Genomic DNA, 464,141 nt, shown 5'->3' with positions numbered 1-464,141 from the left:
GACAGGAAGGAGAATTTACTGAAATGTAATTGAAAGAAATTTCAGGAATTTCATTGATCAAAAGGTTCTGATCCAATTTTGATTGGTTATGGCTATTTATTCTTATTATTTATATAAAGTTCATAACGACTAAGATATTTTAATTTTTCCAATTAGCCTTCAGTTATAAAACAAAATATCTAAAATGTATTTACAGTATATGTATAAAAATGTTGAATTTAGCAGTAAACTATTTATATTTGCATTAAAATGCATATAATACTGTTTTACTTAATACCATTCAAATAAATCAAATGCTCAAAATGCAGTGGAAATGACACCCCCAAATGCTTAAATTTTACAATAAAATGTGCAGCTATTAAGATGACCAATTAAATGTTTAAATGTAAAATAATTTTATGCTTTTTAATAAAAGCAAACAAATTTTAATAAAACATTCCAATGGGGGGGGGGGGGGGGCATATATTTTGTTAGGACAAAAAAAAAAAAAAAAAAAAAAAACTAAATGCTTAAAAAAGGCTCTTATATAAAGGCTGCATTTGCATTTGATACAAATATGCTTATAAAACCTGTAATATTGCTAAATATTATTGTTATTTCAAAAGTTTCTATTTGATTATATTCTAAAATGTAATTTATTCTTGTGATTGAAAAACTACATTTTCAGCATTATTACTGCAGTCTTCAGTGTCATATGATCCTTCAAAAATCATTCTAATTAGCTGATTTGGTGCTCAAGAAACATTTCTTATTGTTATCAATGTCTAAAACAGTTGTGCTGCTCGTCATTTTGTGTAAACTTTGATACATTTCATTCAGGGTTCTTTAAGGAATAGAAAGTTCAAACGAACATTTATTTCTAAACAGAACTTTTTAGTAACCTCACAAATGTCTTTAACACCACTGATTCTTGCTGCACAAAAGTATTAATATATATTACTGACCCCAAGCCTTTGAATGGTAGTGTATGAACATTTATGAGCAAGTGTGCAAAATCTTGCAATTTCATTCCATTTCCTTATATTCAAATGACAACTTCCTACTTGCTACCTCCAGGAAATGAATGGAGATTTACAAGGCATTCTTAATATCTATGAACATTTGTACTTTGACACATGACAGACCAACACAGATGTACAGGAAACTAATGTTGTTTATTTAAGAATCTTTTTACATGTCAGCCTGGAGAGACAGATTCTCTGCTACTAACCAGACCTGTTGACAGCAGCAGCGATGGCGTTATAAATGCTCGATAACAAACAGAGGAGGAGAAGCAAGCAAAAGACAAAAAAGGGGCCTGCCTGGACAAGACCCCTCGTTCCATGACAGCTTTGTTCAAAGGCTCAGACAGAGCGATGAGGAGGTGCACGCATGCAGAGGTTCTACCCAACGGCTGCTCCCCAACTGAGATATTCACGTCTTCAGAATATCCAAACCACTTTCATCACACATTCAAGACAGACAACAAAGGGAAACAGAACAACGAACAAGTCTTTGTCTGTCTTATAAGGCAAAAACCTTTATCCAATACCCTTAGATAGAACAACAGAACAACAAAAAAATAGTAAAGAAAAGCAAAGGGTACACAAAAAGGCATGCATGAATGAATATTACTGGATCAATAAAAAAATAAAAAATAAAAAATAAAAAAAAAATCAAGAAATTCTTAGCCTACACATAGTGAGAGAGATTAAATTAGGACATAAAACGACAGAAGAAAAGGTCTGTGGTTCTAACCTACATACAGTACTTTATTTCTACAAGTGCAACTGCAGAACGACACTCCAAACATAACAGTCACATTAAAGTAACAGTTCACCCAAAAATTTTGATCTGCTGAAAATGTACTCACCCTCAGGCTAGTTTCTTCATCTGAACAGATTTGGAGAAATTTAGCATTACGATCCTCTGCAGTGAATGGGTGCCGTCAGAATGAGAGTCCAAACAGCTGATAAAAACCATCACACTCCACAAGTAAGCTACACAACTCCAGTTTATCAATTCATGTCTTTTGTGAAGTGAAAAACTGTGCATTTGTAATAATGTAAGACCTCTATTCATAATGCTGTTCTCTCCAGTGAAAAAGTCATCTCATCTGAATCAGGAGAGAAATATGCTTACATGCGAGAACAGCCCAAAACAAATAGGTTTAATTTTCTCACTAGAGGAAGTATTATAATGGATTATCAGGGGTGCAAACTCGTCAGGGGTGAAAAAGGTGACAAACTAAACTAACCCCCTGCCGCAACACACACACACACACACACACACACACACACACACACACACACTACATACCACAGGACTCCCTCTCTGGCCCTGTGACACCCATCCACAAAATACAAAACAAAATACCAAAATATACCTTCATCACACAATATTTTTATCTGGTAAATGGAACTACAAACAATTGAAACAATTTAACAGGTGAAAGTGCAAAATGTTCTATTTAGCAACAAAAAAATTGAAGAAGGTGAGTGGCAAAGTTTGGCTACCTGAAATAGTTAAATGCCAATATAGGTAAAGGCAAGTTAATTCACATAGCACGTCACACACAATGGCAAGTCAAACTGCTTTACAGGAAGAAAATATTACACACTGCAAAAAATGTTTTTCTTACATTTTTTTGTCTTGTTTCCAGTCCAAATATCTAATAATTCTTAAATCAATTTTTTTTTTCAGAAAAAAAAAAAAAATCAAAATAATATTGTTTTCGGTTTGAAATAAGATTATTTTGCTTGTTTTAAGGAAAAACTCACTTAATTTTGACTTTTGTTTCTGAAAACAAGACAATAATTTTTACTTGTCTAGAAAATGCTTCTTGATTGAAGAATTGTTAGATATTTGGACTAGAAACAAGACAAAATCTCTAGTAGGAAAGCATTTTTTGCAGTGCACCATTCAAGGATAAACACCTTTATATGATTAAAAAACATTTCAGCGACAACTACGGTCTACAATCAACAAGGATTGTTGTTAAGATGTTACATGAACTTAGTCAGGGGAAATAAAGCACTGTTTATTTCAGCACTCAAATTTTTGAAGCAGCTGACGGGCTAAACGCGAGGTGTTTCTCCATCTTGAAACAGGCTGACACTTAGCGCTGCCTCCACTTGAGCTGAGTGATACTATACCATTATAATGGCTCGTTTCCACCGAGCGTTATGGGTCAGTACAGTACAGGTCCGAGCACCCTGATCCAGCTTGCGTTTCCACTGCCTTTACTTTATAGGCGTGGTGTAGGCCGGAAAGCAATCGACAATAAAGCGCGACAATAAGCACAACTCCACCACTTTTATGTCAGTTTTAATGAACAATAATTGCCATTATAAAAGTACAAAGTATAAGAGGCTTATATAAGAGGAAATGAAGACAAAAGCAAACAATTCAGTCAAACGTATGCTAAATCAGCGCTGTACTACAGTAAAGTTCAAAATAAATATAAAGTTAAACTTTGTGTTCAGTCAAAACGATATGACCAGGAACAAATAATAGATTCATGAGACCACGAATGCCTGTTAAATATACCCAACACGAATTGTATCTCGTGTTTAATCACTACAGAGACATAAGCGCCAGCGGCAAATGTGGGAAGGACTAGCCGAGCGTAAGGCTGCTCGAGGTGGATACATGAGCACTGAGCACCCGGTGATCGCCTGGAGCTCCGAAATCGGCATAGCAAATTTTCAAATAGGCTGTGTCTTTATAAATAAACTGCAAAATTTGATTTTTAAACGACTACATTCTCGCCTAGAAAACACTTAAAACTACATTTCATGACACAATAACAGTAATATTTTGAAAATTATGCGGGTTTTTGGGCAATGACATTTCCAAGTCCACAATAACGCATATTGAGAAACGGCTTGTCTGTGTGAAAATATAAAATTATAAAATACACTTATTTTTCTTGTGTTTGCGCACTCTGATGTAATAAGCCGAACACAGCAGAGCTAATCAACCAATCAACGTTCTGCAGTGAGTTTAGCTCCACCCTTTTGGTACACAAAATTTGCTGTCCTAGGTACCCCAACGAAAGAGGTACCAAAAAAGTGGTAAGGTATGGTTCGCTATTTTGGTACCATTCACAACTTCTGACAATGGAAATGGACATAATTGCGTACTGTACCGTACCGCTCGGTGGAAATGAGCCATAATATTACTGTACATTAAATGGTATGCTTTACTTGTAGGTCGAACAGTTCTCAAATCGACTTCTAATGTAACGATAATGTAACTTACAATCTTCATATCGATCGCAACTGCAGCCTCACGCAAAACCAAACAAAAACAAAACAGCAGTCTCGCGCGTAATCACCATTTAAACTGGAACACCATAATTTACAGCAAATACAAACGCATTCCGTCCTGCTCTACAGCGAACTTAATTTAGCTAGCTACAAACATGCTAATCTAACCACCAACATAGTCCAATTACTTCAAAAATAAATTGCTTATCGTTAGCTAGCCCCCCCCCCCCCCCCCCCCCCCAGTTTGCACCCCTGATTATGGTCAGAAGCAACAATTTAAAGTTAAAACGCCTTATCAGTTGTTTGGCCTCTCATTTTGATGGCACCCATTCACTGCAGAGGATCCATTGGTGAGCAAGTGATATAATGCTAAATTTCTCTTAATCTGTTCCAAAGAAGAAACAACCTCATCTACATCTTTAATGGCCTGAGTACATTTTTTGTAAATTTTCATTTTTGGGTAAACCATTACTTTAGAAAACAATGAAGCTATGTGGGGGAGTGGGAAACATAATATAAATAACAATTTTGACTTTTAGGACAAGCCTGCAGTTATGGCACAGAGCAATGCTTGTACATCGGGGCAAACGAAGCAGCTGTTCCTGTGCTTAAGGCTATAACTGCCCAATCAAAATCCCTAACTGGTCATCTTACCGGAATCGTGATTGGCTCACACATCTAACTGCCTGTGTGACAAACACTTACAGTTGATCCCATGAAATTTCAGTCAGGTTTAAGGAAGTGCCCCATTTATATTTCTGGGCAATGCATAACATTTGCAAAGCCAAGCGTTGGATGAACAATGGATCGTGGCAAGACTTATTTTCACACTAAAGATGTGCACATCATCTAGCAGTATTTAATTTCAGCTGGATTGGGTAGGTGGCGTCCTCCCTTCAAGTAAGCTCTTGGCAGCATGTGACAGAGTATAGACAATGATATGAAGACATTTTTTTAAAAGCAGCTCACACTATAGTCACAGAATTACAGATCATCTGACAGCACAGGGCAGCTGAGCGTTAAGGGTACATGAAATATGTTTGCGGTCAAATTGCTTTGGTATAATTGGTCAGAATCAGCCGTTTCTATGACGCAAGGCCATGACACTCCTGTGGCACATGTACACCATCACATTAAAGCAGTTCAATACACTGAAAGGTCACCAGTACGAAGGGAAGCTAAATTTCAGAAGAAAATGTGCAAAATCAGATATAAAGCCATGCTGAACTGTGAATTCATTGAGGTGAACGATTACCCAGGGGAATCAGATGACTTTTTTTAAAATTTGAGAAATTTAGAAAGAAAAAGAAGAGAGAATCGGTGTCCCAAGGATGTGCACATGCAATAAGCCCTCAAATATAATATACAAAATAGGGAATTATTACAAGAAATGGCATTTGATAACATCATTTTAACAGCCTACAAAGATTATCTGCCCAAAAAGAGGTGTCATGTGTCTAAGATTGTAGCACTGTCTTTGATTTATCCATTTAAAGATTCATTTAATACTTTACTTAAACGTGGTAAAACATGCTCTTAGGTCTCTTGTCTTCAGTTAAAGTAATAGTTCAGCCAAAAATGGAAATTCCAGCATTACTTTCAAAACCTGTATGATTTTCTTTTTTCCTTATGACTAGAATGCACTGACTTTTAAAATCAGATTTCAAACCACCAGGGATCATACACTCGCAAACTCACAGACTTAACAACTGTAGATAACACACTACTAGACTTCAAAGTCGTTTCAAACACAACAAACGCACTAAGAAATTTGCCTTGTTGCTAGGAGAAATGAAAACAATGCGTGTTCAAAAATCAACTCAAAATATCAAACATGTCTGATATCTTCTGACTGAATGGAATCATATTCTGAAGCTAGAAAATCCGAATCTGTGCCCAGCATACAACGTGATTTTCTGTGAATCTGTAAAAGCTGCATGCTGGCTCTGACTTTTGGCAACTAGCATCGACTCCTCCAGACTGTAAATCAGGGCAAATGTCTTGTAGTGTATTCTAGCCTTAAGATAAAATGCAATTTTGAAACTGAGAAAATTGCATCAGTTAAATTGGAGATCTATGATGGGATAAATTGGACTTGGAATATAGTGCATAAATCTTATGAATTACTTCAATGGTACTTTTTAATAGTCCTTATTGCAGCTTGAAAGCCTATGGTCACCATTAACTTTCATTACATGGAAAAGAGCAGAGTGAACATTCTTCTAAACATCTCCATTTGTGTTCCATGAAAGAAAGTCAAACAGGTTTGTAAAGACATGAGGGTGAGTAAACGATAAATATTTTGTCCATTTTAGGGTGCATTATACCTTTAAAAGTGGGTTACCATCATGATTTCATGGCTCGATTTGTATTAAATATCTTCTTGAAGCAGGAAGAATTTGAAAAAAAACAAACATCTTACTACTCTCTTGTTATTTTTCTCCATAAAAAGTGATTTTGTTAGTATTTTGAAGTTTAGAGATTAGGTTATTCCCATAACTAAAATTATGGGATATAATTCCAAAATACAATTTAAACAATCACCTTCTAAATGTTGATCACGTTGAGCATGTTATACCTCTTAGCACATAACTAAACAATCAGAACTAATGAAAGAATGAAGCCCTGTAGAAGTCTTAAACACCACCTTCATACAAGTGTCTAAAAAGTGGTACTTTGCTGATCCGCTAAAGGATTTTGAGAAGGGGTTTCCATAAATTGCTCCCTGAGAGACCCTGCCCTTATTGATTTCCAATCACCATTTTACCTGCTGCCCATCTCAATCAAGACCATCTTTCAGAACAACAGAACTAGTACATCTAACTAAGGGGGCAACAACCAAGAACATTGTCGCAGGTCCTCTTAAAATGTTGTCCCAGTCCCTGTAAATTTTAGTGACGGCCCTGTTTTAAGAAAAGTATAGCCCTGGCAGGACAGGCGAAGGTCTGCGGGAAAAGTACACATTCACACACAAGTTTGTAGACTAGAGAGGAAAAAACAAATGTCAGGCCTAACGGTGATCCTCAATTTTCTGATTTTTCCACAGTCTTTTCAAGTAGTTCTGTTTGACAAATGACCACATGCACTTACCAATACCCCTCCCCGTTGTTCATCAAAAAACACTGAATTCAAGATGATTTCTGCTCTAAAAGGGTAAAATAACTACCAGGCTTCCCTTGCCAAAGGAATCCCATGATGTTTTTATAGGAAAATGTATTCCAGCTTTGCCTCAAAAGCATCAGTTCAAGTGTTGATTGACTAAGGAAACAGTTTTGAAATCCTTACGCCACTGGATCACAGTGGACCATTTGGGTTCTTGCCTTATGGCTTGGCTGAGGCATGTGATTCTCAACATGGCAAAACAGGCCAAGAACATTTCTCCGTTCTGATCCATGCCAAGGGGCAGAAGTGACCTCAGAGCTGAGGTGAAGAAATGCACACCAGACCACATCAAACCTGGTCCTGTTGCTTAAGGTACTCAGCTTGAGGTACTCAGAGAGACCCCCATCCCCTTTGATTCTCCTTCACCAAGGGCAGCCATCAGATAACCTGCCATGCAGCTTGTCCGTACACATTAAAAAAAACACTAATAAATTAAAAACGTGAAAGCCAAAGAATTGTCCAAGGCTTGCTGCCCCATGAAAATTAATGGATGGTTCATTTTAAAAAGCTCCAGATAAGATGGATCTTTAAAAAAAAAAAAAAACTGGAGCTGTGTTCACAGAGACCAGTGCATCTCGTCAAAGTCCACGGCCTCACCCAGGTTGGCATCAGTCTCCAGTAAGCTCATAATGACCGCCATGGCTGCCTCGTCAGTGCTCAGAGCGCCTAACCCAGGAACCCCCTCCAGATCCAACTGAGAGCTCCCCTCTGGAGGACAGGAACACAGACAAAGAAAAGAAAAGAAAAGTGAGTGTCATTTTTAAAAAGAATTTCATTTGGTTAAAGCAAAAAATCTTTAGTTTAGTTTAAAATATTTAGATTTAATATAAGAAATTACAGATTAGATTTTATTTTGAATCAATAAAATATATCATCATGATATTTATCATCATTTACTAATTAAATTTTAAGTATACTATTTAATACTAATTAATAATAATAATAATAATAATAATAATGTATTATGAAAAATAAAATCATGTCACAATGCAAAAAGTCTTAAATGTTCCAAAAGCAGGCGTTTTCATTACACAAAACTTTTCTCCAGGAAAAACCCAGACACATTCTTGACAAGCTATAGTATCTATAGTACCACATGGCCAATTTAATATAATAATATAACCTCTACCCATCAGACTTTCTCCCGTCGTTAAGGCCCCACCCCTCGCTTCCTCCTCTGAGCTTGATTTGCCAGGCATCTCCACATCTGTCGCTTCCCCATTTGGCACCTTAAATCATGTGAGGTACTAATGCGTTAGAACACAAGAAACCACAAAACTTGTCAATTAATTTCTAAACACACCGACACGTTTGTTTGACAGACTCACATTGCTGCTGGCCTGCGCAAGGGCCAGTGGAGACTTGTCCTGCAGTAAATTGAATGGACTTGTATTGCCGCTGGATGGGGAGGAGTTCAACCTTAAGAAAACAGAAAGACATCAGAATTCAGAGATCTTTTCTTTAGGGATGTGCACAACTGCATATTTTCAGAAATCAACTAATTGACAAAGTTTCCAAGAATCTTCTACACTGCTGCTAACAAAAGAATATATTATGTACTTATTATATTTAGAAGAAAAAAAATAAACTACTCAACATCACTAACTAGTCGTTTGTTGGACAACAAGTTTACCAAACAATCCCAAATTACCTTAATTTTCATAGCTTATAATACTTCATTGTAAATTATACCAAATTTAATAATAGAAAGGAAGCTACATAATTGGTTTACCTATTATAGTCCATTATCTCATTAGCAATTTGGGTCCCTATGCACCCCGCGTAAATCATGCCTGATGCACTGGAGATCCCTGGGATGATTGGAACTTGTTGGGACTTCTTGGCATCATCTACAAAACAAAAACAAAACTACTGTAGGACCTTAAAATAGTTTAATATATTTAGAATTAATAATAACAGAAGGCTTGCTAAAGAGAGGGGGAAAAATTATGTCTTTCTGTTTGATATCTTAGCAAGTGACCTCTCCGGCCAACTTGGTAACATGTAGGTATGCAAAAAAGGCATACAGTTCCTATCTAATCCTATTGTAAATCTCAAAAACGGTTGTCATTATTGTGCTTGCATAATATGTTTCAAATCAATAGTAAAATCTGACAATGATAATTCAAAAATGACAAATCATGCAAATATTAAGATGACCATCTTATTAACTGTAAAGCTGGACTTGCATTTATATAGTTTCCTTTTCCTCTATATATGGTTTCACAATGCAATATGCAAATTATAGCTACATGCCTAGAAACAAAACAGATTTACAATATTCACAGATCTCAGTACTCACTCTCCGAGGCCTTGGAACTGCTAGGCTGCTCAGATTTATCCCCTGATCCACCTGGATTACTTTTACCGCCGAGTCAGGCGGAAAAAGAGTCAAGAAATAATCTGTTATCTCAACGATCTTAGAATTTGGATGCGACAGGTTGATATGCAGTTATAGGAAAAATGGCCTGTTAGAAAAACAAGATGAGATGCTGGTACTTACGATATAACTGTGTTGGTTGACACTATGTATTCTACTTCTTTGGTCCAGGGATTTATAAAACTAAACCACTGACTTTGTAAGGTGACGAAAGAGCCATATTTCGTTTTAAACTTATAGCAGTTTGTCTCAATCTTCTCTTTACTCCTCAGCACTGTGAAAACAGGCGACCAAAATGTCATATTAGAGGAACAGTGCACCCAAAAATAAAATGGACATTTAGTCATAAAACCAGTCATTCCAATCCCATATTACATTTTATATTTAACAGAATACAAAATTGTGGCTGAATGTACTGATGACTTATTTGCATATAATGAAAGTAAATGGGGATCCAGGCTGTCAAGTTCCAAAATGACCAAAAGTACAACAGAAGCAGTCATTATGATTTGTATGCTATATTTTAAGAGCTTGACAGACCCACATTTACTTTCATTAGATGGAAGAAAGAAACTTATATAGGATTGGAATGAGTAAACAAAGAAAATGAATTAAATATCACATTTATTTGTATTTGCATGAAATCCAATATAACTCTCTGAGGCACTGGCCTATTGTATCTGCCATTGAAAGCTGTTCTAATGTTCTTTAGAAGACTAATGATTAATGATGGATGATGAGGATTTGGCTTCTCGTGTCCTTCTTTGTACAAATGTCTTAGGCAATCTGCCCAGTTTCTTGGAAAATGCTTTCAGGAAAACCTGTTTAGAGCTCCAGTGTTCCTAATGGTAAGAATCTGGATGCACTGTACCTTTTCGGTGTCTATCTGCCAAATGAGGCAGGTCGTCCAGATGGAAGTATTCATAGCAGGATGTGCCTAGCAGCTCCTGGGGTAAATAACCCAGAATGGTGGTGGCTCTGTGTGTGCAATATAAATAAAATGCAGTTTTGAAAATCACATTTCTAACTATGAAACTTAAAAGGAGAAGTAAGTAACTTTTTAAAGACAACTTCCAGTGAAAGTGCCACAGTGTTTACACTACCAAAATATTACTCTTTTATTTGAGCATCTAGGCCATTGGTCTCAAACTCAGCTCTGCAGAGTTTAGCTCCAACCAGCTCCAAATCACACCTGCTTGGAAGTGTCTAGCAATCCTGAAGAGTTTGATTAGCTGGATCCGGTGTGTTGTTGGAGCTAAACTGTGCAGAGCTGTGGACCTCCAGGAATTGAGTTTGAGACCAATGATCTAGGCTATCCTGACATGCCAACATTGGTTAAACCAATGCTGAGAGTTTGAGGCAAATCTGCATGCCTGACCAACAGCAGACGTCAAGAGTGTTTAAAAAAATAAAAGTAGTCATTATATTTGGTACATCATAAATTACACAAGAATTATTATAGCATAATTATTATTATAGAAAATAATTAGTATTTTTTGTCATTAGAATTTTATGTAACTAATTTTATATAGTTTACTTAAAAATACTGTTGGTTACTCCCCAAAATGAAATATCTCAATAACAAATAACCAAATGCAACTCTCTCCCTTTAACAATTGGTAAACTAATGCAAGTTCTGGAAAGAAAATTTGATAATTAAATATAATTATATTTTATAATTTTTTTCTGAAATATTGTATATAATAATTAGTTTCATTACAGTGGTGCACATAAATGGTGCACAGGTGCGCATGCACGACCAAAATAAAAAATGTGCAGGTAAATGTTCATTCAGATTGCTGAATTGCGTACCGACAAAATAAAAGCTTGCTGATTTTAGGTTTGAAAATGATGATAATTCATATTTAAAAATTGACAAGTAAAACAAATTAATTACAGTAGCATTGTATTTTTAAGTGTACTATAAATATTAAATTTTATAAATATGAAATAAACTTTTTATGTTTAAGATATTATCACACTTTATTATTTTGTTTATTTTATTTAAAAAAACTAAATAAAGTGCAATATTATTCTTTTTTATTCTTTTTTTTATAGCTATATTTAATGGGTCACACTCACACACAGTGTGAGCACCAAACCAAATCTCCAGCTACTCCAGGGGTGTCAAAGTCAGTTCCTGGAGGGCCGCAGCCCTGCAGAGTTTAGTTCCAACCTTGCTCCAACTCACATACCATGTAGTTTTCAAATAAGCCTTAATGACTTGATTAGTTGGATCAGGTGTGTTTAATTAGGGTTGCATCTAAACTGTGCAGGGCTGTGGCCCTCCAGGTACTGAGTATGACACCCCTGAGGTACTCTCATGAGAACCAGACTTATGTGCACCTCTGTTTATTAATTTATATTTGATACAGTTATTTTTATATAATTTGTATAGACTAATAAAGAAATAATTTTAAGTTAATTACTCCCAGTTAATACTGGCAAACCGTTAACTGTTATCTGAATAACAAATGCCTAAAAGTTGTCGTCTCATACCAAGTGGCAAACTAAATCCAAGATTTGCTTGCAATGCTTGCCGCCCTCTAGTGAGAATGAAGTGCCCATGTACAGTCAACTTACTATGGAAAGGAAAGTTATGTGGGTAATTACATACTGTGGAGCTAGTTTGCTCAAATGAATATGATTATGCACACAAACAATTGCCAGTCACAAAAATTCACATTTATTTATTCACAACACAAGAGTCAACTTACCGTTGATCCACAAAGGTGAATTTGCCATCCATGGCGTAGCGGGTGACAAATTCAGTAGGCTTGACCTTGATCTCTCCGTTGGCCTGCGGGAGGGTGTGGGGGTGCACGCGGCCCACTGCTACCAGGCAGCTGAAATGGGAGCTCTCTTTATCCGCCTCGGCCTCCCCCTCCGTGCCCAGCTGGCGTGTGGGCCAGGTACGCATGTAGCCCGTGCAGTGCACAGTGCAGTACCGCTGTGACTCTGTTGGGGCAGTCAATCAAAAAAAAAGAGTCAATTTACAGGTGAGCTGTGAGCCAAATGTTCCACCATATGTTGTTAAAGAGGAACACAAAGGTGCACGTTTCATTCGCTTTTGGATTTGCTTGATTTAATCTAAAAACGTGCCGTGACAAACATCTGACAATTGATTTTTTCAGTGTTGTGACAAACGTGATATATATGAAAGCTTAAATATAAGCTTTTGCTCAACGTGTTGAACATACTGTAATTTTGAAAAACTAGCTTATAATGCATGTTCGACACATGGAAATAAATGCATAAAAACCAATGCATGGCTTTACAGGGTTGCCTGAACAACTAACTGCTCTGGGCAGTTTGGAAAAGGCCATGCTCACCAAGAAAAGAAACGTCAATGCTCCAGACAGCACAGCAAAACACTTTCCAAAGTGAAGTCACTATCCAACAACTTTGTAGGAATATAGCTGTTGGAATGAAATCCCACAAGCTGTGCTTACACCACTGCATGTGGCGAGAAGAAAAAAAAAAGAGATGCGTAATGGAGTAAATATGCAGACCACGTCATCAACACGTCACAAATGACATCTTGGACCTTTGGTTCCCAGCAAGAAGAGAGACGCTGCCAGTCTGAAGCCAAGAATATAGAACCTTTATTTAACTTCTATTTTCCTCTTCTTTTTTTTCATATCATAACAGACAGTGGAATTGATTGCATGAACACAAGGCTCTTCTGATTCACTTATCATCATTAAAATGGGAAAACCATCTTTAACAACTTCATTGTACAAACAGGATGAGCTCCCGATGCATCCTGACTGAAATGCTACAGACCTTTCTTTTTTGAAGCCCCAGCCTGGAAGTCCTTCTCTTCTTTGACGGTAATTTTGTTGTACTTCATTCGGCAGAAGAATGAGCGCCGGGCTCCAGAGAAAAGCCGAGCCGCTCCGACAGGGAGCTCGGCCTGCACCTGCAATCCCGCTGCACATAAACACTAGTCAGATTGGTTGAAAGAATGATTTTCCCAAAAACGCATATTTTTTTATTTACTCACCCTCATGTTGTTCTAATTTTGTTTTTTACAAAAAACAATCCTACGGTTTCGGAAAACTTCAAATACAGCACATGAGTCATATGGACTACTTCTATTGTGCTTTATGCCAGGAAACAGGTTTGAAACAAGTGGGAGAGTAAATAATCAACTAAGAATGAATAATGAAAAAAAGTCTGGGGTTGGTAAAGATTCTATTTTAAAGAAATGAACACTTGTGTAACGTAATTAAAAAAAAACGTAATATGTAATTTAAAGCAAAGAGTTTAATTTAGCTCAAAGGGAATCATTTATGATTTTATAGGGAATTTGAACAGACTCACTGTTTTACAGCTGATCACTGAACGAGTCGTATAATAAACTCTGCACTGGATATTAAAATCCAAAATATAGTGAAAACACTACTATATAACAGTAACAAGATCGGCAGTTTAAGACATTAACTTGTGAGCACAAAACACAAGATACTTCTCTTTTATAAATAAGATTTTATTTATATAAACCTAAGACAAACTAATCTAACACATGAACGCAAGCATTCACACATTCACACGTTGCAGAAAGAGAGAAAGTGAGGAAAGGAGGAGTTTAAGAGAATGGAAATGTGAAATCCCAAGTTTACAGCAATATGTTCAATTGCATAGACCTTAACAACCATCAATCACGTATTTAAACCTCGCTTTGAGTTTCTCAGTGAGGCTAAAATTTATATTAAATACACCGATTCAGTTAGAACCTGTAGGTGTTACTTGCTTGCTTTGCCTGTGTTAAGGGGTTTGCTTTGTGTCGTTGTTGCAGACCGGGGTGTCTGATTGGTTGAGAGCTCAGTAGTCTTTGAAGTGAAGTCTTGGGCGTTAGCTGAGGATGCGGAGTTGGTCTGGTTGAAGTTTGAAGCGAGTGCAGTCGGAGCTGAACTTTGCAGCAAACTTACATTAGAACACGAAACTCCACGGAAAGAAAAGAAACTAAAGTAAAAGAATAAGAATAAAAGGATGTAACGAGACTAGGTTGGTCTTCTTCTCATTGTGGTAGCAGCTGGCACGTGGGCCAGAGCACGCTGAAAGAGCAGCGTCAAAACGTGGTGGCAAAAGAGAAGAGGAGAAAGGAGAGGACCAAGAGGTTGTAAGAGAGCATTTTTAAGAAGAAGAGAGAGTTTGATGGTGTCCTGAGTTTTTAAACTTGGCTTCTGGACACATCTCCTCTGGTGTCTTGACCAATTAGATAGGCTATTATCTTAGCTAGGGGTGTTCCTTCCATCATAAATCAGCATGTTATCAGTCACATGGTCCAAATTTTACAGGCTCTAGCAAAGTATACTTTTGGACATGATTTCTATAACAAGACTATGATGCATTTGACAAAGAATTGATTGGAAGAAACATTTAAAGCATGATTTTCACACATACATACCAAACACGCATCTGAATCCTTCAGCTATTCAATAGTGATTAAAAAAACATACATAATATTTGATTAAAACATGATAATCTAATGTGTGGGTTACAAACATAATATAGGTTATTTCTATGCAGAGAAATAACTCATAGGTCCTTTTAAGATGATTTTTAGTACATATGAACAGATTGTCTCTAGTGTGTAGTTCTATGGATAATAAGAGGCATGTTCTGTGACGACCAGAGAGAGGTTAAAAGGTCTCCTAAGGAATTCAAGTCTTTGTCTTGTTTGGGGGAAGACCTGCCCAAGAGAGTCTGTAGCTCGTGATTTTCCATCACAGGTTTACATGCGACCATCAGTCTGATTACTTGCAACAAATTTGACAGTCTCCTTCCTGAATTGGAATTATCAATAAGTGCTCTTTTGTCTCAAGGTTGTAAGCTGTTCTGTGAAAGAGGCTTGCTGGTTAGTTTGCTTGCTTCAGACTAGTTGGAGCTAGGAATCTGATTTACTGCGTCCTGTTTCCTTGGGGCCTCTCTGAATTCCAGCTCCTCAGGTTTCAATGTTCTGATGCATCTTAAATTTGTCTGATTCGGTCTCTGATATTCTACACTTGTATTGATCAAATGTGACAGTTAAGATATTTATAATGTTATGAAAGATTTAATTGCTGTTCTTTTGAACATTCTATTAATCAGAAATGGTGTTCACAGAAATATTAAGCAGAAACACTGTTGTCAGCATTGTTAATAATAAATGTTTTTTGAACACCAAATCAGCATATTAGAATTATTTCTGATCAAAATTCGGCTTTGCCACCACAACAATAAATTACATTTTAAAATATTACAATAGAAATCACTCATTTTAAATTGTAATAATATTATAGGAATATTACTGTTTTTACTGTATTTTTGATCAAATAAATGCATCCATGTTGGTTATAAGAGAATTCTTACTAACCCCAAACATTTGAATGATGGTGTATAGTATACTGTATATATTTATTAAGCAGACTGAGTACAATGTGCATGCAACAGACATAAAACTGTATAAGCATTTCAGAAAAGCATTCAGGAAACACACACACAAACTAAACACAACCGTTTATTACGGCCAAAGTATGTTTACTTTTGGCGTCTATGAGGCGCTCCCGCGGATAGAGTTCAGAGGCAGACAGCTGTTCCTTCACTTTACCAATGTCCTTAGGATGAACATAATCAAACAGGCTCTGTCCAATTAACTCCGTCTGGGGAGCAAAACATTCAAATGAGCCATGATTACACATACATTTTGCCAACAGGTCAGATCATAAACCTAATTGTTTATCACTAGGTAAACAAATGCCTTTTAAAAACAGCCCTTAAAATACATGAACATGTCTAAAATGTTTAGACATACTAGACTGATTATGTTTCTTATGATCTCAAAAAACTTACTATTAACTGCAAATATCCTTATTCTTAAATGAGTGAAATCTATATATCTATATCTATCTATCTATCTATATATATATATATATATATATATATATATATAAAAAGAGAGAGAGAGAGTCACTATATAAGTAGCACACTTGCTTTTGAAGTCATGATGACTTTACTATGATTCTATGATGTGGACAATGGCCAAAAAGAAAGAAAAAGAATGAGTATACGTGACTAATATTTTGTCTGGTAGTGTACATCTGTCCATAATTATAGCACTTATTATAAAGAGATTATGTGTTTTTTTTATATATATAGTTGAACTGTCCTACCCGGCTGTAATTCAGGATTTTTGAAACCGATTCTGAGACAAAGACTATCTTCCCACGGTCACAGCCAACCACGAAGAGAAATCCATCCGCAGCCTGGACAAGAGATAGAAAGAGATCATTTAGGGTTGATGTTGTAATTTCACAATCACAAACAGTCAAAATGCCCTGTTTAAACAAAAGCTATTTTTGGAGCCTTTTCCACCCACATAATCAATTATTTGCAGTGATAGTTCTTCTGCTGTTACAAATAGCTTTAAGACATTGTTCTACAAATTGTAGGATTTACCCTTAGGACAAGGTGTTTGAGCTCATCGTCTGGGAGGAATGCAGGTTTGTAATTGGCTTCTGCAAACGAGCTGGTTGTTCCTGAAAAACGGGCACTCCATTACCCCACATACTGTATACTCAAGAACATTCATCACTGTTTGCTTTGCTTTAATTAGGCATTCATGAAGGAAAATACATTTTTCAAGCTCAATATTAGTCTTTGTGTATGCTAGGCTACACAAAAAGCAAATCTAGGTACCTTTGAGTGATTTGAGGTGCTGGACAGCCATTCGTAACACAGTGAGTTTGTCAAGCTTGCGGGACATGGGATTACAGGTGGGGATCATCGCTGCCAACTCGTCAATCAAGTTATTCATCTTATCCCGCCGTCGTTTCTCGATCTGACTATGAGGTTCTCTACAAGATGAAATTTATGTTGTAGGTACCACTGAACTCCACTGAAATATAACGTCACTTAATTTTTTTCTTAGTGTTTGAATTTTAATGACAGTGGAAACTTTAAATTTAATAAATAATAAAATTAAATAATAATAATAACTTTAAAAAGGTGGATAAGTAAATGAAATAAATAAATAAATACAATTTTAGTGATAAGTACCTGACACACTTAATTTTTAAGTGCTGTTCGTCTCCTTCCGATCTAAGAAAACATAATAATAAAACACATAGAAGTGTTAAAAGTAACGATTAAAATCGTAGATCAAGGTGATCCATATTGAGTATCGTAATGGGCTTAGTACCTTCCCTGATCGTCCTCCATATCCTCCTCTAAATTTGATGCAGATTTTGTTTCCCTGGAAACAAAGTGGTGAGCTGATTAAAGTGACTCATGAAATGCTGCCGTGAGTCTAAGAGGACGTTAAACACAGACCACGCACTTCCTTTCACTATGCATCTCGACTCATTCAGAAAAGCAGGACAGGGGCTAACAGGCCAAACAAGAGGATATTAGTCATCAGATATAGCAAATCAGCTATAAAATTCAAATATCGATTATTAATGTCTCACACCACGCACATACTTTTTCAAGACACTAGGGCTGGGCGGTATGAGGATATGTAGCATATATAGACATTTATGTGGGATGGACTTTACTTTAATCACAAAGAAGCATGGAGTAATGCAAAAATCAAAGCGGCAAAGATATATGGCTGTATAACAACTATGTGACTCATCTCATCAATACGAATTAAACCTATGCAGTCAATGTGACATATCCAGACAGCATTAAAAAAAGGCAGAACTAATTGTACAGAACTACTATTTTTTTCATGTTTTGGTGGTTTGTGTCCATCAAGCTACAAATAAGAAAATAAAGGAGATTTGACCATTTAAAAAACAAAACAATTACACTACTATTCAAAAGCTGCATTTATTACAGTAAAAACAGTAATTGTGAAATATTCATTAAATATTAATGAATTTTCAGCAGCCATTACACCAGTATTCTTCAAACCATTCAAATAAACCTTTCCCATCTTTAATTTCTAATCACTGCAAAAATACAGTAACTGTCATATTTAGTCAAACTGCCGGCTTCTACTAGTGACGAATGTAAATATACTCACGGGTTGCCCATGCTGCCTTTCCGTTTTCTGGGCAACTCCATGCCTGAGGCCATGCCGGTGGCTGAGGTGGGGGTCATCAAACCAGACAGAGAGACAGAGAGGCCCTGGGGTTCTTCCTCTAATGCGTCTCCTGCCAATGGTGGGAGGGATTTATTATAGTACACTTACAAAAAGAAACATGCCAAAACAACTACGTGCTACACATTGGAACCAGGGCACAGTGGAATAGATTTCATAACAGACATCTAAAGAATCAGACCATCTGCAATCGGTGGATTTTTGTGTGAATTCAGAGTGATACTTTTTGTCTGTGTATGATAAACAGGACATTTTTATCATGTGAAAGTCATCTTAAAAGTGTAATCTTAAACCCAGAAACCCAGTTTACACCTGGTTCTTAGAAAGAAAAATTCACAGAGAACTACTTGCCACATTGAGGCTGGGCAACCATGAACACAATACAGGCAACCTACTTCACCTCTACAAAAACTGCAGCGCTCTTTTCTTTGTGCACATCTATATGCCCATTCAGACAAGGAATACGCAAATGTATTTTAATACACGGTCTTTGACTTCCTGTACAAACAAAGCTTTAAAACGAGAAGCATTTTATAGCAGTGTATCTATTTCTATTGACCTAATATCCAGTCTCCATTACTGAGGACAGAACAGCACTGTCAAACACTAAGATCATGCATCTGTTGAGTTAAAACAGCTTTAGCTTTTGATTGTTGGCTAAAATCACTGCAGCATTAAGTCATTGTTGCAAATGAAAGCAAAGGACTCTGATGGAAGACATTGTCAATTCAATTTCAGTTTTGGTTTCTATTTATCAAAGTAAAATCAAAAAGCCCTAGTGTGATTATTGAAATGAAAATACAAATTATATTATTATTATTATATGCTGAATTAAAGCTACAATGTGAATGCAAATAAATAAATCTCTTCACATAGTATTATTATTATTATTATAACATTGAAAAAGAAAAATTATGTTAAAAAGTTATTGAAGAAAAATGTTATTGATCAAATTCTCATTACTCATTATTGAAATACCAACTAGTCCATGCCAAAGTAAAGCTACAATGTGAATACATTGTGAATGTGCAAAAAATAATAAATAATAATAATAATAATTCAATAAAAAATAAAGCTTCACACAATATTACTACAGTTATTTCAACAATAACAACTGAACAACTGAATTTTGTTATTATATTATTGAAATAACCACTAGTCCATATAAAGGGTAAAACTACAAAGTGAATGCCAAGAATAAAACGAAGCTCTTCACACTTGAGAACTGTTCATATCACAATCACAGTATTTGTTGCACTAACGGCAATATTACTTTTCTGAGCAAACTGTGCAGCTCTACTTGGCACCTGGCAGACACATAATGGAGCTGTATTTGCCATCTGTTATTGCCATTGACCACCATAATCCATTCACAAACTCCCTGCAAGCAGAGCAACTTATTCATGAAGAGGCTTTAACGGGGCAGTCTGTTTTCCTGCCTGCTTCACCTGTTGTTTAAGCCTCTAAGATCAACAGATACGCTCCACCTCATCAGGCCCTGAACTGCATCTGCGCGTCCTCCTCCGACCAGCCATGTGTACACGTGCATGTACTTTGCGTGTGTGTTGTCACAGTGCCATCACGTTCAGGCGACAATGGAATAGGCCAGGCCAAATACAGCTTGTGCTCCTGGCTCCTATATTTAACAGTGCTCTGCAGGCCTAGTCACTAGTGACCTAAATAGTCATTAACAGATCGGCAACAACCTGATTTTTAATCCTGTGTGCTGGAGTGAAGATCTGCGGCGGGATTATTTGGTTTTATGTGGCCGATAGGAAGGCCGCACCCAACAGTAAAGAGCTCCGTCTTTCACTGGCTCCTGATATTACCTGATATCACTGACCTCCATTCGGATACTAGCGCTTATGACGACTGTGTGACGTCATCTGCACAAGAGAAAGGCCATTTCACTGACTCACTATTCATTTTCTAGGATGGATCATTTAAAAGCATATAAATATATATATACACACACACACACACACGCCTACGTACAATTATTTTCACTGCATTCAACCTCAAAAATCACTCATCACCTCAACCGTACCTACTTCTCAAAACAAATGCATTTTATGTAATTACTCTCTTTAAATGTCATTAAAAGCAATACACAGACATAAATTGCAAAATGCCTGAATTTAGTAGTTTATCCATCTAAATAACTTGGAAAAACAGTCAATGCAAGCACTACTTGTCATCACGGAGAAAAATTATCACAAGGTGATGTAATTATTCATGATACTTTGCACTGTTGCCATAGAGCTGAACGAGAAACATGCCCAAACTCAATTTATTTACGTCAAACATTGTGCAAGAAACGTGACAAAAGTGTGTGAAAGTAGGTCAGTGATTCCATTTCAATGTTTTTAGCTTTGGCACACTTTTGGCACCACACCTTGGTAGTATTTTACGTCTCATGGTTGAGTATTAAATTAACTGTTAAGCTAAATGATGGACAAACAGGTAACCACGGGGTTTAATTATAACTATGTTGACGTCAAGTTTTTATGTCCTGTAAACTTAGAAGACTTCTGTGATGTATTGAATGCTCTTGCAAATTCCCTCAATAAGTCAGCTCTACTGATGGGAGGGAAGAAGGATCTGCTGTAACTTATTACAAAATAAATATTTACTCATTTGAGAGACAAAAGCTTAAGTAAGAGCTAGCTTACAATCATTCAGTCACTAAACAACAACAGGGTCACCAGGACTTAGACATGAAGCAGAGAGTCTGGTTTCGACCTGAATGGGTTTATTTTTCAATAATGACTTGCTGAATGTAGATTATTCCAAAATAAATACAAAATGTCTACTTACCAAAACAACTACATAATAAATAAATGAAATATTGATTAAATAAACAGACTAAAATTCAGCTAAATATTATTTGTTAAAAAAAGTTTGGCACTCATTATACAACAATATTGGGCGATTTATCTATATATACACAACTAATATTTAGCATAATATAATACATTCATTATGTCTGCACTTTTGCTATTGGTTTCAAGCTTAAAAAAAGAAAAAGATATGGTTACCGAGTACATGTGCAACTGACATAGTGCCTTATTAGAAATTTAACAGCAAACGATTGATGATTCAGATGAAAAACCATGTTAATTTTTCCAACTGTTAAAACACTGGTGCGTTCTATTCACTAAAGCGTGAACGTCAATTACTAATGTCTGGGTTGTTTAAAACCACAAATCAAGCCAGTGGAAGCATCTTGGCATTGGATGGTGGAATTTCTGTATGACGAAAGCAAAACACTGCAATAATGCCACAATAATGTTCAATGCACGGCCATTATTCATTTTTTCAGACTTTTCCATATTAATAAGTGAAGATGAATCAGTTGCATGGTATGCTCTTTTTCAGTTCAGTTTTAGACTTGCTCAAGAAATTTGATTAAAATGTGAGAATCCGTAGACATGACAAATGTCAAACAAAAAGCTAAAAAAGGCATTCAGTTTAGACATGACCTAATTTTTCTATCAAATTACAAAAGTGCCTTGCCTCAACAGCTGGCAATTTATCAATAGACTGCTTTAAAATAATTTTATTATTTTTATAATTAGGCAATTAACTCATGGCTATAATCACTGCATAGATAAACTACAAAATTATGACACTCCTATTTAAAGAAAAATAATTAAAGTCTCTTGATTTTTATAAACATGTAACAATAAAAGTATAATGTAGTTATATAAAAGCATCAATCTTCTTGACAAATTGGCTTTCAGATTTCTAATGGATCACAACAAATAGTCTTCATTTACTTATCTCTTATAAGAAAAACTGTGGCATAGACTTTTGGATTTTAATGTATTAATCATTATTGCTTTTAATCCTTATCTGCCATGTACACTTTATATTGTGAGTTTCAGTAAAGAATTACTTCTATTTCATTATAACCCAACTAGCCATAAATGAAAGACACATAAGCATCAGATTTGGAAATCATTTTGATGTGGGTTTGTAAACTGGATAAGTAAATGGTCAATTCTTTGAGCTTGATGCTTTATGCAAATCTCAAAGCTTACCAGTCATCTGGTCCTTCTACATAAAAAAATAAAATAAACTGCTCTACAAACATCCGAATGACCAAGAAATACCAATAATGCAATAAAAAAAAATAATGTGCACAAACATTTCAAGAGGCACACATATCTTAATAGTTTCTCTGAAAACAAGGGAAGAATAAATGCTTGACATCTAAATAGCATGATCTAAAAAAAAAAAAAAAATCTAATGTCTAGACATGGAGGCAACAGGAAACTGTATTTTCAACAGGAGAGGAAGTCAAAACAAGCTGTAAAACTGCCACACAGTGTTGAGATGTGTCAATCAGAACATTTTAAGAATATCATCAAAACAATCGTTCTTATCTATTATTTCCTAGATTTAAAGAGGTCTGTAAAGTGGCCCTTGAGAACGAGACCTTGAACAAGACTCACCCATTCAGTTTAATAAAAACGTATTCTCAAAATAGCCTCACCATTCAAATCACAGGAGCCTCTGCAAAGACCATGACAAAGTGTATATGCAACACTTATGCATGCACAACATAATAAGATGACAGGCTGCAATCTTAAATTCTCTGCTGAATACTTTTGCTTTTATCTGTACTTCTGTGTCTGCTTGCACATTAAAATTCATATAACACTCCTTTCAAAGCCTTCTATTTCACACAGTGCAGTCCTGGACATTTGATGCCTTTGAGATATAAAAACTCTTCCATCTGGTGTAGCAACATATCTAGTATATGCTATAGCTTTAGACAGGTAGTGGACAATCAAAGTGTTGTTAAAAAGTGTCACAATGCATCCCACTTCTGCTGACCTACTTTTGATCAAATCTTCTCCTTTAACTTAACAGGCTTCATAATTAACTTCTAATAAAACATTTGATGTATTCAGGCCAAGGAATCTAAGAAATGTTTTTAAAAGATTCAATACTTTTGAAAGTAATGGATAAACTAACATTTAAATGAGGTTAATACATGTACTTACACTGTATACCCCCGATATATGATATATTAATATAAAAGTGTGCTAAATATGTTTAAAACATTTTTTTTAAATTACAGCAGTGCAAAGTGATACAATATGTAATGAAAAATACAAAATAACATAATATTATAAAATCTAACATGATATAATATAAATAATATAATGCAAAATAATATATGGCTTTCCTTCAGCATGGTGCTAGAAACATTAAGGTCATAATATAGTATAATGTAATATAATATAACCCGTAAAGATAAGGAATGATTTTGAGGATGGCACAGATTCAGACTTTAAAAGCTTTTAATGAATGCAAAGAATGTTTCAATAGGCTTTCAAACTGTAAATGTAGGAATAAAATCAGCTCATTCTGTGCATTTTTCCAATGTACTGCATTGTTTTTGCATCGCACTTTTTAATGATATTTGATCATTTTTATTATCTACATTTATAAACAAACATATATTAATATCATTGAGGGAAGATTCACATTAAATAATTAATAAACAAAGTTATTAATATACAATGCTGTCTTTCCCCCCTACATAATTCCCACAGACAATTTACCAGGACAAGTGCATTTTATTTATCAGCTTTGCCAGAATTTACCAGGATAGTTATTGACCTGAAAAAACATCTATCACCGAAATGACTGGAATCTGTAACTCAAAAGGCCAGTTACCTAAGAGACATACTTTCCAGATGAGACCCTAAATTCCAGTCACGTTTGTCAGTGTTGAGGAAGGGAGGGGGGAGTCTGTCACGAGAGGATCCAAACTGACAGCAGATTTAGGTTACACATTTTGATTACATTAAACAGCTTTGTTTCGGATTGTTTATAGTCTAGTTATGCAAAGGTTCACTGATTGTGAAGTTAGGCTGAAGAGAGAAAGCAATGCCTGAGGAAGAGGAGGGCATCACAGCTCTGGCCTACAAGTGTGCCGAGTTTGACCTACATATTACACAACCATCACGTTACAAGAAATCAGACTAGATCAGGCAGCACTATGACCTCACAATGCTAATGATTCACATTTACGTCACAGGAGGCAGTTTCACTCATTAAAAATGAGACTGAATTCACTAAGGGAAAGGCACCTCTATTAGACAGTGTATTTGTGAGCTCCAAAACTCTAAATTTTACATAAAAAATACACAGAATAAACTTTCTGAAGTAGAACAATAGAGCCAGAACCTTTTTTGGGTGATTTTGATGATTAAAATTCAAAAGATGATTTATGACTGAAAAAAAAAAAAAGATGATTTATCAAAAGTCAGTATTATAGTTTTATACATCCTTTAATAATTTTTATAATTTCCACCGTTAATATACGCAAACACAATAGGCTAACGTTAAATCATCGATTTAACGCATTTTTCGGATAAAATCGGTGGAGGTAAGGAAAATATATCATTAAAAAAGTATGCCATATGAAAGATGAAAACACAGAAAATTTAAAAATTGACAGTAGCACGCGAATACACACATTAAGACATTTAAAGAAGTAGCACAGCCACAAATGACTGATGTGACGGCAGCCAATCTGCCAAAGGCCTCGCAAAATAACTACAGCACAACATACTACATGTTAAAAACGTAATTATCAGCCACATTAAAATCAGAAAATGTTGTAAGAAGCAGCGTTAAAGCCCTAAATGTGGCACGGAGAGCAGTTCCGACGCGCCTCCGCTCGGGTTTGCTCTACTGAACTACTGACCTAGTTTCGCTGAGAACGCGAGCGTGCAAACCAATCAGCTCCCCTCTCCTCCGCCCGGCACTCAACTCTCTCTTCTTGAAGCGGACCCCTTGTATTGTTTTAAGCGGCGAGTTACCTGGCTTTCCCCCCGTCGCTCCATCACCGCCGCCAGCCGCTGTATTCCTCGCCGACATGGCTGGAGCCGGTACGCCGGGGCCCAGGACTCCGATGCTGCATGTGGAAAACGAAGGCGGTGGTAATTATTTACAAAGGGGGGAGAGAAAGAGGAGGGGGGGGGGGGGGGGCTGAATAATTGATTTAATTTTTTTCTTTACAACTAACTCAATTGGGAGGGTGGGCCGAGCGTAAAAACGTGCAAGGAGAGGACACGATGGAATCAGGACAGTGGTTAAAATCCGGGGAAACGCGGAAGACGACGAGTCGACGCACAATCTCCTCCTACCATCATCAACACCGCCTTCTCTACTGTCCGGTCCCTCACGTTACTAAGTCCTAGTAAGTCACGCGATATGTTACGCAAGCCGAGAAAAATGCGGTCACGGATGCGGTACTGAACGAGTGCCGGTCAATCATCTTTCGCTGTAATTCGACCATATCGCATTCAGCTCTTGCACCATCATATATATTTAGACTAGAACTGTCTGTTATTTTGAGGCATTAGCTGAATGTACGTAAGTAAAATATTGATGATCTGTTGGGTAAATGATAAAAAAACAACAAAAAACAAAAATAGGCCTACAATTCGGTTTGTTTAAAATATTTGATGCATTTTAAGTCTTAACGTTTAGTCTCAACGTCTGTAAAAAGAAAAAGAAAAATCCCATAGGCCTATTTGTCTGCAACAAATGCAAATAGTTTAGAAATACTCATAGCCTAACTATGTAAATCAGTGTCTAGCAACAAAAACACTAAAAGAAACCACAATGACATTTTATAGTAAATTTCGTGTATTTAATTTTTTATTTTATTCGTGGCAATCAGTTTTACCTGTTTATTTTGAGTAAACTGATCAAACTAAATAACATTTTTAATGAGCTTATCAGTAAGACATAACTCTTTCATGTTGTAACAGACTGAACTGAATTAGCAGGCTATCCCTGGTTTTATTAATGTAATGATAATAGATTTGAAATAAGTAAAATGGAATATTGTTCTATAAATAACAATAGCGCCCTTTATATTTAATCATATACATTTTTTCATTAATTTTGTTCGGAGAAACTGTTTTATATGTAGACCTTTTTTGTCACGTGAAAAAATAAATAAATAAAAACTGTTCTCGAAGCTGCATTTGTTTTTTCTTTATCATGAATAAATATGAATTTTATATAATTTTTTGGGATTCATTTTATGAATGTCTTTGCATTGTTTTTTGATGTTTGAAACCAAAAACTCTTCTTTTGGCCTGATTACAACTTTCACACCTACCCTGTTTGTATTGAAACGATTGAGTAACCAACTCTGAAAGAAAAAAACAGACACTAGCGCCATCTGGTGGACAACAGTTGCACATCTTAATCATTTTTATTTTCCTCTGTTGGCCCCTGAAGATGACGCAGGTGATCTGGTCGCTTATGTAGCTGCAACTGAGTGAATTGTAACAGCACGAATACCCACAAACGTAACTTCTTTAAAAAGCAATGTTTTATTATTAGCACAATATTTATCTGAAAACATAGAAGTATTAAGGACTTTTAAAATTATTTCCATTTCTAGAAAAGTCATAGAAATGAATTGAATATAAATTTGCTCAGCTTCCCTTATTTCTATATTATAATAATTTTTTAAAACCCTTTATAATGATGTATGGCTTGGGGAATCATAAAGCCTGAGAATGAGAATCATACAACCATAAATTGTGGAAATTGAGACACAGGAAAAGCTGACTCACCCGTTTTCCCGAGAAACATATCGCATAAAGAAAACAAGAGTTATAGTTCAACAATGCAAAAGAATAATTTAGGTGACCACCGCTTCAAAAAGTCCATATTTTTACCTGCATGATGCATCAGCACAGAGAAATACAAGTTGTTGAATTGGGCAGCAAAGATTTGATGTGCTGCAAATGCATGTTTAAAAGAGATATTGTTTCTATATATGCATATAGTGAAAGGATAGGGTAAACGATCAAGGCATAGTTCTACAACTAAGTAGTTATTTAAAAAAAAAAGGTACTGACATCATTTGAGCAAAAAATGGCTTGGGAGCTGCACATTGGCTCCTGTGAACCACTAGATGTCGCTCTATTCTTTAAAAACAGAAGTGCCTTGGACCAGAGAATGGTTTTAAGATGCACTATATTATTATTAATATATAATAAATAAGTTCAAGTTCATTTTATTTGTATAGCACATTTACAACAGCCACCAGGCTGACCAAAGTGCTTTACAGAAAAGCAAGATTATACCACATACACAGAAAACAGACCAGACAAAAATTTTATACAACCCGTTTAAAAATGAAAAATGGCCATATCACAGTAGTCAATACACTAAGGAAAACAAATAGCTTTTAAGCAGGGACTTAAAAACAGACAGAGAAGGGTCATTCTAATCTCTAGAGGCAGGGTATTCCAAAGTCGAGGCCCTGCCACTGCAAATGCAATAACTTCAGTAAAAGTTTATGGGTCAGTGATGTGGCACTTTTTCGATTCAAATAATTACTTTAAAGCATCATGAAAGAATCAGCAAACACAAAACCAAAGTTGTGTAATTTTACAGACATTTGAAGATAAGTATTAATTGGAGAATAAATGCAGATGTGTACTTTTGTTCTACAATGTTACTAAAATTTGACTGCCAAATCAAAGTCAGTGTGGCATAGCCATCATAGGAATCGTTTTGCTGTCATGTAAAGAGGAAATAATAAAACCTGTTAAGATCTTCATGACAGTGTGTTCAGTATGTGCAATATAAGTGGCCAGTACTTTTTCCGCTGTACTGTAACTCTACATCTAGGCAGTCGTGGCCTAATGGATAGAGAGTTGGACTTGTAATCTGAAGGTTGTGGGTTCGAGTCTCAGGTCCGGCAGGGATTGTAGGTGGGGGAGTGAATAACCAACACTCTCTCCACCCTTAATACCACGACTGAGGTGAGACCCTTGAGCAAGGCACCGAACCCCCAACTGCTCCTTGGGCGTCGCAGCAATGGCTGCCCACTGCTCCGGATGTATGTTCACTACTGTGTGTACACTTGGATGGGTTAAATGCAATGCAGAGCACAAATTCCGAGTATGGGTCACCATACTTGGCCACACACCACTTCTCTTAAAATTGCAGGTGTTAAACCAACACTGCAGTGTAGAGTTCATTGCAGACCAACACTTTAACATTGAAGATTTTTCTGTGCATAGGTATTAAGTTTATATTTTATTATTATTATTTTTATTATTGTTTTGGTTCAAAAGAACCTTCATTTGCATTAATGCATATGTTCATTTTGATTGTGGAAAATAGTTCATCCCTGTTTCTCTGTTATTTATGATCTTTGCATCGAATGGCAGACCTTCAGTGAGGAAGCTCCAGATTTTATTCATGGCAAACAGACTATTGAGGCTCCTACAACAAGCATCAGTGAAACACAGCCTGAGAGCCGTGCAGACTACCAATGAATTTTTTAGACCTCAATTTCTGAATTTTTAAAGCACACTGCATTTTTGATGATTATTGCATAAAAGAAGCTTTCACAGGAAAAAGGTGCAGCCCTTCACTTACAGAAGCAATAGAATTAGATTGCAAATGTGACTTTTGTGCATCAACGGCCCTCACAGTTTGAACACAGTTATGTCAGTGTTTGGTTGTTGACGTTGATACGTTTGACCCATGAACCCCTGGAACTGTTTCTCGGGATAAGGGTTAGACTGGGACTAGAGGACGCAGTGTCTTGTTACACCTGCTCGTATCATACAACCCCGAGCCTGCGATTCTTGACCTCGCTATCAATATTTAATGAGCTCTGCTAGTCACTCTTTTTGGCCTGCTTTCGTATGGGCAAGATCAAGAAGGGAGGGGGTGGAGAAGAGGCAGGTGTTCACCATCTTCTGTCACTGTCTGTGAGGAAGCTGAGGAGAATGCCGGAGCTTCCATTATTGATGTATGCCAGCATAACTTTCACGATGCCGATACATTGAATCGAAGACACCCGGATTTGCCCCATTTCTCTCCTTGTGCCTCATTGCTGGATGTTCTCAGCCCAAACCGCATGAAGGATTGTACCCAGACCGTCCAAACCAAAGTCCCTCCTCTTCTTTCTCTCTGTTCCTTCTCTGGCTCAGTATCTCTCCTCCTCCCCTCCAGCACACCTAAACCATCTCAGTCCAGCACAGGAGAGGACGCGTACCAGCGCCTAGTGGATATTCTGCTCTTTTGTTCTGCAAGAGCAGAAGTGTGAGAAGACAAGTGTTTGAGGGACAGAAGAGCAAGGGAAGGAGAAATGCCACTGGGGGGGTTTGCGGGTCTAAAGGAGAAGCTCAAACCAGGGAAGGAGGAGTTGAAGAACAGTGTGGGCGACTCTCTGGGGAACCTGCAGAAGTAAGTGTGAAGGCAGCTGAATTGGAGTCTAAGCGCTGAGAGGAAGATATGAGAAGACTGCTTGCTTATATATAATGCATCATGCTTTTGGTATTGAATTAAATTCAATTATGGGAAGGGATTTAGAATTAAGAAATCAACTCAAAATTTATTGAACAGCTGATTTCTGAGATAAATCAATCATATTTCATATAAAAATATAATTGAAAAAATGGCAAAGTATACACTACAGTATATATAAAGTACATAGTCTAACTATACAGGACTCTAGAATATAATATAATTATAGAACTATATTATGTTTGCAAAGATTTGCGATGAGGGATGTTGGTAATATAATTTTAATAAAAAAAAAGTTTAATGTTTGAAAAACTGTATTCAGAGTATTTCTACATTGCAAATTGTTTCTGAAAGAAAGTAAGTAATAAATATAAAATTCTTACGTACATTCTTATAAATATTCATATCAAAATGTTGCCACAGGATATCTTTGCTTGTCAGGGCATCTAGAAATATCACTACATTATTATGCAAAAACATAACATATTAATTTTGTATCTTGGCCAGTAATTCTAGGTGTTTTCATATATATTTAATATCTATTGAAGAGATTGAAAACCTGAAGATTTCACATTAGTGTGAAATACACGTCACATATTTCTTGTACATTAGACAGCTTTATATGTGAGATAATGTACATAATTTCCTGTGTCTGTGTAATATAGCCAGGGAATCTCTTAAAGCTTGTAGAACTAGAACTACACAATATAGAGGGGGAAAATTAATATATGGGTGCACACTCAAGTCATGCATGAGTGTTTTATTTATTTTCATCTCTACTTTAGAAATTGCTTAATTTTGCAGAATTTCATGCAAAATTTCATTTAGATTTATATGTAATCTAAGCATGCATAATATGCACCATAATGTAATAGGACAAAGTAGAGCATTATAATGGATGCTCAAGAGCAATACCATTTCCAAAAGCAACAAATCTTATTTAAAATACTTTATATTAATACAATTAATTGCAATAGCAATGACAACAATATCTAGTACCTGCTTTTGAAAATGTACCGAAAGTGTTCATGACAGAAAATACAGTAAGTGTTTTGACTGTTTGCCACAGACTTCATTTGAGAGAATGCAATGTTATGCTCAGATAATTTTTTCTTATTTTTACATTTCTTGTGGTAAAAAGTGAACAATATATTGCCTTGGCTGGATGATTATAATGTAAAAGCTGTTAATGTTGGTTGATGGTAATCCTTGCACATGGCTTTACGATGTTACAGGTGATACTGTCTTTTTCTGGCTAATTCTCTCCACATCTATGTCACTGATTATATTTGACTTTATTTATTTAGTTTTTTAATCTTATGTCAATTTTAAAAATCTATACAGTCTCCACTCATGCTGTTACTAAAATCAAAATGATAAGAATTATCTCGAGAACTTTGAATTAAGTTAAAACCAAAGATGCAGAAAAACAAAAAAAACGTATGGAAACAATGTTTTTCTGATCTGAATAAGTGTATGTATTGGTCACAATAGAAACAAATAGTGTGTGATCCATTTCAAGAGTGCACCAGATCAGTACTTCACCTTAAAGTGGTTTATGCGCAGTAACAATGCTTCACAAACATCAGGAACAGACTCTTGAAATGATGCTTCTCGATCCTCCATTCACAATCCTCCAGTGTCCAGCTTTTAGTGAGCTCCTTCCTCTGTGTGTAGAAGAACTCAGGTGTGCATTTCAAAATAGACAGATGAAAGTAATTCCTGTGAGGTGGAGGATGAGAGGAAAGATGCAGGTTCAGTAATGGAACAGGTGCGTGCAGGCGAGATGGAGGGAGCACCAAACGCAATGTGACCTTTTCAACGCCACACTCCCCCTCCAACTCCCAGTCCATCAGTACATCACTCATAAATATGGGTATATCACTTTCAAACAGCACTGAGTTGAATCAAGATCAGGTAAAGCTACATTTGCAAACCAAAAAATCTAGTTTTGGTTTATACATCAGTTATGGAGTGATATAATTTAATTTACTTTTTGTCTACTGCAAGCCATGACTATTTCTAAACCTATTTTTATCCTATGTATAGGAAGATTGATGGCTCTAATGCGGCTGAAGAGGACAACATTGAGCTGACAGAAGATGGTCGGCCAGTTGCAGCCCCTGAACGCAGCCCACCCCTTTTGGATTGTGGCTGCTTTGGCCTCCCCAAACGTTACATCATTGCCGTCCTCAGCGGACTTGGCTTTTGCATCTCATTTGGCATCCGCTGCAACCTCGGTGTAGCCATTGTAGAAATGGTTAACAACAACACTGTCTACATCAACGGGACTGCCGTCATGCAGGTGAAACTAGGAAAATATAAACTGAAAATACCTAAATATAATTAAGTTAGAAAAAGAGGATTTTTAAACTATCAAAGGTAAAGGGATAGTTCACCCATAAATGAAAATCTTGTCATCGTTTACTCACCCTCATGTTATACAAGTATTAATTTCTTTCTTCTGTTGAACACAAAAAAAAAAGATATTTTGAAGAATGTTGGTAACCAAACTGTTGCTGGTAGCCACTGACTTCCATAGTATGGAACAAAAAAATACCATGGAAATAATGGAATAACATAAGGATGAGTAAGTGATGATAAAATGTTAATTTTTGAGTGAATTATCAATTTAAGACTATTAAAGTTAAATAAAGAAGTAAATATAATTTAATCACACTTACCAAATTTAACATGATCGTATTTCTTATCTTCAGTTTTATTAAATTGTTCTATTGACAACTCTACTTTTATCAGTAACAAAAAAAAACGTATAGTGTATCTATTTTCTAACCATGCACACACACATACACACAAACTGTCATGTACAAACTGTCAACTTAATATAAGTAAATATTTTACACATATTTTAACTATATTTGCTTAATGTTATCATGCTTAATATTTTTCTCAAATAGTAAATGGGTCTTTATATATACATGAAATTATACATCTTTTTTTAAGAGTGGGTCCCTAGCAATCATATTCGGGGGTCCTTGGCTTGAAAAAGTAAAAGTCTAGATAGGCCGTTTGACTTTTTCAGCTATCAAGTTCAAAGGAACGATTATCTTTTTTTCTGGCTTGAATTCTCATTAGTGACTTTTTAGGTAGTTGGCTGCCACAATTTCCTGTAATTTCCTGTCATAAGAAATTTTAGGAGGAAGACATGACTCACACACACACACACACATATTCAGAGGTCATTTTACAATGAATGCCTTATGATAACTCATTTTTATATCATACACAGAAATATGCATACAAAAGTTTGTTGTATTATTTATTACTATTCTTTTTTTATTTTATTAAATAGATAAAGCTAACGTGGTCTCCTCTAATGCTTGTCTCCTTCAGCCAGCTCAGTTTAATTGGGATCCAGAGACAGTGGGATTGATACACGGCTCTTTTTTCTGGGGCTACATTGTCACTCAAATCCCTGGAGGTTTCATCTCCAATAAGCTAGCAGCTAACAGGTGAGCCTGGTCTTGACGCACGGGCCTCCACGCCACGTTTGGAAGGCAGACGTTTGCTCCAAAATACAACTCACATATTACATTCAGTGTTGAAAGGTGTTTGAAGACCCAAGGGACCACACGACTGCAGTGGTCAGGGCTGCGAGGGTTAAATTTGTACTATGTGTTGATTAGAGGTGCGATAGCGGTCTTGTAATAAAAGCCTCACAGGAAAAGAGGACACGTGGCTGACAGAGTTAATAATGAAAGATCCAGCAGTAGATCTCTCGCTGAAACACCAGCCACTGGAATATTACAAGTGTCACTTACACACTGTTTTGGAAAAAAAAAAGAAGCAGATGGATGGATTAAATGGAGATAAAGGACAACTGAATGAACTAAAATGAATCTCTTCTGTGTGATCCAGTGATGTAGATGCACTAGCTAGCATCATGCTTATTCAAACTGATGTTTATTTTTTAGCAAAGTGAATTTTGAATGGGAAAAAAGGTCTTTGTTAATTAGTTTGCAAAAATATTGAAGGTAAAAATGTCATAATTTGATCAGTACAATCAAGTTGGATATCAAATCTGCATATACATGATAGATCAGGGATTGAACCCAGGCCCCCGTAGATGCTAAATAAAAGCTGTACCACTAGAATAGTTATTTTAGTATTTTTAATATACTATTATAGATTTTATTAATATTTTATTATTAGTTTTTTTTAGTTTTAGTAATTTTTTATAGCCTGCATAATTTTATTATTTTTATTTTGGTTTTAGTTTTAGTCATTTTAGTACATCAAGTAAAACTAAATAAAATTGATAAATGTTGCCTTTTTAAAAATATAAATATATATTTTATTTTATAACTATATAGTATAGAGAGAATTAAAAATGTTTTCCTTCGATCATGTCTTAATGGAATACATAAAGATCCTGACTAAAACTAAAAATATTAAATTATTACTCTAATATTAATTGAAAATGATGGTTGCACTCACGCTTCAAACTAAATTCAGTGCATTTCTAATTCTAATTCTATTATTATATGAAATCCTCATTACAGTATTTTCAAGTTACAAAATTACTCTCTAGGTGTCACTAACTCATCACTTTATATAATGTCAAGAAGAAATAAATATTTTATGATTAATGGCTTTCAGAATTTCAGGACTGATGATAGAGTTATTGAATTCAGTTATTCAGATAACATTACGGAATTACTTATCCTCACTGTGTGCTTTTCCACAAAACCTTATTTATATAAATCTAAATGATTAAGGCCACATTTTTTTTTTATATGGCTTAATTATGACTGAATCCAAGATACCAACGTCTCTGGTATTCTACAGTCTTTGATGACACCTGCATTAACTAACATTACTAAATGTCTCTGAATTATTCTCAGGGTGTTTGGAGCAGCCATATTCTTGACGTCAGTGCTAAACATGTTTATTCCATCAGCTGCCAGGGTCCACTATGGCTGTGTCATGTTTGTGCGAATCTTACAAGGACTGGTGGAGGTGAGTGGCCCCCAGTGACCTCATCTTCAAACACATCATAAAATATTTACTTTTTATTATTAATTTACATGTGACATAACCTTACATATCACATATTCATTTTAAAAGGTATGCTATTGATCAGTGTATTTAAAGCAGTAATCCATTCAAAAATGGCAATTATGTCAATATTTACTCACCCTCATGTAATTCCAAACACATATGACTTCTTCATTTCTGGAACACAAAAAGAGAAGAGAATGTTTCCTAGTGAATGCTGATATTAAACCTCCAAATACTACTAAAGGCAATATAAAAGTAGTCGTGAAGTATATACTAGGCTATCGTTTAAAGCTTTAATAGCTTTTGAGTGACAACTGACAATTTTATTTATTTTTTTACGACAGACTGAAATTTAAGTCATGATTATTCATGACGTCATTATATGGGTGAACTACTCCAAGTATTAATTGGTCAAAAAAAGTATTAATTGGTCAGTAGAATAACCCATTTTGATTAAAGAAAGAAAGAAAGAACACTAACCGTGTATAATGTTCACAGGGTGTCACATATCCTGCCTGCCATGGGATGTGGAGCAAATGGGCTCCTCCACTGGAAAGAAGTCGTCTGGCTACTACCTCGTTCTGTGGTGAGTAGGTTTGTGAGAGAATATTTTATTGACAGTGTCAGGAGACACTCAATGAATCGCTTGATGAATTTGCAACCGCATACTAGTCCTCATAATTTTACTATGTATTTCTATAGCAAGAATAGTAAGAGCGCGGTTCCGAATTCATCTTGTTCACTTGTTTAGTTATTGAATGAATCGATGTTTTAACGAATCATTTGAAAGAATGATTCAATGACTCACTCATAAAGACATGATACCGTCTGGTGGTGGACGTAACGTGCAGAAAATATGACTGAAAACGTCAAAATGTTTCCTCTGTTTTACTGTTCTGATGTTCATGGCACCTATATATAATTATTGTGAAGGGGGGCCCTGCAGTAACTCATAGCCCAGGGGCCCAGTGCAGTCTTAATGCAGCCCTGTCTGTTATACAAATGTGTCTGTACCTGCGGCTGCAGTAGAAGTAAACACTCAAGCAGACAAAGATGCTCAAAAATCATGCTCACAGTCCAGTTGACCAGTCGACTGTGGGTCTATATGCTTATTATGCCTCAAATGCATTAAAACAGCCGTCTTCCACAATAAACAGGTGCCATGACAACCTGTGCTTCAAACAGCTCTTGACATGACCACTAAATTGAAGATGGTCTGCACACATACTTTCTATGTGAAAGAGGCTTTCTTCTTCTGCACAAATGAAGCAGCACCCTCTTCTATGTTCAAAAGCTCACTTGAGAATCCTTTCCTACGCCAAACAGGAAGGTTTACAAGTCCATCCAGTAATAAAGTATACATTAACAGACACCTTTTCATTAAAATCCCATTTCCTGCAGCTGCCAGCCTGGAGGTCTGGAGTTGTTGCACATGTAACTGAGCAGACTACACTGTTACTCCGTGAGTTTGATGAAGGACTTGAATCGGCATTTATTGAACTTGAGTAAATAATGACAGAAGTTTCATTTTTGGATGAACCATTCCTTTAAAAAAGTTCCCCAAATATATGAGAATCTGAAGGTAAATGTAAAAGTTACTACATTAAAATGAACAAAACTAATTCTGCTCTCTCAAAGCTGAACCAAACCAGTCATGCCAGTTTTCCTCTGGCAGTTATGAGGCAACCCCCACAATGGCTTCAAATTATTGAACTGTCATGTGAAGGGAATATTGCAGGCTGATTAATGCCCTCTCTCTTAATTTAACTGTCTTAATTACACCTTTGTGTGTGTGTGTGTGTGTGTGTGTGTGTGATCCTGGTTGACAGGATCTTATGCAGGAGCTGTGATAGCCATGCCACTGGCTGGAATATTAGTGCAGTATGTAGGTTGGCCCTCTGTCTTCTATATATATGGTGAGTTTAGGGTAAGCCTCTGCAATGTTTTGTTAAAAAATGACACTGAAAATGAAAATCTGAGTGATGACATTTATTAACTGATTTGCACTTTATGACACATTTGCCAGACTTTAATCAGGCTAAATAATTTACATTCATATTAGTGCTGGGCAATCATTACGCGATTAACTGCACCCAAAATAAACGTTTTTGTTTATATATGTGCACTGTACACATTTATTATGTATATATAAAGACACACACATACAGTATATATTTTGAACATATTTGCATGCATTTACATGTAAACATTTATATTCGTATAATTTATATTATATATAAATATATTTAATATATAAGCATAACATATTTTTTCTTAAATATATACATGCATGTGTGCGTATTTATATATACATAATAACTATACACAGTACATGCACATATATTATGTACAAAAACAAAATGGGAGGGGGTGCAATTAATCACGATTAATTGTTCCCCAGCACTAATTCATATTGAAATCCCATTGAATCACTTTGAACTGAACTGAATCAAATCAAGCTTAATTCAACTAAATAGAATGAAACTGAATTGAATAAAGGTTAAAAAAGGGGAGTTTGCAACAAATCCCTTTCAAAAACCATTTAGGAATCCCCAAAATTTCTTTTTTTCTTGATTTTTCTTGAATTTTTGTTTTTTACATTTTAATCATGTAAAGAACCTTTAATAAAGAAAATTGTGTCCAGTGAAAAGGTTTGATGGAGATTATTTATGGTACCATACTGTAGATGCCAATAAAGAACCTTTACTTTTAAGAGTAACAGTAACATGATATAAATACAGAGTGAGTTATCGTGACTAGATGGCAAAAAGTAGTAAATCTATCAGTCACTAAATATACTGCATTTAGTGAACCCTTGATGTCCATTGTAATGTGTTCATTTGTAATGTTACATTTCAAAGATGCAGTGTTAAAGTGATGTGTGGTTCTGTTCTCATATCCAGGTGTGTTTGGCATAATATGGTATATTTTCTGGCTGTTGCTGGCTTATAACAGTCCAGCAATCCATCCCACCATCAGTGAGGAAGAAAGGACATACATCGAGACCTCCATCGGGGAAGGAGCCAATTTAATGAGTGCTACTGAGGTAGTCCAAAGTCTTCTTTCATGCATTTGGTATAATAAACTGTAAAATGTTATATATATATTCAATTTAATGTTAAGATGGCAATGTAATATCCTTAAAGGGATAGTTCACCCAAAAATGAAAATTCTCTCATTAATTACTCACCCTCATGTCGTTCCAAACCCATAAGACGTTCGTTCATCTTCGGAACACAAATTAAGATACTTTTGATGCATTTCGAGAGCTCCATAGACAGCAAGGATCCTTACACGATCAAGGCTCAGAAACGTAGCATGGAGATTGTTATTTTTTGTTTTCTTTGCGCCCAAAAAGTATTCTCATAGCTTCGTAAAATTACGGTTGAACCACTGATGTCACATGGATTATTTTAATGATCTCCTTGCTACGTTTCTGAGCCTTGATCGTGTAAGGACCCTTGCTGTCTATGGGAGGGTCAGAGAGCTCTCGGAATGCATCAAAAATATCTTAATTTGTCATTTCCGAAGACGAACAAAGGTCTAACAGGTTTGGAACGACATGAGTAATTAATGACAGAATTTTCATTTTTGGGTGAACTATCCCTTTAATTACTTTGTAAAAACTGCATTTTCACTTTTCAGAAGTTTAAAACTCCTTGGCGTGAATTCTTCACATCTATGCCTGTCTACGCCATCATTGTGGCAAACTTCTGCCGTAGCTGGACCTTTTACCTCCTGCTCATTAGTCAGCCAGCTTACTTTGAAGAGGTCTTTGGGTTCCCCATCAGCAAGGTGGGCTGTTATGTGATTTAAAGTTACAGAATCCTCTAGAATAGGCTAACTACATGATGTCGGGCTGTTTCAGGTGGGCATTCTGTCAGCGGTACCACACATGGTGATGACGATCATTGTGCCGATAGGAGGCCAGCTGGCTGACTTCCTGAGGAGTCGGAAAATCCTCTCTACTACAAATGTGCGCAAAATTATGAACTGTGGAGGTAGGCAAAGTCCCACACTCATTGGTTGAGTTCTTGTGTTTAAAGACTCGTTTCCATTAATAATGATAACTATAAAGACATTATGGGGCCATTCACACATTTTTGAAAAAAAAATGCAATATGCAAAGCACTGGAATGGAAAAGGTCTAGGAATTTTTTGAAACGCTGTATCGTGTGCAAGACCACTGATGACTAACTTCTGCCATCATCCACACAGGTTTTGGCATGGAGGCTACGTTGCTCCTGGTGGTTGGGTTCTCACACACACGTGCAGTGGCCATTTCATTCCTCATCCTGGCGGTGGGCTTCAGTGGATTTGCGATATCAGGTGATGCATAAGACAGGTGTCAGTCATCAGAGTGCCAGTCAACATAATCCTCTGTCATTTGGCTTTGTTTGATTCTAACCTTTTAAATTTATTTATGCTTATGCCACATCTCCAGTTTCAATAATGCGGGTTGCTCAGTTGTAATAAAAGAACAAAGTAGAAAGTGCATCATGATAGAAGCTGGAGTATTAGTTTCTAAAAATACACAGAAGTAGATCTAAATATGTGAAATGTATTTCTATTCTTTGACGCAGGATTCAATGTAAACCATCTGGACATAGCTCCTCGCTATGCCAGTATTCTTATGGGCATCTCTAATGGAGTAGGTACCCTGTCTGGAATGGTGTGCCCCCTCATTGTTGGAGCACTTACCAAACACAAGGTATTTAACTTCATTAGCTTATGCTTGTGCATAGAAAAACATAATACTATATGCACAAGGAATTTTTTAACCTAAGAGATACAATCACACGCTTCCTTCTTTCATGATGAAGTCATTTTATTCCTTATATTAGATAAGGGGAGTTTTCAAGTGTGTAAATATTCCTGGATATTCAAACATATGACATGAATATATATAGCATTGGTGCTCAACTAGGGGGCCTCAGCACACTTCTAAGGGGGCCACAAGATGGCTAAAAAGTATAAAAGTATAAAAGTATTCAAATTAATAAATTATTATGCATTACATATCATTATATACAGTATTATAATACAATATATATATATATATATTGAAATGATTGAACTATAAAAGATGCAAACTAAACTTATTTCATAATACAATACAATTTATTTGTTTTCCCTACTCAATAACTGTTTTTGACTTTTTAACTCTTTTTAATTGAAGACCTTGAAAATTCTGAAATTTCTAAATTAATTGGTCTATCTATATCATGGAGCCTTCGAATATTGTTTTGAACAATGAGGTATCTTTGAGTCAAAAAAAGATGAGAAACACTGATCTATAGTGATACATTTTTAAAATGTTTCACTGATAACCAAAAATGAAATGATTTTTTAATCAATAATGTATGAAAAAATAGATCAACAAAATCATTTTTTTATGGGTAAGATAAGGGAGAAATATCTCTTTAAGGTAACAGCTATGTTCAATTATGGACAGTTTAGTGAAGTCGTTATATAAAAAAAGGAAAGTAACCAGAAGGTTGTAGGTTAAAATCCCAGAAATGGTGATTCATAAACTATAAAGCTAACAAGTTCCCCCTCACTTCTTTTGCTTTGGAACAAGACACTTCACTTTAAATTAACCCTTGAATGACAAATAAGCAAAGTGAATGTGCATTTTTGTTTTGCACAAATATATTGCATATCCTCATGACATTTCTATGTTCTCAACAGACTCGTCTGGAGTGGCAGCATGTCTTTGTGATTGCTTCCATGGTGCATTACACTGGCGTGATCTTCTATGCCATCTTTGCCTCTGGTGAGAAGCAGGACTGGGCCGATCCTGAGAACACCAGTGACGAGAAATGCGGCATCATCGGGGAAGATGAGCTGGCTGATGAGACCGAGCCCAACAGCGACAGTTCCCTGGCCACCAAGCAGAAGACCTATGGAACCACAGAAACCTCTGCAGGCCGCAAGCAAGGCTGGAAGAAGAAGAGAGGGGTGACCATGCAAGCAGATGAAGATCACGGATCAAATCATTATGAAAATGGGGAATATCAGAATCAGTATCAATGACATTTTGGTCATCAGACGCCCAAGACTGATACCTGAGGTGTAGGAGTATTTATTTAACCTACCCTGGGAATACAACATTCCACCTGACATTTGACACAACAGTATATTTGAGTTGTGAAGAAATATTTTGGATGGCTTCCTTTATGATTTCACCCTGCTGTAGAAGCTGAAGGAACAGTCACATGAGAATGATCTGTGAGTAGTTAATTTGACAGCTGTAGGCAGACATAGTTTCAGCTGAAGTCTGCTTAAAAGTTCAGTACAATATTTTTAGAGAAATTTATATTTTTTATTCAGCAAGGATGCATTAAATTGGTCAAAAATGACAGTAATAACATTTATAATGCTACAAAAGGTTTCTGTTTTATTAAATGCTGTTCTTTTGAACTGACTTTTTATTAAATAATTTATATTTATTAAATCATTTTTAATAAATTATTTATTTATTTATTTTTAAATTATTTTATTTAAAAATGTTTAAAAAATATAATTATTTTAAAATTATTTATTAAAAATAATTTATTAATTAAAAATATATATATTATATTTTTTTTCTTGAGCATCAAATCAGCCTATTAAAATGATTTCAGAAGGATCATGTGACACTGAAGACTGGAGTAAAGGATGATGAAAATTCAGCTTTGCATCACAGGAATAAATTACATTTTCAAATGCATATAAAACCAAAAACAGTTACTTTAAATGTTTTTACTGTATTTTTGATCAAATAAATGCAGCCTTGGTGAGCATAAGAGAATCTTACTGTGGTCCCAAAAGGTCCTTAAAAATGTCTGAATATCATTGCATTAATAAATCTCAAACCATGTAGCATCTCCTAACAAATGTTTCTAGATTTTTTCGCTAAACCTTTTTTTTTTACAAATATTCCTAACTATATTTAATTTATCATAAAAAAAACCTTCTATGAAACGGCTTGTTTCAAAAGTGTGTTTGTGCTATATTCCTAAACATTTCTAAAATAAATTCCACTTGATTTTATATTTTGTGAGTATGCAATGACATTCATACATTTTTAAGATGGACACAAGTGTCCAGATAGTTTTGAGGACACTGTAATTCAGTCTAGCAACTTAACAAAGAACAAACAAATAGCTTTGCAGTAAAACAGACCATGCCAGAATATGTTGAACTCAATTTTAAATCATAATTTTGTTCCAAAGTCTTTTTATATCTACCGTATACAAGGCTGACAGCAGAATATGCATCAGTTCTCTTTTTATTTTATGATTTTATGTTTTGATTGTTGTCAGCTATGCAAAGAAAGCAGGTGTATAGTGCATAAACAATATTTTTCTGTGCCTCCATGGCTTTCGTTGCATGCAGTTTTGCAGCCTCCACAAACCCCTTTGCTGAATTCAACACATCTCAGAAAATATCGTTTTATCATAAAAGTTAATAATGGTCAGAAAAGGGATGTGTATTTAGTGGAATTCCTGTTAAAAATGCAGTATGTCCACCATTAATATCTCATAGTTCAGTTTATCGTTTACATATGTGTAGGTGGAAGAGCTTGGATGGAGTTTATGTTTGGTTGAATATGTAGAAATTAACCATTTAAGTACTTATAAAATTGAATATGGATATCAAAAAAGAAATGATCTGCAATGTGCCTGATTTTGTCCCTTTTTTTTGCACAATACCTGTTGAAAAAATATTGAATTGCTTACATGGATGTCAAGATGATTGTTTGGAAATGTGCACTTTACCATTGCATCACTGTAACTGATGTCTCTTTAAATGTTTATTTGGAGGAGAATAAAAAAAAAACTTTCAATTTATCTTTTACTTACACATTCATATGTGATAAAAAATATTGCTGACATAGTAGTGTTTTAATATAGCTCAGATAGCATGCATAATTGATTCTCTTTGGCACATACATTATATTACAGCAGCGGCTATTAATGAGTTGAGTGTGGAACAAAAGAAATCAAAGTAGACGTAACCGAGACTTCAGACTAACGACATGTTCTTTCTCAGAGAGAATAGATGCATGTTTATGCTGGGATGTTTAAATTGGCTCACTTTGTCTTTGTTGGGAGCTGACAGAACTCTCCTGGTTTCTGTCATGTGGGAGTAAACATCCTTCACATTATCGCTATTCTTATATTCACAGCAGCATTTTACAGTGTACAACAAATTAGTGTGGCCACCCACAGAGCCATAAAGGGAGAGAGTTGCGACAACTCTGTTGACTCCAATGGACTGTTTTTTTACAGCAATGGCGGATCATGGAGCAGCTCGATAGTTCCTGGAAGTTCGCACTAATACTATCAGCGCCATTGAGATGCAGCAGAAGAGACCGCTGTGACCAACTTTTAAAAGGTAAGACATTTATAGAAACAAATTGTATATTATCAGCACAACTAATCAAATTGCCGTGTGCATTAAAACGGATCATTATTAGATTATTCCTCACTTAAATAGTAGATTTACGGGATGATATTCATTCTCTAACGTTACATACAGTTTCATACATCGTTAAGGCTTTTAAACGTGATTTTTGCTGGTGGGGAGATATTTAATAGACTTGGATTTATTGCAAAGGACGCTGATGGACCTGAGTGAGAATGAACAGTTTAAAATAGGTGAGCAGTTTTCATTTCAATTACGCTAGACTAAATTTCCAAAAATGTATTATATACCACTACTATGTTATAGAAGTAATCACAGTAAACCTGTACATTATTAGCCTACTGTATTTTATACTTAACGTCTTAGCAACTATAGAAGTACTGTGTTGAAGGAGCAGTGATGCCACAGGACTGAAATGTGATGGAGCATCACTTAACCTTTTTCTCCTTCTCTATCTTGCTTTCAGAAAAAGAACCACCTGAAGACTCCCTGTAATGAGACATCACCTTCACAATGAGTCTCTTCACTGGGTTTGGCTAGTCTCTCCCTGTTCTTTGTGAAAAAGTACCAGTTCCCAAGTATGATTCCATCACAGTTTGTTGGTGTAATCTATAGATTGCTCCTGCTGACTATATCCAGCCTCTCATGAAGACCTCAGATGACCCAACACTTGTGAAGAGATGACGCCAACCCTTGAGAGGACTTCAGATGAAGCTAACTCTGAATAAACATACAAAACTGCTCAATTTTACTTGCATTGTAATGATCACATCATGTAACCATTGCTTTAATTTGTTCATTGTTTCTGTTTATATGTTTCATTGTTACTGAATACATGACATTACTTAACTGCATGATTTGTATAGCCTAATTTTAGAACATTTCTGCCATAGGAACATTACTTTGACACCGTTACACCTGTTAACAGAACTCTTATTTGTAATATAGAAACATTCATTTTCTGTAAAGCTGCTTTGAAACTATGTGTATAAGTGCTATACAAATAAATGTGAATTATTTATTTATTTAATTATATTTATAGTTTATTATAAATGTATAAATAGATAGCTGTAAATAAGAGCATAACAAAAGTCAGCACACACACACACACACACATCATTTGTTATTGTGAAAAGTGGAGACATCCCATAGGCATAATGGTTTTTATACTGTACAAACTGTATGTGCTATTGCCCTACACCTAAACTTAGCCCTCACAGGAAACTGTGCATTTCTACTTTCCCCCAAAACAACTCACTCTGTATGATTTATAAGCGTTTTGAAAAGTGGGGGCATGGGGTAATGTCTTCATAAGTCACCTTCCCCTTGTAATACCTATGTCATACCTGTGTCATTATACAAATTTATGTCCTCATTTGTCACAAAAACACACACACACACACAAACACTTTATCACAGAAAATTGGACGGTTTTACATTAAAAAAGAAAATAAAATAAATTAATTAATTCAAATAAAAAAAATAAAAAATCAGTAATTATACAATTACATTATACATATAATTATACATACATACATTGTATAAAAAAAAATTTGAGCACCCTTACCAGTGACAATATATTAATAAAGAAACAAATTGAATTAAGGAGTGTGATCTCCCTTGATGGGCTGGAGTTATTTGAATATTATACTAGTATTTATTCATATTTTGAATTAGCTTTTATTTTTATATTTTTCCTTTTAAGTTTTTACTTTAGTTTAACATCTTGCAATTTTGTTTGTGCTTGACATTTTTATTTTTTTTATCATTTTTTTAATATTACTATTTAGGCTTAATTTATTTTTTTATTTTAAGTTTTAGTTCAGTTTTATTGTTATTGTTATTTGACTTATTTTATTTTTATTTTTATTTCCAGTTTCAAGTTGTTGCCATGCAAGGCAATATTTCGAATTTTTGTTTAGCATAAGTTTTTCATTTAAAAATTAATATATATATTTTTTATTTCCACTTTATTTTAAGGAATAAAATAGCTTTAAACAGTTTTACTTGCACTAAATAATCATGTTGGCTTGCCATGTTTTATACAAATATTTAATGATCCTCTTAATGCAAATTATATTTTATCCATTTTAGAATAGAACATTACAGAAAACATTTAATGTTACTGCCACCATAAAATGTGCAATTTCAGTGCCATTATTATCAAGCATAAACCTTGTGCAGCTCTTCTGTTATTCAGCCTTCACATCCACAGTTCCAGACCTTTTGGATCTCTAGTTCCAGTAACGTATGTATGTTTGAATTCAGCGCACCATCTTTTGATTTGTTGGTCGGGTGTTACGTGTTAACAGGTCTTTTTTAGGTAAATCTTGGGAAGGTTCAAGGTTGTGGACCTTGTTATGGTGTGTAATGGCATTTTTTGTGCCACAGTCCTTGACAGCTCATGTTTAACATGCTGATATGAAGCCTCTCGTTGGTTTGTACTACTGTTTGATGGTCTTATCTCTACATCTAGCTTTTATGATTTGATGTGTGGTTCTAAAACGGTAAGCACTTTTTATTTGAGATTAACTACAAGATGTCAAACAAAGTAAGAGTCTTTGGGTGATAGCTACTCTCCATGCTTCTCAGAAACGCAATGTTTCATGTAATTACTCAGAAAGTTTCAGAGAACATTTCTAGAATTTAAGACATTTTAGTTTGCTTTGGCTTGGGTTTATCAAACCACATAGAGAAAGATTAAGCGATGGACACCTCACTATGATATTAAACATATTCAAGTTCAAATTTCATAAATAAACGATGGACGTCCTGTTAAAAACGCCCATACTGTGTCGTGTGACTCACAAAATTGCTGAAGTGTTTGATAATAGTTTTTTAATGGAGCCATGAATGTGTCCTTCTCACAAGGCCATCCATTCCTCCCCCACCCTCCACTGCTCCACAAACAGCCGCCAGCCTATGGCAAAGGTTTTGTTTATTTCAGAGTGCTGTCTGTTGACTCAGAAGGGCCCTCTGTGGATGGAGCAACAGCCGGTAAATGATTAAGAGCTTGTTTTTAGATACATTTGCAATTATAGCGAGACGCTGGCTTTCATCACGTTTTGGTCAAATTACATCTCACAAGTGGGTTGTGACTCATGTAAATGTTATGGCATAGAGAACACATTATATCATCTATGCATTTGTACACTGAAAAAAATGGAGTAGAATTTAGTTTGAAACACTTTTTACAATTTAAAAATGTGTTAAATTTGCATGCAAATAGGGAAAAAAACTTTAATAAATTATTTATTTAGTAAGAGGACCCAACTCTAAAAATTTGAGCACCCTTACTGACAATAAAAATAATGAATAAATAAATATGAATTATGGTGTGTTGTGTTCTCCCTTGATGGTTTGCAGAGTTATTATTTTTTTGTATTGTTTATATACTATCATTAGTTTTTTATTTTGAATTTACTAAATTTATTTATCTTTTTGTTTTATAAATTTTATTTTATTTTTTGTTTAATTGTTAATCATTTTGTTATTTGCCTTTGATTTATCTTTTTTAGTTTTAGTTTAGTTTTGTTTTTGTTTTTTAAATATTACTATTTAGGTTTATTTTTTACTTTATAGCTGTAGTTTAGGTTTTAATTCACTTTTATTTATTACCTTTATTTACAAATATTCATTTGATTTATTTTTATTAAATTTATTTCATTTAGTCGCAAAGGAAACATTTCTCATTTTCATTTAGTTTTTCATCTAAATATTTACATTTCAGTTTATTTAAGCTGAATAAAAATATTTTGTCATAAATTTCTTATTTCTTTAGAGGAAGTACAAAAAGGATTTTTAGGACTTTTATTTTATTATTTATTTTATTTTCGAAAAATGTAGAATGAACAACCATAATAAGGTAACATGTTTTCTTATTAATTTAGATTAAGATTAATATATTAATGACAATTATGAAGTATTACTAAAAAATCCTTGATTGAATAAAGATTGAAACACTTGATCTAAAGTAACTGACATATTCATATTCTTACCATCTCAAAGTTAGGAAAATGACGCAAGCATATCTTGTAAATATGCATTTCAGAGTTTTGAGAGCGTCTTTGAGAAGCAGTCTATGCAACAAATCATTTCAAACTTATTTCTAGAAACTGCCACTAATGTCAGCCTGCCATGTGTTGCAAAATGTGTCATCATCCCCGTTTATAACAGTTGCAGTAACTGTTTATTGGGCAATTCATCAGACCCCGAAGTAGACTACTGTTCTCTTCAGCTCCACATTAAGCACACTAATAGCCCACAATATGTTATATAACCAAAAGGCAATGCATAATTCTTGAACCAAACTATCAAAGATCAACCACATAATTCGAAGACAAGTATCAGATATTAAAGTTTTCAGTGATGAGCTAAAACAGAGCAGGTGTATTTCTATCCAAACGCTTTAAATTACATAAGAGACTAGCATCATTGAGTAATAATTGTGTTTACATGAGTGTTAGGGTATGTGTGCGTGCATCTGTGGGGAATGCGTTGGGAAGAAGGGTGTGCTGTACTGGTTATCTCGCGCTATTAAGGAGGTAATGCTGCATTTGTAGGCCTGTCAGCCAAAGTTTGGAGCTGATGGGAGAGGGAGGAACTGCTAATACTCCTGAAAAGAAACAGATAGATAGTTTAATTAATAACCACTGTCCCGTTTCCCCATGACCCCAGCCACTCAGTCTAGTTGCTACACAGAATCAGCTTGATGCTTATGATGGCTTCAAATATCAAGACACGGCCCAGGAGCGCACAGCGTCTGTTAGAGTAATAGGTAAGAAAATTATATTTCTGATTCTTGGTACTAAAATAAATCATCTATTATAGCTTACTATTACTTGATGATTGGGGTGTGAGTGTGGAGATTTATTGTTTGGAAATGGCACTATATGGAGACCCTCCGTCTGTACTAGCATGTATGCTCATGGGAAATTATGGGCTGGATTTATTATAGTTTTATGAACGAAACTGGTTGTTGTGACTTATGTATCAATCAATATCGCTAACAGTTGAGGCCTGGTTTCATTGTAGTTTGCGACACCGTGGCTTTGTTCACATATCCTAAATCACACTGCTGTGACTTTTCTTAAAAGAGCCAGTGTTTCCTCTTGTATTATTTATGCTGTGAATGTAGTAAAACGGCACTGTTGATAGAAAAAGAGCATTGCTGTTGTCGCTAGAATTGCTTTGAACATAAGCACATATGCTAACATTGATACCAAGATCAACTTTAAAAAAAAAAATGTTCCTTGAATGCCTAAAACACTGAAAATGAATAAATGATGTTTTTGTCATGAATAATGTGAAAATGATTCATATATAGCAACCTTTGTTCACACTAGCACTTATGAAGGAAGTATGAAGGTGTTCAGTAACAGGAAAAGAGGACTAATTTCTGAACTTTTAAAAGCAAATCTTCTCTGAATGCATTATAACTTGAAAATGAATAAATAATGTTTTTGTCGTGGATTATGTGAAAATGATTCATATATGTGGGTGATAAAACTATGAGTCAGAAACTATGAAACAAACTGAAGTAAATTTCTATTTTCAGCAGAAGCAAAAAAGTGCAACTGTGAAACACCTTTAATCTTACAACTACGCATCAGCATGTTTTGTCCTAGTCAGATTACATTTCTAAAAATAGACTGATCATAACTATGAGACTTTTCCAGTGTTTCCTTTTGTATTATTTACACCTAAGGTGGGAACATCATAAATCTGCACTGTTGAAAGAAAAAGAGCATTGTTGCTGTTTGCTGATATTTTACCTTCAACAGAACGCAGCTAGAATACGGTTTCAAATGAACATAAGTAGACATGCTGATATCGATATTTTAAGAATAAAACATCCATAAGTGCATAATGTGAAAATGAATTCATTATTTCCGTTTTTGTCATAAAATGTTGAAAATTATTCATTTATACACACCATTAATGAGGCTTTGCTAAATTTATATAAAACGTGCATGAGTGTTTTAACGGGGGAAAACAAGCTGACATGCATCATTTTTTATTTCTTGGATGAGTTCACTGTGTTCAGTTTATGGTTTCTTAAAGTAATAGTGCTGTGAAGTTAAGTAATTCAAATCTTGTTTCATTGTGCTAAAAGTTAAAGTAATTAAAACCTCATTTAAAGTTCCAGTTTAGCTAAACATTTGAAAAGTAATCTAATATTAGATTTCATTTTAGCTACATACTGTGTAGGTGAACACAAAATGATGTAGATGTGTTCCCTTCATGCCTGTCAGGATAATAAAAAGTTTAAAACTTAAACTAAGGAGTGTCAAAAACTTGTTTGGTCTAACCTCTGAGATTAGGAAATATTCTGGAACGATACTATAATATTTGGAAAAATCCAAAAGAAGACGGTAGGTAGTTTAGTGTTAAAAAACACGGAAAAGCAGATATTATAAAATCCAGTGCCAGACTGTATACAGTGTGTTGAAACAGGAGAAAATGTCACTGCAATCAACTGTAGCATTTCCAGTAAAAAAAAACAATCATTTGTTAGAATACTATGTTCTAGATTTCTGATATGACTTCAGGACCTTGTCCTCCTAATCTCAAGGAAATCTAAATGAAATCTGAATGATGTAGTATAAAACTTCACATGTCAAACTTCAACCAGTGATTTTTTTTTTTTTTGTTGAGAAGCAGCATCTAAATCAATTTAAGTGACGTGTTTTACTATTGTGTCAATATATTAATTTGCAATAAAAACTGCCTCCACTTAAAGTAAAGCAACCACTTCCTCCATTTGTTATTGTCTTGAAGAAACAGGATTAACCCCATCATTCACTTGCATCCTGGACTGAGGGATCTTTAGACGTCAAGACTTAACACACAGGCTTCTGAATGAATGAGTGGATGGGCCATGACGTCAATGTGGTGGGACCTTTACAGATCCCACCCAGTGATACGTTCCTACTATCAGAGAGCTCACACTTTTTTGGTGAGTATATTGGAAATTGACATTAATTTCTTTCCTGTTATGCTAAAGCTATCTTTGCCATGATGGGTGATGAAATAAAACTATGAGTCAGAAACTATAAAACAAACTGAAGCAAATTTCTGCTATTAGCAGAAGTGAAACTGTCACCTTTAATTTTACAACCACGCATCAGCATGTTTTGTCCTAGACGACATTTATTAATCTGGATCGATCCTACCAGTAATGAGACAGGGAATTGTGACTGTCAGGTTAATGAGCAACTATAGCAACCTTTGTTCACACTAGCACTTATGTATGAAGTATGAAGGTGTTCAGAAATACTTTGTGAAAAGGGACACATTGACACATGCTGAGGAGTCGAAGGAACAGTTGGATGGTTAGGAATCAATACGGCTACTGATCATCTGTATCCTTACTGGGTCGCATTGAAATGGCCATGGTTCAGGATAAGGCTTCAGGTCAGTACCATCTCTTGATACTGAAGCAGTCGTCATATTTTGTGTTGTTGACGAAAATGTAGTGTAGACGTCTTGTTTACTTTAAAATTATTGAATTATTGAAAATTATTCTCTTTCACAGTTCCAAAAAAGTTGTCATTATTAGCAACTGGACTAGATATGTTTTTCCATAATTGTTAATAATGAACACAAACATAGAAAAAGAGCTGATGATCTGATGGAGTTTGGCTCGAAATATGCAAATATATAACACTTTTAGGTATACTAACTTTATTTCTTGCATCATGTTCTGAAATAGGTCAGACCTGTAGTTTATAATGCAATATCTTGAATCTTGAATACATAACAGAAAGTGCATGTAAAGTTCTCAGTGTTGCCACAAGGGGTGCTGTAACAGTTATTAGAGTGAACAGTCTTCTTTTATAGACAGTTTCTCAACTATTGAAATAGAGACAAATTGCAATTTAACAGAAGTAGCAACTTTAGCAAAGTAGCAAATCTTTGTAAAAAAAATGTAGGACGGGAATTGGTCTATTCATCGGTTGTTGATTGAATCTGTAGCAGATCTGAACTGTAAGAACTGGGGCGGGCTTACGTGAACAGAAAAGTTGGTCGTTTCACTGGAAGATCGAGTTCAAAATAAAGTAAACAAACACGCATGGATGAATCATTCACAGTAAGATCTATAAGATGCATTTAGAAAATAGATAAGGTGAATTTCCATTTTTTGCTAACTTTTATTCCATAGAGCTTTGAAATAAACTATAGCGCCCCCTGTAGTACAGATCAATACATTGACTAAACACTTAAGTATGCGTTTGTGTCAATATTATCCGTATGCAGTATCGGAGGCCGCACTTTCAGGACCGCATTTCTAGGACCCTAGTTTTTTGTGACAGCGCCACCTACCGAGTCAGAGAACCGCAGTCCCAGGAACGCATTTCCAGGACCCTAGTTTTGGAGGACCGAAAAAAAGTGCCATCAAGGGAGTATTTGCACCCAGTTTTAACTACATTAGAGTTTTTTAAGTTTTATTACACCCAAATACTATTTTCTTTATTGCAATTAAACCTTGTTCCTAGGAATGTTGAGTAATTATTGGGTCTAAGTAGCATAATATAATAACGCAAGTAAAATAAACAAGGAATCATGGTATAGTCTTTTCAGTCACTAGATCAACCACATTTTCAAGTACAGAGGGAAGACAAGGATGACTCTGGGGGTAGATTTAAGATTGTGTATATTTGATAAAATAATAAATTACAACAGTTGAACTTGAACACACACAAAAACTAATTTGTTCATGACGTGAACCACATAGAAAGAACTTCATGGACAACATCTTCACTGACTCCTAAATGAGAGAAAGAGAGAGAAGTGAATGAAATAAGGAACATTTAGTTGAACATGTTCTACTCTCTAATTTTAAATTTCATATTTAAAAGATCTTAGTTACCACAGAGCGCACATACGATACAAAAATAATTATATCAATCTTCATACAAGTTAATGTTCACAATAATATTATTGCATACTGTTCAAAGATTTGGAAAAAAAATATTTTGTGATTGTGGGAACATTCATTCATGTCAATAAAGCCCATCTGAACTGAGAAAAAAAGTAATAGAGAGAGATGCAAGAAATCTGAATAGAAATAACATATTATTGACATGACTTTCCCTGACCTTTAAATGTTTAAAGCACACATTGTGATGTACGCAGCAGCACTACCTACCACCTGGATGATCTCCCCTCTTTTCTCAGTTGTTTCTCTATCACCCTATTCAATTCTTCCACTTCACTGAAATAGTAAATGGAGAACATAATCACTGCTAGGTTAACAGAAATACTGTTAACGCTTAAAAAAGGATCCATTGGACATTGTGTAAAAACAATTCCATTTTCTACTCTTAACTGTGATGATAATCAAGACCAGAGAGGAAGGCCTGCTCAGCATCCTGCTGTTTCGTTAAATTAATGTGCTAACAATTCATTTTACAGCATTAGAGGCTAATATATGATGGCTATGCATTCAAGACTATTTAGCAAATCACGATCACTTCGGCTAACTTTCCAATGAATGTTAAACAAATAAAAATTGATTCACATTTGATACTCACACTCTGATTGTCATCCATCTTCACTGGTTCTCTTATTCGGTAGGTGGCGTTGTCACTAAAAACCTAGGGTCCTAGAAATGCGGTCCTAGGACTGCGTTCCTGAAAATGCAGCCTCCGGTTTTGCAGGCAGATGCTACTCATTTGTGTACCTTCATAAAAGTATGTTTCTGGCCTTGTTGAATAATATAGAGTTAAAAAAGTATGTAAGTGAATGGGTTACACTTTATTTATAGTGTGTATGTGTGTATATATATATATATATAGAGAGAGAGAGAGAGAGAGTTATAGTGTAATTATAGATTTAAGTACTGAGTAATATTAATTTACTACATGTACTTACTATATGGTTAGGGTTACTTGCGTGTAATTATGCATAATTTTTTGTTATTAAAACAGTAAGTACATGTAACGTGTGACAAGGACACCTTAAAATGAAGTATTACTGTGAATGCCTTTAAACCTATGTCCGACAAACTAAAAGTGCCCTTAACTGTCAAATTATGAAAAAAAAAATGTTATAATCAAAAGTGATACATTTTTTTTACTGAAACTCCCTTAGACAGTAATATTGTGTAAATCCAGAGAGCTTTGGTTAATGATTGCTTGTTTTATTTCTGGGTGTGTTCGACTTCTGTTTTATAGGCCTATACATTTCACAGTATCCTGCTACTAGTTGGATAGAGGCTGATTATGTTCCTAGATGGTTTTTAATACAGACATATGAGGAGATCTTAATGGCTCTGATGGTGTCTGCAAGGTAACAGTACCTCAGCGTGTTGTAGTTTCACTAATCGCCGTGTTGGCGTAAGACCTATTAGCACTCTGTGCTGGGCTAACAGTAAGGTGAACTTGAGCTTTGAATCTCCATGACACACGTAAACTGACAAGCTCTGCTCACTCCTGCTATCTTCTCCTCAGATATTCTGGCAGAGCAGAACAGTCCTTTGCTACAGGACCAGGAGGTCATGCCCTTCACCAGCTATCCCAGCATGCAGTACACCTCGGTGGAGCCCTCCATGTCATCACCATCATACTACTCCAGTCAGCACTGCTACCCACAGTACAGTGGGGAGGAGTGGTACTCTCCATCCACCGTGTTTGATATGAGGAAAGGACCATTGGGGGGTGGCTTTGATAATGAACTGGACGAGTCTTGCCCTGTTGTCCCGACTGTGTGTAAAAGATCCAGACACACAACCCACTCCGGAAGGAGCAAAGGCGAGGAACTGTGTGTGGTCTGTGGAGATAAAGCATCAGGGTATCACTACAATGCACTCACATGTGAAGGATGTAAAGGTGAATACCATCATTTGCAGTATTTTTGCTGCCATTTTCAGTCACAAAACATGTATTTCTGAACAAGGTTTTAATAGAGTCAGGAGCCAAGAACTGGTTCTTATTCAAAATCAGTTCTATTAAAAAACAATAGCAGGACAATAGCAATAGCAAGTTTTCGCACATTTCGGAACCACATACTAAAATACTTTTGTCAGTGATTCCAGCTAACTGAATCAACAATGTGAAGCAGACAGTGTGTGCAGTCCACTTCCTGAACGACTGAATCTTTTAATCTGATTCTTCTAGTGAATCAAAATCATACACCACAACCAGTAGTCCGCTTGCAGAATGGATGAATCCTACATGCCAGTTCTTTTTAGTGAAACAAAACCTCACAATGAAAGGAAGTGTAGACTAATTTCTGAACAAATTAATCATATCAGTTCTTTTTAGTGACTCAAAACCATACAGTGCAACCATTGTAGTCTGATTCCAGAACAAATGAATCTAATGACTCTGATCTTTTAGTGAATTATAAAAACATACAGTGCGACCAGTGTAGTCCAATTCCTGAACAAAGGAATCATATATGCTGGTTCTTTGTAGAGAATCAAATCCATACAGTGCGACCAGTGTAGCCTAATTCCCAAATGATTGACTCTAATGAGTCAGCTCTTTGTAGTAAATCAAAAATATACAGCACAAACAGTATAGTCTGATTCCCAAACAAATTAATGAGTCTTTTTTTTTTTTTGTGAACCAAACCATATAGCTTACAACTATATGAGATCAGCATAGTTACTGGCAGGTTGTTTATATAACAATATGTAGCTAGTTAAAGAGTTTTTTTTTCAGTAATATTTCATTTCTAAAAAATATATCAATTGTTGAACTATGTTATTATGACACCTCTAATAAGGCATTAAAATCATTTAAATCTTTTGCAAGAATTGTTGTACATTAATTTATTATTCATTATTCTCAAAAATTGTCTATGTAATTGTTTTTAAAACATTGGCTCAACCAATGGAATGAGTTCAGGGCTATTTGTTGATAAAGGCCTAGAAATTGCACATTTAACCTTAAATTCCAGATATAGCTTTGCATTTTATATATTTATTTGATATATACTCATCTGTTCCATCTTTAATTGACCCTCTAACTCTAGCACTCTCTATTCTAATTTTATTTAAAAAAAAAAAAATAATAATAATAAATATCTGTACTGTGTTAGGCTAACCAAGACTTGTAATAGCACTTGCACGTTGTTGCTCTTTTGTTGGTTTTGATTGCTTCTTATGTCCTCATTTGTAAGTCGCTTTGGATAAAAGCGTCTGCTAAATGACTAAATAAATAAATAAATATACTGTAACAATGTACAGTTGTACCTTTGTTCTGTGACCTCTTGTATCCATGGCTACATAGCTTATGAAGGACGTAATAATTGACATGGAACCCCATGTGCCAAATTTAGCTCTTTGGAAAATCATTGGCTGAATGTCTGCAAGTGTAATTCCACCTGTGCATGGACAATGCCCAAAGGGCAGATGCTGGGCTATGTGTCCCAAGTCCCACAGGCTTGGCTGGGTTTGGTGCTCCTTCACGTTCAGTTTGGATTGGGTTCCCTCTCAGCTTTCTGCTGAATAATGATGTAGGCAACCAGAGCCACATGCCACCATGCAAAGTTAATGTGTGTCATTGTGCTCATGGGCTCATGCTGGAATAATTACCTGTTCCAAAAACAAATGCACATGTTTGTCTGCTGCCTAGAACTGAAAATCGAGCATCCAAGAGTATCTATATTACAGTACTGAACGTAATGTCTTAAACATTACACCATACCTTACATGAGCTGCAATGAACCTATTCCTTGATCTGTGTTTACAAAGTGGCCTTTTTGTTTCTCCTAATAGTTTAGACTTATACGGTAGCCACTGTTGCTTCTAATTTCTTTATAATGGTTTTCAAAATTAGAGAATAGTTTGATTCCTATAATCCCGGTAATACTTTGGCAATACGTACAAAATTATGTCCGGCAAATAAGGCAATTTGAATTTGAAGCAATGAAATCTGCTCCTGAATGCTTTTGTATGTCTATTCTTGTCACCTGATCTGTCATCCACTGTCGAATTGTAAAACAACTATTAATAATAGGGGGGGGGGAATTACATATTTACCAAAACAGTGGATCTCAGGGAATTAATTTGTGACATATAATTTGAATTTGGGTCTGTTGATAGAGGTGCTAAATGCTAAAAAAAAAAAGCTAAATGCCAATAATTCAATGCAATTTCTGTCCTCGTAAAATGCAGCCTATTTTAGAACTGCATATCGTTTGAGCTTTACAGTTCATGGTAATATTAATACATTTCTATGTTTTGTAACATTTAGCTTTCTCAATTTTTTCTGTGTTGAGTCACTATATGATGGTCTATGAAAAATCTGGATCCTGATTCCCAATATTATAGTGTACTATATGTGAAATGTATGGCATATTGAACATGCTGTGCTATTTCTTCCAGGTTTCTTCAGAAGGAGTATTACAAAGAATGCTGTATATAAATGTAAGAGTGGAGGAAACTGTGAGATGGACATGTACATGCGCAGGAAATGCCAAGAGTGTCGACTCAGAAAGTGCAAAGAGATGGGCATGCTGGCAGAATGTGAGTAAGAGCACTGTAAACATTATAAAACGTGTTCCTGCTCAACTAAAATTTATTAACTGGTATAGTCAACTTAATTTATTTTCCAAAATAAATGGAAAATGGGGGTGGTGATGGCGGTGGCGGCGGGGGTGGTGATGGCGCAGTGGATAAGACACATGCCTTTGGTGTGAGAGACCCGGGTTCGAATCCACTGTGAGACACCAATGTGTCCCTGAGCAAGACACTTAACCCCTAGTTGCTCCAGAGGCGTGCGACCTCTGACATATATAGCAATTGTAAGTCGCTTTGGATAAAAGCGTCAGCTAAATGAATAATTGTAAATGTAAATGTCCAAAGAGTATCTACAGAGGTACAATGTTCTATTTGGGCAACAAATTATATGAGATGGTTTGGGTTAAAATAATATTGATTTACTTGAGATAAAATATTAGTTTGTGGAAGTTGTATTTTCAAAGCTTCTGTAGCTCATGTGTAGTGTATTGTTTTTACATAAATATTGTTGAGGAATTTAAAAAAATTTGTTTCCTTGATGAAAAACAGTTTGCTTGTTAACAGTCAATCTGATCAATCTGTATCTAGTTTCTGTATCTATTTTGTTTTTGCATCCTCAGGCTTATTAACTGAAATCCAGTGCAAATCCAAAAGGCTGAGGAAAAACACAAAGGCCTCATCTGATGAAAGTATAGGGGATGATGTTGGTGATAGCAGAGATGCTAAACAAATTGTATCTACCACTAAACCCTCCAAGGTAAGAACACAGGTGCTGTCTGACTGGGTTATTATTATAATCCGTGATGAAAACGGTATTTGAGACAGTTTACTTGATGCCATGCTTGTTACAGTGTAACTTCATATATAACTTCATGTATAATTGCAAACTAAGGGTGTTCTATGGCAACTTTTATTGAAGTGCAATAAAATGTTAAAGGGCAACCTCAGTGATCCTCTTCACCATCATTCTTCTCACTTTTGCTCTCATATACGGTTACTTCTGAAAGATTATATTATGATCAAGGGTTGTAAAATGGCTGCGCAGGATCAAACTTTGGCTAGTTATTAAAAAATGACACCACCCATCTTTATTTATTATTTTCCATTTCTCATCTAAATTTCTAAAGAGGAATTTTGGCACATTTTTTTTTTTCATTTCAGGAGAATATAGAACTGAGCCAAGACCAACAGGCTTTAATAAGTTATATAGTTGATGCTCACAACAAACATCGCATCCCCCAGGATATGGCGAAAAAACTGGTACGTCTTTTTGAAAATCAAAAAACATTTTATCTTATTTTAGATCAGCTTTTTAAGTCTTTAAATCTTTTTATGATTCTTTAATGCACAAAGCAGCCAAACTGTTAAAATCAGTAAACAGCATGGCATGTTCTTATCACTGTTAAATCATTACGTAACCAAGGTTATCACCACCCCAATGTTGTAAAACAGTGGCTTATTTGCTTGCTTTTTTCCCTCCTTCCAACCTGTCCACAGCTACAAGAGCAATTTAACGCAGAAGAAAACTTCCTTCTACTGACCGAAATGGCAACTAGTCACGTTCAAGTGCTGGTTGAGTTCACAAAAAATATACCAGGTACTGTTTTTCAAATACAGCTATTTCGCTAGCAGGCTCTATACCACTTGTTTGAAAATAAAATAAAATCGCATTGTTCAAGAAAACACTTTTTATATGACAGCAATGTCCTATGAGGAGGATGCAATAACTCCAGCAGTTCTAAGCAAACATATTTGTCCCGTTCTTGTTTTCTGAGCAGGTTTTCAATCTCTGGATCATGAAGATCAGATCGCTTTATTAAAAGGTTCCGCTGTAGAGGCAATGTTCCTGCGCTCGGCCCAGGTTTTCTCCAAGAAACTGCCCAACGGACATACAGAGGTGCTAGAGGACAGGATCAGAAGGAGTGGTGAGCTCATTATTTGGATTGCAGCATAATTTACAGTATGATTCATGACCTTTAACTGCTTTTATGGAGCATTCAAAGGATTCATGACTCTGGGATTGGGTTTCAAACTAGTATGCCACATACTTGTTGAGCCCCAGAACCATAAAGTTCACTAGGCACGTTACATTAATAATGTATTTGTCCGCCCTAAATAACGACAGGAAATTTCCCATCTTGATAATCCTGTGGTGTACATTACATGTGTAAAAGGATACTAAAGTCCGACTGGTTTTGGTTTCACAGAAGTCTATGCACTGGATGACTGCCAGGAACAGCACAAAGAGGAAAGCCCTCATATAGCTAGTCAATATCATATGCTTTATAACATGTAATCAGATTTTGTGGAAGGGCTGTGGTTAAAGAAGGATGCTTGATCAATTAAGTCTCTTAAAAGCATCTTAAGCCCTCCAACACTGCACACTGAATCACCTTTATTTCAAAGATAGTTGCTTTCAGCCTCTCAATATCTGAAAAGCCGTGACGGACATCCAGTTGGTAATATTTCTAAACAGGCAGATGAATGCAAAGTGGCATCGACTGTTTGAATCCGTCACTCTTTTTCCCTGCAACACTGGCTCAGGAATATTCACGCAAAAGGCCAGCGGGGGAGAAATAGACACACTGTCTAAAGAGACTATTGTTCTCTATCTAAACATCGAGAGGCCTATTGTCCCACTGACATTTCTCTGGCGTGAAGCCTTCGTGATGCATCAGGTTGTTTTTTTTTGCTCCCTCCTTTTTTTGGAAAGTTATGACAAAGGTTATCCTTTCATCTGAAGGGAAATGAATGAAACTGTGAAAGGAGTCTGTGTGCTGCGATCATTTCATCTCTTGGAGGTGGCAACTGTTTGTATATACAGAGTTTTTGGAGAGTTCGTTACACTCCAGCACTGTTTTTCTTTAATATGAACATTTTGTTAAGCTGAATTAAGTCATGTTTTAATGTCCCAGCTGTCTTCAGTGTGTGGCAGCTCCCACCGAGGGTTTCCCTGATTGGTCGGCCTGTAAACCAAACCCTTATGGCTATTCACACTGAATGCTTTACATCAGAAAAGAGCGCTCGGCTCACATAGCCAGTAAAGTATGATAATTATATCAATGATAATGATAAAGACAAAGACCTCGCACAAAACAGGAAAGCCCTTCAGAGACAGGCTTCAAATGAACTGCTGTTACTGAGAATCCCACTGAATGTGGAAACGCACAGCTGTGGGGATCCGAGGCCAGATTCAGATCAGCTCTGACCTAACAGATAATAGAAAGCAATAAGGTCACGACCCCTGATGATCTGCCATTGCACGCTGAGGGAGTTTCAGAAAGTCTCTTCCAAAGCAGACAGTGAATACACTGCAAAATCATCTTCATAAGATATATTTTATTTAATTTCTCATTTTTGTCCAGTCAGTTTTCCTTAAACAAGATCAATTTACTTGCAGAAGATATGAATAGTTCTTTTTAAGAGTATATTTTAAATGAATTTTCTTACCTCACTGGCAAATTCAAGATATAATCTTTGGAAAAACCTCTTATATTACACAATTTTGCTTCGTTTATCTAGTTTTAAGACAACAAGACAAAAGTATATTACAAAGAGCATAAGATGAAATGTAATAGGCCTACATTTTATATTATTGATGGATGGATTCTTTCTAAGAGGAAATTGTGTGATTTACTGCAGTAAATTCATAGGACGCTCACTGTTACTTTTAAATGTAGGTAACACTGCCACCCTGAGGCCACAGAAAAAAAACAGGCCATTTATATATCCTTTTCATACACTTGTACATTCAACAAAGACAGTTTCACTACTGAATACTAAAAATGTGTCCTATTAGATTTATCTACTGATCTTTATTTCCTCCACAGGTATATCTGAAGAGTTTATCACACCCATGTTTAACTTCTATAAAAGCATCGGGGAGCTGCAGATGATGCAAGAGGAACATGCTCTCCTCACTGCTATCACAATCCTCTCATCAGGTCAGCTGATATCAGTCACTTAATGATTTAAATAATACGTTTCAGAATGCAATGTTAGTTCAGTTGGTTTAGTCTGGTTTAGTTTATTGTCATTTTAGGCAAATTGATATTACGACTGTTCAGACATTTGGGGTTGGTGATTTTTTAAATATATTTTTTGAAAGACGTCTCTTATGCTCACCAAGGCTGCATTTATTTCAGTAAAAACAGTGTTCTTGTGTTTTTTAGTGCTGATTTGGTGCTCAATTTTAAATTTTAGTGCTGATTTGGTGCTCAAAAAACATTTTGTTATTATTGCAATGTTGAAAACAGGTGTGCTTCTTAATATTTTTGTGGATAAATAGGAAGTTCAAAAGAACAGCGTTAATTTAAAATAGAAATCTTCTGTAACATAAAAATCGATTAGTTGTCATGTTCCAAGTAACTATCTATGTAAATGCATTAGAATCATATGATGGAAACGTTTTAACCTATTTAAAACCCATGTTTGGTTCTTATGTAATCAGTTTGTACTGTTCCAATGAGTTAAATGGTTGATGGTTAATAGGGTCACAATAGAAAAGCACATTTTTGTCATTGTATAATGCTTCAGAAGGCCACAACAAAATAAATTAGTTTCATATGACTGAAATTGTTCTAACCGCAGACAGACCATACGTAAAGGACCAGCAGGCAGTGGAGCGTCTGCAGGAGCCCATGTTGGAGGTGCTGAGGAAGGTCTGTAAAATACAGCACCCCCACGAGCCTCAGCACTTTGCTCGGCTTCTCGGTCGTCTGACTGAGCTTCGCACCCTCAACCACCACCACGCAGAAATGCTGGAATCATGGCGCATGAGCGACCACAAGTTTACCCCCCTCCTCTGTGAGATCTGGGATGTTCAGTGACTTGAGTGACTCTTCAAAATATATAAAAAATGGGCGGTTGAAAGAGAGACTTTTTTTGCTACAGACTTTTACTAAGCTGCCAAAGAGAGGAGTTTACACACTTTTCAGAGAAGGGGACTGTTAAAGTTTGTAATGTAAATGTAATATATTGTCAAACTTCAAATAAAACAGGAAATCAGCTCTTCAAGAAAATTGTAATGCCTTTGTAAATGTTTACCTGGGCTTTGCAACTTGGCACCTTGGTTTGTTTATCATCTGCTTTCCTTTATCTGAGGATTTTGTGGCTTTTTACATTTAATGTCTGTTTGTGTAATTCATTTAAATATTTTAAGGTTCTCAAAATCTGTACTGCCTGACATGTGGTCCCTCTTTTCACTTTTCGAGAATTATGTAACCATTCTACTTTTGTGCCTAAATATATGTGTTTATCTGTAAACTGGTGTTTACCATTGTGAAATATATATAAACAGTATATTTAGAATAACAGGCCAAATATAAGGGTTATACTGTATGTGCTAACCCTTACCAAAAAGTAGTATACTTCAAGTTTATTTTATTAAGTATACTTGAGTAAACTTTAAGTGTACTAGTAGTATACTTGTAAGTATACTATTTCAATACTTCTTGGGACTAAATTGGCCCACTTTCAAGTATATAAAAGTACACTTTTAAGTATAACAGTAGTAAACTTTGAGTACACAACTAGTTTACATCAAAGTTTTTAGCTGCAACTATACTAAAAGTGAACTTATAGGTATACTGATAGTTTACTAAATAAATAGTAGCATTACTAAATTACTAAATAATGTAGTAGCATATTTACATTTACATTTACAATTAGTTATTTAGCAGATGCTTCTATCCAAAGCGACTTACAAACGAGGACAATGAAAGCAATCAAAACCAACAAAAGAGCAATAATATGCAAGTGCTAAAATAAGACTTTTCCACCAGTGACATGGATGATGACTCATATGTTTGCATTATGGGAGTGTTCCTAGAATTTTGAACAGGCAATTTTGACATTATGATGCACGGCTGTTGCGGTATGATGGTGGTGATCAAGTCCTAAAAGACATGGTGAACTATTGTGATAAAACTGCTAGGGACAGCATTGAATTGGTGGTGCATTAATACAGGGTGTATACCACTGATACACATCTCAGATCATAGCTGAGGCTGAGTAGGCACGTGCGCTGCTCGCACTGACAGCACATGCGAGGCAAGCGACGACACATCTAGGTTATGAAACGTTGCGAAAGTGCTGGATGACGACCAGCCTGCTGCCATACAAATGTCCTGAATAGACATGCCATTTGCCCAGGCCCAGGATGACGCTAGTCCGTGGGTTGAGTGGGCCCGAACCCCTATCAGACATTCCGTACCCTTAGAGCTGAAAGCCAAAGCAATTGCGTCGACAATCCAGTGTGACAGCCTTTGCTTGGACACAGGCAGTCCTTTTGTGCGTCCACCAAAACATACAAATAGCTGCTCTGAAAGTCTGAACTGTCTAGAGCGCTCGATGTAAGTGCGCACCGCACGTACAGGGCACAGCAGGAGTGTATGAAGCGGCTCCGTCCCGGTCGGCGTTTTGGGGTGGAAAGCAAATAGTGTTATGACCTGTGCTTTAAATGGAGTTGAAAGCACTTTAGGCACATACCTGTATACCCAATATCTTGATACAACTTGATGCAACTATGCCAGGGGATCACAGCCTGAGGGAAAGGAGCTTATTTATAAAGTCAATGGCAAAGGGCTTTCAAGAACCATCTCAAGTTAAAAGTTTGGTTGAAACTTTCAAAAGATAAATTTGCAGAGTAAGAGAGAGAGACTGCTGGAGTGGAGGCAGGGACGGTGCTCTGCCTCTCTTATCGGCCTGCTAAGCAAGAGTAACCAAAACAAAAGCAATATTAAGGCCAAAAAATTCCAGTGAGTTTTCTCAAAATAAAAATCTTTAATGAATAAGCAAACTAAGAGACTACGTACAATCTAGGTAAAACAGATAGAAAAATGTTAAGTTTAAATCCTTCCAATTTAACACAAAAAGCAAACCTTGAATAGGAGCTATTTCAATATTCATGTGTCTAGTATATATGCGTACGTGAGGATGAATACTCTATATTTTGGGGAACGACTATGTTCATGTTTTGTGTATATTGTGTCACTAACATCTGGAATGAGTGTTTTACCATTACAGACGGGTTAAGTGAAATGGCTTTAAAGTCAATCATTCTGAGTGAATCTAACAAAAAGAGAATGCCGAATGAGAATATGGGACGAGCTGTAAGTGGATTGGTTATCCAGCTCTGTCTGCTATGGGTAATAACGACTTCTTTTGTCATTTATAATGCTGATTTGAATCACTCTCTGGATTAATATGTTTATATGATTTGGATTTGTGAAATTGAAGATTGCCGTCAATAATGGGTTAAAAATGAATGTCTAAATTCAACTGAGGGTCTAAATTTAAACAAGTTAACGCTTTGTTATTTGAGTGGTTAAAGGTAAATTTTAGACTTGACGGCAGAGAAACAGTGACACATTAGCTAAGTCACTAACCAAATTATCCAGAGAGAGAGCCCTCACATAAAGAAAGGCTGGTGGGAAAACAAAGGAGTGAATCCAGTTTAGGTAATATTGGTTAAAGTCAAAAGCAGCTATAAAGCTGTCTGTGTGTGTCCTCAAGGTCTGAGTGATGCAATAGTTTGGGTTATGTATAACAGAGATAAGTTGAACAAAAACTTGTGGATCTGCTGGCTAACCAGTTGATGGAGAAATACAATGATATGTAGTTATAATGAAAATTAAATATAGTAACTAAAATTAATGTTATGAACAACAAAATTGTAATAGGTGCTATGGAACTGTTTATGAACACCTGTCAAGTCAAATTAAGATAATTATTGTGAACACTGACAGGGCTTTTTGATAATGTACACTGTTTAACAGGAACTGAGGATGTCTTTTAATGAATATTTGGCAGTTTAGATCTGAGCAATAGTATTGTTTGTTAGGATTGTGAATCTGTCTGTTTTTGCTCAGTTTATAAAAAATTGGATTCAATGAGTATCACTGCCAAATGATTAATATGAATGAAAGGTTTTTAAGACTTGGATCAGGTAGCTGACCTGTAAGCATAACTGACAAGGTTAGTTATGACCAAATTGACTTTTACACAAGGTCCTGAGAATTTGCTTCTGAATGTGCTGTTAATTTAGTCAGCGTACAGTAATACGGTATGATAAGTGAGAAGATGTGAATTAAAATAATAATTAGGCATTGAGTATGATTAACAGTAATGTCATGATATAAAAATATATGCATAACAAGAAGTAAACAAGTAAGTTGTATTTTTGAAGTTTTACACTTTGATACTATGTCATTTCGACAAAATGTTGACAAGTTTAGGTTTATGTTGTTATTTCGAACAGTACTGTATGTGGGCTATGATGATTGCAAATGCATCTGTGGTGAAAGTAAAACTTAATTAAAGGGCTATTAAGTAAGAATGAGGAACTATTCTAGGTTTTAGTGGAAATATTGATTGTTGTATTTTATTTCTAGTTTTAAAGATGGCTTAATGTGGGTTATTTTAAGTTAGACTACCAGTTTGTTTTGAACCCCAACATGGATTCTAATGGGGGAATGAACGAGTGGATTTACAACCCCTCTTCTTGCTCTATGCAATGGATTGGCAATAATAGTTTTTGTAAAACCAATGTTTGTATTTGGTATCTGTGAGGTGACTGAGGGTCTGACGCATGTCAGGAAAGTAATAAAGGTGTTTATTAATTTTTTTTTTATCAGTTCATTATCTGATCTTGAGTTACAGTTTAGTCATTAAAGGGAAAATATATTTAATTATGCCTGCATTGGTTGCTAGAGGATGTAGACTGATGGAAAAATAGTTTCAGCCATTGAAGACGTAATCATAAGAGTTGAGAAATATGTGCTATATGTTTTGGGGCTAATTTGTAGATGTTTTGTTACAAAATGACATAGCTATGCTACTAGCTAACAAATCCATTATCAAAATGGAATAACTACACGACCATCTCGAAAGTAAGTTTGTTAGCCCAACCTCGATAATGTCACTGCGTGGATGCATTTGTCACTAGTGTTTAGATATAATTGACAGTAGGAAAACTATGATGCGAGAACACCAGACGATTAGTGGAAAGATTTCTAGCCTAATCAAGTTTACATGTGTATCCAGTGTTTTTTATGGGAGATTTATGGTTTGATAGGGAAAAACAATTTAGTCCGTTTTTAAGGCCCATTTCTTCGGTTCAAGAATTAAGAGATTTGCATTTTTTCTAAATTCTAAATAAACACACCAAGCATGTGAAACTAAACAATAGTGATCGGGAAAAATTAGACATCAAAAGATTACAACAATACCATAGATTCCAATAACACAGCAAGCTTAATATCATTTCATGAAATACAACCTGAATATATATTGTAAATATATTGTATATATTGCTTTTGTGTATATTGCTTCAATATCAGCAACAATTATAATTTGTCCTTTTTGAAATACTTAAGCAAAAGACTTGAGTCTCTTTGTCTGTTAATAAGAAGAAAAGGCGCGTTTCCTTTGGAATGTGAGGAGGAGAGAGGAGAGTTTTCCGGGGGTCATGAGTGTCCCGTTGGGCATGCATCTGTGAGATTCCAACGCCCAGTCTCATCATAAAAACGTCTCTCCTGGTTGATACAATCATTGAATTACATGTTAAGCAGTCAGGAGGTCGTGTCCAGATACAGAGGTCTTTGTCCTGTTTCTGGTTGAATTATGTTTAAGTGATAAGAAAGCCACAGTAAAGTCCTGTTCTGGAATACGTGCAGATGCTCCCTCAAATTTATCCTGGTTTTTAGAGGTCTCCTGAGATAAGGAGATTTAGGACAGGAAATCGGCCAGCCAGTCCAATGCAGATGCTGGGAGTGGAAGTCTTAACTCCTGCTAAGGAATATGCTGTCTTGAAATTATTTTGTGTGTGTCCTGGTCTACTTAGCCACTACACATACATCCATCTTACAGGTGTTCATTTAGTTAGAGAACAGACAATTAAAGATTGAAAAATTAAAGAAATTAAAAATTTTAAGTTTTTTTTATTTGTTTCTATTGCTGGGCGATATGGCAAGAAAAAAAAATCTTGATTTTCTCAGAACATTTGACCAAGTCTCGATTTTGTACGATTTTAACTAGTCAACTTGAAAATGTAACTACAACATGATTCAAGCAACTTTTTCTTTATTAACCCTCTAGTTAAAGAAAACTCTATTCTAAGTTGTCATCAAGATGTAAATGTTAAACAAATCCTTAAATATCTTTGCAGAAAAGATGCATGAACTACAACTTACCTGCCATCTGTCAAGCCAGACTTGGTGCAATTGGGTGCTTCTGCAGAGGTCAGGCATGGATGCCCTTCCCATAGGTGGATCTTGAACATGAGATGATGAAAGAGAACATATGTTGTTTTGGTTTCTTCTTCACTTGTGTGTTTTTTTTTTTTTTTTGGAAATTCTTTACAGAAGATGTGTACTACCGCCCCCTACCATATAACAATGAAAACACCGATTCTCAGAGCACAAGTGTAGATCAAATATATTTAGACTTTTTCTAAGTATAAGTCAAGTACACTTAAATGTAATTTTAAGTATATTTCTGAGAAGTAGGCTACATAAAGCCCATTTCTGAGAAGTACATAAAAAGTAGACTAAAAGTATACTTTTCTATTTTATAGTATAAAATAAAATAAAAAGAAGTATACTAAAAGCACAATTGAATAAACTTCTTTTTCTTTAGGGAAGCACAAAACCATGGGCATTAAATGAATAGTTCACCAAAAAATGAAAATTTGCTGAAAAATTATTCACCTTCAGGTGATGTAGATGAGATTCATCATCTGTACAGAAATTTAGCATTACATCACTTGTTTTAACTGCTGATAAAAACATCACAATAATCCATAAGGAATCCTCACAACTACTCACAACAGACCATCATTGAACATTTTGTCAAGTAGAAAAAAAAGGCATGTATGAAACAAATCTATAGCCTAATTTGGACATAGAACTTTAAACAGTTGCTTCCAGCTGAAATACAAGTCAAATTACTTTACGTGATGTTTTTATCAGCTGTTTTCTCAAATAATTCTCAAAATCTGTTCCAATAAAGAAACAAACTTATCAACATCTTGGAAGGCCTGAAAGTGAGTACATTTCAGCAAAATAGTTTCTCAACAGAAATTCATGAACGCATGAAAAAAGTAAGGGGTAAGTGTTGATAATGATATCATATATGGCCAAAGGTATGTGAAAATGCACTCATATGTGTTTGTTCAACAATACTTTCAAAACCTTGTTAATAGGGGGTTAGTCTTCCATACCAATTTCATTCTTCTGCATAGATAATAGAACATGAAGGGATCAGATGACCAAGATATTTGCCAAACTGTAATCGGTTCTCCAGAATGTCATTGTATGCCATAGCATTAGGATTTGTCACTGGATATCACTGGAATTAAAGGGATAGTTCACCCACACAAAAAGTTGAGCAAACTTAACATTTTAAGGCAACCAGCTTCAGAAGACTTTTGAGTTTTCTTGTTGTTTTAAGTTCATACAACAAAAAATTGAGAATATCCTATAAAAATAAGTTGAGAGAACTCAAAAATCTGCTGAAGCTTGTTGTCTTAAAATTTTAAGTTGGCTCACCTTTTTTTTCTTTTTTTTTTTACAGTGCACAACTGAAAATGATGCCATCGTTTGTTGTTATGCATTGATTTGAACAAGTGATAAGCTGTTCAGTCTGAATGTGAACAAATCTTACTAACTTTTGTAGCTCAATTAACTGATTCATTCATTATATTTATTAATTCACAATTTTTTTTAAATTATTACTTTTTGTGTTTTACGGAAGAAAGAGAGTCGTACAGGTTTGTCCTGTATGTAAATGATTTTCACTGCTCCAATCGCCGTTTACTGTATTATCATGAGCAAGTTTAGAAGTTATTTTAGTGTTAAATTAGATTAAGCATGATTTAAGCTGCAGAACATATTATTCTGTTGCTTGACTAAATCGATATAATTCAAATTGAACATTATCCAGATTTATTTGATGCATACTGTAATTTTTTATGTTTATTTGCATTCATATGAGACATTAACGTGCGATCCCATAACTTTATAAGAATGGCAAAATTATTTCAAGAAGCTAACTTTTTTAGACAGGCCTCAAATTCATGAACAAAAAGACTCACAAACTTGAGTTACCTGTTTGAATCACACTGATAAATAACTAATTGAATCAGTCAGAACATCTAAAAATGTAGCATTTCTCTTTTTAACGCTTACAAAGTTTTTTTTTCCAGGTCTTGCTTGTTATGTTTTGGAACCATATGCAGTTATGCAGTAAAGTTACAGAATCATAGTCCTCCTGATCAAACAGTCCAGAAAATAATTAATCAGAGGCCACCTCTTTTCATGTTCTTCACAACATCAGTTTCCTTGTTTTCTAGTGAATGTTTTACTTACAGCATATTAATGAAAACCAAAAATCATGAAGGGGTTTCTCCTTAAAAATGTATTTCCTTCTTCCTAGTAACATATCTACAGTTACATTTATATTCTTTGCATGTACTCAGTTGGGTTCAGGGCTTTATGTAGGTCAGATTTTTTTCTCACCATACACCATTTTATTTATGCGTGTGCTAGAGCACTGTCACGCAACAACACAAAAGGGCCAAAACTACTTTTTAAAGGTGAAAGAAGAGAATTCCCTAGAATGTCACTATAGAGCATACAGCATTATGAGTTTTCTTCCCTGGAATTATGCCCATTATTAGTGTAATCCATTAATTAGAAGGGATTGCCCACATTTGTTTGACCACATAGTGTATGAGTCACTTATATTTGAGGAAACCCTTTTCATTATCAAAGGAAATGGGAAATTAAACTGAACTTGGATAGGCAGATGATGTAAAGATAAAGTGGAACTAAATGAAAATATAAAGCTGATTAGCATCACCTTATATAGAAACCATTCTGAATAATAGCGTAGTGCTCCCTCCCATCTGGTTATAAGGCGCTTGTCTGTTTTACAGATGATTAGTCAAATGTTTTTGCTGCTCTGCAAGCATCAATATGGAACAGAAACAGAGACATGAATTCAGGTACTTAAAAACTTTTTTTTATAATACCCTAATTTAAAGATTAATTGTATAATTTCCTTAGTTGTACTTAGTTTAAAAAAAAAAGTACTTATTTTTGCTAACATTTAATAAGAATATATATAAAATTGATGCGTTTGTATGTTATCTTCACACATCTTACTTAATTGTACATTTTTAATGTTCTATTTTCCTGACATTTTATTGGTTTTTGAAAAATAATTATTTACTTTCTGCTAACATTTATTCATCATATATGTGTGTATATGTTTGTGTATTATATGCTATAATAATATGCTATTCCCTTATTTTCTTCCAAAACAGGCCCTCTTGGGATTTGTGCAAAGACGTGCCGTACATTCAAGATGAGCAGATGCCAAAGAAACGAGTGCGGTGTTTAAAATGGCTCTCGTGTGCCATTGTTGGCATGCTTGTCTTCGTGCTTGCACTTCTCAGTAAAGTGAGCTGCTTTACTAATCATTAGCTAATCATTTTATGGATGATGGGATAACATTTAACTTATCTATTGAATATTACACAAAATGTGTAAATCTTTTTTTTTTGTGTGTTTACAGACATCATTTCTTCTTTTGATAACATTTGGGAACAATCAATCTGAGATTATATGTTCAGAACAAAAACCGGCCACCCTACTTGGCATTGGCTTTGTCCTGGTTGGGCCAAGTGTTCTCCTTCTGCTAAAGAGCACATGGAAGTTCATTTTCAAGAGTGCAACCATGCCCTCGAAAAACACTCTTTTTTGGGTAAGCAAACAAGTTTTTAATGATTTTAAAAAAATGTTTAGAAGTTGTAACTAAAGATTATTGTTTTTCTGCTTTTTACACCAGTATGTTACTTGCTATCTTTGAAAATGTTTGTGATATCTACTAGCAAGTGCTGAATGAAAATAGTTTTTACACCATTTTTTTCAGTCTAGTAGTATAGAATCTAATTATGATGGCCATAAAACTTTCTGATTTTGATTTGACCTTTATTCCAGGTTCTGTGTGTTGAGTTCGTGGTAGCACTGGGAGCTGCAGTTCTAACAATAGTAGCCATGCCACATTTTGACATTGTCACCAATGTGATGATCCTAAACAGTGTGAGCATCCTGTCCGCAGTGTTCCAGGTGGTCGCCGAGTGCCTTGCCAAAGAGAGAAAGCGGCTTATAATGCTCCCCATATGCTCCATCTTCTTAATCGTCACAGGTTATGTGCTCTTTGCAATCAATTATTTGTTATTCGAAAGTTCCTTAAAGATAAATATATCAGTTGGCCTTGCGATTGTTGGGACCATCTGTGTTTCTGTGAACTGGTGGGAGAACTACAGCACGCTCTTTGCTGTATCCTTTCTAGAGGACATTTCCAGAGACATCGCTCAGTCCCGTAACGTGGTTTGCATCATCTCTAGTTTGATGAGAATCCTGGTTACATCGGCTGTGGTTGGAGCTTATGTTCCTCTGTCAGGTCAACAATGGAAATCGGTCAATCTCGTCTTCAAAACAATCGTCGTTTCATTGGCGGCGATCCAGATTGCATCCTCTGCCTTTTGCCGCTGGTTTGTGGTTGTGGCTTGTAAGATGCACGCCCTGCACCGCAGCTTCGTCCTGCCCATGTACCTGGCCTCGATCACAGTTTTGGCAGTGTTTTTGCTTCCAACTGCAGTCAGGTTCCAAGACTCAAATCAAACTTCTACCTGTTTTGAGAATTTTCAGCCAAAATACAGTGACAAATGGTTGCATTTGATGTTGAATGATGCTATAAGAACTCTGAACACCAGGGACATTATGGTACACAAGAAGACAGGAGGACTGGCCTGTTTGGTCTGCTCTGTTCTGAGCTGGTGGCTGGGACTCATGCTCAGTACAGTTTACATCTGGTACCTGAAGCTCCATCGAATAGAAAGAACCCAAGATCTGTTTGTGCGACGCATGTATGAAGGAGCGTTTCTAGAACAGTCCATGTTGCTAAACACCCGTTTTGAAATCAGAAAGAGAATCAAGGAGAAAAAGTCGTAAGTGTTTTTACATTTTAAGTATGGTTGCATATATCATTAATATATCAGCCGATATTAAAGATTTTTTTATGAATTAATAAAACAATTGAATATGTAATGTTGAATGGCAATTGTTTTACATTTATATTTTTATTTTATATATTATATAATTTACATATATAAAATGTATAAAGCTAAATGTAAAATAACCATTTATTACCATCTATATTTCTTTGTCATCATCTAAATCTCACTTAAAGTCTATCTTTAAACACTCTTTTAAACACTAATAATAATATTACTAGTTGGTTATTAGCTCTAACTGTTGTTATTGCTATGAGTCATATTTTTTTGTAAAAGCATTCAACATCTAAAACTGTGCTCACATTTACCAAAATACCTGCAAATAAAATAAGTCTGCAATAAATCCGTTTCAAAAGGATCTCATCAGATTCTTCCAAAAACAATATCTGAGAACTTCAAGTTTGTTAAACTATGAAAGACCAAACTTGTTTTTTTTTTGTTTTTTTTTACATGAAATGACTTAATGACATAAATATTTAATGTACTCCTCAGTGCAAAAGAAACCATCAGAGTGTTTCTGTGTGCAACAATGTGGCACGAGAACTACGATGAAATGATGAAGATAATCATCTCTATGTTCAGGTAAACATAGACAACATTTACTCAACTTCTAAAATTTTTTATTGAATTTAATTGCAATATTCTTTTACTTCCAGGCTTGATAAATACAGGCCCAAGACCAAGGAACAGCTTGATGTCGAGTTTGAATTCCATATTTATTTTGATGATGCTTTTACGGATGTCGATAATGGAAGGCATGCAAATGAATATGCTGAAATTATTGTTGATGTAATTAAAGAAGTTTACATGTAAGAATCCTCCTTAGTATCTGTTTAGGTGTTCTGAGAACTTATGTGCAAGACTAATCTACTAATACTTCACATACATTAGCATTTTCAGCGAAGAGGATCCATGTATTTTCAAGCAGAAGGCTGCACTACCATGCCAGAAGATCATAGACACCCCTTATGGTGGTCGGCTGGAATACACCCTCCCTAAAGGCAATTTGATGATGGTTCACCTCAAAGACAAGACACTTATCCGTCACAAAAAAAGATGGTCACAGGTAAGATTCATGAAAGATCCAGTTAAAACACAGATACAGATTTTTTTATACCCACAACTTCACTATTCATCTGTGTTAGCAGATAATGTACTTGTATTACATTCTTGGCTGGAGACTTAACAGACAGTACTTCGAAAATCTTAAGGCAGGTGAAGAACTGGATTACCTTAAGGAGAAACTGAAGGTTAGTAGCTTATTATTAGACTTTCTACCGATTAATACAATATCAGCTAGAATATTTGACTACAGCATGTTTTTTTTTCAATGCTCCTTAGAAAGACAGGGAGAACACCTACATCTTGGCCCTGGATGGAGATACTGATTTCCAGCCGTCAGCAGTCATGCTGTTAATCGACAGACTTAAACTCTACCCAGAGGTTGGAGCTGCCTGTGGCAGGATTCATCCCACGGGCACAGGTTGGATATATTATAGCTACATCATGTGACTTTTGGTCCTGAAGCAGTTAAAATTAAAACTGCATTCATCTTGCGGAATAACATTGTTTTGGTTGTACGTTGGCTTTGCTCGAATAAATGTGGTCGTTCGTGGCAACGGAGTACACTAAAAGATGTCATCTAAGCAGGTGCCATTGTGTTTTGATTTACTGGAAACATTGATGTTTTTAAATCAAACTTCAGTGATTGTTGATGGACCAATTGATGGACCCTTCGCATGTGCTCTATGCAGAATGCGAACCACTTAGGTTGGCGTTACCACTTTCCAAGGTTCAGATACAACTGCTATAAGAATTGTATTCCTTTGGCCACAAGATTTTTAAACTCAAATGTGAAAGACATAAGCGCATGATTGGTCTTAATGCAGGTATCTTTTTACGTGGTCAATATGTATTGGCCAAAACAAATTTCCCTTAAGAAATCACTAAATGATGTAACAAACTTTTACATTACAAGTCATTGACACTGGACGTTAAGACTGCTAGTCTGATAAGGTCAAACGTTACAATGAACTTACGCTGATGCTAGAGAGCTGAATGACTATTTATCATTTCAATTAAATATCTTACCTGTAAAGCAAGAAAAAAACATTTCTGGGTTACTTTTGAATCCTTACAAAGTTCTTGCCACATCTGAACAATTTTAAGATATGATTTTCGCTATAAAGTACTGATTCAAATTAGTAATCAATAATTAATTATTGTTCTACTCCGCGCGCCTCCCCTGACATGCTCTCGCGCACCACACAATGAAGCAGACCGACTCTGCTTGCCTTCATTCACATGATCGGTCGAGAGTGTGTACCGGCCCACTTCAAGCACTGATTAAAGTAGTAAAAATACAGATATGACATTACACACATGGGCGAATGACATCCAACAGCTCTAGAATATATCATTATTATATCAAAGTGTTCCTGAGTAAAGAAATGGTTTGAAAGATGGATTATTTTTCACTTTCTCATTAATAACATTTTCTTTTTTAATAATTCACGAGAAGAATTATTTAAACCAAAAAATAAATAAATAATAATAATTAGAATGGAGTTGCAATAAAAAAGTATATTTTTTAAATAATTATTTAATTATTAAAAATAATTATAATAAAAAAATATATATATTCATAGCTCAGACAAAAATCATGATTGGCTCTCATTCATGATTGGCTCTTGTAAAATACATGTTTTTTGGCGGGCTCCCTTGATAAAAGTCACATTCCAGAGGTTAAATATCATGTTATTGGGGTCACTTCAACCCGCGGACATGAAAAACATCATCTTCTTTTTCTTCTTTAGATGTTTTATGGCGGTTGGCAAACCAGCTTATGAAAAACATCCTGTGGAAAGATTGTTAAAGTAGCCCAACTCCACAGGAAAACCAGTAGCCCCTCACTGCAGAACAAAGATCCAGGGGGCAGCGTTGGATCTACATCTAGGGGGTGGAGACGGGTAGGTTTATGTGTGGGGGTGGGTGGTTTTAGGGATCAGGGGGTGGAGACGGGTAGGTTTAGGTAAATGTAAGGTGGGAGGAGTTGGATCTAGATCCAACCACACCCCCTGGATCTTGTGTTCTGCAGTGCGGACCATGTCAAGAAAACCGCGGACTTGAGGCCTATTTATACTTCTGGGTCGAACATACGCCGTAAGCTGGGCGTTGGTTTTCATTTATACTTCTGCGTCGTTGTCCGGGTCGACGTACAGTACACATGCAAACCACTCATCTCATTATTTAGCGATAAATGCTATTTACACTGAGTGCAAATAGTGGCAATTATCTGCACCTCAGTATTGTATAGTACATTATAAAACAGTACACAATAATAGCATATTGAGTGTAAATTATAGTTTTAATTCAAATTATTAAATGGATGCCACCTCATTGGGACAATAAAGCCCTCCCTACACCTACCCTAACCCTACCCGATACTTTATTTTCAACTTTTTGATTATTTCGTTCAGTTTTATTTAAAATAAATGCCTTTCTGATGCAATATGAGATTTGAAAAGGGAGAAAAAAAGTTTGGCAAAAGGAGGACTCGAACTTTGGTCGATCGAATCAAAAAGCGTGCGCTTTACCATCTACACCACTGAAAACGTTGCTGAATTTGCATCTTTTTTAGTGTTGACTAATCCAATCACATGTTAGTGGGCAGAGTTAGTGTAAATAGCCTTTGCCAATGCCAACAAGACGGGCTATTTTCACTTATTCTTTCAATCTCCACAAGGACTTGTACCATGGCAGAACAACTGTTTGTCGCGTACAACAAAGTGATGTATAATGCTACGTTTTATAATAAATTATATGACACTTGTTATTTGCTTTGTTTTCTTTAAATAAGAAGGTGTAACATTAAAATATATTAAAGTGCAAAAAACACACACAAAACTCAAAAACATATAGAGGGAGGGGTACTAGTAGACCAATCACAGCGCTTGCAGTACGCATAGATTTGACTCGCTGTGACATTTTTGGAGAGCTGCACGTCTGGCTACGGCGTAGCTGAGCGGAAGGGCGTGGCCTCAGAATTAAAGAGAATCACGAAACATAATGTCAGCAGGGGTCACTGTTTATTCATTACACAAATAAACAGTCAGTTTTGCTGAAATACAGGTGCATCTCAATAAAATTAGAATGTCGTGGAAAATTTATTTCAGTAATTCAACTCAAATTGTGAAACTCGTGTATTAAATAAATTCAATGCCCACAGATTGAAGTAGTTTAAGTCTTTGGTTCTTTTAATTGTGATGATTTAGGCTCACATTTAACAAAAACCCACCAATTCACTATCTCAACAAATTAGAATACTTCATAAGACCAATAAAAAAAAAAATTCTTTAGTGAATTGTTGGTCTTCTGGAAAGTATGTTCATTTACTGTATATGTACTCAATACTTGGTAGGTGCTCCTATTGCTTTAATTACTGCCTCAATTCGGTGTGGCATGGAGGTGATCAGTTTGTGGCACTGCTGAGGTGGTATGGAAGTCCAGGTTGCTTTGATATTGGCCTTCAGGTCATCTGCATTGTTGGGTCTGGTGTCTCTCATCTTCCTCTTGACAATACCCCATAGATTCTCTATGGGGTTCAGGTCAGGTGAGTTTGCTGGCCAATCAAGCACAGTAACACCATGGTCATTGAAGCTTTTGGTACCTTTGGCAGTGTGGGCAGGTGCCAAGTCCTGCTGGAAAATGAAATCAGCATCTCCATAAAGCTTGTCAGCAGAAGGAAGCATGAAGTGCTCTAAAACTTCCTGGTAGATGGCTGCGTTGACTGTGGACTTCAGAAAACACAGTGGACCAACACCAGCAGATGACATGGCAGCCCAAATCATCACTGACTGTGGAAACTTCACACTGGACTTCAAGCAACATGGATTCTGTGCCTCTCCAGTCTTCCTCGAGACTCTGGGACCTTGATTTCCAAATTAAATGCAAAATTTACTTTCATCTGAAAAGAGGACTTTGGACCACTGAGCAACAGTCCAGTTCTTTTTCTCCACAGCCCAGGTAAGATGCTTCTGACGTTGTCTCTGGTTCAGAAGTGGCTTGGTAGCCCTTTTCCTGAAGACGTCTGAGCGTGGTGACTCTTGATGCACTGACTCCAGCTTCAGTCCACTCCTTGTGAAGCTCTCGCAAGTGTTTGAATCAGCTTTGCTTGACAGTATTCTCAAGTTTGCAGTCATCCCTGTTGCTTGTGTCCCTTTTCCTACCCAAATTCTTCCTTCCAGTCAACTTTGCATTTAATATGCTTTGATACAGCACTCTGTAAACAGCCACACCATTCAGTAATGACAATGTTCAATGTTCGTCTTCTGGATCATTGCCAAGTCAGCAGTCTTCCCCATTATTGTGGTTTCAAAGAACAAGAGATACCTGGAATTTATACTGTAGGGATGGTCATTAATTGAAACTCAAATGTAAATATTCTAATATTTTGAGATACTGATTTTTGACTTTCATGAGCTGTAAGCTGTAATCATCAAAATTAAAACAAAAAAACTTTTGAAATGTTTTACTTTACTTGCAATGAATCTAAAATATATGAAAGTTTCACTTTTTGAAATAACTTACAAGAAAAAATTAACTTTTTCACGGCATTCTAATTTATTGAGATGCACCTGTACATAATAAATGGAATAGTTATAACTCCAAATTGATTGTTGCGCAATGACACACAGAACTTTTGGGTTAAGTGGTCACAGTGCTTTATTGTGAATAAAACAAAGCTGCTGACAACATTATGATACAACATTTATAAATTCGCTGCTAGATGTTCATTGTAAAATCTGATACCCACTCTTAGAAGAGAAGCAGACAAAAGAAGTATCCTAAAAATTCACTAGAGCAGGGGTCAACAAACTTGGTCCTGGAGGGCGGGTGTCCTCCAGAGTTTAGCTCCAACCCTAATCAAACCCACCTGAACCAGCTAATCAAGGTCTTGCTTGGTATACTTGAAACTTCAAGGCAGGTGTGTTGAGGCAAGTTGCACTAAATTGGTGTGGTGACCCCTGCACTAGAGACTACTTATGTATAGATTTTAAGGGGGATGAATTGACTAATTAGATAATTTCTTATGCTTGAAGGGCCCATGGTGTGGTATCAGAAGTTTGAATATGCGGTAGGCCACTGGCTCCAAAAGACTGCAGAGCACGTGTTTGGCTGTGTACTGTGCAGCCCTGGATGTTTCAGTCTTTTCAGAGGAGCTGCACTCATGGACGACAACGTCATGAAGAGATACACGACCAAAGCCAGTGAAGCCAGCCACTATGTCCAGTATGATCAAGGTCTGCTTGAAGTTAACCACTGACAAATTATATCGATTCAGCTAAGACTAAAGTAATTCACCCTCTGTTTGGTGTAATGTCAGGTGAGGACCGCTGGTTGTGCACTCTGCTGCTGCAGCAGGGCTGGAGGGTGGAGTATAACGCAGCATCTGATGCCTACACCAACGCTCCACAGGATTTTAAGGAGTTCTACAACCAGCGCAGACGCTGGGGACCATCTACCATGGCCAACACCATCGACCTCTTGGGTTCAGGAGAACTGACCTCTCAGAGGAACAGCTCTATCTCAAAACTTTACATCTTGTACCAGATTATCAGCATGGCAGCTTCCATCTTGGGCCCTGCCACTATCTGTCTCATGATATCAGGTAAAGTTAGCAGTTTAGAAATATTTATATTGGATTTATTATTCTGTTTCAGCAGTATGGCATAAGGAAGATATGTTTTTACAGTTACATTTGTCCAAAATATATATTAAAGTGCTTTGTTTATCTTGCAGGAAGTTTTGTGTTCATCTTGAATATGGATGAAAATATAGCCCTAGCTTTGGCCATAGTGCCCCCTACTGTCTACCTCATCCTATGCTTCAAACTGAAATCTGACACACAGATAAAAATTGCAGCAATCATGAGTGTACTCTATGCATTTCTCATGGCAGGAACAATTCTCTCAATCATAGGTAACTTTTTTTTGTCTTTAAGTATCTTTTAGTTTGATCATCAGTTTTCTTTTCAGTGTCATTTTCTTTTCCAGTTGGCACAGTAAGAGTTTATGAAAATAAATTAATACTTTTCTTTTGCAAGGATGCATTAAACTGATAAAAAGTGACAGTAAAAACTTGACATTATTACAAAAAATAATCGCTGGAGTAAATTGTATTTGAAATCATTAAAAGACATAAGAAGACAGTTCTTTTAAATTGTAATAATATCTCAAAATATTACAGTTTTTAATATATTTTTGAACAAATAAATGCAGCCTTGCTGAGCATAAGAGAATTAAATGTATATAGTATCTCACAGACGTGAGTACACCCCTCACATTTTTGTAAATATTTTATTATATCGTTTCATGTGACAACACTGAAGAAATTACACTTTACTACAATGTAAAGTAGTGAGTGCACAGCTTGTATAACAGTGTAAATTTGCTGTCCCCTCAAAATAACAACACATAGCCATTAATGTCTAAACCGCTGGCCACAAAAGTGAGTACACCTCTAAGTGAAAATGTCTAAATTGGGCCCAAAGTGTCAATATGTTGTGTGGCCACCATTATTTTCCAGCACTGCCTTAACCCTCTTGGGCATGGAGTTCACCAGAGCTTCACAGGTTGCCACTGGAGTCCTCTTCCACTCCTCCATGACCACATCACGGAGCTGGTGGATGTTAGAGATCTTGTGCTCCTCCACCTTCCGTTTGAGGATGCCCCACAGATGTTCAATAGGGTTAAGGTCTGGAGACATGCTTGGCCAGTCCATCACCTTTACCCTCAGCTTCTTTAGCAAGGCAGTGGTCATATTGGAGGTGTGTTTGAGGTCGTTATCATGTTGGAATACTGCCCTGCGGCCCAGTCTCCGAAGGGAGGGGATCATGCTCTGCTTCAGTATGCCACAGTACATGTTGGCATTCATGGTTCCCTCAATGAACTGTAGCTCCCCAGTGCCGGCAGCACTCATGCAGCCCCAGACCATGACACTCTTACCACCATGCTTGACTGTAGGCAAGACATACTTGTACACACTTCATAAAAAAAATGCATTATTACTTGTCTTTGTACTCCCCACCTGGTTGCCGCCACACACGCTTGACACCATCTGAACCAAATAAGTTTATCTTGGTCTCATCAGACCACAGGTCATGGTTCCAGTAATCCATGTCCTTAGTCTGCTTGTCTTCAGCAAACTGTTTGTGGGCTTTCTTGTGCATCATCTTTAGAAGAGGCTTCCTTCTGGGACTACATCCATGCAGACCAATTTGGCCAATTTGGCCTGAGCACTGACAGGCTGACCCTCCACCCCTTCAACCTCTGCAGCAATGCTGGCAGCACTCATACGTCAATTTCCCAAACACAACCTCTGGATATGACGCTGAGCACGTGCACTCAGCTTCTTTGGTCGACCATGGCGAGGCCTGTTCTGAGTGGAACCTGTCCTGTTAAACCGTTGTATGGTCTTGGCCACTGTGCTGCAGCTCAGTTTCAGGATCTTGGCAATCTTCTTATAGCCATCTTTATGTAGAGCAACAATTATTTTTTTCAGATCCTCAGAGTTTTTTGCCATGAGGTGCCATGTTGAACTTCCAGTGACCAGTATGAGAGAGTTTAGAGCGATAACACCAAATTTAACATACCTGCTCCCCATTCACACCTGAGACCTTGTAACACTAACGAGTCACATGACACCAGGAAGAGAAAATGGCTAATTGGGCCCAATTTAGACATTTTCACTTAGGGGTGTACTCACTTTTGTGGCCAGTGGTTTAGACATTAATGGCTGTGTGTTGAGTTATTTTGAGGGGACAGCAAATTTACACTGTTATACAAGCTGTGCACTCACTACTCACTCACTCTTACTAAAACTTATGAATGGTAGTGTACATTAGACTTGCATTAGAAAATCTTACCATTGCCAACCTTTTGAAAGTACAGTAGTGTATACTTTAGTCCATCAATATTTTTAGACCACATTTTTTTTCTAAAAGATAGCAATACGATCTAACCTATAATACTTGCTCTTCTCTTGTCAACTCTCATAGGTGATTTAGTGAAGCAAAAGACTTTTCTGACCCCCAGTGGTCTGTTCCTCATCGGCATGGTGGTTTTGTACATCATCACGGCAGCTTTACACCCTCAGGAGTTCTCACTGGTCATCTATGGATTGTTATACTTCCTCTGCATTCCCAGTGGGTATCTACTCCTAGCTATTTACTCCATAGTCAACATGAACAATGTCACATGGGGCACTCGTGAAACCGGCAGCCAGGCTAAAACTACAGCAGTCGATACCATCAAGAAGAAGTTCATGAATGCCACATGCTGCAAATGTCCATGCTTAGAATCTGAAGATCTGAGTGAGAAGATATTACCAGCAGAAGAAATAACAAAAACTGAAAAGCCACATATTCCCTTGGAAACACAAAGGTAAAAACATGTCCACACAATAGGACAATACACTGACACTTCAGTCCATCTGTGTAGCATTTTATTTAGTAACTATTCTTACATATAGGCTTGTTTTTAATACTACAATTAAAAATAATACTGTATTTCTACAATGTAGGGATCATGAGTTCCAGCTTAGTCCTCATCAAAGTAAGTTTAACTTCCATAAATAATATCATAATATTCTAGGTAGACTTATTGAATTTGACTACCATTAAAACTAATATATGTTTAATCCAAAAGCTTGGATTGAACATTTGCAGATTAAATCTTACGAATTTCCTTTGGTTGAATCTGCACTGCCTTTGGTAAGTCTAACTAACAAAATATTTGAAATTAATATATATTTTTTAAATATTATTTGTTTATTATTTAGTTTTTTTATTGTATTATTCAAAAGCAGCCATGTATTTTTGTGTCATAATACATGTTTTTTTTTTTATTCACAGTAATTTTTGGTCATTCTAACTTGAGCCTTTTGTCGCTGCAGATATGTCAACTGTATTCTTTAAATGTTTTTGACCATGTCATGCGTTTTATGAGTTGCTGATTAGATATTAGTTATTCAATATTATGTTTTAATTCCTAATTTTTTTCCACATGTTGCAGGATGAAATTGTTTTCTGGAGAGAACTGCAGAAGAAATATCTGGAACCTCTTAAAGAGAATAAAGAACAACAGGAAAAAATTGCTGATGATCTGAGAGAACTTCGAAATAAGGTACGCAAAATAAATAAAGTATGTGGTCTTCCCTAAAGTATTTGCTCTGGAAAAGTAAAGATTTGTTTCCATGCTGTTTTGCTTTTCTTTTCCTTACAGGTTACATTTGCCTTTTTCTTCTGCAATGCACTTTGGCTGGTGGCAACTTTCTTCCTTCAGGCGATTGGTGACTCAATCTCCATAAAGATCCCAAAAATATATCCCAATGGGACTTATGACCCAATAGAAGTGTTTTCCTTAGATCCAATCGCACTGATGTTTCTACTGAGCTTCGCAGTACTGCTGTTAATGCAGTTTGTTGGAATGCTTTACCACAGGTAACTAAACATGCACACAAGAATCAAATCACAATTACTGATAAAGAGCTGTATTTTTAATGGATTATGTTCTTTTGTTTCAGAATCTACACATTAATCCATTTTGTGGCATATGCTGACACAGAAATTAAATCTTATAGAAAGCAGTCACATCAGGTGAGCCAGTGGATCACACACAAAATGATGACATTTTAAATGTTATTAATTTTTTTTTTTTTAATGAACCATGTCGATCATGTTGCACAGGTCCTGGACTCAAACCACCAGTCTGAGACGTATGGGCCAGACTCAGCTTTATGTTTTAAGAACACATCTGCTAGGGCTATATCTTTAGTATAATGTTTTGCATTTAATAATGAATGTTCATAGTGCAGTGGATAATAACATAGTGCAAATAGAATGTTCTGAATATTTATTTAGTGTTTAAACCTGAATGCTCTGTTGTAGTGTAAAACATTGGGCCTGACAGTTAATGAATTAATTACATTATATGCAAATTAATAATTAAAATAATCACAATCAATTACATAGTTATGGACATTACAAGAAATGGCCAATTGTGTAGTTTGTTAGCCAATATATTATTTATTTCTACTTGATTATTTCCATTCCATATACCATAATACTATATTTCTTTCTTTCCTTCTTTCTTTTTAAAAATTAACCACACTAATTTAACGTTATATAAACATATTTGAAATCTATTTCTTTGAACACATTTACTGTAGAGTGCATTTAAATAAATTAAAGTGATATATGCTCTTTTGAAATTGTCTCTCATTGTGGAAGTTTTAATGTTATTGAACAGAAGATCAGTTTGTGTGAATACTTGTATACTTGCTTCTATATGCTAGAAATAATTATTGTATTGTTTTATGTGATTTTAAAACAAATAAAAAAAGAGAAAAAATAAACATTATTCTATGAACCCTTGAATAGTATGAAACTTTCGTTATGTCGAGATCACGACAAAATTAAGTCGTGATCACGAGAAAACAAGACAGAAAAATTATAATAATGCATGGCCGCTTAGAACTTCCGTACATGGTGATTTAGTGAAGCAAAAGACTTTTCTGACCCCCACTCGTGAAACCGGCAGCCAGGCTAAAACTACAGCAGTCGATACCATCAAGAAGAAGTTCATGAATGCCACATGCTGCAAATGTCCATGCTTGGAATCTGAAGATCTGAGTGAGAAGATATTACCAGCCAACCCAGTGGTTGTACCAGCAGAAGAAATAACACAAAGGTGAAGACATGTCCACACATTAGGACAATTTTACACTGGCACTTCAATCCATCTGTAGCATTTTAATTTGTAACTATTTTTATATTTAGGCTTGTTTTTTAACTACTACTACTACTAAAACTAATACTGTATTCCTACAATGTAGGGAATGTGAGTTCCAGCTTATTCCTCATCAAAGTAAGTATGACTTCCATACTTAAAGGGATAGCTCACCCAAAAATGAAAATTATGTGATCATTTAATCACCCTCAAGTTGTTCCAAACCTGTATTAGTTTATTTCTTTTGTTGGACATAAAAGTAGAATGAAGAAGAAAAAAATACTGTGGAAGTCAACCAAAAACTAACTGATTAGCCTCAGTATTCAAAATATCTTCTTTTGTGTTCCGTAAGAAATTCATAGACGTTTAGAACAGCTTAAGGGTGAGTAATTGATGACTGAATTTTCATTTTTAGGTGAACTATCCCTTTAATATTATAATATTCTAGGTAGATGTATTGAATTTGACCACCATTAAAACTAATATGTTTAATTCCAAAAGCTTGGATTGAACATCTGCAGATGAAAACTTACGAATTTCCCTTGGAAGAATCTGCACTCGCTTTGGTAAGTCTAACTGGTTAAAACGAAATATGAGTGATTAATATTATATTATATTATCATTTAAATATTATTTGTTTGTTATTTAGTTGTTATTTTTTATTGTATTATTCAAAAGTAGTCTTGTATTATTGTGCCATAATAGCTACGTTTCTCATCTTTTTTGGGGGGCATGCTAAATAGCTTATACGTCAGTTGAATATTAATACTTTAAATTTACAATTTGACCACACTAAACTACCATTTCAATACACTAAATTACAACAACTGTATTTTATTACAATGTCTTGCTTTTATGCATTGAATTGCTGATTAGATATTAGCATTAAATAATTTCCACTGATATGTTTAATGCCTCTTTTTCATTTTAAATGTTACCTCTTAAAGAGAATAAAGAACAACAGGAAAAAATTGCTGATGATTTGAGAGAACTTCGAAATAAGGTAATGAATCATCCTGTTTTAATCCTATTTTTATACAGTATATAAGTAATTATGTTCTTTTGTTTCAGAATCTACACATTAATCCATTTTGTGGCATATGCTGACACAGAAATTAAATCTTATAGAAAGCAGTCACATCAGGTGAGCCACTGGATCGCACACAAAATTACATTTTAAATGTTATTTATTTTTTAATGAACCATGTCCACCATGTTGCACAGATCCTGGACTCAAGCCACCAGCCTGAGACGTATGGGCCAGACTCAGCTTTATGTTTTCAGAACCCTTCTCCAGAGGTTATAACTTAAGTATAATGTTTTTATGTAATAATGAATGTTTATAGTCCAGTGGATAATAACATAATGCAAATAGAATGTTCTGAATATTTATTTAGTGTTTAAACCTGAATGCTCTGTTGTAGTGTAAAACATCAGGTCTGACAATTAATGCATTTGTATTGAATTAATTACATGATATGCCAAGTAATTATCAAATTAATCACAATCAATCACATAGTATTGAATATTATAGACATTACAATAAATGGCCTTTGAAGTTAATTATGTATTGTTTACTAGTCAAAATATTATTTGTTTAGTTTATTATTTCCATTCCATATACCATACAATTATATTTCTTTATTTATTTTTTGCACTAAATTAACGTTAAATTTAGCAATTTAAATCTATTTATTTACTGTAGAATGTAAATATATGAAATATATTAAGATATCTGCTCTTTTGAAATGGTCTCTTATTGTGACTCTGGAAATTTTCATGGTTTTGAACAAGTTTTGTGAGAATACTTATGTACTTGCTTCTCTTTCTGAGTAGACAGACTGAGCTCCACCTATTGGTTGTTTTTTTAAATGCTAGAAATAATTATTTTATTGTTTTACATGATGTAAAATACATTTTAAAAAGAGGATAAACATAAACATGAATACTATGAAACAAAACACTTATAGATGTCGGTTTTGTGCTAAAATAAAAAAATAAGAATAAACCATGAGAAAGATCTTGGACACTTTTAATATTTGTTAAAGTACTAGGCTACATGTTAACAACAGTAATCACAACGGAACAACAAAATCTGTCAATTTTTCTTTTAACCATATGAGACGGTTACAATAATATAAAATGCTAAACAATTATAGCTTACAAGAAATAGTAACTTTATAGTAACGTTCACTAACAAAAGTGATATATAGGCTAATGCTTTACAGATCAGTAGTTCATTTACATTTAAATATGAATATTTATTAATTAAAGTTCCAATTTAACATGCAATAACTAAAGATCTGCTAACCATAAGGGCTTTACACATTGTTCTAAACTCTATTCTAAATTAAACTGAACTAAAGTGAAGGTGTACATTTCACACTTGTAATTTAGAGGCGGGGTTAGCCGCTTTATCCCCAGGGTTCAATTTAGAAATGACTATTTCAAGTGTGAAAAGACCCAATGTTAAGTCATTAATGAAGCCCCCCCCCCAAAAAAAAATGATACAGTATTTATTTACATTATGATTGTAATGTGTAGAAGCACATAACCATAGTACTATGTTAAGAGGTGCAAAAAACAAACAAATTTTGTACAAAAACAAAAGGTTGAAGGCATAACTATGAATTAATCAGTACTGTAGCTGGATTTGGTTCTCAAGGGAAAGATCTGTCTATGTTCATGGATTCGCCGTCAGGGTAGACCAGGAAACCAGAGAAGGTCGTATATCTTCCCTGGTTGCTGTAAACGGCATATCCGTCATCCTGCTGACTGTACAGCCAGACACTGTCCCCTCTTTTCAGTGACAACAGCAAACTCTGACTTTGCATCTCTCTCCGCCGCGACATGTCCTCGTCGAACACCATGGCCCGCACCTCCCCTCTGCCCGTCATCAGCTTCACTGAAACCGCACGACGAGGGTGCTTTCCCACGGTAAATGCAAAGTAATACGCACCGGGGAAGTAGCAGGTAAAATGTCCAGATGTTTTGTTAAAATGGCCACCAATGTTCACATACTCTACGTCAAAAGTGAGAGCTTCTCTTTCACGACGCCCTCTGCTTTCTCCCAGCGCTGATCTAGTTCTTGCCACTGAAAATGCAGAACGTGGTTCCTCAATGGTTGTTCTTCTTCTCCAATCATAATAGGTATCTACAGGGGGAGGACAACCTGGAAGATGGAGGCCTGGAGGAGATAGGTGGTTATTGAGATATCCAACAGAAGATGTAGAGTCTGGGTAGACGAGATAACCACTAAATGTGATGTACGGTCCGACATTGCTGTAGATGGCGTAGTGGGGATTCTCCTGAAGCAGTAGGTAGACTATATCCATAGGTTTTAGACTGACCATCACGCTCTGGCTTTGAACCTTGCGCCCCTGGTTCTGGTATCCATCGTATGCCATGGCCTGCACCTCCATCCTGTTCTTCACCAGCATGACCGACAGCATCTTTTTCGGGAACTTTCCCACTGTGAATGAGAAGTAGTATGCGCCAAGCAGGCGGCAACGGAAAGTGCCCGTCTCTGGATTGAAGTCTTCTCCAATGTTGACTAAAAGGCGGTCAAAGGTCACAGCTCGCTGAGTGCCACCCAATATGCTGCTGCTACGTGTGGCAGAAAAGGCAGAGTGCAGGCCTGTTGTCATTGGGCTGATGTTGAAAGATGCCGCACAACCCAGATAGATGATCAGCCCAAATAGACAGGAAACACATCTGTTTGGTCTCCATAATGCCACACAAGCTGTAGTAAAAAGACATTATCGTCATCAGAGGTGTTTCATGTCACTTTTTGGCATGATAGTTCTCAAAAAACTCAACTAATAATTCAAAAATGTATCAGACTGTAATTTTATATTCTGCACCACACATACAACATGAATCACTTTTATTTCTGTGTAAAACTATAAAAACAAGCATGGTCTATGAATTATTTTAATCATGAGATTAATGATCATTAATGTTTTAACCCTCTGGTGGTCTTTGGTGATTTTAGACTGAAATATGTTATGTTGTTACTTTTTACATCAGAATAGTACTGATGAAGACCAAACTTGGTGGTTTTTGTGGCACTTCTATATGAACACACAAATAAAAATGTGGACATGATTAGAAAAGGCTAAATAGTCACATCGGTGATCTTCATGGACAGAAATGACCACCACAGGAAATGAGAAATATAAAAATACAGAGCAATTTTCTGGGTTACAATCTACAAATCAGCTATAATAAAGTAATCTTTGATAATGTATAAATATAAATCCATTGGCATTAAATTTTTCTTTATTTCTGCCCCAGATGGCTTTGCACTGTATTTTAAATAAATATTTACTCTATTTTTAATTTAAACAATATTAATAAAAAAAGAAAGAAAAAAAATATTTTTGAATTATTTTACACATAAATAAATGGTGCGCAGTTTAGAGGTGATTATAGTCTAATGTTGCATCTGAACTCTTCATATATATATATATACGATAGATAGATAGATAGATAGATAGATAGATAGATAGATAGATAGATAGATAGATAGATAGATAGATAATTACACTTCAGTCTGTTTTGGATAACAAATGACCCGTAAGTGAGTTTTTTTCTTCTTCTTTTTTTCAATTTTAATCACTCAAAAAACAACTTCAAAGACCTGCCCTTCTGGCATATGGAAATGTGTAATGAACTGATTAAATTGCCATATAACCATGCTAGGAAGTTAGGTTTAGTCCTGTCAGAATGGATCCTGCCATTCATATCAAGTGCTCAGTGGAAGCAGTAGTCCCTCTAATTCAGCTGGCATTGTCTGTTCACAGTGTGCACCGGGAAAAGGCAATAAATTAGACACTGGTTCATCTGCTGCTATGTGCTGGAACAAAGGCATATTTGGGAGGGAGGATTGAAACATGTCAGGGGTGCAGATCCATGGGAGACTTCATGGTCAAGTGAAGACACAGTCAGTTATTTAGCAGATGAAAAGCACATTGAAGACCATAATAAGACACATCAAGGGTCAATTAGTGAACAAGAGGTCACTGGTAGTATTTCCTCTCGTTTTGACTTACTGAAATAATTTAGGGTGACAATCAGGAAAAGTTTAACAAGAATTCCAACAACTACCTTATTATCATCATGTGATGTTTCTCTCTACCTACTTTTTATTAGGCCTACTACTTTTAATATTTATACTTGCTTGTACTTATAACATATTATTCATAATTATATAACTGTTTAATATGTTACTTAAATGTTTTAGTGTGTACTCATGTAACATAATTAACTTACATATGTGTATGTGTGTATAACATTAGTATTAGTTTGATACATCAAAATATTAAAAGACTCTCAGTCTTCACTATTTTAATTTTAAGATCTATTCATCCATCATTACTTTTGAATATGCCTACTGTGATGTGCAAATGCCTGTATAAATATATGAACATAAATGCTTAATATAGTATACTTTTTTTTTTTTTTTTTTTTTTTTAAATGATAAAGATTTTTACAAGTTATATTGTCTACAAATATGACACAATCTTTTAGGATAAACCATACTGATTAAAAACAATAAGAATTGTTGTCTTTAAGCAGAAAAAAAGTTTTCATACCTGGTCTTAGTATCTGAATAGACTTCATTTCTGTGATGACCTGCTCCTCTGTCTGTAAGCCTTTGAAAGACTCAGTTTGCACACCGCTGTGAAGAGGTCCAAATGTTATTTCTGTGTGGCATCTACTCCAAAAACTTGAGTCCCCATGTTCAAATAAAAGAGGTATTAGGGGAGAGAGAGAGAGAGAGAGAGAGAGGGGAGGGGCTTCACGAATACACTTTATCGGTGCAGTTCATGATTTGATTAATTTTATAGTTTTATAAAGTTTATGTCAGAATATTTCCATCAATACCAGCAGTCCTGACAATGCTATATAGTAGGTTTAAAGACTGCAAATGTGGAAATGTAGTGTTCATACATGTGCATATTTATCAGAAGTGCTCATTTCTAAATCTTCACGTCAAATACAGTACGTCCTCAGTAAAAAAAAAAAAAAAAGTACTGCACAGAAAGAATGACATAAAACACTTTAATCATGTGTTTTCTCGGGACGCGTGAAAGCAACAAAGCAGATTTTTGTATTTTCATTAAATACAAACTACAACTTCCAGTGCGTCATGAAATTCGTACGTTTCCGCGTGCGTCTTGACGCAGCGCGCCGGAAGGCGTGTGTGCACTGCGTCTCCGCCGTCAATGCGAACGAAGTAAGAGGCACCGAGAGTCAAAGCTAAAATCCGCATTCAAGACAAGATGGCAGGGTTGCCCCGCAGGATCATTAAGGTAACCGTGAAGTGAGACACACTACACATTTTTAGTCATTCTATTTTAATCAGAATACGACGAAGTCCTCAAATATTATTGAAACTATCAGCCAAAGAGAAGCGACAGCTGGATTAGCGTTTGTTAGCCACTTCCGTTTCGGTGCATTCACTCGTCTCCCGAATATGGGTGGGTTAAAAATACATCCACCGCTGTGGAAGACGGCGAAGGGCCTGTGTCTTATTCATTACAATTTGCAACCCAGAATCAAAAGCATTAAGAAATGACAAACGTCCCCACACTAACTGAAGTGTAAATGGCTCGCGGTCATTCATTTCTTGCGCTCGAGCTGTTGTGTGTGAGCTCGCGAGCTAACCGCTCCGGAGACGCTAGCTAGGCGTAAAATGGTCGAATTTAAGCAGTCACACAATTATTTCCGCAACGATTTCACTTCTAGACAGCCATATATCTGTTTTCCTGCGTGCAGGATGATTATCTGGCCACTAAGGATACGATTATAAGCAAAACAATTCGGCTCGCCCGTTTCCTGTAGGCTAGGGAAGCTGTTGCGGTGCTTCTGCTGCTAAATGAGCTAATGACTGCAGGCCCCAAACAGCTGAAATGTCAAATAAAATACAAGAAGAGATAATTAAATAAGACATCAATTGAAGAACAGAACATCCTCAGTGAGAACTGTTGTTTATTCTCTCAGAAATATTAAACGTGTAACGCTGAATTAAAGGGACAGTTCACAAAAAAAATCAGATTTAAATCGTCATCGTTTATTAACCCTTGTGCATTTCCAAACCAAAAACAAAAGTTGTGTGTCAGTCTGGAACACAGAAGGAAATATTAGACAAAATGAAAGTCTCAGTCTCCATTCACTTTCATTTTATAGAAAAAATGCAGTGAATGTAAATGGGGACTTGAGCTGTCAGTGTCTGGTGTTCCTAATTGTCTCCTGTGTTCCACAAAAGAATGTGACGATTTTTTTGGAACAACAATCAGCCTTTTTCACAAGAATCTGAAATTATGTCGCAGGGTAAAAGTTAGTTCCGTTACAGGTGTGCGCCTATTATATCAATGTGCCCTTTTCTCAAATAATCCTCCTTACCTTTTCTCTTTTGTCTGTTTTCCAAATTGTTGTTATATAATCTATAAAGAAATAACATTTTACTTGTTTGTAACTTATATGGCCACTCAGACCGCTGACTCGTGAGTTAATTCTCCATCTCGGCAAAGTCCCTTTTTTGATCTCTGGTACATTTGAGCGTATTATCTCAATTTACTCAGTCATTTCCCTCAAATCACCACATCATGATAAATTACTTCAAAATGACAACATTTATGACCAGATGCACATTTTCCCAAGAATACATTAAACAATTCTCAGTCCATTTGAAGCATATTAAACTCAACACAACAACGTAATCCCAATAGAATAGGAACAAAGTCATGAATCCGAGTCATCTCTTGTTTAATATGTATTTCCCAGGGCACATTACAACGTACATTTACTCCATCACATTAATGCAAAGGAGAGCAAATAGAAAATACAACCTTACTTTAATAATAATAATAGCGAAAAAAATCATGTGGAGAGTCATAATGCACAGCCAGCACCAAACGGACTAGTGAAATGAAATGAAATGACACAAGCTGCTTCCTCCTGATAATATCTAAACTCTGATTGCATGTTTCTGCATATTTATCATAGATATTGGATACATTAGAGTGGGCCCTAGTGCATCCTCTCTGCATCTGTATTTTTTGGGTATATGTGGGTACTTCTGATAACATAATTTGCACCTATACATTTTTTGGTCTCAGGGAGGATACTGTTAAATGAATTTATTGCATCTATAAATGTATACTTCCTCAGGTTGGCTGGGAAATTAACTGATTAATGTGAGTTGGAGGGCTGGGAATGCATCCTTAATGTCCCCCAAGCATGAGACCATGACAGGGAGCCCCTCTCTTGTCTGTGTTTGCTCTGCATGGTTTTGACTGTGGGTTATCTGAAAAAATGTGAGGAATTTCATTAACTGAAATAACAGTAAAAACATAGGAATATCAAACCATATATGGCCATATTTGGGGTTAGAATTTAATAATTTTTATTCAGCACAGACACATTAAACTGATCAAAAGTTACAGTGAAGATTTATAATATTTCTCTCTCTCTCTCTCTATCTCTATATATATATATATATATATATATATATATATATATATATATATATATATATATATATATGGAATTCAGATGTTTTTGGAACTTCCTATTAATCACAGATTTCTGGAAAAAAAATCTATTGATAATAAGAAATGCTTTATTCAGCTTTGCTGACACAGGAATAAATTTAGATTTTAAAATATATTTAAGATAGAATAGTTATTTTAAATTCAAAAAAAAAAAAAAAAAGTAAAGTAGTTGTGCCACCTCAAACGGTAGTGTATATTATATGTATAGTGGATTTTGTTTTAGTTTTTTTTTTTTAAGTAAATCAGGATTATAAAAATATCTCATGCTAGTTTTGTCCAGTTAAAAACCTGGAAAGTCTTGTAGAAGATTCTTGTTTTACAGGTTCATCATTACATAGTTATAGATCCCTTTGAACTATAGGTTACAGGACAGGTGTGGTAGCTTTTGCGAATAGGTTTGTGACACTGAGATTGTAATATCCACTTTTTGGCACAAGTTCTCAGATTCCAAATAGACAATCTTTCAGGTGTAGAGTACAGCAGTTCTCAGATGAACAACTTCTCCAGACTCAAGCATTCCACAGGTGATATCAGATTCTCATTAGTCATATGGGTGTGAGTTTCCAAAGGGCTTTAAGGTTCAGCCCTGCGTCTCTTTCTCAGGACGCAAAGTGTCTTGATTCAGTTTTAGCTTCAGATGAAACATTGCTCTAATGCCGGGTATATACACTAACTACATTATTTTAGGTCTGATTTTCACATGCTGACAGTTTTCTTGAGGTCACCATAAAAGCCCAAAATCTGTAAAAGTATCAATTATCAAATAATTTTTCAGCTTTGCCAACACAGAAATGAATTACATTTTAACTTATATTGAAAGAGAAAATAGTTCTTTTAAATTTTAATAATATTTCCACTATTACAGCGCTTTTGGGCAAATAAATGCAGTCTGAAGGAATTCCAGTCTTGCGCTAGATTCCACTCACACTTGATCTTGCGCCATTCTATGCATCTCTTTTTGCGTATGCGTTTTATGAAGGAGACCAAGTTGTCGGGTTGTTTCCTAGTGAAATATGTAATGTGTGACCCCTAGTTGGTGATCTCTCATGTAATGTGCAAACCACAGCTGCTTCATGATACCCAAAAATAGTTTTATAGTGTGAAAGGAACAGAGATCCGGCGACTTGGCAAATCGGAATTACCTGGCATTACTTGAGTTAAATTCATGAGTAATGCACACCTTTGAGAGATAATACCATGATAATACTATGCTAAATGTCATTGAGCAGTGCAAGCTACAGGACAGCGTAAAGGCTGACCATGTAATAAGAACTCTGATTTGATATTGAAATTGCAAGGTACTGTCTTTTCTAGTGTCGTGCAAAGAGAGTGTTTACTGAAAACATTGTGAATGCCTAACCAGCAGTGTTTGTGGTGATTTAAGATCATCCTCTACCTCACTGAAGGTCAAGGGTACTGTATTATATGTAAATATTGTAGTTCTGACGTTAGTAACTATATTTAAACAAAGTTTGTGACTTAGTTGATATTTACACTAAAACACTTCTTATTTGAGATGCATACATTTTCAGGAAAGCCTTCACGGTTCAATTATTTGTGCCTACAGTAGCATTCAAAACTCTGGGGCTAGTAAGTTTTTGAAAGAAGTCTTATGCATACCATGGCTGAATTTATTTGATTAAAATACAGCAAAATGCAGAAATATTACTAAAGTTTAAAAGTAAAAAAAAAAAAAACTTTTTCTAATTTAATTTATTTTAAAAAGGAATTAATTTCTGTGATGCCAAAGCAAAATTTTTAGCATCCTTTACTCCAGTCTTCAGTGTCACATGATTCTAATATGCTGATTTGTTGCTCGAAATGTTTCATTTTTGTAAAAACAGTGATGTATATTTTTTTTATTAATAGAAAGATCAAAAGAACAGCATTTATTTTCAAATTAAATCTTTTGTAACATTAGCAAAAGTAGCCTTTACTGTCACTCTTCATCATTAATGCAACTTTACTGAATAGAAGTATTAATTTCTTGCAAAAAATTAATATTTTGCTGATCCCAACTTTTGGATAATAATGTATAAACTTGCTTTAAAAAAAAAAATAAATAAATAAATTAATAAATAATAATAACCTGCAGCAGATTTTCACAGGGATGGAACAAGTGTTCACAAAGTTTGTTCATTTGGTAAACACTTTTGTCTACCGATAAGAATGCAGGACTCTCATCTCCAAGTAACACATTTTACCATGTTTAAATTAATTCCGCAATCTTCATCCTAAGATCTGTGCGGAAAGTCTGTCTAGGCTTGGTCGTATTTACTTTAGAAATCCCAGAATCTAACATTATTAATGGCCTGTCAGTCCTTGTATCACCTAGCCATACATGTTTGTTTGCTATTGGATGTGCTGTGTTGATGCATGACAGTTAGTCTTCATTACATGACCATTGTGGAAGATTACAAGGTGAAGCAATACACAAAACTGTTGTCACTGTGCACGTTACATGCTGTCTCTTTCAAATCATGTTGTCTGATTTGTTTACTCCTGTGTACCCGACTATCTCAATACCAGTGCTTTGGCTAATTGCTAATTAACTGAGTGTGTAGATTCTTGATGTTCCAGCCTAATTGATCCTGTTCCCGTGTGTGTGTGTGTGTGTGTGTGTGTGTGTGTAGGAAACACAGCGTTTGTTGGCAGAGCCGGTGCCAGGTATAAAGGCAGAGCCGGATGAGGGGAACGCTCGCTACTTCCATGTGGTCATCGCCGGACCTCAAGACTCCCCCTTTGAGGGAGGAACTTTTAAACTTGAACTCTTTCTTCCTGAAGAATATCCCATGGCAGCTCCGAAAGTACGCTTCATGACCAAAATATATCACCCCAATGTAGACAAGCTGGGAAGAATATGTCTAGATATTTTGAAAGGTGAGAGACTGTTTTATTTCATCTTCTAAAACAGGGCTAGGCAACGTCGGTCCTGGAGTGCCGATGTCCTGCAGAGTTTAGCTCCAACCCTGAAAAAAACCTCACCTGCCTGTAGCCCTAGTAATTCTGAAGACCTTGATTAACTTGTTCAGGTGTGTTTGATTAAGGTTGGAGCTAAACTCTACAGGACAGCGGCACTCCAGGACCAACGTTGCCTACCCCTGTTCTAAAACTTTCTAAATAGCAGATCATGCTGATTTTAGTCATCTTGACCTAAACACGAATGTCATTAGTACTTAATGCTTTAATTCTGCTTTAATGGAACACACATTTTCTTGAGACATGGAACAAAACGTGATTCATCATTTTATCTGCCATTAGTCTTAAAGGGGTCATATGATGCAATTTCAAGTTTTCCTTTCTCTTTGGAGTGTTACAAGCTGTTCATGCATAGATAAGATCCTTAAAGTTGAAAAGACTAAAGTCTCAAACCCAAATAGATATTCTTCACGCCCTCCTAAAACACCTCATTTAAACACGCCCCCCACATGTCTATGTCACTGTGTGGGAAGATTTGCATAACACCGCCCAATGTATACGCAAAGAAAGAAGGCTTGATTTTTATTCTCGCTGTTGTATTGTTGCTGCCGCTGGCGCCATGTCCTGGAAGACGCTGTGTTTCGTTGTGAAAGCAAAACTACTTTGTTTGGGCTTCCAAAAGAGGACACAACTAGAAATCAGTGGTTAAGTTGTATTTACAACACTGTTCCAGAACAGTTCAACCCAAATATTAGAGTGTGTGCAGCGCATTTTACAGAGGACTATTTCCTGAACCTGGGAGTAGCCTGCCAGCTATGCTCAAAGGCTGTTTCTATAAAGTGGGGCAATTCCAACTTTGCAAGGACAGTCTGGTGCTTCTGACTCACAAGCCTGTAAGTATGTTTTCATATTTAAAGAATTTTCCACTGACGATTCAAACAGGAGTTTTGAGCAGTGTAGAGTAGCACTTGTTGTTTGTTGTTTCTCCGATCACAAATGCAGACATGGTAATGTTTACGCGGCGCGATGTGATGCGTAAAAAGACACTTAAGTCATTATAATCAGTTATTATGTCCCCACTGGATGTGACAAATGCCTCGGTTATAATGGGTTTTATTGTTTTTGTCTCGTCGCGCCAGGACACGCCATTACAATACGGTAAAGGGCGTAACATTTCCGTCACACACTTGAGGTATTCGGCCAATCACAACGCACTGGGTAGCTGGCCAATCAGAGCACACACCGCTTCTCAGAACGATGAGCTTTGTAAAAATGTACGCGTTTCAGAAAGGCAGAGCATAGAGGAGCAACAATAATGTACAGTATGTGGAAAATAATGTGTTTTTTTACCTAAAACCACAAACACATTACATTACACCAGATACACAAAATAATGTTCTTTTTAGCAATGTCATATGACCCCTTTAAAAATGGCAACATTTCTCTTTTGAAGTTGAAGATCACAGATGATCATTAGATGTTTCATTATTCAGATGTCACATCCTGAAGGGCCAGTTTCTATATTTCACCTGCTGTGACTTCAAACACATCATGCATTTTTACAAACATTACGGTTTAAATGTTTGAGGTTAGCAAGACTTATTTTATTTAGAAATATATTAATTACTACTTTTATTCTGCTAGGATGCAATAAATTGGCAAATAGTAACTGTAAAGATATTTTATGATGTAAAATGTTATAAATGCTGCTCTTTTGAACTATTTATTCATCAAAGAATCCTGAAAAAAATGTATAACAGCTTTCACAAAATTATTAAGAAGCACAACTGTTTTCAACATTAATAAGAAGAGATATTTCTTGATCACCAAATTAGAATTTCAAATAATTTCTAAAAGATCATGTGACACTGCAGAGTGGAGCAATGACTGCTAAAAATCTGCTTTGCAGATTCACAGGAATAAATTACATTTTAAAATTTAAATTTGTAATTTAAATAAAATTTTATAATATTACTGATTTTACTGTATTTGATCAAATAAATGCAGCCTTGGTGAAAATAAGAGACTTATTGACCCCAAACTTTTGAACAGTGGTGTGTGTGTGTGTCTACTAGAGCTGGGCGATATGAGCAAAAATTCATATCTTGGTATTTTTTGGCTGATTTGCGGTCTACGATATATATCTCGGTATTTATACGCTTTTGTATTTGGATTAAACAAATAAAGTGAATTTAACCATAGGCGTATGTTATGTTAAAATCACATTACATTGTAACATTGCAAACTAAAAACAAAAATAATGCTTTTAAAGCAGAACGGCGCTCGTTCAATGAAGTCTGTGAAGTTTAGCGGAGAATCTCAAAGCAGAAGGCTCATGCACTTCGGACAGCAAAATGGAAATATTTCCATGGCTTTCTAACATTTACAGATGGAGAATATACCTGTGAAATGTAAGTTATGCATTTTGGAAAACCGCACATCTCAAACACATTAAACAGAACGAGTCTCTGTCAGCGGCACACGCAGCCTCTCTGTCAGAGCCGTTTTAAACTGAAACTAAACCATAGGCTTCTATATTTAAAAAAAACATTTTTTAAGCCCTTCATATAAAGTTTGTCACATGTTTAGAACAAAATGTATTACGCAGTCTATGTCCTCCGATATATTTTCAGATGTGCTCGTTTCAAACTACTGTTTGCCTTATATCGTATCGCTTCTAAAGAATATATCTATATCGTACAAACTCGATATACCGCCCAGCCCTAGTGTGTACTCACAATTAAACTAAATGGTTACATCATTTAATACATGTGTGATATGCAAGATAGGATTTTGTCATGTGAGTTTCTGTATAATGGTGAAAATTCAATAGATAAAGCTAAAAATGAGCTTGGAACAACCTTTGTTCTCAGTTCATTCATCATTGTGAATGCTTCACTGTAAATATTTACAGTAATTATAGAATTGTCTGTGTTTGTATCTGAAAGTGTTTGCTCATATTGAGAGAAAACAGAAAATGGGAGAAGCAAACGTTTTCCAAAGCAAAAACGCATACTTTAAGCATATTTAACATTTTTATCCAAAATAATTCCTTGCTACATTAAATTTTATCATAATTTTTTTTTCCTTTCTGTAGCCTGTCACAGTACTAACAAAACAGTAGACAGTAAAAATGATAGATAACTCATTTTTCCCCTTACTCTTGGTTGAATTAGGCAATAAAATGTGCTGATAAAATGGGGAAATTAGGATTTTGTCCCTTGAGTAGTCTGTGGGAGAAAAATGAATACGAGTTATGATTTCTGGAAAAGACTCATTTTATCTTTATCTCAGAGGATTGACAATTTAAGTCTATTAAATTTTATAGATCACTTACCTAACATGCACATTGTGTGAAAGATTGCCCATTTAATCCCTTTTGGAAGATTGAGGATCTCCGATCACACTTTTGACCCCACAGAGAATGATCTCTCTGCTCAACTGTCCAGGGCTGGATTTGGCACATATGGAAGCTAGCAGCTACTTTTCTGCTAATGCTCTTTCTCTTGTTTATCTCTCTACATGCTATGATGTCTCACAGATAAGTGGTCTCCAGCCTTGCAGATCCGCACAGTGCTGCTATCAATCCAGGCATTACTAAGCGCTCCCAACCCTGATGATCCTCTAGCAAATGACGTCGCAGAGCAGTGGAAGAGTAACGAAGCTCAAGCCATAGAGACAGGTGGGTGCTGGTTAAATGCTTTTAAAGGGATAGCTGATTCTTAAAAAGAAAATACTTTAATATTCTGATGAAAAAATATGATTCAGCCTTCTCTCAGTTCTGAGACAATATTGCAAATTATAAAGCCGCAATTCTGAGAAAAACTTGTGTAATGAGAAACTGAAAACTGTGAGAAAAGTCAATGATGAGTTATAAGTTATAATTGCAAGATACATCAATTTTGAAAAATTGACACTTAAGACTGGTTTTGTGGTCCAGGGTCACATATATATATATATATATTATTGTATTAGAATTCTTAACATCTCAAAAATCTGAACTTTTAGTTAACTATCTAACTATTCTGAGTTTATATTTTGTAATTCGGAGTTTATATAAAAAAAAAAAGGTTTTAACATTGTGAGGAAAGTCAGAATTGTGAGATTAAAAAGTCGCAATTACCTTTTTATTTTTTTTTTTTAATTCCATGGCAGAAACAGGCATCCATACGTTCTAAACCTTAATGACTTCTGCAGAACGCAAAATATTTTAAATATTTTTTCCCATATAATGACAGTAAATTGCTTTTGACAAAAACGGTCTTCAAAATATTTTTTATTGTGTTCAACAGAAGAAAATCATAAAGGTTTAGAATGGCATGAAGAATCCATCTCTGAATGAGTAATAGATATTGCTAATATTTATTTGTCTGTTTTAAATTCACTTAAATCAGAGTTTTTTCTCTGGGTGTTCAATAAGCTTTAAGAGGCCAGTGATAGTCTGTGTGTCTCAGAGGCCTTAATCCATAATGATGCTCTTGCGAAATAGTTCTTATCTCATGTAGCTGCCTTCGAAGGACATTGTTTTGCTTTTGCTAATTGCTTTTTACAGTTAGTCATAATGTATTGGAAAAATCCTCACCCTTTTTGTTCACACAGCTGGAGTTGAAGTCAGCTTTGTGCTCTACATGCATTTAAGAATGAGAGAAAACACTTCCAGGTGTATTAACTCTGCATTTGTTTGTCTTTTTCAGCCCGAACATGGACCAGGCTTTATGCCGGAAACAATATTGAAGTCTAGAAATGTATGTGGGGAGACAAAAAGAGGAAAAAAAAAAAAAGGAAGTCAAGAGTGAAAACAACTCCATGTTCTGCCAAGACCTATTCATTTTCATGTAAAGGACACAGTTTTAGGAAACAAAAAATTATGGTAAACTGTAAAGAATATATTAACACAAGTAAAAAAGAAAACTTCAGACAATTTGTGATTTAAATGCACATTAGTACAAAAAATGTCTTTGTCCTGATTCACTGCTGTTGAGATGCATGGGCAGATGATCTACTCATACGGCTTTCTTTTACAGTGGTTGAGGAGGTAGCCGCAGTCTTCTGCTATGAAGCGTGCATTAAAACTGACTGTCATTTGTCTGTCCCTTTTGTTTGTTTTTTTTGTGGGAGGGGGGTAACTTTTTATATTTCTTTTAACCTATTTTCTTCTCATTGCTCTCTTTTTATTAATGAGGAGCAGCAGACTAGCCCCCTGTTTAGAGCACCCTTTCGGTCAAACTTACCCTGATAGAAAACCTAGCAAAAAAGTGTAAGTTCACTAAAAACGGAAAAGAGACGCCAGATTTAAACCACATGCAAACAGTAATTTCACCTGGGAAATGGTTCAACTGGAAAGTCGTTCCACCATCACAGAAACTGTTAAGGATGTAGACTTGATTATGTTTTGGACTACGGGCAAGGTAGAGCTAGCGTGAAGGGAGATTTTGCGTAATATTTCTTTTAATATAACAATTCTGTTAATGCATCCGGTTTTAGTGTTTTGTTTTATCTATCTTGCCATCGCTGTACTAATTGCACTCTTGAAACTCCATCATTGCGTGCTTTTTATTTTTTTTTGTGTCCATCACAGTCCAGTGCATCGAGATTCATTTGTCTGTTTCTTCCCTTAAGCATTTATTTTGAAACCCCATGGTTGCAGGGGGGGGCTGGAGACGAATGATGAGTTGTGAGATTTTAGTAAAGGGGTGAGGGGTGGGAATGTTTGCAGAAACATTGCAAAAGATCAATAAAGGCTTTGTCTCAATTTCCATGATTGGTCTTTGGTTAAAACATCAATTCAACCGTGTTTGTAAGTTCCTGCTTTCGATAGAAAGGGGAAAAAGATCCTGCTTTTTAAAATGTGATGACAACAGTGCACACACACATTTCTGTTCTTTCTGTAAATAAAATGTTGATTAATAAGAAATATTTGTGGTGGTGGTTTTATTACATTTCCAAGAATGACTAACACGTGCTCATTTGTTTTTCCATGTCTGCTGTTTTCCTGCCTTTCAGAAGGCTTTCTTTCATACACTGGAGAAAATATTAGTCACAGCATGATGTTTATCATTACTCCAAAATAACCTGTGGTCACTTATAGATTTATTTCACAAGTACCCTTTTAAGTTTTGAAGATTGCTGTTGTGCCTATATAGGTGATGTCTGCATCATTAAACTATCAACTTTTAATATTTAATATTGTTTCCCATACTGTTTGTCCAACAATATTTAAGAAATGTTTTCGTGTATCGGTTCTTTGACTAGTTAAAACACGTTTTGTGTTGTTAAATTATTGCACAATCAAATTATACGTTTTATTTGTATCATTTCCGCTCTTCGACTATTAACGTATATTTTTCACCAGCTTCAGGCAAATCGTCGATTGACTCTTAGTCGAACCTGTCAGAAAAAGTTGCTTTGCTGTTCAATCGGTCGGCATCAAAGAGTTAAAATAATGAATTATTCTTGAAATGAGTGTTTTTGCACAATCAAATGATTGTATTTATTCACGGCTACCAGCAGATGGCGCCAGTGCAACATGTATAATATAACACTGCAGCGTGGCTTTTGTCTGTAGTGTTCCTTTGAATCAGGAACTGCTGACATTTGCATATAAATTATAGCGATGCTGCATTGTTTAATTCTACCCTCTTCTAACGCTCGTGAATCAGTTTCCTCTTTTGTTTGGCGGCTGGGATGATGTCTCATTCATATTTTCAAAAAGGGAACCGCCTATCTGTTGATGGCATCTTGGGTTTGTAACGCAGATCCTATTGCAGCTGATTTAAAGCGACTGCGCAGAGCCGCAGCAGAGGAGTGTTCACACAGCAGCAACCAGCCACCATGCACAAGACGAGAACACCTCAACTCACAAACTCCGCTGTCAAGAGAGGAATTATTATATGAAGTCTTCAACGTGAGGCGCTTCTTGTGAATGCAAACTGTATGATCAGCCTGGAAAATCTGGGACGACTTTCAGCTCTTGGCCTGAAGGGCAGCTGCGTTGCGCGTAGGATCCAAAAACTAGGCAACCGAGAACACTTGTATTCTTGTTTTGTTCGGAGAAAACCCCACATGATGAAATTTAAGCCCAATCAGACAAGGACATATGATGGAGAGGGCTTCAAAAAGCGAGCAGCGTGTCTGTGTTTCAAGAACGACCGGGAGGACGAGGTAAAGCTGAGAAAAGTGCAGATGTGGTTGGTGGTTTACATGTAGGCTACTACTACTGTCTCCTTCAGAGACGCCAGAAATAGATATTACAAGCCGTTTTTCAATTGTATTCCTAACTATATATTTTACAATACAATGACTTCATTTAATTAATGTAAGCCAACCAATAATGACTCGAGGCCTTGGATGCTTATTTGGCAACACTTTAATAACTTACTTGTTAACGTTAGTGAACTAACAATAATCAACTCAATTAGTTAGTAGTCACTTAACTATTCCATTGCGACATTGCCATTGAATATGTATCTGTGGTTCAGATATAAACCATTTTCTGACCTAATCCAGTTTAGTAACTATTCAATAGTTGCTGCTATTTATTTTTTTAGTTACTAATATATTCCAATAGTATCATTCCAGTTTTACTAGTTGTACTTATGCTAGTGACTAGTATCTATCCCAGCTCTAACTTGTAACATTTCCTATTTTACTAGTTAGCTGTTCATGCATAATACAATTAAAAATTGTACTAGTAAGATGAAAAAATGAATACATGCTGGTAGTGCTATTAAAAGCGGAGTATGTAGTAACTAATAATATTAAAAACAAGGTTAGTTTTAATTTCGAGACTTACTAATACAGTTTTCAAAATCAAAAGTTGTATCTGCTAATATTTACTTGAATTGAGCTGACAAGAGCTATCATTAACTAACCTTAACTAATGGGAACTTCTTGTAAAGTGTGTAAGTATACCTAAATAAGTAATGGTAACATAAACATAGATACTAGTTCATTTTAAGGACAGGATGTTAAAATGGGTCGTCATATTTTTACTCCCTTTTTAACTCCCTAAAGTAAATACGCACTGTACTACACCCAAGTGAAATCACAATGATAAGACTCTTATGGGTGGTTCTCACGACCACTAATTCATGATTCATGTCTAGAAATATATGACTCTGCATGGAGGACTGATGGCAGGTGTTATTAATGCAATCAATGAGATCAGCTCACTAAAAGCCAGCAATGAGCTTTACTCCTGAGTAATGACAGCTGTCCACAACAGGTAGCAACTGACCTTCTTCTCAAGACATGATTTCTCATCCAGATCATATCTCACAGCTGTTACCCATTATCTAAGTTTTTATGTTTTTGTGGTTTAAGGTATTTGTATACTGTTTTAGGGCAGTTGTGGCCTAATGGATAGAGAGTTGGACTTGTAACCTGAAGGTTGTGGGTTCGAGTAGGGATTGTAGGTGGGGGAGTGAATAACCAACACTCTCTCCACCCTCAATACCACGACTGAGGTGAGACCCTTGAGCAAGGCACCGAACCCCCAACTGCTCCCTGGGCACCGCAGCATAAATGGCTGCCCACTGCTCCGGGTGTATGTTCACTACTGTGTGTACACTTGGATGGGTTAAATGCAGAGCACAAATTCCGAGTATGGGTCACCATACTTGGCCACACACCACTTCCCTTTCCCCTTTTGTAGTCTATATGAGAGAGAGAATAAGGGGACACAATGCAGCAGGGTTGTTGCCTAATCTTTTTAAATGTACCGCATCAGCCAATGCTAGAATGAGATTTAATTTTCATAGAGCTAGTTTGATTGGTCTGCCACGGGTTTGGTAAGTATTTATTAAAATCATAGATTCAGTTTAACTATATGTAGTTTAATAGAAGCTCTATTTAGTGCATACTAATTAAGGGTTTTATGATTGTTTGACACGTACAGACAATTTATGCAACTTCATGCATTGGATGTTCAAAATGTCAAATGGATAGTTACAAATGAGAGAAACTGATTTCCCGAAAATTAATCACTTATATAATTTACTCGCCCTCCTGTATTTCTAAACCATGACTTTAGAATGGAACACAAAACCTAATTTAAAGTCTCTCACTGAAAATTCTTAAAGAGCAGTTACTATGAAATTTATCACCCGTGACATTTTGCGACCTCCTTGAAAGTAGGTTCGGCTTAGACTAAAAATACTGTCTATTATGAAACGTGTCAGTCACAGTCGAGGTGTTCTTGACTTCTGAGACGAGGGCTTGACCTGATGTGGGTAGTGCACTCAGAAATTACAGGAAAATGCTGTTGTATACACAAACACTCCCCCATAGATGTCTTCTTTTCCTTAAATGAACTCGAACTTGTTCAAACTACCAAGTCAGTGTATTTTTAATTAAGAAGTACCGCTAGAGCTGTTGAAGTTTGATTACATAAGACATGTTGAGGCATGGGTGCTTCGGACCCTGAATATTCCGCATTGCAACAGGACCTGGTCTCCCAGGTCTCTCCTCCATGTGATTAGCACTGAGAGGGGGGAGGAGAGGAGATAAGTTACACTATGTTCTGAGGCTCCAAGTGACCTATCAGCAGCAATTTATAGAACCAGAATGACAGCACCTACTGTCCACTGACGGACTCCTTTTCCCACTTTTTATCAGTCTTTTTCTGTCTAATTGATTCAGTCGGTTGCAGTTTTTTTTATCCTCCTGTTTGGGGAGAATTGTACTTTTTTGTGTATTTCTACTGACTCCTGATCATTTTAATAGTTGAATATAGGAACTCGGTCTACTGTGGACGTCAGTACATTCCTGTCATAGTGACAGTTAGCCGAGTACAGGCAACAACATTGCACATCCTCGAGAAGTGCACTAAGCAGTCCGTCAGCTCGTCTGCTGTTTGTGCTCCTGGCCTACAGCAAGACCTCACAAAGACCCATAATAATAATAGCTGAATCTTCACATTTTTCTAAGAAAGTGAAAAAGGCACTTTGCTTGTTTAAAGCTCACCGCTATAATGGTCTGGTTGGTGTTTTGGGTGGCTGTGAGGGCAGTGTTATGCATTTGCTAATGTGTTTTAATTGATTTGCGAATCAGTATCTGCAGAATAAGAATGTGTGTACATATATATGTATATATATGTGTGTGTATGTATTATATGTGACCCTGGTCCACAAAACCATAAGGGTCAATTTTTTGAAATTGAGATTTATACCATTTATACCAATTCAGATATATCATCTGGAAGCTAAATAAATAAGCTTTCCATTGAAGTTTTGACACATTTACGGTAGGAAATTTACAAGATATCTTCATGGAACATGATCTTTACATAATATCCTAATGATTTTTGGCATAAAAGAAAATCGATAATTTTGATCCATACAATGTATTTTTGGCTATTGCTGCAAATATACCCGTGCTACTTATGACTGATCAAGTGGCAGTAAAGGCTTTTATGTTGTTACCAGAAATTTCATTTGTAAATAAATTCTGTTCTTTTGAACTTTTTATTCATTAAACAAACTTGAAACAATTTTCAGTGTCCAAAAAATACTTGGCAGTTTGATTAAATAATGACTTTAAAAAAGTTTATTAAAAATTATGTATATACAAACTTGAAACAATTCTCAGTGTCCAAAAAATACTTGGCAGTTTGATTAAATGATGACTTTAAAAAAGTTTATTAAAAATTATGTATATATACACACTGGAAAAGTCAAAAGTTGAGCGCACTGAATTGTGGGATACAGTATTCCACACTGTGCATTCTGTTGTGCTCCATGTATGCAAAAAATTGCATAGTGTGCTGCAGCAATAAGTAGTACACTATTTCGAACGTAGCCTATGATAAATCTATCATATCTAACTTATCAGTGAAACTGTTACGTAAACATGACTGCTTGACTTTTCAATGTGGTTCTCTTGAGTGTTGTTTATATATGTGTGTTTACAATCAGAATACTGCTGAGACGGTGCTTCTGAAAAATGTGTTTGTGTGCTTTTGGTTTGAGCCACTGTCATTCTCTCGCCCACTTATGACTTGTATTGAATGTGGTGGCTTTGCTTGTTTTAGTCTTTCTAAACAAAAGTAGATTTTATAACTCTAGCTATTGTTTAAGTGTACAAAAATGTATGTTAGCGATAAGCTGTAATTTCAGGTCTACCAAAAGGACCACATTCGCCTCAGGGACTTTATTGCAGTTGTTGAATTGTCAAGCTGTTTCCATAACAATGCCAACAGTAGTGCTGGAGTAGTCATAGCAACAATTATTCTGTTAAATGCGAACATGATACAGTGGACTGAACCTGAACAATGACCCTTAAAACAAACCAGAATGAAACAGCACTCAGTTGCGTGGGGTACGTGACTGATTTTAAGCTGTAAGCGTTTCCTCTTTTGGCTTGTGAGCTTTACCTTTCAGATTTTAAAATGAAATGAAAGGTTTGAAAGCTTGAACGTCTTGGTTGGCAGATTATGTGTTTAAGTGCTGTTATGCACATTAGATATTTTATCACGGCAGTAGCTTCTCTGGTACACTAGCAACTGGAAGGTCATGGGTTTGATTCCCAGGAACACACGTGACACAGTTTTACAGTATTTGTGAATCTTGCAATACTTTTTATAAACTAGTCCACATAGTTTCAAATACTCTCCTGAAACCTCACAAACTCTGGTACACTAGCAACTGGAAGGTCATGGGTTCAATTCTCAGGAAGAAGTTTCACAATATTTTTGAATCTTGTAATACTTTTTATGAACTAGTCCATAAATAGTTTCACAGACTCTCCTGGAACCTCAAAAACAACCCTGACCCTGATGCCTAGCGTGACTGGAATACAGCCACTGTTTGCTGGGACGAAAAGATTTGCGCACTCTTCGGTCGTGTTTATGACGATGGGGCCACACGTGCATGCTGGGATTTAACATGCACTTCATCTTGAGTGTCAGTGGGGCTCTGAACTGGGTCAGTGTGTCAGCAGATGCCCAGGACTGTGAAAGATTGGAGTAATAAAGCTAATTAATCCTTGTATAATGGAGAAAAAGATTGATTAATTTATTAGACAGTTGTTTAGGTAATGTTATTCAGAAGAATGTGCTGTTTTTTTATGGTACAAGTCATTGAAACTGTTATCCATTTGTTTTGGCTTTCAGACAGTCCTTGATTTAGAACGTTTTCTTTATCCTTGATTTTGAACGTCATTGGCTGCTAGATTGATCTATAAACAGTAGGGTTGGGTACCATTTAGAACAGGATTAAAAATGCTTTTGAATTCAGGTTAAATGTAAATTAGGAATATTAAAGTTTAATAAAACTAAAAGATTTTATGAAAAACACTAAAAAATGTTTTAGTTGTTTTAAGTGTTTTATTTCAGTTAAACTTAAACTAAAACGACTAAAACTGACATAAAAATTCATTAAAGTATATAGACCTTTTTGTAAAACACAATCTAAATGACAAACAAAATTACTAAAACGTAATACAAATATAGTATAACTAAATATAATAATGAAAACTATAATATCTCAGTGATACTAAAATAGTTCGAAATTATTTTAAAGGTAACAAAAATGGTACTTGTAATTTAAATTTGATTTAGAATGGAATGCAAAATTTAACATTAAAACGTTTCATTTCATTTTTTACCCATAAATGTTGTCATAAAAAAATTTTTTTCATTAAATATTTATACCTATATTTATATTTAAAGTGCCAGCTGTGGCATTTAATTTATTAATAATTTTAATTTATATACATTTTCTTTAAAATGTTATATTTTATGAATTTATCTTTAATACCTTAACTTATGTTATGGATATGGTGGAAGAAATTTCCCAGAATGCTCTAAAGTACCCAATGTAATATTCAAAATTTGATGTCACTGAACTTTATTTAATTTTACAGCCACACATGCTATAATGTATAGATAACACTTTGAAACAGTAGTACTGCCAGAAGGTTTGTTATCCTTGTTGCTTAGTTTTATTAATTTATCAGTTCCAAGGACAGCTTTATCAAAAGTTATCGAAATAACTTTTATTGTTATCAGTGGGTGGGGAATTATGCTTGCCATATCACATAGCCAAATATTGACTGCTTACTGGAATGAAAGTGCACTAAATTGCTAAAAAATAAAGGTGAGCAACCTTAATGCTAATTGCATCCTGCTTTCTATATTATGATGCTGTATTTTCATGTTTGTATTCTTTAACAACTCACTGAACCTGCATTAGTAGGCATATTGATTCTTAGGTTTTCCCAAATTAAGGCTGAGCACTGTGAAGGCTGAACCTGTGAGATTTCTCCACATCTCTCATGGTCACCTGGTCCGGCCGCAGCTGTTTTTGCTCCCACAACTCATACCCCAAAGCAGAGCTTGACTCTTAGCAGACAGAATCTGTCACTATGGCTGAGGCAGCTGTTGCTGGTAGTTTATTTATAAGAAGTGATTCCACAAATATACGATTACCTTTTAGAAGAGTAGTGGAGAGTGAGGCATTCAGTGAGAGTAATGCAATGGAATAGCAGTAGCTCATTATGGAAGCAGAAATGCAGTCGCAATTCAGTAAAAATATTGCATTTGCTCTGTTAACATTTTTGTAAGTGATCAAGCTTGTTGATCTGTCAGAACAACCAACTAACAACCGTCTAGAAAACCCTAGCAACTTTTTAGCCCCTTAAAGGAATCGCTAACCCAAAAATGAAAACTGAATTTTATAGCAAATTCGAAAACGATATTAAAATAAAACGAATTTAAAAATTCAAAACTATAATAACCTTGGTGCAAGAAACTGAACATTGTTTACAGCATTATTTCCCAAAAACTATAGCCTTAGACAAACGGAGAGGTCTGATTCTTTTCAGCAAACTGGTTCTTTTGGACAGTTCGTTTCAGTGAACTGGTTCAAATAATTGATACACCAGTTTATTTACATAATCACGCAATGATGTACCATATACACAGTTATAATAAAGCACCTAATAACTATCTCTTTTTTTGTTATTTATGGGGTTTTTTTGTGCCTTTTTTAATTTGAGAGGACAGTGGAGAGATGACAGGAAAGTATTGGGTGGAGACTGAGAGAGAGATCATCAAAGGACCTCGAGGTGGGAATCGAACTCTGGTCGCTGTGAGCGCAGTTGCACTATATGTCGACGCACTAACCACGAGGCTATAGGCGCCGACATAACTATCTCTTTTAATGGTTTTGGATCCCATTGACTTTCATCGTATGAACAGAAACGATTCAAATTAATTTCCTTTTTTTTGTGTTCCACAGAAATAAAATCGTACAGTAAATGATGTCAGAAATAGTTTTGGTTGGACTATCACTTTAAATTAAATGAGCTCAACATTTCTCCTAGAGTGCCAGGAAAGTTTATCAGATGGATGGTATTTTTGCAGACTGATGTAATGTGAGCAGTATCAGGTTAGACTCCGTTATGTAATCAAGATGCTCTGACAAAGTGTTGATGAGCATTTGGATTTGGTCTATCTGACTAAGCTCTGTTCGTGAATATGTGTGTGGCAGGTTTTGCTTGTTAGCAGCAGTCGACATCCAGATCAGTGGATCGTTCCAGGAGGAGGAATGGAGCCGGAAGAGGAACCTGGAGGAGCTGCGGTTCGAGAGGTCTATGAGGAGGTGAGGAGGTTTTTTTTTTTTTTTTTTTTTTTTTTCGCTTCTACCTGTTCCTCAGAAAAAAGTTTGAATGAACCTCGAAGACCTCAACACTGTTGCAACAACATCTATAATAATAAGAAATGTTTCTTGAAAACCAAATCACCATATTAGAATGATTTCTGAAGGATCATGATGTGACACTGAAAACATTAAAAACTCTTACCGTCTCAACTCTTGAATGGTAACGTATATTTTAAAACATTAGCAAGTAATAATGTGTAATCTAATATGAGAACAACATTCATTAATATAAGAATGATGATTTTAGATATTTCTCTGGAGTCACGTTTAATTAAAACATAGTAATTACAAGAGGTTTATCGCCATGTATTAGAGTAAATACAATAATACATGGAGGGAGGGAGGGGGGTTGCATCATCAGGTGGTCTGTTGGTGGTTCCTCTGTCTTTTGAGGGGCTGTCGACCTTGCTCATGTTTAAGTGAGTTATGGGTTGCAGCTGTCCCATATCTTGTCACCAGGACCATGCATATTGCTTATTGCATACTTGGTAGTATATACTATATGCTGTGTACTATTTTTAAAAAAGTAATATGTGACACTGTATAGCAAGCTGCAAACTCGGTAAGCCAATTTTCAATTCAGAGGTGGAGAAATGTATAAAACTTAGAAAAGAAAAATATGATGTAATATTCCAGTTAGGAATATTACATCAATATTATTAATATAATAGTTATTTATTATTAATATAATTAAATCAATATTATTAATATAATCTTCCAGTTAGGAAATCTACCATAACTCCTTCAAAACCAGCCAGAAACCTTGGAGTTGTGATTGATGGATAAGCTGAATTTCTCAGACCACATTGCTAAAACTGCCCGGTCCTGCAGATTTGCATTATACAGTATTAAGAAGATCAGGCCCTTTCTCTCGGAACATGCAACACAACTCCTTGTTCAGGCTCTTGTTCTGTCCAGACTTGACTATTGCAATGCTCTCTTGGCAGGTCTTCCAGCCAATTCTATTAAACATCTACAATTAATCCAAAATGCCGCTGCAAGATTAATCTTTAATGAGCCGAAAAAAACGCACGTCATGCCTCTGTTCATCGATTTGCACTGGTTACCAATAGCTGCTCGCATTAAATTCAAGGCATTAATGTTTGCCTACAGAACCACCACTGGCTCTGCACCCCTTTACCTAAATTCATTACTTGTGTCCCCTCTAGAAGCTTGCATTCTTCAAGTGAACGACGCATTATTGTGCCATCCCGAAGACGCACAAAAACACTTTCACGGACTTTTTCATTAACTGTTCCTATCTGGTGGAATGACCTGCCCAACTCAATCAGAGCAGCTGAATCCTTACCCATCTTCAAGAAACGGCTAAAAACTCATCTGTTCCATCTTTACTTGACCCTCTAACTCTAGCACTTTGCCTTTTTATTTGAAAAAATAATAATAGTAATTATCTGTACTGCGTTAGGCTAACCAAGACTTGTAATAGCACTTGCACGTTGTCGCTCTTTTGCTGGTTTTGATTGCTTCTTATGTCCTCATTTGTAAGTCGCTTTGGATAAAAGCGTCTGCTAAATGACTAAATAAATAAATATTACAGGGATATTTGACCCAAAAATTCTTTCAAATTCCTAATGCTGTTCCAAACCTGTATGGCTTTCTTTCTTATGTGGAATATAAAGGAAGATATTTTAAAAATATATATTTTTTGGTCCATGCAATGAAAATCAATGGGGTCTAATGTGGTTTTGGACAAATTTATGGACAAAAATAGTTGGTTTTTAATATTTGGGTGAACTATCTATTTAATATTAAAAACTAACGAGTAAGCTCACTTATGTTTATCTTTTAAATGTGTTTTATGCAATTAAATTATCCATAAAAAGGCCATTAAATCCTGTCATCCACACTGCATTCCATTCAGTTTTGCCAACAACTTTGACTCAACTGTTACAGATGCTGGTATGAGAACTATGGTCATGTGATACCACCACCCTATAGATTCCTCAATCGCCATTCACAATATGCGCATGAGCCCGTTTTCTGTCATCTTCAGTTTAAGCGGCTTCACTAAATGAATCTTTTCATGTCTATCTCTGCTAATGGTTATGTTGTTCGTTTCAAGGACGGGCTGTGTCATGACATTGAAGGGCCGTCGTAGAGGTTGCCAAAGGGTAATTTGTTGACAGCTGTGAAGCATTGCAGCGACATTTAGAAACCGTGTCCTGTTACCGTTGGCCTCGTCCGTCTGAAATGTACATGTCCCAGGGGTTCAAGAGTCACGGTGTTTGGACGCTTGTGGTTGCCCAATTTGAATGCAGCTTAATTACTGCAGTCAGTTTTTTATTTTAAGTGAAATTAATTATGGTACGCCAGACCAATAGTGACACTTACAGTAGAACTGTACTGTATCTGACTGTATAATAAAATAGATCAGCCAGGCTGTGAGGTTTCTTTTAATAATGTTGAATTCTATTCAATCATTTCGAATCGAATGGTCCAGGTTTAAATTTCAGTTGCATAATGGCATAACACTATAATAAAACTACACATCTAAGCCATATTTGGCCCATTTTTTCCATTTTATCCTTCATGCACAAGACTATTTTTTTTTTTTTACTTCAAGGGATTTATTTGTTACATAATGGTTTAAAAGGTGTAACTCAAGACATTTGAGTGTTAGGGAGACCCTGGAGGAGACCATAAACCTGTCTGTGAATTACGGCATGCTTCTGGCTATGGCAACACTCATGGGACGCAAACTACTACCCCTAAGGGCTTTGCCAGGGGTGGGGTGTCCCAAAGATCTTGGCGTTTTTTTTGTTGTTTTTTTTAAATGGGCAGCTTGTGAGAAAGAACCCTGCAATTTTTATGTTTGTTTTAAGGATTACCTAAAAAAAAAATGGTTACTTGTCATGTTAAACTAATGTAGACTGACCATAAAAATGACATTTGACCTCATCATGAAACGTTTAAATTTGGTTCTTTTCCGGCTGACAGAATGAAAGTTGCTGTTCGTTTTTAGGGTTTGTCTAGGGCCATGCACATGTCATGTGACCGTGTCAGATGAGGATACATAGAGATGACAGAAACACGCTTCGGGTGTTTTAAATAGACAAAATCTCTGATAGTCTCTGAAATCGCCCCCTGTTGTTTGTCAGTTCTGATTGTGAGCAGTCGTATCAACCCAATTTGCGGGGTAAGCTCGGGCTGATTGGGGCATTTTGCAGTGTCTGAATGAAGACATGATGTTCCCTTGTGAGCATTATGTTGTCCGGGAATCTCCTGTGTTATGGAAACATGCAGCTCAGGTCTCCCGGATCAGTGAGCCGGGGCTAATGTTCTGGCCTGATGTGTCAGCATCGACTGGTACGGTTCCAGAAATTCGGTGTGTTCATCTTCTTGTTAAGCTGCTGTTAACACTGATAGACTCATGCTGCAGCTTATGTCATAGCCAAAGTCATTTCCTTTTTAAAGTGCCTTAACCCAATGAGCATCATGTATATATTTTGATGTCTGTGTGGCCTGGTAGAAGAAACAGAATTTGAGTGTTTTTGTTTATCTTCATAATGTTTCTGTATGATTTATAGTTTGAGGCCATATTTAAAACCGAAAAGGTCTCACTAATGCGCTTTCTGTGTCTGTTTCTGCTTAAACAGGCTGGTGTGAGGGGCACCCTTGGCAGGCTACTGGGGGTGTTTGAGGTAAGACTGCCAAACTGCCTTATATAAAGTAAGACGTTACTCAGCCCCTCTTAGCACGTCACTGATGCTTCAATAAACAAGAATTTAATTCATAAACATTTATAAATATCTGAACTTCACACCTTCTCAATGCATGTTTTACTGTTTCACACATTATGTAGCCTCGTGATAACTTTAAATTTCTCATTCTGTACAGCAGAACCAGGACAGCAAGCATCGGACCTATGTGTACGTGCTTACTGTTACAGAGACACTGGAAGACTGGGAGGACTCGGTCAATATTGGTGAGTTGATGTTATGTGTGTAAACGGTTCAGTCAGTCAGTTGGGTTTAGTAACTCCTTAAAGTGATTCAGATTCACTAAAAAGAACCAGACTGAAAGAGTCATTTGCTTGTGAATCAGATTGCACTGGTTGCACTATATGATTCACTAAAAAGAAACGACTCAAAGTCATTCACTCAGAAGCAGACTTCACTGATTGTGCTGTGTTTCACGCTGTATATTCAGTTTAAATACTCAGAAGATTTTTATTTATTTTTTTATGAAGGTATGACAGCAGTGTGACATGTTTGACAGCCATTTTTTACTAATTAAGTTGTGGGATCTCAGCCATTGACTACTTTATGGTAATTGAGTCCTCCAGAGAAGCTCACTTGTAACTTTACCAAAGTGACCTCTTCCCATGTCTGCAGTAAATCAATGGGGGACTTTTTTTGTGTGCAAACAGCTTAGTCTGCTAACAGGACAGAATTTAAATTGTTTTAGACAAGCTTATCATAACCAGCTCATTTCTTTTGCTAAGACACAACTGCTGATCTGTAAGCAGCTGCAAATATGGGAATTTATATAACTATTTTACTAAGCTATTACGGATAAAGAGCTGGCATGTGGATTAGCCACTTAAAATTACTAACTGAATTTTTGTTGTTAGGAAGGATACACAATAATAACATTTGTCCACAGACAGCGCAATTCAAAACTTGCACTATTTGTAGACGGCGAGGAAAGAAAAAAACAGGTAATTCTTCACTCCTAGCAGCCGTATAAATAGACCGAAGTTTGTTCACAGGGAGGCGTGCTGTTAGCAGGGGCACAGTTGTTTTCCAGTTAGCGTCATTACACTCCCCTATCACTGGCCTCGCTCTGCCTGTACCATAGTTTCAGCTGCCAAATAGGGCATCATAACCTCAATACACAGAGAGGAAACGGGTTTACTCGACACAGAGCTGAGCAGCAAATGCAAAAAAGGTCAATAGTCTGATTGTCAGAAGTAAAGACCTTTAACCTTCCTGCATATATGACATGTTTAAAAGTGCTTAAGGTGAATGTTTAAGTTTTCAGCACTTTGTGAGAGACGGTTTTCAGGACTATAAATACAGTGGAATGTTTGTCAGCCAGATAGTTGGGCAGCCAAACGTCTGACAAGTTCACAGTGAAGTTGACCTTTTGTACCATATTGAAAATAAAGCTATACATTTTTAAACCCAAGCAGCAAGTGTAGTTAATAACAGTATGTTAGAAGTAAATGAAACTCTCGTTGGAACAAAATTAATTTTCAGTCACCTCAGGCAATGGACAAAATGTAATTACACTCTTCAAAATAAAGGTTCCAAAAGGGGGATTTGTGGCAATGCAATAGAACAGGGGTCGACAATATGCATTCTGTATTTATACAGTTCATAAACATTTTTAAATGATACGATAAAAAACAATATTTGATTTTCATGCAAATAGTTTAAGATTTTATCATGAATTGTTTTTTAAACTTTGAAAAAGTTTCTTGAATAACAGATATACAGTGTGACCATACTGAACACCACTGTATGTGTGTGTGTGACAAGGCCAATGCATTAAAACCGTGCAGTTTAATCATGCTATATTAATGCGCTGCACACACACACCACTCACCACATACAGAGATCGGAGATCACTCTGTACAAAAAGTAACATTCAGAAGCTCATAAACTTCTTGTCAGTGCTGGCACGCGACTTTTGCCAGCGATTTATCCCTCTGCATGCAAGAATCAATCTTTCTTAAAGGAATAGTTCACACAATTTTAATTTGTTGAAAGTGTACTCACCCTCAGGCCATCCAAGATGTACATGAGTTTATTCATCAGAACAGATTTGGAGAAATGTAGCATTACGTTACTCGATCATCAAGTCAATGGGTGCCGTCAGAATGTAACATCTGCTTATGATCCTTGATGGTCGTTGGGACTTTATGTCTTAAGAGACCCCTTTTAGCCTTTTAACATTTGCATGTAATTCACAGACCTGGCCCCACATTCTACCTTTATATGGGTGCTAAATTGTCAATGGTTGCCCCCCCCCCCCCACACTGTCAAAAAGATGCTAAACAGATCGACTATCTGTTCTCTCCATCTGACTTCAAACACATTTCAAAGAGAACTAAATGACCCTCGGTGCCAGGCCTGGCTGACCAGTGGACTACCCCCACGATTACAAGACACATAACACACACACACAGAGACATTTTCTTTATTTATACCATAATTAATCGGTTACAAATGCAGGGATTGAAAACGAAAAAAAAAGTAAATCGATTCACTCCGAGCAGAATCGTTATTTTAATGTTTCCGTTCCTGCATTCCTCTGTATTATTACCGTTCCGAAACCGGTTCGAGTAGAAAAAATAACAGTTAATTAATTACGTTATTTTTTTAAATTGTCTTTGCCTATAATAATAATAATAATAATAAAAGTACAGTGGGTTTTTTTACACAAAAAGGGGAAAAAAAAAAACTGAAAGAGATGGTATCTAAACCCGCTGCACTTAGTCACAGCCAATACAGCATCATCTTTTCTAGATTTTTAAATTTCTAAATGTAGGCTACTAAACAAAAGAAAAAATCTATTAATGCTTTAAAGACATTAAAGTATTTTTTTTTAAAGATATTTAAAAATGTTTGCTGCATTGTTAAAAAACCGCTACTTGTATAAAACGTTTTATTCGTTCCTTAATGAACTGACTGCAATGTCGAAAAAATATGTCTTTGTGCGCGTGAGGCGCCAGCGCGATTATGGCCATACCAACGCTGGTTGGTTATACAGATGCAATACATAATTCAAAACTGTCAAGCTTTTGCAAAATAAAGAAAACTACTGCCGTCTCTTTTTCCTTTCCGAGAACATTGGAATGCGTCACAATAAACCATAAGCCTAGCTCAGCATATTTGTTTTCTTTCGTTTTGTTAATCTGTGAAATATATTTAGTGTATAAGCATATATATATTCCTTTTTATGTAAGCCTATAGTTTTATTGTGTTTTCTCTGTTCACAGAAGCGTTGCAGGTGCGTAAGATCTGTTGAATCCATCTTATACTATCCTCGGATTAACTCTAATGCCGGTGCCTTATGTGATTTACCAAGAGTTCACAGCTGAGCGCGGGCGAGCATTTCACTCGTTGGATGCGTCAGCATCACATTTGCATAGTCTGTACTACTTGAATTCCTGATTGGTTGACAGCAAATTTCAAATATTAAATGGAACGATAAAATAACGTTATTAACCGGTTAATGGCCATTTCAAATTTTCGATTCTGTTCGGAACTATAAAATTTGATTTCGTTTCTGTTTCCGGTTCTGTTCCAGTCAAAATTTCGTTTTCGTTCCTTGAACCGGTTCAGAGCCCTGGTTGTTTGTATGTTTCCTTATTATATTAGCCTAGTTACCACTCGTTATTCATATTAGTAAACTCTAAACACTCATATTCAGGTGTATGAATGTATCTCTGGTTTAATATCTTTTAGATGTCTCTTGAATTGATCTGCTCTTTATTCCTCAAACAATGATATTGTGATAACAATGATATTGTGATAACAAACAATGATAATGTAATTGTGAAATGCATCATACTATTTTTACTGGACTGTGGGAAAAATTACACCGATTCTCCAGACCGGTCATAAAACATGCAAATGAGGTGTCAAGTGGGACAAAGAAACACTTTCCCGCTGAAACCATGTGCCTTGTTATTGGTCAAACTAACCAAAATGGGTGTTACAGGGAAACCAGATTAAACTTCTCCGACACCCAAAAGGTGAGGTCTTCTCTTTACTTTCGGTGATATGTGTGTCTCCAGGGTACCGAAAGTAAAGAGAAGACCTCACCTTTTGGGTGTTACAGGGAAACCAGATAAAACTTCTCCCACACCCAAAAGGTGAGGTCTTCTCTTTACTTTTGGTGCCCTGGAGACACACACATCACCTTGGAAATCTCGCTAATCCCCTTTCGGGGGGAGTCTGAGTTTCTGGCAGTTTTAAGTCCAGTAACTTTGTCGATTCACTTCGGACTAATCAACCCATGGCTGGAATGACGAAGCTTTCACTCCCAAAGGAATTCATCAAGAATCTACGCATTATACATGCACCAGGACCTCCAGTAAAAAGGAGGAGGGTTACATCAAAATACACTTGACTTGATCTGTGCATATTTCTCTTCTTATTCAGACAAGATGACTTTTTCACTGGAGAAAGCAATATTATTGACAGATGACAGAAGCAGGAAGCAACGGTTTGAGGTTAAAATGTCTTGATGGATTTTTTTTATCTCACAAAGTGTTGATAGATGGACTGAGTTATATGGATTACTTGTGGTTTGTGTTGTTTTTATCAGCTGTTTGAACTCTCATTCTGACGGCACCCATTCACTGCAGAGGATCCATTGTGAAATGTTAAGAGTTCTTCATGGAACCAATAAGCAAATAAGGACCCTTTGTTTTTTAAAGTGTACTATTGTTAATGCAATTGTTTTGTATTGGTTTTCAGTGTTACAAGATGCTATTAAAAATATAACATGTTTTGCAGGTCGGAAGCGGAAATGGTTCATGATCGATGAGGCGATCCGGGTGCTACAATGCCACAAACCTGTCCATGCAGAGTACCTCCGCAAACTCACTCCTCGCTGCGGCCCCACAAACGGCAACGCTCAGGAGCCGGTGAACACGAATGACAACGCTCCCCTCCGCCAGACAGCCTCACATGACTGTGGACTGCCCCGTTTTCACAGATAGAACTGCCATGCAAGGGAAACTATCCTTGGACTGGAAAAGACAGTTTTGCATGTATAATTTCAATGTTTACTGTTTGAACCTCTTTTTTTAAGTGTAGAAACCAAAGGCTTGTTGTGAAATGCCTGCAAGTTTCTGGGTCAAAATGAACAAGGTGAAGTTATTTGAAGATCGTGTTGTTAAGTATTAAGCACAGATTAAGGGAGATGCTTGCAATGATGGACATTTTGGAAATATTATTCTACAGATGGCTTTAGGTGGAGGAACACAGAGGAATGTGCCAAGGTTTGATTGTTTTTTAGAACGGATAACTAGGCTGGACTTTTGAAATGCTGTCTAGTTGTATCTAATAGATAACTAGGCATATCTGTTAGGCGTTGGGTATATAAAAATTCTCGATAAAGAACCAAATAAGAAAAAAAAACATGTCAAATCATGAATTATAGAATATGTAAATAGTCTAAAAGAAGATTTGGGCTGCTTTTGATTATATTAGATGCCTTCATCACAGATATCTACCTGTAATATAGGTTTAACATGCTGTGAAGTTTAAGGTATTTTCAAAGTTTGGTCTTAAATGTGAATTTGCCACATTAAATGGTGCAATCTGATCACCCTTTCTCTTTGCACATAAAGGTTTAATTTTCCATCTCCTGTAAGGCTGAAGAACTACTTTTGAGCCACTGTCTTTACAACAAGATGGCATTTGGTAAAATGTGAACAAATAATAAATATGCTCCTGGTGTCATTGGTCCATGAAAGACTATGGAATGTTTATGAGGTCTATATTGCCTGAAGTGATATTCTGAATATTTCAGAAAAAGAGAAGGCAAAATGCCCAATGTTAACCCTAATCTTGTCAAACCAGTGTTTTCTAAAGGCCACAGAAATCCAATATATGTGTATTGTCATTATATTAACAATTCTCACATCAATAACTCAAAGGAGGATTTTAATTTAATTTTGCATTTGCATACTACTTTGTTCAACTGGGGCCTATGCAATCTTTATGTGGAATTCACTGAATGGAATATGTTGCCAAACTGTTTTATTAAGATTGTAAATGGTTAAACAAGCAGACTTCTCTTTCCCCAGAGGGAAGATTGCATGTTAGGTTGTAAATATGTTTTAATATTAAAATTGTCAGCTTCTGCCCAAGTAGTTTATTTAGTCCCAGTTTGTTTTAGACCGGATTAAAGAATTGCATTGCTAAACACAGGCACCTCAGCTCTTGTTTATCAGTGAGGCTAATTGAACACTGTTTAATATGTAAAAGATTACGGTGTTAAAATGTCCCCTATGTGATTTAACAGAAATGACTAAATGTGTTTTGCTTGTCTTCGGAAAATCAGAAACACCCTGACAACTTTTAATCTAAATAAACTCATCTCTGTGTTAAAAGTTGGAATGATCTGTAAATGGTGTTGTTACAAAGTGGAATGATAGCTCAACTCCCTGAGGTAACTATCCGATGGGTTGTTAAATGTAAACATGTTTGAAAGAGTGATTCGGCAGCATAGGATAACCTATAATCAGAAAACATCTGTAAAAACATTCCAAAGAAAAGGTATGAAGTCCTCTCCTGGAGGCATATAGTTTACGAGGCTGCAAAAACATGCAAGTATGTTTGTGTTCTATTCAAAAGCCACTGGCTATTTCTCTATTTTCTGTTATCCAAATGTAAACATCTTTATCCTTACTATAATTCTGCTGGAGAGAGAGAGAAAAAAAAACATTAAACCAGACTAAGATGGTTTGTTCTTAGCTGATCTTCCCTGATTGGGGGAATTTCGAAATCTCTGCACCTAAATTCTTTAAAAACGTTATATTACGACTTTCGAAATGCTTCATGGGATGCGTAATTCAAGTTAAATTCGGGTTCTCCGGATTTGCTTCTAAATAATATTTGTAATGTTGTGATCAATCTCTGAGCTGAATGGCTGTGTTTATGACATTGAACATTTTACAGTGGATTTTTTTTTTTAAATCTTGAGTGAATAAAAAAAATGAATGGGAAAATATTTCCGGAATGAAAAAGTGGGCGGTCACTGTTGCGCTCCATTCGGACAAGTCCCGCCTCTGACCTAATCTCTCTTTCCAATGATTGGTGGATGCTCCTTACAGACTCTCCGCAAGCCGTCCAATCATCGCAAACAATGATTCGGTGAAGGGCGGGACTTATCTGAAAACGGGTGAGTTTGTACAGAAGCAGCAGAGTGCGTCTGCAGGTGTCAACAACAAAATATTAAAACACACCCTCATTAGCGCAAAACTTTTAATAGTTTTTCATAGTTCTAGCCAGAGAAAGGACCAACATGTTAAGAAGAATATTACAGATGGTGAGTGAAATCCTCACAGACACTCATTCAGTTGCATGTGATTTGTAGCTCGTCGGGCCTGACACTGAATGATGGCCTTGTGCGAGTTTGATTAAACATGACTTTTCGCTTGTGGTTTCTTGAGGACAGCCTCAAATTACGAATGAAGAAGACCTGTTTTGTTCTTGAGGAACAGTAAATATCCTTATAATGTCATTCTGCGTAAATGTTGACATGGAGACTGAGCTGTTAGCTTGTTAGCAGGCTACATAGCTTTGCACAATTACTTATTAATAAGTCGTTTTATGATTAACGACAGCTTTGTTAATTTTGTCCAAAAGATGTGTTCTGATGAAATAGCTGGTGTGTATGTATTTTGTAGTGATCTGTGACTTACACTATATGATATCTCCATTAAGTGATCCTCTTGCTATATACAGCCTTCCCTTTTTAAAGCAGCAGCTGACAGCCCAGGAATCCTTGATTTTTGCTTAATATTCCTGTAAGCTCTGATCTTAATGATTGTCAGTTGTCATGCATGGGAGATGATGTGCAGTTTGTGATGGCAGCATTCAGCAGTTCATCGAATCATTGAATATTTATCTTCTTGTTCAACCATAACAAGAAAAACGTGTTTATTATGTCATTTAACATTACCTAAAAGATCTACAATAGGTTTTTGGTCCAGAACCAGGCAACGTAACAGTTTGTGGGATCCACCATAGTAATATAACTGTTATTTATTTATTTGGACATACGATGATAATAACACGTGACTTTTTAAGAATGCTTTGGCATACCATTAACAAGCATTGTACCACATGTGGTGTGTATACACTACAGTTTTTTAATGTTTTTTGAAAAAGGTCTCTTTTGCTGCATTTATTTGGTTTAAAATACCGTAATATATCATTAGAATGTATTATTATTATTTGTTATTATTCAAATTATTAGCTCTTTTGTTGATTTTGATTGCTTCCACTGTCCTCATTTGTAAGTCGCTTTGGATAAAAGCGTCTGCTAAATGACTAAATGTAATTTTAAATAACTGTTTTCTATTTTAATATATTTTAAAATGTTATTTATTCTTGTGATGTCAGAGCTGAATTTTCAGCAGCCATTACTCAAGTCTTCAGTGTCACATTATCCTTCAGTAATCATTTGAATATTCTGATTTGATCCTCAAAAAAAAAAATCTTATTATTATTATCATCATCAATGTTGTAAAAAGTTGTTGCTTAATATTTTTCTTGAAACAGTCATTTATTTTAGGATTTTTTGATGATTAGAAAATTCAAAAGAAAGGCAGTTATTAGAATCATATTAGAGTTATTAGATCGCTTGTATCAGTATAACTGTCTTTAATGTCACTTTAGATTAATTTAAGAAAAGTATTAATTTCTTTAAAACTGTCTTTTAACACAAACTTTAGAACGATAGTGTATTTTATCTTTATTGTAACAAATGAAATCAATAGTTAAATAAACTAAATATGTATGTTTTTTTATATAATTATTTTAACATCCAAGGTTTCGGTAGCATTTGCTGCACTGTCTTTATTAAAAATGTAATTAATTTTAAATCATCGTGAAATGGTATTTGTTCTGTAATAAAGTTTAAAAAACAACAACAACAAAAAAACAAAGATAGAGAGATTGTATTACAGTAATGAGAATTGGGAATGAAATGTTACTAATTATCCTGAAAATAATAAAACAGCCCAATAGTTGGTTCCTAATAGTTGGTTATATCAAAATAAAATTATGCAAAATAAATTATCTTTTTATATTATGGTTTTGAGGTGTGACATCAATGTTTCTTGGCAAGTTTTCGTGAGACTCACTCAACTCCCTTCTCTAATACCAAGTCAAGTTTTGAGCATTTAAACATCCTGCTTATTATACTGCTTTCTTTTTGCATAAGAAAGGCTGCATATTTGGACATAGACAGAACATTTTATCATAGAAGACTGATTTTTTGAAACAGGTCAATGTTATGTTGTGAGGTGTCAAAGTTATTCTCTTTCACAAGTGACAGGGAAGCTGAGAGTGAGATCTAATAGTGATTAAAGAGCAGTTTCCAACCACTGTGACATCTTGTGATCTGACAGTAGACACCTATGAAATGTCAAGGGCATATCAATGTTACAAAACAGCATTGTTTGACATCACACCGCTCTCGTTGCCAAGACCGAGGGAAACGCTAAACGCCCCTCTTGCTGAGTATTTTGTTTCAGCCGATGCACGTCGTCGTATGAATGACAGCAGTGCCGAGCACATCCCAAGAAGTGAACAAAGCGATCTTTGCTTTTACACCTTGTGAATAACATGCAGTGAGTAGGCCAAACTAGGACTCAGTCATGATCGGCTTCCCAGATACCTGATCAGCTGAGCCAGACCTGAATAGTGTGATATAATGAGATGAATTTTATCGCAGCTGACGCTGACTCAAATTCTTCCTTTCTCTGTCTGTATCTTTGGAAATAGACTCCTGGGAAAGGAGGCTCCCAGAGCTCGGAGTCCGAGCAGCCGTCTGCTGATATGAATAATGAGTCCTCAGAGGTAAGCCGAATTAAATTTATAGCCCTACCATATTACTGGCTAAATGCCTCCTTGCCTTTAAGTCTTTTTCTTTCATTTGCTGAAATGATTCAAGCCCGTTTTAAGGATAGTTCACCCAGAAATGAAAGTTCTGTCATCATTTACTCACTTTAATTTTTTTTTCTAAAACTGTAGATTTGCTATTAAAATGAGACGTTTATCAAAATGTTCATGCTGCTCTTTTTCAATAAAATGAAAGTGAATGGTGACCAGATGCCATCAAGCTTTAGAAATGACAAAAAAAACACCTTATTTAGTCTATATGAGTCGAGTCATGTGAAGTCCTTTGTGTGAGGAACAGACTGAAATTTAAGTTGTTGTCGCCATTGCACGTCAAATCTCATTCATGTGTGTCTATATAGGTTTTTATCAGATGCTAAATGTTAGTGGTTATCGCATGTCTAGTAATCAACCACAGCGTGCCAAATTTGAATATGCGCATATTCAAATTGTACGAATTTAAAAAGATAGTTCACCCAAAAATGAAAACTGTCATCATTTACTCATTCTCATGTTGTCCCAAACACATAAGAGGTTAATCTTTGAAACACAAATTAAGAAATTTAAATGAAAGCTGAGAGGGGTTTCTGTCCCTCCAGTGAAAGTCCAGGTAAACGAACAGGCTTTGTTGTTTACCAAATATGATTCGCTGTGTGCGTGTTTATACGGTATGTAAATGAAAGACTAAATTAAGACTTGGACTAAACCACTTGATTCATTGTTTTACAGTGCCTTTTTACTTAGCTTTTTACTTCAATTAATTTATAATGTTTTGAATCTTTAAAGCTTTGGTTACCTGAACTTTCAGTGGATGGGCAAAAACCTTTCAGGTTTCATTAAAAATATCTATTCATTTTTAAAGACTAAGCAAAGTTTTATGGATTTGGAACAACATTAGGAAATGATGAGTGTTCATTTTTGGGTGAACTATCCATTAAGATATCTTTGGTATTTTATTCCCCATTTGTGGGCACCATTTACGTTCTTTGGGACCGTCCACAAAGAAAGCATTTTTTCCCTCATTATTCTGTATAAACATGCTAGGCCAACATATTTTCCAGTATCTTGCACATGATGCAACTTTCTAAAAATGAGATACACAAGTATTTCAACTTAAAAAAAACAACATGTTTCTTCCGTTTTAAAATGCAAAAATGCATTCTTGAGAATGTCTCCTTAATATAGTAAAGAGTAGCATAAACATCTTTTGTGTTCGACAGAAGAAATGAGCTTGGAATAAAATGAGGGTAAATAAATAATCAAAATATATTAATTTTTGGATGAACTCTCCCTATATCTCTCTTTTTAGTGACTGATCTGCGATGATGTTAAGTTACGTGTTCTTTGCTGTTTTGTAACTTCGCTTGATTTCATTGTGGTGTTAATTTGTTTGTCAACAGGGCTTCATTTGTCCCCAGTGTATGAAGTCACATAACTCTGCTGAGGAGCTCTTCAAACATTATGAGGTGTTTCATGAGCCAGGAGACCAGCCGTCCCCCTTCAGCCCTGGCAGGTGGGCTTCTGTAATATTAAACCCTTCTTGCTCCCTTTCCTGTCAGAGAAACTCAGTCACTCAGCCAGATAATCTAGCAATCTATTTAATCTTAAAGCGAACTACACTAAGACTTAAGCAATACAGAAAGAATGAAATGGTCATATTATTAGTCATTAATATATATAATAAAGGCTTGTGCTTTTCTTGTTAAGGGAGGATCTAGGCCTTCTTCGACAGGAAGTCCAAGATTTACAGGCTTCACTGAAGGTATTCTGCCTTTGACTCCCACCCTTTTTTTTTTTTTTTTTATCTTATCAGCTTTACTCATAGCACCATTCCTCAATAATGTCAGTTCCACTGGATATGTGTATTGTGTTTAAAATTGCTGATGTGTAATATCGGTGTGTGTTTTCAGGAGGAACGCTGGTTTTCTGAGGAATTGAAAAAAGAATTAGACAAAGTACAAGGACATCTAGCAACTAACAAAGTAAATCCTTTGAAATGCATGGTTGGTTGTTCAAACAGAGATCAAAGATGAATAAAAAAAGTTAGCATTTTTTCATGATGTCTATTGATTACTGAAGGAATGTTTGCTGTGTTCTCTAATTGAATTGCTGGATGTGTTTTGATTTTAGGGCCCACAGAGTGATGGTGCTAGTGAAGAATCAGGTTAGTTGAGTAGTGTTCATTTCATTCTTTAAACTAAGGAATGTACTGAGTTCAATACAAGTTAAGCTCAATCAATAGCTCAGTGTCGTTACATTGATTGCCAAATTAGCACAGGATATTGCAGCTTTTAAATGTATATACTGTAACAGCATTTAAATTCATAAAAAAATAGTTTGCAATGCAAATGCTGTCAACAGTGTATCTTGTATTGACTCCTGTACATACGTTTGAATGTTTTGTTTTAAAACATAATCGTTCATTTTGTGATGTTGCAGTCAGTATTTCTTTCTTCTCAGAGCTCGAGAGGAGGCTTAACGAATCTGAGACTGAGAAATTCAACGTCAAGCAGATGAAAGACTTGTTTGAACAGAAAGCTGCTCAGCTTGCAACTGAGATAGTAGGTAAGTTTTGCAGGATAGTTCCGGCATTTTATATTTATGTGAGCTTTAGAGTGTTAAAATGATTATAAAAATATTATAAAAAAAGATCTGATTAAAGCCAGTTCTAAAATAAAAAAGTAGCTTTAAATGAGCGTGTGTTTCATATCCCAGATATCAAATCTCGTTATGATGAGGAGAAAAGCATGAGAGAAGCTTTGGAGCAAAGGCTGGCCAATTTAAAGCAAAACCTGCAGAAAGAGAAACAGGAGAAGGAGAAACTGGCGACAGAACTGGTAATGTCACATTTATTGTCTCATGATAATTAGTGAGTTTGCATCCTCTCAGCTGCTGCTGCCCATACCTCATCAACATCTTACCACATCAATCTCTCCCGGCTTAATCCTGTCTGTCACTGGCTCTCCTCCAGCTACAGAGGCCTGGAGTGGAAGACGTGGAGGTGTTGAAGAAAGAGCTGGTGCAGGTGCAGACGCTCATGGACAACATGACCCGTGAGAGGGAGGAGGAGTCCGAGCGCCTCAAGAGCCAATACGAACAGCTGCAGGCCAACTTCACTACCTCAGAGGTGAGCTCAAACCTGCTGTGACCTCGTCTGCACTGTATAACTAACATGAGGACAGAGTTACCATGATGCTTTGCTTTACAAACAGTCGATCTCTGTTTATTTCGGAAAATGTAAGTATTGATAAAAGCGGACAAATATGGAGACTCATGCCAGAATCAATAGCTCGTGAAGGCAGAGATAATGAAAGGTCATTTAGAGACCGCGACAAGCAGCTGACCTTTGAATGGGTGCAACAGTGACGTCACTTTGCCCATTGAAGTAAACCGAGATTATGAACGACTGCAAATGGCCGGCTTGGTGATTTACCCAAAAACTGTGAAGCCTTTAAAACTCGCAAGCTATTTCATACTGTAAGTTCCAATCGTAATGTCGTATCCGAACGTGTTTGCTAAGCATCTAAGGGTCACACTGACTGTCCTCTCAAACAGATTCCTGAGGTTAACCATTAACTCACTGGCAGGCCTCCCACCTCTGAGTGTTTCCTGTAAACATGCCTGTAATCGCCTACACTTCTGACCTAAAAATTGCTTTTCATTATATAAGGTCCCACAAACGCAGAATAATTCTGGTTCATAGATCATTACAAACAGGTCACTCGAGTGTACTATTTTCAGATATTTCGGTTTGACATTAGTTGGTGTACCTAATACAAAGGCTGCCATCTAGTGACGGTACAATGAAATGTTAAAGTTGCTGACATCATTCTTTAGTTTAATATGCCTCCATAGATCCATTAGTTTATAGTGTGTCTGTTTTAGGCCCTAGAGAGCTGTCTAGTTAAGCAATAATCTGCAGCCTAATAATGGAGTTGTTCCTGAGTGTGTGAACTACTTCTTTATATTCTGAGCTAGACATTTTCTTTTGATACTTTTTAGTACTAGATAAAATAGTCACACTACTTTTCAAAAGTCTCCTGTGCTCACCAATGATTCATTAATTTGATCAAAAATACAGTAAAACATTAATATTGTGAAATATTATTACAATAAAAAACTTTAATAAATTTTGGCCTGGTTTCACAGACAGGGTTTAGACTAAACCAGGATTAGGCCATAGTTCAATTAGGACATTTAAAGCTGCAGTCCGTAATTTTTTTGGGTTAAAAATGATCCAAAATCAATATTTGAGCAAGTATATAACCAGCCAGTGTTCAAAATTATCACCTTACTTTAGCCCGATTCACAACGGTTAGTTTATAATGTTTTCTAATCTGAGTGGTACAGGTAGGTTTTCGTGGGAAATTTGAGCATGCTGCTGCGTCATTTCGTCACATCTGTAAACATAAAGAAGTTTTCCCGGCTAGTAGGCTATGGCATGTGAGGATCCTGCAGGTGGCAAATCGTTTATAGCCTTTTCTCACAGCAACCAGAATAATTAAATGTATCATTTTGATGGCAGATTGTAGTCCAGAAAGGATTATGTGTTTATGAAACACATGTGAATGAAATTAAATTATATTCCAGTTTTAAATGTGCTTCTGATTACAGATAGCCTGGGATTACACAAGATTTGTATTTTAAAGACAATCAGCTCGAAGGGAGCATAGTTTGTGCCGGAGCACAACTCCACGCACGTAAGATAATTCCGCACAGAGCTGCAATTCCAGGTTTTCAAACAGAGATGGCAACAAAGAGGCAAAACTTACAGACTGCAGCTTTAAGTAATTTTTATTAACATGCCTTAGAAAAAACATTACTAGTGTGCATCTTGAGACAAAACAAAGGCACTGATATATTTTAAGATCAGCCAATGTAATTTTCTTTCAGTTGAAACAGCTCAGAATTACATTTTAGTCTGGGACTAGGCTTAAGCCTTGTCTGTGAAACAGAGGGTTTAAAATGTAATTTATTCCTGTGATGATAAAACTGAATTTTTAGCAGCCATTACTCCACTCTACAGTGTCACATGATCCCTCAGAAATAATCCTGATATGCTGATTACAGCGTAACAATGCTAAAATCTTTACTATTACTTTTAATCAATTTAATGTGTCCTTACTGAAGAAAAGTATTAATTTCTTAAAAACTAAAAATACTTACCCAGACTTTTGAACAGTGTAGATTTACTATTTTTATCATTAGAAGCAAGCCTAAAAGTGCCTTCTAGATAGGCAGCTCAGCAGGGTTTGAAACACAGCTAGTGTTTTGCCCAAAAGTACTTGTCATAACCTGTAGACGCAGTGTATTGGCACCTCTGTCTCTGTACCGTGTGTACTGTCTCACCTCACTGGTCTGTGTTTGTGTGTCCTTCTCCCACGTTCACCCTTCACTTAACTCTGCACCTGCTTTGCTTGCTCTTGGAGATTCGTAAACTGGAGGTAACAATTTCTCCTCTTGAATTCCTCAGTGTCAGTTGTTTTTCATAATTCTGCCTGAATGCCCTTTATATCTTTAGAAATTTAAGTTACTAGATGTTGTGCAAGTGTGAAGTAGTCTTTCCTAATGTCGGTGCTTTATGTTCTTTGTGTCATCAGCTTTAGAATTTTTTACTACCATAATGTAATATTATTTTCATTTTCATCCAATGAAAACTGTAGTGTGCAATGAAATGCATTTCTTGCTCTCTTGTTTTGCCATGTGCAAAAATGTCATACTTTGGACAGAGTAGGTGGCATATTAAAATTAATGTGGACATAAATGACACGGTGAAGGATGAAAATATAGTCTTTAAGTCCTAGGTCATTTCCAGAACAACAACAGTTTCTGTGCCCACAAAACAGGAGAACGTTTTCACAGAATTTGAAAGACCATCCAGGGCTCTACAATATGAACATGTCAGTAGCATTTTTGAGTAAAATTTACAGTAAAATGAACAACAATACTAGGCCAACATGACTGTACCTCTGTCCCTCACAGCTTCTGTTTTCTTCAAAAACATTACGGGCTATACTTTGACTAGACTTGCTTGCTTTGGCGATCTCACATTTGCATGCTTGTTTGTAGACAACGATTGCTCAGTTGAAGGCAGAACTGGAGAAGGGTCCTCAGGAGGCAGCGGTCTACACCCAACAAATCCACCAATTACAGAGCAGCCTCAACAACTACCATCAGCAGACCCAGGTAACACTCACATATACAAACAGATGGAGATATGTTGTGTCTAGAGTTACTGGACCACCCTAAGCAACAAGGCATGTGCTGTATGCTCACAGCAAATCCAGCTGTATATTTTAATGGCTTACTTTACAGCTGCACAGAACACACGCCAGTGCCAGCTATGTTAAGACCCACTTCCAAATATAAGTTTACTGTACCGCCGTTTACAAGCGCCACCAGCTGGCTTTCAGGAAATGGCCCAACACATTTCATAGGAAGCTTCTCGGGCTGCTGGCCTTGTGTGTCCAGTCCAAAGTCGCCCCATTGACCTGTCAGCACACCGTGTGTTTTGATTGGCCGTTAAAGAGTGTTGACAGACACATCACAGATGCTGTGTAATTAAAGTAGCAGGGAGTGATTCGTCTCGTGCCTGTTGTAGCAGTCAGAGCGAAATAGAGCCACAGGTAATGACCCACAACTCTCTAGTCCATTGTTCGAGTTGTCATGACGGGATTAGAAGATCAGACTCCAAAGGCGGGCTGGCTTCTGAAAAAATGTGGACCATGGTACTGATGGGAAGTGAAATAGGAGCGATTAAGGGGTCGTTAATAGAACCATCCCTGTGAAGTGTCCTGCGGGTTAAATATAAACAATAATTTCAAGTTCAAAAAGAAGATGCATGCAAGGACAGGAATAAGAAAAAGGGGAAAATTAAAACTTGACCGTGATCTTGTCTCAACTAGCGTATGCTATTCTTTGTTAATTCCTATTGTTTCATAATACAAAAATGTATGTTAATTTATACAACTAAAATGTTAAAAATATATTAGTGTATGTAGATATTAATATTAATCTAGATTGACAAATGTTGTAAAAGTGTTGTTCATTATTAGTTCATGATATTTATATTTTTATGCATTTTAGCAGCTTTACATATTTCTATATTTATTATTTATGTATTCATTATGATCATTACAACATTTTTTTTCTTTATATAAATATGTAAGTAGGTATTTTTATTGTTAAATTATCTAACATTCTTTATTTTTAATAATCAAGACATTTTGCAGTCCCCTTGCAAGTTACCTCAAGTAGGTTTTGGTTGAGAACCACTGCACTAAAATACTTGAAGCAGGGTGACTAGAAAAAAAAGTCATACAGCTTTAGATCAGCTTGTTAATGTTGACATTTTCAGTTTTGGGGGAACTATCCCTTTAAGACTCTTTCTTACACTTGAAGGACCACACAGAAAATGGGACACTGTTAACAGCAACACATGACCAAATGTGACCTTATCTACCTAGCCCTTTTTTAATAGCTGTCACAGGCAAAGGTCCCAACACAATTGCCCTGTCCTCATAAAACTCTGCCCTCATAAGAGAGATCCCTAAGCTATCCCAGAATTCCCAGATATTTGTCAGCATGCCACAATACTGTTATTTAGCATCTTATTGGATATTGGTGCTCTGCACAGTGTGCATAAGCTGGTCTGAAGAATGCATTTTAATTAATTGTTATAATAAGACAGTAAGTTTTGTATGAGTGAGTTGGTCTAATTATTCTGCCACTCGCTCCTCAGCTTTTGTCAGAGAAGTTATCTCGTAAGGAGAAGGAGAGTCAGGAACTCGAGGAGCATCTGAGTCAGGAGCAGGCCTCTAAGAAGAGTCTTCAGGCTAGTCTGCACCAGAAAGACCTCGAGCTCCAGGAGAGCCAAGCCCGGGTGTCATCAGGAGAGGGAGCTCTGAGTCGGGCCCAGGCTGAATTGACTGAACGTGGGGAGGAGGCTGCACGACTAAGACGGGATCTCTGTGAGCTGGAGAAGAACCACCAGGAGTTGAAGGCAGAAAGGAAACAACTTCAACAGCAGAGAGAAGATAAAGAAAACCAGGGCCTGCAGCAGCAAAGTGAGATCAGCCAGGTTTGTAAATAACTGGACAGTATTATAACAACCATCCATCCAGCTAGAATCAGAATCAAATTTATCCATCTTTTGGTTCAGAATCAAATCTGACCATCCTTTACTTCAGAATCAATTTCATCAAGTTAGAATCCGAATCAAATCTGACCATCCTTTACTTCAGAATCAATTTCAAGTTAGAATCCGAATCAAATCTGACCATCCTTTACTTCAGAATCAATTTCATCAAGTTAGAATCCGAATCAAATCTGACCATCCTTTAGTTCAGAATCAATTTCATCAGGTTAGAATCAGAATCAAATCTGACCATCCTTTAGTTCAGAATCAATTTCATCAAGTTAGAATCCGAATCAAATCTGACCATCCTTTAGTTCAGAATCAATTTCATCAGGTTAGAATCAGAATCAAATCTGACCATCCTTTACTTCAGAATCAATTTCAAGTTAGAATCCGAATCAAATCTGACCATCCTTTAGTTCAGAATCAATTTCATGTAGTTAGAATCAGAATCAAATCTGACCATCCTTTAGTTCAGAATCAATTTCATCAAGTCAGAATCAAATCTGACCATCCTTTAGTTCAGAATCAATTTCATCAAGTTAGAATCAGAATCAAATCTGACCATCCTTTACTTCAGAATCAATTTCATCAAGTTAGAATCAGAATCAAATCTGACCATTCTTTAAATTCAGAATCAAATGAATCAAGTTAACATCAGATTCAAATGTGTTTAGAATCAATTTCATCAAGTTAAAATCAGAATCAAATCTATTGGTCCTTTAGTTCAGAATTAAATCCATCCACCCATCTGTTCAAAATAAAATTAATCCAATTAGGATCAAATCAAATCCATACACCCTTTAATTCAGAATCAGATCCACCCATCCTGAATCAAACCTATTTATCCATTACACATTTGTACTTGTACTGTAATCAGGCTCTCATACTTCCATCCTCTCTAGCTGCATGCGAAGCTGCTGGAAACCGAGCGTCAGTTGGGGGAGCTGCAGGGCCGGCTGAAAGAGCAGCGACAGCTGTCAGGAGAGAAACTCAAAGATCGGGAGCAGCAGGTGGCAGACCTGCAGCTTAAACTCTCTCGCTTGGAGGAACAGGTAAAGACAAAAAAACAGCTGATTAAGTACACATTTTTACAGCACTTCACATACAAGCTGGAAGACTTGGATCACGTGAATGCAGTAAAGCACCCTAAGAATAATTACTGCAGTAGTCAGCGTGTTAATTGATAATGTGTGTTTACATGCAAAACTCAGACCAAATAATTATTACAGTGGTGGGCTTGAGTGTCTTGTTTTCACTTTTAACCACTGCACTCGTCTCTCTTTCTCTCTGTGCCGGCATAACTGATTATGTGTGTGCGTAGTTAAAGGAGAGCTCTACCAAGTCTACTGACCTGCAGCATCAGCTGGACAAATCCAAACAGCAGCACCAAGAACTACAAACACTTCAACAGAGCACTAATGGCAAACTTAGAGAAGCACAGGTAAACATAACATCTCGTTAAGAGTTCTATAAGTGGATGTTTCTATAAAAAGCAATATTTGCTTTACCATACAGGAAAACAAATATAGTAAAAACAATAATATTGTAAAATATGATTACAATTTAAAGTAACAGTTTTCTATTTTAATATAGTTTAAAATGTAATTTATTCCTGTGATTGCACAGCTGTATTTTCAGCAGCCTTTACTCCAGTCTTCAGTGTCACATGATCCTTCAGAAATCATTCTAATATGCTGATTTGGTTTTCAATAATTATTTAGCATTATTTTCAGTGTTTAAAATGCTTAATAAATGTGCTGCTTAATATTTTTGTGAAAACTTGTGTTCCTTTGACCTATGCAGAACGACCTGGAGCAGGTGTTGCGTCAGATCGGGGACAAGGACCAGAAGATCCAGAATCTTGAAGCTCTGCTGCAGAAGAGCAAGGACAGCGTGACCCAGCTGGAGGCAGAGAGAGAGGATCTGTGTGCAAAGATCCAGGCCGGTGAAGGAGAGGCAGCTGTGCTGAACCAACTAAAAGAGAAAAATCACTCACTACAGGAGCAGGTACTGGACACTGCACTAGTGTGACTTCACAATCCTACTCTTTGAACGGGGCAGATGCTCATTCTAGTTTTCCACCCATGTGTTAATTCAGATTACGCATTTTACCGACAAGCTCAAGAACCAGTCTGAGAGCCACAAGCAGGCTCAGGACAACCTTCACGAGCAGGTGCAAGAGCAGAAGACCCACCTGCGCTTAGCGCAAGACCGCTACCAGAGCCTAGAGACCACCATCTCTGAGCTTACCACACAGCTCACAGAGAGCAAAGAGAAGATTGCCCAGCTAGACACACAGGTACTTGTGCTGTGATTGTTCATTATTATTTCAAATAATAATTAATGAAAACATGAAAATGATGTCCATTTCTGTCCAGTTGTTATTGTTTACTAAAACAAAAGCAATTAAGAATAGTTTTAATTTTGTAATAAAGATGAAATTAAGTAATCTTAATAAGAGATGAAAAACGTAATCTATAATACTAATACTAAAACTAACAATGACAAAAGCACAGAACAAATTGACTAAAACTTCAACAAAATTAAAATGGAAAAAGATAATATAGAATTAAAAGACTATTCAAAATATTAATAAGCAATATAATAGTATATTAGTGCTGTCAAATTGATTAATCTCATCCAAAATAAAAGTTAGCAAATATTTATGTGTGTGTGTGTATATATATATATGTATGTATGTAGATCATGGAGGGGTCTACAATTTTCAGCATAGGTGCATTTCCACTGTGAGAGACAGAATCTAAAAATAAAAATCCGGAAATCACATTGTATGATTTTTTTAACAATTTATTTGTGATTTACTGTGTCAAATAAGTATTTGATCACTTGAGTCAAAAATTTTTAATATTTGGTACAGAAGCCTTTGTTAACAATTATTATTAATTATTAATTATTCTCACCAAATTAAGTATTAAAAAATACCAGTAAAGTTTATATAACTTTTTTGTCTTTTAGCTAAAAGCCAAGACTGAGATGCTGTTGTCTGCTGAAGCAGCAAAAAATGCCCAGAGAGCCGACTTGGAGAACCACCTAGAGACTGCCCAGAATGCATTGCAAGATAAGCAACAAGTATGTACTATTGCTTTGACACCATTTGAACCTAGTGTATTTTAATATCAGTCCAATACAAGATTGTCATTTTGTTTTTTTATGTGCGTGTTTCTGCAGGAGTTGAGTAAAGTGCAGGGTCAGCTGGAGGAGCAGGGCTGCAGGCTGCATGAGAAGCAGGAGCAGTGCTCTCAGCTGGAGACCAGTCTGAAGGACAGCAGAGACAAACTGCTGACTGCAGAGCAGAGGATAGAGACACTGGAGACCCAGACCAAGGTCAGCGTCACTGCAGCACATTTCTGCTTCGTCATCGTGACTTCATTTTGAAAATGTTACAAGCCTGTTGTGATTGTTACAGATATCAAACGACTATATTGATAAGAAAGTGGTCTTGAATTATTTCTTTGCTGTTTGTTATCGACTATTTAACTAATTACGTGGAAATAATTGCAATGTTTATTTGATTGAGAAATACTTGAAAACTTCATGCCATTGTATTAATTTAATCTTTCAATATGCATTGCATTATGCATTGAAATTTCTGTGATCAGATCTTTTTTCTGTGTGTGTTTTTGTCTTATATAGAAAGTAGAGGTAGAGTTAACTGAATTCCGCTCTGGAAGGGAACAGGCTCAGAAGGAGCAGCTGATGCTGAAGAATCAAATCAGTGAGCTGGAGACGAAGACAAAGGAGCTGAACCATCTTTTAGACTCTGAGAAACAAGGGTAGGTACCTCCTATGGGAAAATGTACAATGTTGAAGACAGAAATGTTTAATGAGCAAATTTCTTTCCAATCTTGGCTTATTTCCTTGATCTTATTTTAAGTAAAATACATCTTAGTTTATTCATTTCTCTGAAGAAAAAGATTGTACATATTATATGTGTACATGCTTAATTTTAAGATTATACTAATATAACAGTTTGAGGTCAGTTTTTTTTATTTTTTATTAATAAATAGTTTTTATACAGGTTGCATTAAATTGATCAAAAGTGACCGTAAAGACACATAATACAAAAAAAATCTCAACTAATGACACAATACAAAAACAAATTCAACAAAATGCTTTTCTTTTGATTCATCAAAGGATCCTGAAAAATTAAATAATGTTTTTCACAAAGATAATCAGCAGCACAACCGTTTTCAACACTGATAATAAAAATAAATGTTTCTTGATCACCAAATCAGCATATTAAAATGATTTCTGAAGAATCATGTGACGCTGAACACTGGAATAAAATTGAGCTTATTTTAAAATATATTAAAATTGTAAAATATTTTAAAATGAAAACCCATGATTTAAAGTTGTAGTAACATTTCACAAAAGGATTTTTAATGTATGTTTGATAAAATAAATTTAGCCTTGGTGAGCTTGGTGACTTTCAAAAACATAAAAAATGTAACAAACCCCAGACTTCGAATCTAATGAGTATAGATCACAGGCGTGACTTGTCAATCTTCCCTTTCCTTTCTGTCTCAGTGCTGCCACCCAGCAAGAGGAGTTGAAGAAGAAAATGTCAGCTCTCTCCGAAACAAAACAACAGCTGGAGAAGGCAGAGCAGGAGCGTGTAACCCTGCAGGCCAGCCTGGATAAACTGTCTCAGGAGGGTCAGAAGCGGCAAGCAGAGCTGGACAAGAAAGTTCAGGGTCTGAGTGTAGATCTTAAGAAAGCTCAGGAGGAGAAGGAAGCTCTGACTAAAGAAATGGTGATGGTGAAAGAGGCTCTGAGCAAAGCTTCTAAAGCTCTCAAAGAGAACCAGACTCAATTGGAGGCAGAGAAGAAGAGCAGCAAGGCCACTTTGGTGGAGAAGGTGAGAAGTTTGGCCCCAAAAAATATTTGGATACTTGTGTATGTACAAAAAAAATTTATTCATAGTACGACATAAAAAAATGATCAAATAATTTGTAAATCTTTTCATAGAAATTTAAATACCAAGCTTTCTCTAATTTGTAGGAGAAGTTTTATCAGAAAACACTGCACGAGCTTCAGAAAAACACAGAGGCGGCTTCTAAAGAGCTCAGCCATGTCAAAGGTCAGCTGGAGAAATCGATAGAGGTAAGATTGTGAATTATAACTCCATTTATATTTCAAGAAAGCATCGATTATGACCTTTATGTAAACCCATGTTAAAGGAATCATGATATTTTGCAATTACACTGACACTTTTAGGCAGAAAAGGAGCTTCAGTCTCAGCTGACCACAATGAACACTCAACTGAAACAGACTCAAGATACGCTGAAAGAGAAAGAAAATAGTGTACAGCAGCTAAAGGCAGAGCTGAAGACCACACAGGGGTCCTTAAGCCTGGAAGTACAGAAATTTAAGGCGCAAGTGTCCGAGCTGCAGACTTCCCTCAATAAAAAGGCAAGTAGATTTTCCTTACACAATTATGTGTCATAAAATGCACTTAAATGTACTCATAGCATACCCAAATTGACTCATTTATTTTCTGTTCTTAAAGGGATAGTCCACCCAAAAATGAACATTCTGTCATTATTTACTCTCCCGTATGTTGTTTCAAATCTGTATGCTTTTCTTTGTTGTGTGAAACATAATCGAAGATAATTTAAAGAATGTTGGTAACCAAATGGTTTTGATCTCCATTGAGTTCCATTGTATTTTATACACACTGGAACATAAAAGAAGATATTTTGAAGAATAGTTGATAACCAAACAGTTTTGGTCCCCACTTGTTTTTCAATGAGAAGTCAATGAGAACCAACATTCTTCAAAATATATTTTTTGTGTTCTACAGAAGAAAGTCATACAGATTTAGAAGGAGGATAAGGATAAGTCCCTGCCATGTTGTTGGACATTGTGACTGAACTTTATGTGTGAATCAAATTGTGTTTCAGACTGAAGAGGAGGCAAAGCTGAAGGAGCAGGTGACGACATTGTCTAAAGATCTCAAGTCTGAGAAGAATCGCTGTGCAGAGCTGCAGAAGACCAGTGACAGCACCAAAGAAAGTTTTGCCGCCCTTCGGTCTGATTACTACGGCAAAGAGTCTGAGCTCTCTGCTGTACGCCAGGACTTTAAGGTCTGTTTTATAAAGTACGAGCAAATCTTAATAAATGATTACGTGCAGTATCTGATTATTATCTTATTATTTGTCATTTAGGTGTGTGAGGAGAAGGTGGTACTTGCTCAGGAGGAGTTGGTGGCCAACAGAAACCAGCTTAGTGCTCACGAAACCCAGATACAGGAGCTAAAGACGGCCCGCACGGAGCTGGAGAAAGACCTCAGCAAGAGAGATGAGAAGATCAAACAGCAGGTGGAGGGTCTACAGATGCTCCAGAAACAACAGGTAACAAAATATGCTGCAAATTTTAGAGATATCACCGTTGTGCACTCAAGCAAGCCTTTGAACCACAGATTTTCCTGTGGTGTGAAGGTTACAGAAACAAATGCCACTGAGCTCGATTGTGTGGCGATAAATAAAGAGTCTGTTCCAGACACAGTGAGACTACAATACAGCCTTCTGTTGTAAGCAGGAATTGTTATAACTTTAATTTGCTTACCAACACAGACATGGAGAATGGAGTTATTCAGCTGACTGTGTCTTTTGTTTAAGGAACAAACTGAGGAGCAGCTGAAGAAGGAGAAGGCTCAATGCGAGGAGCTCAAAGAGTACCAGAGCGCTCTGGAGAAGGACAAAAACAAACTGTCTGCTGATCTTAAAGCTCTGGTCGAGAAGAATGAGAAGGTCAGACTGATCACCTCTGACCCCAAATCACTTTTATGAATCATAGCAGCCTTAAAATCTGTTACTTAAAGGTGCATTATATGCTGTTTCACTGTAAAATATCTACTATTATTAATTAAGGGAGGGGAGGGAAGGGAAGGGGTGTGTGGCCAAGTATGGTGATCCATACTTGGAATTTGTGCTCTGCATTTAACCCATCCAAGTGTACACACAGTAGTGAACATACACCCGGAGCAGTGGGCAGCCAATGATGCGGCGCCCGGGGAGCAGTTGGGGGTTCGGTGCCTTGCTCAAGGGTCTCACCTCAGTCGTGGTATTGAGGGTGGAGAGTGTTGGTTATTCACTCCCCCCACCTACAATCCCTGCCGGACCTGAGGTTACAAGTCTCAACTCTCTATCCATTAGGCCACGACTGCCCTCCTAATTGCTGTTTTTTCCGCAAAATGTTGGTACTTTGAATGAATCCCATCAGTGTCCTAAAAACAGCTGCTTTATTCTAAGCGGAGTCAGTTTCCTCATCATAGGGACCCCTATAATGAGACTTATTAATTTTACTAACCTATTTTTATACATTTTCAGTTAAATTAGTTATGACAGACTAATATTTTGTAATGGCATCTCGTAACTGAAAGATTTTGCTTTCGTATGAGACTCTACACTACTGTTCAAAAGTTTGGGGTCCAAGGCTCCATTTATTTGATCAAAAGAAAAATCTGTAACATTGCAAAATAGTATTACAATTTACAGTATTTCATTAATTATGATATACTTATTTTAAAATCAAATTTATTCACGTGGCAAAGCTACTTTTCAGCAGCCATTACTCCTGTCTTCATGTCACGTGATCCTTCAGAAATCATTCTGAAATGCAGATTTGGTTCTCAAGAAAAAAATGCATATTATTATCAATGCTAAAAACGTGCCGCTTAATATATTTGTGAAAACTCTGATGCATGAACAAAAAACTTTGGAGCACCTTTAAATGGTATATCATTAAATGTTTTTCATTGTCCACTACCTTAAGTATTTTGATGACTTTTGGATTCCCTTGAATTGTGGAGCATAGTTTGATGATCTGGGCTTGTACCCAAAGTGTTACAGGTTCAAATCCAATTATGTTTACAACTGACAGAATTGTTTATGTGTCTCTTGCAGGAGCTGAAGGAGCTTCAGGCAGCGAAGCAGCTGTTGATCCAGCAGAAGGTGGAGCTGCAGGGTAAGGTGGAAGCAGCTCAAGCATCTCTGGAGCAGGAACAAAGAGAGCATCAGAAGACCAGAGACTCCATCAAACAAAAACAACAGCAGCTCAAAACTGAGACGGACAAACTACAACAGCAACTGGTACTTATAATATCAAATGTATTTATTTATTTTGCGATATTGCTTAACAATTAGCAAGTAACTTATATTGCTGACTTATTTAGCAAAAATGCTTTCAAAATTTTCCACAGAAAAGTTAAAATTCTCTTCCTTTGTCAGGCATCAGAAGTGAAGGCTAAAGAGGAGGTGGAGAAGCAGAGGGAAGAGGTGGAGGTGAAGATGTCTTTGCAGGTAGCGGCACTGAACGAGAACGTGGCGACGCTGAAGCGAGAGTGGCAGAGCACCCAGAAGCGGGTGGGTGAGCTGGAGAAACAGACGGATGAGCTGAGAGGGGAGATTGCCGTGTTGGAGGCCACCGTCCAGAACAACCAGGACGAGAGACGTGCACTGCTGGAGAGGTTTGACTGCTCTAGATACTTTTTGGGCCTAAAAAAACAGAGATAAAGAAATGGTAACTATCAATTTTATAATATTCCAGGTGTGTCCAGGGTGAGGGAGAGATTGAAAAGCTTCAGGCTAAGTTGTTGGAGATGCGCAGGAAGTTGGATGACACTACAGCCGCCATGCAGGAGCTTGGCCGGGAGAACCAGTCCTTGCAGGTCAGACTGACGCCAACCCCAGACTGAAATTACTGACCGTACAATTGTTTTGGTGTTGTTTTGCATCTCTGGCTAAGGAAACTTCAGTTTTTAGTCAAATGTGGCTCCTTTTTCCTGTTCCAGATAAAACAGTCGCAGTCTGTCACGCGAAAGTGGGCGGAAGATCACGAGGTGCAGAACTGTATGGCTTGTGGGAAAGGCTTCTCTGTCACTGTCAGAAAGGTCTGCATCATCCACACACACACACACGCTCACATTCTTATTTGATGAAGCAGCCGATCAAATGGATCAAAGTATGAGATCAATACAGTGTTAATGATCTAGCCTATTGATCCGCGCTCCTGCGTTCAAAGGACTGTGATCACATGACATGGTGCATCAAAGCACGTTCCACCAACAAATGCGTCTGATGTTCTCAGGAAGTCATTGGAAATGAATCATTCTTGCATCCACATCAGGCTCTGTCATATTTATATTAGCCAAAAAAACAAGGATTCTCAGTGTAACATTAAGTTATTTTTTTTATTTTTTTTGAGTAATCTTCATTTGAATGATCTGATATTAATTCCTAAAACATCAGTATTTTAGTCTATGCCTTTTTACAATGAATGCATATAAGCATATAATATTTTTTTTTTTATTCACATAAATGGCTGACCTGCAGGGTGGAAGGCACACTGCAAATAATACTTTATGATAATATAATAATAATAATAATAATATTGATATCATTATTATACAACAACAACAGCAATAATAATAATTTGATTATTAATAATTATTATTTATTTAAATAAATGCCTAATCTGAATTTTTTTATTGTTGTTGTTGTTGTTTAATAATTATACCAATATTATTATTTATATATTATTATATTATTGTTAAGGCACTAACAATAGTGCTTGATGATGATGATGATAATAATAATAATAATAATTATCATTGAAATTATTATTATTATTATTATTATTATTGATGTATTTAATAATACACATTTTGGCATTTACATAAAAATACATAGATGGAAACACTTAAGATGAATAAATAAAGTTTCCAAAATGTGCATCAAAACACCATTGTTTGAGCTAGAAATATCTGAATAACCAGAATTTCTCCAAATGAATCAAATGGAAGTGTGAATCAAATCTTTATAATCGAATCCGTGCCAATACCCAGCCCTAACAATCCCAGCATCTCACTTTGTCACATCCATTCAGTTTTTAATCAATATCACATTAACCTAACTTACCCACCTGACTTGAATCATGACCCCCGTGTCTCTCTTTTCCCTTAGCACCACTGTAGACACTGCGGCAACATCTTCTGTGCGGAGTGCTCCGCCCGCAGCGCCATGACACCCTCTTCCAAGAAGGCTGTCCGAGTGTGTGACAATTGCTATGAGGATCTCCAGGGCTGATCTCCCTCCCTCCCAAGCCTGTCCCCTGCAGCCCTCTGCGCCCCACTCGCCCTGACCTCTTCCCAGGAAACATGAGCAACCAGGAGAGGCCAGCCGAGGGCAGACGCAGAAGCTGAGGGAACAGCATGTCACGGTGGTCACTCGATGCTGCCAATCAGATAGAGGGAACACTAAATTAAACCGGCCAGAACGGCTGTCCTCATCTGTCCAGTGCCTTTGCCACTTATGGGGCCACTTTCAGACCCAGAGGAATCAAAAGGGAGGGACAGCTTAATCAGGTGTATAATTTGTAATATAAAAACCAGTTCCTTACAGAAGTTTTGTGCTAAAGTACAGCAGCTTTGGCACTCAGGATTGAGTTTTACGTTGATATCGTCTTTTAAAAGATTTAAGTGTAAGAGATGTGGGTCGGAGCGAATCTGAGTCGAACCAAAGCTGTTCGCAGGGTCTTTATTTGATATATCAGATTTGTAAGTAAATGTACAGACAAAAGAGGCACATGTGAATAATTGAGATATAACTGTCACTCTATGGAGACTGTATCATTGTTCATTCAATGTAGGCATGTTAACAAGGTATGTGGGTGTAACGTACATGCTTGCTTTGCTGCTCTTATGTCTGTTGAAATGAAACACTTGATGTTTGTTTTGCATTCATAATCTCACCAGTAGAAGTTGGTGATTCTTTTAAAGATTTATGCACACAAATGTCTTTTTTTGTTTTCTTTTATCAATTTGTACATGTTGGATGTACGTGCCCTGCTTTTAAGCAATAACTGTGCATTGGGTGTGATTGTTTGTGTGATAGTATATTGAAAATGAATGACAGACCGCTGATTGTGTTTGAAATATCAGCTGCTACATTTCTCTTCAACTTGAGCGGTTTCTCTCATTCATGATATCTACGCAATTGAGCGAATGCAACGTTGCAAGGCAACACTTTAGACTAAAAGGGGTAGTTCATCTAAAAAAAAAAAAAGTTAATCCAAACCTGTATGACTCTTTCTTCTGCAGAATATAAAAGTAGATATTTTGAAGAATGTTGAGAACTAAACAGTGACAGTGTATTTTTGTCCATACAATTAGTCAATAGAAATCTCTTTTGGACCCCACTGATATTCACTGTTTGGACAAAAATTGACTTCCATTGTATAGACAAAAAACTGACATTTTTCAAAATATCTCCCCATCATGGAGGTTTAAAATGACATGAGGGTGAGTAAATGACAGAATGAACTATTCCTTTATTAGAAGCTAAAAGTGTGGCGAGCGTCATTGTAAGCGCTTAGCGTGGAACTAAATGTGAGCGAGTGCACTGCAACTAACTGCTGTAAAGTATGCTTCATTGTATGCGGTTTATGCAATAGCCACGTTCTGATGTTTTTCGCTCTGCTTAATAGATTGTATGCGGCTTGCAGCGTCGATGGCACTGTTTGCTGTCAGTGTGATTCTGAGGTATTGATTACTTGCTGTTTGTGTCAGCAGATGGATTCAGGAGCATAATGCATAGTGATTCATATGTATCCCAGGATGAATCAAAAGTGTCTCAGGATGTTTTGCGCTCATCACCAGCTTAAGTCATGTGACGGGATTTCAGAAAATGTAATATATGAATAACAGCCCTTTAACTTGATTTTGGATGAAATATGTGCTGCAGTCAACAACAGTATGATAGAAGCCATTCAGTGCCATATAACTGGTCAAAACCCTCCATCTGACATCACTTCCTGTTTTCTCTAACCATTAACAATGCTGTAATTATTAGCAAAGTGTTTGAAGAAAAACGGGTTGTGCAGCTTGCAAATAAAGCTAATTTGTGACCAAGATATGCAAAGTGCATCACTTGTAGGCATTTGGACCAGCACTACTCACTAACAGTATCTGTTATATAGTTGTCAAGCATTATTATTATTGATTAATTTTCATATTTTTTGATGTGCTGAATAGCAGGGTGTTCACATTCATGTTGTGGTAATGTGTTTGTGTGCCTTATATCAAGGTTTGTTTCCGTCACATTGGTGCATTTTTGAACGCAGACACGTCTTAACAGGCAAAACCCATCAGATACATGTTCATTTGTTTAGTAGGTTCCTACATATTTGTGTTGTGAAAGCAGTATCGGAAATGGATGAAAAAAATCAGAATATATTAAAGGAGTTAAAAAATAAAGAGTGTAAAATATCACATACTGAAGGTGATTTCAGCTTAACTGGTTTGTTTGCCTGAAGGTCCTGACTCTAACAGCTGAACTACTACACCACCCAAGTTTTTCTGTTGAGGAAAAAAAAAATGTTCAATGGTATTATGTTTTCAAATTTTTCATCATGTTTAAAAGTAAATAAACTAGCCGTTTCCATTTTCGTTCAGTGTCCCGCAGTGTTGTTTATATACTACTATAATATTTAAGGTTTTTAATTTGTTTTTATTTTTAATATTATCAGGATTAATTTTATTTGACGTTTTAGTCATTTTGTTGTGTACTTTTTTTTTTACATGTTTTTATTATTTAAGCTTCATTTCAAATGATCAAAAACTATTATTAGTTTTAATGATGTCCTGTTTATACTTATAAATGAAATACTTCATTATGTATAAAAACTTATTTTATTTTTCATGGTCAAACAAGTAAATTATTCACAAAACAATGTAATGCATAACATTGTTTAAAAGAATTTTAATTTATACAAATTAGAATTTTGCTAACTTGCACACTGTATTACAACATATACAGTAGGTTCTTTACTGCGTCTTATAAGCATTTAACTCTCCCCACAACACACAATGTCACTCTATGTGACACACAAATTCATCATTTTTTGTTTGCGTTAGGAACGTGCAACATTCTGTTCTCCAAAAATGAAAAAAGGGAATTGAAAAGCGGTTCCTTTTGTGGAACTTTAAACTGCTCGTGTTGCTACTCTTACAGTGGTGATGTATTTCCATGTTTAGCAAAAAAAAAAGTTTCAAACCCTTATGGTTTTCTTTCTAGGACATAAAAAGAGACGTTTTGCACAATTCATCATATAGAAGACATGAAGACTTTCATGGTGATTTCTGTCCTTTTAAGAGCTTGACAGCTACTGTGAAAAGAACAGACATTCTCGTAAAAGCCTGTCATGTTTGGAATAACATGAAGGGGAGTAAAGGACACAATTTTCATTTTTGGGTGAACTTTGTGCACTGCTGTGGTTCATTGGCACTCTTGGGGAAGTTCTCTAGAAAGTCTCTGTATAAATTAGATCTGTGAAGACTCCAGAAAAGAGTTCTTGACCCGTGGCTGCTGACAGTCTTGCTTCAGCAGAGAATTGATGGCATCCTCGATCTCCGACATCCACGCTTTCTGAAACATACACAACATACAGCCTGATAAGATTTTTTTTGATTTTGTGATTTGAGCTAAAAGCAACGTTTATAATACCACTGTTAGATTATATTGCCAATTTTTATATGTAACCTTAAGATTTCATTTTTTTTTTCTCCATTCAAGTACACTACCATTCAAATAGTCTCTAATGCTTAACAAGACTGCATTTATTTGAGCAAAAATACAGAAATATTATTACAATTTAAAATAACTGTTTTCTGTTTTAATATATTTTTATATATTCCTGTGATGGCAAAGCTGAATTTTCAGCATCATTACTCCAGTCTTCAGTGTCACGTTCCTTCAGAAATCATTCTAATATGCTGATTTGGTGCTCAAGAAACATTTCTTATTTTTTATCAATGTTGAAATATTTTTGTCGAAACCATAATTTTTTTCCAGAATGAATAGAAAGAGAAAGCATCTGCCATTAACATACAAAGTAATGTAATGCCGAATTGACGTTAATATTGAATAATCTGATGATGTCTGACATGTCAGCACTGGTTAAGTTTGTGAATTATGGGTGTTGGATGGAAATCAACGCCTTTGAGAAAACATTAGCAGGATCAAATATTCACCTTCACAGATTCAGTCTGGGCTTGCAGAATGAAGACACCGATGCACTGCTGGTAACGATTTGGGTGCATTATTATGAAAGAATTGGGCAGACCGGATGCTGAAACATTCAGGAGACAAAATGTCAGTCCATCAGTGTATGTATCTACATCATTATCAGTGCTGATCACACATGGGCTGGTCCATCCTCAATGGAAATGTCTGGATTACTAAATTACATAACTGCAACATGATCGTAATTCAAAGAATGCGTCATGGTATATCTGTGCATGCTGTCGGCACCTGTTGCGTTGAGCTGGTCAATGTTTTTTAACTGCAGGCGGTCCAAAGAGATGGGCTGGTCCAGGACAATGAAACTACAGCCGTCCTGTAATAATAGATCAAGCTCTTGGCCTGCAGCCGAACGCAGGGGGTTCGACTCCACCACGCCAGACCTCTACAATACATAAACACAAGTCTGTGATTTGAGAGGTTTAAAAGTTTTGCCAAAATTATGCGTAAAGTAAGCATTTGAAACCTATTTTACTGATGTATTGAGATGTATTTCCAAGTGAAAATATTTAAGTATGATAAATATAGGATGAGATTGGACTTGTATTCATCTACTTTTTCATTCATAATTCCCAAGAATTAATTGTATTGTGAAAAGTGGCCCTTCCACTCTAGAACTGAATGCTACATTATTTAAATATACATTAAATGTTAACTAATGTTAAATTAAAATCAAACAATATTTTTATGTTTGATGAGGCCAAAAGTTATATTACATGTATGATTTATTTTTTAGTTTATATTAAACTTTTTATTAAAAGACATTTTGAAAAACTCTATACATAACCATTTAAAGTGGTCAGATTTTTTATGGTTTTAAAAGAAGCCTCTTATATTCATGAAGGCTGCACTTACTTAGGAAAAATAAAAACACCAATATTGTGAAATATTACAATTTAAAATAACAGTTTCCTATTTTAAAATGTAATTTGTCCTGTGACGGCAAAGCTGAATTTTCAGAAGCAATGGCTCTAGTTTCCAACGTCAAATCATCCTTCAGAAATAATTGTAATATGCTGATTTGGCACTCATTAATTATTTCTTATTATCAATGTTGAAAACATTCGTGCTGCTTAATATTTTTGTGGAGACCATTTTTCCAGGATACCTGAATAGAAAGTTAATCTAATATATATATATATAAACATGGTTACTATCATTTTTGATGAATTTATTGTTTCCTTGCTGAATAAATGTATTAATTTTTTTTTTAATAAAAAAAATAAAAATTACTGACTGACCCCAAACTTTAGAATAGTAGTGTACTTCATTATTAGTTGAAACCACTTGAAATTTTTTACAGTGCATATACTTTTTATTTAGTAACTAGTTCCACAGAAATTGTATGTTCAGTGAATTTCTGACTTCAAAGTGTTGCTTGAATTGTTCTTTTTTAGTTGGCTCAACCTACTGAAGTTTTACTGTGCACGTGCACGTGTTTTTATTGGTTTAATCAACATTAGCATAGCTAATTGTTGACTGGATTTGAAAATAACCATTTATTCAATGTTTTTCAATTATATTTGTGTAGACTTAATATAACATGTCCTCTCAACAAAGGCCAAGCAATAAAATTAGCTCAACTTAAATATTTTTGCCCTTCCAAAATTTAGTTAATTTGATTTTTTACAGTGTGGGGTCTTTGTTCATGTTTACTTTTCAGCATTATTATCTTGCAAACTTAAATTTATTGTGAATTTAACAGCATCTCATATATATAAGATAAAATATTCATTTAAATATATTTAACTTTTAACCTCCATTTACAGTAGTCAGTACAGTACTATCATCTGACACAATCCACTGATCTCTATTCAACCTTAGCGTGTAAAAGGGGCGTAATGGCTTGAATCAATAACCACTCCCAGACAGAATCAACAAATCTATTTTCACATCACCGCCACAAACTCTGATGCATCGCCCATGCTTTGATTTGTCAACAGAGACAGGGCTGCTAAGCCTTTCACAGTAATAACACCAAACAATTGTCACTTTCCTTGAATCTTTATATATGTACTTAATACTGATCAATAACCGCACCTTTTTGCTTCGCTTGATCTTCGTAATTAGAAGAAATTCGTCAAATAGAAACAGGTAGACCTCATGCATCTTCGCATTTTCTGTGTGCAAAAGAAAATAATGTAAACAAACACAACACGACCATCCTAAAAGCATAAATGGACCAATAAGAAAAATGGATTTATTTATCTGACCTATGAGAACGAGCTTCCCATCGTGCAGAAGACTACGATGAGACACCAGGTTCTCAAGGGTTACAGCTTTTAGCAAGTGCTTCAGGTTCTGTAAAGGATCAAACACACACAGCCTTAAAATCTCTATGAATGCAGTTCAAAGCAAATTAAAATGAACATAGCATGCTTGAAGATACAGATTTTGACATAAACCTCAGGAACATGCGCCCTCTTGTCTCGCTCCCAAACAGGAAGCCACACCAGAGCTTCCTTCAGCTGCTTCACTTTCTGATAGTTGTCCAACCACTTCACTTTTCCTTCAAGATCATCTGTACAGAGACATAGAGAGAAAGAGAGAGAGATTTGGGTGGTAACTCTATTGTATCATCAGCCTACACAAAGGCGGTTGGCTACGAAAGGTCAGCGTGTTCATCCACACCTCCCCAAACAAACATTACTGCTTTTGTAAAACCACAGATCCTGTTTTTTGTTGTTCAGTTAGAGACAATCAACTGTATTTTAATTATAGATTCTTCCTACTGCGTTCCAAGTACTGGCTTTTTCATCAACAATGACACAATCGTGTTGTTTGAACCCCACACCCATCTGACGACTCTTCATATTCTTTTTTAATTGCATGAAAGTCACCAAGTAGAGTTGTGCACACACCCTTATATTGGTTATAGGAATGGATGGTGTCATAAAGTGTGTTGAAATGAGCTGCTGCCATCCTGGAATGTTTTGAATAAATAAAAAAAAGCTTTTGTATAGAAGATTAACCTATTAATCATTTCAAGCCCGTCTAGCCATAAATCAGTCCTAGAGCAAGTCAAAAAGTCAAGACAGGACGACAAGTGCGATCATTACCATCACCTCGAGCACTGTAGAGAATATTATTGAATTCATAACAGCCAATTTCAGTGTATTTTTGGTTAAAAGTTAAATGAATGCCAGCTAGCTTGCTATAAAAATAAATAAATAAAAAATGTCATTACCATCACAAAGAATCAGTTGTTAGGATATTTGTTGTAAAATAATGCAAAAATATTTTGCCCTTTAATATTACTACAAATATTCTGCTGTTTGGTGTCATCAGCAAAATCTTGTATCACTACCACAACATACACAGTCACTACCATCATGGAGCGTTTTCTTTTAAATTCTTGTAAAAACGATCCAATTAAACTATTTTATAAAAACTATAATAATTTTTTTTTATTTACAATATAAAAATTTCACAACATACACCGTCATTACCATCATGGGGCATTTTCAATTACTATTTTTTCATAGTAAATTATAAATTTTAATAAAACTATTTTATAACTTAAACAACAAATTTTAATTAATGTATATAAAAAATATTGTAAACAAAAATATTTCAACAGTTGAAAGGGCTAATGGGAATGATGAAACAACAGTATATTAATCTCACTTCCTTATCAAAACAGGGTACTTGATAAACACACAATAGATTTATGACAAGTTATGTAATGCTTCATAAAAAGATAACTGGGCTTGAACATGTAAATTCAAATGTCACGTTTTCATAGCTTACTAAAACATGGCGTTCTTTGAGCTGTTTTGGTTCACATCTCTGAGGCAAAAATAGCTGTCTTTCACAGAGTCACTGCATGTCGTTTCTCACAGTGGCTGTCACTACACGCCTCACAAACAGCTTCCCTATGATGGCAGTCAGAGAACAGGAAAAGTCACCTGTCACCTGGTTTGACGCAAGTGTTTTACCCAAACGAGATCAAAGTGTCTTCACCTGAGAAACAAAGCTTACGAGTCAGAACTGTAGAAAGTGAAAACCAATTTTCCCAACTATTGTAAAAAATACTCGAATCTGATAATAGAGATTTTTTTTTTTATTTGTTAAATTTCAATATGGAGCCAACTGAACATGCAGTATACTGGCCAACACTGGATTTTTATTTACCTCATTTTTACAATTAGTCTACCCTTGCTATCATATAATGCTCACTAAAAGTTGGTCTATAAAAATGTTAATCATTTAATAACACTGTTAAATGTCATCTCAAAATGAAAATAAATTTTCATACTTTACATATAACGTTTTGATCTCTAAATTCACTTGTAGCATTTAAAAGATTGATTTTTATGGACCTATTTTTAAATTTATTTAGAAACAGCAGCATATAATTTTAATATTGCCCAGTTATCTATGGAAGCCGTTTCTACCACAAAATAAAAAAATAAGGTAACTTTATCGCACAAGTCTGACTTTAAATAATCATAATTGTGAGTTTTCATCTTGCAATTTATGTTGGTTTTTTCCCACCACGGAATAAAAAGAAATTCTCACAATTCAGACTTTTTTCAGAACTGTGAGTTTATATCATGCAATTCTGAGTCTATTTCTCTAAGAATTGCGAATAAAAAAGGCTTGAATTGTGGGATAAAAAGCACTTTTTAATTTTTTTTATCCTGTGGCGGAAACAACCTTCAAAGTTATCAGCTATAATAACAGGAAATTAATTATCTGCTTATCGGTATGGCTAGAATTATGTCAGTGCACCTGTACTTTCATTTGTTACAAAAATGCCACCAACTTACATATGGCTCTGTCAACGAGATCCACGATGCTCTGTATGGTGTTCTCCTCGTCCTCCAAGCAGCTCTTTTTCCCCATGTTCTTCAACAGCAGCGGGTACCGTGTAAACCTCTGCAGAGGAACGACCAGCAAATCCTTCAACTGCAGCCTGCGGCACTGCTCGTTTCGTTCACACCACTGGATGAGAGAAAGAGTCAAGGATAGGAGGAGATTTGGAATGTTAAGTGTATAATGAGACTGTACTGATTTTGTCTTGAATAAAAAGTCAGCTGACAAACAAAATCCCTTGTGTGCAACAGAGTGCAAAAGCTAGAAGTGACAGGCCAAAATTGATGTGGAGACAGCTTAAGAATACAACAGGGAACAATACTCGGCGAGAGCTGATGTTGTAAGAAAGGGAAAGTAGCTGAGTCAACACTCTTTCACCAGCGAGCTGGTCACCATGTTCCTGCGTGAAAAACAACGGTTCCTGACAAGCACCCAACAGTGGCATGAATCTGTGTGGTAATGTTTGCCCTGTTCCCTAGATCTTGTCAGTATTGAGACCAAGCCCTGATTTACCGTGTCAAATCACGCTTGCCACGGTTACCTTCACGAAAGAGCCAAAGTCCTCCCTGAGCTTCAGGCTGTCCAGATAAAGGATGGCCGTACTGTAATTCAGGCAGTATTTCTGTAGACAATGGCAAATACTGTCACCAAACGCCTGCAAAGCAAACAGTCAATATAGGAGAGTAATCAGAAGAGAACAATAGGGATTAGAGAAAACATTGTTATCTTTTAGCAAATAAGGAACAAATGTTTAATGGTGTTTAGTTTTTTTTTTCTAGAACAATCATTTGCTAACTGCCTAATATAATAGTCTACATTTGGGCAGTTATACATTATGTTAAAAGGTCACTGACCATGACTTTCCATTTCTATGATCATTTTTCTTCAACATTGATAATATTATAAAAGCACTAGAACGATTTCTGAAGGATCATGTTTATACGCTATAAATAAAAATATCAACCTATAGTATCTTACCTTTTTTAGGAGTTCAAGAAGAGATTGAGTACTATAGCTGTCTGGATTTGTCCACATCTCCTTAATGACACGCAAGAGACTAGTAAGGAAGCCAAAGCTAACCTGCAATACAGTAATAAACAAATTGAGACATTATAACATTTCATATTATAAAATGGAACACTGACAAAAAACTGCATCCTACGAAGTTTAAACAAGCAGTTAATTTCCAGTCACATATTTCCACCGAATTCATTGAAGTCTTACCAGACAGAGCTCATTGAGATTTGCAAAGAGCCTCCAGGAGTCAATATCCTGAAGACACTCTCTCATCTGAAGGTCTGTTAGTGTGGTCAAAAACACCTACATGCAGAACAAAAGCAAACACATGTAAGTTCTATTCTTACAAAGTGATTAAATGGTCTGTTGGCCCCAGAACATTTGTGCTAGCTAATAGTTCGCTACTAAATTACAGCTACTGTAACCATGTGACATACAGTAGCTAAAACTCTATTTTTGACAGTTTGTCTCTTTCACTGGAGGACATGTCATTCCATAATTCTGAAGGCATCCTGTTCATACCTCTTTTAAAACCATGAGCTGATCAAGCAAGTAGACACATTCACTGGTGAAAAGCTCCCAAATGGCTTCCTGTTTACGGTAGGCTTTTGGATTCTCCGCTGCTCCCAGTTCAGAGTGACCTCTCAAAAAGTCCTCCAAAGACATATCCTGAAAAATGATAGAAAACTGACTTCTTTAGACAAGACATTACAGGCAAAACATAGATTTCAGACTAGTGGAAACATAAAATACACTTTAAAGTGTTTATTTGCATCTGTGGATTTCAATTACAATTCATACATGAGACAACATATTATATAAAAATCCAAAAGCCCCTCTGTAAAAAAAACCCTAACATTTAAACAAATTGAACCTGGCTTTATTCAATGTTTAGACTTCTGTTATGGAAATGTGTTTATTGGTGCATAGTTAATTAGATAAAGCCTCTTTTGCACATTTAAACATGACGTTACAGAAAAAGTGTAATACAAAAAAGTTTACAAAACTTAATGTAATCAACCAATCAAGGAAGTATGGTAATACCTTTTTTTTTTTTTTTTTTTACCAAGTAACCTGGGGTGTGGCCATGGCCATGCATAAAAACATGTGCTCACCTCAGGGAGTTTTCAGCTCATGGCAGTTTTGAGGCATCAGTTTTGAACACTTACCTTATATGTCTGAAAGTCTGTGTCTCGCCATTCCTGGATCTGAATGCCAGCCAGACACTTGTCAATGTCAGCTACGCTGCAAGTCTTCCCTTTTGTCTGCTGAAAAACACCACTCACATTTATTCAACATCACAGCGCCCTGCTCTCAACAGGTCTCTTTGTGTTTGAGCACAAACTGTGGAGCAGATTGCATAGCACGACATGTTTTTAGCTTTATTAGATGTGCCCGTTTTGTTGTTGTTTACTGTTAATGGAATTGATTGGGGGGGGGGGGGGGTGCGTGCATTCAAATCTGATTTAGCTCAAAGTGGGTCGGTGAACACTATGTGCTAGATATAATAAAAGCATCTAAAAAAATTACGAGTATCTGTAGATGACAACAACCATAGAACTGGCACAAGATCAAAATGTTACGATGCGTGATGGTATTGAAATGTTAAAATATGCGAATATTTGCACTTACTGTGTTACGCCTTGAGAAAGGCCACTTTGATTTCTTAGTGTCTGTAAAAGAGTGCAATAAAACGAAATGTTCTGCATAAAGTCATGCATTTTATTAAGTATTGCTAGTTGGAGCTGGGCTATAAAATCGATTTATATACTTTTGTTCTTTCATTATTTAATTCTACAGGTACACAGTAGTATATGTTAGAAAATCATATTAAACCCAGAGTCATGACATTGAGGCATGACTAACCTGAATAGGCTGATTTATTTAAAATATCAGCAACGCCATTGGACACGAACAAATCTCCAGGGGAAACATCCAATCCAGGAAGACTCACAACCACGGAGCTCCGCCTCCTCTCCTGCAGCCTGAGAAAAAGCAAACCAGAAGAGAGCAGGTGAGTTCGGAGAACATTCTGGCCCCTGAGGCAGCCAGCCGTTCAAAGTTATGCATGATGGATGGTCACTGAAATAATATTGGTTAACCACAGAGCATCATATTTAAGATTTATTTGCTTCGTATTTGTATAACGACACTTTCTACAAGTTCGCCACAAGCCAGACAAGTTTAGAGGGTAGAGCTGCATGTTAATTGCAATTCTGCAAAATTATTTCTACCTTTACTCCAGTCAACGCAATTGCTCTTTAGACCACAGAAAACAATTATTCCACTAAATGAATCAGAAGTTTTGATAAACCCAGGTCAATGTGCTGTTGTAATCTCTTTATTCAGAGCCAAGCCATGCTAAACTTGAAAATTCAAGGCAGATTTGCTTTAGCAGGAAATCAAAGAATTCCATGTTCACATTTCTAACGTTCTAATGCCTTGTTAGTATTAGGTGGCCGGCACTGCGTTTGCAAAGTTGATAAACAAAACCATATCATGTATCAGCTGTACACGCACACCATTGCACAGTGGATCTACAGGCCTGTCAACTGATACCTGAACAGTTGGGATATATTGAAAGATTGAAATTTTAATATATCCACTGGTTAAGAACAAAGAGCAGCAGGGGTGGAAAAGCATCCTGATTTTTTTGCCTGCAGCCATAGGAGTAAAGTCATTGTTAATCAAGTCAAATGTTTTTTTGTTTTTTTTTTGTGCTTTTGTGTATTAACCAGGGTTAAATACACAGGAAAGCTAAAACTATGACAAATAATATTTGTTTAAAACATTTCCGTTAACTGGGGTGATGATGGCGCAGTGGATAAGACACATGCCTTTGGTGTGAGAGACCCGGGTTCGAATCCACTGTGAGACACCAATGTGTCCCTGAGCAAGACACTTAACCCCTAGTTGCTCCAGAGGCGTGCGACCTCTGACATATATAGCAATTGTAAGTCGCTTTGGATAAAAGCGTCAGCTAAATGAATAAAAAAAAAAAAAATAAATAAAAAAAAAAACTGCAAAGTAAATGCAAAACTAAAACAGTGACTAAAATAAAAATATAGGTTCCAATAATTCTGAAAATGTATAATGAACTCAAATTTAAACCAAACTGGTATTAAAATTAAAATGGTTTGCATGTAATGTAAATGTCAAGATTATAATCATGAGCTCACTCATGGATTGGAAACAATATAGAAAATCAGCATTTTGGTTTTGTGCTCTTGTGCAGTTCCTTGTCATTATAGCTCATCACCAATACATCAGACTAAACAAGATTATAGTTCCATATAGTGATTTTGTGTTCTGTTCTGTTCTACTTCAGTTCCTCTGTTACATTTTGACATAAAATCCTAAGGGCTTTTAGGCTATGATTGTTTTCACAGACAACTGGACAGTCTGGTTTTTATTTGAGTTACTCTCAGCTTTGTGCCCATCCAGCTGTACAGAGACTCAATGATGTGCCACTATGTGATGGGTCAAACATTTTACAGGGGTTTTCTTCTTCAGATGCAGGTATAGGAGAGCAATAAGAGCTTGGAAGTAAGTTAATCGTATACAACTCTGTTTTTGCTACAACTAGAAGTTGATCGAAACAAATGTTGACTTGACAAATCTGAAAATTAATAAGCCAAAAATTTTAAAAGTCATATACAGTATAGGACTGATAAATAGTGTCATAGATAGACATACTAATTGATTAAACGGTTTTTGGCTTGGGTTTTAGGCTAAATTAAAACTTTAATTTAGTTTTTGGTAAATAATAATTAAATGCATCATGGATGGATGGATGGACGGACGGATGGATAAGGCTGAAGTCTGTGACTACATTGGTGTACACAGCTCGAGTTTGTCAAGCCAACATAAGTTCACTAACTGAAGAACTAAATATAACAACAACTGCAGATACTATTATCAGTCTGTCTGTTCATCACAGTAAATATGGGATCATATACCAATAAACACTTGAGTCATATACAGTTGCTACGAGATATAAATTCTTCAGCATTATAAGGTGAACACCCATTCCCACAGCACCTGGCTGGCACAATGAACCCATCAAATACTTCCTTATTAACATTTTACTTTATAATTTGCATCCTTTTGGACCTTTTCAGAGATACACAGGCTAATAAAAAGCCTCATGCGTTTCGCTATTTACACTTCCAACTTCTCTTTTGCAAGTGCAAACAGAAAAACAGATGCCAGTACATTAGGCTTTGAAACCCTACAAGTAAAAGTCACTCAGCACATCTCCTTTTTACCGACATTAAAAACAGGTCACTGCTAATGGCTTGTTATCTAGAGGTACATCCACAATGCAGTCCTAGAATGAAGCAGCCCTCTATCCTGACTATCCCAACCACAGCATAGCCACAAAGAAGGGAGCTTTGTCCTCGCACCTCCACAGAATAATGAATAACTGTCCTGTCCAATCGCTGTCCAGGGATGAGCACTGCAATCAGACGGTGCCATACTGTAATTAAGGCCACAATAGCTGCCTAATTATCCACCGCTGAAAAGACGACCATGGTCCAAGCACAGTGGGCCCGACGGGGGGAAAAGCAGCACTAATGAGAGTTTGTCTGGGCTGAACGATGGGACTCTAATAGCTCTCTCTTAAAAGTTCATGCGCAGCTAACAAAGCAGCAATACAATGAACAATGAACCTCCCTCTACCCCAGCTCTCCCTGCATCAGCATGGTGGCGCTCTACTGAAAAAGTGTCCTGCTTTGGCCTCATTACCACAAACAGTGTGTTTCCACACAAACAAATTCCTGGATTAATGAAACAACACTACAAATTAGAGATGTCGAGCAACAAGTACAGGACAAATATTTTAAGTGAACAAGGAAATGCTGGTTTGACACAGAACAAAGTGACTAGGACATTGAGGGCAGAATTACGGTTCACATGCAAACATGGGGACATGCAAAACATAAGATAGAGACAGATCACATACCTTTTATGACAGGGATCCTTGACCTGTAATCAAAAGAAGATACAGCAAAACATGAGCGAAGTACTCGATGAGGGAAAAACACTGGTCATCAGATGCAAAATATCAATTTCAGAGGATATCATCATACAATGTGTGAGTTAAAGACCCCTAAAGTTCTCACTTCTACTGATATCTCACTCTATTGTGGCAAGGCTTGGATCAATGAGTGAAAGGAGTGAATGGAGCTTCTCTTTTATACTTTTGATCCTTCACTGACCCTTCCATTATTTGGTGATTGCTGACTGTGGTGAAAGGAGTCTCATCTGAGGGCTTGCTCGAAGCTGTCAGTGCATGAAGCGACGGATTCAGTTGCTGTCAAAAGCTTTTGTGAACTACTACTTGGAGAGTTCGAAGAAGAATGAGAGAGGCTTTCTTTGCTAAGAGCGGAAAAGATTCTTGCCATTTGAAAAAAAGATTGTATCATAACAAAGGAAACTGATTATCATCAACTTAGAAATGGATAATAATAAGCCAGCAGATGATCAGGTTAATATTGTTAACAAACTAAAACTATTAAAAAAACATGATTGTTAATTGAAATAAATCTCAAATAAAATAAAATAAAATATGAATATTATATGAAAAAAAAAAAAAAAATTGGAAAGCTGAAGCCCTAAAACTACTAAATGGCAATAAATAAAAACTAAATCTGAATTATAACTAAAACTGAATTAAAAATAACTGAAATAATAATAATAATATTTTTAAAAATGCCAAAAGCAAACAAAATATTAAAATGAAAACTAAACTATTTAAAAAAAAAAAAGCAAATTTTATACAACTACTACATAAATATAATAACTACATAAGTGGAGATAAGTTTGCACAAGTTTTTAATTCATTATTTTACTTGTATATTACCTTATACCTTCTGCTTAAATAAAAACGATAATACCGTAATACCGAGGAAGGTGCCAGTTGCATTTGCCATGGACAGCATGGAATATTAAAAAAATATCAGATCGCTATATAGTGCAACTGACCAATCAGAACCAAGTATCCTGAGCGCTGTGTAATAAGTTTCAGTGAAGTATCATAATTACGGTTCAGATTTATTAAGGGTTAGGAATGCAAAAGCTATATTAGAAAAGACATTTTTAATTTTGAAACTTTTTTTAAAGCACATTTTAATTATTATTTTTTAAGACATCTTGAACTCATTGTATACCTGGTCATTGTCATCAGTTGCGCTCTCATTATCATCAGAAACTGGCTCTTTTGAATCACGAGACTCTTTGCTTTTGCAAATGACGCCATTGTCAAGGGTCTTTGATCTGTGTGATCTAATTGTCCCATGAATCAATGAAGATTCATAGCTCCCATTCTCTCCATCCGTCTGAACCGCCAGTGGAGACTTCTGCCGGAATAATAGAGAAAGGGGACTCGTGGGAGTGGGAGACTCCTCTCCTAAAGGACTGTCCGACTTGCTTGGATCTCGGTAGGAGATTCTCATACTCCTCATCCTCCTCAGAGTGGGAGATGTGGAGATGCGAGCCGGGGCTTGTCTGTCAAACTGAAATAAGTGTGGAGGCATGTGGTCAGACTCCATAAGGGAACCGTACCTCAGTCTGGAGGGCATCCTTCCTAAATCTATGCGCATTATGAAAGGACTAGCAGTTTGTGTGTCTTTGTCCTCACGTTGCACGCATTGGGTTTGGGTCTGTGCATCTGTCCCTCTGACCGTTTTCTTTTCATGCCAGTCTATGTAACTCCAGTCCAAAGTTTTATCCACTTCCTTCCCGTTTTCACTTATGAAAGCATAATTCAACTCCGTCATCTTGAGTAATCCGGCATTATATATCCAACAACAGAAGACTGATTAAGAATCAGATGCAAGTTTGGCTTGAGTCATTCTCACAAAAATGTGTCAAATCCCAAAATCCATGTCTCTGGAGTTTCTGAAAAGCAAGAAAGGATTAGAAAAGCCACCCACTACGTTTATGTCAATTCTTGTAGAACTAGCCATGCACAGTATGACCATTTTAAACCCTTTGCATCTACAGAAAGTTACTTAAGACCCAATGGACAATTGCAAACAATAAAGTAACAAAATATAATTTTCTCAATTAATTAGTTGTGGTGAAAAAGGGAATAAAATTATGTAAATTACAGAAAACCTGCACTTTCATCAGTAGTTGATAACTGTGTATAACGCAACAACACTTTTAAGGCCCTTAAAATTCCAACATACATTTTGTACACAAATTGGATTAAATGGGTTAATCTGCATTAACCAATACTTATGACGTTAAGCACCCAGACATTGAAAGCCCCAATAAACGTTATGCAATTTTCAGCAATTCAGGAGGATTATTTTTTATCACATTCTCAATAGGCAGTTTGTAGTTTATCATTCAGCATTCTTAAGTGATATTCTTGAGTTCATATACTTATTATATCATTAGTATGTACTTATGTGTGTTTATATACTGTATGTTCAGTTTCTAACTTTGAACTATTAGCCTGTCTATTTTCTTCTGTGGAGCCTGCAGAAACTGGGTCATTACATGAAACTGGGTGCCATTTCCATTAAAAAATGTGATTTTTAAAAGCATATTTAATTTATATATACATTATATCAGAAAATAATGACTTATTACTAAATAGTTTGTACCATAAGCTACATTAAAAATAGTTTTACAGTTAATTTAGTAACTACAATCCTGGTGCTGAAGGTCATGTCTCTACAAGGTATTTATTAGAAAGGAAATTGAATGCTGATATTTATACAAAAATCTAGTTTTCGATATTTGTTTATGGTATAAAATCATGATTTAAGAGTTGACTATATAAGATCAACCTAAAAGAATTAAAAATAGAAGTTTGCAGTAATCATTTTAGGAATATCAAATTTACAATAATCATTTGTGTTTACAGCTTATGGTAACACGGTTAACATTTTAAGGTCAGGTAATATCTAGAGTGCTAAATCTAAATCGCTCTATATGAATCAATATAAATACTATATTTTTTAATTAAGCAAAACATATCCTTCATACAAAAAGACAAGAATAATGTGCCTTTAATAACATAGAAAAAGACATGTTTTGTCATTGTTTACACATTTTCATGGGAAACGCCAAGGGCACCTTTTATAAGGAATGACCCAACTACAGTACATTTTCAGCATTAGCCTGTATTTGATTACCGCATGCTTCATTGTTGTGCATTATAAAGAAACTTTGACTCGCACCATCACTGTGACAGGGCAGCGTGGGAAACAAAGGCACCTGATCCTGCTCTAAGACATGGGCAACTAGTGTAGGCTTACGGTGAAGATCATTTTTTTAAAATCCACTTTATTTACCAAGTCAAAGCCATGTTGTTGTAATAAAGCATGCTGTAAAATACCTTAGCTTACTTTGTTTCTATTAAGCAAAATCGCGCGATCACAAACATTTATCAAGTCGCAGATGTTTTCAGACAAGCCAGTTATTTCTGAATGCAAGTCTCGATCCTATAAGACTATGCCACTTACCGCCTAGTCGTTCCCGGGTGATCTGAGAATCGGGCTGCTGGAGGGAAAACAGCTGGACCAAATGTACAATGTCTCTGCTATAGTTTCACACAGTATGTTTATCCGCAAAATATCGCACGCAACAACAGAATCCAGCTCCGTTTAAAGTGTGATAAACATTAAGCATGCTCGGGCTGTGTGGCTCAGCAGGTATTGTGTGAGTGAGGGAGGTCTGCTGCCTTGTCGCCTAGGCAATGGAGGTGGAGCATAGCTGTATTGTGTTGATATTATTATTATTATTTAGTCATTTAGCAGACGCTTTTATCCAAAGGGACTTACAAACGAGGACAACAGAAGCAATCAATTGTAGTAAAACAACTAAAAACAGATCCAAAACTAAAAGCTAAAACTTTATATAATACCTATACACATTTTAAAAATAAAGAAATTAAATAAAAATTACAAATGCATACAACAAAATTTCAAAACTTAACATTTAAATGAAAAACAAAAAAATAAAGATAAACAATTCGAAATATTAAAGAACAAAAGGTAGGAGTATAATAATGATTCTAACAGAACACTAAGCCAAACACCAAAATATATATGTATATACATATACAACCACACACACATACATATATATATACATACACATTTATAAATTCAATATATATATTATATATATATATATATATATATATATATATATATATATATATATATATATATATATATATATCATTTCCATTTAGTTTGTTGAAGTATTAAAATAACTCATATTAAAACTAAAACTTAATAAAAGACCTATACAGACATAATAAATTCAGACATTATTTAACTAAAATAAAAATATATAAATACAAATCACGACAGTATAGTTTATCAGTAATCCTAAGAAATAACACTGCCAAACACACATGCTAAAAACAACAACTTACTTACACGTAGTAAGAAATGGTTATAAAACTGAAAAAGAAGTGAAACAAGTAGTAGAAAAGAGGAAAAATAAAAAGCGATACTTTTATCCTTTGCCTGTGTCGCACGGTAAGGTCGATGGTCTTTACACTCTTCGGTCATCACATGAGGAGGCCTTCACACGACAACTGCGGAGGTAAACTAAGCTTTTTTTATACCCATCTAACAAAATACTAATTGAACTTAGCTGGACACACTTTCCTTATTTTTCCACAACAAATGGCCAAGCAAGCGCAGACACTGACAAGATACACAAGACCTGAGGGAGATGATCAAGACGAGGCATTCTCAACGCTCTCGTCCAGAAACAGAGTAACTCTTAAACATCTACTCCCTTCCCTCAGGGGGCCTGTACATCTGCCCTCATCTTCTCCTCTCTAATTCCCCTGCAACCACTGTCAATTCCACCTGACCGAGTGTAGGTGGGAGCCAAGGAACCTGTTTTAAGAACATTGCAGTCTCTGTGCTGGACTTATGATGTTTTGGTTAAATTCTATGTTTCATAGAAACTGCCTTACTGATGGTCCGGACTCGACTCTTCGGACTTCGCCTCCGGGACTGATCTCATGCGCAGGAACCATGGATGGGTGAGTACGATCCAGTTTTAAGAATCACTGGTATTGTTAAGCCATTCTTTGCAGTTTCTGGGACCTGTTGTGTGTGTGTTTCACCTCTTGCCTTCGACACAGTGCAGTGATAACCTCACTCGTCGATACTAGATCCAGGCTAGGATGAGAGCCCTGTTTCCGGCCTCATACCCCTGGATCGTGTGGCCCAGTCGTAGGTTTCTGTGGAAAGAGCCTCCTTGGTCATCAGGTCTCCAGCACTACAATGCCTAGGACCTGTGGGTCTTTTTACATCAGTTCTTGGCATAGGGATGCCTCCTTTGAATAGAAAGGTGCATGGCTATCTGAGGATATCTATGTGCTATCTCAGGGACTGCTCCCCTTCCGGGGGTTTTTAAGTAGCAATCTCCTTGAGCCAAAAAAAAAAAAAGTGCTGGGGTGTAAGTAGCTGGTCGACCTGGCATTGCTCCCCTCACTATAGAGGGTCACCTATGAGCATGCCGCTCCCTTCTGGGCATCTGAAGTGCTCTCCTTATTGGTCGAGCTAGCATTGCTCCCCTTACCATAGAGGGTCACCAACGAGCATACTGCTCCCTTTCTGCACCCTATGCTCTCCTGGGTGGTCGAGCTGGAATTGCTCCCCTCACTATAGAGGGTCGCCTATGAGCATGCTGCTCCCTTCCGAGCTCTCCTTGTTGGTCGAGCTGGCATTGCTCCCCTCACCTTAGAGGGTCACCTATGAGCATGCCGCTCCCTTCTGAGCATCTGAGTTCCCTCTCATGCTGAGAGTTAAGTTCTCCGCTCTCCAGAGCTCTGTCTTGGTAGATATAGCATTGCTCTCCTCACTATAGAGGGTCACCTATGAGCATGCTGCTCCCTTCCGAGCTCTCCTTGTTGGTCGAGCTGGCATTGCTCCCATCACCTTAGAGGGTCACCTATGAGCATGCCGCTCCCTTCTGAGCATCTGAGTTCCCTCTCATGCTGAGAGTTAAGTTCTCTGCTCTCCAGAGCTCTGCCTTGGTAGATATAGCATTGCTCTCCTCACTATAGAAGGTCACCTATGAGCATGCTGCTCCCTCCAGAGCATCTGAACGGTGTTTACAAATCCATGTTATGGTAAGTGCGCACGCTAGTCTCTGTGCACTTTCTGAAAGCCACGCTGTGGTAAGATCGCACAGCAAGTGTTTTGCGGTCTTTCTAAAATCCTGTACGGTATGGGTTACGCGGTGCGGCTTCGTACTCATTCTTTGAGTCAGTCAGACCCCGGTCTCATCTTGGGCCCCACTCTACCTATGTATGTGCTGAGTTCCCTCTCATATTGAAAGTTAAGTTCTCCGCTCTCCAGAGCTCTGCCATGGTAGAGCTAGCATTGCTCCCCTCACTTTGAGGGTCACCTATGAGCATGCTGCTCCCTCCCGGGCATCTGAAAGAATTCAGCTTTGTGAGTCAGCTACTTCACGTTGTTAGGCCTCTCTCTGCCTCCTTGTTAAGTTGCTCTCCTTGTTGGTAGAGCTAGCTTTGCTCCCCTCAGCATAGAGGGTCACCTATGAGCATGCTGCTCCCTCCCAAGAATGTTTACAAATCCATGATATGGTAAGTGCGCACGCTAGTCTCTGTGCACTGTCTGAAAGCCACGTTGTGGTAAGATTGCACACACCAAGGGTTTTTGCGGTCATCCTGTATGGCATGGGTTACGCGCTGCGGCTTCGTGCCCATTCTTTGAGTCGGTCAGGCCCCGGTTTCACCTTTGGCCCCACTCTACCTATGTATCCCCAGTGATACTACTTGAACAGGGTGTTGCTACCAAGGATCTGTTGAGACAGTTCCTTCAGCGAGCTCTTGCAAAGCAAGCAGTATCCCCTGGGTGACAGGCCAAGACTTAGTTACTATCCTAGATGCTTGGTCGTATCCCCTTAAAGGAATCTCTTCTTCTGATTCCAAGCCTTTGAGTTCTACCCTGGGTCCAGGAGGCCCGGCCCCTAACAGGTAAGTTCTGGGGTATGCAGCTCAGACCTTTGGCCGAAGGGGATAATGTCAATGACAGCCGTCGTACGGTCCCAGGGGCAACTCCCTTAGCCGGGTAGAGTTGGTACTTAGTGCTCGCCTCCTCAGCATGGTGGCATGGGTATTCCGTTCCCCATAGCGACCCCTAGAGCACGCAGTTCGAAGTTCCCTCGAAAGGGAACGTCTCAGGTTATGTATGTAACTGTGGTTCCCTGAGAGTAGGGAACGAGACACTGCGTCCTCTAGGTTCGGTGCATTTTTATTACACTAAAACACAAACATGTGGAAATGTTACTTGTATATAGAAACTTATCATAGCCAGCATGAACCTAGAACTCATAAGCTAAAATTGCTGGTATGAAGTTTAGAAGGGCACGTATACTGTATTTATGAGTAAGTTTATTCATAAATAGGAAGAACGGTGTTTTCACAGAACAAAATAATGTTGGTGTAAATGACAACCATTCTCTATTCTTCTCTCTGCCTTTCTACCATTTTACTCTGACTGCTATTCAGATATCACACTGCCATGTTCATTTAAATGACACCTGATGGTAAAGGAAGTTTTCACAGTTTGTGTCTGGTGTGAACTGCCAACTGTTTGTTATCAGCTGTGTCTAGTGTTTGTGTCTGCATGAACTTGGTTTGATGGTAGCATTAGTGTCTCTGACTCATGAGCTAAAATTGCTGGTGTGAAGTTTAGAGTGACACATTGCTTATGATGCCAAGAAAGCCTTTTTGAACATGATAAATCAGAAATACTTAAAGATATTTGAGTCTTTATGGTAGTTAATTGATTAATAAAGAAGTTTCATTATAGGCCCCAAATGTGTCGGTAGTCTAATCTTTCCAATTTGATGGTGTAGTATTGGGTCTACAAATCACTTGTTGGCTATCAATAACAGATTAAAATTATTCTGTGGTGAAGTAAATACTACAGAAAAAAAAAAAAATTATCAAAAGTATAATTTATGTTTAGATGATATTTCTTTAACCTTATTTCTAATATGAAACCTCTGGGGTAACAGCCAATTAAGTAAAACCTATTAAACTTTACTCAAAAATTAAGTAAAACCTACTCACATTTTTACTGGTGTTCCCATCATTTAACTAGCTATACTGTGTTGTTTACTTGTATGTTTCTAAGTCATGCACTTTGAAAGCATGGCATAATTTACCAAGATTAAAATGTGACCCTGGACCATAAAACCAGTCTTAAGTCGCTGGGGTATATTTGTAGCAATAGCCAAAAATACATTGTATGGGTCAAAATTATTGATTTTCTTTTATGCCAAAAATCATTAGGATATTAAGTAAAGATCATGTTCCATGAATATATTTAGTAAATTTCCTACTGTAAATATATCAAAACTTAATTTTTGATTAGTAATATACATTGCACACTCAGATTCCAGATTTTCAAATAGTTGTATCTCGGCCAAATATTGTCCTATCCTAACAAACCATACAATGGAAAGCTTATTATTCAGCTTTCAGATGATGTATAAATCTAAAAATTGACCCTTATGACTGGTTTTGTGGTTCAGGGTCACAAATGTACTTGAGTACTGCAGAATAAACTTCAAATGAGTAGACAGAAATTACTCAAACTCTAACTGGCAAAGTTAATTTTACATAACAATGTAATTTACAAAAGTTTGATTTGTTTTATTAGTGTACTTACAGAATGTGTTCATGTCTATGTCTATTAATAAGACCCACATAAACACTAAATGTTATTAAACATGTTACAGAGCAGCTTACTCCACAAAATCCACTATACTTGTGTTCTTTTTAGAGAATAGTTGAGATGTGAGGGTGGAAAGTTGCTGTGGTTTACATGTAACACAAGCGTCTCACTATAGATGAGTGTTAATAGAGTCAACATCTTTATCAAAAAGCCGTCAAATAAACTTCCCTTTTAATACCATTAATGGCAGTTTAAAACCGTTTCTATTTTTATCCCGTTTTGGGTTTTAAAAGGGCTGGTCTAGAATCTAAATAAATTCATTTCCTCCTTATCATCATCGCGCTCACAAGAGATTTCACATCATTTTTGGAGCACAATAAAGAATCTGCTAGATAATCCACAACGGACATCATGGTAAGCAACCATACTATATTTTATATTCAGTTAGTCCATTTTAACCTTTCATTTATCAATGTCCTCTTGTGAACAAAAGTTTAACCTGATCATAAAACTGGAGATGTTTGCTGTACAGTTCACACAGTAATATACTATACAGATGAAATAGAACTGTTGATGATTTGGCCTTTTTGATCACTTTAGATTTTCATTGTGCTGTCAAGAGCCCTTCTCCTGCTCTCTCTGCTTCATCTTTATTCTCAACATGTGGAGGGTGAGCCTGTGGACATTGATACTCTGGCCAAAATAACTAAATTTTTTTCATCAGAAGTAAGTTTTCATTTTACTGAAGTAAAGCTTAGTTTAAACATTTTTAGCGCTTTCTGAATACATTTTGAATTTTACATGTTATTTATTATTTTTAGACTAAATACAAGAAGAGATAATACATCTATTTGCACTCATTCAGACTTTTACAGCATGCATGTTTGACTAGTACCTCAGTTTTTAATATGTAATTGGTGAAAATGTATGTTTTTTTTGTTTTGTTTTTTAAGTTATGAAATAGGGCAGTATGCAGTAGCTGTCAATGTCCCAAAGGACCAGTGTAAGAATGGTTTCAATCCATCAACATTCCTGAAAAACGACATAAGCAAAAATGTGAAAAATATCATAAGTGCTGATGAAAAACCAGTTTTCAAAGGCCAAGAGCTCATTGCTGCAGGAGTACAGAAGACACCAAAACCTGCTCATTCAGAGTTTCTACTGATGGACCCTCCAAATGATTCACCCTTGACATACTTGTTGAATAAGAAAAAGGATGGTTGTGTGGTCTTCTACACCTTAAACTCTCCCTGTATGAATACCTGTCTCAGTGGCAAGTACAACATTATAGGAGGGCTTAATAAATTAAAAGCATACAAGGGAATTAAAGCTTTTGCTTTCAAAAACATCTGGAATCAGGATCAAAACAATCAAAATGAGTTGAGAGAGAAACTTAAGGTGATTGCTACTCGTATTCCTCTCTACCGCTGTACTTCAAAGATGTGTACCCTTTGTGCAGAGCCAGGGTCGAACACTGAAATAAATAAGGATTGTTTAACTGATTAACTTTTTTTTTTTTTATCTTAAATGCTTATTTTTGCACAGTGCTGAGGTACTGATGTTCAATGACTCTCTTGCTTTATTAATTGTCTTAGCTAAAATTTCAGATATTCTGTTTGTGTATACGTTGACTGAGATGTGTTCTGTGCTATTAAAATGGCTTTGCTATTGCTTTGGGGATGTTGAATCTATTTATTTGATGTTATAACATTAATGTTGACTCTTTGTATTCATCTGTTTTGTTACACAATTAGCAATTGCACAATTTATTTTGCTATACTCACTTACATAAATGAACTAGTGTCCTGCACCCACTAGTAAAAAAAAAAAAAAAAATATATATATATATATATGGTGTCTGAATAATTTTTGGTTTGACTGTGGATTAATTATTGTTAAAAATGATTAGCTTTCGTGACGACGTGCTGCAGTAGCCCGTCAACTGTCCTGAGCATCTTTTTAGGCTGGCCTCAGCCAGTCAGTTGAGATCGCCGTGGGACCCTATAATCGTCACCACCTTTCACCCCACTAGCGACGGCCCTGCCGTAGGGAATAGGTATACACACACAAACTTTAGATCTGTAAGTGGGGAACACTCATAGACAGTGGTTTTTCTATGAAGTTGATGATATTTGCTAAATCCCAACCGTGATAGGTGTACCAGTCATACAAACCTACATCTGTAGATTTAAATCTGTATTTTTAAATTTTTAAAAATAAAAATTAAGAAGTGCTTGCCACATGTATTTAAGATAAATTTGAATTAAAATATTTTCTAGCAATAAATATACACATATGTACATACACTCACCTAAAGGATTATTAGGAACACCATACTAATACTGTGTTTGACCCCCTTTCGCCTTCAGAACTGCCTTAATTCTACATGGCATTGATTCAACAAGGTGCTGAAAGCATTCTTTAGAAATGTTGGCCCATATTGATAGGATAGCATCTTGCAGTTGATGGAGATTTGTGGGATGCACATCCAGGGCACGAAGCTCCCGTTCCACCACATCCCAAAGATGCTCTATTGGGTTGAGATCTGGTGACTGTGGGGGCCATTTTAGTACAGTGAACTCATTGTCATGTTCGAGAAACCAATTTGAAATGATTCGAGCTTTGTGACATGGTGCATTATCCTGCTGGAAGTAGCCATCAGAGGATGGACATGGAAGTCGTGGCCTAATGGTTAGAGAGTTGGACTCGTGATCCAAAGGTTGCGGGTTCGAGTCTCCGGCCGGCAGGAATTGTAGGTGGGGGGAGTGAATGTACAGCGCTCTCTCCACCCTCGATACCACGACTGAGGTGCCCTTGAGCAAGGCACCGAACCCCCAACTGCTCCCCGGGCGCTGCAGCATAAAATGGCTGCCCACTGCTCCGGGTGTATGTTCACGGTGTGTGTGTGTTCACTGCTGTGTGTGTGCATGTTGGATGGGTTAAATGCAGAGCACGAATTCCGAGTATGGGTCACCATACTTGGCTGAATGTCACTTCACTTATGGGTACATGGTGGTCATAAAGGGATGGACATGGTCAGAAACAATGCTCAGGTAGGCCGTGGCATTTAAACGATGCCCAATTGGCACTAAGGGGCCTAAAGTGTGCCAAGAAAACATCCCCCACACCATTACACCACCACCACCAGCCTGCACAGTGGTAACAAGGCATGATGGATCCATGTTCTCATTCTGTTTACGCCAAATTCTGACTCTACCATCTGAATGTCTCAACAGAAATCGAGACTCATCAGACCAGGCAACATTTTTCCAGTCTTCAACCGTCCAATTTTGGTGAGCTCGTGCAAATTGTAGCCTCTTTTTCCTATTTGTAGTGGAGATGAGTGGTACCCGGTGGGGTCTTCTGCTGTTGTAGCCCATCCGCCTCAAGGTTGTGCGTGTTGTGGCTTCACAAATGCTTTGCTGCATACCTCGGTTGTAACGAGTGGTTATTTCAGTCAAAGTTGCTCTTCTATCAGCTTGAATCAGTCGGCCCATTCTCCTCTGACCTCCAGCATCAACAAGGCATTTTCGCCCACAGGACTGCTGCATACTGGATGTTTTTCCCTTTTCACACCATTCTTTATAAACCCTAGAAATGGTTGTGCGTGAAAATCCCAGTAACTGAGCAGATTGTGAAATACTCAGACTGGCCCGTCTGGCACCAACAACCATGCCACGCTCAAAATTGCTTAAATCACCTTTCTTTCCCATTCCGACATTCAGTTTGGAGTTCAAGAGATTGTCTTTATTGTCCAGGACCACACCCCTAAATGCATTGAAGCAACTGCCATGTGATTGGTTGATTAGATAATTGCATTAATGAGAAATTGAACAGGTGTTCCTAATAATCCTTTAGGTGAGTGTATAGGCTATGATATGCACAAAATAAACATGGGGCAGAATGTATTGATAATCAGGACATTTGCATGTTTCCATGAAATGCTTGATTAGAACCATCTTGTGCATTTCTCTAAACCTGCACATTGCAGTCACTGAATTTAAGAATCCACAAATCCAATGAAGAAAAAATAGAAAGGGAAAAAGTATATGCTCGATAATCAAACTAATTAAACACTATGTGTAAAGCAATTCATTATTATTATATTTATTTGTATTTTTTATGTCTATTTTCTTTATAGCTATACCTGGACAAACCAACCACACCATACTCCCCTTCATATACAGCGGGTAAAATAAGTATTGAACACATCACCATTTTTCTCAGTAGATATATTTCTAAAGGTGCTGTTGACATGAAATTTTCACCAGATGTCGGTAACAACCCAGGTAATCCATACATACAAAGAAAACAAAACAAATAAGTTCAGAAATCAAGTTATGTGTAATAAAATGGAATGGTGAAATGAGTAATATATAGGAATATTTCTATATTTATTTTAACAATAGGTTTTCTTTGTAAACTAATAAACTGTGAAGTTGGATTTGTTACATTATGAAACCAAATTTCCGTAATCGAGAAACAAAACCAAACATGTGACCATGTGATTTTATTTTGATGATTTAATTCTCATGACACTAGATGGCAGTGCAGGCGAGATTAAGAAAGAGAGGATACTATGTGCATGTGAAGCTATTACATCTAATACATATAGCTAAATTATAAAGTGAAAATAGCAAAGTGGTCAAAATTAGACAGTGCTATTAATTATACTTCTTCAACAAATTACCCCTGAATAAATATTAAATAGATCCATTAGCCTAATCAGTAATATTATTATAGCCTACCATTAATCAGTCATTCTGTCATAATTGTTAGCCTACACGAGAAGTTACAAGACTTTGCTCATGTCTGATAAGCAAACTTGTTTCTGTGATTCTGTAAAGGTGCTCTATAGATTATTCAAAGACCACTTTGACAAGTTATATGACCTTCAAGTGACTCTTTTATATAGCTATCTCATTTAAAATATTTAAAGGATGTTAGCAACTTTTTTTTTTTGCTTTATCAGATTCAAAAAGCACAAAAAATGCATTAAATGAACATCAACCAGACAAACAAACACAAAGGGTACATTTTTAAAATATAGGCTGATATATTCAATAATCACAAACGTTTATGACTATGCTGTTTAGGCTATATTAAATACGGAGAACTGAAGCAATTCATATAATGGCGAAAGCAGAATGGTCTCTAAAGTTTTTATTTATTTATTAATTTTGCTGCATATAGAATTGGACATATAAAATTAAAAAACCTAAACAAACAAACCAATAGCTGGATGACTCTTCACTGAAGTGCAGATATTATATTACATAATAATATTAAATACTGGTTTTACATCATACAAAAAATTAACAGTATTGTTTAACTAAAAGAAAATGTAAAAAAAAGCTTGACGACAAACTTCCGGAATAATTGTGCACGACCGACGCAAGTGCAAGCACGACTGCGCAAATGCGCAAACACACAAGTCGCATTCTCACTTTTTGAGTTGCATACCACAGCATTAAAGACAGACGGCATCACTTCCTTGATTTTACAGGACAGAGAGCGAGTCTCCTCCCACTCGAGTGGCATATTGGTGAGAAAAGGCCTCGTTTGTCTCACAGGAAGAAGTTGAAACATGAAGAAACGCGACAGTTAGAGGAATCACAACTCAAAAGTCACAGGCTCAGCACATCTCTTCTCCGGACGACTGGATTACAATGTGTTACTGCCAAAGCGAAGAAACAAGTGGCTTGAGACACTGAGTCGACTGAACACATTGCGCTGGATCAGTGGGGTTAAAGTATCAGAAAAACTACTGAAACATTTGCAGAAATGTCGCAACAAAGGTCCTGTTTCCTTCACATTGGGGATATCGTGTCTCTGTATGCGGAGGGAACTGTCAATGGATTTATCAGCACTTTAGGGTAAGTTGCCTCCCATTGCTCATTAGATTAGTCTTAAACGTAAGTAAACATTTAGACATTTCTTTCAGATAGGCTTGATGTTAATATGTTGCCCAAAATGCAATATTACAATATTAAACATGCAATAATGTATATTTTGTCCTCCTCATGTCAGAAGTTGTTTGTTGAGTGGAAGTAGGAAGTGATTTGAGCACATACTGCAGGCCAGAGGTGTAGTGTGACAGCATTGCTTCAGAAGCATGCAAATCATTGAACAGGAATGCAAAGTTTTCTGTTAGTTTACACAGTAACGCTCATATAACAATGTAGGCTCAATTTAAAGGTGCATGTAGTAGTATTTGCTAATTAAGAAGCTTTACACGTGAAAAAATTAACAGCACATTTGAGAGAAATATCATTGCAGTTATTTACATCAAATGAAATAAAAACTCCAGATATGTTAGTCTTCTGAAACAACAAGCTGATTTAATCTACATGGAGGGGGTCACTGCCTCATGGATGGCACCATTTTTAATATCATGTGACCTTGATGTGTCATGCAAATGGTTGATTAACTACTAATAATCATAGCAAGAATAATGTTTATTTTATAGAGCTCTTTCAGCCATGGGTCATTACAAAGTATAGCACACAATACATTATAACAACAAACACATTATACATGCTGCAGGCATGGAGTCTTAGTCAACATTTACCACTTTTCCACTGGGGCTGGATATAAATAGTCTTGGATCGCAGATCTTGGTTCCGAACGGGCCCCGAAACCTTGCTGGTCTCGAGCAAGGGAACCTCTGACTGCAGTTTGAAAATGGAAATGTGAGCCGGTTCTGAACGAGTGCCATTCTTGGCCGAGCACCAGCTCCGGTACCAGCCCCTGTGGATAAGCGGTAACTATAGTATGGTTCAGGGTGTCTGCAGGTCACCCATCGAAACAGAATAAGTGTAAGTGGTACTTTTGGAATGAGTAAGATCCAGCTAAACTAAATTAGATAAGATAAAAATTTACTGAGTGCACCTTTCATTGTTCAAGCAATACTCAAAAAATAGTTGAAGATGTAGTCACCCTCAGGCCATCCAAGATGTAGATGAGATCATTTCTTTATTGGAAGAGATTTGGAGAAATTTAGCATTACATTACTTGCTCACCAATGGATCCTCTGCAGTGAATGGTTGCCGTCAGAATGAGAATAAAAACATCATAATAATCCACAAGTAAACCATGCTTTCAGTCAGTCAGTTAGAGTCATGTGAAAGCTGTGTGTTTGTAAGAAACTCCTGTTTGAACTCTCTATCTGACGGCACCCATTCACTGCAAAACATCCATTGGTGTGCAAGAGATGTAATACAAATTTTTCCAAATCTGTTCTGATGAAGAAACAAACTCATCTACTCTCTTTGATGGTCTGTGGGTGAATATATTTTTCAGCAAATTTTCATTTTTGGGTGAACTATATCTTTTAAGTCAAATATAATTAAATTTTACAGTTTCTGATATTGCACTGTCTAACAGAAGCGTTTTGAACACATCTGCTTAAGAGTCTTATGAAAGATTATGAATCTAACCACATGGAGGTGAAACGCCCATCTCCATTTCAGGTCGCGTTGAATCACTTTTGCATTGTTGTGCAATGACTCATCAAGCAATTAAGGTGCAGAACAAATGATGCTCCAGTGCACCGTGGCATTCAGAATGCTGCGGTCACAATATGTACAACATCTCTTTGCTTAAATGTCTTATCTTTAAAAGTTTTTTGTGTGGAATTGCATCAAAAGGATTGCAGCTGTGGTAATTTCTATGTCACTTTTCACAATTCATGACACAGCTGTTTAGTAGTTTTGGAGTTTCAGCATTTGTAAAGCTTAATGTGTGGTTTTTCACTTTCTTACTATGATTCAAACGTAAGCGCTGAGGTTTTGTTTGGAGAATAATGCAGGCTAATTTACACATTTGTAGTAATGTGCACTTGCATTGGAAATTGTGGTGTTCTGTTTGAGCAGACTTTGTTAAAGGGAGCTGTCAGGCTGCATGTCGCAGTGTTGTAGTGCATTAGTGGACGTTCCATTTTTTTTTTAAGTCTTTTGTTACACTTGCAGTATGTTTATCCAGATATATTGTGCATATGTAGAGACAGACAGGCAGAGTATGCTGATTATAGGATATTATTAATGTACTACACTTACTGTCTCTGCAGAGTACCTGTTTACACTGCATTTAAGCGGTACCCTTTCAAAAGGTACAAATTTCCCAAAAGTGTGTATGTAAGTACCTTTAAGGTACAAATTACTTCCTAAAGTGGACACATTGATACCTTAATGGTACATATCTGTATCTTTCAGACCCCGTGACAGCTTTATACCTTTCTTTGAGAGTGTGTGCACAGTAGGTTTTTATGCATAGACCAACTGGATCTGCTGAAATGTACATTGAAGAACACTGCAATGTATTACAACATTCAGGTTCAGAAGTTAAAATTCCAATTATTTTCTCCATAGAAGAACGGATTTATAACTTAAAAACCATTAACGGCATAGTTCACGCAAAAATGAAAATTGTCATAATTTACTCACCCTCAAGATGTTTCAAACCTGTATGAGTTTTCTTCTGCTGAGCCCAAAAGAAGCTTCAAATCAAAGTTTGTAATGTTGCTTGCGATTCACCTCATAGCTCATAATTCTTTAACAAAGTCCTTTTTCTAAATCCCTATAAAAAAAAAAAATACTACCGAAATCAAGGCTGTTGAAAAAGTGTGTGGGCACTGTTGCATTCTATGAGAGGACTGCTTCCCACAATGCAATGTGCTTGACTCAACTTTCTATTTCCAGTTAATGAATGAAATGATCACATTGCCAAAAAACATGTTTCACATATGAATCAAACTACAGTTTTTTTTTTTTATGGTTGCACTGTACATTGCCTATTTCTTAATATTTTGCAAACTTAGTAGGCAGTATGCAGTGTATACTGTCAATGTGCAGTATTTAGTAGTATGCTTGCACTCCATACCGAACATTGCCAGAGCTTTTCTTCTGATCCTAAACAAGGCATTCTTGGATTATTTCCCAGAGGCTGTCATGGGTTTGTAGAGAGATATAATGGAGGAGGAATGGGGTTTTCTTTGTTTAGGTACCATGGACTTGTTGTACTGCATAACCCTAGTAGAGGATAAAGACTGATAAGAAGCTTGATTGGTTGCAATTCAACATAATAAACATTTATGGCCATAATTTGAGAGTAGATTGGTTAAAAGGACAATAATATATATAGGTGGTCCCAATTCATTCTATATTATAGGCCTCAGTTCATGGCTGGGAAGGCTTATTCCCAGTTTCTTACATCAAATACAAAATGACATCTTGTTTAAGTGAAAGAAAAGGATTTGTTATAAGATGCTTAACTTGTAGCAAGTTAGGGGCGATTATTTTGCTTTAAACAAGGTCTAATTCTTCACCTCATGCCATCAAGTAATGGAGCTATAATTAGTATGTTTGAACACTGCCGACCAGGCTTGCATTTGGTTCATGTTTAACTTGGTGTACCTCATTGTGTCTCTGAAGATTGCTGGCTTTCAAAGAGTTTAAACGATCAAGAAGCACACTGTTACTCATTTATGAGTGTGTAAAACTGGGCTGTTGGCACCTTTCCTGCTTTCTACTCCCTTTTCTAAAACGCATCCTATTAATGTACTTAATGTCTTTGTTTAATACGCCTGTACAGATACACAGGAAGATGAGGAAGTGTGCTGGCATAGTCAATTAAAGCAATAAAACAATTTGTCACTATGAAAATATCCATTTGCAGCACTTACTTGGCTTAGTCATCGTTCGGTAGAGCGGGTCTTTTTGTGGTGGTTTGGTAGCTCTCTGGTTGTTGATTTAAAAAATTTTTTTAAAGGTTTTGACATTTGTTTGGATTTTAACTGATAATTTGTTCATTCTTTGGCCTTATTAAACGCAGTATGCAGACATGCCTGACAACTCATATGAGGATAGACAGACTTTAATGAAGCATTCAAGATAAATGGCAAACAATGTCCCATACTTCCCTTGAGGGCTATCATAATCTTCATTTCAGTGACCATGAAGACTGTGCCAAGCAATACGCTGGGAGAAACACACATCACAGGGAAACTTGCTGTTACTTGTTGTTGTAGAACTGAAAGGCAGGTCTTTGCAACTACGTCTATATTCAAGAGAAATGACTTTTTACTGCAAGGAAAAAGTTGAATGGTTCATCCTCAGAATTCCATAGCTTACACATGATAACCTAAAAAAAGTCTATGCACACCACCTAAGGTATTTTAAAATATTGCTTTGTTAAACCAAAAAGCAGTATTTGTGACTTTAACATATTATGGCCATCAATAGATTATAACCGCACAAGACAGAATTAGATTTCAGAAAGCAGCAGTCTTTACCCACCTTACTCGCACTTCTTTCTTTTTCAAAATTCTAATGTATAATGTTCAGTGCTATTTATTCTGTGCTTTGAAACTATTTGTCCTGTCCAGTGTCTCAAAGCATATAACTAATAATAGTTTGTCGAATTGCATCAAAAATTGAACAGTTTTCCCCACACTTTATGGTCTTATGTAACGATATTTTACAAATATGCTGGGCTGCCACATATAGTCATTTAATTTACATAAATGATGGGTTTCACTTCATATTTTATGTTTTTAGCATTTAAATTTTAAATTTCTTATTTGTTGTTGGCAAAAGGGTATTTGAGGTACAAAGGGCTACACAAACTCTTGGGCTGCCGCCCAACTCTTGGGTAACAGGTAAAAAGTAATGCTACTGCTTAGAGAACAGCCTTTCTGTCATATGCTGTGTGGCACTTCCTTTAAATGTGGTAGTGTGAACTTACACCATTCATTCCTTTTTTTGTGTCTTCTATAATTGAACGAAGATTAGCTTGATGCCATACTACACATTGAGTGGTTGTTTGATTTCCATTATGAAAGAATTATTCATGAATTCAGTTTAAACAAATAATGTAAGTAAAACAACTCTATTTTACTGTCAACATGTAGGCGACCTTTAAGAGACTATGCACACCCACATTCCTCCGGTCAGTTCAGCGGAGCGGTGTGAACTTCTATATTTTATTGCTGAAGTATTTATTTACAGACAACTGTGTTCACAAGATAGCCAAGCTGAAACAAGTGCTATCATTAAGAAAACCATGTGCTGCCCTTGATAAGTAATTGCCTATTTTTAGTTTGAACTACAGCAGTGGGGAAAGCCTGGATGTTGGTTTGTTTATCAGGCCTACAAAGAGCACCATCTTTATCTAAACTTTGTTCAGGCTTTCACAAAAAGCCTCTTTATGTTTAAAGAGAGGCACTTCAGTTAAATTGGCTCTTAAATCTCTGGTTGATTGATTAATATTGAAGAAATAACTTTAAAATTACTAACTAAATTTAAATTTGCTTGAAATTTACTCACCCTCAGGCCATCCAAGATGTAGATGAGTTTTGGAGAAATTTTGCATTACATCACTCGCTCACCAATAGATCCTCTGCAGTGAATGGGTGCCGTCAGAATGGGAATTAAAACAATTTTTAAAAAAAATTACATTAATCCACATGACTCCAGTCCGTTGATTGACATTTTGTGAAGCAAAAAGCTGTGTGTGAGTCTGTAAGAGGACAACAGGGACTTTTTGGACACATTTTGGTCAGAAGCAGTTGTTTACATTTAAAAAAATGTAAATGATTGATTTACTGTTTATTACAAACATGCAGCTTTTCACATTATTTGATGGACTGGCATCATGTGGATTGTGATGTTTTTATCAGCTGTTTGGATTCTCATTCTGACGGCACCCATTCACTGGCAATCAAGTAATTCAATGCTAAATTTCCCCAAATCTGTTCTGATGAAGAAACAAACTACATCTTGGATGGACTGAGGGTAAGATGATGTTAATTTTTGGGTCAACTATTGCTTTAAACTAAAGAAAATTGTGTTCTGAAAGGTTTCAAAATGATTTCTGTAGCTTTACTTTGTTAGAGAGTCTGTGGTCACAGCGAATAAGGATAGTGTGTAATTAAATTTAACTGTGTGGTTTTGCATTGACCATAGAGTGGGCAAATATGCTCTGCATTTAAAGAGAGTTGAATAGTTTGTTGATTTAGGATTACAAGCATTTTCATTTGAGTCCTTCATGAGAGGAAACTCTGTTTGCTTTGAAATACGCCGTTGAGCCTGCTAAGTCTCTTTTCTTGTGTCTTGAAAGACTTTTTCATAATAAAACCTGAAGCATTTTGGCTTTTTATATCAATATCAGAAGACTATTCCGTCTGTCTTTTAAATGCTCAAGTTGCTCGTTTTGTTTCTATGCTGTTCTTTCTGTTCACTTTATTCTTGTGAATCCACTGAGTGTCTAACAAGCTTCCACTCTTTGATTTGATGCATGGCAGTGGCACTAATAAGCACTGAAACATTTTTGAAATACTCTTTTAGACCAGTCAGTGTCCACAGTGGGACTTCAGTCAATGATGTTGGATTAATTTGCTGCTTTACATCCAACACTGAATAGAGGCCATGCTTGGAAACTGATTTTTGAATTTGTTCACACTGATTAAATGCAAATTTGATTTGGTTTCAAATCTGATCTTTAAGACTGGCTGTCTGCAAGAAATATAATCTGATCCATTTGCTCAATGTCTGATGAGAATTTTGAGAATATAACTGACTAAAACTTTTTCTAATAAATGCATATTGTGTGTATGTATAATAAATACAAACATACTGAATATCCCATGGTTAGTTATACAAGCAAAAAGTGAGCAAAAATCTGTGTATTTGAACACAGCTTTAGACAATATTATTTCCCCAAACATTGTAACAGCATTGTGTCGACCAGTCAAATTCCACTAAGGCGTGCAGGATTTGCATAATACTCGTTTTTCACGGCGAGCAACCATTTAAAAGTTTGGGGTAAGATTTTTTAAATGTTTTTGAAAAGACTCTTATGCTTACCAAGGCTGCATGCCATTGATATACAATAAAAACAGAACAATTGTGGCGTTTATTACAATGTAAAATAACTTTTCTATTTTTTTTTTGTTAAATTTTTAAAACACAAATTCTATTTAAAAAAAAAAAAAAAAAAAAAAACTATAAAGTTTAATTTATTCCTGTGATAGTTAAGCTGATTTGTTTTGGTCTTTAGTGTAACATTCAGAAAAATCATTGTAATATGCAGATTTGGTGTTCATGAAACATTTATTATATTTCTATCCATTTTCCAAACCACTTGTCCTCTGTAAGGTCACAAATTAAATTTATATATATTAAGATATCTGAAGTTTGCTGTTTGTCTGAACAAAGTCTAAGTCTAATTGAATGAAAATTCTCATGTTTTTGAGAATGTCTTTGACACTGTACTAAATCCTTCAATGTATAAATTCACATAAGATATATTTTGTCCCTTCAGGTTGGTGGATGACCGATGTGTTGTGCATCCAGAGGCTGGGGATCTTACAAACCCACCGAAAAAATTCCGAGGTGAGTCAGTCCGACAAGATTCATCACACTAAATGGCCCAATGCTAACATATTAGCTCTATTATTAGCCAATGGACTGTTGTAATGGATATAACAGTGTTGGGAGCTAATTTGAAATCAGCTTATGAAGCTACAACATACTCATAATTTAATGTAGTTAAACTACAGTCAAGCTATAGCTACTGTATGCTACAAGCTACTACACTAGTCGGTGGAAAAAGAAGCTTGTTACGCTGTTTTAAAAACTTGAGCTACAAGCTAAAGACAAATGTAGTTAAGTTAGCACCGCTACTTTTGCTTAGTTACTTCCCAGCATTGTAGTTCCAACAAAAAGTGTCAGGCAAAAGAAGTCCCAACACCGGCAACGTAAATATGTAGCTGTAGTTTTCTCTGTGTGTGTGTTTCTTAACACCTGCTCAGCCACTGATTAATTACTCGGCCCTTGAGCAGTAACAGCCTCCTACACACTGAATTTTTGCTCTTGCCAAGGCCACGCAGTCTGTCAGAGCGCCACGTCTTCAGCTTTATAATGAGATCTCAGTAGGGTGCCTGGCTGTTGCCTAATGACTAGAATTGTAAGCTGAGGTGGATAAACAGTGTTGTTCCTCAAGTGCAATTTGGACAATCCGAAATAGCACCAACTGTAAACTCTTATCTTCCTCTTGTGTTGGAGGGCTTTGTTGAAACACTAGTTCCAAAGGGATGTTCACTACAAGTCAATACAAGCTTCCTGCGCTTTTGAACACTACGCCCATGTGATAACTTGTGCTTTTTGTGTACTCTTGTGATTTTTTTTGAAGTAAAAGTTCACTGAAAAATTAATATAATGGTAAAATAAAATAATAAACACAATTTTGCAGGTTAAAATTAGCATTGTCTGTTGTCAGTAGTGTAGCAATATATAAAGCGCACAAGTCACTTTCAAACCAAGCATCTTTCTGTTGGTCAACACGTCAAATCACGTTTTGAAATCTGTGGGAACATGTTTCACCTTAATGTGAAATTCCCAATCACTTGGAATCCTTTGACTGGATGTAGCCTGCAAAAAAATTCTGAATAATGGTAAATGTGACTACCTTTATGCAGTAACTCATGTAATCTGAATGTCAGTAATTATGTATATAGTCCAAGTTAGAGATCTTATTCTATATGAAATGTTCTTAAATCTTTTTTAATCAGACCTTTACACTGGTGTAGACACATTTTAGTGGTTCCCTGAAGGTCTTTCTAAATGTAATATATGTTCTTTGCTCGGTTAGCAAATAAACTCTGACTCTGTTGGATTTGCTCAGTTGTCACTTTGCCAAAATGGACTTTTGAGGAAGTGTATTTGAGTTTGTCGTCTTCAAACTATTTTGTTTGTGCACAGTACATTCACATCAAGGAGAAATCCTGGATCTGTTTGGTTTGCGAGTAAAAATGACAGACTTGTGTTTGTCAGTGCTGTCCTTTTATTTAACTCAGACACAGTCTGTCAAATTTCAAAATGTTACAGTCGCTTACAATGCCTTTTATTTATATTATATATTTTTAAAAATATGTATTGTTAATATATAATATAATATAATTAGAAATGTATATGCACACAAATAATATTATATAGAAATAAGTTAAGAAATATTTATATAAAGCACCTAATAGAATTGTTTTTCTTTTTGTTGTCTAGATTGTCTCTTCAAGGTGTGTCCTATGAATAGGTACTCTGCACAGAGACAGTTCTGGAAGGCGAAACAGGGTAAACATGGGAACAACACACAGGGAGATCTCTTCAAGAAATTACAGGTGCCCTTATAACACTGCATGCTGACAGTATATGCTTCTTAGTTCTTTAACATCACTGATTATGCAATAGAATTCTACTACTAGACATTTTGGGGTTGCTAATTATAGTTTTCTGTATTTTCTACTATGTTTTGCAGCATGCAGCGGAACTGGAGCAGAAACAAAATGACACTGAGAACAAGAAATTGCTGGGAGAGGTTGTCAAATATAGTCGGGTTATACAGGTACAGTCAAGCTTCCCTCTTCTTATCAACAAATGTTTTTTTTATACTTTTGGTTGGACATCAAGAACATTCTGTTTGTTTTCACACTGTTGCCAAGGCTGCCAGTGCCCCACTCAAGGGCCAAAGAGGCGTTTGACAGCGTGGGTGATATACGGCTCCAGAACCGATAGAAAGAAATGCCTGTTTGATTGGTCACTTTAATTTAAGTGTTTCTATGGGCTTATACAAAAACCATGGTTGCCGACATTTTGCCAAACATATTAGACCCAACACAGGCCTCTTCGTTTGAGTTTTGCAGTTGCTTTCAAGGCTACTGACTTGACTGAAATTCGTGTGTGTGTGTGTGTGTGGCCTTGTTTTACTTCCAAAGACATGTTTCGAAATTCAAACATGTCTTGCTATGTATGTCTAGCATCTGATAATAAACTGAAAGTTTCAGTTTAGTGTCAGATTATAGTCTCACAGAGCCAGACTGTTCACTTTTTAATTATGACTGGTCCATGTTTGCATCTTATTTTAATTTTAATCATTCTAATATGCTGATTTGGTGCTAAAGAAATGTGTAATATTAATATTTTTGTGGAAACAGTGAAATTTTTTTCAGGATTATTGAATGAATAGAAATTTCAAAAGAACAGCATTAATTTAAAATAGATTTTTTGGTAATATATAAATGTCTTTGCTGTCACTTTTGATCAGTTTAATACATTAAAAAAATCCTATAGACCCCAAATTTTTTGAATGATAATGTATATGTGGTACAGTATATTTAATACAGTAAGCTGTCCTTATATTTTCAGCTTCTCCATATTAAGAGTAATAAGTACCTGACAGTGAATAAGCGTCTTCCGGCCCTGCTAGAGAAGAATGCCATGCGTGTATCTCTGGACCCTTCAGGAAATGAGGGCTCCTGGTTCTACATCCAGCCTTTTTGGAAGCTACGCAGCGAAGGAGACAATGTAGGCTTCACTCCACTAACACAACAAACACTTCAGAAACAATCACTGTGTTTAGGTTCTGACTTTTATCATATTTTTCTTTTTTTAAACATGCAGTGAAGAAATGACTGCAGCATTGGTAATGGGTCATTTACCCATTTAAAAAAAGCTAATAACCTCTCATCATTATATTAACATTTTGTTTTGTTAACTCATCTGGTCTCTCCTCTTGTTTTCATCTCAGCAACTGAATCGTCAAGGTATATAATATATTTGGCGCATGCAGTGTGTGTGTGTGTGTGTGTGTGTTTACACAGAGAAGTATGCAGCATGCTAACATGCATGTGACATGCAACCCTAACTGCCTGTTACAGTCTTGGTTTTTTTCTTTCAGGCCTGAACTATTAAAATAAATTCCAATACAATCAGCTCTAGTATGCAAATAGTTTCCAGATCAGAATAGAATTATTAAATGGCATCCATACAGGTTCAGATTCACTGTTGACGTCAGTGGCTTGAGTTCTGAGTGAAATTAGTTGTGTGTGCTGTTATGTATAGAGAAACACTTCACTCACAAACTGTGCATTTACACTAGTTCTTTAAGCATGCAATGGATATTATATATGTGTGAGTATAAACAAGTTCTGTTATTTTTCTCTGTCATTAGTATCTGCTATTTAACGACCCCATGAAATGGCTTGACAAGTGCAGTTTTCTTTCCCCTTTGACAATATACTTTTCTTAATATCCCATGGCCTTTATTTTGTTGGCACCATTATTATGTGAACACAGTAATAAAGTATGTATAAATCAATCCATAGTTAATTCATAGTATAAACAGTAGTCTCTGCATTGGTAATACATTAATAGCTGATGTACAAATAGTTTGTTCTTCATTCATTGTCACTGTAATTTACAAATTTTCATTGCTCGGTTAACTCAATTAAGTTATTTTTTTATCCTTCATATCCTAAACCTAACCCTAGCTAAAGTATTTTAATGTTATTTCAGTATTTTCTTTTTTTAAAGTGTGGTTCTACCACATGTGAATTTACTTTCATTAGCATGCACGTCATGAAAACATGCGATATTGACGTATTGACAGCATCTAAAATGTAAATAATTTACATATGAACGACTTTATTAACGTACAAATGCTTATTTAATCAATTATTATAAAATTAATGGAATTAAATAATTGATTCTATTGAATTTATGATCCGTGGCATTGTTTTTATTCACTTTTAACACAGTTGACTCCTCCTTACTTAATATGCTAGCATAAAAAAAGGCATGCTTACAGATTTCATGGGGTCAGGTATAAATGTGTCTAAAACACCAGTTTCCAAACTATGCATGTCACAGGATGTGATGTCATTTGGTTTCTTTTATTGTTGAAATGGAGAAACAACAGAAACCTCTGAGGTTGAATGCAGTGTTATATATGTGTATGTGTTTGTAGGTGGTGGTTGGAGATAAAGTGGTTCTAATGCCTGTAAACGCAGGGCAGCCTCTCCATGCCAGCAACATCGAACTCTTGGATAATCGCGGCTGCAAAGAGGTCAGACACCAGATGTGTTCTCAACAGCACTGTTAATGAGATCATATGATGAATCACAGCTTCTGATGCACTTTATTAATTACCTGGTTCCCATGGTGGTGGAAAACCTGGAAATGTGCGGGAAATTTTGGATTCCAGGCTTGGAAAAATCATGAAAGTTGATCAAATGTTCTAAATCAATAAGTCATAAGTCAATAAGTTTCTATAACAAAGCTGTGGAAATGTTTCATTTGTGAGATTTGTGTTGGTTCTTTTCAATGAATCCGTCACAAATAAATGGAAATAAAAAGAAAGGTCATGAAAAAGTAATGGAAATAAAGATGTGTGTTTTGTATTTCCGGTCTGTCAGGTTAACGCTTTGAACTGCAACACCAGTTGGAAGGTCACTCTGTTCATGAAATTCAGTGAATACAGAGATGACGTATTAAAAGGGGTGAGTCTTATGTTGTGGTTTATTACATATGTGGAGAGTGATGTATAGATTTAGGTTAGTTTTGTGTTGAATGTGGTTTATAATATCTCTCTAATCATTTGTCTCTTTCACTCAGGGGGATGTGGTGAGGTTGTTTCATGCCGAGCAAGAAAAGTTTCTTACTTGTGATGAGTACAAAAAGCAGCAGTATGTCTTCTTAAGAACCACTCTCCGCCAATCAGCAACCTCCGCCACCAGTTCAAAAGCACTATGGGAAGTGGAGGTATGTATGTTTTTCTTGTTCACAAACTTAGTGTAATCATAACATTTTATGGTTTATATGTTCTTATTCAGAAGTTAGAACAATACCATGCAGTACAGAATTAATCTGGAGTCTCTTATCCTGTCCTGTGTGCTTCAGGTTGTCCACTATGATCCCTGCAGAGGAGGAGCTGCCCATTGGAACAGCCTGTTTCGCTTCAAACACCTTGCCACAGGACACTACCTTGCAGCTGAGGTGTGCATTCCATGTCTACATTGTTTAGTCCTTCCCTGAAACTCATCCAGTTTTTCCCTCTGCCTGTTTTGCATTATTTAGTCATGGTTAAAGAGCTGTTTACTATATGGTTTGACATGTTGTGGTTTGTGTGAATGCCTGTGGTTTACATCTATTTGCATGCTGCATGCATGAAGCTTTTCCTAGAGAAGTAAACACACCAGTGTGCCAATAACATATTATCTGAATGCTGATATCAGAAGAATGTCAGAATGCATTAGCACTTCTTTCTGAAATCTCTATTGTTTCTTGTAGATGGCAAGGAGTCTAAGGAGATCTTAATATCAACTCAAACATTTCTCATCAAACTCTCCCAACACCAAATTATCTGAACTTTAATATTCCAAATAATTTTATGGACACTCTTCCCATTTCCAGGGTTCCCAGAAGTGGAAGTCATCCCAACAAATATGAAAAAAATCCACAATAGCATTTCTACGACTTTCCAAAAGAGGAAAAAACAATTGAGAGATTATGTTGCTCAGAAGAGAAAAAGAATTCAGATTTGCCATCACTTCCTCAGCCATTGTTTTAGAAACACTCAAGCAGCAGTGTTAAAGGGTTAGTTCACCCAAAAATGAAAATTCTGTCATTAATCACTCACCCTCATGTCATTCCAAACTTGTAAGACCTTCGTTCATTTTCAGAACACAAATTAAGATACTTTTGATGGAATCTGAGAGCTGTCTGACCCTCCCATAGACAACAAAACAACTGAAATGTTCCCAAGTCCAGAATAATAAAATACTCCATTTGACAACAGGGGTTCAACCGTAATTTTATGAAGCTACGAGAATACTTTTATAGCGCGAAAGAAAGAAAATAACGACTTTATTCAACAATTCGACTCCTCCGCGTCACCCTAGCGCCATTTTGGAGAGTATCCGCTGGACGTAAACAGAGAATGCTGTTCTGTGTTAGCTGCGTCACGCCGGATATGTTTCCTACGTTGTTGTGATTTGATCTGAACGAAAACAACGTATCCGCTTGACACAGCTGAGCTGACACAGAGTAGCGTACATATATTTCCGTCCAGCGGATACTATCCAAAATGGCACTAGGGTGACGTGGAGGAGATGAATTGTTGAATAAAGTCGTCTTTTTTTTTTTTTTTTTCTTTTGGGCAATAAAAGTATTCTCGCAGCTTCGTAAAATTACGGTCGAACCCCTGATGTTACCATTTCAGTTGTTTTGCTGTCTATGGGAGGGTCAGACAGCTCCCAGATTCCATAAAAAATATCTTAATTTGTGTTCCAAAGATGAACGGAGGTTTTATGGGTTTGAAACGACATGGGGGTGAGTAATTAATGAAAGAATTTTAATTTAAGTGAAGTTTAGTTCACCATTTTTGGGTGAACTAAACCTTTAACACGTTTTTTGTAATATAATGCCAAGGTAAGAAAACACAAAGTATAGGGTTATAAATGTACAGTAATAAAAAAAATAAAAATGCTTTGGTAGATTTGCAATGTTAAGTGGAAATGTGTCATCACAGACTGTGAAAAGGGTCCAGAGCTCTGTATTTGTACTGAATGTCAACAGTAGTCTCAATTTTGGAGAAACATCTGAGACGAAATGAATACTTAAACTTAAACAGTAGTGTTTGCCACATTTAAGGTCAATACTTTTTTTTTTTTTTGTTACTTTAATTCAGCAAAAACATTAAATTGATCGAAAGGGACCGTACTTTTACACTGTTACAAAGAATTTGTAATTTTAAATGCATCAGAGTTATGACACAAATATTAAGTAGCACAGCTGCTTTATTACCATCATTATGCATTAATGAACACCAATCTGCATTAAAATGATGTGACACTGAAATCTGGAGTAATGGCTGTCGAAAATGCAGCTTTACCATCAAAGGAATAGATTTTGTTTTAGGATAAATTACCATTTTTATTTTAATATTTTATTTATAATAATATTTACAATACTGCTGTTTTTACTGTATTCCTGATCAAATAAATGCCCCTTTTTTTCCAAAACAATCTTAACAATCCCAAACTTTTGAATAGTAGAATACATGTAATTTTTATAGTCAAGCATCCTGGCCAAATTTGCCCATTGGCCTCTAACCATCATGGCCTCCTAATCATCCCCATACACTGATTGGCTGCATCACTCTGTCTCCTCTCCACCAGTAAGCTGGTGTGTGTGGTGGGCGTGCTGCTGTCGCATCATTCAGGTGGATGCTGCACATTGGTGGTGGATGAGGAGATTCCCCCCTTCCATGTAAAGTGCTTTGAGTACCCAGAAAAGCGCTATATAAAATGTAACATTATTATTAAGTATTCTAAACTAAGATTTACCTCTGAACAGTAAAATGTTCTTTTGGAGAAGTGTATCATTATTTTGTTATACTTTTAAAAGTGCAGAAGATGGGCTGCAGGTGGCAGCCTTCTCAATGTTATTGTCACAGTGGTGCAGAATCAGTCTCAGCCATCCACTGTGCACAAGGCAGACAGAGGGGTTATTGTCCAAGATCAAAATTATTAAACAACCCCTCTTTGTGTCTGTGTGTATTCCATAAGCCCTTCATGAACACTTCTGCTTCTGTTTCAGGTGAATCCTGATTTCAAAGATCGTACCGACAGTATCGGCACCAAAAACGAGGTAAGTCAGACTCCGAGAGTTCCACAGAAGATTATTATTATCTTCAGAATACACACACCCTTTCCCCCCACAGTCACCACACAATGTGACAGAAGTTTGAACAACATTTGCTGATTGTGTTGAACTGTATTTTACGTTTTGTGTCTGACTCGCTCTACTGAAGTAAACAGAACCCGTTCTGTCTCGTCTACACAGCATTGCGGCTCAGCCCAACTCTCCTGCACAACTTCGCTATTACGTAATCTGCTTCTCTCCCCTCCTTCACGCTGCAACAGACAGACTCGCACAACTACCGTCCTCCTACTCTCCAGAGATTTTTTTTCTTCCGCCTGTATCTCTCACTGCACCTTTCCGCTGTATTAGCATTCTGCTTCAGCAGCCTCACAGACAAACACACTCACGCACGCACACTCGCAGAGGGGGCTCCTTACATAATGTCTGAATCTGGGGGTGCCCCGTGAGAGTCAGGCAGACGTGCCGTCTGCTTCAGTGGAGGAGTGAGTCAGAGGAGCTGCAGAGAGTCAGAGCAGAGGAGAATTTATAATGCTGCTCTCCAAATAGCCCTCCATCAAAAAGCTCCAGTGAAAACAGTCTGTGCCACAGATGCAGTCCTGCATAATATCCTCACTGTAGATGACCTCTGCGTTTTTCTCTGGATTTTTTTGGGCTGTGGCCATTGTAGGAATTGCAGGTTCAATACTGTCGATGAAAAGTTTCCAGGTTTTTAAAAACAAGCAAAAATATTTTTACAGTAGTGCACAACCAATGTTTAAACACACTCTTTTATGGTGTGACATGAACATTGTAAGTTTCAACATGAGATTAGTGTGGTCAAATTGTTTGCAATCTTGTTTTGTCGTATGCAGCCTTTGAATCCTGTTATGACTTTGTAATGCCATTGCCAGCAAAGAGGTTTAACAAAAATAAAAGTTGCCTATTTCTGCTTTTAAATGCTCTGCTCCATAGACCTCCATTGGAACTGCACTACTATAAATATTTTATTTTATTATTGAGTGGTGACAGTTTGTATTTACTATTATTGAGATACTATTTTAGTTTTTATTAGTCATTTAAATTAGTTTATTTTTGTTTTCCATTTTAATTCCATTCAGTCATTTTGTTGTGTTTGTCATTTCTGTTAGTTTTTGTTTTTAATGTCTGTTGTTTTATAAAAAAAAATATTTAAGTTTTAGTTTATTTTAGTACATCAATGAAAATGAAAAACAGTTCCTTGTCAACTGGCTAAAATATAATACATTTAAGATTTTTCCTATTTTAATAGCATCAATATTGATGTAAAAAACAATGTTTTACTTTACTTTCAAATTTTAGTTAATATAATACAATAATAACCTTGGTTTGTGGTTTCACCATGAATATTTCTCAATATCATTTAATTTTTCAAATAATGAAAGAAAATAGAAAAATTCAGGAACATGTTACATACAGTAACCCATAAGTGCAAACTGGTATTTAAAACTAGTAATAATGTTACAGTACATGTAGACTTGGTGTTACTTGCGTTGTCATGTGGGTTTTTTATACACCAATGTGACCTTCCCTTGTCTCTCTGTGCAAACCTCAGACCAACGCAGAAACTGTGTACTATAAAAAGAAGTGGCTGGCTGAAAAGATCCCCTACAGCCTTCTTGCAGTGCCCCTCAGCAATGACATTGCCTCTCTATTTGAACTGGACGCCACCACCTTACAGAGGGCAGACTGCCTAGTACCCAGGTTAGTTCCTGTACACTAAAATGACTTTCAATCATGAAAACATGAAATTACAATGAAAAACACTTATGTGGTTAACAAACCCAGGGGAACGGTACAAGCAATCCACCCTAAAGAGACAAGCTCCAAATTAGCACCAAAATTGGCTAGAAGTGCAAGCTAAGAGATGTAGGTGTGAAAACGCAGCAGTAAGGGTTTGAATCAGAGTAATGATTGTAGAACAAGTGCTTCCAATGTATTCAAGTGCTCACGAAGCCTTTTTAGAGCAACCATTTAGATTTTAAAATATACTTATGAAACCATTTGTCCAGATTAGTTTTTATTCAAGTCCCCATTAAGTGCTGTCGATGGGATAGGAGTCCACACTATGCCAAATGTACTGTTGGGTATTTCCTGTAGCTGAAAATTCAGTATGATGCCAACAATCGCAAGGTCATGGGTTTGATTTGACAGCAGAGGTTTGTGGGCTGCTAAAGACCAGAGATGAAGCATTCAGATCAGGAGATAAAGCAGCCCTCAAAACAGCAAGAGCCAGTCTGTCCTGTGGCATTAAAAATGCAAAACGGTCATATGCTCAAAAAATCAACAATCACTTCACAGACAGCAGAGACACACGGAGCCTGTGGCAAGCCATTCAGACCATCACTGACTACAAGCCCCCGCCACAGGCCTGTGATGAGGACACATCCCTCCCCGATGCACTCAACCACTTTTATTCACGGTTTGAAATGCAGAATGACACCCCTGCACAAACTGCCCACACCTCCCAACGACCGGGCGCTCTGTCTGTCTCCAGCCGACGTAAGGAAGACCCTGTCTAGGATTAACCCACGCAAGGCTGCGGGTCCTGACAACATACCTGGCCGTGTTCTGAGAGACTGTGCTGCACAGCTGACAGATGTCCTAACAGATATCTTCAACACCTCGCTGAGCCAGGCAGTCGTCCCCACGTGTTTCAAATCCACAACAATCATACCGGTACCAAAGAAATCACCTGTGACCTGTCTAAATGACTACCGTCCCATAGCACTGACTCCAATCATGATGAAGTGCTTTTAGAGGTTAGTTGACAGCTTTTTCCCCCAGGCTGTGAGAGCCCTGAACTCAAACCACCCCGCCCCCCTCTGAAACCCCATGCAAACCCCTACCTGCTGAAACATGGACCCCCCCCCCCAACCTTACCACACCAAAGAAAAAACTTTTTTTTTTTTGTGCAATTCAAAGTGTGCTACACACAGGTGAGTGGGCCTGTACAAACCACCTGTAGTAACACACTCTCCTCTATGTGCACTAGACACTTTACACACACTGCTGCGTGTACACAATCCCACAAAAGACTCAGCAATATATGTATGTTTACATGCTCAGGCACTACAAATCATCCTGCTCTGTTCCCCAACCAGCTGCTTGACTCAAAATGTTTCTCTTTGCACATGTACAGTATTTGTGAAGCATTCGTATAGTTTGTATTTTTTATATTCTATTTTTTAGTTTGTATAGGGTAAATACTTTGTTGTATTTATGTAGCACCGTGGTCCTGCGAGGCACGACATTTCGTTCCACTGTATGTCCCCACATGTAGCGGAATGACAATAAAGCTCAACTTGAACTTGATTCCTTGAAAATATGTACCTTCCTTTTTTAAGGAACTCGTATGTGAGGCTCAGGAACTTGTGCACAAACACTTGGGTGACCAGTACTAACATTCCCATTGATGTTGAGGAGGAACGACCTGTTATGCTCAGGGTATTTCTATTTCCTTTATTTTTATTTGAAGAAAAATTTGTCCTGCAAGTGAAAGCTTATGTAATTTCTCTGTTTATTTGAACAGATCGGCACCTGCCACATGAAGGAGGACAAGGAGGCGTTCTCCATTAATTCTGTCCCCATGTCAGAAGTCAGAGATTTGGACTTTGCCAATGATGCCAACAAGGTCTTGGAGTCGTTTGTGCATTTTTTGAGGTTCAGCAACTTCGCAATAGCAAATGAACGCAGGTATACGTCACACTTTCTGCAGACCTTTGAATTTCTTAAGGTGTGGTCACAATGGACCTATTTTATTTTTTATTATTTTATTTTTTTATTTTTTGCACACTAGCATTGTCCATTGTCAATAGCATAGAAATGTATGAAGCACAGCTCACACAGAAGTCACTTTCAAGCCAAGGAAGTAAAATTAGATCACTAATATGCATTTATAGTTTTAAAAACATACGTACTCTTGCGTTTTTACGTTTAGGTTTACTATTAAGCTTTTGGAGGATTTGATCATCTTTGTGTGCGATGTGCCGAACAACGGACAGGACGTGCTGTCTGTGGTCACCTCGAACCCCAACAGAGAGAGGCAGAAACTCATGAGAGAGCAAAACATCCTAGCACAGGTTTGCTCGACCAGTAATCTGAAGTTGATTCTTTAAGAATCGTAGATTGCACAGCAAATTTCTGACTGTAATTTTTATGTTTGCAGATCTTTGGAATTCTTAAAGCCCCATTTTCTGAGGCTAAAGACTCATCCATGCCGAAGCTGGAGGATATGGGGGAGCAGCGCAATGCTCAGTTTAAGTACATGCTACAACTGTGTTACAGAATTCTGCGCCATTCCCAACAAGATTACCGCAAGAATCAGGCAAGGAACATCTTCAATTATCAGTTTGAATTATTGGGGTTGTTCATTAGACTAATGCGCATGTCCTCTTTCCCACAGGAGTACATAGCCAAGAATTTTTCTGTCATGCAGGCTCAAATCGGCTATGAGATCCTGGCCGAAGATACAATCACTGCTCTTCTGCACAACAACCGCAAGCTGTTAGAGAAACACATCACTGCACGTGAGATTGAGACCTTTGTCAAACTTCTGCGCAGGAACCGAGAGCCCAGGTCTGACCCAGAGATTTAGACACCCATTCAAATGTTTGGCACTAACCAGTACCGGCAGAAAATGCTAGAGGAACTAATGAAACATTTAAGGAGAATGAATGGATTTTGTAATTTGGAACCAATTTATTGGGATCAAACAAGTGATCTTTAAACAATTTTTTTCCTAATGAGATTCTTATTTGTCATATTAATACCATTTAGATTCACAATTAGTTATGTTATGAAATATTACAATTTAAAATAACATTTTTGTTTTTATGTTTTAAAATATAATTAATTCCTGTGATGGCAGAGCTGAATTTTCAGCATCATTACTCCAGTCTTCAGTGTCACACAATCCTTCAGAAATCATTCTAATATGCTGATTTGCTGCTCAAGAAACATTTTTATTATTGGTGTTGAAAACTGTTGTGCTGCAAAATATTTTTTGGGAAACAGTGATACATTTATTCTCAGGATTCTGTGATTGAATAGATAGTTAAAAGAAAATCTTAAATCTTTTGTAACATTGTGAAAGTCTTGATAAATGTAATGCATCCTTGCTGAATAAAAATATTCATTTATTTAAAAAAAGAGAAATCTGATACTTTTGAACAGTAGTGTACGTTCAGTTGTGATTCTTGCATTTGATACAAGTGCTGTTTTCACATTGGTTAGAGGTGGTCTCAAAATAAATTACATATATTATTGTGCATTTTTCCCTAGGTTTCTGGATTATTTGTCTGACCTGTGCGTCTCCAACAAAACAGCCATTCCTGTCACTCAGGAGCTGATCTGCAAATTCATGCTGAACCCCACCAACGCAGACATCCTCATCCAGACCAAGTGAGATCTGCTCTGTGCTGCCTGCTGAGATTAGCTATATGACAATGACACAAAATTATGGGATGAAACTCTAATAACTCTATTAGTGACAAGGTAATTTTGCATTTATGTTAAGATATACTGTTTGACTGGGTTTGTCTTTTCTTAGACTGATACCACACACAGAGACCTCTCTGGAGTCATCTTTACTCCTGGAGGATGGTGATGATGAAGAGGTATGGCTATACTGGATTGATAACCACAAAGAGCCTCATGGAAAGTCCATCCGCCACCTGGCTCAGGATGCCAAGGATAGACAAAAATCGGACGTTGACATCATTACCTACTACAGGTGAGAGTTCAATCACATCTTTGGAAGACATTTTATTTAGTTTTTTTATTTTATTATTTTTTTTATTCTATTATTTTATCTTCTAAGCAGGGTCTTTGATTATTTTAAATTGTTGTACATACGATTGTCTATCCATTCTCAGGTGTCAACTCAATCTTTTCGCTAAAATGTGCCTGGACCGGCAGTATCTAGCCATCAATCAGATTTCTAATCAGCTGCCAATAGATCTAATCCTCCGCTGCATGTTTGATGACTGCTTACCTTACAACCTGCGTGCCTCATTTTGTCGTCTAATGTTGCACATGCATGTGGACCGCGACCCGCAGGAGGCCGTGGTTCCTGTTCGCTATGCGCGTCTCTGGACTGAGATACCCTCCAAGATCTCTGTCAATGAGTAAGATGGGAACCACTCTTTTCCACTGGTGCTTCTAGTATTATATGGCTTTATTTTGACTGCTTTGTGTTGTTTGGCTTGTCTGAATGTAAATTTGGTGCACAGGTATGACTATGAATTCAGAGACACATCCAGAGAGGATATGAAGAGAAAGTTTGCCCCTACTATGCATTTTGTGGATGAATATCTCAAAGATGTGGTCAGTCAGCCTGATCCCTTTGGAGACAGAGAGAAGAATGAAATGACCCTTGAGGTGAGACGATGTTTGGGTCCATTAACGCTTCACACATGCAATCTTCCATCAATGTGAACAGAGCACCTTAAATACCCTGAAATATATATTTTTAAGTTATTTTATATATTCATATAATGACATTAAAGAGATGTTTTTTTTGTTTTTTTTTGTAAATCAAATTTATCCTTACAGCGCAAACTGTGTAGTCTAGCTCCTGAACTAATGACTCTTATAAGCTGCTTTTTTAGTGAATCAAATCCATTGATACAATGGAGTAGGTTCTATTTAATGACTCAAATCACAGCACAACCAGTGTAGTCTGATTGCCAAATAAATTTGATTATTCAAATCTATCCATACAGCATATGGTCCAACTGTTTCCCAAGCAAAAGAGTTGGTTCTTTGTAGAGAATCAGAATCATACAGAGCAAACAGTGTAGTTCAGTTTCCAAACCTATGATTCTTAGAGTATAATCTGTTTTTTAACAAATCAAATCCATCCATACAATGTGACTGTTGTACTCCAGTTGATTTCTGAACAAACGGTTCTACTTGGTGCATTAAAAACATACAGAACAACCAGTGTTGTCCAATTCCTGAATTAATGACCCTTATAATCTGTTTTTTTTTTAGTTAATCAAATCTATTCATACAGTTTATACAGTGTAGTACATCCAATACCTGAACAATTGGCTCAAATGAGTTGGTTCTTTGTAGTGAATAAATTTTTTTGAACTAATCACCATGATTAGCTGCTTTTTAATTAATCATGTCCATCCTTTAAGCGTGACTGGTGCAGCCCAACCAATTCCTGAGTAAATGGCTCTAAAGATTTGGTTCTATTTAGTGAATCAAAAACACAGCACGACAAATGTTGTCTGATTCTCGCACCATAAAATGTATTGTAGGGAATCAAATCCATCCATACAATGTGACTGCTGTACTCCAGTTGATTCCTGAATGAATGGTTTACTTAGTGAATCAAAAACATACAGAACAACCAGTGTAGTTCAATTACCAAATTAATATCCCTTATAAGCTGTTTTTTTTTTAGTAAATCAAATCTATTCATACTGTGCAAACAGTGTTGTACAACAATTCCTGAACAATTGACTCAAATTAGTTGGTTCTTTTGTAGTGAATCAAAACCATGCAGTGCCAAAAATATAGTCCAATTCTTGAACTAATCACCACGATTAGCTGCTTTTTAATGAATCATATCCATCTTTTAACCGTGACTAGTGTAGTCCAACCAATTCCTGATTGAATGACTCTAAAGGTTTGGTTCTATTTAGTGAAATGTATTGTAGTGAATCAAATTCATCCATACAGCCTGACTGGTATAGTCCAACCGATTCCTGAGTGAATGATTCTTTTAGTGAATTAAAAAAAATACAGCACACCAATCTATTCCGAAAGTCAAACTGATTCCAAACAATTGAATCGGTTCTTTGTAGTGCATCAAAAACATAACGTGCAAATAGTGTAGTCCTTATGAGCCAGTTCTTTTTAGTGAATCAGTCACATGGAGCTTGAAACTCATTAATGTTGTGCTTCATGCTCGTGTGTCTGTTTTTTGTATTTTTTTGTATTTGTGTGCCAAGTTTGATGTTTTGTTTTTTTTGGAGCGTATTATGTGATGTGTCCAGAGGACAGAGGAGAGCAGATTGACTGCATTAGCTCTACCAGAATACTAATGATTCAGTCTCTAACACTTTTATGTGTAACAATTTTAATGGCTTTTCCTCTTTCTGTCATTCAAACAGGTGGTCCACCTGGCACGTAACCTGGTCTACTTTGGCTTCTACAGCTTTAATGAGCTGCTTTGCCTCACGCGCACCCTGCTGGCCATCCTGGACATTATCCAACCCACTTCCACATTTATGTTCAAACTCAACAAGAGCCCTGAGGGAGGTGAGAGAGACCATTTTAAAGCTGTCTTCAGTGTTTGCTGCTTCAGTGTTTGTTTTGCAAGATAATTGCTGCTTGTCCTTGAAGCCGTGTAACACTTCAGGCTGTGTTTGTGTAGGTAATAATGTCATGCGTACCATCCACGGTGTGGGTGAGATGGTGACTCAGATGGTTCTGAGCAGAGGCCTGATGATGCCCCACTGTCTCCATGATGCTCAGCCAATCCACGGAAAGCAAATCTGTCTCCCTGACAACGAGAACGTCATGGTGATGGACACCAAGCTCAGGATTATTGAGATTCTGCAGGTGATGCCCTTGTAGACTGTTGCATTTCAGTGAACTAAATTTATCAGTTATGCATCACAAAACTCAAGTTCATGTTGAAGAAAGTTTAGAAGGTTCTGTTAAATGTTGGCATCCTTTTTAATTAAATGTTTTCTATTTATAGTTCATTCTGAATGTGCGTCTCGATTACCGCATCACCTATCTGCTGTCTATCTATAAAAAAGAGTTTGGCGACCAGACTTTGGACACTTCTGCTTCAGTGGCAGAAGTTCCTGTCATGGCTGGTGAGAGTTTCATGGCATACAGTAATACAAATTAATTTCCAGCCACACCATGCAGTTCATTAGTTTATTTTTGGTTTCAGGGGTATGTATGTGTATGTTTTAATATTACTGTGGTATGTTCCAGAACCAAACATTGAAGAGATTGCAGAGAAAGCAGAGAATATGTTTTCGGGAAGGTGAGGGAATGATTTCTTGCAAGGTTGTTTTTTTTTTTTTTTCTGTTTGGTGTATAAAATATGATTGAATTTTGATACCTGAATCACTATCAGCACCGATACTGCCTTTTTTAAAATGGATTGAATATAAGTCAGACTGTCGATACAGTAATACTGTGAAATATTGTTAAAATTTGGAATAATTGTTTTGTTTTAATTAGTGCTGTCAAATTATTAATCACGATTAATCACATCCAAAATAAGTTTTTGTTTACATAATATATGTATGTGTACTGTGTATATGTATTATGTATATATAAATACACTCACATACCATATATATTTTGAAAATATTTACATGTATATACATTTCTATATTTCTATTCTTGTATAAGAATATAAGAATATATACCTTTTGATCAATTCACCTTTGATCAATTTAATGCATTTTTGCTTAATAAACGTTTTTTCTTTTAAGCAAACCAAAATATTACGGACCTTAAATTTTGATCGGTAGTGTAAATAAACTTTTCCCCCCTTTTTAAAAAAAAATATTTTAAGAGGCATTTTAAACTTTTTGGAATTAGTTTTTCTGAAAATAAAAAGAAGCATTGTGCTGTGTGCTACTCTGATTGAATGAATTAAAAACAACAATATGAACAAACATGACTTAAATATAAACCAAATCACCATTAAGTAGCTGTAAACAATGCCCAAGATATAACACGATAAACTCTGTACTAAATGATATTTCAGTCATTTACCAGCCCACATTTTAAATAGCTGTCATTCAGGAGCATTTTTTCCAATCCTCTCAGACCCTACAATTAAACTAGCCATTTTTTGCTGCTGTGTCTTTGACTTCTATGTGAACACTTGATGTTAGGATTGGCTTCATTACTGATTCAGATCTTGTGTTGTTGTGTTCACAGTGCTAAGGAGAGGAACTCGGTGGACCTCGATGATGAAGGCGGTCAGACGTTTCTGCGGGTGCTTATTCACCTCATCATGCAGGACTACCCTCCGCTGGTCTCCGGCTCTCTTCAGCTCATCTTCAAACACTTCAGCCAGAGAGCCGAAGTTCTGCAGGCCTTCAAACAGGTCTCACTCATACTTCTTATCAGTTCTTCTTATCAGTGTATGGAGACTACCAGAGGTTTTAAATATTCTGTTTTAATGAAAGAACCACATGTTTTAATGGTGCTAATGGCCAATTAATGGTGGTGTTTGTTTTGCAGGTCCAGTTGCTGGTTTCTGAGGAGGATGTGGAGAATTATAAGAAGATTAAGGCAAGTCTGGACCAGCTGCGGCTGACAGTGGAGAAGTCTGAGCTCTGGGTTGAAAAGAGTGGAGGTTACGGCAATGAAGACAGTGCTGAGAATCAAAACAAAGAGCAGAATTTGGAGGTGCGCACTTACTGGAGAAACACTGCAAGCATATATATTATAATGCAGCTTATTTGCTTCCTCTTTGCAGTGCATTGCGAATACAGCAAAGAGAATACATTTACCATCTTATTTTGTAAGACTTTGATACAGTAGTTAATGTTTGATATGGATTAATTTTGTGACCCTCACAAGATTAGTTCACTAATAATTTTGTCCTAATAATTAGAGATTGACCAACATTATATTTAGTAAATTATGATAAACTTATATTACTGATATTAGCAATAAAATAAGCATAATTCACATTAAGTTTTATCCTTTTAGTTTAGTAATCATTTTTAATAATTTTATTAATTGAAATTAAGCTGACAATTAAATATAAATACTGTATATAAACAACGTTTTAAAAAACAAACTTATTTTATTTAAATTAGTTGCAAAGGCAAAACCTTTAATAATTCAAGTTTAACTACTAAACCACTACTAAAAAAAAAAAGCTATATATATATATATATATATATATATATAAAAAAAAATTCTAAAATAATACTGAAGCAGAAATAAAATTAAATGTTAAATGGATATCTGTTATGAGACACTTAATTTCTTAATTTCTGGTTTATAGGAAGCAGGTATCTTGAGCCCAGTGCAGGATGGGAACAATAAACCTCAAATAGACAGCAACAAAGCCAACAACTACAAAATCGTCAAAGAGGTGGGAACTTTTTCATACAGTGTTCCTCAAAGTTTCGAGACTGAAGAACTCAAATACTTTAAAACTTGTAAAACTTAAAACTTGTGATGTACTTCTGATGTAGATCCTGCTGAGTCTCAGTAAACTCTGCTCTCCTGGTAAGAAGATTCGTGTGCAGCAGCAGAGGCTGTTGAAGAACATGGGGGCTCACACTGTGGTGCTAGACCTCCTTCAGATCCCATATGAGAAGGTGAGTGGATGTTCCTTCAGTGCTTATATGATCAGTTCAATATTTTATAGATTTCCCCAACCAGACACTAGTTAATGTTGTTCATTAATTCAGAAGGGGTTTAACCGTAATATATCATAGCATTATCATATGGTGTTGTAAAATAAATCTAGACCTGGAGATTGTCATATTGAGATCCTTATGCTGCCAAACTCTTGCTGCTCTGTCTTCAGGGGGACGAAAAGATGGACGAGATCATGTCTCTAGCCCACACTTTCCTTCAGTACTTCTGCAGAGATAATCCTCAGAACCAGGCGCTGCTGCACAAACACCACAACCTCTTCCTCACCCCTGGGGTTTGTTTCACCACTGAGTTGATTTCAGCTGAGGACACTGTTATTGAGCATTACACGTCCTTTCTATTAATTATAGATTATTTGGTGTTAAAAGGGAATTCTGATGACATTTCATTTGATTCTCTCTTTGCTTCTCTCAGCTTCTGGAGGCAAAAACCATGTGCTACATCTTCAGGAACAACTACCGCCTGTGCAGTGAGATCAGCGACCGCGTGGTGCATCACTTTGTGCACTGCATCGAGACCCACGGCCGTCACGTGCAGTACCTGTGCTTCCTCCAAACCATTGTGAAAGCCGATGGCAAATACGTGAAGGAATGTCAATGCAAAGTCATGAATGAGGTGAGAAGGACTTTGAATTTAATGTGTGATGGAGATATGTACATATGTATCATGTTTATAAAACTCAAAATATTAAAATAATATTTTTGCACATATTTTGAAGTACTTATAATTAATAATATATTTTGAAAATCAAAAATATTTTTTTATATTTATGTAATACATTTATAATGGTTATCAGTAAATGTGAAAATACTCATTTTTGCATCACTCTCCACTAATTGTACATATAGACTTCCCTTCAGATAAAAGTGAATTTATAGAGCTATTATTTGTAGAGCTAAATCAGACTTCGTGTTTGTTTTGGGCCGTAGCTGATGAATGGAGGAGAAGACGTGTTGGTTTTCTACAATGACCGTGCCTCTTTCCCGGTGCTGCAAAATATGATGTCGTCTCCGCGTGAGGAGAATGATGCTCTGGCGTACCACATCACCCTGGTGGAGCTGCTGGCAGCCTGCACCGAGGGCAAGAACGTTGATACAGAGCTCAAGTGCAACTCGCTTCTGCCGCTTGATGATATTGTCAAAGTGGTCACGTACGATGGCTGCATTCCAGAGGTGATGGAACATTAACCCTACTTCAATGTTCTCTTGAAAAGCTCACCATGGCATATTTGAAAAGTGCTAGAGCTGTTGATTATGTTGTAATGATGCTTTTATAAGTTATCTAATTGCATTAGTCTAATAATGGAGAACAAAATGTTTACTCATGCTATTACAGTGCATCACAAGTTAAAAGTTAAAACTCTCAAGAACATGTACAGTATTGATCCATGGATGGACAACAGATGGAAATACCACAGTGCTTTGATAATCCGTAGACAAAATGCCCTACTATTCATAAGTTTGGAGTCAGTAATTTTTTAAAGAAATTAATGCTTTTGTTCAGCTAGGATGCGTTAAATTGGTCATAATTGACAGTAAAGACTTTAAGAATATAACAAAAGATTTCGATCTCAAATTAATTCTGTTCTTTTGAACTTTCTTTTGTTCATCAAAGAATCCTGAAAAAACGTATTACAGTTCACACAAAATATCACCATTTTTAACATTGATAATAAGAAATTTTTCTTGAGCACAAAATCAGCATATTAGAATTATTTCTGAATGTGACAAAGAATTTTTTTTTTCAAATATAATAAAGTAGAAAACCATTATTGTTATTATAATTTTTATCTTTTAACAATATTACTATTTTTCCTATATTTTGTATTTAAAAAAATGCAGCCTTTGTGAGAATAAGAAACCTCTTTTAAAAACATTTGAACGTTAGTGAATATATATATTTTTGGCTACACATTTAAAACATTTGATTGTAATAATTTTCAAAAATTAGGTTTGAAGAAAAAACTAACGTTTTTAAATTTTAAATATATATATATATTTTTTTTTTTAAGGCCACAGTATACCAAAGTACTGAATGATCACAAAGTACCTGGTACTCTAAGATACTTCAATGCATTGCAAAAAAAAACAAAACATGGTTGTGCCATGTCCAAAAAAACTATTAAAACTGTAGACAGTTTTGTAAGTGACATCAGCAAGCCTTTTTGATTGTTGTTTTTATACATTTTGCAGGTAAAAATAGCATACGTAAATTTTGTGAACCACTGCTATGTGGACACAGAGGTGGAGATGAAGGAGATCTACACCAGCAATCACATTTGGAAACTCTTTGACAATTTCCTTGTAGACATGGCTAGGGTGAGTTAATTGACACCAACTAACTATTTCTCTCTCGGTTTCCCTCCCTCGCAATTTGTGAGGCATAATATACAGGCTTAAAGAGCTGTTTAGATCATCTGTGACTGATTTGTGCTTGCTATGTGGGTGCTAAGAATCCTGAACTGATGATGTTGTTGTTGTAGGTGTCTAACGGCCCCACAGACAGGAAGCATGCTGATACATGCCTCGAAAAATACGTCACTGATACCATCATGGCCATCGTCAAGGGCTTCTTTGGCTCGCAGTTCTCTGTCAGCAACTCGAACCTGCAGGTAGAGCGAGAAAGTTCAATTCACAAGTTCCTCACCTCATCTCATCTCAGTCTGATGTGAAGAGGAGACGTATTTCCCTGTGCTCTATGAATCAGGCATATTAATGTTGCTTTACTTATGCTGGTTGGCATTGAGATATTTCTACCTCTTTATCAGGCCCATCAAGCAATTTTCATTAAGCTACTGCAGTCCGCCTTCAGACTCTGCAACTGCACCTGGCTCAAGTCCCTGGAGAAGACTAACATTGAGGGTTGCATCAAAACCCTTGCTGACGTGGGTAAGTTTCACATCTGGCAGTGATGTGTCTTAACCCAAATATAACGCCTCCATGTGAAAGAGGGATTTGGCTTGTGGATTTTGGTTTTTTTAATGAATAGTAAAACATGGTAGCTTCATTCTTATATATATATATATATATATATATATATATATATATATATATATATATATATATATATATATATATATATATATATATATATATATATATATATATATATATATATATATATATATATATATATAATTTTTTTTTTTTTTTTTTGTGTGTCTCTAGTTCCATGTTTTAATTCTGTTCAGTTAGTTGTTAATTCTGGATAGACGGGTCTCGGGATTTCATATGGGGTGTATTTAACATTCTTATTTATATACAGTATTTATGAAATTGTTGACATTTAATTCAAGTTGTACTGCACACAAAAATTATGCAACCTGTAAAAAAAAATATTATTATGTTTGAATAATACATGTTATATCTGTGGAAACTGTCACAAAAGTTTACTCTTGCCTTAAACTGAAGAATACTATAAAAATGTCCCCAGAATATAGAAGGAGATTACATGTGTTTGCCATTAGTGTTTGAGAATATTAATGTTTAACGCTTAACAAGCTACATGTAAGAAAATGCATAAAGGTTATGAAGGCATCTCCATCTAACTCTGTCCAGCTAAGAGCCGGGCAATCCCCATTCCAGTGGACCTGGACGGTCAGGTCAATACCCTGGCGCTAAAGACACACACCAGCATGGTGCAGCGGGCAGTGAAAGACTGGAAGCTGTCAACCCGCGGCCGACCCCGTAAGGAGCCTTTTGGGGCCCATGATTACAGGATCATTGAGAAACTACAGGTAACGTCACCTTCAAATCTAAAACTCTCACTGTTATACAATCTCACAGTTTTATAAAGGCAACTGACCAATCAGTATCAAGTACCATATTTTCTGGAACATAAATTTCATGCATCATCTGAAGTGTGCTGCAACCATTTACTTTCAGTGTCAATTTAAGTAAATTAATTTAAGTTTGCCATTTATAATTAATGTTGTTTGTAATGAATGCCACTATATTTTTGTTTTATACTTGCATTTTTAATTCCTGTTCTATTCTGGATAGTACTATTAAATGTACAAGATGTAAGTGAGGGGAACTGAAATACATGTTTATTGTGTTATACATGTAAATTGTAAAGTGTAAACTTCACGTTTATTTCTTAATGTAATAACTTTTTTATGTCAAGGTGTATTTATTCAAGATTTTCATGATATACAAAAAACTAACATCAGCACAATTCAATTTTGACCCTGTGCAGCTTATTTTCCAGGAAATATGGCCTTGCAGAAAGCTTTTTAAAAAAAAAAGTAATAATAATTATAGTATACCACATTGCCCATCATTACTGATCTGATCATTACCTTATGCTAATTAGATAACAGGAATAGTATTTGTGCATGTTAAATGTCTTTTGTCTATGATACTGACTACTGCTTTTGATTGGATGTTATGTGTTTCAGGGAGTCGTTGTGTTTCTGGAGGAGCAGTTTAGTCCGCAGGTGCATGCAGAGTTTTCTGTATTAGTAGACGTACTGCAAAGCCCAGAGATGCTGTTTCCTGAGTCTACACAGCTCCGCAGTGAGGACGGAGCCTTCATGTCTAAGTGAGACACGCACCCACATCAAACTAATTAAAACCGTGCGTCATACGCAATGAATATATTAAACAAGTCCAGTGGTAGTGTTAAAAATAGCCATAGGTATAGGTATGACATTATAAATCCATTTCTGCTATAGCTCCAAACATTTACGTCAGCAACACCCTTAACTGATTGTTTGTTGTATGTTTGTATGTAAAAATGGGTTTAAAACATGTAAATGCCAATTTGAATTGAATTTGAAAATGTTTATTTTTGTATGCATGTGTTGGAGCTGGTTGTGCTGTGATTCATATACCAGCAGCATCATATATGAGCTATAAAATGTTTGTTGTGTGTGTGCCTGGGGTTCTGAGTGCCTTATATAAGCAATTATCTGAGTCTCAGCAAGATATACCTCTAAAATCACAGACCGTCTGCGTGTGATTTATATAAGTCTGCACGACTAGGACATAAAACAGATTTCCTGTTTTTTCTTTGTCATAACATTTTTGGACATTCCATTTATTAAAATAACATGACTTAATGGAAAATTGTTGCAAAAACAATTCAAATACCTATTGAATTGAAAACGGTCTCAAACTGCCAACGCCATAGTATGTGATATTGTCATATGTAGCTGGACTTTTTTCTTTTAGTTTTTTCTTCAAATCCGGCTTGCAAATCAATTGATTTTAGTTACAGATATCAAATATATGGATTATTTACCATGTAGACTACTGTTCAAACATTTTGGGTCAGTAAGTTTTTATTTAATTTTTGAAAGAAATTAATAGTTTTGTACAGCAAGGATGCATTAAATTGAGAAAAATCAACAGTGAAGACTTTTGCATTGTTACAAAGGTATCCTGAAAAAAATTTAACGTTTTCACAAAAAATGGTAAGTAGCACAACTGTTTTTAACATTGATAAGAAATGTTTCTTAAGCACCAAATCAACATATTAGAATGATTTATGAAGGGTCTCTACTGGCCTCAAACATTTCAACAGTAGTGTACTTTTATTTTAACATCATATATATATGACTGTTATATAAAATCCAGTTTTGTCATGTCTAGCCTGTAAATGGGACTGTTACCTGCATAATCTATTGTTTTTAAGGATTTCAATCTCAGCCAGCGTTACTCCACTAAACACAAATAATTATATTCTAAGTATTTTAGGAAAAACAATTAGATAACCATGTATTTTGATACATCAGTAATTGTATGTATTGATAATAGTTAAATGCATAGTTGCAAAACATTTGTAGTTGATGTGACTGGTCGAGTGGCCAAGTTGATATCCTTAAATTGTTACATATTTAATGTGAAATGGGATACAATATTTTCTCTCAGGCTCATCAAACACACCAAGAAACTGATGGAGAAAGAGGAGAAGCTGTGCATTAAGATCCTGCAGACCCTGCGAGAGATGCTGGATAGGAAAGAAATATTCGAGGATAAGGTAAGTGTGGTGGGAACTTTCCGTAACCTTATTCTGGCCTTTTTTGTTCACACTTTGTGAATATATTATCATAGTCTGTAATTATGAGAGTGTGTAGAAAACAACCTGCCACTAACGAGCAGTAAAGAATAGCAGATTAGCTCAGGTTTTATAGTGAACATCAAAAATGCACCTGCCATCTGTGATTTCATAATGCCTTTAGGGAATGTTGTTGCCATGCCAGTAACCACCAGAAGAGGGTGATAGTGCAAAAACTAAGGACTTTGAACCTGATGACCCCTCCCCTCAAGCCGTAAAGCCCAGAGTGCTTATGTGTATGCGGGAGTGCGAAGTGAAGCGCAGCTCCTGTGCCTCTGCAGTGTCGTTGGCATCTGTAGCGGGGTGAATGCTGGGAGTCCTAAAGCTCCAGACAATTAATCAGCATTCAGCTGAGAAAGAGTCCCGCACTGTTACATAAGCAAAGGCACATGAGGACACGCTCATAGTGTTTGAGCAAGTAGCCAAACCACCCAGCACCACAAATCAATACTGCAGAGAGCTGACTATGGCCTTACACATGGAGAGAGAGAGAGACAGAGCAGGCACGTGCAGAAGGGGGGCTTTGGAGGCTCAAGTCCCTGCTCTTTTTCAAAATTATTCAAAAGTGCCCTTCTCAGACAAATAGCAAAGATATTGTAGTCAATAAAACAAAATGCATTTGAATTATAATTAACATGGCGTGTATAAAACGGTAACTAATCGCTCAAAAGTCTGAAAATTCCTGTTTATTTTTTACATATGTCAGTCTGAGGTGTTGCTATGGGATGCGTTTTGCTTGACTGACTGATATTCCACAGTTTGCTCGGAAACCTAGGCTCTCAAATATAGTTATTTCAGTGAGTGGGACACGGAAGGAAAAAAATAAACCTAACAATATTTAAAAAAAAAATTAATCAATCAAATCTAGTGTCTCGATTTAATTACAAATCCATGTATTATATATTTTAGAATATTACATAATTCATCAATGCCCGTTTGTCATGTATAATACACCAACCAATCATTATCTGGCACAAGTTCAAATTTCATTGCACAAATATAGTGAAGTGGAGCGGTCATTTTCTGTTCTTATTCATAAATCGGTTGAAAATTGCATGAGACAGACGAGCTTATTTGTGGAGCGATGTGGATCTGCGGTTTGTCTCATTTTGTAAATCAAATTACAAAGCTGAGAAAATGGATGCTAAATGACTACAAAAGCACGGCACAAAACTGTGCAGCGCCAAAAGTCGCAATAATGGTAGTCAGTATTCAATTCACTTACTTTTATGTATGATACACCGTTTATTATTTCATGAAACTATCATAGTTAATGATGCCAAAGTGGCCTATTATGTGAAGTGTAGGCTGGCGAAATGGTGACATGAAAGGACTTTATTATATTACCATTTTGATAATTATGCAGCGTTATGAAAGAGTCTTATGCTCATCAAGCCTGCATTTATTTGATCAAAAATGCAGAAAAACTATAATATTGTGAAATATTATTACAATTTAAAAGAATGTTTATCTATTTTAATTTACTTTAAAATATAATTTATTTCTGTGATTCAAAGTGGAATTTTCAGCATCATTACTCCAGTCTTCAGTACATGATCCTTCAGAAATCATTCTATTATGCTGATTTATTATCAGTATTGGAAACAGTTGTGCTGATGATTTTTATTTTTTCATTTGTTTATTATTATTATTATTATTATTATTATTAGTTGTTTTTTTGGAACCTGTGATCAATTTTTTGGGGGGTTCATTGATAAATAAAAAATGAAAAGAACAGTGTTTATTCAAAATAGAGATGTTTTCTAACAATATCAATCTTTACTATCACTGTTTCTATCAATTTAGCAAATCTTTGCTGAATGAAAACCTAATTTCTTGTAACAAAAGTTATATTTTAAATAAATGCTGTGCTTTTTAAACTTTTTATTAATCAAAGAATCCTGAAAAAGTATCACAGGTTTCCAACATTGATGATAAATCAGAATTGCATAAAATTTAAAATATATAAAAACTTCGATCAAATAATTGCAGGCTTGACTACCATATGTGACTTCTTGCAAAAATATAAAATAGTAATGTATCCAAACTTTTGACCTATAATTTTTTTTTTTTTTTTTTTTTTTTTTACATTGCCCCTATTTTACTTTTGAGCCCCTGGATTACTTTTGAGCCCCTGGATTTTTATTTTTGAGCCCCTGGATTAGTAGATGTTTCTGAACCTTATAAGTTGTTACACCTCTCTACCACGAAAATAATTTTTTTCCACATCTAAATGTTTGTTTTGGAGCGTTTGTTCACCACAGGGTTTGTGTCATTGTATTATAAAAATTATGAAATCATAGTCATAGTTTATGAAATCACAGTGAGGGGCGGAATGTTGGAACTTATTTTCGCTTGTTGAACTTGTTGAATCTGCATTTGTTGAATCAGAAATTTGCTTGTGAAATTTTGCCAAGCAATGGTAGATGTAAGCGAACATTCAAAGCGAGTCAGACTTGTGCTGTCTCCCCACCAAATAAATTATAGTTTGCATAATTTTTACATCTGTAGGTGTTTATTTTGGAGCGTTCATTCTCCCCAGGGTTTGGCTGTGTTTATGTTTCCCGTGTCATTTTCATGATAAAGTTTATGGCATCCAGAGCTGGGTAGATTACTTACAAATTGTAATTTGTAACTGATTCGAAATGACATGACAAAAACTCTAGTTAGTAACGTAATCCATTACATTACACATTTTCGGTAATATAATCAGACTACTATTTGATTATTTTTAAATTACTTTTGACCTAACTTGTTTATTACATTGATTTAAGTAGGATAATCTTGTACAATATTGATATAAAAATGCAAAGAAGAAGAAAATATATTCCATTCGTTGTTATTGACAACATGAAGTGCATTAAACATTATATTATCAAGGTTTCCCAAACTGTGGTGTGTAAAGGAACTGCAGGGGGTTTGTGAGTTTTTAATGAAAAGCAAATAATTAAATAAAAAAAAAAAAGATTTAAATAATTTTTTTTTTTTTGCTCCTTGCGTGAAACTTCCAATCTCACAGATGCCTTTTAGAATGGTTGGAATTCACCCTCAGAATTTTGCCGAGCAACGGTAAATGTGGCCACACCTTAAAGGGGATTTGTTTCATCTCTCCACCAATAAAAAAAACCCAGGTTTGCACAATTCCACATCTGTATGTGCTTGTTTATTTAGGAGCGTTTGTTCTCCACTGGGTTTGACTGTTTGCCATGTATTTGCATCATGGTCATTATGACATCGCTGTGAGTGGCGGAATGTCTTAAATGTATTTTTAAGTGAAAAAGTGACTCAGATTTGTTCCATTCCTCCACCACAAAAAAGCTAGTTTGCGTAATTCCGTGTCCGTATGTGTTTGTTTATTTTGGAGCGCTCGTTCTCCACAGGGTTTGGCTTTTTTGCCGTGTTCTTCCCGCCCTGAGAGTGGTGCTGCGGTTTCATGCAGGCCTGCTTGGCACAGACCACCGGCTCCCCGGGGTGTGAGAGAGTAGGAGGGCGAGCGAGGGAAAGAAAGAAGGAGGGAGGGAGCGAGCATGTGAGAAGCCATGTGAGGGAAGAGAAAAAAGCGTGGCACAGCAGCAGGCGGAGGGATTGGAGAGGCGCGGTGTCTGCTGAGTCCATGAGGCGACGGAGCGGGGGGTGTTTACGTAACCGGCCTGCAGTGTCTGAGCCAACCTCACGTGGCTCATCATGTTCTCGCTCTCGCTCACTCGCTCGGTCTCTACCTTCATTTAGCACTTGTTTATCTCAGTGCTTTTTCTCTAAATCTTTGTTTTTGGGTTGAATTTCTCTCGTACTAGCTTGAAGCCATTCTGTTTTTTTTCTTTCTATCTCTCGCCAATGACTTGGTGATTTGGTTGCTGAACAGCAGGTCATGACTCATGAGCAAATATAATTGGCCTCTCTCTCTCTCTCTCTCTCTCTCTCTCTCTCTCTCTCTCTCTCTCTCTCTCTCTCTCTCGAATGATCACTTGTGTCAGCATGGTGAGCTGAACGTGAGCGTGTGACTGCACACGATGTACAAAATGTTTAAAATGTCAAGCGTGTGCTGTTGTTCCACTGTAATTTTAGATATGTGGTAATGGCAAACAGTCAATGCAGAGAAAGCTGAGCTCAAAGCTTCAAAGTGGCGAGAGTATCCGTGTATTTTCCTGTGTTTATTCAGTTTTTGACATTATAGAAGAAGTGTGTGTAGTTGTGTTTAGGAACATTTGACTTGTGGTTCCAGGGAGGGTGTGGTTTTGACTGCTCTAATTTTAATTGATTTATTGGCTTAAATTATTTATTCATGCAACCTTTTTAAATTGTGTTCCCTCATAATCTTTAATCAAAAACACTAACTTCCTCTAACCCTTGCAATAATTTAAATGTTTTCATGACATATTGTCATAAGAATAAAGTTTTCTATAATTTCTAATTGTTTTTTTTTATTTCTAATAGTATTGGGACCACATTCCTTGCTAACTACTGTGTAGTCGCTTTATTTATCGGTCTCAATTTTGAAAGTTTTTTGTTTTGTTTTTTTAACTTTTTCTAAAGAAATCAGATATGCTCATCAAGGCTGTGTTTATTTAATAATAATATAAATATTTTTATTATTATATTAATATTATAAAAAATATTAATATTTAAATATTAAAAATTGTGAAACGTTATTGCAATTCAAAATTACTGCTTTCTATTTTAATTATTATTCAGAAGGATCACTTCTGGTCCTTGTGTACTTTCTCTCATTTCCAAGATGTTCATTGCGTCCAGCTCTTGTTACAAAACATTAACCACGGCCTGTTCTGGAGTGTGTTTATTTAGAGTAATACCTCGCGTCTCACGAGTTGGGCGTACCCTTGAAGTAAACTCTCTCATACTAGTGTTTGGTGACTAGTTTTGTGTGTGTGTAAACAGGCCTCTCCTGTTTGTTGACAAAGGAAAGAAAAACCCTGTTACATAACAGCCTATGCCTCTCTCTCGCTCTCATCCTGCCTGTATTTCTCTCCAGCCAAGTTTCACACTACCGCCCGAAGGCAAAGCAGCTTTCCAGATTACCAACCTCAAACGGTTAAGCTCCTCACACACATGCAGATACACACACATCACTGCACACACAATGCTGGGCCGGGGGTGGGAACGGGACATGTACACTCTCTAAAATTCACTCACATACAACAGTTCTGTGCGAGCAGGTCTCCCCGATGACTGCGGTGGAATACGACCGTTTCAGCCCACACACAAATCCCGCCAGAGCTCTTAGACCAAAGCCTACATGAACACACACACACACACATATAACCCTCGCCAATGCCACATGCCAACATACCTGTTCATGACTGCTGCAATGAAATAAAGCGAAAGGTGGCGTCCCTGCTGCTACATTGAGCATTTGAAATCTACACAAAACACATTCGCAATGCATTTAATTACTGTACAGTGGGGGACAAACAGGTTTGAGACCACGTTGAACATCTGGGATTCAAAATTTGGATAAAAGCTAAATTTTAGGATTTTGAAAAATGTTAAATAAAGAAACCTTAAAATAAAATGAGTAAGAAATGTTAAGTCTTAATCTTAAATCTTATTCTTTTTTTCTTTTTGATATAAATACACAATTTATATTTTGCTGCTTAAAAAAAAAAAAAAAAAACAAATGAAATGAGAAAAAAAAAAAATTAAACTACACTTTAATTCTACAGTTTTTTTTAAACTGCTTGAATTTTGCATTGCTGAAATTCATGTTAAGTTTTTCTGTTCAACTTTGGACTCAAATCTGATTTAAAAAAATTAGAAAAATAAAATGCTTACTATTTCCCCACTGTAAAAAAAAAAAAAAAATATATATATATATATATATAAAATTATAAATGGCTACGGGACTTTGTTCCATTTCATTGGAGTGTTTTGAAGTAGTTAGGATAAAATTTATGAAAGCAACGTTTATATATATATATATATATATATATATATATATATATATATATATATATATATTTATTTAAAGCTGTCCTTCCATTCAACTCTATATCACTTGCAATTTCATGTTTTAGCCACAGGTGTTGATAGAGGGCCCAGAGTTTTGTATTACATCTTTACTGCATTGTCTTACACTGTCGAAAATTCTTCCTTCTCTTTGTAGCTGTGTGTTTGTGTATTTGTAAGGGTGTTGTGTTCCCCATCCCACCCTCATTGTTTAAATAAGTAATCAAGCATGGTGCAAGAAGTGTGTAGTCTCCATGGAAATGAGCCCAGAACATGCTGCACTGCTCCTTTTTCCTTTAAGAGTCAGAAAAACACACCTGTAGATGATCCACAGGAGGTCCAGAGTACACAGCAGGAGTAGGCTTTAGTGAGAAGACTAACTTTAGGAGCAGCATGTTCTCAACAGCTTAGATCATGTTCTCTGTTGATATTCATCCTGGTCAGCTTGTCCTGCATACACGCCATTGGAAAGCACCATAGTTACTTCATAGGGATAGTTTTAGAATATAATCTTCAAAGAATAAATGGAAAATCCAAGCAGGGCCAGTGGAATTTGCTTATGACAGTGTCTGAATTTGTCACATTATTATTTACAGGGCATTACTAAAGTATTACAGCTTTACTAAATATATAGGCTGCATTTTGTGATCAAATGGTGAAAACAGAAATATTGTAAAAAAAAAAAAAAATAGTTTTCTAGTGATATCGACATTCCAACTGTTTCTCACAGCGGGTGTCATGGCGGATGCCCAAATCCATTATAATTTTATAAATAATACTGTTTGTGTAATGGAATGTAGTTTTGAGTTATTATTTTTAGGTGAGAATGTTACTTGTACTTGTTTAGATTTCAAATATGCAGTTTGTTAATAAAGATAATGCCTATTTGAAAATTTTCTTCAATGTTTTTGGAGATGTGAGCTCTCATGATCCCGCCGAGAGCAACCTTACCTCGGCCAGATCTTCTGGAATTTGCTGCTATTTCTGATGTCTCTGTAGTGTTTAAACATGAGATAAAATTCCTTATGGGTAAATCTAACGGGCAGTCTTTGGCCCCATGCATTTTTCTGTTATTTGTTCCAAACCAAATTTTTTTTACTGAGAGCGCTGCCTTTTGTACTTTTGACTGAATTGCCTAGAAACTTTTATGATGGCTGTTGTTTTTGTTGCATATTAAATATTATATAATACAATAAGCTTTCAGTGAAGCAACTGAAAATGTTCCTTCATTACTAGTTCTAAAACGGAGGCTTGGACTCCGCTGTTAACCTGAGATTTGAATCCATGGTGGAAAGAAGTAGTTCTGCACAAAAGAGGATTTTAAAGACACTCCATTGTGTAATTATGTAATTACACACTATGTAATTATATATACATATACATACATGCATACACGGTGCCCTCCAAAAGTATTGGAACAGTAAGGCCAATTCCTTTATTTTTGCTGTAGACCGTAAACATTTTGGTTTGACATCAAAAGATTAATATGAGATGAGAGATTTGACATTTCAGCTTTTATTTACAGGTATTTTCATCTGGATCTGATACACAACTTAGGAGATAGCACCTTTTGTTTGAACCCACCCATTTTTCATGTTATCAAAAGTATTGGAACATGTGACTGACCGGTGTGTTTTGTTGCCCTGGTGTGTCTTATTAATTGATTATTCAATTAATAAATGGCACTGAATGTCTGCGCTCAGTTTCAGATCCGTGCAGACTGCATTTATAGTTAGTTAGACGTGTAACCAACATGAAAACCAGAGAGGTGTCTGTGAAAAGCGCGCAATTGTGAAGATGGAAAAATCAATCAAACCATTGCACAAACACTGGCAATAGCAAGTACAAACATTTGGAATCTCCTGAGGAAGAAAGAAACCACTGGTGTACTAAGTAACACACCTCAAACGGGTAGATCAAGGAAAACATCTACAGTTGATGACACAAACATTGTGACAGCTGTAAAGAAAGACCCTGAAACAACTGTTAGTGACATCAGCAACAACCTCCAGAGGGCAGGACTGAAGGTATCACAATCTACTGTTCGCAGAAGACTTCATGAACAGAAGTACAGAGGCTACACCTGAAGATGCAAACCACTCATTAGCAAGAAGAATAGGAGACGAGCCTCAAAAATTCTGGGACAAGGTTTTATGGACTGATTTTATGGACCAAAGTGATGGAAAAGCTCAAATTTGGAGAAAGAAATTATCTGCTCATGATCCCAAACATACAAGCTCATCTGAAACACAGTGTACACAGGTGTACATTATAGTACACATTACACAAGTAATGTAATGGCTTGGGCTTTCATCGCTTCTTCTGGGACAGGCTCATTAATCTTCATTAATGATGTAACGCATGATGACAGCAGCAAAATTAACTCAGAAGTCTACAGAAATATTTTGTCTGACAATTTACAGAAAGATGCAACCAAACTGATTGGTAGATCCTTCATCATGCAGCAAGTTAATGACCCAAAACATAGTGCCAAAACAACAAAGGAGTTCATCAGGGGCAAGAAGTGAAAGGTTTTAGACTGGCCAAGTCAATCTCCACACTTAAACCCTGTAGCGTATGGATTTTACCTGCTAAAGAAGAGACTGAAGGGAGTAACCCCCCAAAACTGAAAGAAGCTGCAGTGAAAGCCTGGAAAAGCATCACAAAAGAAGAATGCAAAAGTTTGGTGATGTCAATGGGTCACAGGCTCGGTGCAGTTATTGAAAGCGAAGGATTTGCAACTCAATATGAAGTCTTTTTCACTTTAATCTATGTTAATTCTATCTGTTCCAATACTTTTGGTAACATGAAACATGGGTGGGTTCAAACAAAAGGTGCCATCTTCTAAGTTGCGTATCGGATCCAGATGAAAATACCTGTAAATAAAAGCTGAAATGTTAATCTCTCATCTCGTATTCATCTTTTGATTTCAAACCCAAATGTTTTCAGTCTACAGCAAAAATAAAGGAGGGCACTATATATATATATATATATATATATATATATATATATATATATATATATATATATATATATATATATATATATATATATATATATATATATATATATATATATATATATATAAAATTGTAACAATAGTTCACATTAATAAAATACAGCCTTGTTGAGTGTGAGCAATGTCTTCTCTAAAATATTTTAAAAAATCTAGACATGCAGTCTATTTGTGAAATTTGGGAAGCAATGGGTCAGTCTGAATAGCTTAGTGAAGTACAATTCCAAGTGTCAGATGGAGTGGTGTAAAGCTTGCTGCCGCTGAATTCCTGAGCAGTGGAAATATGTTGGAGTGACAAGTCACACTTTTTTACAGCCTGATGGTCGAGTCTGGGTTTGGCAGATGCCAGGAGAGTGTTACCTGCCTGACTGCATTGTGCAAACTGTTACTTTTGTAGGGCTATTTTTCAGGGATTGCCAAGACATTTTGGACAATGTTATGGTTCCAACTTTGTGAGAACAGTTTGGGGAAGGCCCTTTTCTATTCCAGCTCGCTGTGCCCCAGTAAACAAAGCAAGGTCCATAAAGATATGATTGGATGAGTTTGGTGTGGAACAACTTGACTGGCCTGCACAGAGCCCTGACCTCAACCCCATCAAACATGTTTGGGATGAACTGGTGCAGAGATTGCGAGCCAGGCCTTCTTGTCCAACATCAGTGCCTGACCTCACAAATGTTAAAAAATTTCCCACAGAAACACTCCAAAATCTTGTGGAAAGCCTTTTCAGATGAGTGGAAGCTGTTATAGCCATGAAGAGGGGACCAACTGCATGTTAATGTCTGTGTATTTAGAATGTGAGATCATTAAAGAGAGAAAGTCTTGGCCTTGCCTGCAAATCAACAATCTCTCCATACATACAAGGATAGAGAATTGATATCTCTTTCCTACATTCTTTTATAACTGCCTCAATGGAAGGCTGTGGAACAGATGTTATTAATGTTGGCTGTTTATCAGCCCTTTGCGTGTATATTTGATAGATTTAAGTGCATTCATAATGAAGACTAATTGTGCATGAGACTCAGCATCTGTGAATGCATGCCAAGTACTGTTTGTGTAATGTGTCGTGTTATTTGTGTGTAAATGCTCACTTCAGTGGGCTCCGAGTGTTCAGGTCCATCCGAAATCAAGGCCCAAGCATCCACTGGTCAGGCCGCTGACGGCAGACAGTGAATCTCACAAACACGTCTTTTGCCCCTAAGGATGTTAGGCGATCACATGCCCCACTTCCGAACGACACCAGGGTCAGTCATCTTCAGGAATGGTTGTTTACATCCTTGCTGCTGTTTGTCTTGGCCCTGCCTGCAAATCAACAATCTCTCCAATTGCTCTCACATGCAAGGCTAATTTGTTTTCCTGCTTGTGGCACTGTTTATGCTACCTCTGAGAGCAGGTCACAAGGGACCTCTGGACCAATCGCACAGAGGTCAGGCCACTGGACTGGGCGGATGCTTACAGGAACCCGGACTTTGTCCTCCTGACTATGAGAAGATAAATGCTAGGGGAGATTTATATTGGAGAGTAGTGTTAGGTATCAAGGCCAGAACCAATGCAAATGTTGCTTATGATTAAGATCTTGACATCTTCTTAAAGTGAAACAATATATTCTGAAGACTGTTTAGAATTGCATAAGGAAATTCATGTGAATGAGTCATTCAGATCAGTTTTGTAAACCAGATTTAAAGGGGTCATCATATGCAAAATTCACTTTACAAGTTGTTTGAACATAAATGTGTGTTGGAAGTGTGTGTACACATCCATCCTATAATGATAAAAATCCACCTAGTGTATTTTTTTTTTTTTTAAATCCCTATTTTAAAATCCCCTTTCTTAAATCAGGCTGTTCTGAGAGCCCTGTCAGAATGGCGTAGTTCTGTACAGGCTCCTCTCACGATAGTTGATTGACAAGACTGTCTTACATTAGACCCGCCCTGAGTGAGCTGTGAGTTGTCCGCCTCCTGTGCAGGGGAAGACGAGGTGTATCCGATTAAGCGATTGAAGTGTTTAGTTGTTGGATGTAATAATGAATATATCAGTCGTCATTTACTCCCGACATCTGAGCAACTGAAGATGCTGAGGATTCGTTACTTTCGCTTTGAAGTGAATGCGCCGATCCCCAATCTACACACATGCGTCTATGTTCGCCCGAATCATTCGTGATCCAACTTTATCTACAGAAGAAGTGAGTATAAGGGTTTTTCTGAATCTTTGCAAATCGCCTTTTCTAATAATGTGCTAGTTAGCCAGTTACGCGGCTGAAGTTTAGTATGCTCCATAGATATATATACCTAGATTCCTTATTATAGACTGTGTCTATGGGCCGCGATATATAAGCCATCCGCCATTTTTGTAATGATCTGGAAATCTTTGAGCGCATTGACTGTGTGCGTCTACAACAGAAAGTTATAGGCTTGTATATCTTTCAATATTTATTGATTATTATGGTGAATGCGAGATGGCTGACGCGCCAATGTATCTGGAGCAGTCGAATAGGGAATCTACACAAATCTATGGTCTGCTCGTCACTCCACGGAAGAGAGGGGACGAGTCAGCAGAGCTCACAAGTATTTGGACTAGAACAGCATGCTGAAAACAGAGCTGATTTTGACAGGGTAAAGGTGTTTTTACACTACCATTGAGAAATTTTAACCAAAGTACGTTATAGACTTTTCATTAAGACCCTAAAGAATCATATCAACTTGTGTAAAATGGGCATCCGATGACCCCTTTAATGAAATGATCCAACTCAAAAGAATGATACGTCCACTCACATGAATAGTGAGAGCTATTAAGTGAATAATAACTTACATTTTGGCTTCAGAAGACTTGGTATAAAGTGCAAATTACTTTCATACAGGATCGGAAAATTTACTTTTACATTAAGAGGCAATATTTGCCCCTCTTAATTGACTTCCAGGGGCATTTTTAAGCTTTGTAAGGACATTTTTATAATTACTACCTTGGTTGAATTTAAGTATTTTATAAAAAATAAAACACAATTACTTCAATCAGTTTACAAAACTATAGCCTGCAGCAAGCCAGGTTATTTTAGTAGAAACAAACAAACTGGGAATAATTTAAATGCATTGCAGAAAACAAGCAGGAATGTTCCCCGTCACTGAAGTGCTCCCTTAATTTCAGTCTAGCACAAGTTCTGCAAACAATCGCTTAAGCACACTGCAAAATGAATCTCTTACTTGCACTCGTATCTGCACTTTGTTGTTTATAATGAGAAAACTTGTAAGAGTGCAGATTCACATTTCAGTCAGTGAGCATGTACACTGAACAAAACTGCATTTTCAGCAATGACTAATCTAAACTCCCCTGATTGGCCATTACATTCATAAACTCAACAGAAATGTGTGATTGGTGGTTATAATGCTCCACTCTGATGCAAAGTGAGCAGATCTAAATAATAAACACTTTTAATTCATTTTTATTTCATTTACATTTATGCAACAGCTTTATATGTAAGTTTTAATAGATTTTCATTGTGGTTTTGCATCCTGGAATGCTTTTAAGCTTCAAAAACATCAGAAATGATGAACTTTTCATCATTTCTGAGTGAGCTATCCTTTAATAAATTAACTAGTATCTTTCTCTCATTCTTTTTCTGCTATCTTCCCTGGTTTATGTTATGCAAGATCTCGACTCTGAGAAGATTTGGTCATGGTGTTCGTGTCTAGACTGCCTGACGAGATTTTAGGTGTATTGATTTTTCTCTCACACTTTCTCTTCCATAAATCTGTTCCACCCAAAGTCATACTCCTCTCTCTGCTCTTAAAAATGGGAGTGCATCGTAGAAAAGTTTCAGTACATTAATTTTAAAGTGCCATTGAAGTTGTTTTGAAGGCCTTTTGTGCTGTGAGATGTTTACACAACCGCTTCAATGGACAAAGCATGTAAAATTAGTTATCTGGCTTAAATCAGCAGGGAATGTTTGGTTGTCATACCCCTCACCTTTCACAGACTTTAATAATATAATTTTATCACCCTCTGAACATATATTATTATACTGAAAATGTTTTTTTGGGTCAGAAATTTGAAAATATTTTGAACAACTCTTATACTCACCAAGGCAGCATTTATTTTAAGTATTTATATGTTCATTTTATATTCATTATATATGTTTTGTATATTAGTGTATAATATATATTAGTTATTTAAATATTTAAGGACTGAAGGTAGGCTACATTAGCATTCAAAAAATTGGGCTTGTAAGATTTTTAATGTTTTTAAATTAAGTTTCTTTTGCTCAACAAGGCTTGCATTTGTTTTATCAAAATACACTAAAAACAGTAATAGTGTGAAATATTATTAAAATTTAAACTGCTTCAGTTATTATATAATATTTCAATATATTTTAAAACATAATTTATTCCTGTGATTGCAAAGTTGAGTTTTCAGCAGCAGTTGCTCCAGTCTTCAGTGTCACATGATCCTTTAGAAATCATTTTAATATGCTGAATTGGCATTCAAGAAATACTTTTTTAAAATTATTATTAATATTTAAAACTGTTGTGCCGTTTAATATTTTTATGGAAATCATTATACATTTTTTTCAGGATTCTTTGATCAATAAAAATTTCAAAAGAACAGCATTTATGTAAAATAAAATTTTGTTACGATGTACTTTAAAAGTGTTTACGGTCACCTTTGATAAATTTAATTAATTAATATATATATATATATATATATATATATATATATATATATATATATATATATATATATATATATATATATATATATATATATATATATATATATATATATATATATATTTGTAAAACTTTAGTATAGGGACCAATTCTCACTCTTAACTAGTTGTTTATTAGCAAGCCAATTATTAACATATTGGCTGTTTTATTAGCACTTATAAAGCACATATTCTTTTTTTAAGTTATATTTATGGGCGATTTCTGCCTTTATTGGGGCAGGAGAGTTAGAGAGGTAACAGGAAAGCATTGGGTGGAGAGAGAGGGGGGCAGGATCGGCAATGGACCGCAAGACGGGAATCGAACTCGGGTCAGTGTGAGCGCAGTTGCGCTGCATGTCGGCACACTAACCATGAGGCTATTGGCGCCGACATAAAGCACATATTCTGCATGACCATATTCTACATCCCTAATCCTATCCAATACCTAAATTTAACAACTACCTTACTATTAATAAGCAGCAAATTAGGAGTTTATATGTATATAATATAAATTAATACTTTTTTTATACTTTTATTTAGTTTTTTCAATTTGTTCCCTCCAAAAGTTGGAGAAGAAAGCCTGGCAGCTGTAACCTTAGAGTGGAGCCCCATGTGTTGTAACTGGAGGCGATATGACCCAGGGGTGTGCCTTGAGGCCTAAGACAGAACCTGACTTGATGAGTCCAGCAGCGCAGAGCACCACTCCCTTTTGCTGTGTCTCTCTCTTTCTCTAGATCCCTCCATCCTGAGTTCTCAGGTACCTGCATACAGCAGTGGAGGGCTTTTTTTGAAGCTTGCTGGAGCATCGCAGGCTTAGCCAGGCCAGCCGCAGTGTGGCGTGCCCGTGCACATTTTTAAAAAAAGTCAGCCTGTCTGTTTTTTCCTCCCCACTGCTCTATCTATCCCTCCATCTTTCCCTCACCCCCCCCTTCTCTCTCTCTCTCTCGCTCTCTATCTCCTATCTGTCTTTTTTTTTTGCTCTCTCTGTCTCTCTCTCTTTTGTCCTCACGTCACCTGCGCAGGTTTTTTTTTTTTTTTTTCTCTGCCATGCAGCAGCAGACGGATGAGTCAGACTGGCACTGCTACCTTCATCTCTCACTTTCCTCCTCGGTCTTCCCATCAAGTCCTCCGCAGAAGTGCAAGAAAGACTGCAGCATCAGGAGACACTAAACTCCCCCATTACAGCTGGTTTTGTAGGAAAGAGAGCAGCTTCTAGGAAAGCATGTCCAATTACAGTGAACAGGAGCAGAAAATGATATGAAGATGCCCTGAATATGGGCAAATATGGTTAATTATGATGCTTTCTGAATCTTAAAGGGATTCAGGGGGGTTCATTTAAAAAATTAAAAATTATTTAGTCACGCTCATGTCATTCCAAACCTGAGTGACTTGCTTTCTTCTGTGGAACACACAAGATGATATTTTGAAAAATGTCTCCGTATTTATTTTCTTCCATATACTACAGTGGAAGTCGATGGTCACCAAAATGGTTTGTTTACCAGCATTCTTCAAAATATAATATTTCATGTTCTGCAGAAGAAAGTAAGTCATACAGGTTTGAAACCAGCATGAGGGTGAGTAAATGATGACAGGATTTTCATTTTTGGATGAGCTATTTCTTTAATAGAGAATGTTCACCTGCTTTGTGTGTGTGTGTGTGTGTGATGGCTTGTCCAGACAGTGGAAGCAGACACAGTCTGTGCTGACTGCTGATGAGTGTTTACTGAGAGAGTGGGAACAGCAACAACACGTGCTTGTCAGAGTGAGAGAGAAAAGTGTGTTCTCTCTGAGGCAGTTTGTCACTCTTGTGTTGGCGCATGCATGGCCACACGACCACCCTGGGTTTCATTATCCTCCTGGGTGACACAGTGTGGAAGGGTGAAGTCAGTAAAATGTCATGGTCTGTCCACCACCTTACACCTTTCCTGGCTATCCACAGGGTATTCATGAACAGTTATTTGCTATTTAATAGTTGGTTGCAGGTGTTGTTAGCAGGAGGGACATTGTCATTCTGGCATTTGAATGGACAAAATTGGTAGAATGTATTGTGCAGTTTGAGTTGTTAATATTTTAATCTATTTTTTGTAGAAGTGAAATAATGTAAGTTAATAGTTAGAAGTAAACTAACATTTTGACAACCTCAATATTTTATCAAATTTTTTAATTGTTAATTATTTTTAATTGTTAATTTCATTTTTATTTTTAAAGATTTGTTTTAATAATGAAATGTTTTTTGTATTTTATTTTTATTGTTTTTAAGTTATTTTTTATTTGAACTTATTTCTTATGATTTTTATGTTATTCCTTTTTAGTTTTTATTTAATCTATCTCTTATCTTGTCACTATTCTATTTTATATTTTAAATAAAAAAAAATAGTTTAGTATTTTGTTGTATTTTATTTCAGATTGTTTTAATTTTTATATTTTTTATTTAATCGTTTTTTTATTTATTTTTAATGTTTTTCAATAATAAAATAAAACTAATATTTCAGTTATTTATCTAAATTTGTTTTTTATTATTTTCTTTTTTTATTGTATTAATTTATTTTATTTTTTATTTGAACCATTTTATTTCTTATGGTTTTTATTTTATATTCCTTTTTGTTTTTATTTATTTTTGTCACACTTATTTTATTTAAATTTGACCTTTTCCTTTATTATTTTGTTTATTTTATTTTATGTTATGAATTAAATTTATTTGATTGTTTTTTTTTATTTTTAATGTTTGTCCATAATAAAATAAAATATTGTTTTTAGTTAATATTTTATTATTATTTGAATTATTAATATTATTATCAGTTGTTCATTTTTATAATTTTTTTATTTTATTGTTTTATTGTTTATGAATTTATTTATTTTATTTGAACCATTTGATATCTTATGGTTTTTACTTTATTCCTTTTTATTTAAAATTTTTATGTCCCTAATTTATTTTATTGTTGATTTAGATTCATGAAATGTCATGTCAGTTGTGAAGACTTTCTGGTGTAATGAAAGTGGCCGTCTTTGGTATTTCTTTTAATGACTGTCACTTTAACAACCATTGCAAGAGGTGCTCGACTTCGCTATTCATTCACTTGCTAGCTGTCGAATGAACAGGACAAATGGAGAGTCACACCTGTTGGTAAATATGTTTGTCAATCCCAAACACTGACTGCGTGAATGCAGTCTTTCTCTCTCAGTCACAAAAATAGCTGGAACTATCCCTAGCCAGATGTATAAAAGCAAGAAAATGGGAAGGATGCAAAGAAAACAAAACATTCGACCAGGAGACAGAAAAAGGGAGAGACGATTAGAACCGTCCCGCTCCCTCTACCGTGTCTTCTTCGTGATCTCTCAGCAAGCTGCCACCAGGTGTTACATAACTCTCGCTCTCTCTCTGTGTTAATCTATCTCTCTCGCTCGTTCTCGGTCTCTATGCCAGCCACTCTCCCCCCACCCTCTGTCTTTTTCACACGTTCAGTTTCTCTCCCACTGGGAAACAGATTTTCAAGGCAGCCGTCTGCTCTCTACCTTCAGCACTCGCCGTCTCACCCTCTGCCTCCCCGAGGTTTCGCTACACTTCTGGCATAATTACAGCAATTACTACAGTTTATACTAGTTATGTAAAAGTTCTCCCATGTGAGTGTGTGTTTTTATCCAACACGGTTGGGTGGAAGACACTCAAAAGTGTGAACAGAATCAAAACAGACAGGAAATGAAGTACTCCCCACTTCAAACAGTCCGCTATTAATTTTTGCCAAGCTTTAATTTGTAGCTCGCATGGCAGTTAATACAATTATATGACATGATCGTGCAATCAATACAGATTTTTCAGTCTTACGGTCTTCCCAGCATTAAGATAATCCTGTTATATTTCATTAAGGAAAATCGTCTTGTCTCAGTTACAAATTTGACTGGTGAATGATGAAGAATGCCCCCCCCCCTTTTTGCATTGCATATTGTATGTTCAGGGATGGCAGATTGATGAGCAGACATGCCATTTATGACTGGATGTAACTTTTGATACTTTGCGAAAGTGGCTCTCCTAATGACTTTTTCCCATCAGTGCGGCGCTCATGAAAAAAATAGTAAAGACCACTGCACTATATTGTCAAAAAGGGTATTTTTAATTAAAAAATTATAATTTAAGGAGTTTTATGGGTTCAGTACAGGCTGCGCTATATTTTATTATAATTATTTAAGATTATTATTTTCTGTGGTAGTTTTCTGCTTCCTCAGATTCCCTCTTATTATTTTTACAAGTGAAACTAGGGTTAAAATGCCAGTGATAAATTCATAAAAGTTCAAATTTTATAAGATGGTCTCAATAGCATGTCAAATCATTTTTTAGATTTTGAAAATATTATTGAAAGAAATCTCTTATGCTCACCAAGGCTACATTTATTTGATCAAAAATACAGTAAAAACAGTAGTGTTGTGAATTTTTTTTAAATTAAATTTAAAATAACAAAATATACTATCTAAAATTATATAAAATATATTTAAAATGTAATTTATTCCTGTATTATCAATGCTTTTTCAAAACTGGTATTTTTTTATCAAGACATTTTATATAGGCAGCTGCAAGTTGTTTTTTAGTGTGCAAAACATACTGTAGTTTCAAACCATTTAAAATTTTTCAATTATGTGTTAAGTTATAGAATGATGCTTTTCTGTATGAGGTTTCTTGAATATTAGAAAACATTTTCATCGGTGAAACATCAAAAGACCTGATACACTCCATATTTATAGGATGACCCAACTGCATTTCTCTCTGGTTTCCTCAGGGTAACACACTGAGGAAGAGTCTCATTACACACTACTTTGGCAACCATCGGCCCCACGCCAAAGCCCTGGAGTACAGTGGCGGGAACAGCTCTTCCTCTGGAGGTACATCTTATAAATGACTATCAGCAGAAGCACTGTTGGCTCACCATATACTGTACATCCTCTCGCCTAACTTCTGCTCCTCTCATACCTGACTCAACAGTGTTCTGTGTGTGTACATAGGTGGTTCTCCAGGACAGGACACTGATAAGCCAGGCACTAGCTTAGTAGACATCCAATGTGCGCTGGACAACGTTGGAGCGTCCGAGCTGGTCATCGACCTCATCGTCAGCACTAAGAATGACCGTATCTTTGAGGAGAGCATTTTATTGGGCATTGCACTCCTGAGAGGAGGAAATACACAGATTCAGGTATAAACAGGACTCACATTCACAACGGGACATCTATAAGATTCAGGTGATGTCATTTTCTATATGTCTCTCTGCAGAACTCTTTCTACAGTCAGCTACACAAGCAGAAGAAGTCTGAGAAGTTCTTCAAGGTCTTCTATGATCGAATGGAGCTGGCGCAGAAAGAGATCCGCTCCAGTGTGTCAGTCAACATGTTTGATCTCAGCTGCAGGACGAGAGAGGAGGAGAGCAAGGCCTCTGGAATCAGACAAAAAAAAGGTATGCGTCCGCTTTCTCTCAGGTTGTTTCAGTCTAAACATGATAAAATATTCAAAAACCACTTGCACAGTGTGATATATTTCATGGAGTTCTGTACTTGCCTTATCCCAAAAGTTCACAAGTATTTGTAAATACAGAGAAATTCCGAATTTAAATAATGGCATGTCCTTGGTCATTGTTGCTTATCAGTTACATAATATTCGCACTATCCTCGGTTTCCACTTGGACAAAAATGCAGCTGCACAGGTAAACTAAATCCATTATGGCTGAAATGAAGTGATGACTGCAGAATTAAATTTAGATCTGCCAAATGTTGCGTTGTGATTCTTTTTATGCATTTTTACTGTGTTGCGCATTATAACCAATCACACACAAGTCTGTTGATCTTATGAATGCAATGGCCAATCAGAGGCATTCAGATGAGTCATCGTTGAAATGCCTGAGTTTTTGTTCAGTGTGCGTGTGCGCTGACTGAAATATCCTCTCGTGAATTCTCTCTCTCATCATAAACAACAGAGTACTTATGAAGTAAGTAAGATTCATTCATCAAACAGTGTAGAGACGGCTTTACTGATTATAAGGGGAGTTTTTTTGAGAGTGCTTAAACTCACGCTGGACTGTAGTCAGTTATAATGTTCTTTGACAATGTAAATGTTCTTTGCTCGCTTTTGTATAATTTCTTCGCTGTTTGAATAACTGTGAAACATACAGGTAATAAATAAATGAATTACCTCATCCGTGAACGTGAATTCCATGATCATGAAAACATCTCCCATCGTTCCACTCTCCTTCATAGCATCATCAAACTTTGCCTTTATTGTTTTGAACATGTGACCTCTAGCAGCAAAAACTTACATATTGTGCCTTTAAGGAAATCTAGCCTGCCTTTTTGTTGATTTATTAATATATTTATTGATTTTATTTATGCACTTATTTAGCAGACTATATATGTGTGTATATTTTATGTCTTCTAAATAATGCATAAATAAATAAATATCAATCAATCAAACAATAAATTAATATATAAAATTCATTACATTTTTTATTTTTATTATAATTTAACATTTTCTCTTTTTCTCTTTTTTGTTCTATTTTAGTAATGAAAATGGAAAACTCATGGTCCACAAAAAATGCCATTGCTTATTTTTGCACAGTATAATTATTTTTATTTTTTTCCCCATTTTCATTTTGGAATTTGACCTTGGTGAAATTCACCTGGAAATGTTTCTCCAGACTTTTTTTTTTTTTTTCTTTTTTTTTTTTTTTTTTTTTTAAGTTCACCTTCATATTAAAATAATGTGACTTAAACCTGATTTTTTTGTGTTTGAACACAAGGTTGATAAATGATCTGAATGAAAAGATTGATTGTGAAGTTACCATGGAAACATATTTGGTATAATCTGAACTGTAAGTATAATAATAATAAATCTGGCAACTACAGTGTGGACTATGGACAGGCTTTATATGTACCCATTAAGATGCTGCATTTGCACATCATGATCTTTTTGGGCTACAAGTGAAATAGGTGGGGGGGAAAAGCTATTTTGGTGCTTTTTGGAAATGTATCTCTAACAAAGGATGGCCCCAAAAGACCACAAACCAGGTGTGATGTCTTTAAGTCTAAAAATAAACCTTTAGAAATCACTCTTTCAGTCTCTCGCTGAAAATAGAGACGTGTCCTAATTGCAATGTTCTGCTTTATCATGCTTAATCCTAAAAAAACGACCTAGACTCTCTAATGACATGCTGCGTCTGAACTAGAAATTTGTCATTGGTCCCCTGAATAGCTTGTTTATCAGAAACAAGTGTGCCTTAATGCACAGCTATTCATGTAAATGTAGTTCTGGCTTGAGGCAGTGTAAATGAAGAGACTGAGGCATATGAATAGTGTCTGTCCCTATTTCAACTTGTGTGTCATGTGAGAGGTCGCTGGAACTTATCAAAGGCCTGCTGTTAAAAAGCAGTGTTCTTTTTAACACTTTTTATCAAAAGAGAAAAGATTTCAAGTTTGCCTCGTGTCAAGCGGTGTAGTGCACGAGACATGATAGTTTGAGAAAGAAATATTGTTGACAGCTGAGTTTTGAATAAGCTTCATAAACATTGAGGGGAGCACGTTCTTTAAATATTCAGGATGTTAGTCGATCAGTATGGGGCTTTCAGTGGCAACAAGTGACTGTCTTTGAGTGAATCATTGATTGATTCCCTCAACCGATTCATTTGAGTGATTTAACAGTGATTCTGGAACACACCTGGTGAATCATTTGCTCAACTGATTCATTCGAAGATACTGATTGTTCAGCAACAAACCATAGTGAATCATTTAACAAAACAACTCGATCAATTACACTGATTCATTCAGGAACATTGTTTCTGTGTATTGATTTGAGACCTGCCACATTTAATTCTCCTGTGGCTCCTGTTGTCATCTTTGCAATGTTGTGTCTAAAGAGTAAGTGATTAAATATTAACCTCATGTTTATTGGACTATTGTATAAAAGCAATATCAATATTATATTTATGACTGAATCACTGCTCTTAATTGTGTGATATTACCTAAATGTATTTCATCAGTAGTACCTAAAGTAACTAGTATGGATAACATACTGAGAATTTGTTGAATTTTGAATAATGTATGGTCGGCAAACTTTCATAAATATTAGTACTAAGATAACTAAAACTGAAAAAACCGCATTAAAGCTAAATAGAGAGGTATAAAAAAAGATCATAAAAAATGTTGTGCTGTCAAACAATTAATTGTGATTAATCGCATCCAAAATAAAAGTTTTTGTTTACATAATATATGTGAATATATTGTGTATGTTTATGATGTATAGATAAATACACACACATGCATGTGTATATATTTAAGAAAAATATTGTATGTTTATATATAAAATATATTTAGATATAATATAAATTGTGTGAATATAAATATATACATGTAAAAATTTTTTAATATATACATGTGTATTTTTATAAACATTATAAATATTCACAGTACACACGCATATATTATGTAAACAAACTTTTAAAAAAATATAAAAGCTAATTCCAAATGTTGATAAATATTATTATAGTATGTAAATAATATTAAAATAACACTGGTCCTGTAAGAACTATAAATAACAATATACTAACCTCTTCTCTTATGAAGTTCGAGACACTTTGTACCTCAGAGAAGACATTCGGGGTCAGCTTAAAGACGCCTCCTCGGTCACCTCCAAAGCCTATAGCACCATTCGCCGGGATGTGTACCCTGAGATGGAGATGATGGGATCGGGAGTGGACGGGATGGAAGAGGTGGCGGAGGAGACTCAGATGAGCCAGGCCATCACCATCATGAAACCCATCCTACGCTTCCTTCAGCTGCTCTGTGAGAATCATAACAGGGACTTGCAGGTGATGCAAATAATTTTTATTGGTCCGGTTTTGTTCAGATGTAGTTTGATTTGGCTTTGAATCATTTTAACGTATTACTTGTGTTAAACACCGCAATGTGAATTGGTACATGGTGTGCTTAGATGTCAAATCCAGTGACGCTGCCTTCACTGTGTCAGCAAATCAGAGAGCTTTAAATAAGTGTTTTCTCCATTGTGAGAAGAAAAAGCACCTTGATGTTTGAAAAGTAAACATTTTTTGCTGTGCAGATCAAAATCTGAAGGGACCCCTGACCTAGTATGGACGAGTCTGTCTGAATAGAGATACCAATTACTGCCACTCAGGACTTCTTAGTCCAAATCTTTCTGTTCTCTTGTATACAGAACTTTCTGCGAGATCAGAACAACAAAACCAATTATAACCTGGTGTGTGAGACGCTGCAGTTTCTTGACTGTATCTGTGGCAGTACGACGGGAGGACTGGGGCTGCTGGGGCTCTACATTAATGAGAGGAATGTGGACCTGGTCATACAGACACTAGAGACCATCACAGAGTACTGCCAGGGTCCTTGCCATGAAAACCAGGTACTGAAATGGCATTATTTTTGGAAAATGGGGACAAAAATCTGAAAATCACATGAAAAACTGAATCCAAGGGTAACAATTTACAGTAACAGTACATGAGTAATCATGTACTAATACCTGAATTAAGTATGAGGTAATGATGAGTTAAGGCATGTACTAATCAAGAACCTTATCTGTGGCATGAGTCATATGAATTCATGTGAAAACTTACCCCAAAGTGTTAATTAATACATTAACTTACAAACATGTAGTCAAGCTGGTCATTATTCTCACATAAATTCATATTATGTCATAGCTAATTTTAGTTTTTGATTAGTATATGCTTTAACTTATCATCATACTTATTTTAAATGACTATGTAATAAGTCATTTTAATCTAATAGTATAATGCCATACAGTGCTGTTATTTTGTTTGAGACTATTGAAAATTGTAGAAATAAAAGTGAAATAAAATATAAATATTTGATGAAAAACTTAAAAAGAAATAAAAATTAAAATGAGAAAATTTGCCCTGGCAACTAACTGGAATAACATTAGTTTAAACTGTAGTACTAAAATTACTAAAACAAATATAAATATGAATTAAAACTAAAAATGAATATATTAAAAAAATGACACAAGCAGATAAATAATTGCTAAAACTGAACTAACTTAAAATGAAAATATAAAAATAAAAGCTGTTCAATATATTTAAAAAAATACTATAATATATATAATAATTTATAACTAAGCCATGGTAACCAGGTATTGAAACATCAAACATCCACATGGAAAAAGTTTTAGATTTGGTATCATATCTGAACGTATTTCTAGCTTTATTAATGGTTATGCAAAAATAAGTGTCTTCTATATATCTACTTTGTTTGGGATCATAGTTTGTGTATTTCATCTTCCGCAGTCATGCATAGCCAGACATGAGTCAAACGGCATTGACATCATCATTGCTCTCATTGTGAATCCAATTGATCCGCTGGGGAAGGACCGACTTGAACTTGTGCTGGAGCTGAAGGTACTTGTTTGTTGCAGTCACTCACGTAGTTTGAATAATAAAGCAAGTGATCTATAATGCAATTTTACAAATAACACAATGTTTTGAAGCATTGCAAATTTGTGATTTGGCATGTAAAAGCATCTGCACATTTATCTCCAGGAGGAAAATATGTGAATATTATTTACTTCACAGTCATTTAATTAACAAAATGTGCTTTTCTTTACCATGAAAAATCAGAACAATGCATCTAAACTACTTCTGGCCATCATGGAAAGCCGTCATGACAGTGAGAATGCAGAGAAGATTCTTTACAAGATGAGACCAAATGAACTGGTGAGATAATCGGTATTATACAATAGTACTGCTGTTATGTATATAGTTAATGAATATAGTTTCTCTTATCAGCCAAAACATGCCTGTTCTTTGCCATAATTAAAGTAAAGTGATGATCTGGTGTCACACCAATAGGTTGACGTGATCAAGGAGGCTTACGTTCAAGGAGAAGATAGTTTGATTGATCAAGAGACATCAGATCAGATCAGACCTAAAGATGTTGGCCACAATATTTACATCCTGGCCCATCAGGTAAGATTTAAACACTCTCTGCAAAACACTGTGCTTCACTAGTGATTTCCACCTCGGTCTGTATGTGTATGTACATATACATACACTTTGTTAAACCTTTATTTAATATTTGGTAGACAATTTGGTAATTGTGATTCATCATGAATTTTCAGTTTATTTTTTAAGGAAAGTAAATGAAATCATGTTTGCAATGTGTGTGGGGTTTATATTTTTTCTGTACGTGACACTCATAAGCCCTATTCGGACGGTAATTGTTTTTCATTTGGACGTCTGTAAAAAAAATAAATGTGCATGGCACCTCAGTGATGAAACTCATGAATTTAGATGGCGATTTGTTCACAGAGAAGTGAGTTCTGTGATCCTACGAACCTGGGAACGTGTTGCTCACATGGGCAGTTACATGATTGTCCACTGTAAATAATGCAAGGTAAACATAAAGCTGCTTGGTTTATATTTTTACTAGGGGTGTAACGATACGCGTATTCGTATTGAACCGTTCGGTACGAGGCTTTCGGTTTGGTACGCATTACAAACCGAACGATTCGTTGGACTAATCCTATTATGTTTGGAAAATTAAAGAGCTTAAAGTGTGTGAAATATAATGTTCTCAGTGCCACTGCGCTCAACAAGGCAGCCCAAATGACATAACAGGCAACGTGCTGTCTGCCCTGCGATAACCCCCCTTGCTGGGGTGTGTCGAAAGACGATGATCTTGTATCGAAGATAGCCAGAGATATTGTCAAAAACATCAGTTATCGGCAATATTAAGAGTATTTGGCATTTCCAGTTAATGTAGGCCTGTTACATCCTTATTTTTTTTTATTCAGTTTTAATATGACATTTGCTTTTCCAGAACAAAGGTCCAAAAGGAAAGCGATAGTACGGTATACTAGTTGCAAATAAATTCCTCTAATGTTCAAAATAAAGGGTTTCCAAACAGATCACAGTGATAACATCAGCAGGGTGTGAAGAAAAAAATTAATAAATGGATAAATAAAAAAATAAAATAAATAAATAAAAAAAGAAAGTATATATAAATATATATTTAAATATATAAATGTATATCGTCTGTGCAATGTTTTATATATAAAACATTGCACAGACGACGCAGATTAAAATACATATGTCTGCTTGGCATGAAGCCTGTTTGATCTGGATGTATAATATCACAGATATGCTTCTTCAACCTATTTGCAATGATTTTCCCAATTATTTTGGTTTCAGTGGGTAGTAAAGAAATTGGTCTGTATGATGACACTAGTAGCCGATCACAACCCGGTTTAGGTATAAGAGCAATATTTGCATCATACATAGATGCAGGAAAACGGCCAGCTACCTGTGAATGCCTATACATGCGTACCAACAATGGCAAAATAACCTTACTAAATCTTTTGTAAAATTCGATGCTGAACCCGTCCTGCCACTTCATCGTTCCCGACGTTAAATCTGGGTAGATCTGAACACTGTCACCTTTAAAACGCAGAGGAGCCTTCTGTCTTGCTAGGCGTAGTACGAGCTCTTTCACTTGGAGATAGTGCAGTCTAGCAATGATAGCTCGCGGTCTATTGCCGGCGGCTGGCCTCGCGCTTCTGTGAGCCATGTCGATTTGGATCGGTTTATCAAAGTTATCTTGCCCAAGCAACTCTGGAAGTAACGAGCTGACGAACTCAGGGGGCTTGCCATTTTCCAACTTCTTTTTAATTCCCATTATGCGGATATTGTGCCTGCGAGAACGCGATTCCAGATCCTCCAGCTTTGCCTGTATGAGAGCCGTCTCAGTAGCCATCTTTGCATTTAGCCTCTCGAGGGATTCAATACGGCCTTCGTGAGCCTGCACAGCCTCCTCTGTTTCTTCAACTCGAGCAGTCATGTCAGTCAGCGCCGATGACACATTAGAAAGTGTAGAAGATAGTTCGCCCAGTCTTTGATCCACTGTCTTATTCAAAGCACTGATTGCAGACATAAGATCCTCATTTGTAGTCAGCGTAGATTTAGCCTCAGCTTCACCCGCGATTGCCTCGGCAACTTTTTTTTTACCCTCTTCCGCTCCTTTTTCCGATTTCTTAACTTTATTTGGCTTCGTCATGTTGCGGTGTAGATCTTAATATATTCAGCTACAAAGCACAGTTTTAGTTTGCCTTATTTAGGACATTTTTTAAATATTTAAGCGTAGCCAAGAAATACACGTCTACTCCATGCGCGTACAAACCGGAAGCCCTCAAGTTACTTTTATTATTAAATTAATATTACAGTTAATTTGTCCCGCAATAATTACCACATAACTGATGTGCTGCGAGGATAAGAATAGGATTAGAAATAGAATAGGAATAGAATTTGAAACAGGTCTATTAGGCTATACAATAAATTATAGTCCTATAATTAAAATATTAACATGGCAGTCATCAATAAAAATCAATGAAATAAAAAGCTTTTATTTCAAGCACCGACTTTCAAAATCAACCTGTTTAACACAAAATACGTTTCTTCTCATTTTTTTCACTATGTACGGGCCACAAGATAAATATTAAGGGAATAAATGAAAATGGCTATAGCCTATATCAGCTTATGTTAAAGTAGATTCGTCTCTGAGAGAATAAGTGGCGTCAGATGCCGAAAGCTCCGTCATTACTTCATCATTTCTCCATCATTCCGTTTTTACTTTCATTTAGTTTCTGCTTATAGTGAATTGACTGAGATTTAAAATGTTCACCGGCATAACTATTGTGCAAAGTTTGCACGTGTGCAAACGCTGCTTGTGTGATATCCATTGGCTTACATTCATGGTTTAAAACAGAAATATTTCCAACATTGCAACGTAACCAATTACCCTGCCCCCCGTATCGAAAACATACCGAACCGTGACACCACTGTCGTATCGAACCGAACTGTGAATTTTGTGAACCGTTACACCCCTAATTTTTACGTATGTAATTGTAGGCCTACATAATACAGATTTTAAAATTGTATTGCATATCTGTCTCTGCCAAAATAGTGACCCATTTCAAATGTTTACATGCTGTTCTTTTTCTTCTTTTTGTTCTTCGCTGTAGTGGAGCAGTTATGAAATACTGTTCTTGTAGCATTTCAGTAATAAATATGCATACAAACTACAGTGTAGTGCTACAGTTACCGTATGGTGTTTGGCAGTGGACATTTTGAATTGATTTCTTCTTGTAAACTCAGAGATGTGGAGTTCAATTACCACACAAAAAACAGTAGGTAATTCGGCTGGGGTTTTTTGCACAGTTGGGGAGAGAAAAATTACTGATAAACTCCTGTAAATGCTGAGAATAGCTTATGTCCCCATGAGAAACAGTTACCATCCGAATACAGCTATAGCAGAATATGTGTTACTTCGTGAAAAGTGTCGTTGTTATTAAAGTATCTTTAGTAATAACAATGATATATGATATTCCAAAATCAAATATCTTGTAGTATGAGATTAAGTCTATTAAGATGAAAAAATAATAGATTATAAAAACTAATCCTTGTTAATCACATGAATGTTTCCGATTCCTTTTAAGGAAAGAGAACAAAATAATGTATGAATGTATGTTTGAAATGTATGCAGGTTTTACACTCGTAGCAGAGTATGTTACATTGTGAGGCTTTTTCCTTCAACTGTGTCTATTTTTGTTTAAAAAGGCCTTTAATAATAAGAATAATGACAATCCAGTGTAATATGATATTGATAATAAGTATAATATTAATTCAATTAATTTTTAAAAAATTTAAAAATTCTTCTGTAGGAAGGGTTAAGGACTCTTGTGAGGATATCCTCAAGCCAGTTGTGCATTTCTCAGTTTCAGTCTTCACTTTCACTTCCACACGATTTCTTGACAGGCTCAGCCATCTGCTAGACAGTTTATTTTTGTCTAACTGGCTGCTTTCATCATGACATAACTTCAGGTGTTCGTCTATCGGTGTTTTTCCAAACACACTCACACAGATGACTGAAAGTGCAAGTGTTCATACAGTAGTTCTCTTGCTGTTAGCTTTCCTGGAATAATGCATCTCATGGCAAACTCTTACCATAGTTTTCGGTGAGATTTTTGTTCAAAATTCAAGACTTTTATCAGACACTCTGGCTATTTTATGTTTTGAGAAACTTTGGCCTATGGCTATATGATCTGTTTGGGGAGGTTTTGCATCATTTGGACCATCTGTACAATTTTTGTCAGTCTCACTTTGCTGTGTAGTTTCTCACTTGTAGAAAACAAGTAGGGCCTGAGGACATAAGAGTCATACAGAGAGAGAAGGAGAGGGAGTCCAAAGAATAAGTCCTTATCTTCTTGTCTTTGCTGACAGTGAGGAAGAAATAAACAGAAATTAATTTAAGAAATGCTTAAACACTGATTGAACAGTTATTAGTAATTATTATCATTTATTTTTAATTAATAGTGTTTGGGAATGTCACTATTGCAATTGTTCCTACTTAGAATTTGCTGAATTTCAGTAAGCAACCACCCAGAATACTCCCCTGTAACACCAAAACCAGTCATATTTTGAGTTTTTGCAAGAAAGCTCCGTAAACATTCTTTGATTGTCCTTTGGAAATGTAAGTTTACTTTGGCTCTCAGAAAGTTAAACTCAATGATGATACCGTAACAGGTTTCACAAAGAACATTCCCATATCCTTTTTCTCCTTTGTGGTTTTAATTTATTTTTATTTGCTCAGCACTGTTGACATGGTTGCTTTAGACTGTGTTAGCTCCAGTACTAAAAAAAAACAGCTGCCAAATACAAGATATTCCTTTGTTTACTTGGTACATGACAAAGTAAATGACATTAGTTGGTGTCAGTTTAGCTCTCTATTGCGTGCCTTGCTCTCTTCCAGCTCTTATAAACAGATTCTTGATGTTAGCTTTGATCTGAAATGAAAAGGACACTGTGAACATTTTTGGAGCTCAGATGACTTAGACGTCAATAAGGAGACAAAGTGATTTCACCTTCTTGGTGTCTCAAGTGGCGCACATCTTTTGTGCTCCTTCAGCCTGTGATAAAACAAGCATGTAAATCCTTTGCTCCCGTTTACTACATTAAGGCCATTATGTGATAATAGGGACATTGAGGGTGTGGAATGATTACTTGTTTGCCTCAAGGACGCAGCCTTTTTGGAGGTTAAAGAGTGTGCGCCTTCTTTTCAAACTTGTTGCTTAATAGAACGGTAACTAGTTTGATTCAATAGACTAAGCAGCCTTCTGTATGTATCAAATGCGAGATGGTTCTTTACTTAAATGAATTGCTTGGCTCTTGCAGAGCGTCATTGATCGTTCGTTGCCCTTTGATCCGTCATCTGTTGGAAATTATTTCCAGAGCGCTGTTTTTGATTAGGTTGTCTCTGGATGCTGTTGTCTCACTAATGCATCTTGGCCACATCGCTGTGGGTATTCAGTCATTGAAATAAACATCAGAGTTCCTCTGCGTGGGCAGCTCTTAAAATGTTTTGATTTTGAAGATATCAGATTGATCAGTCCTGACCTCTTATGAATTGACTCATCCAGGGGTTGCATTGGCATTATGAAACTGCTAAATTGCTAATGTGGTTTGAGTTAGCCAAGTCACCAATGTGTCACTAATAGATTAATGTGTGTTCCTGCAACTTAAAACACTTTAAAGTCTCAGAGGTTGACTTTTAGCTATTTATTACAACCCGATTTCCAGAAATGTTGGGACTTTTTTTTTTTTTTTTTTTTTTTATAAAATGAAAACTAAAAGAATTTCAAATCACATGAGCCAATATTGTATTCACAATAGAACAGATAACATAACACATGTTTAAACTGAGAAATTGGCCAATTTTATGCACAAAATGAGCTCATTTCAAATTTGATGCCTGTCTCAAAATAGTTGGAAAGGGGACATGTTGTAGCATCTCCTATTCTTTTCAAAACAGTTTGAAGATGTCTGGGCATTGAGGTTATGAGTTTCTGGAGTTTTGGTGTTGGAATTTAATCCCATTCTTGCCTGATATAGGTTTCCAGCTGCTGAAGAGTTCGTGGTCATCTTTGACGTATTTTTCGTTTAATGATGTGCCAAATGTTCTCTATAGGTGAAAGATCTGGACTGCAGGCAGGCCAATTCAGCACATAGACTCTTCTACAGTCGTGGTCAGAATTATTGGCACCCTTGGTAAATATGATCAAAGAAGGCTCTGAAAATAAACCCGTTTTATTAATCCTTTTGATCTTTTATTTAAAAAAAATCACAAAAATCTAACATTTCATTGAATTAAAACAATTGAAAATGGGGGAAAATCTCATTATGAAATAAATATTTTTCTCAAATTCATGTTGGACACAATTATCGGTACCCCTAGAAATTCTTATGAGTAAAATATCTCTGAAGTATGTTCCCGTTCATATTTACAATTTTGAGCACTCCAGGGGGATTATGAACATGAAATTATCCAGCCATGGCTTCCTGTTTCACAGAAATATAAATAGGTGGGAAAACAAAGTCCAAATTCCCTTAATCATCTATCACAATGAGAAAAATCAAAGAATATATTTCTGATGTGCAGCAAAAGATAACTGAGCTTCACAAATTAGTGAAGTGGCGTTAAGAAAAGAGCTAGAGCAGTGAAAATTCCCATTTCCACCATCAGGGCAATAATTAACAGAAAATGTTGTGAATCTGCCTGTCTATATCGTCCTAATGCACAGTGAGGAGGAGAATTTGAGTGACCAAAGACTCTTCAAGGACCACAGCTGGAGAATTGTAGAGAGAGGTAGAGTTTCGGGGTCAGAAAACTTAAAAAAAACAAAAAAAAAAAAATTGTCAAACAGCCCCTACATCACATGTTGTTCGGGAGGGTTTCAAGAAAAATTCTCCTCACTCATCCAAAAACCTCAAATCCAAAAACCAAAAATCTCCAGCATATTCAGTTGTCAGACACGACTGGAACTTCAAATGGGACTGGCTTCTATGGTCAGATGAAACTAAAAAATTTGCTTTTTAGCAGCAAACACTCTAGATGGGTTTCGTGCACACGGGGATAAAAATATTACCCCATGTGTACAATGAAATATACTGCTGTATTTTTAATGTTGTGGGCCTATATTTCTGCTAGAGGTCCTGGACATCTTGTTTTAGACACATGGCATCACTGATTCTATCAAATACCAACAGATAAAAAATCAACAAGTGACTGACTCTGTTAGAAATCTTAGAATGGGCCATGTTTGGATCTTCTAACACACCTCAAAAACAACACACAAACGGGTCACTGGGCACAAAATCAAGCTTCTGCTATTGCCATTCCAGTCCTCTGACCTGAATCCTGTAGAAATTGAGGTGAGGTGAACTGAAGAGAAGAAGCACCGTCATGGAGCTGTGAATCTGAAGGATCTGGAGGGATTCTGGATGAAGGAATGGTCTCTGTCAGGTGTTCTCTAATATCATCAGGCATTATAGGAGAAAATTTAAAACTGTTAAACTGGCAAATGGAGGTTTAAAAAAATATTGAATAAAAGGGGGCCATTAATTTTGGCCAAGGTTAGATTTTAGAATTTTTTCAATAAAAGATCAAAAGGATTAACAATGCAGATTAATTTTCACAGCCACCTTTGATCATATTTACCAAGGGTGCCAATAATTCTGACCACGACTGTACTACGAAACCATTCTGTTTTAATAGCTGCAGTATGTGGTTTTGCGTTGTCCTGCTGAAATATACTTCGTCTGAAGGGGTGCATATGTTGCTCTAAAACTTTCATATACCTTTCAGCATTCATAGTGCCTTCCAAAACATGCAAGCTGCCCATACCGTATCTACTTATGCACCCCCATACCATCAGAGATGCTGACTTTTGAACTGAACGGTGATAACATGGTGGAAGGTCTCCCTCCCGTAGGACATGGCTTCTGTGATTTCCAACAAGAATGTCAAATTTGGACTTAGAATCTTTTTATACACTCTTTCACAGATTGGAGAGCCTCTGCCCATCTTTACTTCTGAGAGACTCTGCTTCTCTAAGACATCCCTTTTTATAGCTAATCATGTTACAGTCCTGATGTCAATTAACTTAATTAGTTGCTAGATGTTCTCCCAGCTGAATCTTTTCAAAAATGTATTGCTTTTTCAGCCCTTTGTTGCCCCTGTGCCAACTTTTTTGAGTCCTGTAGCAGGCATCAAACTGGAAATGAGCTCATTTAGTGGATAAAAGTGTAAAATTTCTCAGTTTAAACATTTGTTACTGTATGTTCTCTGTTCTATTGTGAATAAAATGTTGGCTCATGTGATTTGAAAGTCTTTTAGTTTTCATTTTATACAAATTTAAAAAACGTCCCAACATTTCCGGAATTCGGGTTGTAATTTATAGGTTTTTCTTTATAAAGTATATGAAGCTAACATTAACTTTTTCATGCCTCCATTTATTTTTGCTACTTTTCAAATGTAAAGATGTTTATTTTAGTGTTGTAAAATGGTCCCAGAGCCATATTTTAAGTATTGAACTATAAAATCCATTATAAAGTTTTGTTATTGCATGTTAGAAGCTATGATGATCTTGATGATGACGATTTCCAGTTTTGTTAAATTTTTATCATGCATTTTTAGTCAGACATTTTTAAAAATATCTTCTTTTTTTTTTTTATTCAGTTTGAATTAAGATTTTTTTAATCACACTTTTTTTTTTTTTTTTTTTTTATAATTTATCTTATTTATTTGGATAATGACATTATTTATAGGGGTAGTTTTTTTTATTAAATTTTTTGGGTGAGTTTTGTCTGTCAGATGTATTTCCACTATTCCTGTCAGTGTTGCTTTTACTTAATTGTGTATTTAACATGCATAAAATGCTAGCTATGAAACTTAACAAGACTAAATAATAGGCCATTTTATTCCAGAAATGTAATTTCCACCTCCTTCATTTCAATCACACAATCTTATTAAATGCAATACGTCATTTGAGATGGTGAAAATGTTAGTGTGAAGCAAATGGTCATGGTTTTGAGCAAAAATTACAGAATTTTCCTGTAATGCATACATGTCCGCTGATGGACATTTAATAGACAAATCAACTAGTGAGAGTCCACAGGGCCAAAAGTGCCTGAGCTGCTGTTTCTGAATCTGTCATGTTGACTGAAGTGTTTTTGATGATCAGTTGGCACGCCACAGAAAAAACCTCCAGCAGAGTTTGAAACCTGGCCCAGATCCTACCATTGAAGGGGAAGCAGCACTCCTATACTATGACAACCACACCGCTCAGATAGAGGTATGGCAGTTTAAGAGCTTATGAAGATAACTTTGTTTCCCTTCATTAATTTAATTTGCACCTTTTATTGGCTTTTCTATAGCTTTAATATGACAAATTTGAAGTCTCATTTACTTATTGCTGCCTTTATCAGACAATATAAGTCAACATTTATCAGTTAAACATGAATGATTGCCATTTTCCCATTTTTTTTTTTTTTTAAATTTCAGATCGTCCGCCATGACCGCACAATGGAGCAGATTGTGTTTCCTGTACCGAACATCTGCGAGTACTTAACAGAAGAATCAAAAGTGCGGGTATTCACTACAACAGAGCGAGACGACCAGGGCAGCAAGGTCAATGACTTCTTCCAGCAGTTTGATGACCTCTACAATGAGATGCGGTGGCAGAAGAAAATAAGAAGTGGGTTGTTTTGCTTTGTGCAAAAAACAATGTAACGATTTATCACCAGTTCGAGTCTGTGTCAGAGTCATTATGCTGATGTATTCCTGTGTGTTTGCAGATAATGTACCACTTTTCTGGGTGTCAAAACATATATCTCTATGGGGTAGTATCTCCTTTAACTTGGCTGTGCTAATCAACTTGGCTGTCGCTCTTTTCTACCCATTTGGAGATGATGGAGATGAAGGTATGGCTTTGATTTTTGATATATAAATTTTTTTTGTAATTATGACCCTTTTGTTTCCACACTGGAAAATGCGGACAGAATTACAGGTTAATTAAATGGTTTAAGTTTTATGTTTTGTTATATTTAAGTTTTATTTGATTACCACATTTTTTATAATAAATTTGTATTAAATCAGATAACAGAATCCATAAAAATTAAAACAGACAATACAGAATCTCACAAAAAAATTAAACTCATTTCATTGGGCAATATAATTAAAAAATATATAATAAATTATTTTGTTAACGTTTTATGTATTAATTTGATTAGATATCCTTTTTTTTATTAATAAAATTTAAACAATTAAAACTGAATTCACAGCAACTTAAACTGAAAACACAAAATTTGAGAAAAAATAAAACTGAATTCATAGGGCCCTACATAATAGCATTATTTAAAGGGGTAGTTCACCCCAAAATTTTCATGCAGTTCTTTCTTCTGTCTTTCAGGTGTCTTACCACCATTCTTGTCCATCTTGCTGTGGGTGGCAGTGGTCGTGAGCACCTTCACGTTGTTTGTTCTTCCTCCGCGTGGAGGTATTCTGGCATTCCTGATCACTGTCATCTTCCGTTCTATTTACACGCTGGGCTTAGGACCCACACTGCTGCTTCTGGGGGCCGCCAACGTAAGGCAAATTCATTATCAACCATTCATGCTTCATTTAGCTCGTCAGCACTCTGCGTCCATGAATTGATTAAATGTCAAAGTGTATTTTGAATGTATAAACCAACTGAACTCCTGTTAGAAAAGACCAACTGCTAACACCTCATGCTCGCTGATTAATCGCTAATTACGAGAAGCCGCTCGATATCTGGCTAAATATGAAGGATGGCAGAAGAGGAACTAGTGTTGCCATTTTGCATCAATGTCAGTTACAATGACAGAAGCGGCTGATGTGCGATCAGATAAAAAAACGAGAGCGATTTCATGCCTCTCTCCCAGCCAACTGGAGCTTCAGCCTTCAAACTGCTGACACGTCCCTCTGTTGTGTCAGTCTGTTTGCGTCTGCTCAAGCTGGCATCTCCTCAGCCATTATGGCACCACATGAAGAACCAACAGAGACATGTGCTGAAACAGATTCTAGGAGTCTGGGATCTGTTATACTACACGCCACTCGCCACGTCTTCTAATGGTCACCACAAACTGTTTATCCTCACTGCGAGTGAACTTGTATATATTTTCTTTCAGCTTGCTCATGGTATTGAGGATGAGGGCATGTCACACAATGTTGGCCATGTTGGTGTCTGCCTAATCTGGCTAGCTTCTACCAAGACACACTTACTTTTAATGTCAGCCAAAAAGGATATGGAAACATTTTCTCTTTCATTTAGAAGTTATTTATTTATAACCTTATTTATTTTCCCAACTATGAATGCTTTATATGATTAGGTGCAGCTATCTTTTTTTTTTTTTTAATTGCTATGTGTGACCCTGGACCACAAAACCAGTGATAAGTCGCACGAGTATATTTATATCAATAGCCAACAATATATTGTATGGGTAAAAATTATTGATTCTTGAAGATATTTTTGTAAATTTCCTACCATAAATATATCAAAACTTAATTTTTTATTAGTAACATGCATTGCTAAGAACTTCATTTGGACAACTTTAAAGGCGAATTTCTCAATATTAGATTTTTTTTTTTTTTTGCATCCTCGGATTCCAAATATCCAAATAGTTGTATCTCGCCTAATTCATTCAGGTTTCAGATTATGTATAAATCTCAATTTAAAAAAATGTACCCTTATGACTGGTTTTGTGGTCCTGTGTCACATATGACTGAAAAGTATTGTAGCCTTTTTCTCAACTTTTTTCTCACAAATCAAATATTTTCTGTAACTTAGTGGAAACAAAGAAAACAGAATTGTGAGATGTGAATTCAGAGAAAATAAGTCAGAAATGTGAGATATAAAGTCGTAATTACCTTTACAAAAAGACCTAAAGGGCTTCCATGGAAGAGTGTTTTAATGGAAGGCTGTTGAACATTTTAATGTGATTGTAAGGATGCTAATGCTATAGCATTGTCTTCTAATGTGTTTTCACAGCTGCTGAATAAAATTGTGTTCCTGGTTAGTTTTGTGGGGAACCAGGGCACGTTCACACGAGGGTACAAAGCAGTTATCATGGACGTCTTCTTCCTTCTGCATGTCAGTTACGTCATCGTTTGCATGCTGGGTCTGTTCGTACACGAGTTCTTCTATAGTATCCTGGTACGACTTCACACCTTTTCCAGTATTTTTTTAACATGATATATCTGTGTGTACTCTGTATATTTGTATATATAAATACACATACATACAGTATATATTTTCAAAATATTTACATATATTTTTATTCATATATAAATATTTCATATATAAACGTAACATATTTTTCTTAAATCTATACTGTGGTTGTGCATTTATATATACATAATAAATAAACAGTACACACACACATACTATGTGAACAAAAACTTTTATTTTGGATGCGTTTAATCGCAATTAATTGTTTGACAGCACTAATTTGAATATAATTTAAAATGTAATTCAGTCCTGTGATGGCAGAGTTGAATGTTTAGATTCCGTATTGTTACTAATGTTGAAAACAGTTGTTCTGATTAATATTTTTGTGGAAAATGTTATACATTTTTTCAGAATTCTTTGAGGAATGGAAAGTTCAAAAGAACAGTATTTATTTGAAATAAAAATTTTGTAGCAATGTATAAGTCTTTTCTGTCACTTTTGATCATTTTAATGCTACATTATTTATAGTTATTTAATTTCATAATCAACATGTCTTTATAATATCTTCATCTTTCTCTCTTCTATTCCCTCTAGTTGTTTGATCTTGTGCGAAGAGAGGAGACGCTCCTAAACGTGATGAGAAGCGTGACAAAAAACGGCCGCTCCATCTTCCTCACAGCTGTTCTGGCTATCATCTTGGTCTACCTCTTCTCCATTGTGGGCTTCCTCTTCTTTAAAGATGACTTCCTCATGGAAGTCGACCACCTCCCTACTTTAAGTAAGCATTAAGTGTACATGGTGTCCCCGTCACGCTCTTTGCTGTGGTGGCCTCCTATCTTTTCAGCTGCATATTATCTAGAACGTGTGGTTTTGGTCTTTCGTTTCATATTTCCCAAATGTTCTGCATGAATGAAGTCAATATCATGTGCAAATATACATCCCTGCATATCGTATGTGTAAACAACTTAGTATGAGTATCATTAAAATTACACTTTTAGAGAGATTACCACATCTGTCAGTATGTACATGTGAGAGTGAATATTTGTGTTTGTGTGTATGTTTTTATATGAACATGCATGGCCATGTAGCTGTGTTGAGGTGAGGGAGGACCTGCTAGCACATGGCACCTGTTGCATAACCCAGCAGTGGCCACACTCCCTTATGTAATCACTTCCTCTGTGCAATGCATCACTGTACAAGCACTGGGGACAGAAAGGGCACACACATACACGCGTGCATTGGAATACAACAAAGTTTAATAAAGCATTTCAGTTGTGGCAATACAAAACGTTTGACTTCTGAATTAAGCACATGCTATGAATGTAGATTTTGACATTTTGTACCAAAAAAAAAAAAAACTGTATATAACTCATGTATATTTGTTTGGTTTGTCTCTTAGAGAAGACGAATGTGAAGGAGTCTATGAGATGCCTGAATGAGCCCTGTTCTAACTCCCCTTTTAGTTCTCACCACGGTAAGTCACAGTTTTTAGAGTGGCCCTAAACAATTTCTGGACACTTAGGCCACACATAAAATGTATGTCCTTGAAATAGACAATAAAAATGAAATATAGCAAACTTTTCAAGCAAAACATGTCACGAAAAGAATCTTATAAAAGCTTTTTAATTAAATTTACAATAATGATTAAAATTAAACTTTATTTGGACACCCAATGGTTTTCAACTTTCTGAGGAGAATTTTATTTATTTTATTGTATTGTTATTTTTTTTTTACACAGTTGCCACTTGGTTTAATATATTTTTGCTTAATGTTTTGGTGATTTAGGTGTTACTTAAGTGATACAATTTAGGGCCACAGTTTACCATGTAGATCCATAAACCAAATCATGAAATGTTTTGAGAAACATGATGTCTGCAGTGTGATTTCCATACAGATGTGCTTGTTTATCATTAGGCTGTAAAATCTTGTACTTTAACTGGTTAGGGTTAGGGTTAATCAATTAAAACCATGTTTTAATTGATTTAAGTGTCATATTGTGAAGGACATCAAGGATAATTCAGTATTTACTGTGTAGCACTGCAGTTTCTCTTTTGATTTCACCTCTGTCTCACCCACAGCTTCAGCTCACCCATGTTCTTGCATAATCTGCAATAGTGGTGGCATGTCGTGTGATTTGCGTGTGCATGTGTGTTTATGGTTTTTCTAAGTGTTTGTTTGTAAAGGGCTGGACCTGAGTATTTGTTATAGAGGTTAAAGTGCTGAGATGACCCGTGAGAGCGTGTATGTGTGTTGAGGAGATGACTCATGTGCTTCTATGTTCTGCTTTGCCCTGTCTTTAAATATCACCTGTTCTTCTAGATATCAACACGTGCGCTCTTTCTCTCTCACACTCTTACCCTCTTTCTTTCTTTTGACCTCTGCAGTCTCTCTCTATGTCCTTCACTTATTCCTTTCTTACCTTTCCAAGCTTATTCCTTTGATCTCCCTGTCTTTCTTGCTTTGTGTCTTTTCTTAGTCTCTGTTTTTTCTTTATATGTATTATAGTGTATATAAACCTTATACTTTTAAACTATATATATATATATATATATATATATATTAGTATCTCACAGATGTGAGTACACCCCTCACATTTTTGTAAATATTTTATATTGAAGAAATACTGAAGAAATGACACTTTGCTACAATGTAAAGTAGTGAGTGTACAGCTTGTATAACAGTGTAAATTTGCTGTCCTCTCAAAATAACTCAACACACAACCATTAATGTCTAAACCACTGGCCACAAAAGTGAGTACACCTCTTAGTGAAAATGTCCAAATTGAGCCCAAAGTGTCAATATGTTGTGTTAGCCCTCTTGGGCATGGAGTTCACCAGAGCTTCACAGGTTGCCACTGGAGTCCTCTTCCACTCCATGACGACATCACGGAGCTGGTGGATGTTAGAGACCTTGTGCTCCTCCACCTTCCATTTGAGGATGCCCCACAGATGCTCAATAGGGTTTAGGTCTGGAGACCTGCTTGGCCAGTCCATCACCTTTACCCTCAGCTTCTTTAGCAAGGCAGTGGTCGTCTTGGAGGTGTGTTTGGGGTCGTTATCATGTTGGAATACTGCTGTTGGAAACTTTTTCCTTCGTCAAAGCAGAGACCAGGAGACTTTGGGATAAGTTACTCTTTATTGAGAACTCGCTGTAGTCGCTGTAGTCATCCAAGTCTGACTCAAACAGTATACATTGTAGTTTATATACATTTCGAGGGGGAGGGATACAGAGGTGGAGACAATCTAAACAAAGCATGCAAATACAGTACAGGAATCGGCCCATTACCAGAATTTCCCTAGCCCTGACATCATCAGCATAACAGTATGATTCAAATGCATAGGTGCTAATCCAATCAGCCTGACAGTATCACCCAAATGGTCAGGAAGTGCCTAAAGACAAAAGGTTAATGTCTCAGACACCTGGGCTGCCTGACTTCATCTTAGAATGTCATCATCTTTACCTCAAAATGTAAAACACACTGTTTCAGTTTATATATAGTTATATAAATAGTTATACTATTACATTGGAACCTAGATTTATCATTTTATAAATTTGTAATCCAACACTGCCCTGCGGCCCAGTCTCTGCTTCAGTATGTCACAGTACGTGTTGGCATTCATGGTTCCCTCAGTGAACTGTAGCTCCCCAGTGCCGGCAGCACTCATGCAGCCCCCGACCATGACACTCCCACCACCATGGTCGACCATGGCGAGGCCTGTTCTGAGTGGAACCTGTCCTGTTAAACCGCTGTATGGTCTTTGCCACGGTGCTGCAGCTCAGTTTCAGGGTCTTGGCAATCTTCTTATAGCCATCTTTATGTAGAGCAACAATTATTTTTTTCAGATCCTCAGAGAGTTCTTTGCCATGAGGTGCCAAGTTGAACTTCCAGTGACCAGTATGAGATAGTTTAGACTAGAGCGATAACACCAAATTTAATTTGTGTTAAATTTAACATACCTGCTCCCCATTCACACCTGAGACCTTGTAACACTGAGTCACATGACACCAGGGAGAGAAAATGGCTAATTGGGTCCAATTTGGACATTTTCACTTAGGGGTGTACTCACTTTTGTGGCCAGTGGTTTAGACATTAATGGCTGTGTGTTGAGTTATTTTGAGGGGACAGCAAATTTACACTGTTATACAAGCTGTACACACACTCCTTTACTTCTGTGAGATACTGTATATACTGTATATGTGTGTGTGTATGTGTGTGTATATATATATATATATATATGCACGCACGCACACACACAACTTGCAAATACAGTGGAGTCCACTAGTGAAAATCTCTAATTTGGATTTAATAGAAATAGAGGGATGGAATGATTGATGAATTGATCGATTGACTCAAACAAATGTATCAAATCTTAATGTATGTTTAAATATGAATAAAATATAAATTATATATGTATAGTGTTAGATCTGAATAGATTATTGTGAATATGTATTTATAAATTTAGAGACAAATCTAAAATGCGTAAATATTTACAAAATAAATGTATAAGTAAAAATTCTTAATATATAATGACTAGATAATTATACATCTAAATATATTGAACATGTTTAAATATACTGAATATATAGTTATAGTTCTGAATAGACTATAAATAGACTAAATATGTAAATAATTGTAAAATTGTTAATTATATATAGTAAAAATCATAATTATGTAGTTCATTATAAATTAAATACATATTTAAATAAATACTAAAAATCCTGTGTGCGTGTGCATGTTTATGTGGTTTGAGGACACAAATTTGTATAATGACATGGGTATGACAGAGGTATTACAATATGAAGGTGGTTTATGAGGACACTGCCTATGTCCCCGTAATTCAAAAGGCTTAAAAAACATACTAAATGGTGTTTTTTTGAAAATCTAAAAATGCACAAAGTCTCCTGTGAGGGCTAAGTTTAGGTGTAGGGTTGGTGTAGGGCAATAGCACACACAGTTTGTTCAGTATAAAAACCATTACGCCTATGGAGAGTCCCCATAAACCACAAAAACCAACGTTTGTGTGTGTGTGTGTGTGTGTATAATAGATAGTCACAAATATTTGAAACTGTTATTTTATCAGTGCCTGTATATTTTTTTGTATGTTCATCCCAGTGGAAGAGGAGAACGAAGATGGTAGAGAGCGTGTGTGTGACACCCTGCTGATGTGCATCATTACGGTTCTGAACCATGGGCTGAGGAACGGAGGAGGAATCGCAGATGTTCTGCGCAAGCTCTCCAAAGAGGTGAAGTGAACGGAATATCATCAACGCAGCACACTCAGACATGAGATACACCAATAAATCCTTTCCAGCGTCACTAATACTGTCAGTATAATCCATGTTTAAAACTGTGGAATCTGCAGGCATCTGTACATCATGCTTTTACAGAACTGCTGAATTCGGTAATACTCTCTCTGAGCATCTGTCGTTACGCTTTGAAGCGTTGCAAAATCAGTCACGCCAGCTTCAAAGTCTATTTTAGGGATGATTGAAAACTGCGGATCAATAATAGATGATAACTGTATTTTTTTTTGTAATTTATGTATATATGCATGTATGTATATATCTTAATTCATAACTCCCTTACTGTTGTTCCTCAGGAGCCCATGTTCCCGGCACGTGTCGTGTTTGACCTCTTGTTCTTCTTCATTGTCATCATCATTGTGTTGAACCTCATCTTTGGTGTGATCATTGACACTTTTGCTGACCTGAGGAGTGAGAAACAGAGAAAGGAAGAAATTCTGAAGACCACCTGCTTCATTTGTGGTATGTCTTGTTTTAAGAGAACATATTTTGAGAAACAGGATTAGTTAACAGAGGTTAGCCGATCATAACAGTGGTCCTTGCTGTGAAACACAAATATATTTATCAGAATGTCTAAGCTGCTCTTTTCTGCATAAATCAAAATGAGTAGTAGGTTCGTGATCGTTGAAATCATCAAAAGATAATTTTTTTTTCAGTGAATCTTTCCACTGAATCAGTAAATCTTTTAATCCTAAATTGGTATGATTCTTTAGGAAATTGGTATGAATCAAAGTATTTAAAAAAAAATCATTAGCCTGTTATTACAAATGACTGTAATATCAATTTGAAAAGTTAAATTGGTCAAACATTTTGGGAATTACTTTTCATCATCTTACACTTATGATGAAGTGTAAGATTTCAGTCTATTCCACATGCAAAAGTTATTTTAAAGTTACAGAAGCAAAAACTCGTATTCATAAGGGAGAAAGTGTGGGCAGAAAGTTGTCCAATAAAACTAAATTGTTTTTTTTAATGCAAGAAAAAAAATTGTACAAAAGTGTAGAATATAGCCCTTTTAAAACAGCTCTTTTCAACATCTGCACAGCGGGAAACATCTTAGAATGGCTTGGAACTAGCCAGTGTGGGGCTCTAAGCAGATGTCATGCCCTGTCACATTCTGTTACTCTGACTGCCTTTGAATTTGTGTATGAGGACTGTGACAGGGCTTTTTATTTGAAGGATTCAACTATGATCATGGTGACATTTACTCCACTAAGGAGGACATAAAGTCTATGTTAGAGTATAACTGATGAGGGAGAAAGTTTTCTAGTGAATACAAACAGTGGAATACCATGAATAAAACGATTGATTTTGATAGACAGAGTTGGCTCTTTCTTTGAAGAACCTTTAATTTTTATTATCTGCTTATCTTTAGGCCTTGAGAGAGACAAGTTTGATAACAAGACCGTGTCGTTTGAGGAGCACATCAAGTCAGAGCACAACATGTGGCACTATTTGTACTTCCTGGTCTTGGTGAAGGTAAAGGACCCCACCGAATACACGGGCCCCGAGAGCTACGTAGCCCAAATGATTAAGGTTAGTTCATCGCCACATTTGGTGCCATGATACATTGACCCCTAAAATGTATTTGGACACGTTCTGATTATTATGTTCATAGTTAATTTGATGTGTATTTACTATGATGGTGTGAGCCTGTTTTCACACATCAACTATTACTTACCACACCAGTTGGTTAAACGTAAATAGGGGAGTAAATACGTAAATGTGAGAAAAAATGCTAAAAAATAAAAAAGATAATCTGGACTTTTTATCTTTTTCTTTTTTTTCTCTCAGAATTCTTTTTTCGTACAATTCTACGATTTGTGTGAGAAATTTAGAACCGCAAATCTGAGATAAATTTGCAATTTGGAGAAGTCCTAATTAGGAAAAACTGCAATTTGATTGCGAGAATAGTCAAAAATTGTGAGATTTTATTTTGGAATGTAAATTCAGCTTAAACTCTCAATTGTTGTGAGATGTAGTCAGAAAGTCAGATTTGTGAGACGTAAACTCAAAGTTTGTAACTTTTCATTGTGATTTTATACATTTGTAGTTTTGAAACAAAATCAGAATTGTGAGATAAAAAGCTGCAATTGCCTTTTATATTTTTTATTCTGTAGTGGAAAAAAAATCTTTCATATAGTACATAGATGCAAAAAATATTTAGTTATAAGAAAAGCATAATTTTAATTAAATAATTTTCTTATATGCAGTGAAATTCAGACGTTTCAAATGTCCAAATACTTTTTTGCTAATCAGCTGACGACTTTTCAGGAATGTTGTTTGTTGTGTCTCAGTCAGTTATGTCCGTGCCAATTTGTCTGACATTTTACTGTCTTGTTTTACTCAAATTATAATTCATGAGTAATTAATTAACAAGGTGTCAACTATATGTCAGTAATTCATGAATAATATGTATATAAATATTAAAACATTTAATGGTACAATGAATATAATATAGCTGCATTCTTGTTTGCATTGCCATTTTTGACATTGTTAGCAGTGGCAAACCAAGGACTTGCTGGGAAAGTGTGTGTGTGTGTGTATTTATATCTCTGTCGCTGACTCTGAGCATACTGTCTTCAGTGGGCACCGGCAAAAAGAGACGGTGAACTTCCTTAAAATAAGAGAAATACTCCCTTGATGGAGTTCCTAAAGTTTCTGTGTTTGTGTGTGCGCGCACACACTCATTTGTTTGTTTATATATGTGTGTGACCTTCTGTTTTCTGCTGGTATCTCACAGAGCATACTGAAAGTAGTGTAGTAATTAGAACCCTTGTTAAGAGTGCTTCCTCTCTATGATAATGGGCCAAGTGGGGCTAATGTTCTATATCTAAAATTAATGTCACGTGACCCTTCAGAAATCATTCTAATTTGTTGATTTGGTGCTCAAGAAACATTATTATCAATGTTGAAAACAGTTGTACTGCTTAATATTGTAATAAAAACCATGATGCATATTTTTTTCAGGATTTTCAGGATTTTTTCAATCTAAAAATCTTTATAACGTTATACATGTCTTTACTGTCACTTTTGTTCAGTTTATAGCATCCTTGCTGAATAAAAATATAAATGTAAAATAAGAAAACAAAACTCTAAGTGCACTGTTAGTGGTAGATGCTGATAAGCTGAAAAGGGCCAAAGGTTGCCCATTTTATCAGCCTGGCAAATTAAACGGCATGTTAGTAGACAGGTGTTTGTATTCTGTGGAAATCTGCAGAGCTTTCTGCAGGATTCTGCAGGCCCAGATTCCATGAAGCTCTACTGACAACACATAGAGTTCTATTAGTATTATATTAACTAATTACTGTGAGTTGCTGCAAACACAAGGGCCCTCATTAAGCGGAGATGGGAGAGATGAGGCATGGGCGACGCATAAATAACACTTAATAACACCGCTTTTGTTCGGTCTCATATAAGGATCTTCAGCTTTAGTAGTATAGCAGGCAGCAGGAAACAGTAACTGAATGCAAAATACTACAGTCTGGCTTTTAAATGAAGTGTGTTTGTGTGTGTGTGTGTGCGTGTGTGTGTGTGTTTGTTTGTAGACTCCAGTCACGTGAAAACACAACTAATGCAAATCTCTGCAAACCAGCTCACCCTAGCTTCTCTGCTCATATTCAAAGAGAAGAGTGCAGCACAGAGTTTCAACTGCAAGTTTACATTAAAGCAGGTGTGTGTGTGTGTGATTATCACTCACAGGCTGCTGGGAAGAGAGTGTGAGCAGGTACTGCAGCAGTCACAGCATTATGTAACCCATCTCAAGTGGCCTGCTATTAGCTCAGCCTATCCTCACACGTGCTTTCCTGTCCCACACACACACACCTGCTACGCCGCTCATTATCACACAGTGAGTCAGGCATCTCCTTGGCAACACCATCGTCATGCACTGTCGGCAGGAACAAGAATAAAAAAAACTCCTCCAGCCTCTAGACTTGCGATCAATGCGAGTTCAAAGGTCACACATTCACTGTTGGATCCGCTTCTCCCAGCTGGGCGTCTCAGGATGTGTGTATGTGAACGAATGACTGCAAGAGTGCGTGTGCAGCGACCAGCCATGCTAATCAAACTGATTATTGCAATCATGCTGCTATTTCCAGAGCCGGTTTGATGGCAGCACTCTTCCATTATAAAACAGCATCTTTATGGTGATGAGAGCCGAGGACACGTGATCGAACGATTATGCTGTCTGTCAGATGGGAAAAGAAGTTTAATGGCACTTTAATGACAGCTCAAACACCTTTCCCACACACTAGTCTGCAGCAGCGTTAATGTGCTGAAGCGTATATGTGTGTGAGGTGTTCGCTGCTACGTTATAAGGTGCTATTTGTGATTAGTGTAATTTCTTTGACGTTAAAATATTTTTGTCTATCTTAGTTGCAGGCTAATTTGGCTGTTTGCATACACTACTGTTCAAATGTTGGGGGTTGGTGAGATTTTCTAAATGTCTTTGAAAGAAGTCTCTTATGCTCACCAAGGCTGCATTTATTTGATAAAAAATACTGTAAAAATTGTAATATTGTGAAAAATTGCACATACTGCTACATGACACACTGCATGAAAGGTAATATTCGAAAAGGCATAATAGGGGCTCTTTAACCTTTGTTAATGTTAGTTGCTCATTTTAATGTTAGTTCACAGGGCATTAACTAATGTGAACAGATACAAATTATGATCTTAAAAATGTACTAATTAGTGCTGTCAAACGATTAATCGCGATTAATCGCATCCAGACATTTTTCTTGTTTACAAATATGTATACTGCGTTTATTTGTGTGTGCATATGTGTATATATATATGTATATGTATATATATGTATATATATATGTATGTGTATATATATGTATATGTGTGTGTATATATATATATATATATATATATATATATATATATATATATATATATATATATACACAGTATATATTTTGAATATATTTGCATATACATTTATAGATTTATATAATTATATTTTATATTCTATATAAATATTTAATATATAGACATACCATATTTTTCTTAAATATATTCATACATACAGTATTTATATATACATAATTAATATACACAGTACACTCATATATTATGTAAACAAAAACTTTTATTTTGGATGCGATTAATCGTTTGATAGCACTAGTATTAATAAATGTTGAGACTGACATTAAGTAAAATTAATAAATGTAGTAGAAGTATTGTTCATTGTTAGTTTAACTAAAGTAAAATGTTACCAGAAATCTTTCTCACCCCAAACTTTTCAACAGTAGTACATATTCAATATATGAGCCTGTTAATATTTGTCTTGCCTTGAGCTTATGTGGCAACAGGAAAAACCCTTATCACTGAATGTTCAGTGTTTATTAGTCATGTATAATTTTATGATAAGTTATGATCAGTTGACCCTGACTAAACTCGCTCAGTGGTGTCCAGGTTTCATGTCCTCAGTTTGGCTTTATATTTTTATTTTCCCTGCTGGCTGGTCATAACAGTGGCGTATTCTTGTTTTGTTTGTTTAGCCCTCTTTGTATCCTTAGTGAAAAATGGGGTGGTTCATAAGACTCAGCCCCCCACAATCTAGTCTCTGTTCATCCGTCCTCACTTCACCTATGTTTTCCCTGTTTTTCATAGATTCATAATGCACCATTCCCTGTAACCAATTAGCAGAAATTTATTCCTAATTCTAATTTTCCCTTTCTTCCTATTTAAGATCCCATTGAAACCTTCAGCAAAACCGGACTGCTCTTTTCCAGTGAAATAGTCGCTGTGCCACAATTTGATGTGAAAGTGTGCTTGACTTTGTTCATGCGTCTGTTTCTTAGAAGAGCAGCGTGTTTATCTAGTGTGTTTTTCTTGGAAAGCCTCATTCCCTATTGTATAGCAGAGAAAAGCACTGTGTTCGAATCAGAAGATGCGCGTGCCTGGGTGTGTCACCTCGTGAGCGTGAGTTTCATGATTGTGTAAGAGAAGGCAGTCTTTTCCCACCTCTAAACATATCCTGGAACTCTCTGTGCACCTTGCAGCGCTCCTGTCAGGCTGACTGTGAAAAGCACCTTACATAACTGCTGTGATGAGACACTGCTCTGTTACCCCCTCCTTATCTCACACACCCCAGACTAGATAAACTCATATACACTAATCACACACGCTCACACACAGCAAATTGTAGAATGCAAACAAATATTTTGTACGTGAGCTACTGTGTGGGCATACACTTTACAAACAGAATGACTCACTGTTATTATCTAAAACACACAAAAAAAACTGACTGCGGTTCATTTGCATGACTACTTCCTGTTTCTAGCGCCATCTTTGCATCCAGGGGTTTAAAGTGTCCAGATTTACCTCTATATGCTTTAGTTTTTGAAGGAAAAGCTTGAGGGAGTTTCAGAACACTGGCTCATGTTCATGAGCTTGCTTTTGCAAGTAGATATGGGTCATGATGATCAACTTTGTTGTCCATGCCCTAGTCTAGTCAAGCGGTAATTCGCAGCACAAAGCCATTTAATGTAGTAATGTAATTTTAATGTAGTCTCATTTTCTTTTACTTTGTGATGTCAAATATCCTGTCCATGTTGACATCTGTCTAATTTGGATAGATTCAGCTTTTCAATCAAAGGAATGAATTGGAGTTAAAATAAAACTGTTATATTAAATTGGAATAATATTTGACAATGTTGCTTTTTTACTGTTTTTTTTTTATTATTTTTTTATTAAATGCATCCTTGATGAGCATGAGAGACTTCTTTCAAAAACATAATCTTTTTACACCCTAAGCTTCAACAGCAATGTAAACTTTCTGTGAAGCTTCTATCCACAACCTGATCAAAACAGATTTGTAACCCATTTTTGAGGCCTACCAATTCTTGGTGGCAACATGCTGTGCTTTAGTGTGCTACAGTCTTTGAGGCCTTTAACGGCAACTGTTATGCACCAAAACTCTTCTGCTTCATTTGCACTGTAGAGTGAGAGACTGTCAACAGGGTAAAACATCCTCCAGTAGGTAGTGTCGTTAAATCCTAGAGCCATTACACTTTTGTAACTCATTCATCACATTCAGAAATGATTTTGAAGACAATTACCCTTCTACTTCAAATCACCTGCTGTGAGCGGTGTTCCTGTTATTATAATCTGCGAGTTTTTTGTGAGAACTGTTATGGTTTTGTAGTTTTTTAGCGTAATAATTTGTTGAATATGTCTGTTAAGAGCTGCACTTAACCCATTATTCCATATATCACGAAAAAATTTCACTTTTTCAGCATTATTGGTTCTGAAAAAAAAAAAATTCTATTAATTTTTTTTATTTTTTAAAGCTGAATATTCAGGAGTCATTACTCCAGTCTTTATTAGCTGGGTTTCCATTATAGATCTGTGCAAAACTTTAGCGATATTCTATAAATGTTGATTTAAAAACCTATAATTTCCATTTAACCAATGTTAAGTGACTAAAAGTAATTTTTTCCTCTGGTGATAAGTCGTGGTGATGGATGTTCGTAGGTTTATGTATATTGCAGCCACCGCACTAGCTATTATTTTTAATTAAGGGAGACGTAGGCGTGTATCTATAGTGAAGCAAAGCGGAGGGCCGTTTCTGGGACGCTTCTGAAACATGCCGCAGCGCAGCTGGTATTAACACAAGCATTGACTAGAGTGGCCGGTAGCTGTATCAAAGCCATAACGCAGTGTAAATAAGGGGTTATCCAAACATTAATGGCAAGGAAAGTGCTTTATACTTGAGAGCAGCCACGTATGAGGTGTTTCTTGGAGGTTATAGTACATTTAAATAATGATCAAGTGAATTTTACATACGGCAGGTGACCTGTAAACGGTTCTAGACTACAGTAACTGGGAGGCCAGACAGGGGCCAATTGTGCTTTTAGGGGGCACAATTTTAAAATTCAGCTTAACCTACTTTAAGTATTATTCACTGTCATTTTTCACCATGTCATGTATCACTGCAATCTCTAGAAGTAAACTATAACAATTTCAACTAAAATTAATGTTTCATCATGTTTCATTTATTTGACAAATTATTTTGTATTGTAGTATCAGGGGCATCATGCACTCATTATTTTTGAGGGGGCACGAGTGAAGGGGGGAGGCTCTCATGCTTGTCATGTGACACACAGCAGCCAAAATACCACAAAAAAAAACCATCACAGAAAATTTTAATGGTTTCCATTACAAAAACCATTACAAACATTACAAACCATCAACTTTTAACCATTAAAAATGTTTTTTGTAGTGTGTTTTGGGACATATTCCATTAGGATTTATTGGTTTTAACAAGCCACCAATAGAAGGCAACCAATTACCAGTAGAGACCAACAGGGTCCATTGCAGTTTCCAGTAAAACCAATACAAGTCCCATTATAACAAGTAAAACTGTTACTAATTTTGTAATTGTGTCTTCTTTTTTCTATATATCCCCAAAATATATCATGAAATATCTCGATTCTCAAATGTGTTTAAGTAAATGCATTCTGCACCTTTATAGACTGTTAGTTGATCTATAATAGGTGATGGGCAAAGAAGCCTAATACTAATCTATTAGTCTCAGCCTCAGACGCCACACCCACGGAACATTGGCTAAGCGTTTGATACATATGGCACACAAAAGTGGAAACACTTCAGGAGTTTTGAAGTCGTCGTCGGAATGGTTGAATTATACAGTATTTCCGGGAGACATGTGTGTTGCGTTTTAACGTTCTGCCTGGAAACAAAAATGCTGTGATGCCAAACCGCCTTACGAAAGAAGAAAGTCGTGTTTACAACTGTGACGACAAAAGCTTATCAGGATCAAATAAACGCTGGATTTTCAAAAGTATGTGAAATATTTAAAGTTTGCGGCATAGTATCTTTAAAATACGTCCGAGAGTTTTACACACCGGTCTGTTATTGTGGCGACATTTCCACGTGCCAAAACGTGATGCTGAATGAAACGAACTGTGATTGGTTGTTTGACATGTCGGTCAAATGGCCTCTTGGGTGGGCCTTGGCCAATGAAAGCTACCATAGATTACAGACCTTCAGCCATCAGTTTGAAGGTCTGGCTACGCGAATATTTTTAAAACAGGCACTTTTATATTTCATTTTGAAACTCTTCTGCCATCGTCTTGTCTGTCTCACCTCACTTTTCTTGTCAGTCAGCTCGACTCACTCTCCTCACGTGATAAATGAAATCTGATCTGTGATGCGTGACTCGTTTGTTCTGCGTGCTGCATTGAGGGAGGGAGGGAAGTGGTGTGTGGCCAAGTATGGTGACCTATACTCGGAATTTGTGCTCTGCATTTAACCCATCCAAGTGTACACACAGTAGTGAACATACACCCGGAGCAGTGGGCAGCCAATGCTGCGACGCCCGGGGAGCAGTTGGGGGTTCGGTGCCTTGCTCAAGGGTCTCACCTCAGTCGTGGTATTGAGGGTGGAGAGAGTGTTGGTTATTCACTCCCCCCACCTACAAACCCTGCCGGACCTGAGACTCGAACCCACGACCTTGGGGTTACAAGTGCAACTCTCTATCCATTAGTCAGTTTTAATTGTAGTGTCTGTTCTCTAACTGAACTAAATTAATTTTATTACTATTAAAAAAATCAAAATGACTGTGAGAGACGGTGCTGCAGTGGGCAAGTGACATAACCGGTGTTGCGGCTTAATCACCGCCAACACCGTCTATCGCAGCAAGCCTAATAGATGCTATTTCATTTATAAGATGTTTGGGAAGTTTTCCAAGTAACGTTCACATCTCCCTCTTTCTTTCAGGAGAAGAATCTGGACTGGTTTCCACGGATGAGGGCCATGTCTTTGGTAAGCTCTGAGGGAGAGAGCGAACAGAGCGAGATCCGATCGCTGCAGGAGAGGCTGGACACCACCGTTGGTCTCGTGGTTCAGCTGTCTTCCCAGCTGTCTGAGCTTAAAGAACAGGTAACATACAGCACACCGTCTAATGGAACAGCCCGGTTTCACAGAGCAAAGCAGTGTTTTGCCTCACGGGGCCTCTGAGGCCCTGCTGTGGAAGTGCGTCAGAGCAGGGGTGGGGCGGTGCCCCGGGGCCATATGGATGTTCCGGCTGTGCTCCGCTGTGTCGGATCACTGCCATCACCTGCCTGGCCCACATGTGATTCCACACAAACAGTTTAACCGATTCACATGACACAGGGAGAGGGAGAGCTTTGGGTTCTAATGGGATGGCGTTGGAAAGAAATTGCTGCCCCATGGCTCTTTTTTTTTATATATAAAAGTTTCTCACTAAGGTCTGCATGTTTGTTTGACCTTAGACTTCAGATTTGAACTGTACTCGCACATAAACACACAGAAACTGCACAGTCATTGGGAATCAGCACTGATCCAAACCAGTGAGCCTGAAACAGTGGAACCAGAACTGTTAACCACGCTGTGGTGCCGCTCACATCCTCCAGCGGTCATTCTGATTTCTGGTGGTCACGAGGAGCGGGCTTACTGTAATTCTCCTGGCAGCGCTGGATGTTAAATAACTCATTAAAGTGATTTCTTCTCCGACAGCCAGGCCTAATTAAACAGATCTCGAGCCAGGCTGAGATCCAGCTCAGATGCGGTAGGCGAAATCCGAACTTGTCATGTGTTCAGACAAACAGGCTCTCTCTGATTCAGTGTAGCACAGTGTGTTCCACCTCCATTTTCTTGCAAGGGCTGTTTACTTGCAAGTTCTCTCTCTTTGTCTGGAACGGCCATGAGGTCAAAAAGATACATGTTGGTTCAAACCCAGTGTGTTTTGGAAAGTAAAAAAGTGACCCATGGAGTAAGAGATCGTTTTGATATTGGTGCAAATGACTATGTTGTATAGGAATAATTCAGGCAAAAATTAAAATTGTCATTGTCATGTTGTTCCAAACTTTTTTCATCTATGGAACATAAGATATTTTGAAGATTGTTGGTTACGAAACAGTTTGTCTATCCTTTTAAACAGACTTCACATTGGAAGTGTAGAAATGACACTCTAAAATGGTGATTATGGAAGCAACTTGATGAGTTTTGAAACAGAATAATTGTGTCTGTGCTGTCACATTAGTAAAATTTCACTGTGAAAAAAAGTCAATTTTCTATTGTCAGAGTAGCTCAGAAGTCACTTTCGAACCAAGCAGCTTTCTGTTGGTCAATACAGCAATTTCTTGAAAATAACTTGGAACATTAATTAAATTTGCATGAGAAACTTTTTCAAACTGACTAGATATTGCCCACATAATTTCACTGCACAACCATAAATGTAAATGCATCTTCAGAAAGTACACTATTAGAAGATCTGTGTAATTTACAGTAAAATTGGCAGCTTTAGTTACTAGAATTTTACTGTAAAAAAAGTAGCATTTACAGATTGAATTAGTTAATTTACTGTTAAAATCCTAAATTTACAGTTAAAACATTTAAACTATAATGATAACCACCTTACAAACAGGTGGTGGAGAGAAAGCCACATGATTCAATCAATCTATTTTTTTACTCAGAAATTACATTAATGATAATTTTTTGATTCTCCTGGGAAAATATTAGAATTTTTTTTTAAATATCAAATTGGATGAGTGTGTATATAATTATCTTAATCATTTAATTATTTTTTAATTTTGGTTTGGAAAAATAATATTGTTAAATTATTGTATACAGCTCATTAAATTATTATTTTTAAGACAATTTTAAATCTTGTAAAATGTAAAATTATATGAAACATCATTAGATCTGTTAAACTTTTTCACTCATATAAAGGTAAATATGCCGTTAACCAATTAACAGTTCTGCCAGTTAGCAGCATTTTACATAGTGCTATTGTTTGTTTACCTTACTGATGTAGATCTATTAAATCTTACTATTTGTGTTAAAAGTCCTAGTTACTCAAATGTCCCTGGTTAATGTTACATGATTTGTTTGAGTGCTGTGCAAGCTGTCATCAGGGTTTGGATTGAGAATTTTCTGATCAACGGCCATCTTGTTTTGTGGAAGACCTCGGCTGATGAACAATAAAACTGGTGAGTATTTATACATATAAATTTGAGTTTAATGTTAAGGAACTTGATTATATGATATTAAAGTCAAAGTTAATGGATTAATGCACGTGTTTTGTCGAATATAAAGTGTCAATATATATTTTATGTCGTCATCTATGTCGCGTTTGGTAAATATATCCGCGTAGTATTAAGTGTTTGAATTACTGACACGTTAGACTAGAGTGATGAAGCACAGATGAATGGAGATTAAAGAACGGGACGTGCTTGGTTGATACTTTAAGACCCGGTTTCACAGACAGGGCTTAGACTAAACCAGGATTAGGCCCTTGTTATTAACATGCATTAGAAAAAACATTACTGGTGTGCATCTTCAGACAAAACAAAGGCACTGATATGTTTTAAGATCAGTCAGTGCAAGTTTCTTTCAGTTAAAACAGCTCAGATTTACACTTTAGTCTGGGACTAGGTTTAAGCCTTGTCTGTGAAACCTGGGGGTAAAAGTGCGCGGGAAGAAAACTGAGCTCGTGCGATGGATCTCTGCGCGCGTGCTGATGCCTGTCTTTTTATTCTTCAGATTCTTTCTTCTTAAAGTGACAGCAGCCTAAATAAACCTGCTGTGGAATATTATTAATGTTAATCAAACAAAAGATAAAGAGAAAATAACTCTAATAAATAACTGTCCTTTACTAAATAGCTGTTGTAGCTTGAAAAGACTCTAATTTATGGAGTATTCTTTAATGGAATATATATATGTATGTATATGTGTGTGTGTCATTTTAATGTTTTATTTATTTATCTATGCTTTTGTTTTCCTTCAGTCCAGTTAATAATTGCTATCCTTGTCTTTTTTTAGGAAAGAGACTTTTGTGACAACGTTGCACAGCAGTTTGGAGATGTTGTCACATCCCAAAAGTAAGTTCTTACAGTCTTTAAGGTATATATTTATGGTCAGTTTATGGTTTTATCTGCTGTTGTTCATGAGTTTAACTGAGTTGTTTTTATCTGCATCATCATATTACAGACCCGTGCCTGCTGGATTAATATGCATTTGAGGAGATACGAAAGGTGATTCCAAAGCAATACATATGAGGTTAGTTTCTTTAATATAATACAAAGTGCATGAGTGAAAATTATGCTAAAGATATTAATCATTAATGTGTTTTTTGTTGTTCTACAACTAATCACAGTTCTTTTTCTCTAAATCTCTTAAATCCTGGCAGGACAAATAGACAATTTGGAGAAGGTATGTGATGACTTTGCTTGGCAGAAAAGGATGTTTTAAAGGGATACTCTTCCCAAAAATCTAAATGATCTTATTTATTCATTCTTATACTGTCCCAGATGTATAACACTATCTAAAGATTTTTAGAAAAATAATCCATCTATGTGAGACCATATAATGCTAGAGGAAGAGACCTTTAAAGTGAATGCTTCAAAAGCGAGAGAGATGTTGTGAAGATGTCTTTTAGTAGATATTTATTCCTCCACTGGGCTCATATGAATTACTGTCACAATTGCTGTTTTTTTGTTTGTTTGTTTTTAAAGCATCAAATATGGACTCACAGAGATTATTTTTCTAAAAATTGTTGTATTTATCAGAATAAAGTAATATGCATGGAGGTTAGCATGAGGGTGAGAAATAAGATTTTTAATTTTATTTTTTAGAAGAACTACCTCATTAAATTAAATGGATTGTCAGCAAATTAAAAACAATAAATAAAACATTCTTTACACATACAGAATAACATGGAATCTCATTTTATATACTCTTCCCTCTTTTTTAGGAAACTGAGGTTACTCTTCAACACACTGCAGTTCTCCATGGCATTCCTGTCCTTCTTGGGTACAACACTTGTTGTTTTCACAACGTGTTTTCTCTTGATTCAGTTATTGAGTTTACTCGACGACACAAGTTGACATTGGAATACATGTCAGATGCGTTAGTATGAGCAAATGTTTTTGTTACTATGTAAGTTAAAGTATATCGAGTGTGCATTCTTTTTATTGTTTTTACGTGCTCAGGGAATATTGTTCTTCTCAAATGCTGTTTTGATTGCTTCTATTGTCCTCATTTGTAAGTCACTTTGGATAAAATTGTCTGTTAAATGACTAAATGTGCAACTCTTAACATTTAATTTGGGATTTTTTTCTGATTCAAGCATTGTTAATGAACAACTATTACAAATTAACATGTTGATTTACATTATTTTTCTGCATTTTGAAAAATAAATGTTTTGAAATGTGAATGGAGAGCTGTGTTTTTTTTAAACTAGGTATCGCTTTACAGTGTTCCTCAGATCACAGATTCAATGAAGTTAACTAAACTTAAATGGCTTAAGTAAATAGGACTTAAAATAAGTAAGAAATACTTTTAATATATTAGTAAATAAAACTTAAATTATACTTAATTCAATTAAGTTAGGATTACTTAATTGAATTAAGGCAACGTGTTTGCACAATGCAATTTAGTAAACTTAATTCATTACTTTTTACGGAGTACTTTTATATATTATTCTTTTTTTCTTTTTTGGAACTGATAGCCGTGTGGGATAATTTTATATATGCTGTAATTTGATGCAACTTTTTGTGTGTTTTTCTGCACATGTACAGATGACAGAGCAAAGGAAGAATAAACAGAGACTGGGCTTCCTGGCACCACCACAGATACACCATCAAGTGCCCACTGCACACTGAGGACTACTCATCATACCTCTCCAAACACACTCACACACACAGATGCTGATGTTCACACCATGAACAACACTACACTCATGGTGATATCACACTTTACATCATGACATTACAGTTATCCTGTTAGATCCTACAGATTGTCATTTTTGTAAGTGTTTTCCCATTTAGATCTTGAGACGGAGGACGTTTGGAAATATACAAAGTGTGTTTGTTTGGAAAATCATGAACCCTGTGCGTATGAGGGCTCACATCAGATGACTCGGACCGTCTTTGAAAGGGCTGTCTGAATGTTTTCTTTGTTTTTGTTTGTTTTTTTTAAAGCGTCAAGTATTAATTCCCTCACATTTTAATTGTCCTGTCCATAACTGGAGTATTGCTGTTTCAATGTGGACTTTAGTCTGTGCTGGAATAACTGGAGAGATAAAGTGCCTTCAAACAATTTAATAGTTTTTTATAATTCAATTTCACGATTACTTTAATGAAAGAAATAAGACTTGGAAATACTATCATCTCATAATCAGACAATCATGTGACTGTTGGAATCTGTTTGTGTCACCTTCTACAAAGACCTAAACGCTAGTCTTAACTCTTAAATGATGATCATTTTTATTTTGTATTTTATGTTGAAGGTGTGTCTAGTATATTTGTGCTTGCCTTATATAAAGTACAGAAAATAATAAAGAATTTATATTTGGTATTACAATGGTTACCGTGACTCTCTATTCTTTAAACCGTTTAGAAACTAAGGTTTAGAGAGTTAAACTATGTGAAACAATAGAAGCAATCCATTTTGGGATATTTAGGCATCTATGCAAGGATTGAGAATATCTGATCATTTTATAAATGATGAATATGCAATTGTGTCCGCACTGATTGCTGATACGAGGCACCTGTTATCAGATCTGTGTACAGAGTTCAGATTTACACACAAGCAGCGGATCTCAAATGCTATTTTAATGGTCATGTCAACTTGACACTGCACTAAAACAGTTTAGCACATAAAGTTAACAAAAAAGCACTTAAATCAGACATCCAGCATTATAATGTAATATTGATTGAAACTACTACAGAATTGTGACCCGATCCTTCAGAAATTATTCTAATATGCTGAGTTGGTGCTCAAGAAAATATGTTATCAATGTTGAAAACAGTTGTGCTACTTAACAATTTTGTAGAAACAAACGGCAATTATTTAAAATATAATTTTTCTAATATTATAATGATATCTCTGAGCCCATCCAACAGACCTATGACCTATTTATGAGTTGTGACCCACCAGTGGAAGACCACTGTTCAGGAGAGTAACCTGAACTTGAGTGTGTGACAGTATTTTTAGACTAGTTCCTTCTTTTATTTTTTAAAATGAATAGGCCTATATCAATGATTTTTCTTTAATTTGTAGCTTTCAATTGGCACAATTAAATCTACAATAGAAGATGATAAAATCATACCTTATTTTTCCTTGTAATATTATTAGAATATTTGTATTGTAATTCTACAACTATATTCTAAATGTATACGCTTATAAATCAAAGAGAGTTTAACTGAAATGTTTGAAGAAGTCAAGTCTAATGTGTATGATGTTGATAATTATTTCTATCAAATAAAATATCTGGAATAGTTCACCCAAAAATGAAAATGTACTCACCCTGAGGCCATCCAAGTTTTAGATACATTTCAAATTTAGCATGACATCACTTGCTCACCATCATTAAGGCATTTAAACTGATTCAGAGGAGATGACCAACACTTCACAAGATGTTAATTGATGGACTGAAGTCGTGTTTTTATCAGCTGTTGGGACTCTCATTCTGATGGCACACATTTACTGCAGAGGATCCATTGGTCGGCAAGTGATGTAATGCTAAATTTCTCCAAATCTATTCTGATTAAGAAACAAACTCATCTACATCTTGAATGGCGTGAGGGTGTCTAATTTTTTAGCAAATTTTATTTTGGGTGAACTGTTTCTTTAACCTATGGTACTCTGGTGTTTTTCGGGTACAGAATTCTGCCTAGTTACTTGAGAGTGCAAAGACTCATGTCTGCTCGTGCCTTCACTCTGGCACGAGTTAAAATTAGCCCCTGACGGCTCCATTATAGCCCACAGCTGTCACTAAGCAGGGGAAAGTCCAGCATGTCTGGAATGCTCCATCAGGCAGGAGAAGATAGTTAGTTGGATAACTGCCACTCTCCACTAACTGATCGCTCATCTGTCGGCAGGCACATCTTTCTAACATGAAACAGGAACAATTAAATAGAAAAAAATGTCATGGATATTGACCTTATGTAGCCCCGCCCCTTTTTAGCTCTGTGTTTGTTGTCTTCTGTCTTCCCTTTGTAGCCTAGTCTATTTCCACAGTGATCTCACGTATTTATGAATGAACCGCTCGTTTTAAAATCTTACTGGTCCACTGACATTTGTTAAGACATTTGCTTTAAACTTTACAGTGCTCAAGATAACTTAATACATAAATCCACTTTACCAGCTAAATTAGCCTACTCTTAGACAGCGATGCCATAGAATATACAGAGCTACGCACAAAGTTCACAGACAACATTCAAAAGATGGTGACGTGCTTGTTTCGCTGGGGAATATGGTCAATAGCAGTTATTCAATGATTTATCGTGTTATTTATTCTACATATAAATTCAGTTTTCCCTGAGCATGCATGTTCCTATTTGAACTGATTTTCGCGCATCCCTAGTTCGAGTCCTAGCCAGGGTTGCCAGGTTTTCGGGGTTTTCAAAACTAACCCCAATGGCGTTTCGAGGGAGGTCCCCCAGTAAGAATTGCATTGTGGGGGTATACACAGACTTGGTGGGGTTTCCCTGGTACAATTCGCATTTTAGGGGCTAAATATCACGTTATTGGGGTCGCTTAAACCAGCTGACATGAAAAACAACCGCGGCAACAGTGTTAAAGTAGCCCAATTCCACGGGAAAACTACAGACATGGCAACACTGGTCCCAGCTCACAGACCTTTTCCGATCCCAACCCACTTTCTACCTTCCACGTCGCTTCCTGTCATCGAGCTGCTCTGTCGCAAAAAATGTCAAAAATAAATCTTTAAAAAATATTTGAATGGGTTTTAATAAGATTTTATCCCTCCTTCACACGCACAGTCTTTCTCACAGTTCAGTCATGCAAGTGCAGTTATTAACGCAAGACAGAACAACATCCTGCATAAACACACTCATTAATCTAAAATATACCACCCTCCCTTCCTTCTTTTTGCATGTGATGGGTCTGCATGTGATTGTACGTGTTGTTGTCATGCTGGTTGGTCGGAGAGCAGATGAGATCTGTCACATGAACCCTTATCTGCACTCTTTCCTAAAAGCACTGCAAATCAAGGGGGATTTTTCATACGCTGTTCCTACGCTGAAGTTCTGCTGCAAAGACCGAGGAGATCTGCAAGAATATGGCTCTGTTATGGGAGTAGTTCTCCCAGAAATTTAGATTATGCCATTTATGTATCCTGATGTCATTCCAAACCCCTTTGACATTATTCCGTGGAATGCAAAAGATGTTTATCAAAATGTTCACGCTGCTCTTTTCCATACAGTGAAAGAAAATGGTGACCATATCTGTCAAGTTAAAAAAAAAAAAAATTTTTTTTCCTGTTTTGGGCTTCAGCCCATGGTCACTATTCACATTACAGATTCCCAAACTACCGTTAATTTTTTCTTTTTATTATTATATATTTTTTTTAAAGAAATTAATACTTTTATTCAGCAGGGATGCATTAAATTGATCAAAAGTGACGAAGATTTGATAATATTTAAAAATATTTCGATTTCAAATAAAAGCTGTTCTTCTGAACATTTTATTAATCAAAGAATTCTGAAAAAATATGCATAACACTGAATATAAGAAGACCAAATCAGCATATTATAATTATTTCTGAAGGATCAAGTGACACTGAAGACTGGAGTAATGATGCTGAAAATCCAGCTTTGCCTTTAGAGGAATAAATTAAATTTTAAAATATATAGAGAAGTGTTATTTTAAATTGTATTAATATTTAACAATATTACTGTTTTTACTGTGTTTTTGATAAATCCAAACTTTTGAACGGCACTGTACAGTATTGTTCACATACAATAAACTATAAAAATTAACAAACCTTATTTATTTTATTTTTAATAAAAAAACATTTAATATATTATAAGATTATTATTAGTATATTATTATTATATTACATTCACATTCACATCATTATGGATCCAAAAATTGCATATTTCTGTTTGGTTGACAACATGAGAGAAACACATAAGTATGAAATTCAGTTAAAAAAATTAAAGGACATGCAATTGAATGATGAAGGAGAGAGGGTTATGTAATTGCCTTTTATTAGAAATCAGCTCAAAGGAAAGATGAGTCATACAAAGCTTACATTTATGGGTGTTTTTTTCTGTGCTTAAGCATCATGTTGCATCTCTTCCAAACACCAGACTGAAGGTCTCTTTAAAGCAACAGACTCTTTTAACACCTCAGGCAGCTCTCTTCCTGTTGGCAGTGTTCAAATCATTCAGTTGTTTTAATTTGGTTTACGACCTTCATTGACAAGGACTTAATGATGACAAACAGAGCTTTTTGGTTTGATTGTCAGACTTTACATTCGCTCAATTTTCACCTCACCTCAAATTTAAAATATGTAATAGACCTATGTAAAAATTTAAAAAAGGTTAAAGGCCATTTGTCCTTGCATTACATGAATCTGGAGGCAGTGACCTGCTGTTTGTCAGAGTACCCCTTTGAATCCCCCCAATCCCTGACTGACTGCTGCTCCCTGACTGTATGAACTGTGACTTCAGTCCACAAGCCCATCCAGCCTGGTCACTGCACACACACATATTATTTCTGACTGCTGTGTGACTCTCCATAGGCGTAATGGTTTTTATACTGAACAAACTGTATGCTATTGCCCTACACCAACCCTACACCTAAACTTAGCCCTCACAGGAGACTTTGTGCATTTTTTGATTTTCAAAGAAACACCATTTAGTATGTTTTTTTTAAGCCTTTTGAATTACGGGGACATAGGCAGTGTCCTCATAAACCACCTTCATATTGTAATACCTCTGTCATGCCCATGTCATTATACAAATTTGTGTCCTCAAAAACCACATAAACATGCACACACACACACACACACACACATTCAACAATATATATTGTTTCACATAATAAAAAATGAAAATATGAAATCTATTTTAATGCATTATAATTTGCATAATTTTAAAAATATTTTAATAATCCCAACAGTAATTGAAAAACCTGGAATTTTGTCTCAGAAACAATAAATGCACCTGAAGTTAGAAAAAGGTCAATGTGTGAATAATTGCATTTTAAAGTGTTTTGGCTTTTTTGACTAAGAAAAATTTAATACTGGCAATTAAAGGAATTTTTAGGCATGCCATTATCACAACAGTAACAACCATAACAACAAATTGTGTCGCTCATTTTCCTATCAGGTCTCGTTTTGCATCCCTTACTGGTTTTATAGATAAAAATACTCTCCTTGGCAGTGGTAAAAAATAAACAGTTAACCTCAACAAGCCAAATTTTCTTAACAGCCAATGTAGAAAAATACAATAACTCTAAAGATTGCATAAAACTTTCCAAAATATTATAATATGGCACTACAAACACAGACTCATTTAGCCGCTTTGATAAAAGGTCACATGGCATAAAACTCCCAGTGGGGCAGATATTGCAGCAAACAGTTTCTTCCCTAAAGGCACAAACACAAACACTCCCACACTCCACATGTTTACTTCTCCAGAGAAATCTCTCAGTGCCCTAAACTTTCTGCCAATTCTGGGCAGAAGGAGATCCTGTCTGTAGCCCAGCGAAAAACACCTGGTACCTGTTCTTCCATATGAGGAAGGCCCCCACCAGGCAGACGATAGCCTGAGCCAGGTTCAGCACCATCTGCAGAAGGTAATACATGGGTAGAGTGCTTACGATGGCACTGCAGTCTGTCACACCGCTGTAGGAGAAAGTGCGGGCGATGGGATCCTCAGGGTCCAGGGTGCACATACAATACTCTTCCATTTCCTTACAGCTGTAGGTGTTAGTCAGGGCATAATGGTAGCACTGGAAGGCGATGACCACTGCGGAAATGACTAGACCCATCGTGCACAGGAAGAAGTACAGGAGCTGGGCAGAAGTGAGAGAGCTGTTACAGACATTTATAATGATTAAGGCAAGGTGCTGGAAATCAGATTTAAATAGACTGAAAAGCCTAGTCTTGTTCATTTAAAGGGATACTCCACCCCGAAATGAAAATTTTCTCATTAATCACTTATTCCCATGTCGTTCCAAACTCGTAAAAGCTTTGTTCGTCTTCGGAACACAATTTAAGATATTTAGGATGAAAACCGGGAGGCTTGTGACTGTCCCATTGACTGCATAGTAAATTGCACTGTCAAGGTCCATAAAAGTATGAAAAGTATCATCAGAATAGTCCATCTGCCATCAGTGGATCAATCTGAATGTTATGAAGCGACGAGAACACTTTTTCTGTGCAAAGAAAAAAAAAAAAAAAAAAAAATTTATTCAACAATTCGTTTCCGCTGTGTCAGCGTAGCGCCATTTTGGACAATGTCCACTGGACGCCAGCTGCGTACGCTGTTCTTCTGTGTCAGCCACACCACAAGGATACATCTTCTACATTTGTTTATGCTTTGAATTGAATGAAAACAGCACATCCGTGTTGCGCGGCTGACACACTGCTTGCGTCCAGTGGACTATTTTGACGATGCTTTTCTTACTTTTATGGACCTTGACAGTGCAATTTACTATGCAGTCAATGGGACAGTCACAAGCCTCCCGGTTTTCATCCAAAATATCTTAAATTGTGTTCCGAAGACGAACAAATTTGGAACGATATGGGGGTAAGTGATTAATGACAAAATTTTAATTTTGGGGTGGAGTATCCCTTTAAAACCAGCTCAATGTTCTGACTTGATGACTCCGGAATGTTACTGCCAATGTCAATTGGCCATTAAATATTAAAAATATTCCTAATTACAGAAACGGATGACATGAACATTTTGATTTTGTCATTAGCACACCATACAGACCTAGTATTACTTTCTTTATGTGAAACACAATAGAGTGGTGGAACTATGACGTCACTTTGTAGGCGGATCGGCTGTTAGCATGAAACTGGTTCCTCGACAAAAAGCCAATAGGATTTTCCCATAGGCTTTTGGATTATCACAAAAAATAAGCTCTGTGTTCAATCATAGTTCATGAAACTTACACGTTTTGCCTATCAAGATAATCTTCACAAAATAATATAACTTTGGCGAATTTTGAAGCCTAAATAAAAGCGCCAGAACTGAAAAGCTAAACTTAGGCTATAAACAAACTACTGCACCACGGTCGCTCGCCTTCAACGTCACGACCACCGCGCTCCCGACAACTTATTCAAACTGATTCTTAACATGTTCAGTGAAACGTATTTACTCTGTATAGGAATTTGAATCCACGCTACATGAACCTTTTCATATACACTGGAATAAATACAAAACTAGAGCCAAACTCATAGTCGTGGCCTAATGGATAGAGAGTTGGACTTGTAACCTGAAGGTTGTGGGTTGGAGTCTCAGGTCCGGCAGGGATTGTAGGTGGGGGGAGTGAATAACCAACACTCTCTCCACCCTCAATACCACGAACCAGAGTGTGAACCAGAGTCTCCGCTTCAGTCACATTAAGCGATAAAATGAGTATCTTCTATCTGAAGACTTGTCGCATTTCGGGGCAAAGCCAAAAAAAACAAAAACATTGTCGAACAACAATATAAAATGCGGGAAACTATTCATTGGTTATTCTAAAATTAATTGTATTACAAATTATACTACAACTGTGAAATACTGTAAATTGATCAACTGTTCGGCGTGATGACGTTGAATGTCTCCGACAGCGCCTGTAGTCCCATTTAGCAACTTGTTAGCAACAGTCTTTTTTAAGAAACGTAACAGCTTAAAAAAATCAAGAGTGTGGTGTAACTGGTGTGTTTTATGTCGTAGAATAAAACGTGAAAGTATCTTGAGCCTGTGTGAACCACTGACCTTATTTAAGGGATTTAACCAAAATCCCATTCAAAAAACCTATTGGCTCTGGGACGATGGAACTGGAAGTGCTAAAATGCTATCTCGCTCTCGGGTTTTTGCCTACAAAGTGACATCATAGTTCCACCACTCTATAGGAGATATAGCCAGAACATTCACCATACAATAACAATGATAGTGATTTTAAATGTAATGCTCCAAAAAAGACAGACAATGTGGGTCACACGACAATGACAAAATGACAAATGTAGTATGTTCAGATTTTCATTCATACTCTAGACCAGGGATCCTCAAATCTGGCCCACGAGATCCACTTTCCTGCAGAGTTTAGCTGTAACCCTAATCAAACACACCTGAGCATGCTAATCAATGTCTTCAGGATCATTAGAAAATCCCAAACAGGGGAGTTTGATCAGGGTTGGAGCTAAACTCTGCAGCAGATTGGCCTCCAGGGAAAGATTTGAGGAACCCTACTCTAGACATTCATGCTCATTCCTACAGAGCTTGTTTTTTTTTACGGTCACAATGTAGCTACGTTCAAAATAAGTATACTTACTCAGAGAGCATGCGATTTCGTACACAGCCATACTTAAATTAAACTGTCCCAATTGGCCATTTTTTCGATTCAAGTCATGATTCAGCTTAAATTGTAAACGTGTCCAGAAAATTTTATTTGGAATCTAAATCAACATAAAATCATATCGCCTGAGTAAATGATCATTATATGGCGACATAATTTTGATTTCAGGATGAATCATTTCTTTAAAATGCAAAAGAATTTTATAATTCTAGGCCTGTTGCTGCTACCTACTACATCCCCATGCTCTCAGAGCCAAGTTGCACCTCTACATGTTTTAAAAGCATTTGAAAAGCATTTACATATGAGGAGCATTTGTAAATCTCAGTTCATCCAAAAACTGCATTTATTTTTTACCTTTACAATAAATTGAGCCGATGCTCTTTCATCAGGCACTCTGGTGATGCAGAAGAGGATGAATCCCAGCAGAGACACCACAATCATCTGCAAAACACAACATAGAGTATTTTTATAGAGTGCTGCAGTGATGACTTTTTTTTTGTAGGCCAACACAGAAATTAGCATCACCCTGGATCCCTCGACAAAAACCCAATAGGATTTGTGCATTGGCTTTTGGATTATTGCAGAAAATGAGCTCTGTGACAAACGTTTATTATTCTCATACGTTCTGTTCATCATGATAACCTTCCCAAATGAACACAATGTTTGAAGCCGAAATACAATTGCAAAAAGTAAAAAGCCAAATGTTGGCTATAAACAAACTACATCACAATCACATGACTTTGTCACCATCTCTAAACTTCGTACAACTCTTTCAGTCTTTATTTAAAAAACATATTCTCTGAAGAGTTAGCAAACACCTTTTTCAGAAATTAAAGCTTTAAAAATCACATGTCATAGAATAAAACATGAAAATATCTTGAGCTTGTATTAACCATCCCTGTTGGCATGGCAGCTGGTTTGAGCTGTTAGTTGGTTATAAGCTGGTTATGAGCTGGTTTAAGATGGTCCTTAGTTGGTCATAAACTGGTTTAAGCTGGTCTAGGAGCTAGTTGCTTAGGACCAGTTTAGCACCAGCACATGCCCAGTTTAAACCAGCTCAATCCAGCTGCCATGCTTCAAAACATATACCTAACCAGCATATTCTGTTTTTTCTATAGGAACTGACCTTATCTCAGGCATTTAACATTTTAAAAAACGTTTATTTCAGGACTATGGAACCAAAAGTTGTTTTCTTTGCGCAGAAAAAGTGTTCTTGTAGCTTCATTAAATTCAGATTGAACCACTGATGGCAGATGGACTATTTTGATGATGCCTTTCATACTTTTAAGGACCTTGACAGTGTAATTTACTATCCAGCCAATGGGACAGTCACAGGCCTCCTGGTTTTCATCCAAAATATCTTAAATTGTGTTCCGAAGACGAAAGAAGCTTTTACGGGTTTGGAACGACATGGGGGTAAGTGATTAATGACAAAATTTTCATTTTGGGATGGAGTATCCCTTTAATTTAGGTAATCGTGTAAGTATTTTTTTTAATAAAAAATTTATTTTTCATAAGCCAATTTATGGCGTAGTTGAGTATCCACAAAAACACAACATAAATGCATAGTTGAGAAGTAAATAAAAAAAATTATATAGTTTATCATATAATTTTTTTTTATATTTCCTTATGCAATCGCTCTGTAAAAGTTTGGAGTCTATATGACCCCGAAGAACTTAAGTGTAAAGTCTACTTGAGGAGTGATTAAGGGTTAAACGTTTAAGTTCTCTCAACTTTTGATTTTTTCAGCACTGTAAAAAAAAAAAAAAGTTGAGCAAACTTAAGTTTAAGGCAACCAGCTTCAACTAAATGTACAATATATAAACTAATCATACATGCTAATCAAGCTTTAATAGGCCGTTTGGAGGGTGATCATGATCATGTGCATCTCAGAGTGTGTTGTTGCAAAATGTTGCCATTGTTGTCATAAACACATACCAGTGTACTGGGTAGCTCTAATCTCATTTGCAGTGCAGCAGACCTCCTAAATTCTCTGTGCCTGCCAGGCTTGTTATGAGCCAACCATAACCCGTATTGTAATCAGCATTGTGCAACTCAGCATTGAGTTGTCATCTGATAATATATTGACTGCCGTTGCAAATCGAATAGCTTGAACCTCCACCCTCCAAGATATCTTTATCTTTCACACTATTTATCTCACTCTTTTCTTCTCTGTCTCTCTCTGTGTTTTCCCTGCTCTTTTTCTCAGCGTGATTGGAGTCTTGTGACTAACGTGTGGTATCTAATTTGATTGTTTTTCCCAGGATCTGAGGCAGTGAAGTCTTGGTGACCTCAGTGTTTTTCTCCAGGAACAGCACCACTGGTCTCGTGAGGCCTGAACTTGAGATACCAGAGCACACAGAGATGTTGTCTGGTCTGCCTTATCGCTCCAATATGTGCGTCCATGAATCTAAATGTGTGTATCTGACATAGCAATCTCATAAAACTTTTTTGCCATGTTTTATTGCCACGATAGCTAATGTTTTACACAGTTCTATGTTGGGTTTGTGTGGCATTTAGAATTGAACAGACTGTTTCGTATTGTGTTGAATGCAAACAGGATTTAAAATTGTAATCTGTATTAAAAATGAAAAGAAATTCAAATGTAATTGTTAAAAAGAAAGCCAATTTTGTAACACTGTAAAAAAAAAGGTTATATTGTTTAGCTACCATGAACTAACATTAAAAATAGTTAATTTCAATATTTACTTATGCGTTATTAAAATGAAAAGTTTGAACTATGAACAATCAGTTCCAAATAGAAATATAAAACCTGTACACTTTGAGAGAGAAAAAAAGATTGAATCTAACATTTGGTGATAATATAGCATAATGAGAGACTCACAAACAATTTGTAAAAGACAAGTAATTTTTTGGCTGGCAACGCCAAATTAGGATTAACAAGCGTTAAGTAATGAAATGTGTAAAATCAGATGCATGCCATGTTTCAGCCCTGTTTTGTTGTCATAAAGCCTACGTGACTGGACATGCATGTCTGCACAGAGGGATGGATTTGAATCTTTTGAAGATTAATTTTCTATTTATAAAGGTACAGTTTGATCTAACTCCCCTGTGATTCTCAAACAAACATACAGCATTTTAGTAGGATTTTCATCTAAGGAACCTGTGTTGTTTTTAAACTTTAAATCTATTTTTCACTACAGGCTTCTGAAACTAGATACTTTGCACACATCCTTTGTAAATCACCACTGAACAAGCAAAACCCACTGAGATTTTCTATTATTTTCCAGATTTGCAACTTGACACCCTCAGTGATGATTCTCATAAAAGCATTAAAACTCATGAGTCTCTTTATAAATGTTATTTTTAGACATGCATGCATGCTCTCTGGAACATTGTTTATGTATGCTTATGTACAGTATGGCAGTGTGGCCAATGGATCTGATATGAGACGGCCTCATGCATGGCCCCAAAAGAGTAAACAAGGCATGCTGGGAGTTGAGGGAGAAGCAAAAGGAAGCTTACAATGATGCCGGCCCAATGGGGCGTCTCCCTGGCCAGCAGAGAGGAGCTAATGGCAACCATGAGGAAGGCCACAGCAGCTACTGCGACGCCCAGCAGAAGCTGTAACAGAGCGACCACCAAAGGAAAGCGGCAGCCACAACATTTTTGGGCTTCCTCCAGCACTGGGCCTCCAGTTTCTGCTTGTCCCTTCTTCTCCTTGCCAGCGTTTGCGTTGCCTCCTCCAGCTGACCCCATCGGACTCGTCCCCAACCCCATAATTCCTCCCGTCTCGTGCTGAGATTCTTAATCTTCCTTTGAGGCCGACTAGACGTTCTTGCACTCGCCCTCTATCTGTTTCTTTTCTTTCTCGCCTGGCGTTTCTTTTGCTCTCTTTAGCTGGACTGTTCCTTTGCCCTGCCCTTCCCCTCCCTTCTGGAGGCTTCTCTCCCTACGCGATCCCTGCTCTTCGGAATCAGAAAGGACTCTGAACTAATATGGAAAACATTTGGAGCAGATTCCACAAGAGCCACATATAGAGTACAGAAGAGGAGAGGGAAAGGAGGGAGGGTTGGAAAGTAGGGAAGACATAAAGGGGGACTCCAACACACGACAGCTACTAGTCTCCCTGAAAACTAAACAGGAAACAGGGATCTTACAGAGCAGAAACAATTCTTGTCTCTGGCAAACATGTGGGCGAGTGCTCGAGTCCTGCCAGCCTCCTGCAACACACTGTGCAATCTATTCATAACACCCTGAAGTCAGTCACATGATTTTGATGAAGTTACGTGACCCACGGGCATGTGAGCAGGTTACAGTTAATCTCTTATGAATATTATGAGAGAGTGCAGATATGCTACGTGTTCATTTCACTTTGTGTTAATTATGGAGAGTCATTAACTACATGCAGGGCATGTTTCTTATAATGAATATGTCTGTATTCTCCTAGACCTTTTGTAAAACCCGATTTATATTTCTTCATATGCTTGAAAAACTCTGATTTATAATCTTATAATGGATTCATCTGCTAAAGCCTTCTGAAGGCTGGATATTGACGGAATGTGGTCTATTCTCAGCCAGAATATATTGAGAGCTTATTCTATGTGCTTTATGTTATGTCACACCTCGTTTCAGATGGCATGTACAGGCAAAGCAATCTCAGTATCGAGATGTTAGTTCAAGCTAAACATGCTGCACAGAATTTCAGAAAATTTCAAATTATAAAGCTGCAAATAAATGATTTGTATTAAAATAATTATCATTAATATTTTCTTAGTTTGTTGATAACGTATATAAAAACTGAAACAGTTCATTTCAGTTCAAATATAGCAGACAGTCTATTTGCAAATATGTCAAATATATTGAGGAAATGTAAATACTTTGCAGGTACAATCAAATATTTATAGAGATTACTAATAAAATATTATTGCATCTAATAATAAAATATTAATTTACAATATAATAATTTTGTCATCAAGCATAATGGTTTTCCCCAAAAGATATTAATTACCTCGACATGATAAATAATATGAAAGCATTATTTTGAAAATGCATTTAGCCAATGTGTCTCTAAATGTTAGTTTGCAGACCTTTAGAGATGTCCTAAATTGGAAAGGAAAAAAATTTTTTTTATTGTTTTATGCCAAAAAGATAGGTAGCCTACTTCAGACTATAATAATTTATAATGGTTTCATATAAAAGTGATAAATGTCTAAGATATAGCCTATCCTCATTTAGATTAAATACTTGTAAATAATATAATAAGTATCCTGGTATTTCACATTTAGATGTGTAGATGTTATCATTGAGAGCTAAAAAACAATTTTGATGCGTCTGAGCAATATGCTGTGGTTTTATTTTTCAGCGTCTCTTCAGCAATAAAGTGACAACTTTCCCAGACTCTGGAGCTGGTGCAGTTTACACGTGAGTCAGTCCTGGTGAAGGCGCGCCTGCGCTGTAGTCGCCACGCGCAGAGTGAGTGCGCGAGAGTGTCAGCTCAGGCGAGCGCGCACACACATCATCATTCAGAGTGCTGCACGAGATCGGACACAACGCGCCGCCGCTCCGCTGATACTGGATTAACAAACCTGATTGTAGAAGAAGCACGCAAGAAAGTGGGACAAAGTTATGGATGAAAGAATACCGAGAATGCAGGGCAGACAGTTCCTGGATCACGCGGATTTCTTGGGGTAATTTTTATATTCGTTTTCTTTTATTTTTTATTAATTAACGCAACTAATGTTATGTTTTTTTTTTATATATGTGAGATTGATGACAAAAATCCATTTTAAAATTGGGGTTTTCTTTTTTTAGGGTTGAATATTCGTCTCTCTACATGTGCAAATCCAAAAGAGGAGTGAAGAGAGAGGAAGGAAAGGTAAGCAAACAGTGGACCCGTGATGTCCGTCAAGTTCACGTTACACTTTGTGTTTTAATAATCCGAGTTACTTACTTTAACAACTTTTGGCAATGGCTAACACTTTTTATTCGCAGGACGCATATAAGTTACCACACAGACTGATCGAGAAAAAGAGGAGGGACCGAATAAATGAATGTATTGGGCAGCTGAAAGATTTATTACCGGAACATCTGAAGCTTACGGTAACTAAAGTCAACTGAATTTTGTTCGGTCTTGTTAAAATGTGTTTTGTAATTTTACCTCATCCGCATAAGAAAAGCAAGAAAGTAGAGAAATCCGATAAATGTTCGTATTGTCTTTCAGACTCTAGGACACTTGGAAAAAGCGGTAGTTCTCGAGTTGACGCTGAAGCATTTGAACGCTTTGACAGCTGTCACAGAGCAACAGCACCAGAAGATCATCGCTTTGCAGAACGGTAAATTATATCATCACACAATGCAATCAGACAAACATCAATACCACATCAAGTAAAACAGGAAATGGAGCTTGAATTACAGCACTTACTAAAATAGCTGCTATTATATATATATACTTTTTTTAATATCAATTTTGCTTATCTATGTTAAGTGTTTTATAGACCACTTTTTTGTTACATGTATTAATATCTATCTATCTATCTATCTATCTATCTATCTATCTATCTATCTATCTATCTGTCTATCTGTCTGTCTGTCTGTCTATTTATCTTGTTTTTTATGATATAATTTTTATGATATAAATGATATCATTTACCGTAAATATTCATTATCTATACATTCCTGTCTAAAAAAATTAACACCATATGTTCATTATGATTATTATTAATATCTATCTATCTATCTATCTATTTATCTATCTATCTTGGTTTTATTTATTTTTTATATTTATTTTCTATATATTCCTATCTAAAAAATCTACACTATATATATATATATATGTATGTGTATGTGTGTGTGTTGATTATATATATTTTTAATGTCTGTCTGTCTGTATCTATCTATCTATCTATCTATCTGTCTGTCTGTCTGTCTGTCTGTCTGTCTGTCTGTCTGTCTGTCTGTCTGTCTATCTATCTATCTGTCTATCTGTCTGTCTGTCTATTTGTCTGTCTGTCTATTTGTCTGTCAATTTTCAGTTTTTTTATAACAAGACTTTTGTCTCTCTTTTATGACAGGGGAGCGGTCGTTGAAGTCCTCCCTCCAGGCTGACTTAGATGCATTCCACTCAGGCTTTCATGCATGTGCCAAAGAAGTCCTGCAGTATCTGAACAAGGTGGAGAACTGGACGGCGCGCGAGCAGATGTGCACGCGACTCATCAACCACTTACACAAAGTTTCCGCGCAGTTCCAGCTGGGCGCAGGGATCCTGCAGCGGCCGTTGCCAGGCGACGACGCTCCACAGCGGGACGCGCAAAGAGATACTCAAGCCAACTGCGTCCCTGTCATCCAGAGGACTCAGAACCTCGAGCTTAACGAGAACGACACGGACACCGACAGTGGATACGGAGGAGAGGCAGAGAAAGGCGATGGCAAATGCGAGAAAGGATGTGACACGGCCAGAGGAGTTAAGATCAAGCAGGAGTTCGGAGATGAACGTGTCACCAAAAAAGCCAAAATGAACTGGTCCGTGAACGGCGCGTCAGAATCCACCAATACTCAGCCAGATGTGGCGTTAATGAACTCTTTAATGGGAATGGCGGGTGTTGGTGGACAACAGACTCCCTTTTGCATGCCGTTTTACTTCATAAACCCGTCTGCAGCAGCATCGTACATGCCTTTGTTTGATAAAAGTCACTTGGAGAAGTTGGTGTATCCAGCAGCAGCAGCAGCGGCGCTGACCACCCCGTTCCCGTGGCTTTACCCCGGGATTCCCACGCATGCCTCCACTGCAGCCGTGGCCGCCGCTGCCATGGCTTTCCCCAATGCGCCCACCGATAAAACCTCCGGATTTAATGCAGCATCCTTAAAAGCCGACGAGCCACCATCTCCTGATGGGGACCTGTCCAATGAGGCCGACCTGGCCTCTCCTGTGTCTGGGGATCATCATGGCTCAGAGAATGATGCCATTCATCAGCCCCAAAGAAATGAAAATGATGGTACATAAAGCTGATCTTTTGCCCTTTGAGTGCACACTAGTTTGCTTGTAAAATTGCTATTTATCTGTTGATCTTAATTTAATTGTCTTATTGAGTATTTACTATAGTGTTTCTATGGATTTGCAAGCAAATAAGGCTGTTCGTTTATTTTTATTTTATTTTTTGTAGCATTATTATGAGGACTCAAAATTTCAAAACAAATTGGTTTATCTTTTTTTTAGGGGAGAAAGGGGGACATTGTAACAGCCAGTGTCTTTTGCACTGATTCCTTGAGATATTTCAATGAAAACCCAATTGACGGCAACTTTTTTTTTTTTTGTCTCGCCATCCAATGGCATATTAGTATTGACCGAACATGTGTGAAATCTCAGACTTTGCTCTGGGTTCTTTTTTCCGTTGGTGTAGTTGTCTTTTTTCATTTTTGATGAAGAAACTTAGTTTATCGCAGTACATATTAACCTTCTTTAAGCTAACGATCAGCGCTTATCCTAGCGGAACGTTCCTTTCAAAGATTTGGAAGTCACATATTGGACTCTTGGATGTAATGTTTGATATTGACCTCAAGCAGGCTGTGTGACTGCTGCAGTATTTGTCAGATATATAACTTTCTATTCAAGTACGACTGGATTTCGGTTGTATTTTGCTCTTTTCAAAGTTCTTCGCTTGAAAGAGTTACCTACATACCTCAACATACCGTAGTGTTTGGGCCAGGACTCATTTCTTAGAGATGCTCCTCTGGTAGGGGTGGTGACGAAATGTTTCAAGCGATTTTAATTGGACAAATGGTGTAAGCGACAACCCTCTGATGTAATGTTACAGCAGTCCCCGTCTCTCTCTCCCTCTCCCAAACAATTAGTCTGAATCTCTTGTGAAGGAAATCAACACTCCAGATCAGAATGGCAGGAACAATCATCTGTCAATCATCACTGAGAGTGCTTTGCCAACAATCTGACATCATTGTCCTGTGTCACCTCTAGCAAAAATGTACAAGGTATAATAGCACCTTATGAAACTTTGATATTGAATGTAATCTGTGTTCTTTTGGTAGATATAAAAGTTTGTACTGTATATATTCTGATAAAAGTAGTTATTTAATCCAGAGGTAAAGTGCACTTTTTCTTGCCTTCTCAGTTTCCTATAACACAATCCTCACTCTTCGTTTTTAAGCCAATGCCCTTTGAACTCAAACTATGATATGTTTTTCTTAAGGAAATCTTCTTAAATACAAGGCACGTGTTGGAATATATGTATCTGTAAATGTATGACATCATAATACTCTTGAGCTGGTATATTCAAACGTGTGAGCTGGCTCATTTTAATCTGAGACAGCTGTTGAAAAGTAAGGTAAGGTAAAACCTTTAAAGAGATGTGATTATATCAGATGTGTTTTGCCTTTTCTGAAATATTGTCACTATTCATGACCTCAAAAGCTATATGCGGTCATGCTGTGTATTGTACAAATGTTGTGGAGCACTGTAAAACATGACATGAATAAACATGTAAACGGACCTTTTAGACTGGATAGATCTTAACAATCAGGAGATCATGGAGGTTTTATTGAATGTTTATTTTTTTGACCTGGGTTTATGAATGCATAGGAACAGTGATGTACCAGCTGCCATTTATTTCTGCATTGTAACACATTTCATAGGCCCTATAGTGTCTTTGCCTCAACTGTCATTTGCCTAAAAAGTGGCATGTGGATGTATATAGTTTGTGAATATGCTGTATGTTTAATGTTCATGTTGTAGAAGAAATCTATGGATTTTTTAAAGGATAAACTGAGCGACTACTGCACATTTCCTTAATGCTTTACACATTTGCTGTTTGAAATTATGCAGCTCAGTTGTCAAATAAACATAAGCTCATGTGAACAAAATGCTATCACCCCCCTCATTCATTTCAGCACCCAAATGTACATGATAGTTATACAGTAAACAGTAACACACTTAAACAGACTGACGGAATCATTCAGATGTCAGTACAGGTCAAAGTACGTATGTGACACTCAGTCCATTAGTGTCATTTTCAATGTGAACCGCCCAAAAACACCCACTTATCTTCAGCTGACATGTAAACAGATTTTATGCATAATGAACAATTAACCAAGGCAGCTAGGAAAAATAAAAAAACAGTTACTATGAATACTTCTAAGGAGTCATCCATAACATTTGAATCAATAAATATTTATAAGCATCCCGTGATGAATTAAACTGTAGCGATTTATTATTTGTTTACTGTCAATCAAAATGTCAATAAAATTAAGACTTGATAGGCCAAAAAACAACAACAAAATAACCTTTTATACATTTAATGAGTTTGTTTATGTTTTGATGTTGGTGTTTTTTAGTTAAATAAGTAAGTTTGAAAATCAGCTGACATGAGATTCATAATATTGGAATGTAAAAACAACCAAAGATAACACAATTCACATGATATGAGTCCCTGGATATTATTCTGAATGCTTATTTGTAAGATAAGCATGATTGCTCATAAAGTAAGTGTCTGTAAATCATAGCTTGTTGGAAATAAACAGTTTAACCCAACAGCAAGGACTCAGCTACTAAATGCTAATGTAAACATTTAGCTATTGATTTGACACAAGTGTGTTTTATGTAATAGACTGGGTTGTGATAAACAGTGTTATTCCAGTGGTAGCAATTAACTGGAAAGAGTGCTACATAGTTACTTCAGGAAACCCATGTTGGGGACGTGAAAAGTGATAAGGGGGCATTTGGTTTTATATTTTAGCATTCAGTTATGCTGAGCAAGTTAAAGAACACAAACTCTTGCAAATTTGTAGATTCTGCTATCAGGACAGTCTCTCATCACATTCTCAGACTGCAGTGAGAACATTATCGAGATCACACTGACATCTAGAGCTAAAACGGCGAAGTCACATCTCATTTATAGCTTATAGTTTCAAATATGAATGAATGAATGAATGAATGAATGAATGAATGAGATGTAGGGAATTTGCTGTCCTTAGTAAGTAACTGTAAGGGAAACTTTGATAAATCACACAAGTATTTCTCGGTTTAGCATTTTAGTGAACTGCTCAAACGTTCCTCAATCCTATGATTTGTTAATAGTTAGACATATTTTTTTCAATAGATCGTTCAACTGTAAACGTATATAAAACATCTAAGTTAATGCATGTGGATTTTATTTCAATATTTATTGTTATTTATCAATTTAATAATACAAATATTAAATAGGAATAAATCATTTTAAAAGGACAAATTAATAGACATTTACATTTAATAATTCATGTTATAAAATGTATAGTTAAATAAAACAATACATTTTAAACTGACCTTCAAAATTGTCTGTTTGATGTTTTTAAATGCAGTTAAATAAAACAATCAAATAGTAGTATAATAAATAATTTAAGATGTACATTTTAAATTTCATTTAGAAACTAAATAACTATTAAAATACATTAAATAAAGGTCTATTAATTTGTTTGGTCTATTATTTTAGTTTGTGTGTTTGTTTGAATGACTAAACTGATAACTTATTCCTTAATTTTTATTTTAATTGTCACTTCTAGTTCTCCATAGCTTTAACCTATGCATTATGTAAATTATATAGCCTAACTAAATTAAAGGTTAAGTAAATTAAAATGATCAGGACCAGTGTCTTTAATAGATATATAAATATTTTAGATGTATTTAGCAATGTGTATTAATATATATAGGCCTATACTGAGATATTTAATTTGCTCCTATATTTAAGGCTATCGTATATCGCATTTCTTTTAAATAAAAAATGTGATTAATTTGATTTAATTACATTTATTACAAAGTAATTAGATTAATTTATAATAATTTAATCTTTTGACTCCCTTAATCTAATTAACATTTCTTCAGAACCTATATGATTGCGCAGAATCCAGCGCAGCCTTGACGTTCTTCAAAGCACATCACATGTCTGGAGCAAAAGTCGCGTCAGCTGACTGCAGCCGTTTGTCCTACATATCAGCTCACACAATAAAACTATCAACACATCGACCCTACTCCTCAGATGCGTTAACACCTCGCCAACATGAGAATCGCCTGTCTGCTGCTAGCTGCTGCCTTTTTCTGGACGTCCGACGCGATTGTACGGTAAGGTCGAACAAACAAAGTTAACAATAACAACAACAACAACAACAACAACAACGGCGACACAGTCCGAGAACTACAGCTAAACCACGCATTGTTCTTTCACGTGGGTTATATATTGTAGTCTAGACTGTTTATATATTATTTTATCCAGCAATTTAAACAAACAATAGTTGTCTTGTAAAACTTAATGCGTTATATATTTTTAAACGTATGAAAACGCTGTCTAGGTAACGTTAGGCAGTTTAGCAGGTTTGAGACACAGCCCTTCTGTGAACGATTATAAGCACCCAGAGGTTGTTGTTGGTCTCCCACTAGACAAAAAGACTGATCGTTTGTGACTCAGCAGAAACTAAAAGCTGTTTATAGATCAGTATGAAGGGCCCTTTAAAATCCAACCTATAGAAATCCAGTTTAGTGCACTTAAGCTGATAAAACACGTGGATAATGTGTATATATCAGTTACACAAGGTCATTAATCACTTGAAACTGACCTGATTTGTCTGTCTCGAAGTTGACACACATACTGAGTTTGAATCCCGCCCTATCAAAGTCCAAAACGGCAGATACTGCATCACATCTTGTCATATTAATGCAATTAATTTAATTAACTTATTTAACTCTGTATAATTGTAAATATGCACAGTGAGCAAAGTTTTTACCAAACTTACATTGTTTAGCCTTTTCCCAACACATTTCAAATGACACCGCATTGTCTATAAATACAAAATCTAACTTGAGTTAGTCATAATGAAGTGTGTGGAAATGAACTTTGACTCCCTTTTAGAATGAGAATTTTTGTATGTTTGTAGTTTGATGCAGGTGGCTTGGTTATGCCTGCAAGATAGCTGAACTGTGCACACTTTGTTAATGTTTCTGTGTCTCTTTCTTTCCAGGATTCCTCTACAGAAGTTTCGTTCCATCAGACGCACACTGAGTGACTCTGGCAGAGCTGTAGAGGAGCTTGTGGCCAGTTCTGCATCCTTCAAATACAACCTGGGCTTCCCAGCAAGTAATGGTCCTACTCCAGAAACCCTGAAGAACTACCTTGATGTGAGTATTGGTTGTAAATGTCATTTCCTGTGTAAGTGGTTTATGGTTTGTAATCCACATTAATTACATCATTTACCAAACATCACTGGTTGGCCAGATAATGTTTTTTCTCGGAAGATCTCTAATTTGAGCATGGTAGTGTATTAAATAAATAAATTTGCTGTCTGAGGCACGTGGATGTCTGCTCTTATAGACCGCTGAGGTTACACAAAGCCGTTCATCCAGGAAGTTTCAAAAATGAGGACAAGCAATTGTAATAGTTTAACCAACAATCCTTTTGCTTAATCATGTCATATGATTAATAAATTCCACTATGTCGGCAAGTTGAAATGTGACTGTAGGAAAAAGTGAACTTGAAATCGTTATTCAGCAAAAAAATGGTGCTTGTTCGTTTCCTGTCATAAGCTGTAATGGACAGCGTGATGGTGTGTTTGACTGTCATGAGATTGTTTGTCATGCTTCTGAAACAATGCCTCTACCACAGCAAGCCACCACAATCCTATTTGGCAATAAGCAGCTGATATTATCACCGGTTGTAGTTTTGTAAATAAGCTTAAGTTATTCATGCAAGTTCTTTGGGCTGAAAGAGCTCATACATTTTTGCATGATATAGCTACATTATGATTCAAGAAAAGGATTCGTCTTTTATCCTATTTTCTTTTTTTAATCTTTTGAAGTCAATTAATGTTACATTTGTTGCTGTTTGTTTTCTTAAGGGCCATCATAAATTGGAATATCCGTTGCTTCCATTCTATTTTATGCTTCCATTGTCCTCATTTGTAAGTCGCTTTGGATAAAAGCGTCTGCTAAATGACTAAATATAAATGAATATCAGTAACTGTAAAAATTGGATATTTAGTTAGGAATTAACCTTGTTTTATTGCATTTAAAAAAAACAAATTCTGAGATCCAAACCAAAATATTTTATAGACGCAAGATTTTTTTTTCTTATCTTTTCTGAAGACCTAGTAATTCTAAACTTGTGAGAAAGTTTTAGACAGTCTGTTGTGGCGCTGAATTCTGAATGATTCGAGGGTTTTTGTTTACAGGCTCAGTACTATGGAGAGATCGGTCTTGGGACTCCTGTCCAGACCTTCACTGTGGTGTTTGACACGGGGTCCTCCAACCTGTGGGTGCCCTCGGTCCACTGTTCCCTTACTGACATTGCCTGTTGTAAGTCCACCTCTCGGTGCCTAGGCATTTTAAGATCTTTTGAATTATTAACTGACTGTATACACACTCACTCACACACATTTAATTTTGAAGTATTTATATGAAGTTAATCATGGTCTAGTGCCAATAAATAATGAAAAATACGAAAACACATTTTGAGAATTTATTGGCACTAGACCATGATTAACTTCATGAAAATACTTCAAAATGAATTCTTCATAAAACAAGATGAAGAAAGGTCAAATGTTGCTCAACTGTGTTTGTGGCCTGTTTGTAGTGAACAAGAACATGTCAGTGATCGTATCTCACCCTTTCAGACTAGTTAGGTGCATTTAACTCTTGCAGTTAAAGAGTCTTGCATCAGTGACAATATCTAAGTGCTTTACTTGGTGTAAATAATTGGTTATTTTTGTGTTTAGTCAAATTTATAGTAACGTACTATGTAAACTTTCTATCTAACACTCCCCCGCCCCCCCAAAAAAACAGTGCCTGAACTTAATATATAACTGAAAACATTTAAACACAAATTTAGATTTAAATATTATATTTAAATATTAGGTTAATAATTGGTCTCTGTGAATGTTACGTACAGTAGTTATATCAGCATGATGCATACTTTTAATTAATTTTTTATTATTATTTTTTAAACCCTGTAGTGCTTCATCACAAGTACAATGGGGGCAAGTCAAGCACCTATGTGAAGAACGGGACTGAATTTTCCATACAGTATGGTTCCGGAAGCTTGTCTGGTTATCTCAGCCAGGACACATGCACGGTAGGAAGTAACAAGTATTAAGTCTATTTTTTATTTTTATTTTGGTCACCTCAAATGGTGAAAGAAACCGATCTGTTACTTCTCTTTTAGATTGGGGATATTGTGGTTGAGAAGCAGATATTTGGAGAAGCTATCAAACAGCCAGGAGTGGCCTTCATCGCAGCCAAGTTTGATGGTATTCTTGGCATGGCTTATCCTCGCATTTCCGTGGATGGGGTTCCTCCTGTTTTTGACATGATGATGAGCCAGAAGAAAGTGGAGAAAAATATTTTCTCTTTCTATCTGAACAGGTACATTTATTTAGGCCGTCTTCATCTGTCTCAGGATTTTATGAAATGAATAATTACATGACGGTTTATCACAAACATACAGTTGTAGCATTCAGGCCTGATTGTGATGGATGACCCGGTTTTATTTGTCTGACAGAAACCCTGACACCCAACCTGGTGGTGAGTTGCTCCTTGGAGGCACAGACCCTAAATATTACACTGGAGACTTTAACTACGTGGCCATCAGCAGACAGGCCTATTGGCAGATTCACATGGATGGGTGAGAGATTTTTATTTCCTTGTACTGTGTAATGCATTGGTCATCTCATTTTTTTTTATACAAATATGTTTAGAAATCAAGGCTAGGAAACGAGGTTAATTTTAGGCAAGAAAGTATCTAATTTCAAATGATTAACCACTGTTTCAGCCTTTCTATTATGCAATACTAATTTACTTAAATAAATAAAAGGAAAAAAAAACACTTGTCACTTATGCAGTTTTGTCATGTTTGATGCTCTCTTCAGTTTAAAATTTTTAGTTAATAGATCAAACATTAAAAGCTGTATCTTTTGCTAACTTTTCAGATATAATGGCTTGTAAAAGCAACATTAATGTTTTCACACAAAAATTGCAATACCTTTGAAACACTTTATTCATTTAATCTGAAAAAAATGGAATGCATGCATATGTAACGCATTATGAAATATGCTGGTCTGTCATGTGAGAGGCAAGAATCTTACCACTGAACCACCAATGCAGAAGATCCCTAGTGCTGACAGTGCTCTATGATTGTGTGTAGCATGAGCATCGACAGTGATCTGACTCTGTGTAAAGGAGGATGTGAAGCCATCGTGGACACTGGAACGTCTCTGATCACCGGACCTGCCGCTGAAATCAAAGCCCTGCAGAAGGCTATTGGTGCAATCCCTCTGATCCAGGGAGAGGTACTGCAACTTTAAATCTTTATATAATTATGGGTTAATAGATATCTAAATTTAGGTCACAATGCTTGTGACCTAAATATAGATATCTAAATACAATGCACTGAAGCATTGTGACCTAAATATAGATATCTATTAATGTGAAATTCCAATAAAATATAATTTCTTTAACTTGAATACAAATATACACTACCATTTAAAAGTTTGAAGTTCCTTTTTTAAATGTTTCTAAGCCACTTATGCTTACCAAGGCTGCATTTATTTGATCAAAATTATAGTAAGGACAGAAGTACTGTGAAATATTATAACATTTTAAAGTAACTCTTTTCTATTATAATATTCTTGTGATGAGACAGCTGAAATTTCAGCAGCCATTACTTTTCAGTGTCACGTGATCCTTCAGAAATCACCAAATGCTGATTTGGTGCTGAAATTATTTCCTTTTTTCATTACTGTGATACATTTTTTGATGAATAGTAAGTTCAAAAGAATCTTTTGTTAGTAAAATTTACATTTACATGTGCATTTACTCACATTGTTCAATGTAATGCAACCTTTCAGAATAAAATAATTTATTTTGTTTTACTGACCTTAAAATGAACTCTTATTTATTTATTTATTACAAGACTGGTCAACAGAATGCATTCTTGGTGTGTTGTTATTAATGGCAACTTATTTATTGAAATGTATAATATTTTGATAATGTTCTCTAATTAAACATGTTTTCTCTGTAGTATATGGTGGACTGTAAGAAAGTGCCCACACTCCCCACCATCTCATTCGTCCTGGGTGGAAAGACTTACTCACTGACTGGAGAACAGTACATACTTAAGGTCAGTCCTAGTCTGTGCTGTTGTTTTGATGCAGCACTTAGCATCAGCAGAGCTGTGAAATCGAGGTGTTGTTTGTTAAAAGGTCATGCATGAGTCAGAATATATATAAAAAAAAAAAAAACATGTACCTGGAATTTTATTTTCTTGTAAATCACATGCAGCTAGCCAGTATTTGGAAAGAAAAACACTGAAGGGATTTTTGCTTATCACAACAACATTCTAAAGATGGTATCTTTCTCTGTTTGTTTGTATGTGTTTACAGGAAAGCCAGGGTGGAAAGGAGATCTGTCTGAGTGGATTCATGGGCCTGGATATCCCACCCCCCGCTGGACCCCTGTGGATTCTTGGTGATGTGTTCATTGGGCAGTACTACACTGTGTTTGATCGGGAGAATAACCGAGTGGGCTTTGCCAAGTCAGTATAAGCCCAACTGTACACCTTAATGTGTGTCATGAGAGTAATAAGAAATCTAGGAATCTGTCAACATCATCTCTACTTAATATAGTGGTATGATTGTTGTTTGCACTGCTTTTAGCTTTCAAATGTTTTTGTTTTAAAGAGGCATGTGGAGATGAAATGATTCAGGGAAAAAGTTACACTCATTTGCTTTTTAGCAGAGGCTTATTTGAATATGTGATTGTAGCACAAGGTTTTAACATTTATTTTATAATTGTCATGTCATTGATTTTAGACACTACCTGTTTTAAGATTTTTATTGTTGAAAATGACCTGCCAATGATTGAACAAATCAGAATTGACAATATGGACAATAAAGGTTTTAAACCCAACTATGTTGTTAAACCCATTTTTTTTTAAAGGGATGCATGATATATTGGTACTCTATTAGTTATGATTAGGTAATAGAGATATATATATATATATTTTTTTTTTTCTAATAGTTTTTTGATAATGAATGAATAATGGCCATCCTCTAACCCTCACTTTAAATTAATCTTTAAAGGTGCTAATAAATTCGTATTACTTCATATATTCTTTAGCAATTCTCCAAAATGATTCATTATATGCATTGTAATGTTGTGATGCCTAAATTCTGTTGTAGCATTTCTGCAGTTGTTTGTAGTGTGGTTTTATTTTTAATATTTTAGACAAGTTATTTTAATTTTAGAATTTTTAAAGTCAGCCAGTTCTAACAAAATTTTAATATCAGTGATTATATTGGTGCATATTTTTTTTAATTTTCATTTTATTTCATGTCACATTATTGTGGAGCGCAACAAAGTAGTAAAACCAAACAGCGTGTCTGAATCATTTGATCTTTTAATCTCAATATTGAGAGAGGAAATACTGCGTCATTGAGCAATTCATGAAAAAATATTTACAGGAAGAGGGAGGAGTCTCAAGACTCCTTACAATGATAGCACATCAGCAAACATACAATCAAACAAAAAAAGTCAGCGTACTGGATTTTTAAGCACTTCTTACCAAAAACATGATCTGTATTCCAAACTATATTTGAATAAATTTATTCATAATATATTTACAGAATACCTTAAATGTACAACATTCACGCCTTGTATTCTATTAACATTTTTAGAATGAATTAGGCACACATTTTCGAACAATGAGTTAGGGTTGTATTAAATGCACTCCATACAACGATGTACAATGATTATTAAACTACATCCAAAAGAAAAGTATTGCATGTTTTCCATGTTTTACGCATACATTTACATTCTAGACTTTTCCAAAGCTGCTAAACTGCTTCTAATCTCGATTTTTGTGGACAGTAACTGCCCTGACTTGCAACATAATCTGTTTGTACAAATAGCCATTCTACAGTAGAGCATAAACCAGGGGTCTACAGGCCCCTACAGAGGAAGATAAGTGCGTGCAACAGTTGGGGCAATGGGTTGGGATGGGGGGTAGGAGCGTTAGTGCTAGCTACACATATAATACAATTAGAAATGTTGAGACTTTTGTACTGGACTAGTGTGAAATGAAGATGGCTGTTAGAAGATTCTGTCTGTTTCCATTCCCACTCAATGAATCGTGATTGGTTACTCAGGTGATTGACATTTGAAGGTCTGGAGCTCGATGAAGAGATACTTACAGGGCAAATGAAATGATACTGGTCCGCACAGTTACAGATGAGGCTGAACCGGTCCTCACAAATCAGATTCGGGCATGTCTGGAATGTCTGTAATATTCGGCATTACGTATCCAGTGCTGCAGCTACCGTTGAGCATGACGTCTGTGCCCGAAGCAGGTCCGCTCTGCTTCCGGTAATTGGCTGGCATGGGGGACGGAGCTTCGCTCGCCGTCTTCGTATTGAGAAGACTTGCGTCGTCTTCCTCGTCATCTCTGTTCCTACAAGCAGTGTCTTTTATAATGCGGCCTTTTTTATAGGAGACAGTAGACAGGCCTCCTGCGTTCTCATCGATGATATTCAGACAGCGTAGAACAAGAACCACAGGCACAGGGAGGATGGCGGTGATCACCAATGAGATGCAGACAGCCAGGCCCCAGGGCGGATAGCTGAGAGACTGTTCTTGAGCCTGAGAACAGACAGTGCAATTGGATTACTCTGGCAAAGGAATAATTCCACTTTAATCCTGTGGTAAAACTGTGGATTGAAGGCCTTAGAACTGACCCAGACTTAATGGAATAATTCGCCCAAAAATTGTGACTTTTAAATGTTTAATAGCATTTTATAATAACTGTTGCATGGGATTATACGAAAAATAGAACACCTCTAGGTGAAATAATCTACAAAACAAAGGCTGAATGGAGTCTGTTTGTTCCTCTCTGAGCAAAACATGAAAATAATGGCCATATTTTGAGCTAAAAACATGTTTTTCGGATATTGTGTCTTAAGTATTAAACTTTTAAATTGCATATTGGCTTTTTTTCTCAGAGATTAATTCGAGATTACCCACCAGTTGCTGGTTCCATGCGCTGTAGCTTGGTGGCGACAGTCCCAGCTGAATGATGCTTGCGACCAGAAGACCCAGCAGCAGCACTGGTGTGATAAACTTCCACATATAGTAATAATAGCGGTATGGAGTGAAACCAAGCATGTCCTTTAGATCCTCGAAGAACCTGAATGAACCCACAGGAGACAGAGATGCATCAATGCCACAATCACTGCAAATTCGATTGCTGCTTAATTCAGTGTTTCAAGATTTGTTAATTGTATTAAGCTTTTGTAAATAATTGAGATATATTTTTTAATTGTCTTGTAAAAGCAGTCTATTAACTTTTTGTCATTACTCATTTTTTTGATTACTTCAATATATGTAAGATTATATGTGTGTGTGAGTTGACAACAAATACTTCATTAGTTCATTATTCAGTATCTTAAAAGTCTTGCATCAATGACTGTTTTTTTAACTTTAGTTTTACTTATCTTCGTTATAAGTTTTAATAACATTTAAAATTTAACAAGTTTTAAGTTTACCAAAAAACCTACAAATAATCTACAAAATAATGTCTGAATGGAATGAGTTTCTCTCTCTAAACAAAACTGCATGCCCTATTTTTAGCTCAAATATATACCAAATATAAATATCTTAAGATATTTTTTGTCCAGATGTATTAAACTTTTCAATCAAGATGATTCAATCAGAGATGTGTCAATTAATTGTTGTAAATCAGTCTAAAGGGTTCTTTTAATTCCTTTTTTTTTATGATAATTTAATTAGAATTTCATTTTTCTTTGGTAGGAAAGTGATCATAAATTGAATTCAATTACGGTTGAAAACAAATAATCTTCATAGCAATATGATGCTCATGTCACCAGAGGACGCTGTAAACTCTCTAATAGAGGTAGAGTGCGTAACCTACTTGTCGGTGCCATAAACCCAGGCCACAGCAATGTTCTCCAGAAGAACAACGATGAGGAGAGGCAGAGTAGCAGAATAGTCATCAAACATGGCTACAAAGTAGTTCCCAGATCGCTGGACAAATATTAAACCAATGAAGAAGGCAAGTACACAGCAACCAACTGTAAAGAAAGCAAAGAAAAATAATGTTTGTGATACAGAGGATTATTAGAAGCCAAGAGTCAAACTTTTGAATGGTAGTACAAACAGTCTTTTATATTGGAATCTTTCTTTGAGAATGTTCTTGTCTTGACTTACACATAATATTAGTATTTGATTGCTATTATTCATTTTTGAATAGACTCAGGTCATTGAAAGTACCTTTCCACCACTAGCACGACCTGAGGAATAGTTTGGCTAAAATATAATATTCATGCAAATCTAGAATAGGCTTCAGAGATAATCAAATAAAGATCTATATACTGAAATGTGAGCAAATATGAACTAAAGGATGCTGCCTTTTCTCCATGTAGCAGATTTAAGACCTTTTGGCTTTGGCTGACCTGTGAGGTATTCCTTTCGTACTTTGAAGGTGTCTACAATGGGGGTGAGGATGCCCTGGATCGTGCCAAACATGCTGCCCAGCCCCAGATTGACCAACATTAGGAAGAACATGACAGACCAAAAGGGCGAGGCTGGGAAATGGGTCATGGCTTCAGTGAAGGCGATGAAGGCCAAGCCTGTGCCCTGCACAGCCTGTGAGGAGAAAGATAAAGGTAGGATTTTAGCATGCATTCAAAAACATGTAAAAGCACATATGAATACAAAGATAATATTTGATTAGTAAAAACCTGGACGAATACAAGGACAAGACTTTACTTGTTTTGCACTGGCAAACATCACATTCATTCAGAAAAAGTGACATTTACTTATCATATAGCTGAGGTCTTTGAAATTGTGATGTTTAAATGCCAAAAGATTGCTGCTATAGCAATGATGTACATACATCTGTTGTTTCTGTACTGGTAAAATGCTGTATTTTGCTTGATGACGCTGCATCAATTATTCAACAGGTTTTAGTGTAAGGGTTTACCTCAAAACTAGCAGGAACTGAAAAAATAGATTTGAGTAAAAGAAGACACATCAAAACAGCAGGAGTAAAGTGACTGTGTAAAGAAAGCGCCTCAGCCTGTGACGGTTCTTGTAAGTGTGTATGTGGTTAATCTCATTATGGCATCGCCTCAGCCTGCATTTACCGCATTTATTTCCATTTGTTTCATCATGCGGTGTCTCTTCATCACCCACACACCTCTTTCCATAACAGCACAGCAGAAAACCTCTGTGCCTCCTTCATTATTGGCCACTAAACTACTTCCTCTGCAGTTTACTTTATTGTGGTCAATATATATATATATATCTATATATATAGTATCTCACAGAAGTGAGTACACCCTTCACATTTTTGTAAATATTTTATTGTATCTTTTCATGTGACAACACTAAAGAAATGACACTTTGCTACAATGTAAAGTAGTGCGTGTACAGCTTGTATAACAGTGTAAATTTGCTGTCCTCTCAAAATAACAACACACAGCCATTAATGTCTAAACCACTGGCCACAAAAATGTCTTGTGAAAATGTCCAAATTGGGCCCAGTGTCAATATTTTGTGTGGCCACCATTAATTTCCAGCACTCGCTACATGCTCTAATGCATTAATAGGAAAGTATTTTCTGTGGCCAAGGAAACTATAATATAGTAATTAGTTATATACAATTCAAACTATAACTATATACAAATATATAGTTATATTATTTATATACAATTCCCTTTTGAGCTTATAAATTGTTACAACTCACTTCTGTGAGATACTGTATATACACCTTACCTCCAGTCTTGAGTGTCACATGATTCTTCAAAATCATTCTAATATGATGATTTTGTGCTCAAAAAACATTTATTATAAATTTTGAAAACCGTAGTACTGCTTAATATTTGTATTTATTTTCTTTTTTATTTTTATGTATTATTTTATGTATTCAAAAGAACAGCATTAATTAATTTGAAATAGAAGTCTTTACTGTCACCTTACTGTGATCAATTCAATGCATCCTTGCCTAATAAAAATATGAATTTGTATTAATTGTGCTGACCCCAAACTTCTGGTCAGTGGTGTAAATCATTTTCAAATTTATTTATTTTATTTTTTACAAATATCCTTAATTTTATATTTTCTTGGGGTTATTCCTTTTGACATTTGAAAACCTTTGTCAAATTGAAAAATAATTTGAGTTCATAAAAGAAATGAATTCAAGCCACTATGGATTATGAGTTTTAAAAAACATATTTTGATGGATAGTGCTCTTTTGTGTTGTATTAACTTTCAAAACAAATGACTGGAGTGAGAGCGTAGCTACCAGGGTTGTATTCCATGGAAAGTTTGTGTATATCAGTTGTCTCTTAGGTTTCCCAGAGGTGTATCGGTTCACTTTAAGCTCCTCCTCACCTTGTTCAGCTCTTCTTTGATGTCACAGCTATCTAAACCTAGGCGTGGGTAATCGTTTTCCATCACGCCCCGGATAATGTTGGTCATTTGCTGGTAGTCCTCAGGGCTAACATTACTGAAGTTAATATGGTGTGGGATCAAGCTTGGATTGATTTCTTTTCCAAGGAAACCAATGATCTTCTTTGTGTTCCTAAGATACATTAAAACAAGAAAGTCAACTACAGGTCATTTCGTCTGTATGTAGTTTATGAACTGCAAGTGTATTTTAATATTATTCTGAATATATTCTACTAAACTGCTTCTCATGGTTAATTTGTTTTGAACTTACATTTCCACACATTTGGCATTCATGATGTTAGCTTTGAAGCCCAGTACAGCGAACACGACCAGAGTGGCCAACACCGAGGTAAAGAAGTTAATGAAGGAGACCAGCACAGCGTCGAAATGGCAGTTGTTGTCTCGCTTGTTGTAGCTGGAGAAGGCGATAACACCACCGAAACCAAGACCCAGAGCAAAAAAGACCTGTGTGGCAGCTTCACGCCACACTTTGGGTTCCAGCATGATTTCCAGCTGTAAGAAGATTCTGTAGTTAATCATGTGTCACATGCTCAATTGGATGCAGTAATATGCTTTTCACTTCTGAAAACATATGAAAATGTATTAATGTAAGATAGTAATCTCAAAGTGGACAATTTTTCAATCATACTGATCAATATATAGATTGATTGCTACTTAAAACATTGGGCTACACCACATTTGTTTATGAATATGAATGAACATATTAAAATGTCTTATTATTAAATCAGCTTTTTTAGATACTGAGTTGCATTCTTGATAGCAAAGAAGTAAAATCAGTGCTACGATCTTCTTAAATATGGGATTTAATATAATAAGAAAAATTAAAAACATTTCATTTACAAATTATGGTCTATTATGGTCTCTTTTCTCCCCACATTTCAGCTACAGTGTAGCTTTTGTAATGGTTCTGTTCGAATTATCATTGTTTTTAACGCAGTAGCAGTACTATTCTAAAGCAGTAGAAGGCTACATACTATCATTTAATTGTGTGCTACACAAACCACCCACTGATATAAGACTCTGAAGTGACACATAGCTCAACAAGGGACACATTGATATCCCCTTGCACTGAGGAGAAATGTGACCACTTGTGTCTGTGTGTTGGATGTGTTTTGTGTAAAATAGCTGGCACAACAAGACAGTCTGCTGCGTTTCAGTCTGTGCTGATGGAAGAGTTAATTCACTTCTGTCGAGTCACATCACAAATGCATGCTGGGTAATCTGGCTGGGGTATTGTTTCCATAGATACATCTACTGGTCTCCACCGGACTGAGACGACGGATACACATGGGAATTAGTAATGGATGATTACCATGATTCTCAATAAAGTGGATTAATTGCTGCTGTATGAACCAGAGCATGTAGAGTAAATTGGTCTAACCATTGTTGTAATGTGTCATCTGCTCACACATACACAGATCATGTTGTTTAGGGTCTTACCTTTGGTGTAAACATGTGGATGATGCCATCAACAGAACCCTTGAGCAGGAAAGCACGGGCCAGGAAACAAATAAGCACAGCATACGGGAACAGAGAGCTGAAGTACATCACCTGCAATAAGACATAACCAAACAGATTATCAAAAAATGTCTGCAATATCACAAAGAAGGCTAGTGACTTATGTTATGAACAGTCATTTGCATGTTTTTCTCTATGCTACTGTTTCTTAAACTTTAAAATCATTTTCTACACAGAAAATGATGGCAGAAAAGTGCCCTCACTTGCTGACTTTGCTGAGAGAGTCGACCAATTGTGCATCCAATTGTGATTTGTTTTTCAAACCTTTACATTTCTTACCTTTTCATACCTTGACAGTCCATCATTTTGAATGAGAAGAAATCAGATCTGTTTGTTCAAACAGTGTAGTGAAAAAATGCATTTTATCACAATATACAGCTAATTTTGAATGACTCTTAATGAAGAAAGATGCTTTTTTGGAGCAAATGGTGTAGTTAAGGCATCTATTAGCTGACTATCTAGCTTGAATGCCACGTGATTATAAATGAGTGAATTGAGAAACAGCTGCAGACACTGTGCTTTGTGTATGATGCATGTTGCATCCCAGATGACTGAAAAAAATACTTCTGAAATCTGATCTGGCCAGTCCGATCGGACTGAAACATATTTCCAAAACTATTGCATAAATTTGTGATATTTTATTTTTCAGAGTGTAACTAAATGCATTTAAGTCAGATATATTATTTTTGCTGCATGTCCGAACAAAGCCTAGACTTAAGTGTCTAGAGCTTATCTTGACAATACAAGGATAGTCATCTACAGAATGAAGATGATGATGCTGATTGAGGTTTGTTAAGGAATGTTGTAACCGAAAGCTTTTTTTCTCTAAACATGTCCATGAAAAGACATAGAGCTATTAAATTATTGCATTGTTGCCAGATCATTTGAGACTACTAAAACTACTAAAAATAGTTCTCAGAAACTGAAATATAGCTAAAATAAAATAAGATATAAATATATTTGATACATTTGTTTAACTTAAAAATTGAAGTAAATAACTGAATAATAATAACTTAATAAGTAAATAAGTTTAAGTACAAAAATGACTAAAACCGAAAAAATTTAAGCTTTTTAGAAATATAAAAATAATAATGATAACAAAAATAGACAAACTAAAGACAAACATTTCTAAAACTAAATTTCAGATGAAAACTGAAAATATACAAATAAAAACTCATTCAAAATATTATTAAATACTATAACAGTATATAGATAACAAATATATAATACTAAACTAATACTAAAGTCACTTTGGATTAAAGCTAAATGAATAAATAAATATACTACAATAAACCTGGTGTGACTGAGAATCCAGCGCTACTGGAAACGGTTGCTTCTCTTTTCAAGTCATGCAGTCACACCCCAAACATAATTTTCTACTTAACAAGAATTATAATGTCAGCACTTAATAACTAGCTTAATCCTTAAAGCCCATGTAAAAATTATTTAATGGACACATTTTAAATGGGTTCATATTATTAGTTTTTTTATTGGGTATTTTCTCTGAGATCCACTTACTAAAGTTTTTGCACTAAAGCAGTCATAATTTAGTTGATCACGAAAACTTCTACAAGAATGGACAGACCATGTTTACGATGACACAGTATTTATGCATTCCCTGGTAATTGAACCCATGACTTTGGCATTGCTAGAATCATGCTCTGACATGTTATGTGACATTCACATATTAACATAGGTTCAACAAATTTAAGTTGAAAAACACTTTTTAAAGTAAACTGAAAGAATTACATAGGTGATTGACATTATTTATTGGCTTCCTTTGATCTTGCTTTTACTGTATGACCATAATGCTGAAAAGTCTACTGACTCATCTCTGATTCATCAAGGGTGGACCAGTCTTAAAGAGTAAGAACAAAGCCTAAAGTTTAACTATCCCACAGCTTCGAAGATTAAAAGACACACATTCTCAGTGGCTTCCCAAAAATGAAGCATCATGAAGGTTTTACGAAGATCCATAAAATCAATAAACCCCTCTTCCTGCAGACACAGCTCTAATTCTACAGTACAGTATCCTCAATCACCAATAATTGTAGCTAAGTAAGGTTATTTGGTGTTGTGCCACAGAACTGTGAATGGTGATGGTGCACATAAAAGCATGGCAACCAGCATTGCCATTCTATTTGTGCACACAAAATGACAAAAAAGAAAATAGATTGGCACTGTGCGTTTTTCTTTCAGGAAATAGGTATTCCTTTGTGAGGTAAATCCCAGATTAAGCTTCAAAGACTGTCCTTATCCCCTGCAGAGTATAGTATACTATATCCTATGCTATAATATCCTTACTGACTGAGGGGCCACACTTAAACAGTAGGAATCCATCTGCTATCCCTTTAGGAGGAAATAGATTAAATGTTTATCAGAAACCTTTATTATCTATCATGAGAAAACATCAATTTAGTGCACTATTTAAAGTAATTTTTGTGTAGTTGCTGAACCATTTTATGTTTTCTTTTAACATATACATTTTAAAAATATGTAAAACGTACAGTGGCCCAGTAGCGCACAACACAAGTGAATCTTCACGACAACGAAATTGCCACAACACAACGCATAGGACCAGTTTCGTTGTGTTGTGGATTGTTTCTATTGTGCTGCGGCTTGTTTCCATTGTGTTGTGCTAATTTTATTGCGTTGTGGCTTGTTTCTGCTGGTAATTTTGTTGTGTTGTGGCTGGTTTCCATTGTGTTGTGTTGATTTTGTTGTGTTGTGGCTGGTTTCCATTGTGTTGTGTTGATTTTGTTGTGTTGTGGCTTGTTTCCGTTGTGTTGTGCTAATTTTGTTTTGTTGTGGCTCGTTTCCATTGTGTTGTGCAAATTTTATTTTGTTGCGGCTTGTTTTTCCGCTGGTAATTTTGTTGTGTTGTGGCTCGTTTTCATTGTGTCAGACGCTTTGGAGCAGCGCAGACCATGCACTCGCACAAGTGGGACCACGTCAAATTTTTACTCGCACAGTCTCAAAAAATGGTCGCATTTTGATTAATTTGATGCTTTTATCAGCTGTTTGGGCTCTCATTCTGACGGCACCCATTCACTACAGAGGATCCATTGGTGAACAAGTGATGTAATGCTAAATTTCTCTAAATCTGTTCTGATGAAGAAACAAACTCATCTACGTACATTTTAGATGGCCTGGGGGTGTAAATTTTAAGCAAATTTTCATTTTTGTGTGAACTATTCCTTTAAGAAGGTTTCAGTACTCGCATGATTTGAGAAAACCATCAGCTGTCTAAAGTGAGCTGGGTCAGAAGCACACAGATGCCAGAGTGCCACATGTGGTCTTATCCGTATGGATGCTGCATCATGTTTCACAACGTCATGCAGGCATGGATCACATGAGAGGCCAATGGTTCTCACTGACATAGGAAGGATCAGTCTGAAGGTCAGTGTTTCTCTCTGTGTTGCTTTTAAGACATCCCTTGAGCTCTTAGCTCACATTTACTGTGTGGCCAAAGGCAAACTTTCTTAGAACAAAATACAAAACACTTTTCTTACCTTTCCAGAAGACTGGATACCCTTCATCATAGCAAGACACACCATGGTCCAAGCAGCCAACAGACACAAAGTCATCCTCCAGTTAAGTCCTCCGCTCTCAGAGATGGAATCAGAGATGTCTAAGGCCACACGATACCAGTAGTATGTAGTGGCTGAACTTTTCTCACACTCTGGTTCGACATCTAAACAATAACATGAAACTTACAATCTTGTACAGCATCATAAGTTTGATCAGAAAAGTTGTTCAGTAAATGAAAATGTGTAGTTTCTGTCTAAATAAATGGATTTAAAAAATTCAAAGTGTAATTTCCAGTTCTTCTTTAAGTTTTCTTACATGTATTAGTTTTGTTTTTGACCAGGGGACATTCGTGCCAAGGAAGAGGCTGCTGGAAGGATTGTGAGAAGTAGAAGAGACTCCAACTGATGATGACATTGTAGTAAAGAGCCACAAAAAAGCACACCTGCAATAACAGAGAATGCAGTCAAATGTATGGGCTACACCATCTACTCTTTAAATGGTTTCATTAGTTGCCTTTCACCTGAGCAAAGACAGTATCTGACTTTTGCTATTTTTATATAGTGCACTTGAAGTATGGTACGTCCTTATAAAAGCACTGATCTTTACCAAACAGCTGGCGAAGCCGATGCCACCCAGACGTGGGCTGATGTAGTTCCACACCCCAATACTTCCTCTTCGGATGCGCTGGCCCACTGCTAGCTCCAGGAAGAAGAGGGGAATCCCTATCACCACTAGCAGAATGAGGTAGGGAACCAGATACGCTCCTACAAAAGGAGCATTTATGGTTATGGCCCTGTTTATTTAGGAACCAAACTTCCAAACTGGTATGCACAGGACTTGATATATACATTATGTCAGATACAGTATATTCATGCTACAAGTAACAGTATGTATTATTTATATAGTATTTATTACAGTTTTTCTTAGTCGATTTGACACTTTTCTCCAACCCAATGTACTTGTTCTCAAAACAATTAGCACAGCCATCCAAACACAAAATTATCTTAACCAAACAGGTGTGTTCTCTAATGATTATAAAACACATTCAGCTGTAGATGCACAAATACGCTAATGGAAATACATGTTTATTGCAATTCTTCAACAGGGAGTTGATATATTGTGTATATCTAAACAAAATAAAAATTGTTATCCAACACCTGCTATCACCCATGAGAAAAAACGAATTGCCCCTTTAAACTTAAAATCTGTTTATGCCACCTTTAGCAACAAGAACTGCAAACAAACCTTTCTGATAACTACAGATCAGTCTTTTACAGCACAGTGGTGCAATTTAGCTAAATACTATTGTTCTAATCATTTTGGCCACCACTGTATTCACACACACACGTGTGTTTGCTGTATACATTAATTATTCTGAATTATTGATCTTGTTTTTCATTTACATCTGGAAGAGAATTTATTTGCATTTTATCTACACTACATATTAGCTGTGCTTGCATCATAGGAAAAGAAATGTAAGGTTAAATCTATGCTTGACAAGCTCCTGTCTCAACATCTCCACAGACCTCTTCATTTGTGGCTGGTGGTGTTGTTCTGAACCACCATGTCAACAATGCTGCTGTTCCATTCAAAATAATCTTGATTGTCCACCTGAATGTTCTCAAACTTAAATTCTGGAAAATGTTTTGACATTTACAGTAAATAACAAAAGTTGTCTCAGGAGGGCTAAAAATCTGTACTGTCAACAATCATAATACAACACTTTATATGTGTTTTGACATAGTAACTCGCCAGTTCATTCTTGCTCTTTGTATACTTTCCCTTTTATTATTTCTCTAAAGCAATTGTGATAAATGTGTAAACGTTTAGGAAAACTGCATTTCCTGTGTTATGTGTGTAATTAACCGAATACAATCTGTTTAGGACAATTACAAAGTGTTCAGCTCACCGTGTTAACTATTTTGAGAACAGTGAGTTTGGAGAAATGTGTCAAATCAGTTGAGAAAAACTAATATTTTGAATATTATATTTATATTTCCAAATTTAATTTTATTTTAAGTAAGCTTTACTTACTGTAATTTAATTTTTAATTATTTAGTACTTCAAAATTGTCAAGGCAACATTTTTTTTGAGTAATTCATTTTATTCATCTAATATTTATATTTCAATTAATGACACACATTTTTTATATTATTTTTAGTTAACAATAACAACACTGGTCTAATCTTAGAGTATATTACAAAATATGAATGAATGAGGTAACCCACTATATCTATTTGCAAATATTTTCTCTCTTGAATTAAACTCCGTTTCAGAGATGACATTTCAAAACTGTTAAAGCATTGCCAGTGGCACAGGATAGAACATTCCTTCCCAATGCCTTATGGGGAACAACTTCAATACAATGGCATTGCTTTGAGAGTAGGGCTGCTGCTCCTTCAACATGTTGAAGTCATGTGCTTTAACACACAGAAACTTACTGAGATTCAGACAATTGTGATGAATTTAAACGACACCATCTGTAATACTGTATTTAGAGACATCCAGTTGGGAACATAAACTGAAGGACATTTGTTTTGTTTTAGTTAACTATAATAACTCTTTTATTGGGTGCCAACCTTATAGTCCAGGCTTTGGGAAATGTCATGAACAATTTCAGGCCATTTACCATTGATTTCCTCTGTTATATAGGCTTAATCCAATTTCTGGAGCTTGCATCTAACCCAGGCTTTGCTACATAACGAAGAAGGTAAGCTTCATCAATGATTTCACCATTTTAAAACAGTTCATCTATTTAGCAACTTTATTGTAGACAGCAATATGGTTCTTTAGATTTTGTGCCCAATTAACTTTCAAATAGTAGAATGTTTTTTTGTCATTTTGTTTAAGGTTTGTAATGTAGGTCAGATTGGGGCACTGTGGGATGCTGGTTGACGAATTGGTGACTCTACAGGTTGTGCGTGAGATGACATCTGGCAGACTGAGGCGGCAAAACGTTGTAGGGGTGTTTCTTTAAGGACAAAACGTGCTGTCATTGATGGCACGCAGATGGTGCAGTGATGTGGTTGCTCTGCCCTGGCAAAGACAGAGACAGACACGGCCCACACACAGTGACCTATTTAATCTAATTACTCATCGACACAGCAGGGTGGTCACACTCACTTATTATAACCTGGAAAGTAAGACACGGCAGGGTTGTGGTCAAACTCAACAGGCCTTTGACACAAACTACTATACAACTGTATACAATATACAAACAGGGGTTAAATTGGGATTTGTTATGTGGGGGGGGGGGCTCTATAGTATCGAGCATATACACTCACCTAAAGGATTATTAGGAACACCATACTAATACTGTGTTTGACCCCCTTTCGCCTTCAGAACTGCCTTAATTCTACGTGGCATTGATTCAACAAGGTGCTGAAAGCATTCTTTAGAAATGTTGGCCCATATTGATAGGATAGCATCTTGCAGTTGATGGAGATTTGTGGGATGCACATCCAGGGCATGAAGCTCCCGTTCCACCACATCCCAAAGATGCTCTATTGGGTTGAGATCTGGTGACTGTGGGGGCCATTTTAGTACAGTGAACTCATTGTCATGTTCAAGAAACCAATTTGAAATGATTCGAGCTTTGTGACATGGTGCATTATCCTGCTGGAAGTAGCCATCAGAGGATGGGAACATGGTGGTCATAAAGGGATGGACATGGTCAGAAACAATGCTCAGGTAGGCCGTGGCATTTAAACGATGCCCAATTGGTACTAAGGGGCCTAAAGTGTGCTAAGAAAACATCCCCCACACCATTACACCACCACCACCAGTCTGCACAGTGGTAACAAGGCATGATGGATCCATGTTCTCATTCTGTTTACGCGAAATTCTGACTCTACCATCTGAATGTCTCAACAGAAATCGAGACTCATCAGACCAGGCAACATTTTTCCAGTCTTCAATCGTCCAATTTTGGTGAGCTCGTGCAAATTGTACCCTCTTTTTCCTATTTGTAGTGGAGATGAGTGGTACCCGGTGGGGTCTTCTGCTGTTGTAGCCCATCCGCCTCAAGGTTGTGCGTGCTGTGGCTTCACAAATGCTTTGCTGCATACCTCGGTTGTAACGAGTGGTTATTTCAGTCAAAGTTGCTCTTCTATCAGCTTGAATCAGTCGGCCCATTCTCCTCTGACCTCTAGCATCAACAAGGCATTTTCGCCCACAGGACTGCCGCATACTGGATGTTTTTCCCTTTTCACACCATTCTTTATAAACCCTAAAAATGGTTGTGCGTGAAAATCCCAGTAACTGAGCAGATTGTGAAATACTCAGACCGGCCCGTCTGGCACCAACAACCATGCCACGCTCAAAATTGCTTAAATCACCTTTCTTTCCCATTCTGACATTCAGTTTGGAGTTCAGGAGATTGCCTTGACCAGGACCACACCCCTAAATGCATTGAAGCAACTGCCATGTGATTGGTTGATTAGATAATTGCATTAATGAGAAATTGAACAAGTGTTCCTAATAATCCTTTAGGTGAGTGTATATATATATATATATATTTACATTTAGTAATTTAGCAGACACTTTTATCCAAAGTAACTTACAAATGAGGACAATGGAAGTATAAATGTATTATGTGTGTGTTTTTATTTTTTTGCAAATATGATTTATTCTAATGCAATATTCTCATCGGTTTTCTATCAGCAGTGACATAGGCTATAAATCTGCATGTTTTTTCTCATATTTTATGCAAGGGAGCATTTTTTTTTTAACCTTTATAGAGGTTATTTTCCCACTAATCTCATTAACTTTCATTTCAAATTCTTACCTTTGATCTATACATTCAATTATAACAATGTGATTGTTTTTATACGTTATCAAATTAAATTATTTACACTGAAAAATACAACTACATTAAATTATGAGATTTTTCAAACAAGAAATAATGGTGGAAATTATACGTTTCAACGAAATTAAAGCGCCAGTAGTGAGCGTTCAATGAGTGAGTCACTGAGTTGTTCGTTCTAACGATTCGTTCAAACGGCAGATTCATCAGATGCTAATGCATGGGCTAATGAAATTTTGACTCAACCCATTCGTTAAAAACACTGAATCATTCAGCAATGAATCGGATGGCTGTGGTTCCGCAAAAAATGTAAGTGACCCAATATTATTGTATTTGCTATTTGAACTGTTTATAGAATTACAGTCGTAATGGTGAAAACGTTATGTAGCCTAACTGTATTTTAAATATAAAAACTTTACATTTTGAATTTTTGCCTCAGTATACTGAGTTTCTTAGTGTTGGGCGTTTTGATTAATAAAGCGTTAATGTCCAGCTGGAGTCTATGTGCCTGGGCTCAGCTCCGGCCCAATTTAAACCCTGCATACAAACACAATAGTTACTGTGTGAAACCCAAATGTAAGACAGTGGCATTCCTTATAAAATGATAGCTATTATATAGGTTGCTTCTCTTCTGTGTTTCATTCTGATACAGAAGTCATTCACTCACTCTGAAAGTGTCTTTTGCAAATGAAATAAGGAGAACAAAGAGAAAGATATGAGTAATCAAATCTAATGTATGTCATTGCTATCAGGGTAAGGAACTGTAATCTGCTTTCTCTTGACATTAAACAGCTTTGTATAATCTGAGATGGGTAATATAGCCTGTGATTATCCTGCACATGCAAAACCATTCATTTCAATGCCATGCAACTTAGATCTCTGTCTCACACAACTAATTCTAATTTGTTTTTATTGATCGATATATATATATTGATCGTCATTTTGGTACTATTCTTACTCCAGTGACTTTCTGTGGTTTCAAAAGAAATTACAGCCTGAGGAGTTTCCACGTATAGTGCTAAACCATCACTTCATTATGGTGTATCTTTGTCGAATAAAAATGCATTGCTTAGTTAAAATGTGAATTATGATACCCCAAAATGGCAATAATTACTCTTAATAGTTCAAGAAAGACCTCTGGGTCTGAAAATACTCTGATTAGACTTGAAGAAGGAAATGAAGGAGGAAATGCATAATGAGAACTTGCAAATGAGGTGTCAGGCGTATGTCTGACTTTAGGTTGTCAGTCTAGAAATGTACTTCCTTTGTGTCTAAGCATTGTCAGTGAACTGAAACAGCCCAGTTTCACTCTGTCTATCTATCTATCTATCTATCTATCTATGAATGGAGAATATTTGAGAGTGAAATTTTGAGAGTTGTTTCAGTTTTATTTATATATCTAGTTATCTTGATAGATAGATAGAGATCTACTCATCAAGGTGAGTTACTTACTGTATATTTGAATATAATCCAAACTTGATCATTTTGAATTAATATCATTCATTCATCATAACCTACCGCCACCATTTTTCTGGCACAAATATGGGAACCTCCAGACATTGCCCAGGCCCACTGAGAAGCCCACTTGTGCAAGGATGTACTGGAGCTTGCTGCTCCAGGCAGGCCTTTCTTCCTCTTCCTCCTCCTCTGAGCCCTCCTCAACATCCCGCTCCTTATTCTGTGGAACATCTCCTACCATTAGAGAGCTCTTCTTGAAAGAGTCCTCACAGTTATCTTCATTGGAGAGCAAATCTTTGACAGATTCCGTAACTTCGTCATCGTCAATCTCTCTCTTGACGGTTTTGCTGTTTTTGGGCATTTGAAAATGTCTTTTTTTAGCAATGGGGAAGGAGAGATTCTAGAAAGTCTGTTTGGGCAGGGCAAGTTGAGGTCAAATGTACAAAAGTAGATCAGAGAGTGGGATTTAGTAAATAGATATAGGAAAGTGTGGGTTGATGAAATATTTATCTTCTCATTTTCATAACACAGGTTTCCTGTTAGATAAAAAACAACAACAGAAACTAGACAGGTTAATTCCCCTCACATGATGCAATGTGTCACTAAATTGCATGATTTTTAAATAACTTTCATTAGACTCATTCATTAAAGGCTTATCAGTCAAACCCAACTCTTAAGAGTGACTGACAGGCAGACACAGCTTTTTTATTTTTTTTAATTGGCTAAATAAGCGCGCCTTCTCCCTCGACTGCATCCTATATGGCTGAGACAAGTGTAATTCCCAGAATATCTCAGGAAGTGGGGACAATTTATACATTGGAAAAAAAACCCCCCGCATAAAGTAGGCCCTAATTATTTTTATTTCACCTTTATTGTAGTCAACGCAAAGGCGCAGCATAGTGTTTTCCGTGGCAGGAGGTTGTCAGTAGCCATTCACAGCTTACTCGATTTGACATGAAATGTCACTCAAGCCAACTGGATCATTCGGAACACGATCATATTTCGCATCTAAATAATTTAGCCCCTCTTCGGAGCACGAGGTCGGATCATTTGCATACGAACCCAAACAGAGAAGAGCGCGCCTTCCAATCACGTGGCCGCAGCGCCCCAGAATAGCAGGTTGCCGGTTTCGCAATAAATTGATAGCAAAAAATAATATTATAGTAATAACGTTATTAAATCGATCCTTTGTGGCTCAGAAGGTCTGGTTTGTACATGGTATACTGAACCATGGGTGTACAAATGTGAATGATGCTGCAGCTCATCTTCTTTCAAGGCTGCACCTCTTTTTTAATACAGCCTCCAGTAGAACACATTTTGGCCTTTTCGTCATTGAATTTACGCTTAAATTTAACTACAAATTCTATTAAATGTTTTAAAATTCGCTCATTCATAAAAGGCATTTTTAAAAGAAGGTCGTGCATGCGCATAGGATGTCAAGAATATAGGCTAAAGTCAATAGCATTGTGTCTATATGTGTAAGTTAACGTTATATCTCCGTTTATATTTGGGAAAATTATTAGACGGTTTTATAATACTGACTTAAAATAGGCAATTACGCTCACGCGGAAGGTAATTATTGTTTTTCGAAATAAATATAATATACATTTGTAAAGAACTTATCCCCCCCCCCCCCCCCCCCCCCCCCCCGCCCAAATTTACTGTCACCCATGTGCGAGGTTTCATCATTCACTGCAGCCGTTCTCTCATCACACCGTATGTTAAATAAGCACCATCGAATAGGGGAAAAAAAAATCAGCTTACCTTATAACGAATCAAGAGGAAATGAGCTTAGCTTTTAAAATTGGCTGTTTCGACTTGCATGCGGTTTATATTCGATGGTTTGCACATAGAAGTACAGCTCATACACAATCTGATGTAAATGATGCAGGAGGCGCAGATGCTCGTCTGTTCGTGTCGTTCGACCCACAGGAGATTGTAGAGGAAACTGATTTGAGTTCCCTGAAGAACTGAACTAGGCGTGTCTTTTGTAAGCTATTAATATAATATATTTGAACACATCCAATAATATGACAGTATTACATCGCATTTTGCTTTAAATTGCGTTCGTTATGTTTGTAAAATTATTTTAAATCTAAATCCCCCCCATTAAATTAAACAGAGTGGTACATCCCACTATAGCGCCCACAAGCTGGTTTTTAGGGGTGTACCGGTATTGTAACCTCGTGCATGCAATCTTACATCAGCTTTACAATAATGGCTGAAATCTCAGATAATGACACAGGCGTATGTGTGTCTAATAACGACGTGCTGGGAACGCTGCAGTTTTGTCTGGAATCTTATGCATTTTGTTTTGTCTTAACTGGATGTATACAGATAAACCTGTAAATTGTATACATGTAAAATTTGGAGTAAAGGTCTGAAACGCGCGCCTCTACTCAGGAAACAAATGCGCATATTGCACTATTGGTGGCGCTATAAAGAAAATAAGACTTAATTGTGACATCTTGGTTACAATTGATGGGCAACTGGTAATAGAAATAGCCTATGTGTTTCATTCCTTGGCTCTTGTTCTAAACCCACATACCCTCATTTATTTTCGGTCATAAATTTGGAATTTTTGAAAAACACATTTTGCAGACTAATCCAAGGATTGTACCTGAGCTCAGTGAAATTATCTAGAAGTCAAAAACATGTTTGAGATCAACATGGCTCGTGTTGACCAATGAATGCATACACTATTTTTGAGTAAAACTATAATTTAAAAAGTAAAAATGTAAAACTCAGTATACTTAAAGCAAGAACTTGTGGAAGCCTGCAAGGTTTGTTGCTGTTTAGCAAAAAGAGTGACATTTACATTGTAAATTAAATAGATTGCCATGACTTGCATGACTTAAGTATTTATCAGGAAAAAAATAGCAGTCTTTATAGTTTTTCCTCGTGGGAAATGCCCTTTTTTAATTTTAAGAGCTTGTTCCTAAAATGTGTTTATATGAACTTGTATAATAGAATAAAAAGGAAAAAAGAATGAAAAAAAAGAAAGAAAATATGTTTGCAGGTCCATCAAGTTCTTGCAGAAAATTGTGCATTTCTTAAAGATTTTAAGTTATTCCCACCATTGAGGAACAGTGAGCGTGAAAGTTCCAGAAAGTGACTCTGATAGCCTACGTATGCTAATTGGAAAACATTTAAATAATTTATAAGTAATACAGGGCTTTGTTGTTCTCAGTAGGCTAATGGCTGTTTGTGACATGTGATTTTCCTCTGCTGATAGCTGGAGGTGATCATAATGTCAGATGTTCCTGGAACTTTAGTGTGACGTTGCATTGCACTCAGCACATTGCGATGAGCCACAGGAGCAGTTTCCATTGATGATGAGGTTTAATCCATGACATCAATAGATGAAACATAAAGCTACTACAAACATCTCAATGGACTAGTAGAACTAAATCTAGAATATTGAAATATCACTGCATCAGAATTATGCATTATACATCTCCCAATGGCTCTTGTCCGGGGCATTATTTTGAGAATGTTTTTATGTGATGATAACAAACACACGCTAGTCAGTCACAGATGGCTGGTTGTTCTACCTAACTGTTAAATAGTTAATGTGCTATATACCTACGCCATGAATTAGGTAACACAATGCCTTGCTGCTGTCACAAGTTTTGCTCTATTGTTTTTCCCATAAATACCAGATGGTAAATTTGTGGGCTTATTTGTGGAGAACTCAAAATACAATATTTTGAGTTGAAGAGTCGAATTAATTATCTGTGTATCATTGTCATAATTAATAGTATTCAGCTCTAGATTTTTAAATGTCCATCTGAATAATAATAATAAAAAATAAAAAAATTAGTCCTGGACTGAATGAGTGTCCAGCAATCACAAGAACATAGGAGGCTTTTCACAAGACCTTTGAGTGAATCTGTATTTAATGTGGTCTGACACTTTTCACATAGCATTGCTGAAACCCACCCATGCGGTAGTTACCTTTATTCTGAAGAAAAAGGTGGATACTACTCTTTTCCCATCTGTTTTTTCTATCTCCCTTTTTTTATCTCCCTCTGTCCGGTACCTTTTTGTCATATCTTAACTGTCCATGTTCCAAGATAATTGAATTAATGTGGGAATTGGAGTGGACAGCGGTGCCTTCACAAGCTCTTGGAGATGTTTAACAATGAGGGGATTAATTTCAGTGTGGTCCTAAAGTCTTGTTTCTTAGAAAAATCGGCCTGTGCCTTTGGGTTCAATTTAGTCATGGAATAATCAGATGATTGAGAAGGAAATACAGAGATACAACAGACAAAAAGATTTTATATCAAACTTTGAAAACTGGAACATTCACATATGAAACGGAATTTTGGTTAACATAGAATTAGAAGTTCCTAGAAACATGAATATGAGTAATTTAAAGTAATTAGGTGTTAATGTGAATCATTTATTACATGTAATTTTTTTTAGATTAAGCAGAATTAATTGAGTTTAGCCACAACCTAAAACTTTTGTAAATTCCATTTAACGTTCTTTTTTTAGTTTGTCCAGTACTTACATGCAGTATGTATAGGGAGGTGGGAAACATTTTACATCAGATGAAAATTTGAAAATTCCATTAATATTATTAATAATAATAGTTATAGAGACTTAAGATATATAGAGTATCTTAAGTAAAAACAAGGTTTTAGTTTTAGCTAACCATGGTTGACACAACTTACGGGTATTTTCCCTACACTTTGTGTGCTAATATGATACTGCCAAGTTTATGTGTCACTGCATTTGAGTTTAAAAGACATATTTAGGAAAAATATGTATTCTTTGGTGGGAATACCTACAGGTGGCTGACAAAGAATTCAAATGGGATATATTACTGCTATTGGCCATTTTACTGTGATGTGCACAAAAGGACTTTACTCTTTTTTTAAGATCCTGCTGTAAAAAATAGGGTTGAGCTCATCAATAATTCCATGTCTAACTCTTCACTGGTAATTTTATGTGGTTTATAATAGTAGCCCATAAGGACGAATCCACTATCACAGATAGCAGTCCAGATCCGAAGCTGCCTTTTATTCAACAAGTTCTTTCTCTCCCTCTCACCCACTCTGAAAGAATGAATGGAAACAATCAGCTTGAAGAGCAACAGACCAGTAACAGAAAACCCTTTACAGTATAAACACAGGGACACTATCTAAACGTGAGCTCTGTTCAGAGCTGAGCAGGTTTTGACTGCTCTAATCTGCATCCACTGCCTGTCTAGTCTCTGTCTGGGTTCCATGCTCTCAGACAAAAGCTCCGGACACCTTGCCCACTAACAAAGGGGTCGATGCCACTCTCCACTAATTGAAGCGGACAAGGCTTGCTGATGGGGCCTTTTTGAGCAATTGAACTTGGTGAATGCTTCTTCGGGATCTGATGAAACACGGACAGTTGATTTGATTTCAAAAGCAGACTCCAGCAGGCACTCAGAGGAACTGACGATCAAAAATCGTCCCATATTCAGGGAATAAAATATGTAGTCAAATGCTTTTAATAAAAAAGACTGCATGCCAAATTAATAATGTAAATAAAAAACACAATCACGACTTATTGCAGTGAGAAGCTGATCAGACTCAGTAGACTTTATAAATAAAACGACAAAACATCAACGTTAGTCTAGCCCTGAAATAAATGACAGAATATTTACTGTGTTTTTGTTGAGAGATGAGAAATGATTATGCTAGTGCATCAAATGATTCATCTCTGCCTCCTTTTGAAATCAGTTTGTGCCTGATAGTTTGTTAACCACAAAATACTATTTTTCAATTTAATGACTGGTCTTGTTTCTATTTGTGTGCAGCCTACTAATGCCAATAGTGAATTCTTTTAACTGTGTTGCCACTAGGGGGCGACTAATATAAAAAATAATGTGCTGGAAATAACTGTACAGTCAATAACTCAAACAAATGTGGTTCAGTAAAAACAAACAAACAAATGTTTCCTAAAAACAATGTGTATTTTGAAAGTTTGTTTACGATTTTTCATTTAGTTCTGTACATTTATTTATTTACTTACTTGTCTATATCAAAATGTAATCGTAAATTGATTAAAAAATTTGAAAGACGTGCATCCCGCAAATATTTAACCTGGCACAGCGCAAGGGTCTTTATGAAGTTTGTCCCTCACGCCACTCTGTACACTTTGTTTCCATAGCAACTACGCGAAAGTACAAACATGAGGTAAACTGAGAAGCAGGTAAAGGCAGAGTAAGAAAGACGAATACTTGTGTCTTCATCATTAGTATTTTTATACCGTTACTATGACATTGATATAGTTTACTTCAATTGCAAATTTGCACCTCTACCGTTGCTTCGCTCTCAAAACCCTTTCGTTTTTCCAGGGAGTTGGTTGACTTGATCCCGGACTAATAATGATGGAAGACATCGAACAGTCAATAGATGAGGAGCTGATCAAATTAAACCTACATCCTTCTCAAAATGATTCAGAGTCAGACGATGACAATTTCACTTTTTTGGATGAAAATGTAAGTGGCTTTATTTATTTGGCATTCCTTTCTTAAACAACTACTTATTTTAAATTCAGCCCACTGTTTGTATTTCAGCCCACTTTATTATAAAAAGCTTTATTTGTAACGTTACAGTTAGTAAAACCAAAGTTTTCTTGAAATAATTAATGTGTAGCCTACTGGTGAAGAAAAGTATTGTGAGCTAACACAAAAATAACATCATTCAAATTGAAAATTATACCACTTTTATGACATTATGACTTATAATTCAAGTAGTCCATCCAAAAATATGTATGTTTACTTAATACCTGTCAGTACAGCATTAACAATCACTTGTTTTCACAAAAGCTGCATGCAGAAGATGAGCTGCCTGACTCTGTCCTCACATATGTTGAAGCTTCAAGAAATCGAATGGATGCCTTTGAACAATTAATCCTTGAAGATGTTGAAGAAAAGGGTATGAAAACATTTTTTAAATAGAACTGATTGAAAGTCTTAATTAAAATGACCTAAAACGTTTATTAGAGGCATTGCATATTATCTCCTGTTATGTTTAATTATAGACTTCTCAAGCCAGACCCTGTCTCACCTTAATCACAATGATAATCCTACAAATGAGCCAGCTTCAGATTTCATAGACGACCCCATAAAGTGGAAAGAGCGAGTGAGTCATGTTTATTTGTTTGCGGTTAAATGGAAATGGGTCATTATCGCATCTGAGTCATAACAGAGGAAAGGAGAAGTGTCTGTGTTTTGTCCTTTTATTATTTTAACCTTTTTAACTTTTACATTTTTAACCTTTAATTCAGTTTGTCCATCACTGTTCAGTCAATATGAATTTAGGCTTTAAATTCTCCCTTAAATTAAAGGCTGGAAATTACCCCTATTTACCCTGAGACATGCAGCATACTCCTCAGATGGCATATTGCATAGATCCCATTTAGTTAGTGTATGATTATAAAAATGCATTTTTTTTTTTTGTCAGGTTATCTCTGAATTAGCAGAACAAGTTGGACATCTAAAAGACATTGTGCCACAGAATGCCCAGCAGGAGATTCAGAATTTGTCAGGCATGGAAGAATTTTCTGTAATGATGTGGTTAGATGGGCCTGCATTTTAAGTTTATTATTTAAAACAATACCATATTGCTGCCATTGAATATGCAAAACATATAAAAACTAATTCTGCAATAGTTTTGCATAGATTGCTAATTAGCCTCTTTATATTCACAGAATTATACCTTTTCTCTGTTTTTAGATGATGTATGCACTGAGAGTGAACTGCAAATTAGTCTTGAGTGGAGAGAATTAGAGGAAAGACTAAGAAAGGAAGAGGAGCAGAAATTAGCAGCACGGGAGGTAGAAAGAGAGCTGCATTTGAACTCAGAAAGGGAAGAAAAAGAGAGGAGGAGAAGAGGACTGATGAAGTTTGAGGAGGAGTTGAAAAAGATGGAGGAGGCCACTCTGGTAAGATTGTCTTTAGCACTTTAAAAAAATATATTTTAAAATTAGGAGTAAAGATGATTGAATAACAAAATCGAAATTCATAACAGAACGTTGGAATGAAAAATGAAGTTCACCGCACAGAAGATCTTCAGTTGGACCTGGATAAACAGCAGGTGACTTTAAATATGCCTAATATTGTTGAGGATGTGCAAGCATACAAAGATAAAGACTAAATAAAAAATAAATATTTGGAAATGAGCAGAGTTGGGGTATTATGTAAAAAAGTATTATGTAAAAAATAAAATTATTGGAGTACAATTTACAAGAAAATACAATTTAAAAAACGTGATTTGATTTGAACCTTATTCTCTTATAAGTTTATACTATATATCTCCTCATAAATATCTTCAGAAAATTTATGAAAATTATTTCATAAATAATTTCAGATGTTAATAAGGAAACTTGAGGAGCAGATGGAGGAGGAAAAACAGGCTTTTGAGAAGGCTCAGGAGGAGGAGAGAATGAGAACCCAGAAGCTTCATTGCATGGCAGCAACAAAGATTCAAGCTGCTCTCAGAGGAACATTAGTGCGCCGCTGGAGCAAAACAGAGCTTAGGAGAAAGAAAGAAGAGCAGAGGAGACTTGAGGAGGAGAAGAGGGAATGGGAGAAGGTGAAGAAGGAGAAAGAACAGGAGAGAAAGAGGATTGAGGAAGAAGAATGCGCTCAGAGGGAGGAGATGGAGAGACGCAGAGCAATTTGTGAAAGATCTAAAGAACAAGAGCGCCATCGTCTGGAGAAGGAGCAAAAACTTGAACAACTGAAGAGGAAAGAGGAGGAAGATGAGAAAAGGAAGCAAATGCAGAAGAAGGAAAAGCAGAGCAACATTACAAGTGTAAAAGATGATTGCAGAAGACAGGATGAGGATGTAGACAAGAAGAATAAAGAAAAGGAAAAAACAAAAGTGGAAAGAAGTAGTCAGGTGAAGGATGAATGTAAAAGAGAGGAGGAAAGAGGGGGCCAGGAGAACAAAGAAACTGAGGTAAATGTGAGAAAAATAGAAGCTAATAATGAAAGAATCCGGCATGAGAAGAAAATGGAAAACGCATTGGATGACGACAGGAATATGATGAAAAAACAGGACAAAACTAAAAGCATAAACACAGAATACACCGAAAGATTAGATGATACAAGACCACAAACAAAGAGTGAAAAAGACAGAATAAAGAACCATGAAGAAGAAAAAACTGTTGAAAGCAGTGGAGAGCTTGACTCCAGTGTTAATTTCGTTGACTAAGACGACGACGAAAAATATTCGTCAACGAACCTTTTTTCTGTGACTAAGACGAGACGTTGACGAGCTAAAACTAATATCTGATGATAAAAACTATGACGAAATTTATGCGCGTCTTCGTTAACAAGACGAGACGGGACTAAAATGTTATTTGAGGACTACTGGACATTCAAAATACATCCTATAGGCTAACTTAACTGTCTTGTCTTTCAAAATGTGCGTCTCTGTCATTGGATAAGGTGCGTTTGCATATCTAGTCTCAGTATGGCAGCCGCAGTGGACGGAAAGGCTACCAAAACGCGAACTCGCGATCTGAAACAATGGCCTCAGCACCCGAAGGGTTAGGGAGTGGGTGACCAGACGTCCCGTTTTCCCGGGAGTCACAATTCATTGTCGATTAACTTAAAGTCAGTGAAGGTGCGATAGGCGGAAACGCGCTGATAGAAGTGCTCTCTCTCGCGCGCGCTCCACTTCTTCAGTTCTCATACAGCGCGTGATCAGTTCTCAGCGCTCAAATACACACAGCAGTCCACATGTCTCTCATGTAGAGTATCTCACGGAAATACAGTCCGTTATGGTTTAAGTGAGCTTAAACAGGTGGGTGAAAATTGAATGTATGTCAGTAGGCTATTACATACATACCTTCCGTCTTAAATGGACAGCATTCCTAATTATCTGTCATAAATGTTAACCACCAAAAGATGTTAAATAAATGTATACTTGTTAAGTAAACCTACTGTATCTGAAAAATGAGTTTAATTTATATTTCTACCAAAAAATGAAAATTTATTCCAGTTTTTCCAAATTCGATCCTTGATTCAAATTTCTCATAACTAAGCTTAATTGATTTGGTCTAAAGAGAGAAGAATTGATGACTGTTTTTGTTTAAATACTACATATAAAATAGCTACCAAAATAAATGTTGGTAACTGTAGTTTGGCTAAAAGTTGACAAAAATGCAATGACTTTTCGTCGACTAAAACTAGACTAAAACTATGAAAGACTCAAATGACTAAAACTAGACTAAAACTATGATAGACTCAAATGACTAAAATGTGACTAAGACTATTAAGCATTTTCGTCTCAAGATAAAGACTAAGACTAAATCAAAAATGCCTGCCAAAATTAACACTGCTTGACTCTCAGGTAAATCTCTCACAGTCAAGAAAAAGCTTTAAAGTTACCAAAACCACTACAGAGTCACAAATAAATGTACATGAAGGTCTCTCCAGTGACCTTGGTATTAGTCCAGTGGGTTACTTGAGTGTTGCAGATCATCTAAGTGTTAAAGGAAATACAGACTTGACAGTACATGCTTCTGATTTGGCTGTTGTAGCACCTGAGATGGACACAAGGGGGCATCAAAATACCACAGCTTTTGAAATTGAGGACCATAAACCAAAAAGCCAAGAATCAATTTCAATATGTCTGCATGACAGCACTGAGCAGAAGCGACTGACCTGGATGATGAGCTGCACTCCCTGGTCCAAACTATCATTGCAGAATAAAAGGAAGGGGTCTTCTGCACAGCAGCAGTCCCAAAAAAGAAGCCCAAGAAAAAGAAGAGTCCCCAGTTTACCCCCTCTGTCTATTCTCACTATTCTCAAAACAGGAGCTTGGAGCTCTCTCAAAGAGGTAGAAATTAAACTTGAAAGCCCATTTTCGGTCTGTGACATGTTCATGCTGGCTTTATTATACTTGTCTTGTAACAAATCAGGTTACGACAGTGACGTTGGAAGACCTACCAGGATGTAGCCTGTCCACACTGTCCGAGTGTAACAAACTGCAGACCTTGACCCTTAGACGCTGCAGCCTCACTTCCTTGGATGGATTGAACAAGTGCGCTCAGATCAGATATATCGATGTACAAGTAAGAAAGAACAAATTATCCAATGCAGTCTGCATTATATGCATTATTTTCAAACTTTCTAGTAAGATGATCACTTATGCATGTTATACAGTATACACTACCATTAAAGAGGTCTCTTATACTCACCTAGGCTGCATTTATTTGATTAAAAACAAAGAAAATTAGTAATATTGTGAAATTATTACACAAATTATAAATATTATTACAAATGCAATTTCTGTTTTACATTTTTATTTATTTTTAAATATTAAATATTCCAGTGAAGGTGAATTTTCAGAAGCCATTATTCCAGTCTTCAGTGTCACATGATCCTTCAGAAATCATTCTCATACAATGATTTTGTAGAAACATTTTTTCTTAATATAAATGTTGAAAACAGTTTTTGCTACAATTTGTTTTTCAGGATTCTTTGATAAATAGAAGGTTTAAAAGTACAGTATTTATTTAAAATATAAATAATTTGTATCATTATGAAAGTCTGTACCGCACTTTTGATACATTTTAATGTATCCTTGTTAAATAAAAGTATTAATTACTTAAAGAAAATTCTTACATAGCCCAAATGTTTGAACTGTACCATTGTTTCTTACATTAAGGAGAACTCAATTACCTTTGTGGATTGTGGAGGTCTGGCCAATCTTCAGGCCCTCCTTCTGGGCAGGAACCAACTGATGAACATCCATGGTCTTGATGGAACTGAAAACCTGCAAATTCTTCAGCTCTCACACAACAACATCACTCGCATAAGTGAGCATTTTAACTAGAAATGTTTATTAACTCTGTTTTATGTATTTTGCATTGAAATCACTCAAGAAAGACATGCTGATTGTTGGTCAGTTTAAGATATCTGGATCTCATGTGTGAAACAGAATTAGTATCTAAACGCTCAACCTTGTCATTATCCAGAAGAGGGCACCATTGTTCCAGTTTGGTGTCTTCAAATGGCCTTTTGCCCTCACTCTGCTCTTAAAATGTCTTGATGTGTCTCATTTCTATGAAAATGGCCTCATATTGAATAAATATGAATAAATGTATCATAAAGAAAAGGATAAATGCAGTTTAAAGGTATTTGCTGTCAGTGTTAGATGATGTCCTGCCAGTGCTGCCTTTTTATATTAGATTATCCTTTGGCTGGTATTAGATATTGTCACCATGGCCTAGAATTATCCTCATACACTCCTTCTACACCAGCATTGACTAAATTATATATCTTTGCTTTCTTAGGTGGTACTTGCTTCTGCGATTATCAGTGGACCATAACCAGCTGCTCAGCACGAGAGGTTTGAACGAAATTTATACCCTTCTCCATCTGGACTGTTCATACAACCATCTAAGCCACGTTGAGGGTTTGGAGAATTGTGCTCTGCTTAACACACTGGACCTCAGAGGAAACAGTCTGACTGAGGTAAATCTTGCACAACCAAAGAAACAAACAAGTTGAAAGATGACTTATCATGACTTATCATGTCTTCAGCAGTAATCTCAAGATCATATTGAATAATCAGAATTTTCCATTACTTTGATGTTTTGGCAGTATTTGAGAACTGTTTATGTTCTTATTCTAATTAGCCTGACTGAAATCATAGATTTTTCACCACTTTTTTTTATTTATTTAGGAACATATTTCCATCCCAGTTTCCAGAAAATGCGAAACTTGACAGTGTTCATTACATGATACCAATAATAAAAAAAATGCTCATCTGTTAGACTGCAATCCTGGGCTGCCATCACTTTAATTGAATTATCGCTATCTGTTGTGCTTAACGTTTGGATATTAGTCATGTTCATGATGAAGCATGAGTTTCCACCCATTTCAGCTCATGGGACATTCATGGTTGAAATAGAAGGAATGACTTTCTGTGTGATCACCTCGTCAAGAGGGAATTATTATTTTTTTTTTTACGGGCCTGTGTCATAGCTGCCTGTCCTGCAGATCCACGTTCTTCTGAGGGACTTGTACCTGGATGACAATCTTATATCTTTTGTTGATGATCTGGAATCCTATTGGCTGCCTTTGCTCCAAAACTTCTCCTTGGCCCATAACAGGTAGGCCTCAATGGAGAATAGCTATCTCCAAAATCTAATGAGATCCCTACCTTGGGCATCGTACTGCAGGTGATGTCTAGTTTAGCAGCTCACAATGTTTTGAGTCTCTTCCAATTTGTTTTTTGAACTTAACACTGTCTTACAGTTAAATTCTACTTAAGGGTAAAGTCTTCCAAGTTGCTTAAATACAGGACGTTCTTATGTAAAATGTAATATAAAAACCTACAAGTATACAGTGCTAAGATAGTTTATTTATTGTTTAAAATGAGGGTTCACTTTCCCCTCAGTGTAACTCATTTAATTCCACTCTTGGACCTGGTGTCTCTGAGGATGCTGGATGCCAGTCACAACTGTCTGTCAGGTGAGCTTATGAAGTGGGGTGGGTCAACTTCACCATGCTTTTTTCGTTTTCGGCAGCTTAAAAGGGTCTTTATTCTTGAATATGGATGAATAATCGTTGTGACAAACGAACAGTTCTTTAAAAGAGGACTTCTATAGGGCAGTTGTGGCCTAATGGATAGAGAGTTGGACTTGTAACCCCAAGGTCGTGGGTTCGAGTCTCAGGTCCGGCAGGGATTGTAGGTGGGGGGAGTGAATAACCAACACTCTCTCCACCCTCAATACTACGACTGAGGTGAGACCCTTGAGCAAGGCACCGAACCCCCAACTGCTCCCCGGGCGCCGCATCATTGGCGGTCCACTGCTCCGGGTGTATGTTCACTACTGTGTGTACACTTGGATGGGTTAAATGCAGAGCACAAATTCCGAGTATGGGTCACCATACTTGGCCACACACCACTTCCCTTTCCCCCTTATTCTCACTCATATCTCCATATCTCATATCGTTCATCCTTAAAGGGATAGTTCACCCCAAAATATTTTTTTTTGTAATTTACTCCCCTGTATTACATGTATGCTGTTTTTCAAATTTTCAAATCAAATTTTCTTTTCCATCACACATAACTATTATTAAACTTCAGATGACCTCAGAAGATGACTAAAGTGCAAGACAAATGGACACTATATGTTGTTGTTATATGGAACAGAGCTGCAAAGATTCTGCATGTTATTTTTTAAGAATCTTAAATATTTTTCAAAATTCTATTTTTGTGTTCCACTGAAAAAATATAAAAGTATAAATTATAAATATAAAAGTTTTGGATGACATAAGTCAATAATGACATACTTTTAATTTTTTAGTGAACACCCCAGAATGGCTAAAATTTGGATTGCATCCAAAGCATTAGAATTATAACCATTCGCAGAGAAGCCTGCAAAGTGTTTCTAAGTATCTCTGTTCTGACTCCCTTATAGATTTGCAGAACGTTTGCCTGAATGTTCAGGAATGTACCAGTCTTCTAGAACTTAACCTGACTTGTAACCCACTACAGCAGGAAAGCAAATGGAGGTAGGTGTGACCCAAGGACCCAGTTTAGGGCCTTTTATATTGACAGTTAAGTTCATTTTTCAGTTTCTCAATGTCTCAGTTTCTCACTGGCACTAAGCTAAATTCTGGAGTATTTTTGTTGTTGTGAGTGAATATTAGTATATAAAGGAAATGTGGTTCCTCCTTTTATAATGGAGAGATTTATCTTGGAATGGGCAGAAGCTGTCATGTGTGCATTCCAGCAAAAATCACTAAGCATTTCATAATTGTCCGAGAATGTGAAACTAATGTGAAAGGGGACATTAGCTGGAAGTGCACCAGGCGTTTAAAGTAGAATAAACATTCCTCTTTATCGCCGAGCTTCCGGCCCATATCACTGCACCAGCCGTTGTATCTGTGTCCGCTATTGGATTACCCAGTGACATCTGTACGCATATGGATTTAAGTGCTCGTAATTCAGAAAATATTTGCTCAGTGGGGGAATATTTTTTAAGCAAATGTGCTCCTAAAGTGCCAGCAGTTAGCTGAGAGTTTTTAATTAGCAAATTGTATGTTCTTATGTGCTAGAAAAAATGTGTGAGAGACAGAATAGGAGGATCAGGAAAATACAAAACCATGTTGGAAATAATTTCTCAAGAAGCAATCCAGTTCATTCAGCCAAAATGGAAAAAAATAACATCATACATACCAAAGAGATTTGTTGACTGTCACGAGTTTATAGTTCAGAAGGCCTAAAAAGTTTAATGCTGGCAACACATTCATTTTCCTGACAGAAACGTCTTATTAAATTGACTTTTTATACATTTAAATGTGTTGTGATATTTTTTAGCTGTTTATTTTAATAGTTATTTTTATTTATTTTTTTTCCACATTTTGCATGTGGCTTCCAAAAATAAGTCTTGAGATGAAATATATCTGCTGTCTTTACATCTGTTTTATTCTGTAATGACGGATAGGAAGTTCACTCGAGTCAGGCTCAGTATTCCGCTGAACTTTGTCTAACCCTCAATGCCAACAACGGAATTAGACCCAGTGTTTTTCTCGCTCTCCGCTGACTCTTTCATCCCTGTCCAGTGATAACACAGCCTAAATTAAAGAACCGAAGGATATTTCAAAGAAGTACACAGCGCACGAGCGTTCAGAGTCTGGGAGAGTAGACTTTAGCTAGATTAATCAAACTCCTGTAAGTTTCTTTGTTTACAGGGAAGTTTTCATGAGTAATGAAGAGAGTCAGTTTTTTGGTAGCAATAGGACAATTTGGTAGTGTATCACATGACCATGCCTGCTTTGTAAATGTGAAGCAGTTTTTGGCTTTTAAAGATGACCTCTTTGATCCTCATTATGGTAATATAATAGAACAAAAATTCATAGAATTTGCCAGCATTTCTTTTTTTTTTTTTTTTACCATCAAGTGTATCTTTTAATATATCACAACTGAAAAACACTTTTTGAACAAATACTGTCTACTAAAGTAAAAATTAACTACAAAGAAAATTTTGTAAAAAAGTTATATATTTTTCTTAAATATTTTATATCAGTAAAAGTATTCATTATGATAATAAAAACAAAGAGATAAAAAAGCTAAAAATGTATTTAAAAAAAGAATAATAAATGATTAAAAAAAAAGAACTAAATAAAGTTAGTGACTGCAAAAATTATTAAGTAATTTAAAGGGATAGTTCACCCAAAAATTAAAACTCACCCTCATGTTGTTCCAAACCTGTAAGACCTCCATTCATCTTCGGAACACAAATTAAGATATTTTTAATGAAATCTGAGAGCTCTCAGACCCTCCATAGACAGCAAGGGTCCTTACACGATCAAGGTCCAGAAATGTAGCAAGGAGATCTGTAAAATAATCCATGTGACATCAGTGGTTCAACCGTAATTTTACGAAGCTACGAGAATACTTTTTGTGTGCAAAAGAAAAAAAAAAACGTCTTTATTCAAATTTGTCTTCTCCTAGCACCCTAGCACCAGTGGAGAATATCCACTGGACGGAAACTGCGTACGCTCTTCTGTGTTAGCCGCATACCCGATGCGCTGTTTTCGTTCAAATCAAAGCGTAAATATACATAGAAGACGTATCCGCGCGGTGTGGCTGACACAGAAGAGCGGACGCAGTTTCTGTCTAGCAGATATTTTCTAAAATGGCACTACGCTGACGTAGAGGAGATGAGCTGTTGAATAAAGTCGTTATTTTAGTTTTCTTTGCTTACAAAAAGTATTCTTGTAGCTTCGTAAAATTACAGTTGAAGCCCTGATGTCACATGGATTATTTTACCGATCTCCTTGCTACGTTTCTGGACCTTGATCGTGTAAGGAGCCTTGCTGTCTATGGAGGGTCAGAGAGCTCTCAGATTCCATCAAAAATATCTTAATTTGTGTTCCGAAGATGAACGTCTCACGGGTTTGAAACAACATGAGGGTGAGTAATTAATGCCAGAATTTTCATTTTTAGGTGAACTAACCCTTTAAATGTTACTGAATATATCACTCATTAATCAACCCTTGGTTCTTAAATTTGACTTCTCTCAGCAGGGTTCAGCAAAGACTAGGCTACACTTGTGTTTTCTCATACGCTTTTGCAAATTAAAACAGACAAAAAAACAACAACATGGGCTCACTTGAATGGCTGTCACATCTCTGAAATGAGGCCAGCAAACCTTTTTCACTTCTAATCCAAGCCGAGTGTCATCATTGAGAAAGGCAGACTCTGACTAAACCTCTTAGTCGATGCACAGGCGCTCTGTTGATTCTCTTGGGTCCAGAATGTCAAACTCATTAAACGTTTTTATCCCCATTTCCTAAGTGATTTCATCTGCTCAATGTAAATATTCTCCAATAGAAAGCCCATGGAGACAGAGAGAGGGAGGGGCTGGAACTAAAGTTTACCCATTACTTTTTTATGATTGCAGTGGACAGTCAATGCGGTAACCTTACATATTGCTCTGAACTGCTAATTGTTTTGCAAAAGAAGCTATTTAAAGTATAATTATTAAAAAAAATTATTTAATCTAGATTCATTTTATACAAAAACTCAAATTTAATGAAAAAAAAACTTTTTTACAATTATAATCCTTTGCTTTAAAACTTTGTTATAGCTTTGTTATACATTGTAAAATAAACAATCACTAACAATTAATGCAATCATTTCAAAGAGCTTTGAGCATATTGTGTGGTCGTTTCACCTTACATTTTCATCAGGTAAATCTCTTAAATGCCTGTTTTCCCTCAGGTCCTTGCTTTTGGAGACAGTGCCTGGCTTGATTAAGTTGAATAATGAGCAGACTGCTGCCGCCGCAGTGCCCCGTACATGTCCAGAACAGCAGTGGAGTTTCCAGGCCTTCTGTCAAGCACAGCAAGAGCAGCGAGATTCACTTCTCCAGCAGCAAAAGATGGACATCAGGTAGACAAGCAGTTTCAGTTTTTCTCAGAAGTATTACTAAAGATCCAATTGGTGAAAATGTAAATCCTGTAGTATATTATGCAAATTGCATGTAATATTTAGCTCATAGTTTAATCATATTTTAATAGTACATAAATGAAAACAAATCACAATTTATGCAGAGGGTCTTTGTAGAGAATCTGAAAAATCCAGGCCTAAAAAAATATAAATATTTAATTAATAAATAATTGTAATCATTTATATGTGGTATGGCAGAGAAAATTTTAACTGAGCGTTTAATTATTTTTTACATTTTGGGGTATGTAGAAATGTATAATTACTTCTTTGAGCCTATTCATGCTGAATATCAAACAAATATTATATATTCACTTCTTTCAATACAAAAGCCCCCTCAGACACTGCTGCAGACCACCAGCAAATAAAGCAGAACACTCGCCATGTTTCATGAAACATGATTGGCAGAAGTCTGTGTGTCCTGTGGTTCAAACTGAGGTCTCTTATGGCTTAGAGGACTTTAGAGATCCCTCCCTAACCCTTTCGCCATGCGTTTTGCACAAAGGGTCTTTTGCACACCCGTGGGGACCGCTGCAGCCGTTTAACATCTGACCTGACCCAGTGTCAGTCCCCAGCTTTGGCAAGGTGAAGACTCTGCCGTCTGACTGCGATACAATGGTAAACCAATGCTTGTGTTGATTAGAGTGACAGAGCGAACAGAGGGATTCGTTTAATGTCATCAAACCATGGCAATAAAATGGAATTTATGCCACTAAATCATAAATATGTTGTGTTACTGCAAAAGCTGCTTTAGTTCTTCAAGCTATGTAAAAAAAGAAACTCTTTCCTGGTTTTTCTCTGAGGTAATTTCAGATGTCAGTAAGTAGGGGAACTGTGTAAGGTCTAGGATTGTATTTATTTGCCTTGGCTTGATTTTTACAGCTTGTAATAATGTTTGGCTTTCGGAATGTTCATTGCTGACTGTATATGCAATTTGACATTAATTTGTTTTAATGAGGTAATCAAATTAGCCATTTTGTTATACATCTTTGTCCTTGCACTGAATTTCAACATGTTTCGACAGTAGTTTTGTTTCCCAGTACAAATGTACATTACATTTGACTCTTGCAAGGCTCTTTTTATGACTTTATTCTGGGCAAGGTGGATGTTGGAGGGGTGCGGATGCACCTTTAACCGTGTCAGAGGATTAGAATAGCAGGGACTCTATAGTGACAGAGCTGGTTTCTGATGTTGACAGCAAACGAGCTCAAGGCTAATAGAGTAATTAGAGTGGGATTGAGACACCTTTATAGAGACTTCCTAAAAAACTTCATTATAAGCCGGTTTCACATCTCGCAAGAACATTTCTGATTTCTATGGTAAAGGCTAGATGAAATCCTCATCAATAAGATTTTACAACAAGGTTTACTAATATATTATTAAAATCTGTTATTATTTAATGGAACCGAGCTAACATGAACTACCAATGAACAGTACTTTTATTAATTTATACTAATATTAATAAACAGTGTAACAAATGTATCCCTTATTGTTAGTTAATGCATTAATCATTGTATTATATAATAATGAGACCTTTTTGTAAAGTGTTACCAAGACTCTTGAGTCATTCACACATGCAATTTTACATTTAAAAAAATGTGTTCATTCCAGGTCATTGGAATGAAAAAGAAAATGCAAGCTCTAGAGATTTTTTATATAGAAAGTTTACAAGCAGTGGAGTGGAATGCAAAAACGCATTCTGTTTGAACGGCTCCTAATATATGACATTTTTTACTTTTTCCTGCATTTTTTACACAGTTCTGCACCCTCACAACATGACGCCCAGCTTCTTGCCATTGGCCACCAAGTGGACCTGTTCAGATTGGCGGTGGACCAGCGTTATGCCCATGAATATGGCGACAGCTGTGTCACAGAGGATTCTACACTGGCGGCAGCTACTTACAGTAGTTCATGTAGTTATTCTGAAGCATCTTTATCACGGGGACAAAGTCCAGAAATGCGACTCCAGCATACAGCAGATGGGCAGAAACACAAAAAGACTCAACTTTCTCAAGCTACGATCTGCTGACTGCATGCAGACACAAAGTGAGAAGGAACCTGTTCAGGCTCTGAGCCTTAAAATGTATGACTCTCACATACAATATTTTCTTACTTTTACATTTAATTTCTGTTTGTAGTAAATATCCTCCATGATTTGAAGGTACATTTAATTTTAGCTAAAGGTAATCAAAATAAAGCTCATCTCTAAATCATTCGGATGACATTACACCCCTGCTGGGTCTCTCTCCAGATGTTTTAACGCAGATGAATCAGCCGAGGCTTGAGTTCAGTTACATTCATTTAGTCTCTCATGACCTTGGTGAGTCATCAGATGAAATTGTCTTCTTTGCTATTACTCAGAGCGGCAGCTGTGGCGATCCAGCGATGCTGGCGGAGGAGATGCGTATTGAGGAGATGTGAGGGCCTCCTAGGCTTAATTGAAAAAACTAACACAAAATCACATCTTCATAAGGTGGAAGATACCTGCATCGGGGGGCCTGAGAGGGAATGTGCTGCTGTTGTTATTCAGGTGAGACTAATTTGTTAGCTATTTTCTTTAAAAAATCCTCTGTTCACTGTGGTGTTGATCAAGGATTGTTTGATATATCTCCGAAAAGGTGTTTTCCATGCTGCCTTTTATGAATGCAATAAATAACTTGAATAAAATTAAATCATCTTCATTACACCTATTACTGCCAAAGGCTTGTTTTGAGTCGGTAGGTAGTGCTTTTGAAAAAAACTTCTAAGGGATATTTTCTCTCTCTCTTTGTGTTTAATGAGTCCCCAAGGACTCGAACCGAAAGAAAAAATGATTAATCAGATTCCAACGTGTCGCTGGAGTGGGAGCGCTAGGGTTCTGATTCGTTAAGTCTTTTTTTCCCCTCGGGGAATACGCAGATTTAAAGGCATCCCGGTGTTACATTTGTCTTACAAAGCCAAAGTCACCGAAAGTTCAAACTGCAAACCGCGGGGCAATTAAACAGAGGTTAACATGTTTTATCTTCCTAATGGGATAACACACAATATTTATGCTTGCATGTGATTCATGGCTGTGTGTGTTGCCCCTGCAGGCTGCATGGAGGGGCTGCGTTCTGCGGAAAAAGCTGGCCCGTGCTCTAGCTGCTGCTCAGATCACAGAAAGCGATGAGGACTTAGAAGAGGTGGACATGGACGAATTCATTTTTGATGAGGTATGAGCAGATGCTTGGTGCTCCTGCCATTACGGTGAAGTCGGCAGACAGATAGCCTGGGCCGTTGTGCTGACAGTCCTTAAACTAGCGCTCAGAACCATGAGGCGGTCGACTGTCAGCAGTGATTAGGTATTGAAAAAGAGCAGTCAATGAGCGGGAAAGGGGAAGGAAAACGTTGTTTCTTTTTCTTATGTCACCTGCTATTTTCTGCCCGTTTGCATCACGTTTACTCAACTTAACATTGGCTTAACCTATGCATTACACTAAGTGAGCTCATCCGTGTAGCTTATTAGTGTATTACATGTCATGTTAAATTGATCTGTATTATTGGTCTACATCTAAAAATTCTGGAGTTTTTCACGTGTTGGCTCTCCCATTTCTGCCTGTCACGACTTTGGGGAAAAAAAATCTGTTTTGAAGTGGATACATTCTCAAGTGTTTGTCACACACAGGAAACCAGTTCAGTGCTTTTAGCTTAATGTGATCTGCTACTTGCTTTGAAGGAATAATAAAAACATCAAGATGCACTTCTATCAGCTGTAGAAATCCCATCACATGCCATTTTGGAAAGGCGCAATCCATGTTCAGCTCTTGGATTTTGTTTGTGTCTTGTGAATAGAAAGTGCTGGATAAAGGCTGGATAACCCTGGATTCCAATGCCTTACTGGCCAGGATGATGCCATTTTCGGAACAGCTCCCGTTGCCAAAGGTAACAGCCCTACGGACCCTCCTTCTGTCTGTGGGCCGGCACAATCAGAGTCTCTCTGGGTGATTAAGTGCTGAATTTATTGCCTCCAAAAACACAATTACTTTCTAGGCCGCCTCAAACTTCCTTCTCGTCAGCAGATGTAATTTTTCAGCACGGTGCTTTTTCTCCTGCGGTTTCTTTTCTTTAGAGAGAGCTGGCCCTTTCTATCACGGTAGCGGCACTGTGATGTGATGCAGCTGCTGCTGTGGAAATGTAGAGATTGTTGAATGCACTTCGATGTTCTACAACCAAGCAGCATGAATATTATCTTTCTTTAAAAATAAAAAAGGCAAGTCTTTGTGTTAGAAACTGCATACTGATGCTATTTTTTCTTTGACTTTCTTTGTGTTTCTTAGTCTCCACTCCCTCTTCCTATTCAAGGGTCTCCAAAGACTCTATCTGTTTTTCCACTGCAGCCGAAACATGCCTGGTCAGATAATGAAGGTGCAGCCTGTTCGGAGCAAAGCTTGACACCTCACCTTAGTAGCAGGTAATCATTTGCTGATAATTACTTACATTTCATGTTGCCAATTATTTCTTGCAATATCTATGGTTTTCTAAACAAATTTCCAGATCAATCCTCAAAACCCACACCCTGTCTGAGGAATCAGAAAAAATCCTCAAAGAATGGTATGTTTCTGTGCTACTTTATGCAGTCCTTTCACTTCAGGGCCAGAATTTTAATCAAATTTATTAGAAAATCATTTTAAATTCCACATAAATAACTGTTTATAGACCAGAGTTACTCTTGTTAACTTCTATTTCAGGGGTATCACTAATGAATCCACTGCCCTTCTCATGCTGAAGAGAGCCAACAAAATGAAGGGCAAGAAACAGAAGCAGAAGAGGTTATTTGGTAAGCAGATTTATCTATCAATTTATCCATCTTATGAGTTATACTTTAAATCATTCAACTTTTAATCCACTAGATCCTTTATTAGTTCCTAGATCAGTGAATCTCAATCAGGGGGCCAGGGCCCACTAGGAGCCTCAGCAAACTTCTTAGGGGCCCTCAAGATAACTTAAATGATTCAAAGCAAGAAAATAAAAAAACAAGCATTAAAATCACCTAAAACATCTGAATACAATAGATATATATATATATATATATATATTTTTTTTTTTTTTCACCCCCTCAACAGCTGTTATCCTTAATCCTTATCCAGTAAATCACAAACAACTGGAAAAGGCCTTTGAATATTGTTGTGAACGGTGGAGGTCTTGGAGTCAAAAAGGCTGAGAACCACTGTCCGTGATGCAATATACTGTATAAGCATCTGAAAGACAGTGTAAGTACATTCCTGTCAGTAAAGCTACAGTGAATAATACTTATATAATATTTAGTCAAGTTAAAAGCATTTCCCCCAAAAAACCTGCTATCAATCAATTAGTCAATCTGTACTGACACAAAGAGGCTTCTTAGAAAAAAATCCTGTTTCTTAATACATTTATTAAAAAAACAAAAATAAAAAAAACAGTTTGTACACTGTAGTGTACAGTGTTTTGTTTTTTGGGTGAAGTTTCCATTTAATGAAACAATGCCCATTTCCTTAACTTTAGCCAGCCTTCAAGACCTTTTTTTATAATTTTTCCCTCTCTTCGTCTTTGGTCATGCCACACTAGCATGGAGCTTGTGATTCCATGAGAAGCTTAATCTGCCATAACATCAACCAGCTCCACCCTGCTCCATGCCTTGTCATGTTCGATTGGCCCGTCTGCAAACATTCTTACATATATTCCATCGTGCTTTGAGCTCCAAGGGCCCAGAACCAGCTTCATTACTAGGAGCTAGGAAAACATCAGTGCTCGTAAGTTCAATGGGCCGTGAGTCTGAGAAGAATCCCAGACATGGTAGTGCTGGCCCTGGTCATTTGTTGCTGATCCTCCAGGGTTGGCCTGAAGCCGGCTTTGATCAAGGTCAGGAGTGCGTGACTCTAATGCCACAAATCCAATCATGGCCCCATGAAATGAGGGCCTGTGTCAAGCTCTCAGAGCCACTGCTCCATGGGAGCTTTGGTCTCGTAATGGAAAATTAAGCTTTGGTTTCTGTCAGTTTTCTGTTTGCGCTTGTCTGCTCGATGAATCCTGCATTCGTATGAGCTCATTTGTGGCTGTGTTCCTGTCTGTGTTATGTGTTCTAGACCCAAATCCATGTCTGGCCCTGTTCAGGAGCCACAGTAACCAGTATGTTTCCACAGAAACAAAAAGGCGAACTCGCCCTACTTTCAAGGACAACTTTAAAGGTATGGCTGAATTCATGCATATATGCACCACAAATCAATCAAATTATACATCTAAAAAAAAAAAAAAATATATATATATATATATATATATATAAATTTATTTACTATATGAATCAAATCAGTTTATTCACCTATGAATCTGTTGTTGCAACATATGAATAAATTGAATCTCTGTACTGTATGAATCAATTGATTTACTATTCAAATGAGTCACTATATAAATTAAAAGAATGTTTCCCAATTTACATAATATTAAATGCCATTTTGTTGGATAAATTGCATGATTAGTGTATGCACACAAGAACTTCCATTAAGAACTGCACTTTAAACACCCAGATGATCCACTTATTTAACCAGAAATACGAAGTGTGGAAAGTTGGGACACAACTAATATTTAATATGAAGTAATTGATTCACTATATGAATAAATTGAATCATTATATGACTCAATTGATTCACTTTACAAATATGAATCTATTTTTCACCATAAGAATAAATTGAATCACTGTATGAATCAATTTATTCACCATATGGATAAATGTTTCACTATATGAATAAAATGATTCACCATTTGAATCAGTTTAATATAGTACACAGTACTAATCAAATAATTCACCATACAAATACATTTATTCTCTTTTTAAATAAAGTGATTCTCCATATAAATCATTACATTCATTAGGAAATAAGTTGTTTCATATTATATACAAGTCAACAATTGATGGAGTTTGTATAATTTCCTGAATTCTAAGAGAACCGATCCATTTTCATTATTCCCCATGGGCTGGATCCATCCAGTCATTTGGGACACGCTTGGATCTACCTTGCGTGTAATACACGAAAACATACACATCGCCCGATCAAATTGAATGCACATGATGGGATCGTAAATAGCTAGCTATTAGGTTGTTTGGGATGGTGGAGAATAAACAAGATGATTGTATTTCAGGAGACTTTGTAGCGGACCTGAAGTGTGAAATTGAGTTAAGTACAGAGGAGGTAGGGCACTTAGGGGTTCCAGACTGAGAGAGAGAGTGCGCCGTCTGCAGTCCTAGTGCCACCCGAGGGGGGTGGGCTTTCAGTGCAATGCTACCGAGGGGGGAAGAGATAAGGCATAGATGAAGGGTGACGTTAAAGAGCAGGGTAAATAAATGGAAAGATATCCTCTTTACATGCGAACGGTTGCTTTCTTTCTTTACTTTTTTTGTTGTTGCTCCGACTCCTCCGCCAGTCCCATGGCGTATGTAAGCCGATACCCATTTTCAAGTGGGTTACTTCATGTCCAGCACATCCACAAAAGAGAGCTCGGATAAAATAAACACTAGTGAGGCGGATATCTCGGAAAGAATCTGTCACGGCTTCAGGGGGCTAATCACCTCCAGAAGGGGGCTTGGAGCGCTCGGCTGAAATGTAAGCCCCTGCTGGGGGAGAGCAGGGGAGCGGCGGCCAGCCTGTAGCCTGAGGCTTGGGGCCGTCCCTGATGGGGTTGGGGTTGTATTGCTGGTGCCTTCTGCAGGTCAGCAGAGGGGAAGAGCAGGTAGCCTTACCCAACCCCAAAGCCAGGACACAGTTTCATGATGCCTTGCTTATGTTGGTTTCAGCATTTTTAATCATAAGAAATGCAATCATTTGACACTTTTTTTTGTCAAATGCAGCAAAGTTGCTTTGCATTAACCTGCAGGTTTTCGCTGCTCTCCTGTGTTTGATTTGCACCATGTGTCATGTATTTCCAGTCTCCTGTATCTGCTGGGCTTGGCACTGTATCACTTCTCAAGTAGATGATGCTTTTGGTTTGGGTGGATTCCTTTGCTAGGAAATCATAGAAGAGAGTCAGATTTTTGTGTAAAATAATACTTTAGATCAGTTGAAAGAGATTAACTGAAATACAATGTCTTACTTAGGTCATATATATATATATATATATATATATATATATAATTTTTCACTTTAGTGAAATTTTTTCATTTTTCATTTTTTCATCGGATTGTTTCCATCTCCTCAACAAATTACTAATTATTCAATTAATAAAAAAATATTTAAAATAATCTTTAAATGATCAGTTCTTAAATTTAAAAAGAGTTCAAATAAAGCATTTTTTTGCTTTTCTGCCCTAATGCCACCAAGGATTTACAGGATCTCAAAATCTCACAAATGACGAATTATTCCTTTTTCCCACTTTATTAAAGGAAATTAAAATGATCAGAGATGATTTTTAAAACATCAGTTCTTAAAATTAAAGTTCAAATAAACCTTTTATTTTTTGCACCAGTGCAACCAAGGATTTAAGAGTTATCTGATTCCTTCTATTTCCTCAAGAAATTAATAATGATACTGTTTGTGTGTGTGTGTGTGTGTGTGTGTTTGCACTTTAGTAAATAAATTAAAATAATCAGATGATTTTTAAAACATCAGCTCTTAAATTAAAAAGATTTTCTCAACAAATGACTAATTATTCCTTTTTTCCCACTGTATTGAAGGAAATTAAGATGAGAGATGATTTTGAAAACATCAGTTCTTGAATTTAAAAAGTTCAAATGAACCTTGTTTTTTTGCTTTTCTGGACCAGTGCAACTAAGGATTTGCAGTTTCTCAAAATCTCATATTAAAATTTATCAGATTGCCTCCATTTCGGTGCACTTTTTGATTGCTTCAGAATGATGTGATTGACAAGCTTCATGCATACATACAAACACTTTGGCATGTGTTGGTGTGTGTGTGTGTGTGTGTGTGTGTGTGTGTGTTGACCGCTGGTTGACCGCCTGTGGTCTGCTCTCTGGAGGTGAAGGTTTGACCCAGGGTAAAGGAAAGTGGGAGACAGAACCTCACGATAAAAGACCTGACCTCCCTCTTTGAGTCTGCTCAGAGAACTCCCAAACAATCAAAACCCCATGGGTATGTCTCATAGTCACACAAACACACACACACACACACACACACACTCAAGAATCCCCCACATGCACAGTGTGTCTCATGCATAGCCTATGCGTGTGTGCATGGAGTGACTTCATTGCAATGAAACAATTTTGGCATTTTGGAGACCAAATTCCAGTTTAGTAAGTCAGACCCCAAAATAACTGGAAAATCTGTGGAAGGTTTTTTGATAGACATAACATGATATGGGATATATATATATATATATATATATATATAAGCATGAAAATATGATCTATGTCTATTAATCTATTATATTTTAAATGCTTCTTTTAAAGGAGAGAAAGGGCAGTTGTTATCTTGGTTTTATCAGGATTGACCTTGTGTCATTGGCTATATTGACAGTATTGGTATGAAGGGAGAGCAGGATTTCTGAAAATGCCTGCAGTGTCCTTAAGGAAATCACTTTGAGCCGCTCACCCCTAGCAGTTCGGTTCTGTCATCCTGACCCTCGTGAAAGAGCTGATTCTCTTAACTCCTGTCACCACCAGAGCAGCACCACACAGCCTAATGTACTTAAGAGCCCTTCTAACAGCCGTGACTCCTGGGCCCCCTAATGTCCTGAGGGTGGGATAGATGGGGGGAAGTGGGTTTGACAGCTACTGGATGCTGCATGTGTTTCTATCATACAGTATAATATCTGTGGTTAACTCTAGAGTTCCTTCCCTTAAATATCTGTGTTCACTGTATATACACACAAATTCAACCCTGTTTTTCTTGCAGTTTTTCAGCAAATAATAATACTTACTGAAACACGAACTTGTCCTAATGCACACTTTTTATGAATTCAAGTAATAGTCTTATGATTGTTGACACTGAATTATATTAAACGTATAAAGTGCTATATATGCTATAAATGAACTATTAATATTTTTGTTATATGAACATATTCTATTCTATTCTATTTTAATACTTATTTTACATACAGTGGCCCCAATGGTATTTCGACACAGTCATGCTTTAATATATATAAATATTATTTTATTTGACAAAATCAAATTAGTTTGCATTTATAAAAAAAAAAAAAAATAGCACAAGCACCCTGTTCAAATAAAAATGACCAAACATCATGATTTGTTTGCAGGGTCCTTTTAGTTGGATATTTTAAAGTGAAGTGAAGTGAAGTGACATACTGCCACGTATGGTGACCCATACTCGGAATTCGTGCTCTGCATTTAACCAACGTGCACACACACAGCAGTGAACACACACACACTGTGAACACACACCCGGAGCAGTGGGCAGCCATTTATGCTGCGGCGCCCGGGGAGCAGTTGGGGGTTCGGTGCCTTGCTCAAGGGCACCTCAGTCGTGGTATTGAGGGTGGAGAGAGCGCTGGACATTCACTCCCCCACCTACAATCCCTGCCGGCCCGAGACTCGAACCCGCAACTTGATTACGAGTCCGACTCTCTAACCATTAGGCCACGACTTCCCCATTTTGTTATAGAATGCAATATAATTCATACATTTTATGTGTTCATACTTAAGTGTCCAAATGTTTTGGGTCCAAATAGTTGTATTAAATCTATTAATTTAATTAGTTTATTGCATTTACTAAAGTGTATGAAAAAGCTTCAAAATAATCTGTGTTGAAAGTGCAAACATACTGTTAGTGCTGAGTAACTGTTTCACTTCTGGACTTTTCATCAGCAATAAATGTGGATTGTCTTTTTTCCGTTTTCTTGTTCAGCCCTTAGGGAGGAGTTAATCACTTGACATTTTTAGTGGATTTTCAATTAACCCATGACAACTGTAACACATAAACCTTGTCTGCGCTTTACTTTTTGGCAAAACCATGAAAATGACTTAAATAAATGGCTCATTAGTTCCAGCACTTGGCCGTCAGAAGTCGTTATCAATTCATGCTTGTCTCCACCAAGAACATGTTTATTTTGAATTAGGGCTTTTTGGTGACACGTATTGACACTGTCCATAAATCTCCCTACTTCCTACGTACTCATTTAATTTTCCTTATTTGCTCAGTTGGTGTAAATATACACCACAGAAGTTCCCGAAACAACTGTTATTTGCATTTGCTATCCACCACGCAGACTTGTTTCTTCTGCTTCTTAGTTACAGTCCAAAACTATTGCTTTTTTGATTAACTTGGTGCTTATCAGGAGTTGTCTGGCAAACAACCCCCCTTCAAAATGTAATGTTTATTTCTGTAAATATTTAAATGGATGTGTCAGAAAAAAAGAAAAAAAACTGTTTTGGATGTTTTTCTTCTTGTTTTCATGTCAAATGCAGTTCACCAAGCAGTGAATGAGGTTCACAAATTGCCGAAAGCAGAGGAAAAAACATCTTATAAGGAGAGAACTTACCAGTGGCTCCACACACAAGCAGTTCATCCCAATACAGACTCCGCAGTCACGGGACGGTGAGACACGCTGCTTTGAACTATATTCTTCTGAGAAATATACACAGATGGAAGATATGTTATTAACAGTTCATAATGGTGATCAGTTATAGTGGTCTCACATGGTGTAAATTGTGTTAGAGGTAACCTATTCATTGAGTTTTTTAGGGATCATTTCCTCCCTGATATTGGCCAGGATATTCTTAATGGTGGGAGGGTGCGGCTTGTGGTAAGAGCTATTATTTTTATCATTTATTATACTTAAATCTGCACACTAACATGCCACTGTTCACTTTTTTTTACAAGTACTTTTGGATTCTGTGCTAATTAATTGTGAATTTAAATTTAAAGTAAATACTTTGAAAGCTTACTAACAATTGCTGCTGTTTTCAGCCCTGTAAATATTTGTTTATAGGAAAGTAAATTTATGCATGTTTGTGTATGTGAGTGGTTGCCTGCACTTTAATATGTTAATATGCCTATACTTGTATCTGTTATTTTCTTAGGCCATAGGGGACAGAGACGGTGGAGATTCAGGAGCAAGATTTTGGACTGGCTCCACTAGTGTCTCTCCACCTCTTAAAAAGCACACCCAGCCTCGAAGATACTCAGCTGAAAACACAAGTGAGTCTTTTACGTAAAATGCATACTATCAAAATAAAATAACATCATAAAATGCATAACAACTATAAAAAAACATGATTTTTCTTCTATATACTACCAGTCTTATAGTTTGGAATATACTGTATATATATTTTTTAATGTTGAATTATTTCTGAAGAATAATTTGACACTGGAGTAATAGCAGCTGAAAATTCAGCTTTGCTATCATTGAAGCTTGTTTTAAAATGTAATAATTTTTTACTGTATTTTTAATTAAATAAATGCAGCCTTGGTTAGCACAAGGGACTTTTCTCACTAACATTAAAAATCTTAATTATTCCAAACATTTGACCATATTTTGCCGTTTAAATAAAAGTTATAAAGTATGCAAATGTCCCATTAACATTAGAAACATCTGTTCCCGCATTGTTGATAATATCACACAAGCAAAAGAGCAAGTTTTTTGAAAGCAGTCGAACTCCCTTCTCATACATACAGCTCACCATTGGATACTTTTCTTTTTTTTTTACTATATCTCTTTTTCGGCGCCAGCTTTCGGGATCTACTCAGAGCATCAGCTCCGTATGATTTATCCCAGAAATAATTTCTGAAATGTTAAGGGATGGGATTAATTAAGGAAGAATTTTAAAACACTGCAGACTTCACACAATGATGTGAAGTTAAATCATGTGGGTCAGGTGCCAAATAAAATACTGCACACAGAGTGCAGTGGGTGTGACGTGAAGCACACGATGTAAACTGACATGACTGTACACATCATCTGGCTCACTTGATATTACAACATCACACAAATCTGATTTCACACAGTCGAAAGCCACTTGACATCAACAAGCACTTTTGTTATATATATATAAATATGCAGCTTTATAATTTAGTTCCACCTTATTAAAAAGTTAATGCATGATAAACATGTTTTAAATTTTTTTTATGTTTCTGGTAAATGCAAGCATGTTTGAGAATATGTATGTGTATAATTGCCTATGTGCGCGCGTGTCAGCTTTGCAGACAGATGCCGGGGTCGATGAGGGGACGGGGGTAATCTCTCTTTCAGCAGGAAACGGACAGCGAGGACTAACCCTGACAAAGATCCCACAGACTGACACAAGCAGGTCTCAGCGCATTTAACACAGTAATGTCGCACTGTGAAGGCTTTTCACTGTCTGTCCTAATGAAGCTAAATTGGATTCTGATGATGATTTGAAAATGAAATCCACGAGGATGCTGACAGCCTGACTGACTGAATGACTGACTGGCTGTCTGAATGACAAACTGAATTAAGCCTTTCATATAGAGGTATTTATAGGTGATTTACAGGTGAGAGGGCTGATTCTACAGAGCAAAGAGAATTGAAAAGATTTATTTATAGATATTTCACTTTACAGTTTACATGCAAAACCATTCCTTTATAATCCACAAATATCACTACTCATTTTCTGAAAATAATGTTTTATTCCCATTGTGAATTAGTCTGTTTATCAGCTAACATAAAACAAATTTTCCCAGCTCCTCATAGGCCTCTTGTCATTTGAATTAAATCATTGTGAGCCATTAAGTCATGAGCACAAAGTTGACATGCTTAGTATGATGTTCAATTACAGTAAGGACTCTATAAATACTACTTGGGTTTAATGCAACAAGATACTCTCTACTTACTGGGGCCGAGCCATAAAGAGCAGTTTAGGGAGCCATAAACGTTTTCATTATGTGTAGAGGAAATCTCCTGGTGCCTCATTTTTTGCCCTCTTTCAAAGGTAATGGGAGCAAAATGGCTGAAAACAATTTGTTTGGTCACAGCGGTTAAGTGAGTGTGTGGCCGTTTTATTAAATATCAGCCCACAGAACACGGGCAATAATACGTGTCTCTTTGAATATAAACGTCCAGGGTCTGAAGTGCGATTAATACCCGTCGAGGGCAGATGTCTACTTTTTTCCACTTTAATCGGCAAAGGCAGGGAACAAATTAAGACAAATGTTGTAAAAACAAAACTTTGTGTTAGGTAAACAATTACTACATTTGTACAATGTATTAAATTTATTAAGAACCAGGGATCAGAAGAGTTACTTGGCTTTGAATCTTTGAAATAAAAATAATTGATCATTTTTTAAATTCCGAAACATATTGTGTTTTAGAATTATGTGCAGGAAGATAAGTGGTGCACGGTAGCCTCCCGAATGGATGAAGTTTTCCTTGCCGTTTCATTTTACCGTGCATGACTTCTTGCTGAGTGCAGCCATGGGTTCTACCCGTGGAACGCATCAGCTACAAATAAAAAGCTTGCATTGTTCTATGTGTTTGAAAGAACTGTGCTTGTTGGAAACGCCATAAATGTCAGTCAAAGTCTTATCAGGTGTATTAGCATTATTGAAGGAGTATTTTTGTATAAAAAATGACCTTTGTCTCCACAGAAACAGAAGTGCCATCACCCACAAGAGTCAATTCAGCTCCGATCCGAAATGAACGCATCTCGTTCCGGGACATCCCAGTGCGACACAGCGGAGGCTGGGGTGGAGGAAAGAAGAGAGCAAAATTGAACAAGTAAAAAGATAACTACATCAGCTTGTGTTTGTTGCACTGAGATAATATTATTCAGTTTGTTCTTTTGTTTTCACCCTTCGTATTTGTGACTGTGTATATATTCAGAGTGAGATGGATGTCTTGTTGATGTAAGCCCTTAACAAGACTTACAATGCCCATTTGATCTCCGCTGAAATTCCTTGCAGCTGCTGTTTTTACTCAAATCCAGCTTCCTCTCCTGCAAATGAATTTGAAGAAATGGATGAGATATAGCCCAAATATCTGCAGGCGGTCACAGGATACGTATTGCTTTCAAGTATCACTCCATTTAACATGAGCACTGCGAGCCATGGACTGGGTGGAAACCATTTACAAATGACATGCTTAATATGCAGACAATGACAGTCAATAGAAACCAGCTCGTTCCTGTTTTAATTTACTGTAGTTTTTTTTTTCTTTATACTGGGAATTTGTGTTGTTCTTAAATATAAAAATAAGAGGATGCACATTTAATGAAAGTAATATATCAAAGATCACTGTCAATAAATTATTTGCTTTATACACAGTTCTGCTTCAAACACTTATGTTGTAATCTCTCATAAAATGCATCTATGGCAAACAAGTCCAAAAATAAGTAAAAAGAAATGCATACATCAGAGTTAAGAGTGTTTTCTTTAGTGTAAGTGTCAGATAAGGATATCCTTGTTTGTGTATTTTAATTTGGATATCAAAAAGCTGAGTGTTCACAAACAGTGGTTGGAAAAGAACTTTCTGGCACCAGCTTAAGGCTCATTTTTATGCCTGTAGAAATGCTCAAATAAATCTTGAAAAGGGATGCCTTATTAGTGGGAGTTTTGGCATTTTGTTTGGGCAGGCGGCCCATAGGTCTCGTACTTAATCCAGAGACACAGGCTGACACATACATTTAATACTGTAAATAGATATACATATACACTTTATTTTGATAGTCCACTTTAGATATTCTACCATTCTACCATGACTATATGTAACTTTGCAACTACGAGTGTGTGTGTATGTATACAGTATATATATTATACACTTACACTCTCAGAAAAAAAGGTACAAAAGGATAAGGTTCGAAAGGATACCACCCCAGTGACAGTTTTGTACCTTTTTTCTGAGCGCATAGACTAGATAAAGTACATAGATAGACAGACTATGACTGCAAAAAAAAGGTCATAGTGGGACTCCAAAGACAGTACATTTCCAAGTTTCCACTTTGCTGAATCTCAGAATAACAGACTGAATCCGCAGACTGATGCCAGCGAGTAATTCATTCCAGTTGTTACCCACAGAAAACATAGGCAAACCATGAGAGATAATCTTTTCAAGTGCCAGCAAGAGCAGATCTGAGTAAGGTTAGTAAAACCCTTCAGTCATATAAAACCTATTGGTTTGTTTGAGTTTCTAATAGACTACATTGTATTTAACTGCCCGGGAACACATTATAGGGAAAATGAATACTCATTGAATAATCCTTCACACTAAAGTGAAGAGGCCTTTCAAACCAAATTTGACTTTGCAAGCTCAATGCATCTGGCCTGACCTGAGCAGCTCAATCACAGCAGCTGGAAGAAGTGGCTGTGGCCAAACCGTTTATTATCATTTTAATTACTTAAGTGACTGCAAAGGCGTATGCACACAAACCCAGCTGACACACTCGTACTGACCTCTGACTTTCACTAGAGATTCATTCTGTCTATAAGAGAGCGAGAGAGGGAACAAAACAGAGAGAGGCGATAAACAATGGCAAACATGTCAGTGGCCTGAAAGTCTCATGTGGCCAGTACAAAACCATTAATATGATTTAAGAATGTACCTTCATAATCAAGAAAAACACTAACATATCACTGTACCAATTTGACAAAGCTCATAAGGAGATTCTTGAGTCATTTAATTGTTATATATTATATAACACACACACACACACACAGAGTTATATATACTTACTGTATATTTTTGATAATTTCAAGGATCATGCAAGCATCATCACATTCAGTTTATAGGTGGCAGTATGAATATTTTTTATGTTATATAAACATATGACATTAGCAAATGTTAATCAATAATTGCAGTTTGTTAAAACATATAAAACATCAGTCCAAATGCCTGCCTGCCTGCAAAATCAAAAATAATAAACAATAATTATAAAAAAGACTTAAATGGGAGAATATTTACTCTGTAATGTGACAGTTTTTTTCCATTTTTATTTTGTTATTAAAAGGAACAAATGGCAGATCAAATGTTTCAAATATCTCATGTCTTTAATGCTCACTTATTTGATTTTGCAATATTTCTTGATGTACTCATGAACTCAACTGAGTGAAATTAGGCTGTAACTCATAGCATCTTCTGCACTTTGATGAGGTTTATTTTTAATGTGCAAACAAAATTTCAAAGAACCACAGAGAATTTCTCACATTTTCCCCTCAGCAAGGGGTCCAAGTAGAAGGTCATTTCAGAGCCTTAATAAGAAACCCCCCTGCTACTTAAGAGCACCCCTATTTATTTTCATTTTTTCTTGGAGTGGCACCATCATACCCCAAGCATTGTAAGTGACCCTTAGATATGGCTAGCCTGGCAGGTGGTAAGGTTTTGCTGGCAGAAAGGAGAAGCCTTCTCTATGTGTGATCTCTTACAAGCTCTTTAGAGTGAGGGGTGGTATCGGATGACGCCTTTCCTATTTGAAATACACACGTTCAGGTGGTCGCAAAATCATTTTGGTGCCGAGCTTTATAATCTCGCATTCAGAAATCGGCCTCATGCTCACTCTGTGTCTAACTGTTGCAGTCGGAGTGTATAAAGCTCTGCGTTGTTTGGCTTATTAGTGGAATTTTTTAAAGCCGATATAAAGCCAAGCGTGTCAACTGAGCAAAACTATTGATAAAAGTAGCAGAATAAATTACGCTATATAAAAGGCCCTTTTTAATTTTACGCGTGTATGATCATGCCATCGTTTTTCTTACAGGTTCTATATTTTCCTCTAGAAAAAAATCTATAACTTGAAAATGTTTAACGCACATTTAAATATAAGTGATAACTTTTTATTGTATTTTTATTTAGGTCATAGTAAGAGGATTTCTGTGCTGTGGGCTGAAACGTGATATTATTCGTTTCTTGGTCGGAAGATTCATATTGTCATTTCATGAGACCTGCAAACACAGGTTTGTCGTGCCGGATGTTGGGTGAAATAATATACATAGCCTATTCATTCCACTTAATATGAAACATAATCTTTATAAATAGGCTAATGATATATTTATATGATATATTATAATATTTTTTAAATTGTGAGAAAAGTTTAATAGTTTGTTAGGTAGTACACATTGTTTAAAATGTAATACATGTGTTAAAAAATATGTAATGATGTAAAAAATACTGTAGTAAATACCTGTTTACTGGTTCACTGAAAACTTATATTTGTGTAGCCGTCTTAAAAAAAATGATTGAATGTGTATAGGCTAACAAGGCAATATTAAAGATTATTGAAGCAAAAGGTATAGATTGATGTATAATCATTCGAATCATTCTAATAATAGATCAAATAAAATATTTAAAAAACATTTTGTAATTTAATGACATGTAGCCTACCTTCAGAAAAGTAAATATTTGTCACCATCCCAAATGCGTCCCGTAATGCTTTTCGAAGAAAGCACAGCTAACCTTTTTTGTGTACCGTAAATTAAAATAATTAATTAAATAAAATACAATAAATAAACTGGAAAAATAAAAATGGGTAGTTTAAAGTTATTTCCCCATTATGAAAAAAAAAGTAGTTAAAATAGCTAAATAACACTAAATTATGCATTGGAACAAAGATGCTATTTTCCAAGTTAAATATGATACTAAATACTTTTTTTTCTACAAACGTTACCCTTGGTAGAATGTTGTGATGTTTTTTTTTTCTAGTTATCGTGATATTAGGCTACATTTAACTTAAAATGAAATAACTGCAAGTAGGCTAAGTTATAGAAATGAAAGTAAAATCTGTTTTACCCTATAAAGGTTTACTCTGTACTGTTCTTCATAAAGAACATACTCTATAGCTGTTCTTGAAACAGTTTTGTTTTGTATTGTTTACACGGTCTAACACTTTAAATAGCGCGCAATACTAGTCGGATTTATCAGTTAAATAATCATTAGGGATATCCAAATGAAAGCGAAAGCAAGTGTAATTGTTTCATTTCGGGTCATCTCAGAGTTTCATAAATCTTATTTAGTGCTTGTGCATGCGCGTGGGTGGAGTTTCACCTTCTCCATATTCAGAAGTTGGGTGGCTGCTTGAAGCTCGCACTCTTTGCCGTATAAAGAGAGACCCTCGGTCTCTTTAAGACAAGACAAATTAACGACTTGTACAAATAATTGGCCGGATTGCTTCATTTTTGACATCACTAAAATATTTATGGTGCCCACTGACGCGCTTCATGCTTGAGACGAGGCCAGAGGACCATGATGGAGTACTTGAGCGACAAGTTCTCCTTGAAAAATCAAGCGATTAAAGGCAGCGATTACTACATGGACCAAGTCATGGAGACTTTAGACAATGTGCAGTACTACAACAAGATATCACCTAAATGCGTCCAGGCCTTCTCGATGCAGAGCAATGATCAACACACCACCATGGACAGATCGTCTCCGTGTGACAACCAAGACAGTAAGTCTGACTTTAAAAAAACAAAAAACACACACTCGCAAAGTTTTTTTTGTTTGTTTTTGTTAGATGTAACAAAACATGTTGCATAATATTTAAAGATTCTTCGGTGTTTTTGCAACACCTTGGATCATTAAATTTTTTTTATATGTTTCTCCAGATATTAATGAAGTTCTTAAAAGTTTCTTCAGGTCAATGCACTGGAGTCGTTTAGATTATTTAAAAGTACCCTATATGGGGTTTTCTAAAGTGAAAAATAAAAAGTCCTCTGTGGAAGGCAGAATGTTCTTCTGGCACCAATCTATAGAAGTAATTTTAATAACTTTTATTTTTAACAAAATTACAAGAAAACCAAATTACATTGCATTTAGAAGCTATTGCCAGTTTTGCATTTCCGACAAGAAATGTTTTAGCTGATATTTACTTAGTACGTTTATGATGAAATAACGTGTATGAATTAAATGTAAAACGTGCATATAGCATATTTAACCAATAGCCTATGTAACATTTACATTTTCAATATTTTGTTTTCGTTTTTTTTCTTTCTCAATTTGTTTCTAACAACTAAAAAAAGATTACGTTTTTCAAAAGTTGAGAAAGAAAAAAGAGAAAAGCTGAAAATTAGTTTAACATATTTTCACGGAACTTGGCCTTTGTCTAACGCTATAAATTTAAATAAACTTTGCTCTCTCTCTTTTTTAAAAAATCTTTTAGAAGCATTGCTATCTTATATCCGCTAAGTATTTGGTAACTTTTCATAAAAAAAAAAATCATTCGAAAAAATAAAGCTGCAAATAAGTGTTATTTACATTTGAAGATGAATATTCAAATAAATTGCCTAAACCAAATTTTTTCCTCATTGTACGTTGACTAAATGGGCAATTAAGACTACATATAGGCTATTCAATCTACTTTCCTTTCATTATAAAGTTACACTGGCCGTTGATAAATGTCCATGAGCATTTTCTTATTTTTATATATAAATGTGCATATGGTCTTAAGGTTTTCATCAGTTTTGAAATGATCATACTTTGTAAAATTACTCCATGGGGTTGTTTTTATGAGAGAATTATTCTGTGTTGGGAAAAAAGGTTTAAAGTTTTAGATGTAGTTTTAGATAGGGTGATGCTTAAAGTTTGTGTACTTTCATGTTAACTATCCATATTTGAATAATGATCAGGCGTGAGTTACTGCGCCCCTAAAACTGAAGACAGCAGCCTGCACGCGATGGAGAACTGCTGCAGCATCAGAGTCTCACCGGCTACAGCTGGACCAGACAAAACAGACCTGGACGACATCGGCGAAAAATGCGACAGCAACGTGTCGAGCAGCAAGAAGAGACGCCATCGCACGACCTTCACGAGCGCTCAACTAGAGGAACTAGAGAAAGTCTTCCAGAAAACCCATTACCCAGATGTGTATGTCAGAGAACAGCTGGCCATGAGAACAGAGCTCACGGAGGCCAGAGTTCAGGTAACTGCTCACTTTCATTTATGACAATTCTCTGAAATTCCCTGTAAGTGTCTTTTTAGACTGCTAAAATTAGGCCTGTCTGAGAATAATGTCTTTAACGTTACATTTGAGCTTTCAAAAGCCTTATTGACACTAAAATTCAAATCACTTTTTAGTCCTCATGCATGCATTCCTCACCGTGAAAAAAGCAACTTATATTTTTGCCTTAAAAGATGCCGTGTAACCTGCACTTTAATGCGCTTTTCCAAAATTACTTTAATTACCGATTTTTAAAATGTAATTACCGATTAACAAAGTCGTTAACCCTATAAAGCTCATAAAAATTTAATGATGTAATAAATAGAATAGATGCATATAAATGATGAAATGTTTACACCTGACATGTATTACCTTTATTTTGTTATGGATCTGTATTTGTTTGTAACAGATAAAGTTGATGAACTATATCACAGCCCTGTAATTAATTATAGCTTCACATTTACACTACACCAACATATTTGAATAAAAAATAACAAACGTAGGCTACATAACAAAGACATGATGATAAAATAAAAAAATAAATGCAATTTATTCTGTAAATTTGTGCTTATATAAAATGTTAACTCAATATTTAATCTTTAATTTTACATCATGGAAAAATAACTTTTCTTTTTCTTTTTTAGGTATGGTTCCAGAACAGAAGAGCCAAGTGGAGAAAGCGAGAAAGATATGGGCAGATCCAGCAGGCCAAAAGCCACTTTGCAGCAACCTATGACATATCAATGCTGCCCCGGACAGACAGCTACTCACAGGTAATTCACTTTATTTATCTGTACAATGGTTTTATTTAAAAATAAATAAAATTAACCAATGCATGGCTGTCTATAGGTCCCCACTACTCAAATACAAAAGAATGCTTGCCCTGGCTTACCATCATTGTTATTGTGATTTATATATATATATATACATACACACGCACACAGACACACACACACACACATATATATATAAATATATATTATTTGTCTAAAAAATAATCACATTTATCATACATTGTAAGTAGGTTTCATGACCTATTTTGTTAAACAATTATTCAAGGTGACAAAGTATTTACTGATCTGATTAGAAAATTTGACTGTAACGTCACAAAACATTTGACCAAATTTCAGCGAATAGCATATGGTCCTTTCAGACACAAACACATGCATGAATTGTCGACAACTGGCCTTATAGCCTTTCAAGCTTTAAACCGTTTTGACGGATGTGGGCAGTCAGTCAGTCTGCAGAGAGCTGTCTCACGCTAACTGACAAAAGCTGTTGAGAGGATAGGAGATGAAGATTTAGATGGCACCACGGGACCTCAGTTTCCTTCATCAGAGTGGATTCCTCACTCGTGTGTTTTCCATAGTCACATAAAAAAGCCTGTGCCTTTATAGGACAGGTCTATATTGCACCGGGCATGTTGTAAGGAGAGGTGGGAGGGTGCTAAGCCTTGTGTTTGTCTTATGCCCAGATTTTTGTGGTAAACACAAATGCATTTTTGTGGGCTGCAGGGTTTGTTTTTAAAAGCCTGGTCTGGATTTATTTAAAGTCTTGGACATAATTGTCACTGTATTTTAACGTAGATTGAGGGTGTATCTGATATGATGTCATCGCGGTTTATCATGAAGCATTTTCCCAGGCATACTAAAATGCATCGATTTAAATTTTAAAATTGAATTAACTTTCCAAATCACAATCTATATTTATGTACCATGAATTTCCAAACATTTGGATTTCTTTATTTTGATTATGGATTTTTTTGCTTCATGACTTCCTGCCCCAGCCCAAGCCTGTTGTTGTTGTTTTTCATCGCCAATTTAATCTAGACATGTAGCCTACTAAAGTGTTATTGTCTTTCCATTATTTGCTTCTTAAAAGGGTTTTTCACGCAGGTCGTTCTAGACCTCACATTTAACCCCGGGTAAAGGAACGTTTCACACTTGTAACACAGAGGCTGGTTAGCACTGCTTTTACCCCGAGGTTATGAAACCCTTCAACGCAGCAGGGTTAGCACCGATTTTGCGCTGTTAACCCTATATTGCCATGCCAAACATGTACAGCGTGAAACGTCAGTTTACAAACAAACAGTTTTAATTGTTAGCCCTTGGTAAAGTATGAGCAGTGTGAAACTTAAAGCAAGATAACCCATGGAAATAAGGTTTCCATGGGTTTCAGAATGACTTACACCCTCAGTAAAAAAAAAAAGTAAAAAAAAAGTACAAAAGCTGTCACTGGGGCAGTACCATTTCAAAAGGTATCCTACTATAAGGTAGGCCTATTAATATGCACACCTTATGTAGCCTACTTCTATGTACCATTAAGGTATTAATATTCTAATATTCACCCTTAATGGTTAATAAGGTACAAAGGTATATTTTTTTCTGAGAGTGCAGGGTTAACTATTATAGGGTGAGAAGCCCTAAAGTGTTGTGATTTTATAATGCATTTTGATTTTTACTTTATTCCTCCTTCCACACAGATTTCCAACAACTTATGGACAGGTCCCACTCCAGGCAGCTCTGTAGTCTCGTCCTGCATGATCCCGCGTGGTTCCCCTCCCTGCGTGACGTCTCCCTACCCACACTCGCCGAGAGCCGGTGAGCATGGTTACGTGGGATTCCCCAATCACCAGCAAAATCAGTTTGGAATGTCTCTCAACAACTTCTTCGCCGATTCACTTCTGGCTCCTTCACCGAACAGTCATGCCGCGTTTGAGACCAAACCTGAGTTTGAACGGCGGTCCTCCAGCATTGCTGTGCTGCGGATGAAGGCGAAGGAACATGCAGCCAACATATCTTGGACCATGTGAACTCAGAACTTATTCTAATAGTGCTGATCTGAAGAGTTTTTACCTATAACTGTACAGCCAGCTACTTTCATTAATTTGTTATTATTTTATTGGAACAACAAATATATCAACCGTAATTATAGACTGTTCAAAAATTCTGGAAACGTTTTCTGTCTTTTCAAATAGAATTTAATTAAGAAACCTCTTGATTAAACAGTAGTTGTTCTTATTTTGTGTTAGCATCTCTTGTTGTTGTGAATATGAAGGGCACAGAACTCGACAGTATTATACTTTCATGACTTTGACAGAGATGTTATGGCCGACATACTAACACTATGTCTGTGTGCTTTGCAGCAAAGCTGTTTAATGCTCTCTAGCTGTGGCTAGTCTGTAGTGCCACATGCAAAGGAGCAATTTTTTATTTTATGGTAATAAACTTAATTAAAATGACAGTTTATTGTATGTGTTTCTAATTGTTTCATTCTCTTAGCTCCTTTGTTTTGAAATATTTTAAAATGTAATTTATTCCTGTGATGGCAAAGCTGAATTTTGCAGCCATTCAGCCTTGAGTGTCACATGATCTTTCAGAAATTATTCTAATTGGCTGATTTCATGCTCAAGAAACATTTAGTTTTTTTCCCTATTGTTTTCAATGGTAAAAACAGTTGTGTTGCTTAATAGTTCTGTTGAAACTGTGATGAAAAGGAAGTTTAAAAGAACAGTATTTATTTGAAAAAAATTATATATATATATATATATATATATATATATATATAAAATGTTATATTTCTTTCCAAAAAAAACAAAACAAAATCTTTTGAACAGTAGTGTAGGTTCTTTGCAATAGTTTATTATTATTATTATTATTATTTAAATGAAGTTATGATCTTATATAAGTTTTTGAGTAAACTGAAAAAATAAAGAGTGTTTAAAATATTCTGATTTAATTAGTATTGACCCTAATATTGACTCCTCTGCTGACACTAACCTTACATATTTCTCCTTTTGAGATGAACACAACTTTATCAAGTTTCTCAACTGCTGCAGTAACAGTAAATTCTTAATTTGTATAAACCCAGTAAATACCAGTATTCATTAAAAATAACACAGGGATGCATATTCTAAAAATGAATAGAAGAATATCTTAATCTAAAATAAATTTTATCATTTTACATGTTTATGTAATGAGTTTAAAAACATCTAATCATTGGTTTTTTTTTTTTTATTCTATGATCTACTTGATATAAGCTTATGTATTATTTATTCTTAGTATTTTGTACTGAATGTTGTGATATGAAACTTTGTTAATATTTGTGTATTTATACTTGCATTGTAATCTCTGTATCTCGGTCCCTGGTCCATCATTTTTCTGGATCCACATCTTCACTGTAAGACTGATGTTGCAGCACATGTGTGGCAGAAGATCCCAGCACACTCTGCTGCAGATGAGATCCATCAGCAGGGTGAATGGGTTTGACCCTCTGGGGTGAGCCACGCTCATTAATAAAGACCCTCACACGCTTGGGGGAGTGAGACACGTGAAAGAGACAGATCTCTCTGCTGCCCAACACTCCAGACCTGCAGTTGGGAGGAAAAAAAATCTAATTTTAAAGCACTAAAAAATTACCTATGCATTTAATATTTCCTCCTTGATCTTTCTTTACAATAAAATACAAACAGATTGTGATTAGATGGTACTGTGCTCAGAATTTGTGTTTGCTTTTAACCCATCCAATTGTGCTCTGCTTTTAACACACAGTAGTGAACATACACCCGGAGCAGTGGGCAGCCATTTATGCTGCAGTGCCCAGGGAGCAGTTTGGGGTTCAGTACCTTGCTCAAGGGTCTCACGTGGTATTGAGGGTGGAGAGAGTGTTGGTTATTCACTCCCCCACCTACATCCCTGCCAGACCCGAGACTCGAACCCATGACCTTCAGGTTACAAGTCCAACTCTCTATCCATTAGGCCATGACTACCCCTAGTTTAGTAAAATAAAAGGATCTCACTAACCATCATAAAGTACAAATAACGAATAAAAACAATCTGGCTTGCACACAGAGCAGGCATGAATTTTGTGAAGGACATTTAAGCTGGCAAGTGCAACGACAAAAACAAAACACACAGGACTTTGTGTAGAGACTGATGCGATGCCTCTTGTCCGACAATTTATGCCCTGATTATGAATGGCTGTTCTCCAGACGATTCCTTGATGGACATTCTTGGCCCTACTCTGCATTCAAGCACAATGTGGTCTTTATAATTACAGCACGCAAGTAAACACATTTAGTATGTATTTCTTGTGGAAGGCTTATTCAGTCCTCTCAACCCACACGTCCAACTGGTGCTGTACCAAAGGAAACAGCACACGTCAGACATGTCGCGTCACTGTCAGAGGTAATATGTAAATGTAATTCTTGAGTTTTCTTTATTTGTATATTTGATTTGAAGGTATCAGGGGCAATTACATTCCAAGGTCAAATTCTGCAATCCTGTGCAATCATTCACCCACACTACATTACACTCACTCTGGGCAATAATCTTGATGTCCAGTAGAGTACAAAGACTGGAAAGTGGACAAATTCACTAAAGAAATAAAAACTTTAAAAGGACAAAAAGAAGATACAGTTAAGGAAAAACAACAACAACAACAACAACAAAAACATTTGTTAATGTTAAAACAACTATGCAACACAAAACAATAAATGAAAAAGCAGAAATGTGAAAGGTAATGTCCAAAATCATTGCTTCTACCAACAAACACTGTAATTGGATAAACTGTGTAAAAAAATACAATAAATAAAAACACACAAACAAACTTGCCCTGGACTTGAGAACGCGAACATTTTAGCTGACTTTTGCCAAAATGAATGCCAGTGTGGTTTTATTGTGTAATAAATACTGTTCTTTTGAACTTTCCCAAAATAATGCACCAAATCTGCATATCAGAATGACTTCTGAAGGATCATGTGACACTGAAGACTGGAGTAATGGCTGCTGATAATTTAGCTTATCCATCACAGGAATAAATTACATTTTAAAGCATATTAAAATAGTAAAGTTATTTTACATTTTAAAAATATTTCACAATATTACTGTATTTTTGATCAAGTAAATGCAGGCTTGGTGAGCTTATAAACAGTAGTGTAATTACAATACAGAAAATGTGTGTGGGTTAGTTAGAGAAAAGGGAAAATAAATGTCTAGAATTTGTCTGTTATATTGTTAGATGATGACAATTTTTCTTCATATTCTCTGCATATGACGTTATAATATTATTTTACATATATTAACTCTATAGACCTGTCTCTGGTAACAATTGTCAGAAACAATATGCAAACAATGAGCTCATAAAGCAAACAACAGCATAAGGATGGATCACTGCAAAACTCTTGTCTTTATGATACTGAATGTTCTCGGATTTTATCATTACAAGACACAAAATAAAACATGGCCCGTTGTGAAATATTGGATAATGCAACATTTAAGGACCTTTGGGGCACTTATGGCTCGTGTGCTACGAACTGAAGACCAGCCAGACAAGAATACACTGCTTTTTGCTTAAGTAAGTCACATTTCTTGTTTTCTTTCTATCCAAATGCCACATACATTCTCTGATGGACATTTCAGCTGGGTCCCATCATTCACAAAAACTCCCAGCATGCAGCGGGTCGTGATGTTTTTAGGCCTATGCCGAGCGAGGGGCCAGCTATCGCTCTTTCTGCCAGGACAGTTATGTATGTTCAGTAAGAGCAGCGGTGCTAGAGTCCATACTGGGCTTCATGATTAATGAAAGCATTCCCCGAACCGAGTCTCCAGCGCAAAAGAAGCCCTGTGAGTTATTGTGTGTGAAGTGATTTTTTTATTACATTTTCACACAGAGCTGGGCTGTTTCAGAGAGCAACATAAAGTCATATAGATCAGAAGGAGAAGCCTATGATTGATGTAAATGCTAACAAATAGTAATGTTAGTACCTGAGACCCAAAAACAAAGAGGACAGAAAGACTGATCAGGTGAGAGAAACGTTACTAAAAATATCAACTGGAATTATTTAAAGTGTTGAGTTTTATTTGAAACCCTAACACCAGATTAAGCTATAAATAGTAGTCATTTTGTCTTGTAAGGAGCACACAAAAAAGTTCAGCACGGTAGGCTAGTCCATTGAATCTGTGGGCAGAAAGCCTTTACCTTCATTTGTTGTGGCTGGTGAGTCATTATGAGAGTGTCAGGTTTGACGTGTAACGTGCTCATGAATATTCAGATGTGGCGGTACCCCGCTGAGATAACAATGTTTACTAATGCCAAGAAAAACAGAGGCAATAAACAGGGCAATTAACCATCAGAGACAAACAAACTCAATACATGACCAATTACCTGTGATGTCTAGATTTGAGTATTCAACATTCAATTACATTGGTATATTAAACAATAGTGCATTCATCAATATTTAATTTTAAATGAAATCATAACGTTTTAGATAAAATCTATTTCTTACACATTAAATGCACACTTAATATAAAGCCAAAAAAGACAAGGGGGGCCAAATTTTAAGTTTGTTGGTAAAATATAGAATCGCTCCAAAAAAAATTTTTTTTAGAAATGCTTCCAGAGCTCACCCAAAAATGAAAATTGAGTCATCATTTATTCACCCTCATGTCGTTCTAAACCTATGACTTGCATTTATCTGTCTGCTTATTTGACTGACTTATTAAAAAGAACTTGTTCATAAGAGTCATTTTATGCAAATCGAACATCACGGCTCATGTTATGTTAGCACATGCGTTAATACAGTACATACTGAAACTGCATAGGGATGAATACAAAGCTTTCCTGATTTTACATTACTGTCACACATTTTTATATTTGTGGCAGTCCGCAGCCCTGACTTGCTAATAGTTTTAGTCTAATTTTATGTTTTACCTAACATTCAAATTATTCCGCCACATGCAGTGTTATTTTAATATTATTGATCTACTATCAATGTTTTATTAATCTTTTGAATATGATTTTTTATATTTTGCAATTTTTTGTAATTTGAATTTTCCTTAAGTTTTAATAATTTTGTTGTTTTTATATATTTTATTTATATTTTTTTATTAAATTTTAGTTTTCAATTTTATATATACATTTTTTTTTTTTAGTTTTTAGTTTGTTACACGCACACATCACAAATTAGTTAATGATCTGCAAAGCAAATGATCTGAAACCACATCATGCTAAAACTACAATCACATATCAAATGACAAACAAGTGGCCTCTTCTCCAGTGACTGGAGTGGGACTCTCACTGAGACAAGCACTGTTCCATCAGCTTCACTACATTAAACCCTAGGAACAATCAGATCTGAAGAACCACTGCAAAAGAAGCTATAGTGAGTGAAGTGAAAATATGCGGGTTAGTTATACATCCCTCTGTATGACCTTTCTTGTTTACTTCTGTTGTTCATGGTATTGGGAGTTTGAATGCAGCTTACAAATAAATTACTTTACATGTGATGTTATGAATACAGGCTACATCCGTCTCAGTCCCTCAAAGTAATAGCAGAAGCCAAATATAAAAGCTTTCTTCTTAAAGTCAGACTTTAGTTTAAAGATAAACGTGGTGTCTAGAAAGAGAAAGTAAGTCATCCTTTGATGATAAAACACATGGCTCTCAAACACCTCCAAAAGTAATCTCTAGATTGAAGACAGTGACATATCACCTTGTCACGATCTCATGAACTAATGGTAGAAATGTTCGTTTCTTATCACGTATATTGATGTGATCTGCTGACCCTGTGGGCATCTGAAGCCACATCTCCAACGTCAAGCCAAGTCCTCCCACTTGGCTCTTCTCTTCTCCTACTGGCTTTGAAGTTCATTCTCCCCAAGCTGGAAAATCTCAGGGCCAAGTCACCTCAAAATTTAACGCTGAAATATTAAAGATACGACTTCATAAAGTACAGTACATGTAAAATTATTCTTAGGCTAAAGACTTTGTAAACCACATATTTATCTTCCAGCGACTCCCAACTTCATCCTCAGACCATTCAAGATATAAATGAGTCTGTTGTGATCATCGGAACAGATTAGGAGAAATTTAGCATAACATCTCTTGTTCACCAATGGATCCTCTGCAGTGAATGGGTGCCATCAGAATGAGAGTCCAAACAGCCGACAAAATCATCCAAAAGTTGTCTTGTGAAGTGAAAAGCTGCATGTTTGTAAAAAAACAAATCAATCAAGGCATATTTAACTTCTAAAATGTCCTTTATCCATAATATCAATTTCTAGTTATATATATAGCTCTACATGAGTATACTGTATGTATATTGATAAAATTTGACATATTTATATCCAACTTTATATAAAGAGCTGGGCAACAATATAGTTTTTTATTGTTTTTTTGTAGATGTCAGAGGTTTATTCTAAGCTTTTGACTGTCTAAAAACTTTCTGGACGTTTTGGAAATGATGCCGTTGTTTATTTGTGAAGGTTGCTGTGGCAGGTGATAAGAACTCCTTACAGTCCTTGTTCCCTAATGAAGAACATAATCACCTGTCGACTGACTGTCGACTGTTCTCGCCTCAAGCTAGACCCCTCTCAGGTGACGCTGCTGATTTTACAGATTTACTCTGAAGGGGGTTATGTAACAGAGCCTGCCGGAGAACTGTACTGTAAACACAGCTCTGCTTCTTTGATAACCAATGAATTCTTTTAATCAGGTCTGAGGAAAGAGCTTTACCACCCCCCTGTGGCTCTAATTATTGGGCCAGGGTGTTGGGCTAAGTAGCTAAAGTCCAATCCCACCGAAGTCCCTTTGGGATTTCACCCCACGGGGTGCACAGAATCAAGAGTCTGATGGATTTAGTGGTAGTGCTGTTTTTATTGTGATTATTCTCTGGGAAACTAAAGGTCATGTTGCACTTTATCTAAATACTTTTCAACAAAAATAAAGCAGTAGCTATCTGCTCTGTCAGATGGATTTCATCGAACAAAATAGGCAAAGCCAATGAAAAAAATAAATCTGGGTCTGATAAAAAAAATAAAAAAAATAAAATAAAATAAAGTTGACTCCTGCCACCTGCTGGTACAGAATTAGTAATGCATAGCATTAAATCTGAAAAATCCTCAAAAATGGAAGAGATTTTGTATTTTCAAGTCAACTTCGAGTCAATTTCCTATGAGTTTTTAGAATGGTGGTGTTTGGTTTACGAGTAAAATAAAGTCTGTAGTTAACATTACTTGAAGAGTCTTTTTTTTTCCTACAGCATAACTAGATTTCCTGGTTAGCCTACAAATTGATATTGTGACTGAACAGCCTTATATGATTGATCAGCTTTGGATGCTGAAATTGCATTTAAGAATTGAGTTTCAGTTGGCCACAACCTGCAGGATGTTGAAATTGAAATTTTTTATGGAATTTAAATGGAATTTACTGCACAGACTAAAAGTTCTGCCAAAAAAAAAAAAAAAGAAAAAGATTAATTATATTATTCCCTGATAAGTACAACACATAGCTATGTGACCCTGGACCACAAAACCAGTCATAAGGGTAAATTTTTCGAAATGAATACATGAATAAATAAGCTTTCCATCGATGTATGGTTTGTTATGATAGGACAATATTTGGCCGAGATACATCTATTTGACAATCTGGATTCTGACGGTGCAAAGAAATCTAAATATTGAGAAAATCACCTTTAAAGTTGTCCAAATTAAGTTCTTAGCAATGCATATTACTAATCAAAAATTAAGTTTTGATATATTTACAGTAGGAAATTTACAAAATATCTTCATGGAACATGATCTTTACTTAATGATTTTTGGCATAAAAGAAATATCAATAATTTTGACCCATACAATGTATTTTTTTGGCTATTGCTACAAATATACCCCAGCGACTTAAGACTGGTTTTGTGGTCCAAGGTCACATAGGACATTAAAATAATATAAAAAACTAATTTAAAAATTATATCATTTGAATCATTGTTATTATAGTATAATTGGGGTACTAATTTTTATAATATTTTGAATGAGTTTTTATTTTTCTATATTTTATTTTTTCATTTTCATTTAATTTTGCTGTGTTTTGACATTTTAGCAGTTTAGTTTAGTACACCATTACTAAATTTCTTATGTGATTTCAGTTAACATTTATTGTATTTTAAGTAGCAAAAATGTTTTTAATTGTTTTAAATTTTGTTTCAGTTTTAGTTAACTATAATTACAGGTACATCTCAAAAAATTAGAATATCGTGAAAAACTAAATTTTTTTGTAACTTGTTTCAAAAAGTGAAACTTTCATATATATTTTAGATTCATTACATGTAAAGTAAGACATTTCAAAAGTTTTTTTGTTTTAATTTTGATGATTAGAGCTTACAGCTCATGAAAGTCAAAATCCAGTATCTCAAAATATAAGAATATTTCCTAAGTTCGTTAAAAAAAAAAGGATTTGCAAAGCAGAAAAGTTCAAGTTATTTAAAGTATGTTGATTTATGCACTCAGTACTTTGTCAGGGCTCCTTTAGCACAAACTCCAGCATCAGTGAGGAATGGCATGGAAGCGATCAGCCTGTGGCTCTGCTGAGGCACTATTGAGCCTTCAGCTCGTCTGTATTGTTGGATCGACTGTTTCTCATCTTTCTCTTGAAAATATCCCATAGATTCCATATGGGGTTCGGGTCAGGCATGTTGGTTGGTCAATCAAGCACAGTAATGTCATGGTCAGCAAAACACTTGGAAGTGGTTTTGGCAGTGTGGACAGGTGCTAAAGTCCTGCTGGAAAAGCAAATCAGCATCTCCATAAAGCTTGTCAGCAGATGGAAGCATAAAGTGCTCCAAAATCTCCTGGTGGACGGCTGCATTGACTCTGGACTTGATAAAACACAACGGACCAACACCAGCAGACGTCACAGCACCCCAAATCATCACTGACTGTGGAAACTTCAAACTGGACTTCAAGCAGCTTGGGATCTGTGCCTCTCCAGTCTTCCTCCAGACTCCAGACATTGATTTCCAAATGAAATGCAAAATGTAAATTTATCTGAAAAGAGGACTTTGGACCACCGACCAGTTCTTTTTCTCCACAGCCCAGGTAAGATGCTTCTGACGTTGTCTCTGGTTCAGAAGTGGCTTGGTAGCCCTTTTCCTGAAGACGTCTGAGCGTGGTGACTCTTGATGCACTGACTCCAGCTTCAATCCACTCCTTGTGAAGCTCTCCCAAGTGTTTGAATCAGCTTTGCTTGACAATATTCTCAAGCTTGCAGTCATCCCTGTTGCTTGTGCACATTTTCCTACCCAATTTCTTCCTTCCATTCAACTTTGCATTAAATATGCTTTGATACAGCACTCTGTAAACAGCCACACCTTTCAGTAATGACCCTCTGTGACTTACCCTCTTTGTGGAGGGCGTCAATGTTCGTCTTCTGGATCATTGCCAATTCAGCAGTCTTCCCCATTATTGTGGTTTCAAAGAACAAGAGATACCCTGAATTTATACTGCAGAGATGGTCGTTTAATGAAACTCAAATATAAATATTCTAATATATTGAGATACTGGCATTTTTAAATATTCCTTATTCTAAATACATGTGACATTAAAATGAGCATATAACGATAAAAAAAAAAACCCATCTTATCTAAAATGGACAATTTTACAAAATATTCTTTATTTTAAATTTCAAACAACACAGCCTTGAATCTAGGTCAAAATATGCAGCTCTAAAAGAAGGGGAATGGAGGGTGGCAGGAGGATTTATATATTTTTTTACCCACTTGTCACGCCTTTCTTGAGCAAAATATCATATGATATATTTTAATAAACCCTTTGCGAAATCCAGCCTCAAGAGTGAGGGTAAGACGCGGCCCTTAGAGGCAGGGGAATTGAGGTGGTAAATGAAAAACAATTTAATATTTGAAGGGAAGGTGAAATTAGATTAGAAAAGCTACTGGAAATCTTTGAAATACCACCCACTTGTACGGTAACCAGGTTCAAAGTACTTTTACTGTTTCTCTTCAAGATGCAGTGATAGCACAACTGAGGCTGAATCAGAAGCACTCCTCTTCAAATAAGTGGCTATAATAGAAAAAGACTCACTCACTGAGCAGAACAGTGTGAGAATTGAATCACCAATGGGATGTAAAAAACACACGAGTGCTTTTGTGTGTGTGGTGCTAACTTGAAAACTGGCTAAAACCAACACTGCAGTTTCACACTTGTGTATATCTTATTATCTGCTTGGTATGATAGTGGATTTGTATTCAAATATAAGCATATACAACCCATGTTGCATGCTGGGTTTTATCCTTCAAAGTTAAAAATATCTACCCAAAGATGTTTGTCTGTGTAATTTTATGTTACATACATATCATGCGGTGATTCATCATTTCTGTTCGTTCTCCCTCAATGAGCAGTCTTCTGATTAACGCCTGGCAAAAAATAACATACAAAGTTCACTAAACAGACAAAAAGATCAAAAGGATTAGTCATTTTTAAGAAGTTTTTGAAATCCCCAAACATTTCTTGTCTTTTTATATCTACCACTGCACACAGACACCTAAAATAAGATGAAGTATTTATAGTTCTTGCACAGACTGACTCTCATTTGTGACAGTTTTGATTACACTTCTACCAGCAGATGGCAGTCTAGCACATGTTTAGCCTGAAGACATAAAGAGCCTAAAACTAAACTCGATATTAAACTCTTCAACTCAGAACAGGAAAGTTGTGATGTCCCTGACATTGAGCAAACTCAGCACCTGTGCTGTCTGCCATTTTAATCACTGAGCATGAATTTATCCCTCATGGTCCTGAGGGAGTGCCTGGTGTTTGTCTCTCATTAAAGCCTCCCTAGTGATTGGAAATGAGAGGCCACGCTCTGTGGTCTCTGCCAACCTCTTCTGCTTTGCGTGGAGAGGGGGGTCCCAGGGGCGATTGTGTTTTTCAAATATCAGTTCATCAGTATTCAGCTGCCAATCCGCCATATTGGTCAATCAGCTCAGTGTATGTGGTTTCACTGACAATCTTAATCTGTCAAGGCATTCATTAGTTTAGTATATTTTAACCCTGGCAATGCCTCAGCCTAAAATCCCTTTTCTTGAAATATAATACATTTAAGTATATTAATTATAATTAAGAAGAAATACTACTATTCAAAAGTCTAAGATAATGTATCTGAAAGAAGCTCTAATGCTCACTTAGGGTGCATTTATTTGGTCAAAAATACAGTAAAAACAGTAATGCTGTGAAATATTATTACAATTTGCATTATGTGTTTTAAATTTTAATATGCAATGTATTCCTGTGATGGAAAAGCTGAATTTTCAGTCATAAAGTCTTCGTTGTCACATGATCCTTTAGAATCCTTTGAAATATAATGATTTGTAGCTCATGTAATATTTATTATTATTAGTTTTGGACTTTTGGACGAGTGTTTGGCACTACGACCTTTTCTATTTTTATTAATTTTTTTAATTACCAATTTTAAAAATCATTTATTAAAATTAATTATTTTGTGGAAACCATGATACATTTTTTTTTCAGGATTCTATGATGAACATAAAGTTCAAACAATTCGAAATGTAGCCTAATCCTTGCTGAATACAATATAGCCTACATTTCTTGTTGACTCAAAACATTTGATTGGTCATGTATTAAGTCTACTAAAAACAGCTTTTATGAGTAATTTGGGATGTAACCCATTTATAGCCTACAATATTTTTTAAAACAAACTATTTCGTCTTTGACGCAGATTTTTAAAGTGCCCCTATTATGGGTTATGAAAGATTCATATTTTGGTTTTGGGAGTCCCCAACAACAGGTTGACATGCATGCAAGGTCAAAAAATACTTAGATTTTCTTATAATATGCATTTATTTTTTACCTTATTTGCTCAACGACTCCCAAACGATTCGTTTAACGATTAATTTTCCCAAACCCCTCCTTTGCATGACGCTAATCTGTGGTGATTGGTCGATTTAATTTAAAACAGTGTTTGTGAGCTTTTAACGTTTAAAAGTGGTACTAGTGGCAAAGAATGAATTTGCAGTTTCATTCAGACAAACGTGAAAGCGCAACAAATGGGCAGGTATTATGCTAATGTTTAATTTTGACATCAACTTGAAATGGCTTGGGATTCGTTTTAAAAACGACTCGTTTCAATGATTCAGAGTCGACTATTTCTTTTGAGAGACAATAACTTTATAAAAGGTGCACTTTCAGATTTAAAACTTTGCAGGATGTTTGCAATCACTTAAGAGCTGTGTAACACTCCGCATGAAAGGTCATTTTCAAAAATCCATACTAGGGGCACTTTAAGCCATTCCAGCGGTAAAACACGAACACTGGAGAGCGAATATGTGTGAGGAAGTTTCTTGGTTTAGCAAAGTTCAAGTTTAGTAAACTTTTACCTATCAAAAAAAAAATTACAGTATATAAATGGTAGAAGCTGGTCGCTTGGCTCAATAAAAAACAAACAAAAAAAAAAACGTATGACTGTTAGGCTATTTTTAAACTAAACTGTTTAATAAATAAGAGCTAAATTAACTTACATAGACACAGTTAGGCAACTTGGTTGAATTTTGTTCCAAGGCAATATCTCCCCAAACAACAGTATTTTGTTTTTGAGTCATTGCCCACAAAGTCTAGTTCCTGAATGAAGCAGTGTTATTGAAAGAGTTGATTCAGTGACTCATTTATAAAGGCGGTCCCTTGTCGCCACCTTCTGGCGTGATGATGTAACCTTCATAAAGAGTCTAAACTGATGCACAGACTGATGGACAAGCGGAGTGAAACCCACAGTAAAAAGTCTCAATTAACTCTACTAAAAAAACAACAACAATACTTTTGGAAAGCTGCTCAGCCAATTATAATCGATGCTTGGATCTAACTTTTGTGTAATGCTTTATTTCAATGCAATAATAGCTTACTCCAGAGGCTGTAATTCCACACTTTAATTCTTTGTGTACAGGAACTTGAACATTCCTCACATTCCAGGAAGCCTTTCAAGCCTATAGTATTTACTCAACTTCCAAAATGATAGCCCTTTTCGCTAATGATTAACCGTTTATTGGTGCTAGGTGTTTACTGTTTTAAAGAGAAATGGAGCATTAGGAAGAAAAAGGCAATTCTTGCCTGATGTTTGTTCATGTTTAATTCACAAGAACTGACTTTTTTTTTACTATCTGAACTGTCCAATACCACTGCAATTTACCTGTGGATGACTCAGCATCCCCCTCCAAAAATCCCCCACATAACCTCTCCAAGAGTGACTAAACAGTTAGCAGGCTGTTTCATCGGAATATGCTGGACGTTTACGTAGAATCCATAACGAACCAAATCAATTTAAGAACAGTGAGACAGGGGAGTCAGAGTGCACGCTATTCACATAATTGCTCTTGCTCAAAATAGCTTATGAATCTCCCCGCAGAGATATATATGTTGAGCTTGGTTGATTTAATGGGTATTGCACACTGAGTCATTGAATTGTCTGCCGTCTGTATTTCAAAGCTTTGTCTTCTTGATCCTTGGATCGGGTTTAACAGCTTTGGCTCTTAGGCAGTCTTAAATAGCATTAAAAAATAAGTTAAAAGATTCAGCAAGTGCCACATGACCACCCAGCCATCAAACAATGAGCTATATAAATAAAATATGAAAAGCAGTGCTGAATATGATTGACCTTTTGAGGAGATTCATGGCTCTAGTCTGTCCCTATACGCTGTCACGGCATTAACCTTATCTGTGAGGCATATAATGGACTCCTGACTACTGCATCAGTCACCTCTGTCGTTGTGTTGTATTGTGCATTCTAACACTATCATTTTTTCCCTTAAGCTTCATAGAAGGTGGCAAGCCAAACTAGCGTTTTCACACGTTATTAAAGTTGCAATTACTTCAGAAGAGCTCTCTCGTTCTCTGCCTTTAAAGAGTTACCTTTAGGGGAGCAGGGCAGATCCAGCAAACAATTTTTGGTTCCCAGAAAGTTTGTGGAATGTTACTTTATGGTTATAAACTAAAACCTAAAGATTGTTCTTAGAATATTTGGAAATGGTCCCAAAAAGGAGTGAGAAGCATAAATGGAGCATCTGCGGTCTGTTACATGCCTGCTATTTTGTTTTTCCGCTGTCTTAGCCTGAGCTTTCCTTAGCTGGAGAGAGATGTAAGTGTTTCCCATGGGTAATGAAGGCGTTGATGATCCTATTGTTGCCCTGGGCACACCCTGCCTCATATACCAATGTGAGTGCCTATATAATTATTGCTACCAATTACTAGCAGCTGAATTAGAAGAAGACAAGGTTGTAAAAGCCACTTGAACTTGTGGTGTGAGGGGAGGGAATGAAGTCAAGGATGGTGAATTGAGTTGCTGGCTGTCATTTGTGCAATTTCCCATGCGTTATCTTTATTTTTTCCATTCTGTCTACTTCCTTTGCTTGGTAGCTTGTGGTATGTTATATGATGATGATCATCATCATAATCATCATCAGTAAAATGTTTCCTGAGGACTAAATCAATATTTGGTTTGTTTTGAACTCTTAAGGATCACGTGACACACCAAAGACTGAAGTAATGCTGGAAATTCAAAATTACATATTAAAAGATATTAAAATAGAGAATAAAATAAATATTTAAAAAATATTTTACAATATTACTGTTTTTACTATATTTACTATATTTACTATATTATTGTTATTTCTGATTAAATAGATGATCTAGATGATCTATTTCTGATCTAAGTCTCGATGAGTACTTAGATCTAATATAATAAGACTTATATAATAGACTTAAATTAAAACTTCAGTTCTTATGCTGACATAAATTACTACTGGAATTTCACTGGTGGTTTCAGACTTTTGGACCCTACTGTACATACACTTAATACAAAGTTACTTTAACACAATGTCATATCCTCGTGTGGGACCAACACATTTATTTTGACACATTTTAATGTCCTTTATCGAAACCCATGCCTCATTCACCCATGCAGAACATATCTGCCCGCGACAGCTTTAATGCCAAGCAATAAACAGAGGTTGATGCAAGTGATTTGAATCGGCGCATCAAAGAGAAATGCATTGCTTATGAACTCCCCAGAATGGCAGAGGGAAATGGCTGAAGGTAAAGTTGGACAGATTTATAGAGTGTTTTTATGGGCCTGTTAGAAATCACTCAGGTCTTATTGAGGCTGATAATGAAGGGAAATACAAAACAGGCCGGCTCTTTTTGTTGGCACCGTTCCTGGCCTTCCTCATTACTGAGACATTGTGATGGCATTTTCAAATCTCACAAACACACACTTGCATACACTGATTTTCCTTTCAAAGCCATGCAGAAATAAAGGCACGAGGACAAAAAAAAACTAGAAGAAACATGCAAACCAACTGCCAAACAAAACAAATAGTCCATAAATACATTTACATGCTGAACAATGGATCACTCTTAGAAAAAAAGGTTCTTTGGGATTCTATATACCCTAGGGTTCTATACTCAACTCCAAAGAACCCTTTATGCCAAAAAGGTTCTATATAAGGAGAAATAACCCTTTTTGCCACAAAAGGGTTCTTTGGGCTAAACTATGCTTTATGTATGTTTCCACATTAGGCTATTTAATATTATTATACTACATTATATTTGTGCTTTTATTTCAATTTTACTTTGACACACCTTTATTCCAAAGAAAATAAACTTAAAATTTACATCGGCACTGAATCAACCTATTATTATACCAACAAACTGATCTGGTAGAAATGCATGTGTTCTAGCAGTGAGAGTTCATTTAGATTCTAAAAGGCTTTTCTTATAACTCATCCCTCCAAACAGATACATAAACTGATCTTTGACATAAACGGCTTGAACGTGTGTTTATGTGTGTTTATCAGTTTTGTCCCGTCTGCACAGCGGATCATTTCAGTCGCGCGCCTCTCACGAGAGTGACCACTTAAAAGCGCGCGAGCGCCACAATGTAAACTTCAACGGTTCACGGTGCGCTCAGCTCTGAGGAGAACGACGGTTACATTGGTAAGTGAGAAAATTAATTCATTTGAGCTTATTTTAATTACTTTTAACTAAACCCTTGACATTTTTAGTTAGCCTAACCTTACACATTTATTTCAAGAAGCTAAAAGAAGAAAGTTTGTCCAGGCCTGCGCAATTCTCCGGGAGGTTTGTCATTTTAAACACGAATCCCTAAAGTAACGTTATCTTGATAAAAACTGTTGTGAATTGATTAATAATGCTGACGATAGTTCATGATATAGTATAACGTAATTTTTATTTTAATTTTCCCCTGTAGATTGTATTGGACCTATACATAACGTTATAGGAAAAGATGAAACAAAGTCTCGGTCAAATCACCGTCAGACTGCTGTTATAAACATGAATTAACACCAAGAAGAACAAAGACAGAAGCAGCTGATGGAGATGTTTCCATTTTTCTGTGGATAACTGTGAGTATTTGGTGTGTGCAGTTATAGTATAGTCAAATATAATTATTTGTTTTGCTGAAGTAATTGTATAATATTCTAAACACGCTGTATTTGGTGGTTGTAGATGTTCATCTAAATCAGAGAGCACTTTTAAAGTTTTACCACCAGTTTATCAAAGTGTTGAAAAGTGGAAGTCAGAGGAAACATGAGCAACCTGCTGCAAAACAGTAACACAAAAGGTACATTATTTCTTTTTCCTCACAGTACCAACTGAAACTCATCAATCAGCTAATCTGAAGTTACTGATATGGTTTTTTTTTCTATTTTCCATGTTTTGTCATGCAGGTTCTTACGATTGATTGATAAATAAATAAATATTTTGCACTGTCACTGCAGGTCTGGAGCGCAGCATTACTTGTTTGTTCATCAACATACAGATGAAAACACCACACTCCTCTCTAATTCAAGTAAGTTTTAAGATTTGATTTAATTGTGAGAGATTCCTTTCTTTTTCCTGTTGTACTATACTCTCATAGGTCTAATAAATGTTTCTCTGACTTGTATCCCCATCTTAGGATGTCAAGTCTACTCATCGCAAGGAGAGTTAGCATCAAAATGGATGTGTCACTGACCAATAACACAGAGATGCCAGAAGAATCTGTTTGCTGTCTACGTTTTGTTCAGTATGGAGCATCCAAAAGCCATCACTCAGTTAAATTCAGTCAGCGGTGAAATACCAGTGCTGAAATTGTCGTGGGTCCTTTGTTTTTATTGTTTAAATGCTTATCTGAATGTAAAATTAATATTTAATTCCTATAAATTTAAAAAACAATACTATAGTTAGTCTTTTAGCTCCCTTTTCAGAAACATGTGGTTCACCATCTTTCATGGGTTACAGAATTGGGGAAAGTTGCAGCATACAAAAAAGAAGAAGAAGAAGAAAAAAAAAGTCAGACTACTTGGTTTATAGGTTTATATTTATATGGATATTTCAGTTTTTCTAGTGATAAATTAGTTATATGAGCTGTTTAAGCCTTAAAATTGAATTAAAACAAAAAAAAATAATAAATACAAAGAATGATCCCATGATGGGAACCCCTAAAGGGTTCTATATAGAACCTTTTTCCTGGTTACAAAGAACCCTAAAGGGTTCTTTTGATTGAACCCTTAAAAAGGGTTCTATATAGAACCTTTTAGGGGTTCCAAATATGTAGCGCCTGATAGAACCTTTTAAGGTTCTATATAGAACCTTTTCTTCTAAGAGTGCATTGTCGCTTCTAGAATCATAATTGAAAAACTGTAAGGTTCTATAGTACTGTACACAACTCCCCCTAGCAGATATACACTGGTTTCTCTGAATCTACTAAAAAGGAAACTCAACGGATGTCTATAATAAATGGTCGCATTCTTCAGTTTGCTTTAGCAATAAAAAGACTCTTTTGTGCATTTGCGAAATTGCTATTCAAAATCATTTTCTTCTTCACTTTACCAGAAAATTACAGTGAACATGCTGTGTGCCTCATTTCGCACGCTTTTGTATGCTGACAATATTAGCATTAGTTAGTTAAAATGTCCCTCGTAGCGCACAGCTGTGCTGTTTAATTAACATAATTTCCTCAGCCGCACACTCACTAATTGCTATTAAAATCCTAACACTGCTCTCTGCTTAAAATGGACAATGTCTTGCAAGTAAACGTTTTTATTGCCAGGTTTCAGGCTGGAAATACTTAGAGGAGGATCTGAAGGAAAAAAGAAACAGGTGTTGAAATCACTTCAGCTTTGAGGGATATGCCAGAACTTTATGGGGAATAATACTGTACTTGTCCAGAGATGTCCACAATTTCATAAAGGCCAATGTTTATTTACTCGTCGGTAGGAAACCAAGAAGAAACATCCTCCATCTTTGCAAGGAGGTTTACATAAGCCCATGACTATAGGCTAAATGCTTATTAGAAGTCGCATTATGTCCTTTAGGTTTTATATTTGATTAATATTTGGCAGTTTGCTTATATGACATGCTTTTAAACTATCTGTTCCCTTTAAAGAATCTAAAACATGCTCACCAGTTATCATATTAAAGAAACATGCATTTGTTCAGCTCATCAGCCTCTGTAAATAACAGGTCTGAACAGAGCAACATTACAATAATTAATGGAAATATTCTGTAATGTCACATCCTCTTGTCTGGACCATTAGTATGTCTGGGGCATAAAAAACAGGCTTATCTTCAAATGTGACAGGTCAGTCTTTCAATATCGAGCCATACTGGAACCAACAGAAATATTTTACAGAATCAAAATCTCCCATTGATTCTGTTACGGGGCTGACGAGACGTGAGACGTGCGGATCCATTTGCAAAGCTTTATTAAACAACATGGTCAAGACAGGCAGGGTCAGAGATTGGCAAACAGGTATGGTGGAGGCAAGACAGCGCAATCCGTGGAGCAAGCGAGGGTCAACTATCAGCGAACAGTATCCAAAGGGGCAAGGCAGAGAGATAATCCAGAGTCGAGAGCAATAATCCAAACGGGGAGCGAACAGAGTCCAAACGGCAGAGGCAAAGGGTAAAACCAGAAAACACGGGCAGGGTCAGACACGGAAAGGAAAACAAGGCAAGGCAAGGCAAGGCAAGGCAAGGCAAGGCAAGGCAAGGCAAGGCAAGGCAAGGCAAGGCAAGGCAAGGCAAGGCAAGGCAAGGCAAGGCAAGGCAAGGCAAGGCTATGAAAACTAAGAACGCTTTGTAAGGTAGCAGGCTAACAATACTCGGCGGTGTGCAAGAGCAAGTCCCAGGCTTAAGTAGTGAGTGGTGGTGATTGTGAAATGGTGATCAGGTGTGGGTGTGATAATTGAGAACAGCTGTGCGTGATTAGGGAGTGCAATGGATGGTGGGAAATGGAGTCCAATGTGCTTGTGAGTGAAAATAGTCACTGTGGTGAACGGGTGACCTCTAGTGGGGGTTAACCGGGAGAGCATGGCCAGGATTCGTAACAGATACAGTATATGGGTACAAATGAGGGACTCACAGCGAAATTAATGTAATGCACAGATCTGAGATTTGGCTTGATTACTTGCTTTAATCTGCCTTCAACACAGCTTTATCAATCTTAATTTAAACAAAGAAATTTATTATTTATTTTATGTTTTGGTGAATTGGTGGTTAATTCAAGTACTCATTTATCATAAGATATATCAACGCAAGCTCGTGACCCATTTGTACTTATTTTATGCTTTGGCTAATTCATATTCGTACGACCTAACTCGTATGATGTTGTACCATTTGTGTGAGGGGTAAAGAGTGTTAGGTTAAAGGTAAAAGAGTGTTGTTTTACACGACCATTGAAGAATTTTAACCAAAGTATGTTCAACGCTATCTCACGGACATTTGTCCGTATTTTACAAGGTGGCTGATTCATACAAATTCGTACGACGTCACTTGTACGATTTCTGTGGAGGTTAAATTTAGGGACAGGGTTAGGTGAGTTGTGGCTAGAAGGGACACAGCTCTGACAGGAAATGAACAATGAAATTCATTTTCTACCTATAAGATTGTTTTTTTAACGTCTACACCTACCCCAACCCTAAACCTACCCCTTACAATAATGAAAAAATTAATTAATAAATTCAAGTAAATTAGAATATAAAGAACAGGCTGTATAATTTTTACATAACCTATCATTGATGTGTTCCCGAAATGCCGTCTCAAGGAGCACTGGGAACCTATGTGCATTAGCATAATGTCTATCCTCTGGAAATAAATAGACACAGCGACGCTGTCATAGACTTTTCAACCACCAACATCTTGAGCATTTAGACCATATAACAGAAACAGATGCATGCATTTTTCACAGAAAATCAAATGGACAAAGTTTATTCAAAAGACTATACAAGAGACTGTCATCCTACAGTATGATTCATCACAGAAATAAAGACAGACATGTTTCTCATAACCTTTCCGTTTAATGTAATCCATCAAAATATCTTAATCTCTTTTTGGGTGGATGAAATCTGCAGCTCTTAAGAACACTTAAGAGAGAAGAGAGAGAGAGATCATGTATGATCTTTTTGCTTTAGGAAACAAAGAAACATTTTGTTGGCTGCTTGTAATGCAGGCAGCTTGATCTTTCCGCTCAAGATCACTTTACCCATTGAAAACTTCAATGCTTTTTTTCCTAATAAGGTGTAAGTAATAAGCCCCTGGAACCATTTCAGTACTCCAGTCATGCATTTAAACACAATTTCGTATCAAGTTTATGCACTTTACAGTTGGGCATGCTATATTTGTTAACAAATGATCTTGGCTTGGGGAGCAAAAGTAATTGGGAAATGCACCCCAAGGGAGGTTGTGGCACACCTTCCCATTTAATGTGAAGAGACATTGGTGCACATTAGTAAATGTTCAGGAAAAATTTGATCATGTGATTCTCAAAATATGAAAAACATCTAATGCCAGTGGCAGATTGTGGGTGTGTCTTTGTGGCAAATATCACTGATATTCATTCAGTTTGGGGTGGAGAGGAAACATTTAATGGGGTTGTTCGTTTATGTACCAAAGCCATGAGGTTTGCAAATGGCATTACCCTATGAATGTGAGCCTTGAGCTTATACTGTCCTCTTTTTACCCTCCCTTCATGTTTCACACCTCTCTCAGAAATCCGATAGGATAGATGAAAACCGGTCTGGGTTACTTGTCACAATGTTCCCTATGGAGTGCTTTCTCTCTTGCTATGGACATATGGACTTATATTTTGCCTCAGGACAGAACACTCAGACACAGAACACAATATGTGTTTATGCACATGGCAAAATGCATGGAATAACAACCTCAAGGAAATGACAAATAAGTAAAGAATAAGGCATAAACATAAATATATAACAAATCGAATATATAGCCTCAATAAATATATAAATATATAAAGATAATTTGGTAACACTTTAGAATAGGGAACACTTATTCACTATTAACTATGACTTTTCCCTTAATAAATTCCTAATTTGCTGCTTATTAATGGGTAGTTGTTAAGTTTAGGTATTGGGTATAGGGATGTAGAATGAGGTCATGTAGAATAAGGCATTAATATGTGCTTAATTACTACTAATAAATGGCTAATATTCTAATAATATGCATGCTAATAAGCAACTAGTTAAGAGACCCTAAAATAAAGTGTTACCGATAATTTATATAAATATATGAATGTAATATAAAAATAAATATATAAAAATATATAAATGTAATATAAAAATAAATATAAATATAAATACACAAAACTAAATATATATATTAACTACAAGCTATATGTAAAACCCAAATATGTCTCACTTTGTCACATTAATATAAATTATATCTTTATAATATTCAGAATTACAATATTTGTTGGTCAAAACAGTGACTTGATATATAATTTACATTATTCTGTTTCATGAATTTTGTCTTCACAATGAAAAATTAATTCAGCTAAAATTCTTGTCAGCTAAATTTACATTAAAACACAGTAATTTTTTATTTAAAATTGAGCTGAAAAGCATATGATAGGCTATTTTATTAGCAGGTTCCATTGTGTCAGCATGCCCCAACACCACAAAAAAGATCTCTTTGTGAAACATTTAAAATGTTTCAGTAATTTATTAAAGTAGTTCACTCGGTAAAAGTAGTTTACTGGAGTAAAATGCATGACAATTAGTGTCCCCTATATAAAAATAAAATAAAATAAAGTAAAATAAACAAATAAATAAAATAAAATAATTTAAATAAATAAATAAATAATAAAATAAAATAAAAAAATAAAAATGGAAATGAAAAACAAACAAACAAACATTGTATTAGTGTTAGTATGAAAAAGGACTTCTGTACTTCTTGGTGTTTACTGTTAACCATTCTCACAGGTATTTTTATATACAGTATGTGGGGCAGTCGTAACATATGCCACATTCTTTCCTAATTTATACTAAGACAAAGCCAGACACTATTTTGAAAATGCCTCCATTGCTCCAAGTCTTTGCTGGAGATGGGGGATCTGTGCATGTATGCTGATACAGCCACATGAAAGCCTTCACTTTTGAATGCATGTCTGCAGCTCTGCGCTCAGGGTGGTGAGAGAGAGCACAGTGCATCCCTGAGGAATAAGATAAGTAAGAACAAAGCTTGCTTTCCCACAGTGTCAAAACAAAGACTTCCCACTTCACCCTCAGGCTTGCTCGCCTTGAACGCTACATGGGAGACTATACAGTCTGAAGAGACCGAGGAATTAGAACATACTCTAGACATAACTATTCATTGAATCGTTTTGTTTTTCTCTTTAGTGTTATGGATTTTTTTTTGCATCCAACATGTTTTTGGATCAAGCTGGGCAGGGTAATGGAGATAGTAATGTAGTGAAGGAGTATATTCTGGTAGTAAATTACTCTTTAAAACCCAAACAAACAGTAATATTTACACTTGAGAAATATTTACACTAGTGAATTAATCATGCAGTGCAATTTGCTTGTGATAGATGAATGAATGAATAAATAAATAAATAAATAAAAGTCTAGCAAGCAAGCATGAAGGGGAAAAGTTTGAATATTCAGTCTTTGAATAAAACCGTAAATTATGGAAGCCCGTTTCTGCCACTGGATTAAAAAGAAAAAAAGGTAATTGGAGATTTTTATCTCAGAATCGTGAAATATAAACTCAGAATTATGAGATACAAATGCACAACTCTGAGAAAAAAAGTCAAAATTGTGAGATAAAAATTAATAATTACTTTTTTTAAATGCACATTTTTTTTATTATCTTATTCCATGGTGGAAAAACAAAACAAAACAAAACTAAACTAAACAAAACAAGATATAAACAAAGAAAAAATGTCAGTTCTTTATATCTCGCAATTCTGACTTTTCAGAAATAAATAAGCCTCAAAATCAATTAACTGTGTTAATTTTTTATTATATTTGATAATAAATTACATTATTTTTATATTATATTATTTTTAATATTATTATAATATAAATATCATTTTTATTTTATTCTATGGTGGAAACAGGCTTCTATAGTAAATGACTGGTAATATTAAAAAGCGTGCTTGTTTTCAAAGCATTTTGATTTGGTTGTTTGATTTTTTCCAAACCATTCTTCATTAGAACATTAAAAGAGAAATGTTGAATATCCTGGCCACTCTTTTAAATATCATGAAAGTGAGGCTGTCAAGCTGTCAAATGAGCAAAAACGCACCATAAGTTTAATAAAAGTAGGCCATTAAACTCTAGTTCAGAGTTTATTTTCCATTTAATGAAAGAACATGTGGATTAAGGCTGCTGAAGTGCAAAATGAAAGAAAAACCCTCTCAAATCAATTGTCACAGTAAAGGAAAAGATTCTCGATAAATAAAGGCTTCAAGTTTCGCATTCAAAGATATTCTATGGCTTCAAAAGAAACTGAATATATGAGAAAAACTAAGAAACGCCATTTACTTTCATTAGAAATGAGTATCCGGTACACTTATCAACATTTATCCTTTTGTGTTCCAAGAAAGAAAGTCATGCAGGAACAACATTTTCATTTTTGACTGAACTATTTCTTTTAAGTCAAAGATTGATCACCATGTGAGTATTACGACTAATAAAGTTCAGGCCATGGAGGGCACAATGAAGGGTGTTGTCCTCATTAAAATGAAGGCTTTCACTCTCTAGTTCAAACCCTCTGATTAGAGACATTAAAGGTGATGGAAGAGAAATGAGGAGCAAGGATGGTGAGGGGGTTTAGAAAGCAGAGGAAGCACGCTGCCTCTTTGACAATAAGCTGGAACCCATGCCGGGTGTCTGTTTCCAGGGTTGCACATGTGTACACGTGAACACACACAATGCTATTTGGATGCACTCACAGAAAGGACAGGTCTCAACCTTTGTTCCCTCTTGTAGCAGCATTGTGCGTAATTCAGCAGGTGTTCCCAATAACCCAGCTGACATCACCCTACAACACAAAGGCACATCAAATCTATCCGCTGCCAAAGAAAGCAAAACTAAAGACGGACGAGAAAGAAAGGTCAGAATACAAAAATACTTTTTACAGGACATACTTCAACTACTACAATCCTCCTTGGGCAACCAATTTACTAGACGCACAATGTCTACTGTTACCATTCATGGAATTAGGTTTGTTTTCAAAACATCATATTTGTTTTATATTTGAATATTATTAAATGGAGTTAGGTTTGGTATTATTGTATTTAAATAAAATGATATAATGACATAATATAGAATGATATGATATAGAAATGATATAATATAACACATATAAATATCATATAAAAATGTCCAGACCATTGTTAACAGAATTAGAGCAAGTTATGTTTAATGAGGAACTAACAAAATTACGTTGCTTTATTGTAAATTTGTTAATAGCTCTAAAGAATCATCTGAATCTAAGAGAGTTGCTTGGGGTACCGATTTACAGTACGATTTTTCAGATTCAGAATGGAGTGAAATATGTGTCAGAGCCCAGAATTTGTCAATCAATACTAGATTTAAACTGCTTCAATACAATTGGGTAATGCGCACTTATATTACACCTGAGAAGTTGAACAAATTTAACCCTAATATTCCAGATGTTTGCTTTAAATGCCAAAAATATAAGGGAACGTTTTTTCACTGTGTTTGGGAATGTGATGTTATTCGGACATTCTGGCAAAAAGTGATGACATTAATATCTTCAATTATTTTAAAACCAATTCCAGTGACTCCTGAAATGTGTGTTAGGTCTTGTTCTTGTTGGTATATCAGTATCAAGACATCAAATTAAAATGATAGACATCTGTTTAGTTCTTGCAAGACGGTCAATAGCATTTTATTGGAAGAAAATAGAAGGTCCATCAATTGGTCATTGGTTAAAAGATTTATCACACTGTATTGTTTAGGAAAAACTGACATACAGTACTAAGGGTAAACTGAAAGATTACTATAAAGTATGGGATCTTTTTATACAATTCCTTGAAAATAACAAAATAGCAATACAAGAATAGTTAGATTCCTCTCAATCCAGTGATTGATGTAAATGTGATACTTGTATTTGATATGGTAATATTTGTCTGTCTTAGCCAATGTGCAGCAAAAATGTATTTTCCCTTTTTTCTTTCTTCCTGTGTATTGAACATGTGGATGCTGAGGGTAGGAAGATAGTTAAAAAACTGGCTTCTTTGAAGATTTTTCAGTTGTCTTATATGCTTTCTCAATAAAGACATGCTTAATAATAATTAATATAAAATATGATTATATAAATATAATTACATTTAAATATATATTTATATATTTTTCTTCCTGAACACATTTCATTTTTAGTATAATTAAATAGATTTAGGTTTATTTTTAGAAGTTTCTATTTATTTATATTAAATGATATTATTATATTATATTTAAATATGTATTTATAAATGTAATTAAATATATTTGTTCATATTTATATTTAATTAAAATTAAATAATATAATATAATATACAAATTTAATTATATGAATATAATAACATTTAAATATATATTTATAAATGTAATTAAGTATATTTGCTCATATTTAATTATATTTATATTTTCACAAATCTGAATAGCAATTAGGTTTGTTTTAAGGAGTTTATATGTAAGTATCCTATTTTTATATAATATAATATAATACAATATAATACAATATAATATAATATAATATACAGTCTATACAAATACAATAGAATATAATATACAAATGTAATTATACAAAAACAATTACATTGAATTATTATATATCTCTATATGTAATTAAAGTATAAATGTATTTTTAATAGAGTTAATGAAATAGGATTTAAGTTTTACTAAATTATATTTCAATAAAAAAACAAAAAAACATTTCATTTCAAAATGTCAGTTAACACAACTAATGCTCTCAGTCTAAGCCTAAGAGTTTGTTATGTTTCCCTTCTGCAAGCGTGCTTACAATACACATCCCATTCTATTCCCAATGATATCCTATCTTCACAGTACCTCGGGGCTACATCAATTCACTTTTCACAGGGGGAATCTGGGCCACTGCTCCAGAGGCCAGCCTGATCTTACTCTAGGGACAGTCTACTCCTGTGACCTGCTCACAATATCCCAGGAAATGGTGCATGAACATTGTCATTAAGCGTTGTTTCATTTCCTTGATAGTGGTCCAATTGTTTAAAGGAAATTATGGTTCATAATCTTGTTCAGTCATATAAAGTATGATCTGGTCGCCTCCAGGAACATTTTTACTGTGCCAGTCAGGGGTGGGAAGCATTAAATTACTCTATGGTTAGCAAATTATATTTCAATTTTAAAATTAAGTGTCTTTAGGGCGTTTTCAACTTATCTTCTTTGTTGTTTTGTAAAAAGTGAAAATTACGGTAATAGCCGGAGATAAAATCACAGGGAGACAAATGATGATTTGTGTTTTTTTCTGCCTAGATGTCTTGCCTCCTACATACTGAGCGCAATAGAATTACAGAAACCATTCACTAGGACACCAATTTCATTACACATTCCCTGTGACACTACATACTGTACAATATAGCTACTTTTCAGACTACTGATACAAGACAGCAACACTGGTGAGGAGTTTCAGTGACTCTCTGCTGGTCTGTAGGTGTTATTGAATCACTCATCCGAATCGATTCGTTCAAAAACACAGATTCACGCAGGAATTAAACGTGTCTGTGTGCTTCTCAGATGTTTTGACTCTGATTCAACTTCGTTTGGAACTGTATGATGATGAAAAATAGATAAAAACAGACAAATTAAATGTTATTCAGGGATAATTATTGTTTACTTAACTTTTGTATCTACCTTACTTTTAAAGAGCGGTACTGGCCATTTGTAACTTGAATTCCCTTACAAAAATTAACCATGGTTTTAGTATATGAATAGTAACCATGTTTTTTGGGCGTATTGATTACTATTTGTATAACCACGGTTTTACTACCAATACCATGGTTAAACTATTGTTAGTGTAGCAAAAACATATGTTGACAGGCAGGTAGGAAAGTTCCGAGCGTTATGACTGGATGAACATCTCTTGGTCCTATGCCTTCCACAGAATATATAAATATAGATACATAAATACATTTAGACCACTTCATTTAATGATTGCTATAGGGATGTGAAGCGACTTTCAACCAGCATAGCAAAAAATGTTTCTGAAGACAATCACCTATTGCACCTTTAACTATATAACGTCTCGGTTACGTACGTAACCCTCGTTCCCTGATGGAGGGAACGGAGACGTTATGTCGTGACGACATAGGGGATTTACTTGGAAGCCCCAATCATCTCTGACTTAAGAGAAAACGCCAATGAAATTGGCTAGTGGATTTTGCATACCTGAGCCACTCCCCGTGCATACGGGTATAAAAGGGCGACAGGTGCATCCACTCATCCGGTTTTACCCGCTGAGGAGCCGAGAACGTGTCCCTGGCAACCAGCGATGGTTCAAGATTGTGGCATGGGGACATAACGTCTCCGTTCCCTCCATCAGGGAACGAGGGTTACGTACGTAACCGAGACGTTCCCTATCTGTCGGTCACTACGAGTTATGTCGTGACGACATAGGGGTCATATGGAAAGCGCCACAACCTGAACCCCGTCACGACCTTGTGCATGCAAATGTTGACAAGCTAGTGCGTGACAGACAAATGCCATGCGAAGGTCGCAACCTTCCCATCGCCCCAGCGCAAATTCGCTAACCTTGGTGCCCGCAGGGACCACTGAGTACATTGCTGCTGGAGATAGCCAAGCCGCTGTTCCTTTCCCCAAGAAATCGGAAGGGATTTCGACCTTCTATGAAAGACTGCTTCAAGTCTTTCCTATTTGTTGTTACAGCTTGGCGGTAACGACGGGGAAGCGAGCCTTCCGGAGAAGGGCGCTACGGAGGCCACATCCTGCCCGAAGGGAGGTAACATGTGGAGACACTGATATGGACTGACCCAGGCCTGGGGCAGTACTACATACGACTGGACCCTGGGGCAGATCCTACCTAGGAGTAGGGAGGAGGGCTGCCAGCAGGGCCTGACAGAGCTCTGCCAAAGGGAAGACACGGGTTTACCGTGAGGGAAACCGTACCGTGGATGAATACACGTGTGGGATTACCCGAAGGGAATCAGGCCATACGGACACCTAGCCGAGTACAGGGGCTGACCGGAGACCCGGGCGAGCTAGCACCAGTACTGGGCCTGGCGTCAGACTGCTCCGCCCAGTCTGACTGCCGGGGGTGCTGGAGGTCTCCACCAGGGTTCGCCGTCCGGGGAACTGAACTGGAGGAGGAAAACAGGCGCTCGTATCCCCGGGTGAGGGGGAATGGCGCAGCAAGCGTGACACCGGCCAACTCTTCCCGCCACTTACCTGTTACCCAACACACGGGAAGAGACTGGCTCCACGCGGAGACTGTAAAATCTCGCGAAGGTGTTCGGTGTCGCCCAGCCCGCAGCTCTACAGCTGTCTGCCAAAGAGGCGCCGTGCGACCACGCATAGGAGGAGGCAACACTCCATGTGGAGTGAGCCCTCACCCCAAGGGGGCACGGCTCGCCTTGGGATTGGTACGCCAAGGCGATGGCCTCCACTATCCAGTGGGCCAACCTCTGCTTGGAGACAGCCTTCCCTTTCTGCTGACCTCCGTGGCAGACAAAGAGCTGCTCAGAGCTTCTGAAGCTCCGGGTGCGGTCCACGTATATGCGCAATGCTCTTACGGGACACAGCAACGCCAAGACTGGATCTGCCTCCTCCGAAGGCAGTGCTTGCAGGTTCACCACCTGATCACGGAAGGGCGTGGTGGGAACCTTGGGCACGTATCCCGGCCGGGGTCTCAGGACAACGTGAGAGTAGTCCGGCCCGAACACAAGGCACTCTTCGCTCACCGAAAATGCTTGGAGGTCCCCGACCCTCTTGATGGAAGTGAGCGCGGTCAGGAGCGCTGTCTTAGCCGACAGGAATTTCAGCTCGACTGAGTCCAGCGGCTCAAAGGGACCCCTCTGAAGTCCCGCCAGGACGATAGAGAGGTCCCAGGAGGGCATCAGGGGTGGCCTAGGCGGATTCAACCTCCTGGCACCCCTCAGGAACCTCACGATGAGATCATGCTTTCCCACGGACCGGCCGTCCACTGCATCGTGATGGGCCGCGATAGCAGCCACATACACCTTCAAGGTGGAGGGTGACAGCCTACGCTCCAACCTTTCTTGCAGGAAAGAAAGCACTACTCCAATCGTGCATCTTCGGGGGTCTTCCCGGCGAGAAGAACACCAGTTCGCGAACAGACTCCACTTCAGAGCATAGGCTTGCCTTGTTGAAGGAGCTCTAGCCTGAGTGATGGTGTCTACCACGGCCTGTGGTAGACCACTTAAGTCTGCCGCGTCCCGTCCAGGAGCCACACCTGGAGGTTCCACAGATCTGGACGCGGGTGCCATATGGTGCCGAGCCCCTGAGAAAGGAGTTCCTTCCTCAGAGGGATACGCCAGGGAGGGGCTGTCGCGAGGAGAATGAGTTCCGGAAACCAGGTCCGGGTGGGCCAATACGGCGCGACCAGCAGGACCTGCTCCTCGTCCTCCCTGACCTTGCACAGTGTCTGTGCGAGTAGGCTCACTGGGGGAAATGCATACTTGCGTAAAGCCCGAGGCCAGCTGTGTGCCAGTGCGTCCGTGCCGCGGGGCCCCTCGGTCAGGGAGAATATAGCTGGCAGTGGGAGGACTCGCGGGAAGCAAACAGGTCTACCTGAGCTTCCCCGAATCGACTCCAGATCAGCCGGATCGTCTCGGGATGGAGTCGCCACTCTCCGAGAAAGTGAGCTGTCGTGAGAGCGCATCGGCCGCACGATTGAGCTCCCCCGGAATGTGGACAGCGCGCAGCGACCTGAGCTGCGTGTGACTCCAGAGGAGGAGATGGCGGGCGAGCTGTGACATGCGGCGTGATCGTACACCTCCCGGCCGGTTGATGTACGACACAGCCGCAGTGTTGTCCATGCGGACCAACACATGCTTGCCCAGCAGCAGTGGCCGAAACTGCCGCAAGGCCAGATGCACTGCCAACAGCTCCAGGCAGTTGATATGCCAAAGCAGTCGAGGCCCTGTCCAGAGCCCCGAGGCTGCCTGCCCGTTGCATGTAGCGCCCTAGCCCGTACTGGAGGCATCTGTTGTGACAACAACATGCCAGGACACTTGTTCTAAGGGCACCCCGGCCCGTAGAAAAGCACGGTCCGTCCAGGGGCTGAAGGAGCGGCAACACTCGCGCGTGATACTCACCCGAAGTGAACCGCGGCGCCATGCCCACCTCAGGACTCGGGAGTGCAACCAGTGCTGAAGTGGTCTCATATGAAGCAATCCGAGCGGCGTGACCGCAGCTGCGGATGCCATATGCCCCAGGAGCCTCTGAAACTGTTTCAGTGGCACCACAGTCCTGCCTCTGAAGGAACTCAGGCAGTTCAGCACTGATTGGGCGCGCTCGTCCATGAGGCGCGCCGTCCTACTCACCGAGTCTAACTCCACACCGAGAAAAGAGATTCTCTGCCCAGGGGAGAGCTTGCTCCTTTCCCAGTTGACCCGAAGCCCCAACTGGCTGAGGTGCCGTAACACCAGCTCCCTGTGATCGCACAACTGCTCTCGGGACTGGGCCAGAATGAGCCAGTCGTCGAGGTAGTTGAGGACCCTGACGCCCACTTCCCGTAGCGGGGCAAGGGCGCCTTCAACGCCCTTCGTGAAGACACGGGGAGACAGGGAGAGCCCGAAGGGGAGGACCTTGTACTGCCATGCCCGACCTTCGGACGCAAACCGTAGGAACGGTCTGTGTCGCGGAAGGATCGAAACATGAAAGTAAGCATCCTTCAGGTCAATCGCTGCAAACCAATCCTGGGGATTGCACCCCAGGATTGGTCGAAGACCACCGCCTTTCTTGGGTACGATGAAGTAAGGGCTGTAAACCCCTGCCTCATCTCGGCTGGAGGGACCGGCTCGATTGCATCCTTTGCCAGGAGGACAGCAATCTCCTCGCGCAAGACAGGAACGTTCCGAGCTACCACTGAGGTCTCGAGAACGCAGCTGAACTTGGGAGGTCGCCTGGCGAACTGAATCGCATAGCCGAGTCGAATTGTGCGCGTGAGCCACCGAGACGGGCTGGGCAGCGCAAGCCACGCTTCCAGACGCCGTGCAAGGGGCTCCAACGGCACAATCGACGTACCTGCGGTGGTGCAGCGCAGAGGAGTAGGGCTGGATAGTACAGAAGGCAGCGCGTTCTGAAGCATCCTTACCGAACTCCCTAGGTCCCAAAGGGGACTGGCTAGAGGTGCGTGGGGAGGCACCGCGTCCCCGAACCGCACTCTCTTGGCCGCTGGCAAGATGGGTCGCGGGCGAGAGTGAGGAGGCAGTGCGTCGCGCACTGTCAACCCGCGAACCTGATAACCCGGGGAAAAAGGAAATTGCTCTTCTTTTGACAAAGTGGGTACCGCTGGCTTTCTTGAGCCAGCGGCGGAACAGAATGAATGATTCTCCCCCCAACCCTCCTTCGGGGGGAAGGAGCGGCGCTGATCCCGCCATCTCCTGAGATAGAGCAGCTTCCCACACCTCCGGGTTGCCCGTGTCAGGGCCGTTTTATCGCCTCCTTGGACGATATCGGGGCCAGTTGGAACACGGGGGGGGGGGCGCCACGCTCCTGCAAGAGGCTCGACGCCCCAGCACAAGGCGGAGCAGCTCAAAGGGACACAGGAGGGCGCCCACGGTGACCAGCAGACTGGGGCTTGCCCTGTGGCGGAGCGGTGCATCACGCCGGGGCAAGATGTGCTGGACGGCCTCGGTCTGCTGCAGTACTGCCGAGAACTGCTGGGCACAGTCCTCGACAGTGTCGCCGAACAGTCCAGCCTGGGAGACAAGAGCGTTCGAGAAAGTGTACTTTGTCGACTTCGCCCCTCTCCACAGGCTGAGCCACAGACGGCACTCTTGGACCACAAGTGTGTGCACATCGCCTTCCCGAGGCACTGCGCTGTGACTTCCGTTGCCCGTAGGGCAAGGCCAGTCGCTGAGCGCAGCTCCTGCGTCAACCTCGGGTTGGTACTACCCTCGTGCATTTAATGCCTTGGCCTGTGTACTCGCAGGATAGCCGTGGCATGCAGGGCAGGGGCGGCCTGGCCCGCAGCACTATAAGCTTTGGCCGAGAACGGCCATCAGCCTATAGGCTTTGGACGGGAGGCGCGAACGACTCCCCTAAGTGGCGGCGTTTCGCGGGCACAAGTGCACCGCGACCGCTCTCTCCACCTGGGGAATGTCAGCGTCACCCTTAGCCGCCCCGCCATCGAGGGTAGCGAGGATGGAGGAGGCAGACGCGCCGCTTCTGGCCGTAAAAAGGGGCCGTCCACGACTTCATCAGCTCCTCGTGCACTTCCGGGAAGAAAGGAACCAGGGCAGGGCGTGGTCGCGAGCCACAGCCTCTGCCGAGGAGCCAATCATCTCACCGCGAGGGCTCAGGACTGAGAGGTGTGCACGCCTCCAGCCCGATCTCGCGGCGGCCCGGGAAAGCACGGCCGTCAACTCTGGGTCCGATTCGGCGGCGGCCGCGAACCCCGCAGCTGCGCCGAACCTTCATCCTCAGAGGACGATTGCCCATCCCCCGATGCCGCGATCGACATCTAATCCTCTATCGGCGCGCCGAATGAAACTGCTGGGCACGCCGTGAGACGGCACAGCAGAATCACCGGGGAGCCGCACAGAACAGCTGCTGCAGGAGGAGTGAAAGGTCCGTGGGGACTGGCCCGGCGGAAGGCTCTCACTGTAACCCTCAGATCGCCCAGAGCACTAGCCGATGGTTCTCTGCTCGTGGCAGAGAAGCCAGCGCGGGTAGTGACAGAGGGGGCCCCTCCCATCCCCGTGAGGAGAGAGAGGCGCGATCGCAGCGCTGCTATGGTTACACGCTCAATGAACGCATAAACCATCCACGAACGCAGCTTCAGCGTGCTGGAGCCCCAGACACTGAAGACAACGATCGTGGCTGTTTACGGAGGACAGGAAACGACCGCAACCAAGAGGACACGGCCGGAACAGCGTCTTTAAAAAGACGTGAACCGACCATGATTTGCTCTTTTAGGAAATTTGCTCTTTCAGTTGAAGTGCCCAGGGGAATCGCTGCAGACAGGACACCGCTGTTCGCACCGTAACGCCAACCAGAACAGCTTCCAGACAGATGATGAATGGCTTTGTGGAGATCAACACGTTCATCCACTCGGCTCCGAAGCAAAAATCGGATGAGTGGATGCACCTGTCGCCCTTTTATACCCGTATGCACGGGGAGTGGCTCAGGTATGCAAAATCCACTAGCCAATTTCATTGGCGTTTTCTCTTAAGTCAGAGATGATTGGGGCTTCCAAGTAAATCCCCTATGTCGTCACGACATAACTCGTAGTGACCGACAGATAGGGAACCAAGGTTTTTTGCTAGGTTATTATTAAAACCGCAGTTAATTTTTGAAAGGGTGTGCAAGGCTTCTGGTGTCATCTGCTTGGCCATATAGTGTTTATTAAAAAAAAGCAGCATTGGCACTCTATTCAAAAAGAACAATCAACAGCACAAAACCAGTCATGCTAATGAAATACCATTAGCTTGCTTAAGGCTAACATGGTGGACTAAAATTAGACTAAAATGACAAAAATGTGATTCGACAAAAAATGTATTTGCTTTATAGAAGCTTTAGAGCAAATCAAAATTTCACGCTTTACTGTCCCTCTTCAAAACTACATTACAGTAGGCTATGTGATTTATTTCAAGCTGTCTGTTGAAGAGACTCCTGTACTGCAAACCAGCTGAAGAAGTGCATTACTCCTCAAGAACCTGCCAAGAGCACTCATACTGTTTCTTATTTTGTCTGTTATATATTTCTGCATTTCTGCACTTGTTCTTAAAAAGAAAAATGATTAACAAAATTATAACATAGCCTTATAAAGAAACAGCATTACAGGATCAACAACATAGCTTTTCACAGGATTTAAATAAAACAGTTTGTTAAGACACTGTGAGTGTCATTCACATAAGGTATAATGTACACTATCTATCCTATACTGTACCCAGTGAAGAAAGATGTATCTTGCAACATGTTGTTTTGCAATATTAGCTCCTAGATTTTAATTTTAAACCAAATTAGCAAAAGAGCAATACATTTGAATAAATGCTGGACTTAATTTACTTTTAACTGCTCAGTTTTGAGCAAAATGTTTCCCTAAGCTCTGACTGTGGACTTCAACAGGAAATGTTGACCATTGACTCCAGAGGAAACCACTCCCATACAGTGTACAAAAGCAAGAGGAAAGAGACCCACAAACGTCACTATATTATCAGTATATCTCAGAGATAAGAAGGCCTTCACAGACCGTGGGACATATGGATCTTATAATATGACAAAACTGTTTGAATTTGATTTGTTGCTCTCTGTCAAACCCAGTGCAAAGTCTTCTTTGTAAAAGAGTTTCCACAGAAATATTAAGCAAAATATTAACTGTATTCAACATTGACAATAAAAAGAGATGTTTCTTGAGCACCTAATCAGTATAATATAATGATTTCTGAAGGATCATATGACACTGAAGATTGGAGTAATTCAGCTTGATCATCATCACATGAATAAATTACATTTTAAAAATATATATTAGAATTTAAATAGTATACTAATATTTCAAAATATTACTTTTTGTTTTTTAAATAAATGCAGACTTTGTAAGCACAAATTAATTTTCGAAGGCATTAAAAAAACATTAATTATCATTAATATATGACACCCCACTGTAGTATTCTGTCCACCAAGCTAGCAATGTACATTTGCATTGTATAACATATAGTATACAGGGTTTGACATTAACACCCGCCAACCCGCCAAATGCGGGTAGATTTCAGCAGTGCCGGGTAATACAGTCACTCCCACTAGACACTCTGGGGGTTGAATTTTATACACCTAAAAAAATCGTTAAAAAGTTCATTTTGTATTGTAACTTATTTCAAAAGGTGAAACTTTTATATATTTTAGATTCGTTACATGTAAAGTAAAACATTTCAAAAGTTTTTTTGTTTTAATTTTGATCATTAGAGCTTACAGCTCATGAAAGTCAAAAATCAGTATCTCAAAATATTACACTATTTACAGTTGAGTTTCAATTAAGGACCATCCCTACAGTATAGATTCCGGGTATCTCTTGTTCTTTGAAACCACAATAATGGGGAAGACTGCTGACTTGGCAATGATCAAGAAGATGAACATTGACGCCCTCCACAAAGAGGGTAAGTCACAGAGGGTCATTACTGAATGGGGTGGCTGTTTACAGAGTGCTGTATCAAAGCATATTAAATGCAAAGTTGACTGGAAGGAAGAAATTGGGTAGGAAAAGGTGCAAAAGCAACAGGGATGACTGCAAGCTTGAGAATACTGTCAAGCAAAGCTGATTCAAACACTTGGGAGAGTTTCACAAGGAGTGGACTGAAGCTGGAGTCAGTGCATCAAGCCACTTCTGAACCAGAGACAACGTCAAAAGCGTCTTACCTGGGCTGTACATTTGACATTTATACAAGAGTTAAAACGAGTAGTTAATATACATTTAATTCAATATTTGAATTTGAATTTATTGAAAGGATATATTGTCAACGTTGACTGTTTTTGCTCCATTTGTGATTAATGGATTAATGGAAATAGTTCCAAACAAAGATCACAGCAGAACAGTCGCGCAAGTCTGAATAACACACAGCGGTGTTTTGTTAATGAATGATCCGCGTTTTTTAATTTTGAACCATTTGAGTCAATGATTCAGTGGTCCATTCATAAAGGCCTTTTCTCAGAGGAAGGCTGCATCCTTCGGAGGTTTTTGTAGGGATTTGTAGGCTGCATACGTCATAAAGAAGATCTCATTTTAGAATATTAACAGTTATAAATTTGTCCATTATTCTTAGTTAAGCGTAAATTGTTGTAATTATGTTATTGTTGTAATAATGCTCAGTTAACTGAAATAAAGCAGGCTTGATGACGTATGTAGCCTGCAAATGCAACCTCGGAAGGATGCAGACTTCTGTTTGAGAAACGGTCAAAGACAGGCACTTGCTTCATTCTTGAATGAATCATCTGTCTGAACAAATCGTTTGAAGGCATGCTTCAATGACTCTTCAATGACTAATTAAGATAGTCACTTGCTGCTGCCTACTGGTGGTTTACTTTCATAATAGCTTATCCTTGCATTTTTCCAACATTTCATATTTGTATATTAAAAAATATATATATTTTAAAACACAGAGCTCACAACATTATTTATGCTGTTATAATTTTGTATGCAAATGCATTCGTGCTATATTTCAGTCTGTGTAAATGCATCTGAATGTCGCTCCAGTCACTTCTGTTTCTTCTGCAGTGGAAAGATCGATTTTGTAGATACTGATTTCATAAGACTGGTAACAGCCCTATATGATCTTATTATATTAAGTTAAATTATTAATAAAATGTAAGAATTTGATATGAAAGATGATGCATGCATTTGATAGGTTAGGGAAAAATGCCCTTTAAATAGGTCAAAAAATGACCTGGACTAAACACTATTTAAATAGTGTACATTTTTGTATGCAGTATTAAGTAATATAAAACATAATTTCCCAACAACAAAATTGTGTACAGTGAAAATGCTGAGTGGCTAGTAAATTTGGAAAGCCACTAGCCACAGTGGCTGGTGAGTAAAAAAGTTCATGTCAAGCCCTGGTAGTATACTATCAAAGGCAAAGCACTCAGTTGCCATAGTGATTTATAAAGTGTGTGTTTCAGCTTGTAGGATGAGAGCTACAGACATGCTCTCAGGAAATGAACATCAACTTCTCTAAAGTTATAAACAAACTGGGGAGGAGAGAACAGAAGACTGAAGTTCATCAAGATTAGTGCTGTACCCAGCACATTCTAGAGGAAGCCAAGAGGAGCGGGAGAGAGCGTAACAGGGCATCCATGTGATCAAAGGCCTGCCATGCAAGATCTCAACCAGGCAAGGATGGGTTCTCCGTAATTAGTACTTCAAACCCTTGTGATGGTGAGAGTGAAGGCCTCAGTTCAAAGTCTTCATCACAGACACTTCTGAATATACCTGGTGTCACAAAGGCAGCGGCATCTGTGTTTGTGCGTTCACTCGTATCCCCTTGTGTTTTGATCTCGGGTGAATCAAAAGATTAAAAACAAATGAAGAAGTGCTAATCTGGAAGATGAGGATAATATGAATTTGCTATTGAGGTTGATTAAACCGCCTTGATGAGATTTCAAGGCTTTTAAAACCAATGGGACTGAAAAACGAGCAATTATGAGAATATTTAGCATGAATTCAACTGGAATCTGAAGGAAAGTTAATATATTCACTCTGACAAATAATATTCATGAGAAGCGTTGATTTTATTTAAAATTGTTTTCAGTTCATTACAATTTTCAATTGTAGATGAGCACCACCAATGTTTCCTCCGCCCCATATGAATCAGCTGAAACAAGATGGGGTCATGGCTTTAAGCTGATTAGCTGTAATGGGTAAACTCTCCATGCTGTAGGCAATCAGAGCGTATACACGCGCAGAGGGCCTCAGAGGAAAAGATTGGGAGACGAGGTCCAGGCTTCGAGGAGGATTCAAGCTGAGAGGGTGAGGTGGCAAAAGCTGTTTATATAAGCAGCTAATCAGCGAGAAACACCAGGGTTATGAGGGCTGCATGGTGGAATGGAGGAGGGGGAACAGGAAAATGCCCTTTATGCAAACCCATGTAAAAACATCAAGTCCTTCTTACCAACCAACATGGAAAGAGTAGAGAGTTCAGATTCCTGTTAATAAACGCACAGCAACAATCCAAACAACAATAATCCTTCTAGTTACCCAGCATTTTTCAATACTTACGTCAGAACGCTTGTTCTTCCAAGTCAGGTTAAGTTCTCTCAGAGCCACTTGTTTCTATCTAGTAAATGTGCTAATCTATTTCCTTCCTCTTTTGTATCTCAACATTCAACCCCCTTGCCTCTCTCTCAGCTTTGGCGCTATAATAAGAGGTTTGCTGATGAGCCTTGGCGAACACCTGTGGCAGAGCAAATGCTCTGAGAAACAACAGCCGTAATAAGAGCACATTAATGTCTGAGCCAGGGAAGACGGAGAAAAATATAGACATAAAGGTGTTTCAGACCCACCATCACCTTCTGGAAATGATCTCTGGAGACAATAGACCACCCCAGAGAGGTCCTAGTGTGTGTGTGTATGCGTTTGATGATTGTTTCAAACCAGAGGCTTCTGCAAGCATTTTCTGAGCCTTCATATAAATTCATTTACAGGATGGCAATAAAAATACTGCTGTGCTTCTATGTTTGGGGGGAGCAAGACTGAGTAAGACTTTTAGTCCATGCCTATTTGGCCTGAAGCCATCAATATGCATCTGAAAGTTGACAAAACAAGCCTTTTATCAGAAATACAGTATATGATTTAAAAGTTACAGACTTTCTGTTGAATGAAAATGGACAAAAAAATACTGTTGACGTGTTGCATTACAGATTAATGGCCAACTGACTGCTCTCAATAAGAACGTCGCTCCACCTAATTCCACTTGCAAATAATGACTATTCCAAATAATTTTACATATATTATGATTAAGAATACACTCTTAAAAATAAAGGTTCCAAAAGAGAGTTTTTGCAGTGATGCCCTAGAAGAACAAATTTTGGTTCCCAAAATAACCTTTTTGTGAACAGTTCCTAAATATTTCTTCATAGAACAGAACCATTGATGCCAATAAAGAACCTTTATTTTTAAGAGTGTACAAAATTTATAAATTGGCTATTAAAAAGGGGATAAACTGTTATTGATATATCCGACCACAATTTACAGTTTTAATAAATAGATCAACACAAAACTTAAAACTACACCCGTTAAGTGTCTTTTTATTAATTAATAACTAAAATAATAATGAGAGTTGACACAAAATTTATGCCAAGAAGTACTGCTTACAAATTCAGCACATAAATCTATCAAAAATTATACCTTACAAAGCTGAAGCAAGCTATGAGTACTTTTTAAACTAATTTTATTTTAATTCAAAGAGTTCGGTCAAATGGTGTCACCTTTTTGAACTGCTTTTATCCAACCAATTGCCTTCAACTTGGGAAGAAGTTCAGACATGCCGAGTTTTATACGAGGTGGAGACACAGTGAGCTCTTTTCAGATGCAGTTATTTTTATGAGATTCATAAAAAAAAGATGAACCTGTTCCCTGACACGATTCTGCAAGTGCACACAGTTTTGCCTGAACACTTTGAACGTATGCAAGGATACAGCATTCTTGCCATGAGGCTGAAAAACTCTTTAAAACATGTTTGCATAATGTTAAGATTGCAAAGTTAACTTGAACATGCCACGTAAAACACTACTTGTTTCTGTTTGACACATTTAAAGTATTTTCATTCTGTTTGAACTGAGACAACAACTTAAATTAGCTAGTCATTCACATAAGGATGGGTTTGTGTACAGCATATTCTGAAATTGTACCCTTTAATACATGATATTACAGCTTTCAACATGTAATTATGAGATTAAAAACAAAAGAACGATGAGTTGCTGTCAAGCGAGCAATTCTGCGGTTGCAGTAATCCTATTAACATACACCCTCACCCACGCAGTTTCTTCTGAGCAATGCCAAAAAATACAGCGAGTCAGTCTAAAAGAGATCCTAAAATTAGTTTATTTGCCTTTTGGTACAAGTTCAAAACGTATTGGTATGTATGAGAGAAACATTAACATACAAATAACTGGCTAAAGTAAAGCTCATTCAGGAAACTCAATGCAAACTGAGAAGATAATGTGACTGTTGTTTTTGAAGAGTGCAGCATGCAGGCGACAGGATTATTTTGTCTTGAGACGATTCAATCACTTTTTGGATCAAAAACTCCATCATGTGTTTATGAAATGTAAAACGTTAGTCAGGACAGGTTTCTTGATCTAGTGAAGGAAAATACAAGAGTCTTGTTACATGATGGCCTTGGGGGTAAAATTAATTGCCATGCAAAAGTCCATTCCTCATCCCTTTTTATACAACTTCACTTATAGTATCTTCTGTATTTTCTGCCTGTGAGGATGCACAAGTCTTCGTAATTGAAAGTTCAACATGGGGAGGCTGTTCTGACACAATCTTAAAGGACTGTTTAAAAGAACTGGCCGGTGTAATTGTTAGTGCTGGAAATACTACCGCAGCAGAGATAAAAGTCAGTAATTGCTGTTTTCACACAGGAAATTACGGCCACAACAGAGTCCTTGCAGCTCTCTGGATCCTCCTGAACTGACAGTGGAGGTAAACAAGTCACAATGCTGACAGTGGAGACATTAAAGTGCCTTCAGACTTTGTATTGCCAACACCCTGCAGGGGGTGCTGTGTGGGATCAGAGCCAATGAAGGGGAATTTGGTTATTATCTCAGTGCGAAGCCGGCACTCTGAAGGAGCCAATGAAGCAAGTCTTCATTAACACCCTCTGAATATCAAGGCCTGCTGCATAATGCAATTTTTAAAACCCATTTGTTTTGCATTACAAAATGAAGCCTTCTTTAAAATCCCATTTGTTATGAGTCACGCTGAATGACAACGGCGTAACACGTTGTTACCCTTCAGGAACTTGGCATTAAAGACCCTGCATTAATTCAATGAAGTAATGAGACCGCAGTCTAATAGGACTGCTAAGACTCTGCTGTTCGCTGGTTTTAAAGAAAGGATGAGGCTTGATTACTTGAAGCAAAAGGGCTCGAATATCTCTTTTTACTGGCACTGACTGAGGAAATGTACAAAGGTTTTCCCATTAGAATTCAAATATTCCTTACTTGTGTTTGTATTAGTGTCAGAATGGATACTTTCACCGAGTGCTGTCTCATCCCACTTTAGCTGTGAAGGGAACATGAGTCACAGTCTACAAACTATATTTGATAACATATCTTAAATCGCAAAAGCATGGGATGGGAAATTGCTATGCTAAAAAGGCTCCAAGCTGCAAATGAATTTGAATTTAGTTCAAAATATTTTAAAGAAAAAAATTATTTATGCATATGTGATAACTTTATCTCTGTATTTTGCAATTTGTGCAGTCACCTGTTCATACTGTACATTTAAAAAACAGAAACAGGTTAAAAAGTAAAGCTTATATACAAAGTCTAGTTTGTTTTAATATAAAACAATTTTATGTTCTTTCATACCTTGTTCATATAGTTATAATTTATTTTTAGTTCTATTGATATTTACAGATTAAATTAAAATATTTTTTTCTTTAAAAACAGTATTGACAATATATATAGCTAAACTTTGTATTTAGGTGAACAAAAATTTTTCAAATTGTGAAACATTCGGACTTAATAAATATCAGCAGGATTTAAAATAAACAAAATCAGAGGGGTAATTTTAAAGATATTTTTCAGCTTATTGACAATATTTTATAAAAGTTATTTTACATAATTAATTTAGACTTTAATGCATATTAATTCTAATAAAGAGAAAAAAACATGATAATCATGAATTCACACAGTTCATTAATGTATCAATATCTATACAGTATAGCTGTAACAGCAAAAAATTGTTTAAAGGGATATTTCAGCCAAAACAAAAAAAAAAATTCCATCTTTTACTCCCCCTCATATTGTTCCAAAACCATATGTCTTTCTTTCCTCAAAGAAGATAATTTTGAGAAATTGAGTTTTTTGTCCATACAGTGGAAATCAATGGCAAACTTCTGTTTGGAATGACATGAGTAAATGATGACAGAATCTTAATTTTTGGGTGGAATATCCCTTTCAACTGTGTGCTTCCTTGTTGGAGTCATTAAATACAATGTCTTAAAAACACAATTGGTTAATCCTGAACTTAAACGTCAGTGTCCAGTGGAGGTGACCTGTCCACACAGGGAGACAGCGAGTCCTGACTGTGAGTAGAGCTTATTCCAGTGTCTGAGTCCGTGTCTGTCACATCTGTAGGGGAGCATGTCAGCCTGACCTTTCCTGCTGTCTGCTGAGAGACAGTGGCCCTGATCTGGGTCTTCAGAGATACAGGGCTAGGCTGGTCCGGACAGGCCCCCAGCTCAAGTACATTGAGTTGGGCAACCAGATGCTGGTATTCTTGGCTCTGGGACTGCATGGCTGTTTTGTTCCGCTGTAGTTCCTTCTCAGTTTCCTGCGTTTGGGCATGGAGGGAAAGCCCAGCTCTCATGCTTGACTCGAGTCCACTGCGTAAGCTTTCCAGCTCTGAGAGATCTGAGGAGGACAGTGAGAGGTTAGTTTCCAGCTTTAGTTCTGGACTTGCAGCTGCTGCTCCTTTCCAGTCCTCTAAATCTGAAGTCCAGTTCCTCAGCTCCAGGTCAATATCTTGAGAGAGCTGATCAATGAGTTGTTGATGCCTGCAAACATGTAGTTCTAGTTGCTCAAGTCCATCACTGGTGTACAGGTACTCCTGAAGCTGGTTGTCAAATTGGGACAATGACTGGCCACCATCACTTTCTGTGATGCTGGAGCGAGGTGTGGGACTGTTCCTCAGCTGTTTCTCTGCATGTTCAATCTCCAAGTCTATCTCACGCATTTGGTGAATCTGCTGCCGGATGGTCTGATCCTGTGAGATGATCAACTGCACAAGCTTACAGATCTCTTCTGATCCCTCTGATGTCTCTGCTTTCTGGATCTTCTCCAATTTGCGGAAGGCCGCCTTCACCATGCGCTTCTGCTTCTCCGCAGATACAGTCTTGGCGAACTGTGCAGGTCCTTGCTCCCATCTTTTGGACCTCGCTCCCCGAGACTTCAAACCTCTTTTGGCTCCTTTGGATGATGGCACAAAATCACTGATCTTCACGAGGACAAACTGTATGAAAGGTCTCTCATCGCCCCAAGCATTCCATAGCCGAAGAATTCGAGTGAGAGGTGGCAGTGCTCTCTCAAAGCCCTTCCACCGTTCCAGGATGCAGAAGTCTTTAGGTTCCCCACGTAGTAGCCTCTTACTCTCTGGTAAAGTCTGGTGGTCCTCCAATAAAGCCTTGACTACATCTGCGCAGGTTGTGTGCTTGGTAACGCCACAGACTGCTTTTTCTTCTCGACATACAAGCACCTGGATTTCCTTGCCTGGTGTTTCTTCAACAGGCTTTGACCTGATGAAGAAATATAATAAGTGTATATTATAAACAACAACAATAACAAGTTTAATATCCCTTAAAATATCTACTAATATGGTAATTTTATACAATAACAGCAAATAATTAAGTACCATATTGACCCGAATATAAGACATTGCTTTTTTCTTGGAAATACATCTGAAAAAACACGGTCGTATTATTAGCAGGTTCTAGACTTTGACAAGTCAGTGTAACACACAATACGTAAAGTAATGTGTGTTGTAAAGATCGCGAGTGAAAAAAGAAAAAGAAAAGCTTACAGAATCATGAGTTGTGACTGTCATGTTAGCCTGATGGGAGCAAACTTTATCAAGACAGAACTCAGATTTGAAGACTACAATAACATTTCACTTCTACTGTTAATAAAATTTTGGTATAGGCTGCTAAGAGATGGATAGATTAACATGGATAAATGTTATATAATTCAGATGGGCAACCTTGTTATTTTTATGGTATATCAAAAAGTGTATATTTTTAAATGTAATTGTTGGCACATTTTACCAGTATTTACCATACTTTCAAATCAAAAATGAAAATAGGAAAACTATGCAATATGAAAATAATTTAAGAAATTATTTTTTTCTTTTCCCAGTAAAACACAAGATTTGGTTTTCAAAAAATCTTTTTCCAAAAGGTTCATCTGGAAAAAGGGGGGTCGTCTTATAATCAGGGTCATCTTATATTCGGGTCAATATGGTATTACAAAACAGTTACAAACTATATAAACTAGTCAAATTGTTCATAAAGAATTCATAGTTTTTTTCTTTATCATATGGCAGTTGCTAGTATAAAAGCAATACTGTAACATTGGAGTGTAAGAATATAGTGATTCCACTCATGCCTAAAAACACACTATAACCACGTAATGGACAGACTGGAGTGGCTTGTTTCTTCATTACTACATACAATCTGGAATGAGGTGAAATACATAAAGCTCACAAACTGTATATGATTCAAGAGTCATTTTACAGTTATAACTGTACTTGGCACTGCTGATGACGGATTCACATCCATAGCTCAGATTTTAAATGCCACACCAAATGGCAGACATTATTCAGATGAGCAGAAGGCTTCATGACAAGTGTATCATAGCCTCAATTATCTGAAATGATTGTTTCATATTTTTTCACTCTGTTCAGGTCATAACATCAGGTTATGACTAATTATCATCTCCCTAAGTTCAGAACTGTAGAGGTTAATTAAAAACTATTAAAAGTGAAAAGCAAATTTAAATGTAAAATTTATAGAGGTAATGTTTATTTCTCAGCAATAAATAAATAAATAGTTTGATTGCTGATGTTTCATAAAAGGTGACAAAAAATATAAGAGGTGTATTTTATCTTAATGAATGACCTCAGAAGAATGCAATAAATATGCAAGAATGCAGGTGGTTAGTTAATATTTAGAAGACCCTGCTGCTACTCTACAAAAAAGTAAATAGTTGAGCTATTCAAATAGCTGACCACCCAATACACTGTTACATAAAAAGACAAACCATCCTTAAATATACATTTACATTTACATTTAGTCATTTGGCAGACGCTTTTATCCAAAGCGACTTACAATTGGGGAATACAAAAAGCGATTCATCTTGAAGAGGCAATCAGACAGAGGAAGTGCTCGTAACACCAAGTCTTAGTCATTGTTCAAATAAGTACAAGCTAGTAAGGGAGGGAGAGAAAGATAGAGGGAAAGAGTAAGTTTTTTTTTTTTTTTTTTTTTGAGTTTAGGATGAAGTTAAGTACTGCCGAAAGAGATGAGTTTTCAGTTGTTGCTTGAAGATTCACAGGGATCCAGCATTTCGGATAGGGGTGGGAAGATTATTCCACCAGCCAGGAATGGTGAACGAGAATGTTCTGGAGAGTGATTTTGAGCCTCTCTGTGATGGTACCACAAGGCGCCGCTCACTAGCTAGCAGATCTCAGACTTCTGAAGGGGATGTAGGTTCGTAAAATTGAGTGGAAGTAGGAGGGTGCTGAGCCTGTGGTCGTTCTGTCTGCAAGCATCAGTGTCTTGAACTTGATGCGAGCTGCCATTGGTAGCCAGTGCAAGGAGATGAAGAGAGGTGTAACATGCGCTCTTTTGGGCTCGTTGAAGATCAGTCGTGCCGCTGCATTCTGAATCATTTGTAGAGGTTGGATTGTGTTTGATGGTAGACCAGATGGTAGACCAGCCAGAAGAGCATTGCAGTGGTCCAGTCTAGAAACGACAAGGGCCTGGACAAGAAGATACAGAATATACTGTATTCTGTAGGGAGACAGGCCTTTATCTTAAGACTGAAAAGTATACAAACTAAATGCAAGATTGATATTTGTTAAATGTTGCATGACATAACTTTTCAGAATCAGAATCAGCTTTATTGGCCAAGTATGTTTACACATACAAGGAATTTGTTGTAGTGACAGAAGCTCCACAGTGCAACAGAAAGACAGCAACAGGACAGGACACAGATAATAAAAGAATAATATACAAATATCCAAATAGGCAATGTACGAAGCAGCAAAAACACAATATATAATATAGACAACTATGTATGTACAGGTCAAGTATGTGCAAATTAGAAATGAGAAAATACAAATAAAATAAGTGAGTGTGGTGAATGGATAATGTATTATAGTTGTGTGTTCCACGTTTATTGTTGAGTGTTCATGAGATGGATTGCCTGAGGGAAGAAACTGTTCCTGTGTCTGGTCATTCTGGTGCTCAGAGCTCTGTAGCGTCGACCAGACGGTAACCGTTCAAAGAGGGAGTGTGCTGGATGTGAGGGGTCCAGAGTGAGTTTGCTCACTCTGGATAAGTACAGTTCTTGGAGAGTGGGGAGGGTTGTACCAATGATTTGCTCAGCAGTCCGGACTACCCTCCGTAGTCTTCTGAGGTCAGATTTGGTAGCTGAGCTGAACTAGACATTTATTGAAGTGCAGAGGATGGATTCAATGATGGCGGAGTAGAACTGTTTCAGCAGCTCCTGTGGCAGATTGAACTTCCTCAGCTGGCGAAGGAAGTACAACCTCTGCTGGGCCTTTCTGACAATGGAGTCTATGTGAATATCCCACTTCAGGTCCTGAGAGATGGTGGTGTCCAGGAATGACTCCACTGCAGTCACAGTGCTGTTCATGATGGTGAGTGGGGGGAGAGCAGGGGGGTTTCTCCTGAAGTCCATGATCATCTCCACAGTTTTGAGCGTATTAAGCTCCAGGTTGTTAAGACATCCAGCTCCTTAACCTCCTGTCTGTAAGCAGACTCGTCACAGTCCTGGATGAGGCCGATCAGTGTGGTGTCGTCTGCAAACTTCAGGAGCTTGACAGAGGGGACTTTAGAGGTGCAGTCATTGGTGTAGAGGGAGAAGAGCAGAGGGGAGAGTACGCAGCCCTGAGGAGCTCCAGTGCTGATGGTACGAGTGCCGGATGGGAATTTACCAAGCTTTACTAACTGCTGTCTGTCTGTCAGGAAGCTGTTGATCCACTGACAGACAGAGGTGGGGACGGAGAGCTGGGTTAGTTTATTCTGAAGGGTGTCCGTGATGATGCTGTTAAAAGCGGAGCTGAAGTCCACAAACAGGATCCTCACATAAGTCCCTGGTCTGTCCAGATGCTTCAGGATGAAGTGCAGTCCCATGATGACTGCATCATCCACAGACCTGTTTGCGCTGTAGGCAAACTGCAGGGGGTCCAGTGATGTCCTTCAGATAAGCCAAATCAGTCTTTCAAATGATTTCATGGCTACAGACGTTAGAGCCACAGGTCTGTAGTCATTAAGTCCAGTAATTTTGGGTTTCTTTGGGGCAGGGATGATGGTGGAGCGTTTGAAGCATGAGGGGACTTCACACAGCTCCAGTGATCTGTTAAAGATCTGTGTGAAGATGGGGGCCAGCTGGTCAGCACAGGATTTCAGACAGGCTGGTGACACACCGTCTGGGCCTGGTGCTTTCCTTCTTTTGTTCTTTCTGAAGACCTGGCACACATCTTCTTAGCTGATTTGAATTGTAGGTGTGGGGGAGAGGAGGGTTGCTGGAGGTGTTAATGGTTGTGTGGAGAGGTGTTCAGGGCGGGTGTGGGGTGTTTTTTCAAAACGACAATAAAACTCGTTCAAGTCGTCTGCTAGTTGTTGATTCTCCAGAGTGCTGGGGGATGGTGTCTTGTAACTGGTGATATCCAGTTACTGGTGACACTGAAGCAGGATCACTGGAAGATAATTTTTTCCTTAGCTTGTCAGAATAATTCCTCTTTGCCACTCTGATCTCCTTTTCCAGTGTGTATTTGGCCTGTTTGCACAAGACTTTATCCCCCTTTCTGTAAGCATCTTCTTTGGCCTTATGGAGCTGTCTGAGTTTTGCAGTGAATCATGGTTTGTCATTGTTGTAGATTAGATGAGTCCTGTTAGGAATGCACATATCCTCACATAAACTTATATAAGATGTTACAGTCTCTGTGAGCTCGTCCAGATCGATGGCAGCGGCTTCAAAAACAGACCAATCAGTGAGAGAGAAACAGGCTTGTAAGTCCCGCTCTGTTTCATTAGTCCATTTTTTAACAGATCTTAATACAGGCTTAGCAAATTTAAGTTTCTGCCTGTAGGTCGGAATAAGATGAACCAAACAGTGATCAGAGAGTCCTAAAGCTGCTCGTGGAAACGAGTGATATGCATCCTTTATTGCTGTGTAACAGTGATCCAATATATTACTGTCTCTGGTGGGACATGTGATGTGCTGTCTGTATTTTGGCAGTTCGCGGGAGAGATTTGCTTTATTAAAGTCCCCGAGAATGATTAAAACAGAGTCCGGGTGTTGTTGCTCACTCTCTGTGATCATATCAGCGAGTTTCTGTAAAGCTGTGCTCACGTGCACTTACGTTGGAATGTAAATACTCACGAGAATGAACGAGCAGAACTCCTGCGGCGAATAGAACGGCTTGCAGTTAATGAAGAGCGTTTCTAGATCTGAACAGCACATCTTCTTTAACACAGTTACATCTGTACACCACCTCTCATTGATGTAAAAGCACGTCCCGCCGTCGCGCGATTTTCCCGTTGATTCTGCATCGCGATCTGCTCTGATCAGCGTGAAATTAAGCAGATGAATCGCGCTGTCTGGTATGTCGTCATTTAGCCAGGTTTCCGTGAAACACAGAGCAGCAGAGTTAGAAAAATTAACTCTTGCTTCCCCCGCCTGCGCCTCCTGTAGCGTTTGACCAGAGCTACGGCTCCGCCAACTTCAATGTCCAGCAAAACGTTCGAAAAATCAAAATCCGGTAAAAGATTTTGTGTTGTGTTCTGCCGAATGTTCAGCAGGTCATCCCTGGTAAAACTGATCGTATTTGAAAAACAAAAAACAGGAAAAACAAACAAAAACAGTACAAACACTGGAGAGCAACGCACAATAGCTGCCATCAGCGGCACCATCTTGTAGTATCTAACTTACTGTATACAATGCTATTTTTAACAGTTAATCCTACATTCACACCTGTGCTAGTAATTCCACATGACATCATCAACATGACATCATAACAGAAGTGTACAGCCCTAGCACTTACATAATAAGCAAGTAAAAGTATACAGTAGCGTGTCCACACATGTCAGACACATTACACTGAAACAGATACAATATACTACAATACAATACAAGCCTTCACACTCAGCTGGTTAACAATGTGCTGTCTTCAGTTTTGATCCATTTTAAGAGCTTGTTGTCTACACTGGGAATTCAATATTGTTTTCATGAAATGGTCTATTTTATTTATTAAATTGTCATGAGTACAGGAAACAAATGAGGGGGAATAGAAGCACCTGTGTTTGTCTTGTGGGAAAATCAATGGTGACCAGCAGCATCCTGTTACATGCATCCTGCCACCAAGTTCATGTATTATGAGGCAATGGAACATTTTGAATTCCATTTCATGGATATATTGCAAACGAATGGAGTAAGAAACATGTACAAGCCTGGTTTGAAATGTAGATTAGATGTATCTGTTGTGCCCTAATAATTACAACACCAAAGACATAGTCAAAGAACCACTGAAGGTGAAAAGAACAGAACACTCTGCTTCTCAACTCACAGAGCAAACACAAACACATGTGTGACCACCAGACTTGGGTCTTGTACTACAGAGAACACGCTGTATCCTTGTACAGACTCAAAGCAGTGACTGGAACATAATCTCCTGAACTCAGTCTATCAAGGTTTATTAGGCTGTACAAAATGATGCTTGGGAAATTAAACATTGATTTAACAAATATGTGCGGATCATTCAGTGCTATATCTCATTACTATTATTCGTTATCTTTATATTAATACATGTACTCAAAGTTGTAGATATTGATTACATCATAAATATTTATGCAGCAGATGTAAAATTTGTGACCATTAAGAGCCGATGAGAAATCATATTGCATGAGTATTGCCAGTATCAACTGATTTATTAACAGGTATCTGAGATATTTTAGTGAGCACATGTGAACCGGAGAGAAGCAAAAGTGAAGATTGGAATTCATGAGTGAAATGTTCATATTATAATTTAAAGGAAACATACTATCAATACTGTAAAAAAGAAAATACTAATTCAGTCTTTCTACTTCAAAAATGTACTTGTGCAATGTGTTACTTTTCTTTGCAATTAATAGTGGAATTTACTAACAGTTTCTGAGTTTTTCTTTTGTACTTTTTGGTGTAGCCACAGTAATATAGAGGCAGTGATGTACTTCCTGAGCCCCATTTAAAAAGCATGAAATATTTTTGATGAAAAAAAACTGATTTTCAGAAAGAACTCTATTTGATATGCATCCCTGAGAAGACAAAACATCTCCACTGCATGTTTAGGTGGAGCAGTTTGTCCCAATAGCTTGAGCAAAGCAAAGTATAGTTTAAAAATTGTAATGCTGCTCTAGAAGGTTCTTATTTAAGCCTCAACTGAGTGACATTATGTTTGGTGCACTAAAATATCCATACAATTACCGCAGCTGAGGTAGTTCAGCTGAGTGTAATAACCACCTCCAGTTTAAACTGTCGTTGTTAGAACACACACCTTTATATGTTCACAAAAAGCATGCCTAGAATGTTTAAATCAACAGTTAAAATAATATTCTGCATGGACCACATTAAATAAAGCAGACATAGAGTTAAATTACCTTTGATTAGATTTCACTCTGAACATTTGAGATAATTACAGTTGGCTTATGCTTTAAAGGTGATTTTACAGCATCGTAAAACTATAATGTCCCCTCAGAGTCTCAAGCTTAAAAAGACTGGTAAAGACAACTAAAATGTCTGTCTGTGCAATAAATTGTCTGCATAGCACATGCATAAATAGATAAAATGGTGAAAAAACATAACGTAAACCCTGATGCAAACTACTGTGGCACAGCCATACAAGAAAGAATCCTCTTTAATCAACCCACAACAAACACTATTGAATAATTAACCATTTAGATATGCCAACATGGAAACACTGAGACATCAAAAATAAACCAAAGCACTTAAACTGCAAAGTCAATTATGCTGTTGATGACATGAACCTTAAAGAGTGAGAACTTTTAAAAATAAATTTGGCAGTAATTTATAGGCTTAAATGAACGACCCATTTTTTTTTCTCAGGCCACTATGGTGTAGCTACCCGTCAGTTTTGACACCACTTAAGTCTACTTGTAAACTATAGTGAATATCGTCTAAACAAAAATGAACGCTTTTCGTCATAATTATTATTATTATGTGCACACCTCGAACATTGCGATAGCCTAAATAATGAGTTTAGTTTACCCATTTAGCCCTTTTTTACTGACTGTTATGTTATTGTCTGAAATACATGCTTGCAATAAAAAAGAACAGACTTTTAAAACCTTCTAACTTTTTCTTAGACCTCGTTTGTGTGGGGGGGGCGTTCAAGCCTTAATAAGCAAATGTATTCCTTATAGTTCACACACAGAATTCTTTAGCCTTTATTCAATCAGTCTTATAAATTACATTCTCTAATAAATAAAAACCTAAAGAAAATAAACAGGTCAAATATACGACACAACAACATTAAGCCTTTTCAGCTCATTTAATCAAGCTCAGAACGCACCGTCACGCGCTTCCGTCCTCCTGCGGGAATTAATATTTAGAAAAAAAAGATACATTTTTTCATGAAACACTCATTTTGCGTGACTTAACGCCAGCTACCAGCATCCAAGAGATGCACAAGTGCAAGCAGAACATTAAGTGTAACTCGACTCTCTGCGACCATGCAGCGAAACACTTGTGTGAGAGTAGTGCTGTTGTTACAGTGACAAGCGTTTACAGCCCATAACAATAACTGAACGCGTTTAATTACGAAAACATGTAGCCTATTTACGCGTATTTCGACCTTTCAAATAAACATATGTTTATTTATCCCACGGAATGTCTGTGGTAAGACTGCGCAATCTTTAAATTAAATGGATGGTGTGAATCATACCTGTTCTTCAAACGCGCCTTCAGAAAGTTTTTTCCAAAAGGAGCCATCGCGCGTCTGTATGATCACAGGTCAGATCCAAGACATCGTGTATCAGAACTGAGCGCATAAACCTAATCAAGTGGAAAAAGTTGAACAACTTGCGAACTTCAAAGTAAGAGGAGTTTCAAGCAGGGCCGTCCCACTTCACACGGAGGGAGGCGACAAAACTCGCCTGTCGGAAAACTGTGTGAAGCTGATGATTGTGATAGCATCTCTGCCCTGTTTTCGACAACGGGGAGCGTTGCTACACTTTGTGTTTCTTTTCTTCTACGCGTCTCTCTAATAATGTTCACATATTTACCAATTTGAATCAGTTAGACGTCAAAAATAAGATTACTGTTTAAATGAATTACAAACTGTTAAAGAGCATTGATGTTACAACCTAACCCACTACTTTAATGGGTTGTAACACCCACAGCAAATATTCTACAAAAATTCGGATAGTCTTCATATTTTTATTAGCCTATTTTTTTATTGTGGCAATGCCATTCTCCATTAATACCACGCTCTTTTCATTTCAAACATTTGATTTAAAAAAATAATAAATTTCATGCTATATTTTTTTACACTCTACAAACAGGATACTATTTTTCCTGTAATTCTTTCATAATTTTACACAGAATCTAACACACCTCAGGAGGTTGGTGGTCATGTGAGATAGTGATTGGTTATAAAACTCCCTGGTCTTTAATACTGTATAATGATGAATTCTAATGCATCATAGTAATTTAACCTTGACGTTATCATGTATCTGGATAGAATATTTGTTTTTGGAAGCAATCAAAAGCAAAGATCATTTCATTACAAACTGTACCGAGTGAATCTTTCAAGGTTAAACATCACACACTGTATTCTCAAAACAGTTTATATTTTATCTCAGCACGGTATGAGCAACCTATAACAATAGAAAGTATGACGGACAATAAGAGTTATTATTGGGTTGACGTGCAATTCTTGAAGACCGTCAATGCCAATAAGTTCAGATGAAGGCATTGCACATCCTCTCCAAGTTTAATCACAAATTCACTTCTTCACTCCACCTCCCTCCACCAGAATGAAGAGAGGAACATCAAATTAGCATTTATGGAAGTTTTGACGTCAACAATCAAAGTGGTTTCTGAGATGTTTGCTGATGTCATCGTGACACAGGACAAGGGGGCATAGAGGGAGGGAGAGATGGAGAGAGAGAGATATATGGAGATGGATATGGGAGGGGTACGATAGTGCGCTCCTCTGACATCATAGAGGCTCTTATATACTGGGTGGAATGGAGCCCGCCATTCCTCACTTCACTTCTGAGAAAGCCAAGAGAAGACACAGCGAACAGGTTGGATAAGAAACCAAGAAGACAGCATCGTGACTTCTGCAGGACGCACTGCGAATTTCTTTCTCTGTAACGCTCTTACAACTTATATCTCATATTCTTCCATCCATTTTCATACTATTTTATGACCTTTAACCCTATGGACTTGGGCCCAGCTTGAATGTGCAGAAACTGTGGGACTACTAAGAAAATGCAGATGCAGCTGACCTCCGTTATCCTTCTTTTTTTATTGTGTAATGGACTGTGTTCAGGTACTTTTATCAATTTATACAGACTGATTTTACTTCTCTAAAAAAATAATATTTTAATTACCATTCAAAATGACCAATCTTTAGCAAGATAAACATTTTATGATGATGATGATTTTTGACAGCTTATATTCACATATGATGTCTTTTATGGTCTTAGTTTTACTATAATGATCTGCTATATCTTGATCTAACTAAAAGTAAAATATCAAGATAATTTTATTAGTAATTGAATAAGATACAACTTCAAAATACCTTAAATTGATGACATCTAAAAATTTAAATTTCATGGATGTCCTCTGATTTTGGTCACATTTGCTGGAGAACAGTTTTCTGCTTTTATACAGTATATGGCAGGATCACAACATTCACTCTCTTATAGATATTTTAACCATATACATATAAACACGATGCTGGGCAAGTTTTGTATCTAATGTTTCTACCCATCTTGGAATATATGAATAATATGAAATACAGACCCATTTCACATTTTCTTTAGATCTGATTGAATTAAAACTCGTCTGGTTTCTCTGTACTCTGATATGCTCAGTCCTACCCTTAAAACATGTCAACATCGTGTGTTTTCTCCCTCTTTATAGATATAGACCAGGGAAAAAGGGCAATAGAGGAAGAGGTACTGAGAAGTCTCCTCACTTCAAAGGTACATTCTTGCTTTTAAAACACCTGTTGAGTGCAAGCCAACAGAGGCAATACTGGCCTTATAAGGGGCCTTAATATAGATATGCCCTTTGACTGTGGGGCAGTGGTGCTGAATTTTAAATGAAACTCATGGTTATTTCATGGTTTCTGGTTTTGAGAATATAGCATGGTAGAGGGGAAAAACAGATTTATTAAACAAAATAAAAATATTATTTACCAGCTAACTTTACCATCACAAGTATTAAATCTGTTTACTAAGGCACATGGAGAGGCACTTTCACAGTGAAACCAGAATAGCACAGGGATTTATAGTAAAATTTCTATTCTATTCTCCAATTCTATTGTCGGTCCATATTGTGTACAGCTGTCCACTAATGTAGGTGCTATATGATGTTAAATGTAACACGAAATTACACATTTTTGAAAAAAAAAAAAAAAAAAATTCCAATCAGGCAGCAAATCAGAAGCAGTGTACTCAAAAAGCAAAACGGATGAAGCTTTTACACTCGATTGGTGGACCAAATGATGTGTCATTGCCCGAAATGACGCTCAGCTGTCTTCATTCATTGAGCAATATTCTGCACTGCATTAACATCCATTATCAGTACATCTGTCTGTTATCCATTATCAATAGAGAATTGTGTAGCATCACAGTGTTGGTAATTTTCTTTAGATATATTTTTTTTAACCCTGACCACAATTTTTGTTTTTTGTAACTTTCCGTACAGACATGCTCTCTACTGCAGAGTTAATTAAAAATTATGACTTTAAATACTGACATTAAATATGATGTCTTTAAGGCTAATGCTTTTAAAATGTCAGCTGGACAAGTTTAATTAAATGTAGTGAAATAGTTACTTTATTGGCAGACAGCCGCAAGTCTTATGTAGGTGACATTTTTTTCTCAGTTATTTAATAAAAAAAATCTTTAATTTTGATATGTTTGAATTACTCATTTACACTTATTTTTTATATCAAACATATGAACTCAAAGGTGATTGTGTTTTTTAAGAACAGTGTAATATAAGACTTAGAAACACTTTCAGCCATCAGGTCAAAAACAGATTTCCAGATATCACACCAGGCCTTGATCTAGTTAGATTCATTCCGTGAAGGCCAATAAAACACTAGAGAAAACTCAAAATGTGCTTATCTAGTATTGGCACCCTGTAAGTGGACTGAGAATATAGTAATGGCTGGAGAAATAATGCTGAGAGTGAGACATTGAAAGTAATCATTTTTGCTCTCTCACCATGTGTGCAGGTAAAGCAGAGCGAGCACATCGCCCCCCTGTGGCAGCTGCCGCTTCAGGATTTGTGCAAGATGATGAACCGTCTCGGGGAGTCTTGGCAGGAGGCCTGGGGCAGCGAGCAGCAGCAGGAGGACGCAGAGGTTCAAGCTGACTATGACCAGAGGGTTTCAGGTTCCCTCGCCCAAAGGCTTGAGGAAATGCATGACCTTCAGAACCTCTGCAGGGTCCTGCAGCCTAGAGAGGTGAGAGATGACACATAGTTATTGAGACAATAAACACTTGACATGCTCTAACACTTAAGTCAATAGTTGCTTAGCAGTCAGTTTATATTTATTCTTCAGTCACCTAACAGTTTATTAGGACTGATTTTTATATTTAAATATATAGAGTGGTTCATAAATAATTAATGCAGATTTATGTAAAAAAAACAGCATGAAATTAAACATTTGGAAGAAATACCATATTCAAAAGAAATGCTGCCAAACTGATTACAACACAAACCAAAAATGATTGATTACATAAAGAGGCCAACTGGTTTATGAAAATTCTATTGCTTGTCATTTAGCTGATGATTTTTATTCAATAGCACTACAGATCTAATTTGTTATTTTAGTATCTATTTAGTATACTATTGTTGATTTTATTCATTTGAATCAGTTTTTATTTTTCTATTTTCTTTTTTTCTATTTTCATTTTAGTAATTGTTTGTTTCTGTCAGTAGTCATTTTTTTTATCGATGAAATTTTTGTTATTTTAGTACGTCAAGTTAAACAGAATGAAAATGAGAAACATTTTCTAGCAAAAGTAACATAAGTGTAAGGTAAAAAAGTTGCTCTTCTTCAAAATGAACTGGGGATCTTGGTAAATCTCCAGTTCATGGGTCACCTCACGGGTCATTAAAATTCACAAAAATTGCCCTTGCCTTTAAAGTACAGCCCTATCATTTTGAGAAGTAGACTCCATCAGTTATACATCTTATTCAAGCACACTTCAGTGCAGCTCTGAGGAGCAATGATTAGAAAGAGCCGGGCGACGTAGTAAGAATCAGTCACGACATGGCAGTTGATTGATAGCATTGTCCACCCAATTGCTGTTATTTTCAGCCCTGTAATAATCTGAGTGGCATTGGTGGGAACAGCTCAAACATTTTGTCTTTCATTTCAGCTTCAAGACGACCAAGAATATCTGGAGCTGGACCAAAACAGCGACAGTCCACTGAAGAGAAAATCTCCATATATACTTAGAAGGCAACTGCGCACCAATAAATCAAGACGGCCGTACATTCTGAAGAGAAGTGTGTATTACTGATGCCCAAGACCCACCGACGGAAAGACATTTTTACATTTTGTGAATATGTGTCTGTTTTCAATGTTGTAGTATTACAGTAGCAATATAGTAAATTTATGTTCTGTTTTAGCTAAAACTTTATGTGCTTCAGAAGTCAATCCCTTCTTCATTATGGGATGGACGATGTAAATAAAACAGCAGTTAATTATATTTATTTATTTAATGTATATTTATTTTTCTTCCAATGTAATTAAATCATACTTATTAAAACTCTTTATGAAACATATTATTATTTCACAGAAGGAAGCCTTTTTTCACATTTCCATGATGAGAACATTTGTGAAATATTTTTAATATTTAACTCAAATACAGAAATGAGTTACTTTTATATACACATATATATACTCAGAAAAATAATGGTATACAAACAATTTTCACAAAAAATTGAATTAAACATGAAATTTTGAAGTACAAAAACTAAAACCTTTTCTTGCAAAAACATTTGGAAAATATTCTAATTCTTGTCACAGAACAAATTATTTCTACATAAACAGATCTTAAGAAAATAAATAAAATGGATGGCAAGTCTCTCAAAGGTTACACTGATTGTCCAAAATCATAAACAAGCAAATTAACTGTGCTTGGACTTTCAGTTTAAGGAAATTATTTAGCACCTACAGGTAAATTTGGATTGAGACTGATATGAGTTGACCAAAAACACATAATTTGCAATTCCATACTAGAGCAACATCCTTAAGATGATAACTATATTTTGGTGAATCTACCTTCCAAGAATAGAAATATTGTCTAAAAAGTAGTCTGCAATAGTAAAATGCCGTTTAAGAACTGCTTTGGACTCTAGCTGAGATGTCAAAGCAATTACAAAAATAACAGGGAAATATATTTCATTACTCTCCATTAAGAAAATAAAATTCCTCTAAAGAACATTTGACTTATTTAATGAGTTACACAATAGGATCTCTCTGATGAATGCACAATGATTTGTCAAACCCTTAGCTGTATGCACATCACTTTCATTAATGAAATGGAAAAGAGAAAGCTTGTTGGTTTCCATTTCTCTAATTGGCCACTGCTAATTAAAAATACTAATGCAGCTAAGTAATTCGCTTTGAAAAGTGCTGAACAACTCAAATAGACCAAATATATTATTTCTCTGTGGCCTTTTGACACTGACTGTAGGCTGCTGCACATGTAATGATCCTGATACAATTATCAATCAATTCAAACCCCAAATTCATGGTATACTAGTTATTTATCAACAGAAATTACAAATGTACACAACAGCAATATTTTACAGATAATTCAGTTAGTAATCAGAGCCTATTCACCAGCAGATGGCAGTACAGTCTAATGCAACACTGGCCCTCAAAAGGCATCAAGTGCTATCTTCCTAGTGATAAACATTATTTTTCACTATTTCATCATCTATTAAATTTCTAATATCAAAAAAACATTAGTTATATTTTATATATCAGTGAACTTGTGTAATTCATTGGGAGTCATAACTATCAGTTCTACGATTCAGTATAGTTCAAAAATAATAAAAATCTTTCAGTTGTTGAAGCTGTTAGCACTAATATGCGCTTAGATGAATGTGCCATTTACAGAGAGGGATAACAATTTATCATTCTGTGAAAAGTAAATAAAGTTGTCTCTTTCAACTTAAATGGTCTAAATGTGATAAATGAAAAAGTTTTGTTACCTTTGCACTACTTACTTTATGCTATTACATGACTGACATTATTATTAATAGTAAGACATCTGTGAATATTTTCAGTTACAGGACATCACATGACATGCTTTTATTGATGCACATGTGTGCAGTCCTGTTTAGAGAGTGCTTTTCTCTCTCTCTCTCTCTCTCTCTCTCTCTCTCTCTTTTTTTTTTTTTTTTTTTTTTTTACTATTTCTGCAGGCATTGATCGCATATGGCTTCTTGTCTTGTTTGTCACTCACTTTATTGCCTGCTGTTGAAGTCTAGGGAAAAACAGCCATGTCCTTCGACAAGGTCCCACACAATACAGATAGGAAGACAGCCACATATCTCTGTATTTACCGAACACTGATTATTTGATGGTTGTTATTTGATGGTTGTGGTGGTATGCTGCAATGTGTTTGATATTTGAGCAAAGCGGCAGCTGTGCCTTTCTTCATATCCTCAAAAAAATTAAAATGTGATGTTTATCAATATAAAATTGATGAATAAAATATCTATAAATTTTCTAACTCTATATATATTTAAAAAATTATTTAAAATACAGTAATATTTTGAAATATTATTTAAGAAACTACATACAAAAACTCATGCTATCCATTTCAGTAAACTGTCTCAAAGACTTCACTCATGTAAAAAATGTCACAACACTTTGAAAAAGGTCATGGATTGTGAATGGAAATGCAGTCCTCCTAAGCATCATCTGTTGTGTCCATGCTAGTGCTCCTTAATTGTTTTGGCCACAATCCAGTGCTGGAGCTCTCTTTAATTTAGCTCAAATTTTCCAATAGAAGCACAGATCGACAGTTTAACTTAGCAACGGATCTCTGCCACATCCTGGGCCTAATGCAAAATGAAAGTCATTGCCTTCATCTGGGCTGGGCGGTGCATGTCCTACCAGCCGGTTACATCAAGATAATTGCTTGTGAAAGAACGAGATTAGTTCTCTTTGTGATAAATCTGACTGTGTGGATTGAATCTGATTGTGTGAATTGGATGATGGTATAACAAGCATGACCTTGCTCTCTGCCTGCAGAGTAAATAATTAGGGCCTGCATATGGACAGCATTACCCAGCTCAGAAGTGACAGCCTCTAACAAGAGAAACTGAACTAATCGAACTTACTGTCTTCTTGCAATGAACTGAACTAAAGTGACCTCCCCCAAAGCAAAGACAGATCCTCATCAGAGCTACTCTTATTACTTACAAATTAATGTACTGGTGGCCTAATAAAACACAGGACACCTGGACATTTGGCACCACAGGGCATGTGATCATTACATGTTGTCATATCTAGAAATTTCATAAGGTGTTACGTTAGGTGTTGAGTAGTAGCAGTTGACAGACCACCTAATGCCCCGTCATTGCTGTTTTCCATGTTTGAGGAGAAAATATGTTTATATGGCTTTTTAAAAATGCTGCGTAGCCGGTGTTTCATATGCATTTGTCCAATCTGCATACACTTATGTCACTGGTAGTTCCTGTGGCCTAATGGATAGAGCGTCAGACTTGTAACCTGAGGTTGTGGGTTCAAGTCTCAGGTCCAGCAGTAATTGTTGGTGGGGGGAGTGAATAACGAGCGCTCTCTCCACCTTCAATACCACAACTGAGGTGAGACCCTTGAGCAAGGCACCCCAACTACTGGGCTGCCCACTGCTCCAGGTGTGTGTTCACTACTGTGCGTGTGCACATTGGATGGTTTAAATGCAGAGCACAAATTCCGAGTATGGATCGCCACACGTCAATTCAAAATATAGAACTATTTTAGACCCTACTCGGAAAGTAATTCTGTTAATTCTAGTGACGACGTTCTACAATGTTGTTCGTTGACATTGTACGTAATCATGTCACTGGAATTTGAGTGATCACTGTCCCAACGTGCAGTGAGTCAGGGAGATTACCAGTGCCCGAATTCGCGTACACGATCTACTGATTCGGGAGCTAGGGACAGATTGAGATTGAGACAACCTATGTTCCTAGACCTACGTGAAGATCCATTTTTGGTTCCCCAAACAACCTTTCAGTGAACAGCTCTTAGAAGAACATTTTAATAATCTGAAGAACCTTTTCCACAAAGAACCTTTTGTGCAATGGAAAGATTCCATCGATTTTAAAGGTTCTTAATGGAAACACAAATCTCAAGAGCCTTTGGCTTTGAGAGTGTACAGTAGCAAATAAAATGGCATGTTCTGTGGTCTTTTTGTGATGCGTCTATTAAATAATAGGCAATTTTTTTTCCTTTGAGTGGAAATAAAGTCTGATTACAAAGTCTACACGTTTCTTTGGTCATACAGTCTTTTTCTGACTAAGTAGGTGGTTCTTGGCTATGATAATAAAAAGTATTTTCAAGAGTTTGGATTGTGTGTGGGATGGCTGGAACTTTCACATGGTTCTTACTTTAAAGTAATGACATATTCTACAAAAAAATATAAAAGCCAAATCACTTGAAAAGCAAAGAAACAAATGTCATTAAATACGCCCATTGACACTGAATGGCAGAGGAAAAAGCAACATTGCCACAGCAAAAAAACAACCATATCCAATGTGTTGCTCTCCTGTGCTGGCTCTTTTTAAAGCTCCCTCTAGAAAAGGAAGAAAGAAGCCTGATGGTCTTCGACAGGCTCCAAGCAGAGCCATTAAAGAGCCTGATGGAGACGGCGGCAGTAATTGTCACACGGGAGGAAAGAAAGGTAGCCACTACGCAGGCTTTTAAATGAGCTGATTGCATCTCTTTGGCTGCCAAAATTGAAATGACTACCCTCAACGTCACACCTCTATTTTCACAGGCTCCGCTCGGTTATTACATGGCCTGCAATGGGAAAGTGGGAGAGGGGATAGGCCAGAGTGCCTTTGTTCTCCGCTGCACCGCAGTATCTCCCGTTTTTAACGCTCCCAGCAGTGCAGTACTTTTAAAGAAGAGCCTAGGGAAATGAGTTATCTCCACTCTACATGCAGGGAAAACCCTGCCATTAATCTTTAATTAAGGCTGTTACAATGGAGAGGGACACTGCAGTAATAGGGGAGAGAGAGCAAAGGGGTCCGCTATAACAACAGGAGACAGACAGCGCATGAGTACATTAGTATGAGCTCATTCAACCATCATCAAAAACACGTCCTCTCATCATCTAACAGACTTTGAAGAGGACCCGTGCCATTTCAGCAAATACCAGGATAATTCTACTACTGTTATACAGTATATTGAACTTTCCCAAATATTGATGTATTATGAGGTTGTATCTGTAATGGATGTATAATATTTCCACGATAGTGGGAGCAATCTTTGTATGCTGTATTGTTTACACCCTCACGGGAAGAACATGGATTAATTTCTAGCCTAATGGCTCATTGCATGCAAATTGATCCTTAACACTTTCTATCCTGGCTTAGAGTTGTATGCAACACAACAAATTCACATTTTAAGCCACACTGTAAAAATAAAAATACCTCAATGTAAAATTATGAGGCAACTCGCTGCACAGAGTTTACTCAACAAAGGGAAAATTTGTTGAATTAACTTTTTCACACTCCATAATAACAAACATGCTGGCATTACAAGTTTGGTTAACAAAACTATGTATTCTGTAAAATAAATAAATAAACAAATAAATAAATATTTATCTCATAGCAACTTATGTTTTCCCATTACTTTAACTCATCAAATGAATTCAAATAATTAAGTGAATGTAAAACTCAAAATGTTCGGCTCAGGAAGTTAAGCTTCTCACATTAATTTCTAAAAACAAAATGCAACACTTGTTAAGTACTGGACTAACTTTAAAGCCTGATGTAACAAGAGTCCAGAGTGTAGTGATGAACCCAAGTGCAGTTTATTTACAGAGGTGAAATCTAAAATCCAAACATAATCCGAGACTTGATTTGAACAGACTTGGCATGGCAAGAACAGACTAGACTCACCGACAGCGGGATACAACATTAATACACGACCAGAGACAATGGAACCAAATGGGCTACTTATAGCAAACTACACATGACATAAACAAACCAATGAGGAAACAAGACACATGACTAGGACAACCAATCAGACACATAGAACAAGGGAACCAATAGCATGAAGACATGAGGGCAAGGGAAGCATGAAATAAACAGGAACTGTGACTAAACTTCCACCCCCCCCCCATGGGCAGCTCCTGATGCTCAACCGTAACACCCACCCCAAACAAAACAACAAAAAGTCCAGGAGGGAGGGTGGGATGGAGGGCCACACCCATGAAGCAGTGGCAGACAGTGGACTAACGGAGGACCTGGGCCATGGATCAGACCCATAGGAGCATTGAGCCATGGTGGAGCAGAAATCCATGGCGGCGCAGGCAGAGCAGGGAGACATGGTGGTGCCAGCAGAGAAGGAATCCTTGGTGGAGCAGAGACATGGACAGACCACTTGATACTGACAGAACAGGTAGAGAGTTTGTGAATGGCTTCCATTGGCCGTGACAGGACAGACAATGAGTTCATGAGCGGCCTCCATGGCTGTGACAAGGCAGACAATGAATTCATGAACGGCCTCCGTGGCTGTGACAGGGCAGACTGTGAGTTCATGAGTGGGTGCCACCACCTCTGGAGTTTCTGCAGCGGAAGCCGCCACCTCTGGTGATTATGCAGTGGACGCCGCCTCCTCTGGAGGTTCTGCAGCGGAAGCTGCCACTTCTGGAGGCACTGGAGTGGATTCATGGACAGGAGAGGCCTCTGAGGCAGACTCGAGGGCAGAAGAGGCAGTGCAGCAGACAGTTGGATGCCTGCTGGCTTGAGAGCGTAGAGACCACTGGAATGTCAGTCCCTCGCACTGACATCAGTGGTGGGTCCAACACACTAGTAATCAGTCTTTTCAGTCTTGGCCCAAGCTCCGCATCTGCATTATATTTACTATCTTGGCCAGGGGCTCAGGAATGGTGGCCATCTTGTGGTGAGACTCTGTACAATCAACTGAGATGTGACGAGACTCTGGACGATCAGTTGAGATGTGATGAGACTCTGGAAGATCAGCTGAGACGCGACGAGACTCTAGAACGGCGGCCATTTAGCGAAGAGACTCTTGAGTGGCAGCCATCTTGACTTAACTGGCATGATGTGAGTAGGTGCTGGAGTAGCAGGCATAACGTTAACAGGCTTTGGCGTAGCAGACATGAAGTTAGCAGGCTTTAGCGTAGCAGACATGAAGTTAGCAGGCTTTAGCGTAGCAGACATGACTTTAGTAGGCTTTGGTGTAGCAGACATGACGTGAGCAGGCTGTGGCTTGGAAGGCATGACGTGAGCAGGCTTAGAGGAAGTGTCGTGTTCCTCCTCCATGACACCCATAGTAAAAGCAGATCCACTCAACCGTAATGAAAAGTCTATATTTTTTTTCTAGTGACCAATGTGGGGTATTGCGTGGCATTAAACAAAATATGCCCTTACTTAAACCATAACGAAAAATGTCCAGAAAAAATGTTTCAGAAAAGTATCATTGAAGTCTACCTTGTAACAGAGTCCACAAAAGTCATCCACATATTCCTCTATGGGCCGGTTTCCTTGATGAAGACAAACGAGACAATCTGCTGGATTCATTGTGACGGCAGTTTATTCTGTAACGAGAGTCCACTGAAGGCGAGCATAGTGATGAACCCAAGTGCAGTTTATTTACAAAGGTGAAATCCAATATCCAAACATAATCGAAGACTTGACTTGACTTGAACCGACTTGACAGGCTTGGCATGAAACAGGCTTGGCATGGCATGAACAGACTACACTCACCAACAGCGGGTTACAACATTAATACACGACCAGAGACAATGGAACCAAATGGGCTACTTATATCAAACAATGAGGGTCACAAGGTTTCCCCATTTTATTATGGGTGATTTTAACAAATGTTCTTTGGAGCAATATATTGACTGTCCAACACGTCATCAAAAAATGCTTGATTTATGTTATGGGTCAATACCAGATGCATATAGATCCTTTTCCAGACCCCCAATTAGTTGTGCAGACCATAATGCAGTCTCTTTGCAACCGTGTTATAAACCAGTGTTGCAGAGAGCAAAGCCAGTCATTAGGTCATTTCAAAGATGGACTGTTGATAACACCTTACAGTTACAAGACTGTTTTCATTTAAACTTTTTGTGTAGACAATGATGAGCTAGCTGATGTTGTGAGTTCTTATATTCACTTTTGTGAAGTGTCTGTGATACCTAGGAAAAATGTAAGAATCTATTTAAATAATAAGCCCTGGGTGACAAAATCATTGAAACATGTTTTAAATGAGAAGAAAGTTTTTTTTAAATTTTTTTTTTTTATCAAGGTACAGATTTGGAAAAGAGGCAGGTTAATAAGGAAGTAAAACAAGAAATTAGGAGGGCAAAAATGAAATATGAAATATAAGTCATCAGTGGAGGAGAAGTTTATTAAGGGAAATATTCAGTCAGCATTAAAAGGAATAAAAGCAATGGCTGGTGCAAAAAATAAAGAATTAATTGGAATAACTTTGACCGAGTCTTGGATAGAAAAGGGAGAGATAGCTAATGAATTTAATGATTTTTTTAGGCGATTTGATACACACGATTTTAATGAAATGAGTAGGGATTTTTATTTTAGTTTGAAAACAGAGGAATATCTGCAAATTGATAAAGCCTCTGTTTTGAGGGTTTTGCAAACCACCCAACAAAATAAAAGCCCTGGGCCTGATAAAGTGAGTGGGAGAGTTTTGAGGGGTTGTGCTTATCAGCTCTGCGATATCAGTCATTTCATTTTTCAGACCTCATTGAAATTACAGAGAGTACCCTCAGTGTGGAAAAAATCCATTATTGTACCGATTCCTAAAAAGACCAACGCCAGACAAATGAACGATTTTAGACCAATTTCTTTAACATCATTATTAATGAAGTGTTTTGCGAAAATTATTAAAATTTGGCTTGTAGAGCATACTAGTCAGTTGAATTATATTACAATTTGTACAATTTGCCTATAGGAGAAATAGGAGTGTGGAGGATGCCACACTAACACTCTTAAATTTTATATATAAACATGTGGATATTGGTAAGCGTCATGCTCGTTTATTATTTGTAGATTTTTCATCAGCGTTCAACACTATTCAACCAATTGTTTTAGCTGAACGTTTGCTTTCTGAATTTGACGTTCCTAAGGGTTTGGTGGCCTGGATTTGAGATTTTCTGACGAGAACATCTCAAATAGTACAGGTAAATGGAGAACATTCTCGGGAACTTTATTCTTCAGTGGGCTGTACCCAAGGCTGTATTCTTTCACCTTTTTATTTATTTTATATACAGATAGGTGTATAAGTCAATTTCCAGACAGACATATTATTAAATATGCCGATGATACAGTGGCGCTAAGTATGTTAAAGCAAGGTGACACAGAGCATGGGCCCATTTTGAATTATTTTTTGGATTGGTGTGAGAGTTCTCATTTACAAATTAATGTCTCCAAAACTAAAGATATGACGATAGAATTGTATAATTCTGTTGAAACTCCATCTAAAGTAGTTATTGCAGGTGAAGAAGTTGAGAAGGTCAGTTCATACAAGTATTTGGGTACATTAATTTTATTATATTGAAAGCACAAAAACGGTTATAATTATTGAGGAAGCTTAAGTCCTTTGATGTGGATAAATCTATATTGATAATGTTTTATAGATCTTTTATTGAAACTGTTTTGATCTTTGCTATGATCTGTTGGTTTTATGGATTAAATGTTAAAAGTAGATCCCAGCTGCAGAGCATCGTTAATTTAGGGTCAAAGATTACAGGCTCTGTACAGCTGGGTTTGTCTGCTCTGTGTGAGAGGAATGTTCTTAGGAAGTCTTTGACTATCTTGGATGATGCATCTCACATTTTGTATTTAGAATTTGAACTGCTTCCCTCAGGCAGGCGATATAGAGTGCCCAAGTGGAGGACTGTTAAAGCTTCTAGGTCTTTTGTTTCAAATGCAGTTATGAGTGTAAATACTTATTTGAAACAAAGATAAAGGTGCACCGTGAATTTTAATAGTATATGAAGAATTATTGTAAATGCCCAGGGTTTGTGATGTTTTTTGTTTTATAAAATGTGTATGTTTGTGAGGTTGAAGCTGCTTAAATTGCCCTGTAAAGGGACAAATAGAGATATTACTACTGCTACTACTACATGACATGAACAAACCAATGAGGAAACAAGACACACGACTAGGACAACCTATCAGAACATGACACATAGAACAAAGGGAACCAATAGCAGTTTGCCAATAAAAGACATGAAAACATGAACATGAAACCAAACACCAAAACACCTGAAAACACCAAAAAAAAAGAAGAAACATGACCAAAAGAAACACTATCATTAGTGACATTAATCATGCATTTTAAAAGCAAAATAACATTAGAAACATTAAGTAGAGCTAAAATACCCAATAATTCTAAATAACAATTATGTATACATCCTCATACTTTGACCAAAACACATCATAACATTATTCAATTATGCTCCTCCAATGGGCCCACTCAGTAACAGATGCAACAACATACATTTTAAAGTCATTTGTCTTTATATCCACACAAAAGCAGTCTCAAAGTTTCTACTTCAAAGACATTCATATAAAAGTTTTCCTATAAAATTCACTAAATGGACAATCCAAGTCTTTTGTAAAAAATGCATGATTTACTGGTTAATATAACAATTGTATTCATGACATCTATGGTAAATATACATTTTTCAGTATTTACATTACATTAATGCATTCACTATTAAATATGAAAATATCAAACCGCAAATCGTCCATCCAAGGTTAGCTGTGATAGTGGCAATTTTAAATGGCATCCACAGTACTGAGTATCAGCAAAATGAGTATACTTCACAGTCACTTCTAACTCCCAAACTTGACATTAAAAGCTTAATTGACCTTTAAAACAGATGCATTTAAATGTCTCCACACATTTAAACAAAGGTTCACCAAGGTTTTCGATGTTACAATGGTAGCATTTTAGATAAAACACTAGTTATACAATGTATGGATACCAAAGAATGCAAGGTTTTCCTTTTTTTTAAGTGCCCATATGCAATCAGTTCAACGATCACGTATCTTCTCACTCCGTCTCGTGTCAAGAGTGTTTCTCTTTGGCACTGGCAGCAGAGGGATCTATCAACTGCTACAGAGTGATGGGCACCATCAGTTTCATAAAGCTGCTCCATTGAGGGAGAGTGTCATCAGACAGTAGTTAATACTTATGAAACTTTAATGGTTTACTGATGAAAGCTGCGTAGAGGAGCAGGCAGGAGCCCAGAGCAACACTCCGAGGGGACCAGCAGGATAAATGAGACTAATTATTGGATGAGGGTAGATCCGGTTCCAGCGCCTCTAGCATGATATGTGACAGCAGCTGAAAAGAGCCAGATGTGGGTCTCTACCTTGGTGCATTGCAGTGATGGGATATTAAACCACCTTGGCCCAGGGGACAGTAAGCATAGCCAGAAATGGTCCATTCCAACACCTGTGGCATTGTATCTCTGGGCCCACAGATAAACACCTGCTTATCGGTGTAAGGAGTGTGCTAACCAGCTAATGATTGCCATGAGACGGATCCTTTGTTCTTATCGGACAGGGACTACAGGTCTTGTTTTACTCCAGGTTTATCCCCCCCCCCCCGCCGGATTCATCTAAACCACTTGTATCCATGCTGTAATTGACTCAGGATTGTCTGTAAAAATGACACAGCTCTGTTGCAAGGCTTGGTCAGTGATATATAAAATGTAATGCTGCAGTTACATCTTAAAGGGATAGTTCACCCCCCAAAAAAATTGTCATTTACCCTCATGTCAATCCAAACTGTCTTCGTGGAACATAAAAGAAGATACAGTATTTTGGGGGGAAAATGTTTTTGTGTTCCACAGAAGAAAGAAGTATAATTGGCTGCTTTAAAGGTCAGTCAGATGGCCTCGGTGACGAGTTTGCTTACAGACAGGAGGTTAAAGAGCTGGCTGTCTGATGCAGTCTTAACAACCTGGAGCTTAATACGCTCAAAACTGTGGAGATGATCATGGACTTCAGGAGAAACCCCCCTGCTCTCCCCCCACTCACCATCATGAACAGCACTGTGACTGCAGTGGAGTCATTCAGATTCCTGGGCACCACCATCTCTCAGGGCCTGAAGTGGGATATTCACATAGACTCCATTGTCAGAAAGGCCCAGCAGAGGTTGTTCAATCTGCCACAGGAGCTGCTGAAACAGTTCTACTCCGCCATCATTGAATCCATCCTCTGCACTTCAATAACTGTCTGGTTCAGCTCAGCTACCAAATCTGACCTCAGAAGACTACAGAGGGTAGTCCGTACTGCTGAGCGAATCATTGGTACAACCCTCCCCACTCTCCAAGAACTGTACTTATCCAGAGTGAGCAAAAGGGCTGGTAAAATCACTCTGGACCCCTCACATCCAGCACCAAGCTCTTTGAACTGTTACCGTCTGGTCGACGCTACAGAGCTCTGAGCACCAGAATGACCAGACACAGAAACAGTTTCTTCTCTTAGGCAATCCATCTCATGAACACTCAACAATAAACGTGGAACACACAACTATAATACATTATCCATTCACCACACTCACTTATTTTATTTTAATTTTCTCATTTCTAATTTGCACATACTTGACCTGTACATACATAGTTGTCTATATTATATATTGTGTTTTTGCTGCTTTGTACATTGCCTATTTGTATATTTGTATATTATTCTTTTATTATCTGTGTCCTGTCCTGTTGCTGTCTTTCTGTTGTACTGTGGAGCTTCTGTCACTACAACAAATTCCTTGTATGTGTAAACATACTTGGCCAATAAAGCTCATTCTGATTCTGATTCTCTTGGGTGGTCCTTGGCCAATGAAAGCTGCAATAGAGTCCAAACTTTCTGCTGTCAGTCTTAAGTTCTGGCTAGATGAGACTACTATTCTACTATACTACTTTAACATTTCTGTTATTATACCACACCTTTGAGATGTTTTTCTGCACCAGAATTCAGAAGTCACTGTGCAGCTGATGTTGGATATATTTTCTTATTGTGGAGTGCATTCAAGTGTAACGGATTATATATATATAAAAAAAAGAATACTTGAAATGGCTTCTATGCAGAACCAAGGTTTTGAGATTTGAACATTGCACTCAAAAGTGGAATAAGATGAACGCTAACTTGCAGGGGTGAAGTTCAAGCAGAATATATGTTTGGAGACGTCCTGCATGTGTCACCAGGTCTAATTTTGATTAAACATTACAAGGCCAATTTTTTTTTGTTTAAATTAAGCAAATGCATGGATGAATTGTTCACAATAACATCTATAACATGCATTTGTGTATTTTCATTTCATGCCGAGTTTAACTGTTCTGAAAGACCCAGATATTATTATCATTCCTTCAAGTTTATGTAGCACGTTTGTTCTTTAAAACAGGAGTGCAGAGGTGGTTTGATGCGACGTGGTCCTCAGTGACTGTTTGTTTCACAATGACACACCCGCCCCCAAACACATCAACACACAGATCACATCCTTGTCATCACAGCTTCCCCGTGAGCGTGAGAGCGTCTAATCGCAAAGGGACCTTAGATCAGTGGCCGTCAGACAGTCGCCGGCTTATTACAAGCCATTCATCACCCACATCTCTGTTTTGAGCTCCTCTGCTCCTTGGGGAACAGTTTTTACGGCCCCTTGTTTACTCATCAATCTGTTCATGCTTTTCTTTTCCATCCTCTTCATCACATCTTTCTCTGACATCCATATCACTAGGCCCTTAAACCATTCAAAAACCCATATACATGCCAGCAACTTCCTTTGTTGCTTTTATATGTTGCACCACAAAACAGATCAAATACAATTACAATCATGCCTTGATTGCTTTTGTAGGGGCAGAATAGCTGTTAAGTGGATAATTATTTTACAGACAAGCTATATAAAACTTTATGGCTAGCACATTTAATTTTTAGGATATTATAGAGTTCATTTAATTGTTAGTAATGTAAGCTCTGATTCACTCCAGCTGCCATTCTAATATGTAAATATCTTAAAATATTCACAGATTGGTGGTAATCCAAGCCACTGGAGAGATGTGAGGTGTTGGGTTCAATAAAATTAAATAAAAACACATAATTCACACATGTTTCAGCATATTGTTTTTCCTCCACACTTTTAAAGTTTCATCTAAGGGTAATATTTGAAAAATTCTTGGCTGGCAACCAAGAATAAACCTCCAGGACTGCAGGCATTTTACTTGGAAATGCTTTCAGTGCGGCAAAACGGTTTAACACTCTTTTTGTTGCCAATCATGTTTTTATTTTGTAGCATATTACATAAAACCATCTCAAACATGTATTAAGGCAATTGCAGTAACACACTAGGGCTTGTGTAATGTTTCCATGCATTTATTTCACAGGAACTTTTGGTTATCCATGTCCGACAACCTTGCAAAGTTACTGTCCTCCTTATAGCTCAATCACAAATGTTTAGGTGATGTGACGTACATGCTTTTATAATCCCTAAAGGGGTCAACTATTTAAAGCTTTTATTAGCTCTTCTACTTTGACGTCCCTGAGGCAAATGTGGTATTATTTCTATCTTAAAGCGATATATTTATCTTTTAGGCTAAAGTTCTGTCGGAGAGACGCCTTTCGTTGCAAATTCAACCCCCATGCTGTCACATTAACGGTGTAATATTGAAGTTCTGATAAATCTATAGTTTCACTGTAGTGCTCTGGGGCTTAATCAGCTTGCAGTTTGAGACAGATCGAAGTGGAATTACTTTCATATGAAACTCAGCTGAACTTTTTAAGTAAAAAACAATCGATTGGTTCCCACTCCCTGCCTATTATCTTCTGCCTGCCTCTCTGAAGGTATTAACATCCATAATGATTTTTCTTGGGAATCAGATGGCGTGAGAGATCCTAAGCGCTGCGGATCATTTGGGAATAGGATAGAGAAGCCTCTCCGCCTCAGATTCACATCATCTGATTGTATGGTTTGCTGCCTTATTTACGCAGACCGGCTGCCATGGAAACCTTGAATCGATTGGGTGATGCTCCGCGCGGGGCCAGGAGTTATTATGGCATATTGGTTTTTCTGGACCATTCTGACACCTTTTAAAATGCACATTAGCTATGGTTTCCCACATATCTCGCCTGCCATATGGACTCACCTCAGCATTAGTTCCACTCCACTTTGAAGGGCAGTGTTGTTGTGGCCTCAGCTTTTCTCTACCTGTGCTGAAAATGCGGAAATTGCTGGGTCTGTAATAAAAAGGTCTTTCTAGTACACTCTGCATATGTGTGTTTGCCTAATGAATGTAATGATCTTTTGAGAAACAGTTGTTGGGAGATATGCATAATTATTATGAGTGCTTCCTGTACTTGTTAACGTTACCTATGAGTATGCGTCGACTGTAATGCCTATACACGGTATGAAATATTGCAAGGTTTAGTATTACTCTTGCTCTGCTGAATGGAAAGATGAATGATAAGGAAGACAATTGTAATATTATCCTTCATAAAGCACAGATTGATGCAAATTTACCTGCCATCCTTTGGTATAAGAAACATTGGTATGTTCCAAAGGTAATTGTAACAGTACAAAAGGCTTAAAAAGGGAAGGATTTGCTCATAACTTCAAAAGTATTACAAGAAATCAAAGTTACAATTCACAAGCATCCAAAAATATCAGACACTGAAAAAAATTAAGAAAATATATTTTCATACATCAATGTTTTGCTCAGATATTCTCATAAAACAAAACAAAACAAAACACTGCTTTTCAGGCAGAAACAGAATTTTACAAATCATCTGCTGAATAAGTTTCATCACTCTGAATTATTTGTGATTGAAGAAGTTAAGTGTGTTACAGTTGCCTGCAGTCTCTTCTACTGTACCCATCATTTATCATGGTAAAATTAATTTTATTATACAAGCAAGGAATTTGCTAAGTGCTGTAAAAACTATTTTCAGTTTAGCTTTCGTTTTTCTTTCAAAAACCTTTGTGTAAAATACATTGTAGTACTTGTTCAAAATGAGAGAGCAAAAAGTAATAATAACGTTGGTGAAATTTCTATGAAATGTGCATTACTTACTGAGAGTCGGCTTCGCTTGTGTGATTCACAGTAGATGTATTAGAGTGATTGGCATTTTACAGAGCCTACGCTTTTTCAGAGATCTTTCAATTTATTTCAAATGGTTTTTAGGGGGGGTTGGAGAACAAATTACTGCAGTAGAATGTGTTTCTACCATTATCTATGAAGTACACTAAACTGATTGTCAACCAAACTTTACATTGGACATGAAGACTCAATACAAAATCACAATGGTCTGTCATGCAATCAGTTTAGCAATTAATCAATTTAAAAACACACACACAAAAACAAATTTATCAATATAACCATGAACCAGACAGGCTGAACAACAATAAATACAACAATAAAGGCATAACAGCGGACAACTAGGATACATACTGAAATCAGTATTACCATGAACTGCACAATTCACTGCATAATTCACTTTGTAGAAACATAAACAATGCCAGAAGTGTAATTTACCACAACTTTGGTTTTTCAACACAATCATGGTCTCAGCTGTCAGAAATGTAAATGTTTACAGTTGTATCAAATTGGTAGAATCTACTTTCTTCGTTGTCTTAGGTCATTCGGAGTAAGAAAGCAGATTCTTCTGTTGTTCTTTATGTCTGTGATAATGAGTGTACTGCAATATTGCAACTCCATTTGGTATAGGAGTTTGTCTTTTATGTTAAAAACAAAGTTGTTCAATCAATTAAAAATTTGATCAAGGATTGTAGGTCAGCCCCTTGAGAAGCTATATGACTCAGCTTATTATAATAATTTGTTAAGATTGGCTAATAATATAGTGTCTGATCCTAATTATGTCCTGCATAATGAGTTTGATTTATTACCATCAAACTGGAGGTACAGAGTCCCAAGATTTAACAAAGTTAGGCTGAAACACTCTTTTGTGCATCAGGCAAGAAACTTAATCAAAAATCAAGAGTATTGTGAACAGGTGTATTTGTGTAAGTGTAGTAGAAGGGTATAATGTAATGTTTATGGGAGTGTAATGTATAATGTGTTTTGTTCTTGTATGGATGAAGTGCATGTTATGGTTTAAAGGATGTTGATTGTTGTAAACATATACTGCAAGAACATTTTCAGACCTGTCTGACAATAAATATGACAATATCATATCATATCATATCATATCATATCATATCATATCATATCATTTTACTTTACTGCATGTTGAACTGTCAAAATCTATCCATTTTTACAAATATATCATTATAGGGTAAGAAAGCAGGTTAAATGTACTTTCTGCACAATTTTCCACTGACAGTAATATATTAAGTTGAGAAAGCAAATCAAAACATGCACAATCAAAACAAGACTGAGGCATTTTATAATGAAGTCTAATAAAGCAGCACATACCTGTCAGTCATGCGAGCTCTGGTGAATTTGTCCAGCTCCATTAGGGCTTTTATTCCAAATTGTTTACCTTAAAGAGTTAATGGACTACTTATCATTTATATATACTTAACAAGTTTTGCCTATCTGGTCAAACACTTTCAAATGGTGTGGTCCATTAATCCACAAAGCCAGAGGATGCTCTTGAGCTGTCATCATAACCAACGAAGAAGATAGATATTAAGACATTTTTGGACATTGGTCCTCTGACTCCGAGTGGAATATATGAGTAGCAGAATGTTTTAATTCAGAGATAATATTAAAGTGGCTTTGTTTTCATTTATACAGACAAACATGGACAAGCATTCTGACTGGTGAAACAGAAAGGATTTAAGCCAATACATAGATAAAAAAATTAGGACAATATCTGATTTGTCTGTGTTCTTCAAGTGAGTTTTGAATACAAGAAACATGGTTAGTTTTCATATCACAAACTGTACTGTATTTTCTTCTACCTTATGTAGTTTTTTCATGGTTCTTGAAAATGTCAAGCAACTAGAACATGTTGGCATCTGTCAAACTTTTGATGCCAAAAGCAGATATAAAAATATTTCCCCCTTTTAAAAAGATGTGCCAGGTTATCCATGCACAATTATATTATTAGTTGCATTATATTATTTGAGAAATGTTTATCATAGCTTTTTCCACTGTCCCCCAAACAGACCTGCACACCAATTTCTGCAATCCACCAGTTAAGGATTTAATCAAAAACACAGCCAACCACAATTAGAAATTTATCAGCAACTGTGTTGCAAAATCCTTGACACTCATCCTAAGAGCAGCACTTCAAGATTTACTCTGAGGGAAAACACAGCAATTGCACAGCCTTGAGGAAATATGTGTTATACAGTGGCAACGTGTGTATAATTTATATATATGATTATGTTTGCCCTTCTTTTTTAACTTGTGCAACAACCAGAATCATTTTAAGAGAAAATCATATATTGTTTGTTTCTAAATACTCTAAGCTGAAGTAATATATTGTGGAGTAGAAACAGAAAATCCAGCCAAATAGCCTAAGCACTGTAAATTCATTATGAATGTATTAGCATGACACAAAGCATATGAATAAACAAATAAATAATGCATGAGGCAGCTACTGCTTTAGACCACAGTTTTATAGAATCCACTGACATCTGTGATCATTTCAAGACTCTAAAATGACTTTATATACTTTATCACACAAGCTTATGTTTATTTCCACAGCAGTGAAGAATTTCTGAATAGGGCTGCTTATTTGAACTTGTTTTCACCTGTATACACACAAAAGTAGGCCTAAAAACTTATAAGGCAGGGAATATTCAAGTGGATCCATGCTGGCTAATACTGTGCGTCCAGTCAGTTTACTGCAGGAGAAATGTGTGCATCTGCATACAAATGTACTTAGACAATGTATTTAGAAAGTATTTTGTTTTCCCAAAAGTGTTTTACTTTACAATCTCTGGATTTCCAATGATGAAATGGCATTCATTTTTGTCAACTCAGCACTTGAGTCAATGTATATTTAGGTACAATATACAAGGCAAACAGTTCTAATGATAAATGTAAAAAAATATATGTCATTTTACAATATAGTTACAGTACCATGTGACAAACAGTGTGGGAGAAATACAACAGAACTCTACATCATAACACATTCTCTTCACCTATGCAGCACAATACGTGAGATGTCCAATGCTGTAAATGTAGTATTAGTACAGTAAAATTACAAATCAAGTACAGTACAATGCCAGTCAAGTTCAGAGTAGACACTTGAAAACAAGTCATAAAGCCTAAAACCGACAGGCGTACTAACACTGCGGCATTCTTTCTTAGCTCATGCATGAACAATTATTTAGTCAGTTGTTTTATTAGGAAGACAAAACCTTCCAATATTTTAATTTTTAACATTTCATTTCACACCCAGCCCTAAAATTTAGCTGGCTGTTTAAAAAAAGGACCTGTGCTTTGCTCACAAGAAAGCATTACAAAACTATCGAAAACATACTGTGACATTAAACAGCCATAGAAGTCTGAAATGCATCCAAAAGACCATTCACAAATACAATTGGACAAGAGGTATTTACTGCCAATAAACTGAAATAAAAACCTGACAGGGAAACAATGCAGTTCTGACCTGGGATGAAAATTAATGTATACAGCAATGTAACACATTTCTAGCCTGAGAAATAGTGCTAGTAATGGGTTCTTGATAACTATGGAAAAAGTTAACTTTTGACATATGTTGGCGCAATGTACCTCTTAATGCAACGTCAATTATGTATTTTGGGTGTTGGCAAAGACAACTGCAAAAATCATGCAAAGTACAGGTTATTTTTATGATGCTATATGAACTACTACACACGTATAAACTGCAGTATGATAATAACATGAAGAAGACCAAAGAAAATGGGGAAGAAAAATGCCTTTTCTCGAAATAAAGAAAGAAAAACAGGAGATAAACACATTCTGCAACATTACAGAGTCATGTAAACAGTTGTCTTATTATTGCATTTTTCATGTGACATTTTCAGTCTAACGGAGTAATTAGATGGTTGCGAAACCAAGTTTTAATGTCTCTCAAAACATCTTGTGACAAAGTCATTTGGGTAAACAAAGAGTAAACAAATAGTGACAGATATGGTCTATAGTGCATACTCTCACACAAAGACACAAAACTGCATTTAGATGGAGCGGTCAACAATTCCAGCCAGGGGTTTGCTGTGAGAATGGTCTGCACTAGGGTGGTTGTTGCTGGTGTAATTTTATAGGGGAATGAGCCAAACAAAATCCAATTTACCCTGGTAAAATTGCGCTGAGCAAAATATAGGAGGAAAATACTGGAAAGGGGAAGGAGGTTTACCTCATTTGTCACTGTACTGTCCAATCACAACACTTCAGAAGATGGGCGAATAGCCACATTGTTCCATGCCTCTGAAGAAATGCACAAAAAAAAACAGAACTACACTAAAGAAACCCTTTTGGCCACAGGTTGATTGAATAACATTTTTTTTTGTTATCATTCAGTGGGGAGACAGTATGAAATGTTACTGAGTAGATTCATGCCACAATACATTGTATATTCAAGGCAATATTGACCCTGTGTTGGCGGAAAGGAGAGCAGGATAAGCAAATATTTTAGAGGTATAGAAGAAAAAAGTAAACAAACCAACAAAATAACTTAACCGAAGTGTTTACAATTCAGCTTCAAGCTACTTTTTCAATGACTATAATAGAATATGTCTGTCTGTTGAAATATGGAAAACAGCTACACTGTGAATAATATTTTCTTAATACAAATATAAACATTTTTAAAACCAGGACACATTTACTTAAAAGCAAAATTATGCAAGATATTAAGAGTTGATTTTCAGGAACTTTTTGATTTAAGTGTATTTTTCTTAACTGGCAAATATATTTTTTTAAACACAAACCTAACCAGACCTCTGCTTCAAGCTAGAAAAACTTTTAATAAAATTGTGTGTGTGTGTGTGTGTGTGTGCATATATATACGTATATATATATATATATATATATATATAGTTTCACACATAGATGGGTCTGGGCTGAATATAAGGGACAAAAAAAAATGATTTAATGACACAATTTGAATTGTTAAAAGCGCTATACAAATAAAATACAGACTTGACTTGACAAATATGTACTCTAAATGTATTTATATATTAAAAAAATCTTTATTGTCTGAATAGTTGGTCAGAATTAGCTGAAATGCCTCATGTGTGAAATCTTGTACTGCCTTTACATTAGTCTGAATAAATGAATAAATTTGAATAAATAAAGATTTCTCAGGTGAATAAATTATTTAGAAATAGCAGAAATAAATAAATAGATAAATAAACAGATACTTGTGCCTTTAGCTACGTTTCAAAAAAGTTCTCATTGACCTTGTGTAGTCCAGAGGCTTATGCTTCTAATAATAAGCCATTCTTTCTGACTTGCCGTTACCACAATGCGAACACACTCAATATCAAATGCTATCTTGTGGTCCACATCATGAACCTCAATGTTTCCATTTTTAAACTCCCCTAAAGTTATATAGGAGGAGCACTGCCTTCCCTTTTTGGTTCCTACTAATTTCTCCCCTACTTCCAGAGCTCCGTGATGCAAAATATCATTCTGCCGATCATCCGTTCCTGTGATGATCTTGATTTTGCTGATTTTTGTTGCCTTGTTGAACACTATTACATAAAAGTCCCCAGTGGACGGAGCCTTGCCCCAAAAGTACTCATCCACGCTACTGTAAGCTTTGGCAGCATCATAGCTCTCAAATACATTTATGTTTGTATACAAACTGGCAGGTGGGTTGTCTGGGATATCAAGGGAGTCTTCCTCAAAGTCATCATCCTTAAGTTTGTTTTCTGCCCCCTTATAGGAGGAATAGTAGCCCATGTGTTGGAAAAGGGAAGGCTTGAAGCGAATTGGATCCTTCTGGGCCAGTAGACCTCGGAAATGGATAAGAAGCCAATCGCAAGGCATCTCCTGATAGAACATGAGCAGGAAATGGGCAAGTCTGGGAAGGTCTCGCGAATGGTACAGCTTCCCTATGTAGCCCAGTTTAGAAAATTCCAGCATCACCCAATACGATCCCTCCCTAGATGCCACCACTTTCTTCAGGGCGGTGAGGAAGTTTCGAGAACAGCGCACATCATCCTCCAACATCATGTAGAAGTCTGACAGGTTGGTGCAGAAGTTGAGAAGGAACGCGTAATCTACATTCTGTTTGGAACGGAAGCGTACTCTATCCTCTGGATCATTGTAATTTCTCTTCAGCCCATCCAGGGATGGGTAGTACTCCTCAGGTGCATGGATAACTAGCAGCCGTCCTGCAATGATATGGTGGCCAAACTTCCTTGAGATTTCCTGAACTAGGCTCTCGCACCATGCCAGGTCAAAGTCTGCCAAGTGGACAACCACAACAATCTCTTTGAGCTCCTCGTAGCTTGATTGGTCAAAAATGGACTTGATGGTTTCCAGCAGGTAGTTTCCTCGTTTTCTTTTCACAGATGACAATCCAATGGTGAGATACTCTGCAAAAGAACATGAAAAATCATGGAGTAAGAGAATGTATGCCTTGAACTCATCTGACACCTTGTCTACACGGTGAATACTATAGAATAGACTGTGTAAAAAAAAACAAGAGACATATAACTGAAGCAAAATTAGGTAACACTTTATTTCGATAGTCCACTTTAGACATTCTACTAACAGTAAGTAACTTTTCAACTACATGTCAACTAGCAGTCATTAGAGCATTAGTAGACTGTCTGCTTAATATCTTCTAACACTTTATTTTGATGGGTCCACAATATACTGACTATGAGAAACTTTACAAGTAGCCTATGTCAACTTATTCTACTAACCCTAAACCTAACCTAACAGTCTACTCTGAGAGTTAGTAGATATGTAGTTGCAAATTAATGAGAATTAGTTGACATGTAGTTACAAAGTTACTTATAGTTAGTAGAATGTCCAAAGTGGACTATCAAAATAAAGTGTAACCCAAAATGACGTAAAATAAAAAAAGTTGTTTTAGGATAAAATAAAATAAAGTTCTTAACTCATTGGCAATTTTTTTTTCATATTTATACATAAATCTCACTAGACCTTAAAGCAAGAACAAGCTATTTGCTAATTTAATAAAAGTATTAATTTTAATTTATGGATGTTCAGAACTTTTTACTTTTAAAATTTTTTTCGACACTTAAGAAAAGCATTTTTAATGAAACTTGATCTAGACATGTGGGGCCTCATTTATAAAGTGTGCTTATTCTTAGATTTGATCTTAAAGTGTGTGTGTGCACTTAAATCCATGCCAATGCTCATATTTGTAAAAACTGCCTTTGACATGGAAAAGTGCTTAGCGTCACATCAGGGTCTGAGCAGATGAACACACTTTTTCTAGTCAGAGTACTGCAGGTTTTTGAAAATGTGAGCTGTTCTTGCAATTCGCTGTTCTAAATGAAAGAATTTGGATGATGACTGGTGATCTTTTATGTTAATGACATAAATTTGGAGTCGTTTACCAGGCAGAGAGCTGAAACAATTCAGTTGCGTGCAACTTCAGTATAATTTGTGATTCATAGATCTCACATATGAAAGAGAGGCGTACGTGTGTTTTCTGTGCGTACGTTTATTCTATGAATCACACATATGCATATTTGAGAGATGACTGTAAGATCAAATTTAGGATGGTTTCTGTGCAACATTTTATAAATGAGGCCCATGATCTTGCATTTTGAATTGTGCATTTATTCTTTTTTTTGCATTCTGTATGTATAGGGGTATATGTGTGTGTGTGTGTGTGTGTGTGTGTGTGTGTGACTATACATACACATACAGAAGAAGGCAAATAAATACATTAATGCGCAACTTGAAATGCTAGATCATAAATAATAGAGTCGTGCAGTTTTGCATATTGAACATTATTTTTTTACTTATTTGTTTAGAATTTGTTAAACCATGTGTGTACTGCTAATACTAATGTGTACAAAGGACAGCAGTCTTACTCTTTCGAGGTAAAGGTGTTCCAGCGAGGTACCGATAAGTCACATTGATCGTTCCAGAGAAATTGGTGATATCTTTAAAGGTATGAACATATCGCTCTGAGTTCAGCGGATGCATTGAGGTTTCTCGTAACTGATGTTTGTCTTCCTCCTGAAACACATGACATCCAAGACAGACAATTCTAAAGTTTGTCACAAGTATAAAGTAAGTCAAAGTTTGTCACAGCATTCCTAAAGCTAGAAAGAGTCTCCAGAATATATGGACATGAAATGCTAAGACTCCTTTCGCATCTTTAAGTTTAAGCACTGCAGCCAGGTCGTTATTTTTAGATTTGGCAATATTCTTGCACACTCTTGTATAATCTCATTAAATGTAAATGATGGCCTTTGAATAATTAATTGTACACACAATATTACTCACTCAACTTTTTAAATAAATTATCTTGTATTAAATGATGGCATCAGTGCTATATTTCAATGTCTTTTACCACACATGAACTGTTCGCACTATAATAGTTTTTTTTGCTGGCTGTGACGGTGTTTGTTTTTCAATTAAATGGGGGCTATTTAGAATAGTCACTTAGTCAAAATGGGTACAACTTTTTAATAATTCAACAGACAAACACACGCGACATGTTATGATCACAAAGTTTTGATCATAAAGTTGGCCTCATGAATAATAAATGTGTCTCTTGCATTTGGACTGCCTCTACATCATGAAATTTTAAATAGGCTGCAGCGTGAGCTCTGATAATTATACATGCACAACACAGCACCGGCAGTCTTACACGCAACATTTGGTAATTAAAGGATATAAACAAAATAACTTTTCAGCACAGAGATAATTAATGCTAAATCACATGCAACAACACTAGTCAAGTTGTTGTGAAGCCCACTACTGTCTTGTTATCTGCTCCACTGATGTTGTAAATAAATTGACCTGCTGGATTTTAACAGGTAAACAAACTCACCAGCACATAGCCATCCTCGATGTAGAGGTTTATGAAGAGCAGGAAGGTAATAAGAGCCACCAGAAAAGGAATGGTGGAACGTTTCCGGAAACACCTCATCTTGTCCAGGTACTTCAACACCAGTCTCATGATGGAAACACTGCCGGTGTGATCTGATAGAAAACAAAGAGAAAATACTACATCAGGATGTATCAATAATATGCGAAACGTGATAGACAAAGGGCAAGAGCTGAAATACAGACAACATATAGTCATTTTCTTGTGCTTTTTGGAGCTTGACGGTCATAATCGTCTCATATAAAGTAAAACAAAACCAAAAGGAAAAAAGTAAAAGACAATAAATCAATCAATCAATCAATCAAGCAATCAATCAATCAAGCAATCAAAGGGTTAAAAATAGTGAAATCAGGACTGTGCACCATTCAAAACTGAATTGAAAATGCTTTTGAAATTCCAGTTAAATTCCTGAATTTGAATTGAATTTGAGCTAAGGTATGAAACATGATGAAAAGATCAAATTTGAATTTAAGTAATACTAAAATTAACTGAAATTCAGGGATGAATTTTGAATTTGAATATAATGAAGGAAGGAAGGAAGGAAGGAAGGAAGGAGGACATTCAAGTATGAAATTTAAATTTAAGGAAAAAATATCAAAATAAACTAATTCAACGTAATTCATATAACAAAGTTTGTTTTGTTTTAATAGAAAAACAAAGTGAAATGCAAAGTACAGGCTTGATAAATTGTGAAAGTTTTAAAAGATTTTAAAAAGCCTTGAAGACAGACAGACAGACAGATTGGATGACTGACAGCTTATCATATTTAATAAATTTTTTTGTAGACCAGGCATTTCTCAGAATGCTTTGCTGATTTGCAATTCAGTAAACTCCTCTTCCTGTCATTCCAATCCAGCTTCCTGTGGTGTTTGGCCAATTCAAATTCAACTGAATATGAGACAGTTCTTTAATTCAGAATTTGCATAAACCCGATAGAAGTATATTTCTTAAGTATAGTTTCCTGGCTAAATCCACATCAAATAAGTCTTTTTAAATAAAAATATTTCTACAGTCAAAATTAAAATGCAGCTCACTAAAATTATCATGTCTTTATTATTCAGGAGGAACTGCCACCAATTTCTGGTTGTGCAGCAATCAGAGAAGCACTTCTTTTTGTATATAAGACAGGGCATTCACTATAAGGTCACTCTAAAAATAAGCAGCAGGCTTGTGTGCCTCTAAGCCCAGTAATTAACCCGACTACGATGTAGGTATAATACAGACTTCAGCAGAAGAACACGCTGTGAGGTTAATATCCCGACCTTGCTCACCAGGCATTAGCAAAGTATGTACTCTGGGCCTTTAAGTCCTTTTGTGTTGCTCTTTTTGAGGTTTGTGCGTCAAGTACTTGAATGGTTCTTAAGAAGCTATACTGCAAAATGGCATTTCAATTACAGCTATCTTCATCTGATGATGCATCGTTGGAGTGATTGTCTTTGAAACAGAAGAAAAAAAATGTTTCAGCTATGTGCATAAAATAGGCCCCAGGCGTTCTTTTATTTCTGACCTCAAATTACACAGAGTAATCCAAGAATAGAAAGAAGGACGCAAGTGTTTTGGAAGCCTTACGTGTATCAGCCTTTTTGATGGCTCCTGCTAAGCACCTTAGACCACTAATGGAATACAAAATAACTTTACAGCCGATTCCATGACCAGATGCGTATTGATTCTGCCCACCGCCGACCTGTTTCAACTGGGGATTGTCAACCCAATATTCTGTGAGCTCATGCTTGTACTTAAAAAGCAGTGAACACATTGAGACTACATGTGTGGTTTTATACACTACCAATTAATGCTCTGGGGTATTTTTTAATTAAATTAATACTTAAATATAGCAAGAATGCATTAAATTTATCAAAAGTGACATTAAATAGACAGTAAACAGTAAATGCTACAAACTCTCTTCTTGAACAGCAAATCAGCATATTAAAATTATATTTGAAGGATCAAGTGAGACTGAAGAGAGGAGTAATCGCAGCTGAAAATTCAGCTTTGTATCACAGGGATAAATTACATTTTAAAATATATTCCAATAGAAGCAGTTATTTTAAATTGTAATAATATTTAACAATATACAATTCACTGTATTTTGACAAATAAATAAATGCAGCTTTGGTGAGCTTAAGAGACTTCTTTCATAAACATTTCATTTAAAAAAATGTAAAATGACAGAAACTTTTAATCAAGGCACAAGAAAATGCTATGCATTCGTACACAACACACTGCATTCTTGGAATTTTTTGTACAAATACCATATGTATACCAATAGAACATTTAACCCTTCTTAAACCAATGGATTATAAAACAACAGAATGTAGACAGAAAAATCATGTTGCCAAACTGATAGTTGTACTGCACATTTCATTTTCTTGGGCATTTAATTACACAAGTGGCTGGCTTTTAAATTTTCCAGTTCAAACCATTTTGCATTTTGATACATGCAGGTGGATTCATGTAATGTTAATGCAGCATAATAGCAATGTTGGATTGATTCAGACTGAAAACCTGCTTCATCCTCCACTGGCGGTGAAGTGAGGAGAACCAGAGCAGCCCACTAACAGACCACTGATGGATTTGCATAACATCAAATGGAACCTAATTCTAAAACTTTACCTTGCAAACCAACCTGATATGATCATATGAAAAATTTCTGATTTTAATTAAAGTTTTTTGTTATGGATGGTGATATGAATGCTAAAACACAGTGAGGCTGAGTTAATGGGAGGTGGGAAGTGGGAAGTCGTGGCCTAATGGTTAGAGAGTCGGACTCGTAATCCAAAGGTTGTGGGTTCGAGTCTCGGGCCAGCAGGGATTGTAGGTGGGGGAGTGAATGTCCAGCGCTCTCTCCACCCTCAATACCATGACTGAGGTGCCCTTGAGCAAGGCACCGAACCCCTAACTGCTCCCCGGGCGCCGCAGCATAAATGGCTGCCCACTGCTCCGGGTGTGTGTGTGTTCACTGCTGTGTGTGTGCACTTTGGATGGGTTAAATGCAGAGCACGAATTCCGAGTATGGGTCACCATACTTGGCCGTATGTCACTTCACTTCACTTCACTTCACTTAATAACTAATAGTAGCAGGAGGTGAATTATAATGATAGTTGACAACCCCCCCACCCTAAAAAAATCCTCATTTACTCACCCTCATGTCTTATTTTTCTTATGCAGAACACAAATGGAGATATTTTGAAGAATATTGGGTCTACTGAACAACTGAAGAGCCCATTGACTTTCATTAAAAAAAAACAACAACAAAAAACAGCCTTTATTCAAAATATTCTTCTCTGTTCAACAAAATAAAGAAAGTCATACAGATTTTAGAACAACATTAGAGTAAATGATGACAGAATAATTTCATGTTTGGTGAATTTTCCCTAATTTCATTAGCATACCTTGCACAACCATTTACAGCCTCGGAGGACGAGAAAAGTGAGCTCATACGAAAATGTTTTCTCGAACCAAGCAGACAGTTAAAATGGCATTATAAATGTTTCCAAATATCTTGTTGCAAAACTGGCTGTATTTCCCAGGTATTCTTCCACCCCCTCAAATCTCCAAGCGTCCAAACACTTCAGACGCACCCTCAGGCTGAAAATAAAACATCCATTAGAAATGTATTAAGCTGAGCTGACATTATCCCTCCTCCTTTCATGGATGCAGAGAGCGGAGCTTGTTGACATACACAAAAAAATCAATTCTGAGCTCTGTAACCTAAAACTCCTCAAAATGGTAGAAAAACAAAGATTTAATAATGATTGCATTTCCTCCCAGACTACAGCCACAGATTTAGTTTGTAAAAGGGAAAACCACCAGCCTGGTACCTTCATCTGTTGCGTAATTACACCTGACAGGGTCTGATTCTGGAAGAGTTGAAATTACAGGCAGACGCAGAGCTGCATACAGCTGCCAAGGATCGCACTTATGCAGAGGTCTCATTTGAGGAAGTGCTGACGTAAATAACCTGAGGTTCATTCCCACTTCCTGTCGCTCTGTAGATCATCACCTCCCGAGGCTAGCAGCCCTTTTAGCAGTCAATATAAACTGGCCATTTAGAGCGGTACCGGCGTGCTAAACGAAGCAGCTCAATTAGAGAACGAGTGGAGTAATCCAAAGAGTTGATTTCATAAAAACACAGGCAATCCAGATGGTCCCTCTGACTAACATCAGCTTGTTTGTGCATTACGCTGCGTTCACTAATGCGAACTGCCACAGTTTTCCCAAACTCACAGGAAGTGTACTTATAAACACCCATTCATTTTAAAGCGAGAGCATTGTGCTGGCATCATTGTGAGCTGCGCATCTGCAGATGTTTATCCACCGTTCCTATCTTTTCACTCTCCTTTTGGTGACGGAGGGAGTGTCATTTCTCCCAGGGTGCTTTGCCTTGGTGACATGAAATAGAGAATAAACTTCAGAATGAGAAACAAGAAGCTCCCTGGTGAGAGGAAGGCAATTACAGTCATGTCTGATGTGCCGCAAGACCCCATGAATAAGAAAAACAAATCAGTTTACAGAGTTGGAAATGGCTTAGAGAGATGTTTGAGTAAGGATGTCTAGTAGATTGTGAGACTGCTATGCAATTTTTATTATGTAAATGCACTATGAGAGAATGTGGAATTAGAGAGCACTTGGTTTGATTTGGATTTAATACAAACACTCACAGCATCTCGACTATAAAGAGTGAACTTACAAGGCCATGTACATGAGGGTACTGTGGCTGTTTCACTGGTGTAAATCTGCAAGCAAGCGAGTGTTGTGTATTTTCCACAAGCCTAATCCTTTAAGGCCAAAATACAAGCACGTTTGAGTCCGCTAATGTCCTAACAGCTCAGTTTTAAAGTAAATTAAGTCTCTAAAGCATGTCACTGAATAATTCCAATTCTAATTCTTAAGCAAGCCAAAATGCAGCTAAACCCTTTCAATTTCCCTGCCACACACAGCTCAAATGCTAAGCTAATGTTGAAATCATGAGCCACCCATATTATTTCAAATCAAAACAGCTTCATAAAATCTCCCTCAGCTGTAGCTTTTATGCTACTTGGGACGCAGAGGCATACCTTGCCTTAATGTGAAAACCTGCACTGAGGAGAGGGGAAAAAAAAGCCATTTTGACTAAGAGAGAAACAGATTAATAAAGCTGGCAGTAGAAAGCAATTCTTCCACATTTGATCTTGTTATCTGTTTTACATTATTTCCCAAGGGTATGCTGCACCTCGCTGATATACAGCTCTGCGCAAATAATCAATTAAGCCAGCAGATTCTACAGCTTTCTGCTCTTGCTTTGTGTCAGAGCTTCAGCCACTTAAATAGATTTTTCTCTTCAACAAAAGGGCTGAAAAGCAGAAAAAGAGTACCGGCTTCAGACGATAAGAAACACCACCTCTAGATGAACACTGTGGGCCTCAGTTCTGTGAATGAACTTTTGTTAATTAAAATAATTTCTTTGTGTTAATCAATTTGTGTGCATTGCAGCCTTGTTTACTGAAATTTGCCCTTAGGCTTATTTACTAAATAAATAAATAAATAAAATACAATTATGTGAAGGATCATAGATCTCTGTGGAAAATGTGCAATCAAAACCCTTCAGAATAAAAAAATGTCTGGTTCATCATGTTCGTGGTGGTAGAAAATAAAAGGTTATGATTTATGACTAATGTAATTAACTGCTCATATGAATGCATTGATTAATCATTTAACTGCCCAGGGTACTGACTAAACAATGCCATTAATTGTTAGCAGTTGTAAATGATCAGAAAGAAGTGCAATTAAAAGCTATAATTATGATTCTATACAGCTTATTATTAACCCCTTATTACCACAAACTACTAAATTAGAATAAAGATAACTAAATACTGCATACAAATGAATCCAGTGCCTAGTGTAGTATTACAAGCCCAAAATACAACTTTAAGAAATGTATAAACTGACCAAGATTTGGTTATATACAGTGCCCTACATAAGTATTGGAACAGTAAAGACTAAATTGTTGGCTGTGGAGTCAAGACATTTGCAAATATTATTAAAAGATGAATATGAGACAAAACTCAACACATATATGTTATATATATGTATTTGCACTTAGTGTAAATAGCATCTATCGCTATTTGCACTAAGTGTACATAGCATCTATTGCTATTTGCAATTAGTGTAAATAGCATATATCGCTATTTACACTGAGTGCAAATAGCCGCTGCCATATGTTTTACCAAGTAAAAAGAACAGCACTTTTAGAGTTCATCCCACTCATTGATGTGAGCATAAGTATTGGGACAGTTGAACATAAGGCAAATATAAAAGATTAAAAGCTATTATTTAGTTGCAGATCCCTTGCGCACAATCACAGCAGTGAGTCTGTGACTCATAGACATCACCAGACTCTTGCTCTCATCCTTTGAAATGCTTTTCCAAGCCTTTAATGCAGCCAATTCCAATGGTTGCTTGTTTTGAGGAGTTTCTGCCTTTACTCTCCTCTCCAGCTGGTGAAATTCATGTTCAATCGGATTTAAATCTGGAGATTGACGTGGGCAATGTAAGACTTTCCATTTCTTTGCCCTTATAAATTCCTTGACTGAACTGGCAGGGTGTTTTGGGTCATTGTCCTGATGCAATATGAAGCACTTCCCAATGAATCTGGAGGCATTTTCTTGAATATTGGTAGGCAAGATGGTTTTGTACACTTCCAAATTCATTCTGCTACTGTCATCATACATTAAGTCATCAGTAAAGTTGAGAGGGGCTGTTCCAGAGACAGCCATGCATGCTCATGCCACAACACCACCTCCACCATGCTTTACAGATGAGGCTGTATGCTTGGGATCATTGCAGTTCCCTTTTTTCTCCACATTTTTGCTTTCCCATCACTTAGATAAAGGTTAATCTTTGTCTCATCGGTCCGTAAACACAGTTCCAAAACTCTTCTGGCTCACCTTTGTGCTTTGTTGCAAACTCTAATCTTGCCTTTCTATTTTTGGTGCTGGTCAGAGGTTTGCATCTTGCTGTGTAGCATCTGTAATTCTGTGTCAAAGTCTCCTGAGGACAGTAAATTGTCAGAGCATCACCCCAGCTTTCTGGAAGTTGTTCTAGAGTCACGTCTTTTAGGATTCATTTTCACAGATTTTATGATTTGTCTCATCAATACTGTTGTTTTCTCAGCCGATCAGGTCGTTGTTGGTTGCTGGTGTCGCTGGTGGTTTCCAAACTCTTGATTTCTCCATGCCCTTTGTTTTTGCTATAGCGTAACTGACTTCCTCTTTTCTTTTAGCATCCAAATTGCTTGCTTTTCTCTCAAAGTCAGCCCCTCGTCTTCATCCTGGTTTGTGTGTGTCATCATCGAATGCAAGATTCAGAATGCAGAAGTAATGGATATAACTGATACGACACATTCCCTGCTTTTAATATCTGAAGAATTAATGCAACAGGATACAGCTGATCACTTAGAAAGACCTGTGAAGCAACTTTTCCAATACTTATGCTCACATCAGATAGAGGGATGAAACTCTAAAAGTGCTGAACTTCTTAGCTGGTAAAACATCTATGTGTTGAATCACCCAATAATAAAATGTGACTGTAACACAGTTCGTAGGTCGGGAAGAAGGAGGCGGTAACCGGAAAACATTCAAGAATTTAATAACAAAATAAACAAACACAAAAGTAAAGCGGCAGCCCCTCACGGACGACTGCCGCTCACAAAACACAAAATAAAGTCCAGGCCTGGTCCTCTCTCGTCTTCCACTGTCGTCACTCCTCCTTTTATCCTTCCAGAGCTCCTCCGTGGGACTCGAGATCGGTGAGTGGTGCAGGTGTCATTATCATTCACTCCACCGGCCTCGTTCCGCTCCCACGGCTCTCGGCCCGTCCCACTCACTACTACAGTGACATTCTGTAGTTTTGTCTCATATTCATCTTTTAATCATATTTGTAAATGTCTTGACTCCACAGCCAACAGAGCAATTTTGTCTTTACTGTTCCAATAGTTTTGGAGGGCACTGTATGGTCACATATGATTAATCTAGTTTGTTTTCTCCTCATGTGCCATTTAGAACAAAAATAATTTGTGTAAATAATATATTGTGTAAATAATATAATTAAATATAATACAATTATATAATAATTTAAAAAATCATTATATTACATTATATCATTATAATATAAAATATATATTTTATCTAATAATGACAATATATTATATAAAATGTATTATGTATAAATGTTATGGAAACAGCTATATTACGACAATGACAAAAATACTTTAAAGTTATTTTCTGCCCATTTAACTATTTTAAACTGACTAATACTCACTATTTTACAGTTCTGCTCATGAATATAGCTAACTTGCTTCCAAGTAATTTAATCCAAACTCTGAATATCTTATCCTGTTTTCAATTACAAAGCAAATTGATTTTACGTAAGCAGTTTAAACCAAACTCTGAATGCAACCTAGTAAACTTTAGTGCAATCTGCTTGCTTGAAATGAAAAACATCTGTTAAAGACATAAAAAAAATTTTTTTTTGTTAATTAACAAAACCTAAATGGCTGATATACAAACACTCCCATCTTATTTAGCAGTATGTCAGCATACTTTTATTATGTAGCATTAACACAGCACATCTTCGTTTCTCAATACTCTGACTGCCGTATGTCTGTGCGTATGCCAGCGTTTGTACGTGTCTGCTGAAATGGCACCTCCTGACATCGGTTTTGCTCATCAACACATTCTTAAGGCATAAGATGTTCTCTGGAGAGTTTGCAAGCTTGTATCTGCAGAATCTTCACTAAAACACATGAAAAACATTGTTCAACTATTGCTGACACTGTCAGACACAAAACACACAAACACACACATACCCACATGCACATTTCCCCCTTTTCTTTCAAGTAGACAAGACATATCAAGACAGTTTTCGCTAAACCCTGCTTAGTCAAAATAATTTTTTTTTTTCCTTTGCAGCAGGCTGGGAGAGCTGAGGTAGGATTTCTGTTTCTGTGCAAATGACAATATGTAAACACACGATAAACTTGTTGTCTAGAACTTGATAGCAGCACAAAGAAGGATCTCTTTCCTCACACCCAGGTCTCAAACTTTCCTCTAAAGCATCTGACATCTCTCAGTGTTGCATGAAGATTCATACTTAAACCTTTCTGTGAGATAAAAGAATATATTTCTCTATATCCCCATCCCAAGTCTTGGTGGCAGCCTATTTTTAGCGACTCTCCTGCACAGAAGCCATGGTGGTGCTTTACTGTGAGGATCTGTCGAATTTCTCTCTGTTTTGATGTATGAATAAATCCAGCACCCTGCTTGGATTTGGGCGCAGTCCAGGCTGCTGCAGGCACCAGCTGCACAGGTGGCTTAGCTTCAGTTTGGAAGCTGTGTGAAGAGCTGGATTGATGCTGAATACAAAGCAAATTCTATAATGGTTTACACATGCCAGTTTCCTTAAATAAAGGACCCAAACATGCAAGAACTGAATAGAATTGCATTACTGAGCAAGAAAGATTGCATGATTAATTTTTCAGTTTCTATTTCATTCCAAGCTTTTTGGTCCTCAAAGAATAAAAATAACTTCTTCAAGAAATAAATGTATGAATGAATCCATAAATCAATCAATTTCTAAAGATTTAACGGTCATACTTTATTTTAAGGTCCAATTCTCACTATTAACACCATTAACTATGACTTTTGCCTCAATAAACGCCTAATTTGATGCTTATAAGCTATAAGTTACTAAAGTAGTTGTTAAGTTTAGGTATTGGTATAGGTATAGAATATGGTCATGCAGAATATGTGCTTTATAAGAACTAAAAGCCAATATGTTAATAATAGGCATGCTAATAAGCAACTATATAGTGAGAATTGGTCCCTATAGTGCTACCGATTTAACTTCTATTATTAACTCCAAAACCACTCAAACATAAAAATTAATTAAGCACAATTATCACTATATTATTATAATGCATCATTTTTATTCATAAATCATACATTTATATTGATTCCTTTTAGAATTAGTATAGTGTATAGAATAGTGTATCCAAAATTGAACATACTGTATTTTTTGAAAATGTACTCACTCTTAGGACATTCAAGATGTCAGTGAGTTTCTTTCTTCGACAGATTTGGCAAAAAAATAGCATTACATCACTTACAAATACACAGCATTTCACTTAACAAGAAATTAATTGATGGACTAAAGTCATGTGGATTACTTGTAGATTATTGTGATGCTTTTATCAGTTGTTTGAACTCTCATTTTGAACTGACGGCACCCATTTACTGCAGAGGATCCATTGGTGAGCAAGTGATGTAATGCTAAATTTCTCCAAATCTGTTCTGATAAAGAAACAAACTCGTCTTGGATGGCCCAAGGGTGATAATTTTGTGTGTATTTGCTATATTATTTTAATGTATTATTACAGCTATTCACCTATAGTGGCTAATGATTCATAACTTTTGCACATTCACAGGAAACAGCTTACTTCCACATTGAAAAATAAGGTGAATATGGCAGCGTAATTATGCTTAATAAACAGCCTTTGCGTGTGAGCATATCTGTGATGATGTAGTTTTTGGAACTGAGCCACTGACCTCACAATATGTGCAAACCGTTCTGGTCTACGTTGTCTGACATTCACACATTTTTATTTTATATGAGTGTCTAATGCTTACTCAAATCTCTTCCTCTCTATGCCTTTAGTTATGTGACGCATCTTACAAGGTTAGCCTGTTGAGCGAGTCTCTGTCATTGCTGTGAGGCAGAGTTTTACCTTTAAGGTCAGTCAGAGACACGGAGGCCTTTGAAATTCTATCAGCAGAGAGTGTAATGAGGAAGAGAGGCATGAGAAATGATTCATGTGCGAGCGAGCCTCTCACAGGCACCTCTTAGCAGTTAGCACTTTGACCCAGATTATAGCACCAACCCAAACCTCAAAGGGGAGCTCTGGAGATGGACCTCAGCGATATGACTTCCCCTGTTTCCACTATAAAAAGCACAAATACACCATACAGTCTTTCTCATTCTTTTGTTCAATATTATCATTTTCTTTTACTCGCTTCCACTTTCTTCCTTGTCTTCTTTTCCACACTTCGCTTCCATTTTCTTCAAGCACACTCAAACAAAACTGCCCATGTATGGTTTTTCCTTTCCGTCAACTATAAAAGATCCAGGCCACTAAAAAGAGAATGTGTGTGGTATTGAGAAGTTTTTTATTGTTTTAGTCCAGTATAAATTCATGTTACAATTTCAGTGCAATGTTTGCACGGCTATTATTATTAAAGGTCACCTTCCTTTTGGACCATTAGACAACAAATCCTCAGGAAACACCACAGGTTCCATTAAGGCCGCAGACACAGAGACAAACCTTTAATTTAGCTGAGTGCTTGCTAAAAACCAGCTTAATCATAGATCATCATTTCAAGTAATTTCAAGTTCATTTCAATCCAGATGTGAACTAAAGTGGCGATATTTATCCATTTCCTGCTTTTTGATCCATGCAGGCTGATTTGTCGCATGAATGTACCCACATTACATCCGTGCCACACTTTAGCACTCCAGTGAAAACATAATGGACACAGGGGACACACAATAGATGGTGTTTCTCTTTGAAACATCATCTGCTTATGTCACTTTTGGACAATATTCAGGTGAGCCCACATTAGCAAAATTTCCCAGACAAAAAAGGTTCACTATTGCCACCAATGTAGAGACTTATAAATCACAGATCACACAGAAGATGGACTGGATTTCACCCGAAAAACCTGCCAAATAACAGTAAATGTGACTGCACATTTACTTTTAGAAAAATATTTCACACATTTAATGATCTCATATTTTGTAATATTTATCAAATTAATTAATAAAACTATAACAAACACTTTTTATTTTTGGACTGTTATTTATTATAATATATATATTTTTTTTTTTTGAGGAGCCACTGCTTCATTGCCTCCTCAGAAAACAATCTTGATATGGTCGTGGTAAATAAAAATAAATTCCAATGTAAGTTATCATTCAAACCTCGGGTGATTACATGCTTTCTTTTCAGCTTTTTTTCCAGGCAGATATATTTTAACATCGCAGGGTGCTTGATCCTTTGGCTCTATAGGGAGAATGACTGTGAAAGCCATACCATTGTGCAAAACTTCCCTCCCTCTCCATTTATAAGAGAGGAATGGTGGGACAGCACTCTTTCCTAAAAGCTCTGTAAAAAGCCAAGGTGACCGCTGGGTCACAAGTGAGAAATGGGAAAATGGCTGTGGGGTGTGCGTCCAGTAGCAGATAACATGAGAAAGCACTATCTCCTCTCAGCACATTTTTGTGCGAAAGAAAATCCAATGCTATAGCATTCGCAACAGAAACTGTTTCTTGCTCTCTGTCTCTCTCTCTCTCTGAAATGATGGACAGTTCATTGTTTATCTACTTACAAAATATACTGTACATCAAAGTCAAGAGAAATGCTCTAAAGGGGCTCAACAATGCTGTTTCTGCTTTGGCACAATTTATTTGCAAAAGGGCAGGTCTAAGCAGACCCACTTGAAAATGTTAATTTACAGCCTTCAATAAAAAGTCAACAGCAAAAATGTGCCTTGAATAAGCAGTCAACATTCTCATACAAAAACATTAATGTGAAGAAAACAAAACTGACATTTACAGATGCAATAAACATCAGAGTAAAAAAAATGAAACTGTGTAAACATCAAACGGAATTGTATTTTGAATAATGTACAGCTAATATACAGTTATTGCAAAATAAACCCTGATGCAGAGCAAGGTTACCAAATAAATATGTGGACAAGAAATACTGATTTCAGTCATAATTGCTGCAGCACTTGTACATAAAAAAATCTTCTACTAAGAAAAACATAGTCTATTAACAATGTACAAACAATCGGCTTAGCAACAAGATGAACACTGCAATATAACAATATTATAGACATATTAATATTAAAGGAGATTTTCTATACAATCAATAACTGAGATGCAAGATGATCCATGTATGCTATCAGAAATACAAAATGCAGTTTATCAGTTATCTGGATTTTTGTTGTTTTAAAATGCGAAACTATCATAAATAACTGAATTTTGTGTGTGAATGCAATCCATCTAATCATAAATCAATAAAGAACACAGTTGGATTCTAGTATAAAAAGGTGTTTTTTTCTGTATTGCATAACCACCATTATGTATTATGTTGCTTGCAAGTAAAATCTGAAGTTTCTGAAGTCTGAAGTCATTAGCATAAAGTGCCTAATTAGAATGAAATTAGCATAAATCTGGACAGAAACCGATAGGTCCAGATTTATTTTATTATTTAAATATAAAGTTCTTAATAGCTTGGGAAGCTTTTTTAGCTGTTGAACCAACTGAACTGGCAATGAAAACATCTTCACATCACAGTGGGCATTCATTAAGTATTCATTCTCCACAAACCTGAATTATGACCTACCAAAATTATTCATACTAATACATTACTTTTCATTATTTACATGACATTTTTCTCTATTACTTATTTAAATTAACTACACTGATGTTTGTCATTTCATTTAATTTTAACTGTGTGAGTGATGGAAATATGAGGTAATTAGAAATGATACAGTATGACATAAACTGTTGATTTGTGCCATTTAACGAAACTAACTGGGAAAATTGGGGGGAAACAATCGGCAATATAATTTTTTCCCACTGCTGTAGAAATATAAGTCTTATCTCCTTCAGTAATGCCTGCTTAGGGAGATGTTCATATGGAGTCAAATGAGGCTCTAAGCCATTTATAACGCAATCAGTCCTTAATTAACGAGCACAACTCTGCTCACTGACATTTATGCTTGTAGTTGTGTGGAATAACTTTCTGACTTCCACACAACAGTTCAGCCATTTACAATTAAATTCTCCATTCACACTTTTAAAATGAACACTGTCGCATCACAACCTTACACGAAAAGTCACGGCCATTACGACCCAATACAATCAATAATCGCTAGTCTGATCATAAAGAAATAGTTCTTCCAAAACTGAAAATCTAATAACACTCAAGTCATCCAAGATTTAGATAATTTAGTTTCTATACCTTAAAAAATTTGGAGAAACTGCACCTCTTGCTCAGCAATGGATTCTCTGGTAAACGGAATGAGAGTCCAAACAACTTAGAAATGATTTTGTCTGCTTTGTCTTTAAATTTGCTCCTCCTAATGATTGAAATCAATTTTTGATATGCATATATTGCAGAGAAGTTGAAGTGATCGTATTGTCAGTGATTCTCTTGTGAATCGGAACACATTGCAAGTTTTTGGAAAATAAAAAAAGAGGAATAAATAAACATTTCAGAATAAACCTGCTGTTGCAGCTGCCTCTTCTTTTGGCTTCCAGTGTCTCTGTCGGCTTTGAAGTTTCCCAGCAAGCCTGAGGTAAAATAAAACGCCAAACTTTTTTTCTTACTTAACAAAGGGAAACTTTCAGCGGAGTTTCAAACCACAGGAAGAGCTCACACTTGACATCTATCTGATGTTTAGCATACGCAGCACATGTTCCCTGGTTGCTCTAAGAATCAATTTTGTGCATAGTCTTCTAGCCTTTCAGAACTGCTCTTCCACACTAATGGTGGGAAAGAAGAACAATGGCCTGTTCTATTGCAAGCACAACAGAATATTGAATCAGATAGTTGTAAAAGCCAAGGTTCTTTAATTATTGATGACAACAGAAAGGATTTAGAAATTGGAGATAAACCCCTTGTTGTATTTAGACACTCTCATTGTCAAGAATCCTGGCCATGAACTTCCATTCGCTCACCACCAGAGGTCACTCTCTCGCCACAGGGACTCTTGCACTACACTAACTGTTGCACGCCACATCAGACCACAATTCCCATCATCCATTGCACTCTCGACACACACAGCTGATTGCACTGATCACACACCCTACATAAACCATGGACTTCCTCTTCCTCTCTGCTGAGTATTGTTTAGCATATATCCTAGCGATAGCAACTCTACAGAGCCCTCTCAGTTGTTATAGTTTTGCCTTGTTAGTTTTCTAATGCTTGATACCTTCCTGTGTTTCCTGGATTAACCCTTTGCCTTGCCGTTCGGGCTTTGTTTGCACCTCGTTTGGATTGCTGTGTACCTGGGTTATCTCTCTTGCCTTGCCCCTGTTGGATATTGTTCGCCGATCGAAGACCCACACTTGCCCTAGGACTAGACTTTGTCTTGCCATTTTTATACCTGTTTGCCAATGTTTGACCCATGTCTGTTTGATGACCTTGCCTTTGAATAAAGCTTGCAAATGGATCCTCACGTCTTGTTCGCCCTGTAACAGAATACTCGGCCACACAAGGATCCAGCAACTTTGCAGATGGACATTTATCAGGTATGGACACTACAAGACTATTGTTTACCCTTAAACAAGGCCCACGATCACTGGAGAACCATATTAAAGAGTTTTTAGCCATCGCTCATTATTCTGATTTACCTGACATTGTCTTGATTGAGATTTTTTTGTGATGGCATTAATCAGCCATTGCAATCTCAGCTTAGACGCGAGGATCCGCGTTCGTCACTGAGTGTTTTTTTTGGATTTTGCTTTGTTGACTGTTGGCTCACTATTCACGGTGGGTGTCGCAGATGAGGATCGCGGCACTGCATCTATGACTGAAATGGTGACGGCATCAGAGCGCACTCTCAAAATGACCACCGGTCACGTCATTACTGCCATACATAAATCAAGTAAGGTCACCGCTGATCTTTAAGAGCTAAGTAAAGTCACCGGTGATCGTCATGAATCAAGCCACCTCACAGCTGATCTGCCAGAGTCTCACCGCGTCTCCGCTGATCTGCCAGAGTCTCACCGCGTCTCCGCTGATCTGCCAGAGTCTCCCCGCGTCTCCGCTGATCTGCCAGAGTCTCCCCGCGTCTCCGCTGATCTGCCAGAGTCTCCCCGCGTCTCCGCTGATCTGCCAGAGTCTCCCCGCGTCTCCGCTGATCTGCCAGAGTCTCCCCGCGTCTCCGCTGATCTGCCAGAGTCTCCCCGCGTCTCCGCTGATCTGCCAGAGTCTCCCCGCGTCTCCGCTAATCTGCCAGAGTCTCACAGCGTCTCCGCTGATCTGCCAGAGTCTCACCGTGTCTCCGCTGATATTCAGGGTCAGTCTTTCTGTATCCTAGTCTGGTGTCCAGTGTGAGGGATGCACCACTGGTGTCTGCACGTGCATCTGGTATCCCCAAACCAGCTCACTTTACGCCTCCTGTTCCTGCACTAATTCCCCTGTCCGAAGCGCTTTCCATGATGGGGATCGCTTTATGTTGTGTTTGGGCCGCGTACACCACCATGGAACTCCCAGAGGTAACGGTGGCCACTATTATGTCTTCAGAAGTGGCGGCTGATGCTGCAGAACCTCCTGAGGTAGTGGCGCTCGTTGCCGTGTTCCCCGAAGTACCTGCTGCAGTCTCTCCTAAGGTGGCAGCTGATGCTGCAGAACCTCAAGCGGCGGTACTCTCTTCAGTTCCTTGCACTGTGGTGGCACCCAGCAATTCATGTCCAGTCCATCATATCACGGTCTGAGGAACTGTAGATAAGCACTGTACCTATCCTGTTAATGAACCTGTTCCCTGATGTTACCATTGTAGAACCTCCAGAGGTGGCGGCATCTGCTGCAGAACCTTCAGGCGTCAGTGGTAACCACCTATGAATCCTCGTCCTGCCCTGCCACGGTTATGGAGGCCGTCTATGAATCCTCGTCTTGCCCTGTCACGGCTATGGAGGGCGTTTATGAATTCTCGTCTTTCCCTGTCACGGCTATGGAGGCCGTCTATGGTGGTTTTCTGCTCTGCTGTGGCGATCTTCAGTTTGGTTCTGGTGGTCTTCTGCTTCTCTCACGAATCCTGGCCATGAACTTCCATTCGCTCACCACCAGAGGTCACTCATTCCCCACAGGGACTCTTGCACTACACTAACTGTTGCACGCCACCTCAGACTACAATTCCCATCATCCATTGCACTGACGACACACAGCTGATTGCACTGATCACACACCCTACATAAACCATGGACTTCCTCTTCCTCTCTGCCGAGTATTGTTTAGCATATATCCTAGCGATAGCTACTCTACAGAGCCCTCTCAGTTGTTTTAGTTTTACCTTGTTAGTTTTCTCGTGTTTGATACCTGCCTGTGTTTCCTGGGTTATCTCTCTTGCCTTGCCCCTGTTGGATATTGTTTGCCGATCGAAGACCCACGCTTGCCCTAGGACTATTCTTTGTTTTGCCATTTATATACCTGATTGACCCATGTCTGTTTGATGACCTTGCCTTTGAATAAAGCTTGCAAATGGATCCGCACGTCTTACGTCTCGTTCGCCCCGTTACACTCATGCGCACAATACCCTTTTTTTTTTTTTTTTTTGATTCTTCATCTCTAGCTCTCATTTCACCGTCCTTGTATACAGATAAATGTTCATATCGTTCAAGCTGCCATATTCACATGTTAGTCAAGTATTCTTTGTAGCCAAAATAGTTTATTTTTATTTGACCATTTCCAATCATGATTATTAGAATTAAAGGAATAGTTCATTCACAAATTTGCTGAAAATGTACTCATCCTCAAGCCACCCAAATTACAAATTTGATCCTTCATCAGAACGGTTTTGAATAAATAGCATTACACCTCTTGCTCACCAGTGGATACACTGCAGTGAATGGGTGCCGTCAGAATGAGAGTCCAAATAGCTTATCAAAGAATCACAATAACCCACAAGTAAAACACACAACTCCAGTCCATCAATTAACATCTTGTGAAGTGAAAATGTTTGTAAGAAAAATCCATCATTAAAACATTTAATTTATTGCCTCTGGCTAAAATGCAAGTCTTAATATTACTTGCAGTAATATTATCCCTGAATCAGGAGAGCAATATGCAGAGATCAAGTGAAAACAGTCTAAAACTATTCTAAACAAATTTTACGGTGGATTTTGATATGAAACAACAAGGGATGGATTTTTAATATTTTTTAAAGGAGGCTTTGTTATGGATTATGGACTTGTATTTGGGCAAAAATTATTGAATTTCTTCAAATCTGTTCCAATGAAGAAACAACCACATCTATTTGATGGCCTAAGGATGACAAAAATGATATATTTCATAAATACTCAGAGAAGACACTCAGACAGAGATGTAACCTTTGTATTATGATCACATGCTACTGTAACTTTTATTTTGTAAGAGCAAGGAAATATTCTTTTTCAAGATGTGTCCCCTTTAAATATCCCAGAATAACAACCTGCACAGGCTCTGTCTTGAGGCAAAGCCCACCATAGTTCAGGATGGAAGTTAAGGAGGCCCAGACTTCAGGGAGCAAAAGCAGCGCTCCTGCATTACACATTCTGCTTGTACCCTCACAGCAGCCCAGATCCACCTTTGGCTAATTTCCCACAATTTCCAAGCTTCCTGAAAATGAATATGCATTGCAGTTGCAGTGAATCCATTTGCATGGCAGAATAATAATGAAGAAAAATGCTCTCAAAAATGCAATTAATCTCATGTAAAATGCCTGCTCAATGCCTCTAATTAGATGCCATTTTAATAACTGCGTATGTTGTACAAGAAAGACAGTTTAGCAAAGGTGTAAACACCATTGTTCATTTGTTTGATGACATAAGAGCAAAAGTAAATAGATTGTGTTTATTGGAATAGAACCAATCACTCTTTTATATTAAATAAACCCTCTAGAAAAGTACTGCAACATGCTAAAACCCACACAAAATGCGGCAAATTTCTAGTAACAAATTTTGACTGTACAACACTCTCAAACAGATGAGATACGCATTCAGAAAAACTAAAAATAAATGTAAATAAAAATATAAATGCATTTTAAACGTGAAATTGGATTCACATGTTTGGCATTCAGGCTATGTTTTACACCAATATGAACATGGCACTGTGGAAGTAGACGCTTTTGACAAAGGATTACACTGAGCCTTCGGAATAAACCTAAACACATCACCAATAGAAACACCAGTCCATGTTCTAGAAGCATGTTGTCATCATGATTGTGTTATCCAATTGTAGGTGAAAACAGGGTCCTCCCACGACCATCTTTGGGATGATAACATCTTCCAACGTTATTATACTTTTACAGGTCACAGACTGGGTCGACAACTGAGGATTGCGGAAAGGTTACTGTTTCTTCGGGCTGTGATGTGAATTGCTCTGTGCTACAGAATGCTCGATGTACTGATAAGGTCTTGGTGATAGGCTGTCAGTCAACATGCATTGCCAAAAGGTACTGTGTGAAGGTTGTAAAAGAATATTCCGGATTCAGTACAGTCAAAAGAATAGTTCTCCCACAAAATGAAAATTTGCTGAACATTTACTCACTCACGAGCCATTCAAGATGTAGATAAGTTATAATATTATGGATAATATAATAGTATGAATGGAGGTCTCATATTATAGTCAAAGCAAAGGTTTGAAGCTAAAAAGATCTTGATCCATTGATGATGTTATGCTATATTCCTCCAAATCTGTTAAAGAATCACCTTCAGGCCATCTAACATGTAGATGAGTTTCAGTACATTTTCAGCACATTTTCATTTTTGGGTGAATTATTCTTTCAGACAGTTGATAGCATTTGTGGCACAATGTTGATTATAGAAAAAAAATCAACTTGTCCCTCCTTTTCTTTAAAAAAGCAAACATCTGGGTTACAGCATGACATTTACATTGGAAGTAAATGGGGCCAATTTATAAATGTTAAAATAGTCAATATTTCACTATAACAGTATGAGCGTTAACTTTTTTTAGCATGAAGACAAAATGCTAAATATCTTTTTCTGGTTAATTTTCAACTTTGTTGAAACATGCAACAATTGTAAATCATAATTTAAACAGCTTCACGGCTCAAACAATATACAAGTTCATTGGCACATTAACCATCTGATGGTTTTCACTAGAATGGACAAAACTTTAAAAGCCATTTTTAAGTATGCAGGCTGTGACGTTACATCTAAGCTGCCATGAATAATTATTTTTCTGCCTTTAATAATTTATATTGAGATAATAGTTTATTATACTGTTGTTTTATAAGTATATAAATATATAAAGTTGATAATTACATTTTTACTGTGGCAATTTATTAAGAGTGACATGCTGAATGGCTACAATTATGAGACTGTTAAAATATATGGTCAGTTATCTGGAGCGTGTAAAACAAACTGCGATTGCAGGTGAAAACAAATCTGCCTGTTGTGTAGTGGAGTGCCAGTTTCCAGCGTTCAGCATGTTTACTTATTTATGGGCTTCAAGACAGAAGGTCTTGGCTCAGGCTGGACACTGGGCCACTGCGGTTATCCTCAATGCTCTACGACTGGGCGAGGAGGAGGGAGGTAGGCCAGCACATTAATGATGCATGGGGACCAGTACATTCAGTTTAAAGTTCTCCATGCTCTGGGCAGGCCCGCTGAAATATGCATGAGCTACACCGCATGTGCAGGCTACAGCACGTCAAGTTACTTTCCACCTTGGAGGATGGTACAGCGGCTCACGGCGCGCTTGCAGCAAAGCAACCGCAGGCTCTTCTGAAAAAGAATGCTTGAGTCGTAAGTTGTCCATTATAATAAACCGGTTCTGCATGCCTGTGTTTATCATGTAGAGTTATTTAGTGTTTTATAGCTTGTTTGTGTCATAAAGTAGATTTACAAGGCAGGGAACAATACACAGCAAAACACCCTGTTGATAGGTGTTTATTATGATGTATGTTCTGTCCATATAGATGTTGCTTTAAAGTTTGCAACTTTTTTAAAAAGTTGCAGGAATTCTGATTTGTCAACATATCATTAAAACAGAAAGTTTGGTTTATTTCTAACCGATTTAAAGGAAAAACAAGGATTTTCAAAATAGCTTGTTATCCCGGCTTGTTAGTTATAATGAGTTGTTTGTTCATAGACTGGCCTCTAGACAAAGTTGTTTGGTCTGCTGGATTTCCACGAAAGTCAACATGAAATCAGAAGTGACCTTGTTTAATTTTTTGTTGCATTGGTCTTGTCTTATTTCGAACAATTCACTGGTGCACGGTTTTCCAAATAAATTCAAAATGAAATAAATCTTCCCCTGAAACTACTATTGGATAATGCTAATCAACAGCCAAGTAGCTATTTAGGCACTGTTTTTCAAACTAACACAAACCTGGCTCCATTCTGGCATAAAACCTCTACTTTTTATCCAGATGCAGAGGTAACACTTTAGTGTGGGGACCACTTCTCACCATTACCTAGTTTCTTATTAGCATGACTAATGCTAGTCTTATTAATGTCTAGTATTAATATATTGGCCTTTTATTAGTACTTTTTAAGCACATATTATAAGCATATGACCATATGCATGAGGTGCAGAGATCACAAGGCTAAAAATACTACATCTAACTTCTAAAAAATAGTGTCAAGTGTTGGCTACGTAACTGTAGTCAGCTGTAGCCTCACCTATGAATGAACTTCAAAGTGTTGTGCTGTGTTGCTATTTCTATCACACAGGTCTAACAGCGGCCTCCAACATGTTAGGATTCGCTATCATTTCGTGGCACGTAATGCCAATGAGCTCTCCGTGCAGCCGGGTGAGGTGCTGGAGGTACGGATAACCCTCAGTGAGGAGGTGGAGGAGGATGGGGAACAGGGCAGAACAGGTCTGAGGTACACCGTGTGGGAGGCAGAAGAAGAGAAAACATGACTACAGCTCTCATGCAGTGCTCAAGATCTAGAAGACTCTGTAGGCCGATGGTTGAACATAAATTATTTTTAAAAATTCTGTCGGTTAAAAGTTTGTGGGACACCTGAGGGAAACTAGATTGAACACAACTTATCTAGATGATAAAAATACATAAATCTAGTTATGTCTACTTTGATGCCTTAATGATAACATTATCATAACACTAGTATGCTCTTAAAGGAATATTTCACCCAAAAAAGAAAATTTGCTGAACATGTAGGCTACTCATCCTCAGCCAATCCAAGATATAGATGAGATTAGTTTGTTCTTCCCTGGAACAGATTTGCAGAAATGTATCATTTCATCACTTGCTCACCAATGGATCCTCTGCAGTGAATGGGTGCCATCAAAATTCGAGCTGCTAAAAACATCACAAAGTAATTGACTCGACTCCAGTCCTTCAATTAAGAAACAAATCCATTATTAAGTTGCTTTTAGTTTCAAATTTTTGTTTCCGGCTGTAATATGCATCCTATATTCATAATATTGCTAATGTTTGTCTGAATTAGTGATGGGAATTTCGGATCATTGTATTGACCTTTGAGTCTCGTTCAGCAAAATGAATGAAACATTTTTCGAGTCATTTCGTTAATTTTAGCAAAATATAATTAAAATGTTACGTGCTACTTCCCTAACACATCTACTACTTATGCAAACGTTGACCACACTACAAACAATAAAAAACTGTAATGGTATAAGAAACTAATAAGAAACTAAGAAACTAAAATGAATTCATTGTTTACCTGGGTCTTTAGTCTATGATTAGCTCACCTCACCTCTTATCTGACAAGTCTTCGGGTTTGAGTCGCTCGTTCATCACGTTACAACCCCATAAACTTAACCAATGCAGTCAGAGCCAGAAAGAGAATTGATTAGTTCATCTCCCGAGTCTTTCGAGTCGTTCGTTCTTTTGTCACATGACGTGACAGCATTGGATAGAGAAATTAGTTCATTTACAACCTTCCTTACAAATGGCTGCATAGTTATTATTATTATTATTTACTCTTACAGTTACGTGATGCGTTTCTGGTCTCAAATTGTAGCTTTTTATTTCTTACAGTTTATAAATGTGTAAATTTCTGTCAAGATGGTTCTTTTCAACAACACTGAATGTGGTAACAAAGGTATTAAACTAAAGAGTTGGTTATTATTAAGTCTTTTTCCCTCAGACTGCCACTGCATAGGTCATGAACGAATGACTCAAACCGGTCAGTACATTTTAAGCAAATTTTCATTTTTGGGTGAACTATTTAGGGTGAAAATAAAGGTTCCAAAAAAAGAGCAATGCCACAGAAGAACCATTTTTGGTCCCCCAAGAGCCTTTCAGTGAACATTCCTAAAAAACAAACAAAACACAAAATTTTCCCTTAGTGTGAAGAACATTTTTTCCACTGTAAAGAACCTTTTTGTAGAATGGAAGGGTTCCACGGACATTGTTATTCATGGAACCATAGATGCCATTAAAGAGCCTTTATGTCTAAGAGTGTAAGCCCTTGCAAATTCACAGTACCCACAACAATTCAGAAAGCTGCAGTCAAGCATTTAGGAAGGCATCCTTTCAACCTGTCACTTTCAGATGTCTGCCATTTCTCTCAAAACAGCCTCCAACCCTGAGGCACTCTATTTACATGAGAACTATTGAAGTGATCAAGAGGGATTACCCCCGATTGGCTAATCCATCTGGAAACATGGATAATCGTGTTTCTAGACATGCCCAGCCTGAGCCTGGTATCACTGGGATTTCATTCTAGGATCCCAATAGTGGGATGCATCATTGGGACACAGTATGACCACTGCACCAAACCTTTTAGTTAAAATTAGACAACATGTTGAATAAACAAGGAAAATTCCCAAGAATAGACTTGTCCCAGAAAAAAATACTGGTCCATGCACGCTCATGCAGTTTAGAGTACTAATAGTAGATATGAATCGCATGTGCTTCTAGGTCTTGGAAAACAATAAACAGTGGCGGCTGCTAAGGAACCGCAGCGGTCAGTCGGGCTATGTGCCGTGTAATGTGCTAGAAGAGGTCAAACCAGGAGAGCAGCAGTACAACCGTGCTGCTCTCTTCAACAGCCAGGTTAGCATGCAGTCTAAAAACCCTCACAGTAACATTGTTTATCACACAGTCTGGTTGATTACTTGCATTCTAAAAGGCATATTTCATGAATATGGTACACTTCAGTGTCTTATTACTGCTAGTTTAAGCAATACATGTTTCGTGCTAGAAAATTACATAAACATTATAAAACAAAGTTCCATTAAGAGTAATTGGGAATTCTATAAGGATCCGGCAAAAATTTACTTTAAATTTATTTTACCACCGGCTTCAACATAAACTACAACTGGCAAATAGAGTTTAGTCAGGTTAGATGCCATGTTGAACTTAGCATGAAGCTTAACATGAATTTAACCTGAAAATTAAGCTGTGAGGGCTATGTTTACAGTCTTTACAATGGCACACACTGTATAAAGGTCCTACTGTATATATCATGACATTTTCACAACTTACAACTTTCAAAATTGTTTTATGAAAATTATTTTTTTGATATGCTGTTAAACAACAGTACAGTTCCATTAATACACTGTATTTCTATCCCTTACACTTGCATTTACATTCCTGTCAAAAATTAAATATGGCACTACCCTAAATAAGGTCTATAGTTCAATGAATTACATGCAATCTGTATTGATCCCAATTTACATAGAAAGGAAAAGTTTGTGCTAAAAAGATGGACAGCGACTTCATTTAAATTTCCCCTACACTATTTCAGCTCATTTAGTTTAGCATTAGTGGTACAAATACAATGTATTTGTAAAATCTAGTAGATAGACATCAGGTGATTTTGGCCTAATCTTTTTTTTTATGTCTTTTTTTTCTATTTTATTACAATTTATTTATTATTTATTATTTTTCTATTTTATTCAGTTATTTTCTATTTATTTATTTAGTTTTATGTTTTTACATGTTTAGTGCTAGAAAATTACATAGAAATGTTAAGGTGTATATTTAGAAAGGTCCCAGTATTGCTTACAGGGTAGAAAAATTGCACACCTCAAGGAAAATGAAAATATATCAGACCATTTTGTAAAGGTTAAGCACTTTCTTTCACAAACCACTTGTGGAAAAGGAGAAAATACTTCATAAAAAAAAAAGTTTTTGTAAAAAAAGAATTTTGTACCCTATTCATGGAAAGTGCACACATTTATTCTCCCACTCTATATGGCAGGCATTGACTCTTTCTGTTTTTCCCTGGCTTTTGTTCTATCTCTACAGGCTGTGAATCCTTACAAAGGTACCTCCACTGGCCCTGTAAATCACGCCGAGGTTTTGGAGATTAATAAATCCTCCAGGGATAAAGATAGTACGTACCTCTTATCTGCTCGCTGTATTTGCTGTGAGATGGAGAGCGGGGAGAGTCTGCCGAAAAAATGCAGAGAAGTGCGAAATGAATTTGGTGTGAGAGTACTCTTATGTACATAGATTGCCGATTCCCACCATAGCTCATTGCTCCTGTCTTGGGCAATCTTATTCACTGTCTCTGTCCCAGTGCTTGCTTCTCTATCTTTCGCTTCTGTCTATTTCTCTAGACCGCGACCAACAGAAGGAGGTAAATGATGAACTGCTGAAGAGGATAACCGACAATAAAGCCCAGCCCCCAGCTCGAAACTTTCGGGTGGAGCGCTCAACAACATCCATGCCCATCACATTTGATTCCCAGCCCTTTGAGGTCCACGCTTGGCTCAATGCAAAGGGATTCTCTAGACCGTGAGTGACACGTGAGCTGTGACATGTGACACTTTAACTGATATATATGGGTGGTGTAACCTAATGGTTAAACATATTTGCTATTAGCTGAGGTTACAAGTTCAAACCCCACAGGCGATGAACCATGTACCCTTGAGGAAGGTACTTACCCCCAGGTTTCTCCAGGGGGACTATGATAAAGATTTACTGTAAACATAATAATATGTACAGTATACAAATGTTGTAAGGGTCACATTATCTTGCAAGCATCTATTTTTAATAAAAATAAACTCTTACCACTGGCTTTAACCTAAACTACAGCTGGCAAATAATTAAATGAATATGGTGCTTATCTCTAATGAGCCCAATTTAAACATACTGTAGTAAATCCAAGGCAACTTGATGCATCTCAACTATAAGTTGTGGCCTAATGGTTAGAGAGTTGGACTCGTAATCCAAAGGTTGCGAGTTCGAGTCTCGGGCCGGCAGGAATTGTAGGTGGGGGGAGTGAATGTACAGCACTCTCTCCACCCTCAATACCACGACTGAGGTGCCCTTGAGCAAGGCACTGAACCCCCAACTGCTCCCTGGGCGCCGCAGCATAAATGCCTGCCCACTGCTCCGGGTGTGTGTTCACGGTGTGTGTGTGTTCACTGCTGTGTGTGTGCACTTTGGATGGGTTAATTACAGAGCACAAATTCTGAGTATGGGTCACCATACTTGGCCGTATGTCACTTCACTCACTATAATAATTCTACTCAGTAACACCACTATGATTTGTTCATTTAAATTTTGTGCTAATTCAGCCAATACATTCATCAAGACAACAGCAGAATTGTTGTTCAGCAAATTTTAATTTAGTAACAGAATAAATTAATTTTAGAAATTAATTTTAATAAATTAATTTCACTCAATATGCTATCATTTGTGAAGGAACAACCATCATACAAAGCGAAGATATCTATAGTTTTAAAGGCGTCATGAACTGAGAAATCAAAATTCCCTTGATCTTTTGACATATAAGAGGTCATTGTGCTATAAAATCATTCTGAAACTCAAATCTTTCTCGTTAGTCTAAAAAACAGCTTATATTGGAGCCAATCTGCCAAAACGACAGCTTGTGGAATGTCTAACTCCGCCTAAACACCGCCTTCGCAGAAGAAGATCAACAGCTGCTTCTACATTACTGCCTGTTTAGCCCCACCCACTGATTCTACATCACTGCCTGTTTAGCCCCACCCACCACGCAGGTCTACACAGAAACCAAATGATAAACTTTATTTGATGATCTTTATTATTAATGAAGTTCCAGGCTGCGTCAGTAATAACTTGGTTCTTTGTTCACTTCATTTTACCACACATTAGTTTATAAACAAAGCACAATTCAAAACAGAATTTTCAGAAAGATTGAAACTATAATACAATGCTTGACTGACTATATTGTCAAACATACACAACTGTTAGCCAATCATAGCAGTGGGCATTTACTTCAGAGTCTACAATCTGCCACGCATATTCAAACAGAGCGTGCTGATGAGGGGGTCAAAACAGGACACACAATAGCCTATTACTTCTAAATCATGATGTTTTTTGATGTAAAAATCTTGATAATATTATAAGTGGACCAGTACAATATAAAAAACAAAGGCAGTTCATGACCCCTTTAAAGGGTTGAACATACTGTAGGCCTCAACAAACAAATGGTGTGAATGGTCACAATTAACAAATGTAAAAAGAAATGAGCTTTTTATAACGTAACACAACAAATAATTATAAAAAATGACAAAATAACATCAAAAGTTTATTTGAAGTCAGCAAACAGCATGCTGCCATGCTTCAAAGCATGCTGGGAACTCAAATCCTTAACATTTCAGCAGTATGAACTTCTGAATAGTTTGATTAGTTGGGACAACATTTGGGGTAATTCTGTAGGTATTACATGGGTTTTATGTTATTTCAAGAAAATTGTGTTTTTTTTGAGACTCAAAAGGTTTTTTAAACAGGAAAAGTTCCTTTTTTTTACAATGTAGAATGGATGCTTTGTGTTAGTGCTGAATACAATGACAGTGACTATTCACACCATTATTTCAGCTCATTTAATGCCTAAAATCTGTATCAAAAAAGTTGCACACCTGTTTAGTGAATTTGCCACAGCATATTTTCATCTTAGACGATCAAATATAATTTTATTCCTCATGAAATGACTCCTTTAAAAAAAAGAAGTAGAATATGATGTTTCATTCTCTCCTCGTTCCAGGGTGGTGGAATGTCTTGGTATTCTGAACGGGGCTCAACTATTTTCGCTCAGTAAGGATGAGCTGAAAGCCGCATGCGGAGATGAGGGTTCCCGTGTGTTCAGTCAGATCACTGTGCAGAAAGCTCAAATAGAGGTCTGTCACAGAGCTATATTACTGAATTTGTGCAGCTTAACCATTCAAATACTGTCCAAAAGTGGGTTTTAATGTCTTTCTTTTTCTCAGAGGGGTCGTGGGGATACAGAACTACAGGAGATCATGAGGCGACGACAACAGGAGGTGGAGGGCTCAGCCTGGGAATGATTACAGTCAATCAGGCCGTCACTCATGGCATTATTTCATCACATTTTCTTCAACGCTCTTGTTCACCCTACAATCAACAGCCACCCAGAGGAATTCAGAACAGATGGACTAAACAACTCTCGTCATTAGTGAAGCCCAGTCCAGCCTATTTCCTTTATGACCCATACAATGTAGTGCTTAACGCTCGTGCTTAAACTGATGAACATGAATGCATTGGGAGTGAAGTCTTTAACCTCCATTTATAGAGAGGAAAATGATTTTGATAGAAAGTATTGATTTATGATTGGTGCTATTAAAGGAATAGTTCATCCAAAAAAAGAGAAAATTATGGCGTTATTTATTCAATCTCATGTCGTTTCAAAACCCATTTGCAGTTATTTTTATGTAGAACCTCCTTTTTTTTCATAAAATGCTAAAAGTGGCAATGTTCAATGCTCATAAGTCATTATTCACTAGCTTTCACATTAACTATGGCGCTGTTCAGCACATCTCGTCAAATGTCACTGCTTCTAAGGGTGAGTAAATAATGACATTGATTGATTTTCATTTTGGGGTAACAAAATGAAACAAGTCCCATCTGTTTCTGCATACATAATAAATGGTGAATTAAAAAAATATAAAAAATGATATTAAGTAATGCAGTGAAGTATTGTAATCTATTATCACATACTTAATTTGGCTAAATGACTACTTGAATATTAATTTTAAACAATGTGTTGTTATTTATATTTTCGATTTCTTCAGTACACTCATGCTTCACACTTCATTAATGCAAATCAGATCATGTTTATTCATGTTTATGGATGATTAGTGCAGACTATCATTTTTTTCCCTCATACATCATAATAAGAGAAATACATAGATGTATTGTGAAACATTACTTGTCTGTACTTTTGAATTATGATTCTGAATAGAGTTTGTCATTAAATAACAAAAAAAATAAAAATAAACGCACATGGGTATTTTATTAGTATGTGTGCAAGTTATGGGTCTGTACTTCTGTAATTGATTAAAAAAATGTTCATTGAATTGTGTATTAGTGTCAGATGTTATTGTACTATTGCTTTTCACTTTTCACAATTTCTGGTGCCTCTTACCCAGTGTTGTCTATAAAGCCCCCTTTCAGCCCTGTGGAAAACATAAGGCTGATTCTCTAATCGCCTCACTGACTGACAGCTTTGCTACTTGCCCTCACAGGGGGCACATAACAGTGGCTTCCAGTTTGTCTTGTTGCTTTATTTCTGGAATAGATTGTGAACGCATCAGCGAGTATTGTGCTGTGTTCAGGATGAGTGAGAATGACCTCCATCTCTCCCTTTGTATGCACTGTCATAACGCCTCCCAGCCTTAAGAGAGGGTGGATGTGGATGTGGCTGGGTATTGTCACTATGATTCATGGCATGAATCAATGCCTAATGATGGGATTTACAGAGAGGAACATCAAAGAAAAGATACTGGAGATTTTCAGTTCCATTTTTGTGGGGATTTTCTATAGGCCTCTCTATCTTCCAAATATCATGGATTGTGGTCACGTACATTCAAATGGCGTTAGGCTGAGCAGATATAAAAAGAATAATTACATCAACATAGTCTCAAATAGGTTAAAAAATTGACAATGTACAGAGCGATGACGTTACATTTTAAAACAAACACTGTACTTAAGTGAGGACTGATTCCTAAACTAATCTCTTGTTATCTTTTAATCAGGCATAAAGCATGACCAATAATCTGACTTCAGTTTTTTAAACCACATTATAGGTAATGTTTATAACATTTAGCTTTTATTTACTTTCAAGGAGGTTCCTGTATTTATCAAACTGATGTTAAGGTCTATCCCCAGCATAAAATCACTGCAACAACATCTTTTACCATGAGGTTGGAGAAAGGATTCCAACATGACAAATATAGAAAGATAAAAATACCAGTAATATCAATAATAAATAAATAACAAAAACATGAACTATAAACAAGAACTAATAAATTGTTTAATAAAGAAAGTGACCTCGTTTGCCTTCCTAACTGGAACATTACAGTCTAACAAGAAGAACAGTAAATTTTCTTTATTAAAAAATATATTAGTACTTGTTAAATTTGTAGCTTGTTCCCAAAATTTTAAAAAACTTTTTTGTCTTTCAGCAGGTTTTTGTAAAATATTTAATGTCTTAGTTTTTTTTTGTTTTTTTTATGATATTACTGATATAAAAATTGGGACACACACACACACACACACACACACACACACACACACACACACACACACACACACACACACACACACACACACACACACACGTTTACTTAGCTCTTAATGGATACATGTTTTGTTTTCATATATAGCTTGTTATAAAGACTATAACTTAATCCTAGTTTATACCCTTAAAGCTGGAATACACTGGGCACTTTTGCCAGATTATTGTCAGAGTCAGTTTGCAGTTATTCTCCAACTAGACAGATTTCACAGATTTTTTTTTAGCTTTAAATTGGGATTTCATCAAGTCGGATGATATCAAACGTTTGATATTTTGAGCTGATTTTAGAACACATTGTTTTCATTTGTCACATGGCACCTAGCAATGCAACACATGTTTCTGCAGTCATTTGTTGTGTTCTGAACGACTTTAAAAGTCTGTTAGTGTGATCCTCAGTCATTCAGTGTATGATTCCCAGTTTTTATGTATCTGTTTACAAAGTTGGCAAGTGTATGATGCCTAATGTTTTAAAATCTGTTCAGATTTTAAAACTCATTGACCATATTCCAGCTTTAACCCTAAGAGGAAACTTTCTGCATTAACAAAAACAACAACAACAACAACTTTATTTACTTTATTTTTATAAAATTTTTTACAAAGGGAACATCTCCAAAAGAAGGTTTTTTTAGATTTTGTTAGATTTAACTAACTTCTTTTCCCCCCGAAATAAGGTACACACATACACACACACATTGGGGTCTTGTGTTTTTTTTGTCCAAACCTATCTCTTGAAGTTTTCAGATTTTGAAATTGTATTGGGTGCAGATACAAATTCTGTAATGTTGCATATCCTAGATAGGAATCACATTCTCAAGCTTTGTGTTCTGACAAACTTCGGCAATGTGTAACCTCATCCTCGTTGGTGGACAGTTGGCGTTTTTGAAACCCTTCTGCTAAGTCTTTCACTTTCTTTTTTGCTACTCATAAATCCTATTCGCGAATTGACTATATTTTCATGTCTACTTCTTTATCTGTTCCTTATCTCTGTCAGATAATGATGGAAATTTGTGCAGATTATCTTTGATCCCTCAGCCATCTCGTGCCACTAGATGGCAATTTAACCCTAAATTGTTACAGGATGAAAACTTTTGCAGTCAATTCAGAAATAAATTTGCTGAGTTTATTGAAATTAACCAAGGTTCAGTGGATGATCCTCGAACACTTTGGAATGCAGATTTATAAGGAATAACACAATTTCATTATGACAGACCCAAAAGACATTAATATCGCCTTTCACTCTTTTTACTCTAACCTCAATACTTCTTCCGCTGATGATGACCCTGACTCTTTTGCATCTTTTCTGTCCGACCTTGATTTACCTAGGCTGTCAGATTTGGATTCGGAATACCTGGCTGAACCGATCTCTCTTCAGGAGCTGGAGTCAGCAATTCTATATATGAACAAGGGGAAATCCCCAGGAATAGATGTCATTCCAATCGAATTGTATAATACTACTTTTTGGTCGGATTTAGGCCCCCTCATGTTAGATATGATACATTTTTTCATTTACCCAAGGCTCATTTCACCCATCCATTAATATAGCTGTTATTTCTCTCTTTTAAAAAAAAGATAAAGATCTGACTTCCTGTTCTAGTTACCGGCCACTTTCTTTGATAGGGACTGATGTTAAATTATATGCTAAAGTACTATCTCGTCGCCTAGAGAAATTTATGAATAGGCTAGTTCATCATGACCAAACAGGATTCATTAAATCTCGCTCAGCTTCGGATAACTTAAGCAGGTTATATCATAATATTAATTCAAAGAATAGTTTGTCCTCTCCTTGTGCACTATTATCTCAAGATGCGATGAAAGCTTTTGACCAGCTAGAATGGAACTATTTATGGGCGGTTCTACAGCATCTGGGTCTAGGATCGAGTTTCATAAATATGATAAAAGTTCTGCATGCCAATCCAGCAGCCACTGTTCTCACTGGTGCTGTTCGCTCTAACCCATTCTTTATACATCGAGGTACTCGTCAGGGTTGCCCACTGTCTCCTCTGTTATTTGCCCTATCCTTGGAACCCTTAACTCAAGCGGTTTGACAATCTGAAACAATATTTCTCCCATAAATATACGGAATACTCATCATCATATTTCTTTGTTTGCTGATGATATCTTATTGTTTTTGGAGAAGCCGTCACATTCTATTCCTCGTGTGCTGAATTTATTTGACCATTTTGGATCTCTCTCTGGGTTTAAAATTAATTGGAGTAAGTCATGTTTACTTCCTCTCAATTCTAAAATTGATTCCATGTCTCTTTCTATATCTATTCCATTGGTTCAAAACTTTAAGTACTTGGGGATAGATGTTTTTCATTCCATGCAGGAAATCGTCTCAAAAAACAATAATGGTATTCTAGCCAAAGCATCCTCAGATTTGGAAAATTGGTCTCGTCTTCCTACTTCTTTTCAGGCCTGTATATCGGTGATTAAAATGAATGTTCTCCCACATATCAATTTATTTTATTCCATGATTCCTCTCGCTCCACCGGTTGGCTACTGGAATAAACTATGCATGTGTTTCACGGCATATATGGGATGGGAAACGTCCTCGTATTAAACTGACTACCTTACAACGATGCAGATTACATGGAGGTCTTTCTTTCCCTAATTTTAGACTGTATGCTCAAGCCTTTTCCCTCTGCCCTTTAGCAGTTTGGTTTGATCCTGACGCTTCTGTGTCTTGGAGAGAATTGAGGAATCTATTGTTTATCCTTATAAATTGAAGCATCTTGTTTTTTCGGGAGTTCCGCTTAGGCAGTGTAAATCTCGGTTTGGTCCCATTGTAACCCACCTCCTCTCCACATGGAGGGATGTTGAAAGACGTTCACAACTAGCAACAAAATGACATAGGCATTCACCTATTTTCCACAATAATAACCTTTTGTCAGGCAGTACTCCATTTCACTGTCCGCAATGCACTCACAGTAAAGTAAACACTCTGGGAGATATCTATGATAATAGTGGTTTAAAATCCTTCCAGAATCTTAAAACTCAATATAATCTGCCAGGCACCTCCTTTTTTATGTATTTGCATATTAGATCGGCCCTACGGGCCTTGGAACTCTCAAATGCCTGTTCACCCTTTGCGCAAACTAATCCTTCCTTCTGTGGAATCTTCCTCCTCTGCTTCAGTCATCTATCTCTTTCTTCTTGAGCATTCATACAAACCTTTATCTATTACAACTGTTTGGGCTAAGGATCTTAATGAGGATGTGCATGTTTTATTTTCCGATCAGGTATGGGGTATGTTTAAATTGTCTTCTAAAAACCCTAATCACCAAATGATTAATTGGAAATTGCTGCATAGGGTTTACTTGACTCCAATGAAACGTTTTTATATGAATCTGTCGTCTTCTCCTAAGTGTAATCTCTGTTCCCAAGGAGTTTTAGGCACGTTTTTGCATTTTTTTTGGGAGTGCCCCTCTCACTCCCCTTTTTGGACTCAGCTCTCACTGGACCTATCATATTTGTTGGGTACTGAGATATGTTTGACTCCGCGCCAGTTTTTCATGAATGACTTTTGGGACTTCACCTTGTCCATCCAACAAAGATCTTTACTGTTAGCTGCTCTCACAGCAGCAAAAAAATTGCTGGTCAACCGTTGGAATCCTCCTCACACAATGGACAGACGAACCTGGACTGTGTATTTGTTGGACATTATCTTGATGGAACTTTCTACTTCTCGTATACATGGATCTAACGTGAAAACTGTTCATTCATGGCATTCAGCTTTTAATGTTGTCTTCTTTTCTAAAATATTTGTAAAAATAATTTTATTGTTATTTGTTTATCTATTAATATTAATTAATACATTTTTATTGTTATTATATATTTTATTTTTAAGTCTACCAGGGGGTGAGATGGGTTGGGGTGGGTTCTAAATTTGTACAGCTGCTTTTTGTTTTGTACTACTGTTCCACAGAATAAAATTTAATAAACAGTTGTTAACAAAAAAAGAAAACCAGAATATAATCATGCATAATTCATGAAATTAATAAGCGCTAAGAAAAATAAGGCAAACACAGCCCTGATATGTTCATTTACAGCCAATTATAACTAACTAACATGAAAGAAGTTGTTACGATTACTTTGGTATTTCACTCCGGTGGAGAGAACTGCCATAACTTCTGACAGATGGGGGTATGTTAGTCTGTGTTTGTGTGCGAGCAGGAGGGAGAAAAGTTTTTCTGGACAGACAGATAATACACAATATCAGTCACAACCGCACTGTCAGCGCTGCAGGAGCCTGACGACTCCAAACTTCTTCTCATTTCACTCTCTGCACCACCCAGTGGGCAGTCACTTAAAATAGAAGACAATAACATGCATGGAGGCCCCTTTGAGGTGGCAGTAAAAGCGTGTCTGATGGAGCCTTATGCCTGCAGATAAAAGCCGTCTAATACGGGTTCTGCTTTGCAGAAATAGATAAACGATCGAACCGCATATCTAATGTATAGTTATCCGAACATCCTCTGGAATTTTGCAGGATCCTATGGTGGTGTAATTTAGCTGCAGCGCATCATCCAGAACATAAATCTTAATCTAAACTGAGATGTTATAAGCGATCTGCCACTTTAAGATGCCTGAAGTGACACGGATGATTAGGCGAAAAGGGAATGACATGACAATGTGCATATAGCATCTCTCTAAGCTCTTGCCAAGATTCCTAATTCCCTGTGTTTGTTCACAAGGATTAGTGGGTGCTCGGCGCTCTGTACCGACTCAACGAGTGCTCCCACTAATTCTTATCCAACCATGACAAACGGCAGACAAATTTCTCGATTGACTCTACTGTTAGTCTTGCATGATTTAGATTCACTCCGCGCCGCCTGGTTACTCAAAGGTAAGGGGAACCACGTTATTAGCCAGTTATTCCGCAAATTACATTTTCCCCCGCTTTACAGACATTTGAGATTTACACTCTAATTGCGACTAACTAGACAAGTGCCCTTTCTTTTGGCTTGACCTCCCTGGTATTAATCGTTCAGATTAAATCAAATGTCATTCCACACTTAGGTAATTGAATTATATCTCTGTGTTCCCCCTGACATCTGCAGTGATTCATTTTCTTTCCCCCTTTTGTAAATCACCCGGGACTTCAATTTAGATTTGTGCCTCCCTGTTTTCGTCGAGCGGAGGGAGAGGTATCGATCTGGTCGACCCCCTCAGCATCTGAGAGGGTCTTACCGCTCACACGGCGCGATCGATTTACAGTGTGGAAAGTTGTTTCTTTTTTAATCTGTCGAGAAACAAACCATGAACGGTCACCGGGCGTAGAGTTCATGTGCGCGTGAGACGCTGACAGTGAGGACTGAACAATATGTGAGAGGGTTGATGGCCATTTAGCTCAAGGCTAATGTATAAGGATAGCCATTTAATCCTTCAGAACAGAGACAGATCAAGTTAATGCACCCTGTCACATCCTCTCTGCCTCAAGACAACTCTGCTCAATGTAAAAAAGGCCCTCAGCAAACTCCATTCACAGGATATCAAGAGAATGCCGGCCCTCTATTGCACCGGTGGCCAATTCATGTGTGTTTCCAAACAGTTGCAATCTCATCTGAAAATGTCTGTTGACAAAGGGTTTATTTGTTTATTTAATTTTGTATAATTTTGTCAACAAGGGCGAAATACAAAAAGACACATCATGACGATAATTAAATCGCTGAATTATTTAGAATAATTCTGAAATATGAGAAAAAAGAATATCAAAAACATCAACACACACACACACACACGCACATTTACATATGCATATATATATATATATATACATAGAGAGAGAAAGAGAGAGAGAGAGTCAAAATGCGTGTGACTTACAGTACTGTCTGCATAACGTCTGTCTAGCATAGCATAGTTGTGAATATGCCATTGCTATTTAGTGCATAAAATGCAATACCCTAAGAGGTCTCTAAACCATGGAATTTTACCCGAACTCAGGCCTGTTTTTTGATGTTCTACTTCATGTTGATAAATCATTTATTATCTGAATTTCTCAATAAATTATATTTTTAAATTATAAATGCTAAAAATTAAACCATTTAAATTATACATTCTAAATAGACTCTTGTGTCCTTTCTACAAGAAAAACACAGCTGACCCAAGCCAATGCCTGTGATAACCGCTCTAGGATGTGTCACCGCCGCAAGTCCTTCAGATCC

The 464,141-nt window shown here is 36.7% G+C and overlaps 18 protein-coding genes and 1 pseudogene across 25 annotated transcripts; 12 read left to right on the top strand and 7 right to left on the bottom strand.

The window, feature by feature from the left end:
- Positions 1 to 7,968: 7,968 nt before the first annotated feature.
- LOC306888112 (basic helix-loop-helix ARNT-like protein 2) lies at positions 7,969 to 26,058 on the bottom strand (the record flags this gene model as incomplete). The annotated part of the gene is given in 19 exon segments (XM_079446259.1): positions 7,969 to 8,120; positions 8,542 to 8,641; positions 8,741 to 8,831; positions 9,145 to 9,262; positions 9,715 to 9,782; positions 9,916 to 10,066; positions 10,664 to 10,770; positions 12,510 to 12,750; positions 13,579 to 13,725; positions 16,322 to 16,439; positions 16,950 to 17,042; positions 17,236 to 17,315; positions 17,476 to 17,633; positions 17,836 to 17,877; positions 17,978 to 18,031; positions 18,806 to 18,935; positions 25,726 to 25,849; positions 25,853 to 26,032; positions 26,035 to 26,058. Coding segments are annotated over 19 exon segments (2,178 nt in total).
- A 3,983-nt stretch (positions 26,059 to 30,041) lies between these two features.
- LOC306888128 (vesicular glutamate transporter 3) lies at positions 30,042 to 41,257 on the top strand (the record flags this gene model as incomplete). The annotated part of the gene is made up of 12 exons (XM_079446280.1): positions 30,042 to 30,139; positions 32,249 to 32,504; positions 33,554 to 33,672; positions 35,065 to 35,179; positions 35,720 to 35,807; positions 37,051 to 37,137; positions 38,125 to 38,267; positions 38,867 to 39,016; positions 39,090 to 39,222; positions 39,440 to 39,550; positions 39,805 to 39,932; positions 40,913 to 41,257. The coding sequence occupies 12 exons, from the start codon at positions 30,042 to 30,044 to the stop codon at positions 41,255 to 41,257; spliced, it is 1,773 nt and encodes a 590-aa protein (XP_079302406.1).
- Positions 41,258 to 47,505: 6,248 nt separating this feature from the next.
- LOC306888756 (bile acid receptor-like) lies at positions 47,506 to 62,365 on the top strand. Of its 4 annotated transcripts, none has more exons than XM_079447189.1 (10): positions 47,506 to 48,410; positions 50,414 to 50,591; positions 54,088 to 54,465; positions 56,970 to 57,110; positions 57,725 to 57,861; positions 58,266 to 58,364; positions 58,602 to 58,701; positions 58,883 to 59,029; positions 60,935 to 61,048; positions 61,695 to 62,365. In XM_079447189.1, the coding sequence occupies exons 2-10, from the start codon at positions 50,495 to 50,497 to the stop codon at positions 61,931 to 61,933; spliced, it is 1,452 nt and encodes a 483-aa protein (XP_079303315.1). In that variant the 5' UTR covers positions 47,506 to 48,410; positions 50,414 to 50,494; the 3' UTR covers positions 61,934 to 62,365. The 4 variants fall into 4 exon arrangements, with proteins under 4 accessions (XP_079303315.1, XP_079303317.1, XP_079303316.1 ...); XM_079447190.1 differs by lacking the exon at positions 47,506 to 48,410 and adding an exon at positions 50,924 to 51,049 and having other exon boundaries at positions 50,467 to 50,591; XM_079447191.1 differs by lacking the exon at positions 50,414 to 50,591 and having other exon boundaries at positions 47,507 to 48,410.
- A 7,716-nt stretch (positions 62,366 to 70,081) lies between these two features.
- On the top strand, positions 70,082 to 81,633 carry LOC306888683 (chitin synthase chs-2-like; the record flags this gene model as incomplete). Its single annotated transcript, XM_079447104.1, has 13 exons — positions 70,082 to 70,110; positions 70,432 to 70,567; positions 70,683 to 70,871; positions 71,108 to 72,120; positions 72,679 to 72,768; positions 72,843 to 72,995; positions 73,078 to 73,252; positions 73,335 to 73,504; positions 73,536 to 73,669; positions 78,288 to 78,488; positions 78,572 to 78,856; positions 78,988 to 79,167; positions 81,245 to 81,633. The coding sequence occupies 13 exons, from the start codon at positions 70,082 to 70,084 to the stop codon at positions 81,631 to 81,633; spliced, it is 3,144 nt and encodes a 1,047-aa protein (XP_079303230.1).
- A 5,002-nt stretch (positions 81,634 to 86,635) lies between these two features.
- LOC306888616 (complement C1q tumor necrosis factor-related protein 4-like) lies at positions 86,636 to 87,700 on the bottom strand (the record flags this gene model as incomplete). Its single annotated transcript, XM_079447050.1, has 1 exon — positions 86,636 to 87,700. The coding sequence occupies exon 1, from the start codon at positions 87,620 to 87,622 to the stop codon at positions 86,636 to 86,638; it is 987 nt and encodes a 328-aa protein (XP_079303176.1). The 5' UTR covers positions 87,623 to 87,700.
- Positions 87,701 to 90,185: 2,485 nt separating this feature from the next.
- On the top strand, positions 90,186 to 101,369 carry LOC306888411 (ubiquitin-conjugating enzyme E2 N). 2 transcript variants are annotated; one of them, XR_013785744.1, is made up of 5 exons: positions 90,186 to 90,292; positions 95,170 to 95,416; positions 98,997 to 99,137; positions 100,150 to 100,290; positions 100,480 to 101,369. XR_013785744.1 is itself a non-coding variant. In XM_079446682.1 (4 exons), exons 1-4 carry the CDS (start codon positions 90,263 to 90,265, stop codon positions 100,194 to 100,196), a joined length of 465 nt encoding a protein of 154 aa, XP_079302808.1. In that variant the 5' UTR covers positions 90,186 to 90,262; the 3' UTR covers positions 100,197 to 101,369. The 2 variants fall into 2 exon arrangements, 1 of the variants encoding a protein (XP_079302808.1); XM_079446682.1 differs by having other exon boundaries at positions 100,150 to 101,369.
- A 647-nt stretch (positions 101,370 to 102,016) lies between these two features.
- Positions 102,017 to 120,216, top strand: LOC306887966 (diphosphoinositol polyphosphate phosphohydrolase 3-beta-like). 2 transcript variants are annotated; one of them, XM_079446033.1, is made up of 5 exons: positions 102,017 to 102,616; positions 109,945 to 110,055; positions 113,733 to 113,777; positions 113,977 to 114,061; positions 118,608 to 120,216. In XM_079446033.1, exons 1-5 carry the CDS (start codon positions 102,389 to 102,391, stop codon positions 118,811 to 118,813), a joined length of 675 nt encoding a protein of 224 aa, XP_079302159.1. In that variant the 5' UTR covers positions 102,017 to 102,388; the 3' UTR covers positions 118,814 to 120,216. The 2 variants fall into 2 exon arrangements, with proteins under 2 accessions (XP_079302159.1, XP_079302158.1); XM_079446032.1 differs by having other exon boundaries at positions 102,022 to 102,616; positions 113,974 to 114,061; positions 118,608 to 120,214.
- A 763-nt stretch (positions 120,217 to 120,979) lies between these two features.
- LOC306888602 (early endosome antigen 1-like) lies at positions 120,980 to 144,338 on the top strand. Its single transcript, XM_079447031.1, has 30 exons — positions 120,980 to 121,002; positions 121,103 to 121,149; positions 123,615 to 123,689; positions 125,129 to 125,241; positions 125,436 to 125,490; positions 125,639 to 125,710; positions 125,859 to 125,892; positions 126,189 to 126,293; positions 126,444 to 126,565; positions 126,700 to 126,855; positions 129,798 to 129,914; positions 131,470 to 131,808; positions 132,771 to 132,920; positions 133,190 to 133,309; positions 133,672 to 133,875; positions 133,967 to 134,167; positions 134,845 to 134,958; positions 135,058 to 135,213; positions 135,523 to 135,662; positions 136,417 to 136,747; positions 136,891 to 136,992; positions 137,107 to 137,301; positions 137,793 to 137,975; positions 138,057 to 138,242; positions 138,510 to 138,641; positions 139,797 to 139,982; positions 140,121 to 140,359; positions 140,440 to 140,560; positions 140,684 to 140,782; positions 141,855 to 144,338. Exons 2-30 carry the CDS (start codon positions 121,126 to 121,128, stop codon positions 141,975 to 141,977), a joined length of 4,194 nt encoding a protein of 1,397 aa, XP_079303157.1. The 5' UTR covers positions 120,980 to 121,002; positions 121,103 to 121,125; the 3' UTR covers positions 141,978 to 144,338.
- Positions 144,339 to 144,565: 227 nt separating this feature from the next.
- On the bottom strand, positions 144,566 to 160,516 carry LOC306888603 (pleckstrin homology domain-containing family G member 7-like). Its single transcript, XM_079447032.1, has 17 exons — positions 160,289 to 160,516; positions 157,979 to 158,708; positions 156,772 to 156,794; positions 153,672 to 153,790; positions 153,438 to 153,478; positions 152,975 to 153,073; positions 152,328 to 152,474; positions 152,013 to 152,108; positions 151,767 to 151,868; positions 151,330 to 151,443; positions 150,743 to 150,917; positions 148,376 to 148,491; positions 148,184 to 148,271; positions 148,011 to 148,090; positions 146,202 to 146,355; positions 145,922 to 146,019; positions 144,566 to 145,316 (listed from the first exon to the last, which is right to left on the bottom strand). The coding sequence occupies exons 2-17, from the start codon at positions 158,585 to 158,587 to the stop codon at positions 145,212 to 145,214; spliced, it is 2,166 nt and encodes a 721-aa protein (XP_079303158.1). The 5' UTR covers positions 158,588 to 158,708; positions 160,289 to 160,516; the 3' UTR covers positions 144,566 to 145,211.
- Positions 160,517 to 171,030: 10,514 nt separating this feature from the next.
- itpr2 (inositol 1,4,5-trisphosphate receptor, type 2) lies at positions 171,031 to 261,899 on the top strand. Of its 2 annotated transcripts, XM_079446689.1 has the most exons (57): positions 171,031 to 171,381; positions 178,826 to 178,896; positions 180,562 to 180,677; positions 180,815 to 180,901; positions 181,702 to 181,860; positions 183,302 to 183,400; positions 183,750 to 183,833; positions 183,949 to 184,095; positions 184,234 to 184,329; positions 186,934 to 186,984; positions 188,570 to 188,718; positions 190,362 to 190,461; positions 190,547 to 190,710; positions 190,955 to 191,096; positions 191,183 to 191,341; positions 191,420 to 191,592; positions 192,298 to 192,417; positions 192,566 to 192,748; positions 192,891 to 193,142; positions 193,248 to 193,395; positions 195,144 to 195,291; positions 195,407 to 195,594; positions 195,737 to 195,857; positions 195,982 to 196,033; positions 196,945 to 197,113; positions 197,251 to 197,418; positions 198,026 to 198,115; positions 198,219 to 198,344; positions 198,557 to 198,679; positions 198,820 to 199,020; positions 199,335 to 199,577; positions 200,598 to 200,723; positions 200,888 to 201,016; positions 201,173 to 201,293; positions 201,963 to 202,141; positions 202,805 to 202,947; positions 204,279 to 204,387; positions 222,911 to 223,013; positions 223,134 to 223,321; positions 223,399 to 223,579; positions 226,734 to 226,978; positions 227,341 to 227,541; positions 228,440 to 228,550; positions 228,770 to 228,865; positions 229,001 to 229,117; positions 238,225 to 238,335; positions 238,545 to 238,737; positions 238,838 to 238,963; positions 239,452 to 239,627; positions 241,051 to 241,215; positions 241,825 to 242,008; positions 242,630 to 242,704; positions 246,344 to 246,474; positions 246,831 to 246,996; positions 247,910 to 248,070; positions 256,288 to 256,449; positions 261,111 to 261,899. In XM_079446689.1, exons 1-57 carry the CDS (start codon positions 171,290 to 171,292, stop codon positions 261,192 to 261,194), a joined length of 8,004 nt encoding a protein of 2,667 aa, XP_079302815.1. In that variant the 5' UTR covers positions 171,031 to 171,289; the 3' UTR covers positions 261,195 to 261,899. The 2 variants fall into 2 exon arrangements, with proteins under 2 accessions (XP_079302815.1, XP_079302816.1); XM_079446690.1 differs by lacking the exons at positions 241,825 to 242,008; positions 242,630 to 242,704; positions 246,344 to 246,474; ... (2 more) ...; positions 256,288 to 256,449; positions 261,111 to 261,899 and having other exon boundaries at positions 239,452 to 239,538; positions 241,051 to 241,172.
- Positions 261,900 to 265,532: 3,633 nt separating this feature from the next.
- LOC306888416 (sarcospan-like) lies at positions 265,533 to 274,084 on the bottom strand. Its single transcript, XM_079446688.1, has 3 exons — positions 273,346 to 274,084; positions 270,214 to 270,300; positions 265,533 to 267,360 (listed from the first exon to the last, which is right to left on the bottom strand). The coding sequence occupies exons 1-3, from the start codon at positions 273,598 to 273,600 to the stop codon at positions 267,001 to 267,003; spliced, it is 702 nt and encodes a 233-aa protein (XP_079302814.1). The 5' UTR covers positions 273,601 to 274,084; the 3' UTR covers positions 265,533 to 267,000.
- Positions 274,085 to 275,333: 1,249 nt separating this feature from the next.
- Positions 275,334 to 279,686, top strand: LOC306888004 (class E basic helix-loop-helix protein 41-like). Its single transcript, XM_079446092.1, has 5 exons — positions 275,334 to 275,510; positions 275,635 to 275,698; positions 275,815 to 275,922; positions 276,044 to 276,155; positions 276,894 to 279,686. Exons 1-5 carry the CDS (start codon positions 275,449 to 275,451, stop codon positions 277,820 to 277,822), a joined length of 1,275 nt encoding a protein of 424 aa, XP_079302218.1. The 5' UTR covers positions 275,334 to 275,448; the 3' UTR covers positions 277,823 to 279,686.
- A 2,052-nt stretch (positions 279,687 to 281,738) lies between these two features.
- Positions 281,739 to 288,610, top strand: LOC306888426 (cathepsin D-like). Its single transcript, XM_079446712.1, has 9 exons — positions 281,739 to 281,923; positions 282,817 to 282,973; positions 284,023 to 284,146; positions 284,803 to 284,921; positions 285,012 to 285,211; positions 285,348 to 285,470; positions 285,990 to 286,134; positions 286,866 to 286,964; positions 287,227 to 288,610. Exons 1-9 carry the CDS (start codon positions 281,862 to 281,864, stop codon positions 287,386 to 287,388), a joined length of 1,191 nt encoding a protein of 396 aa, XP_079302838.1. The 5' UTR covers positions 281,739 to 281,861; the 3' UTR covers positions 287,389 to 288,610.
- Positions 288,226 to 306,756, bottom strand: LOC306888425 (sodium-dependent neutral amino acid transporter B(0)AT2-like). Its single transcript, XM_079446711.1, has 12 exons — positions 306,405 to 306,756; positions 304,701 to 305,176; positions 298,985 to 299,142; positions 298,694 to 298,820; positions 298,360 to 298,541; positions 294,770 to 294,880; positions 293,580 to 293,821; positions 293,252 to 293,441; positions 291,310 to 291,502; positions 290,769 to 290,928; positions 289,862 to 290,024; positions 288,226 to 289,480 (listed from the first exon to the last, which is right to left on the bottom strand). Exons 2-12 carry the CDS (start codon positions 304,999 to 305,001, stop codon positions 289,091 to 289,093), a joined length of 2,217 nt encoding a protein of 738 aa, XP_079302837.1. The 5' UTR covers positions 305,002 to 305,176; positions 306,405 to 306,756; the 3' UTR covers positions 288,226 to 289,090.
- Positions 306,757 to 310,766: 4,010 nt separating this feature from the next.
- Positions 310,767 to 337,252, top strand: LOC306888682 (leucine-rich repeat- and IQ domain-containing protein 1-like; annotated as a pseudogene). The gene is made up of 28 exons: positions 310,767 to 310,832; positions 310,978 to 311,121; positions 311,452 to 311,560; positions 311,667 to 311,767; positions 312,089 to 312,173; positions 312,361 to 312,569; positions 312,656 to 312,721; positions 312,995 to 313,754; positions 315,177 to 315,475; positions 315,558 to 315,710; positions 316,307 to 316,457; positions 316,935 to 317,115; positions 317,629 to 317,756; positions 318,044 to 318,117; positions 319,071 to 319,164; positions 322,382 to 322,552; positions 324,365 to 324,689; positions 324,968 to 325,136; positions 325,678 to 325,797; positions 326,417 to 326,506; positions 326,902 to 327,035; positions 327,119 to 327,175; positions 327,313 to 327,401; positions 328,687 to 328,788; positions 333,972 to 334,101; positions 334,222 to 334,309; positions 334,587 to 334,704; positions 337,111 to 337,252. The product of its transcript is annotated as a leucine-rich repeat- and IQ domain-containing protein 1-like (transcript).
- A 4,322-nt stretch (positions 337,253 to 341,574) lies between these two features.
- LOC306888037 (ALX homeobox protein 1-like) lies at positions 341,575 to 346,625 on the top strand. Its single transcript, XM_079446134.1, has 4 exons — positions 341,575 to 341,894; positions 343,072 to 343,364; positions 344,027 to 344,155; positions 345,865 to 346,625. Exons 1-4 carry the CDS (start codon positions 341,690 to 341,692, stop codon positions 346,192 to 346,194), a joined length of 957 nt encoding a protein of 318 aa, XP_079302260.1. The 5' UTR covers positions 341,575 to 341,689; the 3' UTR covers positions 346,195 to 346,625.
- Positions 346,626 to 386,235: 39,610 nt separating this feature from the next.
- Positions 386,236 to 398,266, bottom strand: LOC306888097 (ras association domain-containing protein 9-like). The gene is made up of 2 exons (XM_079446242.1): positions 398,129 to 398,266; positions 386,236 to 389,681 (listed from the first exon to the last, which is right to left on the bottom strand). Exons 1-2 carry the CDS (start codon positions 398,173 to 398,175, stop codon positions 388,415 to 388,417), a joined length of 1,314 nt encoding a protein of 437 aa, XP_079302368.1. The 5' UTR covers positions 398,176 to 398,266; the 3' UTR covers positions 386,236 to 388,414.
- Positions 398,267 to 399,651: 1,385 nt separating this feature from the next.
- On the top strand, positions 399,652 to 402,959 carry LOC306887995 (neurotensin/neuromedin N-like; the record flags this gene model as incomplete). The annotated part of the gene is made up of 4 exons (XM_079446080.1): positions 399,652 to 399,742; positions 400,339 to 400,400; positions 401,663 to 401,893; positions 402,816 to 402,959. The coding sequence occupies 4 exons, from the start codon at positions 399,652 to 399,654 to the stop codon at positions 402,957 to 402,959; spliced, it is 528 nt and encodes a 175-aa protein (XP_079302206.1).
- Positions 402,960 to 424,028: 21,069 nt separating this feature from the next.
- Positions 424,029 to 427,764, bottom strand: LOC306888034 (alpha-1,3-mannosyl-glycoprotein 4-beta-N-acetylglucosaminyltransferase C-like; the record flags this gene model as incomplete). Its single annotated transcript, XM_079446131.1, has 3 exons — positions 427,627 to 427,764; positions 426,659 to 426,806; positions 424,029 to 425,179 (listed from the first exon to the last, which is right to left on the bottom strand). Exons 1-3 carry the CDS (start codon positions 427,753 to 427,755, stop codon positions 424,029 to 424,031), a joined length of 1,428 nt encoding a protein of 475 aa, XP_079302257.1. The 5' UTR covers positions 427,756 to 427,764.
- Positions 427,765 to 464,141: the final 36,377 nt, after the last annotated feature.

The sequence above is a fragment of the Barbus barbus genome (genome assembly GCF_936440315.1).
Source record: "Barbus barbus genome assembly, chromosome: 22".
Taxonomy (NCBI): Eukaryota; Metazoa; Chordata; class Actinopteri; order Cypriniformes; family Cyprinidae; genus Barbus; species Barbus barbus.
Note: the sequence above shows the minus strand (reverse complement) of the source record. Positions and strands in the feature narration are given on the sequence as shown.

Coding starts and splice junctions, on each gene's coding strand:
- LOC306888756 (XM_079447189.1), top strand. CDS start 50,495: ATGAATGAGTGGATGGGCCATGACGTCAATGTGGTGGGACCTTTACAG. Junction 57,111..57,724: donor GATGGGCATGCTGGCAGAAT/GTGAGTAAGAGC, acceptor TTGCATCCTCAG/GCTTATTAACTGAAATCCAG. Junction 61,049..61,694: donor TATCACAATCCTCTCATCAG/GTCAGCTGATAT, acceptor TTCTAACCGCAG/ACAGACCATACGTAAAGGAC.
- LOC306888411 (XM_079446682.1), top strand. CDS start 90,263: ATGGCAGGGTTGCCCCGCAGGATCATTAAG. Junction 90,293..95,169: donor TGCCCCGCAGGATCATTAAG/GTAACCGTGAAG, acceptor GTGTGTGTGTAG/GAAACACAGCGTTTGTTGGC. Junction 95,417..98,996: donor ATGTCTAGATATTTTGAAAG/GTGAGAGACTGT, acceptor GATGTCTCACAG/ATAAGTGGTCTCCAGCCTTG.
- LOC306887966 (XM_079446032.1), top strand. CDS start 102,389: ATGATCAGCCTGGAAAATCTGGGACGACTTTCAGCTCTTGGCCTGAAG. Junction 110,056..113,732: donor TTCGAGAGGTCTATGAGGAG/GTGAGGAGGTTT, acceptor CTGCTTAAACAG/GCTGGTGTGAGGGGCACCCT. Junction 114,062..118,607: donor GGAGGACTCGGTCAATATTG/GTGAGTTGATGT, acceptor CATGTTTTGCAG/GTCGGAAGCGGAAATGGTTC.
- LOC306888602 (XM_079447031.1), top strand. CDS start 121,126: ATGTTAAGAAGAATATTACAGATG. Junction 137,976..138,056: donor CTGTACGCCAGGACTTTAAG/GTCTGTTTTATA, acceptor TTTGTCATTTAG/GTGTGTGAGGAGAAGGTGGT. Junction 139,983..140,120: donor ACAAACTACAACAGCAACTG/GTACTTATAATA, acceptor TTCCTTTGTCAG/GCATCAGAAGTGAAGGCTAA.
- LOC306888603 (XM_079447032.1), bottom strand. CDS start 158,587: ATGACGGAGTTGAATTATGCTTTCATAAGTGAAAACGGGAAGGAAGTG. Junction 152,109..152,327: donor AGCTCATGGTTTTAAAAGAG/GTATGAACAGGA, acceptor TTCTGCATGTAG/GTGTTTTTGACCACACTAAC. Junction 148,091..148,183: donor TGGGAAGCTCGTTCTCATAG/GTCAGATAAATA, acceptor TTTTGCACACAG/AAAATGCGAAGATGCATGAG.
- itpr2 (XM_079446689.1), top strand. CDS start 171,290: ATGTCGCAACAAAGGTCCTGTTTCCTTCACATTGGGGATATCGTGTCT. Junction 180,678..180,814: donor ATCTCTTCAAGAAATTACAG/GTGCCCTTATAA, acceptor TATGTTTTGCAG/CATGCAGCGGAACTGGAGCA. Junction 193,396..195,143: donor AGAATGAAATGACCCTTGAG/GTGAGACGATGT, acceptor TCATTCAAACAG/GTGGTCCACCTGGCACGTAA.
- LOC306888416 (XM_079446688.1), bottom strand. CDS start 273,600: ATGGGGTTGGGGACGAGTCCGATGGGGTCAGCTGGAGGAGGCAACGCA. Junction 270,301..273,345: donor CCCATTGGGCCGGCATCATT/GTAAGCTTCCTT, acceptor TGTGTTTTGCAG/ATGATTGTGGTGTCTCTGCT. Junction 267,361..270,213: donor CGGCTCAATTTATTGTAAAG/GTAAAAAATAAA, acceptor ACTTCTGCCCAG/CTCCTGTACTTCTTCCTGTG.
- LOC306888004 (XM_079446092.1), top strand. CDS start 275,449: ATGGATGAAAGAATACCGAGAATGCAGGGCAGACAGTTCCTGGATCAC. Junction 275,511..275,634: donor GATCACGCGGATTTCTTGGG/GTAATTTTTATA, acceptor TTCTTTTTTTAG/GGTTGAATATTCGTCTCTCT. Junction 275,923..276,043: donor CGGAACATCTGAAGCTTACG/GTAACTAAAGTC, acceptor ATTGTCTTTCAG/ACTCTAGGACACTTGGAAAA.
- LOC306888426 (XM_079446712.1), top strand. CDS start 281,862: ATGAGAATCGCCTGTCTGCTGCTAGCTGCTGCCTTTTTCTGGACGTCC. Junction 285,212..285,347: donor TTCTCTTTCTATCTGAACAG/GTACATTTATTT, acceptor TTTGTCTGACAG/AAACCCTGACACCCAACCTG. Junction 286,965..287,226: donor GAGAACAGTACATACTTAAG/GTCAGTCCTAGT, acceptor ATGTGTTTACAG/GAAAGCCAGGGTGGAAAGGA.
- LOC306888425 (XM_079446711.1), bottom strand. CDS start 305,001: ATGCCCAAAAACAGCAAAACCGTCAAGAGAGAGATTGACGATGACGAA. Junction 298,542..298,693: donor CAAAAACAAAACTAATACAT/GTAAGAAAACTT, acceptor GTTATTGTTTAG/ATGTCGAACCAGAGTGTGAG. Junction 290,929..291,309: donor ACGAAAGGAATACCTCACAG/GTCAGCCAAAGC, acceptor CTTTCTTTACAG/TTGGTTGCTGTGTACTTGCC.
- LOC306888037 (XM_079446134.1), top strand. CDS start 341,690: ATGATGGAGTACTTGAGCGACAAGTTCTCCTTGAAAAATCAAGCGATT. Junction 343,365..344,026: donor TCACGGAGGCCAGAGTTCAG/GTAACTGCTCAC, acceptor TTTCTTTTTTAG/GTATGGTTCCAGAACAGAAG. Junction 344,156..345,864: donor GGACAGACAGCTACTCACAG/GTAATTCACTTT, acceptor CCTTCCACACAG/ATTTCCAACAACTTATGGAC.
- LOC306888097 (XM_079446242.1), bottom strand. CDS start 398,175: ATGGCTCCTTTTGGAAAAAACTTTCTGAAGGCGCGTTTGAAGAACAG. Junction 389,682..398,128: donor AAGGCGCGTTTGAAGAACAG/GTATGATTCACA, acceptor TTTCTTCATCAG/GTCAAAGCCTGTTGAAGAAA.